This window comes from Rousettus aegyptiacus, unplaced genomic scaffold (genome assembly GCF_014176215.1).
Source record: "Rousettus aegyptiacus isolate mRouAeg1 unplaced genomic scaffold, mRouAeg1.p scaffold_m13_p_8, whole genome shotgun sequence".
In the NCBI taxonomy this organism is placed as follows: Eukaryota; Metazoa; Chordata; class Mammalia; order Chiroptera; family Pteropodidae; genus Rousettus; species Rousettus aegyptiacus.
The window spans coordinates 71021992-71566204 of NW_023416311.1; the positions used below are offsets into that span (position 1 = coordinate 71021992).

At 38.0% G+C, this 544213-nt stretch overlaps 5 protein-coding genes and 6 pseudogenes across 29 annotated transcripts; 7 read left to right on the top strand and 4 right to left on the bottom strand.

Moving 5' to 3' along the window:
* Positions 1 to 21106: 21106 nt before the first annotated feature.
* Positions 21107 to 21225, top strand: LOC118607101 (annotated as a pseudogene).
* Positions 21226 to 25461: 4236 nt separating this feature from the next.
* TNPO1 (transportin 1) lies at positions 25462 to 110452 on the bottom strand. 4 transcript variants are annotated; one of them, XM_016122093.2, is made up of 25 exons: positions 110315 to 110452; positions 81356 to 81469; positions 78576 to 78651; positions 75070 to 75219; positions 69259 to 69365; positions 67136 to 67269; positions 63427 to 63508; positions 60504 to 60626; positions 58523 to 58641; positions 52287 to 52347; positions 51594 to 51762; positions 48947 to 49099; positions 47973 to 48198; positions 45461 to 45632; positions 44181 to 44267; positions 42606 to 42713; positions 42316 to 42474; positions 42148 to 42235; positions 40714 to 40812; positions 40437 to 40532; positions 37538 to 37613; positions 36572 to 36671; positions 34297 to 34371; positions 33324 to 33466; positions 25462 to 31115 (listed from the first exon to the last, which is right to left on the bottom strand). In XM_016122093.2, exons 1-24 carry the CDS (start codon positions 110327 to 110329, stop codon positions 33359 to 33361), a joined length of 2697 nt encoding a protein of 898 aa, XP_015977579.2. In that variant the 5' UTR covers positions 110330 to 110452; the 3' UTR covers positions 25462 to 31115; positions 33324 to 33358. The 4 variants fall into 4 exon arrangements, with proteins under 4 accessions (XP_015977579.2, XP_015977582.2, XP_015977581.2 ...); XM_016122096.2 differs by lacking the exon at positions 110315 to 110452 and adding an exon at positions 81634 to 81908; XM_016122095.2 differs by lacking the exon at positions 110315 to 110452 and adding an exon at positions 81607 to 81908.
* On the top strand, positions 71559 to 71677 carry LOC118607444 (annotated as a pseudogene).
* Positions 110453 to 110539: 87 nt separating the features above from the next.
* On the top strand, positions 110540 to 374965 carry ZNF366 (zinc finger protein 366). Of its 20 annotated transcripts, none has more exons than XM_036225246.1 (22): positions 110540 to 110735; positions 128831 to 128929; positions 181377 to 181507; positions 196018 to 196102; positions 205685 to 205780; positions 216269 to 216454; positions 217626 to 217931; positions 218819 to 218901; positions 245785 to 245901; positions 261206 to 261395; positions 261844 to 262388; positions 287759 to 287878; positions 296874 to 297351; positions 304549 to 304779; positions 305027 to 305285; positions 306782 to 306920; positions 311691 to 311839; positions 312475 to 312672; positions 355305 to 356650; positions 358981 to 359172; positions 367454 to 367628; positions 370643 to 374965. In XM_036225246.1, exons 19-22 carry the CDS (start codon positions 355319 to 355321, stop codon positions 371176 to 371178), a joined length of 2235 nt encoding a protein of 744 aa, XP_036081139.1. In that variant the 5' UTR covers positions 110540 to 110735; positions 128831 to 128929; positions 181377 to 181507; positions 196018 to 196102; positions 205685 to 205780; positions 216269 to 216454; positions 217626 to 217931; positions 218819 to 218901; positions 245785 to 245901; positions 261206 to 261395; positions 261844 to 262388; positions 287759 to 287878; positions 296874 to 297351; positions 304549 to 304779; positions 305027 to 305285; positions 306782 to 306920; positions 311691 to 311839; positions 312475 to 312672; positions 355305 to 355318; the 3' UTR covers positions 371179 to 374965. The 20 variants fall into 20 exon arrangements, with proteins under 20 accessions (XP_036081139.1, XP_036081150.1, XP_015977599.2 ...); XM_036225257.1 differs by lacking the exon at positions 218819 to 218901 and having other exon boundaries at positions 355305 to 355485; positions 355915 to 356650; XM_016122113.2 differs by lacking the exon at positions 218819 to 218901 and having other exon boundaries at positions 296874 to 297036; positions 297247 to 297351.
* Positions 136777 to 138547, bottom strand: LOC107498701 (annotated as a pseudogene).
* On the top strand, positions 138927 to 139045 carry LOC118607232 (annotated as a pseudogene).
* LOC107498690 (histone H2B subacrosomal variant-like) lies at positions 158505 to 158873 on the bottom strand. The gene has a single exon (XM_016122088.1). It carries the CDS (start codon positions 158871 to 158873, stop codon positions 158505 to 158507), a length of 369 nt encoding a protein of 122 aa, XP_015977574.1.
* A 4693-nt stretch (positions 374966 to 379658) lies between the features above and the next one.
* On the top strand, positions 379659 to 379778 carry LOC118607405 (annotated as a pseudogene).
* Positions 379779 to 433258: 53480 nt separating this feature from the next.
* PTCD2 (pentatricopeptide repeat domain 2) lies at positions 433259 to 462074 on the bottom strand. The gene is given in 12 exon segments (XM_036225258.1): positions 433259 to 434409; positions 438142 to 438255; positions 443955 to 444029; positions 447246 to 447359; positions 449540 to 449631; positions 450053 to 450131; positions 452941 to 453058; positions 457105 to 457234; positions 460419 to 460511; positions 461830 to 461985; positions 461988 to 462014; positions 462017 to 462074. Coding segments are annotated over 12 exon segments (1281 nt in total). The 3' UTR covers positions 433259 to 434184.
* Positions 462028 to 535212, top strand: MRPS27 (mitochondrial ribosomal protein S27). 3 transcript variants are annotated; one of them, XM_016122121.2, is made up of 12 exons: positions 462028 to 462133; positions 466705 to 466782; positions 477788 to 477858; positions 479030 to 479113; positions 479907 to 479965; positions 516308 to 516422; positions 520120 to 520198; positions 523003 to 523118; positions 527093 to 527195; positions 529282 to 529424; positions 531325 to 531492; positions 533989 to 535212. In XM_016122121.2, exons 1-12 carry the CDS (start codon positions 462061 to 462063, stop codon positions 534226 to 534228), a joined length of 1329 nt encoding a protein of 442 aa, XP_015977607.2. In that variant the 5' UTR covers positions 462028 to 462060; the 3' UTR covers positions 534229 to 535212. The 3 variants fall into 3 exon arrangements, with proteins under 3 accessions (XP_015977607.2, XP_015977606.1, XP_015977605.1); XM_016122120.2 differs by lacking the exon at positions 479030 to 479113 and adding an exon at positions 485849 to 485944; XM_016122119.2 differs by lacking the exon at positions 479030 to 479113.
* Positions 477276 to 477394, top strand: LOC118607649 (annotated as a pseudogene).
* Positions 535213 to 544213: the final 9001 nt, after the last annotated feature.

Here is a 544213-nt window from a genome sequence, read left to right on the forward strand (position 1 = left end):
TATCCTACTGGAAGGGACCCCTAAACAATTTGACCTTTATTTTTTGGGTGCAGATTCATTTTCCTCTTAGGATATCTCCCTAATTATAATTGCCATCAATGTGTTGGCTTCCAGAGGACACTATCGGTCCCTATTAAACTGTGTCCCAAGTATGTATTTTACAGCTCAAAGCAGACCTGGACTGCTCAAAAATAACTTGGTAAATAGTAGCAAATATGAGAGAAGAAATTAACACAAAATAAATTGAAATTTTCTAGTTTAAAAAATATGGCTTTTTTCCAAGATTTGAGGGCAAGGCACTCAGAGAACTTCCCTCTTTTCATTCCTTGGTTTGATCTTCCATTTTCAATCCTGGGGTCACAGCTCACAGCACATTAATGAACATTTACTTACAAAGGTCATTTCCTCATTACTTCATTTAAAACTAGTTCTATTCTAGAAGAGTTTGTGATAAAGTAAAACTCATTTTTCCATTTATTTTCAATATAATTTTGCAAATGTACTTCCCTTGTTTCCAAGGTGAACGTAGCAGAGAAGTTCCTATAAACCTCTCCTTTTCCCTGCTAATTTCTTCAAGGGGCAGCATCCTGCGTCAGATGCAGTAGTCCTCTGTACTCATCTTGTACTTGACAATAACAAAGGCAAAAAAGAGCTCAGCTCCATTAAAAGGCAAAAGAGAAACAGGGAGATCCCTGAATTCTGGTGTTCTCTTGTTTTTCCTGACTCAATACCAGTATATTGAAAGGAAAAGCTTTATGCAAAACAGAAAAAAAAGCAAAACCTTAGCAGATGGTATCCAGGCCGGCTGCTTGCTATATGAGGGCAAGGGAGTAGAGACAAGTTAAGCAAACTGCAGAATGGAGCTAAATACCACCCTCCATACATTCTTCTCAGTTGAGGGCGACTTGATAGGCATATCCTTCTCTCCTGAGAGCACCTGGGATTGACTGACTGCTGCCTGAGGTGGCATCATCTCTTCCTTCAGAATAAGATTTACTTTCCCAGGGACTCTCTTTCCTTTCTGCCTGTGGAAGAAACACAGAAACACCTGACAGATTGTTCAGGGGTTTACTGTGCTAGTGACCACAGGGAACCCACCAAGGGTTTCAAAATAAGAAAAGAGAAATTACTAAATTACAGAAAGCCATAATGCAAGAACATACAAAAATGTCATTAATATTAAGAGGTAAGGCAGAAGGTGACATGGAAAATACATTAAAATTACAAATATGTAAACACAAAAATCAAAAGAAAATGTGAAAAATGTGTTAGGATTGTGAGATTAACAATTATTAAACATTTAAATTTTATTTTAATGTAATAACATAGTAAGACTTAAAGAGCAATCACTTTTTTTTGTATTTGTTTGAATATAAATGTAACTGGGCCAAATCTTCCTTAAGTTTTTCATTAATTCTCTCCTATCCTTCATTTATTCAGGCTTTAGAGAATTATTGAACACTTAATACAATGAAAAGATTCTCTGCTCTTAAGGAATTAATAACCTAATATAGTCCCATAACGAAGAAGACAAGAGATGATAATCACAAAATTATGTGCCTAGAAGAGTATGTGGCATATAGTTAGCGACCAATAAACATTTATTAAATGAAAAAAAATTAATGAGTCACTGTTTGTTCTGAAGGATAACCTCAGAGAAATTTAGTTTGTGTTCTTTTTTTTTTTCTTTCTTTTTTCTTTTCTTTTCTTTTTTTTTTTTACAGGGAAAGTGATAGGAAATTGTCCTTGATTCACTGGGAGTTTCCTATATTAGTACAGTGGTTTGGGGTCCATGAGGTATAGTGGAGTACAGAGCAACTTCTGAAACTCATTGCTTCTAAGATCAACTAACTCCCTAAGACGTGGTCATGTACGGAAACTGCAAGAACAAAGTGCTAGGAATCATAACCATGGAAGCCCTCTTAGTATGGGAAGACAAACCAACCATAAGAATGAAAATCGGTGTGATTCTTTTGGATGGCTATGAAGTATAACTGAGATAGATTGTGGTGAAAAGAGGGGGTTTCTTCTTTACCTAGAGTAGCCAAAAAGGCTTTTCTGAGGAAGTGACATTTAAGCAGAGACCTGAATGAATCAAAGGAAACAGCCATGCAAACATCTGTAGAGAAGGCCATGTTGAAGGATCGACAAGTCCAAAGGCCCAGAGGTAGTGACGAGCTTGATTTGTTCAAATAAACGGAAAGGAAGTCAATGTAGCTGGAGTGCAGTGATCAAAAGGAGAGGACCAGAGATGAGGTCAGAGAAAGAGGCAGAGTCAAGCCCGAGGTACAGAGTCTGACTGTTGTCTAAGTGGCATAGAAAGCCAATGGAGGATTTTAAAGCAGCAGAGATATGATCTGATTTTTAAAAGATCATATTGACTGCTCTGTGCAAAAGGATTGGGGGTGAGGGTGGGCAGTAGTTGGAAGGCCGCTTAAAAGGTAGTCGTAACAGTCTTGGCAAGGGAAAAAGGTGGCAGTGACTAGTTGACAGCAGTGGAAATGGTTAGAAGTGATGAGGCTCAAGATCTATTTTGAATGCAAAGCTGACAGAATTTGCTAATGAACTGAATGTGAAGGGAAGAAAGAAATCAAGGATGACCCTAGGAGTCATTCCTGAGCAATTAGGTATAAAATGGTGCCACAGAGATAGGAAAGATATGGAGAGCAGCTGGTTTGGAGAAATGGTTCTGTTTCAGACATGTTAGGTTTGAGATACCTATTGGAAATCCAAGTGGAAATGTCAATCAGGCAATTGGATATATGATTCTGGAACTCAGGACAGAGTTTGGATTAAAGACATAAATCTGAAGGTCATCAACACATAGATGAGCCTTGATGAGATCACATAGAAAGGGAAAGAGAGAGAGAGGGAGGGAGGGAAGGAGGAAGGGAAGCTATTGAGCTGAAAAAAAGTTTTGAGACACTTCTACATATACAGGTCAGGATTAGTGGATGAGCCAGCAATGAAGATTAATGAAGAGTAGCAAAGTAGAAGAAATGCCAGGAAAAAAGAATGACACCGAAGCCAAGAAAATGTATGATGATACGGTCAATGGATGACATAATATGAGAAATGACCATTGAATTAAGCAGGATGGAGGTGACCTTGGCAAGTGTTGATTCTTTGAAGTGCTGTGGACATATAAACTTGATTGGAGTGGGTTGAAAAGAGAAGAGGAAGTAAAGACTGCAAGTATAGACAAATCATTCAAGAAGTTTTGCTACGAAAGGGAGCAGTAAATAAGATATTGAAGGGAATATGAGTGAAAGGGGAGGGACAGTCAAAATGCTTGCATGCCAGAGGGGATGAGCCAAAGAGAAGGGGCAAGTGAGATGATTGTAGAAATGTAGTAGAAAAAAGGTCATGGAATCCTGAGTAAAATCGGAGCTTCAAGAGAACGTTTCTCAATTTCCGGCTAATAAATCTAATAGGATCTTGAACAATTAATTGGAAAAAATATATAGCTGCATGGGCAATTTTAGTTCAGCATGGTAAAAGCACCTTTGATGTATTATCTCACGGAATCACATCAATCTTATAAGGTCATTACTGTTATCCCAGTTTTTTCAGATGAGAAAATATGCTCCAGGAGATTAAATAAGTTGCCAAGGTTACACAACCAGTAATTGGTAAACTGTTAACTTGTGGTAAACATTAACAGTGGTAAACAACTGAACACCAGAAAGGCATGAAAGAAGTGTTGTAAAGGAAGGTAGGTGAGAACTCAAGCAAGGGTCAAAAGAAAATGAGGGTCAAGGGTGAAAGTTAGACTCATTCACCCAGAGCTCTTATTTATGGTTTTGTTTTTGTTTTTGTTTTTTAAATTCATGGTCTGGTATTCCTCCGTTGCCACATTCCTTCAGTAAAGAAGTCCCTTATTGTCTTTGTAAGCCAGGTTCTCTAAATGGATGTGAATGCTAACTAATAAGGATCCCATAAAAACTTCAAGCAAATTTATTCATGTTACTGTTTTTAAACGTTTTTTCTCTCCTCACTGTCAGTTCTGAAACATGAAAGAAATATAATTGTCAAAAAACTGAGATTCTAATCAAAATCTAAGGCTGTTCCACCCCAAACAGGACATCTGGTCATTGTATTAAAAACCAGTCACCTTTTACAGGGAGAAGGAAGCAGACAACCAAAGCAGCCTATAGACATGACTGCAATGTTCTCTATCAAAATCTTTAAGAAAAACCACTAAATTCTTATGAACTGTTTGTAGGGAAGCAACTAAACTGGGCTAAACTGCGGTGCACTGATCCAAAGGTGATAAAATAAAATGTTTCTAGCCTTAAAATTCCATTAGATGACATCTGCCTTGATATATTTTTTACAATGTTTAAAGAATAAACTGTCACCAGTTAATGTTTTTCTTCAGTTAGGGCCAGAAAATGTATGTTATTTTTTTTTTCCTCACGTGCAAACTAAAACCATTTTTTTCCCATATTCAAAGCTATCTTCAAATATATCGCTTCCAAAAAACAGAAAATTACTAAACTATTACTTTCCATATAATCTCACTTTTATTTCTCTTTCCACCATATTCACTGATACGTCCTTTGGATTAAGTAGTTTATATCTTGTCACAAAAAGCTATGGACTGTTCTTTGCAGCATTTTTCTTGTTCCTTACCCCGTGCCCTTTTTTCTGCAGGTGTATGTGTTTGTGTTGGTGGTTGGTGTGGAACTCATTTTTTTTTTTCTTTACTCTTAAAAACACTTCATTTACTCTTCAGGTTATCCATGAGCTTCCATGTCCCCATTCACTTATTCAATAATTTTATGTTGTGTATTATGTGTTGGCACTGTTTTAGATGTGTGATGTGTAGCAGTGAAGAAAACAAGTAGTTCTTACCCTCAGAAATCTTACAGCCCAGTAGGAATAATAGGCAGAAATAAATTAATAAAATAAACAAATAGGTATATTGTAGAATGTCTGATATATGTCAATAAATATGTAGTATAGTGTTTAAGAGCTATATTTAAAAAATAATAAATTGGAGTGGTTCCATACAGTAGTGGTTAGCACATCTGGCTTACATGCAGAAGGTTCTGGGTTCGAGCCCCAGCGGAGCCATGGCCCAACCCTAGGTGCACTAGGCACCCTGGATGTGCTAGGCCCCACGAGCTCATGAGAGGAGATTCCCTGCCTTCAGCGATGCAGCATTCCAGCTCTTAAGGGGAGACAGCAACCTCCCCAGGTCAGGGGTGGAAGTGGTGGAGGTGGGGGAATATACATAAATAAAATAAATAAATAGATAGATAAATAAATAAATAAACAGAGGCAAGGGCACTATAATATTGTATTTAAAAATAGCATAAGAGAGTATGTAGAATATGGCTCTGGAATTAAACTGCGTGGTTTTAATCTTGGCTCTGACAGTTATAAACTTTGTGACCTTGGGGAAGTTACCTAAGGATTATGTGACTCGATTTGTTTGTGTATCTACAAAGTGGGGCTAATGATAGCACCTACCTCAAAGGCTTGTTGTAAGGATTAATTGATTTAAAATACGGAGAGCACTTAGAATAGGCCTGGCATGTAGTAAATTCAAGAAGTGTCAGTGTTCTTAAGAGGAACGGGGAGTGATGGGGGGAGCTTTTTCAGAGAGAATGTTCGAAGAAGGCTTATCTGAGTAGGTGAATGAAATGAAGGAAAAAATTATGTGATGTTTGGAGGAAGAACTTAACAGAAAGAAGGAAAGCAAGTGCAGAGAACAGTGAGGTTGGTATGGCTTAAGTAGAATAACTAGGTAAGAGTTGTAGGAAATGAGGTAAAAGTTAGGGGCCAGATCAGCTAGGATCTTGTAGGCTAGCAGTCCCCAAACATTTGGCACCAGGGACTGGTGCTCCTCTGTGAATCTAATGCCTGATGACGTGAGGTGGAGCTAAGGCAATGATGCTAGCACTGGGAAGCAGCTGCAAATACATCTGAAGTTTCATTGGCTCATCTGCCTCTCACCTCCTACGACGAGGCCTGGTTCCTAACAGCCACAGATCAGACCCTGTTGCAGGCCATAGAAAAGCTTCCCGTGTTGTTCTAGGAGTGGTGAGGGGCCATCAGAGGGCTTCTAAGAGTGAGGTGTCATAACCTAATGTTTATAAAGACCATCTTATCTTCTATGTGGAGAATAAACTATAGAGGGGAAAGAGCTGGTTGTTAAACATTTACTAGTGCGCCACTGCACAGTATTTAAAATATATTAATAAGCAGAAAAAAAGCAAGATGTAGAGTAAAATATATGGTATATTTCCATTTGCATAAAAAGAGGAAAACTACATATATGTGTTTGTGAATATATACAAACATGTATGTACATATAAAAAAATTCTATATACATAATGTAAACATTTTATACACACTATATATATACAATCTAGGCATATTACATGTTTATTTTTTTATATGTACATATCTTGTCCTGGGAATAATTTATAAAAAACTAGTACCTGTGCCTTTGCACATGATCTTAGTTAAAAGGTTGAGAAGTGAATGCGATTGCCTTTGGAGAAGGGAACTAGGTAACAGGAATGAAAAGGAGGCTGGCTTTACCATCTTTTGAGTTTTGTTCCATATGAATGTGATACTTATTTAAAAATAGATAAACTTAAACATTAAAAAGAAGGAAACTAATCAGAATTGTTTTACCCAGAAGTTAAAAAATGGTTGTAGGGTTGGCTGGTAGGGCAGCAACCAAAGGCACTGAGGTGGATTGGATGCTTGGTAGGAAGAAACACAAACGTCACCATCTAAGGTACTAGTATGTGTACACTCAAAATAAAACAAAACAAAACTAAAATGTTCTTCCATTCCCTTTTTTATTTCGATGACTATTTAACTAGTAGCAATTATGTTCAATTATTGTGCCATACTTTATTTCTTTAATTTTATAGGATGATTCTACTGTCTCCTAGCAGTAAGTAACCTGTGGAGAAGTCTGAAGCTAGGCTGAATTGTTTTTTCTTTTTTATATTATTTTTTCATCCTGCCTGTCCAAAGGTTATTTATTTTTCTTTGAAGTCAAATAAATTTATTACAATATATCTTATTATCGATGTTTCACATTCATTTTTTCTGTGACCCTGTTAGGAAAGGCTAATCTATTATGATAGATCACAACTAAAATGACCCTTAAAAAAATAGAAGTTTGTCTCCCTCTAGGGTAACAGGTGTTCCAAATCATAGGATCAGCTGGGATAGGGCTTGTTCAGGGTAGCATGGCCATAGACTTTAATTTATTGTTTAGAGCAAAAGACACCAATGACGCATAGATTTTCCATTCTAAAATTATAATTTTACTCACTGGTCCTTTTAGCTTTTAAAAATTTTTATTTTGATCTTTTTTTTACTCCTGTCCTCTACCTACCTCACTGTGTTTTCAACAATGCCTGTTTTCCTTTGTGCTGCTTTCAATATCATTTCACATCTGCAATTTTTATTCTTTGCACTTCTCCCTGGGCCTTGTTGTCTCATGTTTCACCAACATGAAGAAAAACATGTCTTTATGTTTTTATCTTATCTTTCTTGAACACTTACAATTCTGCTTTGTTCTCTTATTTTATATTGACGAATTTTCTGGAAATAAATTTTTAAAACTTAATTCATGCCAATTTGGTCTCAAATTTTATCTGTTGCATGGTGAGAATTCCTCATTCTTCATTTATTTTGCCTACTTTCTCTTCTTTATTCTTTTTCATCTTTTTTTATGGTCCTTAGGCTAGCTCTTCTTTTTTTTTTTTTTTTTTTTTTTTTAAGTTTATTCACTCAACTCTAAATAAAGTGAGTTCTCCCCAGACTAGTTATCTACTGGAGTTTTGTATGGGAGAGGCCAGGACTCTAATCATGGTCGGCATGTGTGTGTGTCAGCTCCTTTAGGTTTTGCTTCTCTGCACCTTACTTGAGGACAGCACCAGGATGTCACAATGCGGTCTTCCTCCTTCTCTCGTCTCTGTCAACAACAGACTGCTTCCTGAAAAATATGATTAGTCTATGATATTTCTTGCTAAAATCTACTTCCTCAGCTTTTTGTCATTACCAAACTGAATTCAGAGACGTTCCTACCACCAAAACATCATTCCATTGTTGCAAGAAAGGGATTATTGATTTTCATCTTAAACTATCAACTTTACTTTGGAGTCATGGGTACTGTTGGCTTTTTCTCAGATTTGCAGCCCTGGGCTCCATGCTTTTCTGCATTTCTGTTTGACTTTCACTGCTTTTGTCAGTCCTTTTTTTTTTTTTTTTAACTTCAGATACCTTCTAGCTTCATCAGATATGAAATTGACGTTACTGTTTCTCATTCTTCTTATCACTTAGAGGTGGTTTCTAGAAGAAGAGGCAAAGAAGACCTAATTTTTCTTTGTCGGGTTTATACCTGTATACCTTCAGAAGGTAATTTGGCATTAATTCTGCCTGGCATTTAAGAGGCCCTTTCAGTACAAGTCCCTCTTTAATTCTGGGAAATGTTCTTTTTTTTACTTCTTTGATAATTTTCTCCCTTTTATTCTCACAGTTCTATACTTACAATTTTAGTTATTTGTCCTCCATGTCTTTTAACATTACTTTTCTTTCCTATTTCCTTTTTTCCTTTCTTCCTTTTCTTTGGCATAACATTTTGCAAAAAACTCTCAACTCAAATTTCCAACTCAATAATTGCATATTCAGGCAAATTATTAGGTTTAGCAATTGCATTTTTACATTCCCTTCAATTCTGGTTGTACTGCATAGCAGTTGTCTCTTTTGGGGGTGTGATATGCTTTTAAATAATTTTGTAATATATTAATACGGGATGTTAGCTAAGTTTAATCTGCTTCTATTTACTCTATAGTTTTTAGTGTGAGCTACCTCAGTTCGTTGAATTTGGTGCTTTCTTTTATGCTCTTGATTTCCTCAAAATATTTGTTGATTCTTAGTTTTCTGTTCCTGTTTGTAGGTGCAAGTCTGGACTGAACTTTATTCATAGTTGGAATGTATTTCCTCTCTTCAAATGTGAACTCCTGTTTATGTTTTGATTACAAGAATCTGCCTGATGGGATTGTGGAGGGAAAGGCAGACTATCTAGGTAACTTCTCTTCTTAGCAAGAATTCTCTGACCCTCAGGGCATGATCCTTTTCTTCTAATCTTAGCTAATGCTGGAGCAGTGATATACTGGTAAATATTTAACAACCAGCTCTGGTACGAAGGAAGGAAGCCTTGATTTGCAGCATTTGCTGATTTCCATGGTAGGAATTCTCCTACCCTGGCCAATTTCAAGTTAGCAACATAACATTGCTGAGTGGGAGCTGTGGAGAGTTGTACACAGACTCCCGAGAACCTGGAGTTGGCACAACACTGCTCTGAGTCTTCTGTGATAACTATGTCAAAAACCACCCATGCCTCTCACCTGAGCCCGTACAGTGAAGCCAGCTGCTGCAGGAGCAACTCCGGGAGTTGGCGAGTTGTCAGGTTTTAGGGCTATGGATTGTTTCTTTCTTTCTTTAACCCCTCACATTTTCTGTTCTCTATGAGTTTTACGTTCTTCCACTTTGCTAGGTTTTTTTATGTCAATCGAGTCCCATTTCTTTTACCTTTTTGAAAATTCCTTACTATATTCGTCTGCTAGAAGCACCCTTTCTGGTTTTCCTATACTGCTTCGAATCTATTTTTCAAATTTCTTGGCCATATTAGTGGGATTTGGAGGAGAGGCAAAGCAGAAGTCCTTCTCTTATTTCATGCCTTAACTTGTTTTCATTAGAAATCACTTCTTTTTATATCTCAAGGGTTGATTCTCCTCCTTTGGCCACTGGTTTTCCTGTATGCCTATTGTCCTGAATGATGGTTTGATTAACCAGGACCACTGGCTGCTGAGAGGTTTCTGAAGAAAGTTGGGTAACTGACTGAGGCTGTCTGCTTCTCTACTTGGGTTCCAGTTGGGGAGCACACTTTTGTTTAGGGAGGCCATTGACACTGGCCCAAGCGGAGCAGCCCATCAGGTGCTGGGGTAGAGAACAGCTAGTAGCATGGGGTGGCATATGTCTACCTCAGGTGGCCTGAAGCAGAAGAATCCAGATGAACATTTTCCACTTTCACAGGCCAAATGATAGGGCTTTCTGGTTCTATTTATTAGTCGAAGACCCAGATCTCCTCCCTGTGACTCTTTGGTTGATGCTACCTGGATCCTAACCTTGAAAGGCTCTTTCTGGTCAGGAGCAACTTTTACTTCACCCTGGAAACGTGGGCAGGTGGGCACAGAGCAGAGTCTGTCCCGGGGCAGAATCCTCTTTAGATTAACTATGTGGCAGGTACTGTTCTAAGCCTTTACATGAATTAACTCATTTAATCTTCATGATAATCTTCTAAAGTTGATTTTATTGTAATCCTTGGTTTATAGACAAAGAGATTAAGACAGCGAAAGGTCACATAGTAAGTCTTTAGGTGAGATTTAAACCTGAAAACTCTGTGACAGTTGTGATAAGTCAGTAGTGGTAGTGGCTTCCAGACAAGTGTTGGGTAGGTATGTAGTAGCTTCCCCTCTGATGGAAAACTCCCGAAGCACTGTGAAATAAGTCCCTTTTCAGGTCCTTCCCAGGTGTGCTGAATCACCTGTAAAGACTCAGCAGACTATGTCCCAGGTCACATTAAAGAGGTGGGTTTACAGCAAGCCTAAATCTCCTTGTGACAAAATGCATTTTCTCAAAATGGGCAAAATGATACTTCCCATCCTATATATCCTTTTATAATGTGACTTTGACATTCTTTCCAATGAGAGGTGGAATCTGTTTCCTCTCCTTGAATCTGGGCAGAATTGTGACTACAGTGAAAATAATGTATATGACTTTTGAGGTTAGGTCATAAAAAGTGGTACCACATCCATCTGGTTCTCTTGGGACACTTGATATTGAAACCCAATCACCATGCTATGAAGCCCATAGCCTGTGGAGAGGTCCATATAGCCAGAAACTAAGACCTAAGGAACACATTTCAAGCTGAGCTCACAGCTAAGAGCCAGAACAAATTTGCCAATCAAATGAATGTCACATCTTGAAAGTGGATCCTCCAGTCTCCAGGCAAGTGGAGCAGAGGTGTATTTCCCTTCTAAGCCCTGTCCAAACTGCAAATTCTTGAGCAAAATTGATTGTTGTTGTTTTAAGCCACTAACTTTCGAATGGTTTGTTAAGAAGCAACAGCTATATTCCTGGATATTACCTGCTGTCTCCATAAAATCTAGAGTTCAGTCTCATAGGCGGGCTTACCCTAAGGGGTTTTGATAGTGATCGAATCTCCCCCACGGCTTTTGCCAAACTGTTGAATTGTTTCAGGAGAGGAAGAATTTAAAGTATATATTTATGACCTTCCTCTGATTATACTTTTAAATATTTAATCTCTTTAGGACATATTTTAGTTTAAGGCCTGATATAAGAATATAACTTTATTTTTTTCAAATTATTATGACTGTTTATTAAATTTCCCATTATTTTGTTATTGATTTAAAACATCACTTTCCTCATAATTTGGGACCCTGAGGACAATTTTATCAAGATAAAAGTAAAGGTGAGCAAGAAATAAACCTGCTGCAAAAAAGAGGACAGCAAGGAAACTTGCTAGTCTTGACCTTCCCATTGAATGGAAAGGGCAAATCTCTAACAGAAATAGAACAATCCTAAAATTCATATGGAACTATAAAAGACCCCCAATAGCCAAAGCAATCTTGAGAAAAAAGAACAAAGCTGGAGGCATCACACAGCCTAACTTCAAACTATATTACAAAACTATAGTAATTAAAACAGTATGATGCTAGCATAAAAACAGACATATAGATCAGTGGAGCCCAGAAATAATTCCATGCTTATGTGGCCAATTAATTTATGACCAAAGAGCCAAGAATACAATGGGGAAAAGACAGTCTCTTCAAAAAATGGTGTTGGGAAAATTGGACAGCAACACACAAAAGAATGAAACTGGACCACTAGTTTACACCATACACAAAATTAACTAAAAATGGATTAAAGAATTGAACATAAGCCCTGAAATCATAAAACTTTTAGAAAAAAGCAGAGGTGGTAAGATTTTTTAAAAAAGTTTATTGGAGTAACATTGGCTAATACAATTATAATTTTTAGGTGTACATTATAATTTGACGTCTGTATATTCTACTGTATGTTTACCACCCAAAGTCCTTCAGCTACCATATATTTGACCCACTTTACCCATTTCCCCTTCCCATTCCCCTCGCCCCATATCCACTTTACCCTATTCTCTACTCTCCTCCCCTGCCCCCTACCCTCTGGTAACCCCTAGTCTATAGTCCATGTCCATGAGTCTCTGTTTGCCTTATTCCTTTGTTGCTTTTAGGTTTATATCCCACCTATAAGTGATATCATATAATTTTCAACTTTTTCAGTCTGACTTATTTCGCTTAGCATGATTATCTCGAGGCCCATAAATGTTGTTGCAAATGGCAGTATTTCATCTCTTCTCATGGCTGAGTAATATTCCATTACATATATGTACCACAGCTTCTTTAGCCAATCACCTATTGTAGGACACTTCAGTTGCTTCCATTTCCTGGCCACTGTGAATAATGCTGCTATGAACATTGGTGTGCAAATATCTTCATGGATATGAGTTTTCAGGTAAGATTGTTAACATAGATCTTGGGAGATAATTTTTAAAATATGATACCAAAATCAAAAGCAGCAAAAGTAAAAATAAACAAGTGAGACATCAAACTCAAAGCTTCTTCTCAGCAAAGGGAATCATCAACAAAATGAAAGGGCAACCTACTAAATGGGAGAAAATATTTGCAAATCATATATCTGATAAGTGACTAATATCCAAAACATATAAAGAACTCATTCAACTCAATAGCAAAACACACATACATGCACAAAAACAAATCCAATATAAAAAAAAACAGGCACTAGATCTGAATAGACATTTTTCCAAAGAAGATATACATATCACCAACAAGTACATGAAAAGATGCGCTACATCATTAGTCATTAGGGCAATAAAAATCAAAACTACAATGAGGATATCACCTCATGCCTGTGAGAATGGTTATTATCAAAAAGATAAGAAATAACAAGTGTTGATGAGAATGTGGGGAAAAGGGAACTCTTGTGCACTGTTGGTTGGAGTGTAAATTTGTGCAGCCATATAGAAAACAGTATGGAGATTCCTCAAAAAATTAAAGAACTACCATATGATCCGGCAATTCCATTTATGGATATTTATCTAAAGAAAATGAAAACAGTAATTTGAAAAGCTCTATGCACACCTGTGTTCATTGTGGCACTATTTACAATAGCCAAGATAAGGAAACAACCCAAGTGTTCATTGATGGATGAATGGATAAAGAAAATGTTATATATATATAATGGAATATTATTCAGCCATAAAAAATGGATGATATGGAATGAAATGGTGGTTGCCAGAGGTGGGGGTTGGGGCATGGGAGAAATGGGTGAACTGGTTTTGTTTTTAGTTTTAATAAATTTAAAAACATTTTTTAATTATAAAAAATTAGTTTAATAGAATATATATTTTAAATAACTAATAAATGTTCATATTTTGGCATGCAAAACAACATAAATCTTATTGAAAAAACAGGTAATCATAAGAGTCTCTTATACTGTAGTACTTTTTCTACTATACTCTTAAGTATCATGTTAATTCAAAAAATATCCAAAATTAATTGAAAATAAAACCTCCTTTCTGTTTCTCGTTTTTAATAAATAAAAGAAAAAAACCTTAAAAATCAAGGGAAGGATTAAATGGCAGATTAGTTAGAACCAAAGACAGAATTAGTGAGTTGGAAGATAGAAAGAAAAGTGTCTCTGAAGACAGAAAAAGATAATAATAGTGAAAGTATATTAAAAGACATAGATAGTAGAATGGATTTTAACAAATATTTAATGATAGTTCCAGAAGGATATAAGAGATTTAAAAAAAAGAAGATTCACTATTTTAAAAGGGAATGGATAAAAATTATTAATGGACATTAATTTTTAGACCTAGCAAGTCCAATGTATCTTAAGATATATTTAACATATTTCCACACTCAGATTCATTATGGTGAAATATGCACTGAAGACGAAAAAGTATCTTAAAAGCAAGGAGAAAGGCAGATCATCTACCAAAAATAAAGCAATTAAACTGAAGATCAACTTCCCAATAGCAACAATATGTCTTAAGAGAGTGCAATAATATCTTCAGCAGATGAGAAAAAAACAAATGTTAACCTAAAATTACTACCCAGCTAAAATATCTTTCAAGAAAAAAAGTAAAATTATGAATTTTTTTCACACTATAAAAATAGTTTGCTACAAACAGACCATAGTAAAGGAAATTCTAAAGTCCGTACTTCAGGCATATAAAAAAAGATGTTATACAGAAGATTATAATATACACACAAAAAAAAAGATAAGGAAAGACAATAGTAAATATATGGATAAATCTAAACAAAATTCAGATATATAAAATAAATACAATGTATAGTTTATGGAGTTAAAAAAGAGAACTAAAATACTATTCAGTAATTCCACATAAATTGGATAGGATAGTGATCAAGTTTAAAACATCCTAGGGTCTAGGGATTGTCCCAAAAAAGGAAGAGACACACTGATTAATTTTAGACATCACTGGATAACATTAGATATACATGGTAAAATAGCTGAGGACAACATAAAATAATCGAATTAAAGGACATAATTTTCAAACTAGTTTTTAAAAAGGATTAAAGAAAGATGAAAAATATAATCATTCAAAAAAAATCATGGAGAGTGAAAAAAGATAAGAAAGAGAACATTGTTCTACGGGTAGAAAGGAGAGATAAATCTATACGTAATAGTAATCATAATACATGTAAGTGGATTAACCCCCTCCAGTTAAAAGACAAAAATTTTCAGACTGAATTTTTAAAGCAAATCCAATTATGCTTTCTAATTGTCATTTTAGGTGGCACACAAAGGTAGAAAGAAAAAAGATGGAAGACATACATCAGGCAATACAAATCAAAAGAAAGCTAGTGTAATTAATAAATTTATCTTAATTTATTTATTAATTTAAATGTATTAATTTATTATAATGATACAAATTTAATTCCCTGGTAAATGATAATGACCCATTATTTATGTTGATCTAACAACCTATCTTCAAAATATATAACGCCAACATTGACAAAACTACAAAGAAAAATAGGAAAATCCATGGTCATAATGAGATATTTCAATATATCTTTCAGTAATTGATAGATGAAGCAGTAGGCCCAATGGATCCATGAACCAATCTGTAGTTATCTTCCACATTTCTGGGTTGGGATGAACATAATTGAGAGCAACAAAAGAAGTCCCTTGGATTGTTTGGAGGCCAAAATTATTCCTTCCTGCTCTATTTAGCAGCAGTTCTACCTCCCGATTATCAGAGTCAATCACCCTTCCCAGTAAGATAAGTTCCTTTTTTGCCTGTTGGTCTAGTGGTAACTAGGTCACTTTAACTTAAAAGCAGTGGTAGCTTTTAAGTTTAGTAAGACTTCCTGTGGTCCCTGTGGAAGCATCTGCCCTCTGGGAAACAAGATCTCTAGATCCACAGAGCCTGAGATTGTGGAAAAAGGAAACATACATTCCCTAAGTGGGTCACTAGGAGTGATGGTGTCTGGGGCGTCTCCCATGGATTCCCTTCTTTTCGGGGCATGTGTCTTATCTCTTTCTGGGTGAGGCAGTGCCTATCAGCCAAGGGCAATGCTCAGGAGAAGGATGCAACTGTGGGCTGTTATCAGCCAACATTTCATCAGCTGGGGGATCACTAACTGGCTTTGCAAAGAGGATCTGGGTGGGCGCCAACTGTACCTATTATACTGACTGACCTGCAAGAACAGCTTTAGAAGACCTTATGTCTACTACACCCGCTAAAGAACTCCAACACTCTTAGGTACAGGCTGAAAGCAAGGGGACATGGAATGAGGAGAGGAAGGATGTTACACCTATCGATACTTCTCTAACCAGTTGCAGAAAAGAAAAAGGATTGTAGCAGCCACCCGTGGTCTCTTTTTTGCCTTTTATAATTAATATATTGTACATAGTAACCAGTTTTTTTCCTTTCCCTGTCCGTTGCTAATCAATACAAGATAAATCAGTGGTAGATACTTTAAAAATTTAGTCCTTAGGATACAAGACATCAAGGTACAGTTGATATCAGGAATTTAAAAAAATCTCTTCAGAAATCCAGTTGGATTTTTTGTTTGGTCTAGTTTTTTGAGCCATCTCTACGAAGGTTTACAGCAGTTTTATTCATAATTTCCAAAAATTGGACACAATCAAGAGGTTCCTCAACAAGTAAAACAATAAACTGTAGTATATCCATACATTTAGCAATAAAAAGGAATGAGCCATTGATTCATGAAATGTGAATGCATCTTAAAAGAAAGTCTGGCTAAGTGAAAGAAGCCAGACTCAAAAAAGGTATATACTCTATGATTCCATTTATATGATATTATTGAAAAGGCAAAACATAGGGCTAGAAAATAGATCAGTGGTTGTCAAAAGTTGGAGGAAGGGAGAGTAACTGACTACAGAAGGGCTGTATAGAAAAACTTATTAGCATGATGGAAATATTTTGTATGGTTTGGAGTGGTGGAGGAAGGACTGTCACATTTGTTGAAACCCAAAGAATTTTTACTGTATGCTGATTAAAACAAAAATGAAAACAAACAAACAAAAAAAAACAGGAAAGGACTGAAAAATCTGGTGGAAGTTGGGAGAGGTGAGGATCAAATTATGAAATACAGATTGCAACAAGTGGCTCTAACTATTACAAGTGTGGCATAACTTCACTATAGGGGGTAGTGAAAAGGAGCTGCCCTAAGTAACTGTAAAATGGTGTTTTGACTGGTATGGTAAGGCAAAAGACAAAAAGAACTGTATGTAACACTGTACTCTAGTACATTTGTTTCTTACTAGGTATGAGTAATTGTGAAACTACATGTTTAATAGGGTTGAACAAATAAGTAAATACATTGAAGATAATGGAAGCCAGGTCTATTTTTTTCAGAGGCAGAAGTTTTATAAATAAGCAAGGGAGGGGAAGAAGGGAAGATTAGACTGGATTAGAGTTGGAGATCTCAACCTGTTATCACCAACTGCAGTACTTTTATATACTGATAAAGAAATAGATATGTGGGCATATATGGGTTAGTATACACATATTATTGCTCTGTCCACTGAGAGGATGTAGGAACAGTGACACTCCAGCAGCAGTTAGCACATCGAGCACCTGGATCTTGGTTTTGAAGTACCGTTCTCTAATAAAAGGAACCAGGGCTCCTTGGAGAAATAGCTGATTCTAAAGCTGGGGCAGGGAATATGGAAGATGAGCCTGGAGGATCACGTAATGCTAGACAAGAAGGAAGTGCTAAACATAAAAATAAAGATGGATAGGGCATGTCAAAAGAAACCAACCTGAAAGTGTTCCCAACGGACGAAGCTGGAACAATTTGGGCAACAAAATAGTATTAGATTATAACTCAAATAATAAAAACCAATATACTGATATAAATATTACACATATGCTGATATAAATGGTTAAACAAAGAAGGGAGAAGGGACACATCTTTAGAGAGAAATTCCAGGTTCTGCAGGTATTTCCCTTCCAGGGAGTGAGGTTTAATTCCCTTCCTCTTGTGTATGGGCTGGACTTAATGGCTCACTTCCAAAGAATGGAGTATTGAAAGGGAAAAAATAACAACTTCACTCCAGAGAAACCTGGCTGATATCACCTTAACAAGTTAACATCACTAGAGGTAAGTCATATTGATAGCGTATCCCCTGATACGATACATGAAAAGGACACTTCACCTCTGTCGTATTCTTCAAAAACTCCATAACCCATTTAATAATGAGAAAACATCAGGCAACCTAAATTTGAGAAGTACTCCATGAAGTACCAATACTTTTCAAAATTGTCGAGGTCATGAAAAATAAAAGACTGAGAATTGTCCAGGATTGGAAGAGACTCTGGAGACATGATGACTAAACCAGTGCAATGCAGAAAAATAAAATGGTGATATGACAGAAAACTACACGTATGTTATATTGGGTGGCGAGGAAAGACCTCTGTAGGGAAATGGTATTTGAACTAAAATCTGAATGACGAAAAGGAGCCAGCCATATAAAGAAAAACGGGAGAGCAGTTCAGACGTCAGAAACAGATGGCGCAAAGACTAACGTAACGTTTCCCTCAGTTCATGTGTTTGGGGAGTAAAGAGGTCAGCGTGGCAGGAGCGTCAAGAGAAAGGCTGAAGGTGAGGTAGGAGATAGAGAAAGGGCCATATGATGTAGGAACTTGTGATAATTTGATTTGGCCCAGAAGAACTATGGGAAGGAAACAATTTTAATAAGTATTTCTTCAAAGTACTAGGTAAGGCTAATTATCCATCATAGGAGAGGAGGCTGGAGAACACATGTTCCAGGGATCTTGAGATATCAGGGAGCAAAAAGAGCTAAAAGGGAGGGAAAAGATCTTATGCAAATTTGAACTTATACAGGTTCTGTCTTTTATGTCCTAAACTACTTAATAAAATTAGTTTTTTTTTTTTTTTTTTACTGAAATATCAATTGACTGTTAAATGCAAAGCTACAAAAATTAAGTTCCAGCCAGACAGCACATAAAATAGAATTTCTTGTAGGAGGTTTGTTCAATGCAACTCATCCCACCACTATTTAAATTCTGAGCGACTTCTGGTAGAAAGAAAAATTTCAGTGATCCATCTCCATTTTTTTTTATCAGATTTGCAAATGAGATCAAATGGTAGCTTTAGAAGATTAGACAAAACAATGTAAAGTAAAACTTTCTTCTGACAATATGATGATATAATTGGAATAGCAATTCCCAAAAGCAAGCCAGAGATGGCCCAGCACAGAACTCAGGTCCAGCAAAACGCCTGCAAGATAAGAGATATTAAATAATTCCATTTGGCTAGATTACAAGGGGGCACTTAAGTAGCTCCTATCTTTACTGATCATTTCTAATTTGGGATCATGACAATTCATTCTTTTGGTTGATAAAACTACAGGACTTAATCAAACTAGATAATGGAATAAGGTCTAGTGGCACCTTGTTCACCCTGAGTGAGTCCTAGTTGAATGTCTCTCATTTCTTTCCCATTTCCAATCTGTAAGCCAACTCAGAAAGTGGGTAAATGCTTTGCACACAGATAATGTGCAGTCTTCATTCACATCACTGGGACTCGCTGTGGTGGCCTAGTAATTTCCCATAATCTGTCAGGAACAAGTGACTATGAACAGCTATATCACAATAGGCCTTTAGAAAATAAGTGCCTGTATCAGTCTGGAACTTTATTTCATTGTAGGTGACAGGTTATCTAAAAATGAGTGGCAGTATAGTATTTTTGTTAAAAGTGTAAGCTCTAGAGTCAGACTTACGAATCCAACTATTTGAGTTTAAATCCTAGTTCCACTACATATGACTTTAGTTTCCTCACCTATGAACAGGAATAATAATAGAAGTGACCTCATAGGCTGTCAAGTAGATTAAATGAGTTAATATACATAAAGCTCTTGGACCCTGTCCTCATTCATTCATTCATTCAACAAATACTTACTAAGCATGCACTTGTTTCAGGAATTGCTCAGGGCACTGTAGACACTCAAGCAAAGCCCTCGCTGCCCTCTTGTGAAGCTTACATGTAAAACTAGGCCCTGATGTTATACGTGAACTTCAGTTTCCCAAGAACTCTCTCTGTTCTTGCTAACTTAAAGTTCATTAATAAGCAGCACGACATCACTTGGGAACCTGTTAGAAATGCACAGTCGTAGACCCCACCAGACTTACTGAATTAGGATGCACATTTTACCAAGGTTTTCAAGTGACATGTATACATATTTAAGTTTGAGATGTCTTGCTTAAATCATAAACTCTTGGACTTAAGAAAACATCTTGAAAATTCCCTATGTTCTAAAGGAGATTGACATTGAAATTTAAAAGTTGCTGTAAAGAAAAAAATTTCAAGATTATTTTCATGTAAAAGTTAATTGAGGTGAGCTTAAGGAGTGGAAACCTCATTATATGTGTATGTATATACTTCTACAAAATGCCGTACTAATATTCCAGGGTTAATCTAGGTAAATGGCTCCATCTAGTGGAAGCATTTTGATTTATACATCGCTGAGTAAAGTTTAAGCTAGTCTTAAGAGGAACTCAAGAAAATTAAAGTTCATTTTAAGAACCTTAAAGAAAATGTGCGTGCTTTCAGTTGACAAAAAGGATGAGGCTTAACAAAAACAGAAATGTTTATACAATCACAGTGTACGTGGAAGAAAGGCTTGGTAACCATGAGTTCCTTCCTTTTCACATATAAAGAGAGTGGGCCTTTGAGCATGGGTTAAATATTTGAAAGTCTTGTTTAAGTGTTAATATCTTAAATGTAATTTTCTTTTGGGGAATATGAACCCTCAAAGTGATAATGTTAAAATTAAAGTACTGAAATAATATAAAAATAAAGCGGTAATGGAACAAGGAAAGCTCTCATGGATCTTTAATTCCTAAGTATATTGAGTGAAAATGACCTTGTGCTAACACGTCTCAAGTGTTACCATAATTTTGCCTGCTTTTTTTTTATTCAGACCTGATTTATTATAAAAGATGGACTTCCTGAAAAAAAAAAATAAAGGGAGGTCTCTGGTACTATGAAGTTATGTGAAATATAAAGTATATATTTATGTACCATTTAAAGATTAATAAAATGTATCTACTACCCAGACTCTTCATGATTGTATCCTCATCTCTCCTTGCAAGATGCAACCATCTTAATTTTATATTACACACTTATAAATCCCTATATTTTAGTTGTCTGTTTTTGAAATTTATATAGCTGGCTTTTCTATAGGTATTGGACTGAAACTGGCTCTTTTTCTCAGCACTATTTTTAAACTTTAGCTATCCTGTTAGACATTTAGGTCGTTCCTTATTTGTTGCCATTACAATGCTGATATGAAGATTCTGGCATACAGGAGTTACTCTGTATACCTAGGAGAACTGCTGAGTCAGCATATACAAGTGTTCAACTTGACCAGGTAACAGCAAACTGGTTTCTAAAGTACTTGTTCCGTCTACGGCCATGCCACCCTGAACAAGCCCAATCCCATCTGATCTCGGAAGCTAAACAGGGTTGGGTCTGATTAGTACTTACATGCGAGAGCACCTAGGAATACCAGGTGCTGTAGGCATTTAAAAAAACAAATAAAATAAAGTAGTTGTACTAAATCAGCATTCTAAGAGTTCCTGTTCCTCTGTTCCTTTATCACACATCTGTATTAACAACTGGTATTTTCAATTTTTGTTAAGTTAGTGAATGTAGGTTAAGTGCTTAGGGGGTGAACAACATAATAAAACCAATTTTACTGTAGACTAATTAATATAAATAAGAGTTAAGTTCCTATGGCATCTAAAGAAATGTTGAATGACATCGAGGACCAGATGTTCTAGTTTCATGTATATTTAGATCTTTCCAGACTTAGTTCTTTAAAGGATATATATATATATATATATATATATATATATATATATATAATTTTGATATTTCTAAATTGTTCTTCCTATTGTACTACTAATTTACACTTCTGCTAGCAATGTATGAATTCCTGTTTCCATATTCCCTGGGCAAGTCACCAAGCCCTTCTGACCTTCATCAGTGTAAAAGCAATCTAAGGGTAGGTAAGTTTCAATGGACCGAGTTGAATATGTTTAAAACTTACCTGTGAACTATTAATATCCTTTGCCTATATTTTTTTATTGGGTTGCCTTACTGCCTTGTAGGAGGCACTTCATAATTTAAAGAAATTAACCGTTTTCTGTGAAAGGAGCTATAGTTTTCCCCGTTTTTACTTTGTCATGCAGAATTTTTAGGTCTTTTAAACCAACATTTTCTTTCAAGATGTTTGGGGTTGTATCATACCTAGAAACACCTACCCCACACTAAGATTATATATATATATATATATATATATATATATATATATATATATATATATATATTATAAATAAAGAGAAACTTTAAGTTTCATATTAGCACTTTTAATTTAGAGCCAGCTAGAATTTTGCCATACAGTATAAGGTAAGAATCTGGTTTTAAAAAAAAGGTCTATCCAGTTTTCCTAACACTTGTCAAATAATCTATCTTTTTTCACTTAAGTGTCATATACACTAAATCCCCACTTAACTTTGTCAATAGATTCTGCAACTTTAAGTATATATAATGAAACCAATTTTCCCATAGCCTGATATAAACAAGTCACAGCAATATAACAAAATACTGTTGAATGAAATGTTATTCGAGGACCTGCTGTACTAGTTTCCTATGTATTTAGATGTTTCCAGACTTAGTTATTTTGAGCTCCCTATTCATGAATCAGTTTTAATTTCTGCAGCCATAATTAAAGAAAAAATGTCTGATAGGTTATCTCACTCATTACTTTTCCAGTTTTTCTGGCTTCTCTTACTTTTCTATATGTATGAACCTCATATTTTAAGATATGAAATAATCTTGTGTAGTAAACAAAAATCTGTTAATCTTTTTGGGGTAGGTTTTTAATTTTAAATTTTGGCACAAGCTGGTAAGAATTTAAGGAAGTAATCTATCTCAGGCTTTGGCCTGCTCAGTCTCTACAAGCTTCCATTATTTCTTGAACTGTTTTTAGGAAACAGCTATTTAATTTGGCCTTAAAGAAAATGGAAGCCTGTGGTCTCTCAACTCTGGAAGATAGCTCTCATTCTGCTTCTCCTATAGCCATAGATCTGCCCAAATCAGTGACTTCCCTGTTGTTAAATGCAAAGTAAATTCTGTCCTTTTTGTTCTATACATGAGAATGCTGCCACGGTCCCCTAGTTTTCTTAAGACCTCAATGTTGAAGTGTTTCAGGTTTAGTCTTTGCAGCTTTCATTTTTATCCAGTTCTCAGATGGTATTGTTCAGTTTTATTGCTCAAAGCTCCATTTATACACTTCCAGTTTTCTATCTATAGCCCTAGGTTATCACACCTCAGCTCCAACTGCCTATTCTACTCCTTACATGGATGTCTCAAATCAAAAGCCAATTTTTCTTATTCCAGTTAACACTATCCTTCCAGCTGCTCAGGTTAGACCAAAAGCCTTAAGAGCCATCCTCGATTCTTTCCTCATAACCCATTTCCAGTGTGTTGGCAACTCTTGACTCCTCGTTTAAAACATATTGGGATAATTCTACCATGAATGGTGCCTTACTTCACTCAGGTGCGAAAATGACCTGTACTATCTGGTTTTCAGTTACTTCTTGGATCTCACATACTCTTTTCCCTTGGTCCCGGTGCTCAAGCTATACCCGCTCACTTGCATGTGATATATACCAAACATGTTCTGTCTCACATCATTTGTCCTATTGTTCCTTTTACCTGAAATACTCACCTGCAGACTTCCAGGCTCATTCCAAGTTTTTGCTCCAATGACACCCTCCTCAAACCCTCTCGCCATTTAAAATAGCAAGCCTCCCCCCACCATTATCACCTTTCATTTGTTTTCTCACTGGCACACGCCACCATAAACATCCTATGCTACTTACCTGTCTTCCTACAATAGAATGTAAGCTCTAAGAAAACAAACTGTACTTGTGACATAAGACTCACATAATTAAATATGTAATATGAGAACATAGGTTTTGCATATAACATTTCTTAGTTAGAAAACTGTGCTATCAAAGCACAATGAACAGCTCACCTAATACCCGCTGAAATTGCTGCTGAGTGTAAAAATTAGTACCATTTTATCTGAAAGGAAACTGGACTAACACCATCTCCTTTTGACACGGCAATTCAACTAAAAATTACTGAAGATGTATGCAAACATTTAAGTATATGAATGTTCATCACAACTTTACTTCTAAGTAAAAAATGAGAAATAACTTCTGAATGTCCATCAATAGTAAGACTATTGTGTAAGTTGTTCATAGAATACCATGTGGCTACCATGTTGATATAAATTAACAGGCAAATTTCAATACTAAACACGGTCCACGAATTCACTATCTATTCTTATGTCCAAAGAATAATGGTTATATGTATGAAAATTAAAAATTGTTCCTTTAAAAAAATTTAATGAAGTTCTCTGAAAGGCATCATAAAGCTTGAAAAGTAATTCTTAGAATAAAAATTAAATAGCTGTAACAGGGATAGAAATGCATTTCATTCATGACTGGCACAAAAACCTACAAGGTTCTTCGTGTAAGATTTTTCTTTTATTATTTTTTGCCAATGGCTTAGAAACTGTATTTAGTCTCTAAATTATAATTTGCAATTTGTGTTGAACTGAACATTGGAGATCTATGTGGATATTTCAGGAAGTTCTTTTACATCAAGTTAACACAAGACTCTGAGCTTAAGGATTACAAAATGATAGCCACAGCTTCAGTAGTTTCCACTGTATTAGTAACAAAGTCCAAATTCAGAGCTGTAGAGTTCAACTGCCACTTTTCCAATCATTCCCATAGAATGAATTACTGGAGTCAGGTTGATTATGAACTCATTACAAGAAAAAAATGCCTGTCAGTTCAAAAATAGGTATAAAGTGAAATAATTTGTACTTTAGTTTCCCTAGATTTCTCTTAAAATTGCAGCAGCAAATCAGAATCTTGAATAACTAATGATTAGGCTGGTTTTGAATATCTTCTCCCACAATTTAAATCCTAAATTTTGGAATTTTAAACTTTCTTGAGGATGTGTTTTAGAACATGATACACGTTTCATTTCCCCTCACCCAACACAGTGGAGGTGTCTCAAATATTTTCATGTGCAGGCAAAGGAAAAGACACCCCAAACCCATTTTTCTTAAAATTTCTTGGGCTGTACTATCTAATCTCGGGCCCTTCCCTTGTTCTACATCTCAATCCAAAAAAACAAACAGATGACTTGACAATTATACACACATTTCCCTTGAAATATATTACATCTAATTTTAATCAGTAACATGCAACCATAATAATGATTACAGCCTGAAGAAACTGCTATATTTTTATAAATATTAATTTCCAAAATTACAAGTCTTAATAGGACATTCATACACATTCATGCAATCTATCCTTACGTTTTGTTCACAGCTTCGCCTCTTTTCGCAGAGCGCTATCTTTCCTCCTCCCCCACCAAAAGCTGAACCTAGAATCAACAGTTTAGATATATATCAATAGGAGTTAAATTACAGGGAAAAGTTTTTACTACACTATACAAATTAGAAAATACTCATTTAAAAAATAGAAGATGTCAAACAAGACTCTTAGCTTGCACTAATATGCAAGCTAAGGAAAAAAAAAAAAAAACTCTTGAACAAAAAACCCGAACAACAAAAACAATACAACAAACAAGACCTAAGTGGACCCAAAATGGGGTTTGGGAGAGGGAGAGAAAGCTCATTTCCTTTCATTAAAAATCAGAGTGAAACAACTATAGTTAAACAACTTTATTAACATAGTCAAGCAGTGATTAACATTCACATCTATTATGTCACATCATACAAATGTAAATACAAAATTACTACAGTACAATATATATTCTCTGCATGATCCAAAATATTTGGTGGCCCCAAAAAACTCTCTTTAAAATTCAGCAGCTTATCAAAAATTAAAACCGTATTCTATTTAAAATGAAGATCTGTTAGCACAGAGTTAGACTTCAAGAAATATCAATTTAGTACAGTTTGAGAAGTTGCAGGAGGATATGTTTGAAGGACATGTTCTAACATAGTGTGGCAGGTACAGGAAACATCAGATTTAAAGCTTTTAAGCATAACTCATACAACCTAAGTTGTCAGCAGAAAGATCCAGTTATTTATAACTAAAGCTAAAACTACGAAATTATTGCACCCAATGTTAACATGAATATTAAGTGTAAAATTGTTTTATAATATGAAGTCATCAACCACATTTAAACATCTCACAGATATCTATTAAGTAAAATTAATTATACAGTATTGTCTAATTATCTCCATAAAAAATCATCTGATCTTAATTTGGTTATATATCCACAGAGGAAAACAATGAAGTAATATGGGGTAAGTACAGCAGAACCCCTTTATAAGGCTGGTATTAGGAGGGACCAATGCCTTGTAGGCTAACCATGTTATAGTAGGCTTTTAGGAAGACAGACTTGCAAAAGAGCTAATTCTGCATAATACCAAGCCACGGTATAAGGGGATTCTATGGAAGATGAACAAAAATTGTAATAAGAGAGGAAACACTATTTTCCTAATTAATAATATAATGCTTGGCAAATTGATTTGGTTTGGTTTTAAATGTACAAGAGGTGGGAAAAAAATCACTTAAATCCCCTCAAAATCATGCACACATTAAAAAAACACAATACATTCTGGGATACAAATCACAATAAACAGTTGCTATAATTTAAATGTATACCTTAAAATTAATATGCATAATAATTAAGCATAAAGAATCTTCTACACTTAATACCAATGGGGGAAAGAGCTACATAAGACTGAAAAAATTAGTCTCATGTCACCTGGAAAGTGTGTTAAGTGAATGAAACTTATGTAAAATTAAGAGGCAAAAGAAGTATCTCCATATTTAATACAGCATGAAAGGTACTAAGTAGGTATACAATGCTCTTGCATGGTCTTATTACTAGATAATATTGTCGCACAATTCTTTATTGATCTAGTTTTCATCTAGATTATCTCAGGCCTTTAACAATCTGAAGACCAGTTTTCTTAAAGATCTTAATACCTACATTTCAATAACAGTACCAGTAGCAACAGTTAGTGTTTTCCCTCTTGTATTATTTGAAAAATAATAAGCAAAGTTGAGTGTATTTTAAAGTACTGCTAAAAGGATTTAAGTTGCAGTTAGGCATGATACACTCTTCTCTTGGGAAGAATGTTTTTGCACCGTTATGTTAATACATTCAATATGAATAATATAGATTAATTACATGAAGCAAAAAAACCCCACTTTTTTCTTTATGGCAAGTATTTAAGTTAAATTTAGACTAAAAGATTTAAGATAAATTAAATTCTGGCATTTCAGCTATGCAGGGTAATTTAATACAGGACAGAAAAATTTCCACTCGCCTATTTTGAGGGTTTGGAGAAAAAGAGGACCAAATTGAACTCACTTTCAAGATAAGCCTACATGCAAAAGGCTCGCCAGGAGGGATTTATCTATCACCCTTGTCTGCTAGAATAAGGACTGGAAAAAAATCAGACTAAATGAGAAGATTCTTCATGAAACACTCAAAAAAAAAAAAAAACAAACCAAAAAATATAAGTATGATGACCCTATTATAAGCATATGTCAATAAAGAAAAAAGGATACAAGAGTATTCACCTGAGATAAAACTTGTATCTGAATATTTTATAACTGAGTAGACAAAGCATTTCAATACAGGAAAGTCAGTTGAAATTATTTAAAATATACATCTGCCCCTATTTTACAATATATGCAATTTAAGCAATTCAGATCAATGAAAAAGTCTTAACAAAAAAAATCACAGTGTTTATCAATGTTAATTACAAAATGTATGCTACTTATTTTGTTTTAAAGATGTAATGGCTTGGTTAAGTGTTTTTAAATCTATTCTGAAATCTAACTTGCGTCACAAAGTATCAAGTAGCAATAATGTAAAGCATCTGAACTGGCTCTTAAAAGATTATTTACATGTTGATTATTTGGGAAATAATCAACCAAAAAATATAAAAAAGTGATTTTTTTTAATGTAGTATGAAGTTATTAAAGAGATTAGACAATACAAAAAGCAAAATTTTGTCCTGAATAAAATGAGTATCTGTGGCACTAAGTTCACTTACTAATGGACTATAACATGGAACTGCCAAACATGCATTTAAATTATATTAAATACACTTTCTGTTTCCAACTTAGGTTGATCAGCAGCTTTTGTTCTGTTAGAATCCTTCCAAGAGAGAAGCTCAAACAGGAAAAAGAAGGCATATATAAACAGTAAACACTGACCTCCTGAGGTTCCTACAACATAAAAATATTCAAGTAGAAAATCTACATCACTTAGCAGCGGCTATTTCTGTAGTTGAGCACACTAACAGCACTTTAGTGTGTAAGGAGCAGATGAAGTAAGCCGTGCTTTAAGCATGCCAAGAGGCAGAAACACTGGAATGTAACAAGGACAAACTCACAATTTCATAGACATTCAGTCAACATTCAAAACTATTAAGACTACACCACAAGAATTAAGTTGCTTATATATATATATATCCCATGATGTATTAAGTTTTATCAGAATAAATGCTAAATCAGAGCTTACCTCAAAAGATAATTTAGATGGCTTCTGCAAATTCCTATGCTATACTATGTATGTGAAATATAAATTAGAAAGAAACAATTAACTCAAGGGGGAAAAAAAAAAACCCTTCCCAAAACCTAACCCAAACTCAGGTAGGTTACCAGTCATATTTACTTAATTTTATTTTCTATTTTTAAATTAAATTTCCTTTTAATTTAAAAACAGATTGACTACAAAAATGACCACATTCTTATGCTATATACCTGCCTAACTGGAAACCAGTTTTTAATCAAACAAGTGACAATACTGCTTTTCTAGTCAATATAGAATTGTCAATCACAGGTTCGAGTAACTTTATTGCAGGTCGTTTTTATGTTTGTTTTAAAGTGTTTATAGAAGAATTTTGCCATTTCTTTCAATTTATTTACTACCTATTCTAGAATATTAAAATATCTCCCATATTAAATTCTAGAAAGTATTAAAAAAAAAAACCTCCACAATGTTACTAAAATTTAGGGATAAAATAGATACCTTAATCAGGTTTTAAAGACTAGGAAGAAAATTTTGAGCTCCCACTGAAGCAATGGTACTAGAAATAAAAATGCTACATACCCTATGGGTTCAACTTATAATTAAAAAAAAAAAAAGTTTGGACATTAAAAAATATAATTTTAGGCTCTACAGATTGAAATTTGCAAAGCCAGAGTACAGGAAAGGAAGTGAAAGAACATGTTAAAAAAAATACACATACACACAGTAACAAAAACCTTTCTGCATGCTACCATGCATTTGAAAATTTTAAAAACAGTATTTATAAATTCACACACATACAGCTCAAACTTCAGTGCAATGGCTGTATCATTCAACACCTTTAGAAGAATAGAACCATGCAAAGAGGAGCAACTGCTTATAAAAATGGTTATTCAGTATTTATTCTGCAATGCAAAGGTGACAAACTAAAATATAAAAAGGTTGTTATGGCTTAACATTTTTGTTGCAGATTAAATATGCAGCATTGAAAAATGGAAAGGTGTGGCTTCATCTCTGACCAGCAGAGTTAAAAAGAAAAATCTCTCCATTTTCCTTCATCATCATGGGATACACTGTTCAGGCAATCCAAATTAATAAAGACTTGCACTTTCATATGGACACAAGATCAAGTGTACCAGTTAGGTTTTCACATTCACAGTATATAAGAAAATACACATGGAAGGAAAAGTAAAGGGTTAACTTAACAAGGATTTATTCACAGGAATACATGTAAGTAGAGAAAAATAACAGAAAAGCTAAACAAATGAAATGAAGAGGATCCAAATCAACTTTCACTCTGTAGCTTTTTACTTGCACCCTGTGTGCATATATCTAGGGCACAGAGGGCCACCAACATGCGCCAATACAGTGTAGGAACCCTGCATTACATCCATTAACTTAAACATATCTTTAAGATCATGCTTTGAACAAAAAAAAGAAAGCTTAGAAGGCAATATGTTGAGTGGGAATAAACATTGAAATATAGCAATCATGTCTTTAACTTCTACAATTGTCTTTATGTGCCAACTAACATTTATGCAGCCTCTTACAGATCTTTTACCATGTAATTTAAATTTTAGAAGTTTTGATAAAATCACTAGTAGTATATAACCATGCAGAAAGCACATCACACTGACAGCACAGAGGCAAAGATTTTGCACAGGTATATCAGCTTTCCACATTGTGCAGGTTACACACAATACAATATCAATCTTATTCCTAACAGATCCTAAAAAGATATTTCAAGGCCTAGCTGTAAACTACAGTACTTTATATCTATATTCTTAATAAAAATAAAATCCACAAATCTTAAAAAGGAATTTTAAATGCAGGGGTATATTGAATTGGTAAACTGCAACACAAACTGGCGCAACAGAGGTAAATGAATACCAATCTCACTCTATGTGATGCAAGCATGCTACTTACTTTCCCACTAATTTACTTTCAATCACTATGCCAGAATGCATGCCTGAACCTTAAACTGCACTTTAAAAATAACATTTTGACCTAGAAATGAAATCTAATGAAGTACAACCATCAAATTATATCCACTACATTGTTTTAATGCAAAATCAAGAGTTCAATCTTTAGTTTGATATGTCCAACCCCATTTGTTCCTCCCTCCCTGCCCACCCCACAAAGGTAAAAGGAGTGACTCATATGGCATTTCACAGGGTGCTTCATTGTTTAAATTAGTTTTTTTTTTTATTTCCAACTTTTTTGGGGTACCTTAAATTTTAACTTCCAAGAACCTGCTTCTACTATGGGTAGGCAAGCTGATTTTAATTCTATTAGCTTCATTTGTGTAGTTCTTTATCAGCATGCAAAAACAAGGCCCCATCACGTGGGAAAATTTATAAAAACATTTAAATTAAAAAAAAAAAAAAAAGCTTCTTTACTGTTTGTAACCCCTATTCTTAGGTTTCCTTTATTGTGCGCTATAGAAATTTTCCTCTCTTATTCCTATGCATCATTTATATGGTTCTTGTTTTGGTATAATTCCCCATAATATTCCAGAATGTACTGTTTTGTGAGTAGACAGAGCAGTTTTTTTTTTTTTTGCTTCTTCACATCCAGTGCAGAGTTGTAATTGGAGACAGATTTCCACCCACAAAGGCTCCAGATGTTAAAACGTTTCCCAACATCGACTTAATACAGTGACGGCAACACCTCCCTCCCGCCCCTCCCAGTAGGGTTGGGATTGTAGTACTGTATTCCCTACTGGTTTACCCTTCCCCCCTGTAAAGGGTAACATTTTCCCTGGGTGCAGAGGCTCCCTCATAGTCTCCAAGACTGAAGGACCTGTAAGAAAAGAAGAAAAAACAATTTTATACTTTTAACAATTGTTTCTCTCAAAGCTAGTGGAAGACAAAATTAATCAAGTAACAATGCTATCTCTGCCTTAAGAAAATGAGAAATTGGATGATTGCCTAAAATAGTCACTGATAATCAATCAGGTTGCTTCCTTCTCCTAGCTCTCAACTGCCTCCTGCATCAGATATGAAAAGTGACGCCAAGCTGGGGACATGCAGAGAGGTGTGTAGCACTTCATATGGATGAAATGTACCTTGTAGGATGCTACCAGTCTAATTCTTCACTTCCTTTAGCACAATGGGCCCCAATGGGAACTGGTTATTTCTTACATTTAGTTGCCTTACTTCAAAATCTAATAGCACTTTCTTTAGGACAATCACTTTCTTTAGTAAAAATTAAAACATTATCCTTTTTCCAACTCTCCAATATAAAGCAAATAAAAATTCAATCCATCAAAAAATAAAGGAGCGTAAATTTTGGTTGTCTGATGTTTTTGCTTAGAGGCACCAAAGGTGTTCACACTGTACTAAGATCACCATATTCAGCAAATATCAAAAAGGAAATTTTAACACTTGCCTTCCAAACCTACTTTACGTGGTCATTTCCTATAGTCTCAGGATTCTTGACTGTCCTGATAAGAACTTTTTCAACACTGGCAGTTTTGATGATGAGAAGAACATTAAGAAATAAAGGTAGATTCCTGGAAGACGTCCACGACAAAACTCTACTATAACCACTCATGCCAAACTTTGGACATTAATGAAAATTCATGTGAATTCACAGAGGCGATTAAGCCCATCTGTGGAGAAGTATAAGCAACACCTTTTTTCTGCCTCCAAAAAAAGAGGAGTACAAAAAAGGCAGGAATAAAAGATACTGATCTATTCCTATCTCAAATTAGAAAACTGAGAAATATTACGTATCTTGTCTTAGAACATGATTACCACAGTTAATTCATAATTGGTGATACGATAGAGACCACGGAAGGTAAATATGAAAGAGTTCAAGACTTAGCTCACTGTTCAATCTTTTGGCCCTTGATGCTAAAAATCATTCTTATCTATTGCATTCTCCTGATATAACATAAGTGAATCAAGCACTTTTCCAAAATGCTAAGGCCATAAAACAGCTACTAGGCACAACCACAGTGGGATAACACAAAACAAAGGGCCCAAGACATTCCCGAGGCTGCAAATCTATTTCTACTGTTTTATAGGTTAATCAGACAATTTGGATGTTAAAATCTTTTCAGGTTTAAAACCTAGCTCAGAGTAAACAAGCAAGCAAGCAAGCAAACAAAAACTCCAACATAAAAGGTAACTTAATTTGCTATACAATTGCTGGACACACATTTGGAGTACACCCTCTGGCCCTCCAGTAAAATATGTCTCAGGTAATGTCTAAAATCTAAAGAACTATAACTATAACCCCTGGTTCACTGTACTAGCCCATGTTCCTAACATTTATTTAGCCAACTTAGTGTGGTAGGCAATATACTATGTTCTGGCATCACATATAATACAACATTTAATCCTCAAAACTACTCAGTAAAGGGAATGAAGCTAAGAGACTGAATTGTTCTACTTAACACGTACAGAAAAACTCAGAAACAAGAGTCCTACTGGACTTACCCCTCTATCACCCCGAATCCAAACAGAAGCTTTCACTGCCCATTTTAAAACAGTGCTGAGCACACGGCGGATGCTCAACACAATGTATGTTGAAGAGTGGCTATTAAATATTCTTAACAACTGAGCCCAAACCCAGTCCAAATCTACTTGGGTTTACCCTGAAGCTCACAATATAGAAAGTTCTTGATATATCAGAGACTATAAAGTCATGCTTTAAAACTAAACCATTTCTACTCTGCCGTAGTGAATGCTGGTGATCTCTTACAGGGCAAAAAAAGAAATAGTTGAAGCAATCTTAACTAATCTAACCAGCATACCAGCTTGGATGTCTTTCTATCTAGGATTCAAAGTGGAGCCATGCATTTTATCTTGCTTGATTGTTCTCTTAAAAAAAGAAAACAAAAATCTCTAGCATTCACTTAAATAATTTTAAAAGTCCAATATAGCATGAGATTATTTTATTCAACCACTGTAGACAACAAACAGCTTTAATTCTATTCAGCAGTTTCAGACTGCAGTTCTATGTTTCTCCATCCTGAAAAATTCTAAACTTCTTACAACTTACCCCTAATTATGGAACTGCAGCTTAAGTTTATGAGGTTAAACACCATAAAAAGCTGCAAGACGCTCTTTTAATGGAGGCGGAAACTGGTCAGAGAAACGCCTCCAATTTTCATCCCCAACTTGATTTTTAAATCCATGAAGGATCTGCAAAGAGTGAAAAAAATCATTAATTTAGCAATAACAATAGTAACAAAAAACCCCTCAGATCTGCACAGCTTCTGAAATCAAATACTATTAATTTTATTATTCCAAAATTTTATCCACTTTAAAATAATTTCAAACTTTGTTGGATTCTATACCATTTCATGCTTTGCTTAAAGGCACTTTACTGAATATGCTAAACTTTGTTTTGAGAAGTTTAGATTTCAGCAAGTGTCCTAGTAACAGATGTACTCTAAGTAATCTCTGACATAACACTTGCGAAAAACAAAAGTATAGAATTCACCCAAGGGATAAACTTTCTATGCCATACTAAGTTTTTTTCAAGTAGGAAACATACAAGGCTTTGGGTTCATGGTTGCAACTAATTAGGTGATTCAAATTAACAGCATTTTATTGAGTGGTGACTATAGTTAATCAAAAGGAAGGCAGTGGGGGGTGGGCACTACTAAAACAAAGAACTATATAGGATTAACGCCTGTGGAAAACCACTTAAGATTTACTTTGTTCAATAATTTATATTATATTCAAAGCCTCAGTTGGCTAATGTGCAAAGGTGGGATAATGGGACCACATAAATTAGTGGTATTGCTTGAGAAAATATTTTCAAAGTACATGCTCTATTGATAGTCAATGCCATATCTTAAAGAAAGATTAAGCCAAATTTCCTTTTCTTTACCAAGAACAAATATTAGTCTACCAATATTGATATGAAGAGTCCAAGTTTCATATGAAATATAAAAATAATTTAAATTTTCTGACTAGAACTGACTGTAACAGTCCCAAGGTGTGCATCATAAAGACTTTTTAGTTACCTTACAGAACATGTCTCTCAGATCATCTTTTGGGTTAATCCATGATGCAACAGCATCACAAAAAAATATAAAATCCTGTAACAAGCAAGAAATACATCTTAGATTGATATTATATTTGTCAAACACACTGAAAAATAAATGTACACTTCAGAGTATATATCATGATAGAATCCTACCTAAAAATTAAAAAAAATATATCAATGATTGTAAAAATGACACTGATTTTAAAATGATTATAAAAATTATAGTGATTAGTTAACGGTTGTCCCTATTGCTGAAACATAAAGGAACCTCTACTCATTAAGTTTATACTGGAATTTAACGCTCTTTTGTATTTTATTTTACATCACAAAACAAAACCCTAGTCTAGTAAACATTTAGCACCAGCAAGAATGGACTGAAAGCATCAAATGAGCATCAATTAAAAAACCTTCATTTACTGGATTAAAGAATTATATAAATCTAAAATTTTACAGTTATGACTAGCCTAAAAATAATTTAAAGTTAGTTAAAAGTATATGCCAAATAAGCTTGATGTAAAACATAGGAATTAATATTTAAATTTGAAGACCCATATTAAGATAGAAACTTAAATGAAAGGACCAAAAGTTAGAAGTAAAATTAATTACGTAGTTACAAATAACACCTAACCCAATCCAATCCAACTCGATGCCTCAAACAAAAAAAGAACAAAACTCAAACAAAAAAGAATGAAAGACCCAATGCTCAGACAATGATTTAAAAGATAATCAGGTTATTCCGACTATAACAAGGTGACAACAGGCATATACTTTAAATATTTCATTAAAGTATTTTGCAATATTGACTATCATACTGAAACAAAAATCCAACAGACAACAAATAGTCAAGGTATTGCTGATGCTCTGACATGTCAACTACTTTCAATTTTACTATTATATTCAGAAAACCTAATTGCAAAATTAACTAATACTAAAGTGTGTGTATAAAATACGTATTTAAGCAAAAAACCTCCATGCTCTCAAAGTTCATGTTTTATTCGAACTATGTATGCTATTACGTCTTCCAAATATCAGTCTAATAATTTTTTACCAATTCTTAAACTGGTAGTGATTTCATGACTATATATATGCATGTTACTTTGAACGTTAATTCAAAAAAAGAAAAAGCAAAAGCCCCAAAAAAATCCCAGTGGAAAAATGCTCCTTTTTAACATAGTATACATCATATCATATGTCCCTAAAAACACATTATAAGTTGACATAAGATCTTAAATATTGAAAAGAAACTTAATGATAGGAGGTTATTCTGCAATTAGGGATCATCTCAAGAGAGTACTGACTTGTTTTAATAGTAAGTCATTCATGTTTTACAAAAGAGAAATTAATCGAAGATTTTTTTCTTGTTCTAATTTGTAAGTTTTCAATGCCTATCACTTATATCAAACTGAATTTTATAAGCTGGTAATATATGTTTTTCTAAACCTGAATTAAACAACACAGTACTACAGGACAGGAAATACCAAAACATCTCAATAAATAAATGTTTGAAGCACCCATCTCTTGAAAGTGAAAGGTTATTTTCTTGAAAACTCCACCCATACTTTATTTACAATTTATCTGTTGAGGAACCCAGGGCGTTTAACTTAGACTCCTATAGCTTGTATTTTGATTTCATATACATGGTGTTGATCAAAATGTTTCTGTTTTGTGTCTTGCAAACTGGAAGTTGGGTCCAAAGGTTTGATCAGACTCATGCTTGAAATCAATGGCAAATAATTTTTTAAAAATGCTAATATGAACTGAGACAGGAAACAAAATAAAGACGAAGAAATCATAAGCTCTCAAAATCCAAGCAGTTTCAATGGCTGATTTAGTAATTTATTTTAGTCACCACTGAGCTTCTAAGTTACAGAAAGAGTACCCTAGTATTTGGTCACTCTCTTAAGTGTACATATCCTCAAACTCAACAAATTGTTATTTAGGGGTGGGAGATACATACAAAGTAAATAAATGAGATCTAAATGTGAATAAAAGAAACTTTGGCGTAATTCAATATAAGAATATAATTTTATCCTTCTAATGTGCTGTTGCTATATTTCATGATAAAAAAAAGTAGAAAATAAAAATCAGGCAATAATGTTTCAGGATATTAAAAAATACATATTTTAAATATATAATTTGTTAGAGTATCTTTGAAAAATATGTAATATATGTAATATTTTTATAATTAAAATTTTGAAATATTTCCCCTTTTAAAGTTTTATTATAAAAACAAATCTCTGTAAGCATCTTACTTGGATTACTCCACTGGGATTCACACTGATCATGGTACAAATCCCACGAAATGCTGAATCCTTTTCCTCATTGTCCCTTATGTTTCTCAGAGAGGTGCACCTATTAAATTATAGAATTGAGTTTAGCATTTAAGTAAAAGGCAGGTTCAATTACAATACTAATGAACAGTATTTAATGGAATAAGCACCACAGTATATTTATAGTCAAAGACTTTTCATTAAGTTTCTCACACTTCCTGTATGTAGGCCCATCTAATCTCAATATAATGAAAGCCCTGAAATTCACATTTTCTTATTGATAGATTGCATCCATGAAACGGACAATTGATTTGAATCTCCCGTTTAAACTATTAATGAGCTTGAGCCAAGAGTAAATTACTTATTTTAAAAACTGCATTTTGACTTGTATTCCATTAAACACTACTAAAAATGACTTGAATTGAAAGATTATCAATTGAAAGAAGCAGAACATAGGATATACTGCCACAATATAAACTATTATTATAGAACTTATGGTGTAGATGTTTAACTTTTACATTAACAAGCAAATAAGATTTTTATACATAACAAATTTAAACATGTATTTCTTATGCAATCCAAGTTTCCAAATTAATTCTAAAAAAGAAACAATGCAAAAACCTAAATTTATAGAATTTGCATGCATCTTTAATTTACTGGTGGATATTTAAATGCTTTTTTATGTATAATCAAGCTTTTTAACACAGCAAGCATGTGACAATCTTATCCCATGCATCAATTAGTCGTTAGCCACAACATAAAATAAATATACATGACGATGCTACTGAAAACCTCACAAACCTGATAGGACAAGATTAGTCACATGGTTGGCAATGATTAAGGATTGTGATTTTGTAACCAACTGAAAATATATCTAAAAGTGAGATAGAAAGAGAAAGAAAGAGTGAAGAAAAATGAATTAAAAAAAAAAGATTGAATAATACACACCAGGGTCTTATAAACTGCTGTAGCATGGGGGCCACCTCTTGAGGACAAACGTAACCAAGACGACCAATTGTTATTGCTAAGGTAACGCAATCACGGTTATACACCACCAAACGCCAACCAAGACATGAGCAAATGAGGGGGAAGGAGAAAAAATAAAGAAAAAACAACAAATAACTCAGAAACAGAAACCAACAGAATTTGTGTATGATAATAAACATAAGATTTCACCAGTGCTGTTTATTACCACCCCCTAAAATAAGGGGCAGCAACATATATGGCATACTCTTAAAAAAGGAAAAACAAAAAGAATTGAAAAAACTTTAGATTGAGAGAACACCAAAAACCATGATGAATTGCTTTTCTCGCTCAATGAAGTATCAATATACCATTTTCAGTTAATAAAAAGATGAGCGATTAAAAGTGGATGATTTAGAAGTTTTTCATTCAAAGACAGTCGAAATTTCAGAGTAATGAAATCTATGTTTTTTTCCCCAAGAAATATTAGTAAATGTGAATGATTACATTTCTGAATAATCTACTCAAGCACACTTCTAAGAAGTTAAAACAGTTAAAATTTCTCATTTCTCCACAACCTTTTTATAAGTGATTGTTATTCAATGAAAATTATCTAGGAATTGAATCCAAATTTTGGTAAAGTTTTTTGGTTTGTCAGTATTTCCAAATCAAACCAGTGGACCAGTTGTTGCCTGCTATCAAAATCAACTGTTAAAAACTTCGGGAGTTACGGTACACACTGAATGGATTGGAAAATTGCTGTGCTATGTCAAATCTCATTCCAAAAACCTTTTAATAGTGATTACAACTCATTAGTAATAGTCTACTAATTTCATACCATATTTGACAAAAAGGAAATTTAGACAGTCCACTGTAATGACATATGATATGTGGACCAAATAAACAAATATTTGGTTTTTGCTATAAAAGGCATAGCACAAAGATAGATAATACATTATACCGATTACAAGCTAATATTTTATTTAAAATGGGAATTAAACACATTCATCATCAAAGTTCAGGAAGTCCTTAAACTTACAAAGAGCTAAAACAAGTGCAACTCAAAACTGCATTCTGCAATTCAAAGGTACATACATATAAATACATTTATACACAACGGGAAAAAAAATACAAACAGAAAACAAACCATGAAGTGCTTTAATGTAATGGTGTTCTCTCAAAAACTTACAGGTTAACCTTTCATAAAAAAAGGGTGGGGTTGGGGGGGTAAAGAAAAATGTTTAAGGATTACTTGAAGCAAACTACACAGATAATACTAAAATCCAGCAGATTCATATGAAGCAAGAGAAAGAAAACCTATGCTCAAAAGACACAAACTATGCAACATTCTCATTAAACAGGCAAGTATGAACAATCCAATGAAACATGCGATAAAGCAGATGATGGTCCATTGAAAAAGTTCAGTGTAGGATATACTCATTTGAAAAAAAGCAAATAACTGCACACGCTAACGAATTGGCTTTATGAAATATTAAGATAATAGTAATTAAGTTGCTAAAATCTATAGAAATTAGCCATTGACAATGACTTTACTTATTAATTACTTCTCCCGCCCCTTTTGGGTTTTAACAAATAAGGAAAACTTTTCTGTAGCCACTTGTAGTAAGAGTAATCTAGTGAATACCAAGTGTGTTTCTCAAACACATCAATTCAATACATCAATTTGAAGGGTCTTATCAAAAACCTTTTGATTTACTTAGGGTAGAATCATACTTAGAAGATAATCTTATAGATAAAGCCAATTAGAACAAATTCACCAGCTGATATCCCACAAGAAACTTTAAAATACATTACACTCAACATTTATTTGCAATTATGCATTCACATTTAAAAATAAATAGGAAGTTTCTTTAGGTTCAATAGTAATTTTATAATAACAAGTGTTCTAAATCTGAATGTCATGTATAGGTACTGCATTCTAAAGAGATAAAAACCTGACAAGATTTCATAACGATCCTATACACAGATTTTTATACTTTTAAGCAAGAAAACCTAATTTACTTTACGATATAAACAGTACCCATACAGCCAAACAGCCAATAACTGTTTCACAATTAAAAGATTTCCTTCCATACCAATAAACATCAATTTTAATCACATTAGGCTACAAGAAACTTTCTAACTAAAAAATACAAAATTAAAATGCCTTTGAAATAAATTTTCATATTTAGAAAAACCTTAATCTTTGTCCAATTTAGTAAGACTCTCATTGACTATGAATATAATTATCTTAGTATATAAAGAAATGTGCATGACTGAAGAGAAAATTTACAACTTTTATCATTATTAGCAAAAACTGAAAGAGGGTAGAAAGAAATCACCCTGAAATGTGTTCTATAGTATGGAAGGTACTCTTTAAACATGCTCTCTATAAATGCAAAAGAGAAACAAGCCTCCTGAATAAAAATCCCACAAGGTACTGAGTACTGCTTAAATCCCCAATTTGCAGGAAAATATACAATGAAATAGAAAATACGTATGTGTCATTGTAAACAAATTAGCCACTACACTGCAATCTATCCTTGGCCACATTTTTACAGATTAAAAAAAAAATCATTATTTCCCAGCTCTCAATTACTCTCTGAATTGATGTAAAATTTATAGTGTTCAATAATTATTTTAGCTGGGGTTCATTTTGGGGAGTACTGAATGAAACACTACAATAGGGAAGAAGTGTTTTTTGAAAGCTTCTGAAAACTAGTTATGAAATACAGCTAAAACAGTACATTTCATTGCTCAGAATCCAAAACAGCTGTTAATAAACTGGGTTTCTAAAGCTAGCTTTGGTTTCTCTACGCATCTTAACTTAAAATTAAAAGGCATGTAATTGTCTCTTCACCAAAACAGTTCAGTCATATGGTACCTGTATTCTCTAACAACGTCTTTGGTGTGTTGGGTCTGTTAATGATTTCTACAAGCTGGTGCAACACCATAGGAATATAAGGCTGCATCTCTATACCTAGATCATTTCCAAGAGAAAAAAACAAAAGAAAAATTTGAAATGTTAAAATATGTTTTGCTCTTTTTATTAACTGTGACATAAACTATAAATAATAAAGCTCATTTATTAAAAAAAAAAGGCAATTACAAAAATATTAAGGTATCTAAAACTATACTTTTAAAGAAGAAAAAAATCTTACCCATTTGAATGGAGATTTCTCCAATTGCCCATGTGGCATTATTGCAGACTGAAATGAACTCTGGATTTAAGTTGGTTCCCAATATTGGCATGAAATCAGCTACAAAAAAAAATGTTTTAAAAAACTATGTCGTAAACTTATCAAAGGCAGTGAACTATACTTTAAAGAAAACCTACTAGATGGAAACTGAAATATAATCAAGAAATAGCAGTATTTTAAAGGTGCTGGTAATATTTATCTTAAGTAACTGACGAGACAATTTCTGAACTCTCATAAAAGCAGACCAGGAAAAATAAGTTTTGGTATATTTCAGGTATTATTAAAAAAAGAGTTGGTCAGATAATCCTCTCATCAGACTGAGAAAAATCAAATTAAAATAGAAAATCAAATTACAATAGAACTTTCTTCAAAGCTAGTTTTTCACACACACAAAATATTGTTTTAAACCAATGACTTTGGCTTTTAAAATAACTTTTACCATAGTGCTCAGATTGTGGTCTCTCAATGTAATTCTCCATTTAAATGAATGAGGGCTCTCAGATAAAAGGAAAAGAAATTACCAAACTAACATGAATGGACTCAGGAACCAACTTAAGCTCCCACTGCCTGCAAGTAGGACAAGAGCACATCTTAAAAGTTCTCATCATAAGAAAAAATCTTTGTAAATATGTGAGATGATGGATGTTATCTAAACTTTGGTAATTATTTCACAATATATACACAAGGTATACAACATATCATCATGTTGCATACCTTTAACTTATAGAATGTTATGTCAATTACATCTCAATAAAACTGGAAAAGAAAATCGCAAAGTGCATCTTTATCAAATGAAAATACCTTTTAGGTCAATGTTCTAAACAAAGGTTTATTAAATCATGTAGTATAAATAACTATCATCCAAAATGATAGGACATAGAAATGAACAAAAAAATCACCAAAACCCCATTTAATCCATGGGTTTGATAGCAATTTAAGTTACATTATTCGAGGAATCCCTTATTATCTTGCTATGATATTACAACAGAAACAAATCATTATACTTTTAAAGTAAATTATTTGAAAAGTCTCCTATGATAAGTATGCTGGTAAAGCGTCAGAAACCCTGATTATTTCTGGGTACTTCTACTGCTTAAAAAAAGAGGCTATTCAAAAAGTTCCCAAGGCTTTGAAGGCAGGCATGTCCTTTATTCTAAATTAATACTTTTCCAACTTTTCTCCAGCCATGAGTGATTAACAAGCTGCTGAAGTGATAGTTCGAGGCACAATGAACAGGAGTTGTTCCCATCCTGCCTACTGCAGAGCAGCTTTAACCCATCAAATATACATTTACAAATGTTGGAATGCCATGAAATCACATTATTTTAATACTTAAAATAGCTGATATGAAAATAATGTTAAAAATCACATCACAGCAGTAGAAAATATCCATACCTATACAAGGCTTAACATGCTGAAAGCAAGCTTTTGTCAGGTCACCTAACAAGGCGAAGGAACTCTGTCGAACTTCTGGCATTTTATCCTACAAGAAATAAGAAGAAATTAATCCCCCTGTGACACAGAGAATCAGGTTTCAATTCATTTTAATTTAACAAGTCTTACCTGCATGCACTGATACATTAGTGTTAGAATGTTACTTCGGGCTACCAGTTGTTCAATGTTGCCTCCAAGTCCTTCTGCCAGGCCACTGAGCAAATCAAGCGCCACTATCATAAAATCTTTATCTGGAGCCTCATATTGATCTGGTTGAGCATTGTTCAGCTGAAATTAAACATAATTTTTCAAAAACTCACTGTGAATTAATTACTGGAAAGTTTGTATACATTATGCCAATCCTTAGAAAAATGTTTATGATGCTAAGAAGGAAGAGAGATAAAAATTTTAAAAAATACCATGGCTTGTGCAAGAGTCTTCTGTACTAGGTTTACACAACGCTGATACACAGGTTCACAGTATGGAAGGAAGCCAGACTGTAGAGCTGTGGCAACTGAAGATAGGCACTAGGAAGAATAAAGTACGCGTGTAAAATTTCTGAGTATACTTAATATTATGCTAAATGCTCGAAAAGAGTATTCATTAACATCCTGGTCATATATGTGCCTGCTCTACTAGTCTACCGTAGTAAGTTTATCTTTTAAACCTCTCCTTTGGATGCCAGTCATCACTATAAGTTTGCCAGCTGTTCAGGGGAGGTTTTCTCACACACACACACACACACACAAAATATAAAAACTTTCTATAACAAATGTTATCCTTCAAGAACAGATTTAGTATTATACAGTCCTAATATTTATTCTTCCATTCTGGTCAACATGGCTGGCCTTTAATGGGCACATTCTGAGCCTCTGTTTGAAATAAACATATTTAGCCATAATAGTTCTTGTTTTATTGGGTCGAGAATTAGCCAGTGCTCTTGATAATAGAAATATTTACTTCTCTGGCTTGGAACGACCCATAGCAAAAGAGTTAACACCTGAGATGACAGGGGTGAACAAGAATGACAATGACTGAAATGGCTCTACCAATATCAGTTCATTTAGGTTTAAGTTACCACATTGGATAGTGTTCAGTTATTTATCATATAAAATGTCTTTGGTTAAAAAAACATATTTAGTATAAATGGAAAAAAACTTCAAACTAGATGGAAAAGGTATAAAATGAAGTCTCTCCTTATTAGTAACAAGTCCCAATACTATTTCACATTATACATATTTGTCTACATATAATAGATAATATTTAAAAATTTAAACTATAGTTGACCCTTAACTATGCAGGGGTTAGGGAAACTGCTCCCTCCACATGCAGTCGAAAATCTACAGAATAACTTTACTCTCCCCGAAAACTTAAGTTGACCCTTGGTCTCTGAGAGATTGGTTCTAGGACACCCTCACAGATACCAAAATCCTAGGATGTTCATGTCCCCAACATAAAATGGGGTAGATCAATGATTTTAGTCAGCCCTCCACTTCCATGGACTTCCAAATGTATACTGAAAGCAGTACAGGTATTTATTGAAAAAAATTTGCATATTAAGTGAACCCATACAGTTCTAACCTGTGCTGTTTAAGGGTCATGTGTATTAGTGATGGTAGAGCTATATATCGATATTAAGCAATGTGGTTAAATAGAGGTAAATGTACATATGCTGCTATAGAAAGATCTCTTAAGGTAATTATCAATTAAGAAGAGGTTAGAAAACATGTATAATATAATCCTTAACAGTCTACTTTTAAGAAAAAAAGTCTAACAGTTTCACTATGCTTTTCCTACTTAATAGCATTTATTATTATAGATGTATCATAATTAAAGTAATGAGAAGTAACATATTTATTCAGCATTTTAACATAAATGATTCAGAATATAGATGTATTAACACTTTTATTTAACTTACATATCCTCATTTTAGATTTGGACATGTATTCCTGATGAAACACACTGCTAGATTAAATGTTACCAGCTTGGCATACCTCAAGTAAAGGGAAGAGATCTTTATCTTCATCCTTTAACATGTTCCATTTCTGGATCAGTGGAGGCATTAGCATCTGAATATATTCCTATTTACAATGATGAAAAACACAAAAAGCTCTACTATCATATGTAAACAGTCCATTTTGAGTCTATGAAAATAAAGTCCATTTAGAGTAATTGTGTAAAATCATTACAGAATACACTTTAGACTCTTTCTTTGCACATTTAAATTTTATTTTTGCCTATCTTTTAATTTACATGATCTTGATTTATTTTTAAATCACCTTACATCCTTTATGAAACAAAATGTATATGAATATACCATTACATAAAAATTACTTGATCACAACCTGTAATGGTATGTATAAATTTTATTCTCTAGTGGCTGAACTTTTTTAGTCCTGGGGCCTGTGACACGTAACATGGCTCTTGCTGTATAGTGCATTATAAATGACAGGTAAACTTCTTACAGAGGCATTTGTAGAAAAAGATTCATAGTCATTTAAATGCCCTTGTTTAAACCAAAGAATCCGTAAAACTGAGCAAATCAACATAGTAATCATGTAAACAAGGGGCAGATTCTAAAGGGTCTGGTCTAAGACATTCAGAAAAACACTCCCAGCCCCACCAAAAAACCAACCAACATCAAAGCAAACCCACAAACCAAGTGTCCCATATCAAGTTTTAAGTATAACTTAAAACACAGACAATTTAAGATTTTTCATGTAGCAATCATAAACAAAATCTACTATTCACAGCAGAGAATTTTGAACTATATTAAAGTTCTAATATTACAAATCCAATTCCATCCTCTTCTACTCTGAGCACTACTAGAGACAGTTTGGCTCCCTAGCCATCATTCTGTACCATACTTAGCATTTTTCACCTATTACTGATTTCTAATTTTCTCTAGTGTATTCTCCATACCTGTAAGGTCTTGTGAGAAAACAGATGTCTAGGTGTGGTACTCTAAAGTTACTGTGTTTACTAAATAGTAGGTACAAAAATACTTGGAATTAAGGAAGAGTTGAAATTCAGAGTATAAAACCTTTATCTCTTTTCCTCTAGTCACTCTACAAAGTGTAAGCTACTGCTATAATTTCTACAGTAAGCACAATATTTATTTTTAAATACTATTTAAAAGGTGAATACACTTGCTGCCTTTTTAAGATCTACATTTATAAAGTAGTAAACATTAAATGTTCACATTTCCCCAAAATATGTTAATCTACTGATTGTATCTATGCCACATATTTTTTTCATAATCATAGACACTTACTGGTTTATTTAAATGATGTCCTACTGAATCTGCTAACGTTCCTATGGCATCATAAAGAATGAGCAGGTTCTTATGCTGATATTTACTAAATGCGAAGACCAAGGTATCAAGTATATAAGCAAGGTAAGGAACAAGTTCTGTACAAGCCTCCTCTTCAAGGGTAGCAAAGGCACTGTAATTAAAAATGAGAGAATACTGTTGTTGTAGTAAAGGAATATTTTATAATAGAGATAGAAAACTCAGTCTACAGTCTATAGATTATCTATTTACATTTTAAATGTCTACCTCCTTACTGTACTACATTAGATGCATATTTTTATTTCTTTCCCATTTCTTATCACCTCTTTCAAAAAGACTGTTACCTATGGGCATTTATTTAACTGCAATGGTAAACTCTAAAACTAAAAATTGGTGGTTCTTGGGGTGGCTCCATAGAGTAGTGGTTAGCATGTCTGCTTTACACGCAGAAGGTCCTGGGTTTGGGCCCCAGGTGGAGCCACGGACCATACCCCAGGTGTGCTAGGCCCAGGGTGCACGCCGTGACTGTGTGGGAGGAGACGCCCCATCTTCAAAGATCCAGTTCTTAAGGGAAAACAGCAACATCCATAGGTCAGGGGTGGAAGGTGGGGGAATTAAAGAGGGGGAAAAACTGTTGGTTCTTATATTTATTCATTCAACAAATTTACTTGGTATTTACTGTTTAGTCACTGAGTGCTGGACCATAGCAATGAAAAAAATAATGTCCCAATTCACTTACATTCTAGGGATTGTTCCAGATCAATATAATTAAAACTGTTAAACTCTAAGTTACACTTTACCCTTCAGATATACACAAAGGGTCACACACAAAAATGTTTAATTCTTAGTGACATGTATGTATAAGAACAGAGCAGCATCATTACCTCTCAAATGTTTCTCTTAATGGAAGGGGGAAATGAGGTGCATAGGTCAAAGGGCACAAATTTTTAGCTATAAGAATTCTTAGGACCTAATGCACAGCATGGCAACTGCAATTAAAAATATATTGTACATTTGAAAGTTCCCGAGAGCTTAAGCATTGTCATTATGAAAAGTCACCTATGTTACTATGTGAGGTGAATGTGTTATCTTGATTTGGTAATTGTTCTACAATGTGTATGTCAAATCATCATGTTGTACTCTTTAACCCATTTCCCATTTGCCCTGAGCATACTAACCAGCAGCAGTTGAGGCTGCAGCATTTACCCTGAGATAACTTGCCGATTATAGTCCAAACCTTACTCTCAAAAGTATGCCATGAAATATTTCTCCTTTATTATTATTTTTGCATCACTCTAGTATATCAATAGTTGTTGGGAACAAATAACATCTTTCTATTTATAACATTCTGTTTTTAGTAATGGTGTTTCCATTTATAAAATATAGTAATTATCACTGAAAATTTATTTTATGAGTCTAATTTATATATACAGTTCTGTTACATTGGGATTAGAGACAAGTTCTGTCTAGAAATAATTCCAAGAACAGTTTTTAGGTTTTATTTTCACATTGAAAATCAGTAAGATTTGCTTTAGCCTCAAAGAGTTTTTATGTAAAATTAACATTGGCAGTGAGCTGCACTTTTTTTCCTAAATGGGAAATGAGTTAAATATATACAATTATATCTGTCAATTATTCCTCATTAAAGTTAAAAAAAATGTTTCTCTAAGCCCCACACTCTACATCAGAGCACAAAATATACTTTTTATTACAAATCTGCCTTTTCTATTGGGACAATTATACAAGGAAAGGAAAAAAACTCCAGGATCGCAGTTCCAGGACATCAATTTAAACCTGAATTTGTTCTGACACTAAGGTATATCTAGCTCTTCATTTCTAAAATTAGGATTTGTATTATCTTGTTCTACTGAGTCAGGAATGTTCCTAAAAATCATAGGCTTAAGCCACTTGTTAATGAAAGCCCTGTTCACTAGCAGTGTGAACTCTTCACCTATTTGCTTCACAACGCTTGCTGTAAATTATATAGTTGTTTAGTATTCCCTACCAGTCTATAAGTTTTCAAGATGACAAGAACTCAAGCCCAGCATTTAGTACATGCCTAATAATGAGCAGAGCTAAAACAAACAAACAAACAAAAAAACCCCGTGCCGAATGAATAAATTACAGGAAACCAAGCAAAAATGCGGTACTTCCTGTGGAGTTATGGTAGTTTACTTGAAGACTAATGATGTGAATCTGCTCTAACCTTGTTATTACTTTAAGGGTGTCATCACCACTCTAGACACCTGAGGAAATTGGGGTGAAAGATAATTCTATCGCTATCATAGCCACTGAGAAAAAAAGTTCAAGAGACAGCAAAGACTGATGTCTAGTTAAGAGTGTCAGTTTTACATTTGGATTTATAAAATCTTCAGGTGAAAGCTACAGATAACGAAAACTTCATTAATGGTTTAATACCAACATTACAACATTAAAAGGTTGAAGTACCCACTCCTTTTCCCACAATGAACATTTTGTTATGAATTTGTCTCACCTGCAGGCAGCTTCTTGTACTCTCTTGTTGCTATCCAGAACACGCTTTAGTAATTCTGTCATTAATGGCTTCAGGTACGTGTCCGGGGGCTGGCTGACTACCCAGTGTGCATAGCGGCTAAGAGTCCAGCACGTTATGGAACGCACAAGAGCCTTTTTATCAGAGAGGCACTGAATAAGGTGAGGAATGAGCTCAGGCAGGTATGGAATCATACCTTGCATGCAACCTAGGAAAAAAAAGGAACAGAAATCTTTCAGAAAGTGCAAAAATATAGTTAAAACAAATTATTTCAGCTGACTATTAAACTGATGCAATCATGAAAAATATTCAGATTATTTCCATTGCAATGAATATACTATAATCCTTTCCAAAATTATATATATTAAAAAAAACTGAAACGAGACCTAACTGCTCCTGAGTAACTTCCATACATTAGCATTAGAAAAGCTCATTTTACTTCCGCTACCCAAATGACGACTTTCAGAAACACCTGTAAGAAACTTCTATTTCTTGTAGAGAGACATTTACAACTAGGACAGAATAATAACTTGTTATAGGATGATGATGCTCAACTTATATTTCTTATATTTACCTATGGAATAAAGATTTTTTTTTTTAAGCAACGGGGATGCTTCTGACATCAGAGTCCTTGTCCTCTCATTCTATTCCTTTTATTATAACAGAAGCATTTACGAAATATCTGGCTGGGATGGAAAGTAAGTCTATGGCTGTTTAATTAATAAGTGAGTATTATACTGTCATGAAACACTTATCCTAAGATGGCTTTTGGACTCATATATCCTTTTTCAGGTTAATGTGGATCACAGTCTTATCTACCCCATATCAGCAACATGATAGCAAATTATGTCAATTCAAGTGTGAATAGTCTTAGCTTATGAATAACAAACAATTCCTTAAAGTAGCCTAGCTGCATTATTATTAAGGACTTCACAGTTCAAATCGGAATTACTTACCTTCAGCAATTGCTCCTAAAACCAAGATGCCCGATTCTTTAACAACCCATTCATGATGAAAAAGTAATTCTTTCAAAAGGGGCAAAATATGTGGCAAAAGCTCATCGCGATACACATTTGCAAGAACATCCAGGGCAGCAGCAGAACATTTTCCTAAGGAAATATTTAATTAAAAAAATATTACACTAATCTCTATTATCTTATACATATACGGAGTATTTGTTTTAAGTATAACTTCATTTATATCTCTATAGACTTTCAAAGAATTCAATTCAATAGGCAGTCTGTCACATGAAAAAAATTCTATTAACAAGAGTACTTTTTAATGACCAAGAATTAGCAAACTAATTATAAACTGGAACAAAAGTCATAGTACATTCATTAAACACAAAATATGCTAAAAAACATTCTTTACAGACTAAGAAACTATGGGAGTATATATCAATACAGAATTCATTTAATATAGTAATTTAGAAAAGAACAAAAGAACAAAAATATAATTAAGCATCCAAAATTTTCCCACTGTGAACTAGGCATAATAAACGGTTAACCATAAACTATTAGACAATGGTAAAATCCCTTTTTAAAAAAGCTGTTACATTGGCCAGAAGTAACACCTTACTCATCAATAAGGGTCTTAGCTATACTAAATGGTAGAATCCATATAAATGAGTATTATACTGTCATGAAACATAATTTGTATGTAATGAATAAAATCTGTATCTACTGATATAGATGAGTTATATGATATATGAAGAAGAACCAGTAGAGTACATATAATCTGATTTCACTTTTGGGAAGTCAGCCTCCATTCCAAAAAAGGCATACAAGTATTTTTCTGTATGAGCACAGAAAAACTTCTGGAAGGGTAGGATGTCAAAAGGATGTGCCCACCCTCAATCACCGTACATTATTACTGCCCTAAATATGAAAGTAGGAATCCAATGGGAGGTTAATTTGTGATAGTAATGACGACTGTGGATTCTCTTGTGTCAGACCTGGGTACTAATACTAATGTGCTATCACTACTAGCTATATTAACCTCAGGCAAGTTTCTCTTTTTGCAGTTTCCTTACCTACATACAGCTGTTGGAAAAATTAAATGTAATATGGATGCAAAGTCTTTGGCTTAGTTCCAGGTGCATTAGGTACTCTAAGTCAGGGGTCCCCCAACCCCTAGGCTGCGGACTGGTACTGGTCCGTGGCCTGTTAGGAACCGGGCCACATAGCAGGAGGTGAGTGGTAGGCAAGCAAGCAGAGCTTCATCTGTATTTGCAGCCACTCTGCAGCGCTACCATTACCGCCTCAGCTCCCTCAGGTCATGAGGCATTAGATTCTCATAGGAGCATGGTCGGTCACTGGTGCCCCCCAAAATTGGGGACTGTAGCTCTAAGTAACTGTTACAGAAAGCTAAATGGGCAACAGAGCAATTCCAGTTTGATGACTGATATCCTTAACCACTTCAGTTACTAAAAATCCTAACTCTGAATTATAGCAGAAGTTTTCAACTGGGGGTGATTTTGTTTCCCAGAAGACATTTGGCAATGTTTGGAGACATTGTTGGTTGTCACAACTGTGTGTATGCTGGCATCTTTCTGATAGCAATCAGGGATGCTGCTCAACATCCTACAATGTAGAGGACTGCCCTCACGATGAACTATTTGACCCAAAATATCAATAGTGCTGAGGTTGAGAAACCCTGACTAAAAGAATGGAGCTTGAAGAACAAGGAAGCAAACAAGCAAAACATGTATCTAGGTTCCTCCCCAGAGAATGTGGCCAAGAATGCAAGCTCAACAGGTGATACGGATTTGCAGCTAAGGTTGAAAATAACAGAGACTGAAAAAAGATATTTTGTTTAAGTTTGAACATAACAAAGTAATTTATATTATATTAGAATTATCCATAATAATCAGTTAATTCTCATGCAAATTATCACACACAAAAAAATGTTTACATTAGGAAAACAGAAAAGGCTTGTGGTCAGTGTTCCTATTTTATAGTATCGAACAAAATATATAGCCTTTTAAGGAATGACAGTTTAGAAATAAAGTCTTTTAAAGGAACATAATGAATACTAAATACAAAAACAGGGCCATCAAAAAAACCCACAATAAGATACCACTTCGCATCCACTAAAATAGCTGTCATAAAAAACAGACAACTGTAGGCAAGCATGCAGAGAAAAAGGATCTTAAGACACTGTTGATGGGAAAGTAGATGGTGAAGCCACTTTGGAAAACTGCCTCAAAAAGTTCAACAGAGAGTTACCGTAAGACCCAGTAGTCCCACATATATAACCAAAAGAATTAAAAACATGTCTACACATAAACTTTACAGAAAAGCTCACAAAAGAGAAAAACAACAAAAGAGAAAAACAACAAAATATCCATCAATTGGTAATAAACTGGTAGCTGCTCAGGACTGGGGGACTGGGAGAAAATGGGAGAATGATTACTAATGGGTAAGGAGTTTCTTGTGGTGATGAAATGTTCCAGAATTTACTGTAGTGATGGTTGCACAACTCTGAATATATTAAAAACCACTGAACTGTACCCATTAATGGGTGAATTGTATGGTATGTGAATTACTCCTCAATAAAGCTGTTACCAAAGCAGGTAACTATGCTTTTCTCTCCTTGACTTACTTAGATTCCAGTCAGAAATTGTATCATCATCATCAATTTCATCGTCATCATCATCATCTTCTTCAATTCCATCTTCATCATGCTGCTGAGCCACTGTCCTTGATCGATGAAAACGTGGCCTTATGTCCTGTTCACTATCAGGAATCGTTTCGTCTTCTTCAACATCACCCTGTTTTTTTTTTAAAGGGAAAATTTTGGTGATATTCATTACAAGTTAATAATATGTATATGAGTAAAAGAATCAGAATATCCAGAGATAGGGTCTTGCATAGGATTGTGAAATATATGTCTTCATTAGTTCTTTGTGAAGAGAAGAGACCATTCCGTAACACCTGTTAGGTTATCAGGTATTTACACAATCGTATTATATTGTCCCCCATCAGCTGGTATAATCTCTATTACCTGAATATCACATTCAGATCACATTTAAGGTATTTTAAAATAAATGCAAATGGAATTGATAGAAAATTAATGCTAACTCTGCTAGTGTCACCATCTAGTTCCAATTAAGCTAGAATCTATTACCACCCAAATTCATTATGTTTGTTTCTACCTTTGAACTCTGTAGCATATTATATCTAACAGGAAACCTATTTACATTCAGCTTATTCTAAATAAATGTTCTATTAGTCAAATTCAAAGATTTACTAAGGCAATAAAAATAACTCTCCCTTCACCAGAAAATTTCCTTACCTTAAGTAAGATAATATCTATATCTGAGTACTTCATGCCATTCACTAACACAGGAATCAACCTACAAAGAAACAAAGTCATGAAACAAGTATCTAAAGAACAACAGAATTATTAAGAAATCTTAACAACTTTTTGTATACCAACACTAATGAGACAACCACTCCTACCCCTAATATTGTCTTATGCTTTCTGCCCTTCTCAAATGAGTATTCTTAATACATATCTCAGGTCTTTTACATACTTATGCATGAGACCCTCTTAGTAAAGATAAGAGGGCCTGTCTACAGAAATAAAATTAAAAAATAGCATTTCTCCCTTAATAATTTATCCAAATATACCAACAAACACCCATTTTTTAAAGACTGATGTTTTCTGCTATAACAAAAACACTGGAAAAAATCTAAATCTGCACCATTTAGGACTTGGTTAAAATACATTTCAAATACATATGTTAAAAACAAACAAAAACTTCAGGTGAAAACACATATGACACATGTCTATCTGAGTTAAAAACAACAGATTTCCCATGAATTACTTGTAAATGCAGGCTATCTTAGGAAGGATATACAAAAAATGATATCTTTGGAGAGTGGAGTGAGTAGGTGAAAAGAAGACAAAATTCATCTTTTACTTTATTTTTAAATGGTGTGACATTGTTACAATAAGCCTACATTCAGTATTTGTATTCCTTTTGATAAAAGAGATGAGAATTCAAAATATAAAAATATAATAAGTCTAAAGGAAATGACCCAAAAGAAATAATGCAAAAAGGAAAAAAAGAGCTTTATGGATAATTATTACAGCTTTAGATAAATTAAAAAATTTAAGTTTCTTAAGTTAAAAACAATTAAAATTTCACTAACAAAACAGTTAAATAAATCAGGATTATCATATCCAATCTGAAGTCTTATGCAGTCACTAAAACAGAACCATAATGTCTGTAAACATGGAATTCCAAGTATACTGGAATATTTATGTTACCTAGTTTAAAAAATATTTATCAAAACATTTAAGGTCAAAACACTAACTTCAGGTCCTCTTGGAGCTATGATAGTTTTGAGCTTTGACAAGTTTCTTAAGCTTAAGCTTGGATGATTTGTTTTCTCACTGGTTCATCACATATATTTAAAAGAGCCAACTGAGGATAAAAGGCATAAAAATACTTTGGAACTATTTAACAACATTTTACAATAAACCCATAGTTCTCTGCTTCCAAATTCTACCTTCATTGGCTTGGGAAAAGTATGAATAGACAAAGAAATTCATACAAGTGCCAGCTGTGGGCTTATAAGTACTTTCCTTATAACCTAATGAGAAAAGTATTAGGAACCCCATTTTATAGAGGAGTAAACTAAGGCTCAGAGAGGTTATATTACTTCACGAGATCTTGATTTTTAGTAAACAGGAGAGTCAGAATTCAAAACCTCTTTGGCCTGACTCCAAAGATAATTTTCTTTTCCTACACCAGATATAAGAAACTCTCTCTTCAGCGGTCCCCAACCTTTTTGGCACCAGGGACCGGTGCTCTCATGAGAATCTAATGCCTGATGACCTGAGGTGGAGCTGGAGTGGTGATGCTAGAACTAGGGCGTTGCTGCAAATACAGATGAAGCTTCGCTTGCCAGCTGCTCATCTCCTGCTGTGTGGCCTGGTTCCTAACAAGCCAGAACCAGTACTAGTCTGCGGCCCAGGGGTTGGGGATCCCTGCTCTATGTAAATGTCCTCAGTCTTTGTTGAGGCCTTACTTCAAATTTATGCATTTTAACATCAATTAAATAAATATGTATGAAACCAATTTTGAGTACAACTCTACTGCCAATGAGGTAATTTTATAAGCCCTTATTAACTAAAGGAATAGTAATAGGGAAACAGTAGCAGTGGGATTTTAAATTTCCTGGATAGGTCTAAAAAATGTTTGGGCCAAACTTCCACTATGTTCAAAGTTCTTCTAAATTCTAAAATAGAAAGATTAATAGTAACAACATGATAGTTGGTATAACATAACTAGATAAAATTTACAACACAGAGAACCACATTTTGTAAGCTACAGGCATTAAAGCAGGAGAACTGGGTTCATTTGGATAACCAACAGTTAAATCACTTATGATCTTTGTCAACAACTTCAGAAAAATGGTGAGTACAGATAGCAGACTGTAAAATATTGAAGAGTTAACATGAGGTGAGGCAAAGTGAAGACAGTGAACCCCATCTATTCCTTGAATCTTTTTAAGAAGGAAGAAACTGCAGCAAGTTAAAAAGTTATGGAGAAAGAGGCAACAGGGAGGGGAAAGTTGAATATATCTATCTGATGGAGTGAGGTCCCAGAGGCTAAGAAAAAAATTATGCTATCTAAGACCATAAATTTAGAAAGACTGGTTAGGAAGAGGACAACTCACATGAAAATATATCTGTAAGTTTGGGGACAAGATGAAGGGTCACTTGTTTTCCTGATAAAATAGAAGTACTCAAAATGAATGACGAGAACTTCAGAAGAGTGACAAAGGTTTGAAATAGTTGCTCTGGTGAATGGATGATAAAAGCTGATCTAGAACAAGAAAAACTGGCAAAGAGCAAGAAGGGTCCACTTGATGTGGAAGACCATAGATTGTCATGTTTTTCCCAATAGTATTTAACAAGCCGTAAAGACAGTTCAATTAATCCAGAGCAGGGGAGATGCATGGTAGAGTTGAGGGTTTACCATTAGTACAGTTAATTTATGATGTTTGTGCCACATAGGGAAAGAATAAAAGCATGTGCAGGAAATAAGGGACTAAGAAAGCTGGGCAAGTAAAAAAAAAAAAATGAGGTTGCAAAGTGAAATATAGGAGTTAACTGTGACCATTTAGCAATATGACATGTGACTGATGAGTCTAATCGTGCAAGGTATCCCACTATTTTTGAAGAGGTGTATTTGTTAAGATTCTTTCTCCTGAAACCTCACACAGCCAATGAAAACAAGAGAATTTTTAATGCAACATCACAGAAAGGCAATGATGTTAATACCAACAATCAATGTTTACTGAAATGTGTGCCGAGCGATGGGTCGTTTTCCATGAATTAATCCACACAACAGCCCCAGGGCACAGAAATGTGCAAGAATAAAGGCGGCAGAGGATGAAATAATTTTGGGAGAAAAAGACTTTATTACCAGATAACAAAATGTTATTAAATGTTTAATAATCAAGAATATAGTACCAGGTAAAACAAACAAACAAACAAATCAGGCTTTAGAGCCTAGAAACATAAAAGAATTTAACGTCATTATCCCTTGTTATATTACTGTGAGTTCGTATCAATATGAGAAATCTCATTATGTATACAGTTTTGATTTGTAAGCAAATATTTTTTTGCTCATAGTAAATATGAGTCTGGTTAACAGAGCTAGGAAGAATAAGGTTTTTTTTTAAGTCATGCTGTTTTATCTCAGCATCAGATTGATGTCGGTATTCTTCCATCCTCACAGTGCGTTATTTCAACTAAAAATAAAAGTAGCCTTGTTTTATATAAAAATGGTTCCCAAACTAGAGGTCTGGAAGACATAAGGTAAACCTAGTTATAACTGGCTTGAGTTGTTTAATGTTTGCACTAATTAGCAGAGCAAAAAGTGCTAATTTTTTAGCCTATTACCACATTCCCGCTCACTTTAAGGATGTTTAGATTTTATTAGTGTTTATAGAGCACGTAGCCATAAATGTATATTATTAGTAATACCTAATGTTATAGCTTAGGTTTTAACAGAAGGAAGCTCTTCAGTTTTTATAAAAATTAATGTCTGTTTACATGACTTTTACAATTATATGATTCTATAATAAGAAACAAGGGTATCATAATAGTGGTATCACAAATCAGGAAGAAAAGGAAGAATAATATATGAATTTCCTAAAGAAAAAAGAATCCATTTAGCATTCCATGTTCCAGATTGCCCAGAATAAAATATAGGTGGAAGTGGTGCTTTCTTTGGGGAAAAAATTTATTGGAAAAGAAGTTAACTGACTATATGAAAATGAGAAAATCCAAGTACAAAATATCTAAAAAAATGACTCCACTAACTTCTGATAAGTGTAGATGAATTCAGTGAGAACTTTAACAAAGACATAAAAAACATAAAAATGGAAAATGATCTATATAGAGGATGGGAAAGCCAAGAATACTCAATCAGAATGGCAAAAAAAAAGAAAAAAAAAAGCTAAGACTATAATAATAATTTAAGAGCCTATGGGGCACTATTAAATGTAAAAATATCTGTGTCATAGGAGTATCAGAAAAAAAAAAATGTTGAAGAGCTATTTGAATAATGAAAGAAAACTTCCCTTACCTGGTGAAGGAAATAAGACATACAACCCCAGGAAGCTCAGAGTCTCAAGAAAGAAGAACCCAATGAGGCCCACAGCAAGACACATTCTATCAAGTACCTCAAATGGAAAAGAATTAAGTGCTCCAAACAAGAGAGTGGCTGAACGGATAAGAAAACAAGATCCCTACATATGCTGCCTACAGGAGACTTACTTCTGATTAAAAGACTCAGACTAAAAGGAAGGGGATAGAAAAAGATATTGCCTTGATGGACCTAGAGGATATTACACTGAAATGAAATAGAGAAAGACAAATATCACATGATTTCATGTACATGGAGAATCTAAAGAACAAAATAAATCACAACAACAAAAGCAGAAATAAACTCACAGATACAGAGAATATTTAGAGAGATACTAGATAGGATGGGGTTTGGAGGGACAAAAAAAGGCAGAGATTAAGAGGTACAAATAGTTGCAGAACAGATATGGAGATGTAGAAAGTAGCATAGGAAATATGGTTAATGATGTTGTAATAAATAAGAGGGGTAACTAGATTTAATGGGGTGATCACTTTGCGAGTTATGTAGATCTCTGATCACTATGCTATACAACTGAAACAGGTATATTATTGTATGCCAACTGCAATCGAAAAAACTCATTGAATTGTACAATGTAAATAAATAAGTAACGAATTGTCTATTATATTTCCATAAAGATGGGGGAAAAATATGACTCTGCTAATACTACAACATATTAAAACAAGTGGTTTTGTTCTTTGCTCATCCTGATGGCTAAGATTAATTATAATTAATGGCTGGCTAAAGCTGTAATAGGATGGAACACCACTGGTATAAACTGGCATAACTCCACTGGAGAATAATGTGGAATACTTATGAGGAATTTTGAAGAATTCAGACCTCTGACTTTGGGGAAAATCACTTCTAAAAATTCTACCTGAAATAAACAACCACTTATGGACAAAAAAAGATGTTCACTCCAGGATTATTGGATTAAAAAGTAAAAGGGCAAACTATTTAAATATTTAATAACAGAACAGTCAATTATATACACATAGTATTCACACCGTGATGGAAAGGTACTCAAAAGTTTAAAGACTAATGACATGGAGGAAAGCATGCAACATACAGTAACTGAAAAGAGCAAACCACAGAACAGTACAATCCGAATTTTAAGAACGAACTATAGCTAGGTGCCATGTTAAGTGTTTCACATATTATCAAATTTAATTCTTCCCTAAACGCCTTGAATATATGCTATTTGAAATATGGTACTAACATAGAAAATAACAAAAACCAAAAACACTAAAAGCAACACATCAAAAATACTGTGATTACTCAGGATTTTAAGTTTTCTGCATTTTGGTTTTCTTTCATGAGCCTGTATTACTTATTTTCAAAAGTAAGCAAGCATTACTTTTAAAACAACTGATTTTAATACATATATCAAATTATTATTGTATACCTAAAACTAATGTTTTAAGTCAATTATATCTGAAAACTGGAAAAATTAAAAAAATAAAATAAAACAAAACTGATCAAATAGTATTTATATGGTTAGAAATAGGCTTAATACTGTTAACCTAAAATTTCATAGCATCCTAACTTGTGGGAAAACATTTTTTGGGAAAAAACCCACCAGAGTCAATGGTGAAATTATAAGAATTATTAAAAAACAAAACAAAAACAACAAAATAAAACCAGTGCCATGAGTTGTCCAAAATTAAGTATAATTTAGAATAAACCATGCTCGAGTAATTAAAAAATTTTAATTGCCCCCTGAAAATTCTCTTTCCTTATACCAACAATAAATTTAAGTTTGACTTCTTTAGAACTTAATTCCCTGATGGCAGAATTCAACTTAAAAATGAGTAATCATATTAAATTTAAGAACACAGTAGTATTCACAAGAAAGAACACTTACTTAGGAAGATGCCTTACAAGTACATCTTTGCATATTGGTTGCTCAGCCAAAGTGAGCCAAAATTCACAGGCTTCTAAAGCCACATTTTCATCTTGATCTTGGGTCCTCTGTAGCATGTACTGTAAACAAAAGAGCCTTAATATTAATCAGTTAAAATCATACTATTAAAATAAAACTAATCTTATTTCAGCAAGTTAACAGTCCTTTGCATGGCCTTACACTTTACAATGGCTCCCAATCTAGGGTGTAGATTTTTTAAAAAGCTTTCTAGTTAATTCTAAAATGCAGCCAAACAAGAATCACTGCGTTAGAATGTTACCTGATGAAAAGTGTTCAATCCATGTATCATTTATCTGCTTCTGTATGGATATATTTTGTTTTATTAAACCACTGAGATTTTAAAAATCTATCAATTATCAAATATTAAGTCTTTGTAGAAACACCAAAATAAAAAAACTCCATTAAACCTTTCTTAAAATGAAGAATCTTTTTATAATATAAAATCTCTTTGAATGTGTATCTTTCACATACTTAAAGATATACATAAGTTAATATATATATTTTTTAATTTGGAAAGTAGTGACATTTCTCAGTATAACTATAACTTGTAATTTCCAATAAAATAGCTTTATCATGTCCTCTGAACATACCAAAGACAAATTCACTTATTTGGAATAACATGACCTCAAATCTATCCAAAGGCATGCTGTCTAACTTTCTTTAAAAAACCCTTACATGCAATAACAAAATAAACATAATCAAAGTTACCCAATTTCCCAATATAAACTGGAACTGGCATCTACTGATGAATTCTTAGTAAACATCCTCTGCCTGATTGAAACACCTCACATATGACAAAATACGGCAACCAACAATTGTGACAGGCCAACCCCTATTACATTGCACACCATGTCCTACTGAAAAAAAGATCTGTAGCATTATAAATTAGGCTCCCCAGCTGTAATATGGCCTTAGCAAATGACAAAATGTTCTTATGAACTTTCTGGTTAACGCCACTCTCTCTCACTAAAAACTTTCAACCAACCCCACCTGACTCTTCTAAATACTTCATGGGGAGAAGAGGCTCTTCAGAGAAACTGTCATTTATCCCCACCTTACACTGCTACATATGCTTAGCTCTACAATCATCTTTCCTAATGTTTTAGAAAAGAAGTTGCTATAAATCATGGATACTAGCCTTCTTCTAACAGGTCTTGGACTCCATCCTTAAAAAAAGATCTTCCCTCTCCACTTTATATCGATCTCTGGAACTGAAAGGGAGGATCTAGATACACACCGTTTAATCTACTCACACGGCTACTCGCATACAACTATATCCTGTAATATGAAAATTAAGTTGTATAATGTGGCTACAGTATTACTGGGTAGTACCCAAATTTTTTGTTCTAGTAATAACTACATCTCATTATTTATTCCTTCCTTGAAATATGGCAAAACTGTGATCAATGTACTTAGAATTTCCCAATAAAATTATTTTAATTACATTTTAAAATCTAAATGGTTTCCTAGAACTAAGTATAATAATAATTGTTATGTATTTTCTACTCATAAATCTCACTGTTATCATAAATAACCAGGCTGATCAGGTTATTTTTATCAGTAATGGATAGAACACTCTTAATGACAAAATAATATGCCACTTAATCTATCAGCTTTATCAATCATTTAGTCTACCTAACCCATTATCTAGTAAACACACATAATCTAAATATTTCCTAATTATTTTGGTTAAAAGCTATTCGTAAAAGGGAAATGTTATTTCCTCCTTCGTAACTCTTTAAATCTCATAAAAATTACCATAAAGATAAGTTATCATTTTAAGACAATCATAACTATTTTTTGTAGTCACCTCCAGCTTATGAAATAGTATTAGAAAAGAGTGGTTTCACATTGCACACTTTATGCCCAAGATTTTTCTTGAGGGAAAGATGAGGAGAGAGCCTTTAAATTGCTGTGTTACCTCAACTATATTATGCATGTGAGGAAGCAGGCGATCCATTCGAACTTCAAGCAACATCACAAGAGCCCGGCACACATTTTTCCGTACCTCTGGTTCTTCATCCCCAGCCAATGCAAAGAGATTCTATTGTACAAGAAACATTTTTTCTAGGTAAGTATTACCAATATCAGAATGGTTTATAAATAATAACCAGTATTCTGCAAGTTGGTAACATTTAAAAAACCCTAAGATACAATACAAATAGACTGACCGAATTGGCCAACAATATCAAAAGTTATAAAACAAATGCATAATTGCCCCAAATTATGATTTTGGTAAATGATCTAGATAATTCTTTCTGATAAAGTATAACTGGTTGTGTTTTGAGGTAATTTTTCATTTTTGAGAATAAAACCATGTCATTAGGACACAGAGGCATTCATTCAGAAGTAGAGATAATCACTAAAATACAATTTGATTTACTCTTCAAAATTACTATCTGTCAAGAGGTTATCCCTATCAACTCTGATTTTGAAGGTGGTAATAAGTCCCAGTTTTATGAAATCACCAATAATTGGGGAATATATGCTGAGTTTGTTCACTGAGTCAACTACTGAAAAAATAATAAAAGTAGCAATCAATCTTATACTGTTAAGAAGTTTCTCTACAAGGTTTAAAAAAGAGTCTGAATGAACAAGAGATTTTTGTTTAATCTTCACAACTCTGAGATGTTATACAATTTTCCCAATGAAGATATGAAAGTTTAGATGTTAGGTAACTTGCTAGCCAGTAGGAGATCTCAATTTGGTTTTCATGGATTCATGAATAAGTCCACACTCATTTCACTATACCAACAAGCCTCCATTAGAAGAATAAGCTCTCTTTAGAGGCTGCAGATGGGATGTGACAAAAAAAAGCAATAAACCTTTCCTATCTCACTCCTGAGATTTTACTTTATTTGCAAACACACACACACAACACATACATTAAAAGCAGTAAAAAGATTATAAAAAAAAATTAAGTAAAATCCAATGTGCCCCATTGTCTTTTCCCAGGAAATCATCAAAATGTCTCCAAATAGATGAACATGAAATCTTATTACAAGAAAGGGTAAGACAATGAAGAAGTTCAAATATCAAATATAAGTTTGTGAAGTACTGTTATAGCATTTTAAAACCTTTGATTTCCCCCAAGTCCTGCCTCCACATCTCATACTTTCAAAACTCTATAGTTCCTCTTTTAAACAGATATATTTTACAAGGTCAGAGAATACTGTTCTTTCCGGCAGGCACTGCTTACATGTTAGAATATATACCTTTCCTTAATTTGATGTTGTCTTAATATGAATACCCAGCTTTGCCAAGGTATGTTATGGCCATATATTAGTAACCAATACACTTCTCATCAGTAACAAACATCAGCTCCTGATGAAAACATTGATAACTGAAGAAAATAATTAATCAACTTATTTGGCAAATAGTCAATTTATTTGGCAAATAGTTACTGAGGGCCTACTATGTATCAGACACCGCCTCTGGAGGTTTACTGCTCTTGCATGAAAAACTGGCTGACCATTAGATAATTATCAAGTAGCAAAGAAGTGTTAATATGGCATTCAACATTAATTGAAACTATTTTAAACTGCTGGGAAAAATGTTCTTGCTCCACTTGCTGAGTAGGGTAGGGTCTTACTTAATTTTTATTTTTAGAGAGAATTTAATTTTTTTATTCTAAATTATATTTCTGTGTAAGATACTGGTATGTCTACCCGTTCCCTTAATAAGGTATGAAAGAAGAACACTAATGGGAACTATTATTATAATGACAACTTCTAAAAGTAATAGTAGTAGTTAGTATGTACAGTGCTTACTCTGTGGCAGACATTGTTCCAGTTTATTATAACAATCCAACAAGGTAGGTCTCATTTTACAGATGATGAAACTGAAAACATCAGTTTATGAAGGTGTCCAAGATTAATATAGCTATTAGGCTCTGGACCTGGGATTTGAACCCAGGCAGTCTTACTCCAGACCTCTATTATTATCTACTATCCTCTATACCAAACTTTTTAATACATCTGAGGTATGAAAGTTATTTAGGTACCCCTAGGACCAAGCACAGTGCCTGATTCATAGTAGGTACTCAGTAAATGAGGGGGGAAACAAAAACAAAACATATATACAATGATTGTCTCTATTTATAATTTTCCAATAGAAAGACCAGAAGTATGGCCTCTAAAGGATTTTTTAAAGAACAGCAGGGGAAAAAAAGGGACTATTTAATTAATTTCATTTGACAAAAATAAAAGTGAAGCACTTAAATTATGCTCTTGTCTTTCTGCTTTTATTGAAAGTTAAGTGTTTTTAGAAATGTTTGTTTGAGATTTAAAGGCCAATGTTTTCCCTGACACATATAATTTTATAATGGGAACTAACAGAAAAACAGAAGTACAACAGGCCCTCGAATGTCATTTCATTATAACGTTGATGAGCTGTGGTAGGAACTTAACTCTTGTTTCTATCAGTTAGCCCACAGTAAAACTGGTTTCCTTATACTTTGTTTCACTTAAAGTCACAGAATATATTTATGTACTGTACTGTCCTTTAGATTCCATATCGATTTAAGTGTATTCAACCTCAGCAAAGTTTCATGTTTCAAATACTGCAAATGAGCTGGGAGAGTTAATTTCCAAGTGTGAATGAATAGTATACCAAAGCAGAAATTTTTATAATGAAGATATGAAACACACATACTCCATAATCAATGCTCGTATCATGATACAAATAGAAAAATCAGTAACAAAGGAAAAGTTTAGTTATAAAACTACATGTAATTAACTTTATTTTCCCTTCATCTACCTGCCATCTGATCGGAACCCTTCTTCCTCAACTAACATTTTTCTAACATTCTCACAAATAGGAAGGTGGAGGGGAATAAATCTTACCTCAATAAAAGAATCAATGTGCAACATCAGAGCTTGAGTCCTACTGATGATAAACTGATTGACACATGCAACAGCATGAGATCTAGAAATAAAATTCAAAATTCAACACATGTTCACTGCATCTTTTTTCTATTTACAGAAGGCTGGTTAAGAACTTAAACATTTCTCTATAAAAATATGGTGTATACACACACACTCACTCACTCATAAAAAAAATGAGTCAAATTTCTCTGCATTAACACAGAAAGAATATGAATAACATAATAAGTGTAAAATGCAGGTTGCACAACAATGTTAATGCTCCTATGTTAGTGGATACCTCCAAAGGGTGGGGGCATATGGGAACTTATATACCTACAAATTTAAAAACTGGTTTGTAGTCCTTTTGAAACTAAAAATGTATAGTCTACAGTCTGTGTGTTCTGACATACTCAATTCCACAGCAATTCTCAATGGCACCACCTTTAAAAATATACCCAGAATCAAATCACTTACTACCCTCCACTACTTTCCTATTCCAAAATCATGATCTCCCAGCAAGGATGACTCCAATAGGCTTTGACCGGCTTTCTGAATTCCACTGTGCCAAACCCCACTAAAACTTGTTTGACACACATCAATAAGATCAAATTTAATCCTTGTTCAGCTTAGTCCAATAAAACAATCTACTTTTTAAATATTTTTAAGCTTTGTGGGCCACTTAAGACCTTCATTCCTCAACCACCTTCCAACCTTTTAAAATATAAAGTCATCCTTAGCTCACAGGTCATGGTTATGGCTGGATTTGGCCCCTATAGGTCAGTTTGCTGACTATTAGCCTAGATATTACAGTATAATGTGGTTACTCTCTATTTCTCTAACTTCATTTCCTACTATGCTACCCAACTTTTTTCTTCTGTAGCTCTCAAAGGCTTGTTCCCAACCCAACTCCAGGGCCTTCGTATTTGCTGTTCCCTCATCTTAAATGTTCTATGCCTTGCTATCTCAAAGACTGCTACTTTACTTTCTTCAGGGTCTCTGCAAGACTGGTTCCTTGCTTTACAAAGAATCTTCTGTACAAAAACTTCTGAATTACTGTCTAACCTCTTATTCTCATTTTTTCATAGTATTTATCATGAAATATTATTATCTTCTATGACCCAACAGAACAGAAAGTCACCATATAGCCAATGTGACAAGATGTTCAACTTGAGTTATGACAAAGTAAACTGTCGAGACCATAAATTTGAAATAACATTTTATATCTATTTGATTAGCAAAAATTAAAAAGTGTGACATGACTAAAAGCTGAATGTGTACCCAAAGAATCCTTTATTTTGTTAATAAGGAGTGTAAATTAATGCAGCTATTCTCGAGAACAGTGTGTTGTTATTTCCTTGAGTTATTCATATGCCCTGTGTCCCAGAAATTCCTTCCCAAGAGTTTATGTACATTCTTAAGAGAAACTCTTGCAAATAGAGACACTAGTATACAAATGTTTTCAGCAGCACTACCCACAATAGCAAAAACCTAGAAGCCACTCAAAAGCCATGGGTGAGTGTGTGTATATAAGATACATGAACTGTGTAACTATTATATAAAGGAATACTATACAGTAGTCAAAACAATTTGAGCTACATTGACACAACACGGACGAATCTTAGCAACATAATTTTAAATTTAAGTTGTCACCAAAGATTAAATTTAGTAAAACACTTTTTATAAAGTTGAACAACTTGTATATATACATTTTACACATATATGGAATAAATTATTTTTAAAAGCAAAAAAAAAAAAGAGAAGGATTTAATGCTGGAATTAAATATAGGTTGCTGTCAAGGTCTTAACTTTTATTTTTGGTGGTGGATTTAAGTACTTATTATTGAAAATAATAAGAAGTAACTGAAGACTAAATGGAAGTGGGAAATGATAACAGTATCATGAGTTAGGAATCATAACCCAATTTGCGTGACTGAAAAATAAAACTGCTCTGATTTTTAAATTGCTTAGTCGTGTGATAGATAAAACTGTATTTCTTTGCCTCATTCTACGTTCTCAAAGTCCAACAGTTATTTTTAGAGGAAAAAATAATTTCATAGTAAATATCACTTAAAATATATTAATAAGGTGTTAAGACATATTTTCAGTGTGTAAAACAGAATCTCAAATAGGTAGTAATGAACATTCACTGAATGGAAACATTTCTGTATTGGTGAACTCCACCTAATTACACATGATCATCTACAAAAATGTCTTTAAATTATAAAACAAAGTTTTATATCCGGTAATGGTGTATCAATGAGCAGGAATGTTTTTTGAATTTTTCTGTTTGTCAATTGCTGAGAATTGGTCACAAAAAGGTAAATTTCTAAAAAGAATGCAAAACATCACACTTTCTTTCATCCCCTTAGTTGAAATGTTAAAAGGGGGAAGACTTCCTAGGGAACATGAACTCCTCTATCTACGTTCTTATGCCAGGAAGAAAAAATTTTATTTTTAAAATGTTTATTTGCCTGATACTACCACAAATAAGCAACTATAAATTCCCACTGTGAGTTTCACACTGTACTAAGTACCATGTAAGATGAAAAGTGACTAAAATTAAATAAAGGTAAAAGAATAAGAACTAAATAGAGGATTCAAGCAAGAAAAAGATTCCGATTACCCTCTGGTTACATCGTTGAAAGCATAATCCTTTGGAATACAGCTTAGAATCTTAAAGTAAGTCCCAAATAGCATCTGAACTAAATAATAGTTTAAGCCTATACTGTCAAGTTCATGCAGCTGGACATTCCTGAAGCCTCTAGAAATGCACAATTTCTACTTTAAATAGTAAAGTTTATTTTATATAAAAGCATGAAGTACTGGCAACTATAAAAAAAAAAATCAAAGCAACTGACAAGCAAAAGGAAAAAAGCAATGACTTTTCCAAAGAAATAATAAGCAAAGTTCAAACTAGAAAAATATATATATAAAATTGGAGAGGACAAAAAAATTACAGCAGGCTGGGGAACGTTTGGTGAAATTGCAGCCTCGCTTCTGTGTAATAAAGACTGTACAATAATTATAACTTGATAGAACTGAAAATAACAAAACTATTCAAAGGATAATATTCTAAATATGATATTTGTTATTATTATGTTTAGAAATATATGCTAGGCACTGTTCAAGGAAATATGGCCATAGAGTAAATAAAGCAGCCCAAGTTAACTTCAGGACTAGCTAACCCGGCCTACTATGTGATTTTAGAGTGTACTCAAAAATCCTTCCACCTTCAGACTTAAAATGTTTTTATTAGACGTAAACCCCTTAAACTAGAATTACTTAATAATTTAGATGTCATACTGAAATAATTTTTTATTACACAGGTGCAAATGAAGATACTTGCACTTGGCAAGATTCATAAATTTAAAATACAAAAGCAAACAAAAAACTCAAACCCACTGATTTCCTGTCTTTCACAAAGAACCTTAAAAGCATGTCTGTTAACCATTACAAATGCACTTAACCATGTAGAAGATAGAGAACTATTATATTCAAAACATTTTTATCAGAAAAGGCCAACATTTCCTGGGCTTTGTTATTAAAGGAATAAATTTCAATTACCAAAATGTACCTTTGTAGAAGATGTACTATCTTTGCTAGTCACAAAAATATTAGGTAATGCAAAAATAAGAAAGTGATGAGGCCTCTATCAGAGTTTATACATTAATATTGGCTATACAGATACCTTATTTTTGGGCTACTGTGCTTGAAAAACTGTAAAAATTTGGGAATCATGATGTTGAGAGGACGATCTAAAACATCACTATCTAAAATCTCAGCAGAATCTTCACATATCTTCTGAAGGGCACCAAACGCTCCCTGTAAAAGGCATTTAAATTATTAGAATTAATTAAAAATGAAGTCATTTTAAAAGCAAATTGAGAAATATTGACTAATTTGTGTGGATTTATGTTCTCAGCTCATGTAAAATCTATAAATTTAATCATGAATTTTAAGGTAAATTATTATACCATTGAGTTATTCAAAAATCTCAGTTAATATATATATATATATATATATATAGTACTAAATAACTTAGAATTAAAAAATATTTGGTTGACAGAGATTAAAATATCTAATTCAAAAACCTAACTTCCTCTGAAATATTCTTGCCATTTTTAAGCCAACGCTAATTTTTCTTTTAAACAGTACTGGTTTGTTAAAATTGAATGTAAAAGTAAATATTTGCAAATAAGAGTATTTAACCATTGTAACATCTCTCTTCTTGAAGCATGAGAAAAGATCTTAATTATCATTAAAAACCTACTTTATATATATATATGAACTATTCATTGGGTATTGGTGAAAAATTGTTTAAAAAAAGGGCAAAAAATTGAAATTGGCAACTCTTTTCCATAGCCATTTCTACACCAAAAGGGCGACCCTAGAGCTCTTATATATATAACCTATTTAGTTACCTCAACCACTTCCTTACTTCATGTTTATAACTCCAGCAGCACCACGGTGCTTAGTCTCCATAGCACAGTTGATTTAAGAATACTATTTCTTTAAAATGTGACTTAGGTAGTAGTTTCTCAGCAATTTTTAGATTGTTGCAGCTTAAATTTTTATTTTTGGAAAGTGTTTGCTTAAAATTTTATCTCCTTCTATGTTATTACCATTTTACCAAAACATTATTTAAATTTCAATTAACCCGATGGCTAAACATTATTTTAGTTTTTCTATAATCTCATCAGTGTATTTCCAAAGTACTACTGGACAATGTATATAGGAGAACACAAATTTTTTTTTTCCTTTTAGAGATTTTTCTAAAGACTCCTTTGCTAATCTTCTCCTTTCTCCTTAGTACCTCTGCTTCCCCAAGTCAGATCTGGCAACAAACTGTCAAATTAAAAGATCACCTGATTCCTTTCTGTTAGGTTATTCCTGTGTCTGTCTTGCCTCTCAGCTTTGCTCTTTTATGACAGGGAGAGGAGCAACTGCCTGAAAATGGTGAAAATACCAAAAATGGTTTCCATTTAAAACAGATTTCTACCCAACTAGAAGCCTGCTATTGAGATACTTTAAAGTACTCATTAACAGAGAAAAATTGTAGGAAAAGAAATTCAGACTCCCTCTCTCCGCTTCAAATGGAAAGGCTGTTACTGATTTGATCAGTGGCAAACAATGACCTATTTCAATTAACATATGACTAAAACCAGACTAGACACACTTTAAACATGTCATACTATAGAGGCGCTAAAAGAATTTAGAGAAGCTGAGAAAGTACTCATAGCCTGGGAATTTGGTAAATTTAAGTCTATCTTTAAAAATTACCACACATCAACTGATTAAGCTTGACAATAGCTCTGTTTATTACATATAGACACATCCAAGGAAACTTTTTTTTTAATGCCTACAGCACCTGGTCTTCCTAGGTGGTCTCCCATCCAAGTACTAATCAGGACTGACCCTGCTTAGCTTTCAAAATCAGACATTGGGCTTGTTCGGGGTGTCATGGCCATAGATCATGGACCGTGGCTCCACTGGGGCGTGAACCCAGGACCTTTTGTGTGTAAAGCAGACGTGCTAACCCCTACGCTATGGAACCACATCGCCAAAGAAACTTTTAAAATACAAAAACATAAGATGTTTCCATGTAGGAAATATAGTAGAGAGGTTTTATAACTTAGCAGTCTTTGTAGAAAATAGTAAGATAAATAATCATTAATGTAAACAAAAAGTAACTTTAGGCTTTTAAGTTTTGCAGTTATATGTTTTGGAAGAAATATGTTTTTTTAAAGGTTACTAATTCACAATATGACAAGAAAAATACAAAAAAATTACATACAAAGCAAATGTTTTTACCTCACAAGTGTTGTAATCTTCAGAATCCAATAGGCCACACAGTTTTGGTAAGAGATCAGGCCAATTCTGTAATTCTCCTTTGGAGGCTATGGTTGTAATCAAAATACCTTAAAAGAAAACATGCACCTTTAGGAAATCTGACAGTATTATGTTAGATACAGCCATGTGAACAACCATGTACAACTCCCCCCGCCCCCAACATACACATGTCCCAAATCAGCCTAAGACTTCCAAACCATGTAAATAGTTAGCATTCATCAAGGACCCCCATATCACTATAGCACATCTGTGGAAAAACCACAGCATAAATCAGCTGTTTATAATCTTGTTTTCCTACACTTTACCCTCTTCTTTATTTTTAATAAGTATCTGTACAGGCTTCAATTTGTTCTTCTCCAACAATACAAGAATAGTTCCACTAATTAGAATTAGTCCTATTTTATAGAAACAAAAGAGGAAAAAGAAAATATACCAAAATGTTGGTAGCATTTATCACTGGGTGATGAAGACTCTGTTAGGTTCAATAAAAATATATCAAACTAAGAACAGGGCCACCTTTTGCCAGCTGCTCCATGGCCCCAGGAAAGCTGAGGAGGAGCTGTAGACTCTGACTAGGAGACGCAGGAATGGTGGTGGAGGAAAGATAACTTTACTTTTTTCTTCAGTAGAGAACATGATTTATGTAAGATAAGAAAACTTCCCTAAGGAGAAAAAAAAATAGCGTAGATGGTAGAGGCTCTGTTCATCCATCTGGCAACCAAATCAAAGTTGTGACTGAAACAAGGAGCAGCAGCAAGAAAAAATTACCTGGGATCTAGAGGAACAAGCCATACAACTAGGTAGAAATCTAAGAAATCAACCTGCAATGGCAGAAGGTAGGATGGGGCCAGGACACGGGGCTGCCTGGTCCTGAGTGGCTGAGACCGAGGCTGCGGCAGTGGCAGCAGCCTCTTAAAGGGGCCGCATCCACAAGCGGACTTTCACAGTGATGGACCTATTCACTCTGAGCACCAGTGCTGATTCGGCCATGTGCAGGAGGCACCAGGGAACTACAAGGAGACACTGTTAAGAGTGAGGGCCGAGGCGAAATTCGCTGGGTACAGAAGTGCTTGTTATAACCATCGTTCCCCCTGTTGAGCCCTCCCCCACACCAGTGCGCCAGACACAGCATGACCATAGCCATGACATCATCAAACTGGATAACAGAGGTCACTCCGCCCAGAAGATTCCCTGAAAACCTGCCTCCCCCAACTCATGGCCCAACCCAACCATATCCTCAGCAAGTCAGGTGCTCCTTGCTGAGCGGCACCTAGACTCACACTGGAGGGAGCTGGCTTTGGTTTCTCGTGTGGACTTTTGAGGCAACTATAAGCACAGAATCTGTGGATTGCTTGTTGAATCTTAACAAGTGGTCTTGGAGGGGCAGAGGCTTGGGCTAAATTTGGCCTGCAGCTGAATCCCTCTCAGGACTGTGTCACTGGACTCCTACTTCACAAATTCACACTAATAAGACCAGGAGACTTAGGAGCTTTGCTTAGTACATAGAAACAGACATGAAAAGGCAGCCAAAATGGGAGGACAAAGACACAGAAACCACATGAGAGAACAGAACAGAGATCCAGATATAATGGAGTCAAGTAACTTAACAGATAACAGAGTTCAAAACATTGGTTATAAAGATGCTCAATGAACTTTTGGGAAGTATAGATAAATTCAGTGAGAACTTCAACAGAGATTAAAAAAAACATAAAAATGGAAATTGTAAGAGGGAACCAGTCTGAAATGCAGAACACATTATCTGAGATGAGAAGTACATTAAATGGAATAAACAAAGGCATAAACAAAGTGAATAAAGAAAAGGAGCTATCTAGAAGACAGGAAAGCCAAAGACAGCAATCAGAATGGCAAAAGATGAGATGCCATGACTACAAAAACAATTTAAAGGGCACATGACACACTTTTAAGGGTCCAAATATCTGTCTGATAGGTGTAACGGAAGGAAATCAGGATGTTGAACAGCTGTTTGAAGAAATAATGATGGAAAATTTCCCTAACCTGTTGAAGGAAATGGACATAAAATCCCAGGAAGCGTAGAGAATTCCCAAACTCAAGGATCTAAAGAGGCCCACACCAAGACACACCATAATTAAAATGTCAAAGATTAAAGACAAAGAGAGAATATGAAAAGCAGCAAGAGAAAAACAGATAGTTACTTGTAAGGGAACACCCATAAGACTGGTAGCTGATTTCTCAAAAGAAACTATGCAGGACAGAAGGGCTTGGCAAAAAATATTCAACAGGTCTGTGGCCATGGCACCCTGAACGCACCCAATCTCCTCTGATCTCAGAAGCTAAGCAGGGTCAGGCCTGGTTAGTACTTGGATGGGACACCACCTGGAAATCCCAGGTGCTGTAGGCTTAAAAAGAAAATATTCAACAGGATGAAGACCCAGGATCTACAACCAAGAATAATTTATCCAGCAAAGCTATGATTTAGAGTTGAAAGACAAATAAAGAGCTTCCCAGACAAAAAGAAGCTAAAGGAATTTATCACCACTAAGCCAGTATTACAGGAAATGTTGGAGGGACTTCTTTAAGAAAAAACATGTATCAAAAACAGGAATAAAGAATGGTAACAACTACATTCCTATCAACAAGTACCTCAAATGAGAAGAATTAAGTGCTCCAACTAAAAGATAGAGTAGATGAATGTAAAGGAAAACAAGACCCCTACATGCTGCCTGCAAGAGACTGACTTCAGATTAAAAGACATACACAGACTAAAAGAAAGGGGATGGAAAAAGATATTGCTTTGATGGACCCAGAAGGTATTTAAGTCAGACAGGGAAAAGATAAACACTATGTGAGTTCATTTACATGCAGAATCTAAGGAATAAAAAGAACAAACTAATCAAAAACAGACTCACAAATATAGTGGATGATTTGATGAAGGATGGGGGCTGGGGGTAGGGGCTGGGAGAATGGGGTGAAGGGTTAAAGAAGTACAAATTAGTAGCTGATAAATGGTCACAGGAATGGGGAGCAAGGCATAGGGAATGCAATTAGCATTAATATGTTGGCTAGGTAGACGGTCGAGGGAGGGAGCAATCGGGGGGATCGTTTTATGAACTACATAGATGTCTAACCAATGTTCTATATACTTGAAACTAATTAAAATAAATATAGATAATAAAAAACAAGCTGCTAAGAACAGTTCACTGACTTAACCTAGGATCACAGCCATGGACCACAGTAGGGAGAAAATAGATAAGCCACAAATGGAGAATAATCTTACATGTTCACTGTTTTCAACAATCCCTCTGGAGTGGACAGGCCACAATCCTACAGTTTCTCACTTACTGGATTCAAAGGTGAATCACTGGCAAGGTGATCTTGGAGGCTGAGTGGCATATGCTGACTGATGATATCATTTTGACTGGATTATTTCAACTGTGTTGTGCTGCTTAGTTGAGATAGTTAATGGATTATGCAAATAAGACAAATTTGTAACACAAAGTTTTGTGTTAATACAAATGCAATAAGAACACAAAAATTTTGTGTTAATATTTTTCTCTGCCTTAGTAAATTTAACATTAGTAACATGATACAATATGCTTGGTGAATATAAGCCTTTTAGTATCATAATTAAGAGTATAAATGCTGACAGGCAAAGTATGTTTTCTAAACTTCAAAATACTAATCTGCAAAAATGAAAAAAAAAAGTGCTTTCTTAGTTATTTTGAGAATTCAGTGAGATATGCACACAAAATGTGTGCTTGGCACACAGTAACTACTCAATGATTATTACTAAATAACAAATTCCACTGATTGTGTGAATAAATTTTCTTTGAATTTTCTGTTAGTTTGAGAAGGTTACTTCCAATGGTAAAGAGCTAAAAAAGGTAAAAAATTGTTGGCCAATATTTACAATTCACTAAAAAAATTAAATTATATGGTGAGGGTCAATGTATTCATAGCACTTGAAAGATATAACCTTATAGTAAATAGACTTCTACTAAGATAAGAAAACAACAATACTAACAGACCTGTTCCTTCTTGTCAATTATTCCTTTCCAAAGTTAAAATATAGAAGAATTGAGGGAAAAAGAAAGCCCTGGATTTGCCAAGCGTGTCTTCAAAAAAGCAATAATAAAAACGAAACAAGCAGTCACTTGGTATACTAATTAACTGCTGACATTCATTATTTTTGCTAGGAAAGCATTAAAAAATGTTAACAGACTGACATTTAAATTTGTCTGGCCCAACAGATACTCATCCATTCCTGAAAAATCTCCTAATGTCCAACATAGTTGCAAAAAGTGAAAAATTATAATTTTCTGTGTACAGAACAAAGATGCGAGTGAACATTGGTGTCCTTGGCATACCTATTAAAATTTTAAAGGTCTAAACAACATACTTTGACCCAGTAACACTTCTATGAATTCTATAGAAAATGTCCCAGAAGTTTATAAACACACATAAAAGGATATTTAGTGAAATATTAAAATTACAGATCAACTACATATTCTTTAACAGGAGACACAATTTTAAATTCATATAATGGTTTGAATACCAGTCACTGAAATATGGTCCTTCCAGTTTTACCTCCTTGGCAAGATTTCCAATAGGTACTGTTAAGATTAAAACATTTAAAAAAGGTTGGCACACACTTACATTCTTTTTACCAGTCAAAATTTGGTGGAACATTAGGAGAGTATATGAAGGTCCACAAGAATAACGTAGGGAGTCCCTTTGCTCAAATTACAAATGCCCTCTACTTATTCTATTTAAAATCACCGTTAATAATGGCAATGTTTAATATGTGAGTATCTGGAAGGTAATCACAGAGCCTCTGCTTTTTAAGATGAAAGGGGTACTTTTCAAACCCACCATGACACAAAATATACAAAAGTAAATAACTTTTAATGAAAACGATTGACTCTTTTTGAAGGTTAACTTCCATTTAGCCAACCTCACAGATTAACAGAAACTTTCCAGATCTCTGTAAAATTGAACTGCTTAAGTCCCATGGCATACTGAATGCTGCCCATTAGTAGGCTACGCTAGAGCACACCTGTCTATTTCTGTTTCCACCAGGTGATATATGTACTTACCAACTGTTAGTTGTGGTTATACCAGTTATTATAATTAAGCATTTTAACCCAGTATTACATAAAACGACACGAAGTCATTTTATTGAAAACAAGTCAAACACTCTGAAAAGACTAAAAACTTACTGTACATAAGCCTTTAATGTTGTTGATAGGTTCTGAGACTTTGATAGAAATGACATGTAACAAAACCAATTTTACCATAGGATAATTGACAAGTTAGGTTCCTATAGCTCGCATCAATGTTATAATGAAACAATGTTGAACGAAATGACACTTGAGGATCTGCTGTAATTATGTGTAAACAATGCAAATATTAAAAACAGAGAGGAAAATGGTAAAAATCTAAGGTCCTATCCTTTAGAAAGTAAAACTGGAAATTATACCCCATGTATTATATAAAGAAAACAGATAATAAGGAAGTAAAAAAAAAATGCAGTAATCCTAAATTAATTTTACTTGTTAATGCCCATTTTAAACAACTTTGATTAAGCAGCTACCAAAGACCCTGGTCTCAATAGATGAAAGCTATTATTGTAACACATATATTTTGTCAAAAGCAAATTTAAGAGTGGCAATGAAAACTTTCCATCACAATTCAACATGAAATAAATAAAAATTCCTATAAAAATGGTCTGTCATGCCAAAACAACAATCCAGTTACAAACAAGGTAAACAAAACTGTAACAATATAACTTACCTACAGTGGCTCTGATCAGAGGAGAGGAGTCACCAATATTGTTTAAACATTCACTTTTAATGAAATCTGTTACGCCATTTGGGAAGTTCTGAAAATGTGCTTTCACATTATTCTTCAAAATGAGACCACTCAATGATCTTGTGGGTTCATCTGCAATAAAATAAAGTGTTGAATTTTAAAGTAGTTTTCATTTCAAGATATAACAAGAACGGTACTCTTATAAATGTTTATATTCAAAACTTGATTGCAACATTCCAATAATTTTGCTACTACCAGGAAAAAAAACTACCATGAATAATTTCAAAAGATTAGCTCCATGATTTATATATACTTCAGAGTTTCTCAACCTTGGGTGGGGGGTGACAGAGAACACACAACAACTGCACCTGGGTGAAAACCACTGATTTAGTTTACTTTACTTTATATATGACCACTGTACTCAAGCTTTATTGAAACCTGATATAAACATCAAATTACAATTCTGATAGTATTAGTCAGTAAAAATATCCTTTTAAAAAATTAAGTGGACAAAGAATATATAGGATCACCTTCACATACTAATGGCTGTTAATTTATATGTTTTTCACTTGCCTCTGAGCTAAAAAAAAAAAAAAAAAAGGTAATTTAAAACTTTCCAGAGGTATTTTAAACATAGTGTTTATTTTATAAAAGTTTAATTCATAGACAGTGTAATGAATTTTCAATAAGCAATTTAATACCTGCAGAATATAACTGATGAGTTATCAATTGGCATCACCATCAACATCAGCAATAATTAACATCTGAATGCTTATTAGGTACTAAACACTAAGTGTCTTCCAAGTAGTTTACATTTAACCCTCACAACCTTGAGACAGAAGTTACTATTCCCACTGCACAAATGAAGAAACTGAGGCCTCTGCCAAAGACACGCAAGGTTACTAAGTGGGGAAGCCAAAATATCAACCTCATGAGTCTGGATCCAGAGCCTACACTTAAGGCACTGCAGTCTCACCCTCTTCAAAAGGCTGGAAGACATGAAGAGCTGGTTTATTGAACAGGATATGCTATTACAGCACTACTGTTTCACATACCTATTAAAAAATAAAATACCCAGGCTCATTCTAGTATGCTCCCAAAGTCTGACTGGCATTGTGATATTCCATGGTGAAACACATGGAGAAGCAAAAAGATAGCAAATTTTCTTTGCATATAAATTTTACACTCAGGCCTAAGAGGTTTGGCCACCACTTAAAAACTTCTGGTTTCAATTACAACCCATTGCAATAGGAAGCTTAAAATGAAAATAAAAAAAAAAAAAAACTTCTCTTGAAAGTTTAAAACTGCCATATAATAAATGAAGTAATACTCAAATATTTAACTTCCTCAAGCAATATTTTTTGTCTTAAGTTAGCCTTTAATAATTCAGTTATGTAATTTTATTTTAAATGGCTTACGTCTCTGTTTACAAGAAATAAACTATATTCTCTGTCCAAAATCCATCTAAAAGAGCCACAAATTAACCATTTCCTCTTTAAAAAAACTAAGACTTTACTTCACTGGCCTTAATTTGCTCATCTGTAAAGTGAGGAAATTAATTAGACATGCTCATCTGAGGTCTCTTGCAGATCTATTTTACTCCACAATTCAGTGTAAACAAATATACATAAGGAATGGTGAGCATATTCATTTTAAGATGTCACTCATGTTTCTGTTCTAATATGGAGGACCACTATTTAATAGATTAGATATAATAAATTTGTATCCCAAATAAATGAGTAAACAGAAGAAATCTTGTGTTATACAAATGTAAAAATCCTACAATGTCCTTTAAGAAATGGTGACTAAGGAAAAGAAGAAATACATTTTAGTTAGTGTCAAGAAAACTTGAATAAAAACCTAACATTTTATGGTTTTGTAATTAATAGGTCTTTTGGAGGCAGTTATGCTCAATCTCTCTTGCTGTATTAATTGTTTGCTTTTAAAAATACCCTTATATCCTAAGAAAGCTTTAAGAAAGAGTAGAATGTTGTAACAATTTTAGTATTTGGAATTTAGGATGAGGACATGACAGAGTAGACAGCTTTGTTAAATAAGCTCAAAATTTAAGTTAAACAATTATAGTTTAGAAAAATTCATTATCTAAATACTTATGTTTAAAATAATAAATGGCATTAATTACCAACTACTGTAGTATGAGGGAAAATAAACTTTATTAAGAAACAATGTATCATAAGTATACTTATCAAACTAGAAATATTAATTGAATTTAAAGATATGCTAATGGAATTTCTAGTTTCTTAAAACCCAGATTTAGTAAGTTTTAATTTCTATTACATCCCTCGATCATAAATTACACACTCTACGATTAAGTAGAAAATTATCTGAAAATAATTTTAAATAAGTCACTATACTGTATATGGATCATCAAAATCTGATTTCAAGATTAGTGAGATTTTACTAGACATTAAAGCCACTAACCCATTAGAGCTTGAAATTCAAACCTTAAACATGGCATTTTACACAGGCATTTTATTAGCTGAAAAAAGCAAGAGAGGTGAAATGAGTGTCAGAGTCTAAAACTTGTTTCCTAACTCCACGTGCAGTGTTTTTACTAACGGCACTATGGCTTCTGAAAAACTAATCACTGAATAGGGCATAGAGTGTTTTCATTTAGAGGCCAGTCACTCAACATTTGAGCGCCTTCTGTGTCCGACAAGAAGGGAATACTCAAAAATCTCTATGAAGAACACTTCTCACTACAATGTAAACTCCATGAGGGCAGAGTCTTGTTTATTTTGTTCACTGTTATTGCCTCTGAGCCTGTAAATTCTCTGGCAAAGAAGTGGTACGAATAAAGGCTAGGTCATTTAGAAACAAATGACCTTATCATTTAAAAATTGAGCTAGTTTTCAGGCTTTAAATTGCCACAGAAACATTTTAAATTTAAAACTGTTGTAGGATAGTTAATGAAAAAGTTTATGTATATATACTGTTAACAACTTTTTAAAAAGTTACAAGTCTAAGACTAAAATGATCCTTTTTTTCACTAAATGTTAAAATAGTGCACAATCGTATAAAAGAGTATAAAGTTAATTAATCAAGAGTTTAACATTTATTATCTTTGGGTGAAAGAATTACAAATGATTTTTCATTATGTTTATATGAACTTTCAGTTGTTTTCCATAAACACACGTATATTTGATAAGTAAACCAGGCATTCAATCTGTGTATTAAATCTTCATGACATTCACGTACAAGGATTGAAGCGAAATCCCAAAATAGACTTTGTAATACTCTTTTCATTTGTAAAGAATGGAGAGCTTACTATAAAAACACCCAATTAACTGAATGTTTATAAATAAGCATCGAAATACATAGTGGTAGTACCTCAAGTCTTTGCTCATGCCACCTCTGTAAAGCAAGTGATTATTACAAAATGAAATTCTTTGAAATGAATATTTCCCATTGTTTTTTCGCAGGCCTTCTAAAGACACTTTTAGTAGTTATCAACAGATCCTACTTACCTTCAGATTTTAATTTTGTCAGAACAAAAATCAGGTAGTTGTTAAAATCTGGATATTGATTGAGTTGTTCCAGTTTCTAGAACAAACAGTAGTTAAGGAAATGTCTCAGTGTAATCTAAGGAAGAAATTAAGCATTTTTAATCTAAAATCAAGAATCTCTTTTATGGTATCTTTAGCCTTGTATTTTTTTTCCCCAGTAAGAATAAAGTTATCTTATTAAAACCATCAATATGCTATTCCAACAACATACTAGTGGTTGTTTAAATATCTTAGGTGTTTTATGGATGAAATAGTAAACTTACTATTTTTTTATCAATTATATTCAATACAACATTAGCCAAGTTCCACCTGCAGCATGCTCAACATAGCAGTTTTTTCAAAACAGAATTTCTTTAATTTAAACCTTAAAAACCCTAACTAGAAAGGTATTTTATGACAAAAACAAAAGTATCCCTAAGAAATGAAGTCATTTAAAGATATTTAACTTTACAAAATGGCTTTTTAAGTGTTTTAGACTAATTTGTTTAGAGTTCAAAAATGTCATTTATGCACAATCCTGTGTTAAATTTTACTACACAAAATATTATGAAATGACGACACTTTAACAGTGCTACAATTCTTTACCACCCCACAAAACCTAACATTTCCAGTGACACAATTTGCAGGTGCTTTATTCTATTGGCAGACAACATTGACATCATGTTCTATTTTATCTTTCTTCACATTCTCTTAACCACCAATATGCTTTTCAATAACATCCCTAATTGTTTTAACAAATATTCAAATAATTTTACTCAATGGATCTAACTTAAAAAAAAATAAAGCCAAGATACAAACTCAAAGTACACTGTATTTATGTATTACATACTAGAAGATCCTCAATGTTTAGTGGAAAGAATGTATACTAATTAGAAAAATACACTATCTAGAAAAATTTTAAGGTACAACTACTTTCTCTGACCAAGAAAAAGTGCTATTTCTCTCTTTAGTGCATGGCCAAGGCTAACAGCATGCTGATAAGTTAATATATTTTTCATAAATATTTCCCGACAAGATTTACTTTCTTACAACTTGAGCTATCAATCCCTACTATTATTAGAATGGTCTTTCAAAAAGTGCTCAAGCCTATATAAAAACAATAATTAAATACATTATTTTCTAAGGCAACACAAAAGAACATCATTAGGCACTTTGAAAATATAAAGCAGTGCAGATTTTTAAGGCTGCTCACCTCTACCTACTGAAACTTAACTTGTTCCTTTCAGAGAGGGTGTACAATGCTCCAGGCACACAGAATAAACTGTAAATCTATTAGCCCAAACACAGTACCAGATATATAAAAGGTATTTAACAAATACGTTCTAAAACAAGGAATTATGATATATAGAGCTGCAGAAAAAATTAGTGCGGTTTTGGGCTACCTTAAGAAATAACGGAATACCTACAATTCATTAATATTACCTTCTATCATTCCTAGAACTATGACAACACGTTAAAACCGAACCATAACAAGGTTTCAGATACAAGGTCCAATAAACTGCTTTCCTTGGTACTATTTAAAAAAAAAAAAAAAGCTTAAAAAAAAAAATCAGACCATTAGCGCCCCCCATTTAAAAAAAAATATTAACCAAGCTAGGTACTCATCTATTGAAAATTTAAGTTACAGCAATGTAGTTTTTTCTTCGAAACTTATTAACCAGCGCTTTTCATTTAATTCTATACAACTACACTTTCGTAGTTTTGAATTTAAGCCCAAACTACACTAAAAAGTTTATTTACCTAATTCTATAATTTTGATGCTTATTAACAATAAAAATTAGGCTTTTCTGCAAAAATAGCATACAAGTTTTTGAAAGAATTAACTTCCTTGGTCTTAAAATAACAGGGCTAAAAAGGCTATTTATTATTTATGATCAGGTGAGTGAACGTTTTATTGAATCCAATAAGAACTCTCCAAATGCCCACAATTTGGGGCACTACAGAAAGCACACATAGCAGAGGTTTTGCTTAACGTTTTCTATCTCGAAAACCGTAGTAAGAGGACCGCTATGCCAGCAAACTCTGTAGACTTGAATAACCGAGCCGTCTCGAGCCAAAGATTTAAAAAGAAAATCTCATTTGGGAGCCAGGGAGCTTTGCAACAGGTGTTCGCAGTAACAGCCCAGGGTGAGGCCTGAGACCCCATACTTCCCGGTCTCCAGCTTTTTTTTCCGGCAGGGGCCTGGAAGTAACCCCAGGCCCAACCCCGCCGCAGTTCAAACCCCGCGCCAGCTCCACCCCATTTCTGGCCGGACGCTCTGCAGGCGAGCTCCGAACGCACACGGCGTCCTCCAGCCGGCTTCTCGCTGTCCGCATGTCCCACCGCGCGGGGCGCATTGTGGGCCGGGGCGTCGGGGGTCCGCGCCGGCACCCAGGCCGCTGCTGCCCGCACACTCCCCACCCCTCGGCAGGTCAACGGCGGGTGGGAGGGGACGTGGCTACTCGTCGACGCACATGTCGCGATCGCGGGCGGCGGCCCGGAGCCTCAGCCTCCCGCGGGCCGGAAGCCGGCGGCCGCGGCGAACCCCCGGACCCGGGCACGAGGGCCGCGTGCGCGAGAAGCCTGGCAGGAGCGGCGGCGGCGGCCGTGGCGGGCGGGCCTCTCCCCTCCCGTGGACGGAGGGCGGAGGGATCCGGGGAGCGGGAGGAGGGGGAGGGGTGGCGGGAGCCACCCGGCCGCCAGGAGCCTGCCCCGCGCGGGGTAAGCTGCGCGGGCGGCGGCGAGGCCTCGGAAAGGATACTTGTTGCACGGTTCTCTGGATGGTGGTGTCTGGGGACTGGGACTCCTTCAGCAGCTGCAGGATTTGCTGAAGCCCTTGCTCGTCAGGTTTCCACTCATACTCCATCTTGGTTTGCTGCAAATAAAGCCAGACACAGGAAGAGACGGAGCAAATGTTACTCCCCATGCACAGGCCTGAGGGCTTCCCGCGCCAAGCAACCCCCATCTCCTCGCCCGAACGACCCCTGCGCTCCCCAGACGCCTCGGACCTGCCTGGGGCTCCCCGAAGAAGTCTCGGACCTTGAAACCCGGGGGAACTGATCCTGGCAGCTGGGCCGCCAATGTCTGCTGGTGCCGCCGCGGCCGCCGAGCGCAAGGAGCCGACCAGACTGAGTCACCGCGAATTTGCAATCTGGCCCCTAGATCCGCTCACGGGAGCCCCCTGGGTCCTAATGCCACGCAGTTTTCTACAACCCAACCCAACTCGCGTTCCGTGCAGATTATTACTGATTTTAAGGGGTTAGCAAAAGTCAAATCCTTATCAAAACCCCATGCGAAACACCTGAAAAGATCGGATTTGGGTTATTAGTCATTTTAAGTTAACATGGTGAATAATGAAGAACGATACAGAAAAAAGCCTGATAATTCCCCTGACAGCTCAACAATACTTGGAGGAAATAAAAATGTTTACATTTTAATTTTATATATAAAGCAATAAATACTAAGCCTAAAATATTAAAGATCCATTGCAATCACAATAAACCTCGATAAACACTAAATGTTGCATTTACATTTGCAGAAATTGATTTAAAAAATGCATTATTTTATAAATTTCGACTTTTAAACTCAGTAAGAATTGCATCTGAAATGACCACATTTCACAACTAAGGGCTTTGGGCTTAAGGAAAATAAAAAATAATGTAATTTACAATTGGATAGTGTTAAATTCTATTAAAGTGTTTCAACATACATTTTGATTCTCACTCCATCCTGGGGAGGTATTTATTATTTGACCCATGTGTCAACTATGAGACAAAATAATCTGAGCATATTACAATTAATTAGTGATAAGTAGGAGGAGAATATAGGCTTCTTACACTATGACGAGTTGCATCTGCTACAATCAATTGAAGCTATTATAACGATGACATTTTCATTAAAACTAAATGCTTAAAAACAAAAGTACCAAACATAAATTATTTGTAAAAACCAAACTGAGTTTGTTGAAAGAGTATTTTTAATATGATCCTACTAGTACATGAGGGTTTTGGCTGCTGAAATTAGTCCCTTCCTAGCAGGAGTTCCTTCCTAGTAGGGGTTAAAAAAAATTACCTGACGTCATTGATGTCTCTCCTTAGCATTGTTTATCTTTTTCTCTCTCCCTTTCCTCTATCCCTCTTCACTCTTATTTTCTGCTTTATATCCTGTAATCCAGCTTTGCTCATCAAGGCTTCTACAAACTTTCTCAACAACCCAACCTAAAAAACCGTTCTTAAACAAAACAACAATCATCTGGACATAACTATTAATAATACTGTAGTGTTTTTATTCCAGTCTTCATTCTGTGTTTACGTGTATATTATATTTTATGATAATGGGACTGTCCTGTTTGCTGCCCAACTGTATTATTTATTAAAAGTACTTTTAAAAACATACTAGCATTCTATTATATTGCTGCGCCACAATTTTAATATATTAATTGGGATAATATATACACAAACCTGTACAAACTATAACCATAAAATGGATGGATTTTTACAAAGTGAACACATCTGTGTAACCAATGACATCAAGATATAACATAGATCATTACCCATAGCATGGTTTCTCTTGTACCCATTATGTCATCAACCCACCCCAAAGCAATCTCTATTATAATTTCTATCATTATAGAGCTCTCCTCTTCCCTCTTTTTACTTAAGAAACTTTTAAAATTACAAAAAGTATAACAAACATGGCTGTATGAGGAAAGTTAATTCAAGCCTACCTCCAAGCTTGCCTTCCTAAGTGAATCAGTATTAAGTTTGATCTAAATCCTTCCATACCTTTCTCTATTCTCAAACATAAACACAGTTGTTTTTTTTTTTTAAAAGATCATACTACTACACAATTAACCCTACAAATTTTTAACATATTATACAAGGCCATCATTCCATACCAATGAATGTAGATTTAATTCACATTTTGATAGGTCACATTGTTCTTTAGAACCAACAGAACATAATTTGTTCAACTATTTCCTGACTGGCTTTCAGTTTGCTTCTACTGTTGTCATTATGAACAACAAAGCAAAAAACACTAGAGGTAACCCAATGGGATTAAGCCAAAAGAATGTGTATTAAAAATTTTCAAAGTTAATACCAGACTACTTTCCAAAAAATTATGCAATATGTCTGTGAGTTTCCCATATCTTCGCCAGCACATTCTTTTAAAAATTTTGTGAGTCTACTGGGTAAAAATTAAATTTCTCCTGAAATTGGGGCGGAGAGTGAGTGAAAGGGGCGGGGGGCAAAAGTCTGAGTCTTAGTTATGAGCTGGAGTTACGACATGCACATCACACCTATTGAGGTGACATTTGGATAGCTTACTTGACTCCTTAGCTGCTCTTCTGAACAAGAAAGGGGTCAGGAGCCAATAGCAGCCAAGTCTGAAAGGCATCTTCAGCATATCCATCCTGAAGACGACTGGCCCATAACATTCTTACCACCCTTCCTTCTTTATCCCCTGCACTCAAATAAATATAATTCTTTTTCTTTTGAAACAGCTTAGTATTAAGAACATTTAATCTGATCAGCCTATGATGATGGGATAGGAAAAACTGAGATAAACCGAACCTTTCCCTCACACCTTACTCAAGTTATCTGGAAGGCTCTCGAAAATATCTAATTGGCAACGGCTTGGTAAGAGATCTTAGGCCACTCTGAACTTTTATACTATGTTTTTAATGAGGTAAAATATACATAAAATATAGCATTTTAACCATTTTAATTGTACAGTTCAGTAGCATTAAGCACATTCTCATTGTTATGCAATCATCATCACATCATCTCTTCAGAATTTACGTTTTAATAGCCATTATAATTAGGAAGAATTTTAGGGTAGCCAGAAGGATCACACGGTTATTGAGATAATAACTGAAGAACTTCAAGATAACCAAGCAGACCAGAATGAGGAATAATTTATTTCAATAGTAAACTACATCTATATTAATAGAATATCAAGATTAATATTGGATTTTCTTAAAATAATTACTATTCTTTTTGCATCCTGAGGACAGATCTAAGTGTTTCAAAAAAGGGAAGTAGTACTTCAAATTTTTCTTTTAGAGTACATAAATCATGCTTATTGGTCCATGATATTTAATGGTGAACCCCCCACCCCCCAAGACATTTCAATAGCCAAGACAATTATTTAAACTATCCAGACAGAAGATGACATCAGAATAAAAAGTATCCTACAAGAAGTAAGTTACTGTAAGAGACCATTGTGGACCTTTAGGAGACTAAAACTTAATCAGTAGTACCAAACTGTTAAGAATTTAAATTTACATAAAAATTGTGAATTTGCTAGAGTTGAGGATGATGCAAGGTAAAGAAGTCAGACTGGATGATATAAATATCTAGTTTCTTCTTTGCTGAAGGGACTGTAAAATATAGTTTGAAAAGCAGACAGGAGGTTTGAACTCAATCAACCCAAATTTAAATCCTAGTTCTTCCACATAATAGCTGTGAAAATCTGGACAAGTTAATTAAACTTAGTTCCTCAACTATAGAATGAAAACACACCAGCTCTGTAACAGGGTTATAGGTACCTACCTTACATACAGTATGATCTGAAATACACTCTTCATAACCTCCAGGGACAGCTTTATCGCTTACGAATAAAACGCTTAACTTTATGCTCCAACTTTACGTTGCATCAGTAATACCAACTGCACTGTTTAAACCTCTGAGCCTTTGAATAGGCATTTTGTCTGGAATGCCCTCTTTAAATTTGACTATTTGGCAAACTCCTTCTCACTCTTCAGAGTTATGCTCATCTATATTCAATTTCCAAGTATATTAAGAGTCCTCTTTGGCACTATGATACTGAATACTATTTCTCTTCAGTGACATTGTTCCAGGACCTCCCCAAAAGATTTTTTTTTTTTCTTCACTACAGATCTATAGTTTATAGCTATTTCTATTTTAGGAACTGTCATATTGTATCATGATTATTCCCAGTCTGTCTTAGCAACAGATCATGTTCCTTGAGAGCAGGGACAGTGTCTTTTTGCCCTCTTTGTCTAGCACAGTCTGAATCAATAGTTGTTAAAGCCATTAATTCAACCGAGTAAATATCAAGTTGAGCAACTATACACTCAGTGAGCACTGAAGATTCAAAGGTGAGTAAAATGCTGTTCTTGCCCCCACTAAGTTGTCATTTAGTGACAGAGACAGATGTGCTGTCTATGAATGAAGTTATATGAATAAAGTATAATAGGAAGAGAGAGGAAAGCAAATATATTCTGCCAGGAAAGAGAGAAGTACTTTCCCCTCATCAGTTTCAGAGTTTTTTTTTTTTTTTCCCCTAATTTAAATTAAAAACAAATATTTACTAAGTGGTCAGATGTTTCCACCTATTTGGTGGATCATTATGAATATGTTAAGTGTTGCCTTCAGAGATGAGATTTCCCAAAATGGTGAATAACCCTGGGTAAAATTCCGAACTAAACAAAGTACAATCTTCCTTCAATAATACAGTAGCTTTGTTCCTGGAAAACTCAATATTTAATTAAAATCCTAAAAAAAATTCCACATGCATATTTAAAATTGCTCAGGGCTCTAGGCTCTGACTACAGCTATCAACAGTTTTTTTTCACCCATGTGACCATCTAGTGGGACTTTCAAAAGTCATTCAGGGGTCAAGGCAGTTCTTAATGGTGAACATCTAGCATCTCTCGGCCCTACCTACTAAGTGGCAATAGCACTTCCAATTACTAGGACACCACCCAGAAAAGTGCACTGCCACAGTGCAGAACAACTATGGCAGAGAAGGTACGAGAGGCTGTGGGAACATTATGCTAACCCATTTAGGAATCAGGAAGGGACTTCCTTGAGGAAGTGACTTTTTACCTGAGATCTAACAGGAAACATCAAAAAGTGAAAGTGAGAGGAAGACAAGGGCCAGGAGGATCTCATAGACTATGTTAGGAGGTCTGGACTTTATCGTAGGGCTAAAAGAAAGCTTGTTAAGGAGGTTATAAACTGATAAAATATATTATCAAATAAAACTATGGAAAAGGATGATTACTCCTAGGAAGTAGAAATGCAGAAGGAAAGGTTCATCATCTGCTGTTCAGCATTATGTTAATTTTCACAGTAAGTGTAACATTTTTATTATAAAAGTGATTTTAAAAACCCATCAGGCTGCAATGTGGTAAATCACTGGAGGAGCAAGAGGAGCCACAGAAAGATCTAACTGTCCAATCTAAACTTAAATGGAGTGAGTTAGTTAGGGAAAAGGCTGTCATGTTTCATAGCAAAACACTACCAAAAATTCTGGTATTTAAATGTTAAGGTCTTAAACACATCTTTTATTTTGTCAATAATAGTGAGAGCTAATTTTTTTTAGTACCAGGTAGTATCCTAAATACTTACATTTGTTAATTAATTTATTCCTCAGAACTCTATGAGGTATTAATGTTAATTACATTTTACAGATAAGTAAATTGAGGAACAGAGAAGTTAAGCTACTTGCTCAACATTACAGATAGTGACCGAGCCAAGATTCAAAAACCCAACAAACGTGGCTCCAGAGTCCAGTCTTTAGGCTCCTGATATACTTCTTTTCAACTTCTGTAAATTGGGAAACAAATCATACATAAAACCATTGTATATTAAAGAAATGACATGTATTTGGTGATACCTGTGTAGTGAAGTAAAAGAGAAAATTAAAAATTACATTTCTCATAAAAATTATGATAGATCTAAAAAAGCAGTATGTATATAATGTGAGACTATAATAAAAATGAAATATTTTAATAGCATGGAGTAAATGAGTTCAAACATTCTAAATCTAATCTTCACAACATCCCTTTGTTGTAAGTAGGGACAAGTATTGTCTTCACATTTGACAAACAGATCAATCAAAATACAGCTTAAGTAATCTGCAGAATCATTTGCTGACTATGAATCAAACATGTAGACTTCCAAAGTAAATGTCTCATATGCTCTTTTTTTTTTTTTTTAACAAAAAAAATGCTATGATAAACAAGGGGGAAAAATCAGAGATATCCAAAAGATTAAAAAGAGCATGCTATTTTTTAAAACTTATTTAGTAAAAGTTTGAGAAATTTAACCAAAGTTCAGGAATGAAGTGAAAGTCTAAAGGCAGCTGATTATTAACTTTTAAAATATGAGGTTTTTCAATGTCAAAGAATCAGATTCTAGAGGGACTTGTTAAATTGTAGCTATCAGTGGAACTGGAAGTCCTTTCAATCTAGATTTTCTAAAGTAATCAGAGCCTAAGGATCGAAAGGAAGAGAGAAAAAAGCAAAAACAACTTTTGAGCCCAAACTACTTGAGAAAATGAGCTCAACTAGATTGAAGGACAGGTACCACAGCACAAAGACCCTCTCTCGTTATACAGTGCTAAGCTCATATTAGGTTTTAAATTGTCCTCGATGGATCGATTAGGGTGAAAAATTTAGTTTACCACTTGGAAGAATTATGCTAAAAGGTGAAAATTATAATCCTCTGACATTACAATTTATTGTCATCCAAGAGCTGAAAGATTAACGGAAAAAAAAAAAAAAAGAAAATGGAAAATAAATAGGTACTAAGGACTTAATTGTATTCTTAGAGTGCCCTTTCAGAAAGACCTTTGAAGATGACTAAACATGTGAATCAAATGCTAAAGTTTACAAACATTAAAAAAAGAGTCTAGTATTCAAGTGAGCAGGTGATAATGAAAATGATCTCAAAAGTCAATCCAATCTATAACCATGTCCTCTCTAAACACTCTAGCTTATTTATAATATTCACAATAGCATTATGAGGCAGATATTAACTCCATTTTATATTAAAAAAAGTGAAGTAGCCTGGCCAGCTAGTATGTGGCACATTGGGCATTCAAAACCAAATGCGATTCCTAAGTATGCACTGTGCCTTGTAGTAACAGCAACGTTTTTATTATTTATGAAGTGTTTCAATGCGCCGGTCATTATACTAAGTACTTTAAATGCACAATCTCATTTAATGCCATGAGCAGGGACTATTATTAACTCCATTTTACAGAAGAGGAACAGGCTTAAGAAAAGTTAAGTAATGTGTCCAAAGTCACAGAGATAAACAAAGACAGGACTCAAGCCATGATGCACCGGTCTTTAGAGCCTGTGCACTGAACAATGCTGCCATATAATTCTCATTCTGCCACCTTCATTGACATGTGACTAACCCTTAACATAACTGCTGGATAGACTTCTTGGGAAGTAAAAGACTGATAGCAGTAATAACTCCCATTTAACTTCTGACCACATCATTTTCATCACCGAAACACCAATGGTATGTTGATTTCTATAGGAGATTTAACTATCATCATTAATCTCACTCTCCATATATGTTAAGCTTCTTAAACCAGTGGTGCTCAACCCTGACTGCAGATTATACTCACTGGGAAAAAAATATGATGCCTATTCCCTATGCCCTCATTGATTCAATATAGGGGTGGGGCTTAGGCACCTGAGCCTGGTTATCTTTCAACAACTCCTAGGTGTTTCTAATATACAGCGAGTTGAGAACCATTATATTAACTTAATAAATCTGCTCCTGAAAATTTTCATTAGATTCTTACTCTAATGAGCAACAATGTTCTAGATGTACTAGAAATACCAGAAAATGAGAAGAGAATGCAAACTATACTAACATCAAAACATTACTAATCACTAGAAAAATGTATTTGATGAAAACCAAAACATAACATTCTGTTTAAAGTCACCTCATAATTTGCACTACCTAGAAAGGCTTGCATGTGTTAGAAGATATTAAGTAAAATATTCATTTACTTTGTAATTTGTCAGTTACAGAGGCTGGATAAAAAGTTGCACTTAAGTTTTTAGAAATGGAAACTTGGGAAAAGTCAAACTATGGGAGAACAAAATAAGATGTTGCTATATTAAGTAACTTATAAATAAAACATACTGGAAAATTATGATCCTTGATTGGCCAAATATGATTTAAATTCATATATCAAATCAACTTATCTCGCAAATGATAACCCATCTTTCTTCAAATGGCAATATTAAGTCATTCACAAAACTGAAAGGAACCCCTTCTAAATAATAAGCCTATACATTGAGATACAAATATACAAAATAAGTAAATTGGGTTCCTGATTCTTTTAAAATTATAGATTCATTAATTAGCTTTACTAGGGATCTCCCCATTGCTACATTCAATTGACTATTGCCACTGAGTATGTCAATCTTACTCCAGCAGTTTTCATTTATGTGATATCAATTTAAGAAAAAAAAATGCTGTTTTAAAATCTCCTGTTACATTATAAATTCCATTTCAGTTTGATGACTGACCATTGCTAAGAGGTTTTAAGAAAATACAGTGCTTACTAAATTGTTATTCAAAACTACACTGTGAGTCAAGTAACAGTTTCAGTGATGTTAACTTACTAAAAGTCACTTGTGTAGTAAATGTTAAGAGTTGGGTTAGATGGCTAAAAACTTCCCAAACTTCTGGAGAGAAATGAACATCCAGATTCATGAGGTCCATAAGACCCCAAATATGTTAAATTCCAAAAGGACTACACCAAGACATCGTAATTAAATTGTCAAAGGTCAAAGACAGAGAGAGAATTCTGAAAGCCACAAGAGAAAAGCAACTTGTCACATACAAGGGAGCCTCAGTAAGTCTACCAGCATATTTTTCAACAGAAACTTTGTGGGCAAGGAGAGAGTGAGATGATATATTCAAAATACAGAAAGGAAAAAACCTGTCAACCAAGAATATTATATACAGCAAAGCTGTCCTTTGGAAATGAAGCAGAGATAAAGACATCTCCAAACAAACAAAAGGTAAGGAATTTCATCATCACCAGACCTCATTATAAGAAATGAAAAAGTGTTCTTCAAGCTAAAATAAAAGAATATTAATTACTATCATTAAAACATAAATGATAAAGCAAAAATAGATTCTCTAAGATTGTAATGATAGTATGTAATTCACTTACAACTCTAGTTTAAGAGTTAAGAAACAAATGTATTAAAAATAATCATAGCTACCATACTTTGTTATTGGACAAACAATATCAAAAAGATATAAACTGAAACATCAATGACCTAATCAATGACCTAAAGTGTGATGGAAGGTGAAATAAAGTAAAAAGTTTTTGTATATTATTGAAGTTGTCATCAAACAATAATAATTGGGACTTTAAGACCCCACTCTCAAAAATGAACAGATCATCAGCCTAAAACAGGATATTATAAATAATTTTATGTAATACTTATGATAACCACAAAGGAGAAATCTGCAGTCAATATGCAAAAGATTATGATAAAGGTGTCACAGCATACCACTACAAAAAGCCATCAAATCACAGGAAGAAAGGAACAAATGATTTACAAAACAGTTAGAAAATAATCATTAAAATGACAACAGTAAATCTTTACCTATGAATAATTACTTTAAATGTAAATAGATTAAATTCTTCAATTAAAAGACAAAGAATGGCAGAATGAATAAAATAAGAAGATGCAACAATATGCTGCCTACATGAGACTCGCTTTAGCTTTAAAGACACACATAGAGTATGAAGAGATAGAAAAAGATATTTCAAGCAAATGGTAACCAAAAGAAAGCAGGAGATAGCTGTCCTTAGACAACATAGACTTTAAGCTAAAAATGGTTTAACGAGGCAAAAAACTTCATTATATTATGACAAAGGAGTCATTATGTCAAAAAAAAAATCTAACAATTGCAAATATTTATGCACCCGACATTGGAGCATCTAATGTATAAAGCAAATATTAACAGAAACAAAAAGAAAAATAAACTGCAAAACAATAATAATTGGGGACTTTAATATCCTGCTCTCAGAAATGAATAGATCATCCAGAGAATAAGGAAGCAGCAGACTTGCATAATACTATAGAACAAATGGACCTAACAAAACCCTATACAAAACATTCTATCCAACAGCAGAATATATATTCTTCTCCAGTGCAGACAGACCGTTTTACAGGATAGATCATATGTTAGGCAGCAAAATAAACCTCAACAAATTCAAGATAGTAATTATATTGAGTATCTAATCACAATGGTATAAAACTAGAAACCAATAATAGGAGGAAAGCTATAAAACTCACAAATACATGGAAGTTAACACGCTCTCAAACCAATTGAGCAAAGGAATCAAAGGACAATTTAAAAAAAAACCTGAAGATAAATGAAAATGGAGACACAACATACTAAAACTTATGGAATCCAGTAAAAGCAGTTATAAGATGACAGTTTATAGCCACAAGCACAGATATCAGGAAAAAGAAAGATAAATAAAGAACCTAACTTTATACTTCAATGAACCAGAAAGAGGAATTAAATCCAAGGTTAGCAGAAGGAAAGACATAATAAAGCTTAGAGTAGAAATAAATGAAATAGAGAATAAGAAGACAATAGGAAAGAGTAACAAAACTAAGAGCTGATTCTTTGAAAAGATAAAACAAATGAAGAAACAAAGAGAGGACTCCAATAAATAAAATAACAAATCAAAGGAAAGACATTAGCACTGGTAACACAGAAATACAAAGGTTCATAAGAGGTTATAAATAATTATACACCAACAACTTGGAGAACCTAGAAGAAATGAATTCCTAGAAACACACAACCAACCAAAACTGAATCATAAAGAAACAGAAAATCTGAACAGACTGAAACAGATTGAATCCTAACAAAGAAAAGCTGAGGACCAGATGGTTTCACTGGTGAATTCTATTAATATTTAATGAAGAATTAACATAAATTCTTCTCAAACTCTTACAAAAAATTGAAGATGAAGGACTACTTCCAAATTCATTTATGAGGCCATCATAAATGATGGTAAAGCCAGATAACGACACGAAGAAAAGTACAGACCAATATCCCTGATATAGATACAAACATTCTCAACAAATTACTAGAAAACCAAATTCAACAGCACATTAAAAAATCATGCACCATAATAAGTGGGATTATTCCCTGGGACAGGATGATTCAACATATACAAATCAATCGATATGATAGAGCGCACATTAATAGAATGAAGGACACCAATCATGGTCATTTCAATAGATGTGGAAAAAGTATTTGACAAAACTCAGTGTCCATTCATGATAAAAGCTCTCAGCAAATCTGGTATAGAAGGAACACAAATCAACATAACAAAGGCCATATGTGACAAACCCACAGGCAGCATCATACTCAATAGTGAAAAGTTGAAAGCTTTTTCCTCTAAGATCAGGAACAAGATAAGTGTGCCCATTCTCACCATTCCTATTCAAGTACTAGAACTCCTAGTCAGAGAAATAAGGCAAGAAAAAAGAAGTAAAAGGCACCCAACTCAGAAAGGAAGAAGTAAAACTGTCTCTAAGAAGACATGTTCTTATACATAGAAAATCCTAAAGACTCTGCCAAAAAACTAATAAATGAATTCAGTAAAGTTGCAGTGTACAAAATCAATATACAAAAACCAGCTGCATTTCTAAACACTAACAACAAATAATCTGAAAAACAAATAAATCTATGATTGCATCAAAAAGAATACAATACTTAGGAATAAATGTAACCATGGAGATGAAAATTTACTCTGAAAACTGTAAGACATTGATGAAAGAAATTGAAGAAGTCACAAATGGAAAGCTATTCCATGTTCATGAATAAGAAGAATATTATTAAAATGTCCATTCTACTTAAAGCCATCCAGAGATAATGCAATCCCTATCAAGATTCCAATGGCATGTTTTTTCACAGAAATAGACAAAAAAAAAAAAAAATCCTAAAATTCACATGGAACTACAAAAGACCTTTAATGGCCAAAGCAATCCTGAGAAAGAACAAAAACAGAGGCATCACACTTCTTGATTTCAATATATTACAAAGCTGTAATAATCAAAACAGTATGGTAGGGGCAGAAAAAAGGATACATAGACCAATGGAACAGAATTGAGAGCCCCGCAGCAGAAAAAAGATACATTGACTAATGGAACAGAACTGAGAGCCCAGAAATAAACCCATGTGTACACAGTCAACTAAAATTTGACAAAGGATCCAAGAATACTCAATGGGGAAAATATAGCCTCTTCCATAAATGGTGCTGAGAAAACTGGATATTCACATGCAAAGGAATGAAACTGGACCCCTATCTTATACTACTCAAAATTTAACTCAAAATGAATTAAAGACTCGAAACCAACAATTGCTAGAAAAAAAACATAGAGAAAAAGCTCTCTGACATTGGTTTTGACAATGATTCCATGGATATGATACCAAAAGCATAAGCAATAAAAGCAAAAATCAAAAAATGAGACTGTATCAAACTAAAAAGCTTCTGCACAGCAAAGGAAACCATCAACACAATGAAAAGGCAATATATGGAATGGGAGAAAATTTTGCAAACCATATGTCTGATAAGGGGTTAATACCCAAATATATACCGAATTTACACAACCCAAAAGCAAAACAAACAAACTAAACAAATAATCTGATTAAAAAAAAAAAAGAAAAACAGGCAAAGGACTAGAATAAGAAGATATTCAAATGGCCAATAGGTACACGAAAAGGTGCTTAACATCACTAATCATCAGGCAAATGTAAATCAAAACCATCATGAAATAATGCCTCAAACCTGTTAAAATAGCTATTATCAAAAAGAACTGAGATAACAAGTGCTGGCAAAAATGTGGAGAAAGGGGACCACTTGTGCACTGCTCGCGGGAATGTAAACTGGTGTAGCTTCTCTGGAAATCGAGGTGGCAGTTCCTCGAAAAATTAAAAATAGTACTACATGATTCAGCAATTTCACTCTGGGTATATATTGGAAGGAAATAAATTCACTATGTCAGAGAAATATCTGTACCCTCATGTTCACTGCAGCATTATTTACAATAGCCAAGATGTGAAAACAATGTGGTATACATACAATAGAATATTACTCAGCCATAAAAAAGGAAACCCTGCCTTTTGTGATGATATAGATGAACCTTAAGGACAGTATACTGAGTCAAATAAATTGGACGGAGAAAGACAAAAAATATTATGTGATCTCAGTTATATGAGATGACAAAAAAACAATAAACAAACTTTTGTTTAAGAGACATAGACACAGAGCAGACTGGTGTTTGCCAGGGATGTGGGAATGAGGAGAATGGGTGAAGTTGGTCAAAGGGTACAAGCTTCCAGTTCTAAGATGAGTAAGTTCTACGAATGTAATGTACAACATATGACTATAGTTAATAATGCTGCATTAATATTTGAAAGTTGCTAAGAGAATAAATCTTAAAAATGCTCACACCTTTCAAAAAATTAAAAAAAAAATGTACTGTGAAATGATGGATGTGTCAACTAACTTTGCTGTGGTAATCATTTCAAAAAACATATATAAAATCATGTGTACATCTTCAACTTACATAATGTTATATGTCAATTTTATCTCAATAAAGGTGAAAAAAACATTTAAAAAATAAAGATGTTTTACTTCTACTCCAAAAAAAAAAAAAAAAAAAAAAAGAGTTAGGTTGCAATATATATCTTTCCTATTCCTGGTCCAATGTTTCATCTACTCCAAACCGCTTCTTTAATTCACAGATCAATTAAAAGAGTAGCTTGTCTTAAAGTAACATTCCTCTACACTGTCTAATTATTTACTTGGTTTATGTGTGGACATACATGCAAGATGGAGACATATCTGTATGTTCTCTAGCAAGACTATGATAGCTCTTGGTAAAATACTGGTATTGAAATCATTGAAAATACATCAGCACCAGACAAGCTACTGACTATAGCTGCTCTCACTATATTTAAGGATCTGGTAAAAAGGGCTATGATGCAAATAGCCAAATATTTTCCTGTGTAACACATCTGATATAATGTCAATTAAGGATGCGTGTCGATATCTTATAATCCATGTTTATGAAGTGAGACAAGCCTATAAAGTTGACTGGGGCCAGGATGACGATTTTTTTAAAAGTTAGAGAACACATGGGGATAGTCATTTACAATCATTTTGGTATAATGACAAATACACTGTTTCATTGCAATTAGATTGCTCCTAAAGTTCTGAAGTGTGAGGGCCCCAGGAATTTCTAATTCACATGTTAAACTATCCTTGATTATTAAAGTGTAATGTGTTGATTTAATATTTCCCATTTTCAAGTGTAAAAAAGGAAAAGAAACATAGCACTGTGTTCATTGGCAAGGGCTGAATTGGAAAAGGGTCAGGGCAGTTTAGACAGTAAAACAGAAAGGGGATAAATGTAAGTGGTTAGTAGGCTGATTATCATTAGCTTTTATCTAATTTTTCCTTTGTTCATTGAAAATTCACTCAGCATAACAAGGGTACATATCATTCAGATTTCAGTTGTGGGAGGACAGGCGCAGAAGAAAAAGACTAATAAAAATATCATGTTTTACAATTTCAGATCCTGAGCTGCTAAAGAGCAAGCAGGAAGGTAAGAGGAAGCATGGGTTCCAAGGTTATATACACATAGGTTCAAATCCCAATAATCTCTATTATTTATGAAAGTGGCTTACTGTTCTGAGCCACAGTTTAGTCATCTGTGAATTGGGGTTGATGAGAAAATTAAATCAGAATGTAAAGTACTGCAATAGTACGCACTTAATGTTCATTCTTTTCCCACTTCATCCCCTCCACTCAAATTATCACTGAAACCCGGATTTACTGATGGCAAAAAAATGAAAGAAATGGAAAAAAATAGCAGGAAATAATGTTCTATGACAGACAGTACTATACAACTAATGGTTTATAGTATAACAACAACAGCAGCACATATTTTTTGAGTGTTCAATTCTGTTTTCCCATTACTGTAAGAAACAGTAAGACTCAACCACAATTGAGACATGAAAAAATTAGTGAATATAAAACCTAGAATGAAATGTGAGATGATAAGGAAATTTGAGATTACACTGGACACAAAGGATAACATTAATCTACTATACACACCAAGTGTTTAATTTATAATATATCCTTAAAGCTGAAAGCTTATTGTTCTCTTACGAATAGATATATCAGCCAATTGAATATCATGTCCTTATCATGATCCATCCCTCATTTTATGAAACTGAGTTTATCAATTTAAACTTTAACTATAATTAGAGAATAGCAATCATAATATATTATCTTCAGAATGAAAATGGAATTAGATATCTATCCAATCTTCTTATTTAAAATAAATGAAATCAAGACCTAGAAATTAAGGGGAAGAACCTGATTTATATTTCTTAAAACATAACTAGAACATCTAGTTCTATGAGGTTCTGCCCCGCTCCCCTCCATTTTTATATAGTGCATTGATTTTCTGATAGGTATCTAGCTATCTTTTTTAAAGGGAGCTAGGTAGCCAATAGCCTATATCTAAGTGATGAGTCTAATGTCAAGGCTGATGCTTGTGACTACCATTTCCTAAACACGATTGATTAAACCAGGATTGGGCACATGACCCTCCATCTGATGAATCCTGGCACGAAAAGCTGAGCTAAACCAAGTGGATTTCCTGTCTCAGAAATATGAACCTACTGGGACCATTTACCATTTACCACTTCCCAAAGCAGAAACTAAAAAGTCATGATGTGAGGGGCAGGTGTCCACCATTAGATCCCACATGCAAGACAAAATTATAAAGGGACAGAAATTCTAAGCAAACAGGAGAATGGACCAGCACAGACAGAATCAAGAAAGTTTTGAGCATGAGTACATGGTCCACCATAGTGAGAGCAACTGCTCCTGGGAGTTGCCTCGCTTCCTGATGTCTATTTCCACAAATGACAAAAACAAACAAACAAACAAAAAACAAACAACCCCCCCCAAAAAACAAAACCAAAAAACCCCCAAACCCCCAAAAACCTACCACTTTCTTTTATGAGTCGCTGTTCCTTAGAACCAAAAAAGCTTAATCAGAAAAGAAATATTAAATATTTAAACATATAATCACATGATTATATATATTATAAACAAGCTATTCCCAAAATGTATTTGCTTTAAGTGGAAGGAATGGAATGTTTAGGGAGTTCTCTAGGAACTGTGGGGTTGGTACAATGAAGGCTGATGACTATCAGGGAAATCATTTTCCTTAGATTGAACACCAGAGTAAATTTGAAAGCTGACGTAAGTCTCTGAGAGGCACTGAGTATAATGAATATACCAAGATGTGTAGAGAGTAAACTAAGTAAGAATAGAAAAAAATCCAAGAATAAAAAGCCAGCTGCCAGTTCAGGTGTGCAAACCCTTTACAGACAACAGAATTTCTTACCCATCTACTTCCTCTCTCTTCCCTCGCCAAATTATACTATTTTAGTTCTGAGCACTGGCAATCACTGCCCCTGCTGCCGTCAAGGGTAAAAATAACTCACAATATTCATTTTATTTAAACTTTATACCAGTGGGAGATGTAGGAACGGTGGCAATTTACCCTCATTATGATGCCAGCTTTCAGGTAATACTTGTTTGTTTCCCCAAGACTCAGTCCACATCTCAAAGGACCTACAACATCTCATGCATTTCCAGAAGGCATGACTATTTAAAATTTGGTGGACAAACATATACTTTATTTGAACAAATATAAAAGGAAGGAGCTCCTAGCATATTATCATATAAAATTATATTATACAATAAGATATAATACATTAATAACTTTACTTATCTGGAAAACTAATTTAGAACCAATAGATAACACATGAAAGAAAATTCACAAGAGGAGATATAACAGTAACCATGGAAAAATGCTGACCCTATAAATGTAATAATGAAGTAATTTCTTCAGACTAATTAGTAAAGATAATTTTATAACAATATCCAACACTGCTAACGATATGATGAATCAACTTTAATAAATAACTGAAAATCTGCTCAGCAATCTGTATAAAGAGTCATATGCATTTCCACACCTTTTATCCTCATAATTATAATTCTGAGATTGTATCCTAAATACAGAAAGGAAAGCATTGTTCTCAGTGATTTTATTCCAGGTTATTTCTAACACAACAATAAACATATGGGTAAATAACACAACATTCAACTGCTGGGCTATTACACACCATTAAAAAAGATGGCTAATTTTGGTAATGACATGGAAAATGTTTCCGATTAGAAAGTGAAAAAAAATGACAAAAAGTTGTATATAGGGAACAATTACAAGCAACTAAAAATATGTGTAAGATAAGACAGATTATTACATAAAAAGACTGAAGAAAATAATGAAAAACTAGCAGTATATTATTAGGGTGTTAAGATTACGGGTCCTTTTCTCTTTAAAAAATTATCAATAGTGTAGTTATGTTACCTTTATAATGAAAATAAACATCTCCAACAGTATAATTACTTAAAGTCATAAATAAAGCAGAGCAAAAGACCCTAGAGAATTTATTTACTATATTATGGTACAATGCTTGCCATTCATAATGACAAATTATCAAAAAGTTTATACACTTTTTTTTTAACTTTTTTAAGACTGTAAGAAGGTATGAAATATAGTTTTTTGTGTGTGAAAATGCTTACAAGTTATGGTATTTAAGAGGTTATGTTTTAGTTATAGAAAATTGATGTAGCAACTTTTGCCTAGATTATGCCATTAAAATGAGCAGACATGATATGAATATTGAAAAAAAAATTTAATAGTAATGGGAAAAAGCTGACTCAAAGCAGAAAAATCATACCAGAAAAGTTATTTTATAATCCCAGAGACCTAGTCTCAGGGATAGGCTGTCCTGAGAATTAAAATACAGAAGTTTCACTTTTATTTAGATAATGGGAATTATTATAGATTCGAAACATGTAATTAGTTTTTTTTATAATGGTTTTAATACCTTATATTTAGGGAAATAATTTTCAATGTTATAATAATAAATTAATGTTAAGACATTTAAATGTTTAAATGAACTATCAAAGATATACAGACACAATAAGACTACTCCAAAATTGAAAACAAGAATACCACAATTTTCTTTAACTTAAAAAAATTTCAAGCATCTCTCGCAAACTTCCTAATTTTTCAAAACATTGATGCATAATTCCAGAAGTATCACTTCAGAAAAAAATAGCTAACTTAAATCATATGTTGAACTAGAAGGAAAAAATCTCACAAAAAGGTAAAAAGCCAACAGGAAATTTACATGAGTTTTAGCTTAGAAAGAGGGTCTGTCATTCTTACATAATAGTTCTCAAGACTTTTTTTGTAGTAACAGGTTCTAGATTCTCTCAATATCATAATTATAAATATTTTCAGCAAAAATTACTTATTAATGTATAAGAAAATTCTGACTACAGAAATAAATGAGCATATCACAAATAATTTCAATTTGTCATTTAGCGACATACTGAACTGAAAGAAGATAGAGTTCTAGTTCTTTTCATTTTGCTAATCATTTGTACCTTATACTATTTTACTTTTAAAGAAAATAATTCATAAATCATTTAAATAATTTAAAGTTAAGTTTAGAAAATAGTAAAACTTTAAGAAAATTATGTTAGAATTGTCTCTGAATTTTTCTTAGCATATTTTTCCGCCTAAGGAAACTAAGATCTCGTCTGATCTTGGAAGCTAAGCAGAGTCGGGCCTGGTTAGTCCTTGGATGGGAGACCACCTAGGAATACCAAGTACTGTAGGCGTTTAAAAAAAAAAAAAATTGACAAGCAGAATTTTATGAGATAAAACAAACTTTGTGAAATAGATAAGGACTCTTTAGACCTTCTACTGCCCATATACTGACAACTAAACCTGCCACAGAATTATCCAAGTATTTTATTTTACCTTTCTAAACAATCCATACCAATTAACTCTGAAAACATATCATTTATGCAAAAGTATGGTAAATTTTACATACAAAATTTAAATATCTTTACTTTTTTTGCTCTTCCTTCTGTCCCAATGCTCATCAGGGGGACATAGTAAACCCTGATCCATCATTACAAAGAGTTATAATCCAGATATAGAAATTTAATATCAACCTTTTGATATGAGGTCATTGTCTCTGATCTGTATCTGACTTATTCGTCCACTTCGAACAAGGAACTTCAGATTTTTCCATGCACCACAAGGGTGGCACTGTAGTACAGAGCTTACGAGTGCAAACCCTGGTGTCTCTCTGCTTGACTTTGAGCTCTTGCTCTGCTACTTATTAGTCATGGAAAGAATAATTAACCTATGATCTATAAAGTGAGATGACTAACAGTACCTCATCTCATGGGGTTGTTATGAGGATTAAAATGGCAAAAATTCCATTAAAATTTTTTTTTCTCTGTTTAAAAAGACAACAACTAAGTGTAATATAAAACCCTGGACTGGATTCTATACAGGAAGAAAAAATGTTATAAAGGAAGTAAATGGGACAGATGACAAAACTGTAATGCAGACTGTGACTAACTACACTTCCTGAATTTGATAATATGTGATTTCATGAAAAGAAATCATGGCTCTTAAGATACACACGCTAAGGTATTAAGAAATAAAGGGACAGATAGTATACAATCTATTATCAAATAATAATAATAAAAAAAAAATTGTGTGTGTGTGCGCATGTGTGTGGGTGGTAGAGAGAATATGGCAAAATGTTAAGAACTGGTGAATCCAGGTGAAGTGTATATGGGAGTTCTCTGAATTATGCTCACAACTTCTAAGTTTAAAATTATCTAAAATATCTTTTAAAAACCCACTTTTGATTCCATTTACCGTCTACTACTACTCAATTTCTCCACTCACTTCCATTCACAGAAATAACTTCAAAGCTGTGTAAGAAACACCATCTATCCCTTCTTCACTTCACTTCACTGAGACTTCACTGAGACTTCCTTGTTGCCAACCCAATGATTTCTTCTTGGTCTCACTGTAATTTCTCCACAGTGCTGAACACAGGCAACCACTCTTTCACTTCTTTGCCCGTGGCATCACATCTCCCTGGTTTTCCATTTATTTCACTGGGTGCTCTTAATCTCCTTTGCTGGCTCCCCTATCCCTAAATATCCTAGGTCTCTTTTCTCTATCTATGTGATCTCATCCATTAAATAGCACTCCACATTCAAGTATCCAACGTCTTATAAGACATGACCATTTGTTTGTTAAACGGGTATCTTATTCTTTGCTGGAAAAAAAGAACTCTTGATTCTCTTCCCTATCCCATTCCAATCTGTTCCTCCTCCAGTTGTCCAATACCACTAAATGCTTCTATAGTTTATCCAGTTGTTTGGGTCAAAATACTAAGGGTCATCCTTGATTTTTCTCAAACCCCACATCTCGACCATCAGCTAGTATTGTCAAAATATGCCTTCAAAACATACTGTCCGACCACTTCTTATCTTCTCCACCATCTACCCTAGTCTAGATAGCATTTTCTGCAAGAGAGTGGTCTACTACAATAGGTTTCCCTGCCTTCTCTTCGGTTCCTTGATAGGAACAAAACAGCAAAAGTGATCATGTTAAATCATGTCTTCTACTGAAATCTTCCAGTAGGTTTTTCACCACACTTAAAATTAAACCTCATATCCTTACCACACCCTACAAAGTTGCACCTGACCTGGGCTCCTATCTCTCTGAACTAATCTTCTAACAGTCCCTGCCCCTGTTTTCACTATGTTCCACCTTTTTTTTTTTTTAAAGTTCCTTAATAATATCATGCTTGTTCCCATCTAAGACTCTTTACTTTTGCATACTCTTTCTTCAAATATTCATACTGCTCACTTTTTCTCCTCATTCAGATTGCTGGCCAAATATTACATGTAAGAAAGGCAAAGGTTCTTCTCTATCCCATTATTCTATCCTCTCATTGCCTTAGTTAGTACCTATTTTTCCCCCCTTTCTCTTCATTAAGAAAAATCTTTCAAGAAAAAATGTGACTTACTTACTGTACAAAAAAATGTAAACAATACAAATAAAATTAAAGTTCCCTTCAAGTACCTTTCCTAATCCTGATCTCCTCCCCAGAGGTACTCTAACATCCATTTGATGTATATCCTTATAGAGCTGGGTTTTTTTGTGTATTTAAATACACATTTCTGTAGAAAAGTTTTGTGTTCTATAAAAATTCATGTAAAATATGCCTTGGCTTTCCTACCCATTAGACACAGCTTTATTTCATTACTAACTTCAGTATGGTTTATCGATGAACCTAACCTATATACAATTTTGCAACATCACAAGCAATTAATTCATTTAACAAATATTTACTGAGTGCCTACTATATTTAGGCACTGTTCTGGTTGTGGCAGATAAAGCAATAAATAAAACAAAGATCTTCACTCTCTTGGGAGCTTACATTCTTTCAGAAAAAGACAACAGAATATATAGTGAAAACTTTCTGCAAACAGCCAGACAGTAAATATTCTAAGCTTTGCAACTCACATATGTCTGTTGTATATTCTTTGTTTTTGTTTTACAACCCTTTAAAAATGTAAAAACCATTCTTGGCTCATAGGCTGTACAGAAACAGTCCACAGGGTGATGGAACTCTGGATTGCTGCCCCTTGATATAGTGTTAGAAGGTTGTACATGCTATCCAAAAAAATCAAGAATCCAGGATAAGAAGGATGGGACAGACTAGGATGCAGTAGGGTGTTAAATAGGGTGTTTAGAGAATGTGAAATCTGAACAAAGATCTGGAGGAAAGGCCAAGTAGATATTTGGGAGAATATATTCCAGACCGCTGAACTGGCTAAAGCAAAGGCCCTAATGTACATGTATGATAAAACAAGTGAGCAGATGAGAGAATGGGATCTAGTACAAAAGCAGACAGTGACAATGAACAGGTAGGAGGAAAACAGCGTGTATTGATGAAGATGTTGGTAGGTATATGAGGCGATGACAGTGGAAATTTTCTGACTGCTTCAATTTTCTTCGCAAAGTAGAGATCAAAGTCATGAGATGAGAGTGAGGATAGGAAAAAAAGATATTGCAGGTTTGAAGAAGATAACGAAATAGTCATTTAGGAGAGTGAACAGAGTAGGAAAATGAAGTACAATCAACAGGCAGCATTAAGGACCCACTTGAGGGGTCCTTAATGTTGTGTATTATCTTCCAGCCACACTAAGGTACATAGGGGCAGGTGCAAAAAAAAAAAAAGAAGAGTTGCTTTAACAGGGACTGTGGTTCTACCAAAGAAGCAAAGAGCAAGGGAGCAGATCCAAAGCAGTGATTAAAATAATTAACCATGGAATTTAAGTTTAAGAAAGGGAGTGAAACATCAAAAGGTGAGTAGCAAGGGAAAAGTAATAAAATCAATGGACTGGAGATTCCATTGGGGTCCAAAGATGGTTGAGCCTCAGATACTAACTAGGAGTAGTGAACTACAAAAATAAGGTCACACAGTAGAATACATGAAATGGTAACTATGGAGGGACTGCAGTTGTTGAACATGCAAGAAGGTATCACTATGGAGTGACAGACAGGGTAGATGAGAAGAGCACTGGAGGAAAGGTCTCAGAAATTAAAGGCCAGGTACTGGAAAGATCAGTTATGTATACTCTTTTCGATTTCAGTACAAAGATTGAGATGGTATTGGAGAGAAGGGCAATGAGCCTGGAGCTAAAATAATTTAACAATGAGGAGTAATGACCTGGAAGTTAGTAGTTGATTGCAATCATGAAGGGCAGTGGATTATATAATGTGATGCCATAACCCCAAATTGAAGATTTTTAGGGAGAATAGAGAACAGACTGCAAGCAGCAAAGAGATGTATGGCAGACACCTTTCCTACTTGTAGGAATAGTGTCAAGGAGAGCTATGGAAAACAAAACCGCCAAACTGCACAATATAAAAAGTTAGGTTTCCATAAGAGCAAGAAAGTGAAGGGAATGTTTAAGCATAGGTTGAAACTGGATTTTGCAGATGATGAACTGTAAATCCCACCAAGCACAGTAAAAAAATATGAAGAGTTGGAAATGGTTTTTAAAAAAAAGCTGACAAATATAGACCCTTTTGTGAACTGGAATGCAGGTGAGGAAAAGTGACCTGTAAGTCTGGAAGTTCTGTTGCTACTGACAAAGACATATTGAAAACAAATGACTCCTAACATACCCGTACGGTTCTCTACAAAATGGAAATTGCTGAATCAAAATGTTTTTACTTTAAAACCAAAAGGGCTATACTGATTTATTCGACGTATGAATAAACGTATTTCCCTAAAACCCTGTCAATATATACTAGCAAAACTTTTTCATTTTTGCCAATACGATGGGTAAAAAAATTTGAGTTTTACTTTGCAGTTCCCTATTGATGGTGTAGAACATTACTTCATATTTATTGGCTAACTGTATTTCCTCTTCCGTGAATCTGTCCATTTAAAAAACTGAGCTGTCTTTTCTTATTACTTTATAGTGCTTAAAAATTATCTATTTTTTAATTTTATTCTGCTCTTAATGATTCATACAAATCAATGTTGTAAATTCCTCCTTTCAAATCTTTCAATGGCTTATGCTAGGGCAACACAGGCTCAGTTGGTTATCTCTTCCTCAAACCCTTCTATTTAATACAAGAGGTTGGCTAATATTTAAGGTCCACCAGTCAAATTCAGTCACACTGTTAGTTTCAGTAAGGTCTGTGACAGCTTTTGCAATACAATGGCTGAGCTGGTAAGGCCCAAAAAGCAGAAAGTACTGTGTGGTCCTCTACAGAAAAAGTTTGTGGACTCCTATACCTTTTAGGGCCTCTGGACTGCTTAGTTTCAAGAACATAGCAGGTCCTTAACTTTGGTGACATACTCTCTGAAGTGTTTCTCCAACTCCCCCAGAAATACCTGCACCATTTCTCTAACTCTTCATGGAATCTATTACTAGCCCTCCTGGGTGCCTCCACAGACATATCATAAAAGCTGTAACTATACTTCATTGCACGTTTTTGTTTACATTTCTCTCCCTCACATAGTACATAAATCTTTTGAAGCCAAGGGACGATCCAAGCGCTAATAAATGTTTAGTGGATGAATAAATGGCACACAAAGTCCTTTATAATTAGCTATCATCCTCAGTATTTTCCTGTTTTTCTATTAATCAGTCAAAATAAACTATTTTTATTTCATTATTTTCCAAAAACATTATTTCTAATGGTAGCATAATGATCAATGTTTTATATTCATTTCTTTACAATTTTTGTTGATACCACCTATTTCTAATAATTTGATTTGTATCTATTTAGTACATTCACGATTTGCTGAAATATTCATTCCTCAATTTTTTTAGTAAAGACAAAAACAATGGAATCTTGGCCTTTCTGGGATCAACCTTTTCATCAATGGCTGTAACTTCTGCACCTAAAGATTAATGGGATCCACTGATAATTATTTTCTTAATGGCTTGAGAGTGGTTCAAAGTCAACTATAAAAATGCAACTCAATTTTTGTTTTGCTTATGTTTTCAGTATAAAATTCATCTCCCACACCTTATGAGTAGTCTTATTCTCTTCACCTGGAACGCCTCTATTATTTTTTTGTTTATATCTTTATTAAGACTCTGTCAAGGATTTTACTAAGTGTATTTTTTCAGTATAGTTATTTAATGGGCCGTTGTCACTTCTCAGAACCCCCAAATTTTATGTATTTTTTTCTCCCCTATTTGTGTTGAGGTATATTGAGTATTTCAACCACAAATGCCTGCTGCATTTATTTTAGAAATCAACTCTGCATTTATTACCAATTACATCTCATCCAGATATGGAATATTTTTCCTTTTCTAAAACATGTATATAGTTAAGCCCTGTTTAACTAATTTACCCATTCATAACTTCCAGCTCAGTTTCAGTATCTTAACAATGTGTGGTCTATGATCTGCAGTTAGATTCACTGTTGTGGTGAATTATAAGATTCTGTATTCATTCAAGTCATATGTATTCAGTATATGGATTTGAATATGTAATTTATATAAAATTTTATAAGTAAAAGAGCATGAAATTTGCAACCAGGCAGACCTAGATTCCAATCCACCCTTGAACACTCTTGAGATCTTGGGCAAAGTATTAACCTTTCTATACTTCAGTTCTCCCATATCAGCAAAGTGGAAGTAACTCCCTTAGTGTAACAGAGCTAGGATAATGAGCATAAAGTTATCTAAAAGTAACAATGTATGCTAAATGCCTACAAATAATGCTCAGTATATTATATGGGAAAAATGTTAATCCACTCCTTCTTCCTTCCCATCTCAAGCAATTCTCAAGCAGTAAGCAATAAATGCTGGGCTCTTCAATTTAAGTCTATTATTAAATTCCCTTTAAGTAAAAGAAATTTGGTAATATGGACCATAAGCTTTGGATGTTTATTTACTCTGATCCAATATTTTCACTTTGAGGAATCTTTTTATTTATTTATTTATTTATGTATTTATTTATAATTTTTATTATTATTATTTATGCCCACAGCACCTGGTATTCCTAAGTGCTCTCCCATCCAAGTACTAACCAGGCCAGACCCTGTTTAGCTTCCAAGATCAGACATGGGGCTTGCTCAGGGTGGCATGGCCGTAGACCGTGGACCGTGGCTCCACTGGGGAGTGAACCCAAGACCTTCTGTGTAAAAAGCAGATGTGCTAACCGCTACACTATGCAACCACGTCCTAGGGAATCTATCTTATAACTGCAAAAAATTAAAATTAGAAACTTGCTAATTGTTAATCCACTCCTGTCCAACAGGAAAATGTTTAATTATGAGAAAACAAAAACATGTGGCTATTTAAAAGATACTGACAAAGTAATTTAATAGCATGAGAAAATGCTTACTGTGTTAGGTGGTAAAAGCAGAATGCAAAATTATTCATATAATAAAGTCTCAATCTCAACTGTGTAAAAATCAAATAAAAAAAAATATTGGAAGGAAATGCACCAAAGAGTTCACTGAAGTTAATTCATAGCCCCAATATTAGTGATCATGATTTTATGATTGTTTTCTATATAGTTTTCTAAAATTCCAGTGATGATGATGATAACAGCAATTATTATTTATGGAGTGTTTACTACATGACAAGCCCGATTCTAAAAGCTTATGATATTAATTCATTTAATCCTCATAGCATTATGAGACAAGGAAACGGAGGCACTGTGAAATTAACTAACTTGCCCATGGTCACACAGATAATTATGGAAGGTGCCAAGATTTGAATCCAAGAACTCTGGCTCTACAGCTCCTGTTCTTAACTGCTACACTACACTGAAAAGATCTGCTTCGTTTTTAAATTTTAATCATTAAAAAGGCATATGTCAATTTAAGTCTTGTCTTTCAATTATCTTCTTTCTTTCAGTTCTGAGTTCAAATATTTGCTCTGCCATTGGGTGCTGTTTTGAAATAACATGCCACCACTTCTGTATGGGTTCTGTCAACTCCAGAAAATTCTAAGACAAATCTAGATTCGTATTTCCTGTTCCAATATCACATTTAACTACTGAGATTCTGGAACTCTAACATTCTTATTTATGACACTTACTGACAGTAGTCAAAGAACTCTAGTAAGGAGGTTTTGGAGCAACCAAACGTAGCTTCTAGGAACTCTCTCCTACACCAACACCCATCCATATAAGGACAAATCTACACTTACCACCCTTGCAAACATCTGTCTTCCACTGTAAAGTTCGCCCCCTCTATAACCCAGGAGACCATTAACTTGCAAACGCCCACAAGATCTGCCTATCATGGCACTGGCTGAATAGGACTAAGAAAGATCCCCAACATCTGGGGAATTTCGCGGTCCCTGATCCTTCCTTTTTGAGGGTGGCATTATTCTCAATTGTTTTTAAAAACTTAATCAGTTAATCAATCACTTTGATTCCCTCAGCTTTCTTACCCTTTTTCTGGTAAATAAAATTGTTTTTTTGGACCAAGGTCTTTTTGGCAACAGTATGTATTCAAATATCAATCCTTGGAAGAAATATTCGTAATTAACACCATGTACAATAAAAATAACTCTCACTTACTGCTGTGTTCCTCTGTAGTTTACATTTGATATTTTTTCATTATATATGTCACTTGGTTTAGCTTCCTTTATAACCAAATTTCTTTCTTTAAAAACAATATTTGCAGGATCCAACATGGTTAAATGAAAGCAATTCTTCTAAATATAGAACATTTACATTTCAATGCAGTTTGTTTACAGTATTTAGAAAAATTAAGTTAATGTGATGGCTTTAACATTATATAAAGAAAACTAGTCATAACAATAATGAATACAGGTGTTGATAATAGAAATATTTACAACCAGAACCATATATATTTTTACCAAAATCTTATCCTACTCACAATACATAATGCTAATAAGCTTCATTACTCTAAAATATTTTTATAGACTGAAACATCAGTGGGAGGAATTTAATAATTCCCTGAATACCTAAGAGCAAGCTGTAACCACTTCAAGACTGATTCAGGTAGAGGGGGCCCTTTTAGGAAAAAGAAAATGGAGCACTCATAGTTTATCAGGTTCACAGTAAATTGGGTTAAGAAAAATCCGTACTGCCAAATTGCTATGCATTTATGCATTACATATGCCAGAGAATAAAAAAGAAATCTGCACCTTCAAACGAATCAATATTTCTCTTCTGCAGTTGCAAGTTTTCAACCCTGCCAGAGTCATTCTTTAAGAATGGGGTGCAGGGTAGGGTAAAAATGGAAAACAGAACTGTTTCCAAAAAAATGGAATCCTCCCTTGTGTCACTAATTATAACTTATTTACCATTCTAATATGAAAACTTAAATAGGGGAACAAAATCCAAAAGGAACTTTTGTTATCTTAAAAACAAGCACAACCTTACAACCTTACATTTCCAAATACCTATTACATGATATTACTTGTATCTTAAAAACATCTTTTTGGTTAAAAAAAAAAAAAGTACCACTTATGCACACTCATCATTGAAGTCATCACTGCTTCAAAGCAGGGCTGTTATTAAGCTTCTTACATAACTGTCAAAATCAATTTGTGGCTAGCCTCCAACTTTAAATTTCTACATTTATATCTGCTGATAGACCAAAACAATTACTGACTGGTAAGATAACGGACTTAAAATTGTAAGCAATCCTTGCAAAATCCAGTTGATTTTGTAATCCGTAAACAAACAGGCGATCAGTTTTAAAGGAGGAACGCCATTCTCAAAACAGGTTGATTGTGGTAGTCGGTCTGCTCCTCAGTAGCTGTCCCCTTGCTGCGTGTTCGCGTGGGAGAAGTACAAAAGGGTAGAAGGGCAAAAAACAAACCCACGCAAAACCCATAGTTACAAACATTAAAATTATGTAAACATGTCGTGAAGCCAGGAGCCCCCAGGGGGAAAGAACCGCCTGGAGAAAGCGATCAGCTAGCTGAGCGTAGAAGCGATGGTGTGTGCGAGCCGGGGAATCCCGGGCACAGGGGCCTGGGCGGGGACAAAGACTGGCCATCAGGGGCAGCGAACGTCATTGCCCAGAACTGGCGAGAAGCAGCCGTCCCGGGGCAGCGACTGCGGCACCCAGGGCCCTCAAAGCTGCGGTTTAATCGACAGGGCAAAGCTGTCCCTCTCCTTTCCGCCGCTCTCACGGGCTCTAGGTTCAGACCTCGGACACTAGAGGAGCCTCCGCCCTCCCCCTGCCCTAGTCCCGCAGGACGCCCGGGGCGGCAGCTGTTGGGTTTAGAACCGCGCAGCCGCCGGCGCCTGGCTCCAAACGGCCGGGCGGGGACCCGCAGGGCGGCGAGTTCGGCGCCTCTCCCTGCGGCCTGTCAGCCAGCTTTAGAACAGTTGGCCTCTGCTCCCGCCCTCCAGTTCGGGGCCGCTCACCCTCAAGCCACCTACCCGGTCCCACACCATCCCAGAGGCCTCCGGCGCTCGGGCCCTCTGCCGAAGCGGCGTTGCCTCCGGTCCGGGGCCTGAAATGGCTGCGGAACAAAGAAAATCTGGGCTCGGGCGAGCGCGGGTCCGATTGGCCGGGGGGCGGGGCCCGCCGCGGGAACGTTCGGCGGCGGTCGCCTTGGCAACGGCGGCGGGACCGGGAAAACCGCGGCCCGGGGCTGTCGGGCCTGCTGACCTAAGCCCCGCGGCTCGCTGCAGCGGTTTCTAAGCCCGCGCCGCAGCCTCCGGCCTCCGGTCTTGGTCCGCTGCGGGGCTCACACGCTCGCGCCCCCTGCGGCTGGCGCGCTGCCCCGAGCCTCTGGCTCGCAGGAGGAGCCGCTGCGGACGCTGCTGTGCACGGTGAGGCCTCGATCAAAATGGCCCTGTAAGTGTGGTTGTCAGGGCTGTCTGCGGTCCTCCTAGCATGATGGCCCTAGCCCTTCCTAATTTCTGTATCACAGGGTAACCGCCAAAGTGGCACCCTTGCCCTGGGATCCTATTTCACACCGAACATGCCGCATATCCCACAATAATACAGTTCCAACGGCTCTAGTAAAAAGCAGAATGGCTTCAGTGGATAGAAATGGGCAATGGCTGCCTGCTAATATTGCAAGATAAGCTTTGAGGTATGCTATTATCAACTGCTATGTAGGTAACATTAAATGATTTATAAAATTAAGTTTTACATCTCCAGGTGTGTATTCATATAAAACAGTAGTGTCTTGCTCTTAGAAATAACAAGCCCTCTTCTCCGTAACCAGCCTTCAGGAGAAATTAAAATATCTATTTTCTGAACAGAAAATAATTCAAAATGGGAGAGGTTAATTATAATAATGGTAGTAAAAAATAAATATCAATTCCCTTCCACATTATTACTTACATATATTTACTATATATGAATATTTTAAATTTGCATAGATAGATGATCATTATTTCCTAAGGTGATGATGCCTGTAATAATATTCTTCCTCACATGATTAATATGTGTAAAAATACCAGCTGTTATGACTACCCTACTTGCAAGTGCTATATATATGATGTGAAAATGTGTAGCGGTTGTTGCCTTCCTGGCATATTCTAGATAAAATTCTGGTACCAATACTAGAAAATGTTTTTCTATTTATATTGAAACAGCATATTTGTTAAATTTGTTAATAATTTTTATTTGCAGCAACAGTTTTTTTACAAACAACTAATTTATTTAACTTAAAATTTGAGTATAAAAATACCATTTTTATTATTGGGAAATTGAACACAGCAAAAAAAAAAATTCAATATTTCAAATGACTAGATTACTCATGACTTCAACATTTTCATTTGATAGCAAGTGGATACAGTAGTATCTGACAAAAAAAGCCCTCCTTATTGGAATAGATTACTAAGAAAAAAAACTTAATTGTAAACCTTCCTAAATTGTAGTTTAGTATATCTGCAGGGAAATTTATATTTATCCAGGTAACAAACAGGACTTATTTCTGCATTTCAAAAGTTCCATCTTGGAATAGGGAGCCTTGATTTATACAAATCAGGGAATGTGTAGTATCTGCATTCTACTTTGCTAAAGAAAAATACTTTCCAAACAATGACAGATGTAAGGAACTACCTACTGAGTGATTAATAAGGAAGTCACATGATTAATAGTTAGGAAATAATTGAAATCAATTGAAAACAAATGAAGTATTATTTAGCCTATGTAAAAAGATTTATTAGCTGAAATCTTTCGAAAGAAAAATATTATCAAATGTTGTGAAATCAAAATTAGGCAAATTGAATCTCCATTCTTTTCTAAAATGTCAATGAAAGTGAACTGAAATTTTGCTATAAAATAATTCCGCATTGAATATAGAGATGCTTAAACATGTAGCCTTTTTGTCTCTGAAGAATTGTTGGTATTTTCAAATGACATATATTGAAATTAAAAATAGTAAGTAAACTTTGATTTTAACCTCAAACCTATTACAGATATATTTTAAATTTTCATATTAAAATTTTTTCTTAGGTGAAAAATTTGATAAAAATTAAAGAACGATAGAAATTACAAAATAACATTAAAGGAGAAAACATACCTATAAGCTTTCACCTTGGAAGGGAAAGATGCTTACTCTGTCAGATGTAGCATTGTCAAAACAAGCATGGAGCTAGGAGGCAGATGACCTGTATGCAGATGCTGGCTTTACCACTTATGAGTGCTTTCAATTCAGACTTTCTGAGCTTCACTTTCCTTGTCTTAAACAGGATTAAATAAGATAAAGTATGTTAAAGCTCATTAGCAGAGTGCCTGGCAGATAGTTAGAGGGCAATAAAAGATAGTATTATTGGACATTAATACATATGAACAGATGTTAACAAAAGGGGAATGGTTATTGAAAAAAAGAAAAAACAGATGCTGGAAGTCCAAAAGTTGTTAACTACCTTTAATAGGCAGTTGTTGGTATATAGAAACTCAGTAAGTAAATAGGAACTCGAGAGGAGAAGTGAAACAATCTTTTAGATACAGAAAAACTTCTAAAACAGAATACTTCTGAGAAATGTTCCCATCTTATACTTCTGGAAAGGTGTGGGGATTCTAATTATATTCTTTAACATTAGGCGGTTAAAGGAATTGCCTTCCATTGAAACATCTTCAGATAGGCATTAAGGAAAAAACATTTTAAAAAGTAATTATTTAGAAGAATTTAATTTCAACTTCAAAAGGGCAGTTATTGTCAACATTCAGAAATGTGTAAATAATCTATAGGAATTTCTCATTTAAAGCAAACCCAATATGTAGTTTGAATGTATAAAAAAGATAGAGTTATTATTAACTAGGAAAGGATTAACTTCAAAGATCCTTTAACTATTAATATCTCCTAGGGATCAAAATACGATCCTATTTATAAAAAGATCTACTTAGACTTCTGCTTCTGGGAAGATGAAGTAGACCTGCTTTTCCCTATTCCTTCCACTAAGTACAACTCAAACCTCTGAACATTACATATAAAACAAATATAAGGAGACTCTGAAAGATAGAGAAGACAGACCAGCTAGAGCCCTTGAGACTCAAGAAATAACATGATGGTTAGTTCCTTGGGTTTTCTTTTCGGTTCATGCAGCCTAGACTTGAAACTGAAGAAGTTGGCAGCCTGGCAGTGCGAATGGTACAAACACACACACACACACACACACACACACACACACACACACAAACAAACAAAAAAACCCAACTACCAACAGAATACTGCTCTTTCTAGTATGATGGACCAGGAGAAGAGCAAGTATAGCCGACAGAAAACATTTAGACAATGACTGTTATACTCCATCCAAAAACTACAGAAAAAAATGTATGCCCCTCCCCTCTTTCCCACAAGTGACAGAAAATATTTGCAAAGGCCTAGTGGAGAGCCTAGATTTCTAACTTTAACAAAGCTGTAACAAGGTGCCCTAACCCTGCTTCCCTCTTCTGCTGTCAGGGAAGGTTAAGTAGGAAGCCAGGACTTTCATCTCCATTGGCCAGTACTGAGGAGCCTCCCATCTTGGGTGTCAATGGAGGCCAAGTGGAGAATTTGGACTTCTCCACCAACCTTGCAGTAGTGAGGTAGTGCCTGCTTCCCACCCTCACTTCCTCTTCCAGTGCTGTCAGAAAAAGCTAGCTAAAACAGAAGATTTAAATAAGATCCAAAGTTTCATAACATGATACCTCCAATGTCTAGGTTTCAGTTAAAAATCATTCATCATATCAAGAATCAGAAAGATCTCAAACTATAAAATGACTATTAATAGATGACAAGACCAAGATGACAAATAGAATTATCTGACAAAGATTTTAAAGCAGACATAAAAATGTTTCAATGAGCAATTACAAAAATACTCGAAACAAAGGAAAAAAATAGAAAGTCTCAGCAAAGAAATAGGTGTAAAGAACCAAAATGAAATTTTAGAATTAAAAAATACAATAATGAAAAAACTAAGTGAGTCAATTCAACAATACTGTGAAGGTGACAGAGGAAAGAATCAGTAAACTCGTAGATAGAACAATAAAAATTAACCAGTCAAACAAAAGAGAAAAAATAGATTGAAAATAGTCTTATGGACTTGAGTGAAGAAAGAGCTAACATTCATGTCATCAGAATCCTAGAAAGAGAAAAGAAAGAAGGTGGCCCTAAAAAGTACTCAAATTGTGGCTGAAAACTTCTGAAATTTGAGGAAAGATGTAAACCTAAAGATTTGAGAAGCTGAGCCAATTCTCAACAAAGGTGTCCAAACAATTAAATGGGGGAAAGACGGTTTTAAGCAAATAATGCTGGGACAACTGAATATCCACATGCAAAAGAATAAAGTTGGATGCCTACCTCATATCATATATAAAAACTCAAAATGTATCATAGAAGTAAATGTAAGATGTAAAACTATAAAATTCTTAGGTGGAAACATGGAAGTAAACCTTTATGACCTTCAGTTAGGAAAAGAGTTCTTAGATATGTCACCAAAAGCACAAGCAACAACAAAAAAAAGGTATATAAAGTGGATTTCATCAACATTTATAACTTTTGTACTTCAAAGAAACCATCAAGAGAGAAAGTGAAAAGCTACTCACAGTGAGGGAGAAAATATTTGCAAGTCATATCTGATAAGAGACTTGTATCTAGTATAAAGAACTCTTACTTATCAAAAATAAAAAGACAAATAACCTAATTAAAAATGGGCAAAGGGTCTGTATAGACATTTCTTTAAAGAAGATGTACAAATATCCAATAAACACATGAAAAAATGCTCAACATCTTTAGCTATTGGGGAAATGCAAATCGAAACAATGAGCTACTACTTCAGACCCACTGGGATAGTTATAAAAAGAAGGACAAATAATAACAAGTATTGGCAAGGATGTGGAGAAATTAGAACTCCCATACATTGCTGGTGGGGATGTAAAATGCTGCAGCTCCTTGGAAAACAGTTTGGCATCTCTTCAAACAAACATAGAGTTACCATTCCATCCGGCAATTCCACTCCTAATAGAAATGAAAACATATGTCTGTGTAAAACTTGTGTACAAATGTTAATAGCAGCCTTATCCATGATAACCAAAAAGTGGAAACAACTGAAACGTCTATCAATTGATGAATGAATAAACAAATTAGAGTCTATCCATTCAATGGAATAGCTACTAAAAAGGAATAAAGTACTAATACATGCTACAATATGAATCTTGAAAATATTATGCCAAGGAAAGAAGCCAATTAAAGAGAAATGTACATGAAATATCCAATATAGACAAATGTGTAGAGACAGAAACTAGTGGTTTCCAAGGATTGGAGGAGGGGAAATAGAAATTAACTACCAATAGGTATAGTGGTTTTTTTTTTTTTTTTTTTGGTGAGGGAGATTAAAATTGGACAGTAGAGGTTGTATAACCTTGTGAATATACTAAAAACAACCTTATGGTAAATGACAAAAGGGTGAACTTTATGATATATAAGTAATGTCTCAATAAAGCTGTTATTAAAAAAAAGAAAGAAGACAAATGAAACCCAAATGGGATTAACCCAAAGAAATCCATGCCAAAACACATAGTTCAACTTCTGAAAACTAAAACCAAAAAATCTTGAAAGCAGGGAGCAAGAAATGACACTTCACCCATTTAGGAAAAAGAATTTGAATGACAGTAGATTTCACATCAGAAACCATGGAGAGCAAAAGGAAATAACACTATGTTTTTCAAGTGCTGAAAGCAAAGAACTGTCAACTCAGAATCCTACATCCAGTAAAAATGTCCTTTAGAAATAAAGGGGAAATCATGATATTCTCAGATGAAGGAAAACTAAGAGATTTTTGTCACTACGAAACTTTTCCTAAGAGAATGGCTAAAGGAAGTTCTCTAAACAGAAAGGAAATTAGGAAAGAAAGAATATAGGAGCATTGGGAAGGAAGAAAGAACAGGTTAAGCAAAAGTGTGGGTAAATATAATAGGTTTCCCTTCTCCTCCTGAGTCTTCAAATTATGTTTGATGGTTGGTTGAAGCAAAAATTACAACACTGCCACATGGGACTCTAAATGTAGAGGAAATATTTAAGACAATTATATTATTAAAAGGACAAAGTAAAGAGACAAATGGAGATAAGGTTTCTACACTTTACTTGAACTGGCAAAATGACACCAGTATACTGGGATAAGTTATATGTATAAAATATCTGTTATATACATATTATAAAACATAAAAATATAATACAAATCATACTGTAAATAACATGATATTTAACTATATGTATGTATAAAATGCAATACTTATTGTAACCAGTAAAACTATGTAAAAAGATACCCTCAAAAACATTATTGGTAAATCCATATAGAATTCAAAAAAAAAAAAAATGCAAGTAACCAACAGGAAGTCAGGAAAAATAAAAATAAAAAACAGAACACAGAAAACAAAAAGTAAAATGACAGACTTAGCCCTAACATGTTAATAATTACATTAAACCTAAGTGTTCTAAAAACATAATTGTATTTTGATTGCCAGAGTGGATCAAAAAACATGACCCCAGTATATGCAGAGTATAAGAAACTCACTTCAAATACAACATAAACAGGTTGAAAGTAAGAAGAAATAATAAAGAGCAGAACTCACTGAAATTGAAAATGAAAACAATAAATAAAATCAATGAAACGAAAAGCTTCTTGGGGGGGAAAAGTCATGACAAACCTTTAGCAAGACTGAAAAAGAAGAGACAAAAATTACAAAACTCAGGAATGAAATGAGCTATCACTACAGACCCTTCAGACATTAAAAGGATAAGGGAATATTATGAACAACTCTACACACATAAATTTGACAACTTAGGTGAAATACACCAATTTCCTGAATGGTACAAATTACCATAATTCACCCAAAATGAAATACATAATTTGAATGGCCTGATTAAGGAAATTGAATCCATAATTTAAAAATTCCTCCAAAATAAATCTCCAGATGGTTTCACTGGATAGGTCAACCAAACTGTTAAAGAACTAATACCGATGATATCCAATCTCTTCCAGAAAAATAGAAGAGGTGGGAACATTTTCCAATTTATTTTACAGAGCTACTTATACCCTGATACAGAAACCAAAGATAGTATAAAAAAGTAAGCTACAAACCAATATCTCTCATAGACTCAAGAAGACTCAGCAGACTCAAAAATTCTTAAAATGTTAGCAAATAAAAGTCAGCAATATGTAAGAAAGAGTTATGTATACAACCAAGGGGATTTGTTCCAGGATACAGGGCTGATTCAATATTCAAAAACAAGTCAGTATCATTAGCCATCAGAGAAATGCAAATTAAACTATAAGAGATATCATTACACACCTAACTGAATGGCTAAAATAAAAAATAAGTGACAATATCAAAATCTAGTGAGGATTATTCAAAGAAACTCAATCACACATTGCTGTTGGGAATATAAACTGGTAGAGCTACTCTGGAAAACACTTCAACACTTTCTTAAAAAACTAAACATGTGACTACCATATGACCTAGCAATTGCACTCTTGAGCATTTATCCCAGAGAAATGAAAACTATCTTACACAAACCTGTACATGAATGTTTATAGCAGCTTTATTGGTAGTATCTTCAAATTGGAAACGACCCAGATGTTCTTCAATGGATGAATGGTTAAAGAAACTGTGATACATCCATGCTATAGAATACTCCTCAGCAGTAAAAAGAAACAAACTACTGATACACACAACAACCTGGATGAATCTCCAGAGAATGCTGAGTAAAAAAAGCCAATTCATGGTTTCTCCTAGCAAAAGCCATTCCCACTGCTTGGTCTCCCTCAGCCTTTTCTCTCCTACATCTTCAATCTCTCCCTCTCCATTTGATCCAAAACTTTTCCAGAATTAAACTGCATATGATTTTAATATTTGTAAAAGTTGTGGAGTCCTAAATTAAGCAAGAATGCAAGATTCCATCAAGTTTGAAAGTCTTTTTAGGGTTGGAGGGAGAATACATCCACAAATCTTAAGAGCCAAAGAAACACAATATCTGATCACGTGATCCGGATATTGTGATCTAGAATAAAAGATGCAGACTTCAATGAATAGACCAGGAATGCTTACTAAGTGGAGTTTGGGTGCTAATGAGCAATCTGCCATGTTATGACATCTCTACTGTAAACTATAAATAGGGCCCAGTATGTTCCATCATTGTTGCTGAGAAGACTCCAGTCAATGTCCTGCACCCCAATTTCTAGTCATTATGCAGTCTCAAGCAAGCTAAGAATGAAGTGTGTTAGGATTTGATTCAGCTGCAAGCGACAGAAAATTCATAAAAAGATAGTAGTTTATCTCTCATGTAGACATAGGTAGTTCATAGCTGGTCTGGAAGTTTCACAATTATCGGGGATATAGGCTCTTTCATCTTGCTGCTTTTCCATCCTTAATATGAGACTTCTTTCTCATGGGGCAACATGAATTTCCAGGTTTCAGCTTAAACATTTACAACCAAATCCAAGCCACTGGGAAGAAGGTAAATGACCTTTCCTTTAAGAAAGTACATACACCACTTTCATTTGTCATTAGCTAGAACTTTGTCACTTGTCACATATCACATACCTAGCTTAGCATCTACGTCTAACTCCACTCCCAAAGAAAAGTACTGCAAGTGTTTCTCTCACACCAGTTCAAAGCCTATCTTGTAGAACCTGAATTGTCATTCTTCTCAAAACCTTCCCAATGGTTTCCAGTAAATCCTGGAATAAAAATTGTATCATAGCTCTGAAACCCTACATGATGTAGCCCTTGCCTACTTTTTTCTTCTGTTTATTTTTGTCTCTGCCTTTCATTTTGGAGTTTTCCTTAAATGTCTGGTGAGACTTCGTTCTCCATTCAGACAAGTGGATTGGAAGCTCTGTTCTGATAGAATTTGTGGGCAAGTGGATGTCTCCGGGGTGCGATGAGGCACTGAGACAACTTTTGTTTTGATGACTTTTTTGGCATTTTGCTTGGAAGAATAAACAAGGTTCCTGGTGTTTGGGGACCTGGAAATTGTTATAACAATGGTGATAACACATCTCATTGTTCATTATTCTTAACTCTTAATCGTCCTTTGTTTTCATTTTGGTGCCTCATTCCTGCCCTCTGCTGTGCTTGGAGTCCTTAAGTCTGGGGCCTCTTTGGTTCAATTACTGTAGGGAATAAACCTTGTTTTCCTAAGGTGAGGCAAGAGTAGTAGTTATTTGGCTTCATAGGTAAGGGTAGGATAGGATTCCAATGGTCTTTTGAACAGGTTCTCCTGTTGTCATTTCCACTCTGCATACTCTGCCTTTTTTGGTATCTCTAATTCCTGAGTCCTTCCTCAGCTCTATGGAGAAAATCCCCTTGTTTCAGTTTGGTATTAGGCACTTAGATTTAAGATTTCTCTGCTCTTCTAAGCCAATGCTCACTTCTTCATCTGCTTTCCATCTTCACAAATTTGTTAACATTCCTTGCCTACTGTAGTCTTCCCAGTTTTTTTTGAGCTTGTGGATTTATACCTTAAAAATTTGATTCTTTACTGTCATTTAGAGGGGACTTCAGAAAAGAGAGAAAAATGTGGCTAACAGGTTAAGCCAGGATATTCGATCCAACTTTTGAAAAGTAGCTGTTAGATGATATGCTGGATATGCCTTCATTTTTAATTTTGAGTAAGAAAGCAAGTATTTCAGTGTATGTAATTTTAAGTCAGTAGGTTAGCAACTGGGAATTTAATATTTAAAAATTAAATTGAGGTTTAATTCCACTGATATATTAGATGTCAGTGTTTTGATTTTATTATGGCCCATGGGGAATTACATGAAATTGGTCCACGTAAACTGCCATGTAATTTTTCATGTTTTGAATATCACGAAAATTATTCACAAAATTACTTTACAAATGAATCAGCAGGTTTCATAGAACAAAGACATTGTACCCAGAAAGGTTTATATTTTAAACACAGTATTTTATAGCAAAACTTACAGATTAAATATTCAAGCATATTTTATAAAATAAGTCATCCCTGAAGACAGAAAGTGGGAAAGTCTTCTTTAAACTTTTAATTTCTGGACTAGAAATTCTAGAGTCATAATATCCAAGCATCCAAATCATTCTACCAAATCACCAGGGCTTTCTCCTCTAAACATATTTATCTGTAAATTTTAAAGCAAGAAATGATTTCCTTATAAAGTATTCTCATGGGGCTCTGAAGTTACATGTATGTTGGACCGGCTTCTTTTTCCCCTGCTCTTCAACATTTTTAGTTAAATTTTCAACTGCATCTCTCAGCTATTACTTTGTTTTCTCCTTAGTGTTCACTGTTGTTCTTCCTTTAAGAGTCACTAGATTGGCAGTTTGTCAAAAGACCAATTTGTGATTCCGTATGGTATGCTTTTCCTAGCACTCCTGACAGGGAATATTTAAAGTATTCTAAAATGAGAGCTGCCTCTTCTCTAGTTAGCCTGAAGTGGCAGTGATAATTTGAATTTGATTTGCCTATGCTGATGATGATCGTACAGTCAGAGAAATGAATTTTAAGGCATGAAAGCTCTGCTTCCATTTTATAGAACTTGTATTACCTATAGTGGAAAACATATCTCATGTTCCCTAAGGATTAGACAGAAGGAAAGTTTTCTAATCTTGTAATTGGATTTTTGTAAGGGAATACATATTCACATAAACTAGAAAGAAAAACCATTAGGGAATTTTATTATGAAGAACATACGAGCTGATGAGACAGCTAAAAATATCAAAACGAAGAAAAATTTCAGTAATAGTTGTGAATTAGCTATTAATTAATACCTCTTAACACTTTTCTCATAAATATTTTGAGTATTTGTGTTATACTCCAAAGATGTGTTGGGCAGATTGTTTAATTCCAACAAGGCAGAAATAGTGGCAAAACTTAGTGGGAATGGTATATAAAGGGATCTCAAATTCAGCTCTTTTATGGAGGGCATGGGAGAAAAAGACTAGGTTCTCTTATCTATTTGAGGATATTAATCAGAATTAAAAAATGCAATTTTTTTCTATTGCCTGCCTATAACCTCCCCTTCCTGTCATTCCCCTTTCCCATTTCCTCGTTTACCTTTTTTTTCCTATGCTAGTTAATAATATTTTTCCCAAATAATTTGTGTTCCTTCCTCAGAAGTATATATGTTACAAATGGGTATAATACTGGAATTTGAATTGTTGAGGAGGCGGAATGGTATCACATTGCAATTTTGATGATTTACCATGATTCTAGTATATCTTATTTTGGTTCAAAATATTATTTCTTATAAAGTATCACACATCTTTTATTTTTTCCATTATTTCATGATCTAAATAGATAAAATTAAGGCCCATATTACAGGTGCAACAGGGTTAGAGAGAAGTTTTCATCCCTGGTAGGGAGATTATCTGAAGATGAGAGATTTCAATTTATTTGGATAGAAGTTGTGTTACTTTAGATTTTTGGCAGGGGCAGAAGGGAATGAAGGCAACAAAACCAGCTAAGGTAAAAAACTTACTGAAAGTAGACTAGGGTATTTATTTCTCAAAGTATTGTTTAACAGCCTACTCTAGGGACAGGAATACAGCTCATCTATGGACCAGCAATGTCGGATCCTTTCCTTACCTCTTTCTGTAGACCAACTTTCCTACAGGGAACATAGCTGCCTGGTATACTCAAGGTTTACATTTTATGGCTTTAAGCATTAGGGACCAACTCTCCATATTTTTTCCTATCTAAGTCCCAATACTGGCTGTGACTGAATGAGGTGCCCACCTTGTAACACTAGTGATTAACTGTGACCAGAAGGAAGGGTCACATTGCAATAGGACTGCCCTGCTTTGGCTGCATTGTATTGGGAAGGGGAAAGAGAGAGGGAGCAGTAGTTTCTAGAATAAGCAGAGAGGCTAGAAAGACTACCTCAGAGTCTTCTATTGCAGAGTACATCACCAAATCATTTGATTCATGGTATTTAATTGGAAGAGATGATTTGATGTTCGGGCGCAAAAATCCCACTATGCTACCATCACATTCTGGTACGATAGCGGTACCTGAAGGTTTATTTCAACTACTTAGATATAAAAAGAGTCGTTTATTAGTATTAATTTAAAAAATTTTCTTTAGTAAATAATTCATTCTGAATTGCAACTAGAAGGCATATATAAATTTAATGCTATTTTCTCATTTTATAGAGGAGGAATCTAAGAGGCTAAATAACTTGGCCAAGGTCACATGGTGAAAAAGTGAAAACGGCTGGGCTGGAGGTCAAGCATTACTTCTTATCTAGTGCTGTTGTCTTTATTTTATTATTTTCTCAGAAATAGTTTATATTTTGGTAAAACAATTTAAGGATGAGGGATTCTTATTTGTACCATCTCTGAATAAAAGTATGTGTAAATCTCTGGTCGCACTGTGTCCAGCAAGACTGAACAGCAGGTCAGAACTTTGGCTCAGCAATTGAGAAATGTCAATTCCACACAATGTTCTCTCCTGAGTGAAAGGCCACTTCTGCACAGAGATGACTTGCAAACAGATCAGGAAAAGCCAGGATTTAGGAAGCAGCTTTGGATTCCATCAGCTCCAGGATAGTACTATAATGCTAGATCAAGGTATATCAGAATGTAATATTGCAATGATGATCTGATTAGTAAAGATTTCAAAGCAGCAATATCAGTAAGGGCCCCATGCATAGGGAACAGACAATAAACATGTAAACAGATAAACGAGATAATTACAGATAACTGCCATGAAGAGAATAAAATGGGAGATGTGATAAAGAGTGATAGAAAACTACTCAAGATTGGCAAATCAGGGAAATTTTGAATTAATGAATGATTCAAAGAAAAACTATCAAAAAAGAAACCACGTATCAGTAATTTCAATAACAAAACCATATAGTCATATCAGTAAAAGCTCCAAATGATATTTGATAAAATTAACATCCAATCATAAGCACCTTGAAAGTGTGATATAGGGTTGTTCCTTCTTGACAAAAAGAGCAGAAACTAAGAATTTAAAATTAAGAGTTGATTTTATAAATGGTAGATTGAGTCTAGCATCATTTCCCTTTAAAATATGGAGAAAGCAAAGATGCTTTTGTCAGCATTATTTTCCAATATAATACCAAAAATTATTTTTTAGCACAGTAGGATTGCCCAAAAGAAAAAAAAGAAAACTAAATATTGAAGGGGAAAAGGAAACAAAAATGTTATTTGAAGAAATAGAAGACTCAAATTAAGCAATTTCCACCCTCTAGAAAACTATTTAAGATGTTCAAAGCATTCAATGAAATGGGTAAATACAAGATAAATCTGTAAACATACATGTTTTCTAAATATCAGTAAAAAGCAACTAGAAAAGATAATTAAAAGATCTTAATCCTAATATTACTAAATTATAAAATATATAGAAATTAATGTGGGGTGTTCATGGCACATAAAGTAAACTATAAAAAAACTTTAATGAAAGAATTTAAAAAAACAAATTCAGAGACAAAACATGGCTGTGAATAGTAGAGATATTCCCCAAATTAATGTACAGATTTAACATATTCCCAATAAAAACCAAGGAATACTTTATATAGTTAAACATAATGGTTCCAAAACTGTTTTGGCACAATTATCAAATAGTACTTTATGGGGAAAAAAAAAACAATGAAGAAGAACTATCTTTGTTAGGTACTAGAACTTTAAAGGAAATGAATGGAAATGATATGGCATTAATTGAAAAATGAAGTAAAGAGTAATCGAAAGGAACAGAAAACCTAGTTTACATATAAGTTTAATATATGAACTCAAAAGATAAAGGGTCTACCCAAAAGATAAAGAGTCATGATTTAAGAACTAGTAAGAAAACCAGGTATTAATATGAAGAAAAATCAACTTAGACCTTAACCTCATGCTACATTGCTACCACTTCTGCAAGAGGCTGCCCGTCAGGACTTTACTATTTTCGAAAGCTGGCATAAAATCATTTCAAAGTTGCCAACTGTTTCTTACAGAGGTGAAATTGTTAATTCATCTTTAGAAAAGACGTCCTTTTTTTTTTTTGGGAAAATCATCAGAATAGTCCTTTTTAATTACATCAATGTAGAGCAAGTACTCATTCTCACTTGTTTCTTTTAGAGGAAATTGAAATCTCCAGTAAGCTGACAAGTTTGGTTTAGAAGTATGAATTGAATTTATTGTCTGGCATAAGTCCTTTCGGGATCAAAGGGGGAAATATGTATCTCTGTCTTAGTCTGTTCGGACCACTGTAACAACATACCATAGTGCAAAGCTCTTACACAACAAAAATTTATTTCTCACAGTTCTAGAGGTTGGAAGTTCAAGATCAGGATGTCAGCATAGTCCAATGAGGGCCCTCTTCTGGGTGGCATACTTCTTATTGTGTCTTCACATGGTGAAAGGGGGCTAGGGATATCTCTGGAACCTCTTTTATAAGGCACTAATCTCATTCATCATAGGCCCCACCTCCTCATACCATTACATTGGGCATTAGGATTTCAACATAGGAACTAGGTGGTGGGGGACACCAGAATATGGATTAGGCTGACCTGTCCTTGCAAAGAGAGCAAGGGGGAGAGAAAGAGTTTTATCCAACTGATTGCTTAGAGGAGATAGTTTTACTGAATCATGCCAAGAGAGTTGTATAGGCCTGATCTCTTTATGCTGGAGATAAAAAGTGTGAAAGGAAATCAGTAAGACGGGATTCGTATGATAATACCTGGATTGGATCACTGATGCCTTTCACACAGTATTGTTAAGCACAGAATAATTCAGACCGGGAAAATGCACTACTGACCTTTATCATCAACTTGATTGAGCCACGGGAGACAGATTATACTCTGCATGGGTAGGTGTTCCTACTAGCAGTTGTTTAATTTATTCAACTTACTCAGTCTTCACAACAGCCATATTAGGCAGGGTATAGATTTGGAGAGGAAAGATCTCTCTCTGAATGTCTCTGTCTCTCTGTATCTCTCTTTGTTCTACAAACACATACACAAACACACACATGCATGGGCACCTACACATTTACACTTCCACTACCACTCCTACCACAGAGGTTCTTAGGGCCAGTGTTCCAGAATGTGGAGATGCTTGGAAGTTTTCTGTTGGTGGGGGTGAGCTGACCACTGCCACATTGGGTGTTCTAAAAGTAACTCCTTCTAGCTGTAGTTATACTCTACATTGCATTGTTGTTATTTCATCCCCAAATCTGCAGTACATTTTTGTTAACTGGTTTATTCTTGTCTTTGTTGTGCCTTGGAGAATTAAAGGAGAAATCAGTGTTCATGCTGGGAGAGAAATTGGTTTGGTAGAGTGACTTTCTGGAGAAGCTGGTTATCAGATGGTGGGAGTGACCTGCTGAACTCCAGTAGTGGTGCTATATAATCATGAGAACTGATATAGGAGAACATGTAATAGGCCTATAGGACAGAAATCCCAAAGCAGAATGGGTTGCTATAGCCTGTGGAATGCAGGTTCATAGTTTTTTAAATTTGGCTATTAAAGGAAATGTGACCTTATTCTGTAATTCCAGGTTTGTGTGGTCTGTGGACTATTGAGGCCAATTCACTTGTTCCTTCACTTACTCATCCATTCTATAAATATTTATTGTTTGCCCAATATGTGCTGGGACTGGGCTAGGCATACACATACAATGATGACTAACAGAGTCTCTGCCCATTAGGAAGAAACTTTTAGAAGTTAAATATTAACAAATCAAATTATAAGAAAGTAAGAAAAATAGGAGAGAAAACAAAGGAAAAAAATAGAAGATGGATATATATGACTATAAAATTATAGTTATAAAATAAAAATTAATAAAAAGAACTAAAAAAGGAAACAGCTTGAATTACTTACAGTGAATATTACAGGTGAGCTAATGAAATTTTAAAACATCGCTATTTAGTCAAAGCTAAAGCCTAACACTAAACCTCTAAAGAACAAAGGGACATGAACAACATTCAAATAAGAGAACACTTAAAGATATACCTTCAATAGCAAATGAATTTGCATTAAAAACAATAAGGTAATATCTTGTACTTAATGAATTTAAAAGTATAAGAAAAATCATAAAGCTGTGAACAAGACTGTGGAAAAGTACACATCCAGGCATTGTCTTTGTTGGTCTAAATTGAGGGAATAGAGTAATCCTTTAAACAGGTGACTTAGCTTTAAATATCAAGAACAGAAAAATATAAATGTCCTTTACAATTGTGGATTCATCCTAAAACAAGATTTCGCCATTAATAGTAATTACCTCCTAGAATGCTTACTTCATGCCAGGTTCTTTTCTAAGTGCTTTACATAAATTAACTCAATCTTCATAGCAGCCATATGAAGTGGATATTTTTATTATTCCCATTTTACAGATGAGAAAACCAAGGGACACCAAGGCTAGATAAATTGCTTAAGATCAAATGGTTGACCAGTAGCAGAACTGAGATTGAAGTTTCTAGATCTGGACTCATACTCACTGCATTGTCTTGCTTTAATGGAAAAAAAAAAACCCTTCTATATACAAAGATACTTGTAGTATCATCATTTATAATGTTAAAATAAAAAAATAATTGGAGGAAAACTTTATGTTCCACGGAGGGAATGGTTAAATACAGTACATTCATTCAATAGATAATTATTCAACGAGAGATATTTAGAACTTTTGTTTTCCCAAGGTACAATGGTATGAGACACCACCTTTGCAAAAGAATTACTCGTTATGTGCAAGCCTTTCTCTATGTCCTTATATCTTAGAGCCAATCATAAGGATCAGGACACCCTGTCCCAATTGGGCACTCCATTATTTTCTGCTGTAGCAGCCTGTGGCTCCATGTGTTTGTTATGCTATTATATAGACTGAGTTTCTAACATTGGGGGTAAAAGTTCTTTAGGATATAAGTTACCATTATTCCTGGATACTTTTGCCACGTATAATAAACTATACATTTCTTTGACCTCATATTCTCATCTTTGTTTTCTTACCCAAGTAAAACTGTTTCTTTTCATAAATATGTTAACATAGTTATCCACATATTTCTTACCTTAAATGGTTGTGAAGATCTACATAGGGTTTTGTGTTGTAAGTGTTGGGAAAAGAATTTCAAAATGTTAAAAGTAATTTTTGTTTATGTATAAACAAATCGATATGAGAAAAACACATAAATTATGCATTTTAGCATGTATCTTTATATTTTCTCGTATTAATTACAACAATAATATATCTCAAATTATTAGATGTCTACTATGTGCCAGAAATTATGCTCAGCTCTCTATGTAATTTGCTTTTAATCCTCTCAATAGCCATGTGAAGTAGGTATTATTTATTATCACCATTTTACAGATTAGAATACAGAAGTTAGGAGAAGTTGAGTAACTTGCCCCAGGTCACACAATTCATAAATGGAAGTGTCAGAACTTAAACCCAGATCTGCCTGAATCCAGAGATTAAGCTACTAATCATACTGATACTATCTTTTCTTCCTCTTCTTTTCCAAAAGTAAATTTAGAGTTATGTTCTTTAATGTTTAGATCTATGATGGAATGTTAACTCTGTGGTTATAAATAATGTTATAACTAGTTGCCTTGAAAATAAAGAGGGTATCTCATAAAACTAGAAGGGGCTCACAATATTGAATATAAAAAAAGATGAAGTTATGAAGTTCTTTGAAGAAAACCTTGCTGTAATGATAAAATAAGGAAGAAAAACAAAGTAAGGAAAAGTAAAAGTGGAATCCAGAAAACCCTCTCATTAAATTTACATATGTGTTTTACAAATATATTTTCTAAAAAGGAATATTGTGTACAATAAATGTGAATGCCAAATGGGAATAAAATTTTGAAATTATCTAAATATGTACTGATTTCAGCTGCAACTCTTCTTCCAGAAGCATTGCTTTTTTTCTTCTTCTACTGCTCAACATATGAAATACAACTGTACACACAGAGCTCACTCATACTGAAAACTTTGCCAACTAACTCAGAGGCTGGCACCTGTTCCAGAGCAGTAAATTGTAACGTTTTTGATACCATAACTAGCTTCCAATATTTCTCTTACTTTTTCTTCTTTTATCTTATTTTTGCACTTGAGAATTTAAAAAATAAAAGTTCTTACAAATGTGAAAAAAGACTAATTATTCTGAAGCCATGTAACAAGTAGCCACCATAACTCTTTTTAAACCTTTTCTGTCAAACAACAACTTGCCTTGGTAAACACTTTTACCAGCCAACTGCTTTTCAGTCTCTCACCTCTGAAAGTTAGCCAATCAGGGACAGACTTACTCCATTAGCATGACTTTGAGTGGTACTCAACCAGCTATAGTCTCATCTGAGTAACTGTGCTTCCACAGATAATGTCAAACCACTTACACCTCTGAAAGTCCACCAGTTCCTGAACTACAGGCTTTCCCAAAACCTTACATAAGATTTGCAGTTTGTTCGGGTTGGAAAGATTGTGCCTGACCAATATCTCTTACTCTAACAAAGGAAAAATTAGCTTTGTCTTTTTATTTCAGATGTTGAGTGATGGTCTCATTGAACAATTTTGGAGATTCCACTGAAATCGTTTTAAGGAGTTCATTTGGCAGCATTCCAGGGGACCCTCAAGACAACAGGTACACTCACTGGGCACCTTGTGCCAAAATTCTATTTATACTTTAGATAGGTCATCAAGTGAATTGGTCTCAACAATAATCTTAATTCTGACTTGTTTCATCAAGTTCATATTACTCAATTTATTTTGTTATTCTAGGATTTGTAACCAGTAGGACTTTGTTTTGGCCTAGATCTTTGTATAGAGCAAATTAGACCTTTTGATTTAGAGGTGCACCATTTGGTAAATAATTAAACCTAGAACTTTGTATAAGATCATTAGAGCTTTTCTTTTGCATGTATGCCATCTAGAAATGTTTGTTTTTCTTTTGCCATTAATCTGCTTATAATCTTTTGCTGCTTGCCTTGCTTTTGCTGGTTTGTCTATATGTTGACAGTCTTGTTTCATGTGTTTTTGTTTTGTCTTGGGTGGTTTTGTTTCTTCTGAATGTATAAAGGAGTGTTTCATAGGGAACAGATGGAAGCATATGCCTGATAAATTTTCAACTCCATGCAAGCAGCCTTGAGTGCTAATGGTTGGAGGTCTGTTAGACCAGAAATCAATGTATGAAAAAAGAGTTTGTCAAACTTTGTCTTTTATAGGGTCCCCTATAAAACTTTATTAAGATACCCTCTTTCTTGTTAATTTGTGAGAGAAGCTCATTTTGCTTTTTGTTCATACTCAAGCACCAAGGACTGCCAGGTTGTTGACTCTATGGCCCTATCCTAGTCTGGTTGGGGAACCCAGATACCCTTCAAAAGACCACTCTATAGACTGACTGTAGTGGCCTCATTCTTGTGTGTTATGGATTTTGTCCATGCCAAAGTCCCATCCTCCTCCTGGAAGAGCTTCTATTTCCTTTAAGAAGCACTGTAATTTTAACTTTTGTACTTTTCTTGGTAACCTGCAGAAAAATGTTTGACTTAATTGTATCATGTTTGACATGTCTAAATCCTCAATTAATAGAATCTTTAAGAGGAACTCTAAAAATATTAGGGGACAAATTGCCAAATAATCAAGTCAGCTTCTTTTAATTGATATTCAGCTAATTTAATTTACATCCTTTTAGTTAGCTGAGCGATATGCTAAGGCCTCAAAACAATTCTAACTCAAGATGGTCTCTGTTAAAAACTTTATAACCCTTTGAAACCTATTCAGTTTGCATTTCTCTTTTGTTTTCTACTCAGCTTACCTGACCTCCTAAATGAGCTAACCTTTTTTCAGGGTTTTTTCAGGAAAAAAACAATTATATTATAAAATTTCTAGACCAGAAGGTTGATTTAAAATTCTTGTCTAGAGCCAGATTAAGGGACATAGTTAAGGAATTTCCTAAACTTTCAGAATATAGGCAAAAGTTTTTTACAAAATTTAATATTTGGCTACATACTTAATTTGCTCAACTACAGATCTGTAACAAGTAGTTCAGCTAATGCTTAGCCTCTCAAATAGGGAAAATGCTTAATACGCAGAAAGGTAGGAAAGAAAAGACTTAAATCACTTAATTATATAAACTTTTAAAAAATTATTTTTAGGCACATTTAGGAATGTGTCTTCTCTCATTGTAAGTGGGATCAAACGTAAAATAGGAAACTTAATAATAAAAAGGAAATTGCAATGTAAAATTGCCAGTCTAGAAAATATTCAGTGTGTGGCTCGATATTTCCAGAGCCTTAGGAAGTATATAACTGAAACTGAATATAGTATTTGGTTTACTAGTAAAAATAACTTTAAAAATCTCTGTTATTTAAAAATTGGGAGTCTATGAATAAGGAAACCTGTAGATATTGCAAATACAATCGTAACTAAAAGAATCGATGTTCCATAGTGGCTAATAAACAGCAGGACAATTATCTAAAATGTGTCTGTTGGTACTACTCCAAGGGTGACATTAAGCCTCAACACTTTTCTTTTTTTTCTTCTAAATTCTCAAAGGGACTAATATAGCTTTCTTATTGCTATGGGAGCCACTATATCTACCATTAATCTCTTCTCTATAGAGCATCAGATTCCTCAGAGTAAAATTTCAGAGTTGTTTGAAAACCAAGAAAGGCTTCCAATAAAAAAAAAGAGAGAATTTTTATCTTAAAGTAAAAATGACTGTGCCAGATGGTGAAAGAAGATATAAAAGACAAATTTGAGGATATACAGTAAATCGTGAGAAGTGTGAGGAAAAACAAATTTTATGTGCCTTGGTTTACTGGAAACACTAAATAATGAAAATTTCTAAAAATCTTAATTCCTTTCCCAAGCCCCAACCTGTAATTGATACTTTGGAGTCACTATCAGGACATTCCTTTCTTCTCGGTGACACAACTTCTGCAGATTTAATAAGTAGGGATTTACTTGGCAAATGGAAGTGCCAGATAAAGTACGGCAAAAGGATTACTTTTAAAATCCAGAAATTTTCTCAGACACAATAAAATTGCAGCTGATATGACTAATAATATATCTACCGTATGTATGACTCCAGAAGTCACTGAAGAAATATCTATGGTCCCAGAATCCACGTGGACAAAGATTCTACACACACAGGCAGATTAATTACAACAGAGCTCTTAAAAGTCTTCCTGAATTACATAAACTCTTCTTTTCTGTGGGTGTGCAAACATGAGAACGTTAGGTCTTAGTTCAGTAACATGGCATACATTTAAAACCTATTGCCTATTAAAGCCAATTCTTTTCTTTAGTAACCAAGGCTTAGCTTAGTTGCCTCAGAACAATTATGAGCCTCAATGAAATAAAACATCTTCAAATCTTGTACTGTAATTACCTTTAAATCTGATGCTGTTTTATATAGTAATTCTTTATTGCTGAAGAAAAACATTCAGCATTTTCATTCTAGTCGATTAACTAATTATAAAGAACCGATACTTTCTTCTCATATTATTATCCACTAGCGAAACACTTTTATTTCAGCAACTCTGTTACCCTTACCCAATAGTAGAAAATCATATTGTGTTTCTGTAATCCATGGAAAGAATAGAATTTTTGGATATTCCAATACTAACTGTTGACTTAATATTCTTTGTTGTTCCAGTACTAAACGGTGACAATATTGTTTGTTAATGGGTCTTATACTGAAAAAGAATACCAACAAATAGACTAAAGCAGTAGAATAGAGATCCCAGAAATAAATCCTCACGTATTTGGTCAAAGGGTGCCAATACAATTCAATGGGGAAAGGAAAGTCTCTTCAACAGATGGTACTGGGAAAACTGGATATCTACATGCAAATGAACGAAATTGACACCTAACTTTATACCATGTACAAAATTAACACAAAATTGATTAATGACTTTTAACTACAAAACACCTAGAAGAAAACATAGGGGTAAAGTTTTATGACATTGGACTTGGCAGTGGTTTGTTGGACATGACACAAGAAAAAGCACAGGCAACAAAAGACAAAATAGACAAACAGGACTACGTCGAACTTAAAAGCTCTTGTGTACCAAAGAATGCATCAACAGAGTGAAAAAGGAGAAAGTACATGCAAATCTGATAAGGAGTTAACATCCAGAATATAGAAAGAACTCCTGCAACTCAACAACGAAAATTAAATAACCCAATTTATAAGTAAAGTGTCAAATTCCTGGCACTCCATATTTCCACAAAACAAAGAACCTGTATTAGGACAACAGTTTGGTTGGAGAGACTGCCTGACCAGCATAGACCCCCCCTAGTAATAAATTCAGCTTTGCCTTCTTATTTCACATGTTAAGTAGTAGTCTATTTTTTGGCGAACTTTCTTTTATTATTTTTTTAAATCTCTTTTATTATTTTTAATGATGCTAATAGTGATTGCAATTATGATAATGAGGATGATGTTTTTAATCTCCACTTATTATACCATGAACTGTAACTGAGGTCTCTACACGTGTTATCTCAATAATTGTGGACTGCTGACAATATCTGGCTACCAGGACTTTTTAGATTATCAGGTAGCACTCAGACCTGAAGAAATTATTAGCCCTAACTTACTCAGTGTGCCAGTCATTTGCTCGTCTGCTCCCAAATCCACTTCTTACCCTTCCCTTGCTTTGCTCAATATCACAGAGGCCGACTGCTATAGACTGATTTTTCCAGGCTCTTCTGTCAGCTGGCTTCCAGCTCAGTTCTACTAATGGGAATCTGTAGGGAAAGATGAAAGTCGGGGAGGGAGGAAGGGAGAAGGCAGGGTATCTCTCCTCTTTCTGCTTCTGAAGATAGCTCTGGCAATAGCTTTGTTTTCTTCCTTTGTTCTAGTTCCTTTGAACATGCTTCTTTCTTGGTGGTCATCACTCCTACTATTCTGTTTGAAATGCCTAGAGCACTTTCTGATTACCTGGACCCTTATCTATACAAACAGAAAAAACCAGTGGTAAAAACTGTACCAAGTAGACTCCAGAGACTAGAGATTTAGTCCCATGTCTGCCTTTAAATCACTTGTGACCTCAAAACAATCAGTTTGTTGCCTTAATTTTGCTATCTATGTAATTGTGATCTTTAAGGTCTCCTTCTAACAACTAGAACCTTCTCTTATACTGGGCTTGCAAGAATTGATTGAACATTTATAGAAGTTATAACTTTTTTCTTCTCCCATGTAACAGTGCTGAGAAACTGCTTTAAAGGCTTTGATTACATTAGAAATATAGCTGTTTCCCTAACCAGATGAAACATGAAAATACCTTTTTCTATAAACAAGGCAAGCTACATAATTTGAGGGGCCCAGTGCAAAAAGAAAATGTAGGGCCCTTATTGAAAAATCAGGAAAAAAGTCTTATTAAAAGTATTACATGTAAACCTTTTCCTTTAAAAATATGTTGTTATTTATAAAATACAACAGAGATAATAGTGATGTGAGTAATAATATAACTTACAAAGTACAAAAAATATTTTTAGTATCATATGTGATATCTTGTGTAGTCACAATTTTGTAACTTGCTTTTCTGAAAATTTAATAGGTCATTAAAATAAATATAGATCCTTTTAGCAATTTTATTTTCAATCAATATCATTGAAGAGACATTAGTTGTTCTTGGAAAATGAAAGATTACACATAATTTTGATGCTTTTACATTTTGATCAGGATCTTTCTTCTGATGCAATTGTTATTGGAGCAGTTAATATTATTTTGTAGGCTGTGGCAACATTTGGGCTAAATTTCTGATAAATTTTTCTGAAATAAAATTTTAATACATGTAGAGCTGATGATTCTCATGGAATAATTGTTCTAAAAATATTTCATTCTTCATACAAATCAGTTTTGTATGTCAAAATTTAATTTTAAATGTAAATTTATACAATGGCATTTTAATGCTTTCTCTGACATTTCCTGAAACTTAGTGGAGGTTGTACAAGAAACCAAATGTGGCTTCATAATTTGTGTAAAATTCAAAATGCTGGTTTATGCATTCTATCAATGCATTTTCAGCTACGAGGAAAAACAGTAATTTAAAAACTATCTCATTAATAATTTGTTCATCTGACGCTTCATATGAAAAGTAGTGTACTTTTCCTTCAAATGCTACAATCTTTAAATTTATTTTCTATTTCTAAGTCTGTGGATACGTGCTTTGCAATGTTCAAGCAGTTTTCAAAATTGCAACTCTAAACTCTTTAAGGGAGTATGACTCCTTGACATGCTTTCTTGCAGTGTCCATGTGTACACTTTAATTTTGTAATAACTTATGGACAAAGTTTACTCCCTGTGTTTTGGCAGTTTCTGTGCCGGCCTCCAGCCAGAGTTAATATTTGTGTACATGTCACAGTCAAGCTCTAGGGACTGATGGCCATGCCAGCCTCCCAAGCATGGTTCCCAGCGGTGCCTGCATGCAGAACCCCTTCTTCCTTCTATGGTTGTGGCTGTTGCTTTTGCACTGCTATCACTATTGCTACTGTCAATTTGGGCCTAGGTCCCTGCCTGGCAACCTTGATCAGGTAAATATAATTCTTTTGTTTGTCTAAGTCCTTGAAAAGGTGAGAAAATACTGGAGAAGAGGAGCTAGAAATATTTATCTTCCTTATAAAATTATGTAAGAAGTGTTTGCAGCCTCAAATGTGAAGGACCTTGGCAGTTTTGACTTGCTAGTACCAGTAAGTCCAAAATCAGGGAGCCTAGACACAGAACTACATATGCCATGAAAAACCTTAGCAGTGCCAGGGGACCTATGGGAATGAGGATGATTGTTTCCAAGATGTTCCAAAGACGTAGTATTATAGAATCTTCAAGAAGCGTTGATGCATGAAGATTGGTGTGTTGTTAGACAAATCTATCCAAAGACGCATTTTTGAATTAAAAGTAGAGACGAATGAATTTGTGTTGACTTAAACGACATCCTCCAAATGTGACTAATGAGGTTTTTTAAAAATTGTTATCGTAAATTTATGGATTTAAACTTATTCAATGTATTTCAATCCTTACTGATGCTCACATTGTCCCATCTTTGGCTAATGGGAGCCTGTTCAAGTTAGCTCCTAAGTCCTTTTGATGGACCAAATTATTCTTTTATAGCTTCCTTGTTTGTGGTATGATGTAATATTCTAGCCTCATCTGGTATATTTTCTGCCCCAGACCTGGAATCACCCGTTTCTCCAAGGAGCCCTTTGTTTTTCAGGAAAATGTTATGTTGGAACTGCAATTAGGTTTCTAGGCTTTTTCAAAAGTAAAAGCGAGGGAAAAAATTTTACGATAAAATTTATAATAAATTAATAGTAATACTTCCAATTCAAACTCAGGATTGCAGTTTTTATTTAATATTACCAATCTTACATCACCTATATCTCCTTTTGCCCATGCTGAAATTGGTTGGTTTCCCAGGACACCAATGTAATTACTTATTTGCTTTGTTTCACAAAACTTACCCAACAAAATAACAGTATGAATACTATACCAACAATATGTTTACTGAAAGCAGTTTTACAATCGTTTGCATAGATCATTTTTGTCTTTGGAGTCTATCTTACTAGGATTGCATAATCAAATTATTGTGTTGTAGTCACTTGAAATAATTTTTGATTCATTAAATTTTTTTTGTTTTTAGGAATTAATTTTTAAATTTAACTTTATTTTATAATTATATAAAATATTTACACGTTCTCAAATTTCCATATACAAAATAAAACTTTTGCCCCTGCTTCCATTCTGTCCTTTCCCTCTCCATAGTTATTTTACAATTTTTTTATTTTTTGGTTTGTTATTCCATTATTTTTTTTCTAGTTATTATAATGTTTTTAAAGATACATATAACTGGTCAGGTTCATTAGCAAACTATTTAAGTAGTTATGACAACTTGGAGCTGTAGAATCTGGGGGTAAGGAGAGAAAAGGAGGACTAAGGATAGGTGTTGGGCTTCTGATAGTCATAGCATCAGTGGTTATGTAGGACCTGGAGATGAAAGAAAGTGCTGTTTCTTGCTTGAATAAACAAAGGAAAATGCTATGAGTACCTGGGAAAACATTAGGGAAAATAAGATGGTAGTGAGAAGCAAGGCAAAGTAGAGATTCCTTCATTCAATATTTATGGATGGTCCTTTGGTTTCTGGGAATGGTTATGGGGGAAAGCCCAATTTCTTAGTCAAGATACATATTTATTTGTGATTACTTGGATTCTCTGATGTTATTCATATAGTAACAATATTTACAAAAGCCTACCGTATTTGGATTAAAGCATTTGTACATAAGTCCATTTCTATGCAATACATTTAAGTTAAAATAACACAAGTCACACATATGACACAGGAGATACTGCAATGAAGTGAATATTGCAATAAAATGAGTCACTAGAATTTTTTTGTTTCCTAGTACATATAAAAGTTATGTTTATACTATATTGTGGTCTATTTAGCATACAATAGCATTATGTCTAAATAACAATATACAGACCTTAATTTAAAAATACTTTATTGCTGAAAAATGCCAATTCACATCTGAGCCTTCAACAAGTCATAACCTTTTTGCTGGTGGAGGGGCTTACCTCCATGTAGATGGCTGCTGACTGATTAGTCAGGGTGGCAGTTTCCTAAAATAAGACAATAGTGAAGTTTGCCACATTTGTTGACTATTCTTTTCACGAATGATTTCTCTATAGTATATGATGCTGTTTGATAGCATTTTATTCATAGAACTTCTTTTAAAATTGCAGTCAGTCCTCTCAAACCCTGCCACTGCCTTATCAACTAAGTTTATGTAATATCTAAATCCTTTGTTATCACTTCAACAATCTTCACAGCGTTTTCATGAGGAGTAGATTCCATTTTAAGAAACCACTTTCTTTGCTCATCCATAGGAAGCTACTCCTCATCTGTTAAAAGTTTTATCATGAGATTGCAGCAATTCAGTGACATCTTTGGGTTCCATTTCTAATTCTAGTTCTTTTGCTGTTCCCACCACATTTGTAGTTACTTCGTCTACTGAAGTCTTAACCTCTCGAAGTCATCCAGGAGGGTTGAATCGACTTCTTCAAAATTCTTGTTTATGTTGATATTTGACCTCTTCCCATGAGTCATGAATGTTCTTAATGGCGTCTAGAATGGTGACTCCTTTTCATAAGGTTTTCAATTTACTTTGCCCAGATGCATAAAGGAATCACTCTGTATGGCAGCGATAGCCTTACAAAATGTATTTCTTAAATAATATGACCTGAAAGTCAAAATTACTTCTTGATGTGGGCTGCAGAATGGATGTTGTGTTAGCAGGCATGAAAACAACATTCATCTCAGTGTTTGTCTCCATCAGACCTCTTGGGTGACCAGGTACATTGACGATGAGAAGTAATATTTTGAACGGAACCTTTTTTTCTGAGTAGTAGCTCTCAATAGTGGGCTTAAAATATTTAGTAAACCATATTGTAAATATATGTGCTGTCATCCAGGCTTTGTTGTTCCATTTATAGAGCACAGGCAGAATAGATTTAGTATTAAATCTTAAGGGCGCTAGGGTTTTCGGAATGGTAAATGAGCATTGGCTTCAACTTAAAGTCACCAACTGCATTAGTCCCTAACAGGAAGGTTGTCTGTCTTTTGAAGCTTTGAAGCCAATCATTAACTTTTTTTCTCTTTAGCTATCAAAGTTCTCAATGGCCTCTTCTTCCAATATAAAGCTGTTTCATCTACATTGAAAATCTTTTGTTTAGTGTAGCCACCTTCATTAACTATCTTAGCTGTATCTTCTGGATAACTTGCTGCAGCTTCCACGTCAGCATTTGCTGTTTTATCTTGCACTTTTATGTTATGGAGACAGCTTCTTTCCTTCAACCTCATCAACCAACCTCTGCGAGTTTCAAACTTTTCTTCTGCAGCTTCTTCACCTCTCTCAGCCTTCACAGGATTGAAGAGAGTTTGAGCTTTTTCCCGAATTAGGATTTGGTGTAAGGGAATGTTGTGGCTGGCTTGATCTATCCAGACCACTGAAACTTTCTCCATATCACCAATAAGGCTGTTTCGCTTTCTTACCATTTGTGCGTTCATCAGAGTAGTACTTTTAATTTTCTTCAAGAACTTTTTCTTTGCATTTACTTCTCTGCTAACTGGCACAAGATGCCTAGCTTTCTGCCTGTCTTGGCTTTTGTCATGCCTTTCTCACTATGCTTAATCATTTCTAGCTTTTTATTTAAAATGAAAGGTAAGTGACTCTTCCTTTCATTTGAACACTTAGAGGCCATTGTAGGGTTATTAATTAGCCTAATTTAAATATTGTTATATCTTAGAATAGGGAAGCCTGAGGAGAAGGAGAGAGACAGAGCAGATGGTAGGTCAGTAGATGAGTCAGAACACACAAAACATTTATTAAGTTCACCATCTTATATGGGTGTGGTTTGTGACATCCAAAAAACAATTATGATAGTAACATCAAAGATCACTGATCACAGATTATCATCATAAATATAATAATAATGAAAAAGTTTGAATTTTGTGAAAATTGCCAAATTGTGGCACAGCGACATGAAATGAACAAATGCTGTTGGAAAAATAAAGCTGATAGACTCGCTCAGTGGAAGGTTGCTACAAACCTTTAATTTGTTAAAACGAAACAAAGAAATTGTCTGTGGCCATGCTACCCTGAACAAACCCCATCCTGTCTGATCTCGGAAGCTAAGCAGGGTCGGGCCTGGTTAGTACTTGGATGGGAGACCACCTAGGAAGACCAGGTACTGTAGGCATAAAAAATAAAAAAATAAGGGATTGTAAGCTGACAAGGTCCTTGCAACCAAGGTTGCCTTGTCTGAAAAATAAAAACAAAAATAAAAAAAATGCAATATCTGTAAAGTGCAATAAAATGAAGGGCAATAAAGTGAGGTATGCCTGTGTTTTATAAGGTGCTGTGGAGATATAGATGTGCAAAATGATATAGTGTTGCCCTTTAGGACTTTCAAAACCAATGAGAAGAGTAAAAAGACTGGTGGGTTTCCTAAAATACAATTATAACAAGTAAATACTAGAATGAAATACAGATAAAGGGGCATGGAAACCTAGTAGGAGAAAAGTTGACTTTGAGAGAGGGATATCAAGGAATGTTTTAGTCTAGCTCTAAAGTTCTGTGGTTTCTTATTTCATTAGATAGCTCTTGGGTAACAATTCAACAGATGGAGAGGCAAAGAGAAAGACCATCCAAAAAAGAAAGCAAACAGGTGACCAGTGAGAGTGTAGGTATATTTGTGGGACTCATTTACTCATGGCTTTTCTCATATGAATCAGTTTTAAAACCATGACTTGGACAAAAACAATTAAACATGTTTAGAAATGTTTGGTGATTTGGCAGAACCAACCAGTATGGTCTAAGTGAAATATTTTTAAACAGGGAGAACATATTTCCTCTTCTAGAGTTGCATTACCCAGAGTTACCATTTTTTTTTTTTTTTTTAAAAAGGGCCCGTCTGTGAAAAAGGAAAAAAAGAGCCCTCTTTAAAGATCCTGTTATTTCACAAAAATCTCAGTTGCTTTTTCACAGCCACAAAAGTGGAATTATTGGGTGAAATGGGGAAAAATCATTCTCAATTGTTCTAAATGGTTATAAAGCACCATCTATTATAGCACTGCTTTTATTTTCTCTGCGTGACTTGTCAGGTTTTGGAGGAAATAAAATATGTTCTTGGATACTGTAGTAAGTGAAAGATATTATTGCATTTTATCAAACTTAAGATGCCACTGAGTGTAAGATGTACTGTTATTTTATGTACCATTAAGAAAGGGGGAAAAACTGTCAATTAAACTGTAACACAATATGAGTCATTTCAATTTCAGAGATGTTAAAATATGAAAATGAATGTGCATTTAGAATTGATGATATATAGTATTTATTGAGTTCCTATGATAAACCAGATTCTGTTCATGATCCATGGCAAATATTATCTCAATTAATATTATAAAAATATAGAGATGTGCATATCCCTACCCCCATTTTACAGATGAAGAAAGTGAGGTATGGTGAAGCTAAAGACATTGGCCAAAGATCACAGAGCTAGAAAGTAGAACAAGCTCCTTATACTTTCCTCTTCTCAAACTTCTGTTTTTAATTGTTGACTGTCCAGTCAAGCTATGTCTTGACAAATTATGACACTCAGGTATTTGCAGCAGGTGGCCTGTTTTCAGCTTGGATACTTTTCATTTATGGCAAACCCTTCATGATGAGGGAAAGCCTCATCCTGCCCTAACTCAGATGGGCTTGGCCATGAGGCACACTGAGACTTCAGAGCTTAAGGAAGATGTAAATGACAGGCGGGGTTGGCTTGGACCCAATGGAGTTAGCTTTTGCACCATCCAAAGGCCAAAACAAATAATAGAACTGACATAGTTAAGATCCTGCTTGGGTGGTCTTAGGGGCTGAGACAGAACTGGAAGGCCTGAAGACAGAAGGCCATCACATTTCCCAAATGAAACTGGGAATGCAGAAACAGGATTGGACAGCAGCTGGTTAGGTGCGAGCAGAGATGCTGTGCACAAAGCAGAGCAATAATCCAGAGAGAACATTTGGCTGGCGGAGCCTGAGAATTTGTGGAACATATCATTCCTCAAGATTTCACTGCTATCCTTGAGGAGGTAACCAATAAAAGACAAGACTTTCTGCTTTTACAGGATGCAGGTCAGAGTTATTTGGGCATGAAAGAGAAGGCTGACCTCTGAAAGTTGGAGAATGTAGGAGAATATCTGAGTTTTAGAGCCTTCAACTCTCGACTCAGGTATCTTTTTAAAGCCTCCTCAGCCTATGTCCGGGTTGAGGCATCTGTATTAGTGTTCCTGAGTGCTGTTACCTGTCAAAATAGATAATAACTAACATTTACTGAGTGCTTATATTATGACAGTGAATTAGATGCTTTACATGGCTTTCTTCATTCAGTAGTTTGGCATCCTCATTTTTTAGATGAGTAAACTGAAATTTTGAAAAGTTACATGATTTGGCTCAAGTCCCACAGCTAGGCATTCACAGAGTCAAGATTCGAACCCCGATGGTCTGACCCAGAACTCATGCATGTAAGGAATTAGAATATAGTCATTTTATATCTCCATTTGTGCACTTGAAAAAAAAAAACAAACAAACAACTGTGAGTTTCCTTAGGATAGTTTTTTTTTTTTTTTTAACTCTCTGTATCCCTGTCTTTTAGCATAGTGCTAGGTACATAATAGTGTTTAGAAAATGTTTATGGAAAGGGTGAATGAATGACAGAGCCTAAGGAGCAAAGTTTTAAGAAAACATGTTGAAGCTCTTCTTACGGTTTATGAATGAATAAAATAATGTGTTCAGCTCTGCTCTTGGCATATAATAATCACTCAATAAGTGTTAGCTATTATTATTACTATTGGAAATAAACATACATTTAAAAGAACAGTTGTTTTTACGTAGGAATGCATGACGTACCTTCATTTTTTCAAAATTCCTTTACTTTAATTGCATATTTCTATACGGTTTTAGAAAGGGGTGAGCATTTAGTTTCTATGCAGTATTTTGAATATGTTAGAGTTGAATATCATTTTGAATAGCTTTCCCTTGAAATTTGAGCTATATTTGCTTGAAATAGGAATATAGGTGGATAGAAAGAGGGCTGCTGCAAGTTCAATTTGAGCAATCTGCAGTGTAACAATGCCAGAATATAGATGACATTAAATTTAAAAGTGTGTTTTATCGTATGCTTCCAGCCACGATGGCCTGAGGACAAAAGCCAGATTAGAGGAATGTTGTGATTTTAGTATACTAATACAAAACTCAAGTTTTCTCATTTTTGGCTTCATAGTCAATTCATTCTCATTATTCCTGCTTTAAAAGTATCCAAATCTATTTCATTAAAGAATATTGTAAATATAAAATTGTACTATGGAGCCATTTTAGGGCTTTGAAATATCTTAATATGGATGTCTTGGAGGAGGTAGGTAGATTGAATGAATTAGATTATTATTATTATTGTGTATCTTTCAACCATTTTTGGCAGAACCTGCTAGTTGCACACCCCCAAATCCATTCTCTCTCTTACTCAGCAATATAACCCTCCATTTATATGGCACAATATACCCAGCTAAAGGTCTTAGTCTTCCTGGCAACTAGGTGTGAGTATGATTATGTGATCAAATTCTACTCACTGACATTCAAGTGGAAGTGCTGTGAGCTAATTCTAGAAGATCTCATTAAAAGGGAGGGAGTATATTCTTCTTTTTCTTTCTTCTTTCTGTTGCCTAAAATGTGAATATGAAGGTTAGAGCTCTAGCAGCCAGCTTGGGCCATGCGGTGACTTTGTGAATGGAAAGCATTAATGGGCAAGCAACAACTAAGAAAGATCCTGAGTCTCTAACACAGCAGGGACCCATTCTAGCCTTGAACTGCTAATTTCCGACCATTACATGAAAGAAATACAAACTTTCATTTTATTTCCACTGTCATTTTGGATCTTTCTGTTATATGATACCAGATCACTTCCTAAACTATTCTAAGGAAGTAACAGAAAATTCTCAAGAAAACTACCTTTATATTTCTATCAGCATGTTAAAATACTTCCATCATGTGATGTTTTATATCTGTTCATCTCTAGCTTCCTAGTCCTATCTTCCCTCCTTCAATAATCTTTTAGGCTTTCTGTTATAAGATGTCAGCTATTTTGAGTACCCTTACTCTGTAAGGGTCTTATAAGTTCTTCAGTTCTCATCTTTCTCTTCTCCAAAATCCTCATGAGGTCCCAGCATAAAATTAAAGTTACATCAGAGAACATAGAGGTTTCTCATTAATTCAGAGGGTAGGAACTTATAGAAACAATTGTTTTAAGTGATTTTTTATTTAATAGGATTTGTGGAAACTAATTTTTAGATAGTGTTTCTATGATGATAGATTAGCAAACATTGAGTTGAGCACAGGCGGTCTTGATTTTAACCAAACATTTGATAGTTTCCAGTGGGAAGCAGTGAATAGAACTCCAACCAAGTTTTGACTCCAAGTTCGGACACTTAATAGCTATAAGAACTTGGAAAAGGTATCTAAACTCCTTGAGCCTCAATTTACTTATCTATAAAATACGTTGTGTTAAAGATTAAAAGAGCTGATGGATATGTAAAAATAAACCTGTTTTTGTTAACTGTGATGTACTTTGTAAATATCAAGCATTTTTGGTGACTGGGAAAAAGTCTGGGTCCAGAACCAAGAATACACTTGCTAGCTATGTAATTTTGGCCTAATAGTTTATGTCTCTGAGCCTTAGTTTTCTTATCAGCAAAATAAGAAAAATAATAGTATTGCCTTACAGGGTCGTTGTGAAAGTTAAGTGAAATAATGTGTGTGAAAATTCTAAGATAGTACCTGGTACTCCAAAAAATGATAAGTATTAGTAATTTTGTGGTTCTTACTGTCTTTTGATGAACTATATAGTTTGTTGACCCTTAAAATAACTAAGTGGTTGAACCATACTGTTAAAAGAATATCCATCAGTAGCTTATGTCAGTTTAAAGGATCATGTTAGGTACAATGATATAGGCTCATCCAATATTTTATTGATGCCTTATATGAAGGTAAAGTTTTCTTATTACACTTACTAACACAAAGTTGGGAAGGATGGAACCAAGAGCATGATATAATAGAAAAGGCACAGACATTAATGACTCAAGAGTTGGCTTTGAGTCTCCAAATTCAATCATTTGATGACTCATTTTCCTCATCTGCAAAATGATTACACTAAAAAGAATATCAGATAAATACATTTTATGAGTGTATGTTCTTAAAGATCTCACGTAGTTCATGACTCATTCTGAAAAATTATAATAGGCTTGCTTGTTTGCCATCTAAAGTAGTCCCAGTAAGTGACAACAGTATAAGCATAATGGACCAACTTCAAAATCAAACAATTATTGACAGTTTCTTTAAAATTTAGTAAATTTGAACTCTTTCAAATTCATGTATTTTTATTTCGAATTCATGTACTTAAAATTGGCATAGAATGGAAACAAATGAATTGACCTGAGCTGCTGCTACACAGGAGAGGGCTGTTTTTGGGGGTTTCTGAGGCCAACTTGAATCATTGTGAAGACTTGAGAAGAGCAATTTGACCAAAACCTGATGATCATTTCCAAAAAGATCAGCTTCAAAATGGCACTGATAATAAAAATCTTTCATCTCTTAGCTCTGCCTCTGAGACTATGGTGCTTTCCTGGTGTTTGGGGGAAAATGCTGGAGCTGACTAGATAAGCTAGATTTATGCATAAAATTGGATAAAATTGGACTTTATAGCTATACTGGAAACCTATTATTTTCCCGTTTGTCATTCAGACTACCAGAAGGTTCTAGCCACAGATATCTATCAACACTGGGTATACTGAATGCATTTTTCAGCCTGATCTGGCCCCTAAAGCTTTGGGGTTTTATGGCTTTGCCATATAGCCATTGTGGTGAAGGACTCTATGCAGACCCATGCATTTATGCTACCTGAGATTAATGCCTAGAATCTCTGGCCCCTCTTACCTTTCCAGATTTGTGTGATGTTGTGTGCCACAGGGCTTAGGATGTAGTTTCCCTAGTGGTTGCTGAAGGGGCCACCACCGGGTGTTTAGGGGAGTCACCTTCTCCTAGAACAAACTTTGATCAATGGGAAATGGAAGTCAGGATAAAGCTAGCAGATAAATTCCTTTTCCATTTTTTCCTACAACAGACTGTTGACATCATGTTTTTTTTCCATATAATCTGTTCAAACATGTCCTGCATGGACAAGTGGGAACGCCAGTCAAGCAATTGCTTGTTATAGAATAGTAGCCAGCCTAGTCAGTGCATTACCTTGCATTTTCTTTCTATTCTCCTCTGACTCAGTTGTCTTTTCTTTTACTCTTGCTGCCATGGGATTGTACCTGCCAAGAAAGTCTTGCTTCAGCCTCATTTTTTTTCTTCTAGGGAACTCAGATTAACTCACTAACTATGGCCAGTGAATTGAGTTAGGCACTGAGTCTCCACCTTTTAGAGTTTACAATTTAGGTCAAGAGATAGATACATGAAGCATGAACCACAATATAAAGCTGTACACATTGACAACTCATAATCTCATCTTTAAGAGCCTCCAAAACATGGATAGTTATCTTTAGTACTGGTGTGTGTGTGTGTGTGTGTGTGTGTGTGTGTTTGCATGCACACGCACACAAATTAAAACATCTTTATTTAATTTTATTTTTTTAATTTTAATTAGTTTCAAGTATACAGTATGTTGGGCAGACATCTATATAGATCATAAAATGATCCCCCAATTGCTCCCTCCCTCCCCTAACCCTCCACCTAGCCAACATATTAATGCTAACTGCATTCCTTTTGCCAGGCTTCCCATCCTTGTGACCATCCATCAGCTACTAATTTGTGCTTCTTTAACCATTCACCCCATTCTCCCAGCCCCCCAAATCCCCCTCCCTTCTGTTCATCATCAAATTGTCCACTGTATTTGTGAGTCTGTTTTCGATTAGTTTGCTCTTTTTATTCCTTAGATTCTGCATATAAGTGAACTCATAATGTGTTCATTTTTCTCTGTCTGTCTTAAATACCTTCTAGGTTCAGCAAAGCAATATCTTTTTCCATCCCCTTCCTTTTCATATGTAGAGGTCTTGTTTTCTTCTCCTTTCAGCCACTCTATCTTTTGGTTGGAGCACTTAATTCTTCTCCATGTAGGGTACTTATTGATAGGAATGTAGTTGTTACCATTCTTTATTCCTGTTTTTGATACATGTTTTTTCTTCTTAAAGAAGTCCCTCCAACATTTTCTATAATACTGACTTGGTGGTGATAAATTCCTTTAGCTTCTTTTTGGGAAACTCTTTATCTGTCCTTCAATTCTAAATGATAGCTTTGCTGGATAAATTGTTCTCGGTTGTAGATCCTGGGTCTTCGTCCTGTTGAATATTTTTTGCCAAGCCCTTCTGTCCTGCACATTTTCTTTTGAGAAATCAGCTACCAGTCTTATGGGTGTTCCCTTATAAGTAACTATCTCTTTTTCTCTTGCCGCTTTTAATATTCTTTCTTTGTATTTAACCTTTGGCATTTTAATTATGATGTGCCTTGGTGTGGGCCTCTTTGGATTCCTGAGTTTGGGAATTCTCTGCTCTTCCTGGGATTTTATGTCCATTTCCTTCACCAGATTAGGGAAGTTTTTCATCATTATTTCTTCAAACAGCTGTTCAACATCTTAATTTTTTTTCAGTTACATCAATCAGATGGATATTTGAACCCTTAATAGTATCCCATATTCTCCTTAAATTATTCTTAAAGTCTTGGCATCTTATCTCTTGCTGTTCTGATTTCATGTCCTTGGCTTTCCCATCCTCTAGACAAGACATTTGATTCTCTTCTTTAGTCACTTTGTTTATTGCTTTGTTTATTCCATTTAATATACTTCTCATCTCAGATAATGTGTTCCTCATTTCAGACTAGCTCCCTTTTATAATTTCAATTTCTATTTTTTTTTTATCTCTTTTTGTTGAAGTTCTCTACACTTCCCAAAAATTCATTGAGCATCTTTATAACCAGCATCTGTTAGATTACTTGATTCCATTATATCTGGATCTCTGTCCTATTCTCTCATATGATTTCTGCTTCTTTGTCTTTTCATTTTGGCTGCCTTTCCACGTCTGTTTCTATGTACTAAACAAAGTTCCTAAGTCTTCTGGTCTTATTAGTGTGGATTTGTGAAGTAGGTGTCCAGTGGCACAGTCCTGAGAGAGATTCAGCTGCAGGCCGAATTTAGCCCAAACCTCTGCCCCTTCGGGGTCACCTGTTAAGATTCAGCAAGTAATCCACAGATGCGGTGTTTATAGTTGCCCCAAAAGGCCACACCAGAAACTGAGGCAAGCCGCCTCCTCCAGTGTGAGTCTCAGCAAGGAACACCTGACTAGCTGAGGATATACCTGGATGTGGCTTGGGTGGGCCCATTAGTTGGGGTAGGCAGGGTTTCATGGAATCCTCTGGGGACAAAGCAACCTCTGTTACCTGGTTTGATGATGTCATGGCTATGGCGGTGCTGTGTCCAGCGCACTGTTAGGGGTGAGGGCTCAACAGGGAACAATGGATAACACTGGCACTTCTGTACATAGTGAGTCTCGCCTAGGCCCTCACTCCGACAATGTCTCCCTTTAAGTCCCTGGTGCCTCCTGTGCGTAGCCGAATGGACACTGGTGCTCAATAAGCAGGTCTATCACCATAAAAATCCACTTGGGGATGTGGCCCCTTAAGAGGCATCTGCCACTACCGCTGCAGTAGCCCCTGTCTCACTCAGCCACTCAAGACCCAGCAGCCCCACGTCCTTGCCCTGTACTGCTGTTGCAGGGTGCTTTCTTGGACTTCTCCCTAGTTGTAAGGCTTGTTCATCCCAGGTGATTTTTCCTTGCTGCTGCTCCTTGTTTCTGTTACAGCTTGATTTGGTCACCGAAAGGATGAACAGAGCCTCTATCATCTATGACATTTTTTTCCTCCATAAATTGAAATATCTTGATTTGCTTATAACATTGCAGTTAGTCCTCTGAGATTTATTCAAGCTCCTTATCTTATGTAAGGGCTAGCATTTTCCTTGGGGTTTCAATAAGATATGTTGAATGTATTTATGTTGCTGTAGCCATTTTGCTTTGGAAAATGCACCATTCACATTTTCTTTAGTAATAGCACTTTATCATAGTTCTCTTTTCCCAAAATTAAAATTACTGTCAGATTTTTTTGCCTTCTCTCTCCAGTCAGACAATTGAATGTAATGATGCTGTTTATCCACAGATAGTGTCTAGATTAATTTTTTGTCTGCCTTTTGAAATTATTTTAACAGACTTTGCAGCCTAACGAGCTATGTATTTGGGTGTTTTGGACTTAGACGTTAATATTTCTGAACATCATTGTCTCTAAGTGGGAACAAAAATGTGATAGTTTGAAACATGCCAGAAATTTGCTTTAGCTGACTAGTGGTAGAAGCTAAAGACTGTTGTGGGGGCATTTTCTTTGTTTTCGGAAGATAATTTTGGTAAGTTATCTTGTTCATGTGGATAAAATTAAGTATATGAGTTACATATCGTGGCTTAACAAATTATCTCCAAACTTGCAACAATAACTCTAATTTATTATTTCATAACATTTTTAAGGGTCAGGAATTCAGGTACAGCTGAACTGGGTAGTTCTGGCTTGGAGTTTCTCGTGAGTTTGCAATTAAGATGTTGGCCAGGCCGCTTTCTTCAGAAGGCTTGACTAGGACTAGAAGGTCCACTTCCAGGGTGGCTCCCTCATATGGCTGGCAATTTAATGTTGGCTGTTGGCAGGAGATCTCTGAATTCCTTACCACTTGAATCTTTCCATAGAGCTCTTTTGATGTCCTCATGACAGGGTGGCTGGTTTCCCCAGAATGAGTAATCTAAGAGAAAACAAGGAAGTGGCAGTGTTTTTTATGACATAGCCTTGAAATTCACACATACTTCCACTGTATTCTCTTGGTCACACAGACCAACCTGATATATTGCAGAACATGAATACCAAAAGAGAATCATTAGGGAGCCATCTTGGAGACTGACTACCACATTAAGTAGCACTGTGGGTGTTTTTTTTTTTTTTTCTCAAAAGCCTTTTAACTGTGGAGTAACCCAGATGCAAATATATCAGACTAGGATAAGGGATATTTTGTTCAATAATAATATTTTAAAAGGTTGACTTGATTGGGGATCAGCGTGCAACTCTACAGAGATTAATTTGATGTCAAGTGATTTTTCTGCCTCCTGTGCTTGGAGAAACCACAAGAGGAAGTGAGGACCAGAAAAAGTGATGCCTATTGGAAGGACTTATGAAGGTGGGGTAAAACTTAAGTTCTTTTCAATTAAGATCTTAATAATTCAAAGTTTCTGTACCTCACCTTTCTGGCAAAGTTCTCACAGAAATTTCTGTGATTCTCTAAGTGGGCTTGACTTCACACGTGCCCATGAACCAGCTCACTGTGAACAATATCACAGGACACTGCTTTGTTCTCCCTCTTCCCCACCAGCTTTGCGGAGTTCCTATCTTCAGTCTCCACTGTGGGCTTCTGGTCCCAGGGCAGAGAGCAGGAAACTGGCCTTTTCTCCAGCTCTTGTGTCCTACTTCATTGCCAGAGCCCTGAAGCTGCACAGCCTATGCCTATACCATTGCAAAATCTTTCATCAAGACAGCCCTTTTTGCCTCTGAATAACATTCCCCCAAGAACAAACACTGACAAGCAGCAGTTTTATTTTTCAGGACTCTTCATCTTTAATGAAGCTGTCTAAATTTCCACCTTGACGTATATTACTTATAGGCTGCTACTTTCTGCCTATATATTTACATAGCTGCTGGTTTCTCCCCACACTGCCAAATATCTTCCAAAACAATCAGTTGTCAGAGCTAAGGAAATCTGTCAACACATGGTATGTGGCATAGATTAAGATTGTGATAAAAACCGACCTCACATATTAAAAATTCAAGCTATCATCTTCAATCTAAGCTTTAAAGAAGTGCTAGTCATCTTCCCCTAGGTGGTTTTACTTTTGCCAGATCCTCTGCACTTTGAGCACTCTTGTGATACCCCGTTTATGGCACCATTTACAATGGTCTTTTGCATACTGTCTAGGTATTTTATGTGGAAGTGGTAAATAAACTGAGCCTCACATCTTGGCTCTATCCATTAAGTCTCCTGGGCCAGAGCCAGGAGTTCCTAGTTGGCTATTTCCCAGTTAGCGCATACATTGTACATATCTCCTAAATATCCTCTACATCTATCTCTTCCTCCTAATTTCCGCTGACTGAGTTCAGGCCCTCATCAGGTCTTTCCTGGATCACTCCAATAATATACAAACTGGTCTCTCTCTGCTTTAATTCATCCTCCTCACTTATGCTGCTGGAATAATCATTCTAAATACAAACGAGTAACATATCTTCTGCATAACTTCCCTCAATGGGCCTCCTCATAGGTACTGGAATCAAATTCAAGTTATAAGTTGGCCCATGTATTTTTGCCTACCCCTCTGACCTCATTTGTACTATCCTTTCTCTTGTGCTTTTTGGCAGCCATTTGACTTGGAATTATCTTAAATTTATACTGTTTAATATTCTATGATTTTGAAAATATTATTTCTTCTACCTAATATGCTTTTCCTACTCATCTCCTTCAAGACCTAAGATGTCGTCTCCTATAAGACATCTTTCCCTCTGGGTTAGATGCCCCTCGCATGTTCCAAAGGATCTTCTGCATAGCTCCCTCCATATGAGATGCAGCACGAATTGTGCTTTAAGTTACAGGCTCTGGAAACCCAGAGTATGTGGGTTTAGTCACATTTCTTTTGTTACTAGCTGTGTGACCTCTAGCAAGTTTCTTAGTCTTTTTTCCCTGACTGTAAAATGATAATAGTACCTCTCTCATGTGGTTGTCTTGAGCTTTATATTGAGTTGACCTATGTGGAGTACTTAGAAAAATGCCTAGCTCAGAGCCTAGACTCAATGTATGTCATTTGTTCCCAAAATTTACTTTATTTTTAGTTTGTTGTTTCATAAGATTCTAAGCTTTGAAAGGGATGGACCTTTTTTTTTTTTTTCTCAGCATCTATAACAAAGAAGGCATTTCTATGACTGCATAAATGAACTATAAGTACCATATGTGAAGTATTATATTTAATGGTACTTTCCTATTCCCCAGTGCTTTCTGACACATTTAGTTCATACAGGAACAAACTAGCAATATACATAGTGATTCTTTAAAAAATTATAGTAAGTCATATGGTGGGGAAGAGGGGAGGAGGGAGGTATATGGAGTAAAAGGGGTCAAATATGTAAAATTGGAAGTTATGTAAATTACATCGAGTAAATAAAAAGAATTATAGTAAATGACAGCATATATTTATACGAGATTACATTATTAATTTCTAAAACATTTCTAAACTCAGAGAAGAATAGTCTAAGTTTACCAAAATTTTATTGTTTGGGTGATTTGTGATTTTGTTGATGTAAGATATCTTTTATGATACTGTATACCTCTAGCTTCAAGTTACCACAGAATCCACATGTTGGCCATGTTGTTGGCTTAAGTGGAAATATTTTTCTGTCTTTTTTGAATGTCTCACATAAATTTGTATTTAAATAATGTTAAGAAATCATATCACGTGTCCAAGTTTTTGCCATCTGATTTATACATCTTTGAGAAAGGGTTGCTAAATAGTATGAGATTTCATTTTATAGCAACATCTGGTAAATAAACAGGACATTCATCATCCTCCATTTCTAAATTAATATGTTTTTATTTAATAAGCATACAGTCATTTTGAGACTAACTGCATTGTTTAGTAATCAGTAATCTTCTGATGTCTCTGTTAGAATTAGATTTGACTATGAAAGATAGAAGCCCAAAATAACAGTGGCTTAAACAAGTTAGAAATTTATTTCTCTCTCATGTAAATATAGGCAGTCCTGGGCTGGATGGCTGTTCAATCCTCAGAAACCAAAGTTCTTTTATTTTTTTGCTCTACCATCCTTAAGATAACAGAGTTCAATACCTAGCTTAAGATGACTGCTCCAGCTCCAGCCTTTACATCTTCAGTTTAGCCAGCAGGAAAGAAGAAAAGGGAAAAGAGCACTCTGTTGATAGTTAATGGCACTTCCTGGAAGTTTCATATACCTTCCCATTCATCAGACTTGATCATGTGGATCTGGTCAAAGGAGGATTGGAACTGTAATCTTTGTCCTGGGTGGCCATGAGCTCAGTTAAAAAGTGAGGGTCCTATTTCTGAGGAGAAAGGGTAAATACATATTAGAGGACTACTACCAGGGTGTGTTACTTTTTGTCTTACTGTCATTTAACTATTACAGGTTACTAGGGTCCAAGGCTGAAAGAAATAGTTGGTAAAATGGCTCTATTGATGTTGAAATTATGCATTGAGATAATTTTGACCCATTCTTAATGTGTTAGCTAATGTAGGTTTGTTTTTAACTTTTAGAAGCTATGTTGACTTTATTCATGCATTCTAAAATTAAAAATATTATTAATGCTGTTGCAAATAACTTTTTCATAAAGGAACATAGAAGTTATAAAGTAATATATGACACCAATGACAGATAACAAAAGAAAAAATAAACAAATTAAACTTCAACAAAATTAATAATTTTTGTGTATGAAAGGACACTATCAACAAAGTGAAGAGGAACCCCATGGAATGGGAGAAAAATATTTCAAATCATATATCTGAGAAAGGATTATTCAGAATATATAAAGAGCTCATATAACTCAACAACAAAAAAGCAAACAAAGCAATTAAAAAATGGATAAAGGATGGATCTGAATAGACATTTATCTTAAGAAAATATGCAAATTACCAATAAACACATGAAAAAATGCTCAATATAATTAGGGAAATGCAAATTAAAACCACTTTACATCCATTAGGATGGCTATTTTATATTTACACATATATATCAGAAAATAACAAAGGTTGATGAGAATGTGGAGAAATTGGAACTCTTGTGCATTGTTGGTGAGAATATAAAATAAACCAGACACTTGGGGAAAAAGTATGACAGTCTCCGAAAAATTAAAAATAGAATTACCATATGATTTGGAAATTCCACTTCTAGGTATATACCTAAAAGAAATTTCAAGCAGGGACTTGAAAAGATATTTGTATATTCATGTTCATATTGACATTATTTTCAACAGCCAAAAGGTGGGAGCAACCCAAGTGGCCCAAGTTTATTCATCAGCAGATGAATGGATAAACTAAATGTGATATATACATACAATGGACTATTATTCAGCCTGAAAAAGGAAGGAAATTCTGACATATGTTACAACATAGCTGAATCTTGAAGACATTATGTGAAGTGAAATAAGGCAGTTACAAAAGGACAAATACCATATGCCACTTATATAAGGTACTTAGAGTAGCCAAATTCATCAAGACAGAAAGCAGAATAGTGGTTGCCAGGGTTTGGGGAGAAAGAGGAAATGTGAGTTTTTTTAAATGAAATTTTAGTTTAGGAAAATGAAAACGTTCTAGAGATGGATAGTGGTGATGGTTGCATAACAATGGGAATGTACTTAATGTGACTGAACTGTATATACACTTGATTAAAATGGTAAGTTTTGTGTTATGTATATTTTACCACACTAAAAATGGTTAAAAGTTTGAAAAATGTGGGCACTTTTACACATATGCATTTATGTAATCAGACTTGAAACCAATTCCAAAATTTTTGCCAAGAATCTTGATCTTATTTTGAAATTTTATTAAAATATTTCAAACATTCACAAAAGTAGAGAGAATAACATGTAAAGAACCCTGTAAAATTCTCTTCTTCCAACTTTAATATCTCAATTAATAATAAATCTTTTTTGTGAATGGTGAGTTCATTACCCCAATTGTTTTTTTTTTTAATTTTAATTTTTCAATTTGAGTTGACATTCAATATCATTTTACATTAGTTTCAGGTATACAGCATAGTGGTTAGACATTTATATAATTTACAAAGTGACCCCACTGATTAGTCTAGTCCCCATTTGGCACTATACATAATTATTACAATATTATCGACTATATTCTCTATGCTGTACTTCACATCTCTGTGACTCTTTTGTAACTACCAATTTGTGCTTCTTGATCCCTTTACTTTTTTCACCCAGCCCCTCCTCAAGTCTCCTCCCATCTGGCAATCACCAGTTTGTTCTCTGTATCTGAGTCTGTTTTGTTTTGTTTGTATATTTTATTCCTTATATTTCATATATAAGTGAAATTATATGGTATTTGTCTTTCTCTGTCTGACTTATTTTACTTTGCATAATCCCTCTAGGTCCATCCATGTTGTTGCAAATGGTAAGATTTCATTTTTTATGGCTGAGTAATATTAAATTGTATAAATGTATCACCTCTTCTTTATCCATTCATCCATTGATGGACACCCAGGTTGCCTCCATATCTTGGTTATTATAAATTATGCTATAATGAACATCTACATTCACATATCTCTTTGAAGTAGTGTTTTGGATTTCTTCAGCTAAATGCCCAGAGTAGTCCTTTATCTCTTATTATAGCCTTTGTTTTAAAGTATGTTTTGTCTGATATAAGTATTACTATCCTAGCTTTTTTGTTTATTTCATTTTTAATGAAATCTTTTTCCATTCTTTTACTTTCAATCTGTGTGTATCTTTTGATTTAAAGTGAGTCTCTAGTAGGCGACATATGTAAAGGTTTTGTATTATTATCCATTCAGCCACCCTATCTTTTGATTGGAGCATTTAATCATTTACATTTAAAGTAATTATTGATAGATATGTAGTTATTGCCATTTTATTACTCATATTTTTTATCTTTTTATTTCTTCTTCAAGAAGCCCCTTTAATATTTTTTGTAATACTGATTTGGTGGTGATGAACTTCTTTAGCATTTTCTTGTCTGAGAAGCTCTTTAGCTGTCCTTTGATTCTAAATGATAGCTTTGCTGAGTAGAGTAATCTTGGTTGTAGGTCCTTTCTTTTTATCACTTTGATTATTTTTCTCCAATCTCTTCTGTCCTGAAAAGTTTCTGTTGAGAAATCATCTGACAGGCTTATGGACTCCCGTGTAGGTAATTAATTTCTTTTCTCATGCTGCTTTTAAGATTCTCTCTTTAATCTTTGGTATTTTAATTATGATGTGTCTTGGTGCAGGCCTCAGTCTGAAGCCAGCCACTGGGAGGTGTTCCGCCAGAGGCCAGGTTCAGCTGTAGCCTGTGCCTTGCTTTGGCCACCTGACAAAAGTCTCCAAGCTATCTGCAAATGGCTGCCACCCATGCTGGGCTTAGAGATGCCTGGAGAGTCCAAGTTGCAAACTGAGGCTTGTACCTCAGTCTTATTGGCTTCTTTGTAGGTAACTAATTTATTAGTTTATTGGTTACCTACAAAGCTGCTGTTAGTGCTAGGCTTGAGGCTGCTCAGCAAGAGGTATGGGGCACATCGAGGCCAGATGCTGCTTATTTGGGTTTTGTGAACCTTTGAGAAATTTTAGGTCAGTCTGCAGTATGAGCCAAGACAGGTTGTTTGTATGGAAAACCCACTGGAGGCTGCTTGGGTTGGCCCACATATTGGGTGGGGCGGGGTCTCAGGGAATCACCAGCCTGAGGTGAATGGTGTTAGCTAGGTTGGTGGAGACTCAGATATGGTGCCCACCTGCATATGTACACTCAACAAAGGAACAGTTGATTCTGCTAGCACTTCTTTCTGGGTGAAAGCTACTCCTCTACTTCTCCAGCACTGAGCTGCTGCCCCAGTGCTAGAGCTCAGAGTGAGTGAATCTATTAGCAAGTAAGTTCATGTGTGGGCCCTTTAAGAGGTGTGCCTAGGACTCCAGCAACCCTCTGTCTCACTCAGTCACATTCTCTGGTAGTTTTTACAGCCAGAAGTTGTGGGGATTTCTCTTCCTGGCACTGGAACCCTGGGCTGGGGAGTCTGGTGTGGGCTGGGACCCCTTGCTCCTCAGGAAGGACCTCCACAGCCAAGATAGCCCTCACCCATTTGTGTATGGGAACAGCTTGTTCTGCATTCCTGTCCCTCCTATTGGTCTCGAGGTGGCTTCTTCTGTATATCCTTAGTTATAGGACTTCTATTTATCTGGACTTCAGGCGACTTTCAATGATGACTGTTCAGTAGCTTAGCTGTAATTTTGATGTGGTTTTGAGAGAAAGCAAGCACAGCATTTACCTACTCCACCAACCTGACTGGCTGTTAAGTACCATTTGTCTAAACTCTCCTTACTCCAATGATTTGAAAAGCCATCTATAAACTTTTCATATTTGTGAATTTTTTATACAGATATGGGCATCTCAAGCAAAGGCCTTAGAAAACCTGCCATATCACAAGACCCTGCAAAAGGAGCAGTATTATGTAGACCAGAGGTTAGGAACTTTTCTGTAAAGAGCCAGACAGTAAACATTTTAGGCTTCGTGGGCTACATTAGGCTTGTTGAATATTCTTGTTTTTCTTTTCTTTTCTTTTAAAATATCCCTATAAAAATGTAAAAAACCCTTCTTAGTGTGTGAGACTATACAAAAAAGGGCTACTTCTAGATTTGACCCAAAAGGGCTACTTTTAGATTTGCTGATTCTGGTAGACCTTCGAGGCCCTTCTGATGCCAACCCACTGCAGAATGGCAGATGTGGGCATCTAATCATGATCAGCCAGTTTTTAGGATAGGCAGCAACCTCTGTCTGAGACTAAAACAAATAGGATGGTTTCAAGTTTGATTATATAAATGTATGTGTATAAAAATACCCACTAAAATTTTTTAACCATATTTTTTAGTGAACTCATGGCTACAGCAAAAACATACAAAATAAAATCAATAAAGGAAAAAAGCACATTGAGCAAAGTCCAGAGGAAACCAGGTATAAATTCCAAAAACCCTCTCATATTGAAGTCATATGGGACAAACTTAAATTTCCCAGTAATAAGTTAGGAGAACATATCAAATTGTTGTCTAACTGAAAAGCTCAATAAAGACACTGTGTAACCATTTTTTATTGTGGTAAAATTTTATTCTGGTACTTTATGTAAGTGGAATCAAATAGGTCTATGTGTCAGGTCTATTTCCTGGAACTCTGAGAAGGAAGGATTCAGAAGCGAGCAACCCCAAGACAAAAAAAGAGTAGGACCTAAGTGAGAGACATCTAGAATTGTCTCAGATCTAATCCCAATATATATACAAGAAACCCCTTTTCTTGAGGAAACTTAAATGGTGTTCTTTGTAACCAGAAGAATCTAAATTACTCTTATCTACTGAAAATTTAAGTTGATAAAAATGCTTTGGCAGATAGTCTGATAATATCTAGTAAAAATGAATGTGGACATATCAATGATCTAGTAACTCTACCATTAGGTATTTTACCCAGAGAGATTTATGTACATTTGTACCAGAAGCTATGTGTATAAGATGTTCATAGCATGTAGCACGTGTCCACAGAGGATTCTCTTAACCTGGTCAAATCCCAGCTCTGCCTCTTACACAGGTATGTGACCTCAGACAAGTTACTTATTTCTCTGTGCCCCACTTTTCTCATCTGTAGGAGGGGGTAATTATTTATTCCTCATAAGTTTGTTGTAGGGATTAAATAAGTTAATTTACATAAAATGTTGGGCACATAGCAAATGCTGTAGAAGTCTTAGCTGTTGTTACAACTCGTTATTATAGCAGCATTGTTCCTAATAGCAAAAGAGTTGAAAACAACCAAACTGCCATCAATAGAAGATGGATAAACTGTGGTATGTTTATACTATAAAATACTAAATAGCATCAGAGTAAAAAGAATGAACTAGAGCTACATATATGTACACACACACACACACACACATATCTCAATAGGTATAAATCTTAGAAATAATGTTGATTAAAAGGTAGGCACAGAACAATGTATGTAGTATAACTTTGATGTTACAAAATAAGCAAAATTAAACTTACTATGTAGAGATATGTACATAGGTAGCAAAAGTACAAAGAAAAGCAAAGGAATGGGGAAGAAAACTCAGAGCAGTGGACATGGACAGGGAGATAGGGTCAGAAGACATCTCCAGTTTAGAGTGTACTTATATTTCTGAGTGTACTTATGTTATAAATGTCAAAATTCAAATCGAAAACTAAATGTAAAGATAAAATTTATATGGGTACGACCTGTGCTTGTTGAAATTCAGGAAGTAAGAATTAAAACAGGAAAGAAATTATTGACATGTTCTATAGAGACTTCATTAAAGAACTAAATTGGTTGAATGTAGTTTTCTTTTACTTTTTTTGATGAAAATTTATCCATGCTGATATACTGCTAGTTAAAACATTTGTTTTCCTAAATTCCTAAGTCAGTGTGACTTGGGGGTCAAAATAGCTGAATTAAATCATCCTGTACATAGTTAAAAATATATTAATAAAATTAGCACTGAAATTATATAATAAGATCTACACATTCATAGGAAAAACAGGAGTTCTGGGTTGGAGCAGGTGTCAGGAAAACCTAAGTAGTCAAATTGTTAGAAGGTAAAATAGCAAGAGAGTAACTCTTCTCTAGAAATAAGAGAAACAGGGAAGATACCCACATTACTGCTATGGTATAAAAAAAAGAAGGGTGAAGCAATATTGAAGTGATCTTTTGGGTAGTAAGCTTGATTTACTTTCCCCAAGATTTAATTAAGCTGGTACATGGCGTTCAGGAGTGGACATATCTTTGGACAGCTTCACTTCCAAAAGCCACTGCATACTTAGCTAGTTTTCCAGGAAACAGAAAATACACTGCCTTCTGGACATCTTCAGGGGTGAGAGTACGACGATTTCTGTAATTCATCAGGTTGCAGGCTTGCGTAGAAATGCGCTCAAAGATGTTGTTGATCAGGGTATTCATGAAGTCCAAGGTACGAGACGATATGCCGCTCTGGGGAACCACTTCCTTTAGGACCCTGTTTATGTAGAGTGAATAATTTCTGTGGCCCAAACCGGTACGGGAGTGTGATTTCTTTGTGGAGCTTGAGTTTTGATGTCCTCTGGAGCACCTGTTCTTTCCGGTGATGGATCTGGCCATTGTAGATGTTGTTCTCCTTAATGGTTAGGAGTGGAGAGGAGAAGGGCCTACAAGTTGGGGGAGCTCTCACATTTATATCGACATGTCACAATCAGACTTCTGGGGCTTCTCTTTGATTGGCAGTTACTGTTCCTATGTCACAATCACCTAGCAATGGCACTGATTTGTTAAGGGAAAATCTTGTTCTTGGCCCAGTTAAAACTTTCCTAAGGAGATTAGAGTGTTACAGAACTGTTGAGTTGACTTCATGGCAGAAAAGAGTACTCATATTTTCTACTTTATTTCTTAGCAATTTGCAAGTGTAATATACAGTATTTTCAGAATTGGACAAACCTTGTCAAACTAGGAAGTTGGTAGCAGGAAATTGAAGAAAAAAATGTCATAAGCCTTTTATGGGGAAAATTTTGGTTTATAAAAGTATTCATAAATTCATTTTATAGGCAAATGAACAATTAAGTAAGCCATTAAAAATCCCAAAATGACTATTTTATAATAGCTAATCTGCGTTTTCAATTGTGGCTGTTATTTTAATAATGAATTCTAAATTTTTTATGGATCCCTGCTTCTTAGTAGTAACTATATCCAGTTGAAAAATAAAACAAAAACACTATTCTATTATTTAAATTATGATATGTGAACTGTGTTCATTACTTTTTATAATGATGTATCATTCTTGAGGATTTCATAAATTTCCTTACATGTTCTATTTTTTACTTGATACTGTAGTTTTTCTGTCATTATTAACTAAAAGTGTGTAGGGTCATTCTTGGTCATGTGTCATGTTGATGTTCACTCTAAAAAAAAAAACAAACCTCCAGTTGACTTCTTAATCAGTTGCCACAAATCTTAGTGCTGCTACAAAAGTCTTCACTGTGAGCTGCTTCACAGATAAGGTAGACTGGGCTACACATAGTTTCTTGAGTCCCATATGCAATTTCTCCCCTTTCTCTTCCACTAAAGAAAGTGTATCTAAAATAAGGTAGCAAGAATAAGGCTGTTGTAGTGAAAACTTTGAACAAGCTTTAATTTCTAAAGACAAGGGCATTATTTGAACTTTATTGCTAGTAACACACCTCAGACTGTGGGTCATCTCACTGAGATGAGGGCTGCTGCTTCCATGTATGCTCCGGTGAAGTGGATCTTTAGTTAGCTCTTGTTACTTTTGCTTTCAGATTTCTTTACATATAACTACTTAGCTTAATTATAGCATAGCTTTATTTACTATCATTTAGAAGAGGCTCTTTGGTGGACAACATTCATTCTCTATTCTTCATGTGTCCATGTTGGAGAGCTTTCATTAGTGTAACACTCCTGGCCTCTCTCCCCCTCACTTCTCCCTGGGACAGTCCTCCCTGAGATCAGAGAGGTGGGGAGACTGACAGGCATCCCTGTCTCAGCCCCTTCTGGAATCATTGGGATCTGAGTGTGGCCAGCTCTGCTCCTGGGGCTGGATCAGTTTTGCTAACTGACGGTAACTGAGTAGGTCATTCTGTTCAACACCGAGGTGCTGTATTAGGAACCCTGTTGCTGCCCCACACCTATGGGCTATTCTCTAAACAATTTGCAATAATAAAGCTGACATTTTGGTACTGATCTTTCTGATCCTTATGACCTCTCAATTGGTTCTGAGCTTAGCTGTGGTGAAGGAAGGGTGTAATATTTTATGTTAGCTAAAAGAAAAAGACTTTAAAGCCAAAACTATAAGACGTATACAAAAATACTGATTGGGGAGAAAATTCAGAAAATGAGGAATGCTGATTCAGTAAAATTTCTGGCTACTTTAGGGTTAACCCGAATTCCCTTTTAAAATTTAATGAGCCAATCTAAAATATGTATGAGTTCACCACGGATATGCTGGTTTTGCTTTTCCTTCTCCTTTCTTCCTTCTCTAGACAGTCTGGAACAAGGGACAGACAGACACCTTTTAGCAGAATGACCTTTATGAGATGCCTGTTAGATCATCAATCTGGGCAATGCAGCAAGTCTGATTATTTCACAGCTACCATACCCTGAGAATGGACACTGAAGCCCTCTATCCTCTCCCCGCTTCTCCTCTGCCCTTACCCTCAAGACCCTAGCCTTAGAATGAAGCCTGGTATCCTTTAGCAGGAGACATAAGGGCTGATGACCAGTGGACCAGAGGTCCAGGGTCTACAAGCTGTTCAAATGTAGGTGGAGAACTAAGAACCTTTTTATGCATTTTTTCAGGCTTTTGTTTTTGCACTTGATTGCACTATGTCTATTTGATCACACAATGTCTTTTGTAATTGAGTATGTATAGTACTGGGATTATAACACTATGTCTTTTGTAATTGAATATGTATAGTACTGGGGTTATAACTGCTTATTCTTTCATTTATGATTGAGGGTCTTATTATGACTCAAGGTCATCATCAAGACTCTCAGTGATTTTTCCATAATGATTGCTGCAGAGATGACATTAACTCAGAGCTGAAAACATATATTAATAGATATGAGTGTACTCTGGGAACATTTTCACAGTCGCTGTATTAGTTTCTTATTGCTATTATAATAAATCTCCACAAATTAGTGGCTTAAAACAACATAAATTTATTTCCTTACAATTCTGGTGGTCAGAAGTCAGAATGGGTTTCACTGGGCTAAAATCAAGGTGTTAGCAGAGCCGTATTCTTTCTGGAGACTCTAGGAGAGAATCTGTTTTCTTATGTTTTTTAGCTTCTAAAGACTGCTTGTATTCCTTGACTTATCCTCCATCTTCAAAGCCAGTAATTCATGGTCAAGTCTTTCTCTTTTTCATGCTACATCATATCATGTTGTGACACTGAATCTCCTGCCTCCCACTCTCACTTATAAGGACTCCTGTGATTACTGTGAGCCCACCTGGATAATCCAGGAAAATCCCTACATCTCAAGATCTTTTAATCACAACTGCAAATTCCATTTTGCTACATAAGGTAACACATTCACAGGTTTGGGGGTTTGGGATATGGACACCTTTGAGGAGCATTACTCTGTTTGCCACTGCCACCATGAACTGAATGAGATTATCAGAGTAAATCCGAGTCACCAATGGTGTAGAAATTGAAGATGAATCATACTATTCCTAGTAGATGACCAGAAATATATTTTAAAACTACTTTCTACAAATAGGCTAACTTTTTTATAATTTGCTTATTTTTTTTCTAAAAATAGAGAGTTGTCTTGAATTTTTACCTCCTATGCCGTGTCTCTACATTTTAGTTCCAAAATATGCTAAATAAAATCAAATTTATCCTTGGAAGGCCAGAGGATGATGGTAGAGGAGAGATATTTTTCTTTCTGCTTTCTCTCATTCTCAAATTCACTTTTCTTATTTCTTCTCTCCTGCTTTCTCTCTCATAAGTACGTATTGAATGCCAACCATGTGCCAGGCACTGCATAAGTTACATTGTGGGGACACAGAGGTGAAGAAGATACAGTTCCTACTCTTAAGGAACTCACAGTTTATTGACGTAGACAGACATGGAAGCAATGGATTCCTACAAACAGAGACATAAAGGCTATAACAGGGCATCTACAGGGCATAACAAGAAGACTAGGGAGGTACCTAGATCATTCATCTTGCCATTGCAGGTTTCTAAGAGGAGATGATGTTTTAGTTGAATATTCATGGCTATAGAGGTTATTTAGGTAGATAAGGGTGGTGTTGGGGGTAGAGCAGACATGGGTGTGTCAATAAAGTACCTCCAGGGAAACATTTTTTTTTTTTTCTTTTTGCATGAGAATGGAAGGCCTATGGTCTGGAAGAGCCTGAACTTTATTGCCCTTTTTGTCTGGTAGTATTGAGATATGAGAGAGTCATCTCCAGAAAGAAGCAAAGGGACTGCATTTGCCAGGGGAGAATCCAGGTTTCCATTAAGGCTGTGGTTCTTAAGCTTGGATGCATGTTGAAGCTACCTAGGAAGATTTAAAAAACAAACAGGCCAACCATACAAGGATTAGACCCCAGATTAACTGAATCAGGTTCTGCAGGGGCAAGGCTGTTTTTTCTTTTAAATTCTTTTAATGTAGGATTGAGAGCCGCTGATTGAGCTGAGAGCAGACTTGAAGGTGGGAGTTTTTTGTAAACACTGGAATGGGAGTTGTAAAGAAGTTAAGAATGAGGAGAGAAGTAAGAAGGGGAGTTAGGAGGAAGAGGATAGAGCAGTATGAGGTGAGTAGATGAGAGGACAGATGGAAGACAGGAAGAGCGGCTCCGTGTTCTCCGGTCACAGTACTCTAGGTACAGAGACATCCAGAGATACAGACTTTGATATAAACTTGTTTCTTTGCAAGTTTAAATTGAGACTAACTTTGCCAAAAATCTCTTTCAGTGCTTAGCAAGGAATAGATCTGGGAGAACTGAGGAGGGATGGAAAGGAGGGTGGAACCAGGATGGGGCCCACTTTACTGTGGAGTCTTGTCTATCTTATATTTCCATGTTTCAGGGGTTGTAAAACAAGCAAACAAACATACAAACAAACAAACAAACAAACAAACAAACTTTTCATGTTCTCTTTTCCTGATTTGCCAACAATTCTCTCGTCTCATTTTTCTTTGGCTGTGTTATGCCTCTGTTTGCTGGATTCCTGAGGCTAACATTCTTAACTCATCAGTGCAGAGTAACCTGTATCTTGCTTTGGCTAATCTTAAACCTGGGTCATTGTTCTCAGGTGACCCTAGAGGGAGTAATTAGATTAGATTTGTGCAGAGTAAGAACATAATAAAGGATTAGCCTTGAAAGTAGAAGGTTGTCAGTTCTTGATGAAGTTCCTGATGGGTCTGATACTCCTCAGCCGAAAACAGGAAACGTACTGAGACAAGAGATAGAAGAAAAATAATTTTTTTTTTTTGTTTTGAGTTCTAGTTCACACTTAATAGTAAAACATCAATTAACTAAAAAGTAATTGACACAAATCAATAGATTATCATTGTAGAATGGATTTTCCTTTAACTATAGTAAGAGTGCTCTTGTTAGACATATGGAATAGAATAAAAGTTACCCAAGGTCACCTGGTCAGGAGGTTGTAGAGCCAGGAGATAAATGGAGGCCTATTAGATATCTAAGCTGGAGTTCGTCATCATTAGACACACTGCCTCTCATTAGTTGGCCAAGAAAGGAGTATGTTCCAAGCAGGAGGGAGGGAATAATAAGTAACAACGTAGAGGCATGAAATCACAAGCTATATTCCAGAATGAGTGACAACTATTTTGCTAGAATAGAGGGCTTATGTCTAAGAGTGCTGAGATATATGGAAAGATATAGCGAACTTAGTTTATAAAATGCCTTGAATTACAGCCTAACGTGTTAAAAATTATTCTGTAAGTATTTGAGAGTCACCAAGAATTTGAAGCATGTAAGTGATTGGCTCAAAGCAATGTTTTGAGAGAACTGATTTGGTGTCAGCACCAAATTTGGAGGGATTAGAAGAAATGAGATCAGAGAGCCCAGAAATATCATTGCTCAGTGGTCCAACAGTAAGACAATAGAGGTATGAACCGAGGGCATTGGGAAAGAGAAGGAGGAATCATTTTTGAGAGAACTGGTAAGATTTGGTGATTGATTTACTACTCAGGGCAAAAGAGAAGGAAGATTCTACTGTAATTCTATCTTCGCTAAGCACTGACTATATGTCTAGGCTGCTCTGTTACTTACCAGGCATAAACTCAGTTCCCATAGCAACCCTATTATACAGATATTATCATTATCAGCATCTCTTTTGCACTGGTGAGGAAACTAAGACACAGAGTAGTTATGTAACCTGCTCAGATCACACAGCTGGTTAGTAGCAGAGCTGGGATTCAAATGCAGGCATCTGACTCCATGCACTTTACTCTTAGACATCCTGCTTCTCTTATAATCTCTTATGTGTGTGGCACTGTAATGCTGCATGTATTTGACCATTTTGTTTCATCTTCACAAGAATCCAGGGAAGTAGGTAGGACTCTAGTACTTCCAGCCTCACAGGTATAAATTTGGCTGTTGCCAACAATTAAGTGGAAGAACCAAGACTTGAACCCAGATCTTCTAACTTCATCTCCAGTGCACTGGCCAAAACCTCATGCTCTAGATCACCAGGAGGAAAAAAATACAAAAGAAAAGTTAATTAACCAAGATGGTACAGTTGGAGCAATGGAGAAGATGTGATTTCAGAAGTGAGGATGAAAAATCTGATTTTAAGCACCCTCAGGAAGTTGCCTTTCTCACCTTACATTCAATAGAATCCCAAAGGCTGTGGTATATATAAAGGAAAAATCGTTGATTTTCTCAGTAAGGGAGAAGATTCTGACAGCCATCATATAGTTTGACATTCTAGACTGGTCAGAGAGGAAAACACACCTTTACCTAGAGGGAAAAAAATGACTAAACTTAAATTGGAAAAAAAGGGATTTAAAGAAAGGAGACTGTACACAGAGAATCTTAATAAGGTTTTAAAACCACATCTTCGTTCACTCTGTGATGCTCTTTTAAGCTGTTTTACACATAAAGAAACCAGAAAGACAAATAGCTTAAACATCACAAAATTAGAGGCTGATATGCATAATGAGGAAATTATGTTATTGCAAAATAGCTAAACTAGAAACCAGGAGCTGGAAAGTATCTTTCTTTAAGTACATGAATTGTTTCCCATTCTAAGTGATATAATAAAGTCTCGCCTTGGTTATACTCAATGAAAAAAAATATACTCCGTTATCTTGAATTTAATAGAATCCAAATACCTAAATCCAGTGTCTATTTAGGACCCAATAAAAGAATACAAGTCTTTCAGCAGCTCAGACTGTAGACATTCAAACCAAGTCCCATTTCCAATGTTCTTGTTAATGACTTTTATTTTAGGACTAGCCTCTAATGTAGTATGGTCTTCTCTAATCTCTTTGGACAAGGCTCTGTCACTACAGACCTCTTAGAAGAATGATGGAATTAGTGAAGTTAGCTTCTTTTCCAGTATGCTGGAAGCTGCCATCTGAGGATATGATCTCTTCATCTCTTGTGTCCTGAAAATCAGAAAACATGACTAACATCTGCAGAGTACTTCCTACTTTCTAAAGTATCAGGAGTTTATGAATTAAAAGAATAATACTTTACCCTTTAGAAGGCCTGATCGATTTCCCTGATGAGGTCCCATTTTCTCTTATTCATATAAGAATGGGTTTTCCTGCAAGGGGGATTTAGAAGACATCTGCTTACATGAGTCTGTTTAGGATCCACAGAATATTGTTACCAAATGTCTCTGGCCAATGGAACACCTTAGCAGTGCCTACTGTTTCCCAGCTGTACAGATAAGGGAAATTATGATACAATTGAGGACTCTGAGATATTGTTCCCTGAATGGTGCTTCCAGCAGAACTGGATCAGGAAATGTCTTGCCCTGGTGGTATTTTATTTTCACTGTTGAGAATCTAATCACCTTGAGGAAGTCGAGGCCACAAATCAGAAAGAAGTTTTAAACACTGTCTCCTTCCATTTTCTTAATAACCCTTTGATGTAAGCAGAGTAGCTCACTTTCTTAAAAGATGAAATTTAACTCAGAGAAATCATGTCCCTTGCTTTAAAGATGTGTACCCAGTAGTGTGGTAAAACTGAGTCTAGAACTAGTTTTTTTCCTACTGATTCTGTTGCTGGAATCAAGCGTGTGCCCACTCTTGTAGTCTTAGTGGATTGGGTGTTGTTTGTTAAGGAGTCTCTGAAGTTCTGCAGGTCCTTGATCCTTGTAAGAATCTGTGATGTGCACCCCAGTATAGACTATCTTACGGAAGTCGCTTGGTTGTTTTTCCTGTCTCACATTTCTTCTAATAATGACCTTGAACCTAAGAATACACCTCAAAGAGACTTGGCTAGTGGGGGATCCTAAGAGCCAGTGTGGGCCATGCAATGTAACACACATTTCCAGGTGCTGGTGGGGGCTTGAGTCAAGAGAAATGTGATTATTCTTTCCCTCTTATCTGATTCAAACCCCTCATATTATGGACTACTCTTACCCAAGATTTATAACCATAAAGAAGCAGTATTTAAAAACTCAACTGCTTTCCATATAAGTAAAAGAATATTTTTTAGGAATTTAAGATAAGGGGAAGGATTACAATCAAGATGAAAGCACTAATCATAAAGAAAAAGTTTGACTCTTTTGTCTAAATTAGACTTAAGACAACTGTATGATAAATGATATCACATACGAATTTAAATGATGAACCATAGACTGAGAGATAATATTTGTTAAGTATGTGCCTAAACTAGAATAAGTATTCAAAATATGTAAAGAATTTCTGTAAATCAATTTTTAAAAATGATAACCTGCTGAGAAAATGGGAAAATTATGTGATTAAGCAATTCACAGAAGAAAAAACTCCCAGAAGGTACTAGAAATATAAAAAAAGATCCTCAACCTCAGCCATAGTCAGGTGAATGCAAATTAAAACAAATTATTTCATATCCACCAGATTCATAAAATTAGTTACCCTGATAATACTAAATGTTGACAGGACGTAAGGAAATAGTTATTATTATTATTACAATTTTAATATTGCAAATGGGTGTGTAAATTGCTAAGATTATGTTGGACAGCAACTTTGGCAATAGTTGGAAAGTATGAAGATATGTATCACCTACAATACAGCATCCACTTTGTATATCTACTCTAGATAAACTCATGCACATGTGTGTAAGTAGACAAGTGTATGGTTGTTCAGTGGAGCAATGTTTGTAAAGAAAACAAGGGGGAAACAATCGGTTCCTCACTAGGGGAATGGCTGAATAAACTATGTCTTTCTTATATGGTGGAATAATCTGAAGCAAGTATAACAACTGGGCTCTATGTGTATAAAACTTAAATACTGTCGAGTTAAAAGCAAGTTGCAAAATTGTATGTATGGTATAATATGATTTATATAAAAATGGAAGCATAGAACAATAACATGTATTGTTTACAGATTTAGACATATGTAATACAAATATAAGAAAACACATGGGAATGATTCCAACTATCTAGCAGTAGTAGTTTCCTCTGAAGAGGGAGGAAAGGAGGGAGAAAGGGACAAAGGATTGGGGTGGGTCTTGAGCTGCATCTGTAATGTTTTATTTAATTATTTTTAATGCAAATATGGTAAAATGTTATGGGAGCCTATTATATCATTCATTGTCTTCAATTTTCTTTTTATTTAAAATATTTAATAATTAAAAAAGCTCAGTTACTGTAAAAAACAAAGATGTGAATAGCGCCATCCATTATACATCATACTCATTAAAAAGGGGACTCAAGGCTTCGCCAGGGGATTAAAAGACTTCAGTGAGACCTCCTAGTTACAGAGTGCACCACCAGAGAGGACAAGTATTCACTAACAAATGGTAAGTTCATTCTAAAGCTTGAACCATAGGGGTTTTTAGGCTGATGGAAATATCCAGCAGTACATATTGAAGGAATCTGAAAGGTCAATCAGTCCAGTGTTTCCCAGATATGCCTGATTATAAGACTTATCTGGGAAACTTGTGAAAAAATAGATTCTTAAGCTCCTCAAAGTTTTGATTCAGTGAATTTTAGGGGCAACCAGTGTTCTGAAGAATACTTTTAGGGAAATACTGACTTACATGCCTCACTGTCAACAGAGACATTCATTAATTCCTTCCCAGAATGCTCTTTTTTATCTTTTATAAATCTCCAACATAAACCCATATTTGTCTTAATGACATGATTATTGATCCATTAGAAACCACTAGTATGTCAGAGCCAAAGTAATTCTGCATGGAGAAATAAGATAAAATTCTAGATAGAAGAGATACTATAAAGATCTCAATTTTCTCAGCAGATAGAAAATAAATATGGACTCATAAGGCCCATGAATTAATAAAAAATAATTTCCTGGAGACAAGGAATAAGTGCTTTTTGCAGGAGTTGACCACCAGCTTCCTGTAGCAGCTCTTGTACTTGTGAGTGGTTTTGGAGTCCTCAGACACAGTGACCATCAGTGATGAGGTTGTACTAGATTTTTTTTTTTATTGAGGAAAAATCACCAGAGTTAATGAGTAATTCATGTAAAGAACATAGGAACAAATTATTGAGTACCTACTATGTGCTAAATACCATGCTGTGCTTTTTTTTGTTTCATTTTAGCTTCTTTGTGAGGAAAATATTATCCTCAAATTAGTGATTTCATGGCTATGCTTACAATTACATTCACTCATCTGCATTCTGTTATACTTCCTTGAATGATAAAACAATGGAGAGGAGCTTCAGATTTTTTATTAGAAGTTGCCCACAGTTTAGACACTTATGTCAGTGTATGCTGGCCATGTGAATGGCCTCTATGTGTGTCATGGAGGGGAAAAAAATGCAAATGACTAGGTTATTGATTGAGATGTAACCCTGGGTAGAATTTCCAACTTTATATTGGGCTGCACATTCCTACATATTTTTATTTTTAAAATTATGTGTTTAGTTTAAGGTATATTTGGAAAAAATATGACCTGCATATAAAATCATAATTTCTCAGATGTTATTGCTTAGGACCAATGTAAGCAAAAAACAAGGGTGATTCACTTATAGATAATATAAAGGCAAATATTAAATAATGAATATGAAGAGGTAATATGAGGACATGACAAAATCTTAAAGATGATGTATGAGCAACTGGAAACAGGGTTCCTGCCTGGGCCTGCAGTCAGGAGCTCAGGCTAGAGGTAAGTGCTGATCTGAGTCAATTTTTGTTGGATCATCACTCAGTCATCTTCTAGTACACTAGGAATTTTTGTTACTCCAGATTGGATTGTTCATGAATGGAACAAAGTTGAATCTGACTCTGAAGATCGGGACCCTGATATGTTAGTTTCTCCCCTTAAATATTAGCAGTTGTAAATACTCAGGTAAATTAGCGGACTCTGCCTTGTTGCCTTTTTATGGGTGAAAGTCAAGGGCTCTTATTGACCAGCTTTCTGTGGAAGAAGCAGGAAACCATTTACTTCTCTTTGATGTTGCTAAGGTTTCCATGACCCTTATTTTAGTGCAGTGCTTTTTCTTTTACTTATCAGACTTGAAAGTTGCTCAGGGACTGTTAATCTGTGTGCCAGAAACAGTGCTGACCAGGGATACAGATAGAAATGACTGGTTCTTGCCCTTGAAGATCTATGGAAACCATTTTTAAGGAGAATTCAAGATACTGGTTAGGAAGATAGACTAGATTTAAGAAGCTGATTCAGGACAGACAAACTCAGAAAATAACAAAGACCTCTAAGAAATCTCCATATATTATACTATGATTTTAAAAAAGGAGTTGGATTGGAGAAAATTTAGCAGAATCATAGTCGCATATGGATGGATGTATCCTTAAAAGCTCAGGTATCCAGGTTTGTCTTTTATTATTTTTTAAACCTTCAGAGATGAGGTTTCCACATTTTTTTTTTCACAATACTTATACCCATTATATTTTCTAGTGTCTATCCTAAATATCTCTTATTGAAAGTTAAGCCTTCCTTTTTTGGAGAACAACTGTCTGCTAGTTCTTCCAATATCGTAAGTGATTGGAAAGAATTTCTGAGTCTGTCCTTCCCATCCCCAAATTCACATTCCATTCCAAATTCTACTATTCTCAGCACCTCTGGTCATGAATTCTATCTTCCTGTTTTACCTTTCTAGTATTTTATCACATACCCACCAAATAACTACACATCACCTTCAGTGTTTCTTTCTAACTGTGTAAGCATAAATTTCTTTTGGTTTATTGTTCCTTTCATATTTCAAATTTCTAAGACTTTACATTATCCCTTCTTGTATTGTTTCTTCAAATTATAAATTTTAATATTATTTAAAGTCCAAGTTTTTTTGTTTTTGTTCATTTGTTTTACCTTTTAGTTGGATTTAATTTCCTTCTCAGGGAATCAGCATTGTTCCTTTCACACATATGCACCTGGACAAGGCAAGGGAGCCCATTGGTTTAAATTAGTCTTTCTGAGTCCTCAGGGCTGGAGTCACAGCAGTGTGTGAGCATCCGAAGGAGAAAATGATCTGTCTACTGCTTTGAGTGCTTTCCTGGGCTGTAATTTCCAGGACCTGGATCTTTAGGGGTACATTAATGCTCTTGCTAGCAGGAAAGGAGCAGATGGAAAATAAATACACTAAAGGGCTCAGGCTATTACTGATGCTAGAGGCAGGTAGTCAGGCAACAGGAAGTAAACACAGCAAAACAGAAGGAAAAAGATATTTACCTTTGGTCCCTTGAGCAACACGAGTCAGGAGCTAGGGAAAGATTGTCCCAGGGCTTTGCATTGGGCACACTGAACAGGTGGCTTATAGAAACTTCTAGTCATATAGCTATTGACTCTAAGCAGCTGCATCTTACAGACCTGAAAATAGCCTGAAAATGACTTTTCTCAGTCTTAAGAGCTGCACAAAGCAAAGCTGGCGAGAGACACAGCAGCTGGACATCCACTGATTTGAATAGTTCTTTACAAAATGCTTTCCATGCCCATTGTTAGTGAGGAACATTGTAACAATGTTGTAACCCTGTGAGAGACCAAGGGCAAATATGATTAATACTCTGTTGCACAGACAAAGAAACTGAGGCTCAAGGAGCTTAAGTAAATTGTCCAAAGCCATGCACATACTTAGTTTAAATGTTATCCCATGCTTCCCAGGGCACAAGAGCTTGAGGGTAGAACTGGATACTAATAACAGTTTCTAAGCAGTATCAATGTAATCTTTACCACCAATTTTTTTGGGAATCTCAGATCTCCTAAACTCCAACAACAACAACACTAAACTTCAACAACAACAACAACAACAACAACAACAACAACAACAACAGTAACGACAACAGGAAGCTGTCATTGTTTAAGCACTTACCACATGCTATTTAAACCTCACAGCAATCCTAATACCTAATAGTGATATAATTATCCCTACTTAACTGATGAAAAAATGAGGTGCAGGGAGGTTTAGTTATTTGCCTAAGATAACACAACTTCTAAATAGCTGATGTAAGATTATAACCAAAGTATATATAATTCCAAAGTTACATATTTGTGTCAGGAAAAACTCAGGAACTAATTTAAGGAGTTCTCAGGGATATTCCCTTGTGTTCAGTAAGCACAACCCTACTGGCTACACTAGCATTTCCTCTTCTCCCAGGTAAGTGGCCTCATGGGGTCTGATGTGGGTCTCTGTCCATGGTGGCTCTGGCTGTTTCATTTCTGTTCCCATTTCTCTTCCTTGTTACAATGTGCTCCAGCAGTCACTCCAGTGAAGGGAGGCCCAGTGTGGACTATTCCCCCAAGCAGCGTGGCCAGTGCTCTAGTATCTTACAGAGATTTCAGCAATAAAGCTTTATATTTCCCTTCTAAAGAACTCGGACGTGAACCCAGAGAGGCAGAGCCAAAGGGCTTTGACTAGTATGCCTTTTGCTCTGCTCAAAAATTTTCTTCTCTTTAAACAGCTACTTCTCACCTTTACACAAATCATGTTGTTCCTCATTTCTCATCCCTTCACACATTCCTTTGCTTTTCATGCAAACAAGGGTCCAGTGGGTCAGACACATATGGCCAATGGGTCGAACCTCTTAGAATTAATATACCCTTTAGACCTTTAAATTCAAAACTCCATTATTCTTATTATTATACTTATGGCTTGTTATTTATGTATTGGATCCTCTCCCATTAAATTGTGCTTATGATTTTTTTAGGCACCTTTTCTTTGCAACCATACATACAGCAGAGTGTTTGATATGTAGTTTATTATATGAATGAATGAATGAATGAATATAGGTGAATAAAACTAAGAGGTTTCTAGTTACTTCTGATTTAAGATTATAGATTCCTACCAGAATCCTTAAATCAGCCCACCTCATTCATGCCTGAGGGTATTAGTACTTGTTCCCTTTCCCCAGAACGTTCTTCTTTCCTAACTTCTTCCCTCACTTCATTCAAATCCAATGTAACCTCAGAGGGAGCTTCCCCAACAACTCTATCTAAACTGTCACCTCCTGAAGATCTCTAACACCGTACTCTGATTTAGTTTTTCTTAATATAAATATTTTATGTTGGTTTATTGTTTTACTCACTAAGTTCCATGAAAGTTGAGACCCTTGTTATATTTTCTGCTATATTTCCATAGCTTTGAATAGTCCCTGGCAGATAGTAGGAGGTCAATAAATATTTTCTGTGTAGGTGAATTAAACTAAGCTTTCCCAAAAAGGGTGTGTGCCCACATGAAGAGGCTTCCTTAGTCTTTGTTGGGTACTTTAGTGAAGACTTTCAAAGTTCGACACTCTAGTAACATCTAAAATGTTCACTCCTCAAATAATTTAATTATCGATCTCTTTTTGTTGGTCCTTGAAAATGTGCATCTAGATCTATAAAACTCTTAGTTCAGAAACCATTATTTCTAGGAGTTGACAGCTGGACAGTTTCATAAGAAATGACAACTTGTATTGAAACCTGGATTATCTACCATCACTGAGGAAAAAGTAGACTTTCATGTAATGTAAATTTATTTTTAAATACCTTTATACTGAATTTTTAAATATTTTATACTAAAAGACTATTTTACTATTATTAAAAAGTTTGACAATTTTGGGGACCTTTGGATCTTGCTATGATCAGTAATAATGATTAGATTCCCCCTCCTGCCTGAAGTAAGTGAAAAGCAGACAAAATATATGAAACAATTGTTCTCCAGATATCGGACATCAGCTAATGAAAAACAGTGATTATTGAGAGATGACAAGCAAATAACATTAAGTCCAAAAATTGCTCCAAATTACTGTCTTGAGGTAGTTTCTAGGCTGTGGTGCAAGGAAGGGAACCCAGGACAGAGCTCAGCAGTCTCCTCAAGTTGGTCTGAAGCCGGAATCCCTGGTAGGCCAAATGGTCAAGAGTTCACATGACAGAGTGCCAGAGATGAGAGAGATGCACACAGAATTCAGAGATCTGTGCCTTCAGGATTCAACTAACTGTTCTGATCAGCTCATGTGTGTGTAAGAAGTGACCGTGATGGAAGGAAGAACCACTTAAAACAACCAGAAGGAGCAATCTTTCTGACTCACACAGCACAGGGAATAGTGCCTGTTCCCATGAGCAGGAATGTAAAATGTCATAATTCATGGAGCATCAGGTGAAGTACTAAGAAGCATTTTCTCGGCAGCAGAACAAAATTAATTTTACTTGAAATGCTGCTTTGGTCCTGTCTAACAAAGCTTAAAAGCAAGACCTAAAGTTTCCAAATAACTTGACCACATCCCAGAACAAATCTCAACGACTTGGTAAATATCTGGCATCTGGTAAAAAATTACAAGGAAGAAACAGGGAAATACAAGTCATAATAAGGTTTAAAAAATTAATCAACAGAAATTGACCAAAAAAAAAATGACACAAATCATAGAATTAATAGACAAAGACATTAAAACAGCAATAACTATGTGCTATATATTCAAGAAGCTAAAAGAAGGATTGATCATATTAAGAAAAGTCATCAAAGATTTAAAAAACACACAAATTGAAATTCTAGAGATAGAAACAATAAGATGAAAAACATGCTAGATTTAATCTTCATTAAAGACAGATTAGATATTTTACAGAAGACAAGTTTAGTGGTTATGGAGGCAGAGAGATACAGGAGGGAAGCGGTCCAAAGGGATATGACTGATCTTTCAGAGCCAATGAGTGTGTTCATTATCTTAATCATGGTGACGGTTTCATGAACGTATACTTATAGCAACCCCTCCCCTCAAAAGTTATACTTCGAATAGGTATATTTTATTGAATGTAAATTACAACTTAATAAGGTTGCTAAAAATATGTAGCAATTTTTTTCATGAAAATCTTTAAAAAAGGGATTTTCTTTATCTTATGTTTCTTAAAAAAGCTAAATGAACACCATTAATACCTTCTGTGTGACTCTGGGGTCATCATTATGAATACGAATTATTATTAGATAGCCTCAAAAATGAACTCAGTGTTGGAACCAATACCTGGGATTTGGTCTGCTTTTCGAGTTCTTTTGGCTCCTCTCTCTGCTGACAGCTTTCATGACCTTTCATGGACAACATCATGTCCTCATCTAATCTAAAACTTTGTTTAATGCACCACTGGCCTCAAGTATGTTGCCAAACTCTTTTACTATGGGACAAAGCTCACAGGCCATCTCAGCAGATGCTCTCATTCTCTTTACCTCCCAGTACTAAGAAGCTCTCCCTCTCTCTACTTTTTTTGGCTTGTTCTCTTTCTCCAGAATTCTTCATTTTCAATATCATTCCTCTCTCCTTCTTCATTTTCAAGATCAGTCCTAGCAGGTGGGACATCTACTGTCCTTCAAAGGCATGGCCAGTAAGCTTTCTCTGTTTAGTAAATGAATGAATGAAAAAATAATTCAATAATTCTATAATCTGAAATATGTTATCTTCCTTTTTGTCCATATATTTGAGTTACTGATCATTCATTGCTGTTTTTTTTTTTTTAAAGTGTGATCCCACTATTGCTCATGGTGATAGGGACATTAAAGACCAGGGCTCTAAGATGTTAGTCACATTAGATTTTAAGCATCTAAGTCACAAGATGAAAGGAGTAGCCTCATGATTGCTGTTGAAAATGGTATAAACTTTGTTTTGTTGTCATCTTTAGGCACATGAAAATTGAAATAATTTTTGCTTGCCAAGCAAAGAGCTAGATGTTTTCAGATTACCTTTTCTTCTCATGTTCCTGCAAGTTTTAAGTTATTTCCGGTACTTCTTTTATCATTTATTTTGAATGAAGTAAGGCTTTCTCTTCAAGTTCATTGAACTTCTCTGGGAACAAGCATGTTAATGGCATATTTAATGTTGGCATGAGCCATTGCTTTGGGTTTGTGATATTTGCTGGAACATTGCGTCCTGAATAAAATATAAAAACACACTAAAATGTAACCTTAGAAACTGAATATTTAAATAGTCATGAATGAGAGGACATAATCCAATTATTTTTTCCCCCTGGAGTATACAGAATGTAGAAATTTAAATCTATTAGATCAGTATTTGATTTAAAGAAGTGTTATGTTTCAGGAAAATTCCTTTTAAGGACAAATAGGGAATATAAATAAAGATACCTGAAAATTTCTTGCTAAAAATAGTTACAAAGGGTGTAATATATATGATAGTAAAAATCATTTATTGGCATTTATCATTGAAGCATTGGTTTTTAGAAAAGAATTGCTTTAATATAGATGAATTTAATATTGTTGCTATTCTAATAAAAATACACAGAAATAATAACCTCTCTGAGGTTGATGGCTTGTTTAATCTTGTCTTGCATTGTTGAAAATTACTTTTCTGCTATTGTATTAATTAATGTAACTTAAGAATCTGTGATCAGAAATATTAATTTTGAGAGAATAAAACAAGACTTTTTGTTTGTTTGTTTTGGTTTTTTACCTCTACTGTGATAAATTGCAGCATTGGCCCAAATTCTTCAGGCCTCCCTGTGAACATGTCTTTTGCTATGTGAATTTGTAGTTCTCCTCGACTGAAGAGAATAGAGAAGAATACTGTGTCAGTTCTGAGCCTATGTCTTATGTAATTCTTCTTCTCTTGTGCCTCTACCATTGCCATGACATGAATAAGCCTAGCCTAGCCTGTTGATAGATGGAAGATGATGAGGGACACGTGGAGCAGAACCATTCAAGCTGATCCCTCACCAAAACACAGATGTGCAAGTTAAATAAATGGCTATTGTTATATGCCACTTAGATTTTATGGTTATCTGTTATACAGCATTATTGAAGCAATAGCTAATTGATACATCCCCAGATAAAGAAAATTTTAATATAAATGCCAAAAATAATTATTCACAATGAGTTATCTAAACATTTGTAGTAAAATGCCGTCTACAAAATGTTTTGTTTGTGTGTTAAGATCCTAGATTAGAAATAATGATGGCATCAATTTCTTGGAAGAATAGAAGTTAATCAAGCCATGATAATGTCAAATTAAATAAGCATTATAGAAAGCTTAAAATTTGGATTGTCACTGTCTTACTGATTCATCTTTTATACAATGCCTATTAATCAGTGGGCAGGCATTCAATAGGTATTTGTTGAATGAATAAATAAATAAAGGAGTAGAGCTTCTTTCCCCTCCTTAACTTATTTTTCCTTTCTCAGTTTATTCCCAAAAGGCAAAGATTTAGAAAATGGCCTTCTAACAACAAACGAACTAATCAGAAATTCAACAAATCATTGTTATAGGTCAGTGATTCTCACCTGAATGTGATTTTGCTCCCCGGGGGACATTTAGCAATGCCTGGAGACATTTTTGGTTGTCATAACTGAGAAGTGGTAAGCTAATGACATTTGGTAGGTAGAGGTCAAGGGTACTGCCAGACATTCCACAGAGCACAGAATAGATCCCCACAATAAATTATTGTTTGGCCCCAAAATATTTGTGAGTCCTTTGACTTTTTGGTTTTATTTTGTCTTGCACGACTGTGGATCTTTCATGTTTCTTTTTGCCTTCTCTATGTGGTATTCAAAGATTGCTTCCACTTTTCTTTTTATTCTTTTCTCCCTCAGCCTTTCCAGAACTGCCCCTTTGAATCTCATGTCACTTTTCAGTTTCTTCCCTATAGTCAGTACTCTTACCTACCAGAATTTTTTTCAATATATTTTGACACATAAGGTGGACTTTCTCTTTCTGGAACCTATTTTAGCTTAATTCTCTCTTCTGTCTTCCATGCAGATTTTCTGGAAACCCTGCTTACATCTCTGCAAAGGCTTATGGTGGGAGATCTAGATATAGTACTGCTGTTGAGTTGGTAATTATAGATAATTTAAAGTGTTATTATGGTGAAGGTGTGGGATTTTTGTATGTGTCTTTTTTTCTTGTCGGCCTGCACAGTGCTTTTTGCAAGATAGGTGGAGAGATTCAGGGTCAGATGGCAACCATTATTTTAGCTATCCAGAAGAGATGTCATCTGTCTTTTAACTTTGCTTACAGTATCCATGTAGTATAGAAGTTTTGCAAATCTGTCTTTCTTTGTTGCTTGCAAATTTAAATGTTTTCTCTCCCCATGATTGTAAAACTAATCTATTTTTCCCATTTTTATTTTAAGTAATAAAAAATTTTAAAAAACGAATGTATTTACATTGCGGGAGATAGAAATCTAATTTTTCTTATAATTACTAAAGTAACTAGTTATATAAAATAATATATTATTCAGGGATATATGGATCTTTCCCAATTTCTTAGGCTAAAGAAATATTAAAACTTGTATAAGGAATATGTAAAGGATTTCGATTTGAAAATACCTTGAATGCATGAGCCAAAGCATGGGATGCATGACTGAAACCAAGTTTATTAAACAAAGATTGAGATCAATATTAATAAGAAATATACCCTTTTCTACATAGGCATTTGGATTCGGTGCAACTTGTGCCAACTTGTTAATAACTATTTAAAATAAAAGTGTTTAAAGACTAGTAAATTATTGTACTTTATGCATTCAATCAGGAGTGGCAAATAAATTTTGGTTCATCTGCAAGCTCCAGTGCATTGATAATGGCTTCCTAGAACACTGGGTTAAAAAGGTTTCTGAAGCCAAATTTAAGCTCGGTTGGAAAGAAGGATATAATGACTACTGATAGTTAGAAGTGGGGTGAAGGTTTTGTGAATGCAACACATTTGCTATCTCCATTAAGTGCCTTTTGTCATGATCATTATTATCCAGGGTGGTATCTGGCACATGATAGAGCTTGACACAAAAGCTAGGCTGTCTGGGTTTTAATCTTGGTTCTGTCACTATGTTAGCCTTTTTGGGCTGCTGTGACAAAATTTCACTGTCTGAGTGGCTTGTAAACAACAGAAATTCGTTCCTCGCAGCTTCTGGAGGCTGGGAAGTGCAAGATCAAGGCCCCAGTGTGGTCGCGCTGTGGTGAGAGCCCTCTTCCTGGTTCATAGCCAGTGCCTTCTCTCCGTGTCCTTATATGGCGGGAAGTGGGTAGAAAGCTCTCTGAGGTCTCTTTCATATGACGCTAATCCCATGCATGAGATCTATCCTCATAGCCTAAGCACCTCCCAAAGGCCCCACCTACTAACACAATCATCTTTGGGAGTTAGGATTCCAACACATGAATTTGGGGGACACAAACATGCAAACCAGAGTAGCCACTTGCTAGCTTTTTAACCTTGAGTATATTATTTAACCTCGGTGTTTCACTTTCTTCACCTGTGAAATGTGGGTAGTATTAATATCTACTAGATAAAATTATTGTAAAGAATAATGACTTTTATGTAAAGTGCTTAAAATTGTCCTTAATTTATTATAAGTATTTATTATTATTATTACTGTTGTTGTCATTTATATTAGTATTATGATTATAGATGCTAAATAAATAATTTGGGGATAAATATATTTGACTGTTTTATTACAATGTTCCTTATGTGCACAGGAAATTATACTAGTGTCTGTGAATCTGTTAACCATGTTTTTGGAAAACTTAGTTATACTTAATAAGAAAATCACATCCAACATGTTACTGTGTTCTGCTTAGTATCTATTTACTCAAATTTCAGAAAAATTAAATAGTTTTTAGGTATTAGCCTTGCAAATCCAGATCTATAGAGAACCCATTTCTTTACCAAACTCAGAAAAGGTTAGTGGGAGGATGAATATGAGGTGTTATGAACTTTTCAGAAGAAAGTAGTAATTAAGTGCAGGGCCCTAATATCATTAAAGGTGAATTAGAATATTCTGACCTTTGACATTTATCTACACAGTTTAATCTGTATTAGGCTAATAAATTTTAAAAGGAATTAGTTTAAATAATAACAGAAATCTAAAGTATGTCATATTTAAATAAACTTTGGACAGCAGCTGCTATAGGGGAGCAAATGAACTTTAATCCTATTCTCAGGAAGAGGTTTTTGAAAATAAGGAGAGCATATTTCAATTTGTTTATGTGAAATTAGCATAAATTTAGTCATACCGTAATTAGATAATTTTCACAACATTCAGTGCAGAGAAGGCAAGCAGTCATCAATAGTGCAGCTGGGAAAAGCATTGAATTTAAGCTTTGCTTTAAATGAATATGTTTTGTGTTCTGTTTTGGATGACTTCCTGAAGTCAATACTCATTGACCTTAAAGGACTTCTTCAGCTCTAAAAAGATGTCTATCCATGGAAATAATATTTAGGGAGATTATGATTGGATTTTAAAATTCATATTCAAAATTGACTTCTCTTTAAACGTAATTGTTATTTTTCAGGAAACGAATCACATGAAATTATGTAACTGTGTTTTGTATTTCTTGTTGGAAATTTTAAAGATTATTGTTAAAGCCAATTTATGCCCAATGTGTGAATCTCAAACGAGCAGCATCACCATCCCCTGGGAGCTTGTGGAAATGCAGACTCTCAGGCCCAGCTTAGACCTCTTGAGTCACAATCTGCGTTTTACCCAGATCCCCCGGCGATTTGTAAATGCATTCAAGTTTGAAAATTGCCACTTTATATGGCTGGACAATTGAATGAACTGAGATTTTTGCTAAGCACCCGGTAGATGGGGAATCCATGACACAATTTAGACTGGTAGTCATTTAGATAAATACAAGTTGAATAAGGTGGAAATAAAATGTTGCTCAAACAGCATGCTGATTTTTATGAAAAGAAGGTCACCTGAAGGTATTAAAATGAGGAAAGGGAGTCTGATCAGTGTGTATCATGGTTCTTCCTGTCCCATCACTTAACATAATTAGAAACGTATTGTATCTGTTACATGCTTTTATAGTCAGATGCACACTAAACAGCTCGTTGCATCTGTTTAGTGATTCAGGATTTGGATTTTTATGGGAGAAAATTATCTAATTACGGTTATGACTAAATTTATGCTAATTTCACAACCCTCATTTCCCAGTCCTCCATGGAGGGTGAGATTAGGAGATTAGGAAATACCCAGAAAGGGCATGTCAGGTTTGCTGTATGAATTCTGTAATCACTGGCTAATTTAAAACAAAACAGCCATACAGCCCAACCCACATACAATCATCCTGTTGCCTTCTGCAGACTCTCTTTTTGTTAAGAGCTGATATTTGAGGACGTTTATCCTCTCCTTCCTCAGTTTAAAACACCAGTGGATTTAAAGCTCTCCTTTGTATGACTTGTCATGCAGTGATGATAACTGATAGATTATCTCCCACCTCCTGGAGACAGAGTGAGCTAACGAGATTTGAGGACTGCCTCTGCTTAAAGAAGCAGGACTGATGAATGCACTAGTGACTCTGTTGACCCCAGTAAAAGGATTTTTATTGACAGCCTGTTGACATAACAAACAAAGGGTTTGTGATTTAAGCTATTTCTAAGCCCTTAAATAAATAAGATCTTTTCTAATAGTACTTACTTGTAATTTGTCTTGATAAAACATACCTACCACTTTCCTGGAAGCTCTCTCATTGTTTTTAGTTATTTACAAAATGTGCCTTTGTCTAAAGATATGTGTATATTATATATAATATACATATTTATGCATATTTTTTTATTCCTCCCCCGTTTCACCCCCAGCAAAACTCAACAACATGTAAAATATGGATGTTGTAATTAATTTTTCTATTTCAATGTTATTGGAAGATGGAAATAAAAGGGTTACATCAGAATCCATCTGGAAATGTTCTGCTGTAAATCATACTACACTGGTGAGTAACAGTTGTTGCCTTGGTGAGCTTTATTGCCATTTGCTGATGCAGCTTGCTCTAGCCAACCTACCACAAGGGACATATAATGGGAGCCCCATATTCAAGCCCCTCTTAGAAGAAATCCATAAAAGAGCAGAGATGTGAACTCAGCAATAAATTCTAGAAGCATTTGTGCTGGAGCCATGAAATGATACCAATAACTCCTTAGTAACACATTACAGGGACAATAAAAGAATTTCACCAGGTTGTTTTTTTTTTTTTTTTTTGATGTATTAAGGCTATTTTTAATTGAAACTCCTCAAAGACACAACAGAGCATGTGCCAGCAGCTGTTTGCCCATTGCTTTCCATTCGTTTCAGATTTTTTCTTGAATTCTACTTATTGTCTCACTTAGAGGTCATTATTTAGAACACCCTTGAAGACTGGTTTAGCCATACTCAAGGGCCCCTAGTGGGTTCATCCGTTTCTAACAAGCTCCATTCTTGTGGGAAGGGAGAACTGAGGCGACAGTGTAAAGGGTTTGGGACCTCTTTCCCTCTTTCTCTATTCCATAAACTCTCTAGTTAGTTCCCTTTCTATTCAGTGTTTCTCAGAATATGCTTTGTGAACCACCTGCATCAGACTTGTTAAAAAGGTAGACTTCTAGGTTCTGCCTGGAATCATTGGAAATAATAGATTTGTAGTAGGTGTTGCCATATTTTACATATGAGGAAACAGCCTCAGGAGGGCCTGTTTCCACCCTACTAGGTGCCCATCTTTTTATTTTCTCTGTCATATGGCGATGCAAGGCTGGGAATGTTTGTATTATTGTGGCTTTGATGTTTTTATCTTTAAAAAAAAAATCTCTCCATGTTTTTCTTTGTGGGACAGTCTAGTAATAAAGGCAACAGGAAAAGAAAATTATAGTATTTCATGTTATCAAGTCAACTATATTATAATGTTTCTAATCAGCTGGATGATCTTTCCATTATATTGTAAGAAATATTCTTTTGTATAACCTTCAGCATTTTCCTAGTTATATAAAGAGAGATAAAACAAATGTGGTAAGATGTTTAAAACTTATAAATCTAGGTAAAAATTTCTTGGTTCCATTTTTGAGTCTTTCTTTTTCTGTCGGTTTGACATTTTTCAAATGAAAAGTTGCTGGGAGAGAAGAGAGCTGCTTGTCTTCCTCTTCCTCACACCTTCCCACCGACTGGGAAGTGGCAATTAGTGAGTGACAGCCTTGCATTTAGAGTCAAAATCCACAAGTTAAGGAAAGATGATTCTTCCCTATGGTCCTGGATCATGTACCTCTGTGCAATATAATGCACAACACAGAAATAAACATCTCTCTTATTTAAACAGGAGACAAAAATAAAACAAAGCAAAAAAAAAAAACCCCCCAAAACATGTGATTGTGAATGTGGTTTCTGCAGCCAGATTGCCTGGGTCCAATTTTAGTTCCACTGCTTGCCAATTAGGCAAGGTATTTAAAGCTATGTCTAAGTTTACACATTTAAAATGAGCATACTATCATCTTCCTCATAAGGTTGTTGTGAACATTGAATGATCATAACATGTGCAGTGTTAAAGATAGTGTTTGGCATATAGTAAGCACTCAATAAATGTAATTATTATTACGTATTTTTAGTACATGCATTACATGTATTTCAATATAGTTATTAAATGCCAAAAGAAATTGAATGATGATTAAACCCAGACCTGGCTCTGAGGGACACTAGGCAAGCTCATGTAGTAGAGAAGTAAAAAGAAGAAAGTGGGTTTCATGTTGGTTTGGGATTTGAGATAACTCAACAACAAAAGAAATGTTCATGCCAAACTAATTTATGAATCTATATTTTATGTAATAAACAGCCTATAAAAAGGGCATTGAAAAATAAATTTTGTCCATTTACTTTCAGACTTCTTGTGCTAGCAAAAGCCAAAAGGAACCTCTGGGGCTATCAGTCTGTGAGTGCCCAGATTATATTGCTGTCACCCTGGGGTCAGTGAGGGCCAGTTGAGAGGGTTCTGGCCTGGCAGGTGAGGACCAAGACTACTACTGGCTATTTGATTTCTCTGATTTCAGTTTCCCTATCTGCAGGAGAAGATTTGATTTTAAAGGTCTGCTTTAGCTCCAAGATTTTCAAGTGAGCATTGCCCTGAGGAGTTCTTCAAATTTAAATAGAAATCATTCATGACTATTTCAGATTTCATTTCTAATAGAGCATATTATTGATATGCCAGCCCTCTGATGCCTATTGACTTAGCCCCTGCCCTCACCTTCAGAGTCTGATACACTTGGATCTATCTGGGTGAAAAAGTCTGCCTTCCTGCATGGATCTAGTTGCATTCATTCATTCATGTGATACATTTTTATGTGCTAGGCCCTATGCTAGGCATTAGATACAGTGATGAACGAAACAGCCAGAGTCTCTGCCTCTTGGCATTTCAAGTCCTATGTGCAAGTGAGACAGCCAATAAATAAGAAAATAAACAAAAGAATATATAATTATAAAATTATGTCAGATACTACAAAGGAAGCCGAGTTTTACTTGATAGGCTAGGAGATTTTTGAGGACATGCATTTAGGTCTTCATGTAGAGGTGAGAAAGAAACGGCCATTTGAGGAGTAGATGGAAAAGCTGGGAGAATGAACCAAGTGGAGAGAATAGCCTGTGCCAAGCTAAAATTACCAAGAGGTTTTTTTAGTTCTAGGATAGAGAATCAATGCTTTGTGTTCTTACTGTGACTTTTGCAACTTAAACTTTTTCTAATATGTTTCTGAAAAGCAAAACAGAAACTGAAAAAAATACTAAAAAATTGTAGAAATTAACTTGTTCATTATAAAAGATTTGGAAAATACAAATATGCCACAAAGAAAGGGGAAAAAATCCTCTTATTTCATCCAAATATAATCACTTTGGTATTACTAGATATTATATCTATATCCATCTCTGCATCTATATCTCTGTTGCTCTCTATATAAGTCTTTTTCTATATATATTTCCAAGGTTTTATTTATCTCCAAGAAATCATACAGACTCTATCATTACAACTTGCTTTTTTATTTGTGAAGCAAATCCCAGGCATCATATCATTTCTTCTGTAACTATTTCAGAATACACATATCTTTTTTGTAAGGTGTTTATACTGCACTGAGGTGGTGAAGGAAGTGACAATAATGTTGGTGTCAGTCATTGCATTTAGGCCACCAAGAATAATTGGGCAAACAGTTCTTATTCTAATAGCTTTCTAATAATAGCAACAATAATCACAGACATTTATAACACAACTTTTTCACTCCCCTTTTCTCATTTTCTGTTAGGAAGCATTTTTATTCATCTTTTATAGATGAGGAAATGGAGGCTCAGAGAAATGACACAGACTTCCTCAAGTTGACATAACATGTTATCAGTGTTTGGTCTGAAGTCTGTGCTCCGTCAGCACACCGCGATACCTTCTGACTGCCAGGATGCACCAGTGCTCCCAAGTTCCAGTTAACAAGATGCTTTGGGATTTTAATTGGATATTAATGTATAATTTAGATCAGAATTGTTCTCTCAAGACAAAGCATACAAAACCAAAGTAAATATTTGATGATACATTTAGTTAGATTCCACTTTTGAAAACTTACTGTCATATACACAATACAAAATAATTATCCCCTTCCAAAAATATAAAATATGCCCTTAAATTCTAGAAAAGATTGCGTACCAACTAAGCTGGTTGGTTTCCTTTCTGCCTGTGTGTTTTTAGAGCTCTTTGTAAAGTAACTAGTACGGTCTTCCTTACCATGTAAATTTGAACACAGATTTAAGGCCTCAAGCCATATTGTTAAAGAACAAAGAGCTAGACGTGTGATATACAGAAAGGTAGACAGCAATAGATATGGTCTCCTCTCCAGCAGGGGAAATCAAAACCTCCTCCTTGTTGTTCCTGTCTGTCTCAGCAAACTGATGACTTGGATGCATTCTGAATAGCTCATCTAAAATGGCTGGAGGCAAGCAGACACTTGAGATTTTATAATCAACCTTTAGCCTTCTATAGATCATTCTTATGCACAGAGGTACCTTTGAGAGGCTGAGGATCACGCATGGGTTTTGCTGGGGATTAAATTGCTCATCTTTATGTGCTGTTAAAAGTTTTTCTATCTGGGTTGCCAGATTGTTATAGAGATAGAAAAAGAACTGTTTTTTTAACTTGAAAAATTTCACTATACTATTAATAAGAATAATGAGCATTTCCATAGCTTTGGAGTTCATCAGGAGCTTTTAACTGTCTTAGTAACTCATTGAATTTGGCATTATTTTCACTTTCATTTTTTTTTATTATGAGGAAACTGAAACTAAGGGATAGTGACCAGAAACTACATCTTTCAAGACAGGTTCCAGTGTTTTCTGTAACAAAATCTGTTATATTTTTGCTTTTGCTTTGCATATTCAGCGATCATAATGAACAGTGATTTCAGTTTAAGGGATAAGCCTTTCATTAATCAAGGGTAATATCTTTCTTTGATGATGAAGGTTATCCAAGAGGAAACCATCCAGTCTATCCCCTTTTCATGCTCTGGCAGTACTCAGGGGAATGCCTTTCAGTTCCAGGGGAGGTTACTCACCTCACAGGCAGTCCCCGTGGATGCCCAGGGGCTGCATAGGTGTCTAAATGCTGCTTGACACTCTGGCCAGGTGCAGTCTTCCCAGAGGCTACAAGCACACTGCCGCTTTTGGCTCAGTTTCAAACTGGAGCCTGGAAGCCTTGAGAAGCTGATTTTCTTTGTTAGTGGTTCCCAGTTGCCCTCTGAGTAGTTTTTAAACCGTGGGGGCTTGGAGTGGTCTAGAGGGGTCTACAAGAGAATTGGAGGCACCAAGCATGGCCTGTGGGTGAGATAAATGAAGTGTCCTCCATCTAAGTGTTACAATTTTTCAAGTAAATGAGGTTGCTATTGGGCTTAATTAAAATAAAAATTAATTGAAGAGCAACGCCAAAGGCTTAGTAGCTTTTTGTCATGATGTATGTTTATAACCAGTGGTTATGAAAACTACCGCCACCATCACATGGGGAATGGCATTGTTTAATGTGAATGTCTCCTCTTACATGGGAGGGCTGGGAATGACTGCTTACTTCCAGAGGAGCAGGGCATCAGTATGCAGTATACTGTGTTCTCTTTTTCATACTGCTTAAAGCCACAATATCTCCTATTACTGATATGACGCAGATTTTCCTCCTGTGAAGTTTGAGCCACAAAAATCCTCAGAGATCAGCTAGTCAGCATCTTCATTTTAAAGGTGAAGAACCTGAAACCAAGAGAGGTAAAATGACTTGCCCAAGGTCACACAGCTGAGGCAGGCTGGAACCAGGTCTGAAATCCTTTGACTCTTTAAATCTAGAGTACTCACTCTGCTGCCAGCACTAATAATAGCCCTTAATTATAACAGCCTCATTATCTGAATTAATCTTCATAGCAGTCCTGTGAGGTAGATAGTATCATTCTCTATAGATAGAGAAGATATAAAATGGAGAAACGCTAAGCAATTAGGAACTTGCTCAAATACATACACAAAAACCACACAATGGAAAACTTTAACAATGGAATTTTCTCACAGTTCTGGAGGCTTTGAAGGTCAAGATCAATGTGGCAGCAGCAGGGGTTGGGTATGGTGAGACCTTTCTTCCTAGCTCGCAGATGGCCACCCTCTTGCTGTGTCCTCACATGGCCCCTCCTCTGTTTGGGTCTGGTCCGGTCTCTCTTCCTCTTATAAGGACACAAGTTCTGTCAGATTAGGGCCCCAACTTTATGACCTCATTTAACCTTGATTACAAGCTCAAAGTCTCTATCTCCAAATACAGTCACATTGTGGGTTAGGCTTTCAAAATATGGATTTGGAGGGGACACAATTCAGTCCATATTTATTTTATCAGGAGGAAACAATATGCCTCATTGTTTCTAAATAAGATGCTTATACTGCTATTTCTTGATTTTTCAGTTTTAGATGTTATCAATGAATGGACTTCTGATTATGGATGATAAGAATTTACCTGTGTTATGTATTCCCACCTCCTAGTGCCTCACTCCCCTTGGCCCTCTGATACTTTCCCTCCTCCATTCTCCCAATATAGACATGTAATAATTTGAGAGTAAGTCAGAATTTATGGTAAATGATGTTACTACTACATAAATACCATGACAACTAAATCTCAAAATGTATTATGATTACATTTCCTTTATTGTTTAGCTTTTTGTTTTCCTTGGATTTGATTGCCTCAATTTTTTGTTTTTATCATTAATATAAATCCAGACTCTCCAGCAGAGCTGTACAAAACCTTTCAGTATAACTAAAGACTTCAGATAATCTTTTAATTGGCATTTTTTTCCTTGAAGATGCCTTCTGAAGTCACTGTCCTTCTCTGATCTTTTTTTTGGTTGCTCTCTGAGTCTGCTGCCTAGCCATCCTCCTGAGATTTTTCACTACTATCCTGAGGATTTCCTTCATCTGATTCTTGTATTAGATGCCTAGATTCTACAATTTATTTCTTTGTTTTATCCTCTTATTTTTATGGAATGCATTCTCTACTTGCTTTTTCAGGAAAAGATAAAAAAGAGGTAAATTTTTGAAATCTTGCCCTATTTGCCTGCCCCATTTGCCCATGTAATTGATGGTTTATATGGTTACAGAGTTCTAAGGTACTAACTGTTGTACCAGACAACCTTCAAATCTCAGTGGTTTAACAAAAAAAGTTTTACTTGATTCATTGTTAAGTGCAGTTATTTGGTGAAAAGTTTTCTACATGATTAGGGACCCAGGCTCCTTCCATCTGGAGACTCCACTAGGGTCTTGGCATCCTCCTCTGGGTCTTGTGCATCCCTCCACATGACAAGAGAAAAGAACATGAAGGATCTTGTGAAAGGCTTTAGAGGTCTGGCTGGAAGTAGCTTTCACTTTCACCCACAGTCCATTCGTCAAAGCTCAGTTATATGGACTGCCTAAATAAAAGGTGGCTGAGAAATATAGTCTACTCATGTGGTCAGGAAGAAGAGGAGAAAAAAGAATATAATAAGCACTATCATTCTAGCCACAGTTGGAGATCATTTTCCCTTACAGTTTTAAAGGCATTCCTCTTTTGTATTCTGACTTCCCATGTTGTTGATTCCTAATTCTTTGCATATGGGATGTCTCATTTGGTGATTAATGAAACTCCAGTGGAAAAATAGGTGCATGAGGAAAAAAGTCTACAGGAAATGTTTTCTGTTGTCACATTGTATGCTAATCTTATAGGGGGTAATTTTGTTCTGCAGGAAATATTTGGCAATGTCTGTAGACATTTATGGTGGTCACACCTGGGGGGGTGTGTGTGTGCATATGCGTGTGTGTGTGTGTGTGTGTGTGTGTGTGTGTGTGTGGATACTACTAGAATCTAGTAAGTAGAGGTCAGGGATGCTGCTAAATATCCTACTGTGTGGAGAATAGCCCCCTAGAGCAAAAAATTATTAGGCTCAAAATGTCAGTCATGCCAGGGTTGAGAAACCCTGAACTAAACATTATGCCTGGGCCTTTAGGTTAGAAAGAATGGCTACTACCACCATAATAGAAGCATACACAATGGTAGCACACAGAGACAAGTGATGAAATTTCCCTATAGGACAGGGAGGGTCATAGATGTGGTCCTTGTCTTCTGCGCAAGGAGCAGGTCTTCATTACTTTGTTGTTTCTAGGGCTTGGGTTATTGGAACAGGTGATTCTGGTCAGTAACTAAATTAGATCAATTGGAGGATAACTGACATCTTTATGATATTGAGTCTCCATATCCACCAACATGGATTTTTGTTTTATTTTGGTATTCCTTAATGACTTTTAAGGTAAAGTTTTGTGATGTCTTTTATTAAGGGTATTTTCTACTTTTGTTAGATTTATTCCTAGGTATTTTATCTATCATCTATCTATCTATCTATTTTTGTGGCCACTGTAAATGTTATATCTGTTTTCTTTTGATTATTTGTATAATATTTCTTCTTTATTTTCAAAAATTTAAAATATATAGAATTAATAGTACAATGAATAACTTAAAAACCTACATTTTAAGTGCTTATTAATAGAAATATAATTATTTTTATATGTCGATCTTTACATAACTTCCTGTGAAACTCTTCTATTGATTTTTAAAATGTGTCATTTTTTTCTATATAAAAATCATAATTGCTTCCTAGACTCATGTTCTGGGCATTGACAGAATGCTCTCACCTTGTAGCCTCAGACATTTAATTAAAAGTATCAGTCAGTTTATCTATCTATCTATCTATCTATCTATCTATCATCTGCATATCTTTCAATCACCTATCTATGATTTATTTATATTTTATTGAGCATTAGATGTTACATAGCAGGTGGCTTTAGGACCACCACTCTGCCAGATGACCTTCAGTAACTTTTTATGTTCCATTATATTTGTTACTCTAGAAGCCTAAAATCTCTTTTGTCTGATGTTTTCTTTTTCTTCTTCTTCTTCTTTTTTTCTGTAGAAATCCACAACAAGGACTTCATATAGTGAGAAGAGTATAGACTATTTCAATGCGTTGAGATTATGTGTCAAAAGTCATCAGTTGTCATCCTGGCTGTGCCAATTGAGACTTATTAACCTCCCTGCACTTTAGTTTTTCTCATCTATAAGGGATGGTATTGCTCTAGGAGATCTTGCAGCTGCCTGCCAGGCTGGACATTTGATACAGAGCACAGATTCCTTCCTGAGCCTAGCATCCGTGGCTGTCAGCCCTTGATTTATAATTTAGCACACTATTTGTCCTTCTGAGTATTTTTAAAAACAGAAGTTTATTTTAGCTTGAGAAGACATGACTCTAGTGTAGTTACTCTATCCTGGTACCTTGCCCGGTCTTGGAGATGTCACTGAGCCTGTGATATATTGGAGAAAGACTGTATGGAGCTCTGGGGTTGGAATCCTCAGAGTGGACAGCGAAGCACACCAGAGGGAGAGGGGTCGTTTTGGCATTGCTGTTTTAACACTCTCACTTCCTCCTATTCTTCTCCTCATGCTTTCCCTTCATCTACTTCCTATTCCCTTCTTTCCACAAGTATCTATCAAGCATATACAGTGTGCTATGTAAACAAAATAGGTATAGCCCTAGCCTTTAATAAGCTTACAATGTAGTGAGGGAGATAGACAGTACACCAATATAACAGATATGCATTTGGGTCACAACACTTGTGTACAAGAAATGTCACATCACTTAAAAAAATTAATTTTAGCTTAGACATATAATTATTTGGGTCAAGGAATACAAATGTAATTTTTGGGTAGCCTGTATTCCTTACCCAAGACTTGCAAATTCAGAGATTTAGGAAATCTAGTAAACTTGGGGAAAGGCCTCTAGTCTTTAGCCCAATGACTGGTTATGTAATGATTCCAATCCACGCCTGCAGTGGTCACCTAAAGGTGGATGTTGCTGCTGCTCTCGGCACCCACTCTCTTGAAGCCACAATGTTTTACTGGATTTATGGGCAGTTATTTGGAAATATTTAAATTCGATGAGTGTGAGCAAGTTAATCTGAATCAACATCTCAAAGTTGGTTAAGTAACAGGAAATATTAGAATAAATTTTTAATGAGAAATATTAGTTGTACTTAAGATATCTTGTTGGTTAGAAATGATATGATGAGACCCATAACCCTGGCATGAATAAGATATAAAAAACCCAAGCTTGATAATCTAAGCTAGTGGACCTACCTTCCCTACTTTGCGGAAGATCCTGTTGACAGCCTCTGATGTTGTAAGGCTCCTAACAGTCACCAAAAAAGTCTCTGACAATTGTGATTTGGCCAGGCTGGCCTGGATATCTTTTCCAAACACTTGGCCAATAGTGTCCTGATTGAGGCCCAGAAGACCATGGTGCATGGTGTTCAGTATGTGGCTCTGCAGAGGGTCTCCATTGGAGATTTCGCCATCTTGGAAATGCCGCGTGGAAGAGGCATCCATCCTGCCCCTCCCAGACTGACTGCCTCTCTCTCCTTCTTCACTTACTGCTTAATCCCTCCTCTCTCAGGTGACCTGCTTCTACATCTTTTGAGATATAGAATTTAACACATGGTAGACTAAATCCAAAGGCTCTGTACTCTGCCCTAGAGAAAGGGAAGTCCTTACCATCTTCAGAAGAAGTGGGACTATTGCCATTCAGACTTTCTCATCAAGTCTATTGCTGAGAAGAGACAGACCAGTGTATTTCTTAGCTACTTTGTGACACAAGTAATTATATAAATAAGGATCTTACTTTCAATTCTGATTCCTCGGAGTTACCCATTCGAATTGAGTTAGCTGTTTGTTACAATCTGATGAAGTCTATATGCTAATCAGGATTGTCCTGAAAGATATGAAATGGCAAATAAAGCCCTGGACATGAAAAATTTATTCATTTAGGCACATATACCCTGAAGGATCGAGAATAAGCATATTTCAAAGAAATCACCAATGTCCTTGGAATCATAATGATTATTCTACTAAGAAAAGTATAAAAAGTTGAATCTTATATGCATTTGTATTATTCTCCAAGCAATTGGTCTAGTTTGGTCCTGCAGGGGTATTTTGTTTTCTGAAGCCATGCTCATCCACACATATGTATTGCAAGACATAATACAATTCTTTAAAAGAAAAAAAAAAAAACATGTTCCTCAGGGTTTTGTACTCCAATGTGTTTTAGTATGTAGAGATGTAGAGATACTTTTTTTTTTCTTTTGGCTACACAAACAAAAGGGTGTAGTGCTTTGATGAAAATATAAGATCTCTTTACTGCCTAGAGCATATGTATCTTCCCAGAAGATGTTTACTCATTTCATAGTATGAAAATGTTAAACCAGAAAAAGAAACATCAATTTATGCTTCCATTCTATGTCCTGCAAAATGATGAATGGCATAAATATAGCACTCACACAACAATTGAACCAAATGTATAATAAATAGGACTGAACTTTCCTGTTAGTATGTAAAACATAATTATATACTCCCTGATTTGCAACATTTACATACTTCATTATGAGTAGGATGCTCAAAATGCTATAGAGGATTTCATTTCATCCCTTTTATGGAATACCTGATTTCTAAGAAATATTAATGAGATAATCTCATAAATCTTTATTTACTGAGTCTAGTGTCTTTCCTAAATTTGCATTTGCAAACTATGATTGCATTTTGTTCCTGGAAGACTGGGATATGAATTTGCTATTGTATATACAGGCAGCTTCGTTAAAGCCTCCTTTATTAAGGAATGTTGGGGGAGGAGAAATAACACTGATAAAGACATATTTGAAATTCATCTGAACACATTCTTTTGTATGTGTTTAACAGAACTTACACCTGTAAAAAATTATATTTGTGCTTTTTTTCCATTTAAAAAAACCTTCCTCTAAATTTTTTAAATTTATGTACTTTGGGATGTTATATACATTTCGTTAACTCTAAAGCCCTTTCTGAAAGGCTGAACATTTAAAGTTAAGAAATAAAGAGTAGAGTACTAAGAGTAATTCTGATACCCTCTGGAGAGACTGCATTAACTTTTAATTTCCAGCATATTTGCATTTTACAGTGGCGATCACGTATTTGCGTATCTGGAGATCAAACTGTTCATGACCCTCAACCTCAGATGAACTATGCCCTATTTAGAGGTGGACAAGAAGTTAATCTTGACACTGAAAACAGATTTTTCTTTAAAAACTTTCTCTGTCCTAGAGGAAAGGTGGGCATTACAACGAATTGCCAAGGGAAGGAACATAATCCCTGCCCTCCAGAAACTCACAGAGCAAAGGGATGTTTTCCTAAGGATGGTGCTTTGATTGCTGGTAATTCTGTAAAGACTTTAGTAGTACATAGATGTATTTTAAAATGTCAATAACTAAATATTTTTTTTGTAATGTGCTTTTGAAAAAAAAAACAACTATCTAACCCAGATATTATTTCTCAGGACATGTCTACAGAAAGTAGCAGTATTAAATGCATTGGTACAAACAAAGACATATTAGTTAAATAATAATACAGGTGATAGATATGGCAAGTTTTCCCCGCCTTCTTTCTTAACTGTCTGAGCATCTACAAGAGGCCTCCAGAATGTTATTTGCCAGGCTCTTTCTTCCCATCTCACTTATACTGGCATTTTTTTTCTTCCTCAGACTGTAGCTTCCTCACCCTTCACCCCCTCTTCCCAGTCTTGGGTGACACCATGGCCATGAGAAAACCACACTAAGGGGTAGAGCTAAATGTAACTCAGAGTCCTTGGATAATCTTCAGTCCTTGGATAATCTCCATTATTGCCAAAATAGGTTCAGGAATGGCCTACATAAGAATCATCTGGGCTACTTGTTAAAAATACAGTTTCCACTTTGGGTTGTAACTGAGGAAGATGGATTTTTTAATCAGCACCACAGGTGATTCCGATCCTGACTAAAGTTTAAAAGAGAAATTTAGTGATGGAAATAAATGAAGAGAGTTCCAATTGCTTATCCCAAGGTAAGCAAAGTGCCCCAGGAAACTTGTCTGGGTAACAACTTCTTTATCCAATAGAATATTCTTGTCATCTAATTTGAAAATGACACCTGGAAAAACAGGTTGTTCTGGATTTTTGAAGTCAGGGGCCTTTTCCATCTCGCTGTACTGCTGTTCTCTGTCTTGGTTCTAATCTTCTTGAACACCAGCTTTGCATAGAGGCTGCTGAGGGCCAAGCCAGACCTCAGGGAGGTGGCAGATTCTCAGCAGGAAAATAGTTATCCCTGGGCCTGGTCCATTGACACCCACAATTAAGTTTGTAAAGAGAAAGTGCTATAGTCATTAAGCTCCTACATTTATCTCTCATAACTTCTCTTCCCAAATTAAAAATGTTTCAATTTGCCAAGGTCTGGGGCGGAGATGGAAGGATAGAAGGTTAAAAGAATAGGGAGTGACTACTAAAGATTCCTTCTTGAGGTGATGAAAATGTTCTAAAATTGTAACAGTGGTTGCACAATTCTTTGAATATGCTAAAAACCATCGACTTGTACCGTTAGTGGGTGTATTATTTAATATGGGCCCCTTTCCTCCCAGCCATTAAAAGCTTAGTACTATAATATGGAAGCCCCACTGTGTGTCCTTCGGTGTCCTTGATGCATGAGGTTAGAGTAAGGATCCTGAAAATGAGAGAAAAGGAAAGAATTCTAAACCTTTGGCTTCTGTATCAAAGTAATACTATTACATTTATTTATGTATTTGTCTGTGCATAGATATTAGGTAGCGAAATGATTATTTTGGAAAATTTGAGTCAGGTTAATTTTATTGTGCATTTTTGGTGACTAAATCCTTTTCTTATATGCTCTATTTTCAGAGCTTATTATTTGTAACATGGTCATGACTTCCCATAGATGAAAGTAAAATTAAAAGGAATAATTCTGTGAAATGTTTTTGACTAAACCTTACAATTAACTTTGTTCTCCAGCAGTACTTTAAGACAAAATTCTCAATATGACCACATTTATATGTTCTTTTGTCCTGTTGCGGGGCTGGAATCAGGAAAGGACTCCAATTGATAAGTTGTGTGGTACTTATCTGTGCCGTATGGTAGAAATAAAGCATATCCTATTTAGAAAGTGCCTTTTGGGGGATAGGAGCTTCCTGGCACATCTCCAGTGAGAATGCATTCGCAGTAGCATACATAGGCCATTGTTCTTCCATTCTCTCCAGTTCTTTCTGCAGCTGTTGATCAACCTTCCCTAAATACAATGGTGTTTTAATGCTCTTTTAACATCAAAGAATTTCAGCCAATCCCTTATTTCCCATTGGGCTGTACCCTTGATTTCCTAACCATTTTCATGAAAGAGTCTTGAGTTATCATTATTTTTGCCATTTATAGCCAGTGGGATTGTCCCTTAACTTATTTTCAGTGGCTCCAGCATGGTCATTTGTATACTCCCTTTTTCCCCCCAATCATTATTTATCAATGGTGATGTGAACTTGTTGTGTGGTCGGTCAGTGTGAGTTTAATTCCTGACTCCATTTTGAGTGATTTATTTAATCTTTTTAGTTTCAGGGTGTTTATACCTACCTCATACCAAACCCACCTCATTGTGTTAACTCTGAGGGTTAATGAGGGAGGTAGCACAGTGTCTAGCTGTTATTGTCGTTGCTATTTTTTTCTCCCAAAATGCTATTATAACTTACATATTATTTGGTAACCTGGTTTTTAAGTTTAGGAATATATCATAAATGTTGCTTCTGATTTGCGGATTCTTCCTTTAGGTAAATGGACCTCTTGCTCAGCAGTGGATGTAAATCAGGTTCACCCCCACCATCCCCCACTCTAGAAAACAACTAGCTGATCTCTGAAGACATGCCCAGGCAGCTCTGGGGCACACTGTTCCTGGGGCCTCATTTGGGCAGTGGCCAGTGAGAAGGCACAGGGTCACAGGAGAAACAAACAGAACATGATCCTTTTGCGGTCTGTAGTAAGGACTCTTCAAATTCAGCTTGGGCAGATGACTCATGCTCTTTCACCTCCTTTGCAGAGATGAAGAATACCTTTGGTTTGGGAAGACAAAGGGGAGTTGTTTGATCCAGCTCATGAAGCAGATCGACATCGTGTATTTACAGGTGACCTAGTGATAGACTTTTACGTCAGAGATGATGCACTTTTCTTTCTCCAGATCCCAGCTAGAAGCTAGGATATTCTCTCCACTGAGCAGTGCTTTGGGCTTACAGGCACCTATGCTCAGGGTCCAGAAGGCAGCTTTGTTGCAAGAAAGGAAAATCAGCATTCATATTCTGCAATAGACAGTGGCCACCCAGAATCCTACAACACTTTACAGCTGTGTAATAGTCGCTCCTGAAGGTACCCCATAGACATGCTTCTACAATTTTCCATGGATCGCCTGTGTTCAAATCCCAGCTCTGTCACTTTCTAGCTGTGTGATCTGGGGTGTGTAATTTAACCTCTCTGTGTCTTATTTTCCACATTAATAAAATGGAGATGATAATAATACCTCAGGATTTTCAGAGATATTAAATGCATATGTAAAGTGGTTTGATTAGTGCCCAGCATGGGGCAAATAATGATGATTGTTGTTTTTAATTATCGTCATCATTACACATGAGCCCCTGTGTTCTCAGCTTGATCAGGCAAGGCAGGTTATTCCTGATTTTCCACCAGATTCTTTAGCTCCAATACATGCTAGATTAAGGTCCTCATGGCTTTAGCACTTGGGAGGGTGGCTTTATTTCTTTGCAGGGGTAACTCTCCCCTACTTTGGAGCTCACTTTCCCTTTTGGTTATGGGAGAAACAGCAGGGCTCATTCAATTTTTTTATAGAGCCCACTTATCACCCCCAACCCAGTGCCATCTTGATGGTAGGATAGTGTGGCTCTTTTTGGAGTCAACTCTGCTGCCTAGGAGACTCAGTTATGCTCTCATTCAGTACAAGTGATGTAACAGAGATTCCCATGCAAAGCTCTTCATTCCTCTCCAACCTTCGAGGTTCTCCAGTAGAAGGTCAGAGGTCTTAGAACTTGCTGCCACCAAGGTGGGCTCTGCAGCCATAACAGTAGCATGTGCTCTTAGGCACCCACTTCCTTGCATGATTTTAAAACAAGTCACTTCTGGAATATGTCTATATTAATAATATCTTTTGCTCATGCAATGATAATAACCCAAGCCCATAGCTCTGTGATGGGACAGGGCCTGAGAAGGCCTCCTCCTTACCACTGTTGAGTGTAGGTAGATAATATGTCTTTAGCCCTTCTCTGGAGCAGGAAGCAAACAGCAACAATTGGGGGGGCAGTCTGGGTGTGGCAGGGGAAAGGTGCTTCCCAGAAATAGCGCCACTGTGTTTATCCTTTTAAAAAAGCATTGTATCAGGACGTTCTGTATTGCATTGTGAAGCTCTTGGGGTGGTCTTTGGTTTATTTACTTACAGAACAATGGTGGCTGCCATCAGCTCTGGCTAAACATAGCACATGTCTCCAGACTGGGGCCTATACCATTCTTGACACAAAGAAATAAGACAAGAATGGGGAAAAGTCCCAGGCACTTAGTCTGTGGCTCTTTACCAGCCATAGGTAATGGCCTGAGCTTCTAAGGCATAGTCCCACCTTCGCATGCTATTAGGTTTCTGCATTTGAACCCCAGCTCCACCACCTGTGCAACTTTGGGTAAAGTACTTGATCTCTCTCAGCCCACAGTCTGATCCTCTGTAAAATAGAGATAATAGTACCATGCTCATAGTATGAGAACAAAATTATACATTTTTTGTAGAGGCTGAGCAGAGGCCCTGCCCATGGTCATCGCTCAGTGAATGTTGGCCAAAGTATCATAGCTATTATTCCTTCAGGGATTTAAGTGATTGCCTTGTCCTGCCTCCTAGGCTGTTGGCTTCTTGAGTGAAGAGGGAGCCTCTGCCTGCCCTCGAGTGACAGTGCACTTAAGAAGGGAGGGCACAGACCTTGGAGTCCCTCTGCCTGGCCTAAACTCTGTCTCTGCCACCTTCCTGAGTGCCCAGTAAGCAATGATTGTCCTGTGTTCAGACAGGATCTAGCGCAGCTCCTGTCATCAATTTGGTACTCAATAAATGACTCTTTGCTGTGTTGGATCCCAAGTGGTGAACCAGCTACCTTTGGTTCTTTCTTTTTTCCCATTCTCCCAGGTTCCATTGAAAGTCTTTAAACAAATGGCCCATGAGAAACAACAGAAGTATGCTGGTGTGACCAACTGCCCTTGTTTGTAGGCATTCTGAGTGATTTCTCAGGATGCGGGAAATTCTTTGCTAAACCAGGATGGTTCTGGGCAAACCAGGATGGTTGGTCATCCTAGTCCTATTCACATCTCCCATCCAAGGGGCAGAGCTCAGGTGTTTGCTTCTAGAGGATACTGGCATGGAGGGGTAGCCATTTTGGTGATGTCTCTCCCCCTCCCCCACTTGTTATTAATGCCTCGTCTCCCTCTAGTGCTACTGAAATCTGTGTCCTGCAACCTGACACTGCACCCCCAACCATAAATGCTAGGATGGGCTCCTGGGAAGCGAACGTGTTGGTCTGGAGTGGTGAAAAGTAGTGTCTTGAGCAGCTCACAGTTCATCTTAGTCCTGCCTCTAGGCAACCACGCTGATTTCTTAGGAGGTTGGTGGGGATGGGAACTTGAAATCTGTACCAGCCTGGGAGATAATACACCTGATTCTAATCCTTTGAGCTGCATGGCCTTGGACAAGATGCCAAACTTCTGTGGGAATCCAGTGTCCTCATCGGTAAAATGGAAGGAAATTAGACAATCTATCTAGATAATTCCCTTGTGCCAATCAGGGCAGTAGCATTGGCCATGCTGGCCAGGGCCTATGAGGGGGACTCGTGCTGGCCGAGGGGGTGAGGAGGGCAGGATTCTGCCTGGCTGCCCTGCTTGTGTTATGGCTGCCGTGCTGCTGTGCTCCTCTCTGGTGAACACTGGGTCATTTCACTTTGACAGAGGCCCTCAGTAGGCGTGGTGACTTCACCTCCTGTTACATGAGGCCATGCCCTGAGAATGTCTCACTTTGGGCATGTTACTTAAGCTCTCTTAATCTCAATTTTCTCATCTCTAAAATAAGGATAATTATAGTACTCTCTTATTGACTTGTTAAAATAATTCTTTAAAGCCCAAGTCTCTGGTTTTAGGAGATGGATTTGCACACAAACCTGTAAAATTAGTCTTATTATTTTACATTCGTATATCATCCTTTAGTTCAATCATTAAATTCCTATTTATTGAGCACTGACTTAGCTAGGCCTTGGGGATACAATGATGAATAAGGCACAGTTCCTGGCTGCAGGGAGCTCATAGAAGGTCAAAGGGATAAGTTAGCAGGTCATTTCTTCTCCTTTCCCTACTCCTTTTTGTCTTTTTGTTGTTGTTTAAAGAAACAACAATTTATTAAGAGCTCACTGTGGCAAAGATTGTTAGGTCTCTAATCAGTATAATTCTTTCCTTCCTTTTTACTAACAGAATCCCTATATTGTTGGGTGTGGCAAGGTACTAAGGAAGGGGCAATTAAATATAATTAGAAGTCACTGAGTGGAGCTTACAGGGAAAGCTTTTTAAAGGAGGATGACTCAGACAGAAGGCCCCACTTGTCTCCCCCTGCATCTTCCTTTTCTTTGCCTGGAACACTGAAATGAGGGCTGCAGCTCCAGTAGCTATATCGTAAGCGCGAGGACAAGGGTCACACCCTAGGGATGGTGGAACTTAGAGCTGAAAGGAGTCTAGAGCCCTCATGACATTTTGGAGTTACCCTATCCTCTCTGGAATACTACTTCTTTTATAAGGGAAAAAGAAATCTCTGCTTCATTTTAGCCAGTATTTTAAGTCTCAGTTACCAGTAGCTGAACACAATTTCTAGTTGATACATCTAATAGATACAGGGCATAATGCAGAAACAGATCTGTTTTTTTTCTCCTAAATGTCAAGAAGAGAAGGTCATAGAAATGTAACAAATAAGAACTTAATATTAAAACACAAGACACCCATATATCTTTCCCATTGTATAGCAAGAGAAGCTTACTAAACTGTCTTTTCCTTCTTTGTCCTCCACAAGAAAGCTGAGTTTGAAATATCCTTAAATTTTTGTCTTTCTAAGGTTTGACATCAGTAGATTAAATTCATAGAATTAAGTTTTCATTTCAGCTTTGTTAGTATTGGATGATGTGCTTGATTTCATCTTTTTTCTTAGTAGAGTGCTCACGAATGCTTTATCAGAAATTCAGATTGTTTTATCCATGCATAGCCTCATTATGGTTGTATTTTTAATGTTAAGGAACTAGAATTTTGAAAATTCACCTAGCACACATTTTTACTCCTTGTAAGCAATAATAAAAATGGCTTGCATTTATTGAGTACTTACTCTTTGCCAGTCACTGATACATGCTTAATAAACATAGTCTCATGTAATCACCTCAACATTCCTATAGATGCTTTACAATTGCCATTTTTCAGACAAAAAGAAAAAAAGAAAGAAAGAAAAAAAAAAGAAAAAAAAAAAAACAAGGCAAAAGGAGTTTAAGATATCTGCCCAAGGTCATACAGCTTAAAAGTGGTGGTTGCATATGAACTCAGGTAGTCTTAAAAGTATGCTGTCCTGTACTGAAATAGGTGATTGACTTTGAACAAAACTATTCCCTTATATATCAAAAAGGAGATAAATTTTCTAGAAAGTTTATTTAGATCTGCCCAAAGATATATTGTATTCACCCAAGATCTTGGGCAATCTCTGAGAAGCCCTGGTTTTAAGGGATGATAAAAAAGGATGCTCCCTTATTTGAAGTCAACCAGCAACATGTGCAATATTTGTGCTTTTCCATCCTCATTGAGAACCTCTGAATTCCATAACTGTTCAGTTATATGGGGCAGGAGGCAGGGGAGACATTTAATGTTCAAGACCTGGCAATTAACCAGATGCTTATTAGAATGACAACCTGCTTGATAAGACACCATTTATTGGCTTCCTTCTCCTACCTGTCTCACTTCCCTACTCTGCTAGCAGCATTTCCTGGGATCATCTCCCAAATAAATGACCTTATCTCAGGATCTTTTTATGGGGAACTCAGACTAACTCATGTTATCTGCAATATCCATCCATTTATCCACCTATCTATCCATCTACCCATCCAGTCTTATCAACCTACCATATGTCTGGAAACATATGAGGTACTTGAGATAAGGGATAAATAAATCACTGCCCTTAAGCTAAAGTTGCTCAGTTGAATGGCTTTATGTTTCCCAAATCACCAGGCAGAGATATTCAATACACTGCTGCCAAAGCAGCATTGGAAAGACTACAGAATTCTCTTTTCAGAATCTTAAAAAGAGTGCTGTCCCAGCACAGCCATCCCTGCAGGGGCAGACAGTACCTGGCACATGGTAGATGTTCAAGAAATATTTATTGAATGAGTGTACGAATGGGCAGAACGAACAGATGGATTAATTAGAAAGTGGATCAGGTTTTCTCTGGTCTTTGCTTTCCCATGTACCTCATTGACCACCACCATTGTTTAAAAAAAAAAAAGATTAATTGTGGTAAAAGACATAATATTGACCATCCTAACTATTTTTAAGTGTACGATTCAGTAGGATTAAGTACATTCATAATATTATGAGGCCAAACTCCAGAACTCTTCATATCATGCAAAACTGAAACTCTAAACCCATTAAACAACTCCACATTCCCCCTCCCCCAGCCCTCAGGAATCACCATTCTACTTTACTTCTCTATGAATTTGACTACTCTTGGTACTTCATATAAGTGAAATCATACAGTATTTATCTTTTTGTGTCTGCCTTATTTCACTTCGCATAATGTCCTCAAGGTTCATTCATGTTGTAGCCTGTGTCAGAATTTCCTTCCTTTTTAAGGGTGAATAATATTCCATTGTGTGTATATACCACATTTTGTTTATCCAGTCATCCATTGATGAGCACTTGATGGTTTTTACCATTGGCTATTGTGAATAACACCACTATGAACATGGGTGTGGAAATATCTCTGAGATCCTGCTTTCAATTAGTTTGATTGGTGATCGTTTTTTATGTTTAATGGCCACAGCAGAGGGAAGAGGAAAATTACAAAGAGAAAGAGTAAAACTTCACCAAAAGCTCATAGACAGCTATTTAAAAAGCCATAAAGACAGTGTAACAGCACAGCCAAGAGAGGAGAGGAGCCCTGTGGCCATCCCATGCAGTTCCAAAGACCATTTCTCAGTCCAAAATGTCAGCTGATAATTCTCAAGGGACTAGAAAATAGAAAAGAACCTGGAGTCACCACATCTAATTACCTCATGAATTCCTCAATGGTACCCTGCTTGGATCCTTGCTTGAGCTCCTGCATTCATTTGGGAATTATTGTGAATTTTTTCTCATGAGGAGTTGAGTCTGGAGAGAAAGTCCTAGATCCAAGCCATAACAACGAGCCACTCCCAGCTGTGCTCCAGAGGCCCCAGATGGGATCGAGAGTCTTGAAAGAGATTTTTTAAACCTTCAGCTGTTCCGTCTCCTTAGCTGTGGAAAAAGGCTCAGCCTATCACCAGAGCCCAATTGTGTACCATCTGGGCTCTCAGGGGAAGCGCTGTCCTTGCTGTTTAGGGCTAGATGCACAGCAGATGTCCTTTTCAGAGACCATATGTATCCCTACTCCTCGCTCTTCTGGGAGAGAAGAGAGTGCTGTAGGAGGTTCCCATGTCCCTTAAAGGGCCGTGGTCCTGAGGGAAGCAGGATGGCTCTCAGTACAAGACGAGGATGACTTATCTCTCTGGCAGGGGCTGTCCCTTCTAAGACTCTGAACTGCCAGGCTACAGCTGGTTCCAGGGAGATGGGGGAGGGCAGAAGGCAGTGGAAGCCAGCTCGGGGCTCAATATTTTTGTGCAGAGAGCTCAAGAGAGAGGCCTTGGTGCTGTTTGTACCCACTCTGCACTGAGGAGACTGCTGGCTAGTGTATCCCTATGGGCCAAGTGAAACAGGCCTAGAAGGAGCAGACTGTGGCTCTGGTCCCAGAAGTGTATATTCCAGAGGCTGCGTTTGCTGTCTCTGGAGGGCAAGGGCTCCTTATGGCTGCAGCTAGTAGACTATCCCCTCTTTGGGGTCTGTACTTAGAATCCTTTCAGAACTGGAAGAGGCCCTGGAGATCATATTGGTCAAGGCGGTCATTTTATAGAAGTTTTAATTGAGCCAGACATGTGAAATGACTTACCCCAGGCCACAATGTTAAAAGAGCAGATCCAGCAGTATAACCCCAAAAGTTTCCTACCTCTGCCCTGTGGAGCTTCCTGTGAAGTTAGTAACACAGTGTCAGGCTAGTCGTTTCCAGCATGATAAACTCCAGCTTTAATCAGGAATGAGGCCACCGTGAGGGAATGTGCTACGCAGGCAGGTAGTAACAGGTGCATGTAGGAGACAGAAAATTTGGCTTTGCTCAGTTTAGGAGATGACTCTTCCTGAAATCTCTCTGTGATTAATTAAATTCTCAAAGAATTCCCTTTTCACAGAGAGAATCTGTATTCTCAGGTTCCATTTGGTTAATTTCTTATGCTGAGCGAATATCTTTTCTCCTGGTCATCCAAGTAATAGTTCTCTTCTGAAACTTAAGATCTATAAACCTAAACAATCTTCTCTTTTTGTAGATCTGTCTTCTGTATCTCCTTGCTTGGCTTCTCTAGATGTGGCTATATTTGATGTGTCATGGAGAAGGCAGGCCAGCACCTTTCCCAGTAATATAGAACCTCTCACATGGAGCCCAGACCCTCTGGATTGCCCGGCTATTGCCAATACCTGAGTAAGAGGTCGAAGGAAGAGATTGATTTTGAAGAGAGAGGATATTTGTACCCAGGCCTGACTGAAGAATCTTCCCCTGACTCCACCTCACTATGCCCCAACACTGCCTGGTGAAAAGGTGGCCAACTCAGTAACATACAATACCCCAGGATTCCCACTGTTTATAAAAAGAGCCCTGGGACTTGGATGTCAGTTAGCCTTTTGGTATTATTTGAGGCTATATTTGAGGGCTGGACTTAAGGATGAATAATTATGGAAGAGGTGGTCTCAGCTGTCTATTTACCCTGTAGCTTCTAAAAGGATTAGAGCTGAGGCAAATCTGCCTGCATCAGAAATTTTCCCCCATTGGATAGACAGGAGTCTAAAGAGGACAGTGCCTTCTCTCAGAGGACAATAGTCTCCCTTTTCCAAGGACAGCAGCACCTCCGATGCCGGTTAGTCACATAAAGGCATGTCCTCAGGGAGCTTGTGAGGCCCTGGGCAGTATTGTCACAGGGCTGGAAGAGACCTTGGAAATCCTCCAAGTGATTTTCAAATGTGTCTTTAGCAGGAGAAACTTTTTTTCAAATGAAGTCTTATAAGGAGGCTTTAGCAGTTGATGTTGATGGCTCGTACATATCCCTTTCAGCCCACCCCAGGGGTCACTTGTAGCAGATTCCGGACGCTCCCAAGGCTCTGATTAGCCAGGCCCAGGTCACCTGTACTTCCTGAATTAACAGAACAAGTTAGTCTAGCTCCATATCTTGAGAATGGCAGGGGAAGTGGCTTCCTGAGAAACCAGGAGTGTTATTGGAAGAAGAGTAAGTGGATGTGATCAGGCAAAAACAATAGGTGTCAATTCTAGCAATATTGTTCAAACTTTAATTGCATACAAGTCACCTGGGGATCTTGTTAGACATAGATTTCTGGGGCTCACACTTGAAGATTCTAATTCAGAAAATTTGGAGCAGGGCCCATGCATCTGCATTCCTAAGAAAGCTGGTGTTACAGGTGCCTGACCATCGCACTGTGGTGCTCAGTGACCCCCAAATTTCTCAAGCTGCTGCTGAAGCTCTTAAAGTGGTGTGCCTTTGCAGGCAGTCTTCTTTGAGGGGATTGCAGAGAGAAGGTTACTCTCCCATATTTTCCTGGTTATTACTGCCCTCTCTCCTCTTCCTGTAAACAGAAGATGATGGGACATGGCCAAAGGATGCATGTGCAGGGAACCCAAAGCTATTACCTAAAGGGTCTTTGCCCAAATCCTTTTGGGGAAGGCCTCTTTCCCTCTAGATCCTTCCCTAAGAGGTAGCCTTCTGTCTAAGGAAAAGGAAAGGGAAGGGCCCAGGGCTAGGGTGGGCCAAATAGGAGTGATTTCTTAAAGAAGGAAGTTTTTGAAAGTGATGATAGAGTCTTTCACCTCCAGAGGCCTCACATTCAGCAGAGGGCAGGGAGGGTTTGGACTTTTAAGAGACCTGAAAAAGACCAATGCCCCGGAATTGCTGTATGCTGGAACAGAAACCTTTCAAACACATCCATATGTACCTAAGGACTGACCCACTGAGACAGGAGCTGGGTTGAGGTGAGATCTGATTGGCCCCATGGCTGCCGTGGCAGAGGCAGCAAACTCAAGTCCTACCTTACTTGAGAGCAGAAATGTTAATAACTCTAGTACAGTCCAACAGAAATATAATAGAGATGACATATGGGCCATATATGCAATTTAAAATTTTCTAGTAGCCAGATTACAAAAGTAGAAAAGAAATAGGTTAACTTGATTTTAATAATATATTGTATTTAATCCAATATACCCGATATATTATCATTATTCAACACATAATTAAAAAATTATTACTAAGACAGTCTATATTCTTTTTTTTTTTGTATGAAATCTTTGAAATCTGGTGTATATTTTACAGTTACCTCTCAATTTGGACTCGCCACATTTTGAGAGCTCACTAGCCACATGGGGCTAGTGGCTGCTGAACTGGACAGCACAGCTTTAGTCCCAGCAGGTGAGAGCCCTCTTCCATCTCTTCCCCATTTTCTCCCTCTTCTAGAATAATGTGGATGCTGAACAGAGATAGTACCGGGCCCGGCAGAGGCTTAGGTGCAATGGGGGTGCGGGCTGTGAGAGCTCAGACCGCGGAATGGCAACCGGCTTGTTCTGCGGTCAGTTCTCTTCTGTCTTGGTGGCTTGTGCAATGCGCGAGTCATTGTGGGGGCAGAGAGGCTGGGAGGCAGGGTAGATGAGGTCCTCTCTATTCTGAGGCCTCCTTGAAGCCCTTTGTGAATGTCGGGGCAGGAGGGAGGGACTGGCACAGTGGACGGGGTCGTGAGGGAATGCGGAGGGATGTGTCTGGATTCACAAAAATAGACTCGTGTCTGTGGGCTGGTTACAAAAACTCAAAATACTATTTCCCTGTGTAGGGGAGGAATGCGATGAGGGGCATATTAAAAAGCTACATGTTTTTATTATTAAAATGCTCAGGAAAGCTAATGAAGAACAGGGCCCTCAGAAATGTCAGGATCTGGGGCTCTTTTGTAAATTGGATCCTAGAGTTCTTTCAATATTCTGAATTGTGTCTGAGAGTCATTTTTCTTTCTTGTGTCACACATCTGTTTTCAGTACTTTCTGCTTGATTTGAACATTTAAGAAAATTTGCCTCATGTACAATCTTCCATTGGCTTCTGAAATGTGCAGATGTGTTATCTTTGAAAAGCAGCTGGTCAAATGCTTTCTCACAGGACATGGTCACAGAGCTCAGAGTCCTTGGGAAGAGTGCTTTACCCGAATACGAACAGTAGTCATCATTAGGGCTACGAGCTCGGGCTGGGTTTGAACCCCTTCCTGTTACTTGCTAAGTTACTTAACCTCCCTGAGCCTCAGTTTTCTCTTCCACCACATGAGAATAGTAATAATTCTTACCTCACTGGGATGTTGGGAGGATCAAATGAAACAAAGCGTGTACTGCACTCAGCACAATGCCTGGCACATGCCATCATGACTGTTTCTCTGTAGGAAAGAGGAGCTCTTCTGCATTCCGTTCCATGGCTGGCCAGGTGGAATCTTTTTATTTACCAAACTGCCTTATATTTAGATTAGACAGTGCAATGCGACAGATGTGGAACATGATACACAGGGAAGAGGGATTTGGCCACAGCTGCTTAGGGAATTGGCGGCAGAATTCAAGACGAAACCCAGAATTTCTATTTTCCAATGTTTATTTAGCAGGGTCTTCTGGGTCTCAGAATCTGTCTTACATTTTAGAAAGCATAGAGAGGAAATGGATGAGGCAGGGCTTAAATACGTAACCACAGAATAAACACAGGAGCCTAATATAAAAAGGCAAAAAAGAAACCCTTAAATGGTACCAGACATTCAATAGAATGGGCTAATATGTAGTCACTAAAAATGCTTCCCGTGTATATTGATTTGACATGGGAAAACACTTTTAAACTATGTCAAGTGAAAGAAAAAAAAAAAAAACAGGAAATAAAACTGCACAAAATGTAATGCTAAAATACACACACACACATGCTCCAAACCAGATGTTAGGTTTGCTTATCTCTGTTGGGTAATAGTGTTTTCTTGATGCTTTGGCATATTTTCTACAATAAACACTAACTACTTTCATAATCATGAAAAACAATGAAGGTTACGAAAGATCTCCAGTCTCCGGTTTCCACCAGGGAGCCTGTAGCTCATTCTCATCTCTCTCAGCCTTGCAGGACTCCTAGTGGCTTCAAAGCCTGCTTTGTTTACAAAAGAATGATTATGTGGGGTGTCCAGGGAGACTGACTGAGAGAGAACAAAGTGAGACATGTTTTATTGAAGATGCTAACCAGAGTCAAGACACTCTCACAAACAAAAACCTTTAATGAATTCAGTGGGTGGCTGTTCCAGGCAAAGTAAATTGGGTAAATGGCAAATGGGTGTGTTAGCAAGCTGTGTGAGAGAGGATGATAGACTTTTTTTTTTTTTTTTAAATCTACTTCTATAGAGAAGAGATTACAAATAAAGTTCATGATGATCATGATTTTTATTTTGTTGGGCTTGGGTTAACTCAGTTTATCGCGAGTCCGATGAGGCCAGTGGCAGACTTTCATCCTTCCCCTCATCCCTCAGGCTTTCTGACTACCTCCCTCCAAATCATGAGTGGATTTTGCTTCCCATTCCCAAGCCTCAGGGTCTTGCCTGGGGCTGTTTTCCCAAACCTGCCTGTTCTGTCCTGCCTATTCTGTTTTGCCAACTGAAGTATTTTTGCCTTGGAGCAGGTTGTTCCTCTCTGCCCAGCCACTTTGGGTCTGCGCATTGTCCCCAAGTATCTTTGTTGCATCTGACCCTGCATTTGACCCTTTGCCTGTTTCTCAGATCTTTGCTCTGCAGCTTTGTTGCAATCAGTCTGGCTCCCCTCCTGTATCTGGTTTCAGCTGCTAGAGCCCCCACCACCCAGGTCAGAGCCCTATTCCTCCTGAGTGCTCAGGAGAGATGGCTGGACATCACTAACAATTTGACTCTTCTCTGTGCCACGAGCACAGTATCTCTGTAACTCTGTTGTTCCTGACAGTCATTTTAAAGAGAGAAGAGCGTGGTCAGGGTAGGCCCATCCAATGAACCTGGTTCTGCCACTTCCTACTTGTGAGACTTTGGGCAAGTTATTAATCTTTTCCAGCCTTAATTTCCTCTTCTGCAAAATGATGATAATAATAGTTATCTGAAAAGGTGAGGTATCACATGAAAAGTGCATCTCACTTTTTGGGCATATAGCTAGCACTCAATGAATATTAGTTGCTATAATGTTATTATTTTACTATAAAAACAATGTAACCTATTGTGTGGAAAGAACATGGACTCCAAAGTCATACAGTGCTGTTTAAACTGCTCTTCTATCCCTGGCTACCTGTGGCATACCTGTATGCTTCAGTTTCTTCTTCCATAAAATGGGGTAATAAAGAATACTGACTCAAAGGACTTGCTGTAGGGACTGAACGAAATAATGCATGTGAAGCACTTGCAAAATGCCTGTACATAGATAGATTTTGCATTGTACAACTGCAAAATGTTTGCTGTCGTTTGCATTACAGATGATGGATGGTCTTACCAGCTTTTTCTAGGAAGGATGACTATGAAATTATTTATTATCATTTTCTTAATAGCATTTCAGAGTTGACATTTGAATTCTAAAGTAGATCAAGCTTTCATGGTTGTGCTGAAGAATCATAACAGTATAAGAGTGAGATTAGGACCAGAATTGGCAAGCCTGGTTTTCCCTCTGTCCAGGAGAATGAGCTCATTGTGTCCTAAACCAGATTCTATTTGTCTCCACTGCACATGAGCTAAAACCAAGGGGCCTCTGAATGGGTAAATCTGGAGACTAACAGCAATGTATTTGGAGGCACATATAGATTATAATGTTAAAGATCTAGTCTCTTTGTTTCATATAATGTAAAGTGAAAAAGTGAGAATCGAGAATCCTTCCAGAGAATTATCATTTTGTTAAAGGCTACAAAAGTGACTCAAAATTGTTTAGGGACTCACTAGGAAAAGGAAAATATGACCTCATGGAGTCAGCTAGGGTGGCTAGTCATCTTCTAGAGAAAGCCAGCCTTTGACATCATTACAAACCCTCCCTAATTTAGAATAACCTTAAAGCTCAAGGAGGAGAACTTTCCTCCTTGAAGGAAACATGCTTTGCTTTATGAAAACGAAGTCTTGTCATCACTTTAATCAGCCACACATAAATTTCCATTTCCTAAAAGCCTCTGTAGTGAAATGTACCTGTTAAAAAAGCATCGTAATTCAATTCTAGATTTGCCAAAACAAACCACTCAAGTACTAATGCAATAAGAGAGTTGCTTTGTACATGAAATGGGGCTTTTACGTCAGATATTAAAAAAAAAATTGTATCTATTAGCTCATTAATGATGACTGGGCTTTATGAACCAGGCACTAGACATTTTTTTTTTCCTAAGAAAAAAATAAGCATCAAGGAATGTAGGGCTCAAGGGTAAGCTCTGAGTCTGTCAGTGGAGAGTCGCACATCAGATGGAGATTTCTGTTTTCAAATGTAAACTTCTCGTGCCACATTTTCCCCCCACCCAACACCTAGACGATTAGTTTCTGTAGCAGGGAAGACGTCCTTGAGGTTGAGCCTGTTTTCAAAGAAGCTCAGCATAGAATAGCCTTTGCTCCTGATCTCAAGATCTATTCAGTGGAGATGGTTAAAAAAGAGGGTAACACCCAAAACCAAACAAAAACACAGCTCAGCAGCTCTCCTCAACTAAAGAGTCCTTTGCTTAGCAGACTGTTAAGTAAAAGTGGAAGAGTATGCTTAAAAAAAAAAAAGGCAATGTAAAGCCTGTGTATAAGTGCTACAGTCAGTATTATATATGCTTCATAATGACAATGATAAGATAGTGTTTATCCAACTCCCACATATGTCTAGTGCTATGGTGCTGTGGTACTATGGTGCATGCATACAAATCAGTCTGCAGATGAGGGTCCTCTTAACACTCTAATGGGCTTACAAATTGCTGCAGGCGCTAGTTAAAAACACTGACTTCCAGACCCCACATCCAGAGGCTCTGATGCAGTAGGTCTTAGGTAGGTCTGGGAATCTTAATTTTTCTCAAAGAATCACATTGGGTGGTTCTGATATATGATGGTCCACAGATTGCATTTTGAGAAACACTTGATTTTGCAAACAAGGTAAATTATAAATCAAATCAGAACACTATACACTATAAAAGGAGAGAGACTAATAAATCCAGCAATATATTTATGTAACAGTTCCATGAGAAAGCCAATATACTTAAAAGCTGCCTAAAAATCTGTGTTTTTTAAAACTTGCAGGTAAGTGTTTAAAGGGGCTAGTTAGCCCTTATGAAAAGAATGAAAGTGAACTCAAAGCCACCTGATTTATTTAATAAATTATATTTATCAATGCCATGTCTATTCGTATTTAGTGACAGTCCAGTGATTCTCTACCCTACGTGGGTACACATTAGAATTATCTGGGGCTTTTAATAAACTGATCCCTGGTTCCAGAGAGTGACCCAACTGATATGGACTGGGACCCAGGTATGAGCATGTTTATAAAGCTGTTTGGGTGATTCTGATGTGCAGATAGGGCTGGTAATCACTGTTTATCTCCTGTATCCAATCTCTCTCTCTCTCTCTCTCTCTCTCTCTCTCTCTCTCTCTCTCTCTCTCTCTCTCTCTCTCTCTCTCTTTCTCCCCCTCTCCCTCCCCACCCCTTTTTCTCCCTCACCCCTCCCTCTCTTTTTCTCCTCCCCACCCCCCACTTTTAAAAAAAGATAAGTCAAGAAACTATAGTGCAGAAAGATTAAGTAATTTGTCCAGGCCATAAATTTAGTTGGTACATACTAGATGGGCTCCAATGTCAGAAAATTAGATAGCAGAATGGTCAGGGGAAAGGAAGATCTCCTGACTGAGAAGAAATGTGTAAAATAAAGCTACTTCTGGTCTCCCTGCAGCCCAGGAGGCAAAAAATCTGCACTCAACAAAGGGAATTGCAGGAAAGACTATCTCGTAGGGGTTAAAAGCTTTAAAAACAGGGTGTTTTTCTTTGATGAAAAGGGACAGTAAAGCACTAGAAGGTATAAAGTAGTATTCTAAGGAGGCAAGTTAACTCCTTCTTTCTGGCGAGTAGAAACTAGGTGGTTAAAGGTTGCATGATATTCGGGAGGCAACTTGGCACCTACCACGCTCTGCCTTTCTTCCCACCAGAGTCCACACAGACATTACTCTCTGTTAACAGCACTCTGTCCCCTGAGCACAGGCCCAGCCTCAGAATGCTTTCTAACACAGCACTCACCCTCTGCTAATGCATCATATTGGGCACATGAATTGAAATTTATTTGCCTTCTCTGGTAGAGTGAAAAAAGTACGGTCTTTAGACTTAGACTTAACTTTGAGCACACCAGCTTGGTCCATTCCTGGCTGTGTGGTCTTGGACAAGTAACTTATGTCCCTGAATCTCAGTTCCCCCAAAAGTTAAAAAGAGGAAAAAAGAATGTTCATCTTGCAGTTTCATATAAGGTAAGGACAAGTAGAACATCTGGCATATAGTAGGCCCTTAATGACGATAGCTAGAATTATAGATTGTAATGTCATAGGAGTGAATATGATTGTCAGTGATGGCCTTGAGGGAGAAATAGAAAAATAGGAAAGACTCTAACATGGAACTTCGTAAGGCTTCATCCAGTAAGAACCCTAGCCTGTGTGGAATCCTATATTTTACAAGAAAGTTTCAGGCTATGGGTGAAATAAATGGGACTTGCCAAATCACATGAGTGCACTGCATGAACCACTGACTGCACATAGAGTGAATGCTCATAAGACAGAGCAGTCTGTGCTCCGTGATGTTTGCAGTTAGTCCTTGGATTAAGAGAGCAGCAGGAAAAAACAACAGAGGTGAGAAATATTCAAGGGCCACAGCCTGGAAAGGGGAAGCAAAAGGAGAGGGGTCTCTGACCACATCCTTCTCCCCTATTCCCTTCCTAAATTGTCCTCTTCTTTCATTTCATCCTAACCACAGCTCTGCAAGGTGTGTTATTATGGTGATGGTGCTTATTGCATTCACCAGAACACCAAGGTCAGAGAAGATAAATATCCTTTTTGGAGGGGTTGGAGCTAAGAGCTGAGTTCGTGCATTTAAACTCCAGAGCCTGAGCTTTGTGCCAGGTGTTAGACATGGTCATCAAAGACTCTTTGACAAAAATAAGTAAATAAATCCTTCCAGAGGATCATGTATGGGATATTCTATGTTCCTCGATCATTTAGATCATTGAAATACTCTATGTGCAACATTCCAGCCCCATTAAATAAGAAGCTCCACCTTTCCCTGTCAATTATGCTTAGTTCAACTAGAAAAGTATAAGGGACCAGGAGTTATAAGCTAGTAAGCAGAGGTAATTTGTGGGTATTCATCAATTTGCTTTATTTTTTTTTTTAATTTAAAGAATGAGGAGATTCAAATGCAGTCTTTATTAAATGCCCTTCCATGTGAAAAATGTCATAATGTGAGAGTTAAGAGTTAGAACAGCTATCATTGGCAGATAGCACAGAACCTAGTGTAAAGATGGCTTCTTTACATACTATTCTCTACAGAATCAAGATAAATTCTCCCAGAACAAAAACAAGATAAATAAGCATGCACAATGATAGTTTGTTCTTTAAATGGATTATTATGGGATGTGGGTTCTGGCTTCTCCGGAATGGTGGCCAGGGCTGTGGGCCTCGCTGCTGCCAAGGTATGGGAGCTTTTGTGGAGGGGCTGGGGTTTTGGGGAGGTGTTTCAAAGAAAATAGACCTGGCAGATGCTCAGAAACCAGTGGTTTTTAAACCTGCACATAATGCTTTTTTTTTTTCTCCTGTAGACATAAGAGAGAGAATTTTATATGAGAGAAAGATTTGTAGTTTGAATTAGAATAGCACTATTGTGACAAAGTTGGCTTTCAGCCTAAGTGATGTATTTGCTGAAAATTATATCAATGCCTTCACTGGGAGCTCAGAGTGGGTTATAGCTTACTTCTACATTTTGAAAATAAGTATAAGCGGCAAGAGAACAGAAGTACTTTAGAGTGACATTGACTTAAATGTCATTTTCCATTAGCCTAAGAGTTGTGATGACATATGTTTGGTTTCCTGGCTGGATGCTGAAGGTAGTTTGTTGGTATGGTAGTAGAGTTTTGGATGCTTCTATAATTTCATGAAAAAAAGAGTATTTGGTCATATTTGGACTATAACCGTGAACTGCTTAACAATGTGCTGGGAAATTTGGATCAAATTTTCTAAAATGGTATCTATTTCATTCTCATAAATTCACCTCTGAAAAGGTGATGCGAAATGTCACATTGGGTAGACCAGGAATTATTCATTTGGAAAGTTTATGAGATGATATGGTCCAGGCAATGAATAGGATTAAATATTCAACGGCACCCAGAGAAACATCAAAGAGAATCAGACCATAGATCCCAGAATACCAAATAGATCGTAAAACCTATCCATTGCCTGCAAGCTCTAAAATGCATGGATTACATGACATGACAAATATTAAAAATGACATCTAAGAGCATTTCTGCCTGAATTCTCACGTCCTGGGAATTGGATTGGGAATGGACAAAGAGAGGTTATGCAAGGCCTTGCTGGAAATGCTTACATAAAAAACGTGCCCAGAAATTTCAGCGTATTTATAATAACCCTTTGCTTATTAGCAAATTAATGAAGTGGGGACAACTATATCAAGTCCTTAAGGATTCTTTAGAGAAAACAAGGCTAAATAATAGCTACCTCGACTTGCAAAGACAGAAGCCAGAAATTGCTATGTTTGAACATTCGATTTATAAATTCTAAAAACAACAACAACAACAAAAGAAACCAAAAATGAATTGGTAATGAATGCATTGAAGATACCAACATTATTCTCAAAATGGGTTATAAATCACTCAAATTAGGGACATCAAGAGGCAAGTAGCTTATGGTATTCTGGGAATTTTGCTTCCTTTTTTACTTGTCGTCATTATTTTATTTGATTGGTATATCTTACTAATTCTAATGTTATTGGAGTTTTTTCTCAACTTTTTATAACTTTTTAATGAAACTAATCCATCAGATTGTAATTCAATTTGGAAAATAAATGGACAGCAAAATATTTTGGAAATACCGTAATAGTAAGATTTTGGTGTGAGGTAGGAGAGGGAGTAGTAACAAACAAAGAAAATAAAGTTGGTATTGCTGACCTCAAAATATCCTCTCATAGTTTACTATGTATCTTTTTATATTTAAAGTTTTGAATTTTTTTTTATTTTCAAGATCAAATTAACAATGGAAATTTCTTTTAAACACTAGCATATGCACTTCTACCTCATAATTAAATCTGTTTATGTTATGTTCCACTACATAAATAAGATTTGTTCCTATTTCAACAACCTTATAAAATGTCTATCAGGCCATAATTGAAAAGAAAATGAAGGCCAAATAATTGTTAGCAAAATAAAATCAGTTGTATGTGAAATTGTTCAGATAATCCTAGAGTGTTGGAAGCCAGTGCTTTGGAACATCAAACTTAAATGGAACAATACAGGCCTCTAATATTTCCAAATGCCTTGCACATCTCTAACTTTGCAGGACTTCTGGATTAGGTGGACAACTGTCATGTCCTATCCTAAATACAGTCATTCTCTGCAGCTTTGCTGTACTCAAGGGCGGGGGGCGGGGGGGGGGACCTGATAATTATGACCAGAAACTTTTAAGTTCTCAGGTTTTAAAACATTTAGAAGTGTTACATTGGATTTCATTTTCAAAGAGGACATGTTCTAGGGTGATTCTCAGCTTGGAATAGCTGTTGTAGAGCTACTGTAAATCCTGCCCCCCACCCCGACAGCACTCCCCTTCAGTGGGAACTCAGAGGACAGTGAGCTAGCTGTTCCTAGATGGTTTGTTCTCATGAATTATTCTTTCCTAGTTGCTCAGCCTGTAGTAGAAATAACTTCACAAAGAGACTGAGGATTTTACCCATGGGATAACCAGAAGTGGTTAAAAATAAACTCATTCCTCTACTCTGTTAGCTGAATTAGGTTATTTTACTAGGCAGAGTGGACAAACATCTCCATTTAAAAACCTGCCTTGTCCTCCATTAGTTACTATGAATGTTATCTTAATCTACACTGTCTCATAAACTAGAAGCCTATGATCCCTGCTGTCTCCCTCTCCCTACATCCAATGGCTCTTGTCCTATGGATCCTTAAAGCTGTCTCTCAAATTCATCCCTGTTTCTCTGTCTACACTGACAGCATCTTGGTTTAGGCCAGTCAGCATTAACCTAGATTTGTGCACTATTCTATAGACTCTTCTGTTTCCTACTGTCTTCACACTGTCCCTTGTGGGATCTGTGCTTAAAATCTCTGATGGAAAGGCATTAAGGACTGTCACTGCTTAGCCTCCCGTCTGCCTCTCCAGCCTCTCTCCTGGCTCTACCATTTACCTCTTTGTACAAGCCTTAAAACATGGAAGAATTGAGGAGGCATTTGGGCTTCGGGAGCAGACCAGCATTCTAATTCTGACTTGGCCTCTTATTCATGGATTAACTTTGGGCCAGTCATTTACGCTATATTTTGTACAGTGTTTGGGATGCTGAGGGTGGGATGGAGGGCCATAGTAAACAAAATAGATGAGGCCCCTGCTTCCATGGAGTGTATGGTCTAGTGGAATCACTAAGTACTTAGTGGTAGCATGTTTCTAATAGGAAAATTGTGTCAGAGACTGTAAGTTGACTACCAAATATCCAGTCTCCCCTTCTCCTGGATATAAACATGTTCTGCTTTTCCTGCAGTTTCAAAGTTCCCTTACTGCTTGAGGTGGTCAGTAGGGTGCAACTGCAAGTTATTGAGTGGGGCTTCTGGGAAAACCATTTAAAGTAGGGCTAACTAAGCAGGGTAACATTAATCTGCCATTTTCTCCTTCTTTTCCTGGCTAGAATGTAGACATGATGGTTGGAGTTCCAGCAGCTCTCTTGGGGAGCGAGGCAACTTTGAGGATGAAAGCCTTTGCTAAGGAAGGCGGAACACAAAGATAGAAGACCACCAGACTACTGATGATTATGGGGCCTCCGTACCAGCCTTGGATTGCCTGTCTTGGGACTTCTACGGGAGAGAAAAATACAGTAAGCTTCTATCTCATTCAGGTTTTCTTGAGCTGAGTTTTCTGTTCTGTGCAGTTGAACCTAAGCCTAAATTAATATACTGTGTAACTATACACAATTACCACTTAAATACTAGATTTAGAAACTCATGACTTTCAAGGATAAGTACAATCTTGATAATCATCTCTTGTTATGTTATCATTTAAATAATCACAATGATGATGGTAATGTCTAATAATAAGACAATATTTATATAAATAAATCTTGCCTTGACATAATCTACCTTAAATCAATTCTCAATCATCTCTAAATTGAGGACACAGTTACAATAATGTATCTCATCCCTGTTTCAAATCGGTCTTAGTTTTCTTCATGTAAATCTGATTTTCTTGTTTATTTCAATCTTTGAATGTGGCCCAGGAATGCTAAATACTTAACATACATGTCACCACTTCCTAATCCTGTGTCCATGCCAGGCATTAATAATTGATGATGGCATTTTCTCTGTCACAGCCTCTTTCTCATTAACCTTTTCAATACAGTGCCAAGCAGCTCTTACCATTTGATCAGAATTGGCAGAACACATACATTTATTGTAAACAATTTTCAATAATTTTTAAAATCTTGAGTGGGGTTGAGAATGATAAATTTTTTTCTTCAAATTCAAATATTTAGAAGTTTTCTTTGAGAATATAAAACTAAATAAACTTCCAGTTTATTGAACAGACATTGATATATGTCTTAGGTTATAAGAAAAGGCAAATGGGGGCACAAATTGCTTATAGGAGCTCTGATATCAGTATAGATTTATAAGCTATAGGGAGTAGACCATATCTCTTGGGCATCCATTGTTCACAAAGTATTAAATGAAGATGAAGAGATATAGTGGGAAATATAATGATCCCTTCTCTCCATGGATGTATAACCTAATGAAATATATAGAATACATCCAAATATATAGAATACATCCAAAACTTTAAATGTATAGATATTAATAATAACAGCTAATGGTTTGCAAAAGATATTCAGGGAAAAGAAACTTAAATTCTAAATGTTGCCCCTGTCACAACCATTGAAAGAATAATGGCTAACAAACACCTCATGGGAACTTCTATGTGTCGGGCCCCATAGGTGATGACTTTTCTATAGGTAGTGAGGGCTGCATGGCTCATCCTGATTTCTCCTTCCCCAGGACTTCCCTTTAGGCACACAAAGGTAGATCTGCAGTGTCATGTCCCCTACATGACCATTGGGGCCTCTCCTCATCCCAACCATGGCTGGCCAACTCAGTAGATTGATCTTGTTCAAGCCGAGCTGATGAAATTCTCTCTACCTGGAATTTACATTGGGAATGAAGAGGCCATGGACTGTAACTATTGAAACTGAGCCATATGTCCACATGTTCCAGAAGGGGTCCATTTGCTGCTGCCTGGATGTTGGAATTGTCCTGGTTCCTGCTCCCAGAGATTTACCAAGCTTAAAACCATTAAGGACTATGGTGAGGTCTATATGTGATATGAACATCTTAATCTACTTTACTTCTTCCTTGCACACTGAGCTACCCCAGTGTTTCAATAAGTAGTCTACTTCTCTTTCTCTCTTTGTTTTTCTTTTTTATTCCTTCCCTCTTTCCTTCATTCTTCTCTCTCTCCCTCTCCCACCTTCATTTTTTTTTTTTGGGGGGGGGGGGGGTGGGAGGGGTGGCTCGAGCAGGCCAGAATCAGATTTTGTTATTTGCAATGAAAGAACTTTCACTAATACAGATATGCTACTTTCTTTAAATTTCACTACAATAGTCAAATAAGGAAGTTAAGGCTTAGCAAGCTTACAAGGGTTTGACCCAAGGTTACACAGCTATTAAGTGGCAGAGCCAGGATGCAGACCTAGCTAGGTTTATGTGATTCTAGAGCCATGGCTTTAAAAAAGTGTTTGGTTCTACAGGTGGTGAAGTAGGATTTGTCCATGCTCTGTCCTCCAGAAGATCAACACATTGATTTCAGACTGCTCTGATTCTAGATATAGCATTATGGAGCAGGGGAAAAGCAACTCCCTGAAATATAGGCATGCCTCATCTGCTGTTTTTGGGCTCACTGTCGTTGGCTCACTTGCCTTCAAATACAGCACACACTATGTGGAAGATAATAAAGTTTTTTTTTGGGGGGGGGTTGCTGTATTTGATGTAGCAGGTAATATATTTTTACCAAATTTGTTAAAGCAATGAAGATGATAGCAACATCAATAATCTCTCCCATCAATAACCTCTTCCTGTAGTCTCCTTGACTATCTCCTAGCCACGTCCTTTTCTTTCCTAAAATGTAGCTTACAACCTACTTCCAGGAAGGTTTTCTTAATTGGTTTTATCCCATGTGTTCTTATTTTTAGCAGAGATTGGACTGAAAGGGGAAAAGGATGCTCACGGTCAAGTCCCAGTGCACTGCATTCTGATGTCTACCTTTTTTTGGAAGAGGGTATAGCCACCTTTGCCCCTTCAGAATTTCTTTTTCTACCTGCTCTCTGGCCAGGAGGCTGATCTGTTTGGACCATATAAAGGAGCTTCATTAGGTCTTGGACAATGAGAGAGGGGGAACTGTAGATTAGAGAGAGGAAGGAGAAGGAGATTGGGGTATTTACTCTCTGCTTCCTTTACATGGGGTCACCTTAGCCTGGCTGTTTCTCTGGACTAAAGGTCACTTCTTCTCTTACATTACGCCTCTCATCACGACTTCTCATTTTGGGTTCCAGTAAGGGCTCCTTCCTTTTCTCTCCTTCAGCTCTAGGAAGGATGGAAACTTCACTGTTCCTTGCCCTGGAGTTCCGTACTATTTTTATGGTTTCTCTACGTCCTGCCTAAACTTCTATAAATAGTCCCCCCTGGGATCATCCTTATGTGAGTGTACTTCCCCTTTGTGTTAGGCTCTTGAGTGATGCTAATTGTAAGTGCTTCTCCTAGCTAATCCTTCTTCTTGCGCCCTCTTAACTTTCTTCATTTTCATTGGCATGCAAACCTGTTTTTCTGTGGTTATAACGCTCTAGGAGACTCAAGTCATTCAAAACCAACAACTAAATCTGTTATCCAATAGGCAGTCACTCTGTAGATGTATAGCATATCAAGCCAAGTTGGAATCATAAATTCACATTCAGAGAGAAGACAAGGTTGGTGGTGAGTCTAATGTACAGAAATCATTCATTACACTCCCTTCCCACTCTTGTGCCTTTAATGGTATCACTGTGTATATTTTCAGGTGACAAACATACCTGTCTGTAGAAAGGCCAGAGGGACTGTGGATGTTGATGCTTTTAGGACAACCACTTTTGGGTTTGCTCTGAAAATTATGTTCTATCTGATTTCCTCAGATGACCTGGACAGATATGCACAACCTTCAAATTTGGGGTTAAAATCAAACTTCTGTCCCAGAGCTTTCTCTAAATTGTCACAAAAATTGTACATAACATCCTCACAATTAAATTAGAACTGACTCGATCATTAGGTGCGGACATGGCTTTTTTTCCTTATAGTTTTTTTCTTATTTGCCAACCTACAGTAAAAAATTCAGAGATTCAAAAAGTCAGATGACATCATCCAATCATAATTTCCTGTGCGCAAACTATCTTTGAATTTAGTTGTATTGCTCACAGTGTAGATGATTTGGTTGTCCATGAATATTACATCCTAAGAAATGTTATTGATTATGTGACCTGCTTTTGATGGTTTGACCATGATTTAGAATATAGCTAGCTTTATGGAGACTTATTCAGATTTTGAAACTGAACAATTTAGTTTCTCTATTGGGGTGTGGAGTGGGGAAATTTATGGTATAGTAAGCTGATTGAAACACAGACACAAATGCCCTGAGTTTAGGGTAGAGAATTCATGCAGAAAATATACAATTGGTGAAGTCATCACTGCTATTTTGCTCACGAGGGATGGAAGATGCGTTTGATCATTCTGTAGCAGACACAGCCTGGCCTGAGAAGGTGTACCCTCAAGAAGGAGTCAGACAGGACTTTATTTTTTCCTGGTCGAAGTTCTTGAGTATGTGGTGGAGTTTCCTCTTAATTTATTATGCAACATTATCTTCTTTGGATGCTGCTTCTTCTGCCAACTCACCTATTCTTTGTATGGCTTTTTCTCAAAAGCCTGTTTCCAATTTCCAAAATCATGTTTATACATGGATCAGTATTCACAAACAGCCATGCCCCCATTCTCCTCAATATTGGGTCCCACCTCCACAGTCCCTGCCAGGACAGTTGCTCTTAACAGTTAATGAAAAAAGAAGTGGAGATTTTAGAGAATCTGCTGGCTCAGGATTGAGAAAAAGGAAAATGTGCATGATAGGTCAGGCTTCCATGAAGCAAACTCTGAGATGGAGATTGGGGTGCAGTATATTTATGGGGGAATGAGGGAAGCAGGACTGGGCAGCCGCAACAGAAGCTTCGGCCAACCCCGCGGTGGGGCTCTGGTGCTGGACTGGCCTCGCGGAGTTGTCCCTAGCTGGGGTAAAGGGGCCAAGCTTTTATACTGTTGTATGCTGATGATTAACCAGGCTGCCCCAGGAAATTGGGGTGTGGCCTTGGCTTAGGCAGCTGTCATTAGTTTAGACAGTCACTGGCACGGGGGCTCAGCTGTGAGCTAGCAGCACCCAAAATGCACTCTCCCAGCAGCTGCAGGAATAAGTGCTCCTGTCTTGAAAGGGCGATTAGCAGCAGTGGCGGCTGGATGCTGATCCCAGTGGTCCCCCTTGGTCAGAGTCTTCCGCTCTGCCAAATGGCTCTGTTACTTAGCTAGGAATGTGACAAAGAACTATGGGATTAGGAAATATTCTCTCTCTCTTTAAACTATGCAAGACTTTTCTAAGATGGCCACTTTAAAGTACAGATCAGCTTTGTGTGTTCAAAACATAACTTGACTAACCACATATATTTTTGTAAAGAGAATATCCTCAGGGACACCCCTGTACAAAGGCTGAGTGTGCGTCTGTATGGGCGTGGATTGTGCACCCTTCACACTGGTCTTTTACAGGAGATTTTCGTTCTTGTGAGGTCAAGGTTCAGCCTTGTCCAGAAGTGGCTCATGGTCTGGCTCTTGGAAAGTTACTACTCTTGACTGACTATAACGTTTGGATTGGTAAATTGGAAAACTAACTGCTTTTGGTTTTAACTATTACTGGAAATTCTTACTTTTCTACAATGGATAATAAAACGCAGAGTACCTTTCCTTTAGAGACAGCCCGTTCCCTAACAAGGGACGTGACTTTGGAGTCAGAAACCTGGCTTTCCTGCCAGTTAGCTCTGTGACCCCCCAGGCAAATTTTTTATCATCTTTGGGTCCCAGTTTCCTCAATTCATAAGACGAGTTGTGGTGAAAACTGGGTTAATCAATGTGAAAGGCTTTGAACACTGTAATGTACACTTCACATGTCTTGTTACACTTGTTAGAGCGGAAAGAGAGCTGGATGATCATTTTAGCAAGTTCTTCAGTGGCCAGGTGATCCACAGAGTCCCAAGGAGGTCAGAGGACTCACTAAGATTGCACATCTGGTTAGTGGCGGAGCTGGAGCCAGCCCCCAGCCCTCCTGAGTCCCAAGCTAGTACTTTCCCATGACACAAATCTGCTTCCAATCTCTCCCCGCCACCCCACGGTTACTCTCACTGCAGCTTGGGGAGATTGTGTGTGTTGCTTCTTCCATAGAACCATCAGGACGGTTTCATAGCAGCATAATGTTTGACAGAGCTTTGAGTCTGTAATCTGGAGACAAGACATTCTTCAGATCAGAAGGAGTGTTATTCAAAAACTGTTACCTTAGTCATTATATGAAAATCCCCCTTGACTTACAGTAAAGAGGAGAGGAGTTCATTTTGTATTGGTAATAGAATTACTGAACAGGAACATCTATGTGCCTCTGTGTGTATGTTTGTGTGTGTGCGTGTGTGTGTGTACACATGTGTGCGTATGTATAGCTAGTCAGAGGGAGATTGGGATAGAAGGGGAGAGAGAAAGAAGAAAATTACTGTATCATTCATCTTATATTATTTCTTAGCCTCCTTATTTAATAAGTCTAAATTGAGAGTTCTTGTAATTCTCTTGCATCAGCGAACAAGCTCTCAGCATCCTCAAGCCCTTCAGGGCCTGCAGTATTTCTGCTTTTCTGTAGATACTCATTTCCAAAATTTCATTACCATCCCACATATGAGTCATTTACTCCCATGCAATCCATTTAAAACATTCAGCACACTCTGGGGGACAGAAGGAAAAAGCTCAGAAAAGGCCAAGCCAATTCATTTGATATGTTGAGGACTTGCCAACCTGAGATGGGAGAGGAGGCCCAGCAGGGCTCTCTCAAGGTAGCCAGCAGAAAATGTGGCAACATCTGACCCCCGCCTACTTCCCCGCTCCAGGAGCATGCTCTTTTATTTTGCTGTGTGTTTCATGTGTTAGAGTCCGGAGCAGTGCAGTTGGTGAGAGAACAGAGATGAGAAAAATTCCTTTAGCAGGATAACAAAAACGTAAGCTGAACATTGTTAAGAAACAGTTACCCAGCTCACATATGTGCAGACATCTCTGATTGGGAATCAGAAGACTGGGACTGTAGTGCTGTCCTTGTGAGCTGCGGGAAGTTATTTAATTTCTCTGGGATCTCAGTATCCTCAGTTATTAGATGAGGATATGAAACTTGCTATAGTTATTGCACAATGAATATAAAAGTGCTTGGGAATGTAAAGAGCTTTATAGAGATGTAAACTTATTGTATACATTAGCTATGTAGTTTCTAAGGGAATCTTTGTGGTTCCTTGTGCCTCGGAAAGCACGCAGCAGCACAGCACTGCTGGCCTGCTTTTTCTTATTAAGAAGAAAGTTATCTAAGGCATAAATACGACAAATGAACCCTATGGAAACTTTCAAGGTATTGCCTTGGGCTGCACTGACATTGGAGTTGGGCATCTAGGGCTGTCATGCTAACCAGGCCAGAAGATTCCTCACATGAAGGTGTCACTTACCAGTAGGTTCCATACTGTGGCCCTTTGGCATTAACTCATTTCTAGCTAAACCTAGGAGAGCTAATCAATTTTTCGTCTTCACACAGTATGAAAAATGCCCAAGTGATGGCCATCCTCTGCCTAGCCCCATGGAGAGGGTGCATACGGACAGTCCTGCTGGCAGGGGAGGCTCCCACAAATAAGCTATTGCCTCAAGGAGCAGGTGGTGAAGAAGGAGCAGAACATAGCTCCCAGATTTTTATTAGCAATTTTCATTATGTGGCATTTAAAAACCAAAGGAGTTAGATATCAGTTCTTGGCTGAGACAAACACTCAGAAATTCATGCAACAGGTTACTGTACTCGGATACACCGTTACATAACCAGCATGGTCCTCTCTGCCCTCAGAATGGACTTAGCTTTCAGAAGTCATCCTGTTCTGATACCTAAATATTTCCTCTGTCCTCAAAATTTCTCTTGTGCAGAAGAGTCATGCTGCCCTATACATAGAAAATTCAGCATATGGGTTGAAGAACTTCTGGCGACTGAATGCATCAATACCCCAGAATTGGGTTGGGGTTTCCATTGACATTTGGTGGCTAAGAGGTTCTATCCTTAAGCCCTTCAGCATCCAAAAAAAATCTCTTCAATTTTTGCGATAGAAAAATAAATTGGAGTTTGTGGTGCACAAGAGGCACAGCTAACCTAAACTTGGAGAGAAGGGGGGAATTCAATGACCTTGGCATGGAGTAGGCCCAAGGTGAATTACAAATCTTTTCTGAATTATGTCATTTGGTGGTTTGGATCCTCTCAGATTCTAGGAGCCTGGGTTTCTTCAGATCTGTCTATTTAATTAGTTCTATAGGGAGAACACTCCAGATGGATTAGAGGCTATACAGAAAGTCAAAATTAGAGACAGAAGCAAAGTGAGTTGTAGGTTTAAGGTAGTTGGAGAAAAGGCCTGATGATCTAAGCTAAAATCCTGACTCTATCATTTATTAGCTCAGAGATGCTGGAAAAAGTCACCATTACTTGTCTAAGCCTTAAGTCGGATCCCGAGGATAATAAAGTTAACTGTAGCTGCCTCTTCCACCAGCACTCCATCTATCTCCCAGTTGTTAGGATGAGCATAAAATTTTTTTTTGCAAACTATAAATCACAAAGCTTCCAGGATTGGACACATCTTAACTTGTCTGTGTGCATGTAAAGATGTGTAAGTGAATATCAGGCAAGCACATTGTTCATGTATGTGTTTGAGGTTTCCATTTTAATTTTCTGTTTTGTTCGCTAATGGAGTGAATTGGATATAAGCAGGTTAGGGAAGGGGCATTGTCTGTGATGTTTATGGCAGGGTGGATGCATCAGGCAATCTATACTCTCCTGTGGACTTTTCCCTGGGATGGCTGTCACATTAGTTTTTGGAAAAAGACAGGTGGGCCTATGACAAGGCGCCAAGAATCAAAGACCTGCAAGAGAAGACTCCAAGGCATACAGGGGGACTTAACACTGCTTTTACGTTCCTAGAAAGTCCTATGATAGTCTAAATCAGCAGTTCCCAACCTTTTCGGCACGAGGGTTTGGTGCTCCTATGAGACTCTAATGCCTGACGATCTGAGGTGGAGCCGAGGTGGTGGTGATGCTACCACTGGGGAACAGCTGCAAATACAGATGAGGTTTGGCTAGGCTTGCCTGCTGCTCTCCTCCTGCTGTGCAGCCTGGTTCCTAACAGGCCAAGGATGTTTCGTGGCCAGACGCTAGGGAACCCTGGTCTAAACTATTTTCCTTCACATATCCTTGGCCCAGCAGTCTTAACTGATTTTCTTTTCTTTTCTTTTCTTTTTGATATTGAAAAAAAAAAAAAAAATTAACCTAAGAACTATTTTACATTGTTTTGTTTTGATTTGTTTTTGGATGCAATTCTTAGGGATGAAGATATCTTTAGTTTTTCTTTTACTTTCTTTTAAAAATAGCCATTTATGCATAAAAATACTCTTGAATGAAAGTGACAGTCTCCATATAAGGAAAGATCATTGTGCAATGGTAATTGTGGAACTAGTCATGGCAAAAAAAAAAAAAACCCAACTTTTTCTTTGCACTGCAAAGAAACTATCAGATTTCAACACCACAGTTATTAGACCAAGTTCACTTAGTCTGGCTTTCAGGTGCAACATACAGTTCATTGAATAACATCTCATTGGCACTGCCCTAAAATCACATTGCAAACCTTGGCGGTTAAAGCAGTTAAAATTAAACAACAGGTTAAATATAAAGACAACCTATTGTGTTTGCATGAAAAAGGAGCCCTCAGATTTTCCTGTGAAGTTCAAGACCAGAGAAAGCTCAAAAAGTTTCTTAAATACATTTTTAAGGGAGAGAAAGACTTAGAGAGAGACTTACGGAGTACCTGAATTTTGTAACAGTTAGTAAAGTATAACTTTATACTTTTATATTATACCTTTTATCCAGAGAATTCAATGAATCACACATGTTAAGCATTTACCAATTTCTTAGTTATATATCTTTAAATTTATTTTATTCATGGACGAGGCAGTTTTCTATCAGGTGTTAGGTCTCCATGGAAGCAGCAGTGGTGAGAGGGGACTGAGGCGCACTGTGTTGTCATCGGACCCCTTTGGACGGAACTGATTCAAAGGATCTTTCTTTCCACAGGTCACAATGGAGTGTGCTTTTTTTTTTTTTTTTTTTTCCCTTGTGGAACAAAGACTAGAGGTTTGTTAGCAACACCCTCTACTTTTGTTGATCTAAACTCTCGATAGTCTTTTCCAAAAGTATATTTCTTTGTGATAATAAATTACTTGAACCAGTAGACCGTTCACCTGAACTCCTCTTTCGCTTTTGCTTTCATGATTACGGAAGCTCTTGACCCTCACCATCAACGTGAATGACAGAGTAGGGCACCAGTATCAGACCTTCCCTGTCCATTCCAGTCTCAAGCCCCATCCTCGTCTCCCTTGTTTCCTTTCAGTCTTTGTTCCTTCCCCCTGACAATACTGCCATGGTTTTTAAAGAACACAACATTCTGCCATGAATGGAGCCATTTTGGTTGTTTCAAATCGCAGAGCATTTAATCGATGTGGCTATTGGTATAAGGAGTATTCTCTTCTCCATGGAATGAAGTCCCAGCCCCTCTTTGGGAAACTGATTCACACAGCAGGGCTATGGCACTGAAGTTGAGGGCTGGTGGTGAAAAGTGGTGCCTGCAGTTAAAGTTGGAGATGATACTTAGAAATCAGTATTGGAAACTCTGAAAAAAGAATGTTACCTACTGACTCACTGATCCTCTTTCCTTAGGACTCTTAATTCAGAGTGACATCATTTACCCATAATTATTGAAAACTTTTTTTGTTTTACTATCTCAATAGCAATCAACATTGAAATTCATAACAATGTAATCTCGTATAATTTTAGAAATGATCTAATAATATATTAAAATGAATCCTGAATACAAAGGAAAAAAAAAAACAAGAGAAATAACAAAGAGAAATAGATTGGTGGCATAAGGACCCATAAAACATTTTTTAAAGTAAAACACCCCCAATATTTTGATTTTAATTTTACCTTTCAGTGAAGGCAACCAGGTTGTCTGAAACTTGGGAAACCATTGGTAGAGAATTGAAAATGAAACAAAATAAAACAAAACAGATCTGGTATAAAATTTTCATCAAATCTGTTACCCTCTGGAAACCAAATGTAACTTTGAAACTTGATGCCAATCCTCAGTGGTCCAAGTTACTGCCTTTGCTCTTTTTAATACATTGGCTGATTATGGAGTTAATAATAAATGTAATTGAAAATCACTGTTGGATCCTTTGAAGATTGCTGCCAAATAACATTTTGTGGAAGAATGTAAAAAAAAAAAGAATTCTTGAGGGAAACTTCAAACAATGTTTTAAATATTCAGAATCAACAGTCATGGTGTTCGATTTACCTCAAGAAGTTCATGGTGATTATAAATATAATATTAACTCAAGAAAGCACTGTAATTTCCCATTTCTAATAAATGTCACCAGGGCAGTCATTGTCCTAATTACTTAATTTCTGCCTAACTCTGAGTAAAGTTAATTCTTTATTCTTAAACAAATATGTAACCAGAACAAAGTACCCAAATTAATCAGCTGTTGTCAGTCAATTTCACCCATGACTTTGGAAGTGATGCCGCCACTAAGACAAAGTGATTCTTTTGCAAAAACAATGTCATTCTGCCCAGACTTTTATTTCAGGACAGGGTTTCTGCAGTGAATTAATAGTTTCTGGAAATAGTGCAGAGCTATAATAACAGCTTTCTGGTTTTGATTATAAGGCAGAATGATTTCTGGTTTTCTGTAATATTTGCATTGTGAATGGGATTTCGTTTTTTCTCATTTAGATGCAATGTTCAGGTGAGAGAAATCTGAGCCTGTTCAATCAAAGCCTTATATTGTGACCAGAATACATATCACTTGATTCTGGTTCTTTAAGAAATATAGCTTATTTTAAAACAGAGAGAATATTAAGGTAGTGCACAATTGAGAGTCTGAGATGGTGTTCAAGGAACCATGCATGTTTAAGCCGAAGTTGCTATGTGTTGCTCTGGGTTTCATGGTAGCTATCTGTTTACCTCTCCGCCAAAATGCTTTTGTAACACATTCTAGGGCATTGAGTTTTAAAAATTAAATGAATAAACATAAATACAGCTTAAACAGAGGTAGGTGGTGGGGAGGAATGTTATCCCAAAAGATTGCCATATTTATAACTCCGAAGAGATGGGTAATGAGATAAGAGACATCAAAGCCCATTGATTTCAGCAGGCAGAGGTGAGTTCTAATCTCCCTTTCGACTTGGGAAAATTACTGAAGCATTTTTACTTTATTTAATTTTCATCCTCTGAAAATGGGACGTTGATGACATGTATCTAATCACAAGGCTGACCAAAATTTCTGTAAAAGGTTTTTTCAGAGAGGTGGACCCCATGCTTAATGATCAAAAATGGCTCAAGGCTAAACTAGACTTTCTTTAAAGTAGAGTGAAACCTTTCGTTTTATTATTAGTTTATATTTTCAATCAATTAGTATCTCCCACCCCCCTGGCATTTCCTATATAGAAAGATTTTGTATACCAGTTTGGCTCCACATTGAACAACACTAATTCCTCTCCCATGTGACTGTCCTAAAAATATTTGGAACAGCTGTCATGATGTCCACAAGAATTCTCTCCAGGCTAAACAAATCTAGTTTTTTGAAGGCCATGATTTTAAGTGCTCTTATTGTCTTATGCTTGCCTAGCTGGATGGGTTTCAGTTAACAAAGTTCTTTTCTAATGGTGTGATATATGGAGCAGAATATGAGGCTCACATTGTGGTCTGTCCATGTGAACTCTGGCAAGAATTGCCACTTCACATATTCAGCCGACCATGGCTCTTTAAAGGCAGCCGAAGTTGAATCAATTATTTTTGGAGGCCACATCAGATCATTGGCTCATGTTGAACTTGGAATCAATTAAAACCACAGGTCCTTTTCACACATGTTCCTGCTAAGCTCTTTGTGTATATAGCTATATATAGTTATTATCTGTTGAGTACTTATTATGGGCAAGGGAATGTGCTAAATGCTTTACAACTTTTGCATCTCATTTAATCCTCACAACTCAGTGACATAATAAGTATCCTTAGCCCATATTATGCATAGGCTGATGCTCAGATGAGCAGAGAGTTGCCTAAAAAAGTCTGACTCCAAAGCAGGTGCTTTTGAACTTGATGCTATTCTACTTTCTGTTCTGGCATGATGTTTTTATTGCTAACCTTTCTTGAACAGGGGATACAGAGGACCCAACATCAAAGAGCAGGACCATTAAATATATATGGTTCTTTTTAGCTTACTGAGATTTTTTTGAATCCTGGTCTCGTTCCCAGATATATTAGCCGTTTCCTTAAAGCTTCATGCCACCCATGGATTTCATGAGCTGCCATCACTATCACCATTCAAGTGACTGCTTCAAAAAATGGAGTCAGGCTAAGGACAGTCTCATAGTCCACACCAGCACCTCCATCATGCTGGCCTTGATCACCACTCTGAACAAGTTATAAATCCATGGGACTGATTTGGCTAATTTTTTTTTTCTTTTGTTCATCATGAAGATGTTTGCCAAATCCTTTGCTAAAATTCAAGTGCAGAATTTCTAAGGCCTACATCTAACCAGTCTAGCATTACTACCACAGAGTACAAAGTAGTCTTGCCAGATTTGTTCATTGTGAATCCATGTTATTTTTAACTGATCACCATTTCCTATGCTCAGGGAGCATGAGCCAGCCCTAATTCGCCCATCTAGACTCTGGTCTAGGACTGATATCAGGGTCACCACTTTCTAGTTTACCACATCAACCTTCTTCTCTTTGAATATTTGTTCTACACGTGACTGGTTTAGCCTTCCTAGTTTTCAAAAGAAACATCAGTGACAGTGGTTGGGTGCCTCTGTCAAATACAAACATAAAAAAATTTATATTTTCAGGCTAGATATAATTTTATTTTATGAAGAAGACAGAAATAAAATGATAGTCAAGGGTTGGTAGGGTCTTCCACTCCATGATCTGCATTTAATTTCTTTTAAACTGTTGAGATGCATTTATCCTCTCAGTAAAGCATACTATATATCATTACTTCTCAGTTTTGGATCTGCTTTTAAAACTGGTGTTCCAAGGTCTGTACACACCCTTCCAATGTGAAGTTAAAATGATAATAGGACATATTACCAGTGTCCCAGGAAAACGACAGATTAGGAGGTAGCGCTCGTACTTCACTGGATATTTATAAACTTTAACATACAGTACAACTTGGCTAAATGGAGAGAATATAACTTTAATTTTTCTGTAATTAAGAGCTCAACAAATAATGGCCAATTTGATTTTTCTACCAAGTCCATACACTAAGTTGAGTCCGATAAAATAATTTAAAATGTTTCTCTAGGAAATAGTGTCCTTCGAATAAAAAAATCTGTCTCTGAAAGTTGCTTTTCGCCTCCTCCTGCTTCTTCCCCCAAGTTGGTATCCAAGTAGGAGGGAGATTTATATGTCATGATGGCTTGTGCCAAGATGGCACAACTAGCCTCATGCTGGTTCTCTGTTTGCTCTGGCTTGTTCCTGAGTGGCCTCTAAAGTGATGGCCTGGGTACACTTGGCTTTTGGCTTTCTGGGTGCTGGCAGCCTTCAAAGTTGATATACATGACCAGTGAACTTGTCTATTCGTTTGGCATGTATGAGCTCATGCAAAAGATAAGCCATCTTTCTTTTAATTACTCAACTTCCTTTCAGCTGTCACAGGAGGCAGACCCTAGGGCTTCTGTGACTTCTCCATCCATTACCCTGGGCAGGTAGTTTATTCCACCCTCTGCTCCTAGATCACCTTGTCCCAGCACAGTGAGCCTCATGGCTGGCGTTCAATTCTGTATTCATTCCATGCAGCAACTGGTGTTAGCTCATGAGTGCCACTAAGACTCCTCTCTGTGTGGCCATGCATTGTGACTTCTACTAGAATCCAACATGGGAACTGAGGGAAATTAACTTTGCCCTTGATACTTCCCTTGATGTATTTAACACCCCACTCCTGTAGGCCAAGGCTCAGGAAGTAGAGGAAAGGAATAGGTCTTACTGTCTAGTGCTCTGACTTCTTTCACTTCTCTCCCTGACCTCTTTTCAGTTTCTCCAAGGCAGGAAAAGAGCCAGCATTTCTTTGGTTTCCCCAACATTAAGACCTATTTCTTTCTACCTCCAGCTAAGCCATAATGATGGGTGTGAGTATCTCCTCTCTGTTGCAGTGATAGAACAGCTCAGTCCACTGAATTCAGTTGTTAATAAGGTGAGGGGAAGATGGGAGAATTTTAAGTTTTTTCTCAAGGCAATAAATGGCCTGACTTTCAAGGGTATCTTCCTGCTGTTTATTTGTGTGTGTGTGTGTGTGTGTGCGCGCGTGCGCGCGCGCACGTGCACGGATGTATGTTTGTATGTGTTATAACTTGTTTAAATGTTTATTCCTTTGGGTAGATACACAAAGCTACTGTGACTCTATCTGGCCTTTCTAATGAAATACCTGACACTTAATGAATAGGGCATTTGGGTTATGTATCTCTCCATTTTTGGAAAACTGCCTTTGTTCACTTAGAAGTAGACAATTATTACTGTTAGACAAGGAAACAGGAAGTTCTAGCATCTTTTCTTTGGATGATAAACAAATGTATCTTGCTCTCATAAAAATTGGAATGACTATACTACTCTCGAGAAATGTATTTTGGATTCTGGAGGTTGACTTCCATAAGCCCCAAAAAGGTGCATTCGATTAAAGTGGGGAATGACTGTGTGTCGAGGCAGGAGGATGGATTTGAAGTTATGAGGGCTGAATTCTCAACTATTGGTATCAGCGTGCTGGGTTGACTCAAACCAGTCAGTTAATCAGAGCCTGCCTTATTTCCCTCTGTCTAAAGAGAGACAAAAAATGCTTTCACGGTTAACACTTGCCAAAAAAAATGACACTAGGAAAGGAAGTGACTACAGGTTGCCTACGCTTTGCCCCTATCACTTTGACCTCTTTTCCATATATACTTTGCCAGTTGCCTCTAAAAATATAAATCCGCTGGTTCCACAGTTCTAGAACCATGTGACTGTAATCCAACTCCCGGACCAGACAGAGAAAGTGAAAATATTCCTCTCACTATTCAATGACACAGCAGGTAAGTGAGGCCAAAATCAAGAGACAGATGATACGATTAATTTGTCTTCATAAAAGAGTAGGAAAATTTGTTTACATATATATCCATTTATTTATTTATTTATTTATTTATTTATTTTCAAATTTTAAAATTTGTGCTTGGCCTACATTTCTACATTTAAAGATAGAGAAATAGGGGAAAATTTTTTTCCTATTATTTACAAATAATTATCAACCCTTTGAGTCTGTTGAATCGCTGTTCCATACCAGCAGTCTGGGTCACTATCATTTGGGGTCCATTCTAGCACTTGGAACCACATCCTTGCGAAGCTAGGAGTCCCTAGCTGAGAGGAAAAAGGGAGACATGGGCTGCATCCTGGGACTTGGCAACTGCTTAGTTCATCTGAGGACTGACAAGACTTGAAGGCACTCCCAGGGCACGTGGCAACAGACCTAAACTCCTGAGGAAGTGAAATCTCAGGTGATAGGACATGGATTTTTTTTCCCTTGAAGTGAAAGTTTAAACATTGATAATGAATGATCCCAGGTTATAGTAGTCTGAGACGATATCTTGGGAGCCAATGCAGGTAGCGAGGATATTTTTTTCCTTTTAGGAAAGAGAGTAATTCCCCACCTTTCACCTCTAGGTAAAGTTCAGCCACAAACAATAGCTCCTGGTGGGATTCATGTGGTAACAACACAAATACACTCAGCTTCCAGTCTCGCACAGGGACGTTATTTGTGGTCAGTGTAAGAGTGTTCTTTTTATGTTTCACTCCATGCTCTGTAGTTTTTGATTGATTGTGGAAAGAAGGATTAAGGTATTAGATGTATACTTTCATATTTCTCCCTACTCACACGGGAGTCTCCCTACTCCATCTGCAAGCTGGAGACCCAGGAAAGCCAGTAGTACGGTTTAAAGGCCTGAGAGCCAGAGAGCCAATAGTACAGATTCCAGTCTGGGTCTGAAATCCCTGAAACCAGGAGAACCAAGGATGGGAGGAAACCTAGGTCCTAGGCTAACAGGGTAAGGCAGAATGAATCCCTCCTTCCTCTCTTGTTTTAGTTAGGCACTTGTTGGGTTACATGATAGGCACACATTGGGGAGGGCCATCTGCTTTACTCAGTCTACCAGTTCAAATGCTAATCTTTTCTGAAAATACCCTTACAGACACACCCAGAAATAATGTTTAACCAGCTATCTGGGCATCCCTGGACCCAGTCAAGTTAATGTTTAAGATTAACCATCACACTGTCTCCACAGGGGATATTTTTGTTTGATTTGAAAGAAAATATTTTCTATGCAAACCAAATCCTTTTCGAAATTAAGCACCAAGTATAAGATAACAGCCGCATGATTTGGCATTATCTACACATCTGTGAATGAGTCTCTCAGTATATTTCTGTGAATGAGTCTCTCAGTATATTTCTGTTAACTAACTATAATAACCTTTATCAGATCTCCTTGCATAATCAATCAATAAGTATGTCCTTTGATCACCTTAGTAGCAAAATTAGGATCTTAAAGCAAAGGTAGTTTTACTTCATACGAAGGTGCAGAGAGAAATCAGGGGAAGGAATTCAGTGCCAGGAGAGTCCCCAAGACTCTTCAGTGGTTACTGATCACCATGCTGTTCCAGCAGCAGTTAAGAGCCAAGGGATTTTGTCTTTAACATCCTTAAATGTCCCCTAGAGACAAGAGTCATCCCACTGACCTGGCTCAGTTTGTTTCTTGGATAAATGAAGGTAGGACTGTGTTGGCGTGCTTAAACTCAACATGCCCACCCCCAGTTGGACATGTATAATTAGTGTAATGAGTTAATGACTGAAGTTCAAGTACTATGCCATACGTACACAGCTTGGTGACCATTTATGAAGTTTGAAACATCTTGACCAAACACTTTCCAGTTGTGAGAAGCATTATTAGCTTAGACCACATATTGGGGTTTAATGATCCTTCATGTTCATGGGAACCTGGACTAGGAAATATTTAGTTCTAATGATGGTGAAGACTCAATAGGTTATATTATGGTATAGATTTTCCTTTGTCGTATCTCTTTTTTAAAGTTACAAAAGAACTGTTTTAGGTTTAATTGTATTTACCATCATTTAGAACACTTAGACACATTGTTTTGTATATTTAATGTTCCACTTTACTCCTTGCTGAAAGAAATAAATGCATAACAAAACGCTTTGAAAAATGGTTAATTTTTCAACTGTTGATTTAATATGTAATGGTTCAATAAGGCAATGAATTGCCCCGGTCTATAACTACTGAAAAATAGAAAAATTACCCACACTGGTATGTTGAATCTGTGAATATTAAGTTTGTCAATGTAATTTATGACTCGGCAGGTAATATACCGGTAATTTGCATACTAATTGCTATGGTGGAAGCCAAATGACTTTAATTCAGTAAATTAGTCTGTGTAAGCAGAAGCAATTGCTTCTGAGTTGGGGAGAGAGATGAGGCTTGTTTTGGAGAAAATGGATCTCTGGCCAGGAGGCCTTTCAGAGCTGGAGAGGCCCCCTGCTGGCAGGCAGGGCAGAGGCGGCAAAGCCTACCAGCCTTGCTGAGATCCTGTGGTCTGCTTCTCAGAACCAAAGCCCCGTGGATTATCAAGGTGATTCAAATTCAGAAAACAGAAAACTGAGGTCAAAGGGGTTCGCTCTGGGTAAAAACAATACATGCTCGTTTGTCCATAACAGAAACAAATGGAAATTTGAAGGCAGAAACAAAATTTATTACAGCTTTCTAAAAGACATTCTTTTAATGATCAGTATATATTCTTTAATTTTTTTTCAAAAATAGGTTTAAGTCTCTTTTTAAAAAGTAGGTGTGTGTCTGGAGAATTGTAGGAGAATAAATTGATATTTTAAATGTTGTGGGAGCAAAATGCATACAAAACATGTTTGGCTTCCTCAATAATAACAAAAGAAAAGCAAAGCAAAACACCAAAGCGTAATTTGCTAGCAAAAAAAAAAAAAAGAAAAAAAAAAGAAGAAGAAAAGAAGAGATTAAAAGCTTTTATTATTGTCCAAATCATGAGGAGATGAGAATAGCATAAATTAGGTGGACAGTGTAGCGGTAGCTATAAAATATGTTTTGACTCACCAATCCCACTTAAAGAAGTGTGTCCTATAGAAATACAGTTAATGGTGTGAACTATATGAAATTACTGCGAATCAACCATTTTGATAGACAAAAACAGTAATTTCAAATGATTAAGCCTGATACGAGGGTGTTCATTGTAGCATCTAGTAATGATGGCGGTTTGGAAAAAGTCTAAACGTTTAGCAGTAGGAGACTGATTAAGTCAATAGTGGTGCATATCTTATGAAGCATTTAAAAAGCATGCGGTGTAGCTAATTAGAAAAGGAAAGGATCATGGAATATGAAGTAAACAGGCCGGGTTTTGTGACATTACACATAATCCCATTTTTGTTTTTAAAAAGTGTTTGTATGTGCGAATATATTTATATATTTTGATTTGTGTATGATATAGATATAGAAAAAGATTGGACAGCTAAATCTTAACTTTTAACCATGGCTACCTTTAGAGAATGGCACTCAGGACAAAAGGTGGAGGGGGCATCTTCTTGCCATTTTCTATCGTTTGCATTGATGCAGCCAATGCGCCCTCACTATGGCTTTTAAAAAGCCCAGGAAACAAAAGATAATGAAAATAAAACATAAAAATTATGGAGGATTTGCCCAATTAATAAGAATACTTTGTGACCTAAGTCAATATTATGTAATATACTATTTGCTCTGTTTGACATGTCAAGATTTTTACATATTGGATTCATTTAAAAGTGGAGTGCACCTTTATGTTTTGTGTGTAAGAGTGGGGAGGTAAAATTAGGATAAATATCATATTAAAAATAGTTACATGTAAACTAAACAAGCTCAACAACTTCAAGAGTACCCAGTGCTAGATCGGCTATTTGCTATAGCCATGGTGAGCCTCAGTTTTAGAAACCAGAATTTGGGGGCTTGAAAAGGCACATGAATGAACAACTGGACTAGATCACTGACTGAAGACACCATTTTAACTTTTTACCTGCTTTTTTGCTACTAGTGCTTTATTGAGGCATAATTTATACACAGAAAATTTTATGAATCTTAAGTGTATACTTTGGTAGAGTTTGACAAATATATTCAGGGATATGCTGGTGAGCTGGCTCTCTGGAAAACAAACAAAATGAAGCCTGATTTGTAATATTTGTTAATTTTCCTCTCATCCTGGCTGATTTCAAGCTAGCAATGTTTTAATATCTGGTTCACAAATTATCCTGATTATTTAAGAATTGCCTCTCAGGAGTGTGAGTGCTGGACTCGGCTCACTGCTTACTATGTTCAACTGTGTAACCATCACCCTAATCAAAATACAGGACATTTTTATCACTTCCAAAGATTCCCTCATGGATCTTCCCAGTGCTTACTATATTCAACCATATAATCATCACCCTAATTAAAATACAGAGCATTTTTATCACTTCCAAAAATTCCCTCATGGATCTTCCCCGTTAACCTACCCGTCACCCTGCTCTAAACGACGATTCTAACTTTTCTTGCCATAAATTAGTTTTGAACTTAATATGAATGGAACTATAGAGAATATTGTTTGTGGCTTCTTTTACTCAACTTAAATTTTTGATATTCATCCATGTTGTTGCAAAAGACACTATTTTAAAATCTTCTGTTTTCTCATAAATCTATTATCTATGTCCTTGTATGGATCTTTGGTCCATTACTGGAATAGAATCTGTACTCTTTTAAAATTCCTCTTTCTTACTTCCTCCAGTTGCTCAGTGTATAATGTTGGCCACACTGCACATAGGATGTGAGAGAAAGCAGAAGATTCTATGATTCTTAATATTCTAAATTTCAGATCTCATATTTCATCAAAATGAAAATTAAATGGGAAAAAAAATCATGGGCTCTCATCCAAAGCTGTTTCCGATTTGATTTCTCTTTTTGTGTTGTGTGTGTGTGTGTGTGTGTGTGTGCGCGCGCGCGCGCACGCACACACATGCTGGTGGGGTTGGGGGGCGGCGGTGGTGGTGAATCTCTGAATATAGTTACAGCAAAGTCTGGTTACCAGATATTATCCACCAGCCAGATGCAAACCTAAAAACAGCCTGACTTTGGCCCACCAGCTGGGAATGTTTTTCATGGCAACACCCCAGACTCATCATAATGACATTAAAAGCCAGAGACAAAGGATGAAGGCCTGTAATGTCCAAGCTGAGATACCCGGGTGTGTAGGAGCTCCACAGATATACTGGAATCTAATGGCCACAATGCTGTATACTGTCACTAAGGATTTCTATGAGACTGTACCATTTTGTGTTTTTAAGCCATTTCCTCAAGGTTTTCCAAAAGAGCCATTTCCAACTGCCATAGAACTGCTACCATTTTTACAAAGGAGGAAAACAATGGATCTTGAAGTGGTGGGCATTTCAAATCATCTCTTCTCATTGGAAACCCTCCCCCACTAAATTCTGATCAGCTTTTATTTAAATGCCTCAGTCGAGGTTATGTGAAATTAAGAATAGATTTCAGGGAAGAATTTCTAAGCACTGATATTGATTACGTTTTTATTATAAACAGAGCTAACCCTTTTGGTAAAAACAAAGTGCTGTAGACCCAGCATACAGTGTTCCTTCTTCAACCAGGACTAGCCTGACTGAGCCTTGCATCCATGGCCCTAAGCACTGGTCAAATGGCTGTCCCAAGTGCCCCCGGGGGGCAGACATGAGTTTCTGCAGCTTCCTGCCTTCCAAACTTGGTCTCTTTCCTCTGCTCTGGTCTAGCTCCACTCAGATGTAAGGTTGTTCTTTCTCCCCTGCTCTGGGAGGGTGGTAGGCTAAGACAGGGCAGCTTAGACTGTTGAGCCCGTGGAGGCCAGTGGGGAGAGACAAACATCATCACTGCATCTGTACTGAGGGCACGCCTCCTGTAGGCGTCTTGCTGCCAGTGACCGCCTGTTTCAGAGATACTGAAGCAAACCCATTCCAGGGAAACAAGGGACTCCTTGGCCAGCCTACTCTGGGCTCAAGGACTCCCTGAAGGATTTGCCGAAACTTCCTTTAACTGCATGTTTTCACCCAACCTGTTCTCTCTGTCCTTCACTCAGCGTCAGAATTGCATCTTGGTGACGCTTTTCTAGCCTTCTCTGGCTTCTTTCTATTTATTTTATTTGGGAATTTCCACTAATAAAATGCTTGCCTGTTTAATCCTTGGTGGACATCTGGCTCTCAAAATAACCAGACTAATACAGGCTGTTCAAACACCTCCTGCATGGCTACTAGGAAAGGATAGTAAAGGCGGGATTCAGCATCAAGTGGGTGGTGACTTGATGATCTGTAAGTTCTCCCCTAACACTGGCATCTAGGATCCACTTTTTAAAGTCCCCCGAAGGGGCCCTGGCTGCTGTCCAGCTGAGAGGCGACTGTAGAGGAGCCTTCAGCGTTGCCTGCCATGGTGTCCTTCCTCAGCACGCACTCTTGTTTCTTCCTTGTCCATGGCATGCAGGAGACCTCTGGGGCATTAAAGGGAACCTGGACTTGAAAACAACAATGGAGGTGCAAATGAGACTCTGGACCAATATCCCCAGTTTTTCTTGAATCAGCCAGAAGACATAGGAATGCTGTCCAGACATTGCTCCTGCCAAACGAGTATCACAGAGGGTAATAAGAGTTTGCTGGCTAGGCCAAATTTTAATAATAAGCAATAGATGCTAGAGGAGCTAAAGAACAAAAGAGAAGAGACTGAGGCTCTTTGTCTTTCTACAATGTTTACAGCTCCTACATTTAACCATCTATTAACAATCTTAGGGAGAAGTGGTAGAACAAAGATACTAAAGATACTACCCTCAGAGGGCCACTGATTCATTAGATGCTAAGAATGTGGTCAGAATCAAAGTGGTTGAGCACCAGAACTGGTGATTCTAAGTCCCCAGGAGCCTTGGGGGTTGGTTTATAGCAATCTGGTGGAGAAATCTAGTCCCTTGTCCAGTGGGCCCAGAGCCCAGGTCAGTCCAAGGCCTTGCTGGAGACAGTCAGAAGAGAGCCACAGCTAGATCCAGCTTTTGAGCATCTGCAAACTGGAGCAGGATTTAGAACTAGAAAAGAGTGGATGATATCTTCCAGGCTCACACTTGGACCTTAGGAAAATCAGGCTTTGCTGGACCACCCCCAACTCCCTCAATTTTGAAGTCTCTCTGTTTGTATAAAGAAGAGACCTTTGTGTCCCCAGCCACTACCTTCTTCTCTCACTAAGAGTTTCATAAGGGCCAGATCTGCACACATGTAAACACTGCAGAAATGTGTCCAGTGCAGCTGTTGGTTTTATTTCATTTTACAAACCAAATAGGCATCTTTTCATCAAAGTTATAAATTGAAGAGATGAAACAGAGAAATACCCAAACATGGGGGACAGAGAAGGGATATAGGTGCACCAGAGCAGCTTGATATATGCTTGTTAAACCATCAGACTTTGAGAACAAAATTAAACTGCTCTCCAGGCCCAATTCACAAGGCAACCGTGTGCACTGAGAAACACATGGCTAATGGAAACTGGACACACTGAATTAGCAACCAGATGCATAGTCTAAACTATAGGCATACGGTTTGAATACCAATGGTCTCTTTCCCACACCTAACAAATGACAAGTCTTCTTGGAGAAGATGGTCACATTTCAATTCATCCTGCTCTTGGAATCTCCGCAGCCAGCGGAGACTCAGCATAGCTCTATCTTTCCTCTTCTTTGAGGAAAGAAGTCATTTCTAAAGCTAAGGCCCCTGGCAGGGTCCGTAAGGTTGCCCTATTATGAACTGTGGGACATAAATTAATTCTCTCATTTCTGTTCTGGACATGATTGCATGCATATGAATTCTGCAGGCGCATGCTTTTTATTTAAAAAAAAAAATGTCAAGGGACTGGAAATAGACCTTGGAACAATTTGTTCCATAGAATAGAGGGAATCATCTCCCACAGTGAACAGTGTTGGCCTGAGCTGCAGCAAACACTGAATGGTCCCATTCATCAATTATTGAATGGCCCTCTGCCTACTGAGGACTTTCATTAATGTATTGAGGACTGATTGGTTCTTTGCCCTGTTACTTATTGTCCATCCAAAGAATTTGGACTTCCTTGCCATTCTAACTCAACAGTAGTGTGCATTTCCGTGGAAGATAAGGGGTTTAGTTAAGGAGGATTTTCACAGAGTTTTTTCTCCCTTTGACTGAGGACCCAATGCCAAATGATGTGAAGTCCTTTTTTGAGGATCAAGAAGCAGAGGAGATATGTTCCCTGTGAGGTTTCAGGAGCAGCTTTTGACCAGTCAGCAAGTCTGTGTGCTAAGTCCTTGCTACTCAATGTGTAGTCTGTGGTATGCACCTTGGAGCTTGCTGGAAACACAGATTCTCACCTCCATCCAAGACCTACTGGACCAAAATTTGCATTTTAATGAAAGTTTGAAAAGCTCAACAGAAGATAAGAGGGTACTGAATGCTGGGGATGCAAGGTGTCCTGGCTACTGTCTTCTTAGAGCTGCAATTTGGAGGCAGGTAGAGACTGATGTGTTAGAGCTCATTCCGTGAGTGGCAGCGGTCTGTAAAAGGTGCTAGGTAACAGAAGAGGCAGTGGTTTCATCCCGCCAAGAGTGATGGGAGCTCTGGGAAGTGATGGCTCACCAAGGTGAAGAAGGGATGGTAAGTCTCCCTGCTCCATCGCTATCACCTCCCCGCCTTAGGTCAAGCTTTCGTTGTCTCTCACTTGGATTGTAGTAGAGTCTCCTTGACTCCACTTTTTGGGGCCCCTCAAAATCACTTCCTAAACTGACTCCTGAATTATCTAGTTAAACACAAATTATCTCTTCTCAGCTTAAATCAAAGTGCTAACTCCTTAGTTGGCACACAAGCCCTTTGTCTGGCACACGCAGACTTTTCTAGGGCCAACTCCTGCCGTTCTACAGCTGTCTCCTTCTGTCCAGCCCTCTAGAATTGACCACCAATTCCCTCACATCACATTCTGTTTTGCCACTCTGCCTTTCAGTGGCTCTTCCTTCTGCTTGCATTTCTTTTCCTCCATGTTTACTTGATGAACTCCTCTTCATCCTTCAAAGCCTTTCTCTGGCATTACATCCTCTATGAAGCTTTAAACAAACTACTCCAAGAGGGAGTTAATAACTTTGCTCTACTTCTGCACTCTGATAATCTATTATTTTATCTATTCTATTCTATAGCAGATTCCATTGTTATTATTTGCTTAATGAGAACTTCACCTATGATGGTAGCTGTGAGTTTATTCTTTGAAGGCAGGGAATGTGTTCGTATGAATCCCTGGAATGGCACGTAGAAGGCTCTCAGTATTGTTTTTTGCATTTGCTATAATTTGGAAAAGTCTTGAAAGCATGTAGACTCTGGGGATGTTGAGAGGTCTGCAATTCTATTGGTCTGGCTTGAGCGCAAACGGAGTGAGGAGGCATGGCTATTAACTAGAAAGGGAGGTGGAGCCTAAGTTGGGAAGGGTTTGAACTCTGAGAAATCATCAAGCAACTGCTGTTACTTACAGCAGGAAAACGATGTGACTAGTCTTTGGATAATTGGCTGGGACAGGTAAGATATGGGTGTCAGGGTAGTGGGGAAAACAGGAAGTGGTGAGACCTGAGGAGTTGCTTTTGTAAAGCCTGGGTAAAGAATGACAGGACCCTGAAGCAGAACAAGAACTAGAAAGAAGGCGAAAGAGTCAAGGCTTATCTCTTAGAAAAGTATTCTAAAAATGGGCTTAAACAGCAATCTTATTGTTCTGAACACTTATGCTAAAGCCAGTGTTTAATGATAAAGTTCTCTTTAGTAGAGCAGAACTTTGAGAGACTCAGTCAATGCAGGTGAAGTGCAGGGTGAGGGACGGGGTGGTGAACAAGGTGGGGGTTCTGAGTAATTTAATTTTCTGGTTAATTCAGTTTATCCGAAAAGTCATCCTTTTATTTTCATCAGGTTTGAAATTTTTTTCTACAAAGATTTCTTTTCTGCCCTAAGTTACATGATAGGAAGATTATCTTTCATTGCATTGGTAAAAGGAACACCGGGGTATATTGTAGTAGATTTAATTGTAGTTCTAGTTCTGTCACTTAAAACTTCCTGGGCCAAGGGAATGTAAAATAGTGCAATTGATGTGGAAAATAGTCTGGTAGTTCCTCAAAAAGTTAAATATAGAGTTACCGTATAACCCAGCAATTCCACATCTAAGAGAACTGAAAACATGTTCAAACAAAAACTTGTACATAAATGCTCATAACAACATTATTCATAATAGTAAAAAAAAAAAAAAAAAAGTGGAAATAACTCAAAATTCATCAACTGATGAATGAATAAAAATGAATTTTAAAATGTGGCATATTCATGTAACAGATATATTCAGCCATAAAAAAATGATACATGCTACAACATGGGTGAACCTTGAAAACATGCTAGTGAAAGAAACCAGAGACAAAGGTCACATATTATAGTATTCCATTTATATGAAATGTCTAGAATGGGAAAATCTATAGAGATAGAAAGTGGATAAGTGTTTGACAGGAGCTGGGAAGAGGAAGAAATGAAGAATGACTGCTTAATTGGTCAGGGTTTCTTTTGGGATGATAAAAAGTGTTCTGGAAGTAGATAATAGTGACGGTTGCACATTGGAAATATACTAAAAAAAAACCACTGAACTGTATACTTTAAAATGGTTAAAATGGTTAAAATGGTAAATTTTACATTTTGTGAGTTTCATCTCAATTAAAACAATGAGAGGTTAAACTCAAATGTCTCGAAGATTTCTTAAGCTCTAAGACTCTATGATTTAATTAAACCACGCGATAGAAGCTCAGTAAATACTTGGTGAATTAAACTGGAAGAAACACTGGAGTGTGATTCTTCGGATGAGAGAAAATACTTTCCTACATTTAAAGATATCTGGATCAGATGACATATTCAGAGTCTTAACATTGTATAACCTGTGGGGCAGAATCACCTTCAAATGAATTAATTTCACCAGTGATATGCTAGCGAAGATTTAACAGGCACAGGGAAAAAGAAATATCCAACATATATGTACATAAGTTTATTATAAATTTTACTGATATTAAAGAATGTGTAACACATAATTTACAAATAATAAAGTATAAAATACTGTTTACTATAAATTCCATAAAGCAAAATGATTTTCAAAGAATGCTTTAATTGATTTTTGCTGAACTCTTACCTCTGCAGCCAAGTTATAGTTGCAGTTGAACCATGAATGAACACATGAAGCTGCATTCCAGTCTTCTAACTCTTTCCCTAGTAAATTTATCATCATTACTCTGATATGAAATCTATTGTTAAATTATTTTCTACCCTTGTACAGATGACGTCCATTAAACTGAAACCTCTTTCCGCTTTGGCACTATGTTTGTCAGACCTTCATTTATTTGTCCATGATATTAGCAATTTCTTTACTGAATTAGATTATAGTTTTTGAATACTGGAAGAATATTTCCTCAGTTTTTGTGTGCTATTCACAGACCAATGTCTATAGAATGCCAACTTTTAAGTTTCATCTGCATTATCAACATACTCTCTCTCTTTTTTAAAAGTCTAGACAAACAATAACAAAGCAAACCCTGAGGCATGACATTTTCTGATTGCCACAGTGTAAATACTCCCATCGTGACTGTTTTCAAGCTACCAATGTAACATCACTGCACATGGCAGGCAGTGGGAAGAGCAGCACAGTGGTACCCGCGTTACACAGTGTTTCTACTTTATCGATACAGTTGGCATGAATCACCCAAAGAACACAGATAATAGTGAGATAATTACACAGTGATGAGTTTTGAATATTTATTACCTTTGTTTTTAATAAAATATATTTAATTATAAGTTCACAGGATTTAATTTTTAATAATCACTGTGCTTAGCAACCAGCTCTTAAAATTCCAGGAAATTTAACATTGGTTCTCATGGGCCAGTGAAAGCTGACTTCCGTACACCAGCAGATGTTACAGTATTTAGTGGCTTATCAGACTTCTTTTTCTTTAGTTTACCACCCCAACGGAAATTTTATAAAGATAAAAATACCCTCCTAGATAATTTACAAAAAATTATAAATTTTTTAGTTTAGTTCTTAAATTTTGTCCTATAAAATATTTTTTCCTTGAGATTGTAAGAGGCACTCCACATTGGGAAAAATAGGAAGGGAAAGTGTTCTAAACTCAAAGAAGTTTTGAGAAATGTTGTAGGACTTCTCCGGGCCCATAATACACTAAGTACGCATTTTGACTCTTCCAGAAGAGCGTATAATATTTAGTTATTTTATTTAGTTAGCAGGATATAGTTTAGAAAATGCTGCTAAACCATAAATGGACTTGTGATAACATTGCAGCTTCACCACAGCAGTCTTCGTACCTCTCGCCCCAGCACTTTCGAGGCCCCCAAGTCCTTACGGTGAAGGTTAGTACTGCACACCACACTATGGTCCTTTGCCCTGCTCATAAGAGTTTAGGGGTCAGCCTGTGTGGATCATATGATTAACGAACACTTGTGTTACCACACTTATTATCCTTTCAGGATGGAGGCCCAGATCACACAGGTTCCTAGGATGCTGTTTCTGTCTGGGGACTGAAACATTCTTATCTAGAACTCTTCTTTATCTTGTTACTGTAAGGGGAGCATGAGTAGAAATGGTGGTGGAGGAAAATGATTCACATCGTCCCGTGCCTTCCCAGGCCAGTGTGTTTTCAGATCCATGCCCTACCTTTTCTCTGCTTTGCTCTGTATCATGGTGGGTGTAGGGGGAGTTGCCGAAAAGAGAGGGGGGACCACTAACTTGCAAAGGCTCCATTTTCTAGCTCCCTTGTTAGCTGGATCCCAGCTAGGTTTGGTCCTCGGTGAGAGACTGAAGGAGTCAGGAAGAGAGAAGCCCAGGCATTTGCCCCTACTTCTGCCCTGTGCAGTGTCTCTGGCAGCGGATGTGTCTTCTCCACTGTTCTATTCTTGCAGGACCATCCTTTTTTCGTGGTTCCGGTTCCACTGTGTGGTCCCAATCCTTGGATCCAAGAACATGGCTTCCCACCCTTTTCTTTCCAGCCTAGCATTGGTAGACACTTTGTGCTGTTGCTCCTCTCTGGGTGGCCTTATTATCTTTTGTTTGGCTTCTCAGTTCTCCTATTACCTGTCATAGCAGACACTGTGCCGCTGTACCCTTTTCTTCTAGATGTTTACCTTTACAAGCCAAAGGCTGCTTTCCAAAACACCTGACACACACTGGCCAAGTCCAGTTCTGGCTATTGGAATGCTTAACCTCTGTTCTGAACAAGCTGGAGAATTAATGTTCCCAGAAGCAGCTGCAACTCAGAAGTGTAGATAGGTACATACCCCGAGGCTGTTCTACACTGGCTGCTAAGGTTCAGTGCAGGACCGAACTCCAGTTCCACACTGGGAATATGGTAATGAACATTTATACTGGTTTCCTTCCCTTGCCCAGCTCACTACTTCTCTACTTGTAATTTCCGGGGTCACCTTTTAGCTAAAGCCCTTGCTTTGTCTCTTAGTTTCCTGGGGACTCCAACCAAGAAATCTGTGTAACCGATTTCCTGCATCGAATTCTCTCTGCTCTAACTACCTGTGTGATTTCTGTTTCCCTGGTTAGGCGCCAACTGATAGGCATGCAGTCTGACATGGGACCCCTGCCATGCCCACCTTTCTACCCTGCTGGGAAGGAGGAGGACACCTGCGGGGCCACTGTTCCTCAGAGCAGCCCCGAAAGGTAGGCCTGGGGCAAATTATGCAAATTGAGAACCTAACAGGGGCAGAGAATCACCATTACTCTACATATGGCATCATTTAACAACTCTGCAAGGCTGATGGAAAGCATATGAACCTGGCCTGTTTCTACTTTTTATTCATTCAGGCACTGTACTATGGTTATTCTCCCTTCTTGAAGGCAAATCTTAATGCCGTCTTATTTTTTTCTTTCTCAGGATTAAATATGCCCATTCTAGTTCTCTGATACGTGGGGCACCTGTCAAAGCAGGGAGCTCCCCGGAGCCTTGTGGGGTGTTTCTCAGTGCTGGGTTACTCTGTGGGTAGGCTACTCATGAGTATGGCACCAGAGTATTGGAGGGGAATCTGTATGTGATATTTCAAAAACAAACACTAAAGTAGCCATCCTGAGGAAAAGAAGCGTAGAATTTTGTTGCCCTTCATGGCGTTTGTTTCATGGCTTGTGTTGTGTTCCTTTTTCACGATGTCTGTACATCATGTTGTATGACTATCAGCACTGGGTAAGGATGGCTCCTGGACTTGTGTGCAGCAGCAGCCCTGGGAGAAAGAGGCATGAGCCTAATTTTGAAACTAATGGTCTCCATAGATTTCAAACTGGTTTTGGGTTTTTGGTATACAGGGGACATAGAAATCAAGACATTACCAGTGACTGCGTGGCAACCTGACTCCTAGGGAGTCAAAGGAAGCAAAGATCTAAAAAAAAAAAAAAAAAAAAAAACCCCAAAACCACCCAAGGTGTTTGTTTAAAAAGAAGCCCTATGGACAGAGGGAAGCAGACTTGGTGAGAAATACCTAGGAAAATCACCAGTGAGGGGCGTCAACACTGGGAGAGGCTGAGGAGGAGAGAGGGCCATTGGCTCCCATAGCTCATTGCCGCAGAAGGAAGAGAAAAATAACATGATTAGCATGTTTCTCTACTTTCTTCAATTAAAATGACAGAAGCAGGCAATCTGCTGTTTGTGCGGAAAGGCCACCGGGAAGGAGGAAAGAGAGCATCTGTTCTGAGAAACTGCTGTTTAAAAATGCAAGAAGGACACAAAGCAAAGGAGGAACTCTCCACGGTGCAGGCCACTGGCTCGGAAAACAGGGAGAACCAGAGAGGCACCCGCTGGAAAAGCCTCAGGTTGCCCCGGTCTGATCCGCAGTGGGGCTCTGCGGTCCCAGGATACCACAGAGGGCAGGCTGGTGTGTCTTTCCTGCAGAGCTGTGGCTCTTGGTGGTGGTCCCTGGCTCTGAATGCCTTTCATAAGGAAGGAAGCGCCGCCCCATCCCCATCTTTGTGGCCAGTATCCTCACCCTCACTGACCAGTGCTCTTCATTTTTAGAATGAGTGAGTTACCATGCCTGCCCTCACACCTTCTCCTCCATTCTCTGTCCACGGGGTGATGGTAACTCTTTTTGATGGAAAATCAGGGAAGCCAGTGTCTCCAGTGGGATGAGGTCACTCTGAACTCCCCAAGTTTGAAAGGCCTGCATGTATTTAGAAGAATCAGGGACCTCAGTCAAAGGTGCCAGCAAAAGCACTTGCCCCTGAGCCAAACTATCTGAAGCCCTGAGAGTTACACTTGGCCTCCAAACCCTCCCTCTCTAGGAGGAAGCAGTCGGTGAAAAACAAGGTACCCTCAACAGGCACCTCGGGATGCCTTTGATATTCAGATTAACCACCTGAAAGGCTGTTGGTCAGAAGGATGTAGTGTGACTCTTGTAGGTTTCTTTCCAATGATGTGAATATTCCACCCCTGTTAAGTTGTAGACCACAAGATTGTAAGGTGTGTGGACAGCAGCCACCTGTGCATCCTTGTGTGACTAGCTTAATGCTATTCTCATAGTAGTTACTTGATCAATATTTAAATTTGTGAGTAACTGGCCCTCAGGTCTTGCCCCTACTCCCAGTTACATTAAACCAGACTTGCAAATAACCAAAAATTGAACAATCTTCTTTCCCACATCCCAGGGGCTTCCCCTGCACCCAATTCACCTGGTATGAGGGCTCACTTTCAAACCTAGTTTTTCATAGTAAAATGGGAGTAATAACAGAGGCTTTTTACAATGATTTAATGAAGTCAGGCATATGAAACAGCACAGAATCTAATAATGATTGCTGTTATTATTATTAATATATAGTTATTTCCTAGATGAAGCATATTTTCTCTAGGAATCCTGTGAGCGAGATGGGAGCTCTCTGGCTCTCTCTGGCTCTCCCCTTTTAAAGAAAAGAGGGCACTCTACAAATGTGGCCGATGCAAAAGGGACCCGGTGGTATTCGCACTGATACTCCATCAGCTCCTGGCAGCGCTTTCTCAGTGATGAAGCACTTGCATTCCATGCCTATCTGCAAATCCAGTGGTATCCACAGACACATACCTTGCCTTCTCTGGCCAAACGTTGACAGTTCCTTGAGAGAACTGCCTGCAGCCCTGCCTTGGGTTGGAATGGGTACTGCCATTTGTTCTTGGCTTGCTTTTACAACAAGATGACTTCTTCTCGGGTTCCAGGCTGGGGAGATTATTAGCAGAGGCAAAGGGAGGATTCATTGGTATATCTGTGCTCTGTGAAGCCACAGAACCCACATCCAGCTCCCAGCTTCATCTCATCTGCAAGTTCAAGAGGCGAAAGGTCAGCCAGGATGACTTTGGTTCTGTGACCCACCTTTGCTGAATTACTACATTACTACTAATGTTCCATTCTAGCCTTTTAAAATCAAGGACTAATGAAATAACTGTCATTTGAAGCATGTTTATGTGTCCTCTGTAAAACCCTCGCAGAACACATGATTGTTATTGCTGGTGTTGATGTCCTTCACCCGAGCTCTGGTAACAATATCTGACATTTGTAATGTGTTCGGCAGAGTAAGTCACATTACTGATGAATAAATGAGGCAAGAGAGCTGATGTGATGGTGCGAGGCTGAACTGAGCCTCAGGCCCAGGTGTTCCAGGTGTTGGAGCTCTATATCCCCCTGGCCCTTTGGACCACACTGGCCAGTATGCTGTTCTATATATAGAGTCCTTTAAGAACTAGGACCAGAAAAAAGCTTTAATTACCTGTGTCCTTGTGTCAGATAATCTTTTCCTTTGGCTTTGGGCTGCCAAGGAGGTCAGAAGCCAGTGTAAAGATCAACGACAACCATATCAATCTAAGCTTTTGGAATTAAAACTTCCCCATACCTTTCTATTTCTTTTGATTTTCCATTTCTGTTTGAAGGGTCTGATTGTGTGTGCCCTTTATTTTATGCTATTCTATCCTTTCGTAAAATAAATGGGGAATACATTTTACGAATGACAAATCAATCGGCCACTGCAGGTTTATCCAATAGGAAAAAGTCCCCCAAGGGGGACTTCTATGCTTTGTTGCTCTGCTCTCCATTCAGATCTGTCCAGAGTGGGGTTGCCAGATAAAATACAGGACACTCGGTTAAGGTTGAATTTTATATAAATAATGAATAATTTTTTATAAATACATCTCAAATATTGCATACTAATTTTTTATACTAAAAATTATTCATCGTTCATCTGAATTTCAAATTTAACTGGACGTCCTATGTTTTACCTGATAAATCTGGCAACCCTAATTCAGAGTGCCAAAGATCCTACATATGTAACTCGCTTTTGCACCTCTGCATAAAATAGCTAAGGATAAAGGTGCAAACTTAAAATAAGTTTGTAATAATAGATAAAAATCCTAAAGATGAGCTGGACACAATTAAAATCAAATTTTGAACAACTGGACTTAGAAACAGTTAGGTTCACTGGCCAGAAGTTCGTTGTCCATGCCCGGAGGTGGCATGCTCTACTGAGGCTGGATCTGACTTCGGCTTGGAACCCTTGAAGGCCGCGTGGATCTGCCTATGATTTCCCAGGAGCTGTTGAGCAGCACTTGACTGGACTGGCCTCTCCACGGTATACCAGTACAAGTTTTGGCCAGTTTTCCCAACCTTTGCTGGGAATTTTTAAATTGCAAATTTAACTCCTTCCTCCATGTTAAAGAGGCCAAATTTTTTCTCTGCCCCAAGCAAAAATGTTAGCCTGTTACCTCTGGGATCCCTGGGTTTATGTTCTAGGAGCTCTCAGAGTTCTCTCATGTCTCCTCTCTGCTCCCCTCATCGTGGTCCGCAGCCCTCATTCACATGAGGGGTGCCTGGCCACTGCGACATGCTAAGTGAGCAAAGTGGGCAAGGCTGCTGGCTTCCTCTGCCACTGGGCCCCCAAGCCTGAAACCCCATGAGACGACCGTATAGTCCCCATTTCCTCTGGCCTCACCACCCTGCTGTGCTCCAGGGGAAATGGAGAGGATCATCTTTCCTGAACTCTGTCCCACTGCTAACATGTGGCCATTTGGGCCTCAGGACAGCAGCTCCTTCTGCCTTTTTCTGCGGTCCTCTCCCCAGGGCTTAAATGACCTATCCCTTGGGGCCTGGTAGGGGACAGACACTTCATGTCTATTTTTTTCTTCTAAGAGAGCAGTGCTCAAAGGTTCATCCCTACAACAATGAAAGCCTTCATGCAAATCAGCTATGAAACTGATTGGTCTTGAAGCTTTTCCAACAGTTTGATAGATAAGCTTAAACTTAACTGAAGTTCAGTGGGGAGCAGACCCGAAAGCTCACTCTGTGATCCTCTTGGCACAAACCATGTCTGACAAGGGGACACAAGATGACCTTTGAGAGGTCGTGGTTAAATCCTAATCTGTTTAAATCTGTGTTTCAAGGACATTGGTACAAAAGGACATTAGACTGCCTGTCAGACACTATTTACCGTTCCACTTGATGCTGCTCTTTTGGGAACATGAAGTCCCAGATTTTTCAAGTTTCCCCCAACTATACCAGCAGCCAACAATCAAAGCTGCTGTAGGAGTGATTGTGTGTCCAGGGACAAAGTGTCTGCTGAGTCTGAGTGTGTGCTCCCCACTGAAGACAAACATAATCAGTGGCTAGCATCGGGCCTTTATGGGGCCCCCTCCAGTGGTCTCTCTTTATCCTCTTGTGCTCTTCCGTCTCCCCTCATATGCAGGTTATGGAGAATGGTGCCTGCAGAACACTTAGAAATTCCATCTCCAGGTGCTAGAACTTCACTTCTCAGCTCCAGTGCTCTGGCCCGGCTTTGCCCAGAAGGTGTCCTTGAGTGTCTTTGTTCCACGTTCCAACCTAAAGACACTGAAAGCAATAGCCACATGATGCGTTTGTCCTTCCTAAGCCAGGTGCCTCTGATTTTCTCAGTGAGGTTTACTCAAGTGAATCTACAGCCTCAATGGTAATACGTATGCCCCAAGTGCTAGGTTCGAAGCCCCTGGAGGACAGGTTCCCCCAAAAAGCAGGCCCTGAGACGAAGATTTGGGGATAAGCAGTTTATTTAGGAAATGATCTCAAGAAGCACAGCGAGGGATTAAGGAAGTGAGACAGGGAAGGGAAGAGAGACAATAGAGGGAGTATTAATGACATTCCCACTGTGGGTTCAAAAACTGGGGCTCAGTTCTGCTGGGAGCCTCGGATAGTCTGTAAAATGCACACCTCACATTATCCCCACCCCCACCCCCCCCACACACACACACAAAACAGGGAAGTGGGATGTTTATCTACTAACTTCCTCTCATCATGGGTTGAGGGACTCTCTTGTACATAGGCCAAGCGTGCCATGGCCGGAGAACACCCTGAGGCACTGAGAGGCTAGAAACATTTGTCCTGGACAGGTAGGAGCTGTCCGAAGGTGACCATGGGTAGGCTATGGGTGGGGCATCAATAGCTTCTGCTGCAGGGACTGTGTCTTCTTCTTCTCTGCATCTTCAACGCCTAGACAGTACCTGACACTTAATAGATGTTCAAAAACATTAGTTGGATGAGCAGATGAATGAACAAAGAACACATGTGTACAAGTATAATTTAATGGTTCAGCATATTCTGCTCAATTGTCAAAAACCATTTGGGTTTTTTTTGAAAAGAACTCAAATGACAATGACAGTGGTTAATAGTGGGCATGTCAAGATAATCTGCTCTCAGTTTGAAGTCCTTGACCAGAGTAAATGGGGAAAGAGCCAGCAAGGCCATCTAACCCAAACCAAGAAGGGGAGTCTCCCTGTAAAGCACTTTGGAAACTATAAAATGGATACAGATATAAAGTATTATTATCACCTCTTTTCCTGGATGTTTCTGAGCATAGGGGACTCAGAAGCCCCACTGGGCTGCCCATCTCATTATGATATGGCTCTGCCAGTTAGACAAGTCTTTTTATAATGAACCAAAATTTCTGTCCCAGTTGCTCATTGGTTTCTTAGGTGAGAAAATGCACCATGACCCTTCACCAGAGTCTGAAACGTCCTCTTTTTTCCTTTTATTCACACCTTCCTCCTCTTCCATAATTTAACAATTCAACCACAGTCTCACACTAGCATGCAATCTCTCTATTGGTTCCTAATGTAGTTTCTGTTGTTTGTTTTGAAATTGGGCCAATGGGGCAGTATTTTTTGGGGGGGAAAATGAGGCTATTTGACTAAAAGACAAAGATGGGTTTCTGCAGGCACAGAAGAAACTGTAGGGTGCAGTCTCATTTTCCAGTTATTTTGTAAATATTTAAATTTGATGCCATTTGATGCTAATGATAAATGGTCTTTGGGTGACTGTGAAGAAGGTTTAAAGGACACACTTTACTGAGTCACAGAAATTTTATATTGTGCAGTCAATGTATAGAGGGCAGGATAATGGTCACACTGCATTTGCATAGGTGAGGATGGAAATTTTCCTATGTATGCTAGGTGGAATGGATGCCTAACCTGGAAAAGTGGGAAGAATAAATAATTGACAAAGTATTTTACTACTGCTGCAATAAAAAAAGAAAATAGTGACTGACATTAATTAAACCCATATCAGACACTGAGCATTACACAACTTTACATGTATTATCTTGTTTAATAACTACAACACCCCAAGAGATAAAATAATAACTAACACTTATGTATCACTTACTAAGTGCTTTACAACAGCCCCATGGTTTAGACACCATTATTGTCTCTGTTTTGCAGATAAGGGAACGAAGGCATAGAGAGGTTGAGGAAATCCATTCCGAGTCAAGCTGGTAAATGGTAGAGGCTGAATTTAAATGTAAAGAGCTGGAAATCAGAGTCCAGCTTTTATGCTCAATGCGCTATAGCATTTTTATACACATTTTGCAGGTGAGGAAATAAAGGTGCAGAACTATGGGCCACAAGAAAAAAAAATTGTTGTTTAAGCCACAGTCTATGGTATTTTTGTTATGGAACCCTGAACTGAGTAAGACAAACTCTACCGTAACAACCTAAATCAGTGTATTGCCCAGCTTTCAGGTAAAGAAATCTAGCTCAAAGCAGAGACCCTCTCAGCTGATGGGACCCCTCAGCACTCTAACACAGGTCTAGCTCTTCCATTAAGAAGCCCCAGCCAGCTGGCCCATTGTGATGCTCCCATTCTGTCAAATCCCAGTGCAGAACTCCACAGGGAACCATAAGCACCCGGCTTTTCTCCCCTGAAAATAGAGTCAGCTTGGCAGAAAGGAGACCGATTTAGATGAAACACGGTGCCCGTTATTCCCTGTGAAGACTGTTCTTAGGTGAGGTATTGGAAGTCCAGGGAAGTAGTATCATCTCTCCTTGTTCCTGCTCATTAACTTGTAGGGGCTTAAAACAAAGGAAGCTGCTGAAATGTTTAAATCATGCCGAAGGGTTTTCCCGAGCTTTCGACTGGGAGCCAGGAGGCTTGAGCCCTAGTCCGGGCTCTGCTGTTAACCAGTTGTATGTGCCCAGTAAGTCCCAGGCTCCTGATTCCTTATAAAGACTTACTGGTGATAAACATATTTTATGTGAAAACATTTCAGGAAGTTTGGGGCCCTAAAATACATAGGATATTTGAGACTCCTACTGTGACCCTTGACAGTGCCCCAGGGCTATTTATATCTGAGGGCCATAATCCCTTCGTGACTTGCCTCTTCGCTGAGTTTATTCGGGAGAGCACCTGTTCACTTGTTCCAGGGCCAAAATGAGATTTAAAAGGACCTATTGTATTAACATAGTGTTTTCAAGTTTCAAAAACACTTTCGCACACGTCATTTCAATTAATCCTCACAACACCTCTTTGAAATAGACAAAGCAAGTATCATTCTTATCCGTTTTAGGGATGAGGGAACCAAGACTCAGAGTCCAGGAGTGTTTCACATTTTTTGACTCTTACCAACTAACCCCCCAGCTGCTCTATCTACTTCCCCTAAGGTTCACATGTCAGTTTTTCAGATCCTTCTTCATCCTCTGTAACGTCCAGATTAGAACCTAGAAGCATGGGTCGGTCTTCCCACCCCATCCTACAGACAAATGTTTTCTCTTACACCTTTTAATCTTAGGTTGTCTATAATTCTTCATCCGAGAGAAAAAGAAAAATCTTAGCTTTTTCATAAGCATATATTTCCTGTCTACACTACTCTACTCTACACTTGGTTTTCTATCCATTCTCATCTTTCCTCCCTTCCTTTTACTCTTTGTCACTATGAAAATCATCTATCTATCTATCTATCTATCTATCTATCTATCTATCTAATATTCCCCAAGTCCCTGCTTTTGCAGGGCACTGTTTAGATACTTAGTACTGAAGTTAGCAACTACATGCAAGGTGCTTTACAGTTGGTGGGGGCAGCTGTTCGCATTTTTAAGTGGTGATTCTGTTTTATGATGGCCCCGTATTCTCTACATTTTTAATTTTCAGTCTTGGATTGTATATTACACAAGGATGGATCCCTGCATTTTGAAATCACTTCTATTCTAGTTGCTACATGAAGAGAGATACCTCAATTGGCCGTTTTTGTCTAACTCTGTGACTTCCACTGATATCAAAAACCAGGACTGGTAAAAACGTAAAAACAAAACAAAACAAAGTTTCGGTCTCAAAAAAAAAAAAAAATAGCTGAAGAAATAGTGGCAAAAATGATCATTTTAATTATTGAATGGTGTATGTTCTTCAGTTATTATTTCTAACACTACAGAGATTCTCCTACATTCAGCTGCTGGGTTAATGGAAAATTTCTGCTAAGAACCAGCTACGTTTGCAAATGCTCATTTGTGCATCTGCTTCACAAAGCCGGTAGTGAAGTGTGAGTTCAAGACCTTCTTAATTCATTACTCGATAACTTATTGATTCTGAAAGCTACAGACTCTCTGCCTTGTCATCATTTTCATAAAGCATTCCTCAGGGTAGTGTTCACTGTAAAATATTGAGCTTATTAAGAGTTTTGGGGCCTCTGATTAACTTTCACAGCAAAAGCTATGTTAAGTAAATTAGGTACTAAATAAATCTAAAATGATTGTGGAAAGTCATCAGCTAAATTAAAACACTGACTGCTCACATAACAAGATGTGAAGCAATGATAATTATGAAAAATAATCACCTTTGCTGCTGAGAGGACAGGTTTGACCCCCAGTGAAGTAACTCCCAAGGCATCTGTTTTCTAAAAGACAAATCCTGCTGTTTTGTTCTGCTGTGAAGGGGAAGAGGGGGCAAGGGGTCCCTTTCTTTATTTCAGTATTCACTACATCACCTAATTCAGAGAATTATGTTTGGGGAATAATCTTGTTTGCAGCAGGACAGAATTACCTAAGAGCTCTTACAACCCTATGTGTGGCACACTCACAACCCTCTTCTCCCTGATTTCTTCTCTTAAAGAGGCAAGAAAACTTAAAATTCATCTTTTTAGATGCCTTTACAGGTAGGAATGATCATGTGACCCAGTTTTGGCCAATAAGCTGAGTGGAGTCATGGGATACAGGTTCTGGGAAAGCTTTTCAAAAGGGAGATTTGTGACCGGTATGACCATACTGCCTTGGCTCCCCTACCCTCTGTCTTCTTCCTGCTTGGAAGACAATCAGATCAGGATGCCCGGCTGGAAGTGCAGCAGCCATGTTTGAAGGATGGCAGAACAGGGAGCCCAACGGAGTCCAGGTTGTCTACGGGGCGTCTTCTTATTGAGAAAAGAACCTTTATCTGTTTAAATCATTGTCAACAGGGTTTTGTTGTTTGCCATCAGACACAAACCTAATTTTAGGTGCTTTTAGCTTAGAGGTTGATTCCTCAGCAGTATTGTTGGGTTTAGTATAAGTAAAACAATACCACCAACAACAGCCTTTATCCTCCGGGATAACAACTTACATTAGGAATCTTCAGACAATGACATGAACTCCTTTGGAGAACTCAGGGTCAGACCCATGACTATGGGCCCAGTGTAAGCAATATTCTCATCTGGCCCTTCAATCTCTCAATGTGGTGACAATTCTCTTCGGAGATAAGTTTCCATCAATCTCAGTTGACTTATTGAGAAGCAGGATTATATCTTCCTTGCTGGCTTCTTGGAATGATGCATCTGTATTGCTTTCTTGGGATCAAGTATTTAAAGCCCCCTTGCTCCAAGAAATGCTTCTAACAGTATAAAACCAAGTTGAGGTTTCTTGATTATATTGCTTTCACCTACCATACTTTGGTTCTTTTGTATGGTCCTGAAAAATGGAGCAATATATGGAGAAAATATGGAGCAATGATGAGATAAATTGAGACACAGGAGAGAAGGAAGAAGGGAGAATGAGAGGATGATGAACCTTAACTCCTGTAGAATATGGTCTCCTAGGTCACCGTTTGTTTGCTATTCCCATCAGCCCCCACCCCACCCCAAACGTATACCTTGGACAGTCCTTGAGCATTCAAGGAAAAGAACAACAGTGGTAAATTGGTGAAGTGAATCGTAATACCTCTTTGTATTGTGTGTCTCCATAGAAATGTGATTAACTTTTCTTTCTGTCAAAGGCCTCATTTTATACATTTCAGGATATATATATATATATATATATATATATATATATATATATATATAGTACTTAATTATGGGGCATACTAGAATTTGGTTATATTCTTTTTTGAAATATGATTTATTTCATTTTCTCAACAAATATTTATTGAACACTGTATTATTTATGTATTACTATATAAAATAGTACTGTAAAACTTAGTAACCTAAAACAAGAATTTATTATCTCACACAGTATGTGAGCGTCAGGAATTCAGGAGCAGTTTGTTGGGTAATTCTGGTTGCAGTCAAGGTATCAGTGGGGCTGCAGTCATCTGAAGGCTTGACAGGTGCTGAAAGATCCACTTCCAAGATTTCTCACCCACATGGCTGTTGGCAGGAGGCCTCAATTCTTCACAGGCTGTTCATTGGCGGCCTCCGTAGTCTGTGCTCTTCCTTCCCAGAGTGACTCTCAATGGTTCTTGGCTCTCCCCCTGAGTCATTTTTCATTTTCCATAAGAGGCAACCCCTGTGTGCAGCTGCATGGTTTTCTCAGCTCATGTCCTCCTATAGAAGTTTAGGAGTCCAGAGTCCACTTCTGCTGTTGTACCATCTCTGCTGTTTTTGATACAAGCTGGCCATATTTCTGACCATGCAGTCTGTGGGTCTGGTTTAAAACTCTGTGTTTTTGTTTTTTTGTAATCCTATTGGGGTTCATTCCATTAGATAAAAACCACATCCACAAATTGCCTCAAAATAAGCCCTTCTCTATTTGTGCTTCTCTGAGACTACTGGGGGACAACATCCATAAATGTTTTAGAAGCCTTATTGTTTGACTGAATAGTTCTCCAAGCACAACCTCAGATTTTTCTTAGATCTTAAAGGATTTTGTAGTCAATTCCTTGGCTTCATCTTTAGATCATGATTTTCTGAGAGTATGTTCAGAAGAGTTTGCTAGAAGGGCAAAGTGGGAAACTTTAAATATAACACTGCTTGGGTTCTTTTTGTTTTTTGGTCTTTCCTTTAGCTTATCTCTCTCCTCTTACATTTTACTATAAGCGGCAAGAAGAAACCAGGCAGAACCTTCAGCATTCTGACTGAAGACCTCCTTAGATAGATCAACCAGTTCTATCAGTAGGTGTATTTTCTATTTTACACTGTTTCTATCATTGCCATATCATAAGAAGGATCAACTTTTTTCTAGTTTTCAATAACTTTTTCCTTACTTTCCTTTAAGCCCTCACTCAAAGACACCTCATAGGCTATCAGGCTTCTCCCGTCAGACCCTTGAAGGCTCTTCAGGCTTCTCTAACAGTTTCCTCTACGACCCGCCAACTTCCGCCTGCTTCCCAGTGACAAAGCCACTCCCATGTTTTATATTTTTATTATAGCATCACTATTGCACTTTCAGATACCAAAATCTGAACGACTCTATCGTTGGGTAATAAGTTACTCAAAAACTTAACTATCTTAAGACAAGAAGCATGTATTATCACACAGTTTCTGTGAGTTAGGAATTCACTCATTGCTTAGCTGGGAGATTCTGGCTCAGAATTTCAAGATTTCGGTGAGGGCCGCAGTCATCAGGAGGCGTGACTGAGGCGGGGGAGCTGTTTCCAAGAGGCCTCAGTCATAGGTCTGCTGGAGTGTTCTTGTGATGTGGCAGCAGGCTTCTCCTAGAGCGAGCGATCTAAGAGGGAGCAAGACAAAGCTGAAATGTCTTTTGTGACCTTGCCTCACATGCCACACATTATAACTTCCTCAACAGCCTATTGGTGGCCGACGTCAGCCCTGTTCAATGTGGGAAGAAGCTACACGTGGGTATGAATAGCAGAAGGTGAGGATCTTTGGGGTCCTCTCAGAGGCTTACTACCACAAACACTTACCGAGGCCAAGGTTCTATGCAGGGGACAACTGGGGACAGAAGAAAAGGTCGCTTCTCTCAAGGAACTTTTACTCTCACTTGGGTATTAGACACATACACAAATAATGTGAAAAATATTATTGAATTATATAACCAAATTGTTAAGACTATAAGGAAAAGGCACTCAGTTGATGCATTTCTGTATTTATTTCTTCTGCTAGTTTGTAAACTCTTGGCAGGGCATCACTCATCTCTATTCCCCACAGGGCTCAGCTCAGGGCCTTGCCAAAATTGGTGTTTAGTAAATATTTCCTGAGCAAACAAAACCCTGAAGCAGGATCAAGGAAAACTGACAACTAACAATAGACCATTGGGTCTAATGAATACATTGCTATTATTTTAAATTTCTATAAAAATGATTTTAGGAGACTATTGGAATAAAATCGATATTAGAAGGAGTTAAGGAGACGATGAGAGTAAATCAAGCTGGGCAGTAAAAGAAAAAATAGAGATCGGTTTCCTTTAAGAGGAATGGGCCAAAAGATTTTTTCCTAAGTTTAAGGGAAAATTGGGCATTTTGCTAGGCATTTTTCTAGAGTGGCGTCAGAAAGAAAAGAGACAATGGAACCGGAGAGAACATTGGTTATTGATGGAACAATGTCCCAGGAAGAGCACAAATAGAGGAATGGACTTTGAAAAGAAAATGAACCTTTCTTCCTTTGAACAAGGATCAAAGATCCAGAGACATTTTAGAGTGAAGAAAAGGGAAGTTTTGTTGTGTCATGTTTAATGACTTTGATTGTTTTTCGGTGAAGTTAGGGCGAGATCATTCTACAGACTGAGGGGCTCAAGAGGGGAGGTAAGCTTGAGGACACTGGAAGGTGGAAGAGCTGTTGGAAGGAGCTCAAGAGGGAGTGATCCCAACTCCTGGATGGTAGAGAGGAGCCAACTGAAGCTCCATTGTCTGGGTCTGTGGGAGAGCCAGTGTGCATGGTGGCATGATGCCCTCCGGCTTCACTAAGCAGGCTGTGAGCAGAAGGACAGAAAATGGATGGAAAATAACAGCTGCCCACACACATGGCCATAGTGGGGAATCTCGGGAGACTTGGGCCATTTGATTTCCACCCTGACTGATTGTTCCCATTACATGGTGTAATTTCTTTCCTTTGAAAATCACCATGAACTTTGGGCTAGGAAGAAATGGCATAATCTGTCACTTAGATGTGTGGTGTGTAATGGGGAAAATATGGAAAGAGTTTGAAATCTGTTTAACAATTCTTAACATGAACAATTTAAGATGCAGTTACTGATTAGCGCTGCTTCAGATCAAATAAATGGTGTCAACATCCTCTTTATAATTCAGCCCACAGGAAATAAACACTTAGTTTTCACAATCTTCCATAGATAGGTCTTATAATGAACTACATAAAGCCAACTACATTTTATGAGAGATATTCTCAAGGGTATAGAAAATAGTACTGGACTAGGGTTTAGTAGACCTAGGTTCAATTCCAGCTCTGCCACTATTCATGTGACTGACCCTGGACAAGTCACTTAATCACCCTTGGGCCTTAATCATTCATCTATAAAATAGGACGCTGGGTTAGATGCTCCCTAATGCTTTCTAGCTCTAACATTTTACAGTTCTATGGTTTTTCAGCCCATCAAACCACCTAGATTTTCTTCTGTGAATGTCACACAAGTTGGACACTAGGGGTCACATTCAGATAACCACTTGCAAATACATCTGTCTTCATATTGTAAATATGCCCCATTTTCTTCAATAGATGGCCCTCAGCAGCTAGATGAGTGGCCTAGTTTTTCACTAAAAATCTCCTTAAATGAAATTGTGTTGTTTCCCTTTCTGGACAGCTGAGGATTTGGGGGGAAAGTGAGAAACATAGGTGTCTCTGACTCAGATTTTTCCCTTTGGTTAATGCTGTTTTCTTTCTTTTATGCATGGCCCCAAGGTAGGCCAATCGTTCATTCATGGAGCAGATAAATTCTTCCTGAAACTTTTATTTTTTTTCTCCTCCAATATTCCTTCTTGGCTGCGTTGGTGGTACTCCTAACCAAATCACTTTTTAAAAAATCAGAGTTGCCTTCACTGAATGATCAATGTCCTTTACACAACCTGTTTTCATGGTCTATTTTGCTTTCAGGAGAAGTCACCTAGAGGGATGGGCTCCTTCCTCAATTTCTTTGCCAGAAGATCTCTGCAATCTTTCCTTATCATGTTTAGTTTAAGTATTCCTCTGTCTAGTCTTGGTCACATTTGCCTTATCTTAATGCTAAATTCTCAGGGAAATGGAAAGTTAAACTTATTAGTCATCATGGGAAAGGATAATGGTATACACCATTTCCACACTTAATAGTAATACTTCCTTACATCTATATAACTTTATAGTTTTCAAAGTGTTTTTACATATATTGTTTCCTTTAATATCACTTGTGTTCCTTACCATTCCCCTACCCAACCCCTCCATATCTCCTTTGCTAAGAAGTAAAACCCAAAAGGAACACAGGAAGGGAGGTATAGCAGAGAAGGCAGCCTGAAAGTGGGTGAAACACTAGTCTTGGCAACCTGGATTAAGTCCTGATTCTGTTTTTTTCTTTTCTTTTCTTTTCTTTTTTTTTGATCAGCAGTGTATCTTTGGGCAAGTCATGCTCATTTTATGAGCCTGGATTTCCTCATCTACAAATTGTGGATATGAATACCCATTCCACCCATGGGCTCTGGACTTTAAGGAAGATGGCTATTTCTCACCTTCCTAGAACCAGTCTGCCACACTCAACTTCTTGGATGAGAGTTTAAAAGAAATGCCAATCTAAGGTACAGTATTTACTCCTGGGCAGAGCTACCATGCTGGCTGCCTTCCTCTTCCCACTCCTTGTACCCTGAGCTATGTGGACAACCTGGAAGGCAGTCAGAACCCTTTCCTCCCAGAGACAGCAGGAGGACAGGGTTCCCTGCCACCTCTCCTTTGAGGCCTACCTTCAAGATCACCAAAGGCAGTCCTCTCCTCTCCTCTCCCCTCCTGCTCTCATTCTCCTAGGAGCCCCAGTGCCTCCACCGCTAATCATCTCACTGCCCCAAATTCCTCAGATCAGAGGACTCTGAGTGTCAGGCCTGAGTGCCACAAAGGAACATGGTTTGCAAGCCCTTTGCTTTTATCACTAATGCTTTATTCCTGCTGTAGTTTTGTTGGAACTCTCTAGGGGTAAGAAGTTGTTTAATTTCCTCCAAATCTTTTGTAGACTTGGAATATCCTTTTTTACAGCAAAACATGGTGGAAAGCATTGGTGTTGAAGTTAGAAAGATTTGTATTGGGATCCAAGACCTCCAAGCCACTAGTTGAGCAAGTTATTTGACCTCCCTAAGCTGCAATTTCCTGCCAATTTGGACATGGCACAGTGTGGAAGCTCAGGATGCTGAGCGAGACCTCTCCTGTTGTCCCAGAATTGTGGCTACACCAAAGGTGAGCACGAAAGGCCCAAAGCGCCGAGCATTCCAAATTCAATGAATTGTCGGTGTGCTTGAGAGGAAAAGAGGAGGAACCTCCACCCATTGTGGGCCTAGAAGGACGTGGAAGGGCTATCTCTGTGTTCACATGAAAGAGCCCGAAGGGCAGTGGAGAAGCAGGAGCTGAGGGGCTGCCGAGTGTCCTCTGGGTTACATGATGGGATGACCGCCCAGCAGAAGTATCACAGTGTATGCACGGGTCCTAAGGGAGATGCAGCTGCCCCTTGGAAAAAGGAGTTCAACAACAGAGGGGCGGCTGGAATGGAGCTGAACACCGCCGTAAGAAAACCTGGAGTACCATCTGTGAGTAGAACACCCAACAGCAGGGGCCACTAGGAGTAGGTAAGAGTTTGGCCCAGAGTTTGAAGGGTGGAGAAGGAGAAAGTTCTAAAGCAAAAAAAAAAAAAAAAAAAAAAGAAAGAAAGAAAGAAAAGAAAAGAAAAGAAAAGAAAAGAAAAGAAAAGAAAAGAAAAATAAGAGAAACCGTGTAGAGAGCAGACTTTAATTGCTCTCATTTCAGAATTGACAGGAAGAGTTGAGCTTGGAAGAGGTTTTAAATAAGTAAGACCTCGTCTTAAACACAGAAGTCGCCCTTATCCATGATTTCACTTTAGGCAGTTTCAGTTACCTCTAAGTCAACCATGGTCCAAAAATATGAAGTGGAGAATTCCAGAAATAAACAATTCATAAATTATAAATTGTGCACTGTTTTGAGTAGTATGATGAAATCTCACACTGTCCAGCTCCATCCCACCGGGGACATGATTCATCCCTTTGTCCAGCATATCCACCCTGTATATATTACCCACCAGTTAGTCACTTAGTAGCCATCTTGGTTACCAGGTTAGTTGACAGAGAGAGACAGAGAGAGACAGAGAGAGAGAAAGAGAAACCAAGGGTGAACGAACAGACCACATTCATATAACTTTTGTTACAGTGTGTTGCTATAATTGTTCTATTTTATTTTTAGTTATTGTTGTTAACTTCTTACTATGCCTAACTTATAAATTAAATTTTACTATGGGTATATATGTATAGGAAAAAAGCAAAGTACATATAGAGTTCAGTATTATCCTCACTTTCAAGCATCCACTGGGGGCGGGGGGGGTCTTGGAATGTATCCCCTGTGGTTAATGGGGAGTACTGCATCAAAATTAGATGGTTCCAATAACCTTAAGTGTTAAGAGTGTCACAGAAGCTGGCCAAGAGTAGTTATAGACCAGCTACCTGATGGGAAAGGAGGGTGTGGCGAGAGCCTGTTGAGGAGTAGTTAGGAAAATGTTTAAAGTTAAATGTTTATACCCCATTTAACTACTCAGTAGTCCAGTTACATCAATGATTGGTAGTTTATTGTTTTGGTGGTTCTTAAACTCTTTATAGCTGTTGCTTTCCTCACCATCTAGATTCTAGTTTTTAAAATATTTTTTCATTATTAGACCTTCTATTTGATTATCTTAAAAATCTCTCTGCTCTTTTCTTTAAAATCCCCATTCACCTAATGAATTCTAGTTCTTCTTTATCTTGATGACCATTTTAAACATGTTTATTTTAAAATCACTTGTAGATTAATCTAATATTTATAGTTCTTTGGGTATAATTTCTCCTGTTTTTGTACCAGTTGATTTTCTCTGAGCAAATTGCATTTCCTTATTTGCTTTTGGCTCATTCAGAATGGACATTATTTTCTTCAAGCATCCTGTTCGTTCCTGAGACAGCCCTGCAGCTAACATCTGATGGGGTCCTAAAAGGGTTGCCAGTTTCTCAACTCTAACTCTTCCTCCCCCTCTCTCTCTTTTTCTCAATTTCATATAAAAGTCTGGCCACCCAGCTGCATGCAGAGCAGCCTGGGAGTTCTGATTTTTCAAGGCTGACTCTTTTACCAGTAACAGAGATTAGCACTTGCTTCCAAGCCAAGTTCTTGAACTACAAAGATTTCTCCAACTCTCAACTTTGTCCAAGGAGTCAATTCAGTTTCCTGCTTGTCCAAGGCCTATGGCCTCTGCTCTTGTCCTCTTCCTCACACAGTCTAATCCCCTGAATTGTAAGAAAACCTCATGTCAGGTGTACTTACTCCTTGGGTCATGAAACCTCAATTCCAATTAGCACCAAGTGGCCCTTCCTCATTTGGGCACCTAGAGCTTTCTCTTTGTTTTTAAACTTGACAAATGTTGTTAAAATGTTTACCCGATGTTTCTGTATATTTGCTGAGGAGGGAGCTGAACTCAAAGAATATTTTCTCTGTTTTCCATTTCTTTAGTTGGAGATGAGAGCAAGCTTGGGAAAAACTTTTGTCTATAGATTTTTGGAATCTGGTGGCCTTAGAGGGAACTGGTACGTAGATTACTAACAAAAGTGATCCCATATATTCTAGAATGGATATAAAATTAGTGTTGGTGTATTTATTGTTAAATGTTCTGTAAATTCCCAAGGGAAGTTGAAGAGCTGTTTCAGCATTGGATTAGGGAAATGTAACCTAATTCTAAGGGTAACGGGCTACTGCCTCTTTGATTTAGGGAACTATTTCAGTTTTGGAGCAAGATGTTTAGGCTATAGAGCTGATGGAGAAAGAACCCACAACCTGATGAAGTAAGCAGCTACCTCACCCTAGGCTAAGAATAATCAGAATGAGAAAAATAACAGGAGAAATGATTTTTTGGTATGTATCTTAGGACTTCATTTTTCTGTTTTAATCTATGAGAGTTTCTCAGTCTCAGCACTGTTGACATTTGAGCCAGATAATTCTGTATTGTAACAGACTGTTCTCTGAGTTGTAGACTGTTTAATAGCATTTCTGGCTTCTGTCCACCAGATAACCGTAGTAACCCCAACCTTAGTTATGACAACAAAAATTGTCTCCACACATTGCCAGATGTACTTGGGTGTATATGTGTTGGGGGTGGGGGGGTCTCTCCCTTCCCTTTATTGAGAATCTGTGATCTATGAGAGCAAGGAATGTCAGCCTTGTCTAATTGGATCAATCATTTGACAAAAAGATGTACTGAGAGATTTCCAGGTAGCAGAACTGGGCACACAAAATGAGCTAAGATCATTTCCTGAAAGTGTGTGCAGCTGAGCAGTGGAGACAGATATAAGAACAAATATGGAGATAATGCTACAATGTCATGTGGGCAGAGTGTCTGGGCATATGGACCAAAGAGAACTTCAGAGAGGTGACAGCACTTGGCTGGAATTCACCCAAGAAGGGGGATTACAGAGCAGTTCAGAACCAAACATGCAAAGTGATAAAAGTTAAGAGAGAGCAGGCATTTAACATTTAAGAGTGACACTTTCCTATGAGAATCTCCGATTCTGCAAACACCATTATAATCCAGAATTTCCCCCCATAATATTCACTAACGTTATAAACAAAACTTCTGCGATAGCACTTCACATCCTTAATGGATTATATAAATGGAGAGCTAAAATGTAGAGTCTGTGTAGGAAGACGGTTCATGGTTCCTGAGTTCAGATCCTCACTCTGCCCCTTACCAGTTGTGTGACTTTGATAATGACTTTAAATCCCTGTTCCTTAGTCTTCTCAGCTGTGAAGTGCTAACAACAGCTCCTTCCTCATAGGCTTGTGTGATGATTAAAAAGGAATGACCACACACCTGTGAAGCATTTAGCATAGCTCCTTGCACAGTCAACACTCATTAAAGTCCTTGACTTTTCCCTCTTTACTGAAACACTGCCATTAGCATATAAAGATGCTGTTATATATCTAATTTAAACAATTTCCTGTGCACCCCAACTACCCTATTGTTCTCCTTTTCATAGAAAACCCTTAGAATGAATTATCTGTAGATTCATTACCATCTCTTGTTGTCATTCTTTCTTGAAGCCCCTCCAGTCAAGCTTTTGACCCCATCACTATACCAAAATGGCTGTAGTTGAAGTCACTAGTCTCATGGCTTTAACACTATATCTATATGCTGAAATTACTACATTTTCATCTCCAACCTAGACCTTTCTAAACTCTAGACTCATATATCTAAATGCCTATTCAGTACCTTTAATTGAATATTTGGTGAGCGTCCTAATATAACAGGTCTGAGACAGAACTCTTGATTTTCCTTCCTCTCCCTGAAAACTACTCCCTCAGAGCCTCCCCCATTTTAGTTGATGGCAACAGTATTCCCGTTGCTCAAGACAAGAGCTTAGAGTCATCCTGGACTCTTCATTTTTTCTCATGTGCCACCTTCAGTTTATTAGTAAATTCTGTTACTTGACCTTCAAAATATATCTAAAATATGACCATTTCTCATCACTACCTCTGCTTACCACTGTGGTCTAATTACCATTCTTACTCATCTGGATCATCCCAATTGTCTCCTTACTGGCCTCCCTGATTCCACCCAAGTCCCTATGATGGTTAATTATACATAGCTAGGCCATGGTGCCCAGTTGTTTGATCAAATATCAGTCTATATGTTGCTGTGCAGGTATTTTTTAGATGTGATTACTATTTAAATTAGTAGACTTTAAGTAAAGCAGATTATCCTCCATAATGTGGGTGGGCCTTATCTAATTAGTTGAAGACTGTAAGAGCAAAGACTGAGGCTTCTGGAAGAAGAAATTTTGCCTCCAGGCTTCAACATAGAAACTGCCTGAATTTCCACTTTTGGACTCAAGATTGAAACATCACTTCTTTTTTATTTTCTAATTTTTTTAAAAATGTGGTAAAACATATATAATATAAAATTTACCATCTTAGCCACTTTAAGTGTACAGTTCAGTGGTATTAAATATATTATAATTTTGTGCAACCATCACCAACATAACTCTTTTCATCTTGTAAAACTTAAACTGAGAACCTATTAAAGAATAACTCTCTATGTCCCTCTTTCCAGCTCCTAGAAACCATTTCACTCTAAGTACCTCATATAAGTGGAATCACGCAGTATATCTTTTTGTGACTGGCTTATTCCAGTTAGCATAATGTGTTCAAAGTTTATTTATATTGCAGCATACGTCAAAATTGCCTTCCTTTTAAAGGCTGAATACTATTCCATCATATGTATACATCACATTTTGCTTTTCTATTCATTCATCAATGGGCACTTGGGTAGCTTCACATTTTAGCTATTGAGAATAATGCTGCTAAGAGCATGATGTATAAATATTTCTTTGAGATCCTACTTTCAATCATTTTGAGTATATACCCAGTGGAAATCCTGGATCAAATGATAATCCTATTTTTAATTGTTTTAGGAACCGCCATACTGGTTTTCACAGTGACTATACCTTTTTTTTTTATTCCCCCAAATGGCACATAAGGGTTGTTATCCTCACCAACACTTGTTTTCTTGGGGTTGGGGTAGAGGGGTTTGGATGGTAGTCATCTTAATGAGTCTGAGGTAGTGCTGGCTTCCAATATGGATTTTGGACTTACCATAATCATGCGAGATAATCCTTTAAAATAAATCTCTTTCTCTCTATACATATATCCTGCTGGTTCTGCTTCTCCGGAAATCTCTGGCTAATACGCCTCCCCACAAGGGTTCTCTCCAGTAGTCAAAGGGAGCACCTTAAAGTGAAAATCAGCATATCACTCTCTGATAAAAGACATGTTCCAATAGCTTCCCTATTTAAAATGGCCCTCAGTGCTCTGTCCTGTTAATGCCTTTTGTAATGCTCTCTTCTGTTCTCTCTTTCAAGCTTGTTCAAGGTAAAGACTGTTGTTAAGACACAGTGGGTAATATTATGGCCGTATGTGAACAATACAAAGACAGGAAACAAATTATGTGTCAGAGGCCCAATGGGAGTCGAAACTGGGAACTGGTGAGTGAGGATCAAGGCCACTTTTTCTGTCTCTCAGGGGTTCGCAGTCTTTCTTCGTTCTGCTCTCCCACCCCCATCCCCGCCCTTCCTTGCCCTTTCCATCACCACCATGTCTCTATTCTTCCTCCCTGCCCTACTCTGCTTGCTCATATTACACATGACCTCCAAGTGGCTAACTCATGCCCCCAGTCATTCAGTCATTTGGCAAGTATTAAATAAGTGCCTAATATACGGCAGAAGCTGATCTAGGCCTTATTGATAAAGCAGTGAAGAAAATCAACTAAAATGTTGCCTTTTTAAAGCTTATATTAGAATATGTGTCTGTGTGGGGCGGGTGGGGGGGGTAGAGTAGAGGAGAGATATAAAAATAAACAAAGTGAATGTGCAAAGTAGATATTATATCACATGGTTAAAAGTGTTTCAGGAAAATAAAGCGGAAATTGGAGGGGTATGATACTAAACAAGGTGTTAAGGGAAGAAGGGCTCATTGAGGAGACCGTAAGAAAGTCTGTAGGAAGGAAACAAGCAAAGAGAATGGAGTGGCTGGGGAGAGTAGGGTTGAGGTCAGATTACTGTGGGGCAGAGAGCAGGTTAGGAAAAGGCCCTTGCAGGCCATGAAGATTTTGGCTTTTACTTCAGGTGAGATGGGAAATTATTAGAGGGTTTTGAGCAGAGGAATTCTGTGATTTGACTCACATTTTAACAGGATCACTCTGACCGCTGTATTGAGAACAGACTGTAGAGAGACAAGGACAGAAGAAGGCAGTCTATTTAAAAGGTAATTCCAGTAATCTGCAAGAGCGATAGGGCAGATGGGACCAGCGTGAAAGCAGCAAGAGCCTCCTACTGCTCTGCTATGGTTTGGAGCCGATTCTTTGTAAGGGGCTTATGGAATGGATGGGGCAGAGACCAAAACATGATCAAAACATGATTAAAGTCCTCAGACTGCCACACCATCTGTGAGCGGATAATCACCAGATCTGCTCACTAACGCCTCATGCATCACCCACCTTGCCCTCTCCTTGGGGTATTGGATAGCACTTGTTCTGAATGGGGAAACTAAATTTTAACAAAATTTCTTCAGCGAATTAATTAATTAGAAAGATGCCTTTGCATATTTCACAGGCTTTTATCTCTACTCTGAAATTAGTCGATAACTCCTTCCAGGAGACCTGTAGTGATCCCGTTGATATTAAACACAACACGGTTGCCCAAGTGGATACCAGAAAAACAGGCTACAAGGTATTAACCTCTCACCATTTATCTAGTTGATGCAAAGAGCATTGAGGCAATTTTAAAACTTTTTTTTTTCTTATCTTAAGAAGATAAATGAAATAAATTGAAACATTGGAAAATTTATTAAGATAGTTTGAGGATTATTCTAAGTGGGAAAGTAAGATAACCTCCAGGAATCTCATTTGGAGGACTCATTCATTCACTTAGCTCACTGGGCCTCTTCCTTTTGTGCATAGTAGGGCCTCCAGAGACAGAGGGAGGATGAAGCTCTCCCTGGTAACACACTGTCTTTGCAGTTCTCAGATGGTGAGAATGAAGCTGCTTCTGCTTAAGGCCTATAAAGAACAGAAGGAACCAGGCCTGGCCCTGACTCCAGACATCCCGGCAGCTGCACCTGACACCGGTCACCCCCCAACATGCCTCAGAGTTTAGAGCTTTGGAGGTGGGGAAAGAAGGCCTGAACTAGGGCTTGGGAACCACGTTGGAGCTAGGTTTGTAGCGCCCTGGTGCAGACCAGTGATGGCCAGCCTCCAGAAAGTGGTCCATCTGTTTTTCCCATGGTGCCCACTGTCCCCTTCAGAATGAAAGATCAGAAAGTCGCCTCCTTGTTGCTGCTTCTCAGATATGTGGATATTAACATTTGGTGCCTAAAGGGCCATGGCAATTTTTCTTTGGCTTTTTCCTATTCATAAATATAAACTTAAGTTGAAGGAATACATAGTCCCATAGGAATCCATGAAGCCATACTCACTTTGAATGAAATAGAATATAGGTTGTAAAAATACATAACTTTCCAGAACTGAACCTTGAATAAAAACTACTGCTCAGCCTGGGAGGAAAGAAAGGCCCTGAAGATAAGTAAAGAGATTCAAGATGCCTCAGGGCCGATGTGGAGCAGAAGTCTGCCTGCCCCGTCTCTGGCATCCCCGGCAGCAGAGAGTGGCCCAGGCCCACCTCTCATCTAAATGGAGGGCTCGTTGGGCTACCAGTTTCATCCTCACCAATAGCTTGACGGCCTGTGTACAGTATGTGTAAAATGACTGCCAGCTGAGCTGAAGGGACTCTCTGCCATGGTGACGTGTCCCACATGAAGAGACTCCAAACTTAAAGGCTCAATATGACTATGAAAGGAGTATTGAAAACTACTGAGGCAGTTTATGCCACAACTAATGGTAGCCCCTGGTGTGGGTGAGAAAGACAGAAAGTGAGAGGGAGGATTCAAGGCTGGGTTCCAGCCCTGTGGCCCCAATGCTAGCTTCTCCTTTGGGATCGAATAGCCAGGCCGAGCATGAGAGGGGAAAGAGAGGAGCTTGACTTTCTCCGAAGCAGACTGCAGTGGGTTAGGAGGCAGTGGTTTCGTGACCACAGTAAGTGCCCAGGATGCTCTGGAACTGATAGTAAAGCTTGAAATCAAATTATTCATGCATCTGTACCCTCAAGAAGGAAAGATTTCCTTTCTCTGAAGACTCAGGCTAACAACACCTCTTGTTCTGGGGGCAGTATCTTGAAAGGCATCTCGTTTGTCTCTCCTGGAATGACGTAGAATGTCCTAAGGTGGTTGTGGTTCCTGGGGCTTGAGAGATCTCTCTGGCATTGTTTTAGGGTTAGAATCCTGAAACTAGGGCCAGTGGAGTGCGTTTAGACACGTTCAGCAAACAGGCTTGCTGAACTGGAATGGGATATGAACCGGGGGTGTCCAAAAGATGGAGAAGGCAAGAGCAAAAATGTAAACAGGCAGGGGGAGTGCTCACTGAGAGAGGGCACTCAGACAGCAGGCCGAAGTTCCCAAGAGCCCAGCTAAGTGGTCGGACAGTCTGGTTAAAAACTAGGAACCAAACAAATAGTGGGCCCTTATTCCTCACGCAACAGGGTGAGGTGTTAAGGAGAAGCCTCGCCAGTCTCAGTGACTCTTCACTCCCCCTCAGGAAAGACAGCCCAGTACCATGTTTCTAAAGCCTGAGAAACCCTCATATAGCATCCTGTGCTATAAGGATACCACGCACACACACACACGCACGCACGCGCACACACACACACACATACACTCACAGAGGTACAACACATATCCACATATACCTGTGGGAGGAGAAACAAAGAGTTTTTATGTTTTCAAGCCCCCGGAGGAGTTTAAACTGGTTAGTGTCTCTGGGGGGGGTTAAGGTGATAGACGGTAGATCCCGAGTCAGTGAGGTGGACTTGGCTAGGCCCAAGAAGTATTGCTGATGGAATTCCCTGACACTGAGAAGATGGAGGGCGGGGACAGATGGGACGAGAAAGCAGACTGCACTTGGACTTGATCACCAGATCCAGCCCACTCTCCTTCTCCTGGGGACACGTTCACATCCCACTCCACACTAACTCTCTCTCTCTCTCTGACTTCTCACCCAGCACTCAGGTTCCTCAGTTCAGAACTTAGTGAAATAGCCACGATCTCAGGAACTCAGAGCCTTACCACAATGTTTTCTAACTGTCCTTTTGTTCAGACTTTGCAAGTTGCTTTCGCATCTAAGTGTCAAGACCCATGAACTTTTTAAAAGAGTAGTCATCCTTTGGAATTAACCCTCTTTTAACAGTAATCTTTTAAACCAGAGACAGAGTCCAGGGTAGACACAAAAGAGAGCCCCAGTGAAGCCACATCCCCACTGTTTAGCATTTTCCAAAGTTCTCTTCCTCTTTTGCCCTTGCACTATATGTGTTTACATAGCATCCAGAAATATTCTACATCAATATGGATTAAGTTTGTTTACAGATATAATGCAAATGTCTGAAAGTTTTCAGACTCTCAGACTACTAATATCTACTTCCTTTTACTATTCATACATAAAAATGGAAAATTTACTTGATGCTGCTTTGAGTCCTCACCATAAAAACTGTCATCTCAGTGGCCTGGCTGAAGTAGAAAACGAAATGTTTGTTGATTTTCAAAACAAGGTTTCGCCTCTGAGTTCCCTTTGTTCATGAATGATCACATGCCTCGTTATGAAATTAGACTAAAAAAGAAAGTCCCTACTTACTGGATTAATTCCAAAAGATAATGTAGCCACAGTAACCTCTTAGTCACTTTATTAGTCACACGACTTAAAATAATTGTTTCTGTATTCATTTATTAAGTCTACACCTCTATTTCCATAAAGGATCTGAGGCAGCCCTTCGGGATATCAATAAACATCTATCTCCACTTCACATGTGTAACAGTAGCGCACAGTAGTACTGATTTGTTTTCATCTAAAAGATACTTAAATGATTTTATCTTAAGCTAAAAAAAAGATGTTTTATACATTTTATATTATTGAAAATAATCAACTTTAATTTTGTGTATTGCCGTGTTCCCGAATAGTGTAACTCCATGGAATTTGAAATTCACCATTTTTGAACTTAACATTATCATGTTAACCATGTGGTTCAGGTTTATGCGAAAGCTATCTAGAAAACCTAAGGTCACCACCACTCCTTTCCCCACTGTCTTGGACTAGCGGCAGGTGCCATATTCTCCCTCACGAGCATCAGGTACTGAGGAGGATCGTAACAGTCCTCTTTTTACTCAGCTGGTTGGCATGAATTCTGCATTTATTGGAACTCCATCATTGTGTACTCTTGTTGTCCCTCCCGTTTTTGGGGGGTATTCTCCTCAAATTTACCTTTAGCCTAACTATCTCATTCTATGAGATTTACTATCTCTGAAGTTTTGTCATGGTTTTCCACTGTAGCTTTTAAGGTCATTTGAAATCTGTGTGCCAGTGACAATCACCACTCTGCAATAACGTTAGAGTATCGGCGGAAATTGTAATTTATTTTATATTGGCCTTTATCAAACCATATTCCACACAACACTAGTTCCTCCAAATGTTAACATGTGTTATGAAGAAAGGTTCCATGGTTAATATGGTTTGTGAAACACTGGTGGTTATTACACATGTTAACATTTTAAAGGCTTCAAGAAGGCCTATGGTAAAGAAATTTGCTTAATTTGGCTTAACCCTGCATTTCCCAAATTTACTTGCCACAGACTCTCACAGAGCCCCCATTCCTTACTACTTTCATGAAATACAGTTTGGGATATAAATATTCATGGATTTTGCACGAGGTAGATAGTCATTATCCATATAGATGAGGATATATCACAAACTGAGATAATTACTGTTATGACCCTGACTGGCTGGGGGATGGAGAATGTTTTCCCAAAGGATATGGCACTTTTTCTGAGACCTGAATGGTGACTAGGAGTTGGCTTCTTGCTGGTGGGGGTAGGGTGAAGTGAGGAGCCTTTCCCAGGTCATTCAGTCCACCCTTCTGTCTTAGGAAAACAGCTTCTAGGTTTATGGGTCAGTCCAGAAGACAAGGATTAGGAAAAGATATTTCATTCTCTGTGACACATGGCCATCCATTTTAATCTCTGGGAACACTGAGATTTCCTTAGAGAGAGAAAAAGGAAGAACAGAGAAGCCACTAAAGCTTTTTGGGGAAACAAAAAACCCTCATAGGATTAGGAGACAGCTGGGATGTGGGAGGTGGTAGCTGGAGGCAGTGAGGAGAGAGATGCCAAAGATAACACCTATTTTTATAATAAGACTTGGTTATTTTTGCAACTAATTGTACAGATTGTTCAACTGTGGTCTATGAAACATAGACTGTCACTCGTCAGTAATTATAAGATATTGTATAGTATAAATTTCAAGAGTTTAGCATATTTCCCATCATACATTTGTTAATTGAATGCTTAAATTATCCGCCTTCACCCATGAATGGACTAAACTTAGTGTTTAAAGGATTAAGAAGAGGTGCAGGAAGCATTTGCAATTAGGGAAGCAATTATGGATTTATTTAAAGACCATAAAGTTGAGGTTTCTTTCTTTGATTTCTATTTTTTTATTTATTTATTTTTTAGATTTTTCAGGGATGATGATCTGAACATTCTTCTCCCTCTGGCAGAGAATTTAGTTTTGAGGAATCTGATATTCACTCTTTTCTAGGCTCCCCTAAATGCAATACAATACAGTAAGCCAGACCTTATTGCAACATTAAACAGATGATGGTAGCTTGTCAGGAGTGACACAGATCTTGATGTTTAATCAACAGAGCATTATTGGTAAGTGATTTACCTCAGCCAGTACCTCCTGACCTGGGAAGGCAGATGGTCAGAAATTCAGGAATCTAGCAGAGAGCGCTAGAACAAGAGCAAGAGCAAGAGCAAGAGCAAGAGCAAGAGCAAGAGCAAGAGCAAGAGCAAGAGCAAGAGCAAGAGAAAGAGAAAGAGAAAGAGAAAGAGAGAGGCAATGAGACAGTGCACAAACAAAATACTTAGACTTGGGCATGTAAGTAGGATGGATTATCATGAAAGGATAAGGTCTCTAAGAGTTGAACCTTAAATTAGGGGCAATAAACCAAGAAGAGAGACTGTATTGTTCTCAAGCAGTGGCAAGCCTATTGAGCAGTTTGAGATTTCAACTTGCCGTAATGGTTCACATTCAATATCATGAGAATTCCTCATCTCATGGCAAATCCAGGTCTACTAGATTGGCCCTGAAGGTTCAGGGAGCAGAGTCAGAACAGGGTAAAGGGTCGTAGTGCCAGAGGCAGCCCTTAGTGATTAACTCTTCCAGCCTCATTTTGATCTTTGGGTTGGTGGCATTGTAAAGTTAACTCATGGCCATGAGCAGTGAAAATACCAAGTGGGAATCCTTTTCATGGGCTTGCTCTGGGGGAAACAAACATTATTAGTTTGTAGTCGAGGTTCAGACAAATCTCTCTGTGACTTAACTGTCAACATAATGTGGTCTTAAGAGTGTGGATTCTGGAATCAAACAGACTGAATTTCAAATCCTCACTCAGTCACTTAGTAAATGCTGTATCAGCCAGGGTTCGTTCAGGAAAACAGAGCCATGCCAGTTACTAGATGAAATTTAATATGGTGAACTAATTACAAGTGGAATGAAAGAGCTAGAAAGCTAAATAGGAGACAGTGACACCACCCAAAGACCAGCAAAAGTATGAAGATGTTTTCACCCCTAGGCTTGAAGGGTCAAAAGGAGGATGGGGCTGCATGGTGGAAGCTGGGAACATGGAAGAAAGGCACTCTCGTGGGATCTGGGACACAAAGAAGGAGTCATTTCCAGAGATACCGAGCACAGGGGGCAAAATATCCTGGCTTCTCCCTTCCTCCTACTATTCAATTTCCTGCCAGTGAGTCAAAGCTAATTGACAAGGGAGCCTGGGAAATATAGTTTGCACAGCCAGCAAAGCAGAGGAAGGCTGGGAACTGGATGTGAGAGCAAACAGGCAAACGACCAGCCCAGGAGCTACATGATCCCGCTCCTTAATGTCTCGCAGCCTTAGTTTCCCCATTTGTAAAATGAGAACATCGTTCCTACCTCTTAGGTTTGTTGGAAGGTTTGTAACAGATATTTCAGTTGGGTTTTCTTGGTTGTAAAGAACAGTTTCATTCAAAGGACCTCAAGTAATTGGAGTGGGGGACAGGAGAGAGTTATAAAGTTACCTATGAAACCAGGGAAGTAGAGGTCCGAGCCCAGGACCAAGCTTCACTGTAACTGATGAGGAGCCAAACAAGCAGCCTCCAGAAGGAGGAGGAGAGTGACTGCAGAGCTGGGTCTCCTGGAGGCTGGAATCAAAAAGACCTGCAGAATCTGGAGCACTCTTCCGGATCTCAGTGGTAGGAGCTATACAATTTTGCTTTCCTTTTCTACATTAATATGACTCCAAATTTCTCCGTGGGTCTGGTTTCTCTTTGCAGCTGTCAAATGGCATTTTCATTCTCCACTCCAAAGTTTATATGTTTTGTGATCTCAGAGTTCCTGTCTCCTCATGCCTCTGGCTCGGTGGTGATCCAAAAGAACACTTTGCCCCTTCACCTTTCACCTTTAGTTCCCACTGAAAAATGTTTACTACTCCACGTATTTCCTGATCTAATTTTATTAGAATAAGAGCCTATGGGGCCAGCTATTTTGCCTTTGGTAGAGCTTTTCATTCTAGTCCCTTCATAGGAGCGCTATGGCTTAGATGCCTCGGTCTTTGGTCTAGTCAGCAGTTTTAGAGGGAGTAGTTAGGATGATATGATTCTAAACATAGCTGCCCAACCCTGTCTCTTTAGGGGCTGAGTACCTAGCCAGGGGCCTCATTTCTGTCCCTATTTGCTCTGGGATATTTTGGTTCCCATAACCCCAGAGGAGTTAGAACACGTGGCCATCTCTGTTTACTTATGCGTCAGACCCCAAGTGTTCCACTCCCCATTTTTTCCTCTTTTCATTCTAGTACATAGAGATATTTATCTTATTTTGAATGTGGCCATGCTTTTTTTATTTTCTTTTTTCCATTTTGCTTATCACAGCAATGCCATCGGAGCAAAACGAAGCCTCAAATTTTGAATTTACAACATTATCTTGACTAGAATTCATGCTGACAATTTCTAAAATTTATGACCAACGCAAAGCTGGAAGTTATAGAAACCAAGTTCTTATGAAACAATCTTTTAGGAAGAATGAGTAACCAAGGGAGGAAAGGGGAAAGAGCTGAAGATCATCTAGTTCACAGACTGAGAGAGCGTGGAGACATCGTTGCCACTGGGGGGAAATGAAAAGCTGGAGTGTTGTGAGGAACGTGACTTCTGGTGCAGGCGATTTTAGAGACTAAAGTAGGAGCGGACTCCTTATTTTAAAATCAGTAACCTCACGAAAGCAAAACAAAACTCCCCAAACAACAATAAGATCAGTAAACAGGTAGCTGAGTAGGTGCGTCAAGTGATGAAGGGAAAATGAGCTCTAAGACAATTTTAGAATTGAGATGAGGGCACGGCACTTTGTCTTAAAATCATCAAATCTTACTTGCTTCTCCCCATCACAGACTGACCAGAAATCCTGAAGCAACCAACAAAAAAAAATCAAGAACAAACCAGGACAAGCACTATATGGAATGATTTGAAAAAATAAACTTCCCATGGGATTTATTGCTGAACAAATCGAGTTTCTAGGGAGAAAAGGATCATACCAAAGGATTTCCCAGCACCTCTCAGTTTCTGCAGTGGAAGTAGATAGAAGAAGGGAGAGGCAGAATTAACCCACTTAGCTCTGTCCCCCACACTTCAGGGTCTATGTGGGTCCAGAGAAGTGCTCCAGACTGGCTATGAATGAGGACATGGCCTTTCCTTAGCTTCCCTATGGCCTGTCAGGATCAGGACTATATCTACTGTTTTCTTCACCAAAGCATTTGGGGCCTCTTTTTTTTTTTTTTTTTTTTTACAGCATGAGGGATAGGGCAAAAAAGAAATGAGAAGGGTCTGGCCTTGGCAGTCTCAGGGAGAGAAAAGCAAAGCTTTTTAAGGATTAGGATGTACACTGTGGGACTTCCCCTAACCCCACACCTATTTCCACTGGTTGTCAGACTCATGGAGTGAACCGAGATTGATTAAGGGGTGAAGAAACTGTCTTCGGGGATGGGACACTTCTCTCGGTGGGAATATTCTGACTGTACATGTTTACTGGAGCAAGGCAGGCTGATTTAGTGCTGCCAGAAAAGAAAGGTCTCGGCTGACATCCATGGGGTCGTTCTTGTCTTCAGAGCAGACAGAATATCGACTAGCTGCCTCCTGCACTATTGTACTGGGCCTGAAGAGTAGATTGGGCCTGGCGAGTCAGAGGGGACTAGTCAAAGTGAGCCACATTTAATATGGAGGCTGGAAGGTTAGCTGGAGAGTCAAGAGACCTGGGACCCTTTCTGGGTCCTGAGACCCTCTCACAGTGTGGCCTGGACTTCTTTTCCTCTTCAACAAAAGGAAGGATTGGAAAAGATTATTTTCAAAGTCTTTCCAACACTAATACTCAATAGGAGAAGTAGGAGGATGGGGAGCCATATAGGACATAGAGAGTGGTTCGGTTGGAAGCCAAGGGAACAATTTAAGTTTAAACATCAAAATGGCAAAAGTGATCAAGAGAAGAAAAAAGCCAATATCTCTCCTCTCAAAAAGATCAAGAGATTGTAGACCTGGACTCATCAAAGTTTTTTCTTTTTTCTCTCTCAAAAAAAATTGCACTGTATTTTATTTTACTCAATACCTCTTTCAGTGACTTCGATACTTTATCAGCCTCTGTGTAACTCCGCATTAGCACACTGAGGCGGGAAAGCTTCATTTAATGATCTTAAAAGTGTTGGTGTGAAGCACACTAATGGCCACACTGGGAAATTACCGAGGTCGTGTCTAATGTTTTTGTTCCTTTACTGTTCATTCAGATCCATCCCCTCACCTTTTGTTCCAGATAGAGGAGTCCAGAGGCAATGCCTTTTTAGACTCAAGATGTTAAATTCATTCACTATTTATTCAACATTTGTTGAGAGCTGCTATGTGCTGAGAGCTAGCACTGAGTATAGATACTGGTGATAAAAGAGGGAACCAGACATGGTCCCTGTCGTCTTAGTACCTACAGACATGTGTGCGTGTGGAGGGGGCACAGCCTGGAAACAGGAAAGCAGAAAATAAGTTACATCATTATGGAGTCGATAGGAGCTATGAAGTAGACAGGGGCTGAGAGAGAGGAAAGGGCAGTGCAATGGCCCGCCCATCTGAGGGGCGGGGAAAGCTCTTCTGAGTGTGTGGTCAGGGAAGGTCTTCTTGCAGAGGTAACATTTTCTATGAAACTTGATAAGGGGAAGCAGCTAGTGAAGCGTGCAGATCTAAATCTAGGCAGAGAAAAAGTGCTGTGTCCTCTGGCAGGTGAGAGTCACTCACAGAAGAATCGATGGATCCCCAGAGAGGCTGGGAAGATGGATGTATGTTCTGTTCTCTGTGCACTAACATGGGTGGAATTTTCTTGTGTAAGATTTAGTTTAGCTACTGAGAAAAATGTCCTAAGTTCATATACATGAAACACTGGCAAAAGCTCCTTGAGATGAGTCTGGAACTGCTCAGCAGTCCCGATCTTCCTCAATATAGGACTCAGAAGAAGTAGGCTTGGCGTGTTGACTCTTTCAGTGGGAACTCCAACCAGGGATACTTGTTTGCAAATTTGAGACTGGAAGAAATCTTCACTTAAAAAAAAAAAAAAAAAAAAGAATCTTTCCATCAATAGGAGCCTAAAGAATGGGAAAAATATTCAAGTGATAATAGTTAACCTTTATTGAACCTAATCTGTGCCAGGCTCTTTATAATTGTTTTACATGTTTATTTTGAGCCTTGATTCATCTCTTTGAGGTAAGAATTGTTATTACCCCAGTTTTACACATGAAGACAGGCACAGAGGAGTCCATATGTTCACTCAAGGCCCCATAGCTGTGGAACTCCGGAACCCATTCCCTTAACCACTAGGCCACACTGCTGGAGAGATCAGTGTCACATAAGGACCTCAGCTTGCACATTAGTAAGGAGGGGTGGAGGTTCATCTCTCCCCTCCCAGAGTTCTTTAAGGGAATGCTAATCATCCAAAAATAAGATTTCTAGGTCCCCCATATACACTAAATTAGAATTTTTTTTGCGGGGTGGGGAGGGGGACTCAGGAATTTGCATTTTTAAATTGCTGTCTAGTTGACTCTGTGATATCCACTAAGATTCGGAAAGCACAGACATGGGCATTCACAAGTATGGTGCCAAGAGGCTGGACTCTGAATTCCTTCAATAATAACAACAGCAATAACAGTAGTAGTAGTAATAATAATAACAATAATAATAATAATAATGCCATTTCTTGAATGCCTTCTCTGGGTCAGGCATTATATTAGGTGTTTCCGTGTGTGATTATATTTAATCTTGATTTTTAAAGAAACTCCGCAAGGAGCATGTGATTTTACATTACATTTTACAAATGAGGGAATCAACTCAGAGAGATAGGTTACTTGCCTGAAGTCGTGTATTCAGTTCGTTGCAGAACTGATGGTCAAGCCCCACCTGCCTGTTCATGTTCCACAACATCATTGGTATCTCTGATTTTGCAAGGTTATTTTTAGAATTCAGAGTAGCCAGATCAACATCTTTTTCTTCTCTTATCTCAAAACATAATCAAATAACTAAATAAAATCTTCCTAGATATATGGCCTTTGGCAAATTGTTTAGCCTCTCATTTTTTTATTTGCAAAATAGAAAAAAAAAGTAGTGCACACCTTATAAAAATTGTTGTGAGGATTAATTGAGACGGCCCATGTAAAGCCTATAAAGAAGTACCGAGCATTCTGTAAATGATAAATGTAGCTGCTATTCCGTTACTGCTGTCCAACTCTTCCTCAAATGAATTTGTACAGTTGTTCCATGATCAGAATTTTCACAACCAAGATTGATGGCTGGTTTCCTCTTGGCCTTCTTGAAATGGCCAAAATCACCCTACTTTTTAAAAAGCAAAAACAGAGTCCTCCTGTCTTTGACCACCCCTCACACGATACCCATCATGGAAAAACATTGCTAGGCCCAAGCCTAGCAATGACAACTTGAACTCTAGCTTTGTATCTGCACGTTCACCTTCTCATTCCTGCTGCTTTCCCTTTGTCAGGTAAACTTCCACTTTTTCACTAATCATTAGCATCCCAGCGAGCCAGCCAGCCAACAAATATGTATTGAGGACCTATTTTGTGCCAGGTGCTCACTATTCTAGACACTGTAGATACAGTGGTGAACAAAACAAAAAATTCTGCCCTTTTAGAGCTTACATTCTAGTGAGGGCTGAGAGACTGACATAAACAAACAAACAAGTCAAGTATAAAATGTGTTAGATGGCAGTAAGTTCTATGAAACAAACTAAAGCAGGGAAAGGGTATAAGGAATGCCAGGGATGGGATGCAGTTTTAAAAAGCATTGGCAGGGAAGCCTCCACCGAGAAGGGAATATTTCAGCAAAGGCACAAAGGAGGTGAGGGAGTGAGTCATGTGGATTTCTGGGGGAAGAACTTTCCTGGGAGCATTTTAGCAAGTGGCAGTCCTTGAAGCAGGTTGAGTGAGGGAGAGCGTGATGGCAATGCAGTGAGAGGAGCCACGCGAGGCCTTTTAGACCACTGTAAAAGTCTTTCACTTTTACTCTTGAGTAAAGAGGGATGCCATTGGAGGGTTTTGAGCTGAGAATTGTTGTGCCATGATGACAATTTCGCAGGAACACTCTAGCTTCCCCATTGAGAATATATTATAGAATATATTATAGAATAATAATATATTATTATTATTATTATTGAGGTAGAGGGACAATTACATTACCGTTGCAATAATCCAGGTTACCCTAAGCAGAAAAGAAAGTTTTTGTTAAAAAGATATTGAGTAGCTCATCAAATATCTGAGAGATCTAAAAGCCAGCTCTATCAGAGTGTAGAACTGCCCTGCGATGCCCTTCCACTGCCAGCATTGCACGCTCGATGTTGTAGCCTGCACCCCCAGTGCTATTCGTGCTGGACCCATCTGCTAGAACCATGGCCTAATGACAACATGTGTCATTTCTCATCACTGGCCTTTTGATTCTAGGTCTGGAGGTTACCTGTGATTGGTGGAGCCTACGTCAGGTAGCTACACCCAGCTTCTAGCTATAAGGGCAGAAGGCAGAATGAATGTCTGATACTCTTAGCTTCTATAATGGAAGGTGGGTAATTCCCAACCATAGGACAGGGATTCAAAATGTTATTTGGCCAAAAAGAATGACAGGTGTCTACCACTGGTCGGTTCCTCCTGTTCCTTAGCCCGTGTGCTTCTGCCTGGTTGCGCACCAAATGGCAGTTTGGTACAAGTCTTCTTATGGTTTTTCCACAATGGCAGCATCAATGGAATATTGTTGTTCCCATTATTACCCACACCATACCTCTCGATGTTGGTGATTCAGGTACATAATGTGAGTCATGCTGAGATGTTATTTCCATACTTTTCTGTTGTATAGCATTTTACTTATTCTGTCATTCAAAGCATATTGATTACCTCCTTCTGCTCTTTTATTATCACTATAATTGACAGTTCAGGATGGTGAATAGATAGGAAAATTGAAGAGATGTGGAGTCAGGGACACTTAATAAACACACTGGAATTCTCACAGCGGTTGTCAGTTTTGTGACCTCAATAACTTTGTCATCAGAACTCATGTTATTGAATGAACTAAACATTTAAGATAAATAGAATTTAGAATCTGCCATTCCTCACTTACCTTAATGATACTGGACAATCTGGTATTGTGTCATTTCCCTTAAAGATCCCTTCTCTCCCTCCACTCATTTTCTATTTAAATTCAATATTATTAGGTATTAATATTAGTGACCTAGGAGGAATTCATATAACTTTTAAACCCAGAAGCTGCAATGTCCCAAAGGCTAATTTGTCACCCCCACTTGCAAAACTGTTAACTTGAAAGTTAATATTTGCAGATAATTATTAGAGATTTGGAGTACATTTATTACCCTCTCCCACTCTTGTTTGATATTATACTTTCAGTTTTTACTCCTTGCTTAAACCTTTTGGTTTTGTAAGTAAAACCTTGATGAGATTTTAGAAGACAGTTTCCCTGATAAAATAAACTGGAGAGCTATTAAAAATGCCTACACCTGGGCTCACTCAAGATCAATTAAATCAGACTCTCCAGGGCCCAGCCTCCTACCCTCCAGTCCCCACCCCTTCATTCTAAGAGAACCGCTGGTCTAGATCTTGGAAGCATTTGGATATTGAATCAAAGAACATCTAGATGGTGACTCAGCTGGTGACTGAACTTGACTCAGACTAGACATGAAAATGTACCAAGTGTTCTAAAGATAATGTAGGCTTTATGACAGGGAGGGATAAGGTACTAACCTGAGGCTGTGAGGGAGTCAAGTGGTAAGGTTGCAGGGAAATCTGGTGCTTCCTGCCAAGGTCACACGGTTTTATTCCCAAAGAAGGGTTAAAAAGCTGAATTTCCCTCAGGGGTGGAATGAGCTTTAAAAAGAGGCAGATGACTGTCTTAAATAAATCAAACAAGATAGAGGAAAATGGGTCAAGGAGGATGGGCCTCGCCAGGGCCAGAGAGAGAGACCTTCAGAGATAGTAAAAGGGAGATTAGGTTGTGCAAGACTTTGGCTTGGACAGCAATGCTGAGACGATGCCGTCCAGAGAAGTCCAGCTCTCAGAAGCAGCAGCAGTGGAAGCCCTTATGAGGCATCGCAGGCCTAGGACTAGTGGTGTCAGCTAGAGCCCAGGCCAGCTGCTACAGCAGGTCTCCCCTTTTGCTGCAGGAGCACCTGGCAGTGTCATTGGGGAAGTTTTCCTGGCTTCATTGCCTCCGGGCTCCATTCCCCGGCCTTCCTAGGGATTGCGGTTCCTCAGCATCTCTTAGTAAGTTGCTGCTGTACTTAATCCAACACAGGTAAGTCCGTGTTTACAGTGAAGGACTCTGAATGATACACATACGTTCTTATTTAATACTCATTCAATTCAATGAGATAAAACATATTCCTATTTATTAGACAGTGAGGATCAGAGAAGCTCTTGTCTAAGGCTAGACAGTCAAAAAAGGGCAAAACTAAAGTCAGATTCCTGGCAAATGGCCTCAGAGCCTATGCCCTTTCCTCTGTACAGACCTGGAAAGGGGTCACAGTGCTGCCTGGTGGAGGATTGAATATCTTCAGCTTGGCATCCAGAGAACCTTCGTGGTTCAGCCAAGGGAAATGATCTGGGGCTCAAGGTTGCCTAAAATTTGCTAACCAATGTCTGGCTTTTATTAAAGTTATTCAAAGACTGTAGGCTGTGACTGATGCGTCTATGATTTTCATGGTTTCATGCTTTATAATTTTCTAGAAAAAAGTTTTTCTAAAAAACTTTTCCTCTTCAATGTTAAACTTACAGAAGAAAGGCTTTCTCCTACACCTCAGCCAGGATTAGAGTGGACACATGTGTATGGCCTGGGGACCCAGTTTTAGAAGAATTGGGGCGGGTAGTATCCAGGAGGAAAGACACCAGGGGTCATTGTTGGCTCTTCTTCCTGATGGTTGCTCATGAATGCCACCCATTCGTGACCTCCAGAAACAAAGCATTTGGACCCAAAACCACTGTAGCAGGAGCAGGGATATCCAGTAAATCAATTCTAGTCTACCTTGGAAAGCTCCTGAATTTGAAAGCTAGAAGGAAACTTAGAATCTCATTTTGCATGTGAGGAAACTAGTCCAGAAGGATTTTCTGGAAGTCATGCAATTAGTGGCGAGTGAGGGTCATTGCTTTGGTTTGAGCACAACAGAAACTATAGAAGCTGTTTATAATCCGAGAGAGAGAGAGAGAGTGAGAGAGAGAGAGAGAGAGAGAGAGAGAGAGAGAGAGAGAGAGAGAGAGAAGAAAGAAAGAAAGAAAGAAAGAAAGAAAGAAAGAAAGAAAGAAAGAAAGAAAGAAAGAAAGAAAGAAAGAAAGAAAGAAAGAAAAAGGAAGGAAGGAAGGAAGGAAGGAAGGAAGGAAGGAAGAGAAAAAGCAAGCAAGCTTAAGGAAAAAGAGCACATGGCTTTTATATGTTTTACAATTTAACTGGAGAGACATAATGAGAGATGAGAGATCCTGTGAACTGTAAAAGCGCTGCAAGAATTCAGGGGCGAGGGCATCACGGAGGGGCAGGGGTGGCCAGCACAGGCTTGGGGGGGGGGGGAGGAGTGGAGGGGCCCCCAGGAGAGCCTGGTAGCGGGCTCCGTTGAGGGGAGGAGCAGGGAGAGCAGCTGGTCCCTGTCTGGCAGGGCCTGAGGAAGGGGAGAAGTTCGCTCCCCTACCCCACCCACCGCTGCTCTTAAACTCTGGGTTCTGGGACAAAAATGGGACGAACCAGGGAGACGGCTATGCTGAGCCCTTGCTCTCCAAGTGAGCGCGAACAAGCCCTCAGAGCGGTCCGAGCGGAGCTTTGTCCTCGTCCCGGATCCGTGAATTCGGCCCCCAGTGACCTCTCCACCCCACTGCCTTTGTCGCCTGTTGCTGCTTTTGTAGTTACGGCGCACAGAGGCCCGGGACCGCAGCCGGGTCCGCCTTGGCTCCGCAGCTGGTCTTCTTAAGAATGAGATCCTGCAACAGATGCCTTCAAATCCCAGTTTCATTTTGTATTTGTGTTTCTCATCTAGCAGATCCTACCACTGCTGTTCGTACAACCTGGGGGAAAAAGTCATCCTTCTTCAATTTATTTATTCATAGTTGCCATGATGTGGAAAGAACACGTACACAATACAAGACCGAGGAATAGGGCTGTCAAAAGTATGGGAACAAGACAAGCAGGAAACACAGCCAATATTCCAACAAAAACGAAGTCCTCACTGAGGGCATGAGTAAGTCCCTTCCAGGAGTAATAGAAAGCTTTTTCCACTGAAGTTTTCATTCTTTCGTTCCACAAATATTTATTGAGTGCATAATACGGATCAGGCATTGTTCTAATGAACAAATGTAACATCTTTGCCCTGTAAAAATTTATTCTCATGGAGAAGAGAGAAAATAAAGAACAAACCAAATAAATGAATTACATGTTAGAAGGTGATTTAAAAACAGATCAGGGTGAGGAGGACCAGAGTGTGGAGGGTTTCAATTAAAATAAGGTGGCCTGAGTAGGCCCCAGGGGACCCCACAGTGGAAACTGGACAGACAGAAATTACACCATCGGCAGATTAGCTGCCTCCCTCCCAGGACATTTTAGGGGCACTTTGTGTTCACAGAGTTGTATAAAGCTGAAGATGCTCGAAAAGAATGGCTTTATTTCCAGAATAGAACAGAAGGTAGAGCATTACTTATTCATATTTAATAGAGCGTTATAGCTCTGACTTCCCCAACTTCCACTCCTTACCCCTGGAGAGCTGGAAGAAGGGTTGTGACTTTTGAAAACAGGTAAGGAGGTGGGGAAGGGGAAAGATCATAAAATACAAGGAGTCCTGTGCTCAGGTGGGTACAGGGGACCTGAGGTTGGCTTCTGAGAGGGCTTGTGCCAGGTGGGTACATCTTTAGGGTAGGAAACAGATATATATATATATATCTGTTATATATATATATATATTGCATGAAGTCAAGGGACATATTTTAATAATCCTAAATTAGATTTTCAGTTGGATTGATTACAACAACAATAACTAAAATAGCTATTTATCAATGCTTACCGTGTGACAGGCATTGTGCACAGGTTTCATAGGTAACCTCTTAATATCTTGTCTTCAACTAATCTATACAGGAGTTCAGAACAGGGCTCACTAAGATGTGCCACTTTGACATGTGAATCGTTTTGAGCTAAAGGCAATCAAGACTCTGTAGCCCAAGGGAAACTTTTACCTCTTCCTTAAAGCATTTAAATTTGGGGCCTTGCCCATAATCAGAATTTTCACCAAAAATAACTTTTTATGACCTATCTACATGGCAGGGCAACATCTAACTACATCTGCTTTTATCATCCTGCAAGGACCTTCCTCCCCTCTGAAGCCCTAAGGCACCTTACCTCATCCCTAGCTCAGGATGCCCTATATTACTCACTTTCCCTTTCTGTCTCTGACTCTTATGTATGTGAGGTTCCCATATGTACACATGTAATTAAATCTATTTATTTTCTCTTGCTAATCTGTCTCATGCAGATTTAATTATTAGACCAGCTGACAGGACTTAGGAGGGTAGAGGAAAGTTTCTTCCTCTCCCACAAAGGACACGTAAGCTCCATGAGAAAGAGAACTTGTGTTGAGGGCTGGGCCTGAAACAGTGCTTGGCACATAGCTGGTACTCACTGAATGAATGAATTAATGAATGAGTGATTGCAAGGTGTTCCTGCTGTGGGCCTTACAGTGAGATGCTGGGGAGGTTTTAGGCCTTTCACATTTTTTGGAGCATGGCGAATGTAATAATATATCTCTTTCTTATTATTAACCACTCTGCATACAACTCCAGGCCTAATTAGAGTGATATTTCTTCTCTTTATTGTGTTTACCACTTTTCCTTTCACCCTCATGGTGGAGGGATGGGTAGAGGAAGAAAAGGTGGGGTGGGGAAACACTTATCTTGAAAATCATCTACAACTTAATTTAATTGTTACAATACATTTGATAGAAGAGGAAACTGAGACTTAGAAAGGTTAAGTAGTTGCCAAGGAGCCTAGGACCCCAGATCTGTGCTCTAACCATTGCACCAGCTGGTAGGGCAAAGAATACATATCACTATTTTGCATTGCTCTTATTGTCCTGATTACCCTACCTCCAAAAGTAAGGCAGTTTAGGGCAGGTTCCTTGCTGTTTAGGGGGATATTTAAAAGCATGCCAAATTCTTTAACAACAAATTCAAAGTAGGAGACTACATTATTTTATTTCTTGGAATGAACAGTGAACTGACTTGAGTTCACTATTACTGAGAGTTGGCTCGGTGCTTGAGGAGTACTAGGTCACGAAGGTAATTTGGGAGTAGAGTTTAGGTTATCACAGTTTGGCATGTTTACCTCCTTTGAGGTTGTCAAGGAACAAAAGCTTATTGGTGCCCGTTGTATACTCGGTGCTAAGCAAGTCATTGAGTGGGGAGCAGCAGGAAGGGTGAGATTGCAGTAGAAATCCTCCTATCCAATCTGACTGCACTGATGGTTGGCAGTGCTGAGGAGAACAATTTAAAAAAATGACAGTACCCCAAGAATTTTATCTTAATTATATGTATACCTATAAATTAATATGTGGATACATGAATTCTTATAAAAATGTATAAATGTAAATCACTTGCCATCTTTTCATCTAAGGCTAAGAACTTTGTTTTGATTATAGATTGGCTGACTGGAGATATGTATTGTCTTTCTGGAATAAATCGCACCCACAATGAATCACCTACAATTTCCAAATTTTGGTTTATTTCAAGTGAATCATCAACTTCAGGACAATTGTCAAGTAAGTTAAGTGCAGAATACTTCTAGATTTTTTGGATAAAGCCCCCTTGTCTTTTAGAGTTGTCTTTATCACACCTAATTTAAGAATTTGGTGTGTATGTATGAGGTTCAATTTTTTGAGTTTTTTTTTTAAACATTTAAATTAGCTTTTGTAGAAGCATTTCTTTTTTTCATTCATGTACTTTGAGTTCACCTATGAATTAATTAAATTTGGTAATTGCAATAAAAGCGCTCCTGGCATAAACAGATAGGGAAGCAGACATATCCTTGGCAGGCTGATCCTTGGCGAGATGAGTGACATAACAGTTGGGGATGGAGACTCCACGATGGTCTGTAACTACACGCGACTATGAGAAAGCACAGAGCGTTGACTGGGGGAAGGGGCTAAGGAACTTATCTGCAGAGAGAAGCGGGATCTCTGGGGATGCTGTGATCCAGGAAGAGGAGGGAAAAGCTTAATTCTTGAGCCATCTGACTTCCTGATAGCATTCCAGTTCTAAATTGGGTTCCAACACACATAGATTCTTTCAGTAACTTCTGTTTTTCCCTAGGGTCACGAGTAGATCTCTGCTCTTTAAAGTCCGAAGGTGGGAAATAGAACAAGGACCCTTACTGGATACTGTAGAGGTCGTTAAAGTTCCAAGGTGTCTAGAGCGGCCGACACTTCGGTTTCCAGTCTGCTCTGCTCTTTGGGCTGTGTTGCTTTTCTTCGCTTGTCTCTGAGTTTCCCCAAGTCCCTTCTCCTTACTCTTGGAGAGTCTGTTTCTCCCCGAAACATCAACATTTCTAGGCTTTGCTTTGGCTTCTCTTTTTTGCCACTTGCTTCTCATTTTTTCATCACCTTTTTTTGCTCCTTCTGTTTTTCTTCCATTCAATTCTCTTGGGCTTCCAGGTTTTGACTCTCTCCAGGGTGGCTTTTATAAACTTTCAGAGGTCCTGCTCTCTCTGAGTGTGCACTGTTGTCTGGGGGAAGAAATGGTTGCCTTGTGTCTTCTATAACCTTCAAAGTTTTAATCTTCCAAGACTGCTCACTCCCAGAAGACCTTGGGAATATTTTCAGGGTTGCGGCTGTTATGGAGGATAGGAGATGCCAGATGTCAGAAGTAATATCAGTTGACCTTTAAAGCGCATCTATTAATTAATTAATTAATTAATTGATTGATCGATTGATTTTGGCAACAAAATCTTGCCTTTGGAATCCCTTACCTATTTTTAAGTTAGTTTGCATTTCGTGAACTCAAAGTAGTTGAACTGTGGGGGGCAAATGAGCCAAGATGTTTGTTGTGCTAAATTTGGAAAAAGTCAACTCAAATTGACCTCAGGTAATGAACAGAATAAATATTGTTAGATAATTGAGAACTGATGATAGTGCTGATTCCAATACTACCTAGAAAACACCCATCTGAACACAGTATAAACAAGCAAAATAAAATAATTCAGAGGAAGAATTTTCAACTTTTCAAATGCCAGGTAAGCAAATATCCTACCAGGATATCTCTTTTAGTCTATGTTCTTGAGAGCTTGGAAAAGCCTATCCTTTGTCTAGTTTCTAAATTCCCGTGGGTCTATTACAGCTGACGCAAAGGTGGAATTAAGGATCATAGGTTGCCCTAATAGCTGAGAAAATAAAATGACCCAACACCTTTAAAATACCACTTTCTCTGCATAGTTATAGAAAATGTGGAGCAAACTGGTTCAGAGCACAGCTTTCCATCTCCACTTTCCCTTCTCCCACTTTAAAAAAGTAGGAAAACAAATCTCTCACCCATCTTGCCTCTCCCTGCAGAGCATTGTTATCCTGGAGATAAAAGACTTTGGGTACTAACAAAAAACAATTCAGGATTGCATTCCGAGAGAGAGAGAGAGAGAGAGAGAGAGAGAGAGAGAGAGAGAGAGAGAGAGAGAGAGTCATGTGAAAACAAAGCAAAGAAAGCATTGGGAGGAAATATTGACAGTGTGGCATTTTGTTTCATTCAGGAGGAAAGGTCATGATGAATTTCCATGTCTCCATCTACCCATCCATCCATTCATCCATCCATCCATGTAGCTTAGAATTAAAATTTAGATGTAATGTTTGCCAAGGGATGTGTATTAACATGTTTTGAAATGACAAAAAAAAATAAAAATAAAAAAAACCAGAAAGCCATGTCTCCATGAAAAAAGTCTGAATTTGCTGATTAATTTTCCATGATGACAGCTTTGCCAATTATGTAATGGAGATATTTTCTATAAATTATATAAGCTAAGCTTGTAGTTTCAAAGTTTTTAAAATTATTAAAGTATTAAACAATTTAAAATGTAGTATAAATTTCACCATTTGCATTTATTTAAACTAATAATAAAAATTTGGGAAGCCAGTTTAAAAATGTGCAAATGAGTATAGAGTTCTCCAAAAATATTTTATCCTGGAGATATCAGAGCAAAAGACTAGAGTCCAATTGCCATAAAGCATGGATGAGGGAGCGATGATACTTTGGTTAGCCAAGACGAAGAGAGGTGGGAATTGTGCGGGGTATGTGGTGGGTGGGCATTGTTCTCAAACAACTTAGTGCAATTAAACAAAATTTGTAATCACTCGTTTTGAGTAAATGAGGTGAGTCAATGGTGACAACATTGCCGTATCCTTAAATCAGGTTAATTTTATTAAAACAAAAACAAAAACAAACTATGCTATATATCACTTTGGGAGGAAGTAGGTCCCTAATGAAATAAAAACAAGGTATCATAACTCCAGTAATGTTGTGAATCTTGGGAGTGAACCATCTTCCCAATAGAAAGGGTCAGAGCAACAATGGGCAGTCTTACATCAAACTTTTAAAATATGATCTCGTATGCACGAGAACGTTCATGACAACACTATGCTTGTGGTCACAAGTCAGACCAACTCCAATGTCCTCTTCAGTAGAATGCCTTTACAAACTCCATATATTTAGGCAACAGAATACTCTACAACAATAAGCATGAGAGTCAACAAACAACACACAACATGGTTGAGTCTCACAAACACAAGGGTGGGTAACAAAAATAACATTATAGATTATGCACTGTATGATTGCTTTCTATGCACGTTCAGTAACAGGCAAAACGAATCGCCATGGTTAGAGGTCAGTCAGGGTCATGGTTATCATATCTGAGGAGGCAATGGATGAAAGGGACATGAGGGGGCTCTCAGTTCTGATCATGTTCCATCTCTGGATCTACTTCTGTTTAAAACTGACTAATGATTTGTGCATTTTTATGTATATATGTTACATTTCAAAAAATATTTAAACAACAACAAATGAAAAAACAAACAAAAATAGTAGTAGTCAGATGTTAAATTAGTCCCGGGGTGAATGGATAGCCCTTCTAGTCTGGATAATTGGATCTTAAGTAAGAAATAGGAATAAAAATGCCTCAGATGGTAGGAAGCCATTTTGAATAGCATTAAGAATTTTGGGTGCACATTCAGAGTTTTGCTGTTACCGTTTCTACCCCATCGTTTGCAAACCATAGTTCTTCTCCTCCTTTTTCCCATCCCATGAAAAGGACTTTCAGTGTAAATGGCACATGATTTGGAGCTTACATTCTGGGTCAAAGGCCAGCCCATATTCCACTTCTAAACATGTGTTTCCTCAATTATCTGCAGCACAAACACCCATTTCCTTCACCTTGAATAAGATTCTGAATAACTCATGAGATCACAGCTGGAGAGTAAGCTTCACCAGCTCAAGTAACTTAATGTGAAATCTCTTCTATGAAACCTAGTGGGGAGTTAGGAATTTCAGCTTCTAGACACCCAGTGGGCGATTTAACATGCTTCATGGGATGGCTTTACGGGGTGGCTTTTTGTGCGATTGGCAGAGCAGGAAAAGAGAGAGAAGCCCATTTACAAAGAGGTGTAGGAATAGAACAGCTTGGCACAGGCAGGGTGGAGGATCCCTTCTGGAAAGCTGTGGCTGACTTTCTAAGACCCACACTGCTTCACAGCAGCATTTGAAAACACGAGAACTCTCCTTGCAGTGTTTCCAGAGGTGATGTCACCAGATCCCGACCAGACGCCACTCCATTACATAAAGCTGGTAGCTCAGATGACACACGTCCCTGTCCAGGGTGCCTTGGGGCGGGTCAGCCGGCTGGGAGAAAACAACACGCCTCAACGTGACAGTCCCCACATTCCGCAGACTTAAAAGGGAAATTCTCTGGAATCTGACTGGGCTCCTGGGGCTCAGCCTGGCCTTGGCCTGAGGCTGCAAGAGAGTAAAAACATGGAAATGGAAAGGGCTGCATGTCCTGTCACCGGCTCTTCAGGTGACCAGAGACCTTTCGGCCCCGCAAGGATTTCACTGCCTCAGCGTCTTTGTTCCTTCACATCCCCTCGTTGTGTCTGCTGGTGATGCCGCAGAACCCAGGGCGGCCTTTCCCTACTCCTCCTCCCTCACATACCCCTCACTGCTACCTACTTCCACTTTTTATGGTACATTTCAGCAGAATTTACCTGAATTTGCTTCTTTATCCTCACAGTCACTCGAAAGTTTGCCCTTCAACATTGTGACTTCTTTAAAAGAGTCGCTTCTCGTTCCTTTCCCCTCCATTCTCTCATGTTCTTCTCTTGCTTCCTTAGATTTCTATTTCCATCTTCCTTCCCGTTCTACAAAGGCAGGATATAGAGGAAGGCCAGCAGAGGGCAAAGAGCGCAAGAGCCACACCAGGAGACAGATAAGCATTTTGGTTTTTGCCACAAAGGTGTGCGACTGTGGACAAACCATATGGACCCTTCTCTGGGTGTCACTTTTCTTATCTGTAGCCAGAAACCCATGTGTTGCATCTGTATTGGTGCCATGGGGTACATGAAGAATTAAGACTCTGTCCTGGCTCTTGCAAACCTGGTGAAATCATAGCATCTTTATATTCTCTCTGTCTCTGTCTCTGTCTCTGTCTCTGTCTCCGTCTCTCTCGCTCGCTTGTGCGCACACACACACGTTAGAGGCTGGATCAGAATGTTTCTTAGCTCTGAGTCACTTTAGTAGCCCTTTACTGTCAAGTGTAACCCCACACCCTATTTTATACTTCACATTTTGGTGAAATGAAGCTATTAACTCAAGGCTGATTTTCTTTTGCCACTATGAATGTCCACATAATTGCTGCATCTTCCTAGTGGTGAAATGGACTATTGTCCTTACCTCAAGGCAGACAAAGGATATGACAACCAGATCCAGAGATATGGAATAGACAAAGTAAATAAGAGATTTATAGCACTGAGTTTGGCAGAAATGTACATAAAATTGAATTTGAATTTTTGCAAAATCCACCTAACCTGCTTTTTACCTGGTTCCTTGTAGCTTCCACTAATTTCTGTCCTCAAAAGGACAGCTGTCTGGTTAACCAAACTCAGATTCTTCCTATATTTGCACCCAGACCCTGATAAGTTGTGAGCATGTTTTAATTACCCTCAAACATCAAGGATTCTTTAAGATAAATATTTTTCACTTTCTCAACAGTTTACATGGAAATGGAATTTTGAGGGGGGAATGGAGGACAAATATAAAAATGGGATTATCTGTATGAATACTCAAAATTCAAGCCAAAGAGAATTGCAAATGTATTCTGGACTCAAAATGGCAATATGACTTTCTTGCATATTCGAATGATTTTGCAACTGTTTAGGGCTTTATAATTCTCAGAGGACTTTAAGATGTGATGTTTATTTCATCTTCACAGTAGACTTTTGAAGTAGAGAAGGGAGGGATTAGATCTCCATTTCACAATTGAGGAAACCAAGAGTAAGGAATTTCTACATGGTTATGAGGCTGGTATATTGTGGAACCAAAGCTAGAGCCCAAACATTTTCAAATTAGTTTAATTCCATAAAGATCTTGCTACCTACACTGCTGTGTATAAAATTGGAGCTAGGCTCAAAGAAAATTTAGTATATATTTTTTAAGCACGTGTTCACCCAATTTTATGACCAGCCTCAAAGAAGCCTGCAAGGAAACAATTTAGCATCTTCTGGTTAATGCTTAAGAATTTAGATACTGTCATCAGTCTACCCAGGCCTTACCACTAAATCTCTATAAGATTCACTGTGCCCAACTCTAAAATAGAGACCATAATTATACCAACCTCATAAGTTTTTTGTCAAGATTGAATGAGGAAATATACAGATATATATATCGAAGATTTTTCAATTAGTCTTTTTTCTTTTCTTTTTCTTTTTTTTTTTGTAAGTCATTTACCACTGTTTTGAAACTTCATTGGCTTAACTCTTTTTTAAAGCTTTGTTGAGATATAATTTACATATAATCAAAAGCACCCTCCAATAATTTATCAGAGGTTTAATTACTCCATATCCTAACCAATACACAGTATTTTCGTTTTTCTGTATTTTAGCCATTCTGGAGGATATGTAGTTGTTTCTCATTGTGGTTTTAATTTGCATTTCCCTAATGATGAATGATGTTGAGCATCTTTTCATATGCTTATTTACCATTCATATGTCTTCTTTTGTGAAGTGACTATTCAAATCTGCCTATAATTAACTGATGTCTTACTTGTCTTTTTATTATTGAGTTGTGAGAGTTCTTTATTCTAGCCCTTCATCAGATATATGTATTGTGAATATTTTCTCCCAGTCTGTGATTTGTCTTTTCATTCTATAGAACATAAATTTTAATTTTGATGAGGTCCAATTTAATAAATTTTTCTCTTATGGTTTATTTTGTTTATTTATTTATTTTGTGTCCTAGCTAAAAAATCTTTGCTTACTTCAAGGTTGCAAAGACTTACAGTGGTGTTTAATCCTAGTTTTATAGATTTTGTTCTTATATTTAAGTCTATGGTTCATTTTCAGTTAATTTTTACATATCATGTAGATGGGGGTCAAGATTAATTTTTTTACCTAGGGATATCTGATTGTTTCAGCACCATTTGTTGAAAAATTACACTTTCTGCATTGAATTGCCATGGGATCTTTTTAAAAAATATCTATGTCTCATTTATGTGTGGGCCTGTTCCACTGATACAGGATGGTCTTAGCTTTATAGTAAGTCTTGAAATAAGGCAGTATAAATCCTCCAGCTTTTTTGTTCTTCTTGAAATTATTCTGGTTCATCTGTGTTCTTTGTATTCCTGAAAAAATTACAGAATCGGCTTGTCAATTTCTACCAAGAAAAAAGAAAGGTGGTTGGGAGTTTGATAGGAATGGCATTGAACTATATATCAATTTGGCGACAATTCACGTCTTAAGACAGCTGAGTCTTGCAATATTGAGTATGGCATATCACTCTATAATTTATTTAGGTCTTTAATTTTTTTCAGCAATGTGCTCTAGATTTCAGTACAGAGCTATTGAATATGTTTTGCTTTGTTTTCAAATTCTCTCTAATATCTATCTGCCTACTTTTACTTACTTTTCAGTGCTCTCAGGTAGTGTGGGTTTGACTGTTTTGCCTGGGGTTTATAGTTACGTGCAGGAAGGTTGATGCAGTAGGAGCTCCTCAGACATTGCTGGAAGTGGAACTGGTCCTCATGGGACATGTCCAGTTCTACAACAATTCAAAGACGACCTGAGAAGAGACAAGATGTTAGTCTTTTCTTACAGATCATGTGATAACTCAGGTATATGTGTGTCTCCAGAATGGCTTTCCCTGTTAGTTTTCTTAAGACTGCCTTACATTTAAACACATTAATTTCCTCTCAGAGGCCATTTGCCAGGACTCCTTGCCTACTTGCAGAAGAATGATCACAGAATCCTCCTGCAGGCGAGGGCTGGGCAGACAGAGCCAGCTTTCCAGAACAGCAATCCTTTTAAAATGTGCCCCTAAAGGCAAATGCAGACCCCAAAACTACTTCTGCTATGTATTGGGTTGGTTTCTCCAGAGGCTGCCCAGCTCCTCAGGAAGCCTGTCTCTCTGGGCACATTTTGCTGCCTGGTAGTTGATTTGCCCTGCTAGCAGAAGCATCTAAACTCACTCCAAATGGCAGGAATTCAGAACAGCTCTCCTGCTCAAGGAATGTTACCAGCCATCACAGACATCGGAGAGGGGAAGGACAAAGCTAATAGAGCTAATAGAGCCACTCTCTGGGAGCACATGTTCTTCTCAGAACCCTGTATGCAGCTTTGAGACCCGTTCTTATGTACAATTTCATTAGGCTGGAAAGAACCCACTCAGAATGCCCTGTTGGCATCTTTCCACCCACACCGAACAATATAATACTTCCTTCTCCTAGTCTTCTCCTCTGCTTCTGCTATATGAGTATTATTTGGTTTTTCTAAATGTCAGGCCTCAGGAGACATCCTGAGGGATGCTATCCCCATTCCCAATGTGTAACCCCCATCCCTTGATGAAGGAAAGGCCAATCATGATTTATTCTCTAAAGCACATGGCCCCTCAGAGGAGGCAGAACAAAACGGTGAAAAGAAGAAGGGGGAACAATCTTTGAGCAGATAGTTAACAGCATCAAATTCACTTGGATATTCTTTATTAAAATCTTTAAATATGAATATATTTTAAAGTCTCTGTTAACAACAGACACCATGAATTTCATAATCCACTTGTTCTCAAACCTAACTACAAATAGATAGCAGTCAACTAGAAGCTTTAGAAAATGCCGATATTTGGGACCTTCCTTCAGAGAGTCTGGTTTAATTAGTCTGGGGCACAGCCTGGGCACTGGGATTTTTAAAAGCTGTGCAGGTGATTCTAAAAAGAGGAAAATTTGAGAACCATCACTATAGTCCATCTTTGATTTACACATTCCATGTAGAAAAGTGAACTAGAAATGTCGTCGCAATTAAAAGCTAATGTCAATAACTCCAGACTATCAGTAACTGGTGCTTTTTTGTCTCCTGTAACTGGTATGGTCTACCATTTTCACAAACAAGTTTAAAACTCAAGTTTAATGTTCAGAATAATCATCTGAACTCTCCCTCCCCACACCCCTGACCCTAACAACCACTACTAATTCATTGAAAACCTACATCCCTCTCTAAATAACCCCCTCATTCTGACCTTCAGATTGTCCAAGAAAACCCCTGCAGCTTACTTTGTCCAAAGGGCCAGTCCTGATTCTAGACATCCCATGGAGACAGGAATGTGGAATTTGTTCACTCCTCCAGCAAGTTCTCCACCTTTTCCTGCCATTCCTTCTGTTACTGCTGCCTGACACCCCTTATTTAAGGTAGGTGTTCATGTGCCATCTGCTGCTACATGGATGCCTTTGCTGGAAGACACAGCAATAGCTTTCAGCTATTATATAAATAATAACATTACTTACCACCAGGCACTCCCTATGTCTATTTATTCACTCTTCTAAATCTCTGACTGTAAGAAAACATGAAAGGTTTTTGTTGTTGTTGTTGTTTGTTCATTTTTATTTTTGTTTTGATAGCTGATTAGATGGAACTTGAGCCAGTAAAGCTTCCTTTAAAAATTGCTACTGACTTCTTTGCCTGCCTGGGATGCAAGTATCCCTTGTCAATTATCCAAACATCAGGTGAGTAGGCATCTAACCCCCTGGAAGGTTAAATGTCACTTGTGCCCTAAAAAAAGTTTACTGCTCATCACGGTGATCTTTGTTCTGTAGAGGTCCATTAAAGTGTTATACGGTGGTCCATAAAGAGTTAGAAAAAATTATAGGGAGGGAGGCGAAGATTCCTTCTGAGAAGAGAGATAAGATTTATTCTATCTTGAAGTTCAGCGTGTACTGCCTGAACTACACCAGCTGGAAAAGACATGGAGGGCCCTCTCAGTATAACTCAGGGAGGGCAGAGAGTCTGGTCAGTCACCTGGGCTGAGTAGTAGGCCTGGATGTCCCTGTGAGAAGAGCTAGTCCAGCTCAGCATGAGGCTCAGGCAAGCTTGAACTGCGACTCCCCAGGCATAATGGCTCAAAGAAATGCTTAACTCAGAAGCCTCAGAGGGGGCCCCACCTGGTCGCTTCCAGACCCTGAATGCAACAGTAAGAAGGGTAACTGCAGTCCCCAGTGCAGCCTGCTGGAGAAACCTCTAGATCAGCAGCCTCTAGCCACACGAGGCTTTTGAGCTCTTGAAATATGGCTGGTGTAAATAGAGATATGTGCCATAAGTGTAAAATGCACACTAGATCTTGAAGTTTTCATATAGAAAGATTGTGAAATATCTTTTTATATTGGCTACATGTTGAAATGACAATATTTTGCATGTAATAGATTAAAATACATTACAGAAATTAATTTCCTCTTAATGTGGCTACTAAAACATATTAAATGAGATATTTGGCCCAAATTTGCGGCCTGTATTTCTATTGGACATTGCTGGTTTATATGATCCTGTTCTCACTGCTGGAGCCATTTGGAAGCAGATATTATCAGTTAGGATGCTTTTGTGCTCCAGTAACTAAAACCTCAAGTCAAAGTGGTATAAATGATAAAGAAATAAATTATCTCATAGAGAAAATAGTCAGAGCCTGGGAAGAGCCAGTTGTTATCATACTGGCTCAATGGCATCACTAAGTAAGACCTGGTGCTTTTCGCTTTCTACTCCAGTCTCATCTGGCTCAACTCAAGGTCAATAAATATCTATGGAAGTTTCAAAAGTCACATCCAGACATATTCAATGTCCAGGGGAAATAAAAGGGGAGTTGCTTTTTCTTATCTCTCTAATTAGGAATGGAGAAATCTTTCCAGAGGTATCCCTTCCTACTCTTATGTCAGATGGGCTAGAATTGGGTCACATAGTCCAGGCTGAGCCACTCACTGGCTACATAATTGGATACAGAATGGCTTGGAGTAATCTGGAGTGAGACATCTGTTAGGGAGAGAAAAACCACCACAATGGTAGGAAGGATGGCGGTTTTGGACCAAATAACCCCTGATGTTCTTGGACAATTCAGGTAGAGGACACAAGTCTTGCCAGAGCCACGGCACATGCCACGATTGCAACTGAGCTGATTTAGTTTGGAACACAAAGGAGAAGTTATATTTTTATCCCCAGGCTGCCAAAGCTTAATAAATAAATAAATACATAAATAGACAAAGCAAATAAAATCTCATAGTTTAATGTGGACAATGGAGAGAACACGGCATCCTAATCAAGCGACTAGGCTTTAATAATACCTTGCTGTGGAACCCGTGAAGCTCAACTAACCGGTCTGGGCTTCAGCTGGTTAACCTTTTAAGCGAATGTCCAAAGATGTTGAGTCAAGATAGCAAAGTAATCACATGAATACTTCTCTCTGCTCTAATACAAACACATAGGAATGATGATATCAGTGGAATATAAAACATTAAAAGTACATGTCGAACTCAGAAACAAAAGAGAAAAACTTTTTTTTTTTTAAATTAAAAATTACAAATGTTTGGAAAGTTGAAGTCACGGGGTATGTGGGAAGCAGATTCTCTCAAAGTTCTTTTGGAAATGGAGGCCAGGTGAACTCTGCAATGTGACGGACCAGGTTTCCCCGAGCTTAGCAGGGAACCGGGACAGGGCCTCAGGCAGGGAACTCGGACTTAATTACTGCTTGACCAGTTGTGGCTAGACATGTTCCACTTGCCTGGAGAAGCACAGACTGGAACTGAAGCCTCTGCCATCAGAGCCACTGTACTACATACAGTGCCTAACCTTTTTGGTCTAAGGACCTGTGGCTGCTCAGTTCCTGGGTAGCCCTAGGATTCATGTCACTTTCAAGGTCAGCCCCAGGGATCTGTTTTTTAACTAGATCTGGAGTCTCCAGATATTTTCATTTGTATAATACTGAACCGCCCCTGCCTTTGAGCATACATCTCCTTGTTTTTCTGATTGTTTATTCACTATTATACACACTATTATATTAGTTCATTATAAAACATGCACAAAAGAAGTTTTAAAAGAACAGAAAAAATGTTATAAACCATACTTTCATGTCTCCTGCTTATTACGATGGCCCTATTCTATTATGAGCTGATATCAGCTGGTATGACTTGAGGTTTTCATTAATAACATAGGGTAAACATTCATAATTCATATAGCCTTTTTGATAGTGTTTAGTACTTTCAGCAGACTTGTTTGCAGACCTGATTAGATTAACATTGATTTTACTTTGCAATCTGGTTAAATAAAGGAGTAAGAAAAATGTTAGTTCTGCCATTTTCTGTTCTTTGCATGAGCTTATGCTATGAATACTCTAATTTGTAATTTTTGGCAGCAATCTTTTTAAGCCAATTGTCTAAATTGTCAGTTGGCAAATATAAACTGTCTCATGTTGCAATACACTGAAAGCCGGTGAAGAAATGATGGTATGAGGGCCAACCACTTCACGGTGTAGAATTCCCATTTTTCCCTCAGGATAACTCCAGCTCCGTTTGTAACCTGTGACCATCTTACGTATGGACCAGCGTCATTAGACATATTGACTCTCTAATGTGGGAGGATGAATATAGCTTTAGAAGTTCTACCTACCCTTCTTTAGAGACCAATGTGTTGCTTTTTTCATTTGCTGACTCAAGTAAATCATTGTTGAAGATTCTGGCAAGAGTATGAACAATCATTTAAAGAGTATTTATACTACCTTTAGCAATGGCCTTTCCATCTCTAACATACACGATTTCCAGATGCCGCTTCGGGCATCTCACCCAGTAGCTAACAGAGGCTTAGGATAATTCAATTTTATCTCAGCAGAGGGCGTCCCTTCCTTCTAGGAATGTGACAAGCCCTTAACAACGGGAGGCTATTTTAAGACCTGGGCCTTGTGGAAGAAGGTCATGGGAGCAGTCTCTATGTCTATGAGGGTTGAATGAAGTTCATTCATTGTCCAATCTAATATGCTCATTTCCTGGGGGAGCTGAAGTGCAGAGAAGTGCTCAGAATTCCATGGTTAGCTGATGACTAAACCAGCACCTGAATTCAGGCCTCCTACCCTCAGCCCAGGGCCACTCTAACATTCATCACAGCCTTTGATGTGCACTTGTTAAGCAATAGTAAGGCTAGGCCATTTCCATTTAATGCAATTACTGATATATTTGAGTTTTAATATATCATCTTATTTCATGATTTCAATATATCCTACCTCTTCTATGATTTTTTTTCTTCTGTTTTCTGACTTCTTTTGGATTAAGATTTGTTTATCATTATTTCCCCCCTTTACTTTTTTTAAAGATTTACACTAATTATCTTTTGTTTTAGTGGTTAGCTTAAACACGGTTTTTTTCCCCCTATTTATTATTTTATATTTACCCTTGCATTATTAACCTATCCAAATCTAATATAAATACTGGTCTCTATTATTGGGCTATACAATTCAGAAACATAAGAATACCTTAACCTCATTTACCCACATCTCAACTCATTTGCTATTGTCAAAATTTTAAATTCTATGCAATTTTTAAATTCCACAAGATACTTTTATTGTTTTTTTAGCTCTTCATTTCTTCCTGCATCTCAGACTTTCCATCTGGACCATTTTACTGCATCTTGAAATATATCTTTTAGAATTTTCCAAACTCTCTCATTTAAAAAAAAATCTTTATTCATATCTATTATTGATATATACTAAATAAGATATAGTCTATCTACTATATATGTTTACTGGGAATAGAATTCTAAGCAGGAAATTGTTTTCTTTCAGCTTATTAATAATACCATATTTTGTCCCCTGACGTCCATTATTGATTTTTAGAAGTCAGCTGTCAATTTAACTTTATGTCTTTGAAGGTAATATGTATTTTTCTCTTGGCTGCTTTTAGTATATGATATATATACAGTTCCGTTTCTTTGGGTCCTTATGGTTTTACTATGATGTGTCTAAGAATGCTATGTAGATGTACTGTATAGAATCTATGGATTGATATCTTTCATTAGTTCTGAATATTCTTATCTATTGCATCTTAAAATATCACCTTTGGCTCTCAGACAAGAGTCTCTCTCTCTCTCTCTTCTTCTGACATAGCAAGGTGGTTTTATAATTTGTGGCTAGTAATTCCAACAGACATTATCTCCAATGCTTAGAGGCCTATTTGGGTTGTCTGTTGTTTATGCTGATACTTGCTCAATATGGTTCGTTTCACTGTATGACTGGCAAATGTTAACAATGTGTTTGACATTATATTTTAAATAATATTTGTAATAAAAATTTCAGGCTTGGCATCTTCTTCCAAACAAGATTTTCATTTGCCTCTTCCAGACACCTGAAGTGCTACCGGTCTGGAAGCATCTCAAACCAAGTTCAAGGCTTGAGGTTCCCTGGACCACCCAAATGACACAAAGCCAGAAAGAAATACTTTGCAGGGATTGATTTACTTGTGCTTCACCTTACCTGAAGCTGTAATTCATTGAGATCCCAATTTCAAGTAGAGATGGTTTTTTTTTAGAATTCCCACTTCTCTTAGGTTGCAGGTCTTGCTTTTACTCCTCAGCCCTAGGAATTTGTCAAAAATACAGCCAGTTTTGCAGCTGCTTCTTTTGGGTCGGCATATTTCTTTAAGGCAAAATCAGATATGAATGTCAATCTTATTCTCTGGGCTCTCCAGGTCTGGATTTTGGCTTTTAAACTCCTCGCTGTCCTGTCAACATTTTGATACTTTTAAGAAGATGGTTTTTTAATATTTCCCCCAGTTATTTAGGTTTCCTTAGTGGGAGGGTTGGTCCAAATTTCCTAGTCATTGATCACTGCAAATAGAAGTTACGAGTTATCTATTCATCAAAGGAAAGAAAATTGTCCATAACTTCTATTTATTCTTCATGTTTATCTATTGTTAGTCCCTATAAAGCACTTTACCTATGCCAAGGATGTAATATATTCCACAGGACCAAAAATTATTACATGGCAGTCATCATCCTTTAAAGAACCCAGTCTAGTATATGGAATAGTTCATAAGACAATTTTAAGTCATGACTACTTCTGGCTTTTGGAATTCAGTATAGTAAACTTATATCCTATCGACTCATAAAAAATAATAGAAGATCCAGCAATCCATATATAATATACACACATAACACCACCTCCTACTAAGAGCACTTGTTCTTCCCACTAAATGAAATCCTCTTCTCCTTCTTTTGCCTCTTTCAGATGTTTTCTCCATCCTCACTTTCTTAAAGAGGCTTTCCCTAAACATCCTATTTGAAATTGCAAACCCCTCCTCATTCCCACACTTTTTAATCTCCTCTCATTCTTTTCTTTTCTCTATCATCTTCCACCATCATATATACTGTATATTATGTATCCTGACTCTATATATCACTGCCTCTCCAATCTTGATAAATCTTTATAACCTCTCAATTCTTTGGTTTCTCTGGATATAAAACAGGATTAAGAAAAATATCCCACCATTCTTCATGTAGTTGTTTCACAGATGAGTGTGGTACTAGATCAGAAAGTGATTCTAAAGAACTATTTTAAAAGACAAATGAAAATTCTAGAATTGAAAGTTACGATATCTAAAAAAAACTTACTGGCTGGGTTTAACAGTAAAATAGAGAGAACAGGAAAAAAAATTAGTGAACTTAAAAAGAGTAGTGCAATATAAATGATCCAATATGAAGAACAGAGAGAAGAGAGATTGAAAAAAATGAGCAGATGTGCAGAAACCTGTGGATAATATCAAAAGGTCTGATATATGTGCAATTGGAGTCACTGAAGGGAAAGAGAGAAAAATTGGGTAGTAAAGAATATTTTTAAAAATAGATGAAAAAATTTCCAAGTTTGGAGAAAGAGATAAATTTACAGATTTAGGTCAGAGAGCAAACCCAACACAGAATAGGTTCACACACACACACACACACACACACGCACACGCACACATATACACATGTGTATCAGGGTCAAAATGCTAAAAATCAAAGTTAAGGAGGAAAATCTTGAAAGAATCCAAAGGATTTTGTTACAGACTCATTCCACACCAAATAAAATACTGCAGCCAAGCATAGTGAACCTGAAGTATTGGGGGAAAGTTTTCAGTGGAGAAGTTGCTTCTTTTCACTACATTATACATCCTGTGTGTGAGGAGCTCACTGACAAGTGTCAGGTAAAATGGAGCTGAGTTGCTGGACAGGGGGTTAGCAGCCCTTCATTTCTGTTTTGGTTGGGTAAGGTCTTCTGTAAGAGACAGGATGCTGTGAGCTCTCTGGAAGACAGAAAGATTTTGATACGAATAACTCTATAATCAAGGAAACAGAGATGTGAGATCCTCATGGTAAACTTGAAAATAGCCTGACAAGAAAGTGTAGTGCTTCTTGGAGCCAAGGGACTTTTTGAAGGGGAATTAGAGGAAATAAATTTGGGGTAAATGGGGAAGATCCAGAAGATTTTGATTATTTGGTAGCATTTGTTTTTTCAGCATGACTTTCTTTCTTTCTCTCATAATTTAGTCTAACCTTAGGATGGGTAGGCTGCATGAGCAAGTGCTTCGAAAATTAAGAAAGCAGATTCTTGCCCTTCCCTTTTACAAAGAAATCACAGCATTCTGGATGTAGAAAAATATGTTTTCTGGGCCAGAGTTATGGCCCTATTTTGAGAAATATGGCCTCTTTAGTTCATAGAAGATGATTTTAATGATTGAAAATGAATAAATAAAACCACCACATGAAAACTCAAAGTTTGCTACTTGTTATAATTATATTTTCAATACTAGACTGAAAATAAGGTCATGATGTTTTTGTTTGTGATGTAAGCCTCTTTTCCTCTTTTTGTTCCTCCTTCTCTGCCCACCCATCCTCCGTCCCTTACCATCTTTACGCTTTAGGATCAATATCCCCAAGTGAAGGGAAGAGTAGGCACAGTCGAAGAAATAGTTGAAGGCTGGTTGCCTGACGTGGAAGCCAGGTCCCAGCGTCAGGTCCCAGGGCTGCGCACTGGCGGGGAAAGGTACAAACGCAGCATCTCGGCAAGTCTTCCAGGGCGTCTGCAACTCTTCCTGTAACCAAAGGCCTTTTCCTGTGTTTGAACTCTGCCACCAATGGCTGTCTTACCAAAGGTAAACAACAGCAGTCTAAGCAAACTGCTCTTTTTCCAAAAGAAAGCTTTTAAGTTTTCTTTTTGAGGCGGGAGGGGGTTGTTTAAGGACTGGGTGGAGGAGGAGAGGGAGGAGGTGAGAACAGAGGAAACACAAATGACCCTGAGCCCTGCCCTGTGTTTTTTCTTTCTATTCTTTCTTTTATTTTCACCTCCTTCATTATTTTTGGCTGGTTCCTTTGTGCGGACTGCTTTCTATTCACTGGCAGCTACTTTGAACATCAGTCACATCAGGTCATCTGCCAAGCTGTGCGCCTCAGGTCACATCGCTCTGAGGCCTCTGGTTAGTCAGCTTCAAAGTGCCTCACAAATGGTGACCTGCCTCCTCTGGGGTGACTATTAAAAGAAGGGGAAGCCTGGACAGCTCGTGACACCTCTGGAATTAAATCTGGAAGCTCCTATCTCATTTTACAGAAGAACATAGAACCAAAGAAGAGCTGCGAAACCCGCTGCCAGGCCTTGTGGCCAGTAAGTGGAAAGACGGGGATCCAGGTTTGCTCATGTCTAATCCCAAATGGTTCTTCCTGGTCTTTGCATTTTTTTTTATTTATTTATTTATTTATTTATTTATTTATTTATTTATTTTTAATTTTTTTCCCCCTCCCCTTTCAGCCATCCGCCCTGGTAACTGGTCCTTGCATTTAAAATTGTTTCTCAAGGAGTCTTAGCTGCCTCCAAGGTGCCTCAGACATGATAACATTTGAGAAGGGATGGGGGAATGGAGCGGGGAGGAAAATGCCCAGTGGATGGTACTTTACCTTCTTCCTCCAAAGAAGGCTCGAAGGGGAAGCTGATCCATCACCAAGACTGTGCACTGACAGGGCTGTTATAGGAGGTCTCAGTTTCTCTCCCTGTGGCCCTTTGCTTAAGTGTCCTCATGACATGGCAGCTAATTTCCCTCAAAGCAAGCCATCTGAGAGAACGTGAACACAGAGGAAACCTCAGTGCCTTTTGTCACCTGATCTCCTAAGTCACTCCCCATTGCTTCTTACCTTATTCTATTTTTGAAACAAATTAAATCTTAGTGATTAGATCTCAAGGCTCCATCTCTCAAAGAGAGGGATATCAAAGAATTTAAAATATGTAGACATATTTTAAAACCATCAAATTTAGGTTCCCTTTGCATATAAAATCTTTTTTTTTTCTTGTAGAATCTTAAATTACATTTCATCCAGTAATATTTCACTATATATTTTTAAAGCAAAGCCTCCATGCCATTATTATATCCAACTCAAATTAATAATAATTCCTTAATATCTTTTAAAAACAGTCTGGTTTTGATTCTAAAATTTTTAAATCAAGAGATTCCACATAAGAATCCAGATTTCTGTCTTATTTTTTAAAAAATAAGATGATCTAGTCACAATGGGCCCATGTTCTCACATGATCAGAAACCACTTTAAATGGGGCATGGACTCTGATTTGTCATGCTTCTCAGCACACCTTGTATTATACATGGGATACTGATTTGTGTTCCTGCTTGATCTAGGTGCAATAAGATTGAAGGGTATGGCAATGAGGTTGAGAAAGGGAAAAGCCTGACCCCCGGTGTGAGTTAGATCTAAAAAGATTGGAAAATGAGACAGATTGCTAGTTTGCTTGGAGCAGCAGCAACCTTGGGTCTCACATACATAGGGCTATAGAGATAACAAGGATAAATGGGCATTAATCAGTATGGTTTTAGAAGATCTGGTGTACAATCCTATGACAGAACGTGGCTTTGAGGGTGTAGCGCCGTGAACAGAACCAGCCATGAGTCAGACAGCATGGATCAAGGCTCATGGCTATTTTCTTAGGACTTTGAAAGTCTTAGATCTGGTACAACCCAAGAAAACTGCTGAGAGTCATGAAAAATAATGATATAGAACTGTTAGTCAACTTTATCAAGGAGGCGGAATTTTAATCGTATTTAATTCGATGTATAAAAATAAAGAGTTATTTCTTGCCCTTTTTTTGTGCCACAGCCATTTATGATCTTAAGATGCTTGGAGAGAGCCTGTAAGTAGAAGAAAAGGCCGCTCTGGAGGAAGACTGTGAAAACATGAGCTTTACAGATTTACAAGAGTGAATACTGGAGGAGAATGCTTGCTCACCTCTAGCCTGGTAATAAACCCACAGTTGTTTTTTTAATATAACTACTGCCATTCTCCAACTTAAAAATGTCCTGCAGAAACTACATTTTCCTTGGTGATTAAGTCCACAGGCTAGTCCTTAAGACTCATAATATGCTATAACTATATCTAATACTACCATGCCACCACGTATGATGGACTTGACTTAGCAAATTTCTGCCTGGGTTCCAACATGGTATGCAACATTTTCTTCAACACTAGTAATTCAAACACAGTTCTACTCCATCCCTCAAATTCACTACTCCTGGGCCAGCTTTGAGGATGTCACTAGTTTGTCAGTGATAGTACTGGGTATATGATAGAGGAAAATGAACTCTGTGGGGTGAAAGTTAAGAAATTTAGGCGTGGGGATATACCTTAGGGCAGTGACAGCAAGTCAAGCAGACTAAGAGGTTTGGTGGGGCAAAGGCAGTCAGGTGATCAGCTTTGGCGGCTCTGGAAATTGGGGCTGAGGGTAGGGCATGGTAGGAGATCTCTCCATTCAAAAGTATGAACTTTCATAAGCCAGCCGTTTGTGTGCCAGGCACTGCCTGTATTCATTCTCCAACAGACACTTGTCATACAACATATCAGAATAGCATTCAAACCATATTATCCCATGACTTCTCTAGGCAGTCACATCTACACCTGTATCTCCTGATAGCCCTTACTGGCACAATCAGATTTAGACTAGACTTTTCCACTCTTCATCTGATTCTACTCTTGCCCCTCCACAATCCATTTTTTTGCATAATGATCAAAATAGCCTTTTTTGAAATGTGAATCTGATCATGTTTCTCTCCTGTGTAAAATCTTTAGTGTTTCCCATTCATCTTACAGTAAAGTTCAGAATCTGAACTTGGACCGACCAGGCTGCCCCTTACATAAGCTGCTGCCTCCCCATCATTTCCAGGTGCATGCTTGCTCATTCTTCAGGTTCAAGTTTACATGTCATTTACAAAGATCTTCTCTGACTTTTTGTCAAGATTTGGTACCTGGTTATAAGCTCTCTTAACTCCCAGATTTCCTCTTCGGAGCACTGACCATAATAGTAATTGCTTACACATTCAGGTATGAATTATTTAATGTGTCATACCTCTACCAGGCCATGAAATCCAGAAGCACATTAACCACACCTAGCATAGGCCGTTCTGGTCCATGAGACATGTTCACTAAATGGTTGCAGAATGAGCCTTTGTGCCATACATTTTTTGCCTTTTATATTTGAGAGACCATTCACTGAACTTTTACTATGTGACAAGCAGTGTTTGTTTAGAGGGCAGGGCAAGTTAGGTTCATGATAAAAAATTAGGGCTCTAAGCCAGAATTCCCTGGGTTCGAAATCTTACTAATTGTGTGATATTGGGGAAGTACTATAACTTCAGCATGCCTCAGTTTTCTCATCTATAAAAAAGAGGAGGAGGTAAAGGACAATAATAGCACCTACTTCATAGGGCTGTTACGATGATTAACTAATTTATGACCTGTAGAGTGTTTAGAATGGTGCCTGTCACATAGTAAGTATGTGAAAGCTGTTAGCTATCCTTCTTTGTATTCTGTTCTCCTAATACTGTGAAAAATAAGTGTTAGATTATTATCTGCACCTGTCAAATGAGGAAAATAGATGCATAAAACAGACTTTCTTCAATAACTTGTTTAAATGAATCCTTCATACTAACTTTTCATGCTGAAAAGAAGCTAAAAAGAAAGAAAAAAATGAATGGCCTCATATTTTGAGAGTTGGGACTTGGAGAATATTGGGGTTTGGCAAGATGAAGAGGATAAATCACAGAAACAAAGGAAGTGTCAAAGCAGTTTCAGGCCCTAGAATTGACCATCTCTTCTGCACATTAATATAATGAAACTTTGCCCGTCTGTGCGAAGAGATTTTCCACAGATTCTGGAAGGGACATGGGGAGCTGATGGAATGTGACTCAGAGCAGCAAGAACTAGCATCTCCAGGTTGCCGCAGGAAATGAGAACAGTGGCTTGTAACTCCTTCCAAAGCTCCTCAGAAGCTCTGCCAGCATCTCCAAGGGCATCGCCATGGCCTCAGACCAAATCCATTTGAAGTTTAAAAAATCCATGTGTACCATGCATCCCACATGAGAGAAAATGGATGCCAAAGGAAGTCAATCAACAAGTGTGAATCATTAGAGTAGACAATCTTCCTAGAGAGAAGTGAGGCCTGCATCAGACTTTTAAAAAGACATCTTGCAGGAACAGCCCATTTGAAATGGCCCTGAACTAAAAGCAGCGCAAGTTCATCTTCAGTAGAGTGGATGCATAAATTGTGGTATAGTCACAGAATGAAATGTTCTCAAGCAACAAGAGTGAATGAACCACAACTACACTCAACAATAGAAATGAATCTCACAAATATAATCCTGAGGCAGAGAAACCCAAAACAAAAAGTATAATTCGATGCTATCTGTTATGTAAATTCAAACCAGGTCATGTGTTTACAGGTCAGGTGTGAGAGTTAGGACCCTGTGACCTCTGAGGGAAAGTGGTAGCTGGAGGGTCAGAGTGGTTCTTCTATTTCTGTTACTCAAATGTGTTCATTTTGTGAAAGTTCACTGATACATACACTTACATTTTGTTCTGAATATATTTTAATCCACCCTTCACTCTACCACCTTCCGCGATCAGGGGTCAGGTTAGTCCTGGGGTGAACGGATAACCCTAGGGTCCTGAATAATCAGAAACTGGAGAAGTACCAATTAGGATGCTTTAGAAGTGGGAAGCCATTTTGAGTAAAGCTTATATTTCTGTGGTTGGGAGTCTTGGGTCACTGTTTTGGTCGCACCTAATTATATACCTTGGTTTTTCTTCTTGTCCCCTGATCAACTCCCAGGGTCTTACAGCCTCCTCTCTCTGCTCAAATGATGTCTAAGCTCCAATGCAATGTGTGGCTTACCTGAGAGGTCAGAGGCCAGGTCATTTCTGCACATGTGTTTCCTCAGTTGTCTGCAGCACAAACCCCCATTTCCTTCACTTTCAGTAAGATTCTGAATAAGGCGTGAGTTAGCAGCTGGAGAGTAAGAGTCACCAGCTTGAGTGACCTGATGAGAAATGTCTCCTGTGAACCTTAGAGAGAGGGACTTAGGAATTTCAGCTTCTAGACACCCAGTGGGTGATTTAACATGCTTTACGGGGTGGCTTTTTGTGCGATTGGCAGAGCAGGAAAAGAGAGAGAAGCTCATTTACAAAGAGGTGTAGGAATAGAACAGCTTGGCACAGGCAGGGTGGAGGATCCCTTCTGGAAAGCTGTGGCTGACTTATCTAAGACCCACGCTGCTTCACGGCAGCATTTGAAAACACGAGAACTCTCCTTGCAGTGTTTCCAGAGGTGATGTCACCAGATCCCGACCAGACGCCACTCCATTACATAAAGCTGGTAGCTCAGATGACACACGTCCCTGTCCAGGGTGCCTTGGGGCGGGTCAGCCAGCTGGGAGAAAACAACACGCCTCAACGTGACAGTCCCCACATTCCGCAGACTTAAAAGGGAAATTCTCTGGAATCTGACTGGGCTCCTGGGGCTCAGCCTGGCCTTGGCCTGAGGCTGCAAGAGAGTAAAAACATGGAAATGGAAAGGGCTGCGTGTCGCTGTCACCGGCTCTTCAGGTGACCAGAGACCTTTCGGCCCCGCAAGGATTTCACCGCCTCAGCGTCTTTGTTCCTTCACATCCCCTCGTTGTGTCTGCTGGTGATGCCGCAGAACCCAGGGCGGCCTTTCCCTACTCCTCCTCCCTCACATACCCCTCACTGCTACCTACTTCCACTTTTTATGGTACATTTCAGCAGAATTTACCTGAATTTGCTTCTTTAGCCTCACAGTCACTCGAAAGTTTGCCCTTCAACATTGTGACTTCTTTAAAAGAGTTGCTTCTCGTTCCTTTCCCCTCCATTCTCTCATGTTCTTCTCTTGCTTCCTTAGATTTCTATTTCCATCTTCCTTCCCGTTCTACAAAGGCAGGATATAGAGGAAGGCCAGCAGAGGGCAAAGAGCGCAAGAGCCGCACCAGGAGACAGATGAGCATTTTGGTTTTTGCCACAAAGGTGTGCGACTGTGGACAAACCATATGGACCCTTCTCTGGGTGTCACTTTTCTTATCTGTAGGCAGAGTTAGGCCACCCATGCCAGAAACTCATGTGTTGCATCTGTATTGGTGCCATTGGGAATGCAAAGAATTAGACATCGGGAATGTAAACCTACTAAAACACAATATCTTTATGTTCTCTCTGATACACACTTGGATGGATGGATGGATGGATGGATGGATGGATGGATGGATGGAAAGACAGACAGATAAATAATAGATAGATAGATAGATAATTAATGGGGGAGGAAAACTTGGGACAAAATAATTTTATAGACCATAGGGCCCAATGAAAGTCTAACGAAGAGACTGAATCAGAATTGCTTTTTCCCTGATATTACTTTAATTGGTTTTTGTTATTAGGTGTAACTCTCCGCCCCCTTTTCCCACAATTGAGTGAAATAAGGAACTACTTTAAAGCTGGTCTGTCTTTTGCTGCCACAGAAGTCCACGTAACTGCTGGTTCCTGTTCACCGTGAAAATGGTCTTAAGCTGATGAATGAAAAGGCACAAGATATATAACACAGATCAGAGACTTTTAAGTCAAAATTATTCCTAAGTGCCTAACCCTAAATGGAGCTTACACCCTCCCAGAGACCTCCCAAGCACCCCTAACTTGGCAAAGGGTATCCTATTTTCTTTCTCCTTCTATTCAGCCTCTCCAACCCTTTTAAAAACCTGTGACTGACTAATCTAAGATCTATGAGGTTTCACAATATTTTGTCAATCCAAGAAGCATTAGGAATGTAAAGGATAGGACGACAGAAACAACACTTCTGAGAAAACTATGTCGAGCAGCAGTGTGGTAAGTTGCGCGCTCACTTTATTTATCTATTTGTTTGTTTGTTTGTTTGTTTATTTCACCATCAATGAAAATGGAAGCTTGGTTTGGTTTGTGGCATAAAGCTCATTGATTAGTGCTTAAATGTGTTATTTGATCCTGTAAGAACTCTTAGGATCTAGAGTCAGGCTGAAGAATCGCAGCAGTGCTGGTGTTTCAAGGGCCTAGGAAGAGCCAAATGCCCTGGCTGAGTGGCCGCCTCCCGCTCTTACAGGCTGTAGGGTTCCTCAGTTAGCACACAGACCAAACTTTCCTTTGCTCAGAGTCGACATGACATGATTTGTTCCCTTTTGGCTGTGTCGGTTCTGCAAACCAGATACCAGAGACTGCAGGCTCAGGAGAGCCTGTCTTTCTGGAACACCATTTGTTTGGTCAGGACAGGCCAGTTAGGCTTTTTCATCTCTTTAAATCTCCCAGGGCAGAGAGCATTTTTGAGGAATTCTTTTTTTTCAAAGTTTTTTTTTTTTTTTTTTGCCCCTTCCAACATTTTGTTTAAGAGAAAATGAGATGTCTATCTTCTGTTTCCTTATTTTTTTTCAGGAAAGCAAAGGGTTGTTGACTTCCTCCCTCTCCCCTCCCTTCCTTCCTTCTTCCCGAAGGTACTCATCAGAAATAGAGAACGAAGTATTGTTCCTGTTCTCTTTCTTGAGTCATTTGAAACACTATCCTGAGAGTTCTTTAAGTTGTCTGCAATCTGTACACAAGAGAAAGAGAGAGAGAGAGAAGGGGAGAGAGGCAGAGAGCAAGGGATCAGGTAAAGCACTGAGGCTGCTGCAGCCATTCAGACTCAGGAGCTGGTAAGTTACCCATACAACCGTTTCTACTTCCATGTGAATGTCCCTGGGATGGATACTGCCGTGGGCATCTTCGACAGAAAATACCTTACTGGGCGTAATCTTTAATCAAAAGGTATAACTGATAGATGGCTCAGATTTTAAGCTTATACTATTTTTTTTTTTTTTAAGAGACTACTGATGCTTTGCAGAGCTGAGACTGGCAGAACTGGAAGTAGAATTGCATTGGGGCTAAGGAGGACATTGTGTTATATCTGATTTTTGGCATAGATAACGTGGCCGAGTTAACTAGGAGCCACTGAAGTGTGTGATGTGTCTCATTGGAGAATTCAACTCTTCCTCAGTGCTGTGTCTTGGGAACCTTATCAGGGTGTCCGCTAAGAACTGTGCTTTGCTCTGGGACTTTTGTTACGTGTTGTCTAGATTGAGGCGCCCTTCTCTTATTCTTTTCTTTCCACTCAGCACTCCCAAGAGAGAAATGAGAATTTATAACTGTTATTCTGCATCACTGATGTAGGAGGAAAAAAAAGATGGGAATGTCACTTTGAATTGTAGTGCAGGTGGTGGTGGGGGGGGATGCGTATGTGTTGAGGCTCCACATGCGGGTTGAGTGTAAAATTATTATCTGCTGTCAATGAAAGATGTCATCTGCACACGAAGGAAGGCAAAGATTTGGGGGCATATAGCTTTAGTTTTGGAAAACAACAATTGGAATAGGAGGATTGAGATTGTGTCAGTAGCAGTGAAAAACTAAGCTATAGATGTAATTGAAAAATAGTCACCCAGAACTTGGTTTCCCAAGCACCAAATGGGACGATCCAAACTAGTCAAGCTTATACTTACAACTTATTTTTAAAAGTCTACATCGTTTCAATTAAATTTGTCAGAAAGGGTACTCTTACCAAGGACTCATCACGGAAAGCCACGAGAGAGCCAAGATCACATTGTCAAAAATAGGCTAGCAAGGTCCCTCAGAAAGACTGTGTATATTTGCTAACAGCTATCATTTAATTCAAAGATGTACTGAATGCGTAAAAGATAAAGACCATGCAGTTTTTTTTTTATATTCATTTCTATGAAATTTACTGATTGAAGTCACCTGGGTAGTGAAGGGTATAATAAAAATAGCCAGTCTCTCATTGATAAACTAATTTTGCCAGACTTGCATTAACCACGATCAAGTAATTAATCTTTATTCAAAATAGAGCCATTATTTTAATGAGTGAGAAAATACGGTAGAATTGGACTGTTATGTAGGTTTTGTTCCATTAGTCACACTTCTTTTTTCTTCTCCTTTCTTCAAGAGATTTTCCTTAGGAGCACTATAAAATGAGCAACATAAAAGAGACATGATTAGCGTTTTGCTTTCTTGAGGATGCAGAATTATTCTAATAGCAGCTGAAAGTGATTTCCACCTCCCCTACCACCTACCCTAGTAACCCCATTTCATAGATCTTCAGGTCAAAAGGTAGCAGGAACTGATCGAATTGGTCATTTTACATCTTTTATCAGCAATCGTGACCCCAGTAGAAAACTCAGAGCTGCGATCTTGACTTGTTCTTTCGGTTTCATTTTTCCTTGATAATGTATTTAATTTGGTGCCTAATTAAAATAACATCACGAAATGTTCTCTAGTTTTGGTTATTGAATAAAAATATCAGATGCAACACTATATATAAAAAAAAACTGACAATAGAATGACCCTGACTAAAGATCAGTAAGGCAGGTGGTTATGCCAACGGCACACAAAACAGCTCTGCTGTTAGCATGAGTCTTCACTGTGGCCCGAGGTTAAGGAGTTTGGAATATGTTATTTTCTTGAAAAGACAAAAATAAATATTCGGTATTTCCATTTAGATTGTTAAGTTGTCGCCATGAGAATATTTGGTGGGGGAAAACAATTTCAGCTACTAAAGAAAAAAGCCCTTGACTAGTTTAGTCTGGTTGGTACCAATCTGTCTTCACTCACTTGCAAGGAGTGAGCTGGCATTTGTGGAAACTTCCAGTGTATGAGTCTTCTTTGGGGTCATCAGAGGCGCTTTTGTGATATCATCAGGGGAACTCCAGCTTGGAATGATCCAGAATTTGACACACAGAAGATTTAATTAATAAATTTGTGCCCAAACTGTACATACCTGTAACCAAATTACAAATTTGTTGTATGAATATCATGTGTCCTATAAGTCTGTGTGTTGGGATGTGACTTTTACTAGAGGAAACAGCATCAAAGCACAGGCTTTGCTGTTACACAATTTTAGGTTTGAATTCCAAGTTATGTCACCTACTGACTGTGGGCCTTAGGCCTGGTAATTAACCTCTCTAAGCCTCGATTTCTCCAAATGTAAAACTGGATCAACGTAATAGAGTTGTAAGGATTAAATAAGATCATATATGTAGCACAATTAACATAACATGTGGCAAATAGTAGGAGTCGATCACTGTCAGTTGTAATTTTTCAAGAGTCATATATTAATACTTAAGTGTACTGTTTTTAAATATAGAGAATAGAATACATCTCCTACAATTTATGTTGTTGAGTTTGATCACTACTCAGGGTCTATTAGAGCAAAAAATATTTCTCATAACTTTTAGAGTCGAGTGAAGATACCCTGAACCCCAAATTCTTGTAAAATAAAGGAAGGTAGAGATTAATATTTTAATGTTCATCTCTGTTAATGGCAGAAACACCAGATTTAGCCTCATTAAAATCTCAACTGTATTTTATAGAGCTCTAGACAGGGCAAACTTTGTCTTGTTTTCAACTTCAGTGAATGTTCAAAGAGACTACAATTATATTGTAAATGTTTCATTCTTTCTTTCACCTACTACCCAAGCTCGATTTCTGTACTATTGGTGACCTTTTCCCTGGCTATGAGGGGCTGGAGACACTTTTGTTGGAGACTGTTGTGGCAGTTCCATGACTCAGCCAAAGAGAAAAGGACTTGAAGTGACAGGTTCTTCCCCCACCGCGGGCTAAACACACTTGGAGATCCCTTTCTTCAAACACCATAGTAGCAAGCCACTTTCTTTCACGCCAATAGATAGAACAGTAATCACCATGCTGTGTATGGAGTGGGGAGGGAGGGGTGTTGATCCACTGCTATTTTTCATTCATTCTAGACTTTAAAACATACATGCTGATTAATGTTTCAAGTAATAATGATACTTTAAGTCTTAGTTAAACTTCCTTCTTCACTTTCTAAAGGCAAAACACACAACTGCAACAACCACCAAAAATCTACCGCCGATAACCCAAACCTGTGAAGTTCTTATTTAAAATAAGAGGCTCTGATAAATTAAAGACTTGTTTGGACAACTTAACCTTCAGCGAGAAAGCTAAAGCTAGGTTGTTCTGCACTTATGTGCAGAAGGTATCTTCTGCTGTGGCTTAGTGCAGGGCAACTAAGACCAGACTGGGAGTTGGAACACTTCTGTTCTGCTCTGGTCCAAACTCTGCCACCCCCTAAATGTGTGGCTTGACAATGCCCTTTGCTTGCTTGGACCTCAATCTTCTTGTCTATAAAATGATGAACTTGGATCAAGTCAGTGATTCTCATGGTAGTGTGTGTGAGTGCGTATCAGAGCTCACCTGGGTCTGGTTCACATCCCCCTCTCCCCTTCCCTCTGCACTAGATGATCTGTGAGACTCTGACGGTGACATACTGCGATTCTCTAAAATGGACGGTCAATATCTTACTCCGTCTTCTTCTGAATTGCACTGACATTGAATAAAAATGTATGTTTTAAAAACCATGCTTTTTAGTGGAATTCCTATTCAGTATTAGATGTTCTCTCTAGAAATTAGTTCCGAATATATCAATTGTTATTCTAGGAGCTGTTAGTGTTATGGAGTAAGGAATATGCTAGCCAGTCAAGCAATCTGATGAGACTGATCAGTGTTCTGTAACCTTATATAAATGATGAAAATAACAGTTACCTAAATCTATAAATATAATAGTCCTGCATGAATAGCACTTTTTGACTTGTGCATTTCTATATTTTTGTATCATATAGTGAGCATGCCTTCTTTCTTTAATTCAGGAAAATGCAGCTATTAAATTTACTTGCTCACTTTTTAAAAATAGCATTAGATTGAATCTCCTAAGTTTCTTCTGGTTTGGTATTATTTTTACCTTTTCACAATGTATGCTGTGCTGAGCCTTTTTTAGAAGTTAGATCCTTGTCCCTAAGTTAATGACGACATGGAAGGGCAAAAGATCAATACGGTGTTTGAAAAACCAGCACATGTTAAACCTGCTTTAATTATAAGAAACGTATGTAACTTACAGAAGAAAATTGTTTTGATTTCTCTGACTTCATTTCTGCCTAAATCACTCAGCGTTTTCCCTCATATGTTCGTACAGCTAAGCAAGTAGAGCAGCAATGGACACAGGTCTCCTCTGACAGGAACAGAGGTAACACGTTTTGATGCGCGCTCTCAGAAACAGCTAGTCAAATACCAAATGCATCCAAATGAAACAATGACATTTAGATAAAACAGGAAGAACATGTCTTCATCAGAAGTTGTGTGTGATATATAAGCTCACTTGAAAGTAAGGATCATGAGGACAAGGACTTTATTTGTTCACTGTTGTATGTGAGCCTAGAATAACATGTGGCACATAGTAGATGCACAGTAAATATTTATTGAATAGATGACTTAATAAATAAGTGGGCTATAGAGTGGTGAAGTATGCTATCTTTATATAATCCCAAATGCAGCAGTGAATAAGCAAAATAGTTAGTCAAACTCTTTTTGGCTCTGGACAATACCAAACTGCCTGCTGGACATATTTACTCCCCATCTGAATTGACTGGAATTGTGGCTTGTTCCACCATTACGTTCATGGGGCTACTACATGTGTATGAATGTGTTATCTTGGCAAGGAACCCACCCACTTGCTCAGGGAGATAAACATTTATCACATATACAGAAAAGACTGTTGGTTGCATTTTATTTTTCATGTGTTTTCTGGGCAGATGATGGGTTAGCAAATTGTTTTTGGCGAGAGAGAGAGAGAATGGTCGTTTGTTTTTCCTTGGCTGAAAGAGCTGTGAGCCAGAGTTCAGCTTTGTAGGAAATACTCAGTGCTCCCTGCTTTTACAGGCAGGGCTGTAAATCCAAGTTACAGGGATGCCACTTGGGCTGAGTTTACACAAACATGAGGGGGTGAATTCAGGGAGGGAAATGTGATATCCTTGTGGAGCACAATACTCTTTCCTTTATATAATTAGGCCATGGAGACAGCCAAAAATGAACAAATACTGGGTTGAAGCAGTTTTGCACTTATTTGGCAAATTTAAAGTGGTAAATATAAATATAAATACAATAGCACCATTGGGGTCTAAGTTTTCTGTTATTTGTGGCCGAAACGGAAAAAATCTCTTACTGTTCACGTCAATAACGCCTATCTCTTTAGTGCCAAGAACTAGGGCACACAAAGGTAATTCTGACCCATTCTCCTATTTTCCTTTGCTATGGTATGGCCCCACTTTGACCTCATTCTATGATGGTCACTGATATTAAGTGTGAGAATGAGATAACCACAAGGGCACCGCCACCAACAACAGCAACATTATGGAGGAGTCATTACCAAGTTTGGGGACAGCTAAGAACTTTACATACATTATTTAACTTAACCCTCCCATTCTAAGAAGTAGGTGTTTCTTACCCCCATTTTAGAGATAAAGAAAGGCAACCACCTTATTTAACAGATAAACTAGAAGTAAGTGATTTGATCAAGGTCACCAAATTGATGTTCTTTGTTTATAGGTTTCTTGTTAAGAAGGATGTGTCATCTGTAACTAATATATACATTTAAATCAGCTATCCCATAAAGTAGCGGTCATCAAATGTAGTCCAAAAACCAACAGCATGGCGTCATCCTGGAGTTTGTTAGATTCTCAGGCTCCAGCCCAGGCCTCCTGAATTAGAATCAGCATTTTAACGTGATCTTCATGTGATTCAGGTGCACATTCAGATTTGACTAGCACTGCTTTAGGGTTCTGACCTATTGTGTATACAGATTGATTTTAAAATGTAGGTCCCTGTTCCAAGCAGTTACAAGGTTAACTTTGACCTTGTCCGAGATAACATAACTTCTCTGAGATAGTGTTGTTACTGGTTACCTCAGAGTGCTTCTGGGAAGAAGAGGTTCTCTACCAACTTCTTCCTTTGAAGGCAGAAGAATGGGGACAAGGAACCCTGTTACCTTGCCTTGCGTCTTTCTAGGGAAGGGAGCAGGGTCCGGGTCTCTGGCATCACCGCCAAGGAGCAGATGCCAGAGAATACACCTCACTCTCCCCAGTTAGAAAACTCTGCGGAAAGGATCCTTAGAGTTTCCTTTGCACTGGGGACTCACCGTTCTCTTTTGGAACAGAAATCAAGAGGGGGCTATTGTTGGAGGGGTGGGGAAAGGAAGCAGGGCCGGAAGAGAATGAGGGAGAGGACCAGAATAGCCTCTGGTTTGATTCAGCCTGGAAAAAATGGGGCCTTTGCCTAGATGGCAATGGTGGCGTCTCCCCCTTAATGATGGCTCTCTGGCCTTCTTCCACAGGAAGTGGAGGGAGAGGAGGAACTTCACGTTTTCGGCACTGTATTATGGAACACCTTCCACAATACTCCACTGCATTGTTTCTTGCTGTTTCTGTAGTTCAGGCAGTTTTCTTCCCTCACCCCAACCCTATAGACATTTTCGGTTTAAAAATAAAAGTACAAAGAGAGGTCTTCCAGCATTATCCTAAAAAATGTATATATTGAACACTTTTAAGGTGCCAAGGAGAACTATACTTAATCCATCAAGATAGGGTTTCTGAACTTGAACTCTCAGAGTGAGGAACATATAAAAAGTTCTACACGGTTACTCCTAGGTATATCCAGAATCTTGCATCCTACTGGATATTTTTAGAGAGTTGGTCAAGGAGGGACTATTTTGAGTATCATCTTTCTTGACCTTCAGGAGACATCCAGTAATGCAGCAAGCAAATCTCAGTCCCCTGTCTCTTCCAACATCATCCACAGCCCTCCTGAACCCTAGTCACATGCCTGCACAACTACCTGTTTCTGGCTCCATTACTGTGCCTAAGGATGGAAAGTTCTTATTTCCTGGCTGCATCCTGGGGTCCAGGTTAGAATGGGGATGTTGGAAAAGGAGTGGAGAGCCCAGTTTTTGGAAAAGAAAGTGCAGCCCAATACGACCTCATTTTGAAGAAGACAGTCCCACTTGGCATGTGTCTTCACAAGCTCTAAGTGCTCAGGCATCCCGCTCTTTATTGTGGCGTGCCTTGTCTCCTTGGTGCTCCTTCTGAGCCTCCTAGGAGGGGAATTTTAGCATCGCGTATGTAATACCTGCAGTTGGGAGGGAACAAATCCTTCCCATGAGCAAACCCTATCCCAGAAGAATCAGGACATAAAGCGCCAAATTTATTTGCTCTTCAACCAATATGGATTTTGGGGGGAAGAGGAGTTGGTTTACTTAATAAAGTGCTCTTTCTTCTGTACATAGTATATCTGCCTTGCACATGTATGTATAAACACACACACACACACACACACACACACACACACACAGCCTATCCAAAATTATTGGCACTTATGGAAGGAAACCGTGGATTAACACTAAATTATATGTTTGACTCAAGAATATAGTAACTGATTCTCAGTCCCCTATATTTCAAACAGATTTACTCTCCTACTTATATTTTTCTTAACGTTGTTAAAAAGAGTTTGAATTTTGTTAGCTAATGGCAGTGGGTTAGAAGGGGAGAGAAGATTTAAGGTTATTAAAAGCAATTAACAATTATAAGCAATTAATAAAATGCTTCATTCACTTACTGTGTATCATTTTGAGAATGTAAGTAATGCATTTGGATTCAGAGAATAGAGGTTTGAGTGTGCTCATTGATGCAAAAAGCTGGCAAATCAATGAACCCAAATGCATACGGAAATTTACAATATGATAAAAATAGCACTGCAGAGGGGGCAAGTTGGATTATGTAATTAATGATGTTGGGACAGCTTGGTAGCTATTGGGGGGGGTGGAAATAAACTTATATACTACTTCATTTCTTAAAATAAATTACAGTTCAAAATTTTAAAGCATTAAAAATAAACAACGTAAAAATACTAAAAAAAAAAAAAATGGGAGATTTATCTTTTTTGAATCTCAGAGAGGAAATGTTTCTAGTTGTACCCAGAAAACTTAGCACTTATTATACATTTTATTACATTAAAGTAAAAAGTTTCTACAGGGCCATAACTCAATAAACAAGGTCAGAAGACAAACAAAAAATTGGAAGAAACATTTGTAAAGTGTAACACGAAGAACTTAATATGACCTGAAAATGGACAAATGACTTGAAACACACATTTCACATAAAATGAAATTTAGTTGGGTCTTAAATGTATAAAAAAATAATGACACTCATCCTACTTTATAAGAAAATTAACATTAAAATTATGAGGTACTATTTTTTACTGACTTGCTGAAACATTTATTAGAATATTTGTTTCTGGGGATCTGGAGAATACTGTCATACATGGCCAGTGAAATAGTGAATTAGTAAAGTTTTCACAGAGAAATTTGTGAATATCTATCCATATGTAAAATTGACTCCTTTTGGAATTTATCCCACAAATATAAGATGCAAAAAAATATACCTACAAGGTAATGCCATAGCATTACATGAAAAAGAAAAAAATTGATTAGAAATAGCACAATTGTCCATTGATAAGGGATTGGTTAAATTATGTAAAGTACATCTATACAATGGGGTATCACGTAGCTCTAAAAATATTGAAGGAATAAAATAGAGTCCAGGAATGGACTCTAGGTATATGTGCAACTGATTTTGACAAATGTATGAAGGTAATGAAATAAAAAAATGATAGTCTTAGAAACAAATCTCACTGGAACAAGTGAATATATATATATATTCATAGAAAAGGAAAAATGAACTTAAGCTCTACTTTACCCCCTACACATTAATTAACTTTGAGTAGATCATAGACCTAAATGTAAGAGTTAGAATAATAATATTTCTAAAAGAAAACAGGAGAAAATCTTTGTAACCTTGGGTTAGTCGACAATTTCTAGTTATGATACAAATACATAAACAAATGAAAATTTGGATTTTCATTTGAAAATTGGAAAATGATAGTTTGGATTTCATTAAGTTAAAAATTTTGCTCTTCAAAAAAAATCACCATTATAAAAATGAAAACACAATCCATAAACTAGGAGAAAATATTTGCAAAACAGATCTGATAAAGGACTTGTTTCCAGATATATAAAGAACTCTTAGCTCAATAATAAGACAAAAAAAAACAATTAAAAACTGGGCAGAATTTTCATTAGATACTTAACCAAAAAAGATACACAAATGGCAAATAAGCACATGAAAAGATATGCAATATCAATAGATAAGGAAAATGCAAACCAAAACCATGATGAGATACTACCACACATCCAGTAAAATGTCTAAAAACAAAAAGACTGAAAATACCAAATATCGATGAGGATGTAAGAAACTAGAACTCTACTGCTTTGCTGGTGGGAATGTGAAAGGGGTACTGCCATTTCAGAAACAGTCCGCAGTTTCTTAAATAATTAAATACATATTTATCAGGCGACATGGCAATTCTACTTCTGGGTAACTAACTTCCCAAAATTAAATCAAGTGTCCACTTAAAGACTTGTACACAAATGTTCACAGAGTCCTTGTTCATAATAGCCTCAAACTGGAAACAATTCAAAGATCCATCACTTGGTTAGTGGATAAACAAAAGGTGATATATCTGTACAATGGAATACTACCCAGCAATAAAAAGCAACTGCTATTATAAGCAACGTTGTGGGTAAATCTCAAAAACATCATGCTAAGTGAAATAAGCCAGACACAAAAAGTATTTGAAGAGCCAGATATATGATAAATATCGAATGATTTCATTTATATGTAATTTCGAAGAGCATAAAACTGTGAAGACAGAAAGTAGATTAGCGGTTGCCTGGGGCCAGAGGTGGAAGCTGTGAGTGACTGCAGATGAGCATAAGGGAACTTTCCAGGGGTGATAAAATTTTTTCAAAACCGGATTTTGGTAATGACTGAGCAACTGTATACATTTTCTAAAACTCATCACGCTGACACTTAAAAATGCGTGATTTTTATATCATGTAAGTTAACTGCAATAAAGCTGTTAAAAAGTTGGAAAAAAAATAAAAAGAATGAGGCAGCTCTGTATGTTCTGATAATGGAGCAATCTCCAACCTGGACAGTTAAGTTAAAGAAGCAAGATTCTGCTAGTTTATAGAATGCTCTCATTTTTGTGAAAAAAAAAAAAGGAAAGAAAAGGAAAAAAGCATTTTTTTGATATGCATAGACTATCTCTAAAAGATATAATAGATCTGCTAATAGCACTTGCCTGTGGGCGGGGGATGGATGGCTGGGGTAGGGGACAGAGGTATAGTGGAAATTTTTCACTGCATATCCTTTTGTACTCAATCAAAAATAATTACTGAGAGAGAGGAAAAATCGAGAGCAAGGGGAGTTTTGAGTTCTACCCCAGCTATGTGATGGTGGGCGACTGCCTGAGCCTCTATTTCCTCATCTGTAAAATGCAGGAGTTAGACTGTTGATTTCTAATGATGCTTATGAAACTAAGTCTCACGCTCTGAGAAGTTAGTTAAGGATGATCATCTCACACCTATCTACATTCCTCTTGTATTTTCCCTGCCAGCATGTCATTAAAGGCTTTGTTCTTTGTCACTAAGTTGCCTATCCATTTATTGGGTCTCATCCTCTTGACAACATATAAAATATGATTTGTCAACTAGGGCGAGAAGGCAGCCAAGAAAGCCTGGTGTGGGAAAGTAGCAAGACAGTATAGAGGAGACATTACAATCCACGTCCTGTCCTATCGGCAGCTGCTTGAGGTCAAGTCCCAACCCCCTTGCCTGCCAGCCGTGTGACCTCAGTTCTTCATCTGCATGACACATATAAAATAGCAATACCCTCACAGGGTTTGTTGAGAGGGTTAAGAGTGATAATTCATATAATTGCTTAGCATAGTGCCTGCCTCATAGTAATAGTCAATAAATGTTAGCATTTTTAATTATTAATCTGAACGCTCAGGGGCCCTGGAGCTTTCCTAGGGAGTGAGTTTTGGGTGAGAGGCATGTGAGTTATCAAACTGTGTACTTATCAACACCATGAACTGGGAGTCCTGAGGTGATGAAATGGCTTATTTTTCCAATCCAACAACCCAAAAAGACAGACTGGGGTGTTTTCTGCTGCCCCCAAGCCAATATCATTGCAGGAAATTTCTGAGAGTCCACCCCTTGGAGGCAATTATATCCTGAAAATGTGACAAATGAAGGCTATAAAATTACAAGATCGTGACTTATGCAAGGAGCTGAGCCAGTTATGTTAAATAGCAAGTTTCAACTTGCATGATAAATATGCCTTAAAGTAAATTTGGATCAAAATATCATTAAATATTAATATTAGGGCCATTGTATAACCTCCTCTCCATGGCAGCCATTCCATAAATATGAGTTGCAGCTTCAAACCAAAAATCCTCCATCACCATGATGTGCACATGCCCATTTCTCCAACTTCATCCTCAGTGCAGCACAGCAAGGAATGTATCTGCACTAAGCAGCTTGTGGGTTCCTGTAACTTCAAGCATCGCAGCTGTAGATAGCAGACCTCCTCCCACTATCACCCTCTCCCTCCCTCTAAATTCTTACTGGTCTCACATTAATTCTCTTTGAGGTCCTCTGGAAAAGCTCTTATTATCCAAGCCCACTTTAGAGATGAGGAAACTGAAATCCGGAGAAGATAAGCAATTCCCTTGAAGTCATACAGCCCTGTGGCTCTCCAGGGGTCTGTGGAGTTAACGCAAGGAGTCAAGGAGTCTGTATTTAGATATCAAGTGCCTAATGTTTGCATACTGACTAAATAGTGTTTTGAAAGTATACGAACCTCTGCTTTTTCAATCTGGTTATAGTGTAATAATTAATAAAATGTAAATTAAAGATGTTACTGAATTCAAAATAGCTTTTGGTTATTTTATATGTTTTTCTAACTAGGGATTTGCAAAATAGATTTTTTTTTTTTTTTTTTTACATTTTACAAAGCGAGTCCTTATGCTGTGAAGCCAGAAGCACTACAGTAGATCAAAGCTGGGGTTCACTAATAAATGGATGGTAGGTACATTAAAAAACCTAGGTCTCTTGGTGGCAATGAGCTTTTCCATTTTTAAACTGCTACCTATAGTAAGTTTGTACATTTGATGGAAATCTAATCTGGAAGTATTCATCATTATTTTTAATTTCTTCCTTCATTTAACAACTATCTCAGAAAAAAAAAAAAAAACTACTCACACAACCTTCTAGTTCCTTCCTTTATTATCTGTGTGACCTTGTGCAATTTGTTTAACCTATTTGTCCTAGTTTCCTCATTGGCCAAATGGGGGAGAGAATAGTACCTACCTCATGGGATGCAGAGACAATCACATGAACCAATGCATGTGATCTCTTTAACACATTCTTATCACGTAAGAAACATTCAACAAATATTGTTGTGTTATGCACCACTTGCCACTGTTTTTGACACATAGTCAGGACTTGATAGACTTTCTTGGAATCAATTAGTGAATAAGTGAAAACGTGAAATAGAAATAAAAGGCAATTCTAAATATGTAATCCTCCTCTACATTTCCTTAATGACAGGTGGGCAGGCAAGCAGCTGCTTCAATGCAGATGCTACATGTGGGAGTATTTGCTTCAGTGAGCTCAAGCTAGAGAGATGATGTTGTTTCTATTATCTTCTGGTTCAGCAGACTTTTTAGGTCTATCAGCTGGATATAGGTCTATGCTGGATTCATCAAGATATGCATTTAAGGGATCAGGCAGAAAGAATCTGGGCTTGGAACTGATGTCTAGTACAAGTTTTACTCATTAAAAACTATAAGTGGAAATAAGGCCAGTAGATCATTAGACAGGCAAAGAGAAGCAATGCTTTCTTGCCACAAACCAAAATGCTGAGGACTACAGTTATAAGAGGGTCAAAGGAAGTTAGAATGACCTTTCATAAAGGCTCAGTGTTTGTCTAGCTTAAAATTTCACTTCCAGATCATCTCATGGATAATTTTTTTAGCTTTATTACATAAACAACCTTTGAACCTGATGGAAACTGTTATTTTTTTCTTCAGTGTTTGCAAAGTGTGTTGTTCAAGGTAGCAGAACATACTTTAAAAGATGAGCTTACCTTTAGTTTCACTGCTGGCTGACATAGTTGTTTTAACAAAGGTCCCAGGCAGATGGGTTCATGAGGAGACAATCAGCTTCTCATAATCTGCTGCTTTTTTTAAGACCAACCAGTAATAATCCTAGTAGCTACTGTTCCTTGACTGTCCCCTGTGGGTGAGACTGTGCTGGTGCTATAGACACTAATGTGCAAGGAACTTGGAATGAGAATTATTGATTTGCCTTATTACTGTTCTAGCTCCCAGCCCTAATCTTATCTTAGGTCTCCCTCTTTCCTCCTCATAACCATGAGACTGTCTTCTTACCAGGATTGTTAGGAAGCCCAAATACTAGTATACTTACTATTTGTTGAGTGACTTTTTTTTTTTTTTTTTGGTATTAGGGACTTTATATTTCTTATTTTATGAAATCTCATAATAACCTTGTGAGGTGGGTTATTTTTTTTATTGCCATTTTCCATATGAGGGAATCGAGACTCAGGGATTAAGTAACTTGTCACAGCTGAAGTGATTTCAAAGGTGGAGGCCTTATGCAGTTCTGTGTCATCTGTATTCCAATCCTCTTTCCTTCCCCTCTTCTCAAAATTTTCAACAATTTGGAGACCCACATCTCTAATGAACCTCTTCTAAATCGATCAATTAGGATTTACCCTTTGAGTAAAATTCAAAACATGGCTTTCTAGAGCAATTTTAGGTAGGAACTTTTTCTCTCCAAAGTAAACATAAACGCCCTAAAAAGGTATTAGATTGATGGCCTAATTGAATGAGTTGTTAAGTGATAATATCTAAGGATTTACCCAAAGCAGCAGCAGGGGCCTGTTGTCTCCCATCTCAAACTCATGAAGCTACAGCCTGAATCAAGTGGAGGAAGGGCAAGGCCTTTTAAGAAAAAAGCTAAAATGTTGAGGTCCGACCATCTTCATCATTTTCACTGAAAAGAAAGATAGCACTAAGTAGACCAAGAACTCCACCTCCCTCCAGGACAGATAACTTGCTAAAAGAGAATCGGAACTGGATCCCCATGAGGTATCTGCGCCCTGAACCCAGCTCTGTGACAGCAGCCCAGAGCTGTGAGGCGGACTGTACTCTGTGGTTAGAAATTTTCAGAGTTCATTGGTTTTGCTTTCTGGCTGATTTCTTTGATAAGACTCTTAGCTCCTTTCTCTTTCGTTGATTTCAGATAGTAGGTTCTCTTCCCATCATGGGAATTCCCAACTCTGCTGTACTCAGAGACTCTTTCACTTTTTTAAAAAAGGTATTAGGGAATACTTTCAAAGGTCTTAAAGTTCATTTTCATTTTTCTGTGATTGAAAAAACTTTGAAGAGTAGCATAGCTCAGGGCTGATAAGGAAGTGTTGGGAAGGATTACAAAGCAGAGAAATTTGGTGAGGGAGAAAAGAACTAAGATTTATTTAGCTCTTGCTATGGGCCATGCATATTGACCTTAGACCAGATATCTCATTTTAATCTTTCTTGAGAAATAGTGCATTTGTCTGGATATGCTTTAATAACAAACAACCTCCAAATCGCCATGGCTTAAAAAATTAAGAAAAGAAAACAGAAAGAAAACAAAGATTTATACCTGACTCCCACCACATATCCATTACATGTATTAACTGTAACTTTGTCCCAGGTCATCTTAACTTTAGGCCCCAGGAAGACAGAATAACTATTATTGGGAATGTTTCAGCTTGCTATGTCAGAGGGAAGGAAAATTATGTGGAATCATGACTACTCAAAGATTTCACAAAGAAATGACATTTGTCACTTGCACCCACATTTTGTTGGCCAAAGCTAATCTCATGGGCATGTCTAATATAAAGGGAGTAGGGAAATGCAATCCAACCATGTGCCCAGAATAAGAGCTAGAAATATAGTCAAATAAAGTGTTATTATGCCTGAGAAAACGGATGCTTAGGAAAGTTAGTATGTGGTGGAGCTGGGATTCAAAGCCAGGTTTTCTGACTTCATCTCCCGAGTTCTTTGCTCTCCTATAGTGGATGCATTCTGTAAGCATGTTCTGTACATGGTGCAGAACATGCTTCTTTCCATAATGCTATGCTGGGCTAATGTGTCCTTGAGGCTAAAGGAGGTGCACATGCATGTACATCTGGGTGTGGACAGGTGAAGCCAAACCTAAGTAATTGTGGCTCAGCCTTTATTCCATTTTACCCATTTCTATTCTCTTTAAACGTCCTCAACACATTCAGTGTGAAATCATTGTGTAATAGAAGTTTTATCTTTGAATACATGCCAGATTTTTCTTTTAAATCATAGTCTCAACTGTAGTAGGTTTTCTTGCTTATTGCTTCTATTTGCTGAATAATGAGAAAAGGGCCATTCTGTCCTAATTTAGTAATGCTGTTGCCTTGTGGATATTCAAGGATAAGGGAAAGGATGGTCCATATTCCCTCCATTACTTTCAAGATAGTCTCGAGACTTCCAGACAGTTTTAAGTCTTTCAATACAGTTTTGAGTTTTCTTACTAGAAAGACCAATAAAATAACAAGATTGATTCCACCAGCCCTTAGAAAATCAATCCCAATATTTCATCTCCCTGAATCCCAGAGGAAATGCTATGATGTCAGCTCTTCTCAGACTCTTCTAATCTAAGTACCTCTAACTGGAAGGAAAAATATGGAAAAGAAATCCTAAGTGATCTTTCACAGGTGAGATTTCAGACTTTAACCTGTCCTGGTTTTCTGCATTCTGCTTCATAACATATCCATATTTGTTTGCATTTAAATGTTTTAAATTACTCACCACTACAAAAAATTGATAAGCCACAAAGACACACCAAGTTATTCTATGGTTTTTACCACCCGTAGGAACTTGACCTTAAGCCTTCCCCATCCATTAACAATAATATACTTATCACCTGAAAGTGGGCGCCAGAGGGATAAGGGTTCCTGTCAGACGGGTGGTATGATGGGTTTCCCTTGACAGATGGAGTACCCCACATACTGGGAGAGGATAAAGTCAAGGAAGAGGAGGGGGAGTAGGGACAGGGGAGAAGGGAGAAGGAAAATGGAACATGGTGTCCAGAGACAGCAGGGAGCCAGTGCAGCTAAGAAAGCAAGTCACAATATGACTTTAAAAAGCGCACGGAAATAACGCAGAACTAATTTACTGATGAAGACGGTTGATAAGAACTACGTTTTTTTTTTTTATTGGTTGTATTTTCCTTATCCCTTAAAAAAGACAAGGTACTTTGTCTAAAACACAGCTAGCCAGAGCCTTAGGCTTACGTTTAACCTTGCTGGGGTCCCAGCCGTCAGGCATGAACTTAAGCGCTGCTCAGCTTAATGGAGTGTAAAGTTTGCAAAACTCTTTGAAGGCGGAGAGTGAAATTTAAGTATTATGTATTGTTAAATAAAATTTCTATTTAGGAAAGGAACTCTCCATTAGTGTCATATGTGCTCTAACTAGTAGTCAACACCTGGTAAAGCTAATTGTCAAAAACTTTTGACGGAAGGGACCCAGGCGCTCAACACTTAAAATAGAAAATAAAGGAACAAAGAAAAAGCCCAGGCAGTAACAAATGGCATGCACCATGAAGGCATTGGCTTGGTTCAGAGAGAGATTCCTGAGCTAAAGAAGGCCTCATTTACTGGAATGGAAAAATATAGGTCCAGGAAATTGCTCAGAGGTCTCTTGTCTTTTCCTGTGCACATGCAGATGCACTATGTGTTGGCTACTGTTTGGGATCAGAATCTCAGTTTTAGAAATAGCCTGAGTTGCGTCCTTGGAAAGGGAGAGGGTTGTATGGTGTATCTGTGTGTGCTGGGGGTGGAGGAGGGGTTAGAGAGAGAATGTTGGGAGGAGCCATTTAGATGCTCTCTGGAACTAGACTGCTTCTTTGGGCCTCACAATTACCAAAACTGAGCTGGGAGCTTGAGCAGCTGATCAGGGCTTAGGGAGCTAGTGTCTCCTGAACTAGCTCCAAAACGGAGCCGAGTGTACTCCCTGGACAACACAGGCCAGTTCTGCATGTTCACTCTAGATGGCTGATTTTGTGCTCACCTGTTTTTCAGGTGCACAAGCTGAGACTTAGCTTTGCCTTCAACAAACATTTATCAATCAACCACCTCCTGGAAGACACTGTTTTAGGCACTGGGAATATATCAGAGAACAAAAGATAAACATCCCTGTGCTCATGGAGCTTTCTAGTAGTGGTAAATGGATGATGAATAAAATAAATGACTAGTATAATATATAAAAAGATATGAAGAAAAATAAAGCAGGAAAAAAGAATAAGGAGTGCTAGGTGGGAGGCGGGATCAGGGTGGCCTGGTTGAAAAGGTGATATTGAGAAAAAACTTAAAGGGAGTAAAAGAGAGAGCCACGCAGATATCTGGGGGGAATGGCAATCTAAGCAGAAAGAGCAGTAGGTGTAAGGGCCCTGAGGAGGGACCAATGCCTGGTGTGTTCAGGAAACTACCAGAGGCCAGAGGGGTTGGAGTGGAGTAAGCAAGGGAGAGTGTGGTAGGATATGAGGTCAGGGGGGTAGCTATATCATGGAAAGCCCTATAGGCCACTGGATGGACTTTGGCATTTACGAAAATAGAAGGTCTCCGGAGGGTTTTAGGCAGGAGAATGATAAGCTCTGACTTACATTTTAATAGAATCGGTTTGATTATTATGTTAAGTAAGCTAAAAGGAGCCAAGAGTGGAAGTAAGGAATTATTTTCCATCTATTTCAGAGTAAAAGCCCAAGTTCTGGCAAGAGGTTTGTTGTGGCTTGGATCAGGGTAGGGGCAGTAGAGGTGGTTAGAAATGGTTGGATTCTGGATAGACAATGGAAATAGAATTCATAAAACTTGCCAGTCCATATACTGGTGTACTCAGGTGCTTTGTCCAGGAGTACACTAATGAGATGGTGATGAGGGGTGTTTCTTCTCCATTCAAGAGTAGTAAATGAAGAAGAGGCAGGATTCTTGTTTGCACAACCCACCTTGCCTTTTTTCCTTTGTCCTACCTGTTAATTGAGGGCCTATTGTGTACTAAGCACTGTACTGAAAGATGATAGTGAATGCGAACCAATAGGCTCCCTGCCATCATGGAGCAAACAGTCTACAAAGGGAGTAAATAATCATGCAAATAAATTTAAAATGAGCACTACATATATGCTGACTATCAAAATTGGTATACCCACCCTGGTCAGAAGGTGCTGAGGAAGGGCCATTTGAACTGAAATCTGAATAAATATGTATCGACCAGGAAAAAGAGGCAGAGGGAGGGCAATAGTATTCTAGGCAATGAGAATGGCATGTCTGGACATTCTGACAGGAGAGAGAGCATCGTATGCATGAGGAACCGAGAGAAGCCAATATGAGTAAAATGCAGAGAGCTTGGGGCACGTGGGCAAGATGCAGCTGGAGAAATGGATGAGAGTCAGACCATGCTGGGCTTGTGGGCCATGTTCGAATACAGAACTTCATCCTGAAATCAGTGGGAAGCTACTGGAATCATTCAAACAGGAGAATGACATGGTTATATTTTGAGAAGTTTACTACAGCTGCTTTTTGGAGAAAGAATTACAGGAGTGCAATATGAGTGATGTGGAAGACTGCTTATGAGACAAATGTAGCAGCTCAGGTGAGATCGTGGTTGCTTGGACCAGAGAGTTGGTTGTGGAGATCTTGGTCAGGATAAATGTGGAGATCTGAGCAGGGTTTAGAAAGTATGAGTTGGTTTTGAATTGGCCATAAAGGTTGATAGAGAGGGAGAGAGAGTTCAAGAATAACTCCTAGTACTTTGTTTAAAATTATTGTACAAGTGCATGTAAGATTCTGTACTACCTGTATTAGACCAAGCCACAGAAATTTTATTTTTCTACAAATCTTTAAAAATAAGATTTACTGTGGGATGGTTTATTTGGTGTCCAGCCTTACTCGAAAGAGAGGGTCGGGTAGATAACCTCTCCCAGTCCTCTCTAGCCCCTTGGCCTGGATATATAATAAATTGATGGAATCCTTCATCAAAAATGTAATCTCTAAATCAGCATTGTTCAATAGAAACATAATATAATGCAAGCCACAAATGTAATTTTAATTTAATTCTGGTAACTATATTAAAAAAGTAAGAAGAAACAGGTGAAATGAATTTGAATAATCTATTTTATTTAACCCAATAAATCAAAAATGTTATTTAAACATGTACTCAATAGAATAATTATTGATGAGGTATTTTGCTTTTTAAAAAAACCAAATTAGTAAAATCCGGTGTGCTTTTTACATGTACGGCATGTCTCAATTCAGATCAGCCATATTTCTTGTGCTCAAAACCCACGTGAAGCTAGTGAGTACTAAATTGGACAGCACAGCTCTAAACCATCAAAACAGACACACATATCTTAAGTCCATGTACACAGCACTGGAAATAGAGGTTCTTCTATAGTTACTTAGAAGATAAGCAATACTTTAAATAAAGCCTCTTTGATTTGAATGCTTGACCTCTCACCAGAAATGAGAGAGCAGGTGCTCATTTTCACTCCCAAAGGAAGATCACTGCTAACGCCTAAATGAAACACTGTCTACGAAGAGAGAGAACAGACTCAATCTGAGAATGTTTTCCTTTTGCATTTTCATCAGCCAAAGGAGTATTGAGTTTGGGGTACCAACATATGGCACGAATGTTAATTTTAAGAAAAATTTGGCACCCTCAACATGCTAAACCATGCAACTTTCTACACATGTGACACTTGGCTTCAGTAGTGGCAATATAGTGCCAGATTTTCTTAAATGTCAGGAATTTTAAAAATGGTTTATCTGAATTTAAAATTACACATGTAAAAATAAATGGAAATGCTACTGAGATATTTCTAAATAAAATAAATTTGACCCGTGGGAGAAAACAAGGCAACACTTAACCAGAGGCTATGCTGGACCATTGGTTGACCATTAAACATCAGCAGTGCTATTTCAATTTCTAGGCAATATACTGTAATCCCACAGTGCATTAACCAGATGATAATCTGCAAGGAATCTCCAAATCTTTGGGGTGGAAGGAGCCTTGACAGGTTTTGTTTGTTTGTTTGTTTGTTTTTGAGGATTTCTCCTCTCTGTTGACAGAACTCACCTATACTACCTAAGTCACATGAGCAGGTGAGAATTATTCAGTAAAAAAAAATCCCCCCTGTGTCTCATCATATGCCTGTCCTCATAGTCCGAATAGTCTGGTAGTAAAACACATTGAGCCCGGAGCCCTAGACTTGTTCTTACTAAGTTTCCCTTGACTGCTTCAGTATATCAAGTTCACCACAAGTTCAGATCTAATACTCTCAACATCATTGCCTTATTGTCATCCATGTGTTCTTGGGGGTTCTTTTCTGAGTCATCATACTTATCACAGATAAAATGCTTGTGTCAAGATTGCTCTGTCTCTGCTTATGAGTTTGAGTCTAGATTCTCAGTTATTTGCAAATCTCCATGATAGAGAGAGATTGAATTGTGTACTTCTCAATAGATTGATAAAACAATGCAGGGAGAAGAGGAAACTGGGAATGACACAAAGGGACCAGTATCGAGTCAAGATCACCCAGTGGGAAGGTTATATATGAACTGAGATTCCAGATACTTAAGTTCTAGAACTTTAAAACTCTCATATCTCCCCTGTGCCTCTGTCAGATAGAAACATTAATAAAATCTCAGCAAGATGATATCTGAAAACCTCTCCTATACTCAAAACATTCCACAATTAATTCTCTTCATCTCATGGAGTTTTTGTGGGGATTAAATGTAATAATTGGTGTAAAAGTTTTTGAAAAAGTTGAGAGTTATCTTAGTGTAAGTTATTACTACAAGTATCACATAATAATTCTTTCAATAAACTTGGAATTGTTTTTTACTCCTACTATAAAAATATTGGATCAAGTTTAGAAACTTATTTAATTTCAGGTGGAAAATGAAAGGATCCATAGAAAGTAAAAAATACATTTAAAGAATTGAGTAATTTAAGTATAAATTAGGGTGACCTTTCTTGAATAGCAATATGTATTGAGGCCTGAAAAATCCATATCCTTTGATTCAGTAATTCTGTTTCTAGAGAATCTAATCTAAGGAAATGACAGAGATTCAACCAAGATTTATGTATAAAGTTGTATGCTGCAGTGTTATTTGTATATTGCATATAGATGTATAGTAAATAGAGTTGTAAAAGAAAACATATTTATGCAAGTAAAACACTTGAAGGAAGCAAAGCAAAATGTTAATTATTCTTGATGGTGGTGGTATTATTTTCATTTCTTTTAAAAATAGTTTAGCATTAAATTTTACAAAGGTAATGAATTTATATTACTTAAAGGTCATTAAAAAAAGTTGTGTTGAGTAAGTCACTTAATCTAATTCTAGTGCCAACTCATTTTATCTTTTAATCCATCTTGATCGATAGCCAGTTTTTCTCAACTGCTTTCATGACTTTCTTCTTGTTCTTCTGCTAAACACAACACCGTGTGGGCTTTATATTGTGTCTGTCATTTGCCAGCAGCCTAGATAGCTGAGAAGTGAGTCACCTCTCAGTTTTAGGGTACCCACATATGGTGCCCATTCCATCCTTGCCTATCCCACATATTCTTTCTTCACATGAAATTCATAAGAATTGGCCCAGGGCTTTTCTCTTCTCAAATAAGATAAACTAGGAGAGACTTTTAAAATGTGCCTTGCTTGATTCTCCCTCAGGAGTTCTTAGGCAGGAACATTCTCCACTCACATCGAATTTCCCATTACTCTCTACAGAATAGCAGTTCACTCTGAAAACCAAAGGTTTTTAGAAATGACAGGCAATTCCCTAAACTCTGGATTGAGTTATTTCATATTTTATTATTACCAAGTAGATCCAATTGAGTTACCTCTTACCAGGTGAGACCCTCAATAGAAAGGTATTTTGTTATTCGCTCCATTATTCACTTATTCAAATTAGTTCCATCTTAAGTGAGCCTCACCATTACTTCAATCAGTATAAATGAAGATGAAAACTTGAAGAGGCCATTTCCCAAATGCCTCATTAAATAATATTATCAAATGTCTCCTTTTCACGAAGAAGCCAGAGAAGGTTAATAATCGAACAGAATCAGCCTATTGCTAGTAATGTGATAGGAATGGGAGTGAGGGGAGGAGAGAGACAGAAACACAGAGAAAGAGAGACCAAAACAAAACCAAGACATTCCCAACCACTCTAAGTCAAAAAGCTCCAAGGAACAGAAAATATGCTACGGGAAAGCATTTAAAAGAACTCTTTCTTTTGCTAACCGTTCCAAGGAAATATTCTATATCCAGAATCTTCTAGATCCAGCCTAGTAGCATTTAGACTCTTAGAACAAGCCCGTCAGTATCTTAATTGGCTTTTCCTTACCACCTCATCTATTTGTCACACAATTCTTATTTAATTTAGATCCAGCTATTTCTGCATGCGTTTACACTGATTTGGAAAATGTCTTTCACACTTTGGTTTTGGTCCTGATTCATGAAATGTCATTTGCATTAGGATGATTTAGTTTCATGAATGGATTTTCTCCTATGTGATTTCGCCTTAGATGAACCTCAGGTCTTGTATACTTCATTCCAGACATTTGCTGCAAAATAGAATTTGTGAGGTGGCTTCCATCTTCCTCCCTAAATACATATTCAGTTGACCCTTAAACAATGTGGAGACTAGAGGTGCCGACAGCCCCCTTCCCCATGCATTTGAAAACCCATGTATAACTTTTAACTTCCCCAAAACTTAACTACCAATAGCCTACTCATGACTGGCAACCTTATCGCTGACATAAACAGTTGATCAACACATATTTTATATGTTACTAGTGTTATATACTATACTCTTACAATAAAATAGGCTAGAGTAAAAAATGTTATGAAGAAAATCATAAGGAAGAGAAAATATATTTATTGTATTTATTGAAAAAATTCACATGTAGGTAGATAGTTGCAGTTCAAGTCCATTAAGGGTCAACCGTATATATGTCTTTCTCTTTTTGTTGAAATTCTCAGAGTTGAAATCTTGGTTATTTTTCTATATGCTGTTTTCATAAGTTTTAAATCTAAAATTCAGTCCAATCATTGTTTCCAGTATCATTCTCTTCAGTCATCTAAAATGTCTCAGGCAGGTGTGGATTTATATATAGAGATTACACACACACACACACACACACACACACACACACACATGCACACACACGTACATGCCTTAAGTGTACCAGATATAATCCTGTATGTTTTGTCAAAGCATTTCCATTACTGATGATTCCATGAGAACCGGGTGTCTGGTGTTACTTGAAACTATCTAAAAAAAAAAATTTTTTTTAAATTTGTCTTTAGAATTGTTCTTGTGCATTGCCATTTGGTAGCTTTTGACCAGTTCTGCGCTTTAAGTAGTTACTTCTGTGATTGATTCATAGAACCTCTTAGATATTGAATAATACTATGCCTATGTTACATGTTGCAAAATTTTTCCAATCTGCCATTTGCTTTTTAATTTTATGTGATTTTTGATATACGGGAACTTTTTTCTTTATATAATCAAGCCATCCCACTTTTTTTAGTTTCTAACTTTTAACCAAGGATTTTGAAAGGTCACAGGTTAAAGGCAAGGACACATGAAAGCCCTCTCACCAATGAGTTGGAGCTGCAGGTGTAAAATGAAGCTGGTACCATGTTCATTACCACATTGTTGAAACAACTGGGCAGAGGTTAGGTCAAGGAGAAAGGGCTGGATTTCTCATCCCAAGGAGAAAAAGCCCATTTTGAAACAAGAGGAATTGAAGTAGGAGGAGAGTCTCTTGGGAGGAAGGGTATGTGGGGAAGGATGGTGATGATACTTATGTGTGTGTTTATAAGAGTCATTTATGTGACTAGAACTTTGATGACTATTCTTTAACCTTTTCCAAGTTCCTGAGCTTTGGGCTGACTTCAGGGGATTTTTAGGGGTCAATTCCTTCCCAGACTTGGGCAATCTGAATGATTCAGTGGCTGGGGTCCCCTGGGTGCAGGGGAACCCTTTCGGTGGCCAGCAATGTGCTGAGGAGGTGAAAGGGCCTGCCTCACCGCAACTATGACCAGTTCCCTGGCAAATGCCACCACCGTGCGTGCGCGGCGCATTTCACCTTTGCAAGGATTTTTCACATACTCTACCTTGTTTGATTATTACAGCAACTATATGAAGCAACAAGGGTACACTAAGGTTTCTTCTTCTCCTTTTTCTAAAATAGAACTAAACAGAGTTTCAAATTAAACCGACTTTCCAAACTCACTTAGTGATTGAGTTATGAAGCAAGGTGAGGTGCGGAGTCCACTATAAAGGCCAACCAGAAAGTGTGCAAGCCAAGAAACTGGGCATAGCTGGGATGAAATTCAGGCAAGTTACTTACCTTCTGAGTCTCTAGTTCTCAGTTATAAAATGAAATAATCGCATCTGTCTTGAAGGACAGAAATAAGGATTAAATCATATAATGCTCTATTTTCTTCACCTCTTTGATATTGTTGATGTGCTGTGTTTTTGAGTGCCACCTCGTAACTTGCATGGAAGGAGTGGGATATAAAGGCTCTCTGAAGAAGGAAGAGCACATGAAGAGCCCCTGCACAGGGCCTGGCACAGAGCGGATGGAGCAAAAACCTAACTCCTTCACTGTGCCAACTTACAAACTCCTGAGAGCTAAGATGCACTTAGAAGCTTTCTTCTGAAGGATCCTTGTGTGGTTTATAATCCCATTCTTTCAAAAGGCCTTTCCCATAGTAACATTTAGAGTGTTGCTAGCATAAGGAATGTGATTCGTTAAAAACTCAGTTATTTACCCAGTAGGCCATCGTATAAGTAGTCTCAATGAGCATTTGCAATAGCTCATATGTAAAAGATCTTGAAAGAAGTTTACTGAAATAAAAGAGAGTCCTTCAACAGGCCTCAAGAGAGAGCTCAGTGTCATGGCTGAGAGCAGAAGTTAGCAAACTACAGCCTCAAGGCCAAATCCAGCTCTTTATCAGCTTTTGTAAATAAAGTTTTATTGAAACGCAGCCACTCCCATTTGTTTACATGGCAACTGCGGCTGCTATCATTATAACAGCAGGGTCGAGTAGTTGCAACAGAGACTATAGGCCTCACAAAGCCAAAAATTTTTACTCTCTGAGCCTTTACAGTAAAAGTTTGCCAAACTCTGGCTGAATATTGCTACTACCAGACAAATCATTTATGCTTATTGTGCCTCAAATTCCTTATCTATAAATAGGAATAATAATAGTAATGATTGAAAGAGATAATACATGTAAAGGCCTTACATATGGTGAGTCTTCAGTTAACAACAGCTATCGTTGTTACTTATACCATTGATTTACATTAGAGTTCTTTGCGCAGCCCAGTTTCAAAGGTTTGCGCAGCAGATATTAACAATGGCTAGATTCTTTCCTGCCATAATCAAGTTTTCTTAAGATCAGTCATTTCAATGCCATTAGCTCAGCTTCCAGGATATTATAAGTATACTCTACCTTTCCTCCACACTTATTGTAGACATTAGTGTCATCAGATATTTTCCAATAGTCTGTGTACCATATCTTAGAGAGGGGGAGTTGAATGAGGCATTTTGTTGGAATTAAATGTCAAAAGAACCAGCTGCTTCTTTCTAAAAATATGAGCTGGATATTCCAAAAGGTGTGAACCATCAATCAAAGTATAAGGGAAGATATTACATTTAGTTGTTTATTTTTAGAAAAAAAATATTTTTAAAGAAAACCAAACTTGAAAAATGGTATTGAAAGCTATTAAGGAAGCTGAAAAAACAGCTTTGCCTCCTAAATATAGTGGAGAATGCTTTCTCAATGTAAAGAAGAAGTCTTATCCTACAGTCCAATCAGCATATGGAGGTGATTTCCAAGAGAGAAGTGAAAAGAAAAAAAAAATCCCACAGTTCAACCTTTCAGAAGTATCACAGTCATGCAAGAAGAAAAACCTTCTTACATCCTCTTCCTCATTGTCAAGTGTTGTAGGCAGGACCTTGGGGTAGGGTGGAAGCTTGGGAAGAGGAAAAAGGGTGGGGAGGGGTTTCCAGTCTAAGACCCATATGCATGTGAAGAGTGCACTGGTGGAACCCCACTACCACCCCAGAGTACATAGTGACCTGTCCAGGATGCTTCCCTTCGTGGATTATGTGGACCCCAAAATGGCCATTTCCATGAGCTGGGCTTCATCGACTCAGCCTTGGCATAGAGGAGAATCTTCTCACCACCACACTCTACCACTAGTAGTCTGGGTAGGTGATAGGAAGGCAGGGGTGACTGCAAGTCACAGGGCTTCTTATATCAGAATCCCTCCTCTCCTACCTCATGTCCCTTAGCATATAGGTTCTGTCATTTACATTCATCAGAGCTTTACTGATCATCTCCCTAAACCAGTTATTTACCTTAGATGGCCATGATAATCACCTCCAGAGCTCTTAAAATGCACTAAAGCCTGGGCCCTACCCCAGAGATCCTGATGTAATTTAGTTCTGGGGAGGCACTGCATTTTTTAGGTGTAGGTTCAGGGTATCATATGTTTAAAGCCTCTCAGATGATTCTAATGTGCTGCTGTTCAGGGCATTCTTCTAGGTGTGTCTAATGGTGAATAGCATAGGCAAGGTACCTGGTCTCAGGGAGCTCATGGTCTCGTGAGACAAGACAGTGAACAAATAAATGGCCAAAATATTTTCTGATCGTGCTGCCAGGAAAATAAAACTTGGAGTTGTGGAAGAGAGCTGGAGGATGGGGAGATTTGTAACTTCAGAAAACATAAGTGGTCAGGGCACCGTTATTGTAGAGCCATATTTTCCTTCCATGCTTGTAAGCTCCATTAGCACTCAGGGTAGCCACAGACCATGGACAGGTGCCTGCTCCTTGTTCAGGGCAGTTGCCATCACTATGTTTCCTGAATCCAGTTTCTACAGGCTGATGAAACATTGGAGACCCTCCCTGATTGGACAGCCCAGACCAACTACTATAACAAGAAGCCGCCGCACAAGGCATGCCTTATCCTCAGTGGTTTAATTCTAGAATACCCTCATCTTCTTTCCCTTTCACCTCATTGACCACCTCATTCTGAAACAATATCCTATTGTTCATTTATTGAACACAACTTGCTGACTTGTAATAATGACAATACTAAAAGCAGATTGAACTATACTGATTGCATACAGACACTTCGCAAGATACATTTTCTCATTTAATGGGGGCATTATCAGCCCCTATCAATGTGGAAACGAAGACTCTGAATGCTTAAGAGACTTATAATATGGCTTACCATTTTAGACTTTTTAGATCCCCTCCAACTCAGAGAATTTGTGATCCTATGATCTCTAACTCAGTTCCTCAACTAAGTGGCAAGCTCCCTGAGGACACGTATTATATATTATACATCTTTACAGGAGAGTCCCTTCTCTCCTCACTCCCATAAGCTTTTGGTGATGGGCAATAAACTCATCAGTGGTCAACCTGTGGAGGCAACCTGACTGTCACTCCTGAGCCCTGGAGGCTTCAAGGAAGATTTCGAGGGCTACAGGTCTCAATGTTGTTGGCCATAAGCTTGGACATTCTTTGCTTCACCCTCAAGACTACCTGGTGGTTTACTCACTCACCTCTGAGATTCCAAAGCAACTCACATTTATAAATGGTTCCTGTGGGCATCAGCTCCAAGGTCTGTCCCACGCCAAATTCTAAAGAAACAATTATTTTATGCTTCCCATCATTTTTTGTTTTACTAATTAAATTTTTTAAAACTGAGATTTAAACACCAAATACGGATGTCATTGCAATTCTAGACTAAGGATCATTATTCAATAAGGCAGACTTGCGCTGATAGTTTATCAGGAGAACTATGCCTTTGAAGAGAATTCCTTATGTTTTTCAGCTTTACTGATATATAAACAACAAATAAAATTGTAAGATATTTAAAGAGTACAAGATGATATTTTGATACATATATACATTGGGAAAATATTCCCCCATCTAGTTAACACGTCTATCACCCCCCACTTATTCCTCCCTGCCCCCATTTTTTGGTGAGAACAGTCAAATTCTACTCTCTTAGCATATTTCATTTATACAATACAGTGTTAACTATAGTCACCATTTTATATATTAGATCCTCAGACTTTATTCATCTTCTAACTGAATGTTTATACCCTTTTATCGACCTTTTCCTATTACCCCATTCCTGGCTCCTGCTAACCACTCTTCTACTTTTTTTCTCTGAGTTTGACTATTTTAGATACCACATATAAGTGATTTGTCTTTCTCTGTGTGGCTTATTTAATTTGCGTAATGTCCTCGAGGTCCATCCATGTTGTTGCAAGTAACAGGATTTCTTTTACATCACACTTTCTTTATCCATTCATCCATTGATAGACACTTAGGTTGTCTCCATGCCTTGGCTGTTATGAAATAATGCTGCAATGAACATGAGAGTACAAGTATTTCTTTGAGATAATAGTTTTGTTTCCTCTGGATATATACCCAGATGTAGGATTACTAGAAAATATGATAGTTCTATTTTTAATTTCTTGAGGAGCCTCTATACTGTTTTCCATAGTGACCGTACCCCTATTTGTTACTATAACACTCATACGCACAAAGAATATAACAACACTTGTGAGTGTGTGTGCATGTATGTGTGTGTATGTTTGAGACAGAGAGGAAAAAGTGAGGATATGAATGTAGTAACATCTCACTGAAGAAAAATTAATATAGAAAATTGAGAAGTTACGATAATCTTCATTTCTGAATTTGGATATCCCCTTCTGTCACTGATGTCTTTTTTGATCGTCAGCTGAAGTGGTTAAGGAAAACTATGAAACTGTCTAAGATATAAGTCCTGTGATTATTTCCATTTCATAGAAGAGTAATTGAACCCTCAGAGCTTTATTCAACAGTGGCATTTTCTCCTCTTCCCTATCCTTCTTTCCTTTGTGTTTCATGGAGGAAAGCTGCCCTCTAAGGAGGCTTTTGGGCTGAAGCTGCCACTGCAGCCGTCCTGCCCCAGGTCAGTGCAGGAGCTTGACGGCAAATTTGTGGCCCCTTGCCCAAGCCAAACCTTTTAACTGGCCCTTGGCTATCTTCTGAGACAGGAATAAATGAACACCAAACAATCTTAATCTCATAACTTCTTGATCCTGACAACTCAGATTTAAGGAATGAGAGGTTAATCTCCATTCCTAGCAAATGCTCTATCAACATGCGAACCAACATAATGCTCACAGCAACAAAGAACCCACAATGATCATGTTTGCTGCTGTAAATTTCTTCCTGTGGCAGATTAATTCATACTGATTCTGAACTGGCAACCAGTAAGTTAATGGTAATATTAACTTACTAGATGGAAATACAACCTAAATTCATATGTGCTTTTAAAGCCTCAGACAACTCTGTTTTAAAAGTAGATATAGCAATGTGCAGTTACAGAATCTTAACCAAGCAATAGCTCTGTATTAAGTTATCTTCATGGCGATCGGTACCATGCAAAGTGCAATGGGAAAAAGAGTGTGAGTCCAAGGCTGAAAAATGCTTATGTGCTGGGTAGGAAAACAAAATCTAACCATGAAATGATCAGAGTAAAATACAGGGAAAATACTCTATTTAATGCAGGGGTCCATGGGATAATGCAATAGGATTTGAAAGAAAGCAATGATAATTGGGCATAAGACTAGGGAGGAAAGGCTTCCAGGAAGAAGGTGAACTTAAGTTCAGCCTAGAAAAATGGGATGGACCAATGGAAAGAATATTCCTAAGTGTCCAACCAGTCTAAACAAAGGCAAAAAATCATATAGAGAATAGTGAAAGCCTGGGGTTAAGAAGATTTTAGGAAGAAGGAGAATTAGTTGGACCTGCTTATAAAAGATTTTGAAAGTCAGGGAGAGGAATTTACATTTGACTTGCTTCCCCCCCCCCCATTTTTTAAATGCCTTTATTGAAATTATAATAGACAATTGGTTGCTCATATTTACAGAGCACAATTCAATGAGTTTTTTGCCATTATAGTTGTCATACAATATATTAGTTTCAGTTGTACAGCATAGATATTAGAGATCTATATAACTCACAAAGTAATCACTTCAATAAATCTAGTACTCCTCTTCCCCCTTACATATTTATTACAATATTATTGGCTATTTTCTTTATGCTATACTTGGTCTCCATGACTATTCTGTAATTATCTATTTGTACTTCTTAATCTTTTTTCCCTTTTTCACTGTACCCTGCAAACCCCCTCCCCCTATCCAGTAGCCCTCAAAATATTCTCTGGATCTATCTATGAGTTTGTTTCTGTTTTTGTTATTATTGTTGTTTATTTTGTTCCTTAGATTCCACATGTATGTGAAATCATGTGGCATTTGTCTTTCTCTATCTGACTTACTTCATTCATCACAATACCCTCTAGGTCCATCAAGGCAATATCTTTTTCCATCCCCTTACTTTTAGTTTGATGTGTCTTTTAATATGAAATGAGTCTCTTGTAGGCAGCATATGTAGGGGTCTTGTTTTCGTATCCATTCACTCACTTTATATTTTGGTTAGAGCACTTAATTCTTTTTCATTTAAAGTACTTATTGATAGATATGTAGTTATTGCCATTCTTTATTCATGTTTTTGATACATATTTTTCTTCTCCTTCTTAAAGAAGTCCCTCCAGCATTTCCTATAGTACTGGCTTGGTGATGAACTCCTTTAGTTTTTCTTGTCTGGGAAGCTCTTTATCTGTCCTTCAACTCTAAATGATAGCTTTTCTGGATAAAGTAATCTTGGTTGTAGATAATGGGTTTTCATCACTTTGAATATTTTATGCCAAGCCCTTCTATCCTGCAAAATTTCTTTTGAGAAATCAACTGCCAGTCTTATGATGCTCCCTTGTAGGTAACTAACTGATTTTCTTTTGCTATTTTTAATATTCTCTCATTGTAGTTAACCACTGGCATTTTAATTATGCTGTCTTGGTGTGGGCCTCTTTGGGTTCATCTTTTTTGAGACTCTCTGAGCTTCCTGGGGTTGTATGTCTATTTCCTTCTTTGATTTGCTTTTTGTTTAGAGACAAGCCACAGAACTCTGAATCATTTTCTTAACCAACTAAAGGGTTCACTTACTCAGATAACAAGAAAACCAGTACCAAGTGGGTATGATAGTTCCACACTGATACCTTCTGTCTTCCTCTACCACACGTCGTGGGAGGCGTTGTCATTAACCTTGCTTCACAGTTCCATTGTGACTGCACCACCTCAGATCCTCAGATCCACATTCCAGGCAGAAAGAAGAAAGACAGGAAAGGATGAGTGGGTGGTTTCTGCATTAAGAATGTAAAAGCTTTCTCAGAAATTTCTGCAGTCTCCTGACTGGCCAGAACTGTGGCAAAAGGCAACTCCTAACTGAAAGGATGTCTGGAAAAGCTAGTGTTTGTGCTGGACACATTATTACTAGAAGCAAAATAAGAATTCTCTTTCTTAAAGAAGAAATAGAAAGGGATATTGAAGCAGCAGTTAGCAAGTTCTGCATACTGTCTACAGCAATCTTCACACTATTATTGTAGGTTCCTAAACAGAGAGTTGTCTTAGAAAAAGTAATGAATTTTTTATAAGATGGATTTGGCATTGGTGTTGAAAGGATTTGGAAAGGAGAAGAAAGATTTGGAAGAGTAGATGGAAACTAGTGAAAGTAATCTAGGAGTGGCCACTTGAACTGCAGTTCTAGATATGAGAATGAAAAGAAGGAGAGAAGCTGATAGTCATTTTCAAGAAGCAATGGACAAGATTTTGTAAAAACCTTCCAAGAATGAATGGTCATGGTGGAAGGTACTGGCAAATTGACTCTTGGGTCCTTTTTTCCCCCTCTGTGCATAAAGTTAACATTTGGGGTGAATGAGAGAGAACAAATTAGAAAAAGAAATTGATAAAGGAAAATCCAAGAATCAGAGACACGTTGAAGCAATAACAAATCCACGAGTATACTTCCATTTTAAGGTAATAGGCACCAGAGGTGTAGAAAAGGGATGAGTTAGATTCAAAGTTAGGGGATTCTAATTTGAGTATGGTCTTTCTTGGGAATGCGAGCATTGCTTTCCAGGGCCATTCTCTAAACACAACACATAGCAGACCACTAGGATAGCCTCTAGCACATACATCTATGTTTAAAAAGCAAGATGAACCAGATCTGAAAACAAATTATGTACCTTTTGATGACTAATCCTAAACAAAAAAGCATTCTGCCTACTTGTTAGAAGGTGGGTAGAAAGGCAGGAGGAATACAAGGAAAGAATTCCGCAGATTTTTTTATTGTTGTTTTAGCTACTCATTATTGTTAAAGAGCAGAAAATCATTTTAAGACTAGAAAATTATTACAATTTGAAAACGCATCATGTTAGTAAGTGTCAGTTATTGTACATGGCATTAAAAGCACAGAAAAGTTTAGGTTTTGTGCTTTGACATTATATGATTCTGTGGTGGTATTAATAGGGTTGGACTTTTATTTTAACCTGAAAGAAGCTAGAAGCTTTTACGCACCCAAATACCTTAAGGCCCTGAGGGAAGACCTGACACTGCCTCTAACCCAACAGTCTCATTCTTAGCATCCCAAAGTTCCTTCTCGGCATTGGGGAAACGGCCAAGGAAAAACTCAGGGATGGGTAGAATGGAAAAACTGGATCAGTCGTATTTGCTGTGTTTGATTCTGTAATTACCGTGAATCTTTACATCAGACTCATCTTTATCTGGGTTTTCAAGATCGAATGTAATTTATTTTTGGCTTACACACACGTGACTTTTTTAATGCAATTAATCAAAGGTCAGCCCCATTTGGCAAGTCACCAGTCTTCCTCTGTTCTGCAGAACATATAGATAAAGAAAGCAGAGGCACTGGCGGGAAAGGGGCAAGTTTTCCTCGCTCCCCTCACTTCCAAAGCTATTCCTTCATCTATTTTATGTTATTCTAATTGAAGTTTTAATGATATAAAAAGAATCTCTAGAAAGAAAATAATTTATGTCAAAGAAATGTCATTCTGCTTCTTGTTCTCTCATATACAACAAATCAACCTACCTGTTCAAAATTCCTTTATTGTATTTTCTATAACATTTTTCTCCATATCTGTTCATCGCTTTCTTCTCCCAGATGGTGAGTTCCTTGAGGCCAGTTTCTGGTTTATTAGACATTGTCTTTCTGGCCTCCAGAACAGTGCAGGCACAGAGGAGGCACCTGAAGTGTTTTGCTAAGCCTCCCTTTGGGAGGCTTCTCCAAGTCTAACAATGCATGCCCAGTGTTTAAACTACAGTGATTTCTGCCAAGAGTATCAAGAGACCATAGGCAGAAAAATCAAAGATTCCAAAGAAAAAGCAGAAAATTAATTTAAAAAAGAGAACTCAATACTAATTTTGTATGGATATTTGCTGTTTGAAAGCCCAAATGAATTTTTGGTTATTTTTAATGCAAGTATTTGAATAGCTAAGTCAGTTACAGTGTACAAAAGTACAGGTTGGAAGGGCATACCACCAAAAGTCTCCTAGAGAACTGCACAACTACAAAGGCACCTTCATATAGACTATGAAGCTGATATCTTGGCTACTGGACTCCCAAGCCTTCCTCCCCCAGCCATACAGTGTTTCTTCGCAGAGGAAACCACTATGACCAGATTCTGTTTTTTTTCCCCAGAGATAAACTATGTGCCCATGTACATTAGGAGCTAAGTATATATATTTTATAAGTATATATATATATATATATATATTTCAAGAATGATTTTAGTGAGCAGAATCAATAGGAAAAATCAACACGAAGCAGGTCATCAGAAGATCTTGAACTATAAAGTATCATGGAAAAAAGGTATTCAAATGAAGAATGATCACTCAACAGAAGGCAGAAATAGAGCAGGAATTCTATCCTAAAAAAGATGAGGTCACGGATCCACCTGCCCATTAGGATGGGCGTTTCCATGAGGCTAATGGATTTGCCTGGAGGGAATTTGCAGTTTTTGAGTAAGTGAGAGAAATATAGTGGCCTGCCCTCCTGGGACACTGTTTGCTGGAATGTGGGGATGTTCTATGCTATGGTGACACACTCCCTCAGAGGCTCAGTGGCATTTGATCACTGCCCCTTAAGCATTTCCAGAGCCCTCCGACATTCATTCATATCATTTCAGTATAACAAGACACTCCAGCTTTCAGGACAAGGGAATATGACACACACTGGTCAAGGATCCGGAACCAGGATGAAGCAGGAGGTTTGAGGGCATACTTTTTGAGGAGAACTACCATAGTCGTTGTTATGCCTTAGCTAAACTACCTTCTGCACCAGAGATGTTCTTGGCAGTGTATTGATGTGAAGTTGGCTTGGGGTGGACTGGGATGGGTCAAGTCAACCAGTTATTCATTTTTTCAGGTAACGCCAAAATTCTGCTTGAATCAGGGAGAAAGAACAAGCTAGAAAATGGGTATTTGTCAAATAAATTCTCAAGTAATTATTGGATTTCAACGACATATAAGGCACTTGGCAAGATTCTGACTTTTTAACTAGATTCCATTAGAAATTTTAGATATTCACCCATAAAGAAAGGGAAGTTCCACCTCTGAGGCTCTGTAAAGCCTCTAATTGTTGAGGTTATCGCCGTCTCCTGCCCTGTAGAATATTGGGACAATCTGGTGGATATATTCCATGAAAAGTTATCAAAGACAGAAGGAGCTGGCTGCTCAGGTAGACTTCATGGAATAGCAGAGCCTGGTGGTGCTACCATGACTCAGGATTTGGCCTGAGGTTTTAGAGATTTCATGAGTTCCAGTCTGTAAGAGCACAAGAGTAATCTGTGGACCTGAATGTCAAAGGTAATCTATTGATTTATAAGGAGTAAAAGTTTATTCTCTGATGACCATAATAAGTTTCCCCACTGATGTAGACTACTTTACATTTTAAAAAAATGTTGGAGCAATTATAGAAATTGTTTACTGAATGTGATCAGGGCCAAAGATTATAAGACCTTGAAGGATAATTTAATGTATCATCCTTGCCTCACAATATTCTTGCTACATAGAATACATATAAAAAATTATAATAATAAAAGTTTGTTTTCTATCATTTAAAGTCTCCTCTTTGGATAGAGCAGAAACTCATATCATCAAAGTCATATAACTCAGTTCCCTTCTCAAAGCCCATATGCATATTATTGAATATATTCCATGGATAAAAACCAGTTAGAAGGTAAGGTCTGGTCACCTTGATTGTTATTGTATATTTCTCAAACATCCTCAGTTTCTCTTTTTACATTAATGTTCAGAGTAGCATTTTTATGTTAATTTTATATTTTTAAGCTTATTTTTAATGTACATACAGTAAAATTCATCTTTTGAATTTTATAAGTTTTGACAATCACCACCACAATCAAAATACAAAACAGTTCTTCACTCCCACCTCCACCCCCAAAAATACTGCCTTGACTTATACTTTCAAAATAGATTCCTTCCACAGAACCCTCATCTACTGTGTGTTCACCTTTACCACTTTTGCTTACAAGGGGTCATAGTTTCTGGCATTATCTACCAATTCTGAGATCCACCAGACCAAATATGCTATTATTCCCAGAGATGGATAAAATGAAGCTTTCTAATATATTTGCTTAGGTAAGAGTCAGTATATCTTTACTTCATCTATGAGCATAGAAGAAAAGAAAAAAAAATTACATATATTCTAAGGACATTGCTCCCAAAGAAAGTAGGACAAAAAACTCTAACATTCCAATTGTAACTCCGTCCACAAGAGATATAGTAGCTCTGAGGGTTGGGAAAGAGAACTGCTAAGTCATATCTCCAATGCGTTTCCTTCCTTTAAACAGGTCACAAGGACAGAGATAACCCCAACACGCTAGCAGCTGCTCCAGTGCTCGAGTAATTATGTTCACTCCTGCCTTCTAGAAACTAGACCTAGGCATTAAGAACTTTCTATTTAACCTACGTAAGTTAGTAGCTGAATTTGCTGTCATTTTATTAAGGACTCTTTTAGTAGCATGTTGTTTAATCACCATGTATTTGTGGTTCTTCCTGATTTCTTTAATAAGGACTCTTTTAAAAATATGTATTTAAAAATGGTGTATATGCATGCTCATTACAGACAATTTAAACAATGGAAAACTAAATTTGACTTTATGATATATAGCTCGGTGGTATTTAAGAAATTTTAAAAAAACAAATTGCGAGTTCAATTGACTCTTGCAAATATTAACAGGTCTCATTAATGTTTCTGAACACCTAGATGGCTCGGTCCATGCTATGGGCTGACAGATTATTTTTTATAATAAAATGGGAGAAATTTGGGTTTATAAATTAAATGGTGGCTATAAAGGCATCCCAGAAGGGCCCTGGAGGTGTCTGGCTATGAGGCATCTGGTCAACTTTACTTGACTCTACCACAAAACCAGGTAGTGACAAGACAGATCATTAATTTCCTTGAGAACCTGTTGCTCTATCTGCCAGATGCATACAGAAACCCTTCTATTCATGCCAGTCACAGGAAGGCAAGATTGAATGATTACCTGTCAAATACCTGCAGATGAAGAACTCAGAAGCACAACTACATATATATTAAGATAATTATGTTAAATCATTAGAATGTTTAAGTTTAAGACTCAAAGTCTTCTATTATGACAAATTCAGGTGATCCAAAAGATCCCACATCAGAGGGATCTTATAACAAGAGTCCTTTGTATGAACAGAGAGAGGTTAGCAGTCTGCCATATATTTCCCATCCTGCCTTCCCGTTATCTTCCCACAACTCTCCACTCTTTGTTTCTCTTAGCACTACTTCTAATTCTTAAACTTATCCTCGACTCTTACCTCCTCCCTGTTTCCATTTTTTCTGAGAACAGAGCTCCAGGGTAGACCATATAAGTAAAGTGCCACTCTCTCAAATTAAAGGGGAAGCCGGTGTCTCTAACAGTAAAATGTAACATTTTCCAATGAAACACTGGGAATATTCAAGGATTAAAAAATGTGAGACAATGTCCTTTCATAAATTTCAGGACGAACAGAAAGGGGATAAATAGATCTACCCCTGGCATGCTGACTCACAACGACTCGTCTACTAGCATTTACTGGAATGACCTTCAGTTTGAATGAGAACCACAAAATACCAGTAATTTTATCTGGGGAATATTTATATTTTGGTGCAGTAGGTGAATTCCCAATTAAAGGGCATTATTAGAAGCATTTTTCCCCAAAACTAAATGTAGTTTCATATTAGTTCAGCTTCGCATTTCTAATTGGTCATTATGGTTCAAAGAAGAAATTTTGTTTTTGTTTTTAAAATACATACATTCCCCATTTCCTCATAACTAATTTTCATGGATAATACCTGTTTAAGAAGACATCCTGAGTCCCAGATTCCGCTAACACAGATCAACTGATATTTTCAACCTAATATTTTCTTCCTGACGTGGAGCCTATTGGGTTTAGTGATTGATTTATACATGGAAGAAAGCCAGGAACTTAGAACATTCTCTGACCAGGGCAATACAAATGTATGATTATTCTAGGCCTCTCCCTCCCCACCTCCACATTAGTACAAAGGGTAGATTGCTACTAACTTCCCAAACATTTCCTCTGGGTGGAAGGGTGCAGGGAGACTACCCACTCTTGGTTTATGCTTCACATTCTCAATCCAGGGGTCTTTCTTTCTACCTCCTACTGCCCTTTAGACTTTTCAGGCATCTGTTTTCTGAATTGGTTGCAGAACTTTGTGGCATTTTGTGGATGGCTCCCTAACATTAGTGGAGCCAGGATTTAGGGCTTATCCCAAATCCAAAGTTTGCTCAGAGAATGTTGCCTTTGGAAACTGAGGAGGGTACAATGGCATACACAAAGTATGCATATAGAATTCTTCCCGAAATAAGTACTTGAGAATTTGTGACTGTGCTCCTGATCTGATTAGGGACATCCCCAAAAGTCACCTGCAGTCTAAATAATGTAAGATAAAATCATATATTTTAAAGTTCCATATGGAGACTAAAAATAAGAACCATTCATTCTTTCTCTCATTCCACAGCAGTTTACCGAGCATGGACTTTACACCAGGCACCATGCTGGAGACCTGAAACACGGCAGTGATAAAACAGACCCAGCCCCTACCCATATAGTCTAGCAGGAATTGCAAGAACCTGTGTTGATCCAGCACTATGGTAGTGTCTGAGACCTTGTGTTCGACAAACAGGTCCTCCTGTCTCTAGGAAAGTGACCTTTGATATGAGACTAGGGGCAATTTTTCAGCTTCCTGTAAAACAGATGAGATAACTCACAAGATCACCCAGTCCCTTTTGTCCCCATTTACCAAAGTGATCTGTTATTAATGTAGGCTTGACGATATCTCCATAATAGAAAAGACAGCCATAGAGAAGGGATGAGGGGTATTCATAAACTAGTAAGTTCATCTCCACACTGAATGAAGAAACTCACCTTGGCCTTACCCACTGGCCTCTCTGACTGTCGTTCACCTTCACTGCAGGACAAGACCAACCCAGGGTAAACGGGCAAAGTCTTGGTTTTGAACTTGCAAAACAGAGGTCCAAATTACCAGTCGATGGTGACAAGAGCTTCAGCTTTGAAAACAGAGATGATGTCAGTCAGCACTGATCCATTGATCATCACCTCAGCCCTCCTCTCCTGCCCACTCTTCCTTACCCCTCAAGAGCACCCCACTGTCTAGTTTTTAATACACTTTCACATACACACTCTATTTTAAGTCTCTAACAACCCAGTGTGGATATCCCACCCCCGCCCCTCATTTCATGGATGAGAAAATCAAACTCCCAAATTAACTTGCTCAGTTTTCCATAGCTGCTAACACAAAGCCAACATTCAAGCCCAGATCCTCAGGCTCGAAACCAATGCTTTTTCCACTATCCCATATCTGTCTACTTTTACAATTTCAGTTACTTCTTTTTGCTTCTTGTTTTAGCATGTCCTGGTGGGCAACTATCCTATAACCTGCTGATTTTCTGGGAGCAGCCAACAGATAGATTACTGACTAGGGGAGGGCCAGCAGCTCCCCTGCCTGCTGCTCTGCCCTGGCCACAAGGATCATTGCTGCCCCGCAAGCCTCTCCTGCCTCCTACATAGGAATCCCATGTCTGTCATGGATGTCTGTGGACCTACTTACACAGCAATAGAGGAGAGCACATGGGTGGCACACACCGAGGTTCTCTAGGAGTCTATTAATATTTTCGCACAGGCTGCTCAGAGTTTTAAGTTGACTGGTTTTAAGATAAATTACCTCTTGAATAAGACGTCTTTTTCCCTCTCTTCTCTTCAACACCCTCTTCCTCAATATAGATTTGTTTTTGGGGGGTTCTTTTATTTTGCCCCCTATGGCTTGTCCTTAGCACCCAGTGCTCAGAAGACGGATATTAATAAATTGCTGCCACTACATCTGATTTATCTGTCAAGAAGGCTGAGAGGAAACAGATCTAGCTCTTTTTGACCTCTGTAAGGATTGGCAGTGCTTCTTAAGATCTTTATGCACAAGGAGACTGCTGTTTAAAGGATCTGGAAAAATGTCCACGGATATTTCCCAATGCTTTTTTTTAAATCTCTTGAGTTAATAACTACTAATTTAGGGGTGGGGTATGTATATGCACAAGTCAGAAACTGGGGGAAATTTTTTATCGTACTAAAATAGGGAGAAAATTAAAATGTACATATATAAAATCTCTGTTTGAAGGACAGAATTCTGCCATTTATGTAAAAAAAAGAAAAAAAACCACATTTCTTCTGTTCAACTATATTTCTTTGCTATACCAGGATACTGGTGAGAAAATAAAAATGCAAACACCGAAAATAAATATGCTTTTGAACTTAGCATTATATTACAAATATCACTCCTAATATATTAAGATGAGTCGATTAGTAGGCTATGTCACAATAAAAACAAAAAATATGAATTAAAGGCAATAATAAATGTGTTTAAATTGAATAACTTCAGATTCAAAATTAGCGATAACAGTCTTTTCCAATTAAGTAGCTTTCCAGAATAAGATACAAAGCATAGCATAAAGATATGACATCATTAGCCAAGCATTTTCAAATACTTAACAATAAAATATGCAAAAAAAATTGATACGTTCTGACACATGTTCTGACATGGCTCTTTTTTATTAATTCTCCATCCAAGCTCTCTAATATAAAGTAGGAATCACTGCCTCTTTCAAACAGATCAGAATAAAACAGACAACCAGTTCGCATTTGGATGGTTTCTGCTGTGGTTTGCCACAGTCACTTGTAGCCTTGAAGCGTTGTCTCCAGTCTGTGCAGCCTTTTTTGCTAACAGGATCTTATCTCGGAAGCGGGTATAAAACCAACTATGGCCAAAGTGAAATTCCAGAGAAAGGAGTTGCCACTTTTCCTCCATTTCAATTGGACACATTACCTAGTCTGAAAGCCAATTATTTCTATAGATGCACCAAATTCTTGGGGCAGAGCCATAATCTCTTTAACTCTGTGTGAATTTAGGGCAAAGAGACAATCTAGTAATCATGAAAAACTATCCAAGAGCCTCTGGCCTCTCCGTCCTGTTCTAGTCCTTCCAGTAGTGATGGCACCACTCCCCTCATTTCAATACCTTTCCCACACCCCTCTCTGTCTTATAAAGCTAGACATTTCATTCTCCTACTGCATTTATAACTTCCTACAAATGCCTGGTTCTTAAGGCGACATTGGTACAACATCTAACATACAGACATATAGGTAATAATTTTAGAAAGAAGCAGAAGGATAGAGCACAGGCCTTGGCCTCCCTTTTTCTGGACACACAAACTATCCCTCTTAATCACTAAGCCCCAAACCCGTGGAAAGAAGACAAACCAGGGCTCTCTTCCCTGTCACATAAACGCAAAGCAAAGATTAATAGATATTCTTTGTCATTTCTCTGACACTTTCACATAACAGTTTTAAATAGCGCCCAAACATTCATATGATAAGGGCACATATTTTTTCAATCGCCTGTATATGGAATTGGTAATCCGATATGAAAAGGCCCATTTCTGTTTTAATTGTGCTCCAGTTGTCAAACTTTTCATAAAGACACACATGTGATTTGGGAATATCTAGGTACTTGTAAAAACTGAGCTTGCCTCACCAAGGACTACAGAAAACCACTGGAGGCTGTTGGTCCTCTCACTCCTGCAACCCTCAACCTGTACTGCTTAGCATATAACCATTGCTAAGGGCCAGGGACCTGAGTTAGTCCAGGACCCTATCCCAGCCCTGTCTCCAGTGACCTGAGGCCAGGCCTTAGACCTGGCCAGAGCAACAGGCTCTGAAGAATCTTCTAATGAGCAAAAGGAACCAATCTCCTTCAAACTCAGAGGATTTAGGTAGAAAGGGCTCTCCCTGGAAATGTGGAGGCAGTCACTTAGTTCTCTCCACGAGTATCCATGTGAAGAAGATAGAAAAATGACAAGGAGACATGTGAAAGGAAGCATGGCTCCTGTTTTAGACTCTATCCCCACAGACTCTTCCAGGCTTTAGTAACTGGCTCAGCAGGGAAACGTCAAGCACTGCAGGAGTTACCAAAGGCCGAGTTTTACTCACACCTTTGTGAAAGGGGAGATGCAAGTGCTGTTTTTAAGGGACTCACTCATGGTCTTGGAATTTTTCCCCTGAAGTTGCTTCACGTGGAAGGTTTGGGTGCATAAATTGTCAAGGTGACTTTATAACACTGAGTTATATGCCTTGCTTAATCACATCGATCTCGTCCACTCATTATACCCCAGCATTATATCTTACTTGGAATGGATACTCAGAAATCTGAGATCTGAGTTAAATATTCAAGTCCCATCTCCTACATGGCCCTGAATATCCCCATTTTCCAGCAGCAAAGGCCTTAAGACAGAGAGAAGCAGTGAAAATCATTGACTCCCTTAGGGAAAAACGGACCTAAAAGACAGATGCAATTGCATCTCAGGCTGAAAAGTTGCAGCAGAAGGTGTCCCAGTTCTGACACCTGCACTAGTTGCTGTAGGAATTGAGGGTGTCACTTCATCTCTCTGCACCTTGGGACTCTCATCTTAAGTGAGGAAAATGGCGCGACAAGTTCTTGGGTTTCTTCTTCCCAATCCAGGTCACTCCCACAGCTCCCCAACCCCCAAGCTTCTGTGGCTGAGGATTTGCACTGGAGTCCTAAGGTCCCACTCCAGGGGGCCAGTGCTCTCCACATTAGTAACTGGGTTTGTAAGGGGAAAACACAGAGATATTTTGAACAACCTTAGGGTAAATGAGGGTCAGTATTAAGCAAGCATTACTCTTAATAAATTAGTACTGACATCTATCCAAAACCTTAATGGAAAGGGGGATTTTTAATAATAAAACAAAACCAAACAAAAACCCATTTCTTTCTCTTTAAAGGAAAATTGCCAAGGATGCAGAAGGAAATGAAGATGATCAAAGACGAGGACGTGCATTTCAATTTGGGTGTGAAGAGGGCCCCCTCCTTTCCCCACTGCCTGCAGCCAGTGGTTTCCCGAGGGAAAGCTCCCCAAAGGCACCCCTTCCCAGAAGCCCTCCGGGGGCCTTTTTCCCAGTTCCGGTATGAACCTCCTCCCGGAGACCTAGACGGATTCCCCGGGGTCTTTGAAGGAGGAGGGTCTCGGAAACGGAAGAGCGTGCCCACCAAAATGCCCTATAACCACCCAGAGGGAGAAGCTGCTGTTGCCCTCCACTCCGAGGACAGCAAAAACCACGGCCCCCCGAACTTCCCTCTGCTGTTCCCGCAGCCCCCACGCCCCAAGTATGACTCGCAAATGATCGACCTGTGCAACGTGGGCTTCCAGTTCTATCGCACCCTGGAGCACCTGGGGGGCAAACCCGTCAAGCAGGAGCCCGTGAAGCCCAGTGCCGTGTGGCCCCAGCCCACACCCGCCCCGTTCCTGCCCACGCCCTACCCCTACTACCCCAAAGTCCCCCCGGGCCTCATGTTCCCCTTCTTCATGCCCTCGGCCTCCCCTTTCCCCTTCAGCCGGCACACCTTCCTGCCTAAGCAGCCCCCAGACCCGCTGCTGTCCCGCAAGGCTGAGCCCCAGGAGAGCGAGGAGACCAAGCAGAAGGTGGAGAGGGTGGACGTGAACGTGCAGATCGATGACAGCTACTATGTGGATGTGGGCGGGGCACAGAAGCGCTGGCAGTGCCCCAACTGTGAGAAGTCCTACACCTCCAAGTACAACCTGGTGACTCACATCCTGGGCCACAGCGGGATCAAGCCGCACGCGTGCACCCGCTGCGGGAAGCTCTTCAAGCAGCTCAGCCATCTGCACACCCACATGCTGACCCACCAGGGCACGCGGCCCCACAAATGTCAGGTGTGCCACAAGGCCTTCACCCAGACCAGCCACCTGAAGCGCCACATGATGCAGCACAGCGAGGTGAAGCCGCACAACTGCCGCGTGTGTGGCCGGGGCTTTGCCTACCCCAGCGAGCTCAAGGCCCACGAGGCCAAGCACGCCAGTGGGCGGGAGAACATCTGCGTGGAGTGCGGCCTCGACTTCCCCACCCTGGCCCAGCTGAAGAGGCACCTCACCACGCACCGGGGCCCCATCCAGTACAACTGTTCCGAGTGTGACAAGACCTTCCAGTACCCGAGCCAGCTGCAGAACCACATGATGAAGCACAAGGACATCCGGCCGTACATCTGCTCCGAGTGTGGCATGGAGTTCGTGCAGCCCCACCACCTCAAGCAGCACTCCCTCACCCACAAGGTACCGGGAAGGGTTCTCAGACTGCTGGGAGGAGGGCGGGGGCGGGGGAGGGGGGGAGGAGTTGGGGTCTGGGCCACGGGGAAAATGAGCAGAGCCCTGGCGATGAGGGGCCAGGAGACCTGCGCTGCTGGCTAATTCCGACAGGAGATGTGTAACCTTGGGCAAGAGGCTTCCCTTCCCCGAGCCCTTCATGTCCTTCCTCACCTTGAAATGGAGGAGAGTGAGGAGGAGACTAGCAATCAAGTCATTTCCCATCCAGCCTTCTAAGAGTCTGAGATGGGCCTAGAAATAAATAATGTGGATTGTTTGGAGAGGAGGTGAGGAAGGATGAAGGAAACAGCTGGTCTTTGTACTGTTGCTTTTTAGCCTCCTAGAATCCCTAAAATTCTGTTTCTGGAAATTTTATCCGGGATACTAGCTTGAGTGTGTCATCAGGCCCTCCCTACCCAAGACCAGCTCTGTGCCTGGGATATGCTAATCAGAATCTTTTTCTAGAGAATTCTTTTGGTCTCTTGCTGCCGAAGCGGCGGCCACATTTTGAGCTGTTTTCTTCCTCAGCTGTGAGACCTGCTTCATGCGCAGGTGCGCTCAGAGAACAGGGTTTGGCCCAGGTCCACCAGGGTCTGTGCTTCCCTCAGGGGAGCCCTCACCTACTTGGCTGCAGGGCTTCTTCTCTACCCTCATCCCTAATAAGCCCTGCAGGTTCTCCTCTGTCGTTTCACTAATCCTATCAGAGACCCAGCAGCTTCCTTCGATCTGCAAAGTTGTGTCCACGCTCTCCCATTTACTTGGGGTCTAGGCCGGCCCACCTGTGAATATTTCTTTGGACTTAGAATTCCCTTTAGAGAATTTTAATAACAGTGTTAAGTAGATACTTCTCCTTGGTCCCAGGACAACTGGATTGTAGCCAAGTATAGAGGCGATCTTGAGAAGAAAGATGCTGAAGTAAATTTTACAATCCATCAAGAAAGTAGTTTTGATTAATTTCATAATTTTAAACTCACTGAATATGCAACATGTTTTTAAAATTCATCTTCTTAGAAGAGCAATAAAATTTAGATCTCTTCATTAACATAAATCCATACTCATCAGCGATCACCTAGACTTGAGAGCATTCCAGCTGGAAAGAGTCCCCAGGTTCTCATGATCCACCATCTGATCTTGAGATGAGGAAGCCTTCACCAAGAAAGGCCACAAGACTTGTCTTAGGTTACGCAGCCAGTAGTAAATGGCTGGACAGAGACCTGAACTCACCCTTTAGTGCCATGGGTTCACCGAAACTGAGAAGCAGTAATTTTCTACCATGTCCCAAGTTAAAGAAATGGAAATATAGTCCCAGACGGTCAGAGCTAAGCATGGAACCCCTCCTACCATAGGTCACTATGGATACCAGTCAATACGGGATTTATAAAGTACAGCTAAGCAATTCGTTCTAAACCTGTACTACCTTAGTTTTAATACCATGGTTCTCTAAGTTTTCCTTCCAAAAAGTCATTCTGGGTCAAGATCTCTTGTAAAGTCCTTTTCAGCAAAGCACTGGTAGTCAACATTAGCTAAAACTCTACTCATGCTGTGAGTCCTTGGAAATGCTTTCAACTGAGGGTACCAATGCTTAAGTATTCAAACACTTCTTCACAAACAGCGAGGGAACTAGAAAACCTCCTTCTGTCCTGTTTTCTAATTCAGAAAACTATCCTCCTCCAAATTTCTTCCTAAGACAGAAGCCAGCTTAGAGAAGATTCCATACCCAAATCACACAATACACAGAGGTCACTGTGGCCTGTGGGGACCCAGGACACCATCTTAAGAGGTGATTGTCAAGTTGTAATTTATTGACATGTAGATATAAGTTGTTGTTCTGGGATTTTCAAGTTCATTAATGAGAACTCAAGAGAACACTGGTTTTCGTGTAGGGAATGATATTATCACTTTAGGAAGTTTATTTTTTTTCATTATCATGAAAGCCAGATTATAGACTCATTTTGCATATCATCCCACAGTGCTCTTACCCAAATCCTATTAATCCTTGGGAACTGTTGCTGTGGAATTAACCTCAGCAGCAGCAGGAACAACAAAAGCAATAACTTTCTTTTCCTCTAACAGTCTGGGTAGTTTATGGTTTTCAGAAGAAAAAAAGATGATGTAATCAACACTTTTCAACAAAATAGCAATTTAACAAGGCTAAAGCCACACCATTTGGAACTCAACATCTATCACCAAGCTTTTTGTGGATTTATGCTGCAGACAGAAAAACAAAGGCTAGAAGCCTGGGGAAAGCGTGTTACCTGCTAACCACATTCCTTTTGGCATTTGCATCTTCGTCCCTCCAGGGTGTGAAGGAGCACAAGTGTGGGATTTGCGGACGAGAGTTCACTCTGTTGGCCAACATGAAGAGACACGTACTGATCCACACCAACATCCGGGCCTACCAGTGTCACCTCTGCTACAAGAGTTTTGTGCAGAAACAGACCCTCAAGGCACACATGATCGTTCACTCTGATGTGAAGCCTTTCAAATGCAAGGTGGGCTGGGGCCCCTGGGGAGAGTGCAGAAATGAAGGACTCCCAGGGTTGTACAAACGCCTAATGGGGGAGAATCTCCATTTCATCAGTGGGGCCACCAAGGCTCAGAGTAGGTCCGTGGCCAACCCCAAGTCCATTTGCCGCTCTGTCCCTCTTTTCACCACACCTATGCTCACAGCACTAGGCTCTGAGGAGCCTGCCCTGTTTGTCTCACTGTGGAACCAGTGCCCAGGGGAGGGAGGCAGCCAGTAGGGGAGGTCTGAAGGTGGAAGGCCCATTCAAGGAATGAGTTTGTTGGAGGATGAAGGTGATATGATGTGATCCTGTTCTAGCAAGGAATAATCAGGTGTAGCCCTCTTCCCCTTACAGGCCAAAGAGTAGAACACAGAAAGGAGGCAGAGAAGCTTCTATCACATCCTCCCTTCCCACTCCTCCCCTCCTGTTCTCCTGACACTTGGGCTGAGCACTGTAATTTGAGGGCAGGTTTCCTAAAGAGGATGAAAGAGATTCTGAGGTTGGCCCTTGGATGACCTCAGAAGTATTTGCTTGGACCGGGGAATAACTGTGAGCACAGTCATCTGAAGCATTTCTCACTTATTCCGAAAGACCATGGAGTGTCTTTGTTAAAATCTGTGTCACATTAACTTGGTTGGATTTTTATTTCATCAGCTGAGATCACGTGTGAGCTGGAGATTTGTAAAACCCAAGACACTGACTGGTATTACTCAGAAATGTTTGGGCTTCCCAGGCTGTCCCTCTGCATCCCACATCATTTTCCTTCTCCACTTCTAAAATGAAAAGGAATCTTGCTCAGGATAGGGTAGTTTCGTTCGATGAATGTACCAGCCATGACACCCCCGGTCACGAGGAGAGGGCTGAGAGGGAAGAAGAGGGAAATCACCACACTCAGATAGCGTTACAGCCTTTCTGTTTGAAATGGATATTTTCCTTCTCTCTGTTACTGCATGTCTGACAGGGTCCAAATACATTCTCAGTCAATCCCTATTTCTAAAGTAGGGTGCCCTGCTTCTGGGGTTTGTTCCTGACTTAATCCTCTATAACGTGTCTCCTCACTTGAAGGAACCCCCTGTGAAGCTGACTTCTTTCCGGTGTTGGCCAGTCCTGGATGGGGTGAGAAGGGTCAGGAACCAGAGCTTCCCCAGACCTGTGCGGGCATTCTCCGGAGGTGGGGGAGGGAGGTTTCTCCCTCCAGCCCTCTTCCTGCCACCCACTTGTGTTTCCCCTCTTTTCCTTCAAGTTTCCAATGGTTTGAAAGTCAATTTATGTCCACCTTGGGCCATCTGAGCTGAAGGGGGATGAAGCTGTGTGCAGGATGGGCCCGGTACAAGAAGCAAATGTCGGGCCCCTTGTTCAAATGTTATGGAGAATTTCAAGAAGGACATTACACCAAACTCAGGACCCTTCTGAGTTTCGGGGCCTGTGGGACTGCACAAGCCGCACACCCATGAAGCTAGTCTTGGCTGCATGAGACAATAGATGCCACAGACCATCTCCTCTCTCTCCCTTCAGGCACTTCTTTGATTTCCTTCCCACTTTACTGAGCCCCATGAGCCTTTCACTTTTAACAGAGCTGTTCCCACCTGCCAGGGGTTTACTGTCTCCTACAATGGTGGTGCTGACAGGAGCTCTTTGCCACTCTTCATTCCTTGTGTTAAGTTTCCTTTTGGACTTTGAGCATGTACTGTATTCTTTATCTTTTCAACTGGCAGCAGATAGCACATAAAATTGTTAAACTATGAAGGGAGCCATTGCATAGTTTGCAGTCCCCTAAAAATTCACGCCTCTCCTGTCCAACCAACTCCTACCTCTACGTCATCAATTCAGGTCCAGTAGTAGTGGGTAAACGAGGCAGAAAACATCTCTGAAACAGAGGAATATGTCTTGGACCGGGTGGTTTCTGAAGGTTTAAAAGATTCTCTCTGGTACCAGTGCATAGAAGACTATACAGTGCAGTGCAACCAGGATTCAATAATGCAGTGAGCCAGCCTAGCTTGATGTTTCAGGCCTCCCCTCATGAACAACTGTCCCCTCCTCCTCCACTCTAGTGATAGTGCACCACACATGGTCCAGATGGCATGTGATGGTCAACTTTACGGTTCAGAAACTCAATTTGACTTATCCTTGAGGGTGCATTAGGTTCTAGATGTCTGGTCACATCATTGGCTCCCATAAAAGAAGGGCTCGTAGCATGAAATGCCAACTCTGGAACAATGCACAGTTTATATTTTCCAATGAAAGATTGGCATGGCATTGGATCGGTTATCTATCTGCAAAAGTCTTTTCTTCCTGGTGAGTAGGTTCCCTCCTCACCAGATAGACTGCTTAAGAAAGTCTATCTGTGATTATAACAAAAAGGATATTTTCATCAAACCTAGGTGGCCCGTCTCCATTCTTAGACATTTCTGAAACAAGAACAGGTATTGGCCACCTTGATCAAGAACCCTCAGTCTCCTGGAAAGTGCCAAAAGCATACTGCCAGGTTCTTCCTCTGTTTGTTCCCATGTCTCTGCAAGGTGCCACCCTGCTTGCTGTCCTCTTCCTACCATCACTCTTCATTTCAAAAGAATTTCGGAGCTTGTGTGAGTTTATAGATTATGTAATGGGAATCTGTGTTGGTAAACTAGCTCCAGCTCCCATGGTGGGGTGGGCCATCTCAGGATGGTGTCCTGTTCACTTTGTTTCCCATCCATTTCGTGTGGATTATAAAAACTGGTCCTGGGTGGAGGGAGTTGAGAGAGGAATGGAGGGCCATTTGCTTATCGCCGTGCAATTCATAGCTATCAGAGATAAGTGGCTGGCTGGCTGCACAGTGACGGTGGAGAAGAGGTCCGGTCAACTAAACCTGGGCTTTATCATCTTCATATGATTGACATGTTGGGAAAGAGGTACAGGCCTTGTTCCAGCCATACTCCATGAGTTAGCTCTGTCGCCTTTACCCTAAAACTTGCAAAAAAGGAAGATTCTTTAAGTAACAAATTCTAATTTCTTGGGACTCTCACCACTAAAAATCCTTCCTAAAATAAACCCCTCCCCCTGTTGCAACATGAACTGGTTCTCTCTGGCCCCGGTCTCAGTGGAAACAGCTGCCCACAGCAAGCAGCAAAGTTCGGGGGCTATGGGATTAAGCATTAACAATAGAATGGAAAATTAGAGGAGAGGAAAGGTTTCCATCCATGTTCCTTTCTTTCTTCTTTTTAATATGAAAAAGTACCGCCCTTCTGGGCTTTTTTGCTATTGGCTCGACTTCTGGAGTCCTTGCTTCTTGGAGCCAGCTGGAGCTTCTCCAGAGACCTGTGCCTGTAGACTTAAGCCCGGTTTCAGAAAGATGCTTCCCAGATTCTGCGTAAGCATGCAGGGGTGGATTTGGATGCTATCCTTGTAGCAGCCACACTCCATAAAAGCAAAGAACCAGCTGCCGTCTTTGGAAAACCTGTCCAGGAAAAGCAGCCATCCAGAATTTCCGGGACAAATTCTCCTTTGAGATGGGTGAAGCCGGGAGCTGCCTAAGTTATGAATCACCAGGTCATCTGCAGCATAGTCTAAAACAGAGGCCTGAAGGCTAAGGGCAGAGCTGATAGAAGAGGATGAGGTCTGCCTTGAAAAAAGTCCCCACCACCTCCACCAAACGGGCTCCATCTCCCCATCCAGCTCTTGGATGCCTCATTGGGGAGAAACCAGGTGGGGACTTTTAGGGATCCAGTACTGGGGACCAGGGTTCTCAGGCTGGCATTGAGGGGGTTAAGGCAGTGACCAGATAGCAGCCTTTTGGCAGCAAAGCCCTCCTCAGCAGAAGGAAGGATATAGCTGTATGAACTGCCTGCTTAACAATGCCTCACATGTCCCCAGGGGCCTGCCTGCAAATAGATTTCATCTTGCTTTCTCTTGTACTTTTCAAAGCTTCCTGTTTTCTCACGGCCCTCTTGGACAGTTTACAGTCTCTCTCTCCCTCCCTCCCTCTCTCTCTCTCTTTGAGGAAAGGAACACCCTTCTTATTAAAAGAGAGAGAGAGAAGAATGTAAGGGAAGGGCAGCTTAGCGGAGGCCATTCTCCTCAGCTGCAGGCTGCAGCTTTTTGACCTTTTCTCTCAGAATAGGAAAACACAGGCTTCCTGGTGCATCTCTGTCCTCAGGCTCAGATCAGGCTGGTTGGCAAGAAGCAGCATGCCTCTTCTTGGCTTTGTGGGCCTCTGGCCACAGCCCAGTGGCTTCCCTGTCTCTGCACAAAACTGATCTAACTTCTCAGTGTCTCCAGCTGCCAGCATTGTCGCTGGGGATCATAGGAAGGTACCTGAGACATCTATAGAGCCTGGGCCGGGGAGGGAAGGGGCATGAGGAGGCTGGAGTTTGGAACTCCTGTGAAGATGAGGAACAGGGCACCTGCTGGCTGTCTAAAGGGCTGGCTGGTGATCAGGGAGCCAGATAACGGGTTCTCCCAAAGCCTGCAATCCAGGCTGAATCTTCTCTTCCTGACCACATTTTTCAGTGCTGGGTTAGGCACAACTGCTTCTATTTCTATTATGCCTCAAGTAACCTGGCAGATATTTACTCAAAGGATTCATCACTTGGTCCTTTCTTCAATATTTCCTCCAAATAACGTGGTTTAAAAAGACAGCACTCTCATCTTCAAAGATCTTTCTATTCCTGGAATGTAAAAGAGTCTACCATGTACATGATAATGGTAGCAATAAAAGCTAATACTTATTGAGCTCTGTTTGCCAAGCCGTTTACATGAATTGTTTCGGTTGATCCTTATAACACCAATCATAAGGAAGCATTATTATCATCAACATTTTATAGAAGAGAAAATGGAGCAAGTTCTCTATTCCTCTGAGGTCTCACCATCACCTCTCTGCTCTGCCATCACAAAGCTTGATGATCCGTGCAACCTATTTTTAAAGGACAGTTCAAAACATTCGTTGCAATTTTCTATTACATGTTGAGGTCCACCTCCCTTTTAAAAAATAGGTATGAAAATGAGTATCGATGGACAAGTTGAGATTTATGTGAGGCACACAAAGTCCCCTCAATAGAATGACTGAGTGGACCGTCCACAAGATGACATCTGAGCCCTAACCACTTCAGCAGCTTCCTGTACCAACACCTGCCCCTATGTTAATCTTTGTAGAACTTGGCAGGAGATGATTCAGCAAATATTGACTTGGGCAAGCTCTGAGCCTCATACCTCATGATTAAAGGGGGCCTTGAAATAGATGTCTGCTTTTCCCAGGAGAAAGAACTAGAGTTTTTGTGCTCTTTCTCAAGCTTTCTTCTTCCCTCCTCCACTACAGCGATTCTGCTTAGAGCTCATATCTCAAACCCCACCCAAGGGTGCCATCATTAATTGACCCAATCTTCTTTCTCTGGCTTCTCTTCACTAACAGTGACTGAGAGGCCACTCTCTGAATTTCACTGACACGAAATATCTCCATATACTCGTGTATTGTCATGTGAGGACAATATGCTGAGAAAGGTGAAGCGGCCAGTTGTTCTGATAAGAACTAAAGGGCTTCATGGAAGAGTCAGGGGCTGAGAGGAAGAAGCTAAGGGTGCCTCCACTGAAATGCGAATGGTGTCCTAGTACCTCGGGTCCTGAGTTAATTGTTTCTATTCTACCACTGAGGATTTTGGTTTACACACTACTGTGTATAGGGTTATACACAAGATAGTGGGGAAAGAAACAGAGTTGGTGGTGGCTGCTTTTTGAATTTTTACATGGTATAGCGATATTTTCCTGACTTGTTCTTTTATTCCCACAACAAAAAAACTTAGATATTTATTAAGCGTTACTACCTATGTACTCTTTTGCTTGATACTGAGGTTAGCCATGAAGACCATCTAAAGATGGTCTAGGCACCTTTTACTATCCCAAACATCTTTTAGAGTAGATGCAACTCCACTGAGCCCTGGGAAAGCTGTCCATCGGCTGGCCCAGTAGGTTACCATAAACCATGAAGGATAACTCTGGTACATAAAAATTATATTTTACCAAGAGTACAGAAATCAGTCTTCTTGACCAATCATACATTCGATAATATAGCTGACCAATCATGTCCCACAGTGGACCTTCTCTGAGGCTATAGGCCTTGACTTCAGGGAACATTATTATTTTAATGTCCTAATGTCCCTATGTACCACTGAAATGTCCCAGGAAGTTCAGTAGTGAATGAATTGAGCCAGGAAAACATTAAAATATAAAACACACACTGCTATGATAAAGGATCATAAAAGTTTGCTTATCTAAGTCTGAGGAAGTCTGTGGAAAATACTCAGAGGTAGCCACTGTGATGTTCGCACACCTCTGTGTGGGGCAGTGGGGAGGTGAGGAGGAGGGTAGGTGGGACGTTGGGGCAAGTGAATTGCAGGATCTTCTCTGACCCCAAAGTCACAGCAGCTGCAGCAACAACCAGCAGTCGATCACTATCGCAACAGCGAAAATTACCTGGACTGTAGTTTAAGGTTGAATGAGGTGTCCAAAATATTGAATGAAAAAACTTTATTCTTGTGTCAAAACAAAGGCACTCGACACATTCTTCAAAGTTAGGCTAAAATTCTATCTCTTTTATAAAACCCTTCTGGACCAGTCCAGCTTCTAGCAGCCATAGATAATAAATAAAAGTTGAATTTCTTCCTTTATGGGAGCCAAGTAAAGAAGGCGCCCATCTCATCCTTCCAGTTGTTCTCTCTGTCTGGCCTGTAAGACTGTGAGACCCATTTAGGCCTAGCTCCTCTCCCCTATGTGTCTTGTGCTTAACTGCCCACGGATTTTGCTGTTTTCAGGTCTTCTGCTGCAACATCATCCAGATAATCAGAAACCATATTATGAACCAAATGAGATATACCTTTTCTAAAATGACCTATAACTGGAAATACCTAATGTAGACTCTGTAGATTCAAAGCTTTTTTTTTTTTTTTCCTTTGCCAGGATGGAGAACTACATAAACTAAGCTAATAAATAGAAATCTACCAGAACTTGTACACATGTGCCAAGCTGAATTATATAGGTCACTATATCTTAATAAGTTGTCTCTATTGAGAATAAAAGAAAGCAACTATCCATCTCACATGTAGGGCTTCTGAGGATGTTTAAATTAGACCAACTATCTCAGCGTTTCCCCTCTTGGTTCCCCTTTTCCAAATAAATGTGGTGTACAGATACTCTGAATACTGAGGATGGGACACCAGAATGCTGAATTCAGTATTGCTAGTAAAGAAATAAAAAGTGAAAAAGCACTTAAAACTCTCCAATATGAATCATTTAAAAATATAGAACCAACCATTCATTAGCCATGCGTGGATTATCTGTGATAGATTTGTAATTCCAGGCTGGCTTCCTCCCACTAACTGCCCAGCATTCTTTTGGGCTAATCTCCCAAAGTCACTATTTGTTAGGTCTACCCATTTTTCTAAGCCAGTTTCTCTTCTGAAAGAAGTTGGAGACCTGCTGTTGTCCATCATGCATTACACTTTGATGGAAATGAGAGAAATGACAAAAAAAAAATGAATAAAACATGTTATCTTTTTGTATACCTGAGATAATACGTTCAGTACTTCAAATCTCTACACAGAGAAAAGACATACTCCTTCCTTTACATGTGTCTTTGTTCCTTTTAACTTTGAAATTCATTCCAAAAATTAGCTAATTTAAAAATTAGAAAAGCATTGCCTGATACCGTCTGATAGAAGATCTGTTGGGGTGGGGTGGGGGGAGGATGCAGTGTGGTGTATGGTGGTTGACCATGTGGCTCTGGTATCTGATGACCTGAGTTCATTATCCTAGCTCTAGCAGCTGTGTGCCTTGGCTAATCCCTTCATTTTATAATCCCTTAGTTTGTCCATCTGCAAAATAAGGATGATAACAATACCCATCTCACAGGATTGATTTGTGAATTAAGCGAGATATTCCATGGCAGACTTACAACAGTGCCTTCTATATTGTAAATGCTCCATAAATATTAAACAAGTAATTGTAACTTTTTTTATTCAAGTGAAGCGCACTTTGAGCAATTGCTTTTCAGATCAGTTTTTCTCCCTTTCAAAAGATCGTATTCAAAGGACGCTTTAATAGCTCTGTGATCTGTTCCTACTTTACTTCTGAGCCTGCGCACAATCCAGCCCCTCCCTGACTTCCACGGGGACATTTTCTTTGGAAGCAACTTAAAATGCCCACATCCAAAGTAGCAGCACCCCTGAGTGTGGGTTCACCTGGGCACGGTTTCCCACCTGCGAGTAACCTATGTTCTCCTTGTCACTGTCTCTGACAGCTGTGTGGGAAGGAATTCAACCGGATGCACAACCTAATGGGCCACATGCACCTGCACTCCGACAGCAAACCCTTCAAGTGCCTCTACTGCCCAAGCAAATTCACCCTGAAGGGGAACCTGACTCGCCACATGAAAGTCAAACACGGGGTCATGGAGCGGGGCCTCCATTCGCAAGGTAATTGCTCTTCCAGAAAGCCCCTCAGGCTGTCAAGGCCAGTGGGTAACAAATGGGAAGTGACCTTGTTTTGAGGGGGGGCTTCAGTCTGAGGGGTTATTCTTATTGTGGAAAAGGGAGTGAAATTTTGAAGACCACAGCAGAGTAGCAGGAGCAGGCTGACAGTGACACTAAAACAAATATAATGCTAAAATCTGAAGGCAGTAAGTAAAAGTGAATTCTAGAAAGTAAATTGGAACATCGTAATGGCACCAATCAGAACCGTTACTGAACCTTTGTTCCGGACACAAGGCACCTGATGCCTTGCCTCCTTGACTCTTCGCAGCAGCTTCAGGCTGGAGGAACTTCTATCGTCCCTACTTTACAGAAGAGGGAACTGAGGCTTCAAGACATTATTAACTTGCCCAAAGTTGCTCAGCTGAAAAGTCACAGAGTCAGGATTTGAACACAGACCTTCCTGACACTAAATCCTTTATTGCATCCTCATCATTGCACAGCTGATAGAGGGCATGCAATTTTTCTTTCCTTTCGAAAAAACAGGTCTGCAGGCTCCATTGTCAGCAGGAGTGTGTCTGTAGCAGACTAAGTCTCTTCTGCCTGTTCACAACCATATATACTCAAGAACAATTTTCCTGCTCAGTAGGGCTGATGGCTCCATGTGCACAGCAGGGGCTTACATCTCCCCTACTGAGCCCTAAGTGAACCGATTAAAAGTTCTTCCTTCATTTTTCATGTTTCAGAGTTCATGTTTCAGATCTACTGAATTCAGCGGGATTCCCCTAAGTCACCTTAAGCAGGCCATCCGTCAATAAATAGGCAGTAAATGCCTGCCGTCTAGTCAGTGTGCTATGTGCTATGTGCCATGGCAGAGATGAGAGGAAGACGACCACCTTTGCCCTCTAAAAGGTCTTTGCGTGGAGAGAGAAGACATACATATGTGTAACTTAAAAAATCATAGTAACTGGCTGCTGTTTTCTGATCACTAGTATGATCAAAGTGCAGGACTAGACACTTTAGAGTTCATTCTCACAATTCCACAAAGTAGACTGTGTAATTCTCATTTTATATAAGAGGAGATCAAGGCCAAGAGTTGTTACATAAACTGCTCAAGATCGAACAGCAAATCCAAAGGGAGAACTGGGCTTCCAAATGGAGAAGTTTTGAATCGAGGCAGTTTTCACTACAGTAGGTAAAAACATGGTGTGACTCATTTGTGTTTGCTGTCTCTCCCACCTTTTTACAAAAGTTGTGGTCAAATAGGCACACATATTCATAAATAAGAAGCACACATGTGCACACACAACATGAAACGGAATAACTGCAGCGTTCAGATTTTTCTCCACGCCCACTGAGCTTATAGTGACTCCTGGGTGATAGGGAACTGTCATCATCTAAAAAACAAGGTCTGGAGTTTTTGCAAAAGCGCTGAAAAATTCTGTTTAAAAAACAAAGGGAATTTTTTTCCCCCTGAAAATGTTGTTCTCCTGAATTTTTCTTTACATCTGCAGTTGCCTGAGCCACTTCCCAAACCAGGCCTGGATTTTTTCCTGACTAGGTGAAGTTTGTTCAGTCCCCGGGGCTGAAGATATAGAAGGCAATGAGACAGTCCTCCATCTGAAAGCCTAACCTGGTCACTAAAACTCACCCCATATAGATGCTCAGATCCTAAAAGGCATCTAACAGCTCTGTCATTTTTCTGGAAAAGTGAAGAGTATCACTATGTATCAGAGAGTTGCTTTAAAAATTTTTAACAGCCTTTCAACAATTTCAATGTTTTCATCTACAAAAGGTGTTGGCATTTTTTCACTTTAGTTTTCGAAATCGCTCAAAAATCATACCCCAAATGAAAAAGATCCTCCCTGTGCCCCTGACAAGATAAAAGCTATAGACAGCTTCACAGCCTGACATGATCGTAAAGCAGGCACAGCTGGACATCAGCTTCCTTTGTGTGCCCCGACCCAGGAGCCTGGTTCTGTGGCGCAGCAGGCTCTGGCCGCTGCCGCTTCTCCTCTCCAGTCGTCTCTACCTGTTCCTCAGTGCCTGAGCGTTGGTTCCCCACAGGCAGAGGCCTTCAAGATCACACCAGGTGGGGCACTGCCATAGATCGATTGATTGGCTGCTGAAAAATCCATCTCTACAGAGTCCTCAAACTGAAACTAAAAGCAAAACCCTCTCGCATCACTGTACCCGACAACAGGGACACTTGTAGTTGGACACAGGGGGCTTTGGGGTTCTTTGGAGGGCCTCTTTGTGCCCTCCGTATTCTAGCTATGCTTAGGGGTTCCAGCTATGAGGCGGCCTCCTTGGCTTTAAATGAAATATATATTTTTTCCAAGATGAAAATGCCTGTATCATTGTTTTATATTTTTCTATGGTGAAATATATGCTCACTGAAAATAATCAAATAAATACATTAGAAGTGAAAAATATCAAAATCACCTCATTTTTGAGATTTTGACATACATTTTTCATTTCTTGAAACAGAGAGAAGAGTAGGGGAAGGAAGGAAGGAAAGAAGAAAGGAAGGAAGGGAGGAAATAGGTCTATACTATAAATACATATATAATAAATATATGTTTTTACTTAAAATATAGAGAGAATACCTTTTTATAATCATAAATAGGCTTCTACATCTTCTATACACAGTTCAGTGTATGGGTGTTCTATTATTTATGTAAACAAACCTCTATCATTGAATAAATGGTTTTTACAGTTGCACTCTAAAAAATGTGACGAGCATCCTTACACAAACATTTTGTGCACCCGCCTGCCTATTTCCATAGTTTAAATTCTCAGTAGTGTAATTGCTAAGTCAGAACTATACTTATTATAAGCTTTTGTTCATGTTGCTAAAATCACCATAAAGGCGTCATTCCCATGTAGACTCTATCCGAGACAATACTCATCTCCACATCCTTTCTGGGAATTTATCTTTTTAAAAAATGTGTGATCAGACTACACTAAATGGCCCCGGGTACCACCCAGCGACCTGAACGCTGCCTTTGCCTTGGCAGGTTTGGGAAGGGGGAGAATTGCGCTGGCGCAGACGGCTGGGGTTCTGAGGAGTCTGGAGCAGGAGGAGCCCTTCGACTTGTCCCAGAAGCGCCGGGCGTTCCAGTCCGATGGGGAGAGCGCCAGGGGCAGCTCCTGCCAAGAGGAGGAGGAGGATGACAACTGCTACGAGGTGGAGCCAGACAGCCCTGGCCTGGCCTCCCACAGCAGGCAGCCCTGCGCACCGCGGGACCTCTCCGCCAAGGCGGAGCCAGCCCCCAGAGCACGCCACGAAGCCTGTGAGGAGGAGAAGGAGGAGGAGAAGGAGGACATGTTGGAGGAAGGACACGAGGAGAAGAGCAAGGACAGCCCTGAAGCAGAGGGCGGCCAGGAGAGAAACTGTGCCCACAGAGACGAGTGTCCCAGCCTCAGGGCTCTACAGAGCACCAGGCGGGGTGCCTCCTTTTCTGATTACTTGTACTTCAAGCACAGAGATGAGAGTTTAAAAGAATTACTGGAGAGGAAAATGGAAAAACAAGCAGTGCTTTTAGGTATCTAAGTGGGCAGTTTTAGAATTACATTTGGAAAATGAGAACTAGGCAGTTCAAATATAGCTTTCTGCATGAGCTGTCATTTGCTGGAGACAGGCGAATGGCGCACATCTTCACAAATGGCTCAGACAAAATGAACAGGGACTGTCCTCAATAATGCAAATGATTCTCAGGTCATTCATGGGACCCTTGATTTTTAACACACTTGCAGGGTCTTCTTCAGTGTTATTTTATGCATTTCCAGTTTAATAAGCTGTACATATTCTCCTAGATATGATTGTAAGCTGATGCTGAGGTGCTTTTAGAAATTCTATTTTTCTTTAACTAATATGCAATACATGGTAAATTTTTTTCAAGTTGCAAAAATATGGTGCTTGACATGTTACCTTATTAATGACTATTTTTTCCAGATAGATGAAAATGAGTAGGAGTATATGTAAAATTTGCCTTTATTAAATAATCAAAAATGCCAGAATGAGACAGGAGGGTGAGTTATTAAAAAGGATGTTCTCACATAGTTGTTGCAGAAATAAGATAAAAATTCAAGAGAAAATGAGTAATTTTGACTAAGGGAAACCCAGCCCCGGTCTGCCTTGCTCCGCTCCAGTTACCATCATCAGGTGTTACATTCAGAGCATATTTTCTGATGGCCCAACAACACTCAGTGTCTACAGGCCAATGCCCTGTGTCTGAGCAGAGCTACCTCCTGGAGACCTTGCTCCGAGGCCTCATGTCCCATAAAGCAGTTGCAGGAAAAGTTCTCACCTTTGAGCCGTGGATTTTTCCGTAGTGCTGGAGCTGGGTGAGTGAGGAGGGAATTCTCCCTGAACTCTAAGTTCTGACTTATTTGGAATAATTGAATAACCACCAGCTAATCACTAGTAAGGGAGAGTCTGGGCTGTGTTCTCAATGCCACCCGTGCATTGGAATCATCTTGGGGAGCCTTTTAAAAAATAACATGCTGGGGTTTCACAGTCTGAGAGTCCGACTTAATTGTTACAGAGTAGAGCCTCAAGTGTTGGTTATTTTCCAAATTGTCCCATGATTCTTATATGCAGCCAGAACTGAGAAAACTGACTGGGCTAAAATAGTGGCTCCCAGGACCCCCTCCCAGGGACTCCATAAATGTTTCTGTTTCTGGCTACAGACTCTTTAAGGTAGAGAGCAGGAGACCTTGAAATTATAATGCTGACTTAGGCTTTTTACCTGTTCTGTAAGAGCCTCACAGGGGACACACACACACACACACACACAAACACACACACACACACACACACACACACACACACTGTATAAACACACTTTTTATACTAGAAGATGATGCCTATAATGTTTATGGTCACTTAATATCCTTAAAAATATATAACCAGCCTATAGTGACTAATTATTTCTTCCTAGATGCTTGAATCATGATTTCAGTGAGTGACAATGACTGTAATGGGTGCGTCAAACTCAGCAGATAGGCTTTCTTTAAGCACAGGTGCCAAGTAAATCAGTACTGACAGGATGTCGCATACGCGTGACTGACCGTAAGCAGTAACTCTCTGGTACTGTGTCTGTGTTTATGAAAAAGTTGCTTCTTGGTTGGTAGTTTCAATTCATTTGTAGAGCTAGGTACTGTTTATTACTTTGCTTCTTCTCCTCTCAAAGTTTCTAGTTCATTTCTTTGGGACACCTGGCCCCTCTCTGACTGCTGGATGCTGGCTTTTTCTCTTGGCCGAGGTGCTTCCCCATTGGCCTCATTTAGCTTTCACCCATGTGCTTTGTCAATCGTGATGCATTTCTCCTGCCACCTTTTTACCATAGTCATCTTTCAGCTGCCATGTGTCGAGGACCCACTATAAGACTTCCGACTTGTCCTGGCTCTGGCTAGCTGGAATAGGGACCGGGAAATCTAGATTAGCAAGCTCTAGTCTTTTCCAATCAAAATGAATTATGTGGGGATGTTTGAGGAACAAGTTAATGTCGAGATGGTGAGAGTATGGTATAGAAGAGAGTGTTCTCATATTGTCTACTGAGGAGCCAGAGGTCCCTCTTAGGCACCTCCAGAGCTGCGAGGGGAAAGGGAGAATAATCAGCTCTCATGCCCATGTCACTCAGAGTGGCTCAAATTTCATCTGTTTTATATGTTAGCCTTCCAAGTAAAATGTCATTTTGAGGGAGAAAAAAAGATCCTAGGAAAAGTAATTTAAAAATGTCATAGAGTATATTTTAAAGCCTGTTTTTAGTTCTTGATTCTGGGTATGAGATATTTAATTAGGTCTAACTCCATGGTTAGTATACACTGACCTTTTGAGAACCAAGGTTGAAATGTTGGTGTTGTATATTGCTGAAGGACAACCCTGGTTTAGACCTGTCGATCCAGGGTAATTACCAGTCATGTCACCTTAATTCTCAAATGCCCTAGTTTGTGTGATAAATTATATGGAGACCTATGCATAAGCACAGAGCTCAGGGAAGGCCTGGCCAACCATGCTTAGTGAGCCGATTAACCAGAGTGCAACCCTGAAGGGAAGCCCCTGGTGCCATCTTTAGAGAACTAAAGGATGAAACCATCAAGGTTACCAATGCTCCAGGGCCAGGACAGCATGACATTCATCACATTGTGACACCCTGAAAATAGGTCACTACCAAATGCTTTCCAGGCTTTTGACCACTGTCGCTTTGAACTAACCAACTGACCAGACAGATGGCATACTTTTATCTTTTTCTCCTGACCTATGATTAACTCCTCATGTTGCCTTCCAATTCTTTTATCCTTTCCTTTTTAAAAAAATTTTTACTCCCCACTGGTCATAAGACTGAGGCCGACCTTTCATAACCCCACAAGGGTAACTAGTGTATTTGTATGAGTAGTTGCATGAGAAAGCCCAATGTGCATACTGTATTTATTAAGCCCTGAAGGCATTTAATAAAATATTAACATCGTGTTTTGAATTGTGATCTTTGCTTGGCTGGAACAAAATGTAACAAAGCTAACATTTCAAATCCTTCACATATTTGGACACTATTACACCAAATGTTGATTTTGTACAGAATTCTGGCTTGCTATTTAAAAACTAAAACTCCAAATGTGTAGCACCCCAAGTTGTGAATATTGCTTTCTGCTTCCGTGAAAAAGCAGTTTACCTGAAAAGAGCATGTAACCTATATTTTGTTAATTTAAGCAAATAAAGACATGTTGAAAAAGCTGAGTTCATTATTTCCTGATACCTGAAATTTTGCAAGGAAGCTGCCCTTGTCACTATCTTACTCCTGCCCTTGTGCTCAAGTGATTCTCGTTGGCTGGGGTCTCAGTCCCAGGGACATAGATGTTGAATTCTACCCCTGTCAAGGTTTCAGAAAGAATTAATGCCCCTCAAGTTGGCTGCAGGAAGGTGACATCTTCCTCGTTCTCTTCTTTTTTCCAATTCTAGAAAAATTAGTTCTGGAAGGGTGTCATGGGGAAATGGGAGGTTATAGGCAAGATTGCCTTATTCTGCAGCAAATTCTTTATAGAATAAAATTCAGTCAAAAGGAAGTGTACTCTATGGGCAAGAGCACAGATTCCGGTCCTGGGTTCAAAGCCCAGTTATCCCACTTCTAATTCATCTGTGCCTCAATTTCCTCATCTGTAAAATGGGACTGGGAACAGTACCTTGCTCACAAGGTTGTTGTGTGGGTTAAGAGTTAATATGCAGCGATCCCTAACCCCTAGGCTGTGGACTGGAACTGGTCTGTAGCCTGTTAGGAAACTGGCCACACAGCAGGAGGTAAGTGGTAGACAAGCGAGTGAAGCTTCATCTGTATTTACAGCTGCTCCCCAGCGCTAGCATCACCACCTCAGCTCCTCATCAGATCATCAGGCATTAGATTCTCATAGGAGGACCGGTCTCTGGTGCCCAAAAGGTTGGAGACCACTGAGATAATATATGTGCAACACTTGTGTGCCTTTCTCACAGTTTATGTCATATAAGAACTAGTCATTTATTACCATCAAAGAAGTGGGTAAAAAACAGAACACTCAGTTCTCCCTCCTCAGCAGAGAACTCACAAAGCTGCATCAACATGGGAAATCGTCCGTTTCTGAGACAACTTCCCTTTTAAACATTACACATTGTTATATGCCAAGCACTGTGCCAGATTGATTTACACATTTGATCTCATTTAAGCCTCACACGGCTCTGAGAGGCGAACCGTGTTATCTTCATTCTGCTGATGAGGAAATGGAAGTTGAGGCGAGTGAAATAACTTACTCCAAATTACCTACCTAGTCGGTAAATTCCTCCTCTGCCTTCAAAGCATGTAGCTGGTAGCAGGTTGAGTTCTCTGGAAGTAGGCGTTGAGACAAATGTGGGTGCAAGATGCTTACTAAGGATTAGCACCAATGAAGGGAAGGAAGAGGAAAGACGATTGAGCGAAGAGAAGCCACACTGTGATGCAGGCCCGACCAAGCCTCAGCAGGCAGCCCTGGGGCAAATATTGCCCACATTAGGCAGAGGTGTCCAGGCTTTTGCAGCCCCATCTTTCTCAGTCATCAGATGTGGGCTGCCCAGGAAGGGGACATATGTCCTTAGGAAGATGTGACTCTTTAGCAGGAGCAGACCCTCAAAGAGCCAGTGGCTGGAGGCTGTCTGCTGACCACACTCCCCACAGTTTGGTGCAAGTCCTTCCTTGAAGAGAAACTGAGTGACTCATCTCTGCATCTACCACAGCCTACTCCTTGCACCACTGCACTCCACTTCTTCATGTATATTTATAGATCATCACTCCCAGGATTCCCATGGGCCTCTATTTTAAGGGAAAACTTAGAATATGAGAGTTAGTGGGACAAACTTCAGCCCCTACTGCAGCCCCCTAAGAGACACAACGTTTTCTCCTTCCTCCATTACCTGTATAGATCCTTCTCACCACCAATCTCAGTAGCTTTTCAAATCCTCATCCCCACGGGGTCCAAGACGTGGTCATCATGCTGCTATGTTGAAGCCCAAGCCCCTGGTATGACAGTATTTGCAGGTGGGCCTTTGGAAAGTAATTAGGTTTAGATGAAGTCATGAGGGCGAGCCCTTCATAATGGGATTAATGTCCTATAAGAAATGGGGTAGACCAGAACCCTTTCTCTCTCTCTCTCTCTCTCTCTCTCTCTCTCTCTCTCTCTCTCTCTCTCTCTCTCTCTCTCTCTCTCTCCACTATGTGAGGATACAGCAAGAAGGCAGCAATCTGAAAAGCCAGAAGCAGGTCCTCACCAGACACAGAACCTGCCAACACCTTGATTTGGGACTTCCCAGCCTCCAGAACTGTGAGAAAGAAATGTCTGTTTAAGCCGCCCAGTCTACGTTATTTTGTTATAGTGGCCCAAACGGATTAAGACACATGCCCTTTTCAGAATGAGGTTAATTTACAGTCACAAATGGGGAAGAGAGTACCAAAAGAAACCCAAATGAGCCACCTGGGCTCCACACACATTCCTCCCCGACCCATTGTCTCTCTCTTCATGATCGGCTCAACACAGCAGGACAGAGAGAGCGATGCAGGGCGAGGCCGATGTGAAAGCCACAGCACAAGGGTGAAATAAGATTGACATTTTATAAAGCCCATGCTGACTATAGGGTGGAGTATGGGTTGGAAGGAAGCCAGGAGGATGCTGGGAGACCAATAAAAGGCAGTTTTGATAGTCTATGAGAAATAATATTGGCCTGAATTAAGGAGGTAGCAAAGAAAAAGCCAGAAATGAATCAGTAATTCAAAATCTGTTTTGGAGGTCTAATTGATTGTTCTACCAAAATCAAATTTTAATAATAAGATGAATGCCTATTTTTCAAAGTACAAAATAAAATGACAGTTTAAGGCTCACCTCCTCATATAATGACAGGAGGGATGATTTAGATCTTTATAGTTAAAGATCTAAAACCCATGCTCTTTACTCGGTTGGCAGGAGAGCATATTTACAAAGTATGTAATATGTGTAGAATTAAGTCTATAGGTTTCTCTTGGTTTTGTTTTGAGTTATAATTGATAAAGAAGTAAACAGTCGATACTGGAGAAGACATTGCAGCTTCTCAGACACAAATTTTGGAAAGAAATGGCTGAAGTAAAGACAAATGAGCTAGAACTCCAAGACCATAAGGTGAGGCTGCAAAGATTCCTTTTCACCCCCATAATCCCTGAGGACATCTCTGACTCAGATAGTAAAATAATACATGTTCATAATAATGAACTTGTATGGTCAAAGAACAATTAGTTAATTTCTACCATATTTAGTAAATGCATTCCGAATACATTTTCGTTTTAAACTGTTCAGTTCTCAAAGGGTGACTATTCAATGATCTGGGAAATTTTATCCAGTGAGCACATTATTTTGTAACAAGGCAGAATAGAAATGTTGGCATCTTTTAAGTCCCAAAGTAAATTGGCTCATGGCACTACAGAAAGCACCTTAAGAAGAAATAAAAAACAAAAATGTGTGGAAGGAGTCTGTCCCGGTCCTCAAGGAACATACAGTTCTTAACAGGCCAACAGAGACTGGCAGGAACACGGCTAATGGCTTTTCAAATCTCCTTTCTCCAAATCTCCAAAGCCTTAAAGCTAAAAACTGTCCTCTCCGTGAAAACCCAGGTGTGAACACAGCCGGGTCCTGAAGCATTGTGGTGTTTCATTTTTTTGCACAGCAGATCTGAGCCAAGAGTAACTTCCAGTCTCATTACATACTTGCTCTACAAGTGGAGGAAGACATGCTCATTTGATAGCTGGGGAGTGACCCTTATAGGGTCCCTGGGGACCCAGTATCAGTGGCGCTCACTGTTTCCTCTTCCCTGGATGCAACAGAGAGAGAAAAAAAGGAGGTTGGCTCTTTTCATGATTTTCCTTTTTAATTTTTGTTGAAAATGGAACTGTGTTCTCTTGATCCTTCAAACAAATGGAGGGGAAGTGGAAGCCCAAAAGTTTCTCTTAGGTTCCCCAGAGAGGGGGGCTGTGTTTGTAGTGTGATGTGGGAAAAGTCCTGTGTATCTGCTGCATTGTCACGTTGTACCAGAGTGATTTGCAGTAGGAAGTGTGGGATGAATACAGCATCTACATAAGAGAAAGTGATGGAGTCACAGCCTTTGAATCAAAGATCTCAATTTACCCTTCATCTCTAAGACGTGCTTCCCCTGACCTCCACCCCCCTGCCCTGCCCCATCTTTATCAGATGATGAAAGAAACACAAGAACACTCTCTGAACTTGACCCAAGCAGAAAGTCCAGCCAGAAATCCTTGCTCTTTAGAATGCACTTGGGCAGGGAGGGTGAGAGGAGGAGGGTGCTTAGAAGAACATTCCAGAGATCACAGAGGCAATGTGAAGTTTTCCCTAAAGCTTCTGGCATTATACCTGGAGAATCATTTTAAACTAATATTTGAAATATGCACTGTGAGTTGTTTCACAGGGCAGATCTTAAACAAATGGTCTTTGGAAGGAAAATGAAGATATATAATGAAGACACATCTAAAAGGATTACAGGGATACTTTAATTTTAGCAACTCATCATATTAAGATACTGGCAAATAATTTTTTGTTTCTTCTAGAAAGCAGTAGTAATGAAACTGGTCACCACCCTGTGTCAGATGAGGGGATGGATGGAGTAAAATCTATTAATCATTCCGGACTTGCAGAGGCGACAGCTGTGTCATTTGCCATTGTTGAAGGACAGCTCCCCTCCCAACCTGTAGCAAATTAGTGAAGAAAACAGCTTCACCTGGAGTGGCAGGGTATCTGAGTCAGAAGACTTTAAAATCTTTAGCTGTGGTTTTGCAAGACTGCATACATAGAGCATTGAGTTAGCTTCTCACTCCCAAAAAACCAATAGGAAGTAAAATATGAAATCCCCAGCAATAGTGAAGTCTTTATAGAAAGAAAAGGCAAAAATCAAAGCAAGGTGATGCAGAGCCTTAGAAACAGATAATTACAATGCCAGCCTCCCAGGGGACATTCAGTAAACATTCATGGAATACAATGATGCATCTCTGTGAAGCAAGCCCTTCAGAAGTCACTCTGAGCCGCTACCTGAAGACACATGTGATTTTGTGGATTTCAAAGAGTTCACTTTGTGAAAACTCTGTGTGCCTCCACGCTGCTAATCCCCTTACCTTCCTACAGGGACACTTTACTTTTAATCTCACGTCTATGTAATCAAACGCTTCACCTTATTCAGACTGTTAGCTCTCTGAGCCAAGAGCCTGGCCACCACTATGCTATTTCCAGCAAGTTTTTAGACAGGCTTAAACTGGATGTAGCCACTATCTCTGCTTCTCCTTGGGAGACTAGAAGAAAGGTATAAGATTATTACATGAACTTGCCAGTAAGATTCTTCAAAAGGACCCATACAAAATACTGTCTAAAAATATGCATCTTTCCAATGTGGTCAATTAAAACTCTATGGAGAAAAGGGGGTTTTCCTGGATGGTGGTATGAGGAACTCAGTGAAATCTTAGCCCCAGAGAGATATCTATTAAATTGGTTTTTTAAAAAAAAAACTACAGGCCATGCCACCCTGAACATCCCCGATCTCGTCTGATCTCGAAAGCTAAGCAGGGTCAGGCCTGGTTATTACTTGGATGGGAGACCACCTAGGAAGACCAGGCGCTGTAGGTGTAAAATAAACAAACAAACAAACTGGTAAAAATCAGCAAAGGCGATCATTCAAAATCTCTGGAGCTTGACCAAAGGGCTTACAATAATTTAAGAAAGATTTATTCAACAAATGGACAGAAATTCAGTAGTAATAGCAAAGGCATGGTAGCACTCATCCCACCATCCAGAGACACATGTGGAAGACTGTTCCTGTGGGCTTGACAGCCAAGTGGCAGCCCCCATCTCCCCGGCCCCAAGCAGAAGACCTATCCTGGGTGGGTGGCCAGGCGGTGCTGCCATTGACCCCACTCCAAACCCCTGCTCAGTATGGAGAAGCTGAGTGGGGCAGCTGGTGAGGAAAGTCTCTCCTTATCCCCCAGCCCCGTGTTGTGAGAGTGATTTCAAGTAGATATTCCAAGTGGCAGCTCCCATCTTCCCCAGATCCCACTGTAGGAAGCTGTTCTAGGCCAGCCAAGCCGCTCGTCGACATCGGCAGATCCCTTTTCCCCTGACTCTGGGCTGCAGAACAGCGGTCCCCAACCGATTTGGCACCACGGACCGGACTGGTGCTCCTATGAGAATCTAATGCCGGATGATCTGAGGTGGAGCTGAGGAGGTGATGCTAGCGTGGGGGAGCGGCTGCAAATACAGATGAAGCTTCACTCGCTTGCCCATCACTCACCTCCTGCTGCAGAGCCCTGTTCCTAACAACAAGCCACGGACTGGACCAGTACCATCTATGGCCGGGAGTTGGAGACCTCTGCTACAGAGGACCTATTCTTGAGGAAATGGTAGCAGTTGGTGATGATGTTTGTACAACATTGTGAATGTAATTAATATATTCACAAGTTTTATAATATGTTTTTTTTTAATTGTGGTAAAATATACATAACAAAAATGACCATTTAAATCATTTTTAAGTGTGCACTTCGGTGGCATTAAAAAAAAAGAGAGAGAAAAAAAACCTCTATGAGACATTTGGATTTTTTGTTTTTTGTTTTGTTTTGTTTAGAGAGAAAGAACCAATGTGGCTGATTTCGTACAGAAAAACATTTAAGAGTGAGTGTCATATAAGTCATTTAGTGATCAAATCCTATACTTTACCCTCTAAAACTATGGAACAGTGTTTATTCATCAAAACCTTGTAGTATTTGCCAACCATTATTTTCCAATTTGAAATTTAAAAGGGGCGGGGGACCAAAAAACTTTATTGACTCATTCAATGAATGAGTAAATAACCAGTTTATTGAGCAACTGCTATGTGATAGGCACTGGGCTGGGATGCTGCGGAGATACAAGAATGAGCACTACAAACACATCCTAAATGATCTTGCGAGGCCACTATATTAAAAGGCTATTGATTTAAGTACCCTAATAAATAACAGTACATCAGTTATATAGAAAGTTCCCAAATTATAAGCAGAATAATTACGTTCTCCTTGAGGCAATGATTCTAGAATTCTGCTCATGTAAATTAACTATGTATAATCTTAACAACTATTAAAACTATTCCTTAAACACCTTTAGGAGTATTGGTAGAGGTTGACAATCTAGACACCTCCCCCTGCCCCTCAATTTTAAACGTCTTCCCTGGCATTAGAAATCCCTTCCCTGGAGCTTTACAAGGTGGCAGTGGAGCAGGATGTTAAGTGCGAAGTATTCTAAGAACCATGCAGCCTGGTACCTGCCCTCCAGCAGCTTGTTCCTATTTATCTAACCAATGAAGTTAACCCTGTTCTTGGCCTCTCATAAGGTGCATGGGTTAAGAAGGAAATTTAACAGTCAAGTATTTATACTGAAATGAAAAATGTTCAAAGCCCACCCACCTCTAGGTTTGATCCTTAGGTGACTCAGAAACATCGAGGAGCTTGCATTGTTACTTGTCTGAACATAAAGGATGATTTATCTGAGACCCACCCCCTCACCCTTCATTTCTGGCAAATTTGCAGAGAATCAACACTAAATTATGAGGTTTTCAATAGCAGCCCTGAGGTCATTTCACTCAACCAAATTTGAGCTTGCATTCTTGGAAGAACTATATCTTCCCTTAAATCATTCCAGGTCACTGTGGGCTTAGGATGCTGAGCAGTGCTGAGCAGTTCTAGTGTAAGAACATGGTATCAAAACAGACTATGTGAATTCTGGCTCTGCCACCTGTTAGCTGTGTGATCTTGGACAGACTCCTTAACCTTTCTGAGCTAGTTTTCTTTCTGCCAAATAGAGATGATGAAAGGTGGTGGTGAGAAGCATAGGCTTTGGGATCAGGCAGACCTGAGCTCTGGTCCTAGCTCCATCTTACACCAGTGATGTAACCTGGAGGAAATTATTCTCCCTCTCTAAGCTTCAGTTTTCTCATCTGCAAAATTGGGAATCACAGAACATCTGTCTCATAGGATTGTGAGATTTAAGTGGGATCATGCTTGTAACGCCTAAAGCAAAATAAGCATTCAATACACGTTAGCTCCTATTACACTTATACGGTGACCCCATGGGCATATGCCTAGAGCAGGGACTGGCACGCAGGTGATTGATTTATAAACCATGTCAGTCCCCTATCCTCTTGAACTGACCTGAACACAAATGTGGGATCCTTAATGCTGCCTTGGGGGTGATGGCATAAGGTTAGATAGAATCCTCCTGTACCTGCACCCTTTCCCTTGCCTTCTCATTTTACTCCATTCCCCTGGTTTCCCCCACACAACAGATCACTATTCTGAGTGACAGAGACACACACCTCCTTCTGCCATGTAATCCAATCAGCTAGAGGGAGACAGATTCTTGGCCAGGGCTGAGAGAGCGTTTGCATTCTCTTCATGGACTGCGCAAAAGGGCAACTGGAGGGAAAGTACATCCCCAGCTGTGACAGACAATCAAGTAGAATGACAGAGGCAGGTGCACTTACTGATATTCCCAGCACCAGCACCAAATTAAAGCACATTAATGCCACCTTCTGAGAAAGTCTCAGATTTATGTGGCTTCCAGTACATTTAGTGAGGATGACTTTTAACTTGAACAATTTTACAAATAGACAGCACAGGCTTTTAAGATGTTTATTTCATGAGGCAAACACCTGAATTTTACCTAGGCCTGTGGCGTGGCATAGACAGCAGTGTTTTCTAAACTACAGGTTGTGACCCACTAATGGGTCGTGAAATCAAGGGGGTTGAGACCAGCGTTTTTATAAAACGGAATAGACTAAAATAGAAAATATCTGAGATTATGCATAATAAGGCTTAGTGCTCTGGGTAATACTTTTTTTCAGATATATATAGATGGATGGGTGATTGGATGGATTGCAATGTAAATGTCTTTCTTACTGTGGGTTAGGGTCAAAATAGTTTGAAAGTCACTGAAATACTAGATGTACAGAAATAAATATGTGTCTTTTATCTAAACATATGAAAACATCCATTCAGGGTTAAAGGAAACTGAGTCATGGGCAAATTACAAATTTCTAGATTAGTATGTCTCTGAAACAAAAGGCCATTTTGTTTGTTTTGTTTTTTAGAATCCACATATAAGTGAAATCACATAGTATTTGTCTTCTGTCTGACTTATTTCACTTAACAGAATACCTTCTACATCCACCTATGTTGTCACAAAAAGCAAGATTTAATTTCTCTTTTTATGGCTGAGTAATATTTCATTATAAATATATGTACCACATCTTTTTTTATCCATTTATCAATGAATATTTAATTACTTCTATATTTTGGCTGTTGTAAATAATGCTGCAATAAACATAGGGGTACATATATCTTTTTGAGTTGGTGTTTTTAATTTTTTTGGATAAATACCCAGAAGTGGGATCATTGGGTCATATGTTAGTTCTATTTTTACTTTTTTCAAAGAACCTCCATACAGTTTTCTATAATGACTGCAAACAGAAAAAAAAACTCATAGATACAGAGAACAAATTGGTGGTTTCCAGAGGGGAGGATGCTGGGGAGATGGGTGAAAAAGATGAAAAGGAGTAAGAAGCACAAGCTGCCAGTTATAAAATAAGTCACAGTGATGTGATGTACAGCATAGGGAATATAATCAATAATGTCATAATAACTATGTGCAGTGACAGAGGAGTACTAGACTTATTGTGGTGATCACCTGTAAGATATATAAATGTCTAATCACTATGTTGTTCACCTGAAACTAATATAATATTGTATATTAACTATAATTCAAAAATAAGAATTTTTCAAAAGGGGGCGTCTCCCTGACAGATTTCGACATAAAATTCTAAAGGGGCTCCCAACTCATCTTGGCAGCTATGGCATCTCAAGAGTCCCCAGCGGCTCTTGCTCGCTTCGGCAGCACATACACTAAAAGAGAGCAACTTTCCTCATAAAGTCTAAGCCTTTCTGGAGTTGATGACACCTGTATATGACACTTAGGACTATTTGTTTGCCTTTCATAGATTTTATATATAGTCCCTGGAATTCAGAAGCTTTAAAAAAATTATCTTCTAGTTCTACCATCAGTCTGATTTGTTAGGCAGGGACAATCTCCAGGATAATATGAGAAAACTCATTTGTAGAGAAACTTATCTAGGAATTGCATTCTTTTTTTTATTACCACGTTACTTCATTAACCTCATCCTTCCAACCACTATCACCACCTCTTAAGATTTTGTCTTTGAATCAGTGATTCTAAGGATTGCTCTTACTCCTCCAATATCTATATGCCCAATGATTTTCCAGGTAGAAGATGTGTTTTGTGAAGCTTATCCACAGGGAGGAACAAAGAGTAGCTAACTGTAGCTAACCTGCCCCGATCCATGTAGAACGGGGCTATCTGCTTGGAGGATGTTTGAAGAGGACAACCTGCCTTAAGTCAACGACCACATGGGAGCAAATGGTAAAATTAGAAGAAACTTACATATCTCTGATTCTAGATAGGATATTGAAGAACTAACCATCACAATAATTTTTTTAAATCACTTCTTGTAGAAGATTATTACTTTAAAGGAAGATGATTATGAGAAATGAGTGGCTAGCTACATGGCCGATGTAAGTTCCTGGCAAAAAATTGATGGCCACTTATGAAGCCCTTAAAGGAACACGTTTAATAGGATAAGGATAAATAACATTAGTCAATCTATGGGGAGGGAGAAAAAGTCAAAGCAAAACTATAACATCAACTATTATGAAGAACACCAAGTATGAAAAAAGTTGAAACAGTATCAGGAGGTCCATAGTCAATGAGTACATAGAATGTGCTATTAATATTATTAAGGGGGCGATTAATAATTTCCAGGAGGAAATAATGGGAAAGATTCAGCAATAATATTTGTGATTTCCAATGTGTATACAATAAGCACAAAAAATGATTATTAAAGTAATTCAGTATTTTAACATGAGGTAAATTCATTTGTTTGTTGGTATTCCTTTTTAAAGAAATTCCTTTAAATAGAATCTCAGAGGTACTGTTAAAAATGGCACAGAGATTACTGACATTCCTGGGATTTCCACTATTCATATACCTGTGGGAAGTCTCATTCTGTTAAAAACAGAGCATCTCATAAATTCCTAATGCCCCTTGCTAACAAAATCTTTTTTGGGAAGTAAATGAATCAATAAAGGCAATGCTGGCCAATGCTTAATTCTGAGGAAAAAAAGTAGAATTTATTAGTAAAGTGGAAGTGAGGTGAACCTTGGGAGACAGTAGCTAGTGTATACTTGTCTTTCAGCATTCTATCATTCATTCACCCCACTACAGGTAATTGCACCTCAATTCCCTCTGGAGTCATTAACTCCTTGTCATTGCCTATAATCTTACTGGGCATATCGATCAGCGTTCCCTGCTTTCCCCTAGCCAAGGGACAGGTGTCAGACTTAGGTAGGCAAATCAGACTCATTGTCTTTCTTAGGACTTTTAACCTTAAATAGATTGACACAAGGACAGAATAATTTCTGCTAAGTGGACCCTCGGAGCTACCCGGATTCCATCTGTTTCAGAGCTGGTTCTGAATCTTCTTATCAGTCTGTGAGCTCCCTGCTAACCTCCCAACAAATTCCATTTTGTGTAACTTAGCTAAAGTCTGTTTCTTCTGCTACTAACCTTGTAGCCATGTTGAACATGGCACTCTTAGACTCTTTACATGGCACTCCAAGTCATCCTTGTGATAGTTTGGAGGAAAACAGAGGGCATTATGAGTCATCTACCTGAGATTTCAAAAACTCGAAGAAGAGATAAGCATGTTGATATAGCTAGAACCAATAAAGCGAAAAGTGACTTAAGACTCTACCAAAAATATATCTGAAGATATGATTTGAAAAAATAATCTTGGTGAAGGAAAAGAGAGAGGAATGTAAGGAAGCAGATGAGTGGCTAAGGGACCATTTCAATGAAATCAAATTGTAAAAGAGCACACACACATACACACACAGGATCAAAGAACAGTGCATTACTAAAGGGAAAAAGATCGATATAAGAGTAAAAATCACGGCTGGAAAACTGAAGCCAAAAAAAAAAAAAAAAGAATCAAAGCTTATGAAAAAACTCTGAGGCATAAAAATGGTCTTTTGTTGGACATAACCAGCACAGAAAAGGCCAGGACTATGTGCTGAAGGTGATGTTCCAAGGCTAATGGATGACAGGAGGGAAATAGAACTTCACAACTCTTATTTTGCTTCCATCTTCTTTATGAAAACGAAAGATCTTCAAACTTGAAAGTGTGGAATAAACATGGTTAGGAGGTCATCGAAGTCCAAGAGAGGAGTCTAGATAGTGAGAGAACAGGAAGTCTCTGTAAATAATTTCATTCTTCAGACCTGGATGAATTCTATCCCACGGTGCTGAGAAAACTAACCGAAGTAATAGTAGAATCACTGCCAATAATTTTGGGAAAATTAGAAAGAATGGAAAAGTCACCTGAAAATTGAAAATAGACAAATGACTATTTCTGAAAGGAGATAGGATTTCGCATAATACTGGATTTTGGAATCTACAAATAGTCAACTTAATGTGAAGCCTAGTTATTTTTATTGTTGTTCTTGTCACTTATCTATATTTTATGACATTTTGGTTAATGAATAAGTATTCCTTTTATAATAAGAAAAAATAATAAAAAGGCTTAGTACCAGAAAAATTCCATTGGCTGGAACAACATAAAAACAAACCAGATGAAAGTTAACATAAATAACTAAAGCCCTGTGTTCAGGTAAAAAAAAAAATACATAAAATGGAGGAAAGATGAGTCTGAGAATACTTTATCTGAAAACTATGTGTCAGTCTTGGGCTCAAAGTAAATATGTGCCAAAAAGGTAAGCTAATGCAATTATAGCCAATATGAATAGAATAGAAAAAGGAGAAAGAAAGTGATGTTACAGTGACTTGTGGTCATATCTTATATATAGTACTGTGTCTAGTTCTGAACTCCATATGCTAAGATGGGCACTAAAGGTCTAGAAAGAGGTCAGAGAAGGATCATCTAAACAGCAACAGGTTCAAAGACTATATCACCCGAGAACATGTGACCTAGGTTAATTGTTCTAGTTCAGAGAAGGCTTAAGGGATAACAGTTGTCATAGCAACAGCTTGTTCAGTAATGGGACAGGACAAGAGTAGAATGAATCCACAGAGCAGATAAATCCACCATGGAGTGGCTATGATTGGGAAAATTTCTAGCATCTGGAAGCCCAGGAAGGTGAATGGAGAAGAGGAACATCTTGCAGATGACAATAGGCAGAAAGGTCCAGTGAAATAAGTAGCATTTGAGAGCAAAGGGTGGGAGCCCAGTCATTTCTGGTTCCTAGAGTTGTCCTGTTTCTGAGGAGTTAGGGTACCACATAGGCAACAAAGAAAGTGACTCAAAAATGGGGATCAAGAATTCAGTTAGCACCAACTAGTGGTTCTCGGAATGTGGTTCCCAGACTAGCAGCATTAGGATCATCTAGGAACTAGTCAGAAGTACACATTCTTAGGCCCACCCCATGCCGACTGAATTAGTAACACCCAGGGAATGTGTTCAAATATTCCCTCTGTGATTCTAACTTATGCTCAAATTTGAGAACCACTGGCTCAGTGATTAAGCACATGGACTCTAGAGCCAGAATGCCTGGGTTTAAATCCCAGCTCTGTCAGTAACTAGCTATGTGGTCTTAATTTCCTTGTCTTTAAAATGGGGATAAAATAATACCTACCTCATAGGGTAGTTGTGTGAGTTAAATCACACACACACACACACACACACACACACACACATTCAAACTGCTGAGAAAAGTGACTCTGGCACATGTAAGTGTAGGTAATATTGCTCTTATGAGTCATTAGCACTTGGGTACATAGGTGAAGTAGAACCACCTTCACTTGGTCCCTAATTGGCCTATAGTGATGGTAAGGTGCTCTAACTGTGAAAACTGGAGAATTCAGGGAGCCAGGTGAGTGAGTGTACTAACTAGCTTTAAATGTTTAAATTCTGTGCTGTCTGCTTCCACAATACTCTAAAAAGCAAAACTAAGCCTAAAGGGCTAAATATAGAATGTTTTCAAGATAGGGAAGCACTTTAAAAACTGCTCCTACAGTCCAGTGATAGAATGAGCCGCTTCCAAAAGAAGTGGGCTCTTTCCTAACGTATGTATACTATAAGCTAAGACGAGGTCATCATCTGCAAAGGGTGTCATGAAACAGACTTCTAAATTGGGTGGGAAGTTAGTATGTCAATGATTCCTTCCACTTTTTAGAATCTAGGAGTCTAGATCTTTAAGCATTTAGATTTTCAATAGGCCCCTGCCTCCTCCCCATAAGAATGCCACTTCTATTAGTAAAAATGTCCCCTCCCCATCTCCCCACTATTTTCTTTTGGCTCTCATTTATTTCCACTTTGGAATCCAGATGTGGCTTGATTTCAAGTCTGGAAAGAATTAATATATAACAAAATGAGTTATAATATTAACTTGCCTTTTTTAATTTTTTTGTTTTTGTTTTTTCCCCTTCTTTGCTCTAGACTTCTGGAAAAAAAAAAAAAAACGAAGGGTATTTTAGCCCCTTTAGCCCTCAAATAAAGGCTCAGCAGCTGAGCCTTTATTTTTACTTTCAAGGGAAAGTTGAGAGTGGTTTTATATGCTTCAGCAATGCTCCATGTGTGCATGCGTGCGCACACACACACGCATGCACACTCTCACATACATACACACACACAGAAGAAAAACAGCAGACCCTAAAAAGACAACCACAAAGAGGCCTTATTTTCAAAGGCCCAAATCACCCTGCACAGAGAAAGCCTTTTGTGTTTCGAAGACAAAAGAGGAGAGTGTTTCTTATTGGGGTTGTTGGTTTCTAGGATACTAGGAGAGAGGGAGGGCCTGCGTGTTCTTCATGGAGCAGGGTCCAATCTACAGGACCTGTGTAATGCCTCTGTTGGCCTTCAGAGCAAAGCTGGGCCCTTACGTCCAGACCTCCAGTAAAGGCAGATCTGCTGGAACTTGTCTAGAGTGGTCTCACTGACAAATGAGTCCAATCTTCAACAATGGCAGTGTGCAGCAAAAGGCCAGGGATGTCACAGGTGACCAGAGTGAACTGAGAACCAAATGTCTTTCCTGTGCCCTATGCACATAAACACACACACACACACACACACACACACACACACACACACACAATCTTTGGAGACACATCTTGGAGGAGCTGCTGTCCAGGTGCAAGCCAAAGGAAAAGGAGAACATGAAAAATGACAGATATTAGACTGATATGGTCCCTCCCAAGTGGGACGTTGGTGCCAGCATGTGTTCTTGAAGCCGAAGTGTTCTAATACAACTGGTTTATGTTATAAAGCTATAAATCTTTCCTGAGTACCTAGGAAGTGACATGACATCAAACATTATGTTGGACTCTGCTTGTCCCTTTTAGAAAACAAGTGTCTGGAAATTATTTCAAAGGCTCAACAAAGTTACAAAATGCCTCATATCCCTTATAGTGCCCATGAGGGCCTTTCTGTCATCACTCTAGTTACTGTGGAAAGAAAATACAAATCCGAGTCCAGTGATAGGAAGGCAGTCTCTGCCTTTGATTTGCCCGAGCTCTGATATTATGAGCTGAGGGCCAGGGGCCAGCGACAAGCTGCTGGCTGTCTCAGCCGTCTGTAAATGAATGTGAGCAAACTGCTTCCTTTCTGCAGGTCCTATAAGTTTTTATTTATGTAATGCGATGTTGGTCCGAATCCTAGATATGTTCATGGATTACTTTATTTTCAATCTATTTAGACACAGACCTAGAGAGGCTGCCTCGCCTGAGGAAGTTTGGTAAACTCCAACATCTGTGGCTTATTTTAGAGCCTGAGGAGAGTCTCCTCTGTTTCTGAGAACATTGCCAGGGGCGGTCATATTATTATGTTATTTTGTGAGAAAATTATTCCCTATCTAACTTTTGAGTTTATAGCTGACTGTGCTGATGTGGTTAATTTGAAAGACAGAACTCATGTACTCATTCTTTTATTATTACACCCACATACACACACACACACACACACACACACACACACACACACACTTACATATAGGATGCCTACTGTGAACCTCTCCCTGGGCTGGACTTGGGAGGATAAAGCTGAGGAGAAAAGGCCTTAGGAATGTTTGTCATCTAGCAAGCTGAGTCACTAAGCCAGGGGATCAGAGGGCAGAATCGGTGGGATTCCTTGCTGGGTTTTCGAGTTGCATCATGCTGTATGTTTTGACAATGATATAATTTCAAGAATTCAGGAAAACAAATATCAAAGAGAAGCTTCAATCTTCAGAAAGAAAATGGACACTCCTGTGAATAGCAACTCTTATTTTGCATGTAAAAGGGCAATTCATACATAATTCCTCTGAGTTTCTAGAATATTTATTGAATACTCACTGGTGCATAAGGCACTTGTTAACAGTGGTTGGTTGTCACCGAGTACTAAAGTTAGAAGGGCTTTTAGTATCTTTCTGTTTGCTTTTCTAGTTTCCACATTTTTTACAGAGCATATGCATTTCCTTTGAAGTTAGGGGAAAAATGTCATTTATTAAATTAAAATACTTGATACTAGCAAAAGTGTTACGAAACAGGCCCTCATTTATTATTGTGAGTGTACATTGGTAGATATTTTCTGGAAAGCATTTAGCAATGTAACAAACCCTTAAACTTACACATATCTGTGCCAATCTCAGTCCATTTGCCCTTAGGCTACTTCTCCACCTTCCCCTGGTCTGCTCTGAATCACAGAGGGCATGTGCTTCAGCATCCTTAGTCACTTGCTTGTGGGAGATGCTAGTGAAAAGCTGAGCGATGGGTAGAAAGGAGACGGTAAGTCCCCCCTCTCTTTCACCTTGGGTGGCACCTCTGAAAGCCACAGCTAGGGATGCAGCTCCCACCCAGCAGGCCTCTCGTGATTCTAGATTCCATCGGATACCCACGACCACTGGTGCTCACAGGGGTGGGGGGTAACCTCGCCTCCCCTGATTGCTCATCGGCCACTTCTCGGACCTGTGTAATCATTATTATGCATGAATTCCCCATAGTTGTGAAAATATAAGAGTGTTTTTTTTTTCTGATTGAACTCTAAATGATACTCTGTCTGACTCATCACTTACTTCTATTCTAGTAACCTATCAGAGAGAAATAACCAGAGAAGATGACATCAAAGATTTATATAAAAGACTCTTCACTGCAGCATTGTCATTTGGAAAAAATTAGAAACAGCATCAACCTGTAATGGGAAATGTGGGTTGAACTGTGTTCCCAAGAAGATATGTTCAAGTTCCAACCCTTGGTACCCGTGAATGTGATCATATTTTGAAATAAGGTATTTACAGATGTGATCTAGTTAAAGTTAGTCATACTCAGTTAGAATAGGCCCTAATCCATTGAATGCTGTTTTTATAAGAAGAGGGAAATAGGGACACAAACAGAGGAGAGAAGGCCATGTGACAATGGAAGCAGAGACTGGAGTGGTGCATCTACAAGCCAAGGAATGCCGAGGACTGCTGGCAACTACCAGAAGCTGGGAGAGGCAAGGAAGGATTCTTCCTTAGAGTCTTCTGAGGGAGCATGAGCCTGGCAATTCCTAGAATTTGGACTTCTAGCCTTTAGCACGGTGAAAGAGTACATTTCTGTCATCTTATATCACTTAATTTGTGGTATTTGTTTCGATAGCCCTAGGAAACTAATATAGTAAGCCAGTGATTATAATATAAATATAAATATAATCTATTTTAAAAATAACATAAAATTTAATAAGAGAGCATGTTTAAAATACATGCTCCTGGGCCCTAGATATTCCGTAGATATTCTGATGCAATAAGTCTGGCTTAGTAGCCACTAATATGTTCTAGAAATCTTAACCATCATCAGGTGGCAGACTTCTCAGCCACTGCTGGCTGGAGTCAATTGCAGTTGGACCTTAATCTTATTCCCTGAGATACAATAATATAATTTAAATGATGGGGTGGAAGGCAGACAGAAAAAATCTTTCTTCGTTTTCACTCTCAAGTAGCCTTGGACTTCTACGGAACCTTAATTTGCAGCAAAGTAACCTGTCCATCTTACTTAAAAGAAATTGGTTTCCTTCAATCAGAATTGGGAAGATAGCAACAAAGCCTGAAGAGGTGTTGGCCAGCTTTCTGACAGTCTTAGGTCTCTTCTAATCCTAAATTAGAGAAATCAATCCTAGCTAACTTAAATAGGTAAGTAAACAAACAACAAATAAATAAGGAAGCTCCAGGAAAATCTGCACAGCCAGTATAAAGGAGGGCTAAACCCAAGGCAGATTCAGCAAATGTTCCAGGCCGCTAGCCTCACCCAACAGCCTGCATGCCTGATATAAGGCTTCTCAGTTTAAACTTCCAAATTCCTCAGAGACAAATCCGATTGGCTCTATTGAGGTCAGGAAGTCCCCTGGACAAGTCAGCTATGGCTAAGAAGTAATAGGGCCATGTAATTTAGACACAGTAGTTGGGGACCCATCCTGTGAAAAGGGGTCAGTTCTCAGAGAAGGAAAACGAGAGAGTGGCAACTCCCCTGACTCCCTCCCCCAACTCCTGCCCTTCATCCTGCTCTGAGACCGGATCTTCAAACCTCTCCTAGGAGAAACCATCTCCATCTTTCCTTCCTAGTCCACACTCCATGCCAGACCAACCTGTTTCCAAAATGCCTCCTGAGTCCTCCTTCCCCACAGGTCCCACCCATGTGAAATGTGGGTTCTGGTTCATCTTATACATGTATGCATTTCTGTGAAACCTCCTCTCTCGAGGTGATTCATTTAGGATCAATGGAATGATACTACTCTTTGGATAAATGAGATTAGGACATCCGAGACAGTATGAGTTATTTTTCTAGTGCCAGTAATGGGTCATGTTGAGTCATTTATACTAGTTTTTCTTGTGATCACTATCACACACTGGAGAGCAAACTGGCTGATTGGAGGATATAGTGTTTGCCTAGCTGCAAAATAGGTCGTTTCCCAGTGGTAAGTCTGTGTGGCCAGTGCAGGGAGTGAAAAGTTAATCCAGGCACAACAGCATCATACCCTAAATGAAATGAGTTATCAGTTTTGAAAGTTCCTTATGTCTATACCAAGTCGACTCTTCTCACCCAATCTCTCCTTCAAGGGTGAGCTGACCACACTGTTAAAAATCAAAGCAGTTTCCTCAGGTACCTCCGTACTTCACTCTTTCTCCCCAGAAACTACCCTAGCTACCACATCATCAAATAACACAGTTCGCTTTTAAGAGTCATGGCAAAGTGCCACAAAACTCAGACACGTTGTCCTCTGAATAAGAAAAACAAGTAATGGAAATGCTTAGCTTAGAGGGTGCGTCATTGGGGCCAGTTACATAAAATCTCTATGACTATTTCCTCATCAATAAGATGGCATAATAATAATCCCACCCTTGAAGGGTTGTTGAGATGATTAAATAAGTATAATAAAATTAGAGCAGTTCCCGGCATGTGGTAAGTGCTAATAAATGTTAGCCATTTCCTGACACTCTCGGGTAATGTTTACTACATCTTGTCTCTATGAGAGCATCCTGTATTGTAAATATTAGTTTATAGGTCTTTTCTCATGCCTAGACGAGAGCCTGAGGTGGGAGCCCCTTCGTACTTGTATCTCTAAGGTCCAAGGAGCCAGTGATGCTGGGTGCATCAGTGAATGGTTGCTGGAGAAATAAGGTGTGCCATCAGGACTGGGATGTAATAAAGAGAACTGTGACCCTAAGATTCTTGAGCCTGTGTGAGAAGTGAATGTGTTAATTGGAGGATTTGCCCAAAGATCGTAGAGAGAGAGTGGAGAGGACTAGTTAGGAGTTTCCTGTGATCTTGGGCAAGTTGTTTAACCATTCTTAGCCTCAGTTTCTTCATCTGTAACATACAAATTAGATTTACCTCACAGCATTGTGTGAGAATTGAATGCAACCTCATGAGTAAGGTGCTTGGCCCATAATAAGCATAAGTAATAGCCATTCAAGAAAAAAAAATAGCTATACAGGTCAGAGTTTCCTTAGCAAAAGTTATGAGTAGCTCAATATCAGACACCTATAATGCCGCCCACTAACACCTCAGGCTCTGACTCTGCTTTTGCGGAGTACCTTCTAGAGAGTGATTTGGTTGCCTAGGTAGCCTTACCTAGAGGAGAGACAGGACTCATCAGTCAACAGAAGTCCACTTGACTCTTTTAAGTTTTGTTTGAAATGGGCATTTATAAGTTTTCTCTGAGAGCTCCACTGAGCTGGGACAACTCCTGGTGAAATAAAGGAGGTTTCTGGACCTGCAAAGGTCAAGATCTGATATTGACACATGGTAGCCACTTATTTGGCCACGCAGCCCAAGTGTGTTCACCCAAGTGGCACACTCTCCCTGGTTACTTGAGCTGGGTGCTCCAGGTGTGTCTCTTGTATAGGTTGTGTTTGTGTGTACCCTCCTGTTGTAGTTCAGCTTTGGTTGCTGTTTGTATCTCAGTGAATGGAGTTGTCTCTAAAGTTAATTGGTTGTGAGGACTATTCCTGACTACAGTGGAGTTGTTGTACAGGGGTTGACCCTACAGAGCAGGATTGGCTTTAGTGAGGCTCTAGTGCTTGCCAAGTCAGCCCTTTGGGTGTTTCATTTTGGGGGATAGTTGGGTGGTATTTTTGTGGGGTCTGAAGCTGGTCGCTGAATGTACTGGTTCTGGGGCCTCTTGAGAGGGGCTTTGGTGCTTGCCAAGATCAGCTGCTATCTGTGTCTTGCCCAGGACAACTTGGTATGAGCTACAAAGTGATCTTCAGGTGTTTGCCACTTGTGCTTGGCTTAGAGGCACCTGGAAAAGGCTAAGCTGTGAGCTGAGGCCAGGTGCTGCTAGTGCCAGGTTTGATGTTGCTTATCAAGATGTATGGGGCATGCTGAGGCCAGATGCTACTTGTTTGAGGTTTGTGAACCTTTGAGAGATTTTAGGAAAGTCCACAACATGAGCCAAGACAGGTTGTTTTCATGTAAAGACACTGGAAGCAGGTTGGGTGGGTCCACAAGCTGGGTGGTCTCAGGGAATTATCAGAGCAGGGTGAATGGTGTTAGGTTGATGGAAACAGATATGGCACCCATCTGCGCATGCACACTGGGTTGGGGGAGGGCTCAATAAAGGAACAATGGATTCTGCCAGCACTTCTGTGGGGGAGAAAGCTGCCCCTCCAGCCAGTCCATTTAGTTCTTTCCTGTATGTCCCTGGCGACCTTCGAGCTGCTGCCCCAGCACTGGAGCTCAGAGCAAGTAGGTCCATCAGCAAGTAAGTCCATGTATGAACCCTTTAAGAGGAGTCCTTGGTACTCTGGCAGCCTCCTCTGTCTCACTCAGCCACAATCTCCACTAGTTTCACAGCCAGAAGTTGTGGGGGCTGCTCTTCCTAGCACTGGACCTCTGAGCTGGGGAGCCTGGAGTAGGGCTGGAACCCCTTGCTCCTCAGGCGGGACCTCTACGGCTGAAACAGCCCTCCCGGTTTTTAACTGCCACATGTGAGTGTAGGCACAGCCCATTCTACATCTCTGCCCCTCTTGCTGGTCTCAAGGTGGCTTCTGTATATTCTTAGTTATAGGACTCTGTTTACCTAGACTTCAGGTGATTGTGAATGATGGTTGTTCTGTAGTTTAATTATAATTTTGATGTGGTTGCAAGAGGAGGCAAGCACAGTGTTTACATATTCTGCCACCTTAACTGGACACCTTTGTCATTCCATTCTTAAGGATATTTTCTAATTATCTTTAAACCTCCTGTTACTTGGTTATTGGTTTCCATTCACTCTTTTTAAATCTCGACACTTTTTTTTTTTTTTTTTAATTGAAAGCAAGCAAGATAGTTCCAATGATGGCCAGATAATGTTTCTGAGAGGGAGAGTATGGGGAGGTGAGGTCAAAGCAAAAAGATAGAGGAATATTTTTTAAATGCACATTTTCTGTTTCTGTTCATCATGAGATAATTCTGATATTTGCTTGAACCTTTTCTTATTGCCCTAAATTGCCAGTTGCCTAAGTAAAATGAATGAATGATTAGCTTGGATATTTAGCAAATCCTTTAATATATTGAAGACTCTCCTGGCATCACTTTATTCTCTGGCATGGAGTGTGCGGGCTACAGCCACGTCTTGCTGGGGCCTCATAATGAGATTGAAACGACAGAGTAAGATCGGGAGTGAAGATGAGTACTCTGAGATCGCCCATCTCTACTTTCAGTTACCTTCCCCCCTCTCATGGTGCCCTCATGTTGCCCCCCCCCCCCGCACTCTTCCAGAGTCCTCCCTACAACATAGACACACGCAGACACACTCCCACTCAGTGCCTCAGGTTATAGCAGAGGTTGTCAGATGGGAATGAGTATCAGAATCACCTGAGGCTTGTTAAAGCTCAGATTTCTGGACCTCAATTCCAGAGTTTCTGATGCAGAAGTCGGTGGTGGGCCCCAAGAGCTTGCATTTCAAACAAGTTCCTAGGGTGATCCTGAAGCTTCTGATCTGGGACCCACACTTTTAGGACATATTTAAATCTTTCTCTCCTCTTCTAAAAGTCTGGTCTCTGCTTGTGATCATTTAGAAAGAATCTATAGCTAATTAATAAATTAATTCCAGTATAGTGGGAAGAACTTGGGCTTTGGAAGCAAGTAAAGCAGGTTCACAAAGGCTGTCATTTGTTAGCTGTGTAATGCTGTACAAGAATCTTAACTTCTCTCAGCCTCAGCTTCCTCTGCTGGGAGTACCAACCCTACCTCATATAATTAAATTATATAATGCGTGAAATGGGCCTAGGCGATATTAGATATTTAGTAAATGTCTGTTTTTTCAACCCCACTCCCTTTTCTGTTGTGTAACAGGCTGTTTCACGCTCAAAGTGTTAATCCATCCAGGAATGTGCAGGATGACAAGAACAATTACTTACGTTTGTACAATTCTTTACCTTGGCAAAATAAGTCTGTACACTAACTCCTGAAAGAGGTCCAAGAATTTACATTTTCAACAAACACTCGAGATAATTATCAAATGTACTAAAGTTTGACAGTAACTAATTTCATTGTATTCTCACAGCAATCTGAAAGATTGTATTATTTATCATATTTTATAGATGAGAAACTGGGGCTCAAAGAGGTGAAGTGACTTGCCACAATGACACAATGACACAATCTCAAACCTCTGGCTTGTGAACTTAGTTCTTCAGTATGAAGATAAAACCCTTTAGTAGTGGTATTTTGGGAGTCAGGGATTGGGAGCAGATATTTTTGCCTTCAAGACTGTTCTTGGCACCACCTGATGCCTGATGGATGATTTGTATGGGACTTTGGGAAGCTAACTGATCAGTTTACATTCAATATTGTCTGAATAGGTAGCTCTCGTATTGTTAAAGTAAAGAAAGAAGCACCTGATCCAGGCATCCTGGGGCCTTTTAACTCTGAATGGCTGACCAAATGCTGGTTGGCTTTCTGGAATGAAGTATTTATTGACTCCAATGTCAGACAAGCTTCCTCCTTCCCATTTCTCCTTCTATATAGTCCAAACCTTAGTGAGGAAAGGATGTAGTTGCTCCTAAATGTGGTTCTGGAAAAAACTTAACCCAAAAAAGAACAAAGCTTGGCTTGAACCATTACCATCAGCCAACACACCACCAGTTGGGTTATTTATACCACAAAAGGAAATAATTTACTTGTGAGCTACCTCCTTTCAGCTTCTGCCTAATCTAAAATGTCCCAGAAACCAAGAACTGGAGTTGGAATGAACAAAACAAAATACTTAGTGGACATAACGCATGATTCCTATCATAATAGTAAAATTTTATACAGTCACCTATGTTAAAAGCTCACTGTTTAAATAGCCATTTTCAATGGAGACTGACCTGATCTTCTCATCCTACGTCCTCATTTGTTTCTTGGAAACTCCTCTTGTGCACCTATGTAAGGAATGCCTCTCAGGCTACCATGGAGATTTTCTTTGTACTTATTTGTTTTGACTAAAGGATGCTCGAGAGACAAACATAACTATGGACAAAGACACTGAAACTAGCCAAGAGAGAAATTAATCCTGAGTTGGTACAGAATTTGACAACTGGAAATGGGTTTCTTATACCGAGGGACATTCTGAGCTATGTGATTGAGGCAGCGAAGTCATGTAAGCCAAAAACTTCCCCATGAGCTTTAGCAAAGAAATCCCACCTTCTCTTCAAAGAAGTATAGTTTATCCCCTTGTGCTTCCAATTAGAAACAGAACGTGGTTTTTCTTGATGTTGATATCCCAAGAATTCGCACTAGGCCCCACTGAGAATATGATACCTGTAACTCGGCAGTTAGATCCGCTGTTTATGGAAAAGAGCTAGAATAGGATTACCTATACCAGACTGTGAAAAACTTTAGGGTTTAAACCCTATATTATCACCCTCCTTTTACAGGTGTGCATGAGCCTAGACGAAAGTGGGTAGTAATGAACTCCTGAAGGAAACTGTTCAATCATTTTCTGTCTAAAGTAGACATTGCCTCCCAGATATGGAAAAAGCTACTCATCTTGAGCTATCTCCCTTCAGGTGTCCTGTTTCTTAGGCAGCTGGGTTATACCAGCCAGTGGAATCCTTAGTCAAGGAATTCAAGACAATGGGTAAGCCAGGGTCCTTCTCTATTAGTTTCTGTGAAGTTTTACTTAGTGATAGAACTGTACTGATTTGCATTATAGAATTCTTCTGGACTTAAACCCCAGACCCAAGTAAATCTGATGTATGCCGTAATGATGAAGACAAAGCTGTGAAGAAGAGGTGTAGTGACTAGACAAACAATTTATGTGTAATTCAGAAGTGCCAATAATCAATTTATTAATTGTTTGTTTACTCATTCATCCATTTGATAAGTATTTATTGATCTCCTGGTCAGAAGGACACTATACAACCATTCAGGGCATACCAACGAATGTTTCCATGCTCTGTATGAAGCTGTTGGGGCACAAGGGACAGACCCGTCTTCTTGTGGCTCACAGTGCAGTGGTGGAAAAGCACAAGTGGTTGGGCAATTGCAATATAGTAGAAAGACCTAAGATGGAATGGATGGTACCAGCGAACCTGGGAGCTCACAGGTGGGACACATCCCAGCCTTGAGGGACGAAGGGCAGCTACTTGGAAAAGACCGAGAAGACTCTGAAGGAGCAGACAGGGTGTAGTCAGGCTAAGAGGAAAGAGAACAGCCCAGGGTAAAGACACAGCACATGCAAATGTAAGGAGAGTGGGGAGAGAAGGTGGGGTAACTAGAAGAAGCCATTTTGGACCAGCCGAGTAGACAGAGGAAAGAAGAAAGTTGCCAAGAAAAAGAGAATCTTTAGGGGAGGGGAGAGGAGGGCAGAAGAAGAGAGAATGTTGCTAGAGCCCAAAGCTGCCTTTGTTCTCACCCTCTCTACAGCCTAGTGATCACATTCTCCTGACGTCGCCATGTGACCACACTGTTCCTAATATTCAAGAGAATTCTAACCACAACTGGAGCTCCTGATAGTCAACAGACTGAAATGCAGTAAGGGTTTTTTGTTTGTTTTTTAGCATGCAGCTAATAAGCATGTGATTTCCAAAGATTTATTTAACCATTTATTTATTCAACCCATCGTCTAGGTTCAAACAGCTACTCAGGACTGGAGGGGTAGATAGCTAGTTTTGCCACTTTCTATCGAACACTCCCCCTGCTCCATACTGGCTTCGGTCTAGCCACCTAACGAAATGCTTGCCCTAAATCCTCCCTTCTAGTCTTGAGGTTCAACAGGTGGGATAACTAGAGAAAATACTGGTTGCTGACTTTTCAAAGCCAGATTTCCAACTAATGGTGCAACATACTCTAGCGGGCAAAGTGCTGCAAAAGAAGTTTAAAAACATAAATAACAAAACAAGTGTTATGTCTTTTTACATATCAACTTTTTATCTTCATAATTCCTACACTTAAAAAAAAACCCCTAATTTGATAAATAATAACTGCTTAACAATAATAACAAAAATAGCTTAACCTTATTTTGGTAAATTCATTCTCTTCTTTCCATTTCACCACTTCCCATTCACGCATTATCTATTAATTTTTTTTCACATTACACCCAGAAACCGATAAAACAAAGTTACTGAACATAAACATCTTTAGCCTACCTCTTTCATACAGTTGTTCCTCATTTTTCTTTTCACTTCCCTTTAAGGAGGATTTTTCTCTCTTTCCTAAATGGGTTCAAGCCCACAATTAGCTTGTGGGGGAGGATCTTATTTTCAAACATTTCCTCATGCAAAATGCCTTAAGAGCACTAATCCCAATGCAATGACCTCAAAAAATATGGTGACTATTTTTGAAAAAAAAGAAAAATTCTGAGAAGGCTAGTGACAAATCAGTAGTAGGCTTTGCAAACAGCTATAGCCATAAACAAAAACCAGAAAGATTTTCCCACATGCCCTACTTGGTAAACATTACTGGTCTTTATTTTATTAGCCACACTCTTTAATCATAATCATCTTCGATTATTAAAAAAGAAACGTACTATTGAGGTCATCGATGTCCTTCTCATGTCATGCTTTCTGTTTTCTTATTGCCAACCATTTTTAGTCCATCTCATCATTTCTTTGCATCTATACAAAGTGGATTTTGCCCAAGGGCTTGAAACTGAGCATTTAGCAATCAAATGTCACCAACTATCTTCTTCATTTTACTGGCAGCCATGGGGGACCGTTGCCACCATCCTGCTGACACACTTCACATTCCCTTGAGTGAGCCATTTCCCATGGTGTGTGAACCACACTCTATCTCTACTTCTCTCTGGAAGTTTCAATTCTTAAAACTCAGTAATACTGAATCTCTTCTTAATTCCACCCCACCAAGAAATTGAATTTCTCTCTAGGTGTACACTTTTCTCTCAGAATTTTTAAATCTTGTCTCTTATTCTTTTTGCTACTTTCTTTATAGGATTCTTTTTAGCCTTGAACCATTTTCTGTCAGTGTTTCCCTTTCTGCCCAGCTAAAATGGGCAAGATATAGATGAATTCTCTTTCTCTGACTTTTTTTTTTCATATCCTAAAAAAAAAAATCTGAAGAAAATGTGTTCTGCTTATTAAGTCCTTTTAAAAATACGTAGCAATGGTTACCCTTGAGTGTGGAATTTGGGTTTTGGGATAAGGATTGAAAGGGGAATGGGGTACTTTTATATTTTATTTTACCCATTTTTACTTAAAGTTTTTATGATAATAATGTACTATCTTTGTAATGAAAAATATTTCCTATGTTCAAAAATATCTTTAAATTGTTCAGAAGAGAAAATGATTCTCACCTAATGCTTTTTCAACTCTGAGGTTATTTTCATAACTAAGATTTTCATTGAAAGGAAGAGGAAAACAGAGGTAGTGAGAGACTGTGAGTCTCAGAGAGAGCGTCTTAGTCAAAGTTAGCATTCCCTTGCCTTGTGATTCAGTTGTGAACATATGACTACATGCTGTGCATATCACACTATGAACGCTGCACACACAGAGAGCTTAGGTAATTCTGAAATAAAACTAGGTAAGAAATTCTGATGTTCCTTAGGGATTCAAAAGAAAAATGTGGCTCTCAATTTTTCCTCTATACAACTTGATATGCTCAGATATCTTTAAATATCATGTCGCTGTTATTATTAAACACACATGCGTGCGTGCACACACACTCACACACACACACACACACACACACACAGAGCTCTCAGTCTCCGGAGGTTGATCAGTTTAACCAGGTTTCTTTTCTAATGCTTAGCACCAGGGTATGGTACTTACCAGCGTCCCAGCAAGGATCTAGAGGGCAAAGGGCCCTGCTGAAGGGCAGGCTTTTGGGGCCAAGAGCAGAGCAGTCGCATGTGTAGAAAAGATTCATAGGGAAAGATGGGAAATATTCAGCACAGGTGTGGTGACTGTTACTTTAGCAGTCATATTTTTATAGAAGATCATATTTAAGTAATGAAGTACATACTTTACAACTCAGTCTCAGAAGTTACACATACCACAAATAAATGTGCCTGGTGAGTCTAAACTACTCACTGCTCATAGCCAGGTTTGCAGGCCTAGAGAATTATGGGAAATTGCCAGTCTCTGAAACACTCTTTTCAATGACAGTCTATTTAATAGTGACATATACGGATCATGGTATTCCTCCAAGCCCTTGTATACGTCTAGGGCCTTTAAATGATCTGCCTCAGTTGCCTTCCTGATTCTCATAACCTTTTTACGAATCTCCAGGCCTTTCCAAATTTAATTACTATGTCTAACATTGTGATCTCAAAGTTGCCCATCCCCAGCATTTCACTCCAAAAGTTGAATTTTTCTGAATTCATACATAAAGGAGATTCTATCTGCAGAATTAAATTTGTCCTCAGTTTTTCTACACATTTACTTTTAAGGACTGACATGTGTCTTAAGGTAGGAATTCTTTACTTCTGCTTTCTTACCTCAATCAAAATATCTTCCCTCTCAAGGGCATTTTTTTGGGGGCAACTCTAACTTATCAACCACCTTAAAAGCTCTTCTGAAAACTCTTACTTCTATGAAAAACGTTTCCTCATGATGGAATCATATGCAAGAAATAGTCTCAGAGGTGATCTATGCTGATCCCTTTATTTGACCGATAAGAAAAATTCTGCCTTTTTCTTTTTTAATAATAGTACTTAGATTTCAACTAATCTCTTCCTCTCCCATTTGTTCTGTTGTATCATTTATCTTTCAACTAGAGTGTAAGATCTCCCACACCTCTAATAACTTAAGATCAAAACAAAAGAAATAAACAAACAATTATGGGATTTCTTTCTTTCAGAGAGCCTTTCCTATATTTCATTCCACAAATCCAATTACTGATGACATTGGGATTCTGTCCCTTAGTGTGGGGTTAGATTTACAGTGAGAATGTAGAATTTTGTCATGAATTGCACACTCTCACCACACCTAAATATGCTTTGCCCAGAACTTTCCTGGGTCCTTGTGGTAGAGTCTACTGGGTTCTTACTGTGGAGCAAGCACATTTACAGGTGACCCACCCCCACCATGCACACATGCACCTGATCCTCACAATCCCCTGTGAAATGAAATTATTGTTCCCACTTTTAAGGTAAAGAAATGAAGACTTTGAGGTCAAGTGTCTTGAGGCAATTTAGCTAGGTGGGACAAAACTGAGATAAAAGCCTGAGTTTTCTCATTCCAACTTGTCCACATTATATTTTTCTTTATGTATTACTGAGTACTCATTTCTACCTCTTCTCTTTTCCCCTCTATTAACCCACTCAATCTCATGTCACCATAGGAGAGACAAAGAAATGATGGAGAGGAAAACACCACAAGTCCTTCCCCAGGCCCGCCTGGAGTAAAGGTCCCCCAGAATTCTTAGAGATTGAGAAAAGAGCTTAGAAGTCCTTGGCTTTTATTTCACTATCCCTGGGAAGAGTCAATAAAATTAATTTTTAACCACTTCATCCCTCCTGTTTTTTTCCCACTGTCTTATTAATATTAATTTAACGTTAGGTTTGCTGCAACATTCCTCTAATAATAACTTTTATGCTATGTTTTAGGATTTCCCCCTCTTTATTCAATACTGTTCTTTTTTCTCCACTCTCAAAACAATCTGTTAGAGACTGTACCTGTCTGAAAATTCTTCCTTATCACTATTTTGCCTCGGTAGAATATTTTTGGGCAGCTTTAGGGATCTAGCAAATGGGACAGAGGAGAATATATGTTCCCATGAACCCCCCATCCCCCTAAAAAAGTCACACCAAAACACAATTTATAAAATAAATGAACTTCATCAAAATTAAAAATATTCGTGCTTCAAAATGCCCCACTAATAAAATGTTAAAGCAAGCCACAGACTAAAAGAAAATATTTGCAAATCATACATGTAATAAAGAACTTATATCCAGAATATATAAATAACTGTCACAATGCAATAATAGGAAGACAACCCAATTAAAAATGAGCAAAAGCTTTAAATAGATATTTCTCAAAAAAAGATATAGGAATACCTAATAAGTATATGTAAAGGTGCTTCATGTCATTACTCATAAGAAATGCAAATTAAAACGCCAAGTTACATTTTCACACTCACTAGAATAGCTAAAATCAAGATAGACATTAACAAGTGTTGGGAGGATGCTGAGAAATTGGGAACATTTATACTTTGCTAATGGGTGTGTAAAATGAGAGAGCTGCTTTTGAAAATGTTTTGGTAGTTTCTGAAAAAGTCAACCATAAACTTATCATACAACCCAGCAATTCCACTCTGAAGTATCTACCCAAGAAAAATAAAACTAAACATTTACATAAAGACTTGCACAAAATGTTCATTGCTATATCATTCGTAATAGACAAACATTATGCCAACTGAAAGAAGCATATGTACAAAAGAGTACATATTACATTCCAATTATATGAAATCTATAAAGACAGAGATTAGATTAGTGCCTGAGGCTGAGGGTAGAGTGGAGATTTACTGCAAATGAGCATAAGGGAAGTTTTGGGGCAATGAAAAAGTTCTAAAACTAATTGTGGTGATGGTCGCACAACTACCGAGTGGTTAAAAATAATTGAACACTCACAATGGACGAATTTGATGGTATGTAAATTAAAGAATTGTTTTTGTTTCAACTTGCTACATTTTTATCTTTAGCTTTATTGACATTTGAATTGATAAACCCACCCTATTTTGTCATGTATTTAGTATTTTCTGGGAAAACTCTAGCATCACATAAGAAGGAGTTCAAGCACATTACATTGTCCCGTGGTGCCATTTACCTTTGCTTGGCAACTGAACAACATAGACTGCACGTACATTTCAAATTGTTTGTTGATTTTCTTTAGTGGGTATCCTAAATTTTGACAATATTAGTCTATGTCTTTAAAATCTAACGATGAATAAACAAACATATTTGAAATGCTGATTCTTAAACCAGAATGGTTTCACTTTGTTCAATCAATTAAAAGATTTAAAGACCAGTAGTGAAAAGAAGCCACCTATTTTGCCTTTTTTCATCAAAATCTGGGTTCTTTGTCACCTATCCGACTGAGCTTCTTCCTGCAGAGAGAGCATTAACCTATTCTGGTTTCATGTTGGTAGAAGGTCAAGAATGGTTGCATGTGTCCACACCAATTCAAACATCACATGGCCTTCTTCAGAGCTGTGCTCTTTGAGATATGAGAATTATCCCACTTGGAAAAAGGGCCAGAATAGCTGAAGGAGCACTAGAAGTGGCTAATGGACAGAATCTCCTTGTTCTGGTTTTCAGTGATGGGAATGAAATTACATTTCCTTGTCAGACTACATAAGTTAAAACTGGGCTCTGACTGCATACCTATAGCAATGTACTCATCGGATACCAAACATGCTTTAATATTAAGACAAGTTATATGAACCTTTGCAACAATAAAATAGTTATGAATAAGGGAGGAAATTAAATTGTGATTCACTTAATAACTTTGATTCAAATGCTGTGATCTGCATGGATTCTCTGAGTGCTCACAAAGTCAAATTTCCTCTATGTCTATACAGGCCACTGGCGTCTTCAGAAACGGAAAGGCTTCTGATAGCACACAGAAGTACAGCCAGCTGGTTGCCAAAAGACTCACAATAAAGTATTTACCTTGATAGTCTACTAAGACTTGGGGATCAATCTTAAAACTAGAAATCTTATCAATCCATTGCTTGATGATTGATTGATATTTAGCATACACTGAGAATGAACTTCTCGCTCAGAAGCAGACTCGCATTAACCAAACTCGTGGGGACCAAAACATACAAACCACAATGCCAATCCATAAATTTACTGAGTCATCAAATAAATTCCAGAGGACTAGAAGACTTGTGTTAGCCAAAGGGCGCACCCCCTTTCACCCCCAGCCATGGACAGCCATTTACCCAAAGGTGAGGATTTTATCACAACACCAGCAATTAATTGATCCCTTTCACCCACCAGAGGGACAGTTTGCCATAGAAATGGAAGTATTTTAGGCTGTTGGGCCAAGGGGCCAACCCCTGTGCAGAACTTAGATAAGTGTCACCAACCTCAGCCTGCTCTCTTGCTCTCCTTTGTCTTTGTATCCATGGTGAGCCAATCCTGTTCTGGCTGGTACACTCAGCCAGGTACAATCATTTCTGAGGGGCCTGAAGTCTCTCCATCTTTTAAGGATATGTGGGTTATCTATACTGTGTAACATGATATATTGATTTTGAAGGCTAATTTATAATCAATATGTTGAACAAGAATATTCTTGGATGTATTCATCAAGCGTCTTTCTCTTCTGTCTCCATCAACTCCTTAAATCCACTCTGGGCTAGTTCTTCTCCAGTCCCTGGAAGACATCTAGAACAATACTATGACATTTTTCTTCACTCTCTGGGAATGAAAAACAAGTTTTGGCCTCAACTCAGTAAGCAAAATATCCAGCTTTATAGAATCATCGAAACTCTAGGCATGATTAAGGTTGAGACTCTTTGCTACCTCCAGCTTGTGAGTAACAATCAGACAGAGAAGGAGGCTGAGTTGGTTTCTCACTGCGTAAGTATGTTCAGGCTGCCATAAGGAAATAACATAGGCTGCGTGGTTTAAACAACAGAAATTTATTTCTCACTCTTCTGTAGGGTAGGATGTCTAAGATCAAGGTGCTGACCAGTTCAGGTCCTGATGAAAATTTCCTTCCTGGCTTGCAGACAGTCACCTTCTTACTATGTCCACACAAGGTGGGAGAGAGATCTCTCTCCATCTCTTCTGATAAGACACTAATAATATTAGATCAGCATTCCACCCTTATGATCTCATGTGACCTTATTACTTCCTTCATCTACATGGGTGGTTGGGGTTTTAATACATGAATTAGGGAGGGAGGACACAATTCAGTCCAAAACACTTGTTTCCATCACCTTGCATCTCCTCCTCTTTTCCCACTTGTACCCAGTTTTTGACCCATGAATTGAAGAAGAAGAGATTTTAGGAAGCAGAACCATTTGTACTTTTCCGCAGCTGGTGTGAGCCTTGAGAACATTCCCCAGGCCTGGAAGAATGTAAACCCACTATCTTCTTTTCGGGAGAATTTTGGTCAATTCTTAGGAGACCTTTTTGATATGGTTGCTATACTCTCCTCTTGCTCTACACTTATGGCTCTTTCCTCAACCTCTAGGAATTCCATGACTGACCTCCAGCTGCTTCCTGCTGAAGCCCCTTCTCCCCTTCAGACAACTCATTTGCACGGGCAAGAGTGAAGTCCACACCAAGTCTAGTGTGAGCCATTATGTCCATTGGAAACCTTCATGCTTCCTTTTACTTTATTTCTTTTGCATACCGAACTCCGGGAGAACAGGCCAGCCATGATGCAGCACCGGAAACGCCTTTGCTACTGCAGTCAGAACATCTCTCATTTTTAGATTCCCAGGCAAGTATCTGAATGCATTCCCCCTCCTCTCTCCCAGACTGCAGAGGACACATTTCTAGCTTTCTGAGTAGTGTCCCTGAAGCCCTTCTCTCCTGACCTGAGGGAAGGGGGAGTCAACCCCCTGTTTACCGCTCCCTGCCCCAGTCCTTCCTCCTACAAGAGATATGCAGAATTGGTCCTTAGCATCAATTCCAATGTCTTTTCTTGTATGCTGTCCCGACTACTGTGAAGGAGGAAGAAACTTCCCTCTACCCTTCAAGGTTCTTTTGGCCGGTCTAATAAGTAAACCTACACGAGACAGAGTAACAAGGGAAAATAACCAAATTTAGTTGCATGTGTACCTATGAGACCCCCCATATACATGAGAGGTTCAGGGACAAAAAGTTAACATGAGGTACATATGGCATTCTAAGCTAAGCTAAGCCTCGGGGCTTCAGAGGGGAGGAGGAAGGTCATTGCAGAACAGTAAGGAGAGCAGATGTTCAGTAATTAAGATATTTTTAGACAGACCATAAAAGTTATTTCTGGTGATAACTCATTTTATGGGCAAGTACCCTAATTTAAATTTTTCTAGGTAGTTAAGCAGTGGGAGCAGGAGCAGAAGTTTCTTTTCAGCCACAGGATCTTGGTTGCCTTTAACTCAAAATAATCCACATGCCACAGAGGAACATCTTGGGATGACTTGTTCTGAACCCCTATACTACAGAATTAAAAATAATCACTTTTAGATTCTCTTGCAGTTAGGATTTTGGATGCAAATTAGTTTCTACTGATTGATAGCACTTGAACAAGATTTGAAAAGCAGAATGGAGAAAGAGAGTAAGGAGAGGGATTTCCTCACTGCATGCAAGGCCATGGAGATGGAGATGGTAGTTTTCTGCATCCATGGTCCAGTGTCCAACCATTATCTTCATGGACATTAAGAAGCAGTTGCATTAGTGATGGCAGAGGCCATCCTTGGCTCACAGCTCTGTTGGTCCAGTCTTGACACCAACAGTGCTAGAGCTCTAGTGATGGGCTCCCAACTCCTCACCTTTGGGTGGTGACCAAAATAGCAGCTCCCCTGGGGGCTCATTCTGTGGTTCTGTTCCAAAAGTCATTCCTGTAGGCCCACCCTTGAATCTACTCCTCCAGCCCTTCTAAAACTTTCTAACACCACATTCCTGGAAATAAACCTCATTCTGGTTAAAATACTTAAAGTAGTTTCTGTTTCCTGCAACTAATCCCTACCTGATACACCTCCCCTTAGGGAACAAAGTGGGCAATGAAATTCACTGGCACATCAACAACTAAGCTGAACCTTTCCTTCTAACCTCCTCTTGTAAACTCCCCGAGGGCTGTCCTTGTTTTCAGCCCTTGCAAAGCACTTCTCCAGAGAGCCCATGTCCATATCATGCTTGATCACACAGAAAGGACCCAATGTATTTACAATAGCATACTTCCCTCACGATAAAGATAATATCTTTATTTATAGATTTTTACATACTCAAAAATATTATTTTACATATCCGATATTTCATTTATTTGATGAATGACAATGTCAATTTCCCCAACCTAAAACCATCAACCAAATCCTTTGACTCTTATATGGCCTCAGGAGCAGGCAAAGAGGTAGACAAATGTCAGGAGTCTGAGAAAAGCAACTTCTATTCCAGATACTCACTCTACCAACTGGCATTGCACCCAAGGAGACTACTTCTTTGCCATGGGTTTTTTTTTTCCCTGGCAAAATGCAGATAGCCCAGTCCTCACAACAGGTGAACTTATGATCCAGAAGAGCCTTATTCAGGCTCACCGTAACCTGTCCTCAGAGCAAGTTTTGATGAGAAGGAAGCAGAGAGAACATGAGGACGTGACCGGCAGTATAAGGGATGAGTGTGTGGGCTGAGGAAGGGTCTCCCTCCTTTTTCCCAAAACACCCTATATAAAGTAAGAGAAATATGATTTGAGGTGAATAATTAACTTAATCTATTATATAGAATATAAATAAAAACATCTTTTGAAAACTTTACTATTCGACTTGTTTTATAACATACTCTAAGCAAAAAACGGTTTGCTTGTTCTATAGATGCAACTTCCAGATTAGGCCTCTAGCCTCTCTTTCTACTCAAATTGCTACCCCTGAGCCTCTCCACTACAGAAACTCTGGAGCTGCCATGGTGACTTGGACTTAGAGAGCAGAGGATGCCCTCCAAGGTGGAAGAAAGCTGAGGATGGGAAAGTGGGGACCCAGACAAGCTCCTTTGACATTTTGCATGGAGGTAATACACATCATTTCTGGAAACTTCACATCGGCATCCTTAACCCCCAAAATAACTACTTGAAAAGTGACTCCCCTCCTAAAGCTTATATCATGCTTTTTTATTCCAATCTGAGTCATGGCGATGTTCTTTGAGTCATCATCTGCCAGGACTCAATCAAAGTTTCACAATGTCCTTCCTATGTGAATACTTTCTGGCTTCTCCCTTAAATTTTATTTTGGCAAAAGAATATCCTTTTGAAAAAATGGGCCCACGATCTCCTGCGTTCCAAGGATCCCCATACAGTTCCTCAGTCTCTCCTGTGGCCCCTCTCTGCTCTGTGGGGGTGGCGTTGGATGTCTGCAAGGTCGCCAGCTCCCTCTGTCCTTCCTTGTTCCCTTGCCTCTGTGTCACTTTCCTGCCTCCTTCCTTGCATTATTTTCTCCACTAAAAGCTTCTCCCTCACCTCCCCAGCGCCCCTCTCGTCCCCAGGGAACAGCGGCATTTACTAAATCCCAGGCCAAGAAGCAGGCAGATTGTCTCAGTGCCCTACAACCTTGGACAAGTTCCTTAATATCTCTTAATGTCTCAGTGGTCTGTAAATTCAAGTAGTTCTCAGTTCATAGCCACAATTTGTTTAAAAGCATTTGGACAAAAATTCTACCATAGCATTGGTACATTCTACCCTTACATAGAAAGAATCCTTCTATTATGTAGAAAATTTTATTTATTTATATATATATATATATATTTATTTATTTAAGTATGGTTGACATACAATATTAGTTTCAGGTGTGCAAGCAACATTTATATACCTTTTAAAGTGATCACCACAATAAGTCTAGTAACCCTCTGTCAAAATACAAAGTTATTTCGCGGTTGTTGACTATATTCCTCATGCTGCACATTGTTCCCCTGACTGGTTTATTTTATAATTGAAAGTTTGTACCTCTTGCTCCCCTTCACTTTTTTTGCCTAGCCCCCCCCCCAAAAAAAATTTCTTATTGAAAGTAGCTTTCTAAATGTCCACCAAGAAGACACTAGTGAAATAATGGTGCATTCATTAAAAGGCTTGGGGTGCCTTTTTAAATAGTGTCTGGAGAGTAAAGAAAGCAATTTGCAGAATAGCATTCTAGTATAATCCCTGTTTTTAAAAATATGTGCTATATGTTATATGTTAGTATTATGTTATCTATCACATTTAAGTTTGTGTGTGGTTAGAAAAAATCTGGAAGGCCACACAGGTAACAGTGGTGGCTTTGGGTGGAGGAGGGGGTGTAAGAAGAGAAGAGAATTTTGATTTTTTTCGTTCTATGCTTCTGAATTGTTTGACATTTTTACTAGTATTTCTTCAATTATTAAATGGTACCAAGTTTGAATAATTTTTGGAAAATACCTTCTATATCCTGGAATAGAGCTTTATTGATATGTTTAAAATTTTATAAAATAAACTAACATGTAATAAGCATTTTTCTGAGGTCCCCATTCATAAAATGTCCTTCATTCTTAAAAAAAAATAAATTAACTATTTGACTGCTTTTCCCTGTGGAAAAGTGAGAGCTGAGCTGACCCCAGTTTTTTGTTCTGCTCTCACGCAGCAGTCCCCCTTTAAGTCCTCTGATTTCTCCCTACCTCAAACATGTCAACCTCCCAAGCAAGCCACAGACTACGGGACCTCGAGAGAGGAAACGGGGTTAAAGACTGAGGTGAAGTAGAGGTCTTGAGTTGTCCTTTCTCTTATTAAGTGCAAACCCAAGAATGCTGTTTCGTATGATGTGTTACCCAGAGAACAGTCTTAAATTCTGCCTCATGGACTATAGACCAACTGTACCGAGGTATTTACTTTCAAGCAAACCTGTTATATTTGCTTAAGCAATTTAGATATCACATGGTGATATCTAAGGTGATATCATAGTAAGGTGATACCTTACTATGGTGAGGTTTTACTTATGTCACCCAATGAAACCATTTCTCTCTGAAAGTTTTCACTAATGAAAATTCTATCAATGAACTTGTTTTCTTCGTAGCTACCTATGGTGATGCATGGACTATAAAAACAGCAAGACACACTTGTGTGTGCATGATCTTTATGCATTACACTCTCCCAGGATAACCTGATACATCTTTAATAATAGAGTCCTCCCCCCATGGCCCCCACTTCCCCCCAATGCCCCAAGGAGGAAATTAGTAAGAACAACTTGGGAGTGATTTCCTCCTTTTTCACTCATTCTACTGTTCGGTCTATTTTAAGACAACTGTATATAAACCAGCCTGTTGCCTACATGATTCAGCCTGTTAATCATGGAGAACAAGAGTCTGTTTGGCAGGAGAATGAGCCACCACCTCCAAGCTCCTATGCTTGTGGCTGGTATTCTCTTCTGCGAAGGCATGGGGATTCAATGAAAATCACAGGTCAGTCTTCTGCATTTATGCAGATATTGGACATTATTTGTTCTATAAATGTTAGTGCATTTCTTGGGGACAGCATCAACATTAAAACAGTCAACTCTCATTATTTTAAAAAAGCATTTATTTAACAATGAGGTACCTTTCTTTACATATTTTCAGATCGACGCCACCCTTCTTCCTGAGGACCCCACTGCCACCGGCCTTAGAGAAGCCCCCGTCCACTCTTCCTGGACTGCTCCAATGCCTCCTCACTAACTGGTCTCCCTGCTTCTGTTCTGGCCCCACCACAACCTGGTCTCTCCATACAATGCACAGTAGTCGTTTAGAAAGAGAATCAGGTCCAATGCCAGCCTAGTTTACAAACTCCACCGGCTTACCACTGTCCTTGGAATAAAGCCAAACTCTTTTGCGTGCTCCCTCTCCTCCTGACCTTAGCGCTGGGCATTGTCCTCCCTGCACTCCAGCCACACTGGCTTTCCCACGCTTCCAAGGCCACAGAAGGCTCGTTCTGCCTCAGCACTTTGTACTGTTCTCCTCGGCCTGGGAGCCGAGGCTTCCTCTGGTTTGGAGAGCTGTTTCTCTGTCTTCAACTCAAAGTCTCCTCAAGGTACCCCTCACCCCCGCCACCACGACGACCAGCTTTCCAAAGTTGCCCCTCCTTTCTCCTTCCTAGCTTCCTATTTGTGTTTTTTAAGTACTTATTATACTCTAATCACTTGTTTATTGTCTTCCTCCCCCAGTTGACTGAAAACTCCGCGTGGCGATGAACCATTAGAGCTTGCATTGTGAATGCTTAATTCAGGGACCCACCGAAGCCTCTAGAGATTGGGAAGCTGACAAAGATTCTTTGCTTGATCCAACTTTACTCAGGCTCCTGAGCCTTCTCCTAGGCCTACCTGTGCATTTTCTTGTAAAATCTAGTTTTAACAAGAACCCTGCTGAGCCAGTTTAAAGAACCTCCCACCCTCGCTATCTGCTCACCCTCAGTATCTGACCAGGTTCCTCACCCCCTGCCACCACCTCCCAGGTGATGTCTGATCACCCTGGCCTATCTTCAGTAAGAAACCTGTTAGGTCAGTTTAGCCAGTACTCTCCTGACCCCTGATGTTTCCTCTCAGTAATTTTTCATCCACTGACCCTCGCCCTCCTCCTTGGCTATAAATTCCTGCTTACCAATGCCACATTCAGAGTTGAGCCCATTCTATCTCCCTTGGTGCAGAATGCCAATGCAGTGGTCCCTATATCGATAAGGAAAGCGTTTAAGTCAACATCAGGAAATAGGATATAGAAAACAGACAGCGTTGAGACAGACGTGTTTCCTAGGTTCACTTTCTATCAGTTCGAGGAGTGCCATAGCCAATGTTTATGGTGAGGTGGGGCTCAGGGAGCTGTTTGATGGGACAGGATACCGAAGCGTGAGTCAGCTTTCCCAAAGTAAATCTTTTCACAAAGACCTCATTATTTTATTTGAAACAATGAGAATTCCAGGATCGTTGGCACATCTGCACCCAAAAATAATAAGAAAAATATTTTAACGTCTTAAAATTCTCTGTATCAATGCCTCCTTCCATTGATGTGCATAATCAGAATGATTTCTTGTATGTGTTCACACAAACAAACGTATTAAAAAACAGTTTAAATTCCTCTAGTTTTCAACAAAAAAAATTATTCGTATATTCATGAATATTTAGTCAAAGTCACAGATAAGAGTTTTTATTTTGTGGGAACTTAGATTCGAAATATGGAAAGTTAAGCCTAATGCTATTACAAGACATACTTTACATGGTCTACAGAGTTCCATAGTTTTCAAACAAAATAGCTGAGATGGTTGCCACTGACAAGATAAAAGGCTAACGGAGACAAGGACTTCATATTACTAATCAGTTGCATTGACATACATGTATTGAGCTTCTACTATGACGTTAGGAAGTATAAACATGGCCCCTGTCTTCAAGAAGGGACCACGTCCCAGGATACCCTTCAGTCTCAGACAAACCAGGATGGTCGATCACCCGAGTGCTGGAAGAAGCTCGGCCTGAGGTGGAACAGTGGCAGTGCATGGGTTTGAGAGGCACCTAGGGAAGAAAATCTTCAGAGCCTGGAGACTCATTGGATGAAGAAGGCAGGGAGGTCAGCAGATGTTGGAGATGTAGACATTAAAGGTGAACTTCCTATGTGCAGAATGGAATGCACTAACGTGAATACCACATATTACTATAGAACTCAAGTTATAACCTAGATGCTCTAATACCTAAGGATTTTTAAATATACTAAACTCCTTGATTTGTATAAGATCGATTAAGTGATAAATCTTTGTTTTATTTTACGATTAATAAAAAGGGATTCTTTGAATTCTTTTTTGACATAAACTAAATCCAAACACTGTATCTAGGGTCCTACCGAAGTTGTTTCTCTGTTAGGTTCTCTGAGAGACTGAATAATGAACCAAAGATGCAGCTTTTATTCCATGGGACTAAAAGTACTCAAGTCTCCTAATCTGAAATATGGAAGCAAGCACCATCTTACTGGCGAATCTTCTCCTTTTCCTCTGTCTTACTCCCTATGTCCCAGATTTTCCTGGGATGCTTTATTTGGAGGTTTTTAGTCCGCTGATGGGCAATATCTAACTGGAACTGGAAGAATTTATAGGGGGCGGAATGTAGCAATAGTGATAGGACAAGCAGTAAAATTTGATCGCTTTAGTTGTTTCGGTTTTTTTCTTTCTATTTCCTGTTTCTTTTTTCTTCTTGATTACAAAATAATTGAAAATATTATTATCATTCTTAGAACATCAAACAATCAAAGAAAGTATGATACAGAAAGGGAAAAATACCCTGCAATCTTGACCTCAGAAATATCAGTGTTAACAACTTGGTGTAACTCTTCTCAACTTGTGCACCAACATAGAGTCAAGGGTGGGAATTAGCCAGGCAAGGCACAAAGGATGAGGGACTCCAGGCAGAGGGAGAGCGTGCATTCTTAAGGGGACGCAGGCCATGTTAGAGAAGCAGGATACTCAATATGGTCCTAGAACCAGGTGGGGAAGGTGAGAGAGGCAGCACCTGAGGGGTGGAGGCAGGCAGGGACCTCTTAGAGTGGGGGGTGTGGGTGCATGCATACAGTGTACACTCGTGCAAACTTTGAAAGAAATTATGTGGTACTGTGCATTCTCTTCCAAAACTTGTTTTTTCTCACTTGTTTCCCACATCGATAAATTTTAAAAACAGCTATGTGATTCGAGTGTACAAAGTTTGTTTAACCAATCTATTACTGATGTGAGCAGTTTCTAGTTTTTGATATTAAGAGCAAATGAACATTATTAAGTAAATACCCACAGAATTTCTGATGGCTTAATTTTTAGGACTGCTATTGCTGGGTCATATTTAGCAAATAGCTATGCATATTTAAAATTTCACAGTACCTACTACATACAATATTGCCTATTTTCTTACAACTTAGCAGCACTGGATGCTATTTATTTGTTGCCATTTGGATGGACAAAAAAAAAATCTCATTTTAGATGTTATTTTAATTATTACTGAGATTGAACACTTTTTCATACCTTTCTTGCCTATAGGTATTTATTCTGTGAATTACCAGTTCACGCCCTTTGTTTCTGATTACTTGGGGTCAGCTGTTCTCTGGAAAAATACAAATGTGGCTGTAGAGTTTTGTGCCTTTGTTTAATAAGAGCATTTGCTGTGTTAGTGAAACAATGACCCTCAGTATCTTGCAGTCATTCATGCCTTTCAGTTTTCATTGAAATTGCTGGGCACTAATTATCTCTGATAAGTAGTCATATTTGTCCCTGGCCTTTTTCTGTTGACCTGTACCAGCTTGAACCGTGGACCCCAAAGCTCCTAATTTTCACCAATCAATTTAATCTTTTTGTAAAGAGACATTTGAAATAGCCTTGAGGAATGCCTTGGGCTCCATACTTTTATTTTCTATTTATGGTTTTCTGGGAAGGAGACATATATTTTCTTTTGAATGTGACCTATCTTCCTATTTAGTTCTCCATTAGCAACCAAGAGAACTGATGCCACCAAGAACCCAAATTGGTTCACACATCTGTTCTAATTAACATTAGACTGAAACATACCAGATTCCCCCTAAATATTTTTGATGTCTGCAGTGGGACAAACCAAAAGAAGGACGTTCTCCTGGGAGCTATGGCACAGACTGCTTTCTGAATAGTCAGGGGTAGGGGAATAACGATAAGAAATTTTAAATACAGGATTAAGGACCCCTTAGGATTACGGATTGGGGATGTTTAGAGATCTCAGAATCATGAAGTTTGGAGTGAAAAATGCCTTTTTGATGAGACAGAAACCAACTCCCTTGTTTTATAGGTGAGACCCGGAGAGGTCACACGTGCTGCCCAAGATTGCCTAGCCGGTGAGTAGAAGAGCTGAAAGTCAGGTGTCCTGACTCCTGGTCTAGAGTATTTCTTTTCCTTCTAGTCTGCCTCATTTTCTAATCTAATGTGAAGAAATTCACTTAGAAGATTAATATATTATAAATTCCAGAAGTCACTCTAGTAACGATCCATCACAAGGGAAAAAAGTAAGTCTTAGATGAAGTGATTTGCTTGGGGTCCCAGGGCTAATGGGTGTACACCAGTCACTGGGCAAAGATGCAAATCTTCTTATTGACAAAGAGGGCTCTTGCTACCAAATCACCTGGCATCCCCCACCAGGATGGTCAGAATCCTCACAATAGGTGGAAACATTTTTGAAGTGTCAGATTACAGTGGCTGCCCTCAAAAGTAAAATAATCTCTCCCCTGTCAATCCCCTGAGAAAATGTTAGTCTGTTCTAAGGTAGTCTAAACTCGTGTCTTGTGTCTTATTGGAAAATAATCTTTGTGGTCCCATTAGTTTTGTGACTTATGAAACTGTGTGTGTATTTAAAGCAGGTGTACTTACATTTTCCTAGTAGTAAAATATTGCACCGCTTTCCTCCTATTTAAGTCAGCTTCTTTGTTTATAAGGAATACCGGTGTATGTTAGCTTGAGACAGGGGATTTTATTGCAGGAACTGAGATAGTTCTGAAGACTGAGCTGGCCTGAGGAACTGGTCAGCCCCAGGGACCCACTGTTCTCTCTATCTCTTTCTCATGGCTTCTTGCTTCTCCTTATGCTTCTACTCACTTCTGTTCTTTCTCTACTAACTGGCCGATTATATTATTAGAGGTTTCTGAACTTTCTTAACTCTGGTTTTTTCAAAGCTTTTGCTTGCTGTGTTCCTGACTCTCCCTTAGATCATTCTTACAGTTTCTACTCTTGTTGCTATGGGCTCATTCCTTTTGCATTTCCTAGGTCTAGTTCTTGAAAGATAGGGAATATGATTGGCTCAGCTCATCTTTTCGCACTAGGACGTAGCTACTCTCTAGCCTATTGAATTGGCTTTCCTTTAATCAGGTGCCTATCCCTGCACCAATCAGATGTGCCCCCAAAAGGGTTTCATGACATGGCAAATTACCTGCCAAATTAAGGGGCTCTTGGTGGGCCAATTTTTTTCACAGGGACTTAGGCATCATAAACACATCTAATACATCTTTTTTTGTTTTAATTAGGATTCATATCATGAAACTGAATCTGTTCATTGGCATCTTCTGTAAATTTGGGGGGAATTATAAAAATATGTTATTTGGGAACTCTTTCAACTATCTAAAAGTGAGTCAATACTATAATTTCCCATCCGTAGACTGATTGGCTCTTTTCCAACTAGTTCTATTAGTCCCACTCCCTTGAAATTGAAATTTCAGTGTGTCACTGGCAGAGAATGAACTTATGCACTTTGGCCTCTAAGCTTTGTCCTGAGAGGGTCTTAAAATCTTTACATTCCTGACCTGGCCCATTCCTTGATGATACTTTATTGCACCTAAACCTTTTTCTGATACGTAAACTCTTTTTTTTTTACGGCCAATTTGACAAAAATTAGTTGATTTAGAAGCTTGGAAGGGTGCATAGGAGTTGGGTAGACATGCAAAAAGAAGGAATTATCCTTTATTGAGCATCTACCATGAACTCAATTGTGGCCATTCTCATGTTATTGATGAGAAAGCCAAGGTCAGAGACGATAAGATGCTTGCCAATGACACACAGCAAGCAGGTAGTAGAGCTAGAACTTAACCTACATCTACTTAATTCCAAATTCTACCCTTTGTATCATTTATAACTTGGAGTTGGTAGTTGAGAGAGGGGTTGGTAGGGGGAGGATATTGGAGGTGGAAAGAATGGGGACCACCCCAGGTAAAGGTATAGAGGTGGGCAAAGAGAAAGCAATACAGTGAGTGTTTACTGGAGTGGCAAATTCTTGTTGGAGATGGAGATTAAATGTCAGAAGCGGCCAGATTCCAGCATAATGTAAAGGCCAGCCTCGGGTGTACTTAACATTTTTGGAGACGTTGGGCGTCAATAAAGGCAAGGCATGATATTACCAAGACAGCTGTTTAGATTAGAAGGATTAGACTACAGACAGGTGTCAAAAAGATTGGAATAGAAAAAGACTGAAGGTGATTTAGGCATGCATAGTTATGGGGGCCCCTGTAATCTTCGGGAATGTTTCATAACATTCCCGAAGGAACCCCCTTTCAAGTCCTCTCCCTCCTCATCTCTGTGACAATTACAGATTTAGAATTGTCAGTTGTCTAGAAGCTGAACTCTGTTACATAAAATCACCTTTGATGGAGAGAAATCTAACTCTTATAATATATTCTATTTGAAGCTTCCAAATATTGTTGTTGTTTTTTTTTTTTTTTTCGATTTTTAAAAACAGAAGTACTCCAAAGGGTAGTGAGCCCTGGGTAACAGAGACTGTGGTCTAAATTTCCCCTGAAAGTCTTAACCACTGGTGAGATTTTGTATATGTATCAATCATACTGTTTCCATCCTCATTCTCTGTTCCTGTCACTCCAAGTGTGAGAAGAGATAGACAATTGAGATAAAGAAGTAGTTCCTAGGACTTTAACTACTATTTCTCCTTTTTTCTTTTCCATAGTAAAATGACCATGAAATTACTTGTAAGAAGTTGAGTGAAAACCAGTCAATTTTATTTTCTTCCCTGTGTTTGGCAGCTGTCAAGGCTATTTATATAACGCAGGCATGCCAATAAAATAAATAATGTTGGCCCTGAAAGATGTTTTTCTGTCACTAGATATTGAGTATTGAATTTGGAGCCGAGTCAGTCAGTTTTATTAGTGAGAGACTAAAGGGAGGAGAGTGTAAGCCCTGAACCCTGAAGGAGTCAATAACAATGTAGTGGGGAACCCAGGGCATGAAAATGGTGACAGGTTGACCTGCCTTTTCCTTTTGCCTCGGGCTAAACTTGGAGCCTCTCTTTTTTGATGTAGCTGAAGCCATAAAACCAACTTACAACCTTGACAAAACAGAAGAAGACATCCTTGGACAAATATTAAACTGGTGTTTCCCAAACCCAATGAAACATTAATAAACCAAATCAAACCCTTAGTTAATTCATGAAACCAAATTAAAAACCTTAGCTAATTCATGAAACCAATCAAAAAATCTTAGTTAATTAATGAAACCATATCGAAAACCTTGGTTAATTGGCCACCCTCCAAGTGTAACGCACCATGCTAGAAGTGAACACTGAGTAATTTTTTATTATGTTTAGGGACAGAAAATTTGTGTACTGTCATAGGAACAGCATTGAAGCGGAGCTGAGTTGCCGTTAAAATATCAAATTACATTTAGCAACCTTAAGGGCATACCTTTTACTCAGTAGTTTCTCTGAAGAGTGCTACAGTCAATGCACTGCATTCTCCAGTGCTTAAAGCAGAGGCTGTTCGGTGTTTCAGAAAACATAACACCCATGATTTCTGGGGACTGCATGGATATGAAACAGGCCCCGGCTATCAGGTCATGCATGTGGCTTTGCTGTCAGGCCTGGATGAAGGCCAAATGCTGGATGACCCTTAAATCAAGTTTTAGAGTATTCCAGCAGCTAGGGTCACTATGTTTTCCTCTTGATCCCGTCACAGTTGGATTGGGTGGGTTAATAGGGTTTTAGGTGGGAATGGTGAGAAATAATGTATATTCGACAGAACGGACTTGGTCAAGGGAAGCTTGGTGCACAATCCTGTTGGTGTCTAGTTCTAATCCAGGGGTGGGTCGTGGTGGTGTCATCTATATATTTGTATCTCTGAGAATTCCAGGAATCAAGGCAGACTGGCCACAGTAGAACTAGTGACAACTGGTGTTTAAGCTCCCTGGAAAGCTTTGGGATTCTTGAACAAAGAGAGGAGACTGTGTCTTTGTCGACCTCTCAGCAGGGTGAGGGAGTGGCCCAGTGGGCAGATAACTCTCTAAGGTGAAGGAGGTATAAAGCTCTTATTTCTCATATTGAGACACATGTTTTTCATAGTCAATGAGTGTTCTGAGTACAACAAAGAGCTAGCTGTGTCTTCCTACCCAGGACACCAGTAAGTTCCTACACAGAGGCTGCCTCAAGGGACCTTAAAAGTCTGTGGTCACTTAAGAGTCAGACAATTCAAGGTTATCTGAAAGAATTGTATTTGCTTGGGATGGGCTGGGGTACAAACCCTCTGGTTTTGAGAGAAAGCAAACAAAGCAGAGACTGCAGAATTGGGGACAGCAGTAAATAATGGTAGAGTTTGTTAGGAAATGGAACACTCCAGACATATTGGCAAATACTTTAGGGAGGTAGCAGGGATTGCTGGGGAAGGTAGAAACCTTGAGGGTTTAGAGTTACAGTAACATAAGCATGTGGGAGCTCAGAGCCAAATACCTCTGTGCCCATCACCCAAGCTTTGACTATCACCAAGTCCTATATAGCCTGAAAAAAAAGAAGTTTTCTTTCAATACTTAGTCAAATATTGGCAACTTTTAAAATATCACCATTGTCATCAAAGTTTTGTGTTGTGAAAGGCTTGGGAAGGTGAACATAAGCAAGAGATTGGTCTGGGTGGCATGCTAGCTGCTGGGGTTGGGGACAAAGAGGGAAGTCTAAGATTGGCTCTTAGGATCAGAATTATCCAACTGAGATGAGCTACATGTCTGACACAGTTAAATAACATAAGAAAAGTCTGATTCAGTGTCCAGTGATATTCTCCTAAAGTTTGTCCGATGTGGCAAATAGCACCAAGAAGACCTTCTCACCTTCCTCAGGTCAGTTGCTGAGACTGTCTACCTTTGTTACCCCCTCACTTTGGATGAAGGCAAAGCCCATATTTAGTCCAAACCAGCCTTCCTGCTTCATAGGTCCTGTGAACTGAGATCAGTTAAGAACAGGACTAAGTGGGTGGTATCTCTTTATTGATATTTATACAACTATCTTTAATAATGGCATATTACTTACTTATGGCTCTATAATTAATTATCCCCAAACTTATCAGCTTAAAACAACAAGTATTTATCTCAGTTACTATGGATCAGAAATCCAAGAGTGGCTTAACTAGGTATTTCTAGTTCAAAATCTCTCATCTATCTGAAGGCTCGACTCAGGCTGGAGGATCAGTTTCCAAGATGGCGTACTCTTATGGATGGTGACTTGATGTTGGCTGTTGTTAGGAATCCTACCTCCTCACCACAGCCCTTCTCCAAGGGCTGCTCATGTGTCCTCTTGACATGGTGTCTAGCTCCCCCAAAGCAAGTGATTCAAGAGAAGGCAAGCCAGAGGCCTCAGTAGTTTTTATGACCTAGTCTCATAAGTCACACTCTGTTATTTATCTCATATTCTTCGGTCATGTAGCCATCCCTATGCAGTATGAGAGGGGACTACACAGGGCATGCATACTAGGAGGTGAGAGTCGCTCGGGGACATCTTAGAGGCTGGCTACCACCTACTGAGAGTTTCCTGTGACACAGGCACATTCTAAGCACTTTACATTTTACAACTCTTCAGGGTTATTGTGTTTTTATTATCCCCATTTTACAGACAAGGAAACTGAGGCTTTGAGAGACTAAATGACTTTCCAAGGTTTTTTCATGCCTAGCTTGCCCTTGATTCACACCTCTAAGGAACAAAGTTTATGCCATGCTTTTCACTCAGCACATAGGCATGAAATACCTACTATGTGACAGGCACTGTGTTAGAATCTGAAAATCCAAGAACAGCAAGGCCCAGACCCTGAGAACATGAAGGAGTTACAGGCACAAAGGTAGCACTGTGTTTAAGGGGGCCTCGACCAAGGGAGCAATTGATTCTTTGCAGGAGGCATTGTTCAGCAAAGCCTTCTTGTAGGTTTGATGCCTGAAATGGGTCTTAAAGGAGATCAGGCACATTCTCAGCTGTGAATGCATCACCACCTTCAGGCCTGGGGATAAGAGAGGGGAGTTCAGCTGATTCCTACAGAGTTTGAGCATCTTCATCTCCTAGCTTTTGGGCTATGTTTGTTAAAGCCAGATGACACTTTACAACACGGTCTGCTGAATGTGACCATGCAAGGAGTCTGGAATAAGGAGACTCGAGTTATACACCTCATTTTTTCAGTAATCCTCTCCACCGCACTGTGAGACCTCAGGCAAAGTTTAACATACATATACCTTGATTTTAGCGTCTGTTAAATGGGTATAAAGCAATCTTTCCTTACGCCATAAAGGAAGGAGAGTGGTCGTAAGCATCAAACAAGGTAAAAAATATAAAATGCTATTGAAAAGTTCAAAGCTCTACTTCCAAAACAATCCGAAGTCATGAGCTTGTTCTTCTGCTCGCATTTCTTACTTCTGCCACCCGCCCTCCCCCGTGCTACAGACAGAGGCTTAATTTTCACAGTTTGCATTTAGCCAAGGGGAAGAAGAACCAATAGCTCCTGAGGATATTTGGCATACTAGGCTACCTCTGAAAAAGATTTAGAGATGCTCCGATTGTCCATCTGGAGTTACACTGCTAAAAAAAATTGGAAGATAGAGTACAAAGAAAGAAGTGTATTTGCAATTGTGATATCATTTGCACTTTGTGCAGCTCTTTCAGGATAAATATCAAGCAAATGACACTTAACGATGTTCACTATTGCCATAAATTTCATTCTTTGAGAAGTCAAGCATTCTTTTGTGATGTGATAATCCTGTGGTTTATTATTATTATTGCACAAGCAAATGAGCAAGATTTTCCTGTGAAGGACTCGTTCATGCATATGGAAACCACAGCCTGAAGTTTCCCTAAAAAGGGGGGGGAATGATGAATATTCCTACCCTGAACTGGATATTTATTGGGTAGGTTTCTAGACGGAGGTCACCACTACCTTCCTATGTATTCTCCGGGCCCCATCATCATCACAGATGAACAGATATTTCAGGTAAATACTAAAAATTCCCCAGAAATGCTGATTTTTTCATATACACATGAATCCAGAGATATTCATATGAATAATAACACAGGACGCTGATCTCTTTTAGAATCAAGTCTCTCTTGCACATTATGCTCTGTTTCTTCTCCTTCCTGGAGCCTGGCAAAGCTAGCTTCACATTCTTAGTTTCTCCTTTATCACTTGGAGAGACTTTTTCACCTACACAAAAGTATGAGTATCATATCAATACAATATTATAGCTTTGTGTACACCTCAAAGGATGCAGGCAAATCTGCTCCAATATACATCATTTCTGAAAACATTTTCTCTCCTCTTCCCAAGGCGGCTCAATCAATTTTGGGGTGAAAATTGGTAACCCTGGATTGGGAAGTGAAGATCACCTTGTTCTGTGGAAAGTGAAAGAGGAATTGAAGCAAGGAAGCTAATTCTTCATGTAGTTCCAGAATATCTACTTTCTCTTATTACCATGAGTGGTCAAAGCCTTGTTGCCTGGTACATTTTTTTAAAATATGGTTTTAAATGTTTCCTTGTGGTTAGAAGACATGTGTATATCAAAATCCCATCACATTCTTCAGGAACAGCTTTTTTAAAAAAATAATAATAACATCTTGTAAAATTAAGTGTTTTAATGCATGTATAGATTCATGTACCCAGCACCACAACCAGGATATGTAACAGTTCCATCGTCCCAAAAAACTCTCATGCTGTCCCTTTATAGTCACATTCTCCCCCTGCTCCAACCCCTTGTAACCACATATCTGTTCTCACTGTAGTTCTGCCTTTTCCAGAAAGTCACATACATGGGACCGGGCAGTACGTAACCTTTTAAAACTGTCTTCTTTCCCTCTACATCCTCATACCTTTGAGATTCATTTATGCTGTTTCATTTATCAATAGCTTATTCTCTTTTATTGCTGAGTGGGATTCTATGGTCCTAGTGCATAACTAATGACATTTTTCAGTATAGCTCAGACCCCATGAGTCCCAGAAGGAAATGGCACTTGTGTAACCAAGTGAAGAAATAGCTAATGTTTATTCTTCAAATTTAATAGTTACTTGTCATAATCCTGTTGAGTGATCATCTGGAGACGAAAAGGAACAGGCAGTTATTATTCCAGAGGCACCTAGGCTTCCAAAAGCTGCCTTTATTCAACATTTGCAGGTTGCTAACATATTTTATATTCGAGTTGCCCGGTGTGTTTTACTGACACTGTCTAATGCAGTGGTTTTCAACAGTGGGTAATAGTGCACCTCTGGAAACATCTCAGGATGTCTGGAGACATTTTTGGTGTCACACTGGAGTAGTGATACTGGAATCTAATGGGTAGAGGGCAGGGGTGCTACTAAACATCTTACAATACACGGGACAGTGCCACGACAAGGAATTATCTGACCCAAAATGTCAACAGTGCCAAGGGCGAGAATCCTTGATCTAATGTATCCCAGACATCCCTTCAAAAAAAAAAAATACTATTAGTATGTTTTCAATTGGGCTGAAAACATTGGCAGAAAAAGGGCAAAGTTTTTTGTGAAAAATCACTATTTTCCTCCAAATGTTAAATGACAACTAAAAAAGTAAGAGTCAGAAAGATGAGGAGGAGCGTGATTATTGAAACCCAAGAAGAAATTGTTCAACTCCCTTTCAAACGACTCTTTTATACCAAACGACCTGTTGCTCCCCAGAGAACTGTGGACCTAACTCTGGACCAATGCACTTCCCACTCTCTGCCTGCAGTGCCCTTCACACTTCCCTTTACTTGGAGAACTCATCCTTAGAAGCCATCATCTTTGGATGCCTTGCTCAAGCATCCTTCCTTATGGCTCCCATAACACCTGGCATTTACCTATAATGTGACTTTCTCCACAGTGCCTTTGAATTTATTGGTCTCTCACCATTATGGTGTCCTCTGCACCAAGTCTAATGCCTGGCACAAGTTGGTGCTCAATTATAGTTGAACTAAGAAAATCATTTTCTAGATACATTTGGATATTCATTCATTCATGTGTTCAATCATTTAATAAATATTTACCAAGTACTTGTGTGCAGTGCCAGGCAATATTCTGAGTGCTAGAAATACAAGAATAAGAAAAATAGACAAAGTACTTTGTCCTCATAGAGTTTACACTCTAGAGCAGGGGTTGCCAAGTTTTTCTGTAAAATGTGAGATAATAAATATTTGGGGCTTTGTTGACCATGCAGTTTCTATTGCAACTACTCAACTCTACAGTTGTAGTGTGAATGCAACCAAAGACAATATGTATCAATATGACTTTATCTACAAAAACAAGCACCGAGTGTGACTTGGCCCTCAGGCTGTAGTTTGCCATCTCTTGTGCTAGAGAGAAGATAAATAATAAACGAATAAATATAAAATTCAAGTAGTGCTTTTCTTGTAAAACACAAGATAAGGGATAGAGAGGAGGGGAGGTACACTGTAGACTAAGTGGTCAGGGAAGACCTCTGTGAGGAGATGACATTTGATCAGATATCTGAATGAGGTGAGGGAGCGAGCCAGACAGAACAGCCATGCAAAGGCCCTGAAGCAAGAATGTGTTGGGGGGTTGGAGAGAAGAGTTAAAAGGCCTGTGTGTCAGAAATAGTGCAAGTGAAGGAGGAGTGTGAGAGCTGAGGTTGGAGATCAAGGGGCCACGTTACATTACCATATGGACTTTGGAGTTGATTCTTGATGCGATGGGAAGCCCTTAAAGGTATGGGGGCGGGGATTTTTTCCATCAAGCAGAAGAGGTCAGGGCGACTTCACAGCCCCCACTCACTTGCATAGTGGGTTTAGATGGATTAGGAAAAAGTGCTTCCTATAGGAGGAAGCAGCCTTGACTTTAGCCTTGACTTAGCCTCTCTTCCAAATATTCTAGGTTGGGGTACAACTCACACAGCTGCTTGCCGTGGTCCTTGGTCTTAAGTGCTGCTAGAGTTACTTAAGAAACTCAAGTTGAATGGTATTCTTGAGACTTTCTAGGACTTTGATATATTGGGTATGCAAAGTATTGTCATTAAGGCCATGGTTTCTGGCGTTCCAGCTCAGTTTTTCGGGGCAAATGGGAGAGTGCCAAATCCTGGGGATGCACCTTCCTTTTCTCCTGAAGGGAGTTTCAGCCAATTCCTGAGAACTTTTGCCACTGGGACAAGCACTTCTTCATTTGGGGGTGATACAGAGCAGCATAGGTAAAGAAAATAGGGCAGAGATTAAGTAGCAAAGGTACCTCTCTAAGTTATGGAAACGTGTGTAAAAGGAACCATGTGGTGACAATAATGGTTTTCATTTCCTATTCTCTGTTGAACTACAGGTTGCCAGGAAAGCATGTCATACATTCGCATGCAGGTTAAATTTCTCAAAATCTGAGCCACAACAGCTTAGTAACAGTGGGGAAAGTGAAACAAAGGCTCGAGCTTGGCCGCTGTGCTCCTGTTATCGTTGGGGTGGGTAAATTTCTTTAGCAATTTGCTGTGGTTCTATTGGATGTGACTGGTGCAAATCTAATCATGGACTAATGATTTCTTAGTTCATCTTCTTTCCTTTTTTCTTAGTATTTTAGACAGGGAATCTAATAGAAAAGGTGAAGAAATGAAAGGCATTTTCATCATCATCTTTCAATATGATAGGTGACTACAGGGGCTTACAAAATAACCCTAGACAAACTCATCATGGACCAGCATCTTTTACTTTCCTATGTTCTTTTAGAAGTTTGATACCAGGGGTAAATCGGTGCTTTCCAAACAGAGTCTATTTTACCTAGAAGTATTGCCAACTGTCACAATTAATATCATGGTTAATTCTTTTCCCATTGTTGTCTTAATTAGGTGTACAATTTTCCTTAATCTCGCGTGGATACAATCTTTGACTACTTACTCTGAGGTTGATTGAGCATCTTCTACTCATTTATCAATTTATAAGAATGAGATAATGGGATCAACTTAAAAATAAGTATTTCTCTCGTTCCTAGAGGCTACAGAAAAACACAATTCGACCGCCTCAACTTAAAACAGTGATGGGATAATATTTTTATGTGTGTGGCAGCAAGCATTTTCCAGGCTCTAATAGAAGATGAGAGATGTAACCCCATAGTTGAGCTTTTAAGCTAGATCTGAAGTTCATAGTTATTAGGGTGTATCTGAATATCAGGTCTGGAAATACTGAAATGGCAAATACATAGGTTATTTTTAATCTGTCCCCTCTGTTTTCCAGGCAAAATGTGTACTTGCTAAATATTCTCTGTTGAACAAACTAGAAAAATAGAAATGCACCATGGGTTGCAGTAAAAGACAGTTTTAGTTGGTCCATTTTGCCATGCCCCGCTTGGAGAGACTTAACTCACATCAAAGTCTGCACGAGACACTGGGCCTGGAACTGTATTTGGGGAGCAAGTGGGCAGCTCCAAACGGCCTTGTTGCCCTTCTACAGAATACAACACAAAGGCAGGTGGTGAGGAAAATGGGTTGTTAGGCTTGTTGTCCGCTTTCCTCAATTTGTCTTATTCAGATCTTCCTGGAAATGAGATTCTATGCTAGAAGAAAAACGGGACTGAAAGCAAACCTCTGGTTTCTTCTAAGTTCCAGTAAAGCAGGCTCCACTCTTAGTGAAAGAGTAGGAAGACAGGAAGCCAAACTTCGTCACCAAACAGCCCCAAAAAGGGACCTAAAATATTTTTTTTAAGGGAGAAGCATGAACAAAATGATAGGGAAGACACAAAATAGAAGAACAGAGAAAGAAGAAAGAGGAAGTAGAATTCATGGAGAAAAAAAAACCTGTAAGACATTAATTTATTGACATGTGAACAGAAGGAGAATTATACTCAACCTACTCTAGCCCAGCTTGCTTGCCAAAATTTTAACTTAAAGACGTGAGGATTCGTATCACTTATTTGCTTCAAAATCTTCAAAATGAAGTCAGGAAATTTACTAGTTAGAAACAACAATGGTGTGCCGGCTACCTCTGCTGCCCCCTCTCTATATATCCCGATGTTTTGCACATAAAAGGATTTCAACAGAGTGAAATAATCAATTTATAAGTCATATATACACCGGCAAAATAAAATATGGAATTGAGAGGAGAAAAAGATTTTTAAAAAAGACCCAAATAGTCCATAGGAATAGAAAATTGATTATACTTTTGGGCCAGACCCATAGTCCGCTGAGTTCAATATTTCAACTCTAAGGGAGTAACAAAGGCTGTGGAAGGCCAGGGGTGTAAGAGCCTAGAGCTGCCATTCATACCACTTGGTTCACTGGTTAACCACTCAGTTCTCCACTTTGTCAAGACAGAGTCTACATGAATGAGCTTCATGCTACTGATTCTTTACTTGCAATGGATCTATCATGTCACCTCCTCCCTGTGCAGCACAGCAGAACACTGACTTCCTCCACCTCTAACGTCCTAATGGGATAAAAGCCTGTTAATGGCAGCTGGTAAAGAGAGGCTTACTTCTGGCCACTCAACTCTAAACTCCTAGAGGAATTTGACCCAATTGTCATCTCTGAGCGTTTCAGTTCCTCATCTGTTTGCAGATTTTTTTCAATTTGTAAGTGAGATGAATCAAAGAAAGTATGTGGAGAATAGCGCCTACTATATGATCTTTCCCTAGACTTTTTTTCAGTATCTTTATCCCTGAGCTGGTGTGCCCAAGACATACCAACTCACTGGGCCACTTTTAGAGGCATTAACAGTTTGTTTCTTTTACCCCCATCAGTCATATAGAATGTCTAGTCCCACAGGTACCCCTGCCAGGTACTTTTGGTGATTCCCAGGAGATATCATGCAATTCTCATAAGCAAGCGGTCTTAAGCAAGGGCATCTGCCATTGTCTTCCTCCTGCGATCCGGTCTCTGTCAGGGATATCTTTCATTAGAATCCTAATCCCTATCCCATTATAATCATTAGTACTCTGTGAAGTCTCAATTGGTATTAAGGGTTCGTGGTAATGGAAACTTGATCTTTGACCTATTCCTAGAAATGGGCAGTGACAAATACACCAGGATACAGAAATGCCCCTTCCATAAATGGAGAAAGTTCCAAAACTGAGTACATTCCTGATGATGGTAGGAAGAAATAGTCAGGCCGCTGTCATTTGATGGATTCAAGTAGGATAGAAAAATAATAGAAATAATTAAAAGCCTAATTCCTTTTCACATCTGGCACATATCAATGTTTTTTAGAATGAAAGGACAAACAGTTCATTGTAGGATTTTATTCTTAATTTAGGAGAAAATTCTTTCCCAAGTGAGATGAAGGACATGCTTTTTCTTTCATAAGGAGCTGACTTGGATGTTTTCTCCTGAAACATCTGGCATATGGGCACACACACTAGCGTTGATGTGCTGCTATCTGCAGAGGAGCATTTTCACCATTTCCTTTTCTAAAAACATCTTTTTGACACTGAGTAATTCTTAATCTGAGTGAAGGCAATATTCTAGATCTTCCCTGTGGACCTTTCCTGTGGATCTCCCTTTCTCTGAATTCCAGAAATGGAAGATGCTTTTGAAAAACTAGCACCTTTTAAAAATAGTGACTCTGGGCGCCCTCTGCTGCCTACTCTAAGTTCTTCAGCTGTATACTGGTGCCAGAGCCTGGAGCTGGCCAGGGATTATTAAAAAAAAAACCTATGCATACACATTTATGTATGAGTGTGTATGTGTGTATATGTGTGTGTATAACATATGTATATATATGTATGTGTGTATACATATATATTTTAATCTTTTTTACTCAGAGGCCCCTTTGAGGTTCTGCAGAGTTGAATCGACAACATAAACCACCTCTCTTGAAAAGTATATGCATGTGTGTGCACCTGTGCTTACCTACTCCCTAGTATTATGTCCTTGAGCAAGTAACTTAACCTCTCTGAGCTTCAGTTCCTCATCTGTGAAATGGGGTAACAGGACCACATGGGGTTTCCTGAGGTTTAAATTTGATACAAAGTGCTTGTCCAGGGCCTAATGGTCTTACTATGGGTTAGTTGTTTTTTTCTTTTACTTATTTTATGTACCCTAGCATACAAAGCCAGTGTGTTAATACACTAGATGACCCACGCCCCCTTCTCAGGCTTTCCATTTCTCTGGGTCTTGGCTCCGTCATAGGTAAAACTGGAATAAAAAGAGTGACCAGTTTATGAAACGGTTGTGAAGTACTTAAAGCATATCATGGCAGACTATACATATTAACTAAAATCTGTCATTATAATTCACTCCTACAAAAATAGGAAGGCCCCATTTAATTATATGTGTAATATTATGCTATGTAGGCACTTTGGGGTAATACAAATGTATTGTCCTTCAGGAGACACTAGATACACTTAGGGAGAAAACTTCTTAACAACCCAAGGCGATGTACTTTACACGTCAAAATGAGCGACATACGCAATTGGCGCTACGCAGGACTGGACGAGGGCCTCCTCCTGTGTGTGTGCACGTGCCACTTATCGTCTTTGCCACAGGGTGATATGAGTATCACTCAGGACTTATTATTTATCCCAATCGTAATCATGTGGTCATTTGCCCAGGTATCTGTTTAACGTCTTCTCCTCTTGTAGAATGCAAACTCAATAGAACAGAGCAATTTTTAATCCCCTTGTTTCGACTCCATGTTAGCAAATAAAAAATATTTCAGAATTACGTCAATATTGATTTTTTGATTGATCAAAAATCAGTTCAGAAGATATACTTTGAAGTAATGCCAGGTAAGCCAACTTAATTCCTTGATCCATTTATGCAATAAAGTCAAACCATTTCCTTAAAATTTTTTTTTTTTTTTTTTTACTTCTCTGAACTATTTTCATTGGTATCAATTCACAATGACTTGGTTCACCACACATTTTTTTAATGCATAATGTATATCAAATTTCACTGATCATAGCTTCTGCCATTGTGATTTCTTAAGTGGGTATTTTAGCTACTGAGTAGATAGAAATGTTATAAAGTAAATTTGAATCTTGGGTTATTTTTGTCAAGTCCTGGGCTATTTGGCCATATGTTGCCTTAGTTTACATGGATACATACATATATATATATATAGATGATCCAGCCCCAGTCTCAGCTGAGGACCTACCATCAATTGCTGGAAATAAGTGAGGAAGCCTTTGAGACGAGTCCAGTCCCAGCCATCATCTATGACCACATGAGACCCTGAGTAAGAAGTGCCTGGCTGAGTCCAGTCAATTATCCTTATTCTCTAAGGATAATGAGAAATCATAAAATAACTGGTGTTGTTTTAAGCTATTAAATTCTGCAGTGTTTTTGATACAGCAATAGAGAACTAGAACACTGTCCTGATATCGACTAATTAAAGAAGATATCGTTTTGTCTCTTTCTCATACTGTGCTGTACTCACCAGGACAACTTTTGGATTCTGGAGCAATAGATATTTACAGTAAGTGAAAACAATCTACACAGGCACATAACAGGGAAAAAGATGTTCTGTCCAGTGAAATAGTCTTAGTAACAGAATAAAGACATGCTTTAGGCAAACTGCTGGAGTAAGTAGATGCTTTAGGCAAATTATTGAATGCAAAAAAACACCACTGTTCAAAGAAATTACTGAATTTTAAAGAACACTACATACTGAACATACTTATTCGATGGCTTTTTTTTTTTAGCCTTCAGAATTGTCTGTCATTTGGGGATGAACATTATACACATTAGTTACCTCTGTACTAAGCTGCCCTTCAGAAAGACTTCAGGCAACAGGTCAAAGAGCCCAGCTCTTGTGGTCAGCAAGACACTAGTTGCCCACTGCTCAGAGAAGCAGGGCTCAAGGTCACCGCTGCTATTTATGGGTCATTTTTTTTTTTTTTTTTTTTTTTTGGCTAATGAATGGTTGTTAGCTAAAAACCAGGGACACATCCACCCAGGGCATAACAGTCATTTGAATGCTCTTTGTTGATGTTGGAGAAGATAAAAGATAAGTTGGGGGACAGGAAGCGTGCCCTATTATTCCCCAAGACTTTGAAGATAGAGAAATCCAAATGTTTGTTTTTGCAAAACACAAGACACACAAGATGCAGTTAAGAGTCTATGAAGGCAGAGAATTTCCTTTAAGTGGGGCTACTAATGCTTCGCAGAGCATAAGCAAAGAAATTCTTTTGATATTTCTGAGCAGGAGGAAGAACTCATTTGTTTATATAATTCTTCAACTAGGGGCAAACACTCAGAATGCTACCACAGGAATAGCAATAGTTAACGTTTATATAGCACTTACATTGTGTCAGGGACAGTCTTGCTTGCTTTATCTATCACATTCCATCCTCGCACCAAGCCTAGGAGGTGAGTACTATTCTCATCCCGCAGCTAACAGATGTGGAGACTAGGGTGAGCCCATGCCACACAGTAAGTGTGGGAGCCCTTAGTATTCTCTCTCTGGAGCTTCTCCCTTTTCTCCTCTGAAGAGACACAATTTGGTATGATGGAAAGGGTATGAGACTAGGAATCTGGATTTTAATTTCAGCTCCACCTCAAACTAACTATTCCAATTCCAATAAGTCATTTCTTCGACCTGAGAAAAGAGGGAGTTAAAAGACTCAGATTTCTCCTCATCTAAAATTTCTGATTCTATGAGCAATTCTTTCCTCAGAAAGATTACGAAGTTAAAGTTAGCCTTGGTTTTTGAAGCAGCACTGAAGACCCTGCAGCATTCTAGGAAGAGGGCTGAGAGGCGAGAACGTCTCGTGGGTCTGCAGAAGTAGAAGGCACAACTCACCAGGTGAGGAAGCTCTGACCTGCTGTCAGGATGCATTTATTTTCACCAAAAAATAAAATATTCAGAGAGAAAAGAGAAAATGCTTAACAAATGAGATGAACTATAGGACCAAATATTTATGACCCGCATAGAAAACTAAGCAATACAGAGAGCATTATGTGGTTTTCATTGGCATTTATTTTGCAAAGCACATGGCTTGCCCATGACCAAGCAGAAATCATTTAAATTTTGGTTTCCTAATCAGTTCTGAGAGCTAAAGTCTAGTTTTGTTTCTGCTGCTGAGAAAACAAGACATAATCCCTAAAAAATTTTGGAAAGCTTTTTATTTCTTATTTTTTTAAGAAAATTTGACCCTACTGAACCTTAAATGAAAATTCAAATCAATATGCAGATTCATACGGGCACTATTATTTTATAGATGAAAAAATGAGGGCCCAAGTATCTCATTTAGGGTCACAGATAAATGATAACAGAATCAGTGAGAAAATCCTGGGCTATTTCCCAGCATGGTAGAATAGGCATTCGAACACTCTGAATTCAGCAAGGGTATAATCTTCAAGTAACTACTCCCCTGAAAGTTAGTCAGAGTTGGCCACTTTGTGAAATTCCTTCCCACTGTTGCTTACTGAGTTCTTGTCTGGTACCGGAAGCTGGAATGGAGACTGAGACCATGTTCCTTCCAGGATCCTCAGCAGTTTACCCAGGGGAAGCCTCCTTTCTGAGGGAGTTGAGCTTTCTGTTCGCTTGTATCTAGATCTCCAAAGTGGCACAACATACTCACTTCTCAGTTTGTATGCCAGCACTCAACGAGCATGGAAATTAAGGAGTAGACCAAGTGTTAATTAGTAGTGTCCACTGGAATTCGGTGCCTGAAATCTTAGGATGCCAATAACTGACTAGAAGCAGGCCCCTTCCAACTCGGATCCACAGGGGTTTGAACTTAAGGTTACTCAGCCCACAGGGACTGGCTGAGTGGCTGAAACGTCCGACGGCTGACTGTCCTCTTGTTCAATAGCACCATGTGGGACTTCCAGTCCTTGGGGGTATGACAGAGGAGATCATCCAGAGTGTAAGTGGTGACCTGGCCATTTATGTGCAGCTTCCCATAGAGCTCATCAAATCTGGCCAGAAGGGCAGGCACGTCCTTCACTTTTTCCCTCACTTTGGTCAGCTGGAAAAATGTAAGGAAAGCAAAACATTATATCTCTGCAAGATTTCTTCCTTGTTCTTTCTGTCCTCCAAGGAGACACATTAATGTGTAGAAAAGTACGGTGTGCACCTGAAGTGCTGAAAGCCAGGGTGCTGGGATGCGCAGATGTAAGACTGACTAAAAGGGACTCTGCAAGCTACACGCAAAACTCAGAACTAGTACTTGAAGACCATACCTAATATCTTGTAAAAGGGGGTTTAAATGTCACATACTATGTAATGAGACACACCAGGAAAAGAAGCTCAAACAGCAATGGAACAAGTTTGTCCAATTTAATAACCAGAGCAGAAGGCAGGACCAAATTCTCATAGGGCTTTATAGCACCTGGTAATTTGTGTGTTTTTTTCGGAGATTGGAATTTTTTTTTTTTTTTTAATGCTTTGTGTTAGGTCAGGAACACTTTCCATTCTGGCACTTTTCAAAGTGTATTTGGGGTGAGAATGAATACATCTCCAGTCTTGAGAGACAGGCGGAATGTGCAGATTCTCACAGGAACAGGTGAGTGTGTGTCCCTGTTGTTAGTGTCCTGTCAGCCACAGTCAGCTTTTGGCAATGGCAGACGATAAGTATGGGGGACTTCTGTATCCAGAGCACACGCGGCTCTACCAGCCACTTGCTTTTCTTTTACGTCCTCTTCTCTCTGGCCTGGTTTTCCTCTTCTACTTACTTCAATCATCACTTGAATGTCAGCTTTGGTGTTACACGTGGTAAGTTTTTTAGAACTTATTCTAAAAGCTATTAGAAGGTCCAAATTGGAACATAATGTGATTTTGGTTTAAAAAGCTGTATAGAGAACTGGCAGGTAGGAAAATGTGTAGACTGATCTGAAGGCCCCCACCATAAGCAGGATGAGAAAATGGTTTAGACTGAGTAATATATAGAAAAGATGGAGTCGATGTGTGTGAGGTATGTTTTGGAGGTTAAACTGGAAAAAATTATTGTTGAAGGGTGAAAGAAAGGGAGGATTCAAAGATATCTTCCCAATTAAGGGTTTATAACTTGGTGATGGTCGACATCATTAACCAAAATGGGGAGATGGGAGGACCGGATTTGGAGAGGGAAAATCAAGTTCTGTTTCAGATAAGACTAAGATGCCTGTGAAACATCTAAGCGGACATGTCAAGAAGTTGTTGGATATACAAGAATGAGACATGTCAGAGAGGTCTAGACCAGAGATGTAAATATTAGTTACAAGTATATGAGACATTTAATTCTAAAAAAATAAATGAACCCAAAATTAGAATGTGAAGCTACTTTCTGAACAATGTCATCGTTTTACTCAGTTCAATCCTTGTAAGTGATATAGCCTAACAATAGTTCTTGGTGAAGTTTAATTGTAATCAAGGTTCCCAACATATCCTTTGGTCATCTTCTAAATATACCATAATCAAATTACTGCACACACCTGCACAACTTCCTGTCACATGAGGGCTCCTCACTGAACTCTCAGATAAAAAGTTTAAGCACTTCTTAATGTCCTTAAAAAGAAGAGCTTGTTTAGTCCTCATGTTCAAGGCGAAGTGACTTAACGTACAGCTATGACTTCCAAAAGAAGCAAAGCAAAACATGCCGACATGGAAGTAACTCTGCTGCATATACAACATCGGTTCTCTTATACCGTTACAAAAATATTAAATGGCGTATTAGCAGCAGTCTACAACTTAAGCAGACAAAAAGATTATATTAAATTGTTCACTTAGTTTTAAAAAAGAAATCAATGAAGAAAAAAGCTGCTGTTTGAGTGGTTTCACTCCTAGTGTTACAGAAAGTCAACAATTCTTTTCAACATTCTGCTGGTGGTAAAATAGCACCTTATATACACACTGTTGGTACAAACACTAAGGAACGCATTTGTAAAATGCAGAGTTTTACAATATAAGACTCCACGTGCAATCTCACAAACATACTTCAAACTAGCTCAAAAGCTACCTGGTTAAATTGATCAATTCATTTCTCAACAAGCTGTTCCCTGAAGTGTCTCATAATACCCAGGGGAATATATTGAAGTAGAGGGTGACCTTTCTAAGTAAAACAGTCTTATAGGCTTTGGGAAATTTTTTTCAGATAAAAACAATCAGTATTTTTCTATGTGGAGTTTTTTGGATGCTTTAGTCATATAGCTGACAACATACTGATGGACCAGATCTAAGGAATGATTAACAACAGTGCTACTGAGAAAACTGAAGTTGTATTTGTACTGCACACACATGCACATGACTGTGCACTTAAAAACCAGTGCCCCTACTTTTCTAACACAGTCCAAAGGGTTTGGTAGGTCACAACCTATACAGAGCTGAGAACTCAGAGAGAAAGAAGCTTTAAATTCAATCATACCCAGTTAGTTTCCTGTCAAGCTCCCTTTACGATCAGGAAGAAGTGAGGAAAGGGGATAGGACTTGGAAGGCGACGATGTGGCAAAGGAGAAAGCAGCCACTTGACAATCCTGCCCTCTCAGCTACTAGCTGGGACCAGTAATACAAAAGGCAAAGGGAGGAAGGATAAAAGCAGGGGAAGGATGACCAACCAACAGGCCCCCTCGTGAGACAAAATAACAATAACTGAATCATTGCCAATAATTTTGCACTTTCTTTACAGTTTTTCTTCCCCTTTAGGTAATCTACTACTAGAGATAAACAAATTACTAAATTTCAAATGACTAATAATTCCTCTTTATGTGCTTAAGCCATCAATGTGACACACTGGTTCATTTGTTCATTTTGCTTTCAACTTTTAAAAATTGCTTCTTTCTCTTCATTTTCATTTAATTTTGTTTTAGAATTCTGCGAAGTATTTATATGGCTCCATTTGTTGGTCTATTCAGGAGCTAACACCACAATTCTAATTATAGAAGCTTTAATATGGTTTAATACCTGGCAGGTCTAGCACCTCTTCCTGCTCTTCTTTCACAGGTTTTCCCAGCTGGTCTTGCTAGTTTGTTCTTCCTATTAAACCTTAACTACAGAAAAAAAACTAATGGTATTTTTATTGGGATGTTACATTATCACATTAACTTGAGGTTGAGTCTTCCCATCTAAATACATGGTATGTTTTTTCATTTGTTTAAATAGGGGAGACTTTTTTTTTTTTAAAGAAAAGAGACACTATAGCCTATTGTTTGCTGATGAAATGATCTTCAGGGAAGGGGATATTAATGATGCTCAAAAGAGGGTGAGACAATCTCCGAATTGATGCCCTGGATGGGTCAGAGGGGACGGGCACCAGGGCATAAGTGGGGATCTGGCTCTAGAGGTACGTGCAGTCACCATGGCTTCAGGAGGGAAGACTGAGCATACAGAGAGAGGAGAAAGAAGGCTGTCAGTGCAGAAGCAGCTATTTTTTGATTGCTTCCACACACACATGCGCACACGCACGCACACACACTGAAACAGAAAGCAAGGTCATCATCTGAGAGTGAGGATTGGGGAGAAGGTATTAAAGGCGTGAGGGGAAGGGGGAAAAAAAGAGAGCCAGGAACTGTGAAAACAGTGTGGGAAAAAGAATAATGTAAAAGGGAAACGTTTTCCTAGTATTGCAGAGGATATAGTCTGTTAGAAGGAAAAAACTCTTTGCACCCACACAGAGACATCTTACAACAGGAATGATAGAGAGGCGCCCATGTTGAACCATCTCTCTAAGGAGGTAACCTTTTTGCCCGTCACCTTTAAATGATTTCTGCAGCAACCACGTACTCACCACTTCTTCTGAGAACTCATGTTTTTTCACAAATCTGGATACATTTTCCTCTGTAGCATCTGTTAGTATCTCTATCAGGGTTTTCAACATATTTGACTGGATATGAATCATAATCTGAATTTTAAAAAGATGCAAGCAAAAACAAAAGTGAGCCAGTATTCAACACTGAGAAATATACTCTGTACATAAGGCTGCATTTATAGGCATCTACCCTGTTTTCATGCTATTTCCTAATTCATTTGCTTATACGGTTTCAAAAAAAATGCTTTGAACATATGTCTGCCAGCCAAAACTTGTGGCTAACCACAACTTCGAAACTTTTTTAAGGACAGAAAGGGAGCAAGCATAGATTTGGGGCCAGATTTCCAGCAGTGGCAATTATCAGCTATGTGACTCTGGCCAGATACTTAATTGCTTTCAATTTCTTATTTGTAAAATAAGAGAAATATCTTTACATCTCACATTTTGAGTTACCGTGAACATTGAATAAAATACCAGCATGCAAGGTACCACCACAGAAGGTGCTCAATAAACATTACTATTAGTTTCTTCCTCCCTATTTCCTCTAGATTCAGAGGCTATGACAGACAATCTCATAAGATTGGCTCTAGGGCAATGATGCCTTTACCTTTTTAATTTATCTATTATTTTTGGTTAAGAAATTACAGGCACATAGGTTGCTACAATATAAAGTATAAGCTGGTTAAAGTATTAGTGAGATACTTCTATTTACACTGTTGCTATTAAGTTTCAAAACTAAGTATTATACTTGGCTTTCTCCACTAACTACCTTGCATTAGACAGACACAAGACAAGGGACAAAAAGAAACATATCTTCCCCCTTCATCACCAATATTCATTAGTACAGTTTGAAAAATACAGAAGAGTTTAAGAAAATGAAAATAACTTAGAATTCAGCAACTAATGTTAATCATTGCTTATAATTTCATGTATTATCTTCCAATATATTAATTTTCCCCCAAATTTGATTCTTCTTGTCAAATATTATACAATGAACATATTCTTTTAGCATTAAAAAGAAATTTTAGAACAAAAGAAAATCTCATTTTTAATGATGAATGCATAGCAATCCATCTATAAATAATTCATCAAATAAAGTAATACCATGCTTTATTATATTGATAACTGTGCATGTTTTTAAAAATAAACTTATTAATTTCTAAGACTTAATTCTCAGAAGTGAAATCATACAGTCGAAGAGTATAAACATTTTTAAGGCTCTTGATCCTTAAGAAAGGGAATTTTCTGGAAGAGATATTCATTTTTTTTTTTTATAACCAGCTAGAACCAAATTCTCTCAATAATCCATTTTATAATATTTTATGTTTGAGCATCAATGATTAGGATGAAGAGTAATCTTTGGTCCTGAAGAACAGAAAGAAATATCACAAGCAGACTAAATCCAAAGGAGACAATTTAAGTTCAGTGTTCTAAAACACAAGCAAAAATCATGAGCACCCCCTTTGTTGGGAGACAGCCCTCCAAGGGTCTCTCATTTAAGTGCAAACACTGACTGCCTTTCGGCAAACTATTTTCTCAAAGATGTCTATATAACCAATAGCCTGGAAAAGACAGACACAGTGTCTCATCCAGAGCAAAGGGCAGGCATGCTCACTGCCCATTATAAGAGATGTGGGTTCCCTAAATTCAGGGTTCCTTTCTTAAAATGTAAGCCCCTGTGTGTGCAAGAGGCATATAGACTTCTTCACGTCATCCTAGGAAATTAGGGCTCGGGGAACTGATGAAAAAATGCTAATAGTATGGCTACTGCTATTGTCACGAGTACTAAACTGTTGCTCACCTCCTGATGTCTGGCATAGCCCGCCAGCATCCATGAAACTGTGGCAGGCTAACCTGTTAGCTTGTTTGTAGGGTAAAATCTCCACTCTTCATAGTTTTTAACACCCTCTTCAATAAAAATCTGAATTTGATTGGCAGCGGTCTGTGCTACTGAGGGAAGGACAAGTCTGCCTTGTTGACTGTTTTGTCTCCAGTGCCTGACACCTAGTAGACCTTCAACGATAATGAATGAGAAGGGTGGCACAGCAATTTTCAAGGATAAACCTCTGAGAACGTCATGCTAGAAACTATTAATGATGTGCTCCTGGCAGATTTTAACTTTTCTTAAGTTTTCCCGATTTCTCTCCTTGCCTCCAGCAATTATCTGATTCAGAAGGGATTTCAAGAGTGAGGTTCAATATCTTGAAATATACTGAATGGCAATATAGATGATATGGATGATATGGATGAGGCAGTTAATGATGAAAGGCAAAGAGAAAATTTTAAGCTAGGAGCTTGTCTCAAACAAAAAGTCTCAGGGTGCAATTAAGGAAAGCTAAATCAGGTTACAGCATATTGCTTTAATCTTACAGATTTTAAACAAAAGGCTAGGAAAATTGAATTAGCAAGGAGCAGGGGGAATTTTGTTAAGAAAAACTATTATAAGAACACATACTTCCTGTCCCTCTGATTTTCTGCAGCCTCAGGAAATGTTGAAAAATCACTGGATGCCTTTGGCCAAAAAAAGAAAACAGAAGCCCTAAATATGCCAGAAATTTGCATTTCTTTTTTCTTTTCTTTTTAAGTTTGCTATCTCTGAAGCAGAATATCATAGTATGATAGAGACTGCTAGTTTTTTAAACAATATCCCTTCTGCTCTTCTTTTTTGGTAACAGACTCCCTAACTTTAACTGATGCTATAATGTATGGAACTCAAAGACGGTATTTCCTAGGTTTCTTTGCAACTAGGTATTATTATGGGATTAAGTGCTGGCCGATAACATGTAAATGCCAGTTTCTGGGTGAGATAATTTTGAAAGCATCCTTTAAAGGGGCCAACTTTCTGTCCTCCATTCTTTCTATTTCTTGATGGAATAACTATACAATGGATGGAAGTCACGTACTTAGGATAGTAGTTTAAAAATGTCACACCATACCTGGTTTTCTAATGAAAAAAGCAAGTAAGCAAGCAAGCAAGCAAGCAAGCCGGCCTCTAATTGGCACAGATACTCTTTTTGGAGTCTACATTGCCCCCGACCAAATGCAATTCTTAACTGACACACATGGGTGAGATGTTGCTACAAAGGGATTTATGAGAAATGAGTCCTGTCTCTTTTTCTACCTATGCAGCCTAAGAGACTTCCTAGCATGAGCCAGAACTTTAGGGTGACCTTAGAGAGGAGAAAGGGCATTAAAACATATTAATAAATAAATGATAAAAGCAGCAAAACTAACCACTTATAAATTCCCTTGCAAGGTAATTCAATTCCAAAAAATGAGTCTCCATTTGGAGACATGCCAGGTTTCTGGAGAAATGATCAGAATTCATATAGAATTAGTGGAAAATTACCCTGTGCTGGTCTCTGATACTTTCAGATTTATTTGGAAGTGGAAATTAATCCTTCGATATTGAGCAGCATGCTAAAGAGGGGGCTACGGTTCTTTTGGGATTGATGTGTTTAAATTCAGATTAAAAGAGCAGAGTCAATATGCATGTGGTTCGATGAGATCATCTGTTAAATCAGTACAATATATAGCATATATTAGCTGGGAAAATGGAAAACCAGACCCTCTGGGTCATATTGGCAGCAGGAGCAATTTCAATGAAAAGAAAATTGAGGGGGAATAACTGGGTAAGTTCAAATTCCAATTGGCAGCAGAAAATGATTTTAGTATAAGGCATTAATTTTTAAAGTAGATCAGGAAAATACTTCATTTATTTCTGCTAATACTGATGGAACAGACTCCATACACAGCCTATTTGTCAGGTTTCCATTTTTTAATAATTAACGCATTGCCCTTAAGGACTCCAAGAAGATGACTCAGCCTTGGAGAAGCTAGGGCCCATTGAATCATTTTTGTAAAAAAACAAAACAAAAACAAAAAGCAAACAAACAAAAAAAAAACAACCAAAAAAACCCTGCTCTAATAACAGAGACCCAGAATCTGAAAGATTATTAAACATGAGAATAGCAACCATCTCTTCTCATCATTCCTGAGGGAGATGAAACAAGCTTATATTAAAATATGACAAATTTAGATTTGACATTTAGAGGAATTTCCTGAGTGAGAATTTTTAAACAAAACTATCTTCAAGTTTTCTGACAATAGATAATTCTATGACCCAATTAATGGAGAGAATGATTCATATTCAAGATAAACTCAAGGTTGCTCATATAGTCCTTGCCTGAAACATGCCCATTCCACCACATTAATCAGCTGCCTTTCCTTTCCAGCTCTTAGAGAAGGAAGCTGTCCTGGCTTTCTGGCTAGCCTGGCTCGGGGGTGCACTTCTCACCATGCTGTGGATTTCTCCTCCTCCTATGAGTGGACAGCTTCACTCTCAGCAGGCTGTTTTATTTTCACTAAAGCATTTTCTCATTTAGAAAAAAAATCATTACCAGATTCTCCTAACAACTGTGAGAGATAGCCAAGGATTGAAATAGATGATGTATCTAAATCTAAGGGTGCACTAACAGCAGATTTGATTTTTGTTATCCAGTTCTATGTTTTCATTATTCAAGAGGAACAGCTAGCCCCAGTCTTCGGGAAAAGAGACACAACCCATAACCCACATCTCTGTAGGTTGGGGTGGAGTGGTGGGGAAATGCTGGACTTTGCAGACAAACAGATTTGTGTTAAAACTCTGACTCTGTTATTTAATTAACTGCGAGAACTTGGGTACTTGACTTACCATCTGAATATTCATTTACCACATCTATAATATGGAGATATACTGTTCTGACAGAGTCGTATAAAACGAACCAACAAACGTAAAGTATCTAGCACAGTACCTTAGCTAAATTATATTAAAACCCTGTCTATCTCACTCTCTTCAGGATCTTGGCACCAATCCTTCTTGATCCCCAGAATCTCACTTCCACTCTAGGAAAAGCTACTAATGATCCACATAAAACCCCTCTCACCACACTCTCCTGTAGTCTTTCCCTACGTGATGTCATAAATTGAAACCCTAGCAATTCGATTTCTGTCCAATCATGAAATGAGGGCACCTGCAGGCCACGCTCTCTCTCAGAAGCAGTTAGAGACTTGGGATATCCAGAGCTGTCCATGTTCAGTCGCAAGCAGAGAAGATAAAAGACGTATGGCATCTGCGGGAAGACCAAGCTTCCTAGTCTGCTTCGCTTACTGGTATTGGCTCAGATGACTTGAACTTCTGGACTCGGGACTTTTGCCGCCATGGCCTCCCAGAACTGCCTGAGCCTGTGAACTTTTCAGGCTGACCTACCTGCTGTGACCTGTAGTTTCTACTTAAGCACCCAGTCCTGGGGCAGGAAAGCATAGGTGACTCACTGCTCACTGGAGCTGATCAGCCATGGCAGGCTGCAGCATAAGAATGAAAATAGCTAATATTTATGAAGTGCTTACCATGTCAGGCACTATTTTATGCATCGTAGGTATATTTACTCTATAAGTTAGGTAGCATGAATACGAGGCAATTAGCACACAGGTTTCTCTCAAGTCTTAGTAAAGAGATTGGAGACTCTATCTTCCTTCCCTCTACTTCTACAGCCTTCTGTAGCATTTGTTCTATCTATGGCATTTAGTTATGTCTTATATCTGAGCATATTTACATTTCTCACCTATTTACAAACTTCTAGAAGAACAGGCATGTTGGCTCATCACAGGGGCTATAACTTTCACACAGAGCTCAATGAATGAAATTAATTAAGCCCTTGGGAGATCAAAAGCCATTGTATACAAACAAAAACCCCTACTCATCATTTTAGAACATTTCAAGCCTTACTTGAAACCTTAAAGAAGTCACTTACCTTTAAGTTAGTGCAGATTATGCTCTCTGGCTTCATGATTTGAGAAAAAATGGATACAGCTTTTTCCACCTGGTTCTAGAAGGAAGAAAAACAATCATACCCTAAGTCATGTGAACAATACTCTGGTATCATAAAGACCATTTAGAGATATCAAGATATTCTTGTTCATGGTGCCCCGAGATTTCAAAGCACCCCCCCCCCCAAAAAAAATGCTTTTTTGGTAATCAAGAATGAACATTCTACAAAATGAGTCCTATAGTCTCATGTTACTGAATGTTTTAACAACCTGCCTGGGTTCCAGTTTTTAAGACAGAGGCATAAAGTTGACATTTCTCCTTCTCCCACTGGAATGAGCATTTAAAAAACAAAACAGAACAAGACCGAGAGACAGAAATGCAAAACCCATCTTTGACAGAAGCAGAACATAGCAGAAACCTCAAGCCACAGAGCACGGCCAGAAACACTGGAGACGGAGCATGGGTAAGCGCCAAGAAGGCAGTGAAAAAACACTGCTGCGCATCTCAGAAAAAGCTCGCAAGATAGTTCTCAAAGGTGAGAGGCACACGCTGGAGTGCAACCCCTAAATTCCTATTTACAATGATGGTTAGTAACAGAGTGAATGACTAGTAACAAGGAGTTCTCTGAATCCTTTTCAGTGACAGAGGTGAGGCTAATCAAGGATTTATGTAGATAAGCCATACTTGCAGGAAGCAGTATGCTACTATTACAGCAGCAAAGAGACTTTTTTTTTTTTACTGAAAACCAATTCCATGCCTATTCCCCTTGGCCAGGGAGAAATAAAGCGTATGCATATTTGTAGACAAAACTCTACATTACATAAAGAAAAATCCTGCTAGTCTCTCTCTGACATGAATCATCTGCATATAGCTCTTGTAAGAGAAATTTATGTTTTTCAATGGTAAATAATAATAAAAATAACCAGCATGTGATCTACATAAAGACATTATAAAGAAAAAAAAAGAGAAAGAATACAGCAAAACAAAATAAGAAAATAACTAGAAGATGAAGAAATCTCAACAGAAAATGTTTCCATGGATACGAAGGACAAGAATTAGAAAATATGAACATAATCAAGTCACTCAGAAGTGGGAAAAAAAATCAAACAGGCCTCAGATTCTTCAGGGCAATATTCCATACTAAAAGACAGAAGCGTTATACCCAAAATAACCTCAAAAAGCAAGGGTTACCTAAAAACTTTATATTTGGCCAAACAAGGGGGAAAAAAAAACAGGCAAGTAATTTTAAATACTAAGAACTCAGAATACTGTTCGCTTGAAGACACACTTACTTCAGATATAAAGAGGTAACTGAAAAAAACAATAATAAAACAACTAGCAGTAAACAATGAACATATTTAAATACATATAAGATACAAGCAATGAAGCATAAATATTACACACCTGGACCATGAAGAAATGATAATACTAATAAGAGTTGGGAAGAGAGGGGAGAAAGAAGAAAAGAGGTAGAGAAAATATGCCCATTTCCTTATCTCTATTACCTGGGGTCAAAAAAATATCATTTAAAGCCGACAAGTCAAGCACATTTAAGAGAAAAGTGAATACTGTGAAAGATAACACATTAACCAAATTGAGCAGCAGAGAAGCTGCAAAATAAAAGGGTGAAAAAAGGAAAAATATTAATTTTACCATTACTCACAGCAGGAATTAATAGGTACTGCCAAAGGAATTAGAGGACGAAGAAAATTAAATAAAGTTATGGTTTCAAAGTAAGCTCTAGAGCAAAAATATAAACCAAAACAAAAAAAAAATGCCTAAGTTATTTAAAAAGTTATAAAAACCTAAAGCATAAATGAAACCTAAGATTAAATATATGTCTATCTATATAGATGGGCTACACTAAAAGAAAGACCAGCAGCACATTATAAAGCAAAGTCCAAATCTATGCCGTATATAAGAGATAAACCTAAAATAGAACAATTCAGAAAAATTGCAAATAAAAGAACAGGAAAAGGTGTATGTCAGGCAAATGCAACCCTAATCGAACCAAAGGGATGAACAAACAAAAATAGGGGTGGAAATATTAATACTAGGCAAGACTGATGTCAGGCAAAAACTTTAGATAAGACCAAGAAAGGCACTTTATAATGCTTCAGTGATAGATCCACATGATGATTTAACAGTTACGATATAACACTAATATATACAGATACCTCTCTATAGATAGATATATAGACAGACAGACAGACAGACAGAGATACATACATGCACATATATATATGCACCAAATGGCATTAAACACCCATAAGGAAGAACTATGGAAATAAAAAAGAAACAGAAATATATTCCTAAGACGGAACTTTCATTCATATCCCTCAGCTCCTGACAGGCTAAGAGTACAAAGCAATCCCCAGCGAGAGGCAAACTCACAGAGTTAAAGCAGTAGATGCCGGTAACTGTGTGTCCCTTAAGCCTTTGTCCTTCAATGGCTGTCTCAGCAGTGTGTGAAAATGGGTCACCCTGATATTTTTATTTCTAAATAATGATAAACAAGAGTCATCCAGCCGTATTTTACCAGCTGGGTAAATAACCTGGCTAGGTTATTATTTTTGCTGCCATAAAATTTCCTTTTACTACATATTAACTGTGTAAAGAATTTCACATTTTCTTAGGCTTTGGAATGGGACATCTTGGTAGGGGCTCTTCAAGAGACGGTGTGTTCCGGGGTTCCAGATTTAATTGTCCTTCACTGAAGTGTGACAACAGGAAGGTCCTATCTTCTCTCTGAGTCTCGGCTGCCTCTAACTGTCTAGTGAGAGAGGGAGGCTAAAAAGACTGCTAAAATCTCTTCCAAATAAGAGTATTTGGGTCTAACTACAAAATATAAGACCTCATTTCTAAAATGAGCTCATTGTGAGAATCCTCAGTTATCTGAGGTAAATTCAGCTTTGGAGACATTAAATTAAACTGTTCTCTGAGAACGTTACACAGTAAACTGATCACTTAAAATTTTAATTTTATTCGGGAAATTTCTCCCAGAGGGTAGCTTCTCTCTGATTCTCCAGAGGATCCCGGCCAGTCCCTTCTAAATAGCAATGCATCTCATGTCCTCAATTGTAAGCGAAAACATTCTTTGGAGGCACAGGTACAGATGCAGGTTGCCATGGCACCAAAGGCATTGGTCTCTTCATGTGGACTTTTTTTTTTTTATAAAGTCAGAAGGAAAAATAAATAAATAAAGGCAAGAACAAATGAAATTGATAATGTCTTGCCCACTCCCAAATCACTAATGTGCAGCCCAAAGCCTTACCTGATTCAGAGCTAATGCCACAGCAAAACAGGATGCTCTCCTGGAGAGGACTTCTCCTTTGATTAGGGCTTCTTCTCTTAATGTAGTACAGATTTTAAAAGACTCAGGGCTATTCTGGAAGAAGATAGGATTGCTCAATAAATAAATGCCATGAACCTTTAAGTTGATTATAATGGTTAATAGTCCTCAGTATTTCACATTTCTTTAGAATTTCCCAGAGCCTATCTATCTCAAGCACCTTAACATTAAGAACCAGATAGAAACTATTTGCAATTAGACCAGGTTATCTATATATTAGCAGCTCAAATCGAAATTAATTTTATTTTTAAAGCCCTTTGTCAATTTTCCAATTAGGGGAAGTTCCACCAGCAAACATACAAGTCTCTTCCTATCTTGGTGGTCTGCTTTCTAGACACAGGTACTATAACAGGAAAGTATAGTCAGCCTGCTACTACATTAAACAATAGAGTAAAACTCAGCAACATAAAACCTTTCCTGAGAGGATTTCCAATCTGAAAATATCCACATAAGTCAAATATCTGAAAACATGAACACTTATTTGAACATAAATCATGAAAATAATCCCATAAAAAGTGAAAACTTAAAAATTTTTTTTCGAGAATGTGAGTAATACACAAACCAGCAGATAGCGATGCTAAAACCAAATCTCCTCCTTTGTACATGTTGTGGGTGGATTAGGCTTATGAGAGCAGCATCTATGTATATGTCATGACATGATTCACAACTCAAATCCTAAAGTAAAACCTGAATTTGACGAGAGAGGACAGTTCCCAGAATTGGTTTAGAACTTGTAATGGCTGACCGGTTCAATTTTTTAACTGCAGATTCCACTGAGTGAAACAAGTTATTCTTGGACACGATACGGGGGAGAAAAGTCCTCTGACCCTCTGTAAGTGGTAGAATTAAATTCTCTCCACTTCAGCATACATTCTCAGGGGCATCTCTAAGTAGGTCAGAAAATTGGATATCACAATGCTGAATAACTGATGCTCAAGTGTTGTGTATTCTGTTGGCTTTCTGTTTCACAGAACCACAGAAAGGATTATTTAGTAATTCAGGGGTCATCAAACTATGACCCTCAGGCCAAATCCAGCCTAAGGCTAAAACGGTTTTTACACTTTTAAAGGTTTGTAAAAACACAAAGAATATGTAACTGAAACTATATGTGGTCCCCAAAGCCTAAAATATTTACTAACTGACCTTTTATAGAAAAAGTTTGCTGACTCCTGAATCTAAGCCCCACATTTCATAAATGAGGAAAGTGACCAGTTTAGAGCCAGTTAATGGTAAAGCCGAGACTGCACAGCAAGTTTCTCAGTTTCTAGGTTGGGCTTTCTTTCCACTGTAACCAACTGTCCCTCTTGTTTTGGAAAACTGGTATTGCTACACTTTTTAGGGAAGTTTTCAATGGTCCATGTTTTTCTACCTTGCTTGGTGTTCGTTTTCAGCATAAAAAAAGTTTTGTTAAGTTTCCAAAGTTTAAATGGCATGAATGATTATAGTTATGCATGGAACCTTGGTCAATGAACTATTTCAGTTATCATTCATTCATTCATTCATTCATTAAATAATGAACTGTTTCTAGGTATAAGAAACAATCCTGATACAGTAACAATGAGGGAACTTCTAAGTCATGCTCTCTGTTCTCCAAGAGTATATTTTAACATCACATACATTTATTAAAGACTGATTGTGTACCAGGGATTGTGTTAGGTGCTGGCATACCAAGATGCCTCAAGGAGTCTACATTCTAGTGGAGAGGATGAAATGTGCATCTTCTTAGTACAATATCAGGCAGTGTTACCAGTGCTACATATGAGATACAAATAGAATACAATCAAGGGATGTTGGAGGAGATTTCATATTAGGTGATTATAAAGAAATTTACAGATGAGGACAAAGTAGCCCTTGAGTATGCCAATGAGGGATATAAGATTTCCCCTGGAGAGGGGTAGAGAAAGCTGGTCTAGTAGAGTCCATTCACAGGGGCAAGACCACGTGAAAGCAGAGCTTGAACCCAGAATACTGTTTCTTGTTCTCAGTATCCACACAATTGCCAGAGAAGAGTGAAAGATGATAAAATTGCTTTTCCATAATAAAACTGTCTGACATGGCTAACTTGGGTTTTCTAAAAATGAACACATTTAAAATGGAAATATCTGCACCAGATGGAAAACAGACTTCATAGAAACTGAATTTTATTGTAGAGAAAAAAAATTTCTCCCTCAAACACTATCCACAATACCCTAAAGGTTGATGCGAGATAGTCTTACCAGTTTGTAGCAAATTGCAAAAGCAAGTACATAGGTATCTTTGCTGAATTTCACATCTTGGTTTTTCATCTCAATCAATACTTCCAATGCACCTGCCAAAAGTCAGGAGTAGGCCAGCAGTGTTAAATGCGTTTGAGTTCAGTCCTCTACTGTTAATCCCTAGAGTTCTAATCTGCTCAGCACTATCTACTGAAAGGTGCATTTCAGCACAATAAAAGCTATTTGTCAAAAACATTTTGCAATTAACTAAATTTCAAAATTAATGATCGGGTCATACAGGAAGAACTAATATTTTAAAACTGGATATCATTTCGGCATAAGTCAAGTCTGTGGTGTTGAGTTTAAGGCATGACATACGATGCGATCATGTTTTCACACTTAAAGAATGAGGTCTCCATGATTCAGGCGACCATCAGGAATGTATGAATCATTTTGCATGCTCCACTGTTTTCTCTAACTCTATACCAGCAAAGATAGCAGAATTTTTCAGCGAATATAAATTGCAATACTTACTTTTATATTTGCCTTTGATAAATAACATATCCATTAAAATATTGAATGATGTGGAATCTGAGAAGAAACCTCGTAAACGCTAATAAAGAAAAACAATACAGTTTGGTTAAAAGTTAAAACTATTAAGGGAGTATTTATCCTTATACTCCATCTTATCTGCCCAGGACTTATTTTTGTGCATACCATGTTCATTTGGCCTCCTGAATTCTCTAATAAAATTTTGATATGCCAAAGATTTTTTTTTCAAAAAAATTAAAATGTTGTCCACTCTCCTGGTTGTCATGCCTTTGGCAATGGGCACACTGAACAAGAGGCAAGAGGTATAGTAAGACATCTCTGGATTTCAGAAATATGATGAAAAACATCTTCATGAAATGTGGTTCTGCCATGCTTAGAAGAAAAGGAACAAGCCAATTAACTCTGATGGGGGTGGTCTTGGAACCTGAGTGGCAGGTTAATATGCTGAGTGGCAGCATATTAACATGAAACAGCAGGTAGAAGTATACTTTACTTGAACACTAAGACAGGAGAGTCTAACACAACTATGATCCTCTTTTGGCAAACGAATGTTACAGAGTTGATTATTCACCTTTTGAAATAATTCACTATAATAATCATAAATATTATTATTTAGTAAATAATTCATTTGACATTTTTAAATGTTTGCAACATTTTCCCCGACATTTTGAATGCCATGATATTCAGTTATGCCATTAAATGCCTTGCTCAAGTTGGTTCTTTTTTGAGAGCCTACTATGCAGGCCCTGTTCTAGGTGCTGAGGAAAAAAGAAATGATAAATAAGACATAGACTCTGCCCTAAACTCTACTGGGCTTATAATTTAGTGGAGCTTAAATTCTGACAGGGAGGCAATGAACAAGTGAATAAAACTAGAGAAAAAAAAATATATATATATATATATATAATTTTGGGTTATTGATGAGGGCTATGAAAAACAATGAAACAGGATAAATGGGTAGAAAAGATGATGGAATGTAGTCAGGGAAGGCTCTTTGAGAAGAGAACTCAGTGAAGTAAAGGAGAAAGCCTCAATGATGTGGGTGTAGAGCATTCCAGTCTGAGGCCATGGGCTTGGCATGTCTGAGAAAGAACACAAAGGTCCAGAGTAGAGCACACAAGGGGGAGAGTGGTGGGAGATGAGAAACCACAAAGGGTCCTCTCGGTCATGGTCAAGGGTCTGTCTGAGTTCTAGTCTATGTGCGATGAGAAGCCACCAGAGCAGCTCTGTCCACAGAAAAATATTGCAAGCCACAAGTTGTGCCATACATGTGATTCTAAATTTTTAAGTAGCCTCATTTTAAAAAGTAAAAATACATAAAATCAGTTTTAATAGTATGTTATTTAACCCCCTCAATTCAAAATTTAACTTCGACATGTAATCGATATTTACTTTACATTCTCTTTTTTTATACCAAATAATTGAAGTGTATCACGTATTTTACACTTACAGCACATGTAAATTTGAAATAGCCACAGCCCAAAGGCTCCAGGGATACATGTGGCTAGTGGCTACCATACTGGCAGCATTGCAAGGCTCTGGGTAGTGGACACAACAGTTAGGGTGGAAGCAAGGTTAGAATTTACATCACTTGACTTAAATTCAGCTTATTCTACTATTCCAAAAATGTACTCATACATGAATGTTTCAAACACAGGTAGGTTTAAAAAACACAAAAACTTTACTTTTGTTTTCTTCCTCTTTGTTTGTTTTTTATCATTTTACTCATGGGTATGATCTATTATAGTGTGAAACTTTTATTTTAATTACATTAACACATGCTTATTATAAAATAGTCAAACAATACAACGATGTAGACAGTAAAAAGTAAAAACTTCCTATAAATCTATCCCCTAAAGATAAGCAGTTTAGTGTAGATCTTCCCAGATATTTAATATATATTCTAAAATGTAAATATATATTTATTCTTTTAGAAAATAATAGGCTCAAACACATCCATACTGTTTTGAAGCCACCTTCTCTCTGCTCACTAATATATTATGGTCATCTCTCTAGAGTATGGATGTCCTTAAAAGCGGGGCAAGCCAAAAGTTAACAGTTCCACTACAGACAGAAAACAATAAGAGGCTGAAGGACAACTTAGTTATGGCAGTTCCTAACAATACTAAAATGTCCCCGGTGGCCAAACCCAGCCCCAAAATATAACAAGTGTTTCTGATCATACACAAATTTATGATGTCTCTGTGTCTCAGTTTCCTCACCTGTAAAATGGAAATAATAGTATCTAGCTCCCCAGGGCTACTGTGGGAAACAAATGAACATATAAAGTGCTTAAGCGCAAGGCCGAGGACACAGTAAATATTCAATAAACAATTTAAAAATAATTATTGTTACTTTTGTTTTTAGGAATAGAAAATTGGAACATGTGAAAGTGCTCTGAAAATGGAAAAGCACTTTACAACGTAGCCTTCAACCAGACATAAAAATACAAAAAAATTTAAAAAAAAAATTAAAAAAAAAAACAGGAGAAAAGCACAGGTGAAGGATAGGAAAGGCAATCTTTAAATGGCAGCCTGTTTTAAACTATCTCCCACTAAAAGTTCCTCAATGGTGAAGATGTCAGTACCGGGTGGACATATATCCAAGGTAGGTAGATACTTTGTAATCTATATCTACTACACCTCTTCCACATCTGTTCTACACCTTTGTATAAAAAGACATTCATTGCATCATAGAAACTGACTCCAAGGAAACCTTAAAAATGGGGGGAAGAGCTCATTCGTTTGGCCCAGCAGCCCTTCTCTAATAATAATGTGTATAGGGCAGTGCTTTCCTAATATCATTAAAAATACCCGATCCGAAGCACAAGGAAATCACATTGGCAGGGAAAGCAATCAGAAGACAATAACCTGGTCTTTGATGAGCTCCACTGCAGACTCCTCAAGATCCAACTCGTAACACAACCTCATGAAAAGTGGTCCAAACTTAAATTCCCCCAAAGTGATATTTCTGTTCTCTGCATGGTACCTGGTAATCAAAATGATTCAATGAACCAAGTTGTGGGACGTAGGGAAAAGGACAGATAGACAGTGGCATGCAATCTGCTAGGTATTGGGGACACAACAAAGGAAGAGATAGTCTCAGAGTCTGGAGGGGAAAAGTGCAGAACTGAGGATAATCAGAGGAATCTTGGAGTGCAGAAATATATTAGGCATTTCAATAAGCAAATCAACAAACAGGGTTGGTCAAAGGCCCACATACCCTGTGAAATAAAAGAGGAAAATGTACATTATAATCATTTCAGTTTACCAACAACTGGCTAGGACTGAGCACATATCAAAAAACAGCAAGGGTCTCGCATCTGTGAGCCCATCATAATGGCACTACCTCTTTGTGTGGGCCCCACATACAGAGGAGGAAAGGAAACGGGCGGGGTGATGCTCTGTCCCAGTTAAGGCTGCTGGCAGATAACCAAGACACATTTTACAATTTAGACCAATCTCTCTGTTTTTCTCAGCTTGGGGAAAGGCATATGTGACCTACAATCAACTGCAAAACAAGTTAAATATGAAAATTTTAGTTTTAGGAAAAGGCAAATTTCAAAGACAGTGTTGTCTCATATGTGGCTTGAGATTTCTTCCAGTGGCCAGTCTGCCACTTAGACTTGCAGAAGTGTAAATCACGAGCATAAATTCACTTTTAATAACCATTGCTTTGTGCTTTAGACACTAAGGAGGCAATCTGGTGACAAAACAATTACCTCATGATTACACATAAATCAGATTTTAGGAAGATTTGTTCATTATGTGAACAAATACCAAATGTCATGAGGAAAAGCTCCGACTTTAAAAAATGGAATACTTTTTAACCTTCTGCTGAAATTACTGAAGTCCTAATAGCCTTATGAATAAGCTATCCTAAACATACAGACTGCCAAATAGAATGATTTGTACTTTTTAAGATACATTTCAAATTCTAATTGTAGAAGTTAAAAAAAAAAATTCATTGCTTCATTACAACAGTTATGAATTAAGTTATATCAAAACATCAAGTTGTTACATCTTAAATACATGTTAATTATTTGTCAATCATTCCTCAATAAGCTGGAAAGAAATGTGACTACTAGGAAATATAGTATAGTAAATGAAGATTTTTTAGGCTTTGATTCTAAACTGACAGTTCAAATCCCAGCTCTTCTACTTATTCACTGTGTAACCATGAGCAAAGTAACCAACTACTCCATGCTCCAGTCTCCTCATCTCTAAAATGGACATAAGAAGAGAACTCAACTCAGAGTTTTTGTAAAGATTAAATGAGATAACATGCCTGGTGCACAGCAAGTCTTCCATACATGTTAGCGCTTATAAAATGTAAGACATGCTGAGGAAAACACCTTTAAAAATAAACACATTTCAGTAAATAGTCTCATGAGAAATTTGTGCCAGATTAAAAACAAAACAAAAAAGAAGAGTTTTCTCAATTTAAATAACATTCACACTAATAAAAGTCCTAGAAAGTCACGGAGATAATATATCACCTTGACAAAAAATGTTTAAGTTAGAGGATCTAAAATCCCTCTGTAAGGCAAACAACGGAAGTGGTAAAGATTAGGATGGGATTAAGTTGTTCCTCATTTTTGGCTCAATAAAGAGTTTTTATGTTTCAGCTCATTACTCTTCTTGCCCAGCCATCGGCCACCTGGCTCAGGAAGAGAAGGAACAGGCTGGTTAGGCTACGGACCTGCCCATCTTCCCCCTTGTCCAGCCATCCACAGTATATGGAACAGACAGCTACTGGGCAGAGTCAGTAGAATCAATAAAGGAATTATAAGTCATACTGTGAAGGTTTATTAGAGAAATAAGAGTGGAAAGAGTGTTCAAAATTTTATCCTGTTTTATTACTCTTATAAACATCTGATAACTTTGGGTAGAAAAAAAAACACATACAGTAAAACAGGTCAGATTCAACTTCATGAAATAGAAATAACAGATTTAGGTGTGCTGATATAGTGTGACTGTAAATCAGCATAACCCTTTGGGAAAATAATCTGGCAGTTCCTACTGACGAGCTTTAAAAGGTTCATACCCTCTGATTACAAAAAGAATATAAAAAATAAGTTTTATGCATAGAGTTGCTCATTATGGCATTTTTATACTGGTGAAATGTTAGATAAATTTAGACATTCAACAATAGGGGCACAGTAATTAAAATGTCTAACATACAATGGAACATTGTATAGCCATTAAAATATGATTCCTAAGCATATGACTAACAAGCAAAAACATTTATGCTATAATGCTAATTAGAAAACAAGAAACTATAATTATATATACAGTAATATATATATAATGATAATATATATAATGACATTACACAAAATCCTTACATGAAAAAAAACGGTGAGGATGTATTTTTGATCTGTACTTGGGAATCCATGATGAGGGCCAACTTCAGGTATATGCAGATTTTCAACTGCGCAGGTGGTACACACCTCTAACCTCTGCATTGTTCAAGGGTCAACAGTGTATCAAAATATTAAAGGTGGTTTCTTAGATGTGGTAGACAGTCCCCAAATATGGCCACCATCAATTCCTATCCTCCCTGTATGTGTGTGCTACTCCATCCACCCAGAGGTATAATACTTTCCCCTTCCTGTGAATCTGGGCTGGCAGGGTAACTTGCCTTGACCCAGAGAATGCACTGGAAGTGAAGCTTTGCCAATTCTAGGCAGTTCTAAGGCCTGCAGTGTCTACTTGTGCTGTGGGCCAGTATGGCTCAGGCTAAATCCATGAATGGTGAGATACTACAAGGAGAGAGAGGGCCACATGGAGGGTCATGGAAGCATCGGAAATACAAGTGAAACCTTGGAACTTCCAGCTCAGCCCAGCTACAAGCTGACTATAGATGAGCAAGTAACTTTAGCCAACACCAACAAAGAACCACCCAGCTGAGACAGGCCTCAGTTCCTGACCCACAGAGTTGTGAGAAATAAGAAATAAATCTCATTTTAAGCCACTGGGTTCTGGGGTGGCTTGTTATGCAGCAAGAGACAACAAAAACAGCAGAATTTGTGATATAGTTCTTCTTTCTCCTTTTTTGGTGTTTTTCAATTTTTCAATAAATTTTGAGTAATTTTGTTTTTCCTTTTCCTTTTTAAACATAACATTTTTTCACATTATAAAATTGATAATTTCCACTATAAATAAGTTGGAGAAATTAAAAAAGTACACATTTACACAGACAAAAAAATATAGAATGTGTAACTCCCACAGGACCTTGGTTAACATTTTATATTCTTCTAGTATTCTATATATAAATATCTTGTATTTCTCTCTATACATTCACAATATAAATGCAAGTCCATGTATAGAAATATGCATTTAAAAAGTATCAAAAAGAAGCAATAAAGTTCATAAATGAAGCCTGCTGATTTGTTCCCGAGTAAGAGAAATCTGTACTGGGTTTCCTAAGAGCAGACTATGATTTCATATGAGCTTCTTCTGACATGGAAAACTGACGATGGATCAGAGACAATGGAACATTGAAGGCATAAGCTTCAAGGAGGAAGACTAGTTAGGAGTCCACTGAAATGATCCATGTGATCCATGTTGAAGCCTGAACTAACACTGATGATAGGAACAGAGAGAGGAAGGCTAAAGATGAGAGAGAGATCCCAGGGAACTGGAAGCAGTCTGATTTCTTATCCTATCAAGGAGGAGAGCAAATGGGATTAGGAGAAAGGCTCCCAGGTATCTGTCCTGAGTGACTGATTAGTTTTATAGGTTGAATGTGAAGACCTAGAGGACATGTAAGTGGAGTTAATGAACAGGCTGGTGATTTGGGGGGGCATGAATTCTGTTTTTTCTAACCTCAGCACCTGGCAAATAGTACAAACCAAATACATATTTGCTAAAAGAATGGATATAAATGTTAAGCTCAGAGCAGGCATCTGAACAAGAGATTTAGAAGTCATCAGTGTATGGCTGAAATCTTGGAAATAGACGAGATTGCTCAGGAAAAGAAACTGAGTGAGAGGAGACAAGGGCTGGCAGAGTTCTAAGAAAATGCCTCACCTGTAAATGACATTTTTAGCCAGTTCCATGTCACCCCGGGACTCACACAAATGAAGTAAGGTTCTCAACTCTTCCTTCAAGATGAGCTTGTTCTGGGTCAATTTCTCTTCCAAGTTTCTCAAATAGGTTTCTGGAAGAAAGCACAGGGTGGTGGCCATTACTAAGGCTGACTGGGACTGTCAGAGTCTGACCTCAGGGAGAAGGGGAAGCCAGAACTTGGCACATTGCAAAGGGGCACTGGGAAGGGCTCATGGCTATGCAGCTCCTGCCACTGGCTGGTCTCCCCGAGAGCAGAGTAAGAGATGGTGCATGAAGTAAAGCATCTGTGTCACAGAGGAACAAACCCAGGCCCCACTCATGACTTTCTATCATCTCTGGGGACAGGAGCACAAGAATATACTTTTTTGACTACTTGGGTAATCCTTATACACACTAAAGTTTGAAAATTAATATCCCAGAGGTTTATTCCAAATAACTGTATCTATAGGTGTCCCAAGAGAGAAGAGAGGAAGGATGATAAAGAAAGGAAGGAAGGAAAGAAGAAAATATAACTAAAATATCCAAATTATCAATTGGCAGGGCACCTAGCAGGAAAACTGAAAGAAAAATGTGAACTGAAGATGGGTGTACCCACAGTGGTTGACTCACATGATTCAGGAATACATCATGTCTCTTTCATTTGGTTCAACTTTAACTCTCTTTCATCCATCTTTGTCTCTCTCTATTCAGTTGTTAGAAAGCATGCCATGGGACTTTATTATAATGCACAGGGTGGGTGGATGGGGGGACAGTCCCTTTAGTAACAGAATCATTTCAAGGTGATCATAATCTGTCTCTGTCCCTCATCTTGTATCTGATCAATTGCAGGGACAAACACCAAAAGGTTGTTTCTTGGCATTGGGAAGGGATTGTATTCTTGCCAGAATGTGGGGTGAGATGCAAGGCAGGCACCAAACAAGCATCTGCTTTCCAGAAGGCAGAGCTGTTCTCAGTATCAGAAACTGCCAAGAAAAGTTTACAGGATTTGCTCCAAGGCCCAGAACTTTGAATGCTGCTTAAAGGAGTGACACAATATACAAAAACAGAAGATCTGGAAGCTGAGACAGACACTGCTCTTGATTTACAAGAAAAGAAAGCCTACTAAGTTTAAGATAATGTAATGGTTCCTCCAATCTTTATTTGCAGAACCACATAATAGTTAAAAGTTTTAGAGAGAAAAGAACCTGGGCTGAAATCTAGGCTCTGCCACTTGCATGATGTGAGGAGACCCTGGTCTGTGACACCTGAGTCCTCATGTGTAAAGTGAACATCATGATACTTACCTCACAGTGTCATGAGATAATGTATGTAAATCACTCAGCACAGGGCCAAGCATTGGGTAACTGCCAGTAAATCATAGACATTATTGTTCTCATTTTTAGTCCTTCTATCACCTCTTAGATTGAAGAGAATTTATTCTATTAAACATTTCTAAATAATTTCCAATATAAAAGATATTGAAAGATATTTCAATAGGATGACTATATCTTGTACTTTTTAATTCTTCTTAATAAATTTTAAGCATGCAAGATTTCAATAAATTTATATTTTAAAATAAATCAATCAAGATTTAACTGCTTATCATATACTCATACTCAAAGGTATGGTCCCTGCCTTGAAAGGGCAAAGTCTTTTCAAGAAGGCAAGATAGATTTATAGAAAGCTATCTGAAAACAGTCATAGAGCAGGTGACCCATGACTGACTATACACTTAACAATAGAGAAGAGAGAAATTGGGGTGGCAGAATCAGACCAGGTTTGGTGGAAGTGGAAAGTTACCAGAGAGGAAGGAGTGGATGAATAGGGTTGGAAAAACTGAGAAGGATGGATAATTTTAGGTATGGGAATCTGCATGACTAACAACACAGAACTAGGGGCAGGGGCAGAGTGTAGGGAGAACTGTGACTAAATTAATAGGAAATCACGCTGGACTCCAGAAAAGGTAAGGTCCCTTATGACAGAGCTAGGAAGCCAGGGGGTGAGTTTGTACATGATGTCATATATAACAGTACCATCTGGGGTTCTTACAATGATGAAATGTTGAAAGGATTTTATAAATAGCAATCTGACAATAGAGTAGATTGACACTCATATGAATTGCTTTTCAAAACAAATGCACTACTATTGCAGCCTTAGAAAAACTATGACCATTGGAAATAATCAGATAATGACATAAGCCCTGATTTTGCAAACTTCACATAGCACCAAAAGGTCTGGGTAAGGAAAAAAAAAAAAACTGAAATAAAATCTAGATTGAGTCTACTAAACTGGAGATTAATATATTCTCCCTCACTCTTAAAGTTTATCTTCTTGTATGGTAGGTGGTATTATATAACAGTATGATTAATGGAGAAGTGAGGGAAAACTGATTTCTGGAGAGCAGGGCTAGGAGTGAAGAGAGCAAGAAATGCTATTAAGTGCTCATAAACATTTGATAGTGAGAGGAAGGAGAGCTGAAAAAGTCAATAGGGACATTAAAGAGTTATTAAAAGTGAGGAGAGTCTTGCTTTGTTTATAAAGGAATCTGAAGTACTGTGCAGAAGGAATAAACGCGACATGATTTCTTAGATGCTGAAAGGGACTTAGGTGGTAGTGTGCTTTCAGCTTTTTATAAAAAAAGTTTTCAAACATACCCAAAAGTAGAACAGGATAATGACCTCCCATGAACCCATCAATCACCCAGCCTCAACAGTTGTCGATATATTCTTAATTTTTCAAATTTTTGTTTTAGCCTATTGATTTTTCCAGCACACGGTAGAAAATGTGGAAACACATCATTACATCTGTTTTATTCCATTTTATCTCATTTATATATAGATATGTATGTGTGTACTAAAGATGCAACATAAAATGTGCTTTTTAACAAGGGTTGCGTCAAACGGTTTAAAAGCCAGTCATCAGAAGCAGGTCTTCTCAGACTTTACTGGGTATACAAATAGTCTGGGGCCTGAGGTTTGGCATTTCTATCAACCTCCCAGTTGCCGCTGATCCTTGAACCTTACTTTGAGTGGCATGGATCTAGAGAGGGCTGGTTGCAGCACTAGATTTAGTATTTCTCTGGGATACTAAGTAAAGAGATAAGAAGAGAGCTGTAGAATATAGTACGAGAGTGAGATGAACAGTTCATGAAAGGGAAGACCAGGAAGCTAAGAATAAGTCATCTCAATACTTCTTGAGACATAAGATCACTGAAGGAGAGATTGATTAGGGATAAGCATAGATTAAACCTCAATGACAGATCAGTTGAAAAGAATTAACAAAACCAATTTGATTACCTTTGCTGCCAGGAAGATTACATGCAATAGCCACCTTCTTATGCTGAAATTCTTTTAATTTCATAATATTATCTGTAAGTAGATATCTTTTAGCTAAAAATTAGAGAAAGAAAAAGTAAAATCATTTTAGTGTTTTATATTTTGTACATAACATGAGTAGAGCTTAACTACCTCTACTAACTGATCTTATCTTAACTTAATATAAATAGTCCATCTGGATAGGTACAAATAAAACAGCCACCTTAGTGGGGAAAAAACGATCTCCAAACTACTAGAGAATGCAAATCCTCAGCATGACAAGTTTTGTTTGTGTGTGTGGAAGGAGCTAGTGATTAACTGTGTATGGGGATGGGTTAACAGGAATCTGGGATCTGAAAGACAAATAGACATTCACCATCTGGTTAAGGGATAACAAGGAAATTTAAAAACAAACAAATTAAAGACTGTTGTTTAAATGCAAAACAGGTATATCTAGTTTTGGTTTATCTATGTAAAATCATATAGTGTAGTGGAAAAAGCTATAATGTGACCATTGGAATTCCCAGTTTTCATTTGTGAAATGAGGAGTTATGACCTCTCAGATTTGGACTCTAAGTGTCCTCAAGATCACATCAGAATTCACTGACCACAACTTAGAAGAGATGAGTTCGGGAAATATCATCATTTATTTGGGATGCTTGGCTGTGCGTAGAGCGGAGCATGGCCAAAGAATCAACAACTAAGAGCTCTGAGTTCCGCAGTAAGAAGGTAACAATAAAAAGTGCTATTTATTTATGGAAAGACAGTGCAGAGAAGTGGTTACAGCGGGACTCCACTGTTGGGCTGCCTGTGTTGAAATCCTAACCCTCCACGTTGAGTAAATTAGTTAAGACTTGCTGGTTACTCTTCTATAAATGAAGGAAAGAATGATACCTCTCTCACTGGGTGTTGTGAGAAAAGGAATGAGTATATGTAAAATGCATTAGAATAATGCTTGATACGAAGTATTAAATATTTTATTTTCACTCAGCGTTTTCAAGTAATCATTTTCATAAAGATATTACGAGACAATTTTACAAATCAAGGTCTTTCAGATGGCCAGCTAACACCTCTGCTCTCAATCTCTGCAGTACAGTACCCAAAATGGAGAGGGTTGTTTTCAAGTAGCACCGTACCCCCAATGAGGGAATACTACAGCCCCAAGTTCAAGACCCCAGCCCCATTGTCCCTGGGTTCCCAGGCCCACGGGCGTCCATGACAGCCATGGGGCACCACTTCACCCACGCGCAGCCAGAGGGCGAGGGCACGCTCGGCTGATCCAAGCCAGTGAGTAACCGAAGCACTGTTCTTTCTCCAAAGTGATGCCCACTGGGGTGTAAAGGTCCCTTGTGTCTCATCCCTCCCCTCCTTCAGGGACCGAAGCCGACGATACCTCCGAGAGGGCTGCAGCAGCAAGTGGAGCATGAGCCTCCCACCCCCGAATACACCAAACACCGCAATGCCTGCAGCAGGACTTGCTTCGGGATCCGAAATGCGGCCGCCATGCTGTTCCGGGCCGCACCAACTGCGGGAACCGGGGGAGGGGCGGAGTGTCGGCCGACCGGAACCACCCTTTCTCTGCTCGCGACCCCCCGGACCGGCGTTGCCTTTGGTATGCTCCAAAATGGCGGCCCCCATGGTGCGGCGCGGGATCCTCCTGGCGCGGAAAGTGCCTTTGCCTCATCTCTCCTTGGCAGGTTCGTGGCTGCTGTTTGTAGGGCTGCTTCATTAGATTCCTGAGAATATATTCCCTGAGTAGAGTGAGCGATGGGCTTTCAAGAGAAGAAACGCTTCTGGGCCCTAGTTGCTACAGAAACTATATGGGGTGTTTGGTAGCACAGAAAGGAAAGGTAGGGTCTCTGTCCCATCTCCTTTAATAAAATAATAGTGTTTGCCCATCCAAAAGTGTAAAGATCAGAAAAAGTCAAGGCATGAACACTTTTGCGTATTATTTTTGGGTTTGTGTATTAGGGTGGTTATCTTTTTGCCGACCAGGAATAGCCCACCCTGAGGCTATGATTTTTATTTTTCTGCTCAAATTTCCTTGGAGGGGCGTGCTAAACATTCTCCCCGCCACCTTATGCTTGGCCAGACCCCTGGGATTCAGTTGGTGGAATAATTTTTCAGTATACTAATCTTACTTTACCTGATGACCTTGGGCACAATTTTTGATTAACCTTTCTTTGCTACAGTTTTCCCCGTATTGACAATAAATGCTAATAGTTACTTCTAAGGTACTTTGATATCTGAGTGAATGGCAGCCTACTCAAAACCTGTTAATGAATCTGCTGATAAAGACATTGGAAAAATTTTTAAACATTTCCAGGAGCTACATCGTGACAAGTGTAAATGATTATATGATTAAAATGGAATAATCACAATCTGTGTTTCCCGTGCCTGTTAACTTCTCTTTCTAATATAATTCCTTTAGCCCCTATAAAAAAGCAACACATATATGCTTACTCACTCTTCTTTGGGAACAGCCATTAAATATCAATGTGAAACTTCAGATTTGGCCACCAGAACGTTTCTGAAATGGTATGCACGGTACCTAGAGCCTCAATAAGAATTAGCTGTTATAACTGTTTATGAATGTTTAGTTATGGTTGTTAGTAAATGCTTTTCAATTTAAACAAAACAGATTGTCTATCATGGAGGGTATCATGATTGCTTAGAATATTGGGGGGCAATCATTCTAACAAGGGAATGGAGATTAGATAAGGATGAATTGAGAGAATTTCCAGTTGGCATTTTATTCTTAGTTCGAACTGGTGAACTTGTGGTAGGTTTTACACCAGAGCTTTTACATCATGGTACCTACTAGCTATGCATGGCCATTTAAATTAGTTAAATAAAATTTAAAATTCAGTTTTTTTAGTTGCAGTAGCTATATTTTAAGTGCTCCACAGACACCTGTGGCTGTGGCTACTGTACTGGACAGCTCAGAATTGTACATTTCCATCATTACAGAAAGTTATATTGAACAAGCACCGGGTTTAACCACAGGAGTCTTGACACCAGGAACTAGAAGCTATAAGATAAGTAATATAAGTAGGATAGTGCATTGTGAACCAACCACTCAGGATTTGAAAATGCTGATAAGGATTTTCAGCATTAAATCAGAACATCTGGAAATCATCACAGGATAAGAGAAGAAAAATAATGGACTTTGTACAAACTTATAGCAAATCAATATTTGGAACACTTTACTACTTCCATTGACTTTCTTCACATCATAATGAAGAAGGGCAACTAAAATGATCAGGAGGATGAAAGGAAATTTTATTGAAATGAACTAAAAAGTGACTTCACCATGGGAAGAGGCTAGAGGAAGGAAACTTACTGGACACCTACTACGTAGGAGACATTAGGCTAGGCACTTAAATTTGTATATATGCCCTATTTTAAACTATGGTCCAAGGTCCGCATTTTCCCGTTTTACAAGCTCAAGACCTGACCTAACTTGCCCGCATTTTTATAGCATTTACTAGCAAGACAGGGATTCAACTTAGAGTTTGTGACTCTACAGCCTGAGTCCACAAGCATACCGCTTCCCTTTGAATGGGAAACGTGCTTGGAGACAGTTGACCAAAATCCAAAATAACTATAAAATGATCATCGGCAAGGATGGAGCCAGTTACTTTTCACTAAACTTTGAAATTCTGGTCCTTGGAGGTATCTTTTTAGAATTAAAAGGAGAAAATATTTATTTTTATAGTAAATTGAGAATATGGTTGCCTCAAAAGCTGAGGGATAAGCAGGTTCAAGAAGAGTTTATATATACTCTCGGGTGACATACTCAGAATGCAATTAAATAGGCTCAAAGACCTATATTTGTGAGGCTGATATCCTTCTATCCCCTGCTACTTCTATGTGATCTGAAAGTCAACATCATCATCTTCACCTGGGAACTTGTTAGTAATGCAGAATGTATTTTTCTGCCCAGGCCTACTGAATCAGAATCTGCATTTTATCAAGCTTTATATGCACATTAAAGTTTGAGAAGCTGATCTAGATTTTACACTTAGCCATTGTTCACCCAATTTAATGTTCTGTCTGACTTTATAGAAATTCTTTGATTCCGGTGTTAATATGCAGACCTTCCATCTATACAGAGACAGAAAGAATTTTAGATGGTGTCACTTATAAAAGTATCTCAGAAAGATGAACATCCTGCTTTTAAGGCTCACAGAAAATGGAATGTCCTGTCTTTCATAAGGTGTAGAATAGAGCCAATCCATTTTCACTAAACTTTGAAACTCCAGTCTTTGGAGGTATCCTTTCAAAATTAAATGGAGAAAATATTTCTTTTTATAGTGTATAGTTAAATTAGAGAATGTGGTTGCCTCAAAAACTGGCCGAAGGGTAAGCAGGTTACCAAATTACCATAAATTTGGTGGCTTAAAACAGCACAGATTTAATATCTTACAGTTATGTAGTTCAAAAGTCTGACACAGTTTTACTGTGCTAAAGTCAAGGTGTTGAAAGAGATGCGTTCCCTTTGAGAATCTCTAAGGAAAATCTGTTTCCTTGTCTTTTCCATCTTTTAGAGACCGCCTGCATTCCTTACTTGATGGTCCCCTTTCTCAAATATCTTCAAAGTGAACAATGGCAAATCAAGTTTTTACTTTACTTTGACCTTCAGGCATCACTCGAAAAACCTGACTCCCTCTTCCAGCCATCACAACAATCAATTTAGAACATTTTCACCACCTTAAAAGAACAAACAAACAAACAAAAAACCTAAACCCATTAACAATTACTCCCCAATTTCCCCCAAACATTCCTGACCCCCTACCCTCCAAGTCTAGGCATCTGTTTTCTGTCTCTATATATCTGCCTATTGTAGACTTTTCACATAAATAGAATTATATATATGTGGTCTATTGTGACTGGCTTCTTTTTCACTTAGCATAATGTTTTAGAGATCCATCCATGTTGTAGTATGTATCAGTACTTCATTTCTTTTTACTGCTGAATATTTCATAAGAATATACCTCATCTTGTTATTTTAGCAGTTGATCAATATTTGCATTATTTCCACTTTTTGGCTATGATGAATAATATTGCTATAAACATTTATATACAAATTTTTGTGTAGAAACATAATTTATTTCTGTTGGGTGGATATCTCAGAGCGGAATTGCTGGGTTATATGGCAACTCCATGTTAATATTTTGAGGAACTGCCAAACTTTTCCAATGTGGCTGTACAATTTTTTATTTTCTGCAATGTATGAAGTTTCCAGTTTCTCTATATCTGTATCAACGGCTGTTATTATCTGTCTTTTTGATTATAGTCATCCTAGTGGGTATGAAGTTGCCTTTCAATGTATTTTGCAGTTCCATAATGGCAAATGATACTAAACATGTACTTGTTGGCCTTTTTTATATATGTGCATGTTTGTGTGTATGTGTAGTTTTTTTTTTTTAAGAAACATTGGTTCACATCATTTGTCCATTTTTCAGTTGGATTATTTGTCTTTTTAAATTTTGAATAGTAAGAATTATTTATGTATTTTGGATAAAAGTCCCTTATCAGATAAATGATTTGCAAATATTTTCTCTGTTTTTGAATTGTCCTTTTACTTTCTGGATAGTGTCCTTTGACACTTTTGAAGCACAAGGTTTTTAATTTTGATTAAGTTGCCATTCATTGTTTCTCATTCATTCTTTGAGCTTATCTTTATTGAATACTGCCATATTTCAGTCATTGCACCAAGTGCTGGGAATACAGCTATGCTATCTAGTGGGTTACCTCAAATTTAGCTTATTATGTTTCTCTTGTTTACCACTAGGGTGCTGGTTTACTGGGTAAGATATTATTGTTTGCTTTTTGTGAAATAAAGGTAAGTCAAATGGAAAATTTTTAGGACTAGCTGATGATTATAATGCACTTGATTAATGATTTAAGCAATATTTCAGCAAGTGTTTTTTTGTGCCAAGGAATTTTAGGGCTCACCTAGGCTAATACTTAGTGGAAACCAATGGCTGCTAATCCTAAAGTTATAGGATCAAAATTACCAGCAGTTTTACTCATAACATTATTGTAAAAATTTTCACTTTTCTGCATCTTCTATTTATTAGAGGTTGAATGCATTTTGTTATGAACTAAATTGTTAACTGTGCAATGTCGGTTACAGTGTCATTCTAGAATCTTTAAATAATCTAATAAATTGAAGATGACGAAGATATGTTTAATAAAACTGGTATATAAATAGAACCTTTTGTGAAATCATATATGTCGATATAATCATCTTTTTCCTCAGGTAAAAGATGCCTGCTTTCTTCAGCATATGTGGATAGCCACAAATGGGAAGCAAGAGAAAAAGAAGATTGTCACCTTGGTAGGTATCTATATGTCATTTCAGTTACTCCATATGTTTATTATATACTCATATGATGTATATATGAAATGATGCTTTTATGATAATCTAATTCAGATAGTCACATTTTAGGTCTTAAAAAGAATTAAGACTGTTGTTTCACATGTGGCAAAATCATTTTTGGTATCTTGCAAATTTCTGTTTCATTTTTATCTTGACTATTAGTCTTCCTAAATTATGTAAGCAATTCTTTATCTTGTTTTTGTCCATTTTCATCATATAGTTAGTTGCCATGCAGCCTGTCTCTGTTTTACTTTATCTGCAAAGAAAAATATATATTTTCTACTTTCATCTTTATTGTCATTTCTTAACTTGTGGTCTTCAGAAAACTTTTTGACTCTTCTCTATTTCATTACCAGGTGATAGATTTGAAAGCAGTGTTATAATGTCATATAAACCATTTAGGGAAAATAGTTGGCTAACATCTTCTCAGACAGTAGGCTCCTAATTATACAGTACTCCCTTTTCCCTGTTCTCTATGTCATGTTACACAGCCTTTCTTTTATAAATTAACAAGGCCTGAAAGAAACCACTGACCTTATGAGCATTTTTTAAAATATAAATACTTTATGTGTAATATGTATTATATATAACATCATTAGGACATTAATAAAGTCAGATGATTGGTGATAGTTTTATGGGACTAATGTAATTTTTGGATCAATTCCATAGCTGATCTGATGTTTTCCGCCAGATTTCTTTCTCTGCCTTTTTGGCTTATGTTAGATACAAATAAAGTCCCCCTGTGTTTATGGATTCTTCCCGTAACATGGCGGGGGTGGGGAATGTTCTTTTATAGCTACCTATAAGAGATACCTTGGGAGCAGCAGAGGGTAGAGTTGGGTGGTAATGTTCAAAGAACCCATAATTTTCTCCCTTGGTAATATGAGTGCAAGAGCAAAGTTGGTTTGTGAGACCTGGAATTGGGTGTATGGGCAGGGGCCAGCCAAAGCAGAGCTGTGGAGAATCTGAAGATTAGTAACTACATACCTGTACTGAAATGTAGAATCACTGTGAACAACAAATAAAAATGTAGATGGATACAGATGTGGTGTACTGGAAAATATCATTTGCTATTATGGCATCATCGTAAGTGACACAGTTTTAATCACAAAATGGTGAACAACTCTTTGTAAAGTTGTGAATGAATCAAAGTACTGTCTTTCCTCAACTTACATGGTAGTTGCATTTATGGAAAATCCAGTTTATTTTCAGTTTAATCCCTGTCCTCCCAAGTATTTTGTGTTTATATTTAAGATGGAGTTATATTTGTTCATTATAAACAGGGGTTTTTTTTTAGAAAATAGTGTGAATGTCTGCCATGTCATACATAACATACTCCATGGGCCACATATTTTAAACTTTTTATTTGGAAAAAAATTTGAAACTAACAAAAAATTACAAGAATAATGCAAAGAGGATCCGTATGCCCTTCGCCCAGATTCATGTATTGTCACCATTTTGACGCATTCGTTTTTGTTTTCTCATTCTCTGTATGCACACATGTTTTCTAACCAATTGAGAGTTTTTGCATGTATTATAGCCCTTTATCCTGAATACTTTAATGTACATTACCTGATGTTTTTTAAGAAACCAGTCTCCTTTTTTAATAGTATATTCTTCGTTTTGGGTTTTGTCCGATATTTCCTCATGATTAGAATCAAGATCTGCTTTCCCAATCAGTATATGTCAGTGACATTTTGTCCTTCTCAGGGCATATCTAGAGGTACCTGTTGTCAATCTGCCTTCACCGATGATGTTAACTTTGATCAGCCAGTCAAGTGTGTCTGATTCCCCTAGAGAGTTACTATTTTTTTCTCTTTTGACCTATAGGCAATCCGTAGGGAAGATATTTTAATATCATGCAAATATCCTGCTGTTTATCAAAAGTTTCCCCCTAGATTTAGCATCCATGGACACATTTTACCTGAATAAATTTTTACTATGACAGTTGCAAAATGATGGTTTTCCAACTCCATTAATACTTCCACATCTACTAGTTAATACTAATTTCTTTCTTTAAACTCTTATCTGTTTATTATCAATATAGTCTTATGGATTCTTCTTGTTTTTCTTTCAATAAATCATTACTATCCATAATTATTTGGATGATCAAATTGTCCCAGATTTGGCTAGGAGAAGCCCTTTAAAGATGGCTCTCCATGTTCCAGGCTCATCTTATACCTTTCCTGCCATAGCCATAGAATCAACTATTTCTTCGTGGAGTCCGGGTTCCATTTAGTAGAAAATGGTATTAGAAACCAAGGTATATGTACTGTATGTCTTCTTGCTGCTGTGTAGTTATTGCTTCTTGGCTTATTCAGTAGCCAGAGGTAGGAAAATATGTATACATATACACAAACATAAAGATGTGTACATCCATGCATATATGCACACATTTTACAACTGAGTTCATACTGAAACATACAATTCCAGTTCATGCCCACAGGGTTCTTCTTTGCCTTCCTGAAGTCCATATTTGTATCATCTCTCCACACTGAAAACTGGCTCCCAACAGGGATGATGTTTTGAAGTGTTGGATAGTCTCAGCATTGCAAGTTATCTAATTTTCCTGTCTTCTGCCCATTCAGTGCCAGCAATTCCCTGCAGTCATTTGACAGTCAAGAAAATAACCCTCATATATTCTAAAATGCCCTCTAGGACCAAAAGTACTCCTCTTGGAAACCACTATTCTAGTGATGAAACCAACATGGACGCAGTTACATTGCAAAGTTTGTTCTGTAATTATAGGTTGAGTGCTGTGGAAGTACAGGGAAGAGAACGAAGAATTTCTGAGAAGTTATTGTTAACACCTTCTTAGGTATGAAGGGAAGATCAGTGTATAAGACAATTACATTTGGCGCCTTGGTATGGGGTATAGTCAACTCTGTTATTTGGAGACAAATCTAGGGGAACATTTTCATAAATTCTTAAATAAGCAAAAGCTGTTTGCCAATGAATGAGCATAATAATCTGCAATGAATAAATATGTGAGAGTAATTATCTCCTCTGTTAAGATTCATATACCTGGAAAAGCAGTACCACCTTATAGTTTACCAAATAATGCCTGGCCTAGAATACTCTCTGCACATCCTGAATCCCTACCCAGTTAGAATAGATTTTTTCCTTGCCCTATATTCTTATGGCACTTTGTCCCTTCAGTATGCAGTGTGATGTAATGAAGAGTCTGCACTTGGGAGCCAGACATCTAGGTGTGAACCTCAATTCTGACAGCTTTCACAAACTATGTCACTTAATTTTAATTCCTGTACCTGTTAAATTAGGGATGATGGTAATGACTGCCTCAGCTAATACCCCAACATATACAGTAGGTGCTCCAGAAATATATGGAATATGCAAATCCCTAGGCCCCTTGATTTTACCCCTATATAATATGTGGGAGGCGAATAAGGTTTTGAAACTCAAACTTAGAAGGAAAAGAGGCTGTTTGAGACAATAATTTTTTTTTTCTTATTGTGTAATAGAATGTGATTTTAAAAATCTTTCGCTCCTACCTGCTATTACTACATGTTTTCCCTAACTCTTGAGTTTTGAGGTTGGGCTTTTGGGAGAAGTGAGGCCAGCTCCTGGTCAGGCAGCGCACAGGATACATCTGGGCAGTAGGTGGCAGTGCGCCCTCATCTGAAACCCCGGCGCAGCCAGTGGAGCCCCGCGATTGGGTTTGGGCCCGAACCTTTCCGGCGACCTTTCAGGCTGCCTCCTTGCGCGCGCGTGCGCCAAGGGCTGCCCTCAGCGTGTGGAGCTCTGTGGTTGGGCGCTGTGCTTTGCTGACTGGGGGAGGGAGGAGGGACGCAGTAAAGTCTTCGCTCCGCTCATCTCTGTGGGCTCGGGTGGAGCGCCGCGGGAGGGAAGAGGTGTGGGTGTAGGTGAGGGTCTTGGTCTTCCATCTGCTTAAGTGACTTGGTCTCCACGCTGAATACTGTGCGCATGCAGCTATGTTGCTTCCTTTCTAAAGTCTTCATTAATGATTTTCTCCTTCGAGCCGTGGGGGGAGAGCTGCTGGGGATCTGTCTAGCTCCGAGCATGGGGGTCGTTTATTTCTATGGTGGTCTTGATTGACACCAGTTCTATTTAGTACAGTGCACCTACAGTCTATGGGACAAGCAGGCCATGAAGTGCAGGCCCTCAGACAAAAATCAAAAGACAACTTCTTTTCATTTCTAACTGCGTGCCGGGTTCTGTGCAAAGTACTTCACATGCACCATCCCATTTAATGTTCACAACAGCCGGCTAAGACAACTGCTGTTATTCCAGACGTGAGGAAACAGGCCATGTTCTGACATTTGCTTATGGCTATACAATATTCTATTGCCTTTTCGCTCAAAAAATAGCTCTCCGGTGATGCCTGCAATTCTATCATAGTGTCTTCCCTTGCATTGAGGTAGTGAGTTTCTGGCTTAAAAAAAAATACTTTTTGATTGCAGTGTAACATATGCTGAGAAGTGCACAAATTGTAATGTACAGATCGATGAGTTATCACAACCTGTGATAAGAAAACATTCCTACCACTTCAGAAGCCCTCATTGCAGCTTCCATTTTCAAGGGTAACCATTATCCTAACTTCTAACACCTACGTTAATTTTTTTAAACTTTTTTTTTTAATGGCAAATCTGAAACATATACAAAAATAGAGTAGTATAAGGAATCCCCTTGTTTACTCATATTTATCCATAATCTGGCTTCAGCAGTTATCAGCCATGGCCAGTCTTTACTTCATCTCTACTTCTACTCATTCCTCCATCCTGATACTTTGAATTAGTTTGAGGCAAATACCAGGCAGTATATCATTTCACCTGAAATATTTGTATTTTTCATTGTATACCTCTAAAAGATAAAGATATGCTTAATACTATGATCACATCTAAGATAATTGTTTAAATATGAAGTATCCAGTCAATGTTCAAACTTCTCTGATACACTCATAAACTCTTAATGGTTTAGTTCTGACATTTGCTTATGGCTATACAATATTCTGTTGCCTTTTCGCTCAAAAAATAGCTCTCCAGTGATGCCTGCAATTCTATCATAGTGTCTTCCCTTGCATTGAGGTAGTGAATTTCTGGCTTAAAAAAAAAATACTTTTTGATTGCAGTGTAACATATGCTGAGAAGTGCACAAATCGTAGTGTACAGATTGAAGAGTAAGGTCTGTATAGTGCAATTGGTTATGTCCCCCTTTCTCTTGTCTCTTAAAATATTTTTTTATAGAGACGTATAAAAGTAGAGAGAATAGTGTAACAAACCCCCTTATAATGTTACCCAACTACAACAGTTACCAATTCCCTGCCGGTCTTGTTTTACCGATCCTCTGTTCCATCACCAGAGTAGTTTTTGGCAAATCCCTGATATCAGATTGTTTTATATTTTGATATGTCCCTCGAAAAGGTAAGGATTTAAAAAAAAATGTTAACTACAACAATTATACCATTTTCATATCTAAAAATTAGTAATTTCTTAACATCATATATTCCATCATTTCCCCCAAATGACTTATAATTTTTTTTTTTAGTTTATAGTTTGTTGAAATGACATCCAGATAAGGTCCATACATTTTAATGTGTTGAGAGGTCTCGTAAGTATCTTTTTTAAATCTGTACATTTTTCTTTCTTTTAATTTATCTATTGAAGAAAATAGGCCTTTTGTCTTCTAGAGTTTCCCACACATTCTGGATTTGCTGTTTTTATGGTGGTTTAAACATGTTCCTCTACCTTCCATATGTCCTATAACACTGGCAGTTAGGGAAGGAAGCTTGATCAGATACAGGGATTTCGTTTGTTTGTTTGTTTCTTTCTTTCTTTTGGTATAAATACTTCATAAGAAGAGTTGTTTTCTTTTGTCAGGAAACACACAGCATTTGGTTGTCCCTTTGTGATGTTTAAGGCCATTCATGGTCATTGCTTAGATCTGTTATTTTATGAGAAGCTGTAAAATGTTGCTATTTTAATTCTATGGTTTCTATCTTATTTATTATCCAGAAAGTTTTGTAAAAGAATTTCCTTTAATCAACAGTTTAGTTATCCTGAGATGAAATTTATGTGGAAGAAGTTTTCAGTAATGAGTTGACCCCTTACCATCCTTCAAAGATGATCAATGAGATTTTTTTAAAATATCATTATGAATTTATGGAATTAAGCATTCCAGACATGTTTACCTATTGCAGTTGGCATTATTGTCAAAAGGGCTTTAGTTTTCCAACCAGCGTTTATAGAGCCTTGGAGTTTTTGGGCTTTCCAACTCAAGTCAGATTTCAGTTTTAGACTGTTTTGGCGCTGGGCTTCCCTTTGATTAAAATAAATACTGAATTAAAGCATTGCCTCCGAAATTCTTCCACTGACTGTGTAGATCTCTTGGGGAGGTATTGGAGTGAAAGTTCTTAATGTTAGCCAGTTAGCAGCTGTTGAATTACAGACTAGAACCCATAGTCCTAGGATTTAGGAAAAAATCATTTTAGGGACTGTATAAGGTTTGTATAAGAGAGCAGGCCTTTTGGAGAAGCTCCCTGGATTCTAGCAGGGAAAGTTTGCTTGGGTCACTCTGCTAGGGGTAAGGGCCCAGGTGACATGAGCTAAGTTGAATTCCTAAGCCCTACCTACCAAATTAAATATTTTATTTTTGATTTTTCTGTTTATAAGTAACCATAAAATAAGGACACGTTTGGTTTTGGATACTATTTTTTGTTTATTTGTTTTGTTTTGTTGTAAAGAACTTGCTTTCTGAAACCAAAGAGAATTTTGCATTCACATCAGAACTGAGCATTACAGTCATCTTTTACAGACACTTCTCACATTAGCTGAAGTTTGGTTTTGCTGTCCTTTCAGCTGTGAAAGCCTTTAGCTTGTTGCAGTAACTTTTCAAATCCTGCTCTTGGAGCCTGATGGAGATTTTCTGAAGCCTGTTTTCTTAACTTTTGCCAGTTCCATATTTGTATCTCTGTGACATTTTTCATTTACTAGGTTTCATGTTTACTATCTGCTGGCAGTTTTAGAAATGGCCTGAGTTGTGTACATCATCCTCCTTTAGTCCCATTTTCTTAGTATAAACACAAAGCTTGACTTCTGTGTTCATGTGATTTATATAACTAGATTTTGTATTTTTATCCAATCTGACAGTTGTCTTTTAAACTAGAAAGTGTAGTCTATTTACATTGTCATTTTATGATTACTAATATATTTGGATTTACTTCTATCATATTTTGTGACTTCTCTCATCTTTTTGTTTTTCTTTTGGACTGGTTACCTATTTTTTTTGTTTTTTACATTCCCACCTCACCCCCACTGGTCTAGAAATTATATCCTCAGTTTTTACTCTTTTAGAACGGTAGATTCTACCATTATAAATCTATATCTTTTAGATGATTGCTCTATAACTTCTAACATACATATTTAACTTAAAATCTAATGTTAATCATACTCTACTATCATTTAGTCCACACACACACCCAACTATATGTTTTATCTAATACTAAAATTTTATTCTTTAAAACATATGCTTAAAATATTATTATTTAAAAAGCCAATTTTCCCTCAGGTTTAAACAATTTTATTTACTTGCCATTCTTTCTAGTCTCTCAAGTCTTCTTTAAAGGATCATTGTCCTTCTTCCAAAAAACACATCTTCTAAAAAACACAACTTCTAAGAAGTTCCTTTAGTGTTTATTGCTAATAAATTCTCTGTTTTTGTTTCTTTAAAATATCTTCATTTTTTTCCCCAAATCTTAAAACATAAGGTTACTAGACTTGTGAATCTATCTTGGTAGAACTTACTGTCAGCATATTATTCTATTGCCTTCTATTGTTTCTACTGAGAAAACACCTGTTGGTGTAGTTGTTTTCCTTTGTTAGTAATTTGCCTTTTTTTCTGGCTACTTTTAAAATCCTCTTATTCTTCATTTTCACTTTAATATATCATGGTGCACATGTAATTTTACTTAATTAATTTGAGATTTTATGTGTTCCCTGTCTCTGAAAACGTAATCTTTTACCAGTTCATTTATCACCTCTCCCATTCTTTTTATTAACTTCTTTTAGAAGTTCAGTTAATGTAGTTAACTTCTTATTCTATTTTCTATATCTCTTTAGTCCTTTTTCATACATTTCATCTTTATCTTTGCTGCATTCTGTATAATTTCTTTTAGATCCTTCAGTAATTCTCACCTCACCTGTGTCTAACCTTCACTTTTAGTCATCAAGTTTCTTTTCGCTTTGTTGAGTTATTTTTATATAAAGTAAATTGCATATATTTAAAGTATACAATTTGATCAGTTTTGACATATGTACTTGTGTATATATTCATGAAATCATCACACTCATGATAATGAGCATATCTTCCCTCCCCCCACAAAGTTTACTCCTTTGTCATCCTTTCTTCCTCTTCCTGCCTGAGCCCCCCAAGTTCCCAGGAAACCACTCATATGCTTTCTGTCACTATAGATTACTTTGCATTGTCTAGAATTTCGTGAAGTAAAATCAAATCTTTAAACTACTTTAAACAAAATTCTCAAGTTGGTATATCTTGTGTGACATAGGAAGTATGAATTAGGGCCTCAGAGGTGTGATGGCTGACTCTATAGATTAGAATCCTCAGGGAACAGCATCCTTGCTGTTTAGATTTTCAGGGTACACTATTTTCTAATTCACCTTTTCACTACAATTGTACCCTAAGTGGTCTTGACTTTACCTGAGGATCTCTGAACCAGTTTCTTAACTTATAAAGGCCTTGATTTTATCCTCCATCCTCCAAGGACCATTAAAACCAAAGCTCTGTGTCACTGGGCACCTGCAGCGACTCTCAGGTGACTGCTACCGTCAGTACTCCCTTGGACACTTAAGGTTTAAGTATTGTCTTGCCTTTGGCCTCTCACAGTCATATCTACCTTCTCGAAAGCTCAGTCATATTTGTAAAAACTTTTAGAAATATTTTACTTAGGTGTTTTTATAGTAGGAAGAATATTTTAAAGGATATTTAGTCCACCTTATTCCAGAAACAAAATTCAGTTTCGTATCTTCTTCACACTTATGAGGAACATCCAAGACTGATTTGGTAAGTTTTCAAATATAACTCTTTCTAGTCTTGAGAAGGTACATCACAATCTCTTGGAGCTTTGTTTAAAAATTTTGGATTCCCCTGGTCTCACCGCAAACTTATAGAATTAGAATTGCCCTCTAGGTGGGAGGTTAGGAATCTGGAGTTTTAAAGCCCCTCAGATGATTCATATCCTCAACCAGGTTTGTGAACCATTACACTCCTATACTTGGCATAGTGTAGAGTCCTCAATAAAATCTTTTATGTCCTCAGATCATCAATAGTATTATTTTCTTCAAACAAGAAGTATATTTTTATACTAGTATATATGTTATTTTCTGAGTATATGTCCACGTTATCTGTACAGCTTTAAGTTTTGTTAAATGAATTCAAATTTTCAGATCCATTTTCTCATATAGTCTTTGTTGACTTCAGCCACCCACTACAGTGTATATTCCTGAAGAATGACAGGCAAGAAAGCATCTTCTTTAGCACATCTTTTTGAACAAAACCTGGGCACCTGCTGGCCCCTCGATGAAACATGAAATGTGATTTTGATTGTTCAAGCCCGTAGTCCAGAAGCCTGTGGTGCTCACCCTCTGCAGGCTGCAGCTGCCCCAGCTTTCCTGGCCATCCCTGCTCTGTGCAGTTTTCTGCCTCATTCATCATGCCAACGTTATCATCTGAGGTGATTGGTCACATTATATTTAGCGCAAACCTTTCTCTGACTTGCAGTATGCAATTGTTATTCATCAGATGCTGGGTCTGCAGCTGTTGTCTTTTTTGAGGCCCGAGCCAATTTTACTTGATTAAAGATTTCTTGGTATGAAGGATTAAAATAGAATCATGAGTTACCACACTACAAAAGCCAATGGTAATCCACTGTTTAGTTCTACATCGTGTACTATGAGAAATCCATAAAGAAATGGAGGTATTTTAATTAGGTTAATAGATCACGATCCTTTTTTTTTAAGTGAAAGTTTAAATTTTGAGTAAAGGGAGGTAATTATAATGTCTATCATTTCAACACAAGGACCTCTTATGAAATGATCATAAACATTTAGTATTATGTGAATGCTGTTTAATATTCTGTGAGCAAGTAGACTTAACATTATTAATTTGCGTTAGTGTGAAGAGATTTTAGGGACTTGTGTGTGTGTGTGAGAGAGAGAGAGAAAGAGAGCGCGCGCGCGTGTTAAGGAAGTGTCTTTACCATTCTTTAATTGGCATCAATCCCTTTAAGATAATCATAAGAAAAACTAATTACTTTTATATCATATTAGGTTTTAGGGGCTTTGGAAAGTTGCTTTCCTCTAGTAGCTACTGAATCATTGAGAACATTACCCTAGTGAAAGAAGATGAGGAAAAAATGGTTAAATATACTGCATTACGTCTTCAAGAGATACTTGTTAGTCTACAGCCATGCCACCCTGAACGTGCTTGATATTGTCTGATCTCAGAAGCTAAGCAGGGTCAGACCTGGTTAGTACTTGGATGGGAGGCCACCTATGAATATTAGGTGCTGTAGGCGTTAAAAAAAGAAAAGAGAGAGGTACTTGTTAGTTGATTACCCGTCTTATTACTTGATACTGATTTCTTACTTTTCTTAGAGTCTGTCAATAGTAACACTTTCTTATGTCTCCTTCCAGAGATACTTTATTGATGCAATTTCTTAAAATTGAGTATATGTTAGGATTTTAAAAATAATCCTTACTGCAATTAAATAAATCATTTTCAAAGTGTTGCTAATATTCCTTATCCTCTCTAATTTTTGCAAAAAATAATTTCTAAAAAAAGCAGGAAAGTATATCTGCTTTAATACTGCTTTCATAATGATGCTAGCCATCTGGCAGGAGTTATATCTGTTAAGTTTTCCATAAGAAATATGTGTATTTAACAAGGTTCTTTTTTCTTGTCTTCGCAGCCGATCTAGCATCTTTAATGGATAAAACTTATGAGAGAAGGTTGCCTGTTAGTTCTTTAACAATATCACGGGTAAGAAAACTTAAATATATGTATTTTCAAAGAAGGAGGAAGAAGGTAAAAAAAGGTCTTTATGTAGATGAAGCTGCTTAAAGAAAGAATACCTTTCATAAGAAATCGTTTTCTAGAGTATGGTATATTTTTGTAGTTACTAATAGATATTTTATGGTGAAGTAGAAAATTTCTTGGACTAAATAAAAGGTAACAAATTTACTTGACTTTGATGTCAGTGATCACTGTTGTGTATCTGAGTTATTTTAATTTTTCCAGAAGATGATATTCTGCTATATGATACCATGAGTTTTCTTAAAGTCAATATACCCTTCTAAGTTCATACTTTTTACTTGTTAATTTTGAAGTATTTTTGGTAGCCGAGAAAGTCTATAAAAGGATGTATATTAATGTTAAACTGTTGCAGAGCAATGGAGGAGAAAACAGTTAAGCTGGGAATCAGAAATAACAACCATTACCAAACACCTTCTATGCCACCTGTTGTCCTAGTTTCACAATGTACATTATCTCGTATGTCAATTCTTATAGCAGCCATGGGAGAAAAGAACTATTATTCTCATTTTACATGTAAGACTCAAATGGTTGATAACTCTCTGAGGTTCACACAGGTCATAAATGGAAAAATTGGGCTTGAAACCTAGTTCCCTGTGACGTCAAAGTTCTTGTCCCTCAAATAATATCTTATCTTCTCTTTATCATGAATTAACTTTGTGACCTTGTACAACTGGCCCCCCTCTCCATTTCCTCATTTCTAGTATGGGAACAATAGTATCTGCCTCACATGGCTGATGTGGTGCTAAAATGAGATCTTAGTTGTGAGAGCTCTTTGTGAAAATTAATGACACCATAAAATTCAAGATTATTGTTAATCTGGAAAAGGAAAAGGAAAGAAACTATACTGTGGGTCTTTTCTTTCTGCTTCTTGATAGTCTCCTTTTAATAGGAGAAGAGTTTAACTAGGTCCTAACTTAAGTTTTATAGACTCATAATGTTCAGATTAGAGGGGAGCTGAAATACTATTGGTTCATTCTTTACATGATGGATAAAATCTCTGTCGTTATAATACCTGATACTGGTTTAGGCAGCACTACAGAGGTTAAAGAGCTTTCACATACATTTTTTCATTGGAGCCTCAGACTTTAGGGCAGGCACCTTTATTCTATTTATGTAGATGGAGCAACTAAGTTCCAGAGGGGCTGTGCCACCTGCTTATGCCACACAGCAAGCAATAAAGAGAGCTAGTTCTGAACTTCAGGTCTGTACCACATTTTATCCGCCCCTTAACGAGATTTCTAAATCAAATTCTTAAGTAAAGTATTTTTAGAAAGTCTTCCCTTCTTACGCTCCTCTTTATGAGGTTTTAATTATATTCACAACATGCATTATCTCATCTCCTACTCCATCTTTTTTTGCCTCTGAGTCTCCACTTTAGGGTAGAATCCATCTTTGGAATAACCTTTTCTGTTTATTTTGTTTAAAATGAAAGAACATACAGATTTTATGGTTTAAAGAGAGACTTGTTGGTAGAAGAATCACAGGTCGACTGGTCCATAACCGAACTTAAATCAGAATAGAAAAAATGGTTCCAGGATTGAATTTTCTAAATTTAGATTTTCATCTCTTGGGCCATATTTTTTAAGCTGTTAGATTCTTCAACCTTATAGCTACAAAGTCCCATATATTGGGAGTTTGGAACATAGAGAAAATACCAGGGTTAAAAGGTAAAGACAAATACCAATGACTAGTTATAAATAGTATAGTATAGTGGAGTGTAATATTGTATAGTAAGAGGAACTCTCTCTTATTCTAAGCTAGGTTCATGTTTGGTTTTCAAATAGTTTTCCTGACCTAGGTCGTTCTATACAAAGAAAAAGGGAAACCATTGCATATTCTTTGTTTACATTAGCATAAAGGGGTTCCAAGGAATAAGTCATACCATGTGAATATTGTTCCAATGAAATAAGTGTTTTGTCTTGATTAATGTGTGAATTAGGCCCAATATATGGCACAATTTATATTCATCCAAATGTTTCCTTTGTGTCTTTTAGTTTGTGGACAACATTTCATCTCGAGAAGAAATAGACCATGCAGAGTATTACCTTTACAAGTAAGTTTTCCATTTCATTTGGCTATGTATGCTCCAATTTCACACCACTTTTTAACACAAAACGTGGTATGTATTATATATAATGTTTAGCCCCTTGCTTTTCTGTTTTGGAGATCTTTTCATATCAGTATAGAGAGAGCTTTCTCATTATTTTTAACTGTATCACATTCCATACTACAAATAAATTATTTAAAGCAGTTCCCCCCACACACACACTAAAAGCAGTTCCTTACTGAAGGGTCTTTAGGTTGTTTGCTTTTGAGTGCGCTTACACGCGCTCTCCCTCTCTCTCTCTCTTTCTCTCTGTTTTTGCATTATATAGAATGTAATAATAACCTTATACATATGTAATTTTGCACATAATTCTCATAAGTATCTATAATTTCAAAAGCCATTGCCAAATTGCTTTCCACTGAGGTTTTGCCAGTTTTCATCTCTACCAGCAATGTATGAGAGGCCTGTTTTTATAGATGGCCCAATAGGAGTATTTTCACCCTTGGATTTTTTTTTGGTCAATATTACAGGTGAAAAATTATATGTCTATTTATATCTACTCCCTTTTTTTATTCAGACAGAAATATACTCCAGATGCACTGTTTGCCACCTATTATTAATTAATACTATATTTTATTTATTTGTTTGTTTTCTTTAATGTGCTAGGGAAAAGAGGACATCGATGTGGGTGGATTGGGGCAAAGGATGTGAGGGACAAGTAGAGACAGAAAAAAAGAATGTCCTAAAAATAGCATACATAATATAACCACATTTTTATAAAATATATGTACTCATCTATCAAATGATCACATTTATGTAAAATTCTTTATGTATATATATTTCATTTTTTAATTAATAGACTTTTTAGAGCAAGTTCAGGTTTAGTAATAACATTATGTCTTCTCTGAGTCTTTTGCTTCTTTTGACAAATTAGTTTAAATCTGGAGAGTATCACCATCAAAAGAATGCCCTTCATATTACTTTTATGAGGAATTCAATGCCTTGTACTAGTCTGTGATTTTTATATCGGAGTATGCAAAATAAGATGTTTGTTAAAAATACAGGACTTGATTTTGTAAATCTGAGCTAGAGTAAAAGAAACTGCATTTTTAATGTAGTATCTAGGTCATTTTGGTGCATGAACTATACTTTGAGAAACTCTGGGCCAGAAATTCTTATTCCCTGGTGGAAAACCTGTCTTGAAAGTGTTTCCCACACCATCTCCACTGACATAAATATCTGATGCTACAAAAAAAGAAAAAGAAAAAAGATTGTGTTCATTTTCTAATTTTGTGTTAGATGGCAGCATGGAAAAAATTCTTAGTGACTAGGATAATCTGTGGACCAATGAACACAACAAATTATGTGATAATTAAAAGTGAAATTTTTAAAAATCTCATGTACTATTCACTAGTTTGGAAGTCAAAAGATGAGAAAATATTATCAAAGCATTCTAATATAATAGAAGACGTAATGTTGATTATTATAAGTATATTTTATATACTGTACATATATATATTTTGTTGTACACAATATTATATTTAAATTTTTTTTTTCTATATTATCACACTTCATTCTTTCTCCCAACTGTGAGCACCTCCACTGGGAACCGCAGATGCACTCACCCATGTGTACAAAGAAGCATGTTCAGTACAGCACCGTCTGTAGTAGTAAAAGACTGGAGTAATACCTCAAGCTTGTTAAATAAGTGGTCAAATAAATTATGGTTTATCCTTATAGTTAATATTTCACCTTTCCAATATCTGTCAAAATGATACCTTACAACTAACTTTTTGTTGTGATTTAAAAAATCTGATTTATGATTTGTTCTAATTCCTAGGTTCCAAAACTAGACTCAGATTGAAATTTAAAATGTTTCTAAATGCTTCTAAAGCATTGCATTAGAATTTCCCACTTGATCTTACTTTGTATTAAGAAAGTTTCAGTTATTTTTACCTGGGTATATTTTTAAAAGCTTTCTTTATATTAGTGAAATTTTGATGTTCTTTAATTTGATTTTCAAAATAGTGATGAGAATTTCTTTTTTTCCTTTCTGAATTGAGTAAATTCTACCACCTTTTTGGTGTTTTCTGTTTAAATATGAATCTCAAGTAGATTAGATTCCATACTGTAAGAAACCTTTATTTTAAATCTAGGATTGCCTTTAACAGTGCCCTAAGTTCAAATTCTAGGTCATGAAATCATAATCACAAATGCCTTCCTATTCTTAATTAAGATAAACTTAAATAGATCCCTTGATGAGAGCAAGCCCTATCTTCCTTTTGTGGTTCTTTGGCACATTGGGCCACCTTTGGTAATTATTTTTGCCTATGGTGGAAGGTGTATTTGGACCTGCATCTGCCCAGTTCTCATTCTTTATCTTTGTTTATGGCAAACCACAGAAAATTATTACAATTTCTAAATAGAAACTATTCCATCCTGTGGAACACAGTGACATAGTCTTAGAATAAATATGTCCCAAGTTTACTTCTGTTCCAGAGTACCTCTGCAACATATAATTGATTTCAACGATTCAACATCCAACAATGTTTACTGAGCTCCTATTGTGTGCCCAAGCTCTGTCCAAAGTGCTGGGCATATAGTGATAAATAAGTTAGACATGGTCCCTATCTTCATACATAAAAGATTAGCTGAGAAATTAAGTCCTACCTTCAAAATCTTCCATGAGTAAGTCTTCATATGATGTCCAGTTTGTGTGACCTGGAGTTTTACTGAAACTATCATAAAATCTCAATTTCTTGTTTCCGTATAGATCATATAACAAACTCTAGTCTATCTTAAATCTGAGCCACTGTTTAATTTGATATCCCAGTCTTTGCTGAATCAAGACTGATGTTCTAACTATGACTTATCACTTTTTTATTTCATTCTTTGTCCTCCTTTCCAGTGCCAAGAAAATTAGCTTTCCCCAATGTATTTCTTTTTTAAGGAAAAAACATTTTTATAATGTTACAAGATAACTGTCAGATGTGTATAAGACTAGATATAACTCCATAAAACTTCATCCAGGTGTAGATAATGGAGGTTGGCTAGTGTTCACTCATTAGCTAAGTATCTCACTCCTATTTTCCAGCCTTAGAGAATAAACAAAACATAGTAATGCCTCAGCGACATTAAAAGTTACAGTTATGAACTCTTGGAATTTATCTCCATTAATTGAAATCAAGAATGTAAGTCCCAAAGACACCAAGGGCCTGGAGTATTTCCACCAGTTAGGTCTTCAGCATGCAATGGTTGCAATGCCCAACATCTCCATGTGGGATGACTTTAGACATCTCAGAGTCAGTTTATAATCACAAGTCTAGAGTGAGGGAATACAGAAGCAATTTCTTAATCCTACAACTAACAGCTTCTTGCTAATCTGCCTTGAGGATTTCTTATTTCCCAGGCTGTAATGTCTTAAGGGTAAGGCCCACAGTAAGACTTTTGGCTACCACCCTTGTCTTTGGCTCAACTCTTTCCCTGCCTCAGCCTGTAGAGACCAGGCTTTGCAACCAGAGCATAGCAGCCACATCTTCTCATCTTCTAGTGATCAAATCTCCCCAATGACTATGTAAAGCGCATTAGAGCCAAAGAAGTTTGGAAACCTTGAGGGATCTGTGGATTGCTGATTGAGCCTCTGCCATTGTATCAGGTGCACAAGTAAGCAGTGCCAAGTTCCAGCAGTTCGGGATGCTGCCAGCACATGCCAGCTTGTTATTACCCTGTCATCCCAGGGGAGAATTTCAGCCTTTAAATCTCTCAAAGTACACAGATTTAAAAGTTTAGGGGCTTCAACATTGAAGAATCCAAGGGATCTTTTAAGGAGAGTTAGAAAATCTGTTTATTTAGACAGTGGGAGGGAGAGCAAATATCTAACCACCCTTATTGGTCTATGGGCTGTTCTCTGGGGGCCCACAACCCTATGATCAACTTCTATCCTGCTGCTTATAAATAAAACAGGGAAACACCAAGGAGAGGGAAATGAGTCTCTAAACAAAAGAATAATGTGAACTAAAGATGATTAAGGCAGTTAATGCCAGAAACTATATAGGTTGACAAACACAAACAAACCCTGATAATACTCTACACACTCTAAAGGGAATATAAACCATGAGTAAAAATGATTAAAACAGTAAAAATGCTAAATTGAAGTAAACAAAATATGAAAGCTAAGAAACAAGAAAACAAGTCATGCTAAGAACTATTGGACTATAATAAAATAAACAATTAAAATAAGAATGCAAAATAAATATAAAATAAATACAAAATAAGATAAGAAGAACCTGATCCAGGAACTTCATAAAATATGTATAGATATGGCTGGGAGGGTGGGAACATAGGCAATGGTATGCATTTGCATAGATACTCTCAGAAGGCTAAATAATAAAACAGTAAGGAAACTGAGGCAAAAGGGGTTTCATGGAGACCAGAGTATAGAACATGGTAGAGGAAAATTAAAATTAAGAAATAAGAAATCCTGTATCTTGTGGTCTGTGGACTGTTGTTTGTCTTCTAAAAACCATGATCTTAGCTTTTCTCTACAAGAAATCCCCTTTGGAACCTGTCAGCTTGAGGTCAGTGTTATTTATAGCAAGCTTACCTAGAGTTTACCTTTATCATTTTATGGAGAACATCACTTTTCTGGGCCACCTAGTCAGTAGTTCTGAGCTCAGCCCCTCCTAAGTCTGTATGTGCTGCCCACATGCAGACAAGTGAGCCCTGAGGCAGACCTGTGTCTCCCTTTTCAGGAGATAAAATTGCATTTTACGGTGAAATTGTGGCATCAGTAAAAGCCATTATTTCCATGGTTATAACGAGCTTTAACAATTCCTGTATGAGTATTTGATTATTGCATTAATAGTATGCAAACTCAAAGCCATAAAAATTCCTTCTTTCCTTGTAGTATCCTCTTCACTGAGGATGTTTTCAAATTACATTTTTATAGGCTTATTTAGATTTCCAAATCATTCTGGGACCATGGCAGTTTAGAGATGCATGAAATTAAATGTGCTTCTTTCACTATCAGAGCATCAATAATCAGAACTAATAATTTAATCTGCAACATAATGGTCATTCTTGAAGGATAAGTGATAGAAATTTCTAACATATATAACATATTCTCTCTATTTTAAGAATATAACATTTTTTAAAGTAACCTTTTAGTTTTTAGCAAAAATGTGAGGAATGCTGAATTAATTGTCATATACTAAGAAAAGATTGTTGCCAAGCTCCATGAGAAGATCTGCGTTGTCATGGAGAGTGGCAGGCCACCCATTAATGAGAGGAAGTTAAGGTTGCTTTGCTGTCTGTCTGCTGCCAACACATTCATCTACACTGTACCTTGGCCTCAAGCATCTTTAATCATTTGCTTAACTGACCTGGCAAATACCAGGCATCCCTGGTTGGAGACGGATGATAGGTCAGGAACAGCTGGGGTAAGGCAGATGGCAGCCCGCATGTCTCCAGGTCTCAGTTGGCAGCCAGCCTAAAAAGGAAAGACCAAAATAGCTTCATTTTTCAATAAGCAAACATATTCTGATGCTTCCTTAGAAAGTGACCATGCTACCCTAGACCTGTTATAAGAATCCATGTCTGCCTGTATAAAGGGGGGAGGTGGGAGCTTTTTAAGAGGGAACAATATTCATGAGTTTAAACAGTAGTAATTTTCCTTTGAGGACATCGAGATCATTTGTGTACTACGGCAATAAAAGGAAATTAAAATTTTTTGTTAGCATATTGCCAGGTGTTATTATGTTTGAATATTATTAAGAAAAGAGTATGAGCCCAAGGGAAGGTAAATGACTCAGAACATTTTTTAGAAACACTTCCATACTTTAATATTGCCAAGTGCTTCATTTAGTTCTTATTTGTTGATCCTTACCACAGGCCTGGGGAGAGTTTCTTACTGTTAATGGCTCTATCGGATTGTCAGGGGCATTGTCTGCACCTTGCCAAAGACTCACTGGAGTTTTGTAATGAGAGGTAGGATGAGAATCCTCAGTCTCTGATCCTTCAGACTTTACACTTCTCTCTCCACTGGTCTTGTTATTTCATCCTGGAGCCTGATCCTGGGAGGCAAATAGAGGTATGTACTGGCTCCAGTTCTAACATTCCACCTAACTTTCCTGGAGTAATCCCACAACTTAGATAGCTACTCTTTTATTCCTCCACTGTGATGAATGGGTCTCTTGAAGGCTTTTATCCTAGGAGGTCATAGCAGTCCATGATGTTACAAACACCTATGTATAAGTCTTTGTAAGGACATATGCTTTCATTTGGAGGGGGAGTAAATATCTACACTGGAGCATAGGGTAGGTGTGTGCTTAAAACTGTTTTTCCAAAGTAGTTATACCATTGTACAATCCCAACAGTATTTCTAGTTCCTCCACATTTTCCCAACACATTTAACTATTTATAGGGTTTAGTGGTATCTCATTGTGGTTTTGATTTGTATTTGCCTAATAACTAATGATGTTGAGCATCTTTTCATGTGCTTGTCTGCCATCCATTTATCTCCTTTGGTGAAGTATCTGTTCAAATCTTTTTGCTTGTTTTTTTTTTTTAAGTTGCTTGTTTTCTTATTGAGTTTTGAGAATTCTTCTCATAGTCATGTCTTTCCATTCACTTAAATGTTTTTAAGAGAATGGTTTTTATTTTTGACGGAAGTCCATTTTGTTGATTTTTTTTTTTTCTTTTATGGAATTAGCTTTTGGTGTCAGCGAAGAAATTTTTGCCTAACCCAACACCACAAAGATTTTTCTCCTATGTCTTGTTTTAGAAATTTCATAGTTTTAGATTTCACAGTTTAGGCTACGATTCATTCTGAGTTATTTTTATGGTATGAGGTAAGAATCAAAGTTGATTTTTTGACATAAGAATACCTAGTTGTATTAGCACCATTTGTTGAAAAGATTATTTTTTTCTACACTGAATTACCTTGAATCTTTGTTGAAAATCAGTTGTTCATATATATGTGTCTGTTTCTGGACTGTTTTGTTCCATTGTCTTGATGCCAATACCACACTGTTTTGATGGCTATAGTTTTATAGTAAGTCTTAAAATTAGGTAGTGTAAGTCCTCCGACTTAGTTCTTTTTCAATATTGTTTTTTCTAGTCTATGTTCTTTGTATCTCATATCAATTTTAAAATCACCCTGTGTGTGTATGCGTACACACACATATATGTACATATATACATACATATATTATTGTTCAGAAGTTAAGAACAAGGTCAATTCTAGAAATATGTATTGAATGCCTAGTATATATTTAGAAACAAGAAAGGTAAGAGAGAAGATTATAAAGGATATGAAGGGAGATTGAATCTATAAAAGTCAGTAATTATTCTTTTTCCATTGAAGGCAAATTTAAACTTCCCTGACAGAATTTGAGCTGAAAGTACCTGAAAACAAATTTCATGTCTATAAGGTAAATGATTCTCAGCTCTGTTTATAAGGTAAGTTCTGAAGCCAATAGATGGTTAAGAAAAGCATTTTCCCAGAACTTTGGTGTGTTCAAAGGAAGGACATGATATAAGCACTGCAATCAAAAAGATTATAAAAAAATTGGTTGGAGAGAACTAGATATGTAGAACAATTCAAAATCAATACAAACCCAGGATATAATAAATAGATAAATTGACTATATTTATATAATAAAATGTGTGTTTTAGAGAAAACATGCATTGGGAAGCCTAGAAGAGGGCTTCATTATTAGCAAACATAGAACTTGAGACAGCCTTGGAGATTGGATGAGTAAGTGTTCAAGTGTTCAAGATGGAACAAGCAATACAGGTGGAGTTAATAGAGTGGATGAGAACAGGCTTTATAGGGGTTGACAGGGAACTGTCCTAACCAGGGACACTGGGGTCTATTGGGGAGCAGTGAGAAATAAGGTAGGCAGCTTATAGAAGGAATAGAATGCTGGCAGGGAGGAAAGGAGAGTTTAAAATCTGTCATTATCATGCATTGCTAGTAGATATATAGATTGGTATAACTTCTACAAGAGAACTTTGACAACATTTATCAAAATTACAAATGTACATAGCCTTCGATACAATAATTTCATCTCTAAGAATTTAGCCTCCTGATATGCTCATGCACATGTGAAATAATATTCATTACAAAAAAGTAAAAGATTATGTTCATCAGTTGAGGCCTAGCTAAATTAATTATTCTATAGCCATACAGTGGAATACTGTGCAGTGAAGAATGAGGGAGCTTTATTTGTATTTCATACGGAACAAGTTATAAAATGCATTAAGTGAAAAAAGCAAGGTATAGAACTTTTCTGTTACATAACCACTGTGGCTTCTGTGTATATATAATATGTATATATGCGCTTTGATACATATGTGTATATATATGTGTATATGTATAGACTGTCTCTGGAGTCATACATTCATATACACAAAAACTGGTAACACTGGTTTCTTTGGAGGATGAGACCTGGATGACTTCCTAGAATTCTGTTATACCTTTTGAATTTTATATTATGAGTGTGTATTACTTATTCAAAAAATATTTTTAAGATCCATAAGATAGTCATCATAAGTTTTTGAGAAGTGCATATCATACTAAAAATATTTCAGGAATATTAATTATAGTAAATTTTAGATTAAAAGGGAAATTGTCTATGTATAATGTGCTAAATGGCCTATCCTGTTGTTGTTAACAGTGACCATGAAGAGAGAAATCTTTTGCATATAGAAAGGGAAAAATCAATCAACAGGATTAATTACAGGTTGAATATAAAAATAAAAAACACAGAGGGTCACCAAATAGCCAAGCTATACTGAGTAAAAAGAACAGGGATGGAAGTATTACACTCCCTCACTTCAAATTATACTACAAAGCACCAGTAATCAAAACAGCATGGTATTGGCAGAAAAACAGATGCAAAGACCAATGGAACAGAATTGAGAATCCAGAAATAAACCCACATATATATAGGCAATAATTTCCAACCATGGAGCCAAAAACATAAAATGGAGAAAAGAAATCCTCTTCAATAAATAAATGGTGCTAGGAAAATTGGAAAGCCACATGCAAAAGAATGAAACCAGACTGCTATTTGTCATCAAACAAAGAATTAACTCAAGATGGGTCAAAGACCTAAATTTAAGACCTGAAACAAAATGCGTAGAAGAAAACATAGGAACTAAACATATGGACCTTAGTTTTAGGGAGGATTTTGTGAATTCGACCTGAAAGACAAGGGAAATAAAAGCAAAACTAAATCAATCAGACCATATTAAACTAAAAAGCTTCCACCCAGGGAAAGAAACCATCAACAAAACAAAGACAACCAACTGAATAGAAGATATTTGCAAACAATACCTCTGATAGGGGCTAATATCCAAAATATATAAAGAACTTATACAACTCAACAACAAAAGAACAAATGATCCAATTAAAAAATGGGCAGAGGACTTGAACAGACACTTCTCCTAAGAAGACATACAAAGAGCCATCAGATATATGAAAAGATGCACAAATTCACTAGCTATTGGGGAAATGCAAATCAAAACCACAATGAGATAGTACCTCACACATATTAGAAAGGGTATCATCAACAAAACAAGTAATAACAAATGTTGGAGAGGTTATGGGGAAAAAGGAACCCTCATACACTTCTGGTGGGAATGTAAATTGGTATAGCCAGTATGGAAAAGAGTATGGAGGTTCCTCAAAAAATTAGGAATAGAATTACCATATGACCCAGTAATCCCTCTTCTGAGTAGCTAGCCACCCCCAAATTGAAAACATCCCTAAAGATATATGCACCCCTATGTTCATTGTAGCATTTTATTCATGGTTGCCAAGACATGGAAATAACTAGTGTCCTTTGCTAGATAATTGGATAAAGAAGATGTGGGGTATGTGTGCGCGTTCGTGCACGCGTGTGTGTGTGTGTGTGTGTGTAGAGTAAATATGTATCTAAACACAATGGACTATTAGTCATAAGAAAAAATGAAATACCTCCATTTGCAGCAACGTGAATGGATCTTGAGAATATGCTAAGCGAAATAAATCAGATGGAAAAAGTTGAGAACCATATGATTTCACTCATGTGGGATAAAAACTGAAAGCAGCAAACAAGACAAAAACGAACTCATAGATACAAACAATAGTTTAGTGGTTACCAGAGGGAAAGGCGGGGGGAGGTAGAAAAGTAAAGGGGGTCAAATATATGGTGACAGAAGGAGATTTGACTTTGGGTGTTGAACACACACTGCAATATACAGGTGATGTGTATAGAATTGTACATGTGAAACCTATATAATTTTATTAAACAATGTCACCTTAATAAATTTAATAATAAAAAAAATGTTTAATTGGGGGGAAGAAAGAAAACAAGGAGGGTCAAAAATAAACTGAAAATTAAACCTCAGTTAATGAGAAAATGGTTAGTCCATTGATAGAGGTATTAAATTGGAAGCAGATTTAGAAGACAGCAAAAGGGTGGGTTTTTCTTTTGCCTTTTTGTTATACACGTACTAATTTATTTCTAAGGTTACTGCATCATATCCTAAGCTTACAGACCACATTTAAACTGTTTGAGAGGAACTGTCCAAACCTTTGGAGAAAGAACAGCTGCCAAAACATTATCTACTTTAAAGTTTTCCTGGTGTCCTGGCACCAGCTGGGAAATTTTAGATGAGGTGATTTCTGAAGTCCTACTCACATTCAGAATCTGTGAAACTAAGACATAGGAAAACTAAGGAATTTCCATAGAACCATGTGAAAAGTCCAGGCTTCATCAGGATGAAGGCCTGACTTCAAGTTCAGAGGCTCATCAGCTAGACCAGTATATTTGTCTGTGCCAGTTATTTTTTCCTAAGACAGTTTAGGTAATAAACCAGAAGATAAAGACTCAATGAATACAGAAATACCTCATAACAAAGTGACATAAACTCAGGAAAAAAAAAAAAACTAGAATATACATAGATTCAACAGTAAAAATACATAATCATTCAAAAAAAATTCTGAAAAGACTTAGAAGGAATCAAGATGGGAGGAATGAGTGAGGTAACCTGGGTTTTAGGACCATTTGGGTTCTCACTTTGATCTGTAACTTGGAACCAGTTAATAAACTCTCTGGAGATCAACTTACTAGATGAGCCAATGATCTTGGATGCCTCTCAAGCACCTTATATATCTAATACTCTGTGTTTCTCAATCTCATTGATATAGAAGCTAGACTTTGTCACCAGAAGCCTCTACTTTGAAACAATGAATTTCTGGTCTTTGTTTGGTTTCTCACTCAGAATTTTATTTACTTAAACAATGAAATTGAAGTTTCAACCACATTAACAATATCAAAAGAAAAACTAACGGATTTTACCAGACATGCAATTTAAAAGAAGCTAAAGTAGATCTATTCTAATAGCTGCAGAACCCTTTGTGGCTTATACCTAAGAAATTCACAGTTTCATATACAAAGATATATCCCCAGTTGTTTTTTCCACAATATAAAGTCCTTTGATCCAAAAATCTTTTTACTGGCTATTTCCATACCTATGCAATCTTAATCAAGGTAGCTGGAATTACTGCTGTAGGGCAGAGAGACAGGCATAGCTAAATATATTTACTAGAGACTTTAATAGGGTTTTACACGTAGTGCCGTTTAATTTGAAGATAATTAAGAGGTCTTTTCAGAAGCTGGTGCAATATCTAAGAGAGAGATGAGTAGATAAACTTCAAGAGTTGATTTATGAGAACAGACATTTCAGTTGATTGCATCATGAGTTTTGAGGCCAGTGGCAAATAAATTTCTGAGTATTTCCACATGTCATATATCTAAGCAAGAGGACATTTGATGAGCTAGGACTATTTAATGTGAGTTTTCTGTAGTGGTCTTGGCTGCTATCATTTCCAAGCTAGATTTCCAGTTATGTTTATTTTTACCAGACAGACTTAATATTTTTGAGGTCTGTTCTTTTTAACAGCATTGCTGGTTTTAAGGCAAACAGTATTACCAATTTCATAGCTAGTAATGGACAAGGCTTCCAACACCAGGCCATTATAGAATACGAACATTTTTATTACTCAGTGGTTATTAACACAGTTCAGTGATGGATGCTACTAAGAAGTGAAACTGAAATTGGTCATTAGTTTTCTTTGATAAAAGCTCAGGCATTGATAGGAAGAACACTGAAATTATTTGTTAAAATGATAACTTTGTGGATCTCATACATATAGATTATTATAGACCTCCATTTACTGACTTAATAGCAGATAATAACAGTTAACATATATAGCACTTACACAGTGCCTTCAGACTCCAGCCAGAATGGACTATTGTTCTCTGAACATGCCCTATCTCCTTTTAATAGAATACAATGTGTCTTGTAAGGCCTGTTTCAAATTCTGCTACATTCATAAACTTGCCTTGATTTTTACTATTTGAATGTGATCTCTCTGACTCCTTCTATAGAATTTTCTTTTATCTGTTCAAGGGTGCTTACTTCATTTGTTTTGTCTTTTGACTAATCAAAAATATTTTTTTTTTTTTTTACTTGATAAGAATTATAGTAGATGAGATCAGAGCCTCTGGATACAACTTGCATAGATTTAAATCCAAGATGTGCCATCTATTAACTGTGTGGTTTAGTTACTTATATTCTATGTCTCTCAGTTTCCATATTCATAAATTGGGGATTAAATTAGTGCCTGTGCTTTAGGATAGTTGTGTGACGTAAAGAAATGAATATATTATAAGGCTCGTAGAACCATCTTGGGACAAAAAAGGTCAATGCTCAATAAATTTTAGCTTTTATGTTGGCCATACTAGATTGTAACATGTTGAAGAACAAGGGCTGTTTCTTCCTCATATTTCTCTCCTTAGAGAAAATGTATTTTGAACTCTAATTTTGTTTTTTAAGACTAATAGTCCCCAATTATCTTTACCACTCCCACCCCAAGGGCATCGAGGTACAAGGTTTATCAGGACTCAGGAATAGGAAGTCAGCACCTTAAGGAAAGAATACCACCTTTAAGAGGAAGCTGCCTGACCCTAAAAGACAGCTAGCTCATAGGTATAAGTATATTCATATTGCTAAGCTTACAGCAGCCAAAAACCAGAAGAGGGCAGCAGAAAGTCATCTGTGGAGAAAGGGACAAGCTGCAAGATATGAGCAACCTGCACCAAAACTGATCTCTGATAAGATGTTATTGAATCAGTAATCAAAATGCAGATTAGACACAAAAAGAGAAGTCTGTTCTGAGGGCTGGGAGCGTGGTAGGAAAACATTTAAACAATTGAAATAGAAATCGAGGGACTGTTTTCGGTGATTTTAGCTCTGATAATATGGAATACACAAGAGAAGTTCAGAATGGCTAAAGGTGTTTAATGTCAGCGTTCTCCATTATTTATTTTAATTTATTGGTTTATTCCAAGCTGTAGAAACTGAGTAAGAGCTTCTGTTTGTGTAGCTGGGCTAACTGCTATAGCCCTGCCGGATAGATTGGAATATACAGATTTTTCCATATTTTTAATATTGTTTGCATATGAAAAAAGTAACTAAAAGTTCCCCCCACCCCACCCCCAACATAAAGGATATATCACTTGATTTTTAGATGTGTTTCCTGTCAGGTTTTTACTGTATATTTCCATTTTGTTTTAAACTTATTTGACCCTAACTCTCCTATTTCATCTATAAATTCAGTGCAGTTCCAACCAAAATCTCAGCAGAATTTTTTGTGGAATCTAAAATGCTTATAAAATTCAAATTAAAGAGTAAATGGCCAAGAATAACTAAGTCAGTTTTAAGAAGACTAAGATAAAGTGATTGGTTTACCATATAGATAACAAGACTTAGAAAATTACAATAAATAAAATGAAATCTTGGCTTAGACAAACAGACTAGTGGAACAGAATAGAGAGAGCCCAGAAATGGATCTATACACACACATATGGAAACTTAAGATGTTTCACACATCAAAAGGGAAAAATGGATTAGTTAACAAATGGTGCTTGGACAATTATCTATATGGAACCATCTTTGGTTCATTTGTAGAAAACATGAAGAAACCTACTAATGACTTCCAGAACTAAAGCCAATACCAGACTCTTACTTATTGTAAGTCTTGAAGCCAGATACTTTAAATCCTTCAGCTTTGTTCTTTTTCAATATGTTCCGGCTATCTAAATTTCATTTTCAAATTGTTTGCTCCTAGAAATACAACTGATTTTCATATGTTAACTCTGTATCCCAGACCTTGATAAACTTTATTCATTAGTTCTGGAAGTCGTTTGTAGGTTTCTTCATGTTTTCTACATATCTAGTTATGTTGTCTGTGATTAGAAATACATTTCCATCTTCCTTTCCAAATTTTAGGCCTTTTAATGTCTTTTACTTACCTTATTGTACTCGCTAGGACCTCCAATACAGCGTTAAATAGAAGTAGTGGGAGCTGATATCTTTGCTTTGTTCCCATTCTTAGAGGAAAAGTGTTTAATGTTTTACCATTAAGAATAATGTCAGCTGTAGGTTTTTCAGAGGTGATCTTTACCAGGTTGGGGAGTTCCATTTTATTCCTGGTTTGCTGAGAGTTTTTAGAGACAATCATATGGGTTTTTTCTTTTATTCTGTTATTCTACTGAATTACCTTGCTTAGTTTTCAAGTGTTAATTTAGCCTTGGATTTTGGGGATGAACTCCCAAGAATGTATTGTCCTAATATATTCTTAAATTTAATTTATTAATATTTCTTAGAGATATTTGTATCTATCTTGTCAGTAATACTGGTCTGTAAATATTTTTGTTTATTACATCCTTATGGGGTTTTGGCTTCAGGATTACGTTGTCATAAAAGGTATTGGGAACTCTTTTCACTCCTTTATTTTCTGAAATTTTGTATCAGATTTATATTATTTTTTCAGTGTTTGATAGTATTTACCAGTGAAGTCATCCGGGCCTAGAGTTTTCTTCTTAAGAAGATTTTTAAATTACAAATTAATATTTAGAACAGACATATGGCTTCTCAATGTCGTTTTCTTTTGTATATTTTATAATTGATGAGGTTAACATGTTCTTAAATGCTGAAGAGTCTTTTTTATTTCTATGAACTTTCTTATATCCCTTCTACTGAGTTGCAGTCTTTCAATTATTGATTTGTTGGACCACTCTTAATGTTTAGAAAATAGCCTTCAATTGATAAATATTTTTCGCACTTATTTTTTTAAATTACTTTGCTTTATAATAGTTTTGCTATGTAGACATTTTTATTTTGTAACTGAGTTTATCAGTCTCTATGTCTTTTGCATCAGACTAAGAATGATATTCTCTATTCCAAGAAATGTTTTCTTATTTTCCTCCTGTGAATGTATGCTTTTGTTTTTAACATGTAAATAGACAGTTTATCTGGAGTTTATTTTGGTTTTGTTATGTGAGGTACATATTCATACTCCTACACATGCATAAAATAAAAGGCTGCTCAGTTGTTCTAATGCCATTTATTGAGTAATCCATCTTTTGCCTACTGGTATGTTATGCTACCTTATCAAATAGTAATTTTTTTCATATACTAATTTCTTGTTTGTGTTTGTGTCTCTCTCTGAGCTTTCTGCGCTGTTCCACTAATCTGCCTTTACATCCAATAACATCACACTTGTTTTAATTATTGTAGCTTAATAATATGTTTTATATGAGAAAAAAGATCACAATTCTGTCTCCCTCTTTGCTTAATCTCCACTATTCCCCTTTCTCCTATGTTTACCTCATTTATCGTTAGAAATATTTTCCAGATACCTTATGTAAATATACATTCCCTCTACTCTCTCCCCAGTGGGGAGGCCTAAGAGATGGTTGAAAGTCTCAGATATGTGACCAGGACCATTAGGGCATCTTTGTACAAATAAGAAAAAGGAAAACTTTTCTAAACAGATAAATTAGGCAAAAGTACCTTTTTCTGAAAAATTCAGCCTTGTACCTGATTATACAGTTGCTAAGACCAGTTTTAATCCCTATGCACATGTTTGGGCAGTGTTAAAAATGAACCACTTTGCCAGGCAGACCTGTATGTGATAATCTTGAATTGTAGGGCACCATACAAATGATGTAGTCAGTGAAAGAATTACCCAGAAAGCCAGATGCATATTCCTTCCCTTGCTTCCTCCCCCATCTGAGCTGATAGCCCTAGAGCTGGTTAATTACATCATTTAATAATGTGTTCCCTTAAATGGAAGTGCAAATAGCTGTTCACACTAACTCCCTGCCTTTGTGGATGTTCAGTCAGATTGGAGTGAGAATGAATAAACCTCTCAAAAGTCCAGTTGGCCACCCATCAATTGGAATGACATTATGGGTCATCAAGATAAAGGTCAAACAATGATAATTACTAGTATCTTACAAATGTACGTTGTCATCTCATTTTTGTTTACTATCCTTATATTATCCTCATATAATGGCCTACAAAATTGAAAGGGCAGGTATCGTTTTGCCCCTCTTTTTCAGATGAATGAGGTAAGCCAGAGCTTTTTCCAGGCCCACAACAGCTAGTGACAGCAAAGAGCTTTGATATGAGATCTTTTGAGGTTCAGACTTCTTCCTCCAAGCCTGAAAGACCACTTATTTCCCATATCACCTAATCTCATAAAAACATTATTATATTATGAGCTCCCCAAACATCCAGGTAGGTTCACTTTAAATCATCATGAAATTGCGGTGATGTTTCATCCTTCTCAAAATATACATTCGTATTTCTAGCATGTTCACGTCACCTTCCCTGGTGGTGCCAGAACACTGTGCTTCCTATTCAGAAACATTTATGCTGCGAAGAGAACACTATGTTTTTAAGGACAGAGACAAAAGTTGCCTAATATTTGTTTTGATTTGTTTAGTACAGGTCTATAAGCCTCTGGGCTTTTAGAAGATTGAAAGAATGACAGTGATTTTGAGAGTAAATTTATACTATGATATAGTCCTGTGATAAATTAAGTTTGTCATGGTTATGATTCTAAATTTTTATTATAAAGGAGTTGACTTTCAGGGTTTTTTTTAGAGTGATCTTTTAAGAAAAAAGTTAGCTTTCAACTTTGAGTACGATATAAATTTGAAACCAAGTCGGAAAGTTGCTGAGGCTCCTTTCGGTTCCCATATTTACTGAGGTTGGGAGTCACTGAGAGAGTAGTTTTTAATGCCTCTGTATTATTTTTTCCTTTCTGTCTCTCCATTTTTATTCCCTGGTATTACCTTTCTTTACAGATAGTAATCATTTGGACTCTACGATCAGATCTTTTTGGCCACATATTTAGTAGTGATTCACATAGTTCACCTGGATATTTATTTGGAAAGTAACATCTCAGCGCACATTCTTATTTTTTTAAAGATCTTGATATCTTATTACTGCAAGATAGTACTGATTCTTTTTAATTTGTTTTGATATTTACGTACTTGGCAGCAGTAAATTTGATGTTTGACTGTAGGCATTTTTGACTTTGAACAAAATGTATTTCTGGAGAACCACTAATCTAAGGTGAACTTTTTGAGGATAACGATTACATCCTATTTGATTTTGTATTCTCAGCACTTATGATGTTAAATGAATGATAAAATTAAGCATATAAACAAGTTAATGCTGTTTTTAAAATCCTGACTACATACACGTTGTCTTCTTCTGTTCATACATTGTTTGAACCCATTTAATAAGCAAGTATGGATAAATTTTTAGGCAGTTTTAAATAAATCTCATTGTGAAAGAGTATCAGTCTAGAGAAGTGTGGTTGACAGTAAGACCTGGATTGGAACTGAAAGTTCCATATTAGTCTACCAAAATGATTATAGTCTGATACTTGTCAAGTCACTTAGCCTAGCTGACCTCAGTTTCTGTTTTTGTTTCTAGTGTCTTTATTCAAACTTGTTTACAACCAGCCTTCAAGATATAAGTTATATAGGAATCACTCAGTTCATACATGTAGACATGCTCCGGAAAAGTTACAGCATTCTCTAGCTACAAAAGGGCAGTGCTCTCTGGACGGCTTTCCCTAGAGCCCTGAGCCCCACTTTGGGAGGGTTTGGGGACCCTTTTGCCATAAAATTAAGCATATTTTCAACTTTCTGGAAAGATTCATGAACCTAATGGTAACACATAGCACATTTCCGGTTTCTTCTGTATTGCAGGTTCTCCTGTAGTTCAGTGACATTTTCTTTGTCATTTCTGTCTACAACTAGGAACTGAGCTCACAGGAGATACATAGAACATGAAAAAGCACACTGCCACTTTGGGAATTTTACTTGCATTGAAATTCAGACCTTGGGAAGGTTGCTATTAAACTTTATTACAGAGTTGGGGCAGTCATGTGTGCATTACATCTAGCAATTCTTGAGGAAAGCTGATACAAGACACCTACTTCCATAACACTTTAAGAGTGGGTCAGACAAGGAAGCTGTGGGTCTTAGAAATAGGAGGAGGCAATGTGGATATCTAGTTTTTCTAGACCCAATGTCTTTTTGATTCTATGAGAATAAAGGAACTACGGCATAGGTGGATTAATGTACTCTCTCAAATTGTCACCCCTTTCTATTGTTCTTCATGATTTACTTTTAATATCTCACCATCTTTGGTTCATTTGATTGTCTGCTCTACCAGGGCCTAGTGTTTCTCCCTTTATATTCTTTAATCTTCCCCTTCTCAGTCCTATGGAATATCATCAAAGGTCAGGCTCTAACCTATTGTCTGGTTTTGTTTCTAGTGTCCTTATTCAAATTTTGTTTATAACCAACCTTCAAAGAAGAGAAAATGTCATTAACAGATTTTAAATCAGAATCCTCTTTCATTTTGAAAGTCTAATCATTAGTTTAAAATAAGATATTTGACCTTAGTAAAATTCATTCATGTTGTAAATCTACTTGAAGTCATATTGGTTTTCATAACAGAACCAGCATCCTTTTTTCTATTAAGACATTAGATATTGCTTGTGTTTTACAAGTTATATTCATGGCTCCTTGGATTTACAATTCCCAGTTGTAAAATAGAGATGTGAACATCATCATCCACTTATTTTATAACTCTATGAGACATCTATCCAAGTAAACTTCTCTTTATTGAGGTGATAAAGCTATGTGACTCATATGTTCCAACAGTCAGCAGTAAGTCCACTGTCATTTACTAGATAGAAGTTAGAAGAGCAATAAAATGATTATCCAGCTCTCTTCAGGCTCAGTCCTGTTCTTGATACCACATATTTCAAGGATTGCGCAGATTATTTATATAACTTGGTTCCAACCCAATTTTCCAGCCAGATATCACTAATCCCTAACATAAACCTTACATTTATGCAATTATCTTTCCTGGTTCATTCAGTTTTACTCAACAAATATTAATTGTATTTTCTTTGTAAACTGGGCCCTGCTCTTGCCCTGGGAAGTCATTCCTTTGTTTTAAAAATGTCTGCCAAATCTTAAGTGCCCAGACTCCGTGATGCCATTTCAGATCACTCCAGCCAGAAGTAATCCCCTAATTTGCACACTTGTAGCACTTAGTTTATATCGCTCGAGTACATTGGTCACATGTCGCCTAGCTCTATGACATTATCAGATTGTGAGATTATCTGCATTTTGAGTTAATAATTAGCAAAGGGCCTTAAAAATGAGTTATAAATTATCAATAATAGAAGGATAAACATTCAATAGAAAAAAAATTTAAAAGGTGGTTTAAAAGGAAGGCAAATAGAGACCGTAAGCATATGAAAAGATGTTCAGCCTTAGTATTAAATAAAATATGCAGATAACCAAATGAAATGCTTTTTGCCTGTCATGAGGAAAATTGAAAGTTTGCTATACCCATTCTCATGGCAACATAGGTTCTGGGCAAACTGGTAGGAACTTAAATTGGTACATTTTGGAAAGAATTTATTCCAAGGAGAAATATGTACATTGGTCAAGAAAACTAATTGTAGTTTGTTTATACTAGCGAAATGTGCCCATGGTTAGGGAATTAGTTAAACCTCTGGAGGAGTAGTTAAATAAACAATGGAAAACTAGCTCTGGGCGGTAAGAATTCAGGTGATTTTTCCTTCTTTATATTTTGCTGTAATGGTTAATTTTATATGAAAATTACATTTGTATCAGAAAAGATAGTTTCTTGCAATTAAAACATATATTTTCAAAAGAAACTTTCAAAGAAGCTGCTGGGGAAATTAGATTTTTAACTGGGGTAGAGCAGAGATTAACAGATGTTCAGGAGGTCTGGTAAGTAGAATTCAGAGCAGAGAGCTTTCTGGATTGTGTGATTGTGTGATCTTAAGTGGTTTTACACCACTGGAGATCAAGAATACAGTAAGTTTAAGAACCGTGGTTGAGGGAGGGAGTATAGGAGGTAAAGTAGATAAATAAGCTCAGTACTAATGTGTGTTTGAAGAGCCTGTGTGAGGTCCAAATGGAGGTGTCTAGAAGGCAATTAAATGTATGAGTCTACAGCCTGGAGAGAGATTTGGACTGAAGATGTGGATTGAATAATCCACTACAGTTAAGCTTTTTATTACCTACATTTTCTTGAAGACAAAATGGTTCATATTCAGCCTGGGACATAGAAAGCACAAAATTTGTTGACTCCCTCTGCTTGATAAGCATCTAAAAAAATAAGTTCGGTAACATAGTAGACTTCATATCATACATCAGCACATTGTAGAATAGTAGGTCTGTTCACTTAGATGCATGAATTTTAATAGCCGCTCCTTAGGTCATAGTTGATTGATGTCATCTCTCTTTGTCGTGGACTCTTGATCTTTCACATGCTTTGGTGGCAGGGACTCTCTAAGTCGTGATCAAATCCCTGGGTGGTATTCTGCTTCTCTGTATAATCACAAAATCCCATCTCAACTGAGAAAGCCATTTTTATTTTTTTTAAATGCCACTTTATTTTTTTTCATACTATACTATATATACATAATTTTTTTTGACATTTTATTTTTTATTTGCCCTCTCCTCCTTCCCCCTCCTTTCCCTAGTCCATGTCCATGAGTCTCTGTTTGTCCTGTTCATTTGTTGCTTTTAGGTTTATATCCCACATATGTGATAACCATGTGATTTTAAACCTTTTCTGTCTGGCTAGTTTCACTTAGTATGATTATTTCAAGGTCCATCCATGTTATTGCAAATGGCAGTATTTCATCTCTTCTTATGGCTGAGAGAAAGCCATTTCTAAAATCTTTTTACCACTACCGCTCCAATTCACACGTAATAAATAATAACAATAGTGAAATATTACTACATTTAGAGTGTCATAAAATTTTGATTCTTATCCTTTCTCTTCCTCATGGCCTAGACTATGAAATTTGATCTTCTAAAACAGACTACGTATAAAACCCATGCACATGAATCTCCATGGGAGCAATGGAACTACCACCAGGTCAGATTCAGTTGATTCAGGATCGTGGACATAAGGGACTTTTCTCTCTAGCAGCCCATAGTGAGAGAGAAGAGAAAGAAGGAAGAAAAAGTCTGCAGTCATATTAGTGTAAAGAGAAAAAAATAATCTAAACATTTGTGGACCTCCAAAGACTAGGCTATATTATAGATTCATAGTCTATCTGAGCTGTTCAAAACAATCTAATTTGAAGATGGAAACTATAACAAAGAAGGAATCAGGGACTGTTTCAAAGGTATATAGCTATTTGTAATAGGGTGTAGATATATAAAAATTCTACTAGAAATTATTACAGTTATAAATAGAATGTGGAGGCGGAGGCTAAGGAATCAAAGCTGAACCTTCAGGTACCTGGGATACCTTATGGGTAATTTTCCTTCCTACATGTAAATGACATAATTGAACATCTACTGTACTACTTATTCTTACATTTATATTTAGTAAATCAGCTTAAGGACTGCCTTAAATCATGAGCTTACCTGATTTAAGAATGGCATGTCTAATTGTTCTATACAGGAACACACTATAGCATCTTGTAAGAATAGTAATATCCTCTGATGATTGATGGAAGAATGCATTAAGCTTTACGGAGTCTCATGATGTTTTAATCTTATTCCTGAGATCCGATAGCATAGCATGAGTTATCAAAGAGGTGCTGAGTACAGAACTGGTGGACATTTTATGAGAGAGTGAGCATTATAACAGACTCGTTGTTTTGAGAATCGCTTAGGCAAATACCTAAAATCAGAGCACATGGAATAATTTCCCCTCCTCAGTGAGGTTTCTTTCTGAACTGCTTCTACTCTGCCTCACCCGTATATTTCTGCAGTCATACCCACTGCAGTGCTAAATGACTTTGGATAGCTGGGAAAAAAAGAGGGCAATACATTAAGGCTCTGATAATGTAATTTACATAATGAAATTGTCAAAGAGCTCTTGGCCAAGTTTGCATAATCATTTCAAGCTCACTTTTTTATAATGAAGAAAGTGAAGGGGTTGAATGGATAATTTGAAGAGCCTCTTTCCAGCTCTACAATATTCTGATAATAGGCTGCCTGCCACTGAGTCAGCACGGGTCCTTTCTCCTTACCTACCCTTTCCCTTAAATTTTATTTTACTCATTTTTTTATTAATAAATTTAGGTATTTGAATTTTGGAATGGCTATAATTCTGCTTTTTAAATATCCATTTGATAGCATCTGTAAGAGTATAAAACACAATTCTATAATGCATGGAATATATTAAATATACATAGATATACATGTCTGTGATGTAATTCGATGCAGATATTCGTTGAGGGATGCCATGGCGAATGATGACATTTGATTGTCATTAGTGAATAATAGTGGAAGCTCTAGGGCCGATGTAACTTGCTAAATATCTATTTATAATACTACATTCCAAGATCAGGAGAGAAATGACAATGGCTTTCATTCAGCATGATTCAAACCAAATGATTTTATCTCTAACTTCTGAAATCCAAGATATTCTGGCCAAATGCCCCTTCCTAAGAGGGTAATCTTAATTGGAATAGTGCCTCCTCTTCTGTTGTTGACACCCTGATTGGAGCATTATGAAGTCCCAATTTTTGGTAGGAAGTTAATATAGACGTTGCCCCTAAAATCACCTAATTAAAGCATCAAGCAGTATTGCTCAGTGGTCAAGAGTTCTGGAGCCAGACTGACTGGGTTTAAATCCTGCTTTTGTTTCATCTTAACCATGTGATCTTAGGGAAGTTATTTAACCCTTTGATATTCAGGCTCCTCATGTAAAATGGAGATAATAACATGCTTACCTTATGTAGAGTTGTTACGATATGTAAATGAAATAATTTTTAGCAAGTGATTATTAGCACAATGACTGGAATAATCTAAGAGTTCAAAAAATATAGGGTACTGATTTTATTATTGAGTACATCATCTATGTGTTATCATCTTGAGTGCCTTAAAAGAAAAGAATTGTTGAAGCATGAGCATTGGGCAGTGGTAATGTAATATTACTCAACAAGTGTTTATATAACAACCAGATGGATACTGACAATATATAGGCTCTTAGCCCTTTGTCCACATCTGCTATTTTTATTTCAGAGGTATTCGTGTATATTGTATATATATCAAGAAATGTCTTACATTTTATTTCTTTTTTTTAAATTAAATTTATCGGAGTAGCATTGGTTAATAACATATAAGTTTTAGGTGTACAACTTTATAATACATCATCTATATACTGCATTGTGTGCCTACCAACCAGTCTAGTCCCCTTCCGTCACCATTTATTTGATCCCCTTTTACTCTCTTCATCCTCCTCCATCCCTTCCCCCTCTGGTAATCACTATACTGTTGTCTGTGTCTATGATTTTGTTTGTTTGTTCATTGCTTTCTGTTATATACCCCACACATGAGTGAAATTTATTGGTTCCTTGTCCTTTTCAGTCTGACTTATTTCACTTAGTATGATAGTCTCGAGATCCATCCCTATTGCTGCAAATGGCAGTATCGCCAAATACTCAAAGCAAGCTCTTAAATTATGTTCCCCTTTTATAAGCATTCGTTCGTTCATTCATTCATTCATTCATTCATTCATTCATTCCTACAAATATAGTTAGTACAATAGAGCTAATAAATTAGACTTTCCTAGGGTTGCATGAGATTATGGAAAATCTTAGAAATAATCAAATTCTTTGGTCACTATAGCAACAGCTCACCCTCTCTTTTTCTTTTTGCATACCATAGGGTCCTTGAGCACAGTTAGTAGTGGTTAGTTGTATCCATAATTTTTTTTTCAACATGAGAAAAACTGTTACATATTTTTCACAGATATTCCATGAACTCAGTGGTCCTTTGCTGTCATGTGGCTATTGTCAGACACTGTCTTCAGGTTGTCTGAAAGGGCCAGTGGTTCCATTTGGATGGTGGGCCAGAATGTGGGGGAGCTTTCCTTCTTAAATCTTTTGGAGTTATCAGTGGTAGATAAGACATGAATAAAGAGAGTTTTTGGCTGCTCTGGGGGTGCAACGATTGCGGGCAGGGACAGTGGCTTGCTTAGCAGCAAAAACATTGCCTTTTTAAAAAATTTATTTCCCAGGCTTCAATAGGTAACATGTCCTACATAGATGTCTGTTTCATTCCTCTCAGATTTTGTCCCGAGCAGTGCTTGGCAGCTTCTCTTTTAAGTGATTCAGTTTATCTTTATTAGGTGTCCATACTCCTTAGTTGATGACTCCAGCCAGAGGCTGGTGGGCGCTGAACCGACAGGAGTCAGGCACAAACTCTATTGTGTTATATAGCTCTGCCTTGCCAAGCTTATGAAAACCAGTCCAAAAGTAGAAGAGCACTAATGGGTAAATTAACTCCTCATTAGGTTACCTCCCAACTCCTTTCTCCCTATCTGGCCCTTTTTCTATCATAAAGATCAGCAACCCTGCTATCACCAGTCATCAGACTGACTGGCACACCCCTGTACTGGTTGGCTTTGAGCCTATGTGGTTGTAAAAAGCCTCTCTGTTCTCCTCTCTGCTTCGCCTTGGAGCTATTTGACATTGTTTCTAGAGGAATAAGGAGCACAGGGCTTTTACCATCTTACCCTGTCTTCCTACTTTATCTCATTTGGCCAGTAGAAGTAAGGTATTTGCTGCACATGTGTGCCCAGCACTGTGCAAGCCACAGCCCACATGGAGGGAGATAGTCATAAGAGCTCACTTTTAACTCAGTGGCCCTTGGCATGTGGCTGCTGTTGACCATTCTGTCCAGGTTGTCTGAAAGAGCTATGTGCTAGCCATTGTACTAAGCAGTTCACATGTCATCTCCTCAATCTTCTTATCAACCCAGAGTTGTACTATACCTTTTATTCCCATTTTACAGATTAGGATCCTGAGGTTTTACAGTCAGTTTCCTGGTCTTATAAAGTAGGAATGAGGTCTTTCGGATGCCAAATCTTATATTTTAACTACTTCTCTACTACCCAAGGCAGTTAAGCCGCAGGACTTAGCCTTAGGAAAAACACATATGTAAAGCAATTAGTAAGCGTTATTAGAATGTCATAAATGCTATGTCAAGTAGATAGACTATAACAATGATGTTACTTGTTTGTGTGCATATTTCTACTTTGCTTGGTTCTAAAAAGGATTAAAAGCTGTCAAAATACCTAATTCTCCCTTGATTTTCATGAGTAACCCAGTGCTAAATACATTATCACTTCTCTTTCATAGATGACAAAACTGATTCTCAGGTTGATATAACAATGTCTGTGTGTCAGGGCTGGGTTCCAATCAAATGCGGAGAAGTAAACACCTTGTCAGGGATTTCTCTGGTGGTGGTGCTTAATTTCCACAGTAAAAGTAGCCTCCAAGCCTCCCTCCTAACTGAAATAGCAGTTATTTTGTTTCCTCTGCTCCTGGAGAAGCACACATTACTGTGGTTTCGCTCAGGTCTCTATCAGACAAGCCCTTGAATGCAGAGTTAAATGTGTACCTTAAAGTACTCAACACAAGATACATCCCTAAGTAACACAGGTATAAAAGTATGTATGAGAGTGATGGACACCAACTTTCCTCCTCTGGAAAGTGGGAGGAGGAGGGTACAGCTTTATTTATATCTGTAACATTTTATTTCTTAAATATATCCAAAAAGAACAAACAAAGAAAAAAGAGATTACCTGGAAGGGGAGAGAAAAGTTAACTTCACTTTTCCATTGAGAACTGATTTAAAGAAATTTAGTGCCAGGGTATTATGAAATAATCAATTATATAAATGAGGAATTGCATATGATGCATTATGAATTATCCTTCTAAGCTTGTTTTTGATGCTCACAGAATACTTGTTTTTTGGTCATCCCAATTCAGCCTCATTGAAGGCAAAGAGTGTGTTTATCTTTATCACTTAGTGCCTAGCATAATATCTCGATTCATGGTAGATCGATGATCACATGCAAAAGAGAGCAGCTTTGCCCTCAGCAGATGCTCCCTCTGTTATAATAAGTGATTGCATATAGATACAGAAGTAGAACTATTCTCTCTCTAGCTTAACATTCAGTTTTTTGTTAATGTTATTCTATGCCTTTTTTTTTTTTTTTTTTTTTTTTTTAACTAGCTCCCTTGCTTTCTTTGCCCAAAGTCAGTGAAGGAAAAATCGTGCCTCTTCCTGAAGGCTGCATGCATTGTGGCAGCCTTGTACACGCAGATAGCCTCCAGCCACTGTGGTTGAAATTCCACTTACTGTGTACTCATAAAGGATGAGCTCCCGCCCCCTCCAGCTCGCTGTAATTGTCCAATGTATGAGCTAATGATGTTTAGGAATCTAGGAAAGCGGAGGTATTTTCATAGCTTGTTTCCCCCTCCTCTCCCACAAAGTGCAGCCATCATTGGACACATGATCAAAAAAGGGACCCAGCCCTTTTTAGGATGCAGAAAATGCTTTCCTGCGTCCGTGGCTCACAATGGCAACAATAGAGACTTCTAGAATGATATTTTGCCTCCCTGGTGTTCAGACATCTTCAGTTAAGCCTGTCTGGACTCTATTTAACTGTTATCCATCAAAGCTTTATGTGTATATATATAAATAAATAAAAGGGGAAGGGAGGGTGAGACCAGAGAGGAAAGACTGTATCTTTGCCAACAAATTCTCTCTCCTTTCTCTATGACTCATACTTAGAAAAGCAGAGGGACTTTGAAAAGCTGCCTGCAGTCACAGTGAGGCAGGCAGCTCTCCCGGCACTTTCCGACATTTACATTTTTTTCCTCAGGCAATGAAAGATGTTTTTCAAATTGTTGGTGCCTTCTTTCTGAGCCAGCCTAAGAGCTTTTATTTAGCTGTAGAGTGCTGGTTTTATGGAAGGTCGTCAGCCAGAATAGATGAACCCAGCCCTTTGTATTTGGTATTTTACTAAAGATCTAGCTCTTCCCTGTTCAAAATTTGTAATCATTCTTTTTACGATTGTTATCATATTAAAAAGATTTGTCTCTGACCTTCCTATGGCATGAAGTTTATGTTTGGTCATTCTTAAGAAATTGTTTAGTATATTGTATTTATTTGTACTATTTCAAACATTCAGGTTTTTTTTTTTTTCTTTAAGTTTGGTTTTAGTATGGGGAGGTGACTAGCTTGAGCTAAATAGAGTATCTATTTATTAAATGTAGTTCTGATTTTCATCATTTGGCAGCACTAGAAAGAAAAGTCACCTTAATTTTCCTACTTTCATTTACAAATAAGGGGTTTTTCTTCATTTGTTTAAGTGGTAAATTAAAGCTTCCTGAAAACCAATTGGACTAACAAAAACAAATCTCAATTTTTAATTTCTTTTTCTTTTTAGCTACAAAAAGTGATTGTGTCCTCCTTTTATGGTTTCAGAAACTGGCAAGGAATTTCTTAGTATCCCTACAATCACCCCCATTTCACTCTGCCTTTTAAAAGGTTCAACCATGTCTGCTCTAGGAGTTGCCAGATAACAGGGGCTTTATACCAAAAACAAGTTATGGTTGTGAACTGTTTGGGTGATTAGCAATAATTTATTTAAGGAGTGAAAGAAAGTAGCAACATACAAAACAATTCCTGTTGTATAAGAAAGTTACTTTGGATGGCTGACTTTTAGATGTAAATTGAATACAATGAAGTGTTCGTTTGAGTAGAAGAAAATACTAATAAAAGGCTCAAATGCCGATAATTTTATTTTCTATAAAACTTGATCTCTAATTAAACTCTGCTTTAGGAACCTTGAGTTAAATTTTAGTGGCTGTATCATTTCATCTTGAAATTTTAGATGCCAGTCGCTACCCAAACTGGGTCAAATGATGTTCACCTGGTCGGGGAACGGAGTCCTAGAGGAAAAGAGAAGAATAAGCTGTCAGCTGACTGGTAGCTTGTTTATCTTTGTGTCTCTATTCACTTATTTGTATCACTTTTTTTCTGGTTTTATAGAAATGTGGAAATAGGTGATGTTTTGAGGCTTGTTATTCTTTAGAGTCATTAAACTTAAAAGCTGGAAGGAGTTTCAGGGGCCTGGGCTAGTCTAGAGTTTCAATGTGTTTTGTTTGGCCCATAGAGTATATTTTCAAAAACAGTATGACTAGGCAGCCAGTTTGCATGATCATAGTACAAGCAGCTTTGCACCTATTGTGTACATGATTCTTCAAGCATTTATTTTAACTGACTGGCCCCTGCAGACACTTGAGTTCATGATCCAAATAATCCTACCTTTTCATTTTACAGTTACAGGAACTGAAACCCTGGAGGACTGAGTGACTTTCCAAAGTCAAACAGCCAGTTCAGGATGATTCAGAACGATTCCACAACCTGAGTATTGTTCTCTGAATTCTGCTTATCTGTATATTAGAGACCTTTGTCAAACTGCAAAGATACTTTTTAGAGTCTAGTTTAGGTCCTATTACTAACTGTGCTTATCTTGGGTAAATCTACTCATCTCACTGGATTCCTCACTTATAAATAAAGGAATTAGACTAAACAATTCACATCATCCAGTACAGGGCTTGGTAAATAGTAACTTCCGAATAAATAGTTCAGTGAACAGCGGATAGTGGAAATCCCTACCAGTCTATTCTATTATATAGCATAGAATTCTCTAATTCTATATAAACTTTTCTTCCTTCCCCTATCTTCAATGTACTTGACCTAGATGGCTTTCAAGATCTCTTTCAATCTTGAGAAGAGTCAAAGTGTTTTGATTTAGAACTTGTTAGAGGAATTCTTTGAACCCATGTACTCTGTCCTCGTATTTTTGTTTCACTCTTATCAGCTTATCTGTTTCTCAAACTTATTGTACTGTGGAATCCATATATTCTTTTATATATTATGGGAAAGAGATAGCAGGGGGAAGAAGCAAGGCGCCTTTCCAGAATGACCACATATTATTCCCCATCCTCTGTAGTCTTTGATCTCCTCCTGCCTTGTACAAAAGAGGAAGCATTTCTCCTGGCTGTACCCATTTATAGGCAGGACAATATTTCAAAACCAGAAGTGGATTACTGTTTCATATATAAATAATACTCATAAATTTCAACATACATTGTTGGTATTTATACAGTCTTAGGAGGCCTACTCACCATTCCCAATTCATCAGGCACCTACTATTATAGGACACAAAAAGGTAGAAAACTTTGTCTTTGCCTTTTACTTGCTTAAAGGCTTAATAGGAGAGTTAGTAGAATTACAGAAATAGAAAACATCTACAAACTTGGGTTGTATAACTGGAAGTAAGTCCACACTTACCTTTTACTATAAACAGAATCCTTAGGGATTCAGCTTTTCCATGAGTTAGAGAATCAGAACATTTGAAACACTGAGATGCTTTTCTTCTTTATTAAAGAAAAAAAAAAATCTGATTCTTAAGAAATCCAGATTAGTGCTGAGCTTCTCTTCCTTCCAAAATGTTCCTAAAGAAATCCATAATCACACACACACACATAGAAATCTGCTCAACGCCAGCTTAGTTCTTCCCTCCATTTATGCTGCTGTGCTCTGTCCCCCAGGCGGGCTTCTTCGCCTGCTCACTTCTTTTGTGGCAGACTTAATCCTGAAATTTCGCTAAGCCTAGAGTACTCCAAAAATCCTGATTTCTGTATTTTTGTTTTTCTCCTTTTTTTCCCCTGACCTTTCTTCTCCTCAGAAGATTCAGATGCACAGCCTGCCAATGATTAATTAATATGTCATCTTCCTGTCTCAGTCACTGTATTTACTGCTCAGGATTTTGCAGACATTTATCTGAAATTCCTAGCCAAAACTTTAGAAGACATAGGGAAATGTTTGTGTCTTGTTAAAACTAGCTTGGTCATTGTGCATAGATTCCCTACTCAAAACCAGAAAAATTTCCTTTATCTCTGCCCAAACCAAGTAGTTTCCACAACTTTATAAATAGGACTGGTTCCAAGATCCAATTTTTCTCAACTTCCTGCTGTTCTTAGCTAATGGTCCGCTCCCTTTAGTTTCAACTTGCCTTGAGTGACTTTCCCTGAGGCATGAAGCTAACTTGTGAGTCCAGCTTTAGAGTGGCTGGAGTGGCCCCACCAGGTGCTTCTGGGTGCAGTTTCACTAATAGGTCAGTTGTTGGCCACAAAAACAGTGATTTCCTCCTTTTGGGCCATCTCAAAGAGGGCACCTCCACAATCAGTGTAAATACTTTTTTCTTTTTTTGTTCTGCCCACAAATAATCCTTCTCTATTATCCGCATACATTACCTTTTGGAGGATGATAAAATAGCATTACAGGCTTCAGACAAAGAACAATTGGCTTCATTCTGACAGGCTCTTTACCTTTATATACCATGAAAGAAAGAGCAACAGAGCATAGAGTCAATCTATAGGTGCCTTTATTTCAGTATCAGAAAGGAGATGTCATCTTTAAGTCTGGCATTAGAGGAAATTGGGTAGAATAGAGATCATTGTGCCTGGCACATACTTATTTCGTAAATAAGAAATATGTCTTCTAGATTGAGAGAGATCAGTCTGGCAGAACAACAGCCAGGAGGTCAGAGAGAAGAGAAAGAGATAAAAATTTGAGGACGTAATATTCTACTTGGCATTGCTGTCTTTCTGTTCCATGAGTAGACTTGGAAAATAGATTACTTCTCCTAGAGTAGTTTCTCATGTGTCATACCAGTATGTTTCCAGGTGAAATGCTAATGACCTCATTTTTAAGCTCTGGCTCTGACAAATTTAGACTTTGAGCCTGATAGCTAACAAACCGCTCTTAATCCATCTTCACTTTTAAAAAATGTGTTATTATACTGCATTGATTTAGCACTTCACATTTACAAAATTCTATGCCTATATTATTCTTTATCAAAAATCCACTTACTTATCACCCTTTTTACAATGGCAAACAGGGATGCCAGGAGGTCTAATGACTGTGTGTAGGACTCAGAAAACAACTTGCAAACTGGGTTTAAATTTTTTCAAATTCTTTTTGGAAATTGGCAGAATATAAATTATAAACTAACACATAAAAATGTGGTGTTTAACATTTGCTTTCCCTCTGACAAAAGTAATAAATGTGGAACTAGAAAGAGACCTGAGAAGGTTATCTGTATAAAATTTCCTTAAATTGACCAGCAAACCCTGGAAATGTTGCCTACAAAGGAGGCATTAAGGAATTTTTAGGGATGACAGACTATTTTTATATCTAGATTGTGGCGGGAGTTACACAACTGGACACATTTGTCAAAACTCATAGACCTATACATTGAAAGTATGAATTTTACGGTTTATACATTATATCTGTAAACCTCTCTTGTAAAAAAGAAAAAGGTCTTAGAACTTGTTGAAAAAGACATTTTATCTGCAAACATGTAGGACATGTTTGTTGAAAGTTAAAATTAACTGAAGCTCCCCTATTTATAAGATTAATAATCGAGGATCTCGAGCAGGAAAGAGATTTTAATCTATTGTTTTCTTATTGTCAGTTCCTATATTCGAATCTGCCCCTTTTTAAACATTTAACAAAAAATGTAATAATCATTGAAAAATTATTTCACCAAAATTTCATTTTATTCATGGTAGTTGGGGGCAACTAATAATTGATGAAAGTCGAATTTCCTGCAGGATGCAAAAAAAAAAAAGTTATCCTTTTAGAATGAGAAAGTGGATGGCCGTGATTGGATCAGATTCTGGTTTAATCACAGGACACCTTCTTTGGTTCTAATTCAGGAAAGCTCTCAACCCTTTTAATAATTATTGCATACACTTTGCTTCATTGATAAGATCCCCCATCCACATTACAGGCTTTGGAGCCAGCTGTATTTTCTTCCTGGCATTATTTCTTTCCTGCCTTGACCCGATCACCCATCTCCATGTCTGCCCAGCTGAGGACTGAGGTTTCCATCTGTAAAGCCTGTTGCCACAGGATACAGAAGGGAGGAGGGACAGCTTCATGTGTGTTTGAGGATGGTGGCTCTCATAATCAGATAAACGTTGTGGAAAGCTTGCTCATTCATATGGAAGAGCCAGTGCTGCCGCTAAATGGTGGAGCAGATGAGCTCCAGGCTTTGGCATCTGTGCATTAGCCCTGCTCAGCCAGGAGCACTTTTGTTTGTGATACTGAAAGAGCTGGTGAACATTGCCACTTTCCCCTACAATGGGAACTTTTACTTGAATCCCAAATAAAAGAAAGACTATCTCATTTTTTTTCTTTTCTTTTTTTTTAATGAAATGATGAAATTGGTTACAAATAGGAAATCTCATGTAACTTGCACACAGTACAGTACCTTCTACGTAGTCATGGTAAGGCTCTGGTGTTTTTCTTTTCACTCTTGATTCTTTTATGTAACTGTTCTTCCCCTCTCAGATATCTCTAAGGTATCAAAGACTTTTGCCCCATTGTCAATTTTGCAGCCTGTGATTCTGCTCTCCTTCTATCCTTCCTGATGACATCAGTCTCGAAAGAGCTATTGCTCCTTATAATTGTGCAGGTGAATGCCCTGGAAAGTCCTGACTAATAGCCTGATTTTTGAGGAGAGGAAGCTTCTCAATTCCTGCCAATTGATTGGCCATAAGTTGGCTTCCCAAGCAAGTTCTGTCTTCACCTGGAATCCCCACTCAGCACTGTGGAGAGAGATCCCTTCAGCCCTGGGATACCAGCTAGAGCCGGAGCTTGAGAGTATACTTCTTCATTCTATCCTTCTTCTTGTGCCCCTCCTTCCTTCAAGAAATACTCATATCTTTAGAATTATTGTAAGTTTACTTATATTTTATCATCTGGAAACTCAGAATGTCTCCTGACTTTATGACTGCAAGCATCGTTGGGGTTATTTGGGTTGCATTTGTTTATCTTTTCCACACTCACACGGTTTGCCTAGCTCGGCTGACTGCTGGCCTGGATAATAATAAAGCTTCTGTTGAGGTGAGGGAACAGCTGATGGCATGGGGCACGGAGGGGACTCCTACAGTGGCCGCCTGTAATCTGCCAGACCGATGGTCAGAGCAGGCGAGAACAAAAACCAGTCTGTTTGCAGGCAAATTGGAAAATCAATGTGTTGGTTGTGTTCTTGTCTCTACCTTACTCCTGGCTGAAAGGGAGAATGCTGGTCCAGCAATCCACAGAACTATTCCGGGCAAGTACCCTTTCCAGAGACTTACCTGCCTATTATATTATCTCTGGCATTTCTGAAAAGGACCCAACTTTATCTGTCTGAACTGTTTAAAAAGTCATTGACAGAGGAATTCTTTCCAAACTCACTGTCCAAAGTTAGACCCTGCTATCCCAATGTTTTGAGTTATTTATTTTAAGTAGCTACTCCCATAAGTTATGAACCGATTTCTTTTTTAACACTGATGGGAGCTTATTTTCTGTGTGGCTGGTAAATGCAGGGATTGCATTTGGGGCAGCATATTCCGTAATACGTGTGTGTTTCCTTCTTATCCCTAAATTGATTTAATGTTGTCACTTAGTTGAAAATGTCCTAATCATGGTTGTGTATCTGGATTATAAGGTGTTAGAGAGCAGAGGTCACACCAAGCAGTCCTATACCAGGACTTATTAAAGACCCCTTTGAGTCTGTTGACAAACCTTTCAAAGAGCTGCAGTGCAGAGATGCTTATATTAGTTGTGAAGGTCTTGAAATAAAGTGTGAGACAGAAAGGCTTTTAGAGAAGAAAAGACTTCTCTGTTTTATGTTGAAGTTAGCCTCAAAAAGTTAAAATGGCTTTAAACAGATTTTAGTTCGAGCCTTGAAAATTTATAGCTAGGTCCTATCGATCTTTGTTATTCTTGCTTAAAGCCTGAAAATGGTTTGCTAATCATGAGTAAGGGAAAGGGGTGTTTGGTTGGATATAGTCATGGTGCTCTTATTTTAAAGTCCATCAAAAAAAAAAAAAAGCCATAACCTTAGTGGTTATTGAAGACATCCTAAGGTAGAAGATCAGATTTTAAATGAGGATCGGGTTTAAAATAATCTTGGGTAAAGGAGATCATTGACATTTTCTATTTCATTTTGTTTGTTTTTTAAAGAAAAAAACAGACTGAACCTAACGACCACTACCACCAAAACACCTATTAGTACCCTCCGTGTTTGAGCACCGATCGTCCCACCTTGTGTTATTGTTAACCTTTGTTCGTATACTTTGTTTTTGTCGTGAGATTTTTAAATGTCCCAAACAGAGAATTTACAGTTTTTCTTATATACCACAGATGTTAACAAAATGATCCGTGTATACTAGCATTTAATATACATTTTGATTAAAGCTCTTATTTGCTCAAAACTTATTGTGGGCCACAAATTGTGTCAGGCGCTGAGGAATCAATGATGAGCAAGTCAGTTGCCACCCCTACTTGCTTGGGGAAGTTATAGACTAATGAGGAAGCATTACCAACAGTTAGGCAATAGATCTGGTATGTCACCTGACTTTTTTAATTTAAAATATAAATTTAACTTTTATTGGCTATTACACTTTAAATCTCAGATTTTTCAGAGTAACAAAGAGAAGAGCTCAAGTAGCTTAACTGTTGATTTTAAAATCTGAGGTAAAGCATGAAATAACAAAAGATCTATTTTGTTTTATTTCTATGCAGAGGATCTCATTAGATTTAATATCTCAGGCACCTATACAGTCTAATGCCTTTCTATGAAAAGAGTGAGAGAGACATTTCCCAGCCAAATCTAAGATATTAGAAAGACTGGAGAGGGTTAGGTGACTTTAAATCCATAAAACATCTTCAGATCTTATTTTTTGCCAAATCTCTAACCAGAGCACCAATAAATAGCCTAAATTAAATACTGCTTCTCACTTGCTCTTTTTCTCAGCTTTTACTGTGGCAGAGAATCTGTTCAGCAGGCAACTGTCCCAGTAGCAGATGGTAGTAAATAACAGGGGTCGGATTGAATAATTCAACCTCTGAAAAACACTAGTATTAGCCTATAACCCCGACTCTCAAATATAGCACAAAATCCTTTCACTCCAACTTTTTGTCTTGCCTTTTGATTTTAAAAAAACAGTTTGATTTTTTTCTTGGGCCTAGAGATTGCATTGATCTGCTTCCTGAATGGTTAAAGAAAAAGTGAGGACTTCAGCTGCCATGACATGATGTTTGAGGATCCGTCCCAATCAAAACAGATGAACAACAGAAAAAAGGATCGCAAAGCCCTTTATAGAACTTCTTGACAGCCCTGTCTCTGGTCCCTGTCTCTGCTGTCACTCAGTCTTGTGGCATCGACTCCCAAAAGCAAGGAGAAGCCACTCTAACCCAAAGTGCTACCAATGTGTGTGAACTCAAGGCAAGAGTCACATTCAGAATCCCTTTCCAACTTCCATTTCCTTGTGGGAATACTGTTGCCATATATACCTCAGCTTAGACTGCTTAGGTCTTTTAAAACCTTGTGGGGACCAGTAGCAAGCAAGAGGAGACAGACTGAAGAGCTAGAATGGAGCTATGAAGGCGGCTATGGGATTGTGGATCCCGAAGCCCTGGAGGACCTGAACGCTAAATTCTGCTCAATATTTATTTTTTCCTTCTTTTAGTTTTCCATTGGTTCAGTGAAGAGTGTACCAATCTCTCCTAAGCACCACAAGAAATATCAGTGTAACCCAAAGTTGATTTTCCTCTAGAGTCACTATGCATTCTATTTGTCTTTGTTGCTACCTCTGATTTATTTTAAAATTCTAAGGTGTCACCTTCAGCTTCACATCTTTCTTCTAATGAAATATGTATTCACATAACACCATGGTTAGTATTTTTCCCAAATCATTTCTCACAAATCTCATATTTTAAAAAAAGACCTCGAATTAGGGGATGTTAAATAAAGAATAAAATTTTACAATAGTTTTGTTCGTTATTATTTTGCCTTCTCCTTCCCATTTCAGACTTTTATAGTTAATGAGTTTTATCCTCAAGTTTTCGACTGTTGACTTTTATGTCTTTGGTCACATCAAATGCACATCTGTAAATATCAAAGAAAAGGACTTGCCAATGAAAGATGTATTTTGGTATTGATATTTAAGGTTGACACCAGTTTTCTCTCTTCTTATACTTTACTTAGATTCCGACACAGCCCCAATTGCTGGTACCTGAGAGACTGGACTATCCACACCTGGATTAGGCAGTGTCTAAAATATGGTGCACAAGACAAAGCCTTATATACCCTTGTAAATAAGGTGAGTGCTTTCCTGGCATTTGCAGCTTGTTCTTCTGATTTTAGATGATATGGTGTTTGAACCGATTACAGTACAGCAAAAATGGTACAAGAAATAACTTCTAAAAATTATTTACCCTCAGATATCCATTTTAGAATGGAGCTGGATATAAATTAATCAACACATTAAAAAATAAAACTTCCTAGAGCTGCTACTTTTCCAAGCATAGTGACTTAGACAGGTAGAAGCCAAGGTAGTCTAGTTACAAGAACTCTGCACTGGTGGCCCTTTCATTCTTGATCCGTAAACCTTAGATTTTTTGTCTGATTTCCTTTGGTGAATTTTAGGGGAAAAGACAAGACCATTTTGCTGGAATGTGCTCTTCATAGTATTCAGACTATCTTACACATTTTTTAAAAGACAGTATTCCCAGGTTACTCAAACATGTCTTCTGAATTCCCTGACTCCTCCCCTCGAGCAATAAAGTACAAAATAAGCAAAAGTTTAGAATGTTATTATTATGAGTCTCAAGCTACAATACTATTTTGACCCATAAAAAGACTTTAACAATATATTTATGAAAATGTATTATTTCTGTAGTGTCACTGGACCTCATATGATAAAACTCAAAAGGAAAATAATTTCATTTTGGGGAGTTTTTGCTTCTATGGCTTGGGCCCAGTTTTACTTAATAGACATTGCAGACAGTTTGTGTGTGAGAGACATTGCATTGTGTATGGCATTATCTATAAAAATGAGCAATGTCCTGTCAGGAAACTTATATTTAATAAAGCAGATAAGCAAGTTCACTGATAAATCTAATATTAGGCCCCAGGGGAAGGAATAGAGTAAATCCTGCTCTCGTCAGTTCAGAGTTTAATGACACAGATCACACTCAAAAAAGAAGATTCTTTGAAAACAAAGCAAGGAGAGTCTAGAAAGGCAGAAAAGTCTGTCTCATTTTCTGCTGTTCCTAGTCTTTTAGTGGAAAGAACATTGGACAAGGAGTCAGAAGACCCGGGCTGTAATCTCTTAAATTCCACCAACTGCCTGTAACTTCAGGCAAATAATTCATCCTTCTAGGTCTTAATTTTTGCAACTCTAAATCAAGTGAGTTGTACTAAGTCAGTGATTCCCAATCCTGGCTTCCCAGCAGAATCACACAAGAAGCTTTTAAAATTTATAAATGCTTTCTTTACCCCTAAGACTCTAATTTAATGGATCTTCCTGGAGCCCAGGCATAGGTATTTTTTTTAATTGGTTAAAAAAAAATTTTTTTAAGTGGACTTTATTTTCTAGAGCAGTTTTAGGTTCACAGCAAAATTGAGAAGGTACAGAGGTTTCCCATATGCTCCCTGTCCCCACTTATGCACAGCCTCCCCGTTATCAAGATCCACTGCAGAATGGTACATTTGTTGCAATTGAAGAACCTATACTGACCAACATAATCACCCAAAATTCGTTCTTTACAGTAGGACAAATGCATAATGACATGTGTGTACTATTACAGTATCATACGGAGCAGTTTTACTGTTTAAAACCTTCTGTGCTCTGCCTGTTCATCTCTCATTGGTATCTTTTTAAAGCGCTCAAGTTCATTCTTATTTGCAGCCAGGGTTGAAAATCACTGACCAGTTGATTTCTAAAGCTCCTACCAGCTTTAATGATTTATCATACTAAAATGTTTTGTTTTTACCATGCCCCTTGGGACTAATGCTAATTTAGATGACTGTTTTGAGAAATACAGACTCTGCCCATGAGCTCTAGCCTTTTAAACAATAGTTTCTAAACATTTATTTCCATTTCAGCATACCCGAGCCATCCCATACTACCAACAGTGACTTAACTCAGCAGGGATTCACATGGGTGGTTAGGCACATCAGAATCTCCCAAAGGGATGGGTATAGTTTGAAAAAATTCCTCAGGAGTTTCTAGTGGTTGGTTGGGGAAGAATGGGGCAATGTGGGGGATAGGAGTTAATCCCACTGAAGTAAGAATTTAAAACAAAAAAATATATATAATGTCATTAGTCAAACTTTATTATATATAATAAATATATTTATATATTTATAAATATATATAAATATATTTATTATATATAATAAATGATATTATATATAATAAATATTATATATATAATAAATTTATTATATATAATAAAGTTTGACTAATGACAGTTTAGGTCATTAGTAGTCAAACTTGACTGTGCATGAAAGTCACATAGGATGTCCACTAAAACTTGAAGTTTTTTTGCTCTATTTCCAGAGATTCTGATCCTTTAAGTCTGAAGCTTAGGACTCTACATTGTTAAAAACACTTCTAGAACATTCTGAGGCAGATGCTAAGGGTTCTACATCTTGAGAAAACAGGATTCTTAACTATTCAACTGTTTTGAACAGGACATCTTAGGAACTTGATTAATAATATTTTGTTGTCATATTTCTTGGGTCTTTAAAAACCAGTCTAAGAAACAAGAGATAACAAGTGATGTCAAGGATGTGGTAAAAAAAAAAAAAAAAAAAGGAAATGCTTATCTTCTATTGGTGGGAATGTAAATTAGTGCAGTTACTATGGGAAACAGTATGGGCATTCCTCAAGAAATTAAAAATAGAACTGTCATGATCCGGCAATCCCACTTCTTGGTACCTATCACTATCTCAGAGAGAGATCTGCATCTCTTGTTCATTGCAGCATTATTCACAAGAGCTAAGACATGGAAACAACTTGTTTATTGTTGAATGAATGGATAAGAAAATGTGGTAATAAGTATATACAGTGGAATACCATTTGGCTATTAAAAAGGAGATCCTGTGCCATTTGTGACAACTTGGATGAAACTTAGGACTTCATGATAAGGGAAATAAGTCAATCAGAAAAACAAATACCCTATGATCTCACTTATATGTGGGATCTAAAAAAGCCAAACTTATAGAACAGTGTAGAATAGTGGATGCCAGGACTTGGGAGAAATGGGGAGATGTTGATCAAAGGATACAGACTTTCAGTTATAAGATGGATAAGTTCTGAGGATCGAATGTACAGCGTGGTGACAGTAGTTAACAATACTTTATTGTATACTTGAGAGTTGCTGAGAGAATAGGTCTCAAATGTTCTTATCACCACCACCACCACAGCAAAATGGTAATTATGTGAGGTGATAGGTATGTTGACTAACCTTACTGTAGTAATCATTTCTCAGTCTAATGTATATTAACTCATCATGTTGTACACCTTAAACTTACACAGCATTATATGCCAATTATATTTCAATAAAGTTGGAGGAAAAAACAGTCTAAGGACCAGAAAATGCTACATCATGTGATAATGTGTTCTTTTCCATAGAAATCCATTTTTTGCATTGATATTTATACCTTATAAAAAGAACCTCTGAACCAGTAGATATGTGGGGGGGTTTGGTTTGGTGTGGTTTGTTTGTTTTTTGTTTTTGTTTTTTTAAACTGCGATGAGGCGTTATTTTTATTTTTCACGTATCGATGGTTTTACATCAGACACCCCCTCACAACTTTCTCACCCTGATTACCAAACCTCATGAGTCATAGCTTCTATTTCACTGTCACAGATGCTGTAAAATGATAGTCAAATATTTGAAAGCTAATGGTGACAAATTTTGTCCTGAATAAAATACATAAGCGTATGTTATAAGTTGAGTGAAAATGGATATTTTTTTATTTTCCTTTTATTTTCACTTTCATTATAGGTTCAATATGGAATTTTTCCAGATAACTTTACATTCAATTTACTGATGGATTATTTCATAAAGAAGGAAAATTACAAAGGTAAGAAACCAAACCCAGGTTCATTTATACTGAGGCTTCAGCTCCCAAAGGAAGTAGATGTAGTCACTTTTCTTTTTTATTTCGTAATATCTCTTTACATCACTCTTTCAATCAGGACTAGATTCATAGTTGGTTTATCATGCCACTTAGCCAGATAGGAAAATCATATCCAGATTTCTTTTACTCCGCGTTTCTCAAGTTTCTTTGTTCATATCTCTAAGCAAAGAAACATGAATTTAATTAAGGAATAAACCCTGCCTGAACTTCCATGGCTACTTAAGATTATAGTGATGCTGTTATTAGTTTGCCTTTTTTTTCTCCATTTGTCAACTTTGTTTTATTTAAATTACAGTTGTTGTATTATGTAAAATATAAAACTATAAAATCCGTTGACTTTTCCTGGAAAAAACTGTGCATTCGTTATGAAAGAAAGTCATTTCTCCTCCCTAAGCTTTTGTTTCCTCATCTGTAACATAAATTCTCTGATCCTGTGAAATTAATTTAAAACGGCTCTTTAGCTGCAATAAGGGAGGACAAGAAAAGATGGGTATTGCAGCAGCCTGCAGAGCAGTCAGGCGGGACCCTGCCAGGCTCCCATGGAGGGGAAATTCTAGTACAGCGTGCTCGTTTTTGTAGCTGTGCAGGCAGGGAAGGAGAGAGGAGGTCTTGCCATAGTGTAGACACACACTGGCTTTCATTTTCCACCGTTTCATCCAGGCCTGGTACTGAGGAGCAGTGAGGGAGCCACTCCTGTGTTAGGGCAGTTACTACCTCAGGAACGTGGATGTGGGCTTGCGGTCACTTCTGCATTTATGTCATCTGCAGTCCCGTCTTTGGTTCCATCCCCTTATCCCTGAACGCCAGCACCCTTGGCCTTTTCCATCGCATCAGTACTCAGTGATTAGGCTGGAGATTGGGCATTTGTGCCCCTAGTGTGGGCTCCTGTCTCCTCTCCTCTGGATCTCTGCTGTCTTCTCTCTCATGAAACTTGCAGTTGCCCACTGCCAGAGGGTATTCACTGCATATTATTTTTCGAAATATTAATTATCCCTTGTTGTCATTTCTTACTCAGTTTTAAACATGCATTTCCTGAATTCAGCTAAAAGATAATTGGCTTTTACATAATCTAATTTTCGTAATCTAGTCTCTGAACATCAGATTTAAGAATCTATATTACCATATCGTTGGAAAATTATGTAGGAGTGGTTTTCTCCCTTCACTCTCGTTAAAAGGTATGTTGGGAGTATCGAGGGAGGTTTTTTGTTTGTTTGTTTTGTTTTTGCTAAATACAGAATAAATAATATTGAGGATTTTTAAAAATAAAATTTTGATAAAGACTTATCATTTATGGCAAAAACAGAAAATAACATACGTATTAGGATAGGAAATATCAAAGTATGTAAATGATTATGAAAGAAAAGTAAACTAATTATCTACTCCAATCTAATTTTATTTCCCAAGCTGACTAAAATGTTGAATATAAATAAAAGATAAAATCAGTTTGATTTATTTTTCATGTGTAATTTTGGATTCAGTTGTAAACAATTGTTAAAACTAAATCTAGTTTTTTTAAAACCAAATTTTTAGATTTAATTGTGTTCTTTTAAAATATTAGTTTATTTGTTTTTTTTTTTTCTTTTTTTTTTTAAATCTGTTCCAGGTCCTTATTTTGCTCCTGACAGACTAGATGACTTAGTGGTCTGCCTGTCCATCTCACTTTCTCCATTTGTGAAAAGAACATAGAAATTCTTGCCCGTGGTCTATTTCAGAACCATGACAACATGTACAAAACCAGCTGGCTGGGAACAGCTGCAAATCAGTGCTAACTCTTGTAATTATGAGTGTATGCAAAAATTGGTTAACAGAGCAACTCAATCAGTTAGTTAGAAATATTTGTTGTGGTTATTATGTGCAGGCACTGCATTTTAAACTAATATTAACATTCTCTAATTTAACAACAAACATTAAGAGAAGGAAATTGTTTGAACTTGATTTTCATGGCTTCCATCCATGTTGTGGAATACCGAGTGAAAATAAACATAGCTCGGGGTCCGATCTCCTAATGACCTGCGTTCATGTGGAAACAAATGTGTCGTATATTACACTCAGGGGCTATAATTTATGAATGTGCATTTTCCCTTCCCTTCATTCAACTCTTTTAAACTGAGCTTGATTGTCCTTTTTATAGTCATCAGTTTTCTGTCTTTGAAATAATACCTGGGATTTAGGATTGCTTCTAGCATTTATCTTTTTTTTTACCCTAAGAGGGAGAAGGTGCCAGAACACAAAATGGGACAGTAAGCCCAACCCCTGCTCTGCTTGTCAGGATGACCTGGAAAATACATTTGCTTCCTTTCTGTATGTCTTTATCTCTTCTAGCCAGTGGGCATGAAGCCTTAAATTTGCTTCTCAATTTATGAGGCGTTTTCATATGTATTATCTTGTTGGACTGTCCACCTACCTTTTGGAATAGTTGGGACAAATGGTATTTTATCCTTGTGAAGATAACACTGGGATAAATTAAGTGGTTTATTCAATGTCCTTGAGGACAGTGGTGCAATGGAACCTGATTTAATACATACTAATATGTACAATAGAAGCTCAAGGTTTGGGAAACAGCTGGTTTGTGGAAGAACTAAGAACTGCTCCTAGTTCTTTACTTCTTAATTCTGTTTGTTTACTTCTTAATTCTGCTTATTTTCCTATTACATCCTAGTTTTTAAGAGCGTTTATAGTTAAATACAGATTTGGTGATGTTACCTGCTACTAATTTCCTCTTGTTCTCACTTTGATCTTCTTGCCAGATGCTTTATCTGTAGTTTTTGAGGTCATGAAGCAAGAAACTTTTGAAGTAACTTCCACCCAACTTCTCTCCCTCCATGTTTTATACTATTGCCTGGCAAAGAAGACAGACTTCAGCGTAAGTGATCTATCTTAAACAGTACCAAGAGTCTTAGGAAAAGCAAGTAGTGGCTGCTCAGTAGGGAGGAGGTGGCCAGATGAAACCCTGGCTCGCAGAATCTGGAAAAAAGCATCTAATGTGCAGCTCTGTGGCTGTGTACAACCAGGAATGAGTTCATTCTGCACATTGTAGTTACTGGTTTCTAACAAAGTGGATGTTTCTCCACTTGAGAGAATCTCAAGTGAAAGTCCTTAGGCACATTTTGAAACCTGAGCTAGGCTGAGTGCACCTCATACATTCAGAAATAGGTAACTGACACTCAGAGCTGGACATGGCATATCAAAGAAGCAATGAGTCACCTGACCCTGACCACAACTCAGGTATTAAATACCAGTGTTTTAATTTACATCAGTATTTTCCTAAGGTTACTCTGGGTCAATCCTGAATACCAAGTTTTAGTTTTATCCCTTAGGTTAAGTATTTAATCATTATTCATTGCTATCCAAAGGATAACAACAGTGATAACAAAACTAATATTTAAACAGCTATTACATTATACCAGGCTGTGTTCTTGGTGTTTTAAGCTTATTTATGCTTTTAATCCTCACAACTCTATGCAGATGAGAAGACTGGGACACAGAGATGTCAGTCGGTAGCTTGAAGCCACCTCATAAAACCAGAAAGTCTGGTCCTATAGTCTGTCCTTAACCCATATATAACATCAAAAAAGTACTACTTTAGGTAGGAACCGAAAAGGTCATCAAGTCCAGCCTGCATTCTAAAGAATTTATGGTGTGTTTTGCTTTTCTAAGTTGAGTGTCATAGCCTACAGCATATTCCACATTCATTAGTTGATTAAATATATATTGAGCACCTATGACATTTCATACATTGCTAGTGTTAGTTATACAATGGAGAGCAAATATTTCCTTTTTACAATCTAAGAAGTATAGACATTTAAAAACAACAAAACAAACACACATATAAAATTATGGCTACAATGTACACTACAAAGATTTCTTTCTATAAAAAACCTATATTGTGAAGAATTCTAATTTGTGTTTTAAACTTAGATAGGTTAGGAAAGGCTTCCCTAAGGAACTATTTCTTGGGTTAACATTTGAAGGATGAATAGGAAATAACTTGCTGAAGATTGGAAGAAAGCCCAAAAAGAAGAAATAATATGTGCAAAAGCCCCAAAGCAGAAAGGACATGAAGAGCTGAAAGGGGCTGGAAGAAGACAGGAAGACAGACAATCAATGTAGCTGCAATAGAGAGAATGGCAGGAAGGACATGGGCTGAGACAGGGTTGAAGATAACGTCGGTCACACTAAGCCATATTGTCTTCATCCTAAAAATACTGAGAAGCCATTGCAAAGTTTTAAGCAGAGTCGGGGGTAATATGATCAGATTTGTGTTTCGAAAGATGCCTCTGGCTGTAACGTGCCTAAGAGATTGAAGCGTGGTGGGGACGGCTGTTGTCAGAGCACCTAGGAGGTGATTATGGTTGTCTGAGCAGGAGGTGATGGTAGCTTGGGGAGCAGAATGTGGCGGAGGAGTTGAGAGTAGCTGATGGACAGATCTGGGAGGTAAATAACATGATGAGGAACTAGATGTGGAGGCAGGAATGTAGGGGTCAAATTTTATCTCCTCAGTTTCTTGTTTGTGTATCTGGGCAGAAGAGTTGCCATGTGTTTGCAAAGGGAACTCTAAAAGAAGACTGGTTTCTATGACGAAAATCATTAATTTGGCTCCGAACGTGTTGAATTTTGACATACCGTTGAAATAGTCAAGAGATTTCTAAGGGAAATTGGGACCTTAATGGAAAGATCTAGACTGGAGATGTAATTTATACATCCATGTATAAATGTCTGCAAATGAGCCACAGAGCCAAAAGGAAAATCAGGAATGTGTGGACCACTAAAACCATGGGGAGAAAGTGATCTACAATATAGAATGTTTCTGAGTAAGATGAGGACTTTTAGAAATTTCGTTGAATTTAGTGGCATGAAGGCACTAAATTGTAGCCTTTGTTTCCATAATGGATCAGGAAAGGAAATAGGAGTGGACTGTGGAATGAGTTAGAAATGCAGGAAGAAGACAGCAAGTATAGGCAAGTGTTTTGAGATGTCTAACTGTGAAGGGGAGTGGAGCATGGCGAAGAGGGGAAGTGAGGGTCTGTTTTGTATTGTTGGAAGAACTAGAAGTATAAAATGGAAAAACCTTGACATTCATTGGTGAGATAGCACTTGACCGAGTCCGTGGTAGTACACACTACAGAAGCTAACAGCTTGGAAGAGACCTAATACTTTAGCAGTGTTTGCGTTATTCCCAGACAATCTTCAAAAAAACCTCTAAGACACTAAATTATTTTTATTTTTTATTTTCATTCATCTTTTTAAAAGTCCTTTTAGAAGTATCACCAATCTAATCGCCATTACCACCCTGTTCAATTCTTAGCACAGCAAGAATACTGCTTATTTGGCTTTTAGCCTCTGTTGCATTCTGATACTGTAACAGTGGTCTCAACCTTTTTGGCACCAGGGACCAGTGCTCCTATGAGAATCTAAATGCCTGATAACCGGTGGAGCTGAGGCTGTGATGCTAGCACTGGGGAGCAGCTGCAAATGCAATACAGATGAAGCTTCGCTTGCTTGCCCACAACTCACCTCCTGCTGTGCGGCCCAGTTCCTAACAGGCCGCTAACTGGTATCAGTCCGCGGCCTGGGGGTTGGGGACCCCTGCTATAGATCATTTTTTTCCCTAAAGAATATAAAAAATGTTTTTAAGGCTCCTTATTTATTATTCACTAGACCCGTTTTTATGCAATTTATGTGGGGGAAAATTAAACCTTAGAGTGATTGGCTTTCGAAAGTGAAATGACCCGGTCCTTAATTACCAACAATTTTACTTATCTGTGCTGCAGAAGTGCCTGGGTAGGTTTTGTTTTCTCCCAAGGTCTTTGCTTTTTTCAGACCTTAGGAAATCACACTTTTATTGCAGAAAGGCCATTCCCTGTAAAAAGGTTTGGGCGCTCATTAACACCTGGGGAGCCTCCCTTCCCCCCAAAGCAACTGCAGCCTGCCGTCTCCTCCATTCTCTGCCTCTCCCTGGGCCCTGAGTGCAGAGACCAGTGCAGGGCAACCTGAGCCTGTGTTCTGTATTTCCGAGTCAGAGCCGGGGCCCAGGCCCATGGGGACTCAGACGGCACCAAGAAGATCGCAGGTCTAGGGAGTTGCCAAGGCTTCCTCTGGGCCCTGCTTTCCCGGAGATGCCCCTGTCACTGCTGCTGCTGCTGTTCTGCAGCAGGCTTAACAATGCTTGTGTTTTTGCCCCTTTTTTCTCGTGTCTCAAAAGACTCTGGTTTTATTGAGGTGTAATTTTTTACTGCAGTATAATTTTGCACCCTGGGTTAAAATGATCACTAAGTGTTTCTGATTGCCTAATTTGTTTTTGAGGGGCACAAATCTATCTTAAAGCAATGTAATAGTTGTGTTTATTTTAACTCTGTGAAGTAGAAGTCCTATCATTGCCAAATTGTTACAATTCAAAAGCTTGCTCCATCATGTCATGTCCATGTGAATGAATATGGGACTGACACAATGTTAAATCTTTATTGATTGTCTCAAGACAGTGTTTGTCCAGAGTGTACTTTATTTCTGTTTTGTTTTGCTTCTCTGGTTGTAAAAAGAATTCTTATTCATTGCTCAAAATTTGGAAAGTTATGAAAAGTACAAAGACGAAAACAAAAATTAATTTTATTATCCAGAAATCTGTTGACATATTACATATTTCTTTTCTGTATTTTTCATTAAACATAAGTACCTTTCACTTAAAATATTGGGATTATAATGTACCTATAGTTTTATTATTTTGCTCTTTTAACTTAGTGTTATATAGCATGTTCTTTTCCTCCATATCATTAAAAATTACATTTTTGCATACAGTATTCATTGCTTGTCTGGACTGTGATCTGGTATATTCTGTTGCAGTGGGAAGAGGAGAGGAACTTTGGTGCATCCTTGTTACTCCTGGGCCTAAAGCAAAAGAACCCAGTGGGGTGGAGTTCCCAGTTGTATGGCTGTGCACTTCTAGGTAAGCTAAGTGATCCTTCCAAATACCGTGCTTCATAGGTAGAATCAATGCATTCATCTACTTCATCATAGAATTATCATTTGATTTAAATTTTCTAGTGAAATTCCTATACAGTTTTCATTTTGAGGCTCAAAAAAAAAAAAATAGACTTTGATAGCCTTACAGTTCCGACATAAGAAAATAAGAGGGTTCTGAAAATCTGTCACTGTTGGCAAGGTGAGAACTGGCGCTGGTGGCCATGGATTATATTTAGTGGTAATCAATGTGAGGAAGGGATAGAGAAAGGAAAGTTCTGGCCCTCTTTTGGGAGAACCAGCCAGTAGTCTTTCTCAGTATTAACAAAGATCTTTCTCTTTAGACCTAAAGTTTAGGAATTAAGAAATTAAGAGTTAGGGTTAAAGTCCTGTCATTGGTATTATTTTCAGGTGAGGGAAGAGAAACTCAGAGCACAACGAATAGCACTTTGGGAAAACAGAGGGTGACTCATTGGTACACTGTGACTGTGCCAAGCAGGAGAGACGGCAGCTTTACTTTAGGGACCCAACTGCATTGAAATCTGACAGGTCAGGAAGACAAAGGCCTCGAGGAATGGCCTCAGAGCCTGGGCTGTGCAGAATCTGGGCAGATAACTTTCAACATTAAAGGTGCCTCGTTTTACAGAAATTTATTAAAAGCATATTATTTCATTACTCTTTCATCCTCTCTCAAGTGATAGGCATTTGAGAAAGCACCTTCTCTTGATTATATGTTGCTTCTGCTTACCTTCATTTTTTTTTAAATCATCAAAGTTATAGCAGTTTGTCTGCTTTTGAGGTTGATCTTCACCAACAAGGTGGAGTGTGGCATTCTCAGATGCTGATTCTGACATAAACTGACTCAGGAATTTCAGAGTTTATCAGACTGGCTATCAGATATCAGAAAGAATTGACCACTTTTTTACAAAAATCATTTTCCTCTTTTTTGCCATCTACTTTTGCTATGGATTTTCATGTTTTTACCTTCAGATTAGCATTTAAGACTATTCTGCTGCAGGAATTATTCACGAAGTTGTCAGGGCTAAGACCATGTGCTTTGCTGTTGTTTCTGAGTGGAGGCCCGGAAGCCCGTTGCTTTGGGACTGGCAGCCATCAGGTCAAAAGCTCTTTGCTCTCATTGTGTCATGCGCTGTGCAGCTTCACTCAACCCAGATGGAAGCAGCTTCCCAGAATGTGACTGCAGTCTAGCCCCAAGCATCTTAAAGCTCTAAAATTAGCTGTCACCTGATAAGCTTTGTCTATTTATGTCCTCCTACAGCTTTCCCAAATCCTTCCCAGGAAAGATAAGTGAAGGTGGATTTAAGACCTAGCAGCTCAAGGTGACTTTGGTCATTAGTGCAGAGAGGGCTTCTGTTCCACAGAAGTGCAGAGACAGCCCAGCCCCTCTCTCCAGCAGAAGACTGTGTTATCTGGTATTCATATCTTGAGCTCCAGTGATGATGGTTTGAGGTACCAAGAGAAGCATTCATGGCCAGAGATCCAAAGGGATGATGAAAACTTTATTTAAGTGTTGATGAAGTTCAAATAAAGGAAAGTTGCAAAATAAGAATTTTTTTTCATAAGGATGGTCGAAAAATGTCAAATGTTTCCTGGCAGGGAATGTTGCAGATATTGACAAGATTTTTCACTGTAGGGAAGTTTCAGAATTTCTTTTTCCGAGGAAGATTTTGTTCTTAAAACAAGAATATATTTCAGTTTCTTGACTCATAATAGTAGCTCCTCTTAGAGGCAGATATCAGCCTCTCTAAATTTCCTCAGCCCTGTGATTCAGACATCCTCATGATAACCTCCATCAGCTCAAATGAAAAAGAAGAAATACAGGTTCATAAAATGTTATATTCAAAACATATACAGTGAAATTTACCACATTCTGCATCATCTATCTGAAATATCACCAGGTTGCTGGATAGAGTGAGGCTCTAGGTACAGATTTGAAATTATCTTTGTTTCTAGAGCTGCCAGGTGAATGTTCACTTGCTCCTTCAAGTCCTCAGTCTCAGACATGGTGGAAGGCTTGGCCGAGCTTTCTTTATTGTTTCTTTCGGCCACAGGGAAGGTGGAATTGCAGCAAGGACTGCGGGCTGTGTACCATAACATGCCCCTGCTGTGGCAACCAGGCTACCTTGACAGAGCCCTTCAAGTGATGGAGAAGGTAGCCTCCTCCCCAGAAGATGGAAAGCTGTGTAAAGAAGCGGTATGTTCCTTGGCCCTTACTCACTGGGATTGAGCCACCTCCTGGTCCTCATAAGTCAAGCTTTGAATTTGTTTTCATTGTCTTACCCCTCCCACTACTTTCTTTATTTCTGTAGAATCATGTATTTATCCAGATGAAAAAGGAAAGACCACAGTCTCAATGTTCCTGACAAAAAGCTCCAAAAAATAAGATTAATACTGATTGTATAGCTCACTATCTGTAGGAAAACTATTCCCCTCCCCTGAAATTCAAATTGAGTTCAATAAAATACTGCCTATTCCACTGCTCCCCTCCCCCCCAATAAAATCTTCATGGCAGCTCGAGAGAGATTAAGATTTCGTTTAAAATTTTTGGCCTTTGTAGTCCTGGGAGACTACATGATAAATTTTTCCCCCATAAATCCCTCAAGAAATGAACCTGGAGACTAGAGATGGCACAGTCTTCCTTTCCTTCCATTAAAGCCTTCCATGGTGAGTGCATGATGCTAAAGTGATCTAAATCAGATGTTCCTTTCAGAGTTCTAAGGAGTTCACTCTGCCTGGACTAGGAAATTGTCCTGCCACCAACCCCAAAGCCCATCTCTCCTAGTCATATAGGACTCTTGACACTGTGACGTTACTAGACTTAGCTCGGGCTATAGGAAACGTAGCATCTTAGGGCCCATAGGGAGCCACAGTGTCCACTTCTGTCCAAGCAGTTTTGTAGTTAGAGTGTGGCCTAGAAGGACATTGGTTGTTTTATGACCAGGGTGTAAAAGTTAACTTTGAGCTGCTTATTTGTTTTGCCTTGACACTGATCACTAGGACTCACCCCTTGGCTTTCATTTTAGTCATGAGATGCACACGTCTGGTACTGGCTCCTCATACTAATGTCTAGTGAATCATTATGGTTTTTTGCCAAGCATTTATACCAAATAAAGCATACACATTTCTAAATATATATTCAGTTAACACTACTATTGTCGGTGATAGTGATTTAAAACACAAAATTATACATAAATTCTTTGCCAAGGATATATTCTTTCCAATCAGAGCTGGATTTGCATTCTTTGTGTTTTGACTTAATAGGAATGTGATTTAGATGTCAGCAAGAATGGGATATGTGTCAGCTTTGGGTATAATGTATTAGTGGCATTAAAAGGCCTTAGAGTATTTTTTGGATTTTTGTTCTGATGTGACATGGACAGAATTAATTGATGTCCAAACAGGAGTTAATGCTGACGTTTAGATGGTTCCTGTCCTATATCTAATGGTTAGGCCCTCTGTGGGCCAAGGGAAGTGTGTCCCAAAGTGAAGTGGTAAAGGGGAGGGGTCAAAGCAAAAAGAAACTCTCTGTTTTATAATTTACTTACTTTCTTAGTCATAGACATCACCTCGTTAAAATGAATTTCATGTGTGCTTGTCTGGCCTTTGCCAGCAGCTTATGTGGATTGCGCCAATCCCTAATTTACAGATACCCCGTGAGCTACAATCTTTCTCAGGAGGAGGCCCTCACCTGGATTCAGCAGCCGCACTGTGCATTCACTATGGCCCTTTGTTGGTTGTGGTCTGCACTGGTTTTTCTTTCCCTTTCTCCCACTTCCAAGCCGATTGAGGAAGAAACACATGAAAGGGGAGTGGGGTTCTTTCCCGTCCATTGAGCATAATTCTTGGATTCCTGCCTAGTTGATTAAAAGTGAAATGAAATGCCATTGTGCTGATTCATATACAAATAATTCTGAGCTTGCTAATTTGTACCATTTGTTTTGTACTAAGTTTTCCGTGCCTATGACAGGGTGTTTTTAATGTAAAACCATGCAGATCCCAGTTTTTTTCTTCCTTGCCCTTCTCCAGCTTCTCTTCACTGTGTGCTCTCAGGGCCACCGGCTGATTAGTCCCCTGCCCCTCTTTCTGCTCCACAGCTTGATGTGCTGGACAGAGCACTGAAGATTCTGACTGCTCCGGCCCATGGGTCTCCGGAGGAACAGCCCCAAGAAGGGGAAGACAGCCAGCGGTCAGAACTGGTGGAGCAGTTGGACGTGGAGGAACCTGAACAGTCCAAGCTTCCCCAATACCTGGAACGATTTCAGGTGAGAAAGAGCAGAACTCAGTCCCTCTTAGCTGCTAAACATGCCTCTCTGTCATGCCATGGTGATGGACAAGCAGTCCTTTCATGCATCAATGTCACACACAGAGGCATTAAAAACTGACATCAAAAATTACATTTTTATTGCTTCACACAGGAAGTGGTCTTAAAAGAAACAAATGGAATTTCTGTGCTCCTTTTTGTACTTGAGCTAATGGGTCACAGCGTTGTTCCCTAAGGCAGCATGTCATTACCCCCTCATCCCTGTCATGTGCCTGATGGATGGGTAATAACTTGCTTCCTCATAGCAATCACCTGACTCCAACCCCAGGTGGCAATCTGATCATTCCTCCATATTGCACTAAACATGCTTGATAATCCAGAAACATAGATAGAAATTGCAAAGCCACATTTAGGTATAGAGGAAAGATTCAGGCATCTTCCTTTACTCATCTCTGGCGGCTTTGTGTTGTGCACTACGGCCCTGAGAAATGCTCTCTTGTACTACATGGAAGATGTAAACAAGTTTCCACTCCTGCTTTTCAGAGCAGCCCTGAGCACGCAAGCTACCTTGGTAGCTTTCAACTGTATATCCCAAAATGCTCCATGATCAGTCAGGGAAGAAGAGCCTTGTTCAAAGGTTAAACCCTTGGCCTCTTTCTTGCTTTGTTCCTCGTCTATTTTGTGGAAAAATAAAACAAAAAACATGCTGCCTGAAGGAGAATTTTTCATATGAAGCAGAAAATGTTTTCATCCATGCCAGCTGACCTATTATATCACTTTGGAACAGAGAGATGTAAATTTTGCCAGATTATTACATTTAAATCTTTTCAGTAACTATATTGATCCAGCTATGGGAGACCTATTTCCCTATGTTTTAATTTAAGGAGGATTCTATTGTGCTTTTAGCAGCTGTTTCTCCCAGTATTTCTGTAAGGGCATTGGTCATCTTCCTTCTTTAATAATTTGAAAACCGTAAAAAGTTAAGCGATGTTTCCAAGGTACACAGAGAATTAGCAGTAGGGCTAGGTTAAGAATTTATAACCTGTTCTTTCCTCTTAATTTTGCCTAACCTTGCATACTTAGAAAGGCTAAAACACAAAAAAATTGACTTAGCCCCATAGATTATCATTTACCCTATTCATATTGGCCAAGTCTGTCATACCACTCTTAAAAATTACCTCTTTCTCTTATTTCTTATATATTTAATCTCAGGGAATAGAAATCTGTGTCTGCATTAAATTCTCAGCCCTCTTCCACAAATGCAGGCAGGTTTTTAGGAGGAAAAAAAAAAAAAAGACAAATATTTCTTGACTGCAACCTGTGTGTTAGGCACCACTGCATTTCATTTATCCTCACCATAACTCTGGGTGGCAGATACTGCTCATCCCATGTTACATGATACCAAAGGCTAAGAGAAACCAGCCCATAGACTTTGGATTTGAACAAAAGTTTTCTGACTCAGAGTTGAGTCCTTATTCTGATGTCCCAAGTCGTCTCCTTGGCTTCAAATCACATGGAAGATGATACCTGAAAGAATTAATTTTCATTTTACATTTCCTTTTCTTTCCACTGCCTGATTTTTATTAGTCTCAGGTAATTTGTTTGGGACCCATTACATTAGGCCTCTGGCTGCTCCTTAAAACCCACGGACCTGCCTACCTTCTGCCTCCCCTTCCTCCCTCGCCCCCTCCCCAATTGGACAGGCCTTGTCAGCTATGCTAGTAAATTGCATTCGTTTGTGGAACATGGGGATGTGTGGTATAAGCTATAGCTGGGGCCATAAGTGGCTCTCTCTGATGATCTACATCTTGAAGCACTTAAGTAGATTAGTGTTTTTAGTGCTTTACTTCTCCAGAAATACAATACAGAACAAACCAAGCTGCCATTTCAGATGGAGCTGTAAGCAGTCAGTATGCAAGGCTGACCTTCAGTGAGCACAGCAGGTGGAAGCTTCGAATAGTGCAAGCACTCATGGGAGCTGTTTAGCATGCCATTAGTGAGAAATCCTTGAAATGATTTCCATCTGTTGAAAGGAACACACGTTAGGCCAACATTTATCTCAGTTATTCTGAAGGAAAAGATATGGATGCACTTCCTCCAGTTTATCAGCTGCCTCTGCCGAAAATTTTGCATCTTAGAGTTCTTTGTTCTTGGAGTTTGCTGCTTGGTTTGGTGCAGGTCAAAGTGGAAATGTAGATTTGTTATACTTGTGCAGTCTTTGTGGTTTAAAACAAACTACAGAAGGAATCACAGCATACGGAGTTCTGTTTACTGTTTGTGAGTAAAGGCAGAGAAATCACATGTAGTGCATCTTAGAAAAACTGTTAGGCTAAAAAAAAAAAGGAACAAAAGGTAACAGGGTCTTGATGACAGGTTTCCAACAAAATGGAAGCAGAATGTGCAGAGATGTTGTGACTTAATCTCTTTTTCTTTTTGTATTCTGCTCCCATCTGCACTCTCCCCGCTTCGCCCCCTTTTTTTCCTTTCTTCTCAACAGGCCTTACATTCTAAACTTCAGGCTCTGGGCAAGGTTGAGTCAGGAAGCCTTTTGACCCTGACCACCCAGCTTATCAAAGAACAGCTCCCCACCTGTGAAGCAGAGGACATCGCCACCTATGAGCAGAAGCTGCAGCAGTGGCATCTGGAGCGGGTACAGTTGATTCAGAGGGAACAGGAGCAGAAGGAGAGGGCAAAGCAGGAGCATCAGGCTCGGAAAGCAGCAAAGGCTTCTGCCTGACAGGGCGCCAGCCCCGCCACAAGGACGTCACCAGACCCCGTCATGAGAATCATCGTAACTGGGATGGCAGCCTCAGCTTCCTACATCTGTTTTCTCCTTTTCTTAAAGCAGGCCACTTGTGGTATAAAAGCCACATTGCTCTACATATTAAGTCTGCCCATCCAGACTGCCTAGCCCTAGTTCCAAGGGCTGTGGAACTGTGCAGTTGGCTAGCAGTCAGACTGAAGCCACCAGCTGAATACCTTAAATGGGGCTCTTAAGGCTTATGGAATTCCTGGGGGACAGCGATCAATCTTGAATATTGAAAGTTCCTCTGATGCCTCGTGATGGTGGCGGGAGAGGCCATGGTTGAACTATCAGGTCTCGAGCACAGGTTTTTGTATGGTCTCTCTCTTCCCAGCCGAGGCAGACTTCACATCCTGAGATCTTGTCCCTCTTCTCTCTAGTACAAGCTCTCTGCCTGAGCTGGGTGTGGGGTACCCACACATCCCCACTTTCTCAATGTACCAGACCTGAACTGGAAGAAGTTCAGTACAGGATCGAATGCAATACCCACTGGCTTTAAAATTTCGAGAACCTATAGTGGTATTTTAAGAATGTAAGGGCTCTTGAGGACAAAGCTAGCCCTAGTTGTGAAGCCGCCTTGACTAAAAGTTTCTCCATCATGTTGCAGTCACTTTTTTTCCCAAAAAATATTATCTCAGCTCTTTCATCAAGTAGGTAAATGAGCCTCTTGTGCATGCACACGCACACATACAATTTGTGAACACACATTTCCATCAGAGAAGTTGGAGAAAGTGAAAGATGGGATGTGAAACTTGGGAGGCAGACAATTCCTTCCTGAAGTTTCTCTGTGAATGGGTTTGGGGGCAGCTCTTGTTTGCTCTGTAATTTTGCCTTTAAGTACAGTGGTATCCTTTTTTTTATTCATGATTGTGCTTTTTTATCCAGAACCTGTGGAAATAAATATTCTGGCATCATTTAGGTACATTCTTTATCTTTTGGGGAAGGGAGAGAGAGACATAGGGAGTCTCATCATCATTATTGTCACTGTGATTTTGAGCAACATATTTTCATTTCCCCCTTCTTTAGACTGTGGCATTTATAACAACCACCACCACTGTCACTGACATTTCTCGAGGACATACTGTGTGCCAGCACCTCCAGCACCCCTGTGAGGGAGGTACCAGGAACTCCAATTTGGAATGAGGGGTCTGCAGTCAGGCCGGCACTGCCTCTCCCTCACCCCGCGCGTTGCCCCTTGCACACCTGCAGTCAGTGTCCCACACGGGGCGCTGTAGGCTAGCAAAGCCAGATCTAACTTAGACAGTTATGACCTAAAGTGAGTTTTGACATTTCGGTTTATCCAGAGCAAGGCTTTCTCAGCCACTCCCTCGTTCTATCAAGAGGAAGATTCAAGATAAATCAAAAGGCAACTTTTGCTCTGGAATGGCCATCACGCATGAAGAATCTAGCTTATAGTTTTGCCTTCATTTTTCCTCCTCATCTGTCCCTATCACACTTTACTTCCAGTCCTGATGCCCAGGAGGAGTTTTTCTACTCCCATTCCCTGGGGTTCCTACCACTTGCACTCCGATCTCTCAGGAAGCTCCCCTTAGGGAGTCTTCCCCTCCAATCTGCCACCCTTTCCCTAGGCTCTGATCTCTGAGCTATCAGATACCCTTCCACGGTCCTGGATGATTGTGAAATCTAACCACAGTTGTCCTCTGTCCTTTTTTCCTGATATTACCTTCTATATTTCTTCCATGTGGAATGGAGAAACTGCTCTCAGTATCCTGGCCTCCAGGGATGACCTTAACTGTAACAAGTTCCTTCCCTGTATTTGACCTACCATAGTCACAACCAAACCTCCAGCCTCATATCACTAATCCAAGAGCTTAGAACCTGATGTGCCATTCTTCCAATCCTCCCTTTCTCTCACCCCATGACTCCTGCTGAACCAGCTTTTCCCTCTAACTCCCTGTCTACAAACCCTAAACCTCAACTCTGTTACTCAAGCCCTTGATCTCCAGAATTCTGACTCTACTTGCCTCCTTCCCAGCCTGGGCCCAATCCTCTCATTAGCATATTTAATTTTCTCTCAATTTCTTTATCCAGGCTCACTTGCCGCCCTTGGACCCACATGCTATGGGTTGAATTATGTCCCCTCCATAAAAGATAAGTTGAAGGCCTAACCTCTAGTACCTTAGAATTCTTAGTTAACAGTAGGGTCTATATAGAGATAATCATAGACTGAGGTATTTAGGGTGGGCCCTAATCCAATATGACTTATGTCCTGATAAAAAGGGAAAATTTGGACATAGAAACACACACAGGGAGAAGCATCCGTGTGACTGGAGTGGAAGGCCAGGGATTGCCATCAAACAACAAGCTAGAAGAGGCCAGGAAAGATTGTGCCCTAGATCCATCAAAGGGAGCATGACCCTGCTGACACCTTGAGTTTGGACTTCTAGCCACCAAAATTGTTCTGTTCTTTTAAGCCACCTAGTTTTGGGCACTTTGTTACAGCAGCCCGAGGAAACTAATACACCACCATTTGTTTCCTTTCTGTTGCTCTGACCTACTAAACGTTGCTATGCAAAGTCATAATATTAGGCTGATTGATTCCTCTACAAATTTACAGCTGTCCTCTTCAACTCAATAGTCCTTTCATTTATCTGTCATTGACTCTCATTTTTACCTCATTAGCTTTTTATTTGGCTGAAGCCCCAGACTTTTGCCCCCAGAACTGAGATGTTCTTGCCTCCTACTTTATCAAGAAAATTTAAGCCACATCATATAACCTAAGTCTCCCTCTTTTTTACCTTAACGGTTCTCTCTCCTTACCAGTTCTCTCATCATCCCTCATACTTCTAAGTGATACAATCCCCTTCCTCCTTTCCAAGGTTAGGCTTTCCATTTGTGACCTGGTCCCATCGGCCTGCCTATTTCAGAACCATCAAGGCTTCCCTTTCCATTTTGCATCATCTCTGCTGATTTTTTCCTTCCAAGTCTACAGTCTTCCTGAAGACCTCCTTCCCTCTTAGAAACAAAAAAGCTTTTATCCAGCCATCAATCAAGCTACTACTCTATCACCCTCCTTCCTTTGGTCATCACACTTCTTAAAAAGTAGCCTCCCTTACTGTCTAGCTGCTCGTTCTTCAGACCTTGAATTTGGCTTTCATTCTGCTTGCTGCACATCAACTGCAATGAATGACCTTTTTTCCCTCTGCTCCATTTGTGTGATGCACCACTGACCACCCCCTTATGAGGCTGTTGACTACAGCAGACGGCCTGGCCCTGTTCTAGCACCGCTCTCCTGTGCTCTCAAACATTTGGCCTATACTGTGTGCAGGGCACCATGCTAACTGCCATGGAGTTTACAGAGGTAAGTAAACTATAGGTCCTACCCTCAAATAATTTAGATCCTAGTGAGGGAGAGGAGGCAGGCACATACACACCTATCAATACACAGTTAAAAAGTTTTAAACATAGAAAAAGTGTTGTGGGTGTTCACAGAAAGAGCACTTCAAGCCCAGAGGCAGGAAAAACTACAGGAAGTCATCTTCATCTGCTATGTGTTTTAATTAGTCACATTGGTCTATCTCAAGCTGTCCTGGGGTAGAAATAGTCTTCTTCCCCTCATAATCTTATGCAGAATTGATTGTTCAAGAGAAATTATTTTAAATTAAGTTGAAATGAACAATCCAGACTAAACCTGCTTGGCCTGCAGCCCACACCCACCTTGCCCCTGCCTCCCCCCAAAAAAGAAGGAAAAGAGTGACAGAAGAAGGGAAATAGTGAAGTACAAATACCCTACTACCCTTTTATGACTGTATTGCCTCGATACCAAACGCTGCATTTTGTTATCATATTTTCTAGCTGGCTATGGATACAAGACGTGGGAAAGTTGCTGTAGATTTTTAAAGTACTCAAAGGCCTTGAAAATTAGTTTATTAAAATTATCTTTTCACTCCAAATGAAATAGCATCTAGAGGGTACAGAGAGGCCAGGGATGCTGCTGAACATCTTAGAGTACATAGGACAGCCCACAGGACAGCTATCTGGTCCTAAATGTCAGTAGTGCCGAGGTTAGAAACCCTGGCCTAGGGTACACGAGCAGGGCATCCTCAGGGATTTAAGCAGCGGTGTAGATGGGAGCCAAGAATAATGTTTGTACAAATGACTCATTTACGAATGATATTTCTCAGGTCAGAAACATAATTAACAGTTTCTTATCTAACTAAATATGAGTATAAAATAAGCAGTAATGCAGGGTGAGACATTATTCCTCCTAAACAAAGTCCATTATGGAAGAAGATAAATGATGATTTATATGAGTTCGCTGTCTGGGGTTATGTTACTGGGACCAGGAGTCTCGAGCCCAAATGAAGCTGCTGTGATGTGACCTCCAGTGAGTCGGCAGAATCCGACACCATCACAACTAGTAATCTTGCTGGGACTGTGTGTGTGTGAGAAAGGAATGAAGTTTGAAATGGACTCAGAGGGTTTTGACTTTTGAGAATTATAAAAGCAAAAAAAAAAAAAAAAAAGTATGGTGAAGGTATTTTCAAACTCTGAAAACAATAAATTTTATGAATCTTACTTTAGAAAACGGGACAGAAGAGTGCTTTTTAACATAGTTACGTCAGGAAAACAGCCTTTTATTCTAAAGAACAGCTTCTTAGCTTGAAAATAACCTTTTATTTCCTCATTGATTTTGCCTTTCTTACTGATACTGCATGCTGCCCTGAGGATGTTATTACCTGTGTGGTAACAAGGAGGTCAAAACAGAAGATGGTGACAATTCCCCTGAGACTGTGACAGTTACCACTGGAAACTTTATTTAAAACAAAACAGATATGCTTACTTAGGCTGTGTATTATGTATGAATGTTAGCAATTCCAGATCTGAGCTGACATGTTCAGAAAACAAAGTTTATTCTTACAAAAATCATCTGAAAATAAACTTCATTATGGACTTTCAATGCTAGATGAAGGACATGGGGAAGTTTTATAAAGCTTTTATAAAAAGGATATTATTTTTTTAAAAAGGGATATTATATCATTTGACGTTCCCCTTAGTGGGAGAATTTTACTTGCTATTTTGGCTTCCCTGGTGCTTCATCTTTGCAGAATTCAAAATTTTAATCCTTAAAACACCCTCCAAGGTTGATGTGCCTAAAATAGTATGTGGAATAGAATAAGAATGCTCATTAAAAGTTTCCTGCAATGACAGACAGACAGTATGCTGGACCACTGTCGGCTGTCGCTGTTTCCCAGGCTCTGGCTCAAGAGCGATCATCCCCACCTTGATTACAAAGCTTATACGCAACAGCTACTCTGTGACTGCCCATTCCCTACCACTACCCTACAGAGCAGAGATTCATTATTACCTTCATTTTATAGTGGAGAAAACCGAGACTTACGTGACTTGCCCTGGGCCACACAGTAAATGACAGGGACAATGTTTGAAACCAAGTTTGTCAAGTTTGTCTGATTCCAAAACTACTTTCCAACAACTGCACCATATAACCACTGTGCAAACCTGAGACTAAGTACATTCATTCATTCATTCATTCAACAAATATTTAGTGAACACCTACTATGTGTCAGGAACTGTTAAAATAGCTGCTCAAGATACAGCAAGGAACAAAATAGACAAAGCTCCCTTCCCTCATGGCATTTACAATCTGTGGAAGGAGACACAGTATGTCATAAGGTGCTACGTGATCTGCAGAGAAAGCAAGGAAAAGAGTGCTGGTTAAGTGGAGGAGGTCGCGACTTAAAATAGGGGTGTTAGGGAAGCCTTCCAGAGAAGACATTCGAACAAAGCCCCATGGAGGGTGAGGCTGAGAATCGTGGCTTCACCTGAAGGAAAAGCATAGTACACAAAGGCAACTGTCAGTGCCTAGGCCCAAGGTGGAAGCATGCCAGGAGTGTCTGAAGAAATAGCAAGGAGGCCAGTGTGGCTGGAGTAAGGCAGAGAGTTGCAGGAGATGAGGCCAGAGAGAAAAGGGCCATACAAAGGGACAGATGGTGTATGGCTCCCAGCCCATTGGTGAGGACACTGGCTTTTATCCTGAGATAACTCATTTAAAGGTTTTAGCACTGCATGGCATGATGTAACCTAACATGTTTAGCGGATTAGTCTAGCTGCTCTGTGGAACATAAAGTAGGAGGGCAGAGACAGGAAACAGGAAGGTCAGTTAGAAGGCTACTACTGCAGGAATTCAGGAGAAGTGATTGGCTTGGACAAAGGTAGTAACAGTGAATGAGAGAAGGAGTTGGACTGGATGTATTTTGCAGGTATAGTCAGTAGATTTGTTAAAGGGCCAAGATTTTTGACCTGAGCAACTGGAATGATGTTTTTGTCCTTTACTGAGGTAGAAAAGCCTAGGGAGAGAAGCAGTTTGGAGAGAGAGATGGGGGCATGTTAAATTCAATTTGGGATAGTTTAAAGATCCCTATTGGACATCCAAACAAAGCTCTTAATAGAGAGCTACATATATAAGTTTGGAAATCAGAGAAGAGGTGCAGACTGGAGAAGCAAATTGTAAAAGTCATCAGTTTAGCCATGGCATTTAAATCCATGAGACTGCATTAAAGTAACATGCATGTTTGAGTGTGGAGAGCTGAGCCATGAAATAGAGCTGTGCCTATTTTTATGGAGAGATCACCCCATGAACCAGGCCTTATGATGATGCTCCATCATCTGTGACAACGTTGCCAATAACACTCAGAGAATGAGCCAGAAGAACTGGGTGTAACCAACACTCAATCTGCATCTATGGCTCCAGTGAATTTCCAAGATTTACAGTATAAAATCAAAGAAAAAATGATGATCTGGGGTTTATGCAAGAGATGGAGAATTCGCGAGTCAGCAGTGTGTCAAAAGATCATGGTAGGGACACAGAGCAGCATTTAGAATGAGCAATACAATTATAAAAAGAGAGAATATGTAGGCACAGTACATACTTGATTTGCCTGGAAGACAGGAAAAAAGAAACTAAAAAGTCACCTCCAACGTATAGAAAAGAACCAGCCGGAAGGGGACTAACTTCCCCGTCTCTGCTATGCCTGGATCTGGAGGGAGTGGGACATAAACACGTGAAGGGGTTCAGGAGGGGTGACCAACCATCAGGGCTTCCCTGGGATGGAGTTGTTTCCTGGGACACAGGACTTTCAGTGCTAAACCCAGGGCAAGCCGGGATGGTTACTCACCCTATTTCAGGCGAGAAACACTTCCTGGAACTGAATAGTTCTATAGTGAAATAGAAAACAGCTTATTTATTTAAGGTTAGTCTGATAGATGTAATTAAAATCTCTTGGTGATGATTTCCTACCCTGAGTCTCACAGGCTTAGCCCTTTAATTTCTGAATTCCTTCTGGCAAATAGTGACTCCTAATGGGACCCATCAATGAAGCCCCATGGTTTGGAGGCACAATGAAGATCAAAAGGAGGGTGTGAGACAAAGGAACATCCTTATGACTCAGGACAGGCTGCACTGGCCTTTTGAGGTTAAAAGACCATCTCTGAAAGACAGAGAGGTCAGGTGCGAGAGGTCTCTCTCTATTGAGCACTGTGTGGGCCCATTTTCTGTGGCCATGTGGAGGGAATTGAGGTGCCAAGGTCTCTTGCTCCACACTCTGCCGTTCTGAGCACTCTGGGCCCCGATGCCCTGATCCTGCTCTCCACCAATCGTGTGTTCGGTTGCCTTGGCCTAAATTTGCTTTCTGTCCAACACACTTGTGCCACAACTGTTTAGACATCACTTCTGGTGCTTTTCCACCTTGAATTTTGGGAGCCCCTGTCACCCCAATTAAGGCAGCAGTTTTTTGTTCACCTTTAAATCCCCACAGTAGTACCCCCTGCTTGGTAGAGAGTAAAGGTATGGTAATTTGAGTAACTAAGAGGAATTCCTCCTTTCGGTGGGAACTTTTTTATACTCACTTTTCTTAAACAGCTTTTAGTTCCTGGGTGTCAGTCAAATCACAATGTATGATGTGGACAGAGCTTATCCTGTCACTGAGCAAGAAACCAAGAGGGAGATGAGGAATTGGGTATGATTTCTGAGTATGATGGCCTTGTAAAGGTCATCCTTAGGTGGTCCGCCTTAGGAAGGACCATCCAGTTTGACCATCTTGTCAAATCCTCTCATTTTACAGGTGGGAAAAGGAACTCTAAATAGGATAAAGTGACAGAGGTCACACAGTCAGATGTGGCAGAGCTAGGATTAACACCTGGTTTGGGGTTATATTGTGGTTTATGTAGGAAACTCCTCCCAATACCCTCCTCCAGCTACATTGCTCTATTTACTTTTTCTTTTTATGCAGTGTTAAATTATCACTTTCCCTCAGCTCCCAATCTCTGTCCTTAGACTCCCAACATCTTCTAGGGCTCGTTCTAAAAGATAATGAGGTAGCAATTTACAGAAATAGTAGCAGGACCCTTTCTGAGGTTTGCCAAAAGTCAGCGGAGCCCACTCTGAAAAGAACACCATCACCCCCAATCCCCGCATGAATGAATGCCAAGATTGCCATCCCACCCCAGCCTCGTGGGTGGCAAATCCTGACTCCTGCTGAGCCTAACTCAGTCACACAAAACGTAAGACAGCACAGCACACACATGAACTTTTGCCACTTTTGTATTTTATTGTGGAACTGAGTTTTTTTTTTTTTCTTTTACATCAAATATCCTCAATGGAAGAGGGGATATTGCACACAAATATCATAAAAGCACTACATATTACTTTCACTGGAAACTAATTTTCTACATTAGATATGACTGGATAGGATAGAAGTGATGCAGGATTATAAGACATAATACCATACACAGCTGCAGACTGACACAAACACCATTCAGAACAAGAGAGAGGAGTGGGAGGTGCTTCTCTGCTGAGCTCAAGACCACTTCTTTCCAGGGCCAGAAGGAGAAGGGCTGCATGCTGCACAGGTAAGCCAACTCTGACCTGCTACGGGGTGTTCTCGATAGGGCAGCCCAGTCCTGATGCCTCTTCTCAATGGTCCCTGCTTTGGGGAGCTCCAAATGAATGCAGAGAAGCTATTTTTTTCCCCCTTCCTTTTCAGTTTTTGATGCTGCCTTTTAAATCAACTTAATAAAGTCACAGATTTTTTTTTAATAGTAAATCATTTTAATACCAGGTGAATAACCTAATTGCTTTCAAAGAAATGCTCATCCCTAGACTGCTTTTGGTGTGTTGTTCAGTTGGTTAAAAGATAAAAGCTCACAGTTCCTTTCAAATGGAAACAGGATCTTCTAAATCTGAAGCGCAAAAAAAAAGTTATTAATCTAACTCACAATATCATTACTGAGCAAGAACCTCCTGTGACAGGTGACTAAAGAGAGGCAAGAAAAGCAATTTCAGAATTGTAGAACAGCTCCTGAGAGCTGAAATTTGGTAATAGAGGGAAAATGGGAGGTGGTAAAATTTCCATTAACGAATGATTTAATCTTATTAAATGAGTATTGAAAAGCTCCTAAACTTCATAAGCTATTGGAGACACTTAAAACATTCATATACACTGGGGAAACCATTCACTATGATATGTAAGGTTAAGAAAAAAAAAATTTTTTTTGAACTCCATGAAAAATGGAATTGGGGGAAGGGGGTCAGTCACTGTATCCAGTCCCACCACAAGACTGAGAAAGCATGCACAGGGGTTGGGTTTTGAGAAAGGGAATAGAATTAGTTAAAATTGAAAGCGGAGGATCATCTCTAACATTTAGTCTCTGTAGAATTTTGCTTAAGAATACTACCAAAAAGGTCATGATCATGAGTGCTATCTCAATAGAATTCCATCATTTAAACAAAGTGTAAATTCCTTCCACGCAGATATTCGATCCATTACAGTTGGATTAAGTAATCGGTATGAATAAAGCTCCTGGAAGTTTGTGTCGATCTTTAGCTCTCACCATGAATGTACACAGTACATTGTGATGGTTGTTACTAAACTAATTGTGT

Coding starts and splice junctions, on each gene's coding strand:
- LOC107498690 (XM_016122088.1), bottom strand. CDS start 158,873: ATGGCCAGATCCATCACCGGAAAGAACAGGTGCTCCAGAGGACATCAA.
- ZNF366 (XM_036225246.1), top strand. CDS start 355,319: ATGCAGAAGGAAATGAAGATGATCAAAGACGAGGACGTGCATTTCAAT. Junction 356,651..358,980: donor AGCACTCCCTCACCCACAAG/GTACCGGGAAGG, acceptor TCGTCCCTCCAG/GGTGTGAAGGAGCACAAGTG. Junction 367,629..370,642: donor GCGGGGCCTCCATTCGCAAG/GTAATTGCTCTT, acceptor TTGCCTTGGCAG/GTTTGGGAAGGGGGAGAATT.
- TNPO1 (XM_016122093.2), bottom strand. Junction 75,220..78,575: donor GACAAAATTAAAATCTGAAG/GTAAGTAGGATC, acceptor ATTTTATTGCAG/ATGAACCCACAAGATCATTG. Junction 69,366..75,069: donor TCTGATCAGAGCCACTGTAG/GTAAGTTATATT, acceptor TTTTCTTTTAAG/GTATTTTGATTACAACCATA.
- MRPS27 (XM_016122120.2), top strand. CDS start 462,061: ATGGCGGCCCCCATGGTGCGGCGCGGGATCCTCCTGGCGCGGAAAGTG. Junction 479,966..485,848: donor GCAGAGTATTACCTTTACAA/GTAAGTTTTCCA, acceptor TCCTTACCACAG/GCCTGGGGAGAGTTTCTTAC. Junction 529,425..531,324: donor GAAAGCTGTGTAAAGAAGCG/GTATGTTCCTTG, acceptor TCTGCTCCACAG/CTTGATGTGCTGGACAGAGC.